The sequence below is a fragment of the Ochotona curzoniae genome, unplaced genomic scaffold (genome assembly GCF_017591425.1).
Source record: "Ochotona curzoniae isolate NIBS_2020 unplaced genomic scaffold, NIBS_Ocur_1.0 contig_1302, whole genome shotgun sequence".
Lineage (NCBI taxonomy): Eukaryota > Metazoa > Chordata > Mammalia > Lagomorpha > Ochotonidae > Ochotona > Ochotona curzoniae.
Genome location: NW_024465035.1, coordinates 18,490,649 through 19,064,333, shown reverse-complemented (window position 1 = coordinate 19,064,333; position 573,685 = coordinate 18,490,649). Strand labels below are relative to the sequence as shown.

At 51.1% G+C, this 573,685-nt stretch overlaps 6 protein-coding genes and 1 non-coding gene across 11 annotated transcripts; 3 read left to right on the top strand and 4 right to left on the bottom strand.

Annotated features, from left to right (window-relative positions):
* The first annotated feature begins 60,344 nt into the window (after nucleotides 1–60,344).
* On the top strand, nucleotides 60,345–67,381 carry ACAA1 (acetyl-CoA acyltransferase 1). Of its 3 annotated transcripts, XM_040964793.1 has the most exons (12): nucleotides 60,345–60,526; nucleotides 60,611–60,704; nucleotides 61,392–61,449; nucleotides 61,931–62,010; nucleotides 62,148–62,190; nucleotides 63,559–63,657; nucleotides 64,761–64,841; nucleotides 65,935–66,125; nucleotides 66,224–66,403; nucleotides 66,609–66,664; nucleotides 66,779–66,924; nucleotides 67,093–67,381. In XM_040964793.1, the coding sequence occupies exons 1-12, from the start codon at nucleotides 60,356–60,358 to the stop codon at nucleotides 67,166–67,168; spliced, it is 1,275 nt and encodes a 424-aa protein (XP_040820727.1). In that variant the 5' UTR covers nucleotides 60,345–60,355; the 3' UTR covers nucleotides 67,169–67,381. The 3 variants fall into 3 exon arrangements, with proteins under 3 accessions (XP_040820727.1, XP_040820733.1, XP_040820740.1); XM_040964799.1 differs by lacking the exons at nucleotides 63,559–63,657; nucleotides 66,224–66,403 and having other exon boundaries at nucleotides 67,093–67,246; XM_040964806.1 differs by lacking the exons at nucleotides 60,611–60,704; nucleotides 61,392–61,449 and having other exon boundaries at nucleotides 60,456–60,526.
* A 90-nt stretch (nucleotides 67,382–67,471) lies between these two features.
* Nucleotides 67,472–116,708, bottom strand: DLEC1 (DLEC1 cilia and flagella associated protein). Its single transcript, XM_041004003.1, has 37 exons — nucleotides 115,986–116,708; nucleotides 112,202–112,352; nucleotides 108,651–108,761; nucleotides 107,335–107,531; nucleotides 106,924–107,135; nucleotides 106,414–106,492; nucleotides 90,872–90,959; nucleotides 90,525–90,698; nucleotides 89,802–89,938; nucleotides 89,159–89,251; nucleotides 87,606–87,696; nucleotides 86,851–87,013; nucleotides 86,161–86,353; nucleotides 85,280–85,338; nucleotides 84,775–84,943; nucleotides 84,381–84,474; nucleotides 84,109–84,239; nucleotides 83,816–83,974; nucleotides 82,987–83,126; nucleotides 79,119–79,272; nucleotides 78,642–78,752; nucleotides 78,277–78,410; nucleotides 77,885–78,076; nucleotides 76,446–76,516; nucleotides 75,891–76,042; nucleotides 73,354–73,472; nucleotides 72,810–72,880; nucleotides 72,085–72,297; nucleotides 71,894–71,997; nucleotides 71,655–71,780; nucleotides 71,473–71,567; nucleotides 71,256–71,340; nucleotides 70,951–71,136; nucleotides 69,022–69,183; nucleotides 68,123–68,276; nucleotides 67,737–67,860; nucleotides 67,472–67,654 (listed from the first exon to the last, which is right to left on the bottom strand). Exons 1-37 carry the CDS (start codon nucleotides 116,706–116,708, stop codon nucleotides 67,537–67,539), a joined length of 5,535 nt encoding a protein of 1,844 aa, XP_040859937.1. The 3' UTR covers nucleotides 67,472–67,536.
* A 5,831-nt stretch (nucleotides 116,709–122,539) lies between these two features.
* PLCD1 (phospholipase C delta 1) lies at nucleotides 122,540–145,339 on the top strand. 2 transcript variants are annotated; one of them, XM_040964783.1, is made up of 15 exons: nucleotides 122,540–122,652; nucleotides 129,703–129,867; nucleotides 132,788–133,016; nucleotides 141,046–141,175; nucleotides 141,429–141,660; nucleotides 141,969–142,170; nucleotides 142,276–142,420; nucleotides 142,509–142,658; nucleotides 142,752–142,910; nucleotides 143,111–143,270; nucleotides 143,354–143,470; nucleotides 143,734–143,912; nucleotides 144,028–144,160; nucleotides 144,258–144,407; nucleotides 144,516–145,339. In XM_040964783.1, the coding sequence occupies exons 1-15, from the start codon at nucleotides 122,619–122,621 to the stop codon at nucleotides 144,599–144,601; spliced, it is 2,271 nt and encodes a 756-aa protein (XP_040820717.1). In that variant the 5' UTR covers nucleotides 122,540–122,618; the 3' UTR covers nucleotides 144,602–145,339. The 2 variants fall into 2 exon arrangements, with proteins under 2 accessions (XP_040820717.1, XP_040820709.1); XM_040964775.1 differs by lacking the exon at nucleotides 122,540–122,652 and adding an exon at nucleotides 126,211–126,389.
* On the bottom strand, nucleotides 144,988–154,521 carry VILL (villin like). Its single transcript, XM_041003992.1, has 19 exons — nucleotides 154,456–154,521; nucleotides 154,204–154,279; nucleotides 153,816–154,020; nucleotides 153,223–153,331; nucleotides 152,208–152,318; nucleotides 151,710–151,909; nucleotides 151,407–151,485; nucleotides 151,193–151,291; nucleotides 150,343–150,481; nucleotides 149,872–149,972; nucleotides 148,976–149,113; nucleotides 148,690–148,848; nucleotides 147,914–148,099; nucleotides 147,303–147,448; nucleotides 146,732–146,876; nucleotides 146,011–146,222; nucleotides 145,735–145,801; nucleotides 145,323–145,565; nucleotides 144,988–145,171 (listed from the first exon to the last, which is right to left on the bottom strand). The coding sequence occupies exons 1-19, from the start codon at nucleotides 154,519–154,521 to the stop codon at nucleotides 145,058–145,060; spliced, it is 2,595 nt and encodes an 864-aa protein (XP_040859926.1). The 3' UTR covers nucleotides 144,988–145,057.
* A 9,605-nt stretch (nucleotides 154,522–164,126) lies between these two features.
* CTDSPL (CTD small phosphatase like) lies at nucleotides 164,127–268,692 on the bottom strand. 2 transcript variants are annotated; one of them, XM_040965446.1, is made up of 9 exons: nucleotides 268,614–268,692; nucleotides 190,708–190,862; nucleotides 189,804–189,814; nucleotides 182,675–182,696; nucleotides 175,663–175,764; nucleotides 172,724–172,780; nucleotides 170,309–170,401; nucleotides 167,427–167,612; nucleotides 164,169–164,312 (listed from the first exon to the last, which is right to left on the bottom strand). In XM_040965446.1, the coding sequence occupies exons 1-9, from the start codon at nucleotides 268,690–268,692 to the stop codon at nucleotides 164,187–164,189; spliced, it is 831 nt and encodes a 276-aa protein (XP_040821380.1). In that variant the 3' UTR covers nucleotides 164,169–164,186. The 2 variants fall into 2 exon arrangements, with proteins under 2 accessions (XP_040821373.1, XP_040821380.1); XM_040965439.1 differs by lacking the exons at nucleotides 182,675–182,696; nucleotides 189,804–189,814 and having other exon boundaries at nucleotides 164,127–164,312.
* Nucleotides 268,693–330,829: 62,137 nt separating this feature from the next.
* On the bottom strand, nucleotides 330,830–571,810 carry ITGA9 (integrin subunit alpha 9). The gene is made up of 28 exons (XM_040964761.1): nucleotides 571,388–571,810; nucleotides 556,103–556,230; nucleotides 554,223–554,329; nucleotides 549,437–549,560; nucleotides 534,216–534,283; nucleotides 525,123–525,252; nucleotides 521,955–522,040; nucleotides 521,072–521,140; nucleotides 517,369–517,506; nucleotides 514,770–514,875; nucleotides 511,681–511,775; nucleotides 508,265–508,355; nucleotides 504,718–504,763; nucleotides 501,072–501,226; nucleotides 491,463–491,623; nucleotides 433,868–434,017; nucleotides 416,121–416,197; nucleotides 402,231–402,381; nucleotides 375,696–375,782; nucleotides 373,179–373,258; nucleotides 368,743–368,832; nucleotides 365,883–365,991; nucleotides 360,535–360,642; nucleotides 349,702–349,827; nucleotides 348,294–348,413; nucleotides 344,007–344,111; nucleotides 340,289–340,408; nucleotides 330,830–333,890 (listed from the first exon to the last, which is right to left on the bottom strand). The coding sequence occupies exons 1-28, from the start codon at nucleotides 571,570–571,572 to the stop codon at nucleotides 333,792–333,794; spliced, it is 3,111 nt and encodes a 1,036-aa protein (XP_040820695.1). The 5' UTR covers nucleotides 571,573–571,810; the 3' UTR covers nucleotides 330,830–333,791.
* Nucleotides 540,911–541,013, top strand: LOC121146313. Its single transcript, XR_005882187.1, has one exon. It is a non-coding gene; the product is annotated as a U6 spliceosomal RNA (small nuclear RNA).
* Nucleotides 571,811–573,685: the final 1,875 nt, after the last annotated feature.

Below are 573,685 nucleotides of genomic sequence, written 5' to 3'. Positions count from 1 at the left end.
TATTGGCTTTCAGTCCTTAGTCACCTACTTCGAGGCTGCCATTATCGCCCCCACACACGGACCTGTTCTGCTGAATGTTTGAGTATTAAGAGGCACCCAGTGGAGTGGGTGTTCAGGACACACCAGCTGGTGTGTCTGCATCCCATTTTGGGTTGAGCACTCTGAATCCACTTTCCCTCTAATGCATACCCTAGGAGGGAACAGATGATACCTCAAGCACTTGGATCCATGTCACCTCTCTGGGAAACCTAGACTATGTTTGAGACCCCTGGCTGTTGTGGGTGTTTGGGGAGTGAGTCAGCACATGGAAGACTTCCTTAGAAAGGAAATGAAAATAGACAAAAGTTCTTTGTGGAAGAACCACTCCCCACACCCCCAGTCAGTCTCAGCTTCCATCCTGTGGGATGGATATTCCCCCCGTTTGATGGAGAGACTGCTGCTGTAGCTCTCAACAACAGCCTTGCCTTCACTCCTCTGAGTGTAGCACACCAGGTCCTGTTGATCATAGATATCAGGCAATTAACATGTGTGTCCGTGTTCTTTTCCTCCACATTGAGGCAAACCTTAGTAAATGTTCTTCTACTTTTTTTGCTTTGTTTTGCATGACTTGCACTTGCTTCTTGGGTGGCAGACATGGGGAAATCTCTTTTGTTAGGTGTGATATTTTCAGTAGTTATCTTCTTTTATTTCTTCTCCAGGATTATCATTGGATTCCTTAGATAGTTTGTGTCCCTCTTGGGTCCTTGCTTAGGATGCATTGGGTGCTAATTCCAGTACGTTTCCCATGATGGAGGCAGGCTTCTTGAATCTTGAGGTTCCTCGGTGGGGCAGGTGGAACAAGCACTGTTACTTATGGTGTTTAGGAAGCTCCTGGCCCTGGTTTCAGGCTGTTGCTTCACACACGTCAGCCTGTATTCATCAATGCTTCACCAGGCACTCGGTGAGAGTTCTCTGTGGATCTTATACTTCTCAGTGGCCTCTCCTGTTTGATAGTCTGTCCTGAGAACACCAGATATTTTATCCTCCTTGACTCTCAGATCCTTCTCCCCACCTCCTGAGGTCTACCGGGTTCCCCTCCCCATCCCAAGTCCTGGAAATCCATGCAAGGCAGGCTCACCTTCTTTGTTTCCTAGGTGATGTTGAGGGTCTACCAACTTGCATCTGATTTTTACTTATTTTAGGTGGAAGCATCAACCCAGTTGTCCATGAAAGTCCCCCAGAAGTCATTTCTCACCTGGACATGAACCCTCAGGTCACTGTTCTTTCCCTCCTTTGCCATTCCACAGTAGCCCCTGTAAGCCCACATCCCCAAGTCCCCAGTGCGGGCCGCCAGGTGGCCCCAGGGGTTAACCCACCTGTCCCTGCCTCAGAGACTGTCCAAGGCCTCCAGAGCACGTGCCTGCTGCTGCCACGCGAGTACTTCAGAAGTGCTTGGGCCTCCTCCCATGCCAAGGTGGAGGTAGCCCAAAGCCTCCCGGGATTCTGTCTACTGCCACCTCGGAGACGGTCCAAGGCCTTCCCTGTTCCCAACATTCCTGTGGCCCTGCCACCAAAGCAGTTAGTCATTCCATCTCTCATGCCTTAGATTTTGAAACTCAGTCCAACATTGGGGTCATTTAACAAGCTGTGAAGATAATCTCACAGAAGCTCTACTTCATTGTTTTGGGTACGAGTGAACCCATTCCTTTGGAGGGAAGAGATGAAGTTCACAACACAGATTTTTTTTTTTTTTCGAAGAAGTCTTTTCATCTCTCTTGCATGCGCTGACATTGCTAGTATTCTGGAACTTTCTAGGTAACCAGGAATCAGGCCTCAAGTATCCTTTCTGAATACAGATGTGGGATCTGTGTTACACTTCTGTGAGGTTCCATAGTCATCAGTATTTCCAGCCCAGGTCAACCACAGCCAGGCTCCCTTCCACATCATTCCTCCAGCTGCCTGTGCTCGGCCGTGGCAAATACCCCTAGGGGTGTATCAGCACCCCTGTTATTCTGTCCCAGGCATTTGCTCCAACAGTGCCTCACTGAAATAAGCTTCTAGCCATCTCTTTATGCCAACGGTAAGTACACCTATAGGATGAGTTTCTAGAACAAGAAACTGTCAAGTCGCTCCAGAGGGATTACAGCAATTACCTCCCCCACTCCGAGTGCATAAAGTGATGGTTCTTCCACCTTCTCCGAACACAGCACCTCACCCAAACCCGGATCTTTTCCAATCTGTGGTAAAATAAATAAATAAATAAATAAAATCATTCTCTTAAATATCTGTTTTCTACCTTATGAATGAGATGAGGCATATCTTACACTGCTTAATTCATATGTTTTCTTGTTGTGTAACATGCGTGCCACTGTGAGAAGCATCTGAATGGGCTCTGGTTCCTGTCTAAGGGGCTCCACTCTGATCCTGCTGATGGCCTGGGCAAAGCAACAAAGAACAGCCCAAGTGTTTGGGCCCCTGCCACCCCTGTGGGAGACCCTAAAGCAGCTCCAGGCTGCTGACCTTGGCCCTGCATTGTTTCCAACCATTGTAAATAAACATCATGCAAGTGAATTCGTGGATGGAGGATCTGTCTCTCCTTTTGTCTCCAACTCTGAAGTCAATAAATAAATCTTTATAACAATGTTTCTGGTGTGTGTTTGCTATTTTCCAAATTGACCTGTTGGCACTCTTTTTTTTAAGGAGCGGGGAGCCGTGTCATATGCATGGTCAACACACTTTTCCATGGTGAGCAACGGCTCAAGACACAGCTAATACAACTGGGGGCTCTGAGCTGCGCCCCTCATGTCTCCTCCAGCCACCCAGATGTGACCCAGCTGCCTTCTCACTCCCAGCAGCCCAGCAGTGGAGAGTCAAGGGTGCCCTGGCCAGTCACCATGGGAACTACCCCACCCACAGCTTCTATAATTCAAAGGTTTCTGCAGGCATTCACATACAGCAAATTAGCACATCAGCAGGGAAAGATTTCCAGACTCACACCTCTGATGGTGACTGCCATTTGAAGGCAGCTTCACGTGGTGGGGTAATTGGTTACAGCGTGAGTGTGCATGCTGTCTTGGCTGTGATGTTACTTCTTTCTCCTATTTGTGCAGCCGGCCCCCAGTCCTGGGCACTGGCCAGTGTGGTAAGCGGAGTGTCATCCAAAGCTGCTTCAGAACCATCTCTGAACAGTCTATCAGGGACAGCCCATGCTCACTGCGTGCACGAAGCGCGGACAAGTTGGTTCTCTGGAGTCCAGAGGGAGGACCAGCAGGAAGAGGGAGCAGAGCTGTTCTGAAGGAAGGAGGTTTAGCTGTTGACAGCATTTAGCTGGGGTCCCATTCTGGAGGCTGAGGGCCGTGCACTTGGAGGTGTGTGGCGCCCCAAACCCTGGGATTCCAAGCCAAGACGAAAAAAAAAAAAAAAAAAAAAGTCCTCAGTCCCGCTGAAGATAATGACCAAGTGGCCTGGCTAACTCCAGGGAACCACATTTGTGAGACAGTTGTCACCCAGCCTGAGGGTTGGCCCTACTTCTGTTCTACAATCCCCGGGAATGGTGAATGACCATAGGATGCTGTAAGGACTGGTCTGTCTGTCACCTCTGCGTCATTTACAAAATGGGATCGCCCGAATGGCTCTCTGCTGCCCCCTAGTGGGGACGCTAGAGGAGGTCTGAGCATTTGGGGAATTGGAAATGTACCGACTTCACTTTCTTTTTTTTTTTTTATTATTATTATTGTTGCTTACATTGTATTATGTAGTACAGCTCCATAGGTGCTGGGGATTCCCCCCACCCCTCCCACACCCCTCCCCCCATAGTGGATTCCTCCACCTTGTTGCATAACCATAGATCAAGTTCAGTTGAGATTCATTGCTTGCAAACACATGCCTAGCATAAAGTTCCGTGTCCTATTGTCCAGATAAGTTCAGTGGCCTCTTGGGGAGACCTTCTATGGTCTGAAGATAGGTCTAACAGAGTAAAGATCCGGTCAGTTAAAAGCCCCAACAAGGCACCGACTTCACTTTCAACATCAGTGAATCCCAGAGCCTGTGAAACTGTGTCACATAATGCAATGTAATTAATAAATATATATATATTAAAAAAGAAAAAAGAAAACACAGACGGAAAAGATAAAGTTTCTAAAGACGATTTTCTCCCGAGGGTGTTTAGAACTAAGTGAATTGTTCGAGTGAATCACTCAGGCTCCATGAACTCTTATGCTTTGCTAAGAACATTTTAAAGTTGATACTTTGCGATCTTCCTATCAAGACAAAAAAAAAAGTACACTTGGGCTTTCTGGGTCTCGGTGTTTACTTACATGATTTTAATTTGCTCGGCTTAATTTCTCACCATCTTGTCTGTAAAGCCCTTATTCCTAAACTAAAGCTTACTGAAGGGGTGTAAAGAAATTACGCAGATTCTCAAATTCTCCACAAACCCTACTGATAGGATACATGCTAGGTCTGAATTAAAGATTTATTCAGCACTTTTGCATTACCCAAATGAGTCTGAAAGTATTATTCTTTCTGAAAGTCAGTCCTGGAACATCCAAAAATCATGCAGTAATCACTAGTAGGATGGAAGAGTTGTGAGCCAAGTCCCTATGTGACTTTGTGTTTTAAAACAACTTTCCAGTAGATGTTAATTCCTCAGATAAAATACAAGCGAGCAAGAACATAAACACACTGAGGTCTCCTCTCCTGGAAACCAGATGGACAATCTAGGTTACGGCACCCGGATACATTACTTTGTAACAGTAATGGATTGAATATGCAGCCAAAATTATGTATGAAAACATCAGAAAAATGTGTAACATGCCCTTGTTGTATCAGAAGCCACTTTCTAGGCTGTGGAGGCACAACAGGAAGTAAGAACCAGGAGATGACATTTGAAATTGATAGAAACTATTGCATAAAATCTGGGACAATGCAACCTAAAAAAATCACAACTTTGGCAAATGTTTCCTGTGAAAATATTAGTTAAAATGACAACTACAATATGTTAAGCATTTTCTACACACCAGGGACTATGCCAAGATTATCTCATGCAGTGTCCTTTTTTAAAAGATTTATTTATTTTTATTGGAAAGGCAGATATACAGAGAGGAGGAGAGATGGAGAGGAAAATCTTTCATCCAATGGTTCACTCTCCAAGTGACTGCAATGGCCGGAGCTGGGCCAACCAGAAGCCAGGAGCCAGGAGCTTCTTCCAGGTCTCCCATGCAGGTGCAGGGTTCCAAAGCCTTGGGCCATCCTCTATAGCTTTTCTAGGCTACAAGCAGGGAGCTAGATGGGAAGCAGAGCTGTCGGGATTAGAACCAGTGCTCATATGGGATCCTGGTGCGTTCAAGGCGAGGACCTTAACCGCTACACTATCATGCCAGGCCCTGCAGTGTCTTATTTTTATTCTCATTTCACAGGTGCAGAAACCAAAGCCAAGAGAAATTGATTAACTTACTCGAATCACTGGCAAAAGGAAAGATGAACCTCAAGACAAGATTAATAAGAACACACTTGTTGTGATTGAAAAATAAGGCTCCTAGAATTTAATTTTCACATATACTTTAGGGTATTGCACAGACACATCTACAAGAAGTTTGAAGCCTCAAAGGACAGAGGTCAGCGACGTGCCTGAGAAGACCGTCTCAGAAGAGACCAGTGGACAACAGTCTGACATGGGATTTTGACCCACGGCCTGTGGATAATAATACCAGGTGTGTAAGCCTGACCCGAGGATAGTTGAACTCTTCAAAAAGTTAGTGGAAATGTGTACCATGACAAACTATGCATGCATTTCACGTTTTCCTGCACCAAAATAAATGTGTCTTTCTTGAAAGTAGGCATTTATTTATGAGAAATTGATTTTATTTCTGATGATGGTCCAGAAGGATGTATTTCCCCGTGGACCACCAATTAGGGTGGGAAGAGTTGAGGAATAGGGGAAAGTGGATGAGACAGACAATTGCTTCCAGTTTTTTTTCCCTCTGTCTTGGAGAAGTGGGGAGAGACGGGGAGAGAGTTGTTCCCAGCAGCCCAACCGCATCAGTCCCCAAGGATGTGGGACAGCAATTCAGTGTCATCCTAGGGTCCCTGATATGGAGCATGTCCTAAGGACACTGCTTAAGTGGTTTGTTACCTCTGAGAGGTTGTTGATTTCATTGCTCCAAGGTTGAGGAAATTCTTCCAAGGTCCATTGGCTGGTATAGTCACTTTGGAGTCCCCACTCACCCAGACACTTGCTGTCCACACTTGGCCAGGACAGTTGTCCAATTTGTTCTGCCTTCCATAGTACTATATGTCCTCTGCAGGCATCAACGAACCAGCTTTTATGTCCCCCATGAGCATCTGGGGATGCTGTCCACTGCACAGGCTTCAGCAACTGAGGAGGCCCATTTCTGACACATGTACTCTACAGCCAGACCACAGATCCTGTGATTTTCCCAATGCTTGAAGTTTTGAGTCCAGTGGCCCAGTTGGGGGTGGCAGGGTCTCCAAAGAAACCTCATCTTAGATGACTCCAGACACTGCTCTTGTGTGTGCCAGCCAGTGTGGTGCCTGGCTGAGGCCATCATCTACATCAACCTACATATGCATTGGTGTTTACAGTAACCAGTTCTGTCACCAGCCCAATCTCAAATGCAAACCAGTGGGTGCTGCAGCCGAGCCTAATCCTGCACACCCCACATTTGGCCCTCACATGCACCAGCAGGAACTGCAGCCTACTTGGAGAGACCCACTGCTCATCAGTGGGAGCTGCAAGCCCGTCAGAAGGGTGCCCAAAGATTCCCTACTAGGCCCACTCCCAACCCTGGATCATGTACTTCACAGGTGCTACGGCAGTCTAGCCTGACAGGGCTTGCCACCTGTCCTGGCACTTGCCAGCTGATGTTGCATCAAAGCCTGACCAGTTTGTACCTACTCTAGCTCACGCATGCACCCGTGGATATGGTCACTTAGGCCAGCCTGGCTCTACACCTAACCCACCTCATATGCAAGCCAACCCATTTCATAGCCCTGCCCGGTCTAGTCTGTCCCTGACTTTTATCATCAGATATTACACAAAACATACATGCATCAAAGCACTACACGGCAACCCAGAAACTGATACATTTTTATGAATTCACTAAAAAGGATTAGAAATAACTTTTTTTTTTTTTTTTTACTTTGCCCAGGAACTTCAGCAGAGCTCTTAAAAGCTGAGAACAATGTAACAGTTGTCAAGGCTTTTTCGGTTTCTAGACAGGAAGTGCTAAGAAGTCCTTGAAGGAATTCTGCAAGCATGAGCCTCTTTGCAGTTAGAATGGGGCGGGGGGGTGGGGAGGGGAGCATAAGAGGCTGTGGGAAAAATGTCTTTGTGAGAAGGTGAAGATATTGGGATATTTCTCCTCCCCCTGAGGAAGTGAACTGCTGCTGAATGACGTGATTCAACTGCAAAGACACTTAAGACAATAACAAGAGAGCCAATCTGGCAGACTACGATAAGGACACATCTAAACAGATGGAGAATCATAAGCCAGGGTGAAGAAGGGAAGCCATAGTCTTGGGAAACAGGACAGGACAGGCTGATGGCAGAGGGACACCTGGAGACCCATGGACAAGGGGAAGTAGCAGAGGCAAAATGGTGTTGCAGTGACCAGATGTTCCGGCGGTGGTCAGCAATCAGCAGAGCTCCACCAGTGGCGTGTGGGCAGGGGAGTTCACTCCGAGCTCAGGAGGAGGTGGACCCAGGGGTAGAACTGGCCATCTTCCTGATTTCCTTGATTCAACCATGAACAGAAACAGAGTGGCAGAGAACCCAAGCAGGTACGTGCAGGAACAAGATGGCTTTCACGGCCCAGAAACCCACAAGTACCACATTGAGTGCATTTTGTGTACTGAGGAAAGGGTTCTAATGGGGCCGGAAGAACAACAGTGAACTCCACATTGCTAAGCTGGGAGTTTCTGCTTTTCACCCTTTCACTCACAAATATTTTTAAAACATTGAAATGAAAAGAAAGCGTCATTTGCCCTTAATTAAAAAAATGCAAAGAGATAATAACCACACAAATGTATACGCATGTGAGATTCTCACTAAACAATTACATACATCACCAACCCCAGGGGGAGTGCACATACTATCCTAGGGCCCAGCGCTGTGACATCGCGACTGCTTGTGACACGACATCACAGCCAGTGTCAATTTGTGCCCTAGCTCATTGCTGCTGAAACAGTTCCCTGATAACAAACCTGCCAAGGCAACGGAAGATGGCTGTCACCTAGGCAGGAGACCATCACTGAGGTTTTGGTTTCCAACTGTTGCGGCTAGCTGGGAAATGAACCAGAAGATCTTGCTGCTTCTTTCACTCTGAATTCCAAAACATAAACCTTAAAAAGAAATCCCAAAGAATGCCCTAACAAAAACAGACAGCAAACAGAAACTAGCCCTAAATTCCTAAACTGATCGAGACAACCATGGATACACAATCATGCCTTCAGATACCCACATCTCTAAAAAGTCACGCCCATTAAGAGAGCATCCATTGACCCTCAATTATCATGGACATGACACTGATTTCAGTTAGAAATAAACACACACACCAGTGTGTAGCAGGTGGTACTAATATAAAAAGCAATGACCGGGTAAGTTACATACAAACACGTGAACAAAATCACTTATCCTAAATTTCGTGCATCAACAGATTCTCACAGAGCCTTTGCTAACTCTTGCCTAAATCTTGCATCCAATGACAACCTATGATGGCAAGACAATCAACAGACATCAGGCTAAAAATTAAACCTTTCAATTAGGTTGAGACAATCACAATCATTTGTTTGTTTGTTTATTTATTCATTTATTTATTTATTTCTTGGAAAGGATAAGCAAGACAGGGAGAAAAAGAGAGACTCTTCCATCAGCTGGGTCACTATCGAGATGCCGACAAGGCCCAGGGCTGCGTCCGACCAAAGCCACAACAAAGGAATTTGGTGTGAGTAGCCCACATGCTGGTGGGTGATGGTGTCCAAGCACTTGGGGCATCCTCTGCTGCTTTCACAGGCCATTAGCAAGGAGCTGCATAGACAGTGGAGCAACGGGGACTAGAAGAGATGTCCCTATAGGACAGGAGCACTACACGTGGCATCCTCAATGCCTACACCACAGCATAGGCCTAGATGTCTCATTCCTGGATGTCACTGCATGCACACACGTCATGCCTTATGCAACGGAGGCTCAGCTGGCCTAAGGAAAAATGACGGACACAGTGGGCTCTGAGTGGGTGGTGGTGATACCACTGAAGTCTGTGATTGGAGCCTCAGATCTTGCACTGGCAGCAGATGGGTTCACAGCAGCCACACTGTGAGCAGCAGGGCTTGCAGCAAGATGACTGACAACAACAGGGCTTGCAACAAGACGACTGACAACAGGGCTTGCAGCAAGACGACTGACAACAACAGGGCTTGCAGCAGGATGACTGACAACAACAGGGCTTGCAGCAGGATGACTGACAACAACAGGGCTTGCAGCAAGACGACTGACTACAACAGGGCTTGCAGCAGGATGACTGGCAGCAGCCACACGAGCCACAGCCGCCCTTGCAGGACCCACACGAGCCACAGCCGCCCTTGCAGGACCCACACGAGCCACAGCCGCCCTTGCAGGACCCACACGAGCCACAGCCGCCCTTGCAGGACCCACACGAGCCACAGCCGCCCTTGCAGGACCCACACGACCCACAGCTGCCCTTGCAGGACCCACACGACCCACACGACCCACAGCCGCCCTTGCTACCCCCACAGCTGGAGCTAGAACAGGAGCACACAGGCACACAGCAGCACACGGGCTTACAGCAGCACACGGGCACACAGCAGCTGGAGCCACAGCCCCCACAGCCGGAGCCACAGCCCCCACAGCTGGAGCCACAGCCCCCACAGCTGGAGCCACAGCCCCCACAGCTGGAGCCACAGCCCCCACAGCATCCAGAGCAACCCATGGTTCTTAAGCTGGAGGTGGAAGTAGAAGTCGAGGTCAGAAGAGCAGGTGAGGAGGGAGGTGTAGGTGTGGAGACTCCAAGGCCAGGGCCCTTTATATACCTGCCCGGGTCAATGGTGTGCTGGGCACGTGCCACTTCCCTTTTGGCCATTTCCTCAAGCTCATGTTTTTCTTAGCTGTCCTCTGTCCACTCACACTTCTTCCCTTACTCAATCTGACCTCTTCCTTGTCCTCGTTGGACTGCACACTGTGTCCTAGGAGTTCCTGCTTTCCCCAGCAGTCACCTGCTTCCTGTGCTGAACACACTAGAGTTAGGACGAGGGCTGTGGGTGCTCTACCCCGCACCTGTCCCATCATGGGGACGTTCTCTTCTGGGTGCACTTTGGTGCTCTTTGTGCTTTAGCTTTCATTGGCATGTGGCTCCTGGCTCTGAAAGGGATCTCACACACACCTTGCACTCCAGAGGAGCTGTGTTGTTAGGAAGAGGATTCTGGTCCACCTGCTCGCACTTGGCAATCAGCATGTGGGCCTGGCATGTGCTCTCAGGGAATCAGAGGGGACAGACACACAGGACTACTTCTGCGGCACGATTGCACAGAGTCAGATTGCTCTAGGGGGATAGAGACAAGGGTATCAGGGCCCACCCCGCCAATCACCAGACTACAGCAGAGGGGTCACCTCAGGGCTCCTGTGACAGCTGACTCTTTTCTGCACCTGGGATGGATATGGGTGTCTTAGCACCATAGGATTGGCTGCGTTCTAGGACAGTCCCTGGAACCCACAAAGGATAGGCTGTGCCCTCTTCCCTGGCAAAGTCTGCTTTCCATAGGTGAGCACTGACACTGAATGCCATCTGCAGGACCACAATGTGAGAGGAAGGCTAGCTGCATTGACCGGGAGAACAGGAATTGCCACAAGTCTTGCTCACCTGAGCAGGGATGGATAGAAGGTGGGAAGGAGAAATGAGGGGCCCTCCCCCTTGATCCTGGCTACTTACTCTACCCAGGGCTTGGGCCTCGGCACCTGAGGGGATATTGTGTGTGCTGCTGGCTTCAGATCTTTGGATACCAATTGCAGGTGGCATAAAAAGCCAGACTGGGGGATGTCAGAGAGCTGGTACTGAAAATAATCTTCTGTTGGCATTCAAGCAGACAATGAAAGAAAAACAAAAGAAGGACAGAAGGAAGGAAGGAGGCAAGGAGGGAAGGAGGAAAACAGGGAAAGAAGGAAGGAAGGAAGGAAGGAAGGAAGGAAGGAAGGAAGGAAGGAAGCGAGGGATGGAGGAAGGAAGTTGAAGGAAGGGAGGAAAAGAGACAAAGATGACAAGAAACATACCAATGAATTGTTGCAGTATCTGAAGCTGAGCAGAAAGCACATATGGACAGCCAACAAGTCCCCACTGAAAAATCATCCTTTATGTCCAATCCCACATTACATCAACTTCTCAAGATTCACCCAACCTCTATAAATCTTCTTATGCATTAGAACAACCAAAGGAAACTCCCCTCGCAAGATTGAGCTATGTATGAAACCAATAGAATGTAAAAGCATGGCTGAGTCCCATGCCCTTCACCCGAGCCCCAGGTCTTCTCGTCTGTGTCACTTAGCACAAGCTGTCCTGGACTGCCTTCATCCAAAGGAATCCCCTGAATGAAGACAGTGATGCCCAGGAGTCAGTCGCTTTTCCCCTTGACAAGAACCTGAATGGCCAGTGTTGTCTAGAAGGAAATTCACCATCTACATTCAAGTAAGCCTTCCCCTAGTATGGACTGGACTTTCCCAGACCGTTCTAAATGCCCTCAATATCCTGGACTCCATGAACAATCATGCATCCACGCCCCTCTCAGCCCTAACTGTGTGTCTCTAAGAACCTTCAGCCCTAACTCCTTGGGGAGCCCAGCAATTAGGCAATTAGGAAACAGTTGCCTGGCTGCTTGCTCTGCCATTTGCAATACAAGCTGACTTTGTCCTGGCAGCCCGATGTCAGGGATGTGCTTTCTGTGTGCCAGGTAAGCTGACCCAGGTTGGTGAGTCTACAACAATGCCTCCAACACACCTGGGCTGTGGATTGCCACAGTTGCTGACCACTAAGGAACGACCGTCCTGAAATGACTTCTCCACTTCTCCTCCATGTGTCACATAGGCCCTTGGGGACTGTCCAGCTGCTACCTGAGTGCCTGTCTCACACACAGTCTTAACAGGCTCACTGTCCGCCAGCCATCACTGGCCTCAATTTTGTATCTTCTTCTTCTTCTTTTCTTAGCAGATTTCCTTCTTTGGACTTGAAAGGCAGAGTTACAGAGAGAAGCAGATGCAAAGGAAAGATGCCCCATCTACTGACTGATCCCAAGTGGTCCCAATGGCCTCAGCTCGAGCCAGGACCTTCCTCCCGCTCTCCCACACGGGCTCTGGGGCCCAAGGCTTTGGGCTATCCTCCACTGATTTCCCAGGCTGCAAACAGCCAGATGGACAATTGCAATGTGACAATGCCTGGCTTCGCAGGAAGTGAAGGGGTTTCTGTTTAGCATCGAAAGTGTTGTGGGTCCTAGGCATGAAAACACCACTGCTTCTGTACCCACATGTATTCTCAGCTCAGGAAAAAAAAATACTCCTGTAATTTCTTTAGTTTTCCGAATTTGGACTACTTCTATGCATGAATGCAAGTGATTGCCATCCTTTAAACATAGGATTTGATGACAGTGTCAAACAGCCTCCCTCAGCATGCTTACATTCTCTTTGTCAATGTGAGTGTTCACGTGAGTTCAACCAGAGCACGCGTGTGTCATAGCAGCGCAGAGTAGGGGACATGAGCATATTGGAAATCATGCCCGGAATGCCCAGCCTCGGGTTTCCTGGGCTTCCAGGAGTGAATGGAGCACCCAGAGGACCACAGGAGCAGGGAGCTGTTCCCAGAGCCCATCCCAGCTGCTTCCAGCTGGCAATGAGCAGAGAACTGTCTTCAGGAGGGAAGCAGGCACAGTCCTAGGTGGAACATCCGAGTGCCAACCTTGTTTGCCAGAGTGGGTTGTGTTGTCTCAGCTGCCATGCCGGGGGACGTCATGCGCTGAGTGATCAGGGTCTAAGCCTGTGCCCACCCACACCACAATGTTTGAAGGAAGCACACAACTATACATATTTCATTTGGAATCCTTATTCATTTATTTATTTATTTCTTGGAAAGGATAAGCAAGACAGGGAGAAAAAGAGAGACTCTTCCATCAGCTGGGTCACTATCGAGATGCCGACAAGGCCCAGGGCTGCGTCCGACCAAAGCCACAACAAAGGAATTTGGTGTGAGTAGCCCACATGCTGGTGGGTGATGGTGTCCAAGCACTTGTGGCATCCTCTGCTGCTTTCACAGGCCATTAGCAAGGAGCTGCATAGACAGTGGAGCAACGGGGACTAGAAGAGATGTCCCTATAGGACAGGAGCACTACACGTGGCATCCTCAATGCCTACACCACAGCATAGGCCTAGATGTCTCATTCCTGGATGTCACTGCATGCACACACGTCATGCCTTATGCAACGGAGGCTCAGCTGGCCTAAGGAAAAATGACGGACACAGTGGGCTCTGAGTGGGTGGTGGTGATACCACTGAAGTCTGTGATTGGAGCCTCAGATCTTGCACTGGCAGCAGATGGGTTCACAGCAGCCACACTGTGAGCAGCAGGGCTTGCAGCAAGATGACTGACAACAACAGGGCTTGCAACAAGACGACTGACAACAGGGCTTGCAGCAAGACGACTGACAACAACAGGGCTTGCAGCAGGATGACTGACAACAACAGGGCTTGCAGCAGGATGACTGACAACAACAGGGCTTGCAGCAAGACGACTGACTACAACAGGGCTTGCAGCAGGATGACTGGCAGCAGCCACACGAGCCACAGCCGCCCTTGCAGGACCCACACGAGCCACAGCCGCCCTTGCAGGACCCACACGAGCCACAGCCGCCCTTGCAGGACCCACACGAGCCACAGCCGCCCTTGCAGGACCCACACGAGCCACAGCCGCCCTTGCAGGACCCACACGAGCCACAGCCGCCCTTGCAGGACCCACACGACCCACACGACCCACAGCCGCCCTTGCTACCCCCACAGCTGGAGCTAGAACAGGAGCACACAGGCACACAGCAGCACACGGGCTTACAGCAGCACACGGGCACACAGCAGCTGGAGCCACAGCCCCCACAGCCGGAGCCACAGCCCCCACAGCTGGAGCCACAGCCCCCACAGCTGGAGCCACAGCCCCCACAGCTGGAGCCGCAGCCCCCACAGCATCCAGAGCAACCCATGGTTCTTAAGCTGGAGGTGGAAGTAGAAGTCGAGGTCAGAAGAGCAGGTGAGGAGGGAGGTGTAGGTGTGGAGACTCCAAGGCCAGGGCCCTTTATATACCTGCCCGGGTCAATGGTGTGCTGGGCACGTGCCACTTCCCTTTTGGCCATTTCCTCAAGCTCATGTTTTTCTTAGCTGTCCTCTGTCCACTCACACTTCTTCCCTTACTCAATCTGACCTCTTCCTTGTCCTCGTTGGACTGCACACTGTGTCCTAGGAGTTCCTGCTTTCCCCAGCAGTCACCTGCTTCCTGTGCTGAACACACTAGAGTTAGGACGAGGGCTGTGGGTGCTCTACCCCGCACCTGTCCCATCATGGGGACGTTCTCTTCTGGGTGCACTTTGGTGCTCTTTGTGCTTTAGCTTTCATTGGCATGTGGCTCCTGGCTCTGAAAGGGATCTCACACACACCTTGCACTCCAGAGGAGCTGTGTTGTTAGGAAGAGGATTCTGGTCCACCTGCTCGCACTTGGCAATCAGCATGTGGGCCTGGCATGTGCTCTCAGGGAATCAGAGGGGACAGACACACAGGACTACTTCTGCGGCACGATTGCACAGAGTCAGATTGCTCTAGGGGGATAGAGACAAGGGTATCAGGGCCCACCCCGCCAATCACCAGACTACAGCAGAGGGGTCACCTCAGGGCTCCTGTGACAGCTGACTCTTTTCTGCACCTGGGATGGATATGGGTGTCTTAGCACCATAGGATTGGCTGCGTTCTAGGACAGTCCCTGGAACCCACAAAGGATAGGCTGTGCCCTCTTCCCTGGCAAAGTCTGCTTTCCATAGGTGAGCACTGACACTGAATGCCATCTGCAGGACCACAATGTGAGAGGAAGGCTAGCTGCATTGACCGGGAGAACAGGAATTGCCACAAGTCTTGCTCACCTGAGCAGGGATGGATAGAAGGTGGGAAGGAGAAATGAGGGGCCCTCCCCCTTGATCCTGGCTACTTACTCTACCCAGGGCTTGGGCCTCGGCACCTGAGGGGATATTGTGTGTGCTGCTGGCTTCAGATCTTTGGATACCAATTGCAGGTGGCATAAAAAGCCAGACTGGGGGATGTCAGAGAGCTGGTACTGAAAATAATCTTCTGTTGGCATTCAAGCAGACAATGAAAGAAAAACAAAAGAAGGACAGAAGGAAGGAAGGAGGCAAGGAGGGAAGGAGGAAAACAGGGAAAGAAGAAAGGAAGGAAGGAAGGGAGGGATGGAGGAAGGAAGGAAGGAAGCGAGGGATGGAGGAAGGAAGTTGAAGGAAGGGAGGAAAAGAGACAAAGATGACAAGAAACATACCAATGAATTGTTGCAGTATCTGAAGCTGAGCAGAAAGCACATATGGACAGCCAACAAGTCCCCACTGAAAAATCATCCTTTATGTCCAATCCCACATTACATCAACTTCTCAAGATTCACCCAACCTCTATAAATCTTCTTATGCATTAGAACAACCAAAGGAAACTCCCCTCGCAAGATTGAGCTATGTATGAAACCAATAGAATGTAAAAGCATGGCTGAGTCCCATGCCCTTCACCCGAGCCCCAGGTCTTCTCGTCTGTGTCACTTAGCACAAGCTGTCCTGGACTGCCTTCATCCAAAGGAATCCCCTGAATGAAGACAGTGATGCCCAGGAGTCAGTCGCTTTTCCCCTTGACAAGAACCTGAATGGCCAGTGTTGTCTAGAAGGAAATTCACCATCTACATTCAAGTAAGCCTTCCCCTAGTATGGACTGGACTTTCCCAGACCGTTCTAAATGCCCTCAATATCCTGGACTCCATGAACAATCATGCATCCACGCCCCTCTCAGCCCTAACTGTGTGTCTCTAAGAACCTTCAGCCCTAACTCCTTGGGGAGCCCAGCAATTAGGCAATTAGGAAACAGTTGCCTGGCTGCTTGCTCTGCCATTTGCAATACAAGCTGACTTTGTCCTGGCAGCCCGATGTCAGGGATGTGCTTTCTGTGTGCCAGGTAAGCTGACCCAGGTTGGTGAGTCTACAACAATGCCTCCAACACACCTGGGCTGTGGATTGCCACAGTTGCTGACCACTAAGGAACGACCGTCCTGAAATGACTTCTCCACTTCTCCTCCATGTGTCACATAGGCCCTTGGGGACTGTCCAGCTGCTACCTGAGTGCCTGTCTCACACACAGTCTTAACAGGCTCACTGTCCGCCAGCCATCACTGGCCTCAATTTTGTATCTTCTTCTTCTTCTTTTCTTAGCAGATTTCCTTCTTTGGACTTGAAAGGCAGAGTTACAGAGAGAAGCAGATGCAAAGGAAAGATGCCCCATCTACTGACTGATCCCAAGTGGTCCCAATGGCCTCAGCTCGAGCCAGGACCTTCCTCCCGCTCTCCCACACGGGCTCTGGGGCCCAAGGCTTTGGGCTATCCTCCACTGATTTCCCAGGCTGCAAACAGCCAGATGGACAATTGCAATGTGACAATGCCTGGCTTCGCAGGAAGTGAAGGGGTTTCTGTTTAGCATCGAAAGTGTTGTGGGTCCTAGGCATGAAAACACCACTGCTTCTGTACCCACATGTATTCTCAGCTCAGGAAAAAAAAATACTCCTGTAATTTCTTTAGTTTTCCGAATTTGGACTACTTCTATGCATGAATGCAAGTGATTGCCATCCTTTAAACATAGGATTTGATGACAGTGTCAAACAGCCTCCCTCAGCATGCTTACATTCTCTTTGTCAATGTGAGTGTTCACGTGAGTTCAACCAGAGCACGCGTGTGTCATAGCAGCGCAGAGTAGGGGACATGAGCATATTGGAAATCATGCCCGAATGCCCAGCCTCGGGTTTCCTGGGCTTCCAGGAGTGAATGGAGCACCCAGAGGACCACAGGAGCAGGGAGCTGTTCCCAGAGCCCATCCCAGCTGCTTCCAGCTGGCAGTGAGCAGAGAACTGTCTTCAGGAGGGAAGCAGGCACAGTCCTAGGTGGAACATCCGAGTGCCAACCTTGTTTGCCAGAGTGGGTTGTGTTGTCTCAGCTGCCATGCCGGGGGACGTCATGCGCTGAGTGATCAGGGTCTAAGCCTGTGCCCACCCACACCACAATGTTTGAAGGAAGCACACAACTATACATATTTCATTTGGAATCCTTATTCATTTATTTATTTATTTCTTGGAAAGGATAAGCAAGACAGGGAGAAAAAGAGAGACTCTTCCATCAGCTGGGTCACTATCGAGATGCCGACAAGGCCCAGGGCTGCGTCCGACCAAAGCCACAACAAAGGAATTTGGTGTGAGTAGCCCACATGCTGGTGGGTGATGGTGTCCAAGCACTTGTGGCATCCTCTGCTGCTTTCACAGGCCATTAGCAAGGAGCTGCATAGACAGTGGAGCAACGGGGACTAGAAGAGATGTCCCTATAGGACAGGAGCACTACACGTGGCATCCTCAATGCCTACACCACAGCATAGGCCTAGATGTCTCATTCCTGGATGTCACTGCATGCCCACACGTCATGCCTTATGCAACGGAGGCTCAGCTGGCCTAAGGAAAAATGACGGACACAGTGGGCTCTGAGTGGGTGGTGGTGATACCACTGAAGTCTGTGATTGGAGCCTCAGATCTTGCACTGGCAGCAGATGGGTTCACAGCAGCCACACTGTGAGCAGCAGGGCTTGCAGCAAGATGACTGACAACAACAGGGCTTGCAACAAGACGACTGACAACAGGGCTTGCAGCAAGACGACTGACAACAACAGGGCTTGCAGCAGGATGACTGACAACAACAGGGCTTGCAGCAGGATGACTGACAACAACAGGGCTTGCAGCAAGACGACTGACTACAACAGGGCTTGCAGCAGGATGACTGGCAGCAGCCACACGAGCCACAGCCGCCCTTGCAGGACCCACACGAGCCACAGCCGCCCTTGCAGGACCCACACGAGCCCACAGCCGCCCTTGCAGGACCCACACGAGCCACAGCCTGCCCTTGCAGGACCCACACGACCCACACGACCCACAGCCGCCCTTGCTACCCCCACAGCTGGAGCTAGAACAGGAGCACACAGGCACACAGCAGCACACGGGCTTACAGCAGCACACGGGCACACAGCAGCTGGAGCCACAGCCCCCACAGCCGGAGCCACAGCCCCCACAGCTGGAGCTACAGCCCCACAGCTGGAGCCACAGCCCCCACAGCTGGAGCCGCAGCCCCCACAGCATCCAGAGCAACCCATGGTTCTTAAGCTGGAGGTGGAAGTAGAAGTCGAGGTCAGAAGAGCAGGTGAGGAGGGAGGTGTAGGTGTGGAGACTCCAAGGCCAGGGCCCTTTATATACCTGCCCGGGTCAATGGTGTGCTGGGCACGTGCCACTTCCCTTTTGGCCATTTCCTCAAGCTCATGTTTTTCTTAGCTGTCCTCTGTCCACTCACACTTCTTCCCTTACTCAATCTGACCTCTTCCTTGTCCTCGTTGGACTGCACACTGTGTCCTAGGAGTTCCTGCTTTCCCCAGCAGTCACCTGCTTCCTGTGCTGAACACACTAGAGTTAGGACGAGGGCTGTGGGTGCTCTACCCCGCACCTGTCCCATCATGGGGACGTTCTCTTCTGGGTGCACTTTGGTGCTCTTTGTGATTTAGCTTTCATTGGCATGTGGCTCCTGGCTCTGAAAGGGATCTCACACACACCTTGCACTCCAGAGGAGCTGTGTTGTTAGGAAGAGGATTCTGGTCCACCTGCTCGCACTTGGCAATCAGCATGTGGGCCTGGCATGTGCTCTCAGGGAATCAGAGGGGACAGACACACAGGACTACTTCTGCGGCACGATTGCACAGAGTCAGATTGCTCTAGGGGGATAGAGACAAGGGTATCAGGGCCCACCCCGCCAATCACCAGACTACAGCAGAGGGGTCACCTCAGGGCTCCTGTGACAGCTGACTCTTTTCTGCACCTGGGATGGATATGGGTGTCTTAGCACCATAGGATTGGCTGCGTTCTAGGACAGTCCCTGGAACCCACAAAGGATAGGCTGTGCCCTCTTCCCTGGCAAAGTCTGCTTTCCATAGGTGAGCACTGACACTGAATGCCATCTGCAGGACCACAATGTGAGAGGAAGGCTAGCTGCATTGACCGGGAGAACAGGAATTGCCACAAGTCTTGCTCACCTGAGCAGGGATGGATAGAAGGTGGGAAGGAGAAATGAGGGGCCCTCCCCCTTGATCCTGGCTACTTACTCTACCCAGGGCTTGGGCCTCGGCACCTGAGGGGATATTGTGTGTGCTGCTGGCTTCAGATCTTTGGATACCAATTGCAGGTGGCATAAAAAGCCAGACTGGGGGATGTCAGAGAGCTGGTACTGAAAATAATCTTCTGTTGGCATTCAAGCAGACAATGAAAGAAAAACAAAAGAAGGACAGAAGGAAGGAAGGAGGCAAGGAGGGAAGGAGGAAAACAGGGAAAGAAGAAGGAAGGAAGGAAGGAAGGGAGGGATGGAGGAAGGAAGGAAGGAAGCGAGGGATGGAGGAAGGAAGTTGAAGGAAGGGAGGAAAAGAGACAAAGATGACAAGAAACATACCAATGAATTGTTGCAGTATCTGAAGCTGAGCAGAAAGCACATATGGACAGCCAACAAGTCCCCACTGAAAAATCATCCTTTATGTCCAATCCCACATTACATCAACTTCTCAAGATTCACCCAACCTCTATAAATCTTCTTATGCATTAGAACAACCAAAGGAAACTCCCCTCGCAACATTGAGCTATGTATGAAACCAATAGAATGTAAAAGCATGGCTGAGTCCCATGCCCTTCACCCGAGCCCCAGGTCTTCTCGTCTGTGTCACTTAGCACAAGCTGTCCTGGACTGCCTTCATCCAAAGGAATCCCCTGAATGAAGACAGTGATGCCCAGGAGTCAGTCGCTTTTCCCCTTGACAAGAACCTGAATGGCCAGTGTTGTCTAGAAGGAAATTCACCATCTACATTCAAGTAAGCCTTCCCCTAGTATGGACTGGACTTTCCCAGACCGTTCTAAATGCCCTCAATATCCTGGACTCCATGAACAATCATGCATCCACGCCCCTCTCAGCCCTAACTGTGTGTCTCTAAGAACCTTCAGCCCTAACTCCTTGGGGAGCCCAGCAATTAGGCAATTAGGAAACAGTTGCCTGGCTGCTTGCTCTGCCATTTGCAATACAAGCTGACTTTGTCCTGGCAGCCCGATGTCAGGGATGTGCTTTCTGTGTGCCAGGTAAGCTGACCCAGGTTGGTGAGTCTACAACAATGCCTCCAACACACCTGGGCTGTGGATTGCCACAGTTGCTGACCACTAAGGAACGACCGTCCTGAAATGACTTCTCCACTTCTCCTCCATGTGTCACATAGGCCCTTGGGGACTGTCCAGCTGCTACCTGAGTGCCTGTCTCACACACAGTCTTAACAGGCTCACTGTCCGCCAGCCATCACTGGCCTCAATTTTGTATCTTCTTCTTCTTCTTTTCTTAGCAGATTTCCTTCTTTGGACTTGAAAGGCAGAGTTACAGAGAGAAGCAGATGCAAAGGAAAGATGCCCCATCTACTGACTGATCCCAAGTGGTCCCAATGGCCTCAGCTCGAGCCAGGACCTTCCTCCCGCTCTCCCACACGGGCTCTGGGGCCCAAGGCTTTGGGCTATCCTCCACTGATTTCCCAGGCTGCAAACAGCCAGATGGACAATTGCAATGTGACAATGCCTGGCTTCGCAGGAAGTGAAGGGGTTTCTGTTTAGCATCGAAAGTGTTGTGGGTCCTAGGCATGAAAACACCACTGCTTCTGTACCCACATGTATTCTCAGCTCAGGAAAAAAAAATACTCCTGTAATTTCTTTAGTTTTCCGAATTTGGACTACTTCTATGCATGAATGCAAGTGATTGCCATCCTTTAAACATAGGATTTGATGACAGTGTCAAACAGCCTCCCTCAGCATGCTTACATTCTCTTTGTCAATGTGAGTGTTCACGTGAGTTCAACCAGAGCACGCGTGTGTCATAGCAGCGCAGAGTAGGGGACATGAGCATATTGGAAATCATGCCCGGAATGCCCAGCCTCGGGTTTCCTGGGCTTCCAGGAGTGAATGGAGCACCCAGAGGACCACAGGAGCAGGGAGCTGTTCCCAGAGCCCATCCCAGCTGCTTCCAGCTGGCAATGAGCAGAGAACTGTCTTCAGGAGGGAAGCAGGCACAGTCCTAGGTGGAACATCCGAGTGCCAACCTTGTTTGCCAGAGTGGGTTGTGTTGTCTCAGCTGCCATGCCGGGGGACGTCATGCGCTGAGTGATCAGGGTCTAAGCCTGTGCCCACCCACACCACAATGTTTGAAGGAAGCACACAACTATACATATTTCATTTGGAATCCTTATTCATTTATTTATTTATTTCTTGGAAAGGATAAGCAAGACAGGGAGAAAAAGAGAGACTCTTCCATCAGCTGGGTCACTATCGAGATGCCGACAAGGCCCAGGGCTGCGTCCGACCAAAGCCACAACAAAGGAATTTGGTGTGAGTAGCCCACATGCTGGTGGGTGATGGTGTCCAAGCACTTGTGGCATCCTCTGCTGCTTTCACAGGCCATTAGCAAGGAGCTGCATAGACAGTGGAGCAACGGGGACTAGAAGAGATGTCCCTATAGGACAGGAGCACTACACGTGGCATCCTCAATGCCTACACCACAGCATAGGCCTAGATGTCTCATTCCTGGATGTCACTGCATGCACACACGTCATGCCTTATGCAACGGAGGCTCAGCTGGCCTAAGGAAAAATGACGGACACAGTGGGCTCTGAGTGGGTGGTGGTGATACCACTGAAGTCTGTGATTGGAGCCTCAGATCTTGCACTGGCAGCAGATGGGTTCACAGCAGCCACACTGTGAGCAGCAGGGCTTGCAGCAAGATGACTGACAACAACAGGGCTTGCAACAAGACGACTGACAACAGGGCTTGCAGCAAGACGACTGACAACAACAGGGCTTGCAGCAGGATGACTGACAACAACAGGGCTTGCAGCAGGATGACTGACAACAACAGGGCTTGCAGCAAGACGACTGACTACAACAGGGCTTGCAGCAGGATGACTGGCAGCAGCCACACGAGCCACAGCCGCCCTTGCAGGACCCACACGAGCCACAGCCGCCCTTGCAGGACCCACACGAGCCACAGCCGCCCTTGCAGGACCCACACGAGCCACAGCCGCCCTTGCAGGACCCACACGAGCCACAGCCGCCCTTGCAGGACCCACACGAGCCACAGCCGCCCTTGCAGGACCCACACGACCCACACGACCCACAGCCGCCCTTGCTACCCCCACAGCTGGAGCTAGAACAGGAGCACACAGGCACACAGCAGCACACGGGCTTACAGCAGCACACGGGCACACAGCAGCTGGAGCCACAGCCCCCACAGCCGGAGCCACAGCCCCCACAGCTGGAGCCACAGCCCCCACAGCTGGAGCCACAGCCCCCACAGCTGGAGCCGCAGCCCCCACAGCATCCAGAGCAACCCATGGTTCTTAAGCTGGAGGTGGAAGTAGAAGTCGAGGTCAGAAGAGCAGGTGAGGAGGGAGGTGTAGGTGTGGAGACTCCAAGGCCAGGGCCCTTTATATACCTGCCCGGGTCAATGGTGTGCTGGGCACGTGCCACTTCCCTTTTGGCCATTTCCTCAAGCTCATGTTTTTCTTAGCTGTCCTCTGTCCACTCACACTTCTTCCCTTACTCAATCTGACCTCTTCCTTGTCCTCGTTGGACTGCACACTGTGTCCTAGGAGTTCCTGCTTTCCCCAGCAGTCACCTGCTTCCTGTGCTGAACACACTAGAGTTAGGACGAGGGCTGTGGGTGCTCTACCCCGCACCTGTCCCATCATGGGGACGTTCTCTTCTGGGTGCACTTTGGTGCTCTTTGTGCTTTAGCTTTCATTGGCATGTGGCTCCTGGCTCTGAAAGGGATCTCACACACACCTTGCACTCCAGAGGAGCTGTGTTGTTAGGAAGAGGATTCTGGTCCACCTGCTCGCACTTGGCAATCAGCATGTGGGCCTGGCATGTGCTCTCAGGGAATCAGAGGGGACAGACACACAGGACTACTTCTGCGGCACGATTGCACAGAGTCAGATTGCTCTAGGGGGATAGAGACAAGGGTATCAGGGCCCACCCCGCCAATCACCAGACTACAGCAGAGGGGTCACCTCAGGGCTCCTGTGACAGCTGACTCTTTTCTGCACCTGGGATGGATATGGGTGTCTTAGCACCATAGGATTGGCTGCGTTCTAGGACAGTCCCTGGAACCCACAAAGGATAGGCTGTGCCCTCTTCCCTGGCAAAGTCTGCTTTCCATAGGTGAGCACTGACACTGAATGCCATCTGCAGGACCACAATGTGAGAGGAAGGCTAGCTGCATTGACCGGGAGAACAGGAATTGCCACAAGTCTTGCTCACCTGAGCAGGGATGGATAGAAGGTGGGAAGGAGAAATGAGGGGCCCTCCCCCTTGATCCTGGCTACTTACTCTACCCAGGGCTTGGGCCTCGGCACCTGAGGGGATATTGTGTGTGCTGCTGGCTTCAGATCTTTGGATACCAATTGCAGGTGGCATAAAAAGCCAGACTGGGGGATGTCAGAGAGCTGGTACTGAAAATAATCTTCTGTTGGCATTCAAGCAGACAATGAAAGAAAAACAAAAGAAGGACAGAAGGAAGGAAGGAGGCAAGGAGGGAAGGAGGAAAACAGGGAAAGAAGAAAGGAAGGAAGGAAGGGAGGGATGGAGGAAGGAAGGAAGGAAGCGAGGGATGGAGGAAGGAAGTTGAAGGAAGGGAGGAAAAGAGACAAAGATGACAAGAAACATACCAATGAATTGTTGCAGTATCTGAAGCTGAGCAGAAAGCACATATGGACAGCCAACAAGTCCCCACTGAAAAATCATCCTTTATGTCCAATCCCACATTACATCAACTTCTCAAGATTCACCCAACCTCTATAAATCTTCTTATGCATTAGAACAACCAAAGGAAACTCCCCTGCAACATTGAGCTATGTATGAAACCAATAGAATGTAAAAGCATGGCTGAGTCCCATGCCCTTCACCCGAGCCCCAGGTCTTCTCGTCTGTGTCACTTAGCACAAGCTGTCCTGGACTGCCTTCATCCAAAGGAATCCCCTGAATGAAGACAGTGATGCCCAGGAGTCAGTCGCTTTTCCCCTTGACAAGAACCTGAATGGCCAGTGTTGTCTAGAAGGAAATTCACCATCTACATTCAAGTAAGCCTTCCCCTAGTATGGACTGGACTTTCCCAGACCGTTCTAAATGCCCTCAATATCCTGGACTCCATGAACAATCATGCATCCACGCCCCTCTCAGCCCTAACTGTGTGTCTCTAAGAACCTTCAGCCCTAACTCCTTGGGGAGCCCAGCAATTAGGCAATTAGGAAACAGTTGCCTGGCTGCTTGCTCTGCCATTTGCAATACAAGCTGACTTTGTCCTGGCAGCCCGATGTCAGGGATGTGCTTTCTGTGTGCCAGGTAAGCTGACCCAGGTTGGTGAGTCTACAACAATGCCTCCAACACACCTGGGCTGTGGATTGCCACAGTTGCTGACCACTAAGGAACGACCGTCCTGAAATGACTTCTCCACTTCTCCTCCATGTGTCACATAGGCCCTTGGGGACTGTCCAGCTGCTACCTGAGTGCCTGTCTCACACACAGTCTTAACAGGCTCACTGTCCGCCAGCCATCACTGGCCTCAATTTTGTATCTTCTTCTTCTTCTTTTCTTAGCAGATTTCCTTCTTTGGACTTGAAAGGCAGAGTTACAGAGAGAAGCAGATGCAAAGGAAAGATGCCCCATCTACTGACTGATCCCAAGTGGTCCCAATGGCCTCAGCTCGAGCCAGGACCTTCCTCCCGCTCTCCCACACGGGCTCTGGGGCCCAAGGCTTTGGGCTATCCTCCACTGATTTCCCAGGCTGCAAACAGCCAGATGGACAATTGCAATGTGACAATGCCTGGCTTCGCAGGAAGTGAAGGGGTTTCTGTTTAGCATCGAAAGTGTTGTGGGTCCTAGGCATGAAAACACCACTGCTTCTGTACCCACATGTATTCTCAGCTCAGGAAAAAAAAATACTCCTGTAATTTCTTTAGTTTTCCGAATTTGGACTACTTCTATGCATGAATGCAAGTGATTGCCATCCTTTAAACATAGGATTTGATGACAGTGTCAAACAGCCTCCCTCAGCATGCTTACATTCTCTTTGTCAATGTGAGTGTTCACGTGAGTTCAACCAGAGCACGCGTGTGTCATAGCAGCGCAGAGTAGGGGACATGAGCATATTGGAAATCATGCCCGAATGCCCAGCCTCGGGTTTCCTGGGCTTCCAGGAGTGAATGGAGCACCCAGAGGACCACAGGAGCAGGGAGCTGTTCCCAGAGCCCATCCCAGCTGCTTCCAGCTGGCAATGAGCAGAGAACTGTCTTCAGGAGGGAAGCAGGCACAGTCCTAGGTGGAACATCCGAGTGCCAACCTTGTTTGCCAGAGTGGGTTGTGTTGTCTCAGCTGCCATGCCGGGGGACGTCATGCGCTGAGTGATCAGGGTCTAAGCCTGTGCCCACCCACACCACAATGTTTGAAGGAAGCACACAACTATACATATTTCATTTGGAATCCTTATTCATTTATTTATTTATTTCTTGGAAAGGATAAGCAAGACAGGGAGAAAAAGAGAGACTCTTCCATCAGCTGGGTCACTATCGAGATGCCGACAAGGCCCAGGGCTGCGTCCGACCAAAGCCACAACAAAGGAATTTGGTGTGAGTAGCCCACATGCTGGTGGGTGATGGTGTCCAAACACTTGTGGCATCCTCTGCTGCTTTCACAGGCCATTAGCAAGGAGCTGCATAGACAGTGGAGCAACGGGGACTAGAAGAGATGTCCCTATAGGACAGGAGCACTACACGTGGCATCCTCAATGCCTACACCACAGCATAGGCCTAGATGTCTCATTCCTGGATGTCACTGCATGCACACACGTCATGCCTTATGCAACGGAGGCTCAGCTGGCCTAAGGAAAAATGACGGACACAGTGGGCTCTGAGTGGGTGGTGGTGATACCACTGAAGTCTGTGATTGGAGCCTCAGATCTTGCACTGGCAGCAGATGGGTTCACAGCAGCCACACTGTGAGCAGCAGGGCTTGCAGCAAGATGACTGACAACAACAGGGCTTGCAACAAGACGACTGACAACAGGGCTTGCAGCAAGACGACTGACAACAACAGGGCTTGCAGCAGGATGACTGACAACAACAGGGCTTGCAGCAGGATGACTGACAACAACAGGGCTTGCAGCAAGACGACTGACTACAACAGGGCTTGCAGCAGGATGACTGGCAGCAGCCACACGAGCCACAGCCGCCCTTGCAGGACCCACACGAGCCACAGCCGCCCTTGCAGGACCCACACGACCCACAGCCGCCCTTGCAGGACCCACACGAGCCACAGCCGCCCTTGCAGGACCCACACGACCCACACGACCCACAGCCGCCCTTGCTACCCCCACAGCTGGAGCTAGAACAGGAGCACACAGGCACACAGCAGCACACGGGCTTACAGCAGCACACGGGCACACAGCAGCTGGAGCCACAGCCCCCACAGCCGGAGCCACAGCCCCCACAGCCGGAGCCACAGTCCCCACAGCTGGAGCCACAGCCCCCACAGCTGGAGCCGCAGCCCCCACAGCATCCAGAGCAACCCATGGTTCTTAAGCTGGAGGTGGAAGTAGAAGTCGAGGTCAGAAGAGCAGGTGAGGAGGGAGGTGTAGGTGTGGAGACTCCAAGGCCAGGGCCCTTTATATACCTGCCCGGGTCAATGGTGTGCTGGGCACGTGCCACTTCCCTTTTGGCCATTTCCTCAAGCTCATGTTTTTCTTAGCTGTCCTCTGTCCACTCACACTTCTTCCCTTACTCAATCCTTACTCTTCCTTGTCCTCGTTGGACTGCACACTGTGTCCTAGGAGTTCCTGCTTTCCCCAGCAGTCACCTGCTTCCTGTGCTGAACACACTAGAGTTAGGACGAGGGCTGTGGGTGCTCTACCCCGCACCTGTCCCATCATGGGGACGTTCTCTTCTGGGTGCACTTTGGTGCTCTTTGTGCTTTAGCTTTCATTGGCATGTGGCTCCTGGCTCTGAAAGGGATCTCACACACACCTTGCACTCCAGAGGAGCTGTGTTGTTAGGAAGAGGATTCTGGTCCACCTGCTCGCACTTGGCAATCAGCATGTGGGCCTGGCATGTGCTCTCAGGGAATCAGAGGGGACAGACACACAGGACTACTTCTGCGGCACGATTGCACAGAGTCAGATTGCTCTAGGGGGATAGAGACAAGGGTATCAGGGCCCACCCCGCCAATCACCAGACTACAGCAGAGGGGTCACCTCAGGGCTCCTGTGACAGCTGACTCTTTTCTGCACCTGGGATGGATATGGGTGTCTTAGCACCATAGGATTGGCTGCGTTCTAGGACAGTCCCTGGAACCCACAAAGGATAGGCTGTGCCCTCTTCCCTGGCAAAGTCTGCTTTCCATAGGTGAGCACTGACACTGAATGCCATCTGCAGGACCACAATGTGAGAGGAAGGCTAGCTGCATTGACCGGGAGAACAGGAATTGCCACAAGTCTTGCTCACCTGAGCAGGGATGGATAGAAGGTGGGAAGGAGAAATGAGGGGCCCTCCCCCTTGATCCTGGCTACTTACTCTACCCAGGGCTTGGGCCTCGGCACCTGAGGGGATATTGTGTGTGCTGCTGGCTTCAGATCTTTGGATACCAATTGCAGGTGGCATAAAAAGCCAGACTGGGGGATGTCAGAGAGCTGGTACTGAAAATAATCTTCTGTTGGCATTCAAGCAGACAATGAAAGAAAAACAAAAGAAGGACAGAAGGAAGGAAGGAGGCAAGGAGGGAAGGAGGAAAACAGGGAAAGAAGAAAGGAAGGAAGGAAGGGAGGGATGGAGGAAGGAAGGAAGGAAGCGAGGGATGGAGGAAGGAAGTTGAAGGAAGGGAGGAAAAGAGACAAAGATGACAAGAAACATACCAATGAATTGTTGCAGTATCTGAAGCTGAGCAGAAAGCACATATGGACAGCCAACAAGTCCCCACTGAAAAATCATCCTTTATGTCCAATCCCACATTACATCAACTTCTCAAGATTCACCCAACCTCTATAAATCTTCTTATGCATTAGAACAACCAAAGGAAACTCCCCTGGCAACATTGAGCTATGTATGAAACCAATAGAATGTAAAAGCATGGCTGAGTCCCATGCCCTTCACCCGAGCCCCAGGTCTTCTCGTCTGTGTCACTTAGCACAAGCTGTCCTGGACTGCCTTCATCCAAAGGAATCCCCTGAATGAAGACAGTGATGCCCAGGAGTCAGTCGCTTTTCCCCTTGACAAGAACCTGAATGGCCAGTGTTGTCTAGAAGGAAATTCACCATCTACATTCAAGTAAGCCTTCCCCTAGTATGGACTGGACTTTCCCAGACCGTTCTAAATGCCCTCAATATCCTGGACTCCATGAACAATCATGCATCCACGCCCCTCTCAGCCCTAACTGTGTGTCTCTAAGAACCTTCAGCCCTAACTCCTTGGGGAGCCCAGCAATTAGGCAATTAGGAAACAGTTGCCTGGCTGCTTGCTCTGCCATTTGCAATACAAGCTGACTTTGTCCTGGCAGCCCGATGTCAGGGATGTGCTTTCTGTGTGCCAGGTAAGCTGACCCAGGTTGGTGAGTCTACAACAATGCCTCCAACACACCTGGGCTGTGGATTGCCACAGTTGCTGACCACTAAGGAACGACCGTCCTGAAATGACTTCTCCACTTCTCCTCCATGTGTCACATAGGCCCTTGGGGACTGTCCAGCTGCTACCTGAGTGCCTGTCTCACACACAGTCTTAACAGGCTCACTGTCCGCCAGCCATCACTGGCCTCAATTTTGTATCTTCTTCTTCTTCTTTTCTTAGCAGATTTCCTTCTTTGGACTTGAAAGGCAGAGTTACAGAGAGAAGCAGATGCAAAGGAAAGATGCCCCATCTACTGACTGATCCCAAGTGGTCCCAATGGCCTCAGCTCGAGCCAGGACCTTCCTCCCGCTCTCCCACACGGGCTCTGGGGCCCAAGGCTTTGGGCTATCCTCCACTGATTTCCCAGGCTGCAAACAGCCAGATGGACAATTGCAATGTGACAATGCCTGGCTTCGCAGGAAGTGAAGGGGTTTCTGTTTAGCATCGAAAGTGTTGTGGGTCCTAGGCATGAAAACACCACTGCTTCTGTACCCACATGTATTCTCAGCTCAGGAAAAAAAAAATGCTCCTGTAATTTCTTTAGTTTTCCGAATTTGGACTACTTCTATGCATGAATGCAAGTGATTGCCATCCTTTAAACATAGGATTTGATGACAGTGTCAAACAGCCTCCCTCAGCATGCTTACATTCTCTTTGTCAATGTGAGTGTTCACGTGAGTTCAACCAGAGCACGCGTGTGTCATAGCAGCGCAGAGTAGGGGACATGAGCATATTGGAAATCATGCCCGGAATGCCCAGCCTCGGGTTTCCTGGGCTTCCAGGAGTGAATGGAGCACCCAGAGGACCACAGGAGCAGGGAGCTGTTCCCAGAGCCCATCCCAGCTGCTTCCAGCTGGCAATGAGCAGAGAACTGTCTTCAGGAGGGAAGCAGGCACAGTCCTAGGTGGAACATCCGAGTGCCAACCTTGTTTGCCAGAGTGGGTTGTGTTGTCTCAGCTGCCATGCCGGGGGACGTCATGCGCTGAGTGATCAGGGTCTAAGCCTGTGCCCACCCACACCACAATGTTTGAAGGAAGCACACAACTATACATATTTCATTTGGAATCCTTATTCATTTATTTATTTATTTCTTGGAAAGGATAAGCAAGACAGGGAGAAAAAGAGAGACTCTTCCATCAGCTGGGTCACTATCGAGATGCCGACAAGGCCCAGGGCTGCGTCCGACCAAAGCCACAACAAAGGAATTTGGTGTGAGTAGCCCACATGCTGGTGGGTGATGGTGTCCAAGCACTTGTGGCATCCTCTGCTGCTTTCACAGGCCATTAGCAAGGAGCTGCATAGACAGTGGAGCAACGGGGACTAGAAGAGATGTCCCTATAGGACAGGAGCACTACACGTGGCATCCTCAATGCCTACACCACAGCATAGGCCTAGATGTCTCATTCCTGGATGTCACTGCATGCACACACGTCATGCCTTATGCAACGGAGGCTCAGCTGGCCTAAGGAAAAATGACGGACACAGTGGGCTCTGAGTGGGTGGTGGTGATACCACTGAAGTCTGTGATTGGAGCCTCAGATCTTGCACTGGCAGCAGATGGGTTCACAGCAGCCACACTGTGAGCAGCAGGGCTTGCAGCAAGATGACTGACAACAACAGGGCTTGCAACAAGACGACTGACAACAGGGCTTGCAGCAAGACGACTGACAACAACAGGGCTTGCAGCAGGATGACTGACAACAACAGGGCTTGCAGCAGGATGACTGACAACAACAGGGCTTGCAGCAAGACGACTGACTACAACAGGGCTTGCAGCAGGATGACTGGCAGCAGCCACACGAGCCACAGCCGCCCTTGCAGGACCCACACGAGCCACAGCCGCCCTTGCAGGACCCACACGAGCCACAGCCGCCCTTGCAGGACCCACACGAGCCACAGCCGCCCTTGCAGGACCCACACGAGCCACAGCCGCCCTTGCAGGACCCACACGAGCCACAGCCGCCCTTGCAGGACCCACACGAGCCACAGCTGCCCTTGCAGGACCCACACGACCCACACGACCCACAGCCGCCCTTGCTACCCCCACAGCTGGAGCTAGAACAGGAGCACACAGGCACACAGCAGCACACGGGCTTACAGCAGCACACGGGCACACAGCAGCTGGAGCCACAGCCCCCACAGCAGCTGGAGCCACAGCCTCCACAGCTGGAGCCACAGCCCCCACAGCTGGAGCCGCAGCCCCCACAGCTGGAGCCACAGCCCCCACAGCATCCAGAGCAACCCATGGTTCTTAAGCTGGAGGTGGAAGTAGAAGTCGAGGTCAGAAGAGCAGGTGAGGAGGGAGGTGTAGGTGTGGAGACTCCAAGGCCAGGGCCCTTTATATACCTGCCCGGGTCAATGGTGTGCTGGGCACGTGCCACTTCCCTTTTGGCCATTTCCTCAAGCTCATGTTTTTCTTAGCTGTCCTCTGTCCACTCACACTTCTTCCCTTACTCAATCCTTACTCTTCCTTGTCCTCGTTGGACTGCACACTGTGTCCTAGGAGTTCCTGCTTTCCCCAGCAGTCACCTGCTTCCTGTGCTGAACACACTAGAGTTAGGACGAGGGCTGTGGGTGCTCTACCCCGCACCTGTCCCATCATGGGGACGTTCTCTTCTGGGTGCACTTTGGTGCTCTTTGTGCTTTAGCTTTCATTGGCATGTGGCTCCTGGCTCTGAAAGGGATCTCACACACACCTTGCACTCCAGAGGAGCTGTGTTGTTAGGAAGAGGATTCTGGTCCACCTGCTCGCACTTGGCAATCAGCATGTGGGCCTGGCATGTGCTCTCAGGGAATCAGAGGGGACAGACACACAGGACTACTTCTGCGGCACGATTGCACAGAGTCAGATTGCTCTAGGGGGATAGAGACAAGGGTATCAGGGCCCACCCCGCCAATCACCAGACTACAGCAGAGGGGTCACCTCAGGGCTCCTGTGACAGCTGACTCTTTTCTGCACCTGGGATGGATATGGGTGTCTTAGCACCATAGGATTGGCTGCGTTCTAGGACAGTCCCTGGAACCCACAAAGGATAGGCTGTGCCCTCTTCCCTGGCAAAGTCTGCTTTCCATAGGTGAGCACTGACACTGAATGCCATCTGCAGGACCACAATGTGAGAGGAAGGCTAGCTGCATTGACCGGGAGAACAGGAATTGCCACAAGTCTTGCTCACCTGAGCAGGGATGGATAGAAGGTGGGAAGGAGAAATGAGGGGCCCTCCCCCTTGATCCTGGCTACTTACTCTACCCAGGGCTTGGGCCTCGGCACCTGAGGGGATATTGTGTGTGCTGCTGGCTTCAGATCTTTGGATACCAATTGCAGGTGGCATAAAAAGCCAGACTGGGGGATGTCAGAGAGCTGGTACTGAAAATAATCTTCTGTTGGCATTCAAGCAGACAATGAAAGAAAAACAAAAGAAGGACAGAAGGAAGGAAGGAGGCAAGGAGGGAAGGAGGAAAACAGGGAAAGAAGAAAGGAAGGAAGGAAGGAAGGGAGGGATGGAGGAAGGAAGGAAGGAAGCGAGGGATGGAGGAAGGAAGTTGAAGGAAGGGAGGAAAAGAGACAAAGATGACAAGAAACATACCAATGAATTGTTGCAGTATCTGAAGCTGAGCAGAAAGCACATATGGACAGCCAACAAGTCCCCACTGAAAAATCATCCTTTATGTCCAATCCCACATTACATCAACTTCTCAAGATTCACCCAACCTCTATAAATCTTCTTATGCATTAGAACAACCAAAGGAAACTCCCCTCGCAACATTGAGCTATGTATGAAACCAATAGAATGTAAAAGCATGGCTGAGTCCCATGCCCTTCACCCGAGCCCCAGGTCTTCTCGTCTGTGTCACTTAGCACAAGCTGTCCTGGACTGCCTTCATCCAAAGGAATCCCCTGAATGAAGACAGTGATGCCCAGGAGTCAGTCGCTTTTCCCCTTGACAAGAACCTGAATGGCCAGTGTTGTCTAGAAGGAAATTCACCATCTACATTCAAGTAAGCCTTCCCCTAGTATGGACTGGACTTTCCCAGACCGTTCTAAATGCCCTCAATATCCTGGACTCCATGAACAATCATGCATCCACGCCCCTCTCAGCCCTAACTGTGTGTCTCTAAGAACCTTCAGCCCTAACTCCTTGGGGAGCCCAGCAATTAGGCAATTAGGAAACAGTTGCCTGGCTGCTTGCTCTGCCATTTGCAATACAAGCTGACTTTGTCCTGGCAGCCCGATGTCAGGGATGTGCTTTCTGTGTGCCAGGTAAGCTGACCCAGGTTGGTGAGTCTACAACAATGCCTCCAACACACCTGGGCTGTGGATTGCCACAGTTGCTGACCACTAAGGAACGACCGTCCTGAAATGACTTCTCCACTTCTCCTCCATGTGTCACATAGGCCCTTGGGGACTGTCCAGCTGCTACCTGAGTGCCTGTCTCACACACAGTCTTAACAGGCTCACTGTCCGCCAGCCATCACTGGCCTCAATTTTGTATCTTCTTCTTCTTCTTTTCTTAGCAGATTTCCTTCTTTGGACTTGAAAGGCAGAGTTACAGAGAGAAGCAGATGCAAAGGAAAGATGCCCCATCTACTGACTGATCCCAAGTGGTCCCAATGGCCTCAGCTCGAGCCAGGACCTTCCTCCCGCTCTCCCACACGGGCTCTGGGGCCCAAGGCTTTGGGCTATCCTCCACTGATTTCCCAGGCTGCAAACAGCCAGATGGACAATTGCAATGTGACAATGCCTGGCTTCGCAGGAAGTGAAGGGGTTTCTGTTTAGCATCGAAAGTGTTGTGGGTCCTAGGCATGAAAACACCACTGCTTCTGTACCCACATGTATTCTCAGCTCAGGAAAAAAAAATACTCCTGTAATTTCTTTAGTTTTCCGAATTTGGACTACTTCTATGCATGAATGCAAGTGATTGCCATCCTTTAAACATAGGATTTGATGACAGTGTCAAACAGCCTCCCTCAGCATGCTTACATTCTCTTTGTCAATGTGAGTGTTCACGTGAGTTCAACCAGAGCACGCGTGTGTCATAGCAGCGCAGAGTAGGGGACATGAGCATATTGGAAATCATGCCCGAATGCCCAGCCTCGGGTTTCCTGGGCTTCCAGGAGTGAATGGAGCACCCAGAGGACCACAGGAGCAGGGAGCTGTTCCCAGAGCCCATCCCAGCTGCTTCCAGCTGGCAATGAGCAGAGAACTGTCTTCAGGAGGGAAGCAGGCACAGTCCTAGGTGGAACATCCGAGTGCCAACCTTGTTTGCCAGAGTGGGTTGTGTTGTCTCAGCTGCCATGCCGGGGGACGTCATGCGCTGAGTGATCAGGGTCTAAGCCTGTGCCCACCCACACCACAATGTTTGAAGGAAGCACACAACTATACATATTTCATTTGGAATCCTTATTCATTTATTTATTTATTTCTTGGAAAGGATAAGCAAGACAGGGAGAAAAAGAGAGACTCTTCCATCAGCTGGGTCACTATCGAGATGCCGACAAGGCCCAGGGCTGCGTCCGACCAAAGCCACAACAAAGGAATTTGGTGTGAGTAGCCCACATGCTGGTGGGTGATGGTGTCCAAACACTTGTGGCATCCTCTGCTGCTTTCACAGGCCATTAGCAAGGAGCTGCATAGACAGTGGAGCAACGGGGACTAGAAGAGATGTCCCTATAGGACAGGAGCACTACACGTGGCATCCTCAATGCCTACACCACAGCATAGGCCTAGATGTCTCATTCCTGGATGTCACTGCATGCCCACACGTCATGCCTTATGCAACGGAGGCTCAGCTGGCCTAAGGAAAAATGACGGACACAGTGGGCTCTGAGTGGGTGGTGGTGATACCACTGAAGTCTGTGATTGGAGCCTCAGATCTTGCACTGGCAGCAGATGGGTTCACAGCAGCCACACTGTGAGCAGCAGGGCTTGCAGCAAGATGACTGACAACAACAGGGCTTGCAACAAGACGACTGACAACAGGGCTTGCAGCAAGACGACTGACAACAACAGGGCTTGCAGCAGGATGACTGACAACAACAGGGCTTGCAGCAGGATGACTGACAACAACAGGGCTTGCAGCAAGACGACTGACTACAACAGGGCTTGCAGCAGGATGACTGGCAGCAGCCACACGAGCCACAGCCGCCCTTGCAGGACCCACACGAGCCACAGCCGCCCTTGCAGGACCCACACGAGCCACAGCCGCCCTTGCAGGACCCACACGAGCCACAGCCGCCCTTGCAGGACCCACACGAGCCACAGCCGCCCTTGCAGGACCCACACGAGCCACAGCCGCCCTTGCAGGACCCACACGACCCACAGCTGCCCTTGCAGGACCCACACGACCCACACGACCCACAGCCGCCCTTGCTACCCCCACAGCTGGAGCTAGAACAGGAGCACACAGGCACACAGCAGCACACGGGCTTACAGCAGCACACGGGCACACAGCAGCTGGAGCCACAGCCCCCACAGCCGGAGCCACAGCCCCCACAGCTGGAGCCACAGCCCCCACAGCTGGAGCCGCAGCCCCCACAGCTGGAGCCGCAGCCCCCACAGCATCCAGAGCAACCCATGGTTCTTAAGCTGGAGGTGGAAGTAGAAGTCGAGGTCAGAAGAGCAGGTGAGGAGGGAGGTGTAGGTGTGGAGACTCCAAGGCCAGGGCCCTTTATATACCTGCCCGGGTCAATGGTGTGCTGGGCACGTGCCACTTCCCTTTTGGCCATTTCCTCAAGCTCATGTTTTTCTTAGCTGTCCTCTGTCCACTCACACTTCTTCCCTTACTCAATCTGACCTCTTCCTTGTCCTCGTTGGACTGCACACTGTGTCCTAGGAGTTCCTGCTTTCCCCAGCAGTCACCTGCTTCCTGTGCTGAACACACTAGAGTTAGGACGAGGGCTGTGGGTGCTCTACCCCGCACCTGTCCCATCATGGGGACGTTCTCTTCTGGGTGCACTTTGGTGCTCTTTGTGATTTAGCTTTCATTGGCATGTGGCTCCTGGCTCTGAAAGGGATCTCACACACACCTTGCACTCCAGAGGAGCTGTGTTGTTAGGAAGAGGATTCTGGTCCACCTGCTCGCACTTGGCAATCAGCATGTGGGCCTGGCATGTGCTCTCAGGGAATCAGAGGGGACAGACACACAGGACTACTTCTGCGGCACGATTGCACAGAGTCAGATTGCTCTAGGGGGATAGAGACAAGGGTATCAGGGCCCACCCCGCCAATCACCAGACTACAGCAGAGGGGTCACCTCAGGGCTCCTGTGACAGCTGACTCTTTTCTGCACCTGGGATGGATATGGGTGTCTTAGCACCATAGGATTGGCTGCGTTCTAGGACAGTCCCTGGAACCCACAAAGGATAGGCTGTGCCCTCTTCCCTGGCAAAGTCTGCTTTCCATAGGTGAGCACTGACACTGAATGCCATCTGCAGGACCACAATGTGAGAGGAAGGCTAGCTGCATTGACCGGGAGAACAGGAATTGCCACAAGTCTTGCTCACCTGAGCAGGGATGGATAGAAGGTGGGAAGGAGAAATGAGGGGCCCTCCCCCTTGATCCTGGCTACTTACTCTACCCAGGGCTTGGGCCTCGGCACCTGAGGGGATATTGTGTGTGCTGCTGGCTTCAGATCTTTGGATACCAATTGCAGGTGGCATAAAAAGCCAGACTGGGGGATGTCAGAGAGCTGGTACTGAAAATAATCTTCTGTTGGCATTCAAGCAGACAATGAAAGAAAAACAAAAGAAGGACAGAAGGAAGGAAGGAGGCAAGGAGGGAAGGAGGAAAACAGGGAAAGAAGGAAGGAAGGAAGGAAGGAAGGAAGGAAGGAAGGAAGGAAGGAAGGAAGGGAGGGATGGAGGAAGGAAGGAAGGAAGCGAGGGATGGAGGAAGGAAGTTGAAGGAAGGGAGGAAAAGAGACAAAGATGACAAGAAACATACCAATGAATTGTTGCAGTATCTGAAGCTGAGCAGAAAGCACATATGGACAGCCAACAAGTCCCCACTGAAAAATCATCCTTTATGTCCAATCCCACATTACATCAACTTCTCAAGATTCACCCAACCTCTATAAATCTTCTTATGCATTAGAACAACCAAAGGAAACTCCCCTAGCAACATTGAGCTATGTATGAAACCAATAGAATGTAAAAGCATGGCTGAGTCCCATGCCCTTCACCCGAGCCCCAGGTCTTCTCGTCTGTGTCACTTAGCACAAGCTGTCCTGGACTGCCTTCATCCAAAGGAATCCCCTGAATGAAGACAGTGATGCCCAGGAGTCAGTCGCTTTTCCCCTTGACAAGAACCTGAATGGCCAGTGTTGTCTAGAAGGAAATTCACCATCTACATTCAAGTAAGCCTTCCCCTAGTATGGACTGGACTTTCCCAGACCGTTCTAAATGCCCTCAATATCCTGGACTCCATGAACAATCATGCATCCACGCCCCTCTCAGCCCTAACTGTGTGTCTCTAAGAACCTTCAGCCCTAACTCCTTGGGGAGCCCAGCAATTAGGCAATTAGGAAACAGTTGCCTGGCTGCTTGCTCTGCCATTTGCAATACAAGCTGACTTTGTCCTGGCAGCCCGATGTCAGGGATGTGCTTTCTGTGTGCCAGGTAAGCTGACCCAGGTTGGTGAGTCTACAACAATGCCTCCAACACACCTGGGCTGTGGATTGCCACAGTTGCTGACCACTAAGGAACGACCGTCCTGAAATGACTTCTCCACTTCTCCTCCATGTGTCACATAGGCCCTTGGGGACTGTCCAGCTGCTACCTGAGTGCCTGTCTCACACACAGTCTTAACAGGCTCACTGTCCGCCAGCCATCACTGGCCTCAATTTTGTATCTTCTTCTTCTTCTTTTCTTAGCAGATTTCCTTCTTTGGACTTGAAAGGCAGAGTTACAGAGAGAAGCAGATGCAAAGGAAAGATGCCCCATCTACTGACTGATCCCAAGTGGTCCCAATGGCCTCAGCTCGAGCCAGGACCTTCCTCCCGCTCTCCCACACGGGCTCTGGGGCCCAAGGCTTTGGGCTATCCTCCACTGATTTCCCAGGCTGCAAACAGCCAGATGGACAATTGCAATGTGACAATGCCTGGCTTCGCAGGAAGTGAAGGGGTTTCTGTTTAGCATCGAAAGTGTTGTGGGTCCTAGGCATGAAAACACCACTGCTTCTGTACCCACATGTATTCTCAGCTCAGGAAAAAAAAATACTCCTGTAATTTCTTTAGTTTTCCGAATTTGGACTACTTCTATGCATGAATGCAAGTGATTGCCATCCTTTAAACATAGGATTTGATGACAGTGTCAAACAGCCTCCCTCAGCATGCTTACATTCTCTTTGTCAATGTGAGTGTTCACGTGAGTTCAACCAGAGCACGCGTGTGTCATAGCAGCGCAGAGTAGGGGACATGAGCATATTGGAAATCATGCCCGGAATGCCCAGCCTCGGGTTTCCTGGGCTTCCAGGAGTGAATGGAGCACCCAGAGGACCACAGGAGCAGGGAGCTGTTCCCAGAGCCCATCCCAGCTGCTTCCAGCTGGCAATGAGCAGAGAACTGTCTTCAGGAGGGAAGCAGGCACAGTCCTAGGTGGAACATCCGAGTGCCAACCTTGTTTGCCAGAGTGGGTTGTGTTGTCTCAGCTGCCATGCCGGGGGACGTCATGCGCTGAGTGATCAGGGTCTAAGCCTGTGCCCACCCACACCACAATGTTTGAAGGAAGCACACAACTATACATATTTCATTTGGAATCCTTATTCATTTATTTATTTATTTCTTGGAAAGGATAAGCAAGACAGGGAGAAAAAGAGAGACTCTTCCATCAGCTGGGTCACTATCGAGATGCCGACAAGGCCCAGGGCTGCGTCCGACCAAAGCCACAACAAAGGAATTTGGTGTGAGTAGCCCACATGCTGGTGGGTGATGGTGTCCAAACACTTGTGGCATCCTCTGCTGCTTTCACAGGCCATTAGCAAGGAGCTGCATAGACAGTGGAGCAACGGGGACTAGAAGAGATGTCCCTATAGGACAGGAGCACTACACGTGGCATCCTCAATGCCTACACCACAGCATAGGCCTAGATATCTCATTCCTGGATGTCACTGCATGCCCACACGTCATGCCTTATGCAACGGAGGCTCAGCTGGCCTAAGGAAAAATGACGGACACAGTGGGCTCTGAGTGGGTGGTGGTGATACCACTGAAGTCTGTGATTGGAGCCTCAGATCTTGCACTGGCAGCAGATGGGTTCACAGCAGCCACACTGTGAGCAGCAGGGCTTGCAGCAAGACGACTGACAACAACAGGGCTTGCAACAAGACGACTGACAACAACAGGGCTTGCAGCAAGACGACTGACAACAACAGGGCTTGCAGCAGGATGACTGACAACAACAGGGCTTGCAGCAGGATGACTGACAACAACAGGGCTTGCAGCAAGACGACTGACTACAACAGGGCTTGCAGCAGGATGACTGGCAGCAGCCACACGAGCCACAGCCGCCCTTGCAGGACCCACACGAGCCACAGCCGCCCTTGCAGGACCCACACGAGCCACAGCCGCCCTTGCAGGACCCACACGAGCCACAGCCGCCCTTGCAGGACCCACACGAGCCACAGCCGCCCTTGCAGGACCCACACGAGCCACAGCCGCCCTTGCAGGACCCACACGACCCACAGCTGCCCTTGCAGGACCCACACGACCCACACGACCCACAGCCGCCCTTGCTACCCCCACAGCTGGAGCTAGAACAGGAGCACACAGGCACACAGCAGCACACGGGCTTACAGCAGCACACGGGCACACAGCAGCTGGAGCCACAGCCCCCACAGCTGGAGCCACAGCCCCCACAGCTGGAGCCACAGCCCCCACAGCTGGAGCCGCAGCCCCCACAGCTGGAGCCGCAGCCCCCACAGCATCCAGAGCAACCCATGGTTCTTAAGCTGGAGGTGGAAGTAGAAGTCGAGGTCAGAAGAGCAGGTGAGGAGGGAGGTGTAGGTGTGGAGACTCCAAGGCCAGGGCCCTTTATATACCTGCCCGGGTCAATGGTGTGCTGGGCACGTGCCACTTCCCTTTTGGCCATTTCCTCAAGCTCATGTTTTTCTTAGCTGTCCTCTGTCCACTCACACTTCTTCCCTTACTCAATCCTTACTCTTCCTTGTCCTCGTTGGACTGCACACTGTGTCCTAGGAGTTCCTGCTTTCCCCAGCAGTCACCTGCTTCCTGTGCTGAACACACTAGAGTTAGGACGAGGGCTGTGGGTGCTCTACCCCGCACCTGTCCCATCATGGGGACGTTCTCTTCTGGGTGCACTTTGGTGCTCTTTGTGATTTAGCTTTCATTGGCATGTGGCTCCTGGCTCTGAAAGGGATCTCACACACACCTTGCACTCCAGAGGAGCTGTGTTGTTAGGAAGAGGATTCTGGTCCACCTGCTCGCACTTGGCAATCAGCATGTGGGCCTGGCATGTGCTCTCAGGGAATCAGAGGGGACAGACACACAGGACTACTTCTGCGGCACGATTGCACAGAGTCAGATTGCTCTAGGGGGATAGAGACAAGGGTATCAGGGCCCACCCCGCCAATCACCAGACTACAGCAGAGGGGTCACCTCAGGGCTCCTGTGACAGCTGACTCTTTTCTGCACCTGGGATGGATATGGGTGTCTTAGCACCATAGGATTGGCTGCGTTCTAGGACAGTCCCTGGAACCCACAAAGGATAGGCTGTGCCCTCTTCCCTGGCAAAGTCTGCTTTCCATAGGTGAGCACTGACACTGAATGCCATCTGCAGGACCACAATGTGAGAGGAAGGCTAGCTGCATTGACCGGGAGAACAGGAATTGCCACAAGTCTTGCTCACCTGAGCAGGGATGGATAGAAGGTGGGAAGGAGAAATGAGGGGCCCTCCCCCTTGATCCTGGCTACTTACTCTAGCCAGGGCTTGGGCCTCGGCACCTGAGGGGATATTGTGTGTGCTGCTGGCTTCAGATCTTTGGATACCAATTGCAGGTGGCATAAAAAGCCAGACTGGGGGATGTCAGAGAGCTGGTACTGAAAATAATCTTCTGTTGGCATTCAAGCAGACAATGAAAGAAAAACAAAAGAAGGACAGAAGGAAGGAAGGAGACAAGGAGGGAAGGAGGAAAACAGGGAAAGAAGGAAGGAAGGAAGGAAGGAAGGAAGGAAGGAAGGAAGGAAGGAAGGAAGGAAGGAAGGAAGGAAGGGAGGGATGGAGGAAGGAAGGAAGGAAGCGAGGGATGGAGGAAGGAAGTTGAAGGAAGGGAGGAAAAGAGACAAAGATGACAAGAAACATACCAATGAATTGTTGCAGTATCTGAAGCTGAGCAGAAAGCACATATGGACAGCCAACAAGACCCCACTGAAAAATCATCCTTTATGTCCAATCCCACATTACATCAACTTCTCAAGATTCACCCAACCTCTATAAATCTTCTTATGCATTAGAACAACCAAAGGAAACTCCCCTCGCAAGATTGAGCTATGTATGAAACCAATAGAATGTAAAAGCATGGCTGAGTCCCATGCCCTTCACCCGAGCCCCAGGTCTTCTCGTCTGTGTCACTTAGCACAAGCTGTCCTGGACTGCCTTCATCCAAAGGAATCCCCTGAATGAAGACAGTGATGCCCAGGAGTCAGTCGCTTTTCCCCTTGACAAGAACCTGAATGGCCAGTGTTGTCTAGAAGGAAATTCACCATCTACATTCAAGTAAGCCTTCCCCTAGTATGGACTGGACTTTCCCAGACCGTTCTAAATGCCCTCAATATCCTGGACTCCATGAACAATCATGCATCCACGCCCCTCTCAGCCCTAACTGTGTGTCTCTAAGAACCTTCAGCCCTAACTCCTTGGGGAGCCCAGCAATTAGGCAATTAGGAAACAGTTGCCTGGCTGCTTGCTCTGCCATTTGCAATACAAGCTGACTTTGTCCTGGCAGCCCGATGTCAGGGATGTGCTTTCTGTGTGCCAGGTAAGCTGACCCAGGTTGGTGAGTCTACAACAATGCCTCCAACACACCTGGGCTGTGGATTGCCACAGTTGCTGACCACTAAGGAACGACCGTCCTGAAATGACTTCTCCACTTCTCCTCCATGTGTCACATAGGCCCTTGGGGACTGTCCAGCTGCTACCTGAGTGCCTGTCTCACACACAGTCTTAACAGGCTCACTGTCCGCCAGCCATCACTGGCCTCAATTTTGTATCTTCTTCTTCTTCTTTTCTTAGCAGATTTCCTTCTTTGGACTTGAAAGGCAGAGTTACAGAGAGAAGCAGATGCAAAGGAAAGATGCCCCATCTACTGACTGATCCCAAGTGGTCCCAATGGCCTCAGCTCGAGCCAGGACCTTCCTCCCGCTCTCCCACACGGGCTCTGGGGCCCAAGGCTTTGGGCTATCCTCCACTGATTTCCCAGGCTGCAAACAGCCAGATGGACAATTGCAATGTGACAATGCCTGGCTTCGCAGGAAGTGAAGGGGTTTCTGTTTAGCATCGAAAGTGTTGTGGGTCCTAGGCATGAAAACACCGCTGCTTCTGTACTCACATGTATTCTCAGCTCAGGAAAAAAAAAATGCTCCTGTAATTTCTTTAGTTTTCCGAATTTGGACTACTTCTATGCATGAATGCAAGTGATTGCCATCCTTTAAACATAGGATTTGATGACAGTGTCAAACAGCCTCCCTCAGCATGCTTACATTCTCTTTGTCAATGTGAGTGTTCACGTGAGTTCAACCAGAGCACGCGTGTGTCATAGCAGCGCAGAGTAGGGGACATGAGCATATTGGAAATCATGCCCGGAATGCCCAGCCTCGGGTTTCCTGGGCTTCCAGGAGTGAATGGAGCACCCAGAGGACCACAGGAGCAGGGAGCTGTTCCCAGAGCCCATCCCAGCTGCTTCCAGCTGGCAATGAGCAGAGAACTGTCTTCAGGAGGGAAGCAGGCACAGTCCTAGGTGGAACATCCGAGTGCCAACCTTGTTTGCCAGAGTGGGTTGTGTTGTCTCAGCTGCCATGCCGGGGGACGTCATGCGCTGAGTGATCAGGGTCTAAGCCTGTGCCCACCCACACCACAATGTTTGAAGGAAGCACACAACTATACATATTTCATTTGGAATCCTTATTCATTTATTTATTTATTTCTTGGAAAGGATAAGCAAGACAGGGAGAAAAAGAGAGACTCTTCCATCAGCTGGGTCACTATCGAGATGCCGACAAGGCCCAGGGCTGCGTCCGACCAAAGCCACAACAAAGGAATTTGGTGTGAGTAGCCCACATGCTGGTGGGTGATGGTGTCCAAGCACTTGTGGCATCCTCTGCTGCTTTCACAGGCCATTAGCAAGGAGCTGCATAGACAGTGGAGCAACGGGGACTAGAAGAGATGTCCCTATAGGACAGGAGCACTACACGTGGCATCCTCAATGCCTACACCACAGCATAGGCCTAGATGTCTCATTCCTGGATGTCACTGCATGCACACACGTCATGCCTTATGCAACGGAGGCTCAGCTGGCCTAAGGAAAAATGACGGACACAGTGGGCTCTGAGTGGGTGGTGGTGATACCACTGAAGTCTGTGATTGGAGCCTCAGATCTTGCACTGGCAGCAGATGGGTTCACAGCAGCCACACTGTGAGCAGCAGGGCTTGCAGCAAGACGACTGACAACAACAGGGCTTGCAACAAGACGACTGACAACAGGGCTTGCAGCAGGATGACTGACAACAACAGGGCTTGCAGCAGGATGACTGACAACAACAGGGCTTGCAGCAGGATGACTGACAACAACAGGGCTTGCAGCAAGACGACTGACTACAACAGGGCTTGCAGCAGGATGACTGGCAGCAGCCACACGAGCCACAGCCGCCCTTGCAGGACCCACACGAGCCACAGCCGCCCTTGCAGGACCCACACGAGCCACAGCCGCCCTTGCAGGACCCACACGACCCACAGCCGCCCTTGCAGGACCCACACGAGCCACAGCCGCCCTTGCAGGACCCACACGAGCCACAGCCGCCCTTGCAGGACCCACACGAGCCACAGCCGCCCTTGCAGGACCCACACGAGCCACAGCGCCCTTGCAGGACCCACACGACCCACACGACCCACAGCCGCCCTTGCTACCCCCACAGCTGGAGCTAGAACAGGAGCACACAGGCACACAGCAGCACACGGGCTTACAGCAGCACACGGGCACACAGCAGCTGGAGCCACAGCCCCCACAGCCGGAGCCACAGCCCCCACAGCTGGAGCCACAGCCCCCACAGCTGGAGCCACAGCCCCCACAGCTGGAGCCACAGCCCCCACAGCATCCAGAGCAACCCATGGTTCTTAAGCTGGAGGTGGAAGTAGAAGTCGAGGTCAGAAGAGCAGGTGAGGAGGGAGGTGTAGGTGTGGAGACTCCAAGGCCAGGGCCCTTTATATACCTGCCCGGGTCAATGGTGTGCTGGGCACGTGCCACTTCCCTTTTGGCCATTTCCTCAAGCTCATGTTTTTCTTAGCTGTCCTCTGTCCACTCACACTTCTTCCCTTACTCAATCCTTACTCTTCCTTGTCCTCGTTGGACTGCACACTGTGTCCTAGGAGTTCCTGCTTTCCCCAGCAGTCACCTGCTTCCTGTGCTGAACACACTAGAGTTAGGACGAGGGCTGTGGGTGCTCTACCCCGCACCTGTCCCATCATGGGGACGTTCTCTTCTGGGTGCACTTTGGTGCTCTTTGTGATTTAGCTTTCATTGGCATGTGGCTCCTGGCTCTGAAAGGGATCTCACACACACCTTGCACTCCAGAGGAGCTGTTTTGTTAGGGAAAGGATTCTGGTCCACCTCTGTCTTCAGTTCAATCTGCTGCTTGGTCTTGGCAGTTGCTCAGTTGAATTCTTTGCAACTGAATCATACTTTATCCCACACAGCTGACTAATTATAATTCACAGCTGCACAAGAACCAGAATGCTGTAGAGGGGACTGATCAATGGTATCAGTGCCCACCCCACTAATTCCCCGAACTACAGAATAGGGGTCACTTCAAGGCTGCTCTTGACCACTTACAGCATTCTACACCTCGGATGGGTACAGGTCTCTGGGGGCCAGAGGATGTGCTGCGTTCAAGAATGCTCCCCAGAACCCACAAAGGATATGCCTGTGCCGTCTTACCTGGCAAAATGTGCTTTCCATAGGTGAGCCTTCTGGATGGGTCACCCATTTACACTGAATGCCATCTGAAGGATGATAATGTGGGATGAAGCTTAAATACATTGCTATTTGAATGGGGCTTGTCATAGGTCCTAGTCACTTTAACTGAGTTGGATACAAGGCAGGAATGAGAAATGAGATTCCCTCCCCATTGATTTCAGTTAGTTCCTCTGCCCTGGGCTTATGCCTCACAATCTGAGGGAGCAGCGTGTTGTAAATCTTGAACTAGACGTTGGTAATGTAAGGAACCCATGTGCACATCTCTGATAGGCTGCCATTCCTAGTGGTGAGCATGGCAACCAGGACTGGGAGCGGGCTGGCTAGACAAGTGGTTCTACCCACCAGCATGATTGCAGGCTGTATAGTTGGGCTGGTTGATTTGATGATTTGATCTAGGCTTCTACAACCACTGATGTTTACAAGACTGAATGGGATGTGGTACGGACTGGACCTGTCGGCTGCACATACTGGCAAGCTAGTGAAGCAGGGTTAGGTCATGCCTGATGGGTGTTATTACATGTGTCTCCAATTACGCTGCGGTTCCCACTGGTGTATGTGAGGGCCATGTGTGTGGTAGGCTGGGAGAAAGGTCGTGTCCACCACTCCTCCGCTGTATATGGGGACTTACTCTTCTTTGTATGTTTTGTTGCTATTTGTGATTTTTGTACTTCTGCTTGTGACTTGTGGCTCTGAATTTGATCACACTCAAACCTTGCAGCCTATATGACCACATCCATAACTGGCACAATTAACCACAAATGGATAGTTTTTTTTTTTAAGAGGAAAGTATTTTGGTAGAATTTCAGTGTCTATATCCAGAATTAACACCGAGTTGCAATTTGCTAAATAAATAGTGTTGGTTTCATATGACAGATTTGATTGATCGTTTGCACATTAATGTTAATGCAAGGTACCTAAATTTGTACTGACATACCAGTTTCTTTCTTGCACTGTTCTTTATTTTTTGACAGCCCCCATTTATGTTCTAGATCTCCAAGAGTAAGTTATAGCTTCTTGAAATGCACATTGCAGGTCACTGTGCTCCAGCTGTGGTTCAGGTTTTCTCCAGGGAAGCCCGCCATCAGATGGTGGACATCTGGCTTAGCAGGGAAGCTGCTGGATAGGATACCCGCGTCCCAGGTTGGAGAGCCTGGGCGGGCCCTGCTTCCAGCTCCTCACTCCGGCTTCCTTCCAGTGTCGTCCTGGGAGGTAGGGGTGAAGCTCCAGCAGCCTGGTGCCTGCCCTTCGTGTAGGAGACCCGGACAGAGTTCTCAGCTCCCAGCTTTGGCCAGCCTGGTCCTGGCCATTGCAGCCACTGGGGGATAAATCAACCAGTGGAATCAGTCAATTTCAACTTAAAAAAAAAAAAGGGAATTACTTCGCTTTGGGGATAAGCTGGATAATTAGCTTGAGGGTTAGACTTTGTCAGGGATCTTATGTGCATTAGTAGAAAGAATAGCGTTTTGAAGAATGAGACTTCCCTACTGCCTGAGAACTCAGTCCCATAGTGTCTGCATGTGAAGCTCAGGTTGCGACATTTTCACCTGTGGTTGTGGTTTACAGTGAGAGAGATTCATGCCAGGCACAAATGTAGAGGGGTAAGGAGGAGTGTAACATCTAAGCATGGCGACAGCAGATGCTGCTACACTCTAGGAGACACTACGCCTCGAGGTCTAAAGTCAGAGGTGTTTACGCTTTCATCCTCCAATCAGGTTGAGAGCCATAAGGACAAACAAGGTTTCCATGCATTGAATTAACTAAGTGGCAGAAGGCAGGAAGGGAGCTGCCAGAGCCCAAAGTTTACAGGTAGTTAATTAGTATAAAGTAGCACAGAAGGAGGCACCAGGAGCCAGGTATGTGGAGCCTCTAAAGCTGGGTTTGCTAAGAGGTGCTAACTATCAACTGGCTGCACCCCTATCACATTTCCCACTTATGTTCTACTTGAGTCAAATTATTAATTCAATCTCACATTGAAGAACACTCCATATGGTTGGTACAATTCACTGCTTATCCAGATTTTTTAAGATTTATTTATTTATATAGCAAAATCAGATATACAGAGAGGAGGAGAGACAGAGAAAGATCTTCCATCCAATGATTCACTTCCCAGGTGACCACGCGTGCAGGGTCCCAAGGCTTTGGGCCATCCTCCACTGCTTTCCAAGGCTGAAAGCAGGGAGCTGGATGGGAAGTGGAGCTGAGGGGAATAGAACCGGCACCCATATGGGATCCCGGCAGGTTCAATGTAAGAAATTCAACTGCTAGGCCACTGCACCGAGCCCCAAATATCCTTTTAAGCCACGTTTAGCAACAAAGCCATTTTAGAAGGAACGGTCCTGATGCCAACCTCACCTGATGCTGACTGTCATCTATTCTGCGGGCATGGATTACCAGCTGAAAGTGCTAGGCCACCATCACCTTGCTAGGAACTACACTTCTGCATAACTCTGACGGGCAACACACAGAGCTCCAACAAAATATATACACTGAAGCCAACAAAAACACAGTGAGACAAGTTTGCATCTTTTAAAAAAATGAACTGGCTTACAGTCTAATAAGAGACATATAATTAATTGACTATTCATGCAGGTATAGCACAGATGACTGGCTACACATACAATAATCAGAACCGGAAAACTGTCAAGGTTAGCAACGCTAAAAGCAATGCACAGATTTATAACCTAAAAACAGGTGCAGTGCACTTTGTAAATCTGAGAATAACAGTTGAGCAACAGACTTTCAGAGCTAAAATGACCATCGAAGGCAAACACAGATTTTCGAATTGTAGTGTTACAGAAAATTTACAAAAGTTACCTTGGTTCTTGTCTCACACAAATTTAGACAATGTCAGTAAACAAAGTAAGGTTTCTGTTAAGACAAAGACATAGGATCTAGCTGAATCCACATGAGTAATCACATTGCTGAAAAGTAATCAAAAGATACCCAGAAATGCTGTTTTGTGTTTCAGAGGAAGCACATGAGGGGAAGATGAACACTTTTATCCATACACACAAGTTTCCCAACTACTGAAAAATCACAGGGAAATTTTTCCTGAGCATTTGAATACGAAAACAATGATATTTTCACGTATTCAGCCAACAACAATTTAACCATCCTTTAAAGAATTGTCAGAAACTTGTATTCACTTTTCTCCACAAATCTGACTGTAAATATTTTTGGAGACTGCAAGCTGCAGATAACCAAAGACTTTAAATAACTTCAACTCATTAATTGACCAGGAAAACCACTTTGACTCAGTCTAAATAGTATTTTGAAAACAACTGAAGAGTTTTCTAAAACTTCCTGGCAATACTTTGCATATAATCCAGATGGCCAAATTAATTATTACCTTTACCTAAAGAAAGATACAGCTTTCTTTTCCTTCTTTCTCACTTTAAAACCCCTAGGGGCCCATCTGGAAATCCCAAAGTCAGAGGAACCAAACCTATCAACTATGCCAACAGACCTTAACAGTATCTGATCGAAGTAACATCTAAGTAACATCTACCCATTTAGTCAGGTTGGAGATCACAGTCACAATTTACAAGTTACAGATCAGAATTTCACACTTTGTATTTCAAAGTATATACCCAAAAACAACCCTTACTCTTTTAAAATAGCTCTTCTCGATCAGAACTTGACAGCCTCATCTAATTGCTTTTAAATTTTACAAATTTAAAAATCGGGACAAAAATACAGCTTATAGGAGCTGGCCAGGAAATCACCAGCCACCAATGACACAGAAACTGTCAAAAGAAGATGATATTTTCAGGTTTTTTCTGCTACATATCTACTATTTTCAAATATTTACTAGCACACCTATAGATATACATTTCAGAAAGCTTTTAGCAGATTTCAAAATTAGATATCAACGATTCAAATATTTCATCAGAATACCAATTCAGACTCATTCCTCTCAAATTGTCTGTGTCTTTCCCATCCTTTCTGTTCCAGGTTTATGTAGACATCATCCTGCAGGAAAAGTATTTTACAAGAATTCCAAAGTTTTCTTTCTTTCCTAAGTCTTTTATCGCTGAGGACACATTTTGGCTTGTAATCATATACCAACTGCCAACTCAGCTTACCAGCCTAACACTTTGACTCTGGACCAGGTGCTAGATTGTTGCTCTTATAAACGAATTATTTCTTTTCATTCCTTTTGTCCTTTGGGTGACTTCCCTGGGGTGAAGCATAAAAGACACCATTTCCACCACTAATTGGTTTTTTTCCCCCTTCCTCCTGCCGCTTTGGCAGGAGGTCTGGGTTTTTTTTAAATCGGGACACATGGAGCCCCCTCCTGTCACCATGTAAAGAGCCCTTTTTCTTTTTTCCTAAATAAATCCTGCTTTGCAAACTAGAATTGTCGGCATGAAAAGTCTTCTTTCATGTGAGACAAGAAACGAGGTTGCTGCCTCCATGTTTTGTGTTGAACCATCCTACAACAGAATAATATGTGAAGAGTCAGACGGGATAGTAGGCAGTTAGGGTTTTCTGGGTCCCCAAGTCATTTTTCTCAAATATAAAAATGGCATTTTCTCCTCCATGTCTCAAATTCACCAGAATACCAAGAGACAAGGGCAAAATTAACATATCAGCTCCCCACCTAAAGCATTCTGGGTTCCCGAGCCATTTTTTTTTTTTTCTCAAAGATAGAGTAGCACTTTCCCCACCGTGTCTTGGATTCATTGGAGCACATTTCTTCCAAGAGACAAGGGCAACATTAACATGCCAAGTCCCCATCTGAAGCATCAGCCATTGTCTCTGGCCATTGCAGGGGAGGGCCTTATCATTGAAAAGGGACCAAGGAAAAGTAGCCTGTCTGACATCTTTCTGGCCTTTTGTCTCAAAGCCAGGTACCAAGGGAACCAGGAATTTCCTTTTGTCTTTGGAGAAACCCCTTTGATGTAAAGCTTTAAAAGATCCCAACACCCCCTATGGACGAGTCTTTTCTCCACTTTTCCTCCTGCCACTATGGCAGGAGGTACGGGTTCTTTCTATCTTAAAGCCCCCTCTTGTCACTAGGACGGGAGCCTCCTTTCTCAGCTTTTCTAATAAGTCTTGCTTTAAAACTAAACTGCGTCCGCATGAAAATTCTTCTTTCCTGCGAGACAAGAGTTGAGGTTGCTGCCGTATTCGAGGTTAAAAATCCTACAACACTGTCACTTACGCTGGAGACCTCTCTTTCTTTCCTATTAACCCTAACCCTAAATAAACCATGCTTTAGAAACTAACTGCATGAATATTCTTCTTTCATGTGAGACAAGAATTGAGATCGCCCCCATGACTTGTGTCAAAAAGTCCTACACCACAGGACAGACACCACAGACAAGCAGGAACCCCACTCTCACAGTCCAGAACCCAAACCCAGTAGGAGCTGCCCAAATCTGACAGACACACTCCAGAGCCCTGATGACGACCCAAATCTGACAGGTACAATCAGAACTTGACAGGCACAACTCAAAGCCAACAGGAACAAAAGGCCATTGGGAATCCCCAGCTGATGGGCTGTGACAACATTGCTTATGACCATGGCTCAAGAAGTTGTGCTGCACCCAGCCTTCTGGAGAGCCCCAGAGAAATACTCAAAACAGAAATGATTGAAATGATTGGTGAGAATCCCACTTGTGGGTAAACTCACCCAATGACCAGTAGCCTAGAAGACTCCTCAGTCGGTGTGAATCCCAGCAGCCAGGAGGTCAGGATCAGCCCTGGGACTCTGCTCAGTCTTCATGGTGACCTCTCCAGCTGCTGAGCCAGGTTCCAGAGCATGGAACAATCTTTGCCCTAAGACGGGGGATCTCAGTCTCACTGGGGCCACCAAATTGTTGCAGAGGATGAGAGAGAGCATGCTGGACATGAACGTAGAGTTGTAAGAAGTGTATTATCCAAGCTTGGTGACAAGAGTTCCTGCTACACTCCAGCAGATCCTGTGTCCCCCAGCAAATGCCAGGGGGTTTTAAGCTCTCATCCTCCAATCAGATTGACAGCCATACAGAATATAGTTTCCAAGCATGCAATTAACTAAGTGGCAGGAGGCAGGAAGGGAGCTGGAGCTTAAGTTCTGCAGTAGTTAATTAACCTAAAATGGCTCAACAGGAAGCAGGAGGAGCCAGGTGTCAATTAACTTGAAAGGCACAGGAAGTAGGAGAAGTAGGTGCAGCAGACGCCTTTGGAGCTGGCTTTATACATTCAATTAACCTGAATGGCTCTGGAGGAAGTAGGATGGGCAAGGGGCTGAACTTCTATTTCCACTCTGTCCCAGCTGTCAATTAACCCTGCAAACACGTGCTAGCTAATCAACTGGCTGCACCCCATCACATGGTGAATACTTGGCTATCTGGACAGAGAATACATTAGTATCAGAGCAGGTTCCTCCCACTTGGCCCTGGAAAGTGGTATTGGAGTTGAGGGTGAGTTAATATCTGAAATGGAGACCTTGCAGTCTGGGATTGTCTACAAGTGACCCAAGTAACATCCTTTTCTCTATGTTTCTTTTAGTCTCCCGGAGTGAAAGAACCTTTAACGACTTCTGAGGTAAGTCACTGTGATCACGAATCCCCTTTAAGGCGTGCGTGCGTCTAGGTTTGGTTTTAGTTTTAAGCTCCTATAGGGGGTGCCTGAATGGGAATGAGCCTGCACCGGCAGGATTTGGGAAGTTGACCTGAGAGCCTGGGATGCTCTTCCTTCCTGCTTGGACCATGAATTGCTCTGTGGCTCAGGCAGCTGGCTGTGCAAAGTCGATCTTTTGCATCCATCCATCCATCCATCCATCCAGAAATGGGCTGTGTGATGTTTTTCTGTCTTGAGTTTTCCTTTGAGCCTCTTGTTGTAAAGCTTCTGTTCTCCATGATAGACCCTCCTGCTAGACAGAATTCGTTAGGTTTGCTTTGTTTTGGCCACTGCCTGAGGAAAAGCATCATTTCATGGGTCCGTTGCTAGTTGCCACCTTCTGACAGCACCGTTCAGGTCATGGTGTTGGATTTAAGGGTGTCTGTCTGCCTCCCTTGCTCGCGTGCAGTTTGTATAAGTTCTGGGAATTGAGCACCAGAGAACGCACAGCCTTGTGGAAAGCAGCAGCCTTTTTAACCCAGAGGGCACCAACACGGATCAGTCACAAAAGGCTGGGCCTCCCTGGTCCATCCTCTCTGAGTTTATCTAGAGCAGCTGCACAGCCCATTTTTAGCTCTGGTGGGGCAGGCAGAGAGGGATGCACGGAGGTTAGCTTTTGGGCTGTTACAACCTGGGAACTTGCAGGCTGCTCACAAGCAGCATTTCTTATCTCCTTTTCTTATCCTCAGCATTCTTGTCTTTACCAAACTTTGCTGCTCCTGTGAAACCTGATTTCTTGCTACGTGACCGCCATCTTTATGCACGTGCAGGCCACTTCCTACTTCACATACACAATTACACAACTTGTTTAAGACTGCATGTAAATACTGTACCTTAGCACATTAACGGGCCTGTCTCTGATGACTTGCATCAGCACTGCAGCTCACTAGGGTTCCTGACTCACCTTGGCTTATGATGGGATTATGTTTGCCCTGAACCTGTCCCCTCCAGAGCTGGCCTCACAGGGGGCCTGTGCTGATCCCCACCTCCTATCCCCCAAGCAAGGGAGGATGAAGCTGTGAAACCCAGCAGCTGTGCCCCAACACCCCTTGGGAATAGAAAGCCCACCCCAGGACCACACCCAGCCTGCCTGAGGCCTCCCCAACCTATTGTGACACCAGCCACCCTCTTACCCCTTACCCCCACATTAGCTACCAGGGGAACCTACAGATTCTGCCTCCAGTATCTGACTGGTGCCTGGACGTTGGGCAAGATAGCACTGGCATTGGCTTGTGGCCCTGGCTCCAGGTAGAAGGGAGTGGAAGGACAGCAGGAAGTGATGGGGGAAGGGACCGATCTTCAGTGCACAGGCTGACCGGCAGGGGGCTCCTCTCCCTTGGGGAAGGCCTGAGTGCTCTCCTGGCTGCCCCAGGCTCCTCTCTCACCTCAAGTTGAGAACCCACTGCCTGGCAAGTGAGCTTCACTGGTTTTGGCTTGCACATACACATATGAGGCTGCACACATGGCAGGAAGTAGCTGATGAAGAACAGCTTTGTCTCTTTGTTGAGTGATGACAGAACCTGCCTGCACTGTTAAAGCAAGCAGAGTCAAGTTTATCGATGATACGGTGAAAACAGCAGCAGGTGAGACAGATGGATGCTAAAGATTTGGCGCAACCCTGAACTGGGTCATCAGAAGCATTCCTTGTAACTGCAGTGTCTTCTTAGTTAGGATGAGTTTCCTTCCCATGATCCTATAAGTGTTTCCAAGTAGGTCATTTGCATTTCTTGACAGAGTTGAGTAGCCTCCACTATCCTCTCAGCTTTGGGACTTACCCAATACCCCCAGTTGACCCTTTATGCCACCTTCCTTGTTCTGTCCACCCATCCTCCATTTTATTTGAAATGATGATGACTATTGGGGCAGGAGCAGAGAGAGGGGGAGAGACATGTCCTGCCACAGTGGCAGGAGGAAGCTCCAAGGGGAGAGAGGAGGAGGGCGAGAAGTGGTGGCACACATGTGTGAGTGTGCCTCCATGGCCAGAGGTGGGTATCACAGGGCCACGAGGGATTGGTGAGTAGGGCAATGTGGGGTGTGAGGACCTGGTAGATGTGGCAGTCAGTGGGTTCTAGGAGAAGGCTGCAAGAGATCGGTGTATGGGGCCTCCAGGTGTGGTGTCATGAGCTTACGGTGGATGGGTGGGAACAGGGTTGCAAAGTTACAGCAAATTGGCAGACAACAAAATGTGAGCCTAAAGGGTACGTGAACCTATAGGGTGTGCGAAGCCAATACCCAAGGGTATGAAAACGGTGCCAAGTCCAAAAAGGCGGAGGTCTCCAGGGCTGATGTTCAACTTGCTCCCCACACTGGCAAGGCACTCATGCTGATAAAATCTCTGTCTCTTCACTCAGTTGCTTGTTGGTATAAGACAATGTTGAGACATGTTGGGTTAAGGCTAAGCTTAACTGCAGTGTTTTAAAAAGCACTTTAAAATGTTACTGCTAGAAATTTTAAATCTTCATCTGCATCTGGTTCACACTCTATCAGATGGCTCCAAGCCATCTTAACATTCCTTTCAATGCTGCTTATAGTACCTTTAAAAAAGGGGGGGGGATTTAGTTAGTTGAGTTAGAGAGAGATCATCTAGCTGCTGGTTTGCTCCCTACCTGGTCATAACAGCCAGGCCTGGATGAAGTTAAAGCCAGAGTGAGCATGCCCTTCCAGGTCTCCCACAAGAGTGCTGGCCCCCAAGCACTTGCACCGTCTTCTGTTGGTTTCCCAGGTGTGTGAACAGGAAGCTGGCTCAGAAGTGCAGATGCCAGGCTCAAAGTGGTACCCATATGGGATAACAGCTCCACAGTTGGTGATTTCACCTGCTGTGCCACACACATGCCATTCTTAACACACAGCTGTCCAATGTCCTTACTGCAGTACTGAAGTGTATGAAATTGCATGTCACTAGGCCTAGCGCAGTAGCCTAGTGGCCAAAGTCCTCACCTTGCATGCACTAGGATGCCATACGGGTGCTGGTTCATATCTTAGCTGCTCTACTTTCCTTCCAGCTCCCTGGGAAAAATCAGTCAAAGATGGCCCAAAGCCTTGGGACCCTGCACCCACGTCGGAGACTTGGAAAAAGCTCCTGGCTCCTGGCTTTGAATCAGCTCAGCTATGACCATTGTGGCCACTTAGGGAAGCTGTTTCTCGCTGTATCTCCTTCTCTCTGTAAATCTGACTTTCAAAAAAAAACATTGATCTTAAAAAAAATAAATTATATATCACTCATGAATTCCACCTTCAGGAATCTGAGTTTTTCACAGTGCAAACAACTTATGGCTTGTGCCAGCAGGGGTCTCCCTGTTTGCAGTCAGGCAGGACTCCCAGAGGCTTGCACCATCTGGACCCTCCCCCATCACTGACACTGGCATATGTGGCAATCTCATCTCGGTATTTTATGTGAGAGCTCTTCAAGCACTTTACAAAAGCACATATGATGATACCCTAGTGCTTGGGCTCCTGCATCCCCATGGGAGACCTGGAAGAAGCTCCTGGATACTGGCTTTAGCCAGGTCCAGCTCTGGCTGTTACAGCCATTTGGGCAGTGAACCAATAGGTGAAAGAGAGAGATGGAAAGGAGGAGAACAGAGAAAAAGACAGAAGAGAGAGAATATCTTCCATCTGCTGGTTCACTAAGTGGCCGGTATGGCAAAGATTGCCCAGGCTGAATCCAGAAGCCAACAGCTTCAACTGGTTCCCTCACGTGAGTTCAGAGGCCCATGCAGTTGGACCAGCTTCTGCTGCCTTCCCGGGCCCACTAGCAGGAAGCTGGACTGGAAGCAGAGCAGCCAGGACTTGAACTGGCACTCCAACGTGAGATGCTGGCATGGCAGCAGTGGTTTAGATGCTAGGGCACAACGCCTCCCCCACTACTCTAAATTCCCAACAGTGTGCAAATGTTCCTGTTTCTCCAAAGCTTCACCTACAGCAGTGACGTGGAGTTCTGTTTCTGTTCTAACCATAGCCATCCTGATAGAGTAAAGGCATATTGGCTCTGTGTGGTTCACCCTGTATTTCCCTCAGTACAGTATATTTTTTTGAGGTTCTTGGCCATTTGTATGTCTTTGAATATCTCATATTTGGAGAACTATCTAAGCAGTTGTCTGAAGCTTTTTGATCAGCTCCATGTTTGGTGTGGGTTGTAGACCTATTTTATTTTCTGTACTAAGAATCAATGCCTGATTTCACTTGGTGCTTGTTGAGTTACTCCTGGGCAGCTTCAGTCCAAAATAGCAAATGGAATATTCCAGAAAGAAATGCTGCCTCAGTTCTACCTAAGGCAGCACTGTGAGCAGTCGGATGAGATCTCAGGCTATCCCACTCTACACCACTAGGGACAGCATTGCTCCTTCTTCCTGGCAATTGTTTAATGACTTCCATGGTCAGCCAGTCAATGGTTCAGAGGTAACGCAGTGTTTGCATATAGACCGTGTGTTCTCTGTCTCAATAAGTTCTCATTGCTTAAAATCAACAAAGGTTAATTTTAAAGCTCTTACTTTAAAAGTGAGTGATGGCTTTTGTGTCAATAATTAAATCTAATTATATTGTGGATCTATATACGAGGATCCTGTTTCTGTCAGATATTTTAGATTTAATTATTGAGCCCCAGGGATGGGGTGGGGAGTCCAGCTTGGCCCAGGTCACCTGGCTCAGGCCCATGAGTCCACCTAAGAGAACTGGTCCTCCTCGGTGTAAAGGATGGCACCCTGGATAGCAGACCATGTTGCACATGGAGGTCATGGCAGCTCATTGAGGCCTGCAGAAGACATCTGGTACCATAGCAAAAGATGGAGAACAGAACATATGAGTGACTACCCCAGCCAAACCATGACAGCAAATATCTAGGCAAATGGAGACTATAAGGTCGATGGTGTCAGTCAATGGACATTGGAAGGGATTCCTCATCCATGGATTGCTGAGACTGACAGCTTTTCAGAACGATTGCGTCCACCTGGGTAGAACCCTCAGAGCATGCACCACATTATGACCCTGGTTTGGTACCTAGTGGCCTTTCCCCATCCTTGGGTACCAGCATGGTTGGGAGGCTGGGTATGGTCTCTCCCCTTATCTCTTCCCTTCCCCCAGAAATGGAAAGAAGAAATAGAAAATTTGGAAACAATGATCACACCCACTTCTCCTTAACCCTAGATCCTTCCCACCCTGATTGACTATGTAAACATCATCTAAAATTGTAAAAAAATAATAATAATAATAAAAATTTTAATTAAAAAGATGCATGCATACCTGCATACATACAGATACACACATGAATACATCAACACACACAATACACTTAGTGAACATATACATGACATACACATGGAAAACACACACACACACATGCACACATATATCCTTCCCAAAACAGGACACTCTGTTAGAAATAAGGCCACGGAAGAAGAACAGCATTTGACAGTGACTGCTGAAGCTCCTCCTACGCCTACCAGCAGGTGCAGAATCCACTGTCAAAATGGCTCTGAACGCTGAACACTACGGATGCAGGCATGTAACATCCCCGGTTGTCATGAAGACCTCCCTGAGGCCCCAGGAAGACACAGGGTCCCTGCAGTCTCTAGGGACTTGCAGTCCAGGGCCGGTGCAGGCTGCAGTCTAGGGGCAGGGCAAAGGGCTGTGCCAGCTCTTCCTCTATGATGTGCCTAGCAGTGCCATCCTTTCCGCATGTCCCTTCCCAGGCCAGACGGCAGTGACCAGGGACAGCAGGAAAGGGACAACAGTCCAGCTTGGTCCAGGGAGGAGCCAGCAGCGCAGGGGAGGATGTATTCACACACATGATGTGGAGAGCCGCACCCAGGACGTGGGCTGCTGGGGCCTGTGTATGCACGCACATGCCTGGGTGCCAGTTTGTGTCCAGGTGCCTACAGTTTGGGGCAGGAGACTCCATGGGGTCACTGGCTGTAAACAGCTTCCTCAGGCACTCTCAGTGGTGCCCCTGCGCCTGTCTCCTAGCACCAGAGTGTTTGCAATGAATTAACAGGGAACATGAGAGGCCATGCAGAAATGATTTTTGTTCTTTTTCATTGTAGCAAGGCAGCCATCATCCTGCAGGATTACACACTGAAAGAAGGAAAGGAGACTTTTTATGCAAAAACATAGTTCAAGTGGTGGGAAAGCAGGTGCGCAGAGCACAGATGAGTTTACGCAAGGTCAGAGCAGCCCATAACCGTTCCGAGCAAAGGGTGAATAAGTAAAAAGAAAAGAATTAGGCAACATTTCAAGGGACAAAAAACATCAGACTCTGAGCTCAGGTCTTTGCATGACTCCAGGCCTACATACAACCTTGCATGGATACAGAGTATCCCCTGCTTTATGCCTCTCCTGGAATGTCTGCCAGGCATCTGTACCACCAGAGTGCCCAATCACAGAGCACACGGGTAGGGCACACAGCCCCACAGAGCACAGCTGCTGCCCGGCCTCTCCACCTGTGCCTTGGTTGGGGAAGCTGAAGCCAGACAGGGAGGACGACTCAGCGCCAGGGCCATCATCAGGGTCCCTGGCTGATGATCCAGCAGGTGTGCAGCCCCTCATAGCCTCTGGATCCTTACATAACAAGAGACACGGTGGCCATGTCATTGCTGCAGCAGGGCCTGGGGCGGCAAGTCCAGAAATCAAGGGGCCAAGGGACATGGGCCCCGGGAGTGCATAGCCACATGGACTGAAGCATGTGCCCTGGGCACCAGCACCAACCTCAGGGCAGGGACAAGGCTTTGGCCAGGCGGGTACAGAACCAGGACTTGGTGCAAGGGTTGGTGATAAACCACAGGATGCTGGGGAACTCCTTCTTCATGGCTTTGTACTTGATGGGGATCAGTCGCTTCTGATGGGCACCTGCCAGCCAAGGGAACAACACTGGCACCAGGCCCAGCCACCAGCCCAGGGGTCCCCTAAGACCTCTGCTGGATACACACACACACACACACACACACACACACACACACACACACACCTGCAGTGCACAGAAGCACCTGCCTACTCTGCAGGTAGTCATCAGACATAACCACAACCATCCAGCAACACCTGGAATGAGAGGCAGCAGGCAAGCTGCAGGTGCAGGGGTGACAGCCTGACGAGGGGCCTGGTATCCCCAGGTTGGACAGGGCCCAGCATCTGCAACCTTTCCCCCACACTGCTTTTCAATGAGCTTGCTGGCAACAGACCAGACACAGATGCCAGGTAGCACATTATGGAGCCAGCAAGGCTTTGCTGAGCACACACAGGTCTTTACATGTGAGTCCCACCGCAGCTGGGGGAGGAGCAACAGTGAAAGTGTTGCTGTCTCACAGCTCATGCTTCAATTGCATCCACACCCTAAACTCCACATTGAGCCAGGGCCCATCTGTCCTGCCGCGTTGGGGGCCTCCCTTGGAGGTGTCAGGCACCGGGTGGCAGCCCTGATCCGCAGCCCTGTCTGATGGAGCCTCTGCCCTCTGAACCTTTGTCCTTGCCCTGGCTTCCCCGGGTCCTGCCCTCCCACTACCCCCAGGGACGGCTGAGGAGTTGGGGCGGAGGGGGTGGGGGGGAATGAGACCTGACCATCAGCGCTGGAAAGACCTGTCCCGGGCAGGGGGTAAGGGTATGCATTCCTGCACCAGAGTTGAACTCACAGGCGCTCTGGCACCTGCTCCAGTGACGCAGGTGACCCAGGGCCTTGACTGGATGTCACGTGCGCCTGGCCTTGCCGCTTAGGGCCGGGGCGAGGTCCTGACCCGGGAGTCCTGGCACTGGTCACTGACTGAGCAGAGGCACACCGTCTCCCACCGGGCTTGCGGAGCGCGCCACCAGCCACTGAGTACCCAGTGCTGTGCGGGCTCCCGGACACAGAGCCCGCTCGCCCTGCCGGAGATCTCAGCCACCCCTAACAGGTGTGGACGAATGGGAAGACGCTTGGGGCGCTCCTTGCCAGCTAAGTGTTGTCGCACCTGTTGCATCGCCGGCCAGGAGCCCCTGATCGCCTCGGGAAAGCCTTCACTAGGCTGCGGTGCAACCTTGGGGACGCGGAGGTCCGAGGTCCCCAGGCAAGTGCGGGGACCCAGGCAGTCCCAGGGCCGCTCTGAAGGGGCAGCGGAGGGAGCTCCCACCGCCTCCCGCTGCAGGGAGCTGACCCCGGCGGGGCGGCCGGCGGGGCGGGGCCCGGGGCGGATCCGCGATCCCTGGGCGGAGAGTTGCTGATCCGGGAAGCGCGGGCTTTGGGAAGGTCCGCTCCTGGGGCCGCAGGGGGCGGGACTCGGGAGGACAGCGCTTCCAGTGTGGGTTAGGGCGGGGTTTCAAACCTTCTGGCCTTCTCGTTGGTGGCAACAGGAAAGGCGGGACTTTGGGGGCGGATCGCGCCAATCAGAGGAGCTGCGGGTGGTGATTTGGGCTCCAGGTGGTGGTTCTGCGCCTGCGTCTGAGAGTTTTGAGTCCGGATGGAGGGTCCAGGAGCTGCAGGTGTTTCTGCCCGGCGGTCCCCTACGATGTGGCGGCTGCAGGTGGTGCTGGGCCACCTGAGCGGCCGGCCCGAGTTGAGACCCGCGCCGCAGGCCGCGCGGTGCCTGGGGGTCTCCCCACGCGCATCGGCCGGCGACGTGGTGGTGGTGCACGGGCGGCGCACGGCCATCGGCAAGGCGGGCCGCGGCGGCTTCAAGGTGAGACCCCCGGGCCCGCGCCCCCTGAGTTCCCCGGGGCGAGCCCAGGAGGGAGGGCTCATGGCGGTTGTGCCTCCCTCGCAGGACACCACCCCTGACGAGCTCCTGTCGGCGGTGATGACCGCGGTGCTGCAGGACGTGAAGCTGCGGCCGGAGCAGCTGGGGGATATCTGCGTGGGTGAGCCCCGGACCCTCCCGCGTCTCTGCAGGGCCTGCCTCGCCCTGGCCAGCTGGAGCGGGCTCCGTGGGGGCTCCTGTACCCGCACCCCTGGGATGTCTCTGCGCGCCCTACACACCGCCTGTTAAGTGCTGCCCAGAGCCCTGGCTCTGGGACGCCGCTGTGCAGCAGAGAACTGAGAGGTGACCCTGTGGTCACTTCGGCCTCCTCTCCCCACCTGTAGCTCAGAGAGTCAGCAGTGTGCGATGCCAAGCACCCTCCTGGGCTGACCTTCTACAGGGCAGTAGGCAGGGAGAGGGCACAAGGTGCCTGGGTGCCCTCACACACCCCTGTCCCTGACCTGCAGGACCCCTTCTGCACAGTCAAGCTGTGCCTGCATCCCTCTGGGCCTCATCTGGGTGAAGGGTGCCATGGATGCTGATGGGCAGGGACCGAACGGGGCAGGTGCAGGCTCCGAACAGGGCAGGTGCAGGCCCAGGTCCAGCGTATGTGGGTGAATGGTGCCAGTGGATGCTGAGGGGCAGGGACAAAACAGGGCAGGTACAGGCCCAAGACAGGCTGTCTTTCCACTGTTGCCCAAGAGACTCAGGTTCTGAGAATGTTCTAGAAGGTCTCCTGTGGGAACATCACAGCTATGACCTAACTCCAAAGGCCCACCAGGTGCTAAGCAGGGTTTGTCGTTCGCAGGGAACGTGCTGCAGCCTGGGGCTGGGGCAGTCATGGCCCGCATCGCGCAGTTCTTCAGGCAAGTCATCCTCCTCCAGCTTTGGTGTCCCCCAGGCCTGGGAGCACGTTCTGGGCTGGGGACAAGGGGATTGGACCTCTGCCCTGCTGGTACAGTGACCTGGGTACCTGCTCTGGGCAGCCGGCTTCCCCCTGCCAGACAGGCGTGTGTGGACATGTGGATACTCTGTCTGGATTCCCAAAGAATCGGCTACTTGTTGTCACCTGTGAGGGTGGACTGCACCCTGTCAGGGTGACTGTGGTGGTGGTGGGGAGGGGGCGTTGGCGTGAGTGCATGCCAGGCCTAGTCCAGTGGCACAGCATGCGGGCCTGTAGAACCTGAGCAGGACCTGCCCCAGGAGCCCTGACATGCCACCTGTCAGCTCCAGCTGTCCCTAGTAGACTCCATTACATCTGGGCCCTGCCGCTATGTGGAGACACTCGTGCTGCTGGGACAGTCTGCCAAGGGGCTCACCCCCTCCTTGCTCTCGCCCTTCCTGCAGCGGCATCCCGGAGACCGTGCCTCTGTGCACCATCAACAGACAGTGCTCGTCGGGCCTGCAGGCCCTGGCCACCATCGCTGGTGAGTCGCCCATGAAGGTACTTGTGCTGGGCCAGCAGGAAGGATCTGAGCGGCTTCCAGAGCAACAGCAGGGAGAGCCCCGGTGGACCCACACACTGTCGGTGGCCAAGGATGCCAACATGGTGCTCTTGTTGCAGGTGGCATCAGAAATGGGTCTTATGACATCGGCATGGCCTGTGGGTAAGCACCCCTGTCTGCATGGTCCCAGTCCCCACCTCTACCCTGGGATGGCACAACCAGCGTCACCCTGACTCCTGGCAGGAGGTCTCCACATAGGCACCTGGAGGCCCTAAGGAACAGCCTGGAGTTTCCCTCTGTCCCTGGGGACCTGTGATGCCTCCAAGTTGCTGTTTTGGGTCCTCAATGGCTCTGGCTGCTGGCTTGTCTGCCCCATGTGGGGTTCCCCCTCCACCCTGAGCATGGCTACCCCGAGGCTGCAGCCAGTGCCACCCAGGCCTTTGTGGCAATGGTGCAGGGCAGGGCAGGTGCTGGCCTCGGGCACAGGTGGACAGGGGCAGGGGCAGGCACCAGGAGTGAACAGGCTGGGGTCGGGCTGTCCCCACCACCTTCTGACCTGTGCGCCCATCTCTATAGCCTCATTGCCCGCCCTTTGAGCACCCTTGGAAAGCAGCCAGAGACCAGAGTGGGGTGCTGAGGCTGGGCAAGGGTCATTGCACACTCTTACCTTTGACCACTGTCCTGTCCCTGTCTAACTGGGGGAAAGGTGGCTGAACCACCCTGAGCATGGGAGTGGGCTGGCTCCCAGCAGGTCCAGGCATGGGGACCAGGATTGTGCAAGACCCAGCCAGGAGGCCTGTATGGCACAGGTGGTCCTTGCAAGCCATGGTGCTGGGAGTTTCAGCAGGCTCTGGGCCAGACTGTTTTGCATGCACCCAGGCTGGGTGTACATGGACAGCTTACCCAGGCCTCAGTGTCCTCCTCTGTGAAATGGGGGTGCTGATGCAGCAGTGACAGCAGTGAAGGCCCTGGAGCATGTGTCATGCAGCTGACACCATCTGCTGCCCTCAAGCCCCTGAAGTGTGTCCCTGGAGCTAGCATTATCACAGGCACTTTTGTGATGTGTGTTACCCAGAGGCCTTGAGTCCCCACCCTGAGCCGTGTGACCATGTGGCCCTGGCTCCCAGACCCTCAGGCTCCGTACAGCTGCAGTTGCTGTCCAGCCTGAGCCCTGTGGTCGTTCCTCAAGTGTCTGTGCCCACTGGGTCAGGGTGTGACCCCCAGGGCGGCTGGCACAAGGGATTTGCTGGGGCAATGCCCGGAGCCTGACTCCACGGCTCTGAGGGAAGCAGGACCACTCCAAACTGTGTGGTCCAGGCAGTGCTGTGTTCCGGGGGAGGCACCCTGTACCTGCTACTCCATCTGGCCAGCCAGGTCCTGCCCTACTGCCTTGGCTGCCCTAGCAAGTCCCCAGTGTGTAACTCTGCCTTGGTGTTTGGAGTTGGGAGCAGGGGGTGGGTGCTCTGCTGTGGCTCTGTGTCCTGTGGACTCTTCTCACCCGTTGGCCACCCTCTTCAACCTCTTCCTCAGGGTAGAGTCCATGTCCATGGCTGAAAGAGGGAACCCTGGAAATATCACCTCGCGCCTGCTGGACAACGAGAAGGCCAGAGATTGCTTGATCCCCATGGGGTGAGCACCTCCCTCACCACCCACACAAGGGCCCTCCCAGCTCCCTGTGGCATACACAGCCAAGCCTCGGCCTCCCTGCTCCGAGACTGCAGTGCTGAACACTGATGCCACCTTTGAACTCTTTGTCCTGGGCCCCAACCCTCTCTGAGCCAGTGAGCCCCATGCCCTTCCTGTTGTCCCCATGGAGAGCCCATCATGGACCTTGGCCACTGTAGCCTGGAGCCTGCAAGCCTGGGCGTGAAGCAGGAGGTGGGACATGTTGGTGACTGGGCCTGCTGGGGAGGACACAGGCCCTGCCAATAAGAGAGCTGAGTGCACTTTGTCCAGCGCTGGAGCTCTATAGCCAGAGTCTCTCCTGGGGTGTCCTGGCTGTGGGAGAAGGACATGGCAGTGACTGGCAAAGGGTCTGTGCCTTTTTTCCTCCCACATGCTGCCTGCTGGGAAGCAGGAGCCCCAGCTGTGGGTGCCCAGGCTGACCACCGGCCTCTCAGGGCTCACATGGGCTCCTCATCTCCTCTCGTTAGAGCAGCTTTGCTGGGCAACATCATCATTGTGTCCCCCAGGTCCTCCCTGTGTCATTGGCTTCTGTGCTGGGCTGGCATTTCCAGGGTCGCACCCTTTCCTACAGCTGAGTCAAGCAAACTCTCCTGTGTGAGCATCTCCAACCTGTCCTGTACTCTGTCCATGCCCAGCCCTGCTGGCCTCCCTGCCCACAGCACTGCCCACTCCCTGTCCATGCCCAGCCCTGCTGGCCTTGCTGCCCGCCCCCATCTGTGCCCGGCCCTACTGGCCTTGCTGCCCACAGCACTGCTCACACCTTACTATGACTGGCCTACCGGCCTCTCTGCCCACAACACTACTCACCCCATCCATGCCCGGCCCTGCCCACACCACTGTCCACCCCTGTTCATACCCAGTCCTGCTGGCCTTGCTGCCCACTCCCTGCCCATACCTGGCCCTGCTGGCCTCCCTACCCACAGCAGTTCCCACCCCTGTCCATGCCCAATCCTGCTGGCCTCGCTGCCTGCAGTGTGGGAGGCCATGGGGCTCCTTGCCCAGTGCTCCAGCTAGCCCTGCCCCTAGCGTGTTCCACTGTCTTCCAGGATAACCTCGGAGAATGTGGCGGAGCGGTTTGGCATCTCCCGGGAGAAGCAGGACACCTTTGCGTTGGCATCCCAGCAGAAGTGAGTGCTACTGGAGCTGAAGCTGCAGGATGGCAGGAGACTGTCCTGTGGACATTGTCCCTGAGATGACCCTGGTCGTGGCTGCTTTCCAGGCCACGAGCCTCTAGGGTGGGAAGTGGGAGGGACCGGGGCCCTAGGCCGGTGGGTCTGCCAGGCCAGGGTGCCATCTGCTCCCTGCCTTCTCCCCAGCTGGGCCTCACTGTCCCCATTTTCCTTAGGGACCTGATGAGCTCCAGGCCTCTTCCCTGCTTCCATACCTGGGTGATGGGATGAGGCTGCCACAGGCTTTTCTGGGAGCTGGATCAAGGGTAGCCATGCGGGACACCCAGTTTGTGTCTGGGGTCACATCCCAAGGTGGGGGGCAGGAGGACAGGAACTGAGGCTGGCCTGCAGGAAATTCCAGGGACTCAAGCCCCCAGAAAACCAGAAGCTGATTTTGGTCACTCAGGAACAGCAGGGAAACAAGTGGCATCCAGGCCAGATGGGCTTCCCCAAGGCAGGATTTTTGGCTGCTGGGGACCAGCACCCCTGCACCGTTGCTAGAAGCCCTGGGTGCTTTCCCATTGGCTGCCCTGGCACCTGCACTTGGCACCATTGCTGGCTCCCTAAGCACCTGGGTCCTTAGCCTGTTGCTGTGAGCTGTGCAGCCAGTTCCCACGTCTGTCACCTTCAGTGTCTACGGGCTGGTACCAAGCCACAGGGAGGAGAGCAAAGCCAGCAGAACCCGGCACCACCTCCCCACAGGCTCAATTGCTTTGGTCCAGGGTGAGGAACAGCTAGCCCTGCCAAGGCAGCTGAAGGTGGGATTCAGGATGCAGTAAACCCAGGCAGGTGGATTTTAATGTGGGAATTCTGTCTGCCCATCATATGAGTGTTTGTCCAAATCACCCTCAGCAGAAACAGGTGTTCCCCGCTTTCCTCCTTTCCTTGAGAGACAGGGGTGGCCATGACCCAGAAGTCCGGGCTGGTACAAAGAGGATACAGGAAGTTGTGGCAGCCTCTCTCACCTACCAGGCACACGCAGCTTGGTCAGACCCCAAGGGAGTGGGAGGAAGCCCCAGGGAGCCTGAGCCGGCTGTCCTTGTGCTGGCAGAGCGGCCCGAGCCCAGAGCCGGGGATGCTTCCGAGCCGAGATTGTACCAGTGACAACCACGGTGCAGGACGACAAGGGCGGCAAGAGGAGCATCACTGTGGCACAGGATGAGGGCATCCGCCCGGGCACCACCATGGAGGGCCTAGCCAAGCTGAAGCCTGCTTTCAAGGAGGGTGGCTCTACCACTGCCGGTGAGCCTGGGCAGGCCTCATGCCTTCCGGGAGGGTTATGCAGAGCTGGCAGGGCCCTTGCCCTGCCTGAGGATTCTGTCACCTCCATGTGTTCACAGGAAACTCAAGCCAGGTGAGCGATGGGGCGGCTGCTGTCCTGCTGGCACGGAGATCCAAGGCTGAGGAACTGGGCCTCCCCATCCTGGGTGTTCTCAGGGCCTACGCTGTGGTAGGGGTCCCGCCTGACGTCATGGGCATTGGGCCTGCATATGCCATCCCTGCAGCTTTGCAACAAGCAGGTTAGGTGATGCTGGCATGGGCTAGGGTGGGACTGGCCCCTGGGTGGATGGCATGGGGTTAGCAAGGGGATAGGAGGGCGAGTCCTGAGTGGGCCAGGAGTCAGACTCACTGGACACTTGTGGTACCCCATGTCTCTGCTGGGCCTCAGGGCCCTGGGAGTCCTGCTAAGGCCACTGGCAGCTGAAGTCTGTCCCTGGCCTGTAGGGCTGACCGTGAATGACGTGGACATCTTCGAGATCAATGAGGCCTTTGCCAGCCAGGTGAGTCTGCTGGCTGCGTTCCTGGCCCTGGGCTGTGGGAGCAAGGTGCAGGGCAGGGGGTGAGCGAGCGGGGTACAGGGCAGGGGTCTCCACTGACGCTTCGCCTCTTGCCAGGCCGTCTACTGTGTGGAGAAGCTGGGAATCCCCCTTGAGAAGGTGAACCCTCTGGGGGGTGCTGTGGCATTGGGCCACCCCCTGGGCTGCACAGGGGCGCGCCAGGTCGTCACACTGCTCAACGAGCTGAAGCGCCGAGGAAAGAGGTCAGGCTGTCACCCGGGGCTGCCTGCTGGTGGGGGGGTCGATAGGTGGACCTGCCTGTGGCTGGTGGCTCTGGCCTGGTGGCTCTGCCTTCTCTGTGTCCATGGGGCGTCTGTCCCTGCTGATCAGGGTGGCTCAGTAGCCCCACCAATGGTGCTTTGTGTCCGCAGGGCCTACGGGGTGGTATCCATGTGCATTGGGACCGGAATGGGAGCTGCTGCCGTGTTTGAGTACCCTGGGTACTGAGTGAAGCCCAGACACATCCTGGTGCCTCCGCAGGGTGTGCCAGCCAGGGGGAGTGGTCCCCCAGGCATGGATGCCAAGTGCGAATCTGAAGGGCACCATGCAGCGATCAGCACTATGGATAAGGCACATCAGTCGAGCTGCCCAGGGACAACACCTTGTGGACAAGGGAGGCCATGGCTACAGTAAACGACATCCTCTGGGGGTGTGGCTTCCTTCCGGGCTGGTTTCTGCCTTCCTTCTGCGCCGTCCATCACAGTTCTGACTTCCCAGCAGGCTATGCGGGCAGCCAGGTGACCTCTCTGTGAGACCCAGATCCGCCATCCTGGCCCCAGCTCCCCACGCAGTCCCTGCCCGGGTGAGCATCAGAGCTAGAGTGTGGTCACAAATCTCTCATCACGAGATCCCTGGCCACACATCCGCAGGGTGCAAGCCTCCTCCCCTAGAATGCCGTCCACCACCAGCGTGCACTGGTACAGTTCGCAGCTCCTGGGAGTGGAGAAGAGATCAGAAGGGCCCAGGGCAGCAGCCCACAGCTTCCCGAGCACCCCAAGAGGCCAGGAAGCTGTACCTGGCCGTGAAGAAGACCTGCAAGGTGGTGGTGGTCGGGGGTGCGTTTGGGGTCCGCGCCTCCAACACCCCGCTGTTCGGGGACACCTCAAAGGCTCTCACATCTTTAGCTGGGTCCTGCTGCCCTGCACAGAGATGGAACACACAGTATAAGGGCCATCATTGTGCAGCCACAGCTGCACACCCTCCCCCCCTCCCCCATCTAGGCCCTCCCCCAGCTCTCCCATGCAACCTGTGGTCACATGGGACTGGATGCTGGCTGTCCACAAGAATCAGGTGCCCAGTGGGGACAGAGTCCAGGCGCCCCTCCTGGAGGTCTCAGCCCCATGAGCAGGGGCAGAGTCTGGGGCCCGGGGGCAGGCAGGTGCACTGCACAACACAGCGTACCCATCAGCACGGCCCAGTAGCTCCGGCAGCCACTCAGGTTCATCAGGTTGACTTCCCGGGTATGCCGCTGGCCCACGAAGCACGTCCCAAAATCCAGCCAGCTGTTGGACAGCTGCAGCTCGGGCACAGCCACCATGGCCCGCAGGGGTACCTCCTGGGGGTCAGAGCCTTGGCCTTGGCAAGGAGCTTTGAACTGCACCCCTGGACCCTGCCTACCCTGCTACCTCTGGGAAGAACAGGGCAACCCCAGGAGCTGCAGGTTTATAATCAGTTGACAAAACCAACCTTCCCCACCCCAACCTCCGTCTTTCTGCCACCCTCATTGCCAGCCGGGGGTGGGGCCTGTGCTCAGTCTGCAGTCCCCTCCTTCCCCACAGCCAATCAGCACTGTGTGGTGCCAGGCTCACCTCCCTGCCCTTCCTTCCCCAGGCCCAGGCCCTGCCCTGCCTCTGTCCCTGGCTACTTCTCTCCCAGGAGCACCCTCTTTGGCCCCTCCTACTCCTTAGCCCTGCAGCTTCCCAGGGGCCACTGCTGAACCTCCAGCCCCAGTGGACACCTGCTCTGGCCTTTGTGGTCACTGTGCACCTGGCCCATGTGGCCACCATGGTGCTCAGAGCCCCTTGAACCTGGCATTGTCCTTGGTCACTAGTGTGGTTTCCCTCTTTCCTCCCAGGGCCCCCTGGATTTCCCTGAGCCCCAGCACACTGCCTGGCTCTGAGACCCTCCTCTGACAGAACTGGCCTCTTCCAGGGAGGTGGTGCTCAGGCACTGGGGGAGAGCCTTGTCCTTGGCTCCATTCCTCCTCCCCCTCCATACCTCCACCCAACTGGACACTGTGGGAGGGCCTTGTCCTTGGCTCTGCCCTCCCCCTCCATCCCTCTGGCCGCCTGGGCACTGGCCTGAGCAGTCTGCTTGCTGTACTCCAGGCGTAGGCTCTGTGTGAACACCATTTCTCGCTCCCCACTCGCACTGCGCACGATTTCCACCCCAGGCAGCATCTGGTCAGCTGGGAGCTTCTGATAGGACAGCAGCTCCAGAGACAGTGAGAAGCACAGATGCACCTGGACAGCCAGACACTGTCATCAGGGTGGCCCATGGAGACAGCCTTCCCCCACCCCAACCTCCATCCTCCTCTCCCCAGGCCCGGCCCAGCAGCAGCCTGGCCCAGCAGCAGCCTGCGGCACCCCTGCCTGGGCAGTTGTCCCACAGTCACTGTCCAGTGCCTTCTCTGTCAATGCTGGGACTGGTACACCTGCCCCCAGCATCAGGGATGGGGGAGGCGGGACAGGGACCACGTGGGTGCTGACACCCTGGGCTGTGGTCAGGAGCTGCAGGTTTATAGTCAGGTGACAAAATCAACTTCCTCCACCTCCTCACCCAGATCATAGTGGCTGCCATGGGGAAAGGCAAAAAACATTGTTCTGGGCTGAGATGTGGGTACAAGGACGAGGGGAAGGGGGTATTCTTGAGGCTTGGTAGCTGGTGAGGAACAGACTGGGCACATGGCACCTGCTAAGATGCCCGAATGAGAGGAGGCATGACTGCAGACAGCCCAGATGTGGCCAGCAATAGGGATTCAGCCTGGACAATGCAAATGGTGGCAAAGAACTTGGCAGAATTCTGACCAGGAGCTAAATGCCTGGTCCTTATATGCACACACAGTGAGACAGCACCCTTGCCAAGTGACTTTTGTCTGGTAGCCTTTGGGCTTCCCTAGAGCTGCCCCGGATGTGTGTGTGTGTGTGTGTGTTTGTTTTAATGTAATGATTTATTTGTGTGTTCATTTGAATGCAGAATGAATAAAGAGAGGGAGAGATGAGAGAGAGGATATCTTCCACCAAACTCACATACTTGGGCCACCACTGCCTGCCTCCCAGGCACATTCACAGGAAGACAGACTGAAATGGCGCAGCCAGGATTCCAAATGATCCTCCAGTATGGGATGGGGGCATCCCAAGGAGCGGCGCCTTAACCCTCTACACTGCAAGACTGGCCCTGCCTAGGGGTTTCAGGGCAGCTGGTGGCTAGGCGTGGAGGTCTCTGGGCCTGCGCACTGGCCCTGCCTCTGTTCAGCTCCCTGAAGAAGAGAGTAAAGAAGCTGGTGCAGAGTGTGGCCAGGTTCCCCCTGCTGTCACAGGCAGCTCTATGCCTTTCTGTGAGCTGGGCTGAAGGGAGGGCATGGCACCTGGCACCACAGACTGGGAGAACACATTTTAGAGCATTGGTGCTGCCCGAGGCTCTGGCAGTGGCCTTGCTGGAGGATGTGAGCATGGAGTAGAGGACATGGGGAGGCAAGGAAGGGTTGTGCACATGCCCCAGGCTCATGCAGGTGCAAGGAGCTCCTTTGCACATGAGGTGATGACCCACCCTCATTCCAGAGCCACAGGGGAAGGGAATTGATGGTACCCTCTAGGCCCTTCTGCTCTGAGGACTCCCTGGCTCCCAACCAGCACTGACACTCCAGGTCCCTCAGAAGAGAGAAAATCCCTGGGCTCACCTGCACTAGGGCAGGGGGAAAGAGGAACTGTCTATGCCCCGGAAAGTGCACAGCTCTCCCTGGGTACCAGCCCTGGGACCCAGAGGGAGGAGTTGGGCATTATAGGAACATGAGAACTGGTTCCTGCCTGTGTGGGTGGGGCCTCATGCTGGATGTGCCATGCCCCATGGGCAGCTCCAGCAGTGGCAGCACAGGGCACGGTGTGGGTGAGTGCATAGGTGCAGTGCAAGTCTAGGAATGTGAGGATGGCATGCAGGGTGCTGTCTGGCTTGGGGCCGGGATAGCAGATGCCATGGAGTAGGATGGCAGGTCTCTCAGGACCTGTACTGACCAGCATGTTCTCTTGTGGCTGGAGCACCAGCTGCTTGCTCACTGAGATGGTCTCCTCCTCGTGGCTCCAGCCAGCACCGTCTTGACAGATGGAGAAAGGTCTGGAGACCAGGAGCCGGAAGTAGTGTGGGATCTCCGTGGTATTGTTCAGCTTCAGGTGCCGTGTGAGCACCAGCTCGCTTAGCACCTGGAGGAGAGGGAGGATGAGGATGCACCTGTCCCCTGGGTCCTCCTGCTGCATGGTCCAGTGGGGCATGCTGGGGTGCAGGTGAACTGGCAAGGGCCAGCAGGTGGCAGCACACTCACCCCTGAGCTGGGCTGCTTGGGAATGAGGTCGCTGGCCTGGCACCGGAACTCCATGCTGCCACTGTCGTCCAGCTCCAAAGTTAGCCTGCTGGGCAACAGGTGCTGCTGGGGCAGCCCAGGTGCCAGGGGCCCACCCCTTGCTTGCATTACCTGCTGGCCTGTCCTCTCCTTTCCCATCCCCCAGCAACTGGAGGGAGGGGCTGCCCCACCCACTCACTGTGCTGGCCTCACGTGGCCCTGTAGCTCCAGTCTCAGGGGTCCCACAGCAAAATCCTGCAGGCGACGCCTCCTCCCCGGAATCTCCCTCTCCACCTACCGAGCCCAGACCACGTCACTGGTGGCCCTTGAAGCTGATCAGGCGGCTGCAGCCTATGCCAGCCCCAGGCCAGGAGGGCTCACCTCGCTGTCCAGGCTCATGAAGCCCAGCGCATAGCCAGTGCATTCCGCCTTGTGCTGGATGCCGGGACCAAGCAGCATGGGTGTGAAGGACAGGAGGATGGTGCTGCTGCCCCCAGCAGGGACCACCTGGAGGATGAATGAAGCAGCAGTCTCCGTGATGGGCCACACCTGCTAGTGCTTGCTTGGGCCACTGCAAAGGGAGGTTCGGCCCCACTTGGCTCAGCCTCACCCCAACTCACCACCTGCTTAGGGCTGATGCTATATGGGCAGTCACAGGGCACCCCCTCGTGGCCCTGCAGGACCACTGAGATGATGTTAGCTGCACCAACACCGGAGCCACCCTCTTCCACCTGTTAATAGGAAACCATCAAAGCAGCTATTCCTCAGCGGGCTCAAGTGGCCAGCCTGGCCCGCTCCCCTCCGCCGGCACTCACCGATGGAGCCGCAGCTCCAGAGCTGGATTCTGAGCCATCAGAGGAGATCGGGGACAGGGAGGAGCTGTGGCTCTCGGAGGTGCCAGGGCACACGAGCTCATTGCCTGCCTCGTCTCGCCGCGGGAAAGGCGGCCCGTAGAACAGCAGCAGCTCCAGCAGCCGGTCCTCCCTGACCTCAGGCACGTAGGTCTCCCAGTCCAGGCGGATGTCTGGAACAGGCATGGGGAGGCAGGCGAGAATTGGGGAGGGGGAACCGGCTACACGGGGGGGGGGGGGGGGGGACCAGGTCATGCTTGCCACCAAACCTTCCCAGTCTGCAGATGGAGGTGGGGGTTGTGCAGCTGGAAACCCTCTTGTGCTTCACACGCAGGCCCCTCTCCTTCCCAGGCCGTGCCTGGAGCCCCGTCTTTGCCCATTCCTCCTGCCTTCTGTCTGCTCCTGCTTGCTTCTTCAGGGCCCCCATTCTTTCCCATGCCGCCAGCTAGCACCACTCCCGGCTCAGGCCTCCGTGAGCCACAGACCTCTCCAGTCCCCAACGTCTGTCCACAGCTACTACCCTGCTTGGATCACCCATTCCCTGGCTCTCACCTGTTGCACTGCTGGCTGCTCCTGCCAGACACAGGGCTGTGGACCACCTGGCAGAAGCAAGTCCCAAGTATGGCCTGCCTCCCCCACCCCACACAGCCTGGCTCCCCCCGCAACAGACTGCTGGGGCTCTCACCACAGGGGCTGGAGTTATTCAGGCGCAAGGCCCTGGTGATGGTGTCTGCTCCAGAGATGTGTGTGCCAAACCTATAGGCGGGAGACCAAAAGCTCAAGCTGCAGGCCAGTGCACACCTTATGGGTGAGGGTGTGGGGCAGTGAGTCCCACAGGGAGGGAAGGGGGGTTGCCATCACTCTGGAGTCCTTTTCTACACTCTGGGGCTGCTCCCGTCACTGCCACCCCAGCTGCTCTCATGTGTCAAACATGTGATTGAGTAAAGAGGCCAGGGTCTGGCATTGACCTCGGGCCCTCGGATTGTTAGTTACTTCTATCCCCCCCACACCCAGGAGCCCCAGCAGAGGTGTGCCGAGGGCACATGTGTGTCCCCTTCACCAAGGCCTCTCCCCTCCAGAACACTGCTGCCTTGGGGCCTTCCTGTAGGTAGGGTAAGTGGCCCTGGGTCAGCTGGTGAGCAGGAAGGTGTCCAGGCTACAGGCCTGGGGGGCTCTGGGAGCCATCGGGGCCATCGGGAGCAAAGGATGAGGTGGGAGGAGGGGGGCACCTGATGATGGGCTCCTTCTGGTAAAGGCCCGCAGTGCAGTAGGTGGTCCTCAAGGAGCTGATGGGACAGCCCACCACGGCCATGTGTACAGGGATGACTGCTGGGGGCAGGTTGCCCACCTATAAGCACACACAACATGTGTCACAGCCCATCACTGCAGCCACCACTCCCTGCAGCCTCCCTGGCCGGCCCAGCCCACTCCCTCCCACCCAAGACATCCTGCTCCCATCCCTGCCTCAGCACCCCCGCAATGCTTCCCCCCCCTCTAGTCTACTTGGGAACATTCTGCCACCTCTGTCTCTTTGTCCCCATTTCTGAAATAGGAAGGGACTCTGTTACCTTTCTCTGCTAATAAGCAGCAAATCAGTACTGGTCTTTAAAAAAACATTAAGAGGGCGATGGCCACCCCTACTCCCGCCCCTGAACACAGTACCCAGTGGCCATCTCAGGGCATGCCACACACACGAATGGCTAACCCTGTCATTACTTGCCCAAGGTAACCCCACCAGCACCACACCCTCACAAACCAGGCTGCTGCCCAGGGTTCCAGTGTTCCTAGCTAACCGCCCAGGGGTGCCCAGGGCCCCTGGGAGCAGCTCACTGGTGTTCTCCCTCTCTTCCATTCATAAACAAGGTATGAAACCACTCACCCACCTCCCATGTCTCCCAAAGTGCCCCAAGAGAGTGGCACACAGCCCCCACCCCAGCAAGGACTCCAAACACACCTTCTCCCACACCCACACCACCAACACCAACCCTACCCCTCAGGCCCTGTCTCTGCACCTTGCACTTCCGTCACTGCTGGTGACAGAGGCATCCTCTGTGTGTCCTGCTGTCTGGGAGCTGCCTGACCCAGCCCTATTGCTGCCTCCCCATCCTTGCCGGTACTTAATGACTTTTTAAAAGATTTATTTATTTTTATTGGAAAGGAAGATTTATACAGAGAAGGAAAGACAAAGATCTTCCATCCACTGGCTCACTCTTCAAGTGGTCATGATGGCCGGAGCTGAGCCAATCTGAAGCCAGGAGCCAGGAGCTTCTTCCTGGTCTCCCAGATGAGTGCAGGGTCCTACAGCCTTGGGCCATCGTCCACTGCTTTCCTAAGCCAATAGCAGGGAGTTGAGTGGGGAGTGAAGCAGCCAGGACATGAACCGATGCCTATATGGGACCCCAGCATCTGCAAGGTGAGGATTTAGCCACCAAGCCTTCATACTGGGCCCCTTAATGACTATTTATATTGAAAGAGCAGCCCTTGGTCATATATAATCCATATGGAGTTTGTTTTGTCTTATCTTTATTTTTAATGCAAAGTCAGATACACAGAGAGGAGGAGAGACAGAGAGGAAAATCTTTCATCTGTTGATTCACTCCCCAAGTAGCTGCAATGGCTGGAGCTTAGCCAATTCGAAGCCAGGACCCTGGAGCTTCCCCTGGGTGTCCCACGTGGGTGCAGAAACCCAAGACTTTAGGCCGTCCTTGACCACTTTAGGCCATTCCCAGGCCACAAGCAGGGAGCTGAGTGGGTTGGATGGGAAGTGGGGCTGCTGGGATTAGAACCGGAGCTTATATGGGATCTCGGCACATACAAGGCTAGGAATATAGCCATTAGGCTATCGTGCCAGGCCCAATCCATACAGTTTTTTTCTTAGTTAACCCACTAATTAGCTTATGAAAAATGTATGCAACTGAATAATACAGCATAACAAATGAGGGTATTTCAAGGAGTTCACAGAAAATAGCATTAGAAGACACATTTGGAGGATCAGTGCAGTGGTATAGTACAGCAAGCCTCCCCCTGCAAGCACCGGCATCCCATATGGACACCAGTTCAAATCCCAGCTACTACACTTCTAATCCAGTTTTCTACTATGGTGCCTGGGAAATTAGCAGAGGAAGGCCCAAGTCCTTGGGCCCCTGCACCCTCATGGGAGAGCTGGAAGAAGCAGCTGGTTCCTAGCTTTGGACCAGCCCATCTCCGGACACTGTGGCCAGCTGGGGAGTGAACCAGCAAGTAATAGAAGATATCTCTCCCCATCTCCCTGTTACTCTGCTTTCCAACATATATATAACATATTATCTCTTTTAAAAAGAAACACATTGAGAAAAAAACATTTGTTAAATCCACATGCATATCAAGGCCTTCAAGAAGCTCACGGAAAATGTATATTACAACTCCACAGTCTCTGCCCTCCTCCATGCTCACACTGGGACTGTGGGCAGTGTCTGTTGCCCTGTCCACCCCTGTGTCCTACCCTGTCCATCTCTGTGTCCCACAGGGCGCCCAGAACCACACCCTACAACAGCAGGTGCCACTGAGTGTTCCCAGCCCTACACATCATGGGGGAAAAAGGTGCAGAAGCTTCCGCAGCTCCCAAGGACTCGTCTCACCTGATCCATTTTGACCTTTACACCCCACGATGGTAGCACACAGCTACGCCCACCTGGAGACCCGGCATGCGTGTGTATGTGTGCGCGTATGCGTGCGTGCGTGCTTCGGGGAGGGGCCTGAAGGTGTGCGAGGCCCATGGGAGCCTTACCGTACAGATGAGGCTGTCCCAGTACTCGCCCCACATGTTTGCACAGCCCGTGAGGGTGATGTCCAGCTGCTGGTAGGGCCCCAGCACGCCCTGGGAGGTGTTGGAAAAGAACGCAGCTCCCTTCCCATGAGACAGCATGCTCTCCATGAAATCTAGGGGGCCGACAGAAGCACAGCTCTGGCCTCCAGCCCCTCCCTGATCAGGCTAATCATGCCCTCCTACTGGGAACCCCAACCCAGAGGCCAGGGGAGCAGGGCCCTGCTCAGTCATCCTCTCTTAACATGAGAGCCCTCTCATAGGAGCTGCCACCTAGCCAAACCAAATCCAGACCTTGTGCACAAGCCTGGGGTCAATGCAAGGAAATGGTCTCATCCAAGAAGGGGCGCGCGCACACACACACACACACACACACACACACACACATACACACACAGGTAGAGAGAGAGCTGTGGCCATCACAGGGGAAGACGGCAGGAGGAAGTTCCTCCTCCTGGGGGCTGCTGACCTAAACCCTATACTCTGGCCGCGTCTGGGACCCGCCCTGGAGACCCTTACCCCACTGTTCTCGTGTGACCAACCGCTTCTGAATCCGAGTGGTCTTTAACAGAGCAGGAGACACATCTGGCCTGTGCAGACAGAGAGCATGGTGGCAGCCAAGTCTTCTGGAAGACCTAGCCCCGTCCCAGGGTAAGCAGCACCTCCTAGGCGCCCACAGAAGGAGGCTCCCAGGGCCAGCTGGCATGTGCCTGGTCCCCTTGGTCTCTTTGCTCCCACTGAATCTCATCCGCGGATTTGCTGCCACCTGCAGGCCACCCATCAGCCACAGGCCTTGCCTCCCAAGAAACCAGGAGGACTCTGGGTCCCTGGTACCCTTGGTACACACTCCAGTGGACTCCCCATCTCTTGGTCTGTGTCCAATCTTCCTGTGACCCATCATCAGATGCACACTAACGTCTTTGGGGTGGAGAGGAAATAGCTTAGAGAATGGTGTTTGATCCTACCCTGCCTATCCAAGTGGCTGTCAAGTTGGGCTCCCCACATCAAGACGTTAGGGAGTGAGCTGAACCATCCCTCCTGGCAAGAGCCTGAAACTAAAGTGCTGGCCAACTTCTCTAGCGTGAACACTTTCGCTGTAGCTGATTTCAATTTGCCAAATGGCCGAACATCTAGCAGTTGGCTCTCCTTTAAGCCAGTCCTAGCTGGTTCTGGCCTGCTGTTGTACGCAGATATGTGAGAGCATGTATGTATGTGTATGCGCACTGTTCTTTGTGCATGTGAGCTGTGTGTGTGCGTGCAGCTGTGTGCATACATGTGCACGAGCATGTGTGGGCATGCCTGTGTGCCTCATGCTGTGTGTGCAAGCATGAGCATTTGCAAGGCACACATTGTGTTACTACTGCGCATGCCTATACTGTGCATGCATTGTGTGCATGTGTGGGTTGTACACACACACGTGCATCATTTGTGCATGTGTGTGCCTTGTACATGCGTGTTGCATGTGTACTCGTGTGGTCACACATACGTTTGCACTAATGCCATCTGTGTGCGTGTGTGGGCATATGTTGGTATGTGTGTCATGCATCTGTGCACATGCATGCTTGCCAACGTGCAGTCTGGGTGCGTTGCATGTGCGTGCCTCAAACATGCATGTGCACACGAACACACACGTGTGCTGTGCCTCTGCACATGTGTCTGGTAAGCAGAAGAGTCAGCAGTGCCTCTGGCTTCGACCACAGCAGCTTTTCCGATGCCTTACTTTGGGGATATCTCCTCCCTCCTCTGCCCCCCACGTCAGCCCTGAATTCTACCTTGGCCAGGCTGTCCTGCCTGGCTTATCATTAGCAGGGATGCTGAGGAGTGCTCACAGCCCCGGCCCCTCCCGCAGGCCCTCCTCTGGCTAGAGAGGTGCCCGGTAGAGCCCTTTGCTTTTTACAACCCCTCCAGAATCACATCCACCCGAGCCCCGCCCCCTGCTGGACGGAGCCGGGACTTACAGGCTATTCTTGCTGCCTGGCTCGCCGTGGAGACACCCGAAGTACTCGAATTGCAGAGTGAAGGGGGTCTGTATTGGGGAGCAGTTGGTCAGCACAAATCGGCGGTTCACACGGGTCCTCAGGGGCACCGTCGAACCGAAGTCCAGGTGGAGCTCTTCCAGGTCGCCCGGCCACTGCTTGGTGCTGAAGACACTGCCCACGCCAGGGGCACCATGTCACCAACCCCTCGAGGGCTCTATCCAGACCTACCTCAGCTGGTGATAGAGGAGCTCCTGGGAAAACCAGCTTTACATCCTCAGACTCTGCACTCCAAATTTCCTACACAAACTTGTCCCCAGCTGGTCCTTCAGGAGCTCCACCCTGTCCCAGGACCATCCCACCCCCCAACTCACCTGCTGCTATTGGATCCCTCCATGGAAACGGCAATGGTCACCTGGAGGCCCCGAGCTTTCCCGGAAATACCAAGGACAAGTGGCTTCTTCATGCCTGACACATAGCACGGGAGGGCCAGCTGGGTCAGCTCCTCCTGCAGGAGAGCCCATTGGGGTCAGAGCCAGGGTGAGGCCCCTACAGCCGGTTCTGATAGCCTTGCTGGGCACTGGGCATGCCATGGCTCATAAGGCAGGTGCACAGGCCTCAAAGGAAACCCTTCCCATGCCATGCCTGCCTCGTGCCAGGTTGGGCACATTGGTGTCTCACAGACCGCAGCACGGGCACGGCCAGCAACCCACCCACTGAATGAGCCCCACTCGCTCACCTGTGTCTGTGAAGTCAGCTCCAACCGGAGCTTGCACTCCTCCCTGGGGCCCAGCAGGCCACAGCGGGGAAAGATCTTTGATGCACAGAAATCGGCATTCTCTCCTAGGAGCTGGCAGACACCAGGGTGGGCCTATTGTCACCAGGATGGTTCCGGGGCTGGGCAAAGGGCCCCCAGCTCATCTACCAGAACTGGTGGCCTAGGAGCCTATGGAAGAGCTCCCAGGCTGGGCACTCACTGCCGGGAATAAGGCCCCAAGGCTTCCCAGGCATGGGCACCACCACCAGCATCACCACCAGGCTCCCACTGGCTGTATCCGTGGGTCACTAGCATTGCTGGCTGCGGGAAGTTCAGGCTGCATCGGGCCATTAGTCTGGGACAGGCTGGAGTTGGGGAGGGATGGGCTGAGCCTGTGTGTTCTGGGGGACCCTTGTAGGGGGCGTGGCCCTTGCTGAGGGGAGTGGCCACGCTGCTTACCTTGCCCCAGTGGAAGTGCGTGGGCAGCTGCGTGCCATTGATGAGGGTGACGCTGGCCCGGGTGGGCACACCCAGGTAGAGGTTGCTGAGCTCCACCCGGCTGTTCTGCAGGTACACATGGGGCTCCTGCACCTCGGCATACACAGGCAGGTAACTGGCACACAGGGACAGCAAAGGCACACTGATCAGAGAGGAAGGAGAAGTCCCATTGTCCCTGCGGATGCAGCAAGCGGGAACTTCCCTGGGGACTTGGGTCTCCAAGCACTTGCTTGCTTGTGGGCACACTTCAGGCCCCAGCAAAGTCTTCACCGGCACAGCCAGGAAGCCCTCAGGGAGTCCATAGTTTTCAATCCAGCCAGGAACTTGATGAAGCTGCCATTTGCTAAAATGGTTATTCTGTGGGGCTAGCGCAATGGCTTAGCTAGCTAATCCTCCTCTTGCAAGCACTGGCATCCCATATGGTCGCCGGTTCATGTCCTAGATGCTCTACTTCCCATTCAACTCCCCGCCCCTGAGCTGGGAAAGCAGTGGAGGATGGCCCAAAGCCTTGGGATCCTGCACTCATATGGGAGACCCAGAGGAAGCTCCTGCCTACGGATCCCTCTGACTACTATGGCCATTCGGGGAGTGAACCAGCAGACAGAAGATCTTTTTCTCTGTTTTTTTTTCTGTAAATCTGCCTTTTTGATGAAAATAAATAAATCTTTACAATTGTTATTTGATTTCAAAACACAGAGATGCAGAGAGCGAGCGCAGTGGCTGATCGCCCATTGGCTGTTTCATTCAACAGTCAAATGCCACCAATGGCTGACAGCCCAGTCAAAGCCAGAGGTGGCAACTCCAATCCGAGATCTCTTGTGTGGGTAGTAGGCCACGAGCACTCGGGCCATCCTCCATGCCTTCCCAGGCACCTGAGCAGGGAGCTGGATAGGAAACAGAGCAGCTGGGTCCCTAACTGGCTGTCCCTCATGGGAGAATCAAATGGTGGGAATCGGAAATGAACAAGGGGACAGCACTGCCAATCACAGCAACCATCAAACTGAGACTTCTAAAGGCACAATACCAACAACCGTGTGCCGAGAGCCTGCGCACAGCTTAGAGGAAACGGGCAGGTTCTAAGAGTGACACCAACTGCCAAAACCGAGCAAAAAATAAGAAGGCAATCCAGAGGGGTGGGTTATAAGAGACACAGGGAGTAATTTTATACAATGTCTCTGGCAGATCCTGCCAAACACATGAGGAGAAGCTTCCCGGTAGAGCCTCCCAGACCTTCAAGAAGACAGCAGAGGAGTGAGAGCTTCCCAGCCAATATAGGGAGGTCAGGGTTGTGCCCTGGGCGTCTCAACCTGAGAAGGACAAACCCCGGGTCCTTTGTGAACACAGAAGCAGAACACTTCCACAAAATGCCTGCTGTGCAAATCTGTGAGCACCTGGGATGCATAGCAGAATGGAGGGTTCCTGGAACAGCCCCAAACCAACACTCAACAACCAGGGGTAGGAGAAAGGACAAGAATGACCTGACGGCTTCAACAGGTACCTAAAGGCACTCAGCCAAACCCAGCATCCTGCTCGCAAGAGCAGAAGGGATACCCGGAGTGGGTGGGACCTTCCCCAGCCAAGAAGGACATCACACTTAGCGCTGGAAGAATGAATGCTTTTCTTTTCAGATTACAGACAAGACAACTTTATTATATCTATTTGAAAGGTAGAGTTACAGAGAGAAGGAGAAATAGAGATATCTTCCATCTGCTGGTTCACTCCCCAGTTGGCCACAATGGCTGGGGCTTCCTCTCCAATGGGTGTCCCCGTTGTGTGTGTGCTGGGAGCAGCAGGCTCATACTCTGATTTCAGCTGTCCCATTCTTCTCGACTCCAGGCTTCCACCCAGCCCAGCCCAGCCCAGCCCAGCCCAGCCATGGCTTTTGCAATCATTTGAGGGATTCAACCAGCAGGTAGAACTTCTGTCTTGTGCTCTGGGGCCATTTGCTCAGAAGAAACTAACCAGCTCCTTACGCAAATCCACTTCCTCCTCTACTCATAAACTGGTATGAGGCAGGTGTTTTATGTAGTCATTAAGATTCAGGTTAAAATACCTGCATCACACATGCAAACACCTGCTTCACCTCCCGGCTCCTGACCGTGCTCCAGTAGTTGGACGCTAAGGACTCTGCCAAGACTCACAACGTATTGCTATGAGACCGACTGACCGAGCTCTGACCCAGGAGCCCCTCCCCAGCGTGGGATGATTTGGTTTGCATTTTCCTGAAACTCAGGTGTGGCTCACCTGGTGGCAAGTAAGGACCCAAGCGGTGGTAGCAACGTCTTGGAGGCCTCGCCCCCTCGTATCTCTTGCGTGACTGCAGTCACGTAAACAAACACGCATTTCCCTGTCTGGGCCCTGGTCCCACTTCCCTCTGGGGGAAAGGTTGGATGTGTAGGTGGGAGCATGCTACCTGCCTGGTGGCTGGCATCCCAAATAAACTTCCTCTTTACCTTCCCCCCAAACCCTCACCCTCTGAGTCACTCGGTTCTCTTGTGACAAAGCACCTAATTTCAGGTTCTGTCACATTCTTGCTGGCTCCAGGTTTCCCTCCTGGCCCAGCCATGGATGGCTGTTGCAGGCGTGTGAGGTAGTTAACCAGCACTGCCACTCACAAGCTCTCTAATAACTACAATTTAAAAACAACCCAACATCTGGAGTGGACAGCGGAGCATCTCGAGCCATAGGAGAAACAGCAGAAAGAGAAGGAAGACTCGCAAGTCAAATGTGACGCGGGGCAGACTGGCTTCCTAGCAGGAGGGTACGAAAGGAATTGCTCCCTGAATTTTCTTTTTAGAAGCCCAACTGAGAAACCAGGATAAACCAGTCACAGGAAAATCCTTGGCTGGAACCTCCTGCCATCAGCGTCACCAGGAGGTTGGTGGAGCCACAACCCAAGCTGCAGAAAAAAGCCAGGGGTGGGAGGAGGCGAGGGAGGGGAGGAGACCTGGTTTGCAGGGAGTACCTACAGTCACCATGGAAGGTATGCCTGCCCACACAGTCCCTGCTGTTCTTAGCCATGGGAGAAAGCTGAGAAAGATGGGGAGGAACATCTTGCATGGCGGGAGAGCTCTAATGCGCTCTGTCCAGGACACAGACACCATTGTCCACTTCTGTGGATTATATGACCGTGACACTGCAACATGAGCTGGTCCACCTGCCACACGTGGCCAAGGCTTTCCCTGGTAGTGTCTTTGGAAGGGCAGCGCTGGACCCCGGCATTGCACTGCTGAAGTGTTTCCAAAAATGGGTGTCCAAGCTACCCCTTCCTTCATTACACGCACTTTACCAAGACAGACCACCCCCCCAACATGGCCAGGGAAAGCCTGGGTCATAGGGCAGCAGGATAAACCACAGCTGATGACAGCAGTACCCCCATCAGAGCACCAGTTAGAGTCCTGGCCGCTCCATCTCCCACCCAGCTCCCAGCTAATGCACCCGGAGAAGCAGCAGAGGTTGGCTCCAGGGCTCGAGTCCCTGCCCACGCCTGTGGGAGACACAGATCAAGTTCCAGGCTCCTGGCTTCGGCCAGGCCTGGACCATACCAGCATGGCCACTTGGGGAGTGAACCAGCACATGGAAGGGGTCTTTCTCTCTTTAACTCTGTCTTTCAAATAGATCAACACATCTTTTACAAAATAAATCTTTCCCACAAAATGCCAGTGAAATATTCACAGGCATGTCCATTCTTTTCATGTAGTTTCACAGAATAAGCGTGTGACACATCCAGGCAAACCAAGGCCACGCATAACTTTACAAAAATGCCATAATTTTTTTTTTTAAATGTCATGCATTGCACGCCACTTCCCTCCTGCCTTGGGTCCCTTACCTCCAGACGCCATTCTCCACCTCCAGCTCCAGGGCAGTCTGCAGTGTGAGGCAACGCGAGGCTCTCAGCGAGACAGTCACTCTGCACTCCCCCAGAGGCTGCATCTGGCCCCTGGAAGGCTCAATGTCGAAGGGAGACACCTGACAGAGAGGAGGAAGCAGCAGGGCAACCAGTGAGGCTCCCACCCACACCTCCCCCCAGCTCCTCAGCAACCCATCTGGGCTCATCTACTGCTTGGGGCCATGTCCCTGGGAGCCCAGGGAGGAGGCTGGGTCCTGGGGGGTCAAGAAGGGCTCACAAACCCCAAAGCTCAAAAAAGCTTGGAGGGTGCAGAGATGTTGGAGGGTGAGGAGGGACCTGAATGTGGACCTTAGACAAGGAGTCCATTACAACGTGCAGGGAGGACACCCTGGAGGTGACCCACGCTGTCCGCTAATGGTGCCACCGGGATGGCGCACTGCTGCCCGGCTGGCCCTCCTCCACCCAGACCGGTGGCTGTGACTGTGCAAAGTGGACACATTGCTGTGGCTCCTGGACCACTCCCATGGCTGCTGGGCAGTTGGCGGGGAGAGGGGACGGATACGACCTCACTTTTAGTCCCCGTGTCACGCTCCAGATGGCACATCCTATTTACGCAAAGCGTGACAGCTGGGAGACGCGAAGTTGTTTGTTTGTTTGTTTGTTGGAGGACAAATGCTGAGTGACAATGCACCTTAAGCTGCGGGAGTTGGGCAGCTCGCTCTTGCACGCGGGCGCCACCTGCTGTCGGGTTCTCAAACTGCAGGCAATCCCCAGAAAATGAGGGGACACCCCCCCCCCAACAATTTACCGTTTCTCCCCTCTCCTCCAGGCACACGGGGCTCTCCCTCAGGCGCCACGAGGCCGGCAGCTGGCTCACGTTGCGGATCTGGATGTCCTTCGTCATCTTCTGTCCCAGGCGGAGCAGGCCAAACTGCAGGGACGAGACGCTGACCACCAGGGAGGGGCCCTGAGATGCCGGGAAGGAGGGAAGCGGGGGAGGCAGGGAGAGATTATCTCCCGGCACTGAGTCCTCCTCCACGCGCTGCCTCCCGCAGCTCTCTCCATCCACCTTTCCAGCCCAGCTCCTTCTGTGCACCAAACCTTGAAGGTGGCCTCTATGTGTAACACCACCGGCCAGGGGGAGTGTCTGATCTCGCACAACAGGTCCTGGCTAGTTGGGCCAGGGACGCCCCCAGTGATGCTCAACTCAAAGTCCTCCACCTCGTTGGGCTCTGGGGGAGAGGAGACAAGTGATGGGCTGGGAGTTGGGGGGCAGACCAGGCCTGGCCTTCACTGGCTGTCTCTGGTTAGCGGAAGGTCCCCTTCATCCAGCCAGGGCACAGTTGACCCCTCCCAGCCCCGCCTCCCCGTACCTATGAACCCTGTGCAGGGTTCCACTTCAATGATGTGACGATCACAGATCTTCCCCCAGGCGAATCGGATGGGAGACTTGCTGTTGTTCCACATCTGAAACATGACCGGCTCAGGCTGCCCGGGACAGATCCCCACCCCTCCAGCATCCAACCGGGTCAATCCCTCCCCCTCGTTGGGCAGGCCATGGGACTGCAAGCCTGGCCTCGCGTCCACAGGACCCTCCCAGCTGCTGCAGGGTTCGGTGGCCAAAAACCCCTGATGCTGGGGACAACGGGTTCCCCAGCCCTGACTGGCAGGGGAGCTGAGGAGGCCAGGGGGGCTGGGTTTTCCCTTCCCCCCACACACTGCCCTGCCCAGCAGGGGCATGGATGGGGGGCAGGCCACGGCACCGACCTTGAAGCTCTTCTTCACGTTAATGCCAATGTAGTTCTCCCCGGGGATGATGAGGGCGTAGGGTTCCAGGAGGACCTTGAACGGTTCTGCGGCTCCCTTCACCTCCACCTCCAGGACGATCACGTCTTCCGTGGGGCAGCCGTGGGGCTCCAGGCTCTCCATCTCCGAGCTGAGCAGAGTGCACCGTGCAGGGAGGGCGCAGCAGAGATTTCTCCTCCCCTACACCCAACTCCCTGCACCCTACAGGCGACCAGTGCCTGTGGCCATGGCAGCCCCACCCTGTCCCGCCCCTGCCCCACCTTGGGGCCATCAACCAGCCAGGCCTCCTTGACCAAGTCCAGGTCCGGTGCTTGCCAAGGAGACCCCAGCAAACCCAGGCTGCCAACCGGGCAGAGTGCACACTCCCCACAGCTCCTTGGTGGCCATGCTCGGGAGTGCCCCTCCCCACACGCGCGCATGCGCACGCGCACACCCGGGGTGGGCAGAGGCAGGCCCACCTGCTCACCTTATGGGATCAGGGATTTCTTCTAGCACCATCTGAAGTACGCTGTGGAACGTCCCCAGCTGGAAGACAAATTGGGCACTGTGCTCCAGCCGGGCTGCCCGGAGATGCCCAGGACCATGGCAGCTGTTCCCTCTTTCCCCTCGCCCACTCTCCAAGCCCAGGCTGGCGTCAGGAAGACCCTCCACACCGCCCCCCCACCAAAGCTCTCTCACTCCCTCTTCCCCACCCTAACTGAAGTGAGCTCACAGTCAGAATGTGGCTGAGGATCTCAGGTGGGCGTGGCTCTGCCAGGAAGACAAGCCCCCCAGAAATAGAATCTGCTCTTGGCAATGCCTTGGGTAAGCTGGATAGCTATCAAGAGGTAGCCCTGTTCATCCTAGTTCCAGACCTGCCACCTCCAGTAGTCCCCAGAATGCCCCCCTTCCTGCTAGCTCCGGGGCATTCTGGGGCAGTGCCCTGTTCAGCACCCCATCACTCTCTCAAGGGCATCACTAAAGGGCAGTGATGTCCTTTGATGCAGCAAAATGATACAGGAAAGGGCGCCCAGGGCTTTGATGACAAGCCCCCGACCTTGCTGTGGATGGGGTCTGGGTTTGGGGAGCAGTTCCCTGCTCATGCACAGCGCCCCCTGGAGGCAGCAGAGGCGGGCTCATATCCTTGGGTTCCTGCCACCCTGATGTGGGAGAGCTGGGCTGAATTTCTGGCTCCCAGCTGTGGCTGTTGCTGGCACTGGGGCGGCAGGCGGGGTGGGCGGTGTGGGAGAGGCCGTAGCCCTGCAGCTGGGAGGGCTCACCATCAGAAAAAAAAATGCTAATAAAGAACCAGGGAGCTAGAGTCAGACTGGCATGGCGCCATCTCGAGACGCCCCCACTCTGTCTCACCTGGTGGGGAGAAAACTGCAAGATGAACTCGTGGTCCATGTGGGGGCAGAGGACGCCCTTTCTGGGAGTGATGGAGAAGGCAGTGTCCCGGTCCGGGTAGCACTTGATGCTGTCAGCACTGTAGGTTTCTCCCGGCATGAGGGGCTGCAGGTTGGGCTTCATGATCTGCCAGTGGAAGGTCAGTTCCACGTGCCTATGGGGACAGCCCTGACCGTGAGCCGCACGGCCAAGGCCATGCTTCGGTGCATCGTCCAGGAGGGGCCCGGCAGGAAGTTGCCTGGTACCTGTCCCAGTACAATGGTGGTGCTCACAGGTTGGCCAGGAACAAACGGGTAGTGAAGAGAGACCCCAGGAAGGAACCAACACCTGCTGGTCTCTTCCTAGGCACCAGGGCTTCCTGGCATGGGCAGGGTAAGACCACCCCCCCCCAGAACTGCTCCTGACTCGGGGTGGTCCAGGATAGCATCCCTGTGAGTGGGCCCCGCGTGCCTGAGCTGTGTTCAATGCCACTGGTATAAGTGGGTTTTGCAATTGAATTCCTGACGTTAGGAGCTTAAACAGCCATCCCAGCCAGTGGCTGCCAGGAAGCATGGTGTAGATCTGGTCCCTTGTGCTGCTGCCCACTGGGACTCCGACCTGGCCCCTACGGAGAATGGGGGATGTTCTGGGGCACACGCAGAACTCGCTCACGTGGCATTCCTAATAACGAGCCGTTTGCTTGCCGTTGACTGGGGGTTCTCAGGCTCAAAGCGGATGAAGTGCTGAGCTGTCAGGTCCGTGAGCTCCCCAGGCTGTGGCTCGCTTTTCTCACCGGACACGTAGATGAGATCCAAAGCCACCAGCTGCCCAACCCCTGACCAAGAAGGCGAGGTGTCAGGGCTGGGCATGAATGAGTGCTTCCGATGGACTATGACCAAGGACCCTGGCCAGAGCCACCCCAGACAGGGCACATGCATCACCCACATATGGCGCACATGCATGAAGTGAGGGGGGTACACCCCTGCCTTCCTACCAATGAGAAGTGAGCACTCACCAAGTGAAACTGCATGGACAGCTGGATGGACTAAAAGGAGGGAGAAGGGAGCGGGGCACCTTGGGGGGTCTCAGCAGGGTGTCCCTTCCCTGCCCTGAGGCATACGGGCACAGCACTGGCACCTCCCTAAAGGAGGCCAAAAGGCATTCCCATGTGATACAATAGAAGGGTTCATGCCAGGCTGCCATCCTCTGCAGGGGCAGACTCCTCGGATGGTGTTAAAATGGCCATGCCAACTTGGTTCCCAAGGCCTGGCCAGGATAAGGGGTCCCAAACCAAACCCCGCAGCCTGGAGCCTGCACCCTCACCACTGGCTATGCTCCCTGGCACACTGTGGGGCAGCCATGTGGGGTGGCAGCTCCTGGAGCAGGGGCCTCCACACCACCCCCTGGAAGCACCTGCTGTAACCCACCTACGGTCACCAGCTCCTTGACCTGACAGTTGTCACACACCACGACGAAGGTCTGCTCAGCCTGGCCTAGGTTGGTGGGGAGGAACACGACCTGCGGAAGAGAAGGGCTGCCCCGTGACGCCCCACTCCGCTTCCCCCAGTCCCACTTCTGCTCAGACACTCACCTGCCCTCTGCCACCTGCTTTGCACACCCTCCCTGACACCTAAGCCGAGGTTCCTTCCCAAAGCAAGGCAGGGAGTGCGCTAGGAGGACAGACGGTGCTGTGGTGCAGTGGGTTTAAGCTCTCCTAGCAGAGCCCTGGGAGACAACTGAAGATGGTTCAGTGTTTGGGTTTCCTCTGCCACGTGGGAGACCCAGATGGAGTTCCGGGCTCCTGCCCTGTTCATGGTTTCTCCCATACAGAAACCATCTTAGTTTAATGCACTCCCCATTTTTCTATTTTTAACTTCTTTTGCCAGTGCTTTTGGAAGTTATATCCAAAATGATAATAATAATCATAGCATTATCACCAGCCCCACAGTAAGGCCTGGCAGAGGAGGGAGGGCCCCAGAAAGGCCTAGCAGAGGAAGGACGGCCCCAGTAAGGCCTGGCAGAGGAGGGAGGGCCCAGAAAGGCCTGGCAGAGGAGGGAGGGCCCAGAAAGGCCTGGCAGAGGAGGGAGGGTCCAGAAAGGCCTGGCAGAGGAGGGAGGGCCCAGTAAGGCCTGGCAGAGGAGGGACGGCCCCAGTAAGGCCTGGCAGAGGAGGGAGGGCCCCAGTAAGGCCTGGCAGAGGAGGGAGGGCCCCAGTAAGGCCTGGCAGAGGAGGGAGGGCCCCAGTAAGGCCTGGCAGAGGAGGGAGGGCCCCAGTAAGGCCTGGCAGAGGAAGGAGAGCCTCAGTAAGGCCTGGCAGAGGAGGGGGGGCCCCAGTAAGGCCTGGCAGAGGAGGGGGGGGCCTGCCACTGGCAGAATCAGGAGGCAGATCACCCCAGGACCCGATGGGGGCCAGGGCAAGCCAGAAAGCACAAAACAAAGTAGAGTACCAAAGAAGGAGCCTGGTGGGGGGGCCAGTGTGGTGGCTCAACTGACTAATCCTACACCTGTTAGCACTGGCATTCCATATGGACACTGGTTCGTGTTCCAGCTGCTCCATTTCTGATCCAGCGCTCTGCTTATGGACTGGAAAAGTGGAAGAGAAGGGCTCATGTCATCGGGTCCCAGAAACCATGTGGGAGACTAGGAAGAAGCTCCTTGCGCTTAGCTTCAGATCAACTCAGCTCTGGCCGTTGTGGTTTTTTGGGGGAGGGAACCAACCATGGAGGATCTTTCAATCTGTCTTTCTTTCTCTCTGTAAAATCTGCCTTTCCAATAAAATGAATAAATAAATAAATCTTTAAAAGCAAGAGAGAGAGAGCGTGCGCCTGGAGGCAGCATGGCAGGTGACAGCCCTGGCCCCAGGGCTAACGTGGTGGATGAGAAACGTTCAGGGCTCCTGGTGGCGATGCCAAGGGGTGCTTGTGCTCTGCGGAGACCTCTAGGGTCAATCCCAATGAGCAAGGGGAACGTGACCACCCACCTCCAGCAACGTGGTAGAACCTGGAGCCAGCTCGAACACAGAAGGCATGATTCCAAATGGAGGCTGTTCAACGAAGCTAGGGGCCATGGCAGACTGAAAGACATGTGGGGAGTGGCCCGCAGGCATGGCGGGCGGGATGGTAGATGGGCTCACTTGGCACTGTCTTCCCCTATCCCCGGGGGAGGATCTTAAGGGCGTAGGGGTCACCCAGTCACGGGTGAATAAGGTGGCTGTGGTTTGTGCCCTCAGCATGGCAGACTGAACCATTGCTGACAGCTGGCCAACAGACCAGAAAGCTGCCCCCTGCCAGGTGCTGGGACACAAGGATGGGGGAAGATCCTCCCCTGGCTCCCAAGCCCTTCCCTAGTCTGGTCAGCAGAGCCAGCCAACAAGGGTCACAGGGCATCCTGGCCCAGGACTGCACATAGATAAACAAGAGTTCAGCCAGGCTGTAGGTTGATGGGCAGACCTCCAAGGAGGCAAACTGCCCAGTGTTGGGCGGCTTCGGGAGGCCTTGTCAACACTGATGGTCCATGGGATACCTGTAGCCTTGGGGCAGGGCATCTGTAGCACCTGTCCACACCCACAACTTTTCCAGGCTGTAACCCCTCACCAACCACCCACCCACCCCAGGCTTACTCACCCTGAAGCTCGCTGGTGGCCAGCTCTTTCTGGTCATGATACAGAACTTGCCGGGGCTGAAGCCCACGTTTTTGCAGGTGAACCGGGTCATTTTCACTCCCCCGATGAGGCAATAGCCACAGTCCAGTACCGGTGACACTGTAGCCACGGGGAAACAAGACTTGAGAACCAAGAAGAGCTCAGAAGAGCTGGGAAAGGCCACGGGTCCCCATCCCAGGCGCCTGGAACAGAGAGGAATGGACCACGACGTGCATGCCCTTGACCCCTCCAGTCACCGCACACCCCACCCTGGGGACTGCTCCTGAGCCACAAACCCGGAGTGCAAGAGACTGTCCAATCCTGGCTAAGCTGACAGCAGTCAGGGCCCACCGTGGACTGGTGCTCTGGCTTAGGCCACTCAGCATGGCCTGGGGATTGTAGTAGAAGTGCTGACTTTGGGGCTGAGGCAATAGCTCACCTGGCTAATCCTCTGCCTGCAAGCAGTGGCAGCCCATGTGGGCACTGGTTCGTGTCCCAGTTGCTCCCATCTAGCCCCCTGCTGGGGCTTTCCTGACCTGGGAAAGCAGTGGAAGATGATCCAAGTCCTTGGGCCCCTGCACCCAAGTGGAAGACCCTGAGGGGGGCTCCTGGCTCCTGCCTTGGAATCAGCTCAGCTCTGGCTGCTGTGGTCATTTGGCGAGTGAACCAGAGAATGGAAGATTCAGTAACTGGGGCCCACACTCACATGTCAGCACAGGTGGTGGCCTCCGGGCCTGCAGTGGGATCAGAAGGGTGTGAGCTGACTGGGTCTCGACCAGGAGGAAATCATCGAAATCTCCAAGGCAGTCGGGCATAAACTGTACAGTGTACTGGCAGGTCATCCCAGGCGCCACCATGCCACCGTCTCCTGGGAACATCCCTGGGGGTGGGGGTGGGGCACAGGTAGGAGTGACAAAGGAGGGTAGGATGGGGGTGGCTGTGGGCTCGGCCACTGCGTGAGGATGAGTGGCAGCAGAGGGCCAGGCAGGTACCATTGGCAAGTCCAGCACTAAAGTGAGAGGCGTTCTGGGGAAACTGGTCTACCCAACTCACCCAGTCCCAGGGCGAAGTATGGAGTGGAAGGGGGCAGGATCCGCAGGTAGCGGCTGGCGGCCGTGGTGTTCTGCAGCGCGATGACCATCTGCTCAAGGCAAAGGGGCCCCTTTCTAGCCAGGAATGTTACGGGATTTTACAAGCAAAAGCACGGGAAGTGGGGTGCGGTTGCAGCAGAAGCGCAATGGGCTTGGCCTCGAAGCTGGGAGTCACCGAGCCATTCTGCCTGCCGATGTTCATTTGGGGGAAGTTTCCAAAAACCAAAACAAAATGCCAAGGTGGTAAGAGGACATTTAAGGAAACAAATCCCGAGGCAGGTGTGGTGAGATGGAGGGATAAGCCATCACCTGTAACACTGACATCCTCTCTAGGAGGGCTGGTCCCAGCGCCAGCTGCTCCACTTCTAATCCAGCTCCCTGCAAATGTGCCTGGGAACACAGTGCTTGTGCCCCTGTGCCCGGCTGGGCGATGCACATGGGCACTCCGGGCTCCTGAAGTGAACCCGCAGGTGGAAGATCCTCTTCCGCTTCCTTCCCCTCTCCCTGTCTCTCCTCTCTTTGCCTTTCAAATAGGAAGCAAATCTTTAAGAAGTTAAATCATAGCTACTCCTCGCTGAGCGCTTTCTGCAGCTCCTTGACCTCACAGACAGACGCCACCGCAGTTTGGCACCCACTCGGGTCCTCAGCTACAAACCTCCAAGCTCCAGAGTGCACGGCTGAGTCGGTGAGATGCTGCGCCAAGATACCAGCCCAGGGCGCTGGGCTCTGCCGTGCCACCTGTCTGTCTGTCTGCTTGTTTGTTTTGGTTTTGTCTTCAGGTGTGCATAAGCTCCATGGGCCTGGCAAGAATGTGTGCCATTCCCTTGCTGTCATCACAGCTGTTCGCTGTATCGAGACAGCCTTGCTCCCCAGCCACACACACAAGGCAAACCTCCGGTCAACAAATGACAATTTCTCTATCTTCCCAGGGAATGCCCCCATGGGGAAAATGAGCGACACTTCCTGGCAGTTGGCTTGATAATCCACGGTCATGGCTTTTTCTCTTTCCAACCTTCTTCCTCAGTGGAGCAAACCATCTCACAGTCTCAGGCTGTGATTGCCCGGGAAGCTAGGCTCCCACAGTTGGTCTCAGAGGGGTCCTATGTCATCAGACCCTCAGGATGTAGTTCTGGGGTAAGCTTATCCGCCCATGTGGTGGTAATAAAACCCCTAGCCAAGGGCCAGTGCTGTGGTGTAGCGGGTTGGACACTTTGACTCTGGCATGTCCTGTGGACACGAGTGTGAGTCCCAGCTGCTCCACTTCTGATCCAGCTCCCGGCTAATGGGCTGTGGAGGATGGCTCAAGTCCTGTGGCCCTTGCATCCCATGTGGGAGACTCAAAAGAAGCTCCTGGCTCCTGGCTGCGGCCTGGCCCAAGCCCCAGCCTTTGTAGCCGTCTGGGAAATGAACCAGCAGCAGAAGGAAGATGAAGCTCTCTCTCTCTCCCTCCCTCCTCCTCCATCCTCCTCCCTCCCTCCCTCTCTGTAGTTCTTTCAATTAAAAAGAAAATGTAGATAAGTCTTCAAGAAAGAATCCCCCAGGCCCAGCATGGTTGCCTAGTGGCTAAAGTCCTCGCCTTGCACACATAGGGATCGCATATGAGCAGCAGTTTTAATCCCAGCAGCTCCACTTCCCATCCAGCTCCCTGCTTGTAGCCTGGGAAAGCAGTCAAGGACAGCCTAAAGCCTTGGGACCCTGCACCCACAGGGGAGACCCTGCACCTACAGGGGAGACCCTGGAAGAGGTTCCTGGCTCCTGGCTTCAGATTGGTGCAGTTCTGGCTGTTGCGGCTGCTTGGGGAGTGAATCAGCAGACAGAAGATCTTCCTCTCTGTATATCTGATTTTGCAATAAAAATAAATAAATCTTAAAAAAAAAAACCTAGCTTACAGCAAGCAGTGGGGACTGTCACAATTACTGACTTACACTAGTGGTCAGCTGGAATGAGACACAGGTAGGGCATGGGGCAGAGTGGTGGCTGTGGCGGAAGCAGAGGTCACTGTGAGGGCGGCAGGGTGGCAGGTGCCAACTGGCAGCTGCTGGGAGGACATTCCTGGCATTCCTGGACCACACGTGGCAGTGTTTGTGCTTACTCCCCGCTGGGTCTGGCCGGTGTTCTTAACCTACTATTTTCTGCACCTGTGTTGTTACGGCTGGCCTATGTTTTGTTTTGTTTTGAATTTGTGCCAAGATAACCTTAGATTTCGCACTGAAGAATGAAAGGGTGGGCACTGCCTTCTCCCAGTGTCTGAAACAATAATGTCTGTACAACAGGCAGTGGCTTGATGCCCCTAGTATACGCCTGTGTAGTGACAGGGGGCCTTTTATCCCCCTGCATGGCAAGTTGCTTCTTTCCTTATTTGTTTGTTTTTGTTTAGGCTGTATTCATCCCAGTTGGAAGCCCCACGGCTAATGCAGCCAGAGAATTATATAAGGCTGTGAAACTAGAAACCCTTCGCACTGGCCCCGTCCGCCCTGCCTTCTCTCCCTCTCCAGGGAACAGGGTATTCTTGCTTTAGCGCATGATTCTGGCATGAATTGGCCCCACCTCCAGCTCTATGCCACTAGCTCTTTCGGTTGGAGGTTTTCTGTCTTCCTGGCCCACACCCAGCCTCTCCCCGCCCCCTTGCATCTTCGGTCCCTCCCCCATCCATCCAGGGCTGCTCCAGAACATTGCAGGTTAGATGGGAAACCATGGGTCCCTGAAGGTGTGTTCGCAGGTGGACGTGAAGTGGACTCGGATGTCATCTGCTCCCTCCATTAGCCTTTGGCTGGAGTTCCTGATCAATTCATTATGTTGTTTACTAATGTACCTATCAATAATCCAGTTCCTTTCCACTCCGCTACAAATGTCATGCCGCGAGGTCAAGGACTCTCACCCAAATGTCACTTCCATAAATAAACTTCCCCCTGGAGCCTCCAGATTTCTAATCTGGGCTGGCTGTGACCACTCCTCCTGCTAAGCCTCCACACAGGATCCCCCCAACTCCCTGCAGTAGTTTCTCAGCTCACCCATTGGCTCTCTGCTACCTGGATCCTAGGTCACCTTGCTTACAACCCGCAGCGTGCAGCGCAAGCAGTGCTGTGTGGCTTCCAAGGTCGGGACATAAAAAGTGAGGCATTTGGGGTTGGTGTGGTGGAACAAAAGGCTAAGCCTCTGCCTGTCAGCGCCAGCATGCCACACCAAGACTGTTCGAGTCCCGGCCGCTCCACTTGTGACACAGCTCCCTGTTTATGGTCTGGGCAAAGCGATGGAGACTGACCCAAAAGTCTTGGTCCCACGCATCCAAAAGAGAAGAAGCTCTTGGCTCCTGGCTTCAGCAGTAGCCCAATTCAAGCCATTGAGTGATCCAGCAGATGGAAGATGTCTTTTTGTGTCTCTTTTTCTCTCTCTCTCTCTAAATCTGCCTTTCAAATCAAAATAAAAAGGGAGGCAGCCCTCTCCGCTGCTGTATACTGGTGGTATACATGGCTCCTCATTCTGTGTTCCATTAACAGTTCGGCTGCCCCTGGGGCTGCCCCATGGGGAAGCCCAGGTTGCACACAGCAGCTAAGGTGGAGGACTCTGGGACCCACAGTTGTCATCAACTGTCATTCCAGGGACAAAGCCTCAGAAAACTCCAGCTCCTAATCTTCAGGTCATGTCGGAGCTCTGGCTGAAGTCTTAGAGCCATTCCTGTCCTGCTCTGTCTAAATTCCTTCCCCAAAGACGATGTGTGCATGACGCAATGATTGTTTTACATTGCTCAACCTGAGGCCAGGGTTGTGGCATAGTAGGTTAATCCACTGCAATACCAGGCATGCTCCACATGAGCACCAGTTAGAGTCCTGGCTGCCCCGCTTGTGATCCATCTCCCTGCTAATACACCTGGGAAAGCAACAGAAGACAGCCCAAGCACTTTGGCCACTGCTACCCATGAGGGAGACCCAAGTAGAATTCTAGGTTCTTGCCTGCTGCTTGGCCCAGCCCTGGCTGTTGCAGCCAGTTGCGGGAGTGAACCAGCAGAGGTAAGATCTCTCTGTCTCTCTCTCTAACTCCGCATGGAGTGCATGGGACAAACATTTCCAGGGACTGAACACTTGGCAGTTGCTTATACTTCACCACGTAGCCAGGTAAATCTCTGCTGCGGAGACACCTTGCAGGGGCAAGAGTGCGTTTCCAAAAGGCAGCACCTGTCCCCGTTCCAGCAGGGCTGCGCATGGCACCCTGCAGACACCTCCATCGCAGTGTCTCTGGCCCCATGCCACACTTCTGGATCGATCCTTGCCACACCTGACCAGTAAGTGCAGTGGGATGTGGTGCAGTGTGTTCATCCTCCTCTCCCCACTGGGGAGGCTTGCTCAGAGAGTCGAGGTGTCATCATCAAGCCAGCCAAGGTGTCGGGGTGCTTAGGGAGAGGCTCAGGCAGAGAGGAAAGGAGGGTCGAGACGAATGCCAGCATGGATGAGCCCATCCAGCAGGGAACTAGGCTGTAGGGGCCCTGCCCCGAGTCAGACAGGAAGCCAAGTCCTGTAAGATTGGAAAACAAGCAGCCCTGGACACTTCACGACCTGGGGGATGTTTGCATCCAAGGGACGGTAGCTGGAACAACTGAATGCATTAAAAGAGACACCAGTGAAAGGTGCCCTTGGAACCATGCGGGAGAAGCTGGTGTCACAACAGAGCTTTCTAAGCCTCCGCCTGCAGCCCTGGCATTCCACATGGGCTGCTTCACTTCCCATCCAGCTCCCTGCTTATGCCCCGGAGAAGTAGCAGAGAAGGGTTCAAGGCCTTGGAGCCCCACACCCATGTGGGAGACCCAGAGGAAGCTCCCGGCTTTGGAAGGGCCCAGCTCCAGCTATTGTGGCCATCTGGGGAGTGAACAAGCAGATGCAAAATCTCTCTCTCTCCTTCTCCCTGTAACGCTGCCCTTTGAATTAATCTTATAAAACAAAATGCAGGGAAGGACTACTACAAGTCTTTTCTTTTTTCGAACCAAACTCTTTTAATAATAAAAATTGTTCTTAGATTTTGAAATAACACACATGGGACTAGGTACCACGTGATGCATAAAACGCTTAGAAACCTGTGGCTGAGTACCCAGGCACCCTGAAGAGCTGACGCCGGCCTTCCTTAAGAACAGTCTCCAGAAACAGAGCCTTGCGGAAGTAGACTCTAAAATGACTCAAGATGACTGTGGCAGCCAGACCTGCGGCGTGAAGGAAGGCGCCATGGAATCAGAGTGCGGTGACAGCAACCACGCAAACTCACGCTGCCAAACACACCTGTACAAATGTCCACACAGTGGACCAGGCAACCTGATGCAGAAACCAGGACTTTGGTTGCTAAATACCACTCCCCACTAAAAGGAACCAGAACTTAGTGGAAGCCAATCCCAGAACAAGGACAGAAAGAGAAAAAAAAAATGAAGCTGCAATGCCTTACAAGGCCGGAAGATAAGGACGCGTTCCCCAAATGAATACTGACATGAAACATGAAGTGACTCATTTTAAGCTAGACTCAAATAACTTCCTTATCCAGAAGGATCCCAAACCATGCCCATCAAAAATTGACTGGCAAAAGGAAGTCTGTGTAATGGCTCATGCATTTGACAGTACCTGGATACAGGTAGATATTTTCAAAAAGATGGAACAGTCAATTAATCAAGTGGGGGAGAAAAAGCCAGCTAAGTCAGTAAAATTGACCAAACCCATTCTTAAGATGAATATTCTTGATTTAAGACAGAAAAGAGAGCCCGGTGCAGTAGCCTAGCAGCTAAAGTCCTCGCCTCAACACCTGCCAGAGGCCCATATGGGCGCCAGTTCTAATCCCGGCAGCCCCCACTTCCCATCCAGTTCCCTGCTTGTGGCCTGAGAAAGCAGTCGAGGACGGCCCAAAGCAGGCACGGATGTGGGAGACCCGGAAGAAGCTCCTGGCTTCAGATCAGCTCAGCTCCAGCTCTGTTACTTTGCATTTCCAATGAAAACAAATTTTAAGAAAAGATCCTTTTTTTTTTCCCAGTGGAAAGGTAGATCAGATTTTATGGAGAGGAAAAACAGAGAGAAAGATCTCCCATCCACCCATCCACTGGTTTACTCCCCAGATGGTTACAATGGACAAAGCTGAGCCAATCTGAAAGCCAGGAGCTTCTTCCAGGTCTCCCATGCAGGTGCAGTGTCCCAAGGCTTTGAGCCGTCCTCCACTGCTTTCCCAGGCCACAAGCAGGGAGCTGGATGGGAAGTGGTACAGCTGGGACCTGAGCCTATATACGTTCCCAGTGCTTGCAAGGTAAGGGTTTAGCTATTGAACCATTATGCTAAGCCAAAAATAAAATAATCTTTAAAAGAAAAACTTGAAACTGTTTGAAACACATCCCCCCAATGTAATTGGCTAATAGATACTGCCCCGAATGCTCATTTTAATATCAAAGCAGAGTTTCCATCCAATGTATTCATCTTAGTGTAACTGGCTCGTGACAACAGCTGGCTTGCTTCTGACAATCTAGTTTGTTTCTCTCTTAGGACCAAGGTGTCCCCGGGGACAGCCACTCGGCAATCCTTTTCTTGTCTAGGGAAGCAGGGGATGTTGCGTCCTGTTCTGTGTCCTTCCTGGGCTCTGTGTCTCCTCCAGATCCTTTTCTTTGTCGCTTCTGCGCTGCCCGACTGTCTGACAAAGCCTATTCCAGCACAGTCTCATTAACCCTTGATGGAGCCCTGCCCTTTGCTTCAGCGTTCATGATGAATTTGATCATCCTTCTGGTTCATGACTTTCAAGTTGCTTTTCTCTGGACCAATCAGATGGTACCTGAGGTTGTGTCCCTTCTCTGCTTCACAGCCTCTGTCCCTTTGGGCTGTGGGTCTGCGATTCTAACCTCAAGACTGGCCTGCCTCAATTCCTCCCACTCCCCAAATTTTTTAGCACTCAATACGCAAGGGAAAAAATTGAGAATATTTGTGGTGTTAGATTCCAGAAGAATATCTAATTAGAGGTTGGTTGGCTCATGCAGGTGGAAGCTTCCAGAGGCAGGACAGTAACCAAAGGAGCTTTGTCAGATCAATCGCATCCCGTCACCTTCTCAGAGCAGCTGCAGCTGCTGGGACTACAGTTCCCAGGTCGAGGGGAGTGAGAGCAAATCCTCCTGTCCAGAATCCCCAGGTGGAAGTGCCAGAGTTGGCTTTGATTGGACCATTTAGGCCACACAGCCAGTGAATACAATCCTAGGACCAGGATGTTGAGTGAATCATGTGGCATATGAGAACTCATGGGTTATTGGGTGAAAACTGGGATGCCATGAAGAGGAGAATGAGGGCTGGCTGCAGCTTCTGACGACTCTGTCCCCGTGTGGTTGGTTGTCCATGTCTACACTCACTGATTCACCAGAGTGTAGATTGTGTGTCCGGACCGGCTGGGACTGTGTGGGAAGGAGGTAAGACACTGTGTGTGCCCAGTAAGAACTTCTGAGTCCATTTAGCATGACCTCCTTTTCCCCTTCATTTCACGGATAAACAGAAGTTGATTTTGGATTCTGTGAAAGCGAGAAAGGAGATACTGCTGCATTTTTGCCCACTGGGGGCTTTTCAGCATCTTAGCAAAGTTCAGGCCTTAGATGTGAGTATAAAGTACAAAAAAAAGGTTACTTCAAGGGTAAGCATTCAGCACAGTGATTGATATGCTGCCCAGGAGTGCCTGGTTCAAGTCCCAGTTCCACCTCCATTCCAGCTTACTGCTCATGTGCACCCTGGGATCACCTTGGAGCTGGCTCATGGTTTTAGCTTGACACAGCACTGGCAGTTACAGACATCTGGGAAGTATAACACAGGATGGGAGATCTCTCTGTGTGTGTCTTTCAAATCAATCAAAATAAATAATAAAACATCAGTATCATTGAAGATGCGTTTGAATATGACAGTCCTCACCAAATAATGTGAGCTACAGATCATCTGTTCTATGATTAACTAGTGGCTACCATGAGGTTCGAGTTCCATTGCCCCCTTCTAAATTGCACTCACTCAACTGCACAACATGACAAACTGGAGTTTCATGGATGTGATCTGCTCCAGATATGGTTCTGTTGAGCTTCTCTACAAAATGCAGTCTTGACCCAGTCCTCACAGCAGGGCTCCTCTGACCTGACTGGCATAGACTGGCCAGCCTCCTGATGAATGGTCACTCCAGGTTAGCATGCTTAGTGCCCAGTCTTCCTTCTCTCCCCTCACCTGCACTGCCGTAGCCTCTGGGCACTGTTAAGTGTGTTGAACACTGGTCCTCAAATGACCCACCAGTCACTGACGCTCCCTGAGGTCCCCTGAGACAACATCTCTCCAAGGATTCCCAGTCCTTGAGCATGACACATTGGGCAGAATGTCAGAAAAGGTTTCATGGCTTACTCCGCCCTCCAAGTAAATAAACCTTTTAAAATTGATTTAAAAAAAAAAAAAAGGTTTTTTTTCCTGTTCCTGATTGATTCCAATGTTTTCATCATACATAGATATTGGAGTTTGTCTGCATCCATTGGAAGATTACGATGCGAGTTTTGTCCCTTATTACAGAAATATGGTGGATTACACTGATTGCTTTTCAAGCGTTAAACCAACGTTGACTGAAGCCAGGCGCCAGAGCTCCACCCTAGTCTGCCAGACAAATGGCAGTGGCCCAAGCACTTAGGCTCAGATGGACTGTCTTCCCTGGCATGTTATCAGAGAGTCGGGTAGGAAACAGAGCAGCCTAGACTCAAATGGCACTCCATTAAGAGGTACTGGCAGTAAAATCAGTCAATCGCAAGAGGACAAATACCGTATGTTCTCTCTGATAGAAGGCAGCCTTCATGCAAATGGCAAGATCAATAACCCTTCCCATACTGTTTTTGCTGCATTCTATGTATTTTGATGTTTTTGTTTTTATTTTCATTTCTTCCAAATAGTTTCTTTTCTCTTGTTGAACTCATCGCTGAATCACGGATCGCACAGTGGCCTCATTTTATCCAAGAGGCTCTTGCGTTTTCTTTTTCATTTCCTAACCCATGCATTGGTTATCCAGTGGCGCATTTTTTTTTTTTTACTTCACAGTGCTGTAAATTGTTTGTTTTAACTTCATACCTGTTGTTGACTTTGTTTCGTGGCTTCTCATTTAATGGAATGTATACTGAGGGCATAACGGAGACGATCATGTTCAAATGTGAAGATACAATGCAATATGCATCTCTACTTCCAAATCAAAGACACATCCCAATGAAAGTGTTGGACATAGACAATAGGATGCTGGATTATCTGACATTGTCTGCACCGGCAATGTCAGGGCACACTTAAATAACTGATGGACTTATGACTGCTTATGAAGGACTATAATAACGTAATAGTCTGGGAAAAATCAGTTGGGGGGTGGTAATTTGGGGAGGAGGTAGGGAAATCCCAGACCCTATGGATTTGTACCATACAATTCAAATTTTTTTTTAAAAAAAAAAAAGACATACTAGTTTTGCAAGTAGTAACTTAACCCAGTGTACCACAATGCTGGCCATAATATCTTTTTTAAAAAAATACAGGGAATAATATGCAAAATACATGTAGGAGATCTCCCACTTGCTGATTCACTCTGCAAATATCTGTGACAGCCTGGGGCTGGAGCCAGGAGCTGGAAACATACTCGGGTCTCCCAAGGTACCCTTCATACTCTTCATCAAGCCAACTTGGTTGTGATGTTTGCTGTATCTTTTACAATGCTTATTTATTTATCTGAAAACCAGAGTTGCAGAGAAGTGAGAGAGAGAGATCTTCCATCTGCTGGCTCACTCCCCAGATGGCTACAACAGCCAGAGCTAGGCTGGTCTGAAGCTAGGAAACCAGAGCTTCTTTCGGGTCTCCCAAGGGTACAAAGACCCAAGCACTTCAGACATCTTCTGTTGCTTTCCCAGCTGCATTAGCAGGTTGAAGATTTTTTTTGGAAATGGAACAGCTGTGACATGAAATGGTGCCCATATGAAATCCTGGTTCCACAGGTCACAGCTTCACCCACTCTGCCAGAGCACCAGCCCCAATGTTGATTATTTTTTACATTGAGTTGAATTCTATTTGCTAACTTTCTGCTAAGAAAATTCTGAAGGTCAGTTTATATCCAGGCTTAGCCTTTCTTATCAACATTGTGTTTCAGGTTTGGGTATTAAGACAACACTTGACTCTCAAGACGGGTGACATGGTGGCCTTTTTCCTGTTTCCACGAGAGTCTGTGAAACCTCATTGCCTTTCCTCTTTCTGTGCTGGAAGGAATTCGCTGATGAAGACCTCAAGACCTGAAGCTCTGCTTGTGGGGAATCTTGTTAGGATTACCTTTAAAGGGCTTTGTTATGCCATGCAACTCCCAATCAAGGTATATCCTGCAGGGGTATTTTCGTATACTAATAGAATTATGCAACCTTCATCGCAATGACAGAACACTGTCACCAGCTTGACATCACAGACCCCGTGTCACAGCAGAGGACGGCTCTCTGATACTTTTTCTCTTCTAGTATCAATTTTGTAAAGTGAGTTTTGTGGAAATGTGTGCATTTCATGTACTTTAAAAAAAAAAAAAAGCAGCATTCCAGAGAGAAGATAAGTCTTCCACCTACTGGTTCCCTCCCCAAAATGGCTGCAATGGCCAGAGCTGAGCTGATCCGAAGCTGGAAGCCAGGAGCTTGTTTGGGATCTCCCAGACAGGTGCAGGATCCCAAGGCCTTGAGCTATCTTCTGCTGCTTGCCCAGGCCATTAGTGGGGAGCTGAATTAGAAGTGGAGAGCTAGGACAGGAACCCACCTCCCCGGAAACATAAACAACTGGATCAAAGTGGAACAGCCAGGACTCGAACCTGCTGGAATGCTGGTGGTGCTGCAGGTGGCAGCTTTTACCTGCAAACTACCGACACAGTATTGCAAAACAGACCCATGTGGCAATGCAGAGTGTGCCTATCAAGATGCACCTGCTCATGTTTTGGTAAATATAAGGGTCAGACTCATGCCTAAGTATTCATGCAATTCAATCAGAAAATCATGAAGGTCTACAGGATGCCAGGCACTGGCAGGAAAATCGTACCATGAACCTCCAAGTAATTCTTGCCTGTGAGGGACTTACAGTTTGATGGGAACAATGAACATCAAACTATGCCATGAGAGAACGGCATGGCACAGGATGAGCCTGCGGCAGGGCCGCTTAACCCAGTCCATCTGGAAAAGGCAGGGTGACCTTCTGAAAGAGTGACAGGTAAGCCAGGTCACAGGGAAGATCAGTGGACAAGGGACAAGCGGAAGAGGGGCACCTGGTCCACTGCGGTGCCCGTTCACCCCAGCTACAGCTTCAGGTTCTACAACTCCCAGGATGCACCTCGCAACCCTATGGGCCCATCATTGCCTTCCCGTGTCCCTGAGCAGCTCTCCCTGTGGTTCTTTCCGCTCCCCAACTGAAACCGTCTTGCCCCCTTCGCCAGCTTCTTCGACTGACTTTAAGGCATTACAGCCGATACATAAGCACACAAGCACACATTACAGGTCTGTTGGAGGAGTAAGCCAAATGTTTTGCTGAATGTTGAGCATGTGGACCTGCTGGTTTGTGATTCCCAGAGAGCTAAGGCTTGGCAGGTGCTCCTGTCTCGTGTGTGTGAGGGGTTGATATCATAAGGCCTCATTGTCTTTGTACCTGCTTAGCGCAGCTGATGACTGCCAAGCTTGGGCCTGACCTGATTGCCCAGGGATTGGTGGAAGGGAGCATTTGGCCCGGCAGGTAAGACGCTGCTCGGGCCACCCACAGGTCCTGTTAAGGTGTCTGAATCTGTCTCAGCTCCTCTGTTGACTCTGCCTTCCCGCGGGATGCCCAATCTAGGAGGCAGCAGGTGGTGACTCAGTTACTTAGGTTCTGGGGATTGACACTGAGTTAAGCCTCAACCTGTGGTCCTTGGCATCCTATGTGGGTGCCAGTTCATGTCCTGGCTGCTCCACTTTCCATCCTGCTTCCTGCTTGTGGCCTGGGAAAGCAGTAGAGGATGACCCAAGATTTGAACTCTGCACCCATGTGGAAGACCGAAGGAATCGCCTAGCTCCAAGCTTTGGATCAGCCTAACTCCAGCTATTACGGCTGTTTGGGAAGTGAACCAGCAGATGGAAGAGGTCTCTGTTTGTCTCTCCTTTTCTCTGTTACTCTGCCTTTCAAATGAAAATAAATAAATCTTTTTTTAAGTGCTTGGGTTTCTGACACTCATATGGGAGACCCAGATGGAGTTTATACTGCTGCTTTCTGCTGATCCTTCTCCAGCTCTTATGGACACCTGGGGAGTAAACCAGCACATGGGAGATTCTCTCTCTTTCTGCCTTTCAAACAAATAAACAGAAAATTGATTTTTAGCTTGTTCTTAAAGAAGGAAACAAGGGGTGCTCTCTGCAACTCTGCTTTTCAAGAAGAATAAATACATCTTTTTAAAAAGAAGAGGAAAACTGGGGAAAATGAATGAAGAAAGTCTCTATTCTTGAAGGGAATGCTGGTTGCACTCTTGAAGCCAGAGGACGCAAGAAGGAGTGGGCATGAATCTCATGGGTTTCTACTTTGTTTCGTTTTTACTTAGGGTTTCGAAAAGAAATAATGCAAGCACACAACACACTGGAACAGCTATCAAAGAGAGCACAGAGGGAGAGGAGGCAGGAACAGAAGTCAGAGGGAAAGGCTGCTTTGTGTCCAACAGGAAAATCACAGCAAAGACACACACAAGTGGCTGAGTTAGAAGTCACCCATTTGTAACTATTTTTTTTTTAGAGATGTATCAATTTCCATTAGAAATGCAGATTTACAGAGAGGAGAGATAGAATGAGTTTCCATCCACTGGTTCACTCCCCAAGTGACCAAAATGGCTAGCGCTGAGCCAATCCAAAGCCAGGAGTATCTTTTGGGTTTGCCTCGTGGGTGCAGGGTCCCAAGGCTTTTTGAACCATCTGCAATTGCTTTCCCAGGTCTCAGGCAGGAAGCTGGATGGGAAGTGGAGCTGCCGGGACATGAACTGGCATCCATATGGGACCCCGGTGTGTGCAAGGCAAGGATTTAGCCACTAGGCTATCTGTGCCACAGTCCCTTAAAGCATGTGAACTCATTCGGGGGGGGGGGGTGGCTGGAGACCTCACTGGGGGAGGCTGGAGCACCTGCAGGCATGCGTTACTGACGGTGGGCATCAGACACACAGCCTGCTTGAGGCGGGCAGTGGCGAGAAATGCCCAGAGCCGCCAAGGAGCCATTCTTACCAAACAAGAAGCTACTCAAAATCCAACCACTCACTGCCAGTTTACAGACAATGCGGAGAGTGACAGCCCCTGCTTGGTATCGCCTTAATGACCCAAAGTTTGAAACCCAGAATGGAGGAAACTACAGATGCTCCCACAAATGCTGGGGTCTTTTCCATCAGGCCTCTGCCGCAGCTGCAGCTACCCTCAAGGTGATCCATGGTGAATCATAGCATTTGTGGCCTGGGAAACTCCAAAGGAGACCACTGGTGTATGCGTGCAAGCCACAGGCAAGCCGAAACAAGACGCAGTATGTCCCAGTATCCGAGAATTTTGTCTCGTATGGAAAGCCCCGTCTACAAGATTCTCTGATGGGATTCTGGACAGCCCAGCACCTAGGGCCTCGGGTGGCTGCTTAGAGGATCCAGAGAAGGAAATCATAAACCACCATGCACTAATCTCAATGTATGTGGGAAACAAACATAGCAAGGAAATCTGCTGTTTGCTGCTCCACCTCATTAGCTATAACCATCCGTGGACGCCGCTAACCACTCAACAACTATGAGATGCTCAGGTGCTTCTGAGCTCACGGAACCCTGCGCCAGGCCTTTCTGACACAGCACAACTTGTGTGCTTTCATTCTTTCAGCACCCCATCTTGCTTATCCCAGATCTGGCAAGCAGCATACGGGGCCACAGCAAACAACCACATGGCAGTTCAGAAAAGTCAGGGGTGTGGGGGAACTGTCATTAGCTAAAGGAGAATATAGAGACATTTTAACCACAAACATAACATTTAGGTTTTTTGGGTTTTTTTTTTAAAGATTTACTTATTTTTATTGGAAAGATAGATAGATATAGATATAGATATAGATACAGAGGAGGAGAGACAGAGAGGAAGATCTTCCATCCGGTGATTCACTCCCCAAGTGACCGCAATGGCCGGTGCTATGCCAATCTGAAGCCAGGAGCCAGGAATTTTATCCATGTCTCCCACACGGGTGCAGGGTCTCATGGCTTTGGGCCGTCCTCCACTGCTTTCCCAGGATACAAGCAGGGAGCTGAAGTGGAAGTGTAGCTGCCAGGATTAGCACTGGCGCCCATATGGGATTCCCGGCGCGTTCAAGGCGATGACTCTTAGCCACTGGGCCATCGCGCTGGACCCAACATTTAGGTTTTAATCTAAGGAAATCTATGGTCCAATGACCTATTTAAAATAAATAAGATGGGCCTGGTGCAATAGCCTAGCAGCTCGAGTACTCAACCTTGAACATGCCGGGATCCCATATGGACACTAGTTCTAACCCTGGCAGCCCCACTTCCCATCCAGCTCCCTGCTTGTGGCCTGGGAAAGCAATCAAGGATGGCCCAAAGCCTTGGGACCCTGCACCTGCGTGGGAGACCTGGAAGAGGCTCAGGGCTCCTGGCTTCGGACTGGCTCAGCTCTGGCCTGTTGCGGCCGCTCAGGGAATGGATCACGGGACGGAGGCTTTTCCTCTCTGTCTCTCCTCCTCTCCTCCTTTCTGTATGTCTGCCTTTGCAATGAAAATAAATCTTTTAAAATAAATAAGTAAGCATGATGGATCCAGAAGGGGGAACAAAGAGGTGCCCACTGACAGCCAGGACTTGGGGTGAGTGTGTTGAGGGCAATGTCACGGCTGCCTCGTTTGTCAGAAACACTTCCCACAGGGGTGAGTGAAGACAGGGGCCACTCTAGACATCTCTTCATGAGATTCCGAGGCATGCATGCACTCACAGACACTCGCAGGTAGCAGAGGTCAAAGATGACAGCATATTTGCAAACCATGGATACCCATGGAAGCTGGGTGATGGGCTCAGGACTGTTCATTAGAGCCTCCTCTGGTTTTGCATGCAGTTTAGAAATGCCAGAATTAGGGTTTTTGAAAACAAGGGAGACAGCAGGGTGGGAATAAATAAACATGATTTCTGGGGGCTGGCATCGTGGCATAGTAGGTTAAACCCCGCCTCTGGTGTTAGCATCCCATATGGGTGCCGCTTCAAGTCCGGCTGCTCCGCTTCCCATCCAACTCCCTGCTAATGCACCTGGGAAAACAGAAGAAGATGGCTAAGTGTTTGAGCCCCTACACCCACGTGAGAGACCTGGAAGAGGCTCCTGGGCTTTGGGCCGGCCCAGCTCCAGTCATCACAGCCATCTGGGAAGTCAACCAACAGGGTGATTTCTCTCTGTGTCCCTCCTTCTCCCTAGAACTCTGCCTTTCAAAGAAACATAAACAAAGCTTTACAAAAAAAAAAAAACAGAAAAACAAAGATTTCTACCTCATAGACTGATCCAATTTCGTAATCTGTGAAAAACACGATCGATGGCTTGGCTAGAAACACGGGGGTGTCGGCACAGCTGTAGTAGAGAAGAATCGGGGAGAGAGGTGGTCAGTTTGGTCCTCATTGGGTGATGACTGACCAACATGGAAGCCCCTGAGGACATCTGTCCCCTTCAGTAGGAAGAGAGTTGAACACACTCAACCACCAAGTATCTGCCATGAGTCCAACTTTGAACACTGTTGATTTTAAGACACGTGAGTCCGATGAAAGGGGCAGATGGCTACGGGGTCCTCCCGCTGGTTGACCTAGACCACTCAGATGCAAAGAAAGAACCAACCCCCAAGTGCTTTTTCTCAAGACGTTGGCAAGGGCAGCAAAGCATGAATCCAGGACACTCTGAGGGGATCCCAAAGCCCCACTCCAGCTTCACCCCAAAAAGCCCTCTAGGATCCTCTAAAGCCAGACCAGCCCCAAAGCCTCCCAGGGGTCACTTTTGGAGAGTCACACCTCCACTCAAGCTGCTTGCTCTCCATATCTCTTGCTGGCACAGGCTTCTTGCTTGCAAAAATGAGAGACTTGCCGCCATGCAGGGTGTTAGGAGGGGAAAACCGGGGGTTTCTCAGGAAGTCGTTCCGGCTCCGCTTCCGGGTGGTCAAGGCTTGCTCCGCTGGTGCCCACACTTGGCTCGCCTGCTTGTAGCTCTTCCGAGGACTTGCGCTCTTTGCAAAGTCACAGGAAGACAGAGTCAGCCACCTGGACTTCCCAACCCACCACAACCCACACGGGCTCCACTCTGTTCATGGAGCATCCTTTAGAATCATCTGAACTCCTTCCCCCTGCCATCCCCCTGGCCCTCCCTGCCCACACTTCCCAATCAATACCACCTGACACTGGCCCCACACAGCCTCCAGAACTAACCTTGGCAGTTTCTTTGGCCCTGAGTTTGAGCTTGGGAGTTAAATCCCAACTCTCGCTCTCTACCGTGTGGTCTAACTCTTCTTCAGACTCTGTCGTCCCCTTCCGGCATGGGGCCAGCTTCTGGATTAGAGTCTTCTTTTGGATGGAATGCCTCTCAGAACTAAAGGTCGGCTTGGAACATCCAGGGAGGTCCAAGCCTGGGACAGGAAGGAGACACCCCTGAGTTGCCATAGCGCAGTGAGGGGCGGACAGCACTAAGACAACCCGAGCAAAACTCCGAATGCCATAGCCGTGCAGAAATTGTCTCCCAACATTCACAATTCTTACCGCAGAAGCAACTGGAGTCCCCTCAATGCCTTATTGCTGCGGGAATTTATTCTGCCTGTGAGTTTTAAAGCTGCAGGGTTAAAATATCTTTCAGCTCTGCCACACACACTGGCAGGTACACATGCCCCATGCAGGGATGCGCTTTGTAAAACAATTACACACCCCATCAAAGCGTTGCTAGTAACCTACACCTGTCAGGACATCCCCCTAAGCGTTCAGTGAATGAGAAATTGGTAGCAAGAAATACACCACATAACACGTGGTGTCCCTGTGTGCCTGCATAAGAGGATGAGTTTCCAGCTGATGGTAAAAATGTACCTAAATACCCTGCCTGTGGCCTGGGAAAGCAGTGGAGGACGGCCCAAAGCTTTGGGACCCTGCACCCGCGTGGGAGACCCAGAAGAGGCTCCTGGCTTCGGATCGGCATAGCATGGGCCGTTGCGCTCACTTGGGGAGTGAATCATCGGACGGAAGATCTTCCTCTCTGTCTCTCCTCTCTGTATATCTGCCTTTCCAATTAAAAAAATAATAAAAATAAATCTTTAAAAAAATGTAGCTAAGTAGCTAAGTGCCCACACCTAACATTTCCTGCTACCGCTTCTGGCATCACTCCCCCCGAGGGCCTTTGACCATCCCTAGAAGTCTTTCTCATCAGCACTAGTGATCCTTGGAGTCCTACCCCTCCCTACCACCCTCCGGCAAACGGAGAGCTTGTCTCCTGAACCTGCAAGGCTGGCAAGTCCTGTAAGCAGCCACCCGCTCCACATCGTGACTCTGCCAAGATCCACCTGCCCACTTGAACAGCTTGGGAAGCTGGCTCATCCATTCTCTTCACTTCTCTCTCTCTCTTTCTCTCTCTCTCTCACACACACACACTACCTCAGTAATCACTATCAGCATAGAAGAGATGGACCAAGGGGAGGAGCCCGAGGAGACTTACCGCTTCCACGCCCCCAACACTCAGGATGCTCCAGAGCCACGAGCCTTACCTTTGGGTGCAGAACAAAACGGCACTGTTTGGTCGTAATAGTCTTCCGGGCAGATGAGGTGGTGCTTGCGCAGCAGTTCACTGTCTATGCACCACCTGAAGACAGTCTTCACTGCACGGGAAGGGGGACAAAGCCATCTCAGCCACACTGGCCTTCCAGCACCTGCCCCAAAGCCCAGGCTGAGGAGCCTTCTCCCTGCCAGGAGCCACGTGGGTACCTAGAACATCATGTGCAGGCAGGCAGGCTGTACCAAATGATCAATTTAAAAATGAACCTGCTGGGGATGGCGCTGTGCTGTAACTGGTTCAGCTCCTGGCTGCTCCCCTTCCAATCCAGTGCCCCACGAATGCACCCAAGAATACAGCAGAGGGTAACCCAAGTCCATGGGACCCTGCTACCCATGTCTCTCAGTTTCTGGCCATTGGCTTCGATGTGCCCATTTGCAGAATGAATCAGCAGATGGGAGATTTTCTCTCTCTCTCTCTTACTCCGTAACTCTACCTTTCAAATAAACAAAATTTTTAAAATATATTTTTAAAAATTGCTTTCTTATTGAAAAATTAGATTATGGCTTGGCACAATGGCTCAATTAGCTACTCCTCCCCTTACAAGCACTGGGATCCCATACGGCCACTGGCTTATGTCCCGGTTGCTCCAGTTCCTATCTAACTCCCTGCTCGTAGCCTGGGAAACAACAAAGGATGGCCCAAAGCCTTGGGACTCTGCATCCGTGTGGGAGACCCGGAAAAGGCTCCTGGATCCTGGCTTCGGATCGGCTCAGCTCTGGCCGTTGTGACCTCTTGGGGAGTGAATCAGCTGACAGATCCTCCTCTCTGTCCTCTCTGTATATCTGCCTTTCCAACAAAAATAAATCTTAAAAAAAAAAAAAGAGGCAGTAACTGACTCCTAGGACCTCAAGCTCTCTAGGGTTCAGCTACCAATAGTCGCTATCAAAGTACCCAGCTGTTGTAGAGGGGACACAGGGTGGGGAGACATGAGCCTAGGCCCCAGTGTTCTGCATTTGTAGCAGGCCACGGGCCTCAGAAGGAGCAGGCCTGACCAAAAAAAAAGGGCTCCCTGCACTTGGGGTCACACCGGGACACATCGGGCCTGCCAAGCAGCCTTCCTTATCCTCCTCCCTCCCTCCCCCAGCTGGTAAAAGAAAGGGGTTTGAGGGCAGACAAGCCCAAGCCCAAAGCTGCCCCCCACCCACAGCAGAGGGACCTGGGTGTCCCTTGATGGCCTCTAAGTCCCCACACCTGTAGATGGAGAGAAAACCCACATTGTAGGAAGTGGAGGGCGGCTAGGAGAATGTTGGGGTGTCGGGGTGTCGGGGAGACAGTGAGGATGACTAGCAAAGTGCAACCCTAAGGGTATGGAAGCAGAAATGCCTTCCTAAGGCACTGCCTTGGCCACTTCTCCCCAGTCCCAGACCTTCCCTCCTGGCCACAGTCTCCCAACCCTAAATGCTTTCTCCTTTCTGTCCACTGTCCTGCAAAAATGGCGAGTGTCAGGGATGCAGGAGGGCAGGCCAAAGCCTGCGTGTTTGTCTGTGTGCATGTGTTTGTGGGTCTACGTGTGTTTGTGTATATGTATATCTGTGTACATATATGTACATGGGCAGATGTGTGTGTGTCCCTGTGCATGTGTCTCTATGTGTCTCTGTATTCGTGTGTCCATGGACTTGTGTGTATGTGTGTGTCTGTGTAAAGGGGTCAGGGAAATCCAAGCAAACAGGGCTTCTTGCTGATTCCAGATCTGAGGCCAGGTACCACCTACACTGTCCGACTATGCCAGAAAGCCAGAAAGGATGCTGGCCAAGACACCAAGACTGACAGGAGTCTGGAACCAGCCAGAGAGGGTTAACATTGGCCAAACAGGGACAAAGACAGAAACTGCAGCTGTGGCTAGGAAATCTGTCAGCTCATAATCGTACCAAGACAACGAAGCTTTCACGGCCACCTTCTGAAGATGCTAGGCCAATCAACTCATCATCTTTTCTTAATTATTTTTTGCTTATTTATTTAAGAGACACAGCACCCTAAAAGTGGCTTGCTCACTACTCCACAAAAATGCAAAACTCAATATTTTCAAAACTGGAAAATAAAGGGAAAGAATCCTGATCATATGGGAAGACCAAGTACTTGCTCAAGTTCGTCAGTGTACAAGTATTTCAGCTGACAAATGGGTAAATGAATGACAGGATTTTCCTTAGCATTTTGTTATAATGTATTACCATTCCTGGAAAAAAAAAAGTTGTCTACAGTGCAACAACAAAGCAGCCAAGCTAGTAGCATCTTGCTCCTAGAGAGAATGCACCAGCCTCACCTACCCAGTTATCTTGCCCAGATTGGTGCCTGTGGAATAGCAAGCTAAGCCTCTACCTGTACCCATTCAAGGCCCAGTTGCTCTACTTTCAATTTAGCTCCCTGCTAATGGCCTGGGAAAGTAGTGAAGCATGGCCCAAATCCTTGGATCCCTGCATCCCTATGGGAGATCCAGTGGAAGCTCTTGGATCCTGGTTTTAGACCAGCCCAATTTCTTGAACAAATCAACTTCTTAAAGAAAAATACCAACATGGAGGCAGCTGATTCAGTAATCCCGGGTGATTTGTTCATGGATGCCAGATAAGGGGCAGCATGTGGCTGGTCTCTGAGAACGTGTCTTCATGAAGATCTCTCTTCCTGCCTCTGCTACTCATTGTAAATCTTCCTTTCCAACAAAAATAAACAGAGGAAAAGGAGGAAGGAGAAGGGGAGGAAAGAAAAAAAAAGGAGAGAGAGAAGGGAAGAGGAAGAATAAGAAGAAAAGGAAGGAAGGAAGGAAGGAAGGAAGGAGAGAAAAGAGAGGGGGGGGAGGGAGGGAGGGAGGGAGGAAGGGAGGGAGGGAGAAAAACAGAGCCCTGGCAACTGGCAACAACACAGACAGCAAGGAAAGACCAGAGAACCCTTCCCAAATGGAGGGGTGTCAGATAGACACGTGGCAGGTCAACACCATAGCACAGTAGGCTAACCTTGCAGGCGTTGGCATCCCACAGGAGCTCTGGTTCAAGTCTTGGCTGCTCCCCATTCGGTCCAGCTCCCTACCAATGTGTCTGAGAAAGCAACGGAGCAAGTCCAAAGTCCTTGGGCCTGCACCCACGCAGGAGATCCAGGAGAAATTCTTGGCTCTTAGCTTCAGACCAGTCCAGGACTGACCCTTGCAGCTATTTGGGGAGTAAACCAATGATTGGAAGATCTCTCTCTCTCTCTCTGTAACTCTAGCTTTGAAGCAAAATAAATATTAAAAAAAAAAAAAAAGACAGATGGTGACTGCACACAATCTTTCTGGCCATGGCCCTGGGAAATGGCTGAAGAACCGGAACAGGAGTTGTGGGCTGGGCAGCAGCTATCCGATTGGCATAGGGACAGGTGTGTGGCTGTGCAAAGCATGACAGGTGAGCATGCTGGGTGGTAACAAAGCCCCTGTGCACCCTGCTCCTCTAACACTTAGCAGGACTGGAGAGTTGGCCGTAGCGCCAGGGACCAGCACAGCCAGCTCTCTGCACCCACCTGGAGGCAACTTGACCAGGACCTCGTCAGCCGGTCCTCGGGCCTGGTTCATGACACGCTCTGTCTCTGCAAGTGCCCGTGCGCGGGCCTGGATGATGTGTCTCTCTAGCATCCCGATCTCAGCCAGCCGCTGCTTATACAGCTCCCGGATCTGGAGAGGGGGGAAGAATGGGCAAAGGGTACACTGGAGCATGAGGCCCTGAGGCTGTATCTGACCCCATCCTAGAGGTCACCCCAATGAAGACAGAGCAAAAGATGGACAGCTACCCGGATCATCTGGCCCAGCCCTCCGCCCCAGAGCTGAACACTGGAGATGACAAAGGCAACCCACACACTTCCTCCTGATTTCACAGTAAAGACAGCCACCACTCACACAGGAGATACTGGAATTCTTCAACAAGCTTGTGCAGCACAGAGTCAAAAGGTACGTGTACAGGGCAGGCGTTGTGGCGCATTGGGTTAAGCCAGGGCTTGTGATACCTGCAGCTCATACGCAGGTGCCGGTTAGAGTTCTTGCCACTCTGCTTCTGACTCAACTCCCTGCTAATGTGCCCGGGGAGCAGCAGATGTTGACTCCCGGATCTGAGTCCCTGCCACTCATGTGGGAGATGCAGAGGAAGTCGTTGGCTCCTGCAGTCAGCCTGGTTCAACCTTGGCCTTGCGGTTCTTCGGAGAGTGAACCAGTCGATGGAAGATCTTTCCCTCTGTCTCTCCCTCTCTCTGCTACCCTTTCAGCTAACAACATAAGTGAATATTTTTTGCTTTTTTTTTTTTAAGTGCTGATCATATAGGATTGAGAACATAATGAAGATGGAGGATATCTGTTCTCTTGGGATCACCTACCAGGAGACAGTGGCTGGGAGCATTCCTTAGAGGGCTGTGCTTCGTGTCATGTGTCCTCTTGTCTGGGTCTGCTTACAATCCCCGATCCCATTTCTTGGATGTAGGGATCATCACTTTAGCCAAAGAGTAATACTTCTGATACCATCTCTCACTGGGTGTTTCCTGGGATGTAAATGCTCTGTTGGACACACTTGGTTAACCCTCTGAGTAACCCACAGGGTACACATCACTATTATCCCTTTATAGATGAGGAAACCGAGCCTTGTAGCAGCAAGGATAATCCCCAATCAGGCAAGTGGGGTGTGGAGAAGCCAGGATTCAATCCCCGGGGGAAGGGTCAGTTCCAGAGCGTTTGTCACTCATATTCAGACCATCCAATCTGTCCACCAGCAGCTGGAGGGGAGGCCAGCAGGCAACAGGGCCCAGACCCAACAGATACCCCACACAGGATGGGGCTGAGTTCCTCTCCAGGAGTGTGAATGCCAGTCCCGCACACACAGCCAGATGGCACAGTGAGAAGAGGGAAGGGAAGAGAGAGACATGACCGTGTGGCAAGGAGTGAATGGCAGGGGTCTGCTCTTTTTCCCAGTTTCTGCTCTGTAATTATAAGATGAAACCATGTGGATAGAGAAAGTTCAACAATGCAGAATTCTGCAAAGAACATTTAAGTGCTCCATCCCCAAAGCAGAGACTAACATTCTGAGAAAAAACTCTTCAGCTTTCTCTCCACGCACACATATGTATTTTTAAGAAATGAGGTCTTGGGTCCGGCATGATGGCTCAGTGGTTAAGGTCCTCGCCTTGCACGCCCGGGATCCCATATGGGCGCAGGTTCTAATCCGGGCAGCCCCGCTTCCCATCCAGCTTCCTGCCTGTGGCCCGGAAAAGCAGTCCAGTAGGGCCCAATGCTTTGGGACCCTGCACCCGCGTGGGAGACCAGGAAGAGGCTCCTGGCTTCGGATCGGCATAGCATCGATCGGCTGTTGCGCTCACTTGGGGAGTGAATCATCAGACGGAAGATCTTCCTCTCTGTCTCTCCTCTCTGTATATCCACCTTTCCAATAAAAATAAAATAAATCTTAAAAAAAAAAAAAAAGAAATGAGGTCTTCCTGAGGCCAGCACAATGGCACATCAGGCTAATCCTTGGGCTGCTGGACCAGCATCCTGCAGTTCGTATCCTGGATGTTCCACTTCTGATCCAGTGCTTGGCTATGGCCTGGGAAAGCAGGGGAGGATGGCTCAGATCCTTGGGTCTTGCACCCATGTGGGAGGCCCAGAAGAAGCTCCTGATTCCTGGCTTCAGATCAGCTCAGTTCTATCCATTGTGGCCGCTGGGGAGTGAGTCAGCAGCTGGAGGATCTCTCTTTGCCTCTGTCTCTCCTTCTCTATAAATGTGCCTCTCAAATAAAAATCTTTTTAAAACTGAGATCATCCTAATATTATCGTGTGATGTTTTTGCTACATCAGCAACTGGCATGAAGCTGCCTAAGCCTATAAAATGCGTAACTCACTCTTTAAAAACCACATAACATGCCATAGTGTGACTATACAACTCAAAGTCTAGCTATATTACTATTGATCACTCTTTACATTTCTTTTTTTTTTTTAATTTGTTTTTGGGCCTGCCATGATAGCCTAGTGGCTAAAGTCCTCGCCTTGAACGTACTGGGATCACAGATGGGTGCTGGTTCTAATCCTGGTGGCCCCGCTTTCCATCCAGCTCCCTGCTTGTGGCCTGGGAAAGCAGTGGAGGATGGCCCAAAGCCTTGTGACCCTGCACTTCCATGGGAGACCTGGAAGAAGCTTTTGGCTCCTGGCTTCAGATTGGCGCATCACTTGGGGAGTGAGCCACGGGACAGAAGAGTCTCCCCTCTGTCTCTCCTTCTTTCTGTATATCTGCCTTTCCAATAAGAATAAATAAATCTTTTTTAAAAAATTATTTCTATTTGAAAGGCAGATTTTCCAGAGAGAGAAGGGAAGACAAACATCTGCATCCCCAGATGACGGCAGAGGCCACAGGTCAGCTCACCTGAAGCCGGGAGCCGGGAGCCAGGAGCCTCTTCTGGATCTCCCATGTGGGTGCAGGGACTCAAGGACTTGAGTCACCTCCACTGCTTTCCCAGGCCTAAGCAGAGCGGGTCAGAAGTGGAGCAGCTGAAACTCGAACAAATGCTCATACACTATGCCGGCGTTTTGAAGAGGGGATTAACTTGCCAACCACTGTGCCATCCTCCCACTCTACATTTCTCTGCATTCTGAAATTGTTCCAGTGGATATTTTCATTACTTTTTAACTGCCCCCCCCCAAATCAAAGCATTTAAAAATGAAAAGAGGGCTCACTTTCTACCCCAGTTCAGCTCCTAGCACAGTGACTCGATGGGAAACGTACTAAGGCGTGTCATCTGGTCTTTGATTGTGGAGTTTACAGCTTTTCCGGCTCCACAAACTCCGGCTGAACTGGCTTAAGCCTTGGCATGGTGTAAGGGTGGTCTGGGAAGAACTGAGGCTGGGCTTCCGGCTGCATTTCCGGAGGCATACATACAGTCCTAAAGTTTCGTGGGTATCTCACATAGTCGAGAGATACTCGGTTCCCGAGTGTTATCCACCCCAGCGTCATGGCAAGCCCTTTGGAGGACAAGTGGCAGGTGTGTGTCCACCTGTGTCCTGCGGAATCCCCCTGACCAAGGACCTGAAGGAGCCTGAGGAGGCGGGGCTGCACGTCGCATAAGGAGTGCGGCAGAGGACAGAGCTGAGAGCAGAGGAAGGAGGAAGCGCCAAGATTGAGGAGAGGTAAGGCTGGAGGGAGGGATGAGCGGAGTTGGTGGGCAGTCGTGGCCGCCGCTGGGAGCCCGGGCGCGCTCGTGGACCCAAAGCGCATCCTTCTCGACCACCCGGGCCCGGCCTGTCCCTGTAGGAACAGCCGCCGGGGGGGGCCGATACCTGCTGTAGCTGGTCCACGAATGCCTCGTGGCGCTCATTCTCGCTGCCGCGGGCCTTAATCAGACTGGCGCTCACGTCCTCACCGATGACCTCGGCCGAGTACAGGCTGCGGAAGACGCCGGTGAGCAGGTGCGAGATGTCTTGAGTGCGCAGCGAGGACGGACGCAGACGCAGCACCTTGGGCTCTGGAGGTGGCACCAGTGCCAACGGCCCGATGCGCCGGGGCCGGGCCACCAAGCTAGAGGGGACCCCCTCGGGGTAAGCGAGCGAGGACAACATGGAAGACTTCCAGGTGGACTGACTGGGGCTGCTGTACTCTTCTGGAACCATGGTTGGCACTGGAGTGATCCCTAAGTACGCGTAGCTCCGGGACTCCGGGGACCTCCGCTCCTCCGCGTTGTTGGGCTCCATGGCAACTGGGACGCCAGTGCAGCCAGCGCTGCCGCCCCCAGGGCCGCCCACGCCCCCTTCCGGTAACGCCCCTTCCGCCCGGCCAACCCTTTTCTGTGGTGGGGGGTCGTGCTGGGTGTCGTCATCGCCCACGCTCTCAGCCTGGCCTGGCCGCTGGTGGCGTGCGTGGAGAGGCACCCCCTCTCCTTTGATTGGTCTAACAGCTGTAGGCTCGCTCGGGCAACAGTTAACTGAACACGCGTTCTGTGATTGGGCTGGGTCGGGAACTGAAGTTACCGAAGGCATTCCAGTGGTGCTTCTGCAGGGCGGCATGCTCGGTCCTGTGTGCCTGTGTGTGTGTGCGCGCACACGCTTGAGTGACGGTGAGCCTGTGTCCGTGAGCATCGTGGTTGCGCGTGCGTGTGTGAATGTGTGCATGCGTGTGATGATGTGATGCGATTGCATGGGTGTGTATACATGTATAACTGCGTGCACGTGTGTGCCTTGTGCGGTTGATTGCATGTAGGTGCGTGGGCACGTGTGCTTATATATGATTTGTGAGTATGCGCACGTGTGTGCATTTATGAGTTGTATAATGCACACACGTGTGTAATCGTATGGGTGTAGAATTGTGTTGTAAGTGTGATTGCATGTGTGTGATTCATGTGAGTGTGCATTATATGTGTGAGTATATGCTCATGGGTGAAAGAGAGGAGGGTGAGGAACAGGGGAGCGGCCACTGAAAGCAATGGCAGTGTGGTCCAGGAGGGCCAAGGTGGAGACAACTGTGGTTGTTGCAAACCATGGAGGACAGGCACTTTGTAGGGGAAGCGGTGAAGACGGAGAAGAGATTTAAAAGGCTGAGCAACCCAGCTTCCTGAGTCATCAGGGCAGTGGAAATGAAAACCACTGTGATGTAACCACACGCCCAGGAGAAAAGCTGGCAATGAAGACTGGGCGAAGGCAGCACCAAGTGCCGGGCAGACATGAAGCAACTGGAATTTTCCTGTGAGCGGGAATGCAAACCAGTTCAGACAATTGGCAGGCTCCTTACAGCCTGCAGGCTGGGATGCCATGCCTGGTCTCCAGGGAAAATGGAAAATTTTGCACCCACAAAACCTTTTACACAAATACCAACACCATTTTGAAGAAAAAAAAAAAACTGAACTCTATGCCTAGTTTTTGCATGACTGGCATTGGCGTGGAAATTGCTTGTCCCTGAGAGCATGTGCCGTGTTAGGGAGTTTGGGCTGTGTCCCCAGGGACATGGGAAGGCCTCCTCCAATGATCTACAATTGGGCAGGTGATGATTCACAGCTCCGTGTCTCACAGCTCTGGTGGCCCTGGGAGCAGACGGGAAGGCAAGAGACCTTAGACACAGGTTTGAAAACCCACTTCCTGTGCCGCGGATGCAGGCCACTTCCGGCTGTCTCCACTGGGTGCTGGTCTGTACCTCTTTTGCCCTGTGAGCTGGGAAGCCAGGGCCCTTGCCCTGGACTGGGCATTCGAGAGGGCCCCGCTTCAGGCCCCCACTGCCTGCTGCCCCAGCTGCAGCCCACGGGGCTGCTGCCCCCACAGCTTCTGCTTTGAGCTCCCACCCCCAGTGCTGCTGACATGCATTTGCTGGGGTACAATGAGAGCTTGGACAGATGGGCTTTTTGCCCCATTTCCATCTGCACATGAGGCCCCTGGTGGTGTACAAAGGAGCCACGGATGGAAGAGAAAAGAAACAGTCTCATGGGAGGGTGGGAGGGTGGGCGTGCCCTGGATGGTGCACCAGATAGCCCGCAGCAGTCCCTAACTGACAGCCCCAGGCTCTCTGTCTCCTTCTCCCTGTCCCTAGGGGGAAGACAGGGGACGAGTTGTCCCCAACACCATCCCGTCGGATTCTCTGTCCCACCTCCCACAGTCTTAGAGAAAGTCAGAAGTCTGACCCTCCCAGCGCTAACAGCGTTCCAGCTGCCTTCCTCCGAGAACTCCCCTGTAAACCGCACCTGCTCCTCTTTCTAGAACCTGCTCTGCCTGACTTCTGTTTATTTCTCTCTGAGCTCCCACGTGTATCTTTGGCCCTTTCCCCTTAAGAGATGATTTCCTTATCACTCCAGCTACATCTTCTGCTTTTTAAGTTTTTTTAAAAAAGAGAAATATGTGACATTATGATGTCACACATATTAGCCGATCATCTGCTTTTTCTTATTATGTCACATATGTTGTGTGATCATTTTCTTTCTTTTTTTTTTTATACCTGATTTGTGTTCTGTGACAGCTGACAAAGGACCACACCTTTTGGCTGCCTGCCAGTCCAGCAGTGACAAGCAGCCCAGTTCTTCAGCGTGCATAGTGCACTGGTTCTGGAGGACCACATCGGAGCATTGTTTGACCAAAGGCTATCTGCCTGCTAGCACTGGAGATGCTTCCAACCCTTCTCCCCACCGGAGAGATTCCACCCATGTAGACTCTGACCAGCATTCTGGGAGAGTTGATGGACACTTCAAACACACTATGCTGCCGGCTCACAACCTCCACCTTGCACTGGGTCGCTCACCCAGGAAGGCTGTGGAAGGTGCTCTGTCCACAAAAGTAGTGGGCCTGGCCCTCTTCAGCTACCCTTGGGTCAGTTCCCTGGCGCTCCAGCCTTCCGGCTGCCCACATTGACAAAAGCCGGGAGCCACCCTTGCACCTGCCCGCAGCCATGCCTGAGCCACATCCTCTTCCACCTGAATGGGTTCCTTTCCTTGGGCTCCCTGTTTCTGTCCTGTTCCTTCGCAGTAGCCAGAAAGAGTCCTTGAGAACAGAGGCTTAAGTGGACCCCACTTCAGCTAGAAATGTCCCAAGTGGACCCCACCTGTCCCTTACGGGAGGTCCTGGTCCCTGCCGCCCCTTCTCTGTCTTCCCTCATTCTCCCAGTTTTCTCAGCTCTTGCCTCCTGGAGTGGGAGTGCCTGTTCTCTGTGGCTGGGCTGGCATCCAGTGCCCCTGATGGCAGCGCACAGCTCACTCTCCTGTGCTCACCTGTCCCCTGGCCTGGGCATTGCAGCCTGCCTGTGGCATGGCTGGGCCCCTTTACCCTCATTCTGCTTGTCCTCATTCTCATTTTCACCACGTAACGTGGGTACCCCTCCTCTTGCAAGGGCTTGCCTCCCAGTAAACTCACGGTGAGTTGAGAACAGTGAGGAGTGGATGCACCAATTTCTACTGGATCCACATGTTTACCCATGCACCTTCAGAATATAGAAAACTCAGAAGTCAGACCACGTTAAGTCAGGGCTGGGTTGTGTCCTGCACAGTCCGCTTAAGCTTCTTATAGGGTTAAAGGTCCAGGAGGCAGCAATTTGGGGTGTGCATTGCTCACTTATGGCTCTGGAACACACCAGTGTACAGAGGCTCTTCAGAAAGACAGCAGATTGGGCCCGGCACGGTGGCGCAGTGGTTAAGGTCCTCGACTTGCACACCCGGGATCCCATATGGGCGCTGGTTCTATTCCGGCGACCCTGTTTCCCTTCCAGCTCCCTGCCTGTGGCCCGGGAGAGCAGTCAAGGATGGCCCAAAGCTTTGGGAGCCTGCACCCGCGTGGGAGACCCTGAAGAGTCTCCTGGCTTCGGATCGGCATAGCATCGGCCTGTTGCGTTCGCTTAGGGAGTGAATCATCTTAGGGAGTGAAGACGGAAGATCTTCCTCTCTGTCTCTCCTCTCTCTGTATATCCGCCTTTCCAATAAAAAAAATAATAAAAATAAATAAATAAATAAAAGAAAGACAGCAGATAAGCAATAACAGGAGTTTTCAAATGGGGGCTTCAGGGTCTTTCTCAGCTCACTGAAGTCCCTCCTCCTGCCGGGGTGGGCTGGGCCTCTTCCCTCAAGTAGGGGTCAGAGGGCACATCGCCTGATCCTTGCACTGTGCTCTGCCCCACGGGTATGGCGGAGTGGTCACTGGGATGTAGTCCAAAGGGAGGCAAGAGCCACTTCACAAGGGAAGAGACAATAACATCTCACCTTCATCATTCTGGAGAAGCGACCCAAGTATCCCAAGCTGTGCTGCAATTTCCTGCTGGCTCAGGCAGGACCTCACAGGCCACAGTAACATCGTGGATCTCCGTCTGGGGCATCCTTGCGGGACAAGGTAGCCTCCGCTTTGCCTCTCACTGCAGCTGGGAGCCTTGTGAGCAGCACGCCCTGGGCTCCATGACACCCAGGATCCACATCATGGAGCAGGCTGGCTCTGGCATGACTGTAGGAGGGTAGGTCCCAGCTCAAGCCCTCCAGCAGGGACTGGCTAATACCAGGAGGAACTTGACCCCTTTCTTTTTGCAGATCCAAAAGTTTGTTCAGAGTTTGATGGCATATCTACACAGATTTACATGGCCAACAGCCTGCTGTGCCTTGTGATGGAAACTCTAAAAACTTTGTCCACCTGCCCTACTCAGGCTTACAGGTGTGTGCACTGGGGAGGGGTGGGGAAGGGGGCAGAGCCTGCCCACACTGCAAACTGGCACTGGTGGTGTGATAACCACCTGCCCTACTCAGGCTTACAGGTGTGTGCATGGTGTGGGGGGGAAACCTGCCCACACTGCAAACTGGCATGGGTGGTGTGATCACCCCCTGCTCTGGATCTCAAATGAGGGTGACAGGAGGGAGGTGCAGGCAGGCATGGGTACTGGCACCAGAGTCTCCAACAGCCCACACCCACCCCGTCCCAGACACTGAGGATTCCTGCATTCCCAGGTTGGTGGTGTGAGCTGAAGTCAGCTCTGCTGTGAGCACCAAGCCCGAGCCAGCTTGCACAGTCCCTAGAGTGACTAGGAATTTGGGCACCTCTGCAGACTGAAGCTGGATTTGGGGGTGTGCGTCACTCAGATGCCTGGACAGGCGCAGACGGCAGAGAGAGCAGTAACTTTGTGGGACAGTGCCAAACTTCTTGTGCCTCCACAAAGAGCTCAGGCCCCAGCAGAGATCAGCTGAGCACCTCAGGGAGGTGTGGGAGGGTGGCCTGGGAGGAGGGGATAGGGTTGACACAGGTCACGGATTCTGTCTGGTTTCTCTGAGCAGGGTGTGGTCCAGCCCTCCTTTCTGGCAGAACTTGCCTGCATAGGCGAGGTCTGAGTCAGCCATGCCCATCCTGCCGCAGCAACTCTGGGCTGGGAGGTGGCGGGCTGGTGGGTGGGGGCAGGAGGAAACGTCAGCTCGTGCCTCTGGGCCAGAAGCCAGGAAGAAGGTCCCGAGTGAGGTGGGTTTAGAATACGCCGGAGAGGAGCCCCTTGCAGTCCCACTTGAACCTCAAGGGGAGTAGTGCCGACAGTCTCCCAGAGGTCAGATTTGGAGTCAGCATGCTGACCCCTAAAAGGGGTCCTCCCTCTCCCGTTACGAGACTGGGGGTGCCAGGAGAGGCGTGCCAAGGCCAGTGGAACTGAGATGGAGCTGGAAGGAACAAGCCCTGCCAGGGGGTAGAGTGGAGAGTGACATGCCCAGCCTGTAGTCTCAGAGATGGGACCCTGAGCTCCAGTCAGGGGCCAGCTGGCTTCTTCCAGACTCTCACATAGGTGTTGGCATAAGACCTGAATGGCTTCACTGGCCAGCACATGCCACACCCACGCCCAGCTGTGGTCTGTGGGTACTCTCAGAGAGAATCTCAGCCCAGGATCTCCTTGCCCACTCAAGGAGTTCCCTGAAAGAAGAGATCCAGGGGTCCTGATCCCTGCCCTGTGCAGGGCTGTGGGGCGCTCAGAGGGCGGCTTTCAGCACCGGCTCCCTCGTCCTAGACGTTCGGAAGCCCCCCAGCAACAGCGATAGGCTCTCAGGACAAGGTCCTTGCTCTGTCTACTTCCCAAGAAGGAACGCACGTTGCGCGGGAGACTGCGGCGGGCCGCGGGACCGCAGCCCGGGTGGACGCCGGGCTCCTGAGAGCATCGCCCACTGAAAGGGTGTGGAGCCGGGCGGCCCGTACTAATGACAGGGCGCTCGGCCTGCGGGTGGCGGCTGCGAAGGAAGCCGGAGGGATCTGGCTATTTCTGGCCGGGGCGCGCCTCCCGGCCTGGCGGCTGCCTGCCCCAGAAGAGGCGGAGAGAGGCACGGGTTGGTGGGCCGGGGGAAGGCGGAAGGCGGGGCGGGAGCGGGCCCACCCCCGGTCTCCTTTGGCCGCCGCCCGCTCGGGCCCCTCTGCGGCGCACGCACCGGGAGGACTCGGACCCGGGCCCCGTCGCCGCTCCCGGGAGTCCCGCGGCGACCAAGCCGCCGCGCCGCCGTTGGCATGGACTCGGGCCAGGACTTCCTGACCCTACACGGTGAGTGCTTGGCGGATGCTAGCCGAAGTCCCTGCCTGCCCGGGTCCAGGCCGGCTGAGCCGATCAGGGCGTGGGGCATGGAGATCCTCTCCCCGGGCCCGGGTCTCCGCCGCTCTGCGGGACTTGGGGCACTCTGAGCCCGCAGCTTCCTAGAGTGGGAAGACTGCGGGGCGCTGGGCGTTTCTAGTCTGGCCCGCGCGCTGGGGTGAGCCTGGAGACCTCCGCAGACCCTTAGCTGTGGGCTTCCCTTTCTCCAAGCGGGACCAGGTCCTGCGGTGTGGCTCGCATCCGGGGGAGCTTCGGAGGGAGCGAGGGTGGAAACAATCGGCGATCGCCCATGCTCTCCCCACTCCGGCCGGGCAGCCCCCGTGGGTCCTGAAGACCACCGGCTGCCTGGAGCGCCTCGGGGGGTGCGGGTGTGGCGCGACGGAGAGGTGTGCGAGGCCGGCCTAGGTCGCACGGTGCGGCGTGCGCCTCCGTTCCAGGTTCCACGCTCGCGCCGCCGGCTGCGCCGCCTTTTGTCCGGCGAGCTTTGTCTTGGCGGATCCTGGCCAGTTCCTTGCTCTGCCCCACTGGCTGCGGAGCGTGGATGCTCACTGGAGCCTGAGAGTCCGCAGAGTCAGCCTAGGGGACTTCCTGCTCCTCGCTGTCCCCAGGCTATCTGCCAGATCCACAAATCCTGCGTGCCTCGATTTCCTGGCAGGCTAGAGACCCCAGAGCCCACCAAGATGACTGTGAACCACCCACCAAGATGACTCCACCATAGTTCCCCGCCCCTCCTACAAAAAGGAGTTGCCCGTAGTAGTAGTCCTTGTCAGTCAAAGCTGTCTTGTTTCCTAGTTGACCCAGCCCTGGTCCTCACTGCCTAGCCAGCCGTTGCTCAGTGCACTAGTGTTAACTTTACACCAGGATCCTACTTCCTGAAACCCACCTTGTGCAGCTGGGTCATGGGATTCCTGCTCTCTCTGGGTTCCCTCTGGTCTCCTGGGGCCACAAAAAGGCCCACCAAGCCATGGGGGGGGGGGGTCACCTTCATGGACAGGTGGAAGGGGGCCCACCTTGGTGTTCCTGCTTTTGTCCAGTCTCTCTCCTGGGGAAACTCTGGTGTCCGCTGGGAGAGCGAGGCACGCAGGGGCCAATGCCTCGCCCCCTCCAACCCTGTCTGCAGCAGGGGGGAGAGCTACTTGTAGCTCATCCTACATGCTGTTCTCTCCATCAGCTTGTCTCCACTGCAAGCCAATGGGGGATACAAAAACCTGGCAGGGGAGAGGAGCAGGGAGAATCTGTACCCTTCCCAGCCTAGCTGACTTGGGAGTGAGGGGATCTGCTCCAGGAATGCTCCTCTGGGGTCCCCCCCACCCCATTTGCCAGGAAGCTATGGGTTCTCCTGGATAGATATTACCCCCTTGCCCCCGAGCATGCAGAGGCAGTGTGGAGTGCAAGTATTCACTCGGAAAAATGAGGACTAGAGCTCATATCTGCAGCTTTTCTGCTGTGCCTCAGTTTCCTCATCAGGCTGCCATGAGGACTGGATGAAGGGATGCTTGCAAGAGGGTGAGCCAGCACCTGAAGCCCCTTATGGGCTGTGTTCCTACAGGAGGCCCTCTCCTGGTGGCTGTGCCCTGAACACCCTGGGTCCAGAGAAGCTGACACTGGGGTCAGATTGAGCTCAGGAGCCGTGGGGACTCTTCATGCCTGGGGAGCCCCAGGCTGCTGCTGCTCTGATCCCCGTCCTGCCTCCCTAAGCCCTCATCCTCCACTCTCCACTTGGGCTTGGCCTGAGCTGGCATCTGCAGAGGGTTCCTGGCTGTGTCATGTTCCAAAGCCCCCCCTCCAGCCCCTACCAGGGCACATGTGCACACACCCATCCCCTGCTGCTAGAACTGGCATTTGTAAAAGTGGAAGGCAGAGGTGCTTCCTGGAAACTAGGGCTGCAATCCAAGCTTTGCGTCTGCTTGCTTTTGTACTTTCTCAGCACAAAGATGCTGTGCGGAGAACTCACAGGTGGGCTGCTCAGGAAGAGATGATGGTTCCAGGCTATCACCTACCTGTGATGTCCCAGGCTCAGATGACACCCACTCTGGTGTTGGCTGTTCTGTGCCACTTCGGTCACCCGGCAGTGCCTGTGGGCTACCTTGGGGCTGTATTTTTGTTTTGTTTTGTTCTTAAAGATTTATTTATTCACTTATTTATTTATTATTACAAAGTCAGGTATACAGAGAGGAGGAGAGACAGAGAGGAAGATCTTCCATCCCCAAGTGACTCCAATGGCTAGTGCTGCGCCGATCCGAAGCCGGGAACCAGGAACCTCTTCCAGGTCTCGCATGCGGGTGCAGGATCCCAAAGCTTTGGGCTGTCCTCGATTGCTTTCCCAGGCCACAAGCAGGGAGCTGGATGGGAAGTGGAGCTGCCGGGATTAGAACCGGCGCCCTTATGGGATTCCCAGCGCATTTAAGGCCAGGACTTGAGCTGCTAGGCCATGCTGCTGGGCCCGGGGGTTTTTTTGAATGCTTCAAGCCTGTAAGAATTCAAAGGAAGCAGGTCACAGGGAGACACCAGGTGTGGCTCCTCTCCATTCTGCTGTCCCCTTCCCAAGAGTAAAACAGCTTTTCCTGGGCCTGCCATCAGTCCCCATACCTGGTCCCCAGCTTCTGCTCTGGGGTGGGCTGGGAAGCAGGTCACCCTACACTTACTTCTGTGTGTTGACATTATTGCTGTGCTTGACTGGCGCTGCCAAAAACTGGTGCTTGCCAATGAGTCACTCGGCTGGTTTTGGGGCTGCTGCAGAGCGGTCCCCGCCCAGCCAGGGAGAGAGAGGGGTGAGTCAGGCCTTTCTGGCTAGGTCCTGACCTTGGCCAGCAGGAGAGGCTCCGTGAATAGCAACTACTGTCCAGCAAGTTGGACAAGCTGTAGTGTTCATGAAGGAACCCACTGTTCCGCAGCCGCTGGCACGCAGCTTTATACAAAGTTGCAGTCGTCCTGGCGTCCCGCGCAAGCCTGCGGTTCAAGGGCTCCTTTTCAGATCCGCAGTTTCAAGAATGCCACGTGCGCCGGGTACCTGGGGGATTACCCGCTGGGAGGGGAGGGGCGGTGAAACTAAAGGAAGGAAGCCTCGGACGGAGCCCCACACCCCAGCACGAACCAGCCCGGCTGCGCCACGCTCCGATGCGCCCGCACAGCTGCGGCCTGGGTGGGTGGCTCCCACCCGTCGCGGCTGAAAGGCCAGGCGCGGATCCTCCCCGTCCCGCCCCCAGGGGCAGTGGCACCGCCCCTGCCTCCTTCCTGGGTGTGGTTGTGCCCCCTGTCACCACCCCTGCCTGACTCCGCCCCCGCAGCCAGCTTTCTGGTTTCTGCCACGGAACTGTTTCCTGGCTGTGGCTTTGCTCCGCTCCGCCCCTTGGCTCGGCCGCGCCTCCCAGCCTCTCCAGGGCTCTCTCCGCCTCCTAGGACCTGGGTCCACCCCTTTGGGCTCAGATTTCCCCCGCGGCCCTGCCCCTCTGGGCAGGCCGGGCCCTCCTCTGGAGTGCTGGTTCCACCCTCCACGCCTGAACTCCAGGAGGCTCCGTCCCAGGGCCGGCCAGGCTCCTTGAACCAGCAGCGTGGAGGCAGCACGAGTGTGCGGAGCGCCATGCAGTGCTTGGGGGTCCCGAACCGGAGCCGCAGCCGCAGGCGCACCAGGGATCTTTATCTTCAGGAGCAGAGCCTCAAAGTTGCGCTGCAGAATGGGCGGAGGCTGGGTAAGAGACGCAACTGGGGCTCGCGAGCGAGGTCTGCTGGAACGGCCAGGCAGCTGGAACAGGGCGAACTGTCCGGGGGGCCTCTGACCTGAGGGAGGCACCTGTGTGTTTTGGGGGATGGGGGTGCTGGATCTACAGAGGTGGCAGGTGGAGACCACTCCTCTGCTCCTGACATACGTCAGCCATCCCCGACCCCACAGATCTATCAGCTACTTGTTCCTTTAAGTCCTCCTGTGAATATCTTTCCAAGAACACTGGCTGGCTGACGTGGATCTGGGATGCTGTGCCTGTGACAGGTGTGACAACAGGTGGCTGAGTGACAATGGCGATTGTCACACTGCACCAGGGGTGGTGTGTGACTTTGTGGGTGGAGGGCGCTACCACCCATTGACAGAGTGAGCCAGTGCACACCTGTGCAACTGTGATTGTGTGTGGCAGTGGTGGCCCAGAGTGGCTGAGTGTGTCATTCTTTATTGTGACAAGTGCGTGTCGTGTGGGTTGGTTAATGTTGTGACTTGGTGACCGTGCACCTGTTGCAGGTCACTAGGTAGACATCAGCCTGTGTGTTTAAAGAAGGGGCAAGGAAAATGAGAATTTCTGTGTGCTGGAATGAGGAAGATAGGGCAGTGAGCCTGGGTCCAGCAGCAGGTGGGTCCCAGTCCGCTCCCTAGAGGCAGCTCTTGGGGAATCTCCCACCAGGCACCAAGGGGGCTAGCAGGTGCCTTCCCACCGTGTGGAAGGAATTCTGGGAAGAATTCCAGGAATTCCTTACCCAGGAAGCCCTCCTCCCAGAAAGAGCAGGTGAAGGAGATGCTGGGGTCCATTGCTGAGTCCATCGGAGCAGCAGTTGGGCTGCAGACTGGACTCTCTGGTTTGGCCAAGCTGCCCCGCCTGGGCTAGCAGGTGTATCCTTTCTTGCGTGAAGACAAGGATCTCTGTCCCATCAACCATGTTGGGTCTGAGTCCCTGCGAGGTAGGACTGCTTCCCAGCACTGGCCCTGAGGGCAGGCGGCTGCCTCTGAATCCTGACCCTGCCCGACAACTTCCTGCAGCCTCAGTTTCCTTGTTTGTGAGATGGAAATAATGACAGTCCCTGGGGGATTAAGTATATGTGCTAAACACGGGGAACCTATGCCAGCATTAACCATGACTGTGGTGGCGGCTGTCATCGAGGTGATGAGGATGCAAGCTGAGTGTGACCGCTTGGCTGTGGGACACTGAGAGTGGACCTTGTGAGCAGGACTCCAGGACAACTCCCCCCCACACAGCATCCGCCTGCTGGCCTCAGGGTCAGCCAGGCAGGAATTGGAGCTCTAAACTCCAGCACCTCCCTTCCCCAGGAGTGCCTCAGGTCAGTGTGTGGAAGCCACAGGAGACAAAGGGGGACCTGGCCAGGGTTTTCCTGGTAGCTCCACTTGCAGGGGAGGGGAAGAGGGAGCTGAGGTCCACTTCCCGAAGCCGCTGGGGGCTTATCTCTGCTGGCTAAAGACAGGACAGGATAAGCCTGTCAGCTCTCTGGGGGTGTTTTCCAGAGCCCGAGGGCGGGTGGAGCGAGGGGAGGAGGTGATGGCAGCGGGCATCTCGCTGTGCGGGCATCTCGCTGTGCTGGCCGTGCCGCTCCCCGCTTGGCTCAGATTTAGCAAGGGCAGTAAAATCCCCCAACAAGGAGGCCTTCACCTGCCCTCCCTCTGAGGGCCTTGGGACCTTGTGTGAGAGCCCCTTCTCTCCAGCAGGCCTCCCCTTGGGCACAGAGTGTCCCTGGAAAGTGGGTGAACAGACCTGGCACGAGGAAGGAGCCGGTCTTCGATGGCTCCTCGATGCAGTCCCATCCCCCTCAGGGCTGCAGGGCCATGGGGCACACCAAGAGGGAAGAGAATCTTGGGGCTGGCTGTATGTAAGCCGCAGGCAGGGGTGGGGGGCGGGAGAGACAGGAACTTTGAGGAAAGGATCTGGAAAGTTCCCTAGGCCCAGAAGATGGGTGGGGGCATGGTCACAGCAGGAATGGCCATCTGAGACTGGAATTCTGGCCTGGGAGAGAAGAGGCCTGTGGCTTGCTGAGGGGTTCTGGCAGACTGGACCCTCGGAGGTCCCACCTCTGTTTCCGGAGCAGCAGAACACCGATGTGTTGGTGGGCCCTAGGCAATGCCCCCCAGGGGGACAGAAGTGTGGCCTGTGGCTGCCTGCTGGACTGTTCAAGCCTTTGCAGAGGTGTTGGTCTGTATTGCACCAGTGGGTTACAGCAGGGCATGGACAGGGTGGAAGGACACAGAGCATTATCCCTTTGGGAGCCCGTGGCTCAAGCAGTTGAGGGTCTCAGAGCAAGCAGCCAAGAGCAGGGCAGCAAAGGAGCTGGTGCCAGGGTTCCTGTGCGCTGGACTGGGCCGAGCCTCAGAAAGGGCTGCACTGTGCCCCAAGGGGTCCCTTGGATAGGTCCGGAACACAGAGTAGGCCATGTTTTCCCAGCAGGTCCATAGCAGGCTGCAATGGGAGGGACATTCAGACATGGGGTGGGCCCTAGTACCCTGGTAAGCCAATCACAGGCTGAAGTGGGCGGGGCACTCAAGGTGGGGCGGGCAATGGTATCCCAGTTGGCCAATCACAGGCTGCAGTTGGTGTCACCCGGAAAGACACAGGGTGAGCCACAGGTGTGAGTGGTGCAGGGCAGGAACAAGGGTCCCAGCTCTGTGGACCCCCAAGAAACACAGCTGCCATCCCCCAGGACCCCCCAGATCACACATCATCTTATTCACCTTAGACCCTCCCTTTTGGAGGTGGGTATTATCTTTTTTTTTTTTTAAGATTTATTACTTATTTTTATTGGAAAGTCAGATATACAGAAAGGAGGAGAGACAGAGAGGAAGATCTTCTGTCCGCTGGTTCACTCCCCAAGTGGCTGCAACGGCCAGAGCTTAGCCAATCCGAAGCCAGGAGTCAGGAGCTCTTCTGGGTCTCCAACGCGGGTGCAGGGTCCCAAGGCTTTGGGTCATTGTCCACTGCTTTCCCAGGCCACAGGCATGGAGCTGGATGGGAAGTGGAACTGCTGGGACACAATTGGTGTCCATATGGGATCCTGGAGCATTCAAGGCAAGGACTTTAGCCACTAGGCTACTGCACCAGGCCGATGGGTGCCATTATTAACCCCATTGTTTCAGCTGGGAAAGCAGAGGCCTAAGGAGTTGACTTTGCAGATGGACAGTGTGCCTTGCTGCCTCAACTGTCCATCAGAGGCAAATGTCTGGAGGAGATAGGTTTTTGGGGCAGCAGGGACAGGGTTGGAGTAGGTGACTGGAGTCTGACTTGCTGTCATCGCCAGGTCTACAAGATGACCAAGACCTGCAGGCCCTGCTGAAGGGCAGCCAGCTCCTGAAGGTCAAGTCCAGTTCATGGCGGAGAGAGCGCTTCTACAAGCTGCAGGAAGACTGCAAGACCATCTGGCAGGAGTCCCGCAAGGTCATGAGGTCCCCAGAGTCGCAGCTGTGTGAGTGCTTTGGGGGTCCCAGGGGAGGATGGGGGTACAGGCTGAGGAATGGACCCAGACCACAGGTGGGGAAACTGAGGACTGACCTGGAGGGACATAGGCCATTCATGCCATGGAGGCCACAAGTGCACAGACACTCACCTGTTGGGAGCTGGAGGCCTCATCTGGGGCAAAGACGCAAGCCTTGAACATGAGTCAAGAGGAGTGATTTTGGGGGGTGGGCTCCTGGGAAGGGCCAGCCGGGCTCAGCAGCAGGAAAGTCGCTGGCTAGCGTCGCCTGAGCTCACAGCTGCCCACTCAGGCAATTGCAGCAAGCAGGAGGGAAGCTGAGTGGGTTAGAATTCTGGGTGTGGTGAGGCCAAAAGCCAGGCCCAAAGTCCAGAGGCAGACAACTGTTGCAGGTGTCATTGGCCCAGTAGGAGGCGGAGCAAGGCTGGGACACCCAGAGAGAGAGAGACGGTGCGAGGCCTCCTGCAGGCACCTGCCACAGGGTCCTAGGGCCAGCTCTGCTGACTTCTGTCTATAGAATGGGAGGCTGGCCTCTCCCCTTTACCTGGCAGGAATACTTCAGACCAGAGAACTCTGGGCAGTAATGCCAACGCTCTCATTTTTGCTGCTCAGTAAGGAAGCTAGCTGCCAACCACCCAGGGACAGTCCTCAAAAGGTGCCTGGGGTGATTGAGAAACATAACAAAATATCTGTTTACTTATTTGAAGGGGTTGAGCCATCTTCTTTCCCAAGTACATTAGCAGGAAGCCGGATCTAAAGTGTTACAGTCGGTCTATTCCAGGTGGTGGCTTTACCCGCTATGCCACAGGACTGACTCCAAGCAACTGAATGTTTAATATGACAGTGGCTTGTATTTCACACAGGCCAGGGCCCAGGGCCCTGGGCCCCGGGCTAGGGACTGGGAGGCCCAGTGTGCCCATAGGCAGGTCTGTGGCAGAGTGATAAGCCCCAGGCAGGAGGGCACCAGGAGAAAGGGGTGGGCTCACTCACTGAGGGTGACCCAAAGGAGTGTCCCTGGCCAGGCAGTACTTGTTGGCCTGTGGGCTGGAGGTGGGGTTGGTCAGGAGTAAGTAGGTCAAAGAGGCGGAGCATGGCAGGGGAGCTTGGGGCTGGGTAGGGGGTACTGTACCACTCAGCCTGTTGCTTCCCAGAGGGAACTGGCTTTGCCTCTGTGGCGCCAGGCTGGCTCCTTCACCAGGCTCCTGCCCTGATATGGCCTTTCCTGTCTGATGTTGGTGGGTGGGGGGAGATGGCGGGAATGGGGGAGTAGGTGACCTTATGCTCAGAGCAGGAAGGGGCTGAGCCCAGCCCCCACAGCACATGTGCATGAAGGGCGCCTAGCACGTGGGGTGAGAGACAGCTGAAAACGGCAGATCCGAGCCAGGGTGCAAGCCAAAACGCTTTCTGCCAGAGCTGCCCAGCATGTAAGAAGTAGAGCTCAGAGAGGCCTTCGTCCCCACCTCCACCCTCCCTCCCCGACAGCCGAGACTGGGCATGGCTGTGGGCTGTCCCCCGCCCCACCGGTCCTTTCCATGCCTGAGGAAGGTGTGGCGCATCCCCCACTCACAGCCGTGTTCCTTTCGGTTCTGCTTCCTGTCCCCTACTAGGTCCCCCACCCAGCCGGCCTGGCCACCACGCCTGCCCCTACAGCTCTGGTTCCCAGAGACACACAAAGTCGTTATCAGCCGTGGTGGCTGCGGTGGCGGTGGCGTCTGGACTTTCTCTCCTGGGGGTGGGGGCCCTGGCCCTGTGGGTAGGCGTGCATGTCTGTCTTCCTGTTTTCGTTCCCAGCCTGGTGTGGCTCAGAGGCCATGGACAAACACAGGGATTAGGCGAGGATATCGTGGGAACCCCAGATGGCCCGGCCTCACGTGTCCCCCATGCTCTGAGCCTGTGACCCGTGCTGGGCACACACCACACACGTGAGGCCCTGCGGGTGGGTGATGGGCTCAGAGAGACACAGGTGTACTCCCCCACCAGGGCTGCTCTGGGCCTGGGGGACAGTTGGAGGGGGACAGTTCTGAGAAGGGGAGGGGAAGGCAGGGCCAGGATCCTGTCCTTGAGATGCAAGGAATGGGGGAAGGGTGCACTGAGTGGCAGGGTGGGACTTGAGAGGAGAGGACGCACTGGATGGGGGCGGGCGGGGGCTCGTAAAGGGCAGAGTGATGTCATCTCAGACCCCTGCCTGCCTCTTGGGACCCTGGACAGCAGGGGAGACCTGTAGGCTCCCTGCCGAGGGGCTCCCTAGGGTGCAAATATAGATATACATACGGACGTGTGCACACACTTATACACAACATGGTGAGAGGCACACGGATGAGACATACAGGGTGACACAGACTGACACAGGTCACACATGGAGTGACACACATGGAGTGACACACAGGGTCTCTCACATACATACACGTGGAGTGACACATAGGGAGGGTTACACACACACACACACAGGGTCTCCCTCACACACACACACACACACATACACAAGAGACCATGTCGTGTGTGCAGCCCCCAAGCCTCTCCTGGTCTTGGGCTGTGAGCCCTGCCCTGCCCAGCCCTCCTCTGTCACCAGATGTCCCCCTGTTGATCTTCCAGTCACATCAGAGGTCTCATTCTAAACAGGATTGGGAGTCACACGCTGGAACAGGGCAGACAGGCTCTAGCTCACGTCCACCGGGTGGCAGGCAGAGACCCAGGGATGATTTGCCACCTCCGTACATGTCCTCTCTGCCCCCCACAGCTGCGTCACAAGCTCCCACCCACCCCGCTCTCTGCCTGCCTCTCTCCTTCATGCCCTACTGTCCCCCGCCCCCATCTGGCCTGCTGTTCCTCCACCTTGTCTCTGGACTCAGCGCCCGTGCACCAGCCTCGGCTCAGAGCCATGCTCGCTGTGACCACGGCCTCTCCCCCACAGTCTCCATCGAGGACATTCAGGAGGTGCGCCTGGGGCACCGCACCGAGGGCTTGGAGAAGTTTGCCCGTGATGTGCCCGAAGACCGCTGCTTCTCAATCATCTTCAAGGACCAGCGCAGTCCGCTCGACCTCATCGCCCCATCCCCCGCCGATGCCCAGCACTGGGTACAGGGGCTGCGCAAGATCATCCACCATTCGGGCTCCATGGACCAGCGGCAGAAGCTGCGGCAGTATCCTTCTCGGTGACCGTGGGACCAGCCCGGGCCTGCGGGTGCCAGCTGTGGTGGTCCCCCTGGGCAGCCTGGCTCTGCTGCCTGAGTCTCTTTGGCCTAGCCAAGGTGGCTTAAAGCTCAGAACTGAACACACTCACAGTTGTGAAGGCTGAAGTCCGAGTTCAGGGTGATGACAAGGTTGGGGGCTGCTGAGGCTCTTGCTTGCATAGCAGGAGCGAACAGGCGCTCTCTCTCTCTTTCTCTCTCTCTCTCTCTTAACAGAGAGAGATCTTCCATCCACTGGTTCATTCCCCGTATGACCACAATAGCTAGGGCCAGGCCAGGACCCAGAAACTCCAGGCAGGCGTTCACATGGGTAGCAGGGACTCAAGTACTTGAACCGTCTCCTGCTGCCTCCCAGCCTGCAGGTGAGTAGGAGCTGAAGGGACATCAGACTCATCCTAGGGGCATCCGGATGTGAGGCGGTTGCATCCCATGTGGCAGATTAACCCACTGCACCACAATACCCACCTACCTCTGATTACTTTTTTTTTTTTACTATTGTATTATTTATTTTTATATGAAAGGCAGAGTTACAGAGAGAAGAGAGACAGATCTTTCATGTATTGGTTCAGTCCCAATATGGCCTAGTGACCTGAGCTAACCTGATTTTTTTTTTTTTTTTTTTTTATAAACCCTAGTGCTGGGGACTGACTTTCAATAGATCTCAGCCAGGGAGCTGCTCTGCTACCTACGAAACCTCGACCCAGAAGCAGGTTGATTTAGTGCCAGGTTCCCCACGAACGTGTGTTGTGTGACGGGCTAGAATGCTGCCCCCTTTCTGGCTATGCCCTGTTTCCCAGGATGATGGATCCCAGTCCCGCCATGCAACGGGAGTGAGTCGCACACCGCTGAGACGGACGTGTGGTGTGGCCACCAGCAGGGATGCCGGGCACTGGCTAGCCAAGGCCAACCAAGGCTTGTTTGGCGCTGCCGTTTGGTTCTGCCTGGGCGGGATTCTGACTTAGAGGCGTTTGGTCATAATCCCACAGATGGTGGTTTTGCCCCATTGACTCCTCAGTAACCTTATTTGGAGATGGGAGCCAGGAGCTTCTTCCAGATCTCCCACGTGGGTGGAGAGGCTCAACTTGGATCAGCCTCAGCTACTTTCCCAGACACATTAGAAGGGAGCTGGATCCGAAGTAGAGCAGCAGGGACATGAACTGGCACCCATACGGGTACCGGTCCCGCAAGCAGAGGATTAATGTGCTATGCCATAGTGCCAGCCCCTGATCTGTCTCTTCAGCAAGGACACTAATCCCATTGGGGGAGCACCATACTCATGGCCTCGTCATTTAAATCCAGTTACCAGATTACAAGTTTGAAGGTCACACAATGCATTCCACAGCAGCCCAGGAGCAGGGACCGTGTGGGGCACCCTCTCTGGCCAGCCAGCCTCAGCATGCGGTTACTGGGTCAGGGAGGCTGAGGGGAGCCTGCTCCCTTGGGAGTCTTAGCCTGCCATGTTCCCACCTCGTTTTCTCTCCTTCTGGGAACAGGGAGACCGCTACCCCCTCCTGAACTGACGTTCTCGGAAGAACACACTGGTCCAACCTTGGGGGGTGTTAGGCCAGGTAATCTTCAACTTGGACTTGGGCACCACGGCAGCACATGAGTTAGAATGTTCAGGCTCCTAGTGGGCAGGGATTAGAGTGGAAGCACTCCCAGGTCCCCAGCTAACCGCAGCTTTACTGCAGTATTACTCACTCAGTGGACATCTAGCTTGGTCAAGTGTTGAGCAGGTGCAAAGCTTTCTAGCACATCCTAGGGCTGTGCACCTGTCAACACCATCAAGCTAAGCATATTTCCCTTTCTCCTTCCCTCCCTCTCTTCCTCCCTCCCTCTCTCTTTTCCTTCTGTTTCTTCCTTCTTCCCCTTTGCATTTTTTTTAAGATTTATTTGTTTTTCTTTGAAAGGTATATTTTTACAGAGAGAGGAGGAGAAATAGTTAGGTCTTCTACCAACTGGTTCACTCCCCGCATGGCCATAATGGCCAGAGCTGAACCAATCTAAAACCAGGAGCTTCTTCTGAGTCTCTCACATGGATGCAGGTTCCCAAGGACTTGAGGTATCCTCTATTGCTTTTTCAGACTATAAGCAGGGAGCTTGATCAGAAAATAGAGTAGCTAGATCACAGAACAACGCCCCTATGGGATGCCAGCACTGGCAGGTGCCAGATCAGCATTTTGCACCACCACACTGGCCTCAAAGATGTTTTTGTTTAGAATGTTAACATCACCCCTGAAAGAAATCCCCTAGCCCTTCTTCCAGCTGCCCTCCACCTGCAACCCCAGAGAAAGCCAAGAAGCTACTTGCTGTCTATGTTTGCCTATTTTGGCCACGGCATAGAAATGGAATCTCGCAGCCTTTGGGGCCTGGCTTCCTTCAGTTGACATAATGCGGTGCAGCATGTCAGGACTCCATTCCTTCTGTTTGTGTGTGAATTTTCCATGGTGTGCCTCTGCCAGGCCTAGCTTTCTCATTCCCCAGTTCAGGAGCATTTAGTTTATTTGCGCTTCGGAGTCTTTGTGGATGAAGCTGCTATGAGGATGCGTTTCCATATGCGCACATTTTCATTTCATGCCCTTTCAGCTGGTCCCTGGGTCATTTGGTAGCTCTGTGCTTAACTTCAAAGGAATATGGTTACATCCCTACCAACACTGTATGAAGCTTCGGCTCTTCGCATCCTGAACACTGCTTGCCTGTCCCACATGGATGTGGAGTCCTATCTCCCTGTGGCTTTGATTTACATTTCCTTTATGGCCAACAGTGTTGAATGTCTTTTTGAGTCTTTGGAGACCATTTGCATTTAGACAAATACCCAATCAGGTCCTATATCCAATTTTTGCTATTAACCATGCTTCTAATTGGTTCTTTAATGTGATGAACTATCAACAACATATAATGTTCCATCTTGGCCATTTAAAAAAAAATATGTGTTTATTTATTTGATAGAGTTAAACAGAGGAGGAGAGAGAGAGAATTTCCATGCCCTGGTTCATTCCTCAAGTGGCTGCAACAGTGGGGGCTGGGCCAGGGTGAAGCCAGGAGCCAGGAGCTTCCTCAGGTGGGTGCAGAGGACCAAGCACTTAAGCCATCTTCCATTGCTTTTCCAGGCACATTATCAGGAAGCTGGATCGGAAGTGGAGGAGCTGGGTCTTGAACTGGCATCCACATGAGATGCCGCATCACAGATGGCACCATTACCTGCTATGCCACAGTGCGTGCCCCCATTTAACCGTATTGAAGTGTTCAATTCAGAGGCTCAACTATATCTACACTGTTGTGCTTTCCATTCCACCGCTGTTTTCTGTCTATACATTTCGCTCAGCACCTGCCGTATGGACACACGCAGTAGTTTTCTTTGTGATCAGCTTGCTTCATTTCACATAATGGCCGTAAGATTCATCAACACTGTACCATGTGTGACCATGGCCTTCATAAAGGCTGCGTGGCCTTCCACTGTCTGCCGCTACCTCACTGTGTCAATGCCTTCCTCAGTCAGTGGACACTGGGCTTGCCTCCACCTGTTAGCTATTGTGTTTTGAACATGGATGCATGGATGTCTTTAAAGCTCCCTTTCCATTCTTTTGGGTGCACACCCAGAAGTGGGATTGAATCACAGGGACATGCAGTCACTGTACTTTTCTGGTATACAGCTGCAGTACCATTCCACGTTCCCACCAACACACACCAGGTTCCCCTTCTCTCACATTCTCACTAGTTCTTATTATCTGCTGCTGTTTTGAAAGAAGCCACGTAGTGAGGATGAAGTATTGTCTCACCATGGTTTCCATTTGCATTTCCCTAATGGTTTTGAGCATTTGTGTCTTTGTATATTATCGTCAGAGAAATGGCTCTCGGGCCCTTTTCAATGTTGATTAGATTGTCTTTGTGTTATTGGCTCGGAAGGGCTGTTTATATATTCAAGGTACAAGTCTCTCTCTCTTTTTTTCAAATTATTCATTTCTACTAGAAAGGCAGATTTACAGATACAAGGAAACACACACACACACACAGAGAAGGATCTTCCATCTGCAGAATGGCTTTGGGCTGGGGCTGAACTGGTCCGGGAGCCAGGAACTTCTTCAGGGTCTCTCACGTCGGAGAATCCACCTGTTCTCCACTGCTTTCCCAGGCCACAAGCAGGGACCTGGGTGAGAAGTAGAGCAGCCAGAACATGAACCAGTGCCCATACAGGATCTCAGCACTTGCAAGTGGAGTAGTTAACCACTGAGCCATCATGCCAGGCCCCAAATACAAATCTTTTATGAGATTCATACTTCACAAATAATTTTTTTTTCTTCTCTCTCTTTTTTTTTTTCTATTCTGGGTGGCATTATTTAAACTACATTTTTTTTTAAAAAAGATTTATTTATTTTTAAGGCAGATTTATGGAGAGAAGGAGAGACAGAGGCAAAGATGTTCCATCTACTGGTCACTCCCCAAGTGGCCGCAATGGTCAGAGCTAAATTCATCAGGAATCAGGAGCCTCTTCTGGGGCCTTCCATGTGGATGTAGGGACCCAAGGACTTGAGCCATTCTCCGCTGTTTTCTCAGCTTTAAGCAGGAAGCTAAGCCACAAGTGGAGCAGCCAGGGCACTATCCAGTGCCCATATGGGATTCTGGCTCTGCCGGAAGAGGAGCATTCTTTTGTGTCATGGTGGCAACTCCAGGACTTTAGGGTTTTGATGAAGTCTAATTCATCTGCTTGCTTCCTGTATTATTCGTGTTCTTGAGTTTCATGCCCAAGATGAATTTACTTAGCCCAACATTAGCATTCACTCATATTTTCTTCCAGAACTTTGCCAATTTGGTTTTAAGTGTCCGATCCATTTTGACATTACATTTCGTGTGATGATATGAAATTCACTTCCTTCCGTCTCCCTTCCTTTCTGCTACGGGCGCTCTGGCACCAGTTTTTGGAAACCTTATTCTTGAACTGCCAATCCACTGGATTGTCTCAATCTGTTTGTCAGATTTCCACTGACCACTAACGAGCAGTTGATTCTGAACTTTCAGTTCCCTTCCATTTCTCTATCTCTGTCCTTGTCCTCAGTGTAATGACTGGTTACTACAAGATCAGGAACTATGTGTCCCTCCAATTTTTTTTTTTCCTTGTGTTGCAAGCAAGATTGCGCTGGCTCCTCTGTTGGATTTTCACATGAGTCTTACAGTTGACCTGTCTATTTCTGCCAGGAGGCCAGCAGGCTTTTGGGTGGGGATTGTGTTGGCTATGTTGATCCATCTAGAGAATGCTCTCCGTATCCCAGTTTCAAGTTGATGAGTAGGGGGTATTTTCATTTACATCCTGCATTCCCTTCAGCAATCCTGGCGTCTTCAGACTCCAGGGTTTGTGCTTTATAAAAATCAGATTCCAACTCTCTTTATTCCTTTTGCCGCTCTGCTCATTGGTATCACATTCTTCCTTTCTGAATCGCACATTGCTCACTGAGGGACCAGCTTGGAGCCCCGTTGGTTTCCTTTCCGGTGTGTGTGTCTGAGAACTTGGGGCACACGTTTTCGGCCTGGTTTCTCAAGGCTGTGTCTGCCTGACTTTGAGCTTTCTTAAAAACCCAATCTTGTGTCTCTTTTGGCACAGTCGCCCCTTTTGCGCAACCTTCTCCTGGCACACTCTCATGCCCTCAGCAGGAACCTGCTGCCCAGGCATTGAGGTCACAACGCCACCCACCTGCTGCAGAACCCCCTGCACTTGGGAATCTTGTGTTGGACTGCACTTGATCCGAAAGGCATTTATTCACCTGCCATTCTGCCATGATCTAGCTAGCTAGCTATCCATCTAGCTAGCTATCCATCCATCTATATGCTGAGTACAGATGAAGGCATTCTAAAAATTCATGGAAATTAGAATTAAAAGATCCGTTTATTTTGATAGCAAAAACTTTGGAAACATACAATTCTTTTAATTATATGCACTTCCATACATGTTTTATAGACCTCTAGTATACAAGGGCTTTGTTCTTTTTGCACCAAAATAAATCTACCTTATAAAATGTATGTATTTCCATCTACTTGACCGCCAGGGGAAGACTCCAGCTTCTGTTGGCTGATTCGTTCCCCAAATGGCCTCACGGCCAAGGCTCAACTAGGTTGCAGGCAGTAGTTGGGAGCTCCATTCAGGTCTCCCAGGGGAGTAACAGGGGCCCAGGTCCTTGGCCCGATTTCTGCTGCCTTCCTAGGTACATTAGTCTGGAGATGGGTTGGGAGTGGAGCAGCCAGGCTTCAATCCATTTAAAGAAGCTTAACCCATTGTGCCAATACCTTCCCTGAAGTACTAATTCCAGTTTCCGCGGATTTTTTTCTAAGTACCTTCGTGTGTGTGTGTGTGTGTGTGTGTGTGTCTGCAATCAACTTGTAAACCCCCATAGACCTGCCTCCTCCAGAACTACCAATACGTTCTTTCTTCCTCATCTTTCTGTCTGCCTTTCAATTTGCCTAATGATCCATTGCCAAAAATAGCGGCAATCAGACATGTGCAGTCCACTTTACGTGCAATGTTATAATTATTCCCCTGCCTTAGTCTGTCTTCATAAACATCTTTAATGACTATGATATTCCATGGAGCACCTGTTCTATAAAATCTGTGATGAATGCATTTAGTCTTGAAGATTTACTTTTAGTTTTTCATCGCTATAAATAACACTGCAAAGAGCTTTGTTGGTCATAAACTCTATGGGTACTTAGGCGTGTTTCTTTGCCAGTAGAGTTCTGAATCACACGATGTAACAGTTTGGAGCTATAGCTATTGCCTGGAGACGTTTCTCAAGGTTGTGCCCATCTGCCTTGCCCATGTCATGGGCAAGGAATGCTTTTACATGGATTGTTTGGAAAATTGCATCTCATCTTTAATACTGTTGAATAATGTTTACAAGAAGTCAGTTGGCAATCTTCATTTTGTTGCAGAGTCATCCTACTGTAAGTCTATTTTACATACCTGTCTTCAGTCCACCAAAAGGGTAATGCCTTATTTTTTTTTTCAAAAAAAAAATGTGTTTATCCTTATTAGAAAAGGAAGAGTTACAGAGAAAGAGTGGGATCTTCCATCTATTGGTTCACTCCTCAAGTAGCCGAATGGCCAGAGCTGTGCCAGTCTGAAGCTAGGAGCCAGGAGCTTCTTCTAGGTCTCCCATGTGGGTGCAGGGGCCCAAGCACTTGAATCATCCTTCGGTGCTTTCTCAGACCACTAGCAAGGAGCTGGATGGGAAGTGCAACAGCTGGAACTCTGACCGGCACCCAAACGGGATACTGGTGCTGCAAGCGGAGCCTTAGCATGCTAAGCCACTGCACCAGTACCAGACTTCATTTTTTTTTCTGCATTTGATCCTTAAGTGTTAAAGAAGTGTATATAGCATCGCTTCTGCCGTGGGCTCCTTTGCGATTTCTTCTTTAACCACCACCGTTGTCTTGTGTTAGCTGTCTCCCATGTTCACGAGGCTTCAACATGCGTGTGTTCTGCTCAGTTCTCTCCCATGCCTTGCACTGTGACACTCCCGGTCCCTTAGGGTCAAAGCTCAAAGAGAGGTGGAACAGAGGGGGAAAAGTGGAACAGGCCGAAGTACCCCCATCGTGGCCACTTGACCCAGGCTTTGTTGCCCAGGATGCCTTCGCCTTCCAGGCGACCTTGACCTTTTCCATAAAATAAGCCATAGGGGTCAGCCTGAGTCAAGTGGAAACTGAAGACACGCTCAGAGGTGCCAGCAGCCACTAACCCTATGGGATAGGAGGCTGGAAAATTTGTCATATATTTCCTCTTCCGCATTTTCTGTCTGTGGTGACAGCCTTTTTATAGTAGGAAAAGTTCAGTTTCGAAATCGGCTTGCAAAAGGCCTCCAGGAAGGCGACACCAATGGGCGGCGCCAGAGAGGCGCCCCCCGCCCCCCCAGCCTTGTCCCTGACAAGTGGTTCAGCTGGGATCTGCTGGTGGGCCCCCATTTCTCCCCACGTGCTTTCCTTAATTCCTGCTCAGCTGGATTCACTCCTGCTTGCGCAAAGCGGACAAGAACAAAGACAACAAGATGAGCTTCAAAGAGCTGCAGAACTTCCTGAAGGAGCTCAACATCCAGGTGGACGACGGCTATGCCCGCAAGATCTTCAGGGTGAGGCAGGCTCTGGGGCCAGCTCTGGATGAGGGCTGCTGGCCGTGACCCTGACTGTGACCCTGCTCTGACCTTGGCCTGACCATGACCCCTGGTCCTTGTCCTGACCTTGATCCTGGCCCTGACTCTAACACTGGCCTTGACTCTGACCCTGACTCTGACTCTGGCCCTGCCCTGATCCCTAGCCCTGACCTTGATCCTGACCCTGGCCCTGGAGCTGCCCCCTCTGAGCCCTGCCTCCCGGTTCTGGCAGGAGTGTGATCGCTCGCAGACGGACTCACTGGAGGATGAGGAGATCGAGGCCTTCTACAAGATGCTGACCCAGCGGGAGGAGATCGACCGCGCCTTCGCCGAGGCCGCGGGCTCAGCCCCGGTGTTGTCAGTGGATCAGCTGGTGGCATTCCTGCAACACGTGCAGCGGGAGGAGGAGGCAGGGCCCAGACTCGCCCTCTCCCTCATTGAACGCTATGAGCCCAATGAGACTGGTGAGGGGGCCTGGGCTGGGCCAACCACCTGCAGTGCCAGGGCCAGCTGGGCTAGAGGGAAGGAAGGTCTGACTCCTCAGTGGGCTTGGGACCCCCCTGTCAGGCACAGCTGTGCCACGGGCTCCAGCCTCAGTTTACCCCTGGGTTCCGCTTGCAGGGAGGTGGCCCTGACTTGGGGACAGGGGAAGATGAAGAGATGTATCCCTTCTCACTAACCTCAGACAGGCCAGAGAGGGTGGTGGTCAGCCAGCTGGGACCTGCTTGCTGTGCAGCTCTGACCCACAGCGGCATCTCCCCATCCCCCCCAGCCAAGGCCCAGCGCCAGATGACCAAGGATGGCTTCCTCATGTACCTGCTGTCGGCAGACGGCAGCGCCTTCAACTTGGCACACCGGCGTGTGTACCAGGACATGAGCCAGCCGCTCAGCCACTACCTGGTATCCTCATCCCACAACACCTACCTGCTGGAGGACCAGCTCACAGGGCCCAGCAGCACGGAAGCCTACATCCGGTGCGTGCTGCCAGGCTGGGCTGCCCTGGGGAGAGGGGAGGCAGGAGCCAGCACCCAGCCCTGAGGGTCCTAGCTGCTTCTCTATCTACCTCCCTGTCCCGCTAGGGCATTGTGCAAGGGCTGCCGCTGCCTGGAGCTCGACTGCTGGGATGGGTCCAACCAGGAGCCGGTCATCTACCATGGCTACACATTCACATCCAAGATCCTCTTCTGTGATGTCCTCAGGGCCATCCGTGACTACGCCTTCAAGGTGGCCGTGCCCCGCCCAAGGCAAGGGGACTCGGGGACGGTGGTAAGGGGCTGGCCAGCCCTTCCTAAGCTCCCCCCTGCACCTGCAGGTGTCCCCCTACCCTGTCATTCTGTCCCTGGAGAACCACTGTAGTCTGGAGCAGCAGCGCGTGATGGCACGGCACCTTAACACCCTTCTGGGCCCCATGCTGCTGGATAGACCACTCGACGGGGTCACCAGCAACCTGCCCTCCCCTGAGGTATGGGGGTGGGGATGGGAGGGGCAGGTCTAGGGAGGAGGGGAGGGGACTCTGGGAGCCTGACCTGGTTGCCCTTCCCTCCGCTACTGCCAGCAACTGAAGGGCAAGATCTTGCTGAAGGGGAAGAAGCTGGGGGGGCTCCTGCCCTCCGCAGGGGAAGGAGGCCCCGAGGCCGCGGTGGTGTCGGATGAGGATGAAGCCGCCGAGATGGAAGATGAGGCGGTGCGCAGCCGCGTGCAGCACAAGGCCAAGGTGGGCGGGGGAGCGGCAGGTGGGGGCGGGACGCTGGCCCGGCCTCCGTGCTCTGCGGCTGCCACTCAGACCCTCTGCCCCTCTCTTTCTTGTCTGTCGCCCTCTCTGTGTCTGGGGTTCTGGCTCTCTCAGCACCTGCTCTGCCCCGCCCCTCCCCACCCTCACTCTGACTCTAACCCGGGCCTCCCCGCGGCCCCCAGGAGGACAAGGTCAGGCTAGCACAGGAGCTCTCCGACCTGGTCATTTACTGCAAGAGTGTCCACTTCGGGGGCTTCTCCAGCCCCGGCTCGCCGAGGCGGGCTTTCTGCGAGATGATGTCCTTCTCCGAGAACCGCGCCCTCCGCCTGCTGCAGGAGTCAGGTGAGGCAGCCCCGGGAAGCCCCGCATCCCTCCCAGCTCCACCCCCGGAACCCCACTTCTGAACGCCCCACGCCTGCCCTCAGGAAACAACTTTGTCCGCCACAACGTGAGGCACCTGAGCCGCATTTACCCAGCTGGCTGGAGAACAGACTCCTCCAACTACAGCCCAGTGGACATGTGGAATGGGGGCTGCCAGATCGGTGAGGGCCGGGCGGGGCAGGGCAGGGACTAGGGCTGAAGGAGGCTGGTGGAGCTGCTTGTCCCAGTTTGCAAGTCCCTTCCCGCGAAGTCGCCCGGAATGGGGTGTGAGGCTGGCATGGCAGGGCAGTGAGGGTGTCAGCGGCCGTTAGAAGGAATGAGTGATGCCCGACTCCTACCTCTAGCTCCTGTGTGACCCCCCCCCCCCCGCAAGGTCCCCTTGTGCCCTGAGCAGGCCAGTGACTGTTCTGTCCTGCCTCTATAGTGGCCTTGAACTTCCAGACCCCCGGGCCTGAGATGGACGTGTACCAGGGTCGTTTCCTGGACAACGGGACCTGCGGCTACGTGCTGAAGCCATCCTTCCTAAGAGACCCCAACACCACCTTCAACCCCCGGGCCCTGGACCAGGGCCCCTGGTGGGCCCGGAAGCGGCTCAGCGTCAGGGTAATGGCTGCCTACAGCAGGGCTAAAAGTTTCTGGGTCCCTGCTTTTTTGCCCCTGACCACCACCCAACCCCACCAAGCTCCAGTTGTATCCTGCCTTCCCCCACCCCCGCCAGATCATCTCAGGCCAACAGCTACCAAAAGTCAACAAGAGTAAGAACTCCATCGTGGACCCCAAGGTGACGGTGGAGATCCATGGTGTGAGCCGGGACACGGCCAGCCGCCAGACGGCGGTCATCACCAACAACGGTAACATGCTGGGTCCCAGCCTGAGCCTGGCTCCCCCGGGGCCTCAATGTGGAGGGGGTGTGTGCCCTGCTGCTGACCCCCGATGTCCTGGCCCTAGGTTTCAACCCATGGTGGGACACGGAGTTTGAATTCGAGGTGGTGGTGCCAGAGCTTGCCCTGGTGCGCTTCGTGGTGGAAGATTACGACGCCTCCTCCAAAAACGACTTCATCGGCCAGAGCACCATCCCGCTGTACAGCCTCAGGCAGGGTGAGTGCTCAGCTGGCTGGCAGGGTGCGGCGGAGGCAAGGCCTGGCTGTCCCCCCGGGCAGCCTGGTGTGTGGCCACCACGCCTGAGTGTTTGCTCCCGCCCGCCAGGATACCGCCATGTCCACCTCTTGTCCAAGACCGGAGACCAGCACCCGTCAGCCACTCTCTTTGTGAAGATTTCCCTCAAGGACTAAGCATGTGGGGGGCTCCCCACGGGGTCTCTCTTGAGGGGAGCAGACCCTCGGCCCACCCTGTGGGCTGGCGCTACCATGGCTGTACCAGGCCAGAGGTCCTGCACTACACCACACTGCGTGGGTCCCTCTGTATGTTCTATGCTGCTGCTCTGGGGCCAGGGGGCTGGCGGGTCCCTGGAGTTGTCCTCGGTCACTGCAGCCCGCCCACCCTCTGGAGCCAGCCCTAGATCAAGAGTTTTTATGTTTGTTGGTGTTTGTGTATACATGTGTGAGTGTGTGTGTGCATTTGCGCGGGTATAGGCACGTATGCAAATGTGTGTGCCTCTGTATGCAGGGACAGTGTGAAATCACACACACAAACACACTCTCACAGCCTTGGCAGGGCCCCCAGCTTTTACTGACTGGGGAGAGGGCCCAGGGGCTCGGGGGTGTTGGGGACTCAGGCTGGGCAGGGGTTCAGAAGAAACCCAGCCGCTTTTTCTCCTGCTGCTGCTTCCATTTGGCCATGCTGTAGAACTCCTGCTTGGATTTCCCAAAGACATCTTGGAAGTCTGAATCTGACAGGTAGAACTGGGGAGGGTGCGGGGGGGGGGGGAGGGAGGTGATGCCTGAGCCCCAGGGGTCCAGGGCAGGGGTCTCCCAGCGCCACCCCAGGTGGATCCCACCCAGCCCTCCCACTCTGTTTCCCATATGCTAGGGCAACCGGGCTTCCAGTACCCACCTCCTTGCGAGTGGGGTCCACGCCCTCCGGCAGGTTCTCAACTGTCCGGTGCATCAACTGCTCACGGGGCAGGGTCCCATTGATCAGAGAGCTGGGGCCAGTGCTGCCACCACCTGCCCTGGATCCCAGCCCGGGTTCTTTCTCTGGGCGGTCCTGGGAGCTCTTGAGGATCTGCGGAGCCAGACGACCCCTCCTGCTGGTCCCTGACCCCGCCTGGCTGGTTAGCTGGAAGCTACTGACTTCCTGTCCAGAGAGGGGCCTCAGGCTCAGGAAGATGGGGAAGAAGCAACCCCAGGAGGCCACACTGAAGCCACAGGTCCCCTCCCCTGCCAGTTGCAGCCCCTTACCCCAACCCTTCCCCACCTCTGCCGGTCGGGGACCATGAGACCACAGGCAGGAGCCCCGTCCTTACCGTTGCAACATCAGAGCTGGCAGGTGCTGAGCCTGGGCTGCCATCCACCACATCCCCGGAGAACTGGCTGTTCTAGAGGCAAGGATCAGGGCTGCGGCCGAAGGAGGGGCACCAAGTGGGGCTTGGGAGGGGCCTGTGGACAAGACCAGGTCTCCCCCAGGCACACTGGGGAGCCCAGCCAGGGCCATGCCTCTTCTGTCAGAGTCTGGGATAGACCCCCTCTCCCGCATGAATTAGGGTGTGATTGGCAGGGGGGGAAGGTGGGGAAGCAGAGACAAGGGGGGTTGTGCCTCACTCACAGTCCATTTGTAGGGATCCCAAGAGGGGAACCATCCAGCAAAGGTGGGAGGCTCATGGCCTTGCTTGACCAGCAGGATGGGCGTGGCCAGACTCCTCCCGGCTGGGTGGTTCTTCAGGTACTCGCGGCCCCAGGCCACCAATGCCTCTGCCTTCCGCTGCCCTGCAGCTTCCCCGAGCCACAGGAAGATCTGGGCCACAGAGTGGGACCTAGCTGTGGAGGGGGTAAGGGGGTCTTCCCGGAACTGACCCCCTCGGCCCCTCTCCATGTCCACACACGTGTGTGGACATGCACTCTGCGTATTCAGTCTCTAAACACGCACGGGGCCCCTCTTGCGTGCCACGCCCAAGGGGTCCCCAAGGACTGCCCCGATTGGGAACACACAGCTGACATTCCCCGTTCACAAAGATTGCCCAAGAGTGGCAGGTGTGTGTCTGGGGCGTGGTTTTCCTGGGGACAGCAGGCAAGGCTGTGGTGTCAAGAGAGAAACCTGGGCCCTGGGGCAGAGAGGGGGTGCTATGGCCAGATCACACAGGCCAGGAGGAAGGATGGGGGCTTTTCTGAGTGAGAGGGGGACATCGCCCAGGGACAGTGGCAGAGACACAAAGCTGCTCACACAGTCTCCCCAGCTACACTGCCCCAGTTGTCTCTAGCTGGTTCCATCACACACACACACGTCCCAGCCACACCCCGTCTCACCTCCTGCCAGGTGTCCAGCAACAAGATGTCATGCTTGCCCAGGTCCTCCTGGCTGAAGAATGCCACCTCTGAGAGGACCAGGCGCCCTGATGGGCTGCAGCACTCAAACAGTCGTGGCTGGAAGCCAGTCACCTCCTCGGGGAGCCTGGCAGGCAGGGCCGTACCTCACCACCACTACATCACACCTTCAGGAGCATCTCCTGCTACCCTGCCAGGCCCACCCTGGGTCACATGCCCTCTCCCGCCAGGAGGGAAGCTAGGCAGGGAGCAGGGCAGAGGACCGAGCTCACGAGCTGGCAGGTGAGCAGCACATGTCCCGGGCACCCAGTGGCTCAGTTCCAGCCTGCCCTGTCCTCCCCTTCCACCCACCTGACCCCCCGCTGCCCCATGTACAGGCTCTGCCTGCCTGCCCGGAGTCAGAGCCACACAGGGAGCAAACTCAGCCAGCAGAGGGCGCCATGGGCTCAGTGCCTCGACTCTCCAGTAATGGGGGGGAGTTTAGATAGTCCTCACTTCCAGCTGTCCTGGGACCCTCCCCAGGAGCCTCAGTCCCTTCTCCAAGCCCTGTTACCTCTTGTGGTTGGGGTAGGGGGCCCGGCCACCCAGGGCCTCCCAGAAGAGTGGGGGCTCCTGGCCCTCCAGCATCGTTTCCTCGCCCTTCTGGGAGATGACTGGCACCACCGTGCGCGCCATCTCGCGCTGGTCACCGCTGCAGCCCTGGCAGGCCCAGAGTGGAGTCAGGATCTTCACCCCAGCCTCGTGCTTTGTTCACAGGAAGGACACGACTGGGCCAGGGTGGGCGCTCCCTTGCCTTCCTCTCCAGGCCTTGGCAGCAAGGGATCTGAGATCTCCCTGGGTCCAGAGCCCAGACTTGGGGTTCAGCCTTGGTCACAGATCAAAGAGAGCTCCCACCAGCTGCCTGGGCCCTCCCCTCCTCTCCCCTTCCCCAGGCTCCAGGCAGCAGGGAGAGGAGGCAAGCTTGAACCAGGCCTGGCCTTGACCTGTGGCCTCTCGGGTCCACCTGTCCCTGTGTGCCTCTTGGGGCCTCTTCCTGTCTCACCCAGCCCTACCCCCAGGGCAGGACACCCTTGGCGGGATTTGAAGTCTGGGTCTCCTGGTGCTGGGAGCCCACCCCTGGCCCCGGCTCCCAGGCAAGGGTCCCCTGGGCACTGTTGCCCATACCTTCCCAAACCAGAGGTAGCACACTCTGTCTGTCAGCAGCAAGAAGATGTCACTGGAATGGAGGGACGAGGCCCTGGCTGACACCTCCATGGTCCTGGTGTTATGGCTGTCAGTGCCTTGTATGTGGAAGAGCCTGGTGGTGCCGGAGGCTGGCTGCTCCTTCCCACTGGGTCCCCCGGCACTCCCCTGCAAGGGACTGGGGCTCAGAGGACCACGAGGGGCCACCTTCCTACACCAGTGGGCCAAGGCTGCCTGAGGGCTCCAGGACCACAGCTGTCTAATGGAGAGTGGGTATGGCAATCCCATTGTGCTGGGGCAAGCACCCCACCACCCATTTAAGTTTTTATCAGAAAGTCAAAAGTTACAGAGCAGCTGCAAATGGACCAGTCCAAAGCCAGGAGTCAGAAGCTTCATCTGGGTCTCCCATGTGGGTGCAGGAGCCCAAGGCCTCGGGCCATTCCCATTGCTTTCAGGGAGCTGGATTGGGAGTGGAGCAGCCAGGATCCTGGGACTATAGGTTCTGTTGTCTGTTACACACGGTGGTAGCCCCAGCCTCTTCTCAGGGGAGCCCTCAGCCTGCCAGCTGAAGGCCCAAGGCACAGCTGGCTGCACAGGCCTTAAAGATGGAGGGTGAGAACACGGTTGGCACCTCCTGACCTCCAGAACAGCATGGCAAGCTGAGCTGTGCTGAGAGGGTGCATGGCAAGTGTGTGGACAGCAGGGGCACACGGAGAAGGAGTGGGGGCTGCTGGCACTGGGGCTAGGGAAGGTCCTACCTGGAAGACCACCAGCTGGCCCTGGAAGATGGCGAGGAGGTGGGGCGGCTCATTGCCCATGGTGATGTACTGCAGCACCAGGGCTCCGCGGTAGGCCAGGTCCAATTCCTCGGCGCTGTGGTTCAGGGCCTGAATCTCAGCTGTGGTGGCCTGCTTTCCCTACAGACAACAGCGTGGTGACCCTGGGGCAGTTCCCCCGCCCACCCTCCCTGTCCTCCAGCTCTTGGTTTTGAAGGTTCTTGGGACCCCCTCCACTGCCCCCTCCCATCCCCGGGGATCAGCGCACCTGCCACAGGTACAAGATGTACTGGACCACACCCGACCTCTGGTAGGTGTAAAGGATGAGGTAGCAGCTGCCCGCATACAGCCAGCTGTGACGCTTGGGGTTCACAGGCTGCCTGTGTAGGTCCTGGATGCGCCATACCTGAGGAGCGGGGGACCCATGGGCACAGGGGGCTCCTTTGCCAAGAAGAGCCCACCCACCCTGCACCCTGCCACAAAGCTCTCTGCACCTGCTGTGGTGTTCCTCATCTTCCTGGTCCTGGGCCCATGCAAGGTCCCATGGGCCCCGGGACCGCCCTGTGCTAGCCTGCTCTCAGCCAGGGACCTGAGTGAGTGTGTGACATCCTGTGATGCTGGAGACTGCCCTCCAAGCTTAGCCCTTTCCCACCCCTAGCCATGGCCGTGCTTGGGCAGAGGACAGGAGCTCATGGCAAACATCCCCCTTGCCGCAGATGGCAGAGCCTGGGCTGGGTGGGCCATGAGACCCCTCCAAACCTAAATTCTTCTCATCTGTTCATCAGGAATGCCAGCACTGCTCAGTCTCATTTGACCGTGACAGAGCAGGGCGCAGTACCCGGGGTCTCCCACCTCAGGCCCCTCCCTACCTGCCCTCCACCCCCCGGGGCCCGGAGACCCCCTGCTTGCCCTCTCTCTGTCTCAACAGCCTCCCTTCTTCTGCCTGGTCTCCTCCAGTTTGTGTCCCCATTGTCTGGATTTACATCTGAGGCCTGAATTCAGGAACTCAGGGATCTGTGTGGGGGTCCGCCCTAAGGTGCAGCTAAATCTTGCCGTGGTACCGAGCATGGAGGTGGACCCCAACCGCCACCACAGGAGTGGCTGGGGTGGCTTGAGGGGCTGTGCCCACGCCAGGTGACCTACAGGTAGGGCTTAACCCCTTACCTCCACCTTCCCGGAGCCGTCGTCCACCATCCTGAGCTGCGCAGCTAGCTCAGGTTGGCTGTATAGCCTGCCCACGTCCAGCTTTGCCTGGGTCACCGCACCTGAAGGAGGGGCAGAGCTGTAGGTGGCTCCCAAGCCCACATCGTTCGCCTCCACCACGCCGCCCCTTCCTCCAGGCAGCCTCTGCAAAGCTCCTCCGACTCGCTCCTCGCCCCGCCCCTTGTCTTCCCCAAACCCCGCCCATTCGCAATAGGCCCCGCCCCTCGTCTCCAAGTTAATTCCAAGCTCCACCCACTCCCCCACCTAGTCCGGGCTCCAAAGCTCCGCCCCTCCCCTCGGCCCGGCCAGGCCCCGCCTACCTCGTGGTAGCCCCGCCCCTTCCCTCGGCCTTGTCAGGCCCACTCGGCCCTTCTAGGCCCCGCCCACCCCTCCAGCCCCGCCCCTCCCGCTAGCCCCGCCCTTCCCGCTCACCCTTGGCGCCCAGCCTCCGGCTCCCTCCAGGCTTGGCCGCCCACGTCCGGAAGAGTTGTCTGAAGGCGTCCGACTCGGCCCCGTCGCTCAGCACCTCCACGTTGGTGTGCGGCGGGTAGCCCTTGGCCTGGATGAAGCCCTGGGGGCGCGGGCTGGTCAGGCCCTGCGCACCGCCGCGGCGCCCCTTGGGGAGCTCCCGGAGGAGGCTGCGGGAGCCTCGTGGAAGGGGTCATTAAGGCAGCGCCTGGCCCAGTAGGGAGTGACTGCCGCCGCCAGCGTCTTGACGGAGGTCCGGGGCTGGGGAAGCTGGCCCTGCCGCCCACAGTCCGCCCGGGAAGGTCTCCGAGGCCAGGCAGGTGCCCGGCCTCATGCTGCCTTCCTGGCCACTGCAGCCAGCCCAGCGCAAGGCCCCGGCCTCACCAGTACCCGGCCACTGCAGCCGGCCCAGCGCAGGGCCCCCGCCTCACCAGTGCCCGGCCACTGCAGCCAGCCCAGCGCAGGGCCCCCGCCTCACCAGTGCCCGGCCACTGCAGCCAGCCCAGCGCAGGGCCCCCGCCTCACCAGTGCCCGGCCACTGCAGCCGACCCAGCGCAGGGCCCCGGCCTCATGCGGCCTTCCTGGCCACTGCAGCCAGCCCAGCGCAAGGCCCCCGCCTCACCAGTGCCCGGCCACTGCAGCCGGCCCAGCGCAGGGTGCCCGGCCTCACCAGTACCCGGCCACTGCAGCCGGCCCAGCGCAGGGCCGCCGCCTCACCAGTGCCCGGCCACTGCAGCCAGCCCAGCGCAGGGCCCCCGCCTCATGCGGCCTTCCTGGCCACTGCAGCCAGCCCAGCGCAAGGCCCCCGCCTCACCAGTGCCCGGCCGAAGGCGGCCTTTCTCTCCTGGACACCGCACGTGCGTCCCTGCCACACGTAGACCTTGGAGCCAGCCTGGTCCAGGATGTAGCAGTTCTGGGGGCAAGGGTGGGGCCGAGTGGGGGTGGTGGTGAGCAGTAAGTGCTGGCACGCTGGGCTGGGGTGGTGATGGTGGCCCCAAGCGGGCAGCGCCCCCCACCCCCCTGCTCACCTCCTCTCTCAGCAGGTCCTGGGTCAGCGGCTGCGTGGCCACCTCCTGGATCACCAGGTCATCACCCTTCTCGTACACGCTGGAGGGGCGCAGACACCAGAGTGGCTGCCCGCCTCTCTCCGGCTCCCTTTAACACCTGCCTTCTCCCACCCCCGGCTCTAAGACAGGAGGCCTGGGGGCTGCAGCCCTGGCTCGTGACCCGGATGCCTGTCTGCAGTGGCATGGGTTGGGCCTACAGGTGCCTTGTGGATACAGTAACCCTGACCATTCTCCCTCCCTCCCGGGGGAGGGGAGGATGCTCACTGGTAGAGGCGGACGTTGGCTGTCTGTCGCTGCTCCCGCCTCGCAGGGCGCACTGCTGCTTGCAGGCTGCCCGCTCTGCGGCCCAGCACAGCCTCCATGACCTGCATGAGGTCGCTGGCTTGCGCCTCGTCCTCCACCACTCCGATCTGTGCACGGCCCCCACGCTCCCTGTCCCGGAGACTGTGGGTCAGGGCCAGCGCCTGTAGGAGAGGAACCCGGTGTCACGTCTGTCCTGCGTGCCCCAGCCCGGGGCCCTGCTCTGTCATGGCTGCACCCATGGGTGCAGGTGGTGGGGTGGGTGGGTGGGTGGGTGGGGAGACTTCCCTCATCCTCACCTCCAGAGGGCACCCCTGGGGCAGATCTAAACCCACTTGCCTGTTGGGGGGTGCTTTGGGTTGCACAGTGAGGCCACGTTCCTGTTGGGGGCTGGAGGGTGGACACCTAGAGGACAGGCCCTCCCCACAGAACCCTGTACCCCCTAGTCAGGTAGACACTGACCCGAGACTTCTCGGAGCTGCTGGCCTTGGGTCCGTTCCACTGGATCATCAGCTTGCCCAGGTCCAACAGGAAGATGTCCCCCTTGTTAAAGCTGTCCCAGGAGAGCTCCACCTGCCAGAGCCAGAAAGGGAAATGGCCACAGAACCAGGTTGGAAGGGAGCGGGGCTGGACATGTGCCCCTGTGCCCTGGGCAGTGTGGCCAGGCTGCAAGGGAGTGGGGCTGGGCATGAGCCCCTGTTCCCTGGGCAGTGTGGCCATGTGCACCCTGAACCGAGCAGGGCTGGCATGCTGCACTTCACAGGTGTGCTTGTCAGAGGATGGCATTTGTCACTCAGCGCATGACCATTGTCATGGGTGTACACATGGATACAGGTGGGCATAGGGCACACTTATCTGCATGTGTGAGTACACACACGTATATGTGGGGACACATCAGGTGTGATCACACACGTGTGTTCATGGTGCCAGCAGACATGGGGCCTTGTGGGGGACAGAAAGCATGTACCTTTTGATAGAAACAGTTGCTACCCAAAGTGAGACACTTTGGGGAATCGAGGGGGGCCCTCTGAACAGCTGTGCCAGGCGACCTCAGATGTGTGGGAGGCATGGGTGCCGGCTGTGTCATCCTAACTTCCCCTCCCATTCACGTCGATCCTAGCCAGGCGACAGCAAGGTGTCCCGTTCTGTCAAGCTCGGTGTTCTCTGAGTTTCCCGGCAGAGAAGAACGAGGGGCTGTTCTACTTTGCGCCGTGTGTCCCAGAGACAGTGTGTGTGTGTGTGTGTGTTTCTGCGTGACACTGACCTTGTGTGTATGAGATGGGGAGAGGCTGTGTGCCACCCTCCCCAACTCATGCTCCTCCCACTGGGCTGAGGGCTGTCCGTGTGTGCCATCTTACCTGCTTCGCTCGCCCCATTCTTGGGACTCCCCTGAGCCAGGCCGTGGGAATGTTCACTGCACCTTGCCCCCTCCCCGCTTGCCGCCAGCTTCCAAGTGGCACCCCTGGCAGGCCCGCACCTCGGTGGCAGAGACGTGTTTCCTGCCCCTGATGTGCAGCAGTCGCTGGATGTTGTAGGCGTTGGTCTCTATGTGCCTGTGGTCGGAGGGCAGGCTTCCCTTCCTGTAGCTGCGGAGGAGCACACAGCAGCAGTGAGGGTATGTGAGCCCGTGCTCTGGGGGATAAGCACGGGCAGTGGGATGGGTGTCAAGGATGCAGGACAAGCACAGAGGAACACACAAGCCTGCGTGTGTGTGTGTACATGTGTGTGTTCATCCTTGTGCAGAGATGTAGAAAGGGGCCTAGAGTTTGCAACATCTGTGTGTCACAGTGCAACGTGCCAGGGGTACGGCATAGTTCCGCATGCGTGGGTTCATGCATATGCTATGGGAATGTTAGGATCAGTTGCATTGAGTGGATGTGGTCAAGTGTTGGCGATTTCCTGTATCCAACCGATGTGCTGTCACTGTGAATTTTCACCTGTGTGGCTGCAGAGTGGAGCAGGAGGGAACAGGACAGTGACTGTACAGGCATGGGGCTGCTATGTAGGATCATGAGCGAGTTCTCTGCCTGCCCAGCCTGTCACGGGTCACTGGCTGGCCGTAACACTCACATGACTCCCGGGCGGAAGTAGCTGCAGAAGCAGGCGGATTCGTGGCCCTGTGCCTCCCGGTGCTGCACGGCCGGGCACCCCAGCGACTCTTGCAGGCGCTGCATGAAGACACCCACAGCGCTCTGTGCCTCTGCTGTTGCCATCTTCCCAACCCAGTAGTGCAGGTTGCTGGGCGCCTCCGGCTTGGCCTTGGGGTTCTGAGGGATCCAGAGTGGGCGCAGATGTGAAGGTGTTGCAGAGGGGTTGGGTGCGGGAGAAGGAGGATGGAGCGGGGCTGACAGGAGTCGTAGGAAGAGGGGGACTTTCAGGGCAGGGAGACCACAAAGAGCTTAGGGGAAGGCTGCGAGGCTGGCGAACGGACCCCTGACACACACACCGCAGCCACTTACGTGGAGCACGACGTAGCAGTGTCCCTCGAAGAAGTTTCCGTAAGCCTTCTCGGGGACTGGCATCAGCCTCCGGTTCTGGGCCTGGGAGGGGGTGCCCCGTGACAACTTGAAAGCCCTTCTCCCACCCCTAATGTCAGCCAGGGTGGGAGAGGAGGGGTCTCAGAGGCACCCTCCACACACACGCACACACACACACACACACCCCTGTCCTTGCCTTGCCCCCGCCCTTCTCCTGAGAGCAAGGCCCTCACCTCCAGGATCCATATGTGGAGGTCCCTGTTTCTTTCGATGGCTGGGAGGTCCTGGTTGTCATCCATCCTAGACCAGGGGGAAGAGAGGGCGGATGCCGGGACATGGGGACAAGGCACAGGGCTTTCAGCTGGAGGAGTCCCCAGGGCTCTGCAAGACCCTTGCCTGTCTATACCCGGACTCTCTCTCTCTCTCTCACACACACACCTCTGCAAAGCCCCTTTGAAATAGCTAGGAGGGTTCCAGGTGCAGTTGCCGCAGACTGGTCCACAGACCCCTCACACAGACACAGGCATCAGAGGTACCTCAGAAGGGGAGGCGCCATTGCCCCTCCTAGTCTCCTCAGGAGCTCTCCACCCTACCCCCTGTCCAGGGCTTCCCTCTGCACTTCCTCAAGGACCTGGGGCCGGGGATTGGAGGGGTGCCATGCCAGTTCCTTGTCTAACCTCAACCCCACCAACAATGACGTGTTCTCCCTACTGCTGTTGCTGCTGTGCCCAGGGGAGCCCCAAGTCCCTTGTTCCTGCAGCTCTCGTGCTGCTGGCTTCTGCGTGTTATGCGTTCTTCTCCCTGTCCCCCCCAACACCAGCCCCCAACTGTGCCTGGGCTCTGACAGTCCCCACAGGACCCTGGGGGGAAATGAGAGATTGGAGAGCAGAGTCAAGTCACAGAACCAGGCATGGCGCAGATCACGGGGCAAGATTTCAAGCAAGAACCAAATAGCAGGCACCATGACTCTGCAGCACTAGTGCCCAGGCAGCCAGTGCCCAGAGACCCAAACTAGCAAGCAGCAGGGTGTGGGACCCAGTAAAGCAGTGACAAGCTGATAAACTGGCCTCAGCTGGAAGTTAGGACTTGGCTAACTGGGACCAAGGGGCAGTGTTACACACACCCCCAGAGTGGGAGCTGGGCGGCCTGAGAGGGTAGAGACTGGGGAGATGGTGTCAGGCTGCCAGAGCCTAGCACACACCAAGTCACATGTGTCCTCCTGCTTCTAAGCTGGGGTATGGAGGTGGGCGGAGCGTCCCCTGGTCCCCCCTTCCTCATTTTCCCAGATGGTCACCCTCTCCCCTTTGATAACCCCACGCATCCCCACCAGTGGGGCCTCTCTGAGTGCCCGCCCCATGCTGTGCTTTCTGCTACTCCTGGAAACCTCCCCCTGAACACCATGCTCTTAGGGGGGCTGCTGGTCTACCTTCCTCTGTTTCCCCGCTCCCCCCCCACACACACACCCCTTCTTCCTTCTATGGTCCTCCCTTTTTACTTTCCCTTTCTCCCCAACTTCCTCCTCCCAGTCTACCCAACACAGGTAGGTGGTCCTTTTCCTCCTCCAGGGACCCCCTCCCGTTCCAGGTCTCTCTCCTTCTCTCCCCGGGAGGCCCTTCCTCCGCTGCTAACACAGGCATCCCTCCTAACACAGGCAGGCCTTTTCTTCCTCCTCCTCTCTAACCCCTACCTGCACAGGGGCGGGACCAGAAGTTCCTTTGCCCAACTTACAGGAAGAGGGAGGGACTCAGCCTCAGCCTGGGTTGGGGGTGGTTTCACCAACTGCACAAGAACAACGCCCTACCACCTATCCCATCGGTCAGTCGTTTCCAGGACCCTGGGCTGCCCCCAGAAGGCCCCAGACATTCCCACCTGCTGGGCCGCTCACTGCCTCCAGATTCTGCCAGCCACAGGGGTTTTTTTGTGGCCCACCCCGGTCAATGACCGTCCCTTTCCCTCCCACCAGGTCCCTGAACCCCTGCCAGTCAGCCCTACCTGCTGGGAAACGCTCCGGGCACCTCCACTGCCTGTGGGTAGTGCTGGACCTGGCACAACCCCTCCGGGTAACCCGATTCCAGCCCAGGCCCTGCAGGACACACCCACCGGCCAGGGCGAGGGCTGGGTGTGCAGACCTACTCAACAACACACACTGGCTCAAGCTGCCCCGGACTCTGCAGGCTGAGGGTGTCGGGCCCCTCTGGGCGGGGCTTGGAGATACAGTGATTTCTTTTCCTGGAGAGCTCTCTCTCCCTCAGAAGGGAGTGGATCGCCTGGGTGGGTGGGGCGGGGAGGAAGTGGTTCCCTGGCCCCAGACGCAAGGTGCACCAGCCATGTTTAGGAGGAAGTAGGAACGCAGGGACAACCTGGTTGCTGCAAGGGAGGGGGCCCGGGGCTCCCTCTGGGACTCTGCTGTGCCCTGCATCCCGCCCACCCTCCAACTCAGGCTCACTGGCTGGCGCAGCCCCCCTCGGGGGACCCTGATAGCATCGTGGGAGAGGCCAGCCCTGGCAATCAGGATATCTCTCCCACATTTCAGGCTGCCCAACTTTGCCACCTGCCTGTGCAGTGGGTGTGTGTGTGTGTGGGGGGGTTGTGCTGGTGTTAGAACCTTCTGGAAACCCCAGGGGGACAGCCATCCCTTCCCTTTAGGCCATGGTCTTAATGCCAGCCAGGGTGGTTGCCCAGTCTTTGCCCTACCAAGGACTGGGATGACTCTCGGAGCGCTGTGGGCTCAGACCACTCGGGATGTCACCATATGCTGCTTTAATCCCATGATGCTCCTGGCCGAGACACAGTGAACCTGTTGGACTGCACCTGTGCCACCTGCTTCTGCATCCCTTTTGTCTCTGGGCCCGTCACCATCCTGTGGACTCACATTCCTGCTTGCTGCTTTACCTCCTTCCTACTCTGCTGCTGGCCAACTTTCAACTTTCCGTCTTTGCACCAAGTTCCCTGGCAATGGCACTTTCCGGGTTATCGGTTCTGCTTTCTCCCTAAGGGCAAGTCCTCAGGCTGTACCTGAGGGGAAAGGTTGGTGGTTCCCCTGTCCCCTCCCCAGCCTCAGGCTCCTTCCTCTACCAGGGATGGGGAATGTCTGGCCCTCCCAAGGAACTCACCGGTCTGGTTCGCCTAGGCAACTGCAGGCAGGACTTGAAATGCAATAAACCTACAGCAAGCTCATTAAAAAAAAAAAAAAAAAAAAGACATTTATTTTACTTGATAGTCAATTGTTAGAGAAAGAACCTCCATCTGCTGGTTCACTCCCCAGACTGGCCAGTCTGAAGCTGGGCACCAGATGCTTCCTCCAGGTCTCCCATGTGGGTGCATGACTCCAAGCGTTTGGGCCATCCTCCACTACTTCTCCAGGCACATTAGCAAAGAGCTAGATTGGAAGTAGAGCAGCTAGGACTGAAATGCCTACATAGGATGCTGTTGCCACAGAGCCTTCACTCATTATTCTGCAGCACACGGGCCCCATGCCCCCACTTGCTATTCTACTAAACTGTACTTAAAACTCATCACCTTTAAGAAGCATTCAGCTTTTTCTTTTTAAGATTTATTAATATATTGTTATTCAGAAGGGTAGAATTTAGAGAGAGATGGAGAGACAGAGAGAAAGATTCCTCCATCTGCTTTACTCCCCAGATGGCCACAATGGCTGGAGCTAAGCTGATCTGAAGCCAGGAGTGTTATCCCTTGGGCCATCCTTCACTGCTTTCCCGTGTCACTAGCAGGGAGCTGGATGGGAAGTGGAGCTGTCAGGTCACAAACTGGTGTTCATCTTGTTAGCTCAGAGGGCCCATGGGAAGGCAGGAAATCTCTACGTGGTGGCGGCAGAAGTTCCCACCCAGAATAGCCGCCCTTGAGTCTTTTAAATGGAACCAACCAATCAGAAGACAACATATACCTTCACTTCTAGCCCCATCATCACCACTACTTAAGGAATGTGTGGCTTAGTCGGGTGGCACTTCAGTGGCCCGCTACCTTGCCACCAGTGAACCTTGCCCGGGAGCAGACCCCAAATAAAAGCTTGGTTTTATCATCAGTCTGGTAGCCTTGCTGGGATTTTTTTTTTGGTGCTGTTTGATGCATATGGGATATTGGCACTTGCAAGAGGAGGATTAGCTAATTGAGCCATCATATCCCTTCCCCACCCCCAACTGTTGAGTTTTGTGGCATTGAATGAATCCACCCTGCCGGGAGACCCTCACCCCCCTCCCCCCCATGCCACTGAGCTGTCACTCTGCACTCATCCAGCAGGCACGCCATGCCATGTCCCCACAGCTCCTGGCAGCCACCACTCTTTCCTGTCTCTTTGATTCTGGCAAGCCAGGGGGAGGCCCTAGGTCCAGAAGCAGATTGCTGTGATACAAACTAACGGCAGCCCCCCCCCCCCATCTTCAAGGGTCAGACCACCCCAAGCAGGGCTTGCCTCACCAGCACTACCCTGGCCATGACTTCCACACCCTCCAACCTAGTCCCTCTTCAGGCGTCCTTGCCCACCCAGGCTCCTAGTGGCTCAGGTAACACTTTATTTTCGCCTGGCTTATCTCTGAACACCCAGCCTGCTGGGCCAATATTGACCCAAGCAATGGCCCCGCCCCCAAATCCTACCTGGCAGGTTCAGGACACCATGTGTAACAAGGACAGGTGTGTGTGTGGGGGAGGGGGCTGGGAGGGAGGGAGGGAAGCTGCTGACTCAGGCCTGGAGCTCGCTGCAGGACACACCCTGGCCTCTTTGCCCTTGACCTGGAGGGATGTGCAACCTTTGTGCTTGGCTGCTGTGCCTCCCCTGGGCTTGAGGCTACAGGAGTAGCAGTGACAAAGTCATCAGGGTGCATGTGCGCACACACACACACACACACACACACACACACACACACACACACACACAGAGTCTAGGAGCAACTCCTTTGCACAGGTGCCATTAAAGGTCATAGAAGCTGCTGTGCCCATGAGTCCTCACTCTGTCGGGCAGTGGCTGTGACTCTGCCAGGGAGAAGGTGACCCCACCTCAAGCAGCTTGGGTCAGAAAGCTTCAGTGCCAGCTGGAGAGAAGTGGGTCAAGGTTTCCGTCTGTGGCTTGCCCACACGCCCTGGGCCTCTCAGAGTAAACCAACGCAAGCTGAACCCTGTCCCACCCGCACCAACCTGAGGCATTCTAGGGAGACAGGACAGGGTCCTCTTCCTGGTTGTGCACGGAGGCAAAGTCAAGATGCTGCCCATTGGTTCTCTCACTCGGTGATGCTATTTGAAATGTTCTGAGGATGAGGCCGGTGTTGTGGTATAGCGGGTTAAACTGCCACTTCCAACACTGCTATCATATTGGAGTGTAGGTTCAAGTTCTGGTGGATCTGTTTCCTGACTTTGGTTTTGCCCAGCTGGCCTGTTGCAACCATCTAGAGGATGACCCAGCACACGGCCGATCTCTCCTCCTCTCCCTGTCCCTCTTTCAAATAACAAAAATGAATTTTCTTAAAAAAAAAAAAAAAGTCTGAGTTGGGGCTGGCGCTGCAGCGTTGCACGCTAGGCCTCTGTCTCCAGTGCCAGCGTCCCATATGGATGCCTGTTCTAGTTCCAGCTGCTTTACTTCTGTTTATGGCTCCCTGCTTATTGCCTGGAAAAGCAAAGAAGGATGGGTCCAATTCTTCGGCTCCTGAACCCACATGGGAGCCTCGGAGGAGGCTCCCCTGGCCCTGATCAGCTCCAGCCGTGAAGGCCGCTTAGAAGTGAGCTAGTGACGGAAGACCTCTCTGTAACTTTGCCTTTGAAATAACTGTAAGCTCAACACAGTTCATTGGCTCATGTACCATGAGCCACAACTTCTGCTTTCCCCAGCCGCTGCCTGCCTGTTCCTTGGAGCTGTGCCATAGACAGCAAGACGTGCAGACCACAACGCGTCAAGGGGGCGGGGGAAAGCTGGGAGGTCCGAACCCCAGCTTATTTCCTGCCAGCTGTGTCATCAGCAGGGACATGGATAGGAACCCTTAGCCGCCAGCCACATCTGTTACCTGCATGCAAAGGGTGAGACCAGTTGGGGGTGGGGGGGGTGGGATGAGGCTGGCGCCAGAGATGGTGAGAGAAAAGGACCCAGCTGGGAGAGGAAGCTGTTGGGACCTCCCTGGGCTGGGCCAAGGACATTATCTGTAGGGTGTTCCTGTGATCAAACTATTGGGCGGCACCTCATTCTGGGTTCCTTGCTGTGCGATGCGTTATGTGGTCTGGTCTAGGGGCCTTGCATGATGGGGCAGTTTTCTCCGGGGGGTGGGAGAGTGGGACGCTGACAGTTGTCACTTTTAGGTGAAGGCTATTGGATTGGATAGGTGATCTTTAAGCTTCCCCTGAGGTCAAGGTCTGCCGTCCCACCCCCATTGCTCTAAGTGGGGATTCCAGCATATGGCATGCCAGAAGCACTGGCATGGGGCTTCCACAGCGCACAGGGAGCAGTGGGAGGGGCACAGCCACCAGGGTGAGCACTTCATCCGCAGAGACAGGGAGCCACTTCACAGGCTTATTGTTGGCAGGAAGGACATTGCCACAGAGCTCTCGACTGATAGCCCTTACCCCTGGAGAACAAGCCCGCTCTAGCAGCTGCTCTTCCCAAGTGGTCCTGGGTGGTCTACCACATTCAAATGTCCAATGGGGGGGGCGGTTCATGACTTGCCTCCCATTCTGCACCCGAAGGCACCAGCAACTGCAATACTTGGAGGGGTTTGGGTCTGCAGAGATGCTCCTGGGTAAGGGTACCAGCAACTGACATGGTGAGATTTTCGGTTGAACAGAACCCAGGCGCAGGTGGACGATGACTCCCGAACCTAGGCAGGTTGTTAGGCACAGCGACCTTCTAAACACAGAGGCACACACACGTGTTTGGATCGCAGGGCTGTGTGCAGGGCCTGGATTTTTATTAGAAAGCCATCTTCAAAACACAGGGTTGCCCCAAAATGTCCCCAGGTTACAGACCAAGCACATTTCCCTTGTATACACCGAAAGTTCAAATGCTGTAACTGTGACAAGTCTGTGTCGCAAGGGCGTCCTGGTGTCCCCAAAGGCCATCGAAACCACACCACGTCAAAGGAGCTTGCCACCAGCTGTGCCGTGCCGTGGGATGGTGATGCCCCTTTTTCGGGATGCACTGCCGACAGAGGGCAAGACCATGAGACCAAGATCTCAGAGAAAATGGAGACAGGGTGTGGCCAATGTTGTGTGTGCTCGGGGCACCAGGTTCAAGACCCTTTGTGCAGGATGCTGCACCTTGACTTGGTACAGAAAGGACCGTGGGGGAACTCGTGAGGAGGTCTGACCTTCCTTTTGGCTAACGAGTCAGGGTGGTGTTTGGGTAACATGGGGAGTATATGGTACAGAGAAACAGCTAACAGGTTTCATTAGGTTTTTAAAGCCCATCATTTTAATAAAAGGTCAGAATGAAAAATCATACCCGTATTTGCCATAGAAAATAGAAACTCCACACATTCGTTTCACTTCTTGGCCTTGCGTTAAACAACTCTATTGCTTCATTTACATGGTGATGGTTTTAAAAAAATAGAGTTATCTTGATTATGTACAGAGAGCAGAATCAAGGATGTGTTGAAAAGAAAAATGGGATTTTTGGAGTATGGCCAAGTAAGGGTGCCCAGGTTCTAGAACCTGCAGAGGCCTGGCCGGCCCTCCTAAGACACTGTCTGTGGCACTGGGACTTGAGCTGCACCCCTAGCAGCTCCACCCTGCGTGGGGCGTGGGGAGGAGGAGGCTGGCATCCTCCCTGAGCGTTCAAGCCAGGAACTGCCAATGCAGGGTCTGGCTCAAGGCCAGCCAAGTGCCACCTTCATTCCAGGTGCCTAGGTGGGGGCACCCTTCTTAGGTCCCTGAAATACTCTGCATTTTCCAACCTCTCTGTCCCTCTTCCAAGAGGAGGCCTTGGGAAGCCGACAAGAGGGGGTGCGAGGTGGAAGGCTGCCTCTTCAGAGCAGGCAGGGGGTCTGGAATGATGGCAACATGTGACACATGCGTGACACTTAAGGCATGGGGGGGTTGTCACTGAAAAACTGTTTTTTTTTTTTTTTTTTTTTTCCAAATCAGGGTTTATGGCACGTGCTGCTCTGCCAGCAGTGACGCTGAGCAAGGAGCTGCTTTTCTCTTACTTGGCAGAGTTCAGGTCACTCAGGATGCGGGATGGGGCGCCCTTACTCCCCTCTGAACGGGTCACATCTACATGCTTGGCAATCCGCGTGCAAACCACAGCACAGTCAGGAGGACTGGCAGCTGGCTCCATTTAGTGAATGGAAACAAAAAGCAAAACCAAAACTGGAATTTCCCTTGGACACCCTCCTCCCTTCCCTTACCACACACCAAGTTTCCGGTCTTGTCCATCCAGTGGGCTCCCTGGCCGAGGCTCAACCCACACAGAACTAAGGCCACACGGCCGACGCCAAAGGGCCTCGCTGGAATGACTTCAAGGAGCAATACTTGACAGGCTCTTTTGTAGCCCAACAAGCGCTGTGGCATTGCTTCAACTCCCAACTGGGAGCGGCTGCTCAGAGGACCCTGGCCACTCCTGGCCACTCCGCGCTGGGCTTCCCCAAGATCAGCTTGGGGACAAGGCTATGCTTGGGAGGAGGAGGCCTGGAGGCACACTTGGGCCGTGCCAGCTGGCAGCCAGTGCAGGCCACAGGTGTCAGGAGCCAACCAACAGGGTAGCTTCTCATAGGATCCGATGGCGATGCAGCCTTGAGAGGAGTGCCTGCTCCTCCATGGGGCACCAGCCCCTTCTGCCATAGTACCCGGTTGCACTGCTGGTTGGTTTGGCGGGTGCCAGTGGAGGTGCCACGGCTGAAGCAGCGTGCGGCATGGGGGTAGGGGAGGGACCCCTGCCTGACCCTGTGCAAGACTGCGGTTTCGCAGTGAGCGTATTCTGAGCATAGGCACAGTGGCAAAGAACAGTGTAACAGCCGCTGGTCAGTTCCATTTGGTGGCAGCGCGGTTAGCAGCAAAGAAAACAGCTCCCAAAGAACTCCATGTGTAATCTAGTTTGTTGGAAAGATCGAAAAAAAGAAAAAAAAAATCTGATAGAGTTTCGGGGTTCATTGGAACTGCTCTACCCCAGAACAACACCAAACAAAGGATCAAACAAACTAGGATGAAGGCAAAAAGTGCCAGGATGCCAGGATGCTTTTCAGGGGTAACACGTGACCTCGAGAAGTAACCTGTCACCATCAGAAGCAACCAGGGGAGGGGACGCATGATGCTTGAGTGTCGTCGAGCCGCGGAGTTGCAGGATACATTCTAAACTGGGTCAGAGATGAACGGGGACAACAGACAACACGGTCACAACGTCACCACCAGGACGTGGCCTCACACCTGTCTGGGGGGTGTGACTGCCTGCTCCCTCACCCCGCCCTGCCACACACACGCACACACACACACACACACGCGCGCTACCAGGTTCTAGAAAATTGCCCTTTTTTTTTTTTTCATCTTAGAGTATCGAAGACAATAAAAGACTAAAAGAGATCTGGAAATACATTGTGTAGAAAAATCAACTCTCAGCTTTAAAATAACATTCAAAAAGGCACTTCATCCTGCGGGGAGGAGATTCTGAGCTGGGCCAGCTGCACTGAGCTGGACCAGGAGGGGTTGCCGGGTTGTCCGCGTGGAGGGGAGAACGGCTGCAGGATCTTTGAGGGATGCAAGCTTTTTTTTTTTTTTTTTTTTCTGTTATTTTTTTTCCCCCGTTTTTGGTATGTTTTAAGAAAAAGCAAATCCAGTAAAAGGTATGTCCCTTTATGAAATCTGTTAAAAAGAGTTCTTTTTTTTTTTTTCTTTTGTAAAATAGTTGTTTTCGTTCTTAAAAAAGAAAACCCAACAGGTAGGCAATGGCCACATGGAGCCCAAGGCCTGGAGCCGGACGGAGGCCGAGGTTCCGAGTGCGGAGGTCGGCGGCTGGGGGGTGCAGTGGCTGAGGCCGGGGCTACCTATTACAGAGTCTGTGCAGCACGCTGTAGACGTCGTCCTCCCGGCTCAGGCCCTCGAAGAACGGGATGAGGTCCAGCAGCTCCGTGTCCGTCATGTCGTCGAACCACGATTGCACGGGCACCTACGAGACAGCGCGTGGCAGGAGCTGGGCTCTGTGGAGCGCTCTGAGGCCGCCCACCCCCCAGGACAACCCCTCCCCACCCCACCCCATGTCCACGTGGGAGTCATCAGCATTGCTGTCATCCCGTCCCAATCCACAGCCAGTGGTTCCGAAGACGGCTCGGGCAGGCAAAGGGGAGCATCCCCGGATTGCGAGCTTGCGTGTGTGTGTGTGCGCGCCCCTCTGGTTTTCCTGCCACAGAAAAGGCAGGTGGAGGAGGAGGGATGCATGACAACGCTGCTTTTAAGCTGTCAGGCTAGGCTACGCCCCCTCTCCTACCAGCCGGAGGCAGCTGGTGGAGTAAGGGGGTCCTGTTTGTGCGCCTAGCTCTCCTAGCCCCTGTGGAAACTTAAAAAAAAATCCCTTATCCTATGAATTCTTGGATTGGAAAAGTTCAAAAATCTCCAGAATGAGTTTTCCTTTACATCAAAAACAAACAAAAAAAAATAATATCTTTACTCAAGCTTGTATAAGACTGCCATTTGTAAGAATCGAATTCTTCATTGGAATGCATCCATGGGCTTACTGTCTGCAGTAATTGTACTTTTTTACACGTGTTTGTCATGAAGAATTTCAGTTAATTCAGATCTTCCATCCACTGATCCACTCCCAAGTGGCCCCAATGGCTGAAGCTGCGCCAATCCGAAGCCAGGAGCCAGGAGCCTCTTCCAGGTCATCCACGCGGCTGCATGGTCCTAAGGCTTTGGGCCATCCTGCTTTCCCAGGCCACAGGGAGGGAGCTGGATGGGAAGTGGGGCTTCCGGGATCAGAACCAGCGCTCATATATAAGATCCCAATGTGTGCAAGGCGAGGGCTTTAGCTGCTAGGCTACCACACTGGGCCCTAAAGTGATTTTTAAACACAGTGCTCTGGAGTGGGTTAAGGTGCTGCTTGGAGTATCTGTATCCCCGCTGAGTCCCAGCTCTGCTTCTAATTAGCTTCCATATGGAGCGTTTCCTTACAGGGAGCGGGTGGTAGCTGAGTGGCTGAATCTCTGACCCCTATGTGGCACACAAGGATGGAGATTGTGGCTTTGGTCTGGCCCGGGCATTGGAAGTGGGAGGTCTCTCTTTCTACCTCTAAAGTACGATAAAATAAAAATTTAAGAGGGGTGGATGGAGCCGGTTAGGTTTGAGTTCCGCCTCTCTTCTGTTCTGGCTCCCTGTTAATGTGCTCCCTGGCAGGCAGCGGTGATGCCTAGGCCTGGCATTCGGGTAGCAGAGCTGGATCCACCATGCTAATGGCATCCTGTCTATACACCTCTCCCCCAAACCACAAATGCATTCAGTTGTCTATCACGGACACTAATAGTATTGGGCTGGTGTGTTGTGGCACAGCAAGTTAAGCTGCTGTTCATCACACCAACAAGCCACATCGGAGCATCAGTTTGAATCCCCGCTGCTCTACTGCTAATCCAGCTCCCTGCTTAGGGCCTGGGGATGCAGCGGAACATGGCCCAGGTCCTTGAGCATCCTGCACCCATGCTGAGGACCTGGAAGAAGCTCCTGGCTCCAGGCTCCTCATCGGTTCTGCTCTGTCCGTTTTGGCTACTTGCAGAGTGAACCAGTGGATGGAAGATACCGTTCTCTGGCTCTGCCTCTTTGTCTCTCCTCTCTGTAAATTTCTCTTTCAAATAAAAAAAAATCAAATACATCTTCAAAATGCAAAAAAAAAAAAAAAAAAAAAAAAAAAAAACTTTGTGAACAGTTGGATTGGAACAGCCAGTCTGAATTCAGGGTTCAGTTTTCTTTTCTGAAAAGATGACCTTTTAGCTCTGAACCGGAGTATGGTCTAGACAGAGGGTGCACTCCAGGGGGCTGGGAAGGCACACCCCAGCTAAGATCTCTTAATGTGTCTTTCCCACTAACAACAGCCAGGCCTCCTGGGAAAAGTACATGGGCCCCTGCCATCCCAAGCAAAGCCATGTCCGGGTATTTCTGGGTCCTGAAGCCCACAATTCAAGTGGAAGGAAACATTAGGAGGAGGAGGCACCATGCGAACACAGTCTGGCTATTCGAGAATGTAAGAAACTGCTTGGTCAGGCGTGAGCACGGAGTCGTGTTTCTATTCCAAGATGGGTTATCTGAGGCTTCATGATGATTCATTCAAGATGAGCACACATCCATCTAAACCCATTTGGAGTGTTAATTCAAATCACGACTTCTCATTTAGCTAATGGACTGGTGTCTGTGGTGAATGAAGCTGCTGAGTTCTGACCCTCGCCCGGGCTAGCCTGGGGCTTGGCTCAGTTTGAGAAGCCTGTGTGTGGGAAGCAGTCTGGTGGCATCACCGGGCTGGGGAGGGGCGGGGGCACCTGCTGGGCAGATGCCCAGAGCTGATGCAGGTCTTGTTCTCATGGCATGCTCTTCGGAAGGGCTTTACTCAGTTTTTATAAAGGATGCATTTATTTTACTTGAAAGTCTGTTATAGAGAGAGGGAGAGACACATACACAGACAGATGTTCCATTCACTGGTTCACTCCCCAAACGACCACAGGGACCAGAGAGGGGATGATCCGAAACCAGGAGCCAGGAGCTTCTTCTGGATCTCCCATGTGGGTTCAGGGGCCCAAAGACTTGGGCCATGTTCCACTGCTTTCCCAGGCCATAGGTAGGGAGCTGGATTGGAGGTGGAGCAGCTGGGACTTGAAGTGGTACGCATATGGGATCCTAGTGTCACAGCTGGAAGACTAGCCTGCTACACCATTGCTTTACTCAGGTTTAAGAAAGATCCTACTGAAGGGGCTACCAGGGACCTGTGAGCCCTTGCAGATGAAGGAGTCCTGGGTGGCAGCCATCAGAGACAGCAGGGTCAATGGCACAAAATGCCCTCCTCGGGAACACACCAACACAACTGCCCATGAGAAGCCATGCAGCACCTGCTCACTGGTCCCTGGTGGCTTTCTCGCCATATGGACGGAGTCCTCCCACTGCCTCTCCGACACTCCCACTTGATGTCCCCAGCAGACTCCCCCAGAGTACCCTTCCTGTGTGGGTGGATGCCCGCCCTGGCAGTTCCCCGCGAGCTACCCACTGCCCTCGGGCCTGGGGCTGGGATGGGAGGAGGTTTACTCACTGCGTTCTCAGGATGGAAGATATACGAGGCAGGAGAATTGTCCACAATGATGACTTTGCTCAGCTCCCGCCCCAGGCGGCTCAGGTCCTTCACGTAGTTCCCACGGTGGAAAACGCAGGACTCACGGAAGAGCCGGGCCCGGAACACACCCCAGCGGTCCAGGAGGTCAGCGACGGGGTCTGCGTACTGCGGGGAGAGGGCTTGCAATGAAGGCAGGGTGCGTCTCGGGAAACTTCAAAAGGCAAGTGACCAGGGCTGGCACGTTGGCTCAACTGGCTTATCTACCTCCAAGCCCTGGGATTCCATATGGGTGCTAGTTCATGTTCCAGCTGCTCCACTTCGGATGCGGCACCCTGCTTTACGGTTTGGGAGGGCAGCGGAGGATGGCTCAAAGCCTCGGGCCCTTGGATCCTGGCTTTGGATCAGCTCAGCTCTGGCCCTTGTGGTCACTGGGGGAGTGGACTGGTGGAGCAGGAGATGTCTCTGTCTCTCCTCTCTGCAACTCTGCCTTTGCAATAAAAACAGATGGATCTCATAAAAAAAAAAAAAAGGAAAAGGAAAGGTACTTGAGGACGTGGGTGAGCCTCATGGGTGGGGTCTCCTCTGCCCCGGATCTGTACCCCTCTGCTGGGTCCTCCCACATCCCTCAGCCAGCCCTCGGGGGACTGCATCAGCTGCAGCTCCAAGGCATCTCACATCCCACCTACACATCCATGTTCCTCTTGTCACTGCCTCGGGTGGAACTCCTCACCCATCATCCCGGAAGCTGGGAGCAGCCAGCAGCAAGGGCACACCTCATATCCTGCTTGAGACTGTCCGCTGTGGCTCAATGCCCTAGAAGGTTCCCAGGCCTCATGGCTGCTGTCCCACCCATGGGGGCCCCTGCCAGGTGCTGCTTGCTGGTCTGTGGGGCTGCTCCCCGAGGGCTTCTGTGTGCACAAGACCTCTCCCCGGGGCCTCCTCCTCATCTCCCTGACACATGGGGGCGAAGCCCAGGTTCAGGATTTCCCCCTCTCTCTCTGCCACAGTTCAGGCTCCTGGGCCTGGGGAGGAGTCTGGTAGAATACTGGGCAACTTGGCATTCTCTCTCTCCTCTGTCATTACGGAGAGGAATGCCTAGGCCAGCAAAGCTGAGTCCCAGCTGCCATGTTGCCAAGGATGGAGGCAGATGTGTGGGGTTGTGGAAGCTACTGGCCGGCTCCCTGGAGCAGGTCTAGAGACAGGCAGCTGGTGCATCCGATTTCTGTTCCCCAAACTCATCTGTGGGGCCATCGGCATCCATGGGGATACAAACAGAGGTCCCCAGCCCCATCAGAGTTGGGGTGGGTGAGATGGTCAGGCCTCCGATTGCCCTAGACTCAGCACAGGTGCCAAGGGAGGGATGAAGGCACGAGGTAAGAGAGTAGGGCGGGGACAGGGGTGGGGCCTGGGAACCTGCCAACTTCCTTCAACTATGGGCCAGTGCAGACATTGGCTAAAGAGCCAGCTCCAGTTCCTCGGCTGAATGACTTCATCATCATTCCCCATCACGGTCATAAAGAACAACACCAGACCCAGAGTGCAGTGAATGTGCAGGGAACCCTGCTGGGCATGCTCCGGGCAGGGCTGTGGCTGTGGCATTGTGTGTTAAGCCACCACCTGCAAGGCTGCCATCTCTCATCAGAACACATTTCATTTGGAGTCCTGGGTGCTCCTTTTCCCATCCAGCTACCTGCTCATGCACTTCGGAAGGCAGCAGAAGATAGCCCAAGCACTTGGGTCCCTACTCCCCACGTGGGTAACCCAGATGGAATTTCAGGATTCGGGCTTTGGTCTGGTCCAGTCCTGGGTGCTGAGCTACTTGGGAAGTGAACCAGCAGATGGAAGATCTCCCTCCTCCTCTCCCTCTCTCTGTCACTAGTGAATTTTTTCTTAAGATGTATTTATTTTTACTTGGAAAGCCAGAGTTACTGAGAGAGAGGGAGAGACACACAGAGAGAATGAGAGATAGAAAGAGAGAGATTTTTTTTTTTTTCCCCACTGGCTCACTTCCCAAATGACTGCAATGGCTAGAGCTGGGCTGATCCAAAGCCAGGAGCCAGGAGCTTTTTCTGGATCTCCCACATGGAGCTGAAGGACTTGAAGGACTTGGGCCATCCTCCGCTGCTTCCCCAGGCCACAAGCAGCGAGCTGAATGGGAAGTGGAGCTGCCAGGACATGAACCAGTGCCCATATGAAATGCCAGGGCTTACAGGTGGAGGATTAGCACGCTATGTACCACGGCAATGGTCCCCTGTCATTCTGCCTTTCAAATCAATCAATCAATCAATCCACATGTATTAAAAATACGGGTTGGGCACTGTGTTCAGTTCTGGACTTGTACTACTGAATGTAACAGACCATGCTGTTCTCACTCTGAAAGAGATGAAAGTGAGGTGAGTGGGGGAAGCAATTGGCCTGGCACCTCAGGGCTCCTTAGGGTATCAGAGCCCTCGCTCACTCAACACAAGAAAGCAGGATGGGGAGGGGGACCCCAACTCTGCCCCTTCCCTTCACTCCACCCGTGAGAGCTGCATGAGCTAAACCCCAAGACACAGGGGCGTTTGGCTGCCAGTCAGCGGATGAGCGTGTGTGCGGCTTCCCCGTCTGGGGACAGCTGGCTGTCAGCGGCAGTGACTGCACACGGCAGGCAATCTCGTGGAGCATCTGAAGTGCGCCCAGTCGCCATGGTAACCCAGAAGCTTTTGGAGCTGGCAGCGTGCAGTGCACATGGCCGGCGTCCATCCCATCTGGGGTGGGAGCCTGTCGCCATGGAAATGTCACCTCTCTCCCTCTCACCAAGGGCTGCCTGAGAGTTCAGGGTGGGGATGGGAGAGGGACCGGGAGGGCAGTTTCCGACTCACCTTGGCCAAGCTGGCGGTGAAGAGCACGCATTCAAAGAGCTGCCCCATCCGCTGGAGAAACTCGTCCACATGTGGCCGCTTCAGCACGTACACCTGCAACGGCAGGGTGAGGCGAGTCCATCAGCCAGGGCAAATGGTGGTGGCAGAGTCTGGGGCAGGGAGAGGGGAGGGGGTCCAAATGCTCCCCGCTGAGGCTGCAGGAGGAGCCATGAGGCCACATCAGCACGGCAGTCCTCGGCTTGGCACTGTCACCTCACCCCGCAGGGCTTACACTCTAGAGCAGATGCACACTAAAGTGTTGAAGAACGATTATGGGGACTCCCCTCTCCCAGGGAACAGAGCCCATCTACCTCCCAGAAGGGTACGTGTGGCTTCGGGCCCTGACGATCGGATAGGAGCCCGCCAGACCAGGAGAGATGAGCAAGATGCTCGTAGGGAGGGGTAGGAGTATGAGCCGGCAGCCTGGAGGCTGTTAGACAATGGCCAAGGGAGCCCATATGTGACCAGGATGCAGGACAGGAAGTGGCTGAAGGTGAGAGGTGAGAGGTCACAGCCCGCACACAAGCGCTTGGAACAGCAGACGGAGCAAGCGGGACACACGTAACGGGACGTAGCAGCAGAGAAGGGACGGGGCCGGAGAGAAGTTTTAGCCAGAAGTGGGCAATTTTCAAGGTGCCAAAAGCAGGTGGCCAGGATAGCAGGGACTCGGAAGGAATGGGGTAGACCCAGGGTCTGTGGCGGATGCCGGGAAGGGCCAGAGGAAGCGGGCTGAGGGTGGGTGCTGATCTTGCTGGAGGAGCAGGGAGGACATGCTGGGTGCTCCCAGCCTGGGGTCCGTGGCTTCCCCATGTTGCTTGGAAAGCAAACTTTGCCACGGGCAAAGGTGGGAAGACGGGGTTGGGAACTCCGGTGCCTTCGGCAGGGAGGAGGGTCCTGGGCCCGAGGCCAGCGTGCAGGCCCGCGTCCCCGTGCAAGTAACCAAGAATAGGCCCCTTGTGACCTGCACAGCCTATCCTGGATTACTTGAACGAGGCCACGGCCTTCGCCAGGGCTCTGGTCCTCCTGCTCTTGGTGCCAGTGGATGCATTTCCCTCATTTAGGAAAGAGTTTCGACCCTGGCCTTGGGGACCTTCCCCCACCTGGGTAGCCACTGCACAGGCAGGATGGAGGCTGAGGGGAGCCGGGCAGCCGTGGCGGTGGACGGCTGGTCATGTTCATGGCCACATGGGACAAAGCACCACTTCCTCTTGTAATTCCTGCCACAGCATCAGACAGCCTCCCTTTTCTCAGCAAAGAGCCCAGGTAGTAAGGATGTGGAAGCCTTCATGGGGGTCTAGATGCCAACTTAATTCAGCTGGTGGTATCTGCAAACGTTGAATGCTCCTATGCTACATGTTGGGGCCCGGGGGGGGGGGGTTGCTTCCCATCCCAGGGACTGTCTCCTGGCAGGGTTTCTGGGAGAACAGGCAAGAAGGTGAGGATGATGGACAGGGAGGGACTTTGGAAGTGGAGCCCTCGGCCAGGAGGTGGGGGACTGGGACTCTTACTTTCATTTTTTTTCCCGTAGCTATGACCTTGGATCAAGTCTTTCCCCGGATGAGCCTCCGTCTCCCTGTCCGATCGAAGCGGTGACTAGGCCTGGCTGATTTCCAAGGCCTTGCCCGCCCTGATCCCTACACTTACGAACCCAGGAACCCGCTCATGGTGTTAAAGAGAGACATTCTGTTTCGGCTCAAGTACCGAGAGAGGGTCTCCTTCTTGGGCTGTGAGGCCAGGGGCTTGTCCCCCAGGATCTTGGAGTTGACAAGGAAGAGGGTCAGACTACACCTGCTGGAAAATATGACAGACCTCTCCCCACTACCGTCTTCTCCTCACAAATGCCCCCAAATGTCCAGGCTCATCTCCTGAGCACTTATACACATGTTCCTAAGTGACACTGTTTCTGGAAGAGCTTTATGCAGATAAGGAGAAAAAAATCCGAAAGAACTAAGATGATACCCGCCAACCGACTCCGACATCTTTATTCAGAGCAGCCTGCCGGCACCCCCAAGCTCACACTCTCCCCGCATATTTTTTTTCCAGTTGGGCATTTTTTGCTAAAGTTTCCCTGACAGGGACCCTGCCAGTGGCACTGGACATGCACACATTTCCCCAGGAATTCTGCCACAACCAGTGGCTTTGTGGCTCTCCTCCTCTGGCCTGTTAGGAGAGTCATCCAAAGGAACCCCAGGAGGAAGTAAGGACCACCGGGCTTGGCCACTGTGGCGGGGTGCGGGGGGCAGTTATCGCACACAATTTGCTTCCATTTGATTCATAAAAGTATTACCGAAATGAGACTGTAGAAAGAGAGTTCACCGGAAATGGAATCCGTCAAGAAACGTTAACCCAAAATCAGATTCAGCCTTGGCTTCTTACCTGATGTATAGTTCCATCGATCTCAACCGGCACAATAAAATCAGCATTACTAATAGGCTAGAGGGAAAAGAAACTCCAGTTACTATGTCTGAAACAGGAAAGTGAAAGTGGAAATTCGAGCAAGAAAACCATCTGAGACCAATGTTTGCTTACTGGGGAGAAAAAAAAAAAAAACAACCCAGCCCAAGGGGAGGATGCATCTTCGTTCCTTGTAATAGGCACATGTGGGAAAGAACATTTTTTTTTCGGTTCTGACTGGGGTCATGTTTCCAGCATCCCAGCCCAGCCTCAACCACCAAAGTGGGAAAAGCCTGGCACAGAGGCGATGATGGAAAACCACTGGTGGCCACCAGAGGGCGGAGCTGAGAGCCTGAGGCCAGCCCAGAGGCTCCCAGCTATTGGCAGACAACAGGATTGGGGCCCACAGTTCTGGCTGCTCTGTGATGGGTGGCCCAATGGGAGGTGGTCAGCACAAGACCCACAGGGCAGGGCCACTCGGGAACAGAGGCCGTAGGTCATGACCTTAGTAGGAGCCTCCATTTTCTGGACCTGCCTTTCTTCTCTCTTTCACAGCCACAGTCACAATCATGAGTCTGATGAGTACCCAGGGCTCTGTCCAGTCCCCAGAATCTATGACTTCAGGCACCAGCCAGTGGCCTGGCACCATCTTTTGCTCTCAGCAGGGGGACAGCTGGCTACCCTAGGTTTCCCACACATCCAGAAGTTTTCAGCTCTTTGCATAAGGTCGGTGACATTTGCCATCCCATGGCTCTTCAGCAGTCACTAGGGGACTTGTGCAATGTTCCAAGTAGGATTCCACAAATTAGCTAGAAAACCACTTCAATAGCCCCAACAGAGCCTTCATCAGCCTGGAGCAAGAGGAGCCAGTGGGTTCCTGGTGGCTGCCAGCACTGGGCATGGAGGGTGTAGACTCCCCTGTTGAGAGTCTGAGCAGGGACCTCAGGTCCATTGCCACACCCATGAACACACTGCTTCAACACACAGCCAGAAGACATGTGGGAACCTCAGGACCATGGTGCTGTTCTCCCAGTGCTCAGGCGGGGCATCTGGGAGTGCAGGTCACAGTATATTTGCTGTATTCCATAATTTCACAGCAAAACCACACAGGGATGCTAACACGTTTGATGCGTGAGTAGGGAGGGGGCACGGGAAGGGACTTGATGAGGCACTGGGCTGTGGAGAGAGAAAAGCTATTCGCCAGCCAATACCACCGCATGTGCTATGTGGCATGAAGGAGGCTGAACTCACACGGGCTCCAGCAGCCCATGTGTTGTACAGCTGCACATTTTCCTGGGGAGAGAGTTTAGTAGCTTTCAACACTACTAGACATGTCAAACAGGCTAACCCTCTGCTTTGCAGCGCCCACGTCCCATATGGGCGCTGGTTTGTGTCCCGGCTGCTCTACTTCCCACTCAGCTCCCTGCTTATGGCGTGCCAACACAGTGGAGAATGGTTCAAGTCCTTGGGCACCTGCACCCATGTGGGAGACCCAGGAGAAGCTCCTGGCTGCTGGCTTTGGAACTGCTCAGCTCTGGCTGTTGTGGCCACTTTGGGGAGTGAACCAGTGGATCGAAGATTTTTCTGTGTGTAATTCTACTTTTCAAATCAAAATAAATGAATCTTTATTTTTTTAAAAAAATCCATACCACAAATAATAGCCTGCTTGGAAATATAGGCAGGCCAGGGAAGGGAAAAATAAGCCACTGCTGTTCACAATGGCTAGCGGCATTGGTGTTTGTGCGCATGCTCTGCGGGCACCAGGGCTTGCCAAGGCTCTAGAACTCTCGGGAACCCTGGGGCTGCCCACATAAATGCTCTCTTTGTGGCACTGGCCTCCCCAGAGCTCTCCTTCAGGAAATGGCAATTTGCCCATGGGGGTAGAAAAAGCTCTTAGTTTCCCAGGGCTGAGCCGGGACCAAAGGCTCAGGACTGGCCTGGGAGGGCTGGGCATGCGTGATGTGGTCCCTGCATGTCCCAGTGGCTTAGAAGGAGGCCATTTCTCCCTGCCTCTTCTCCCCAAAAACGCTCAGATTCAATCTCGGAGCTCATCTATTAAAGGCTGCTTCTGCCTGATGAAATGGAAGCAACAGGAGGTATATTGTGATGGGAAGGGGTTCGGGCAGTCTCCAACGGACTCCAGTGTGGGGCTGCTCTGGGTTAAGTTAGCTTTGCACCACTCCATGGAGAGAGGAGCCATTCCACCACCAGAAACAATACCAGGAAAATCCCAAATCCCACACATCGGCTGCCTCTGCCCAGTTCTTCCCTTTCACACTGCACATTTGGCATCTTGAAAACCTGGCACCTATACCGCTCTTGTGGGGTGACGGAGCATGGCAAGGGGGGTGACAAGGAGACTGATGTTGACTTAGACTGTGTGAAGGAAGCCTTGCGGGACAGGGCACCTTTAGCTGTGGAGCTCATCCAAGTTCCCAGCAGAACCCTACGCCAGCCAGGCCAATGGTCTGGATGCCATGAACTCTAGGGAGAGAGATTTTCAGCCACACTGGATGCCCCTTGAAAAGGGATCTGGCAAAAGTTCCCAGGGCAGGGGGCTGGGCAATAGGCTACTTGTGATGGCTTCCCAGTGTGCCTCTCCAGCGCTGAGGTTTCCTGGGGGAGCTGGCTGTGTGGGTGCCTCCTGGAAAGGCCTTCTGGGGTGTGTGTGTGTGTGTGTGTGTGTGTGTGTGTGTGTGTGTGTGTGTGTGTGTGTGTGTATTTAGAAGTTTCTCAATGTGAGCTTTGCAAGTGAGCGCCCAGTGATCCTGGCAGCCCAGCTCCTTGCTAACTGTGTTAATACCCAACTCCTGTAGTTAATGTTCACCGGATGTGGCTGGGCTTTCTTCTCCAAGAGTAAAGTCACACGATCACAACCATATGCCTTCATCCCTCTTGAAAAAAAAAAAATGTTGATTTACCTTAAAGGAACTGTGCACCAAGGTCTCGTCTAAATCGATGACCACACATTTCTTCCCGTGGTCGAGCACCGTCACCTCTGGAAGGAGGTATTTAGCTGGTGGCTGAAGAGGGGGAAAGAAACCAAACCCGGTTATTACCCTTACATGTGGGACAAGCCAACTCCCTGTTTAGCTGGTGCTGCATTAGCAATGACATGAACAGCGGTCGCATTGAAATCCTCAATCAGGTCCACTGTGGACTTGCGCGAAGAATGTTGGGAAATAAATAGTTGGCAATTGGAGTTGTACCAGCCATGGTGCCCCTATCTGAGTGACCGTGAGGGCCGGGTATTGGCACCATGCGGACTGGGGTGAGGGGTTCCCAGCTCTGCCACTCCTCGGCTATAAGCTGTAATAGCGATACTTGCCATTCAACATGGCTGTTACTGGCCGGAGTGGCCGTGAAAGAACCAGCATCTTGGTTCACACATTTACTCAGGCTTCTGTTACTATTAACGGGCTTCTACAGGAACAAGTGTTTCATTAACAATGAGGGTTTCAGAGTTACTGCTAACTATGCAGGCCTGTTTCTTGGCGGGGGGGGTGTCACACTTTGCCTCTGTTACGTCTTTTCAGTGTAATATGTAAGCATCTTTTAGAGATAGATTAAAACCGCAATTATTTCTAAGTGACTGGCTTTTTCAGTCTTTGAAGAGACTATAAATCCATCAGAAGCATGCCATCCCAAGATATCTCAAGAATAAAGGTTACCCTGGGACGAGAACTGGTCCAGGTGCAGGGCCCGCCCTCACACCTGTCTTGGATGACTGACCCGATGTGGCATTCTGAACCCCCACCCCACCCCCGGGGCCCGACTTTGAAAGTTGTCCTTTATGACATATGTTGTGCGCTAACCAGAAAGTCTACTTGTGTCTTTGTAGTGGCTGGCCCTGACCTCGTGGTGAAGAAGTCATCATGAGGTCATAAGATGCTGGGGTCTCGGGTCTCCCGGGTCTCTCACTCAGCTTCAAGACTACCTGTTTCTAAGGGCTTCACTGAAGAAAAGGCTTGAAGTCTTTTCATTTGCTCTGCATTACAGTCAGAGTCCAGTGTTAACTAGGGTCAGGTCAGACCCTGTTTAATATTTGATGCAAAATAAAAGCCCAAGAAAGTCCCTGTCCCCAGACACCCAAGAGCAGACACTCTTACTCATCAAATAAAGCAAGCAGAAAACGCAAACAGCCCTTTGAAGTGTTTGTTTTCTTTCTTTCAGGTTTAAATTGAACGTTGGTCGATGATCAAAGTTCAGTTCGGACCTCAGCGGGTTCACTTGCGAATACAGAACGTGGGCAGAGAACATACGCGGGTGGTCCTGCAAACACCTCGACCCCCTTGGCACAGGGAGCCTGCCGAGCACTGGCCAGCAATTGCCACCAAGGTGTGGAACATGAACCTTGCCAAGGGGGGCTCTTATCATTGAGTGCTGGATCAACACGGTCCAGGGGGAAAGCCTGGCATGGTTCTACCGCCCTGAGCTCTGATCCCACGGCTCAGGGAAGGGAGGTGGCAGGTACCCAAGAGCCAGGCGAGGCCCCAGGACTTAGGGCTCCATCTCCATTATCCTCTGCCTGGCGAGTCACGGGGCATCCGATGTGGATGCCAGAGGAAGTTTCATTTCAGAGTTTTGATAAGGCAGGGTGGGACAGGCCATCTGGGAGTACCACAGAGAGGACTTGGGCTGTCTTTCTTGGGGACATGGCTGTCACTGCACTCAGGTAGTTTTTATTGTCATCGCGCGATGTGCAACCCAACCGATTCTCATTAGGAAAATTAGAGACTTGCGAGAACAAGACACAGCTCCTTGTCTAGGTCCCCGTTTCCAGTGTTGCTTATTTATCTCTTCAGACCTTGCTCTGTGTGCTTAGGCATCATGGATACAACACTTTTAGCTGTCGCTTGGAAAATCAGTATTGCAAAGATTGTTGTTTCACTGAAGATCTGTCAAAAACGGCTCAGGTTGTCTTTCAGTCCAAAGATGATACGCAGCTTTGTTACTGCAGCGGATCCTGCTTTACAAGCCTTCTCTGAGCTCATGGAGAGTGCAAGGCTATTTGACACAGGAGTAAGACGTGCGCTGAGCAGCTGTTGGCTTGGTTCTGATGCTGCCGAGCAAAGCTGAGCTGACCGGGCCAGCAGGGTTCCATTAACCTTCTGCCTGAGTCCCACATGGACACAGCTTCTCTGAGAGCTGAGCTTCAGACGGATGCAAATTCTTCAGCTCGTGGGAGCTTCTGGGGGCAGCTGTGTCCTTGGTAAGTAAGGCAAGGATGGCAGACAACTGCAAGAGAGCTCATCTATTCAGGTGAAGCTAGAATCGTGAACTTAAGTAATAAAAATAAAATGCCCTGAACCAAATTCTCTAGAAGAACAAAAGAAACACCACTCCTATCAAGAGCCTTTGTGTTATTTTGTTTGTTCACTTGTTTTTTTTTTTTTTACCCAAAGCCACCTGCTGAAATGCACAGAGAACATTGCTGGGGAGATGGGACAGAAGTTGACGGCAGGTGCAGGTTGGGGGTGGGTGGCAGAAATGGGAGGGGAGGCGTGACTTGCCACCCAAAGTTCTGTTAGGGTGTTCATTCCAGCCCTCTTCCTGGGAGTACCTCTGCAATTTCCTGTCCTTGGCCGTGAACTGGCAGCCATGAATAGTTAATGTTCGGGCTATTTCCTGTGGAGTCTCCACCCCACGAACCTCATAAATCTTACAGACTTCGTCCTTTTCCTGGTACATTAGGTTACTGTTTTTTTGTACTTGAAGCTTTCCCAGGCCCAGTGGCTGGACCCTGTGTTCCCGGAGCCGCACAGAGTGCGGGGCAGAGGCTGGGGCATCTGAGGGCTGCAGGCAGCTTGGAATCAGCTGTGTCGTTGGGCTTCTGCAATCCTCAGGGCACTGCAGTGGACACAGCCCACCGCAGCTCAAGTCTCAGACACGCTGCAAACGCTTCTCTTCCCGCTCACCATTCTCATCACATTTATCTTTGAAAGCATTCATCTTTCGGGCAGAGTGTGGGAATGGTTGGGTTGGGGTCCCAGCTGGAATGCCAGGCTTCATGCTTCACGTGCTGTCGCCAAGCCATGCCCCCCACACCTCCCAGGCCTCCGTGGTTTTTAAACCTGTTGATTTTCCGCATCATTGTCCTCACCCTTCAACATCTGGTTTTTCTAAATCAACTAGGCTATGAAGCTGCCCTGTAAGGAAGGCCCTAAAGGCAGGCCCATGGGGAGAGAAGCTGACAGACATATGCAACAAGGTGGGATTTTTTTGTTTGTTTCTAGTGGTCCACCTGAAGATGTAACTTCTAGCAAGTACACAAAAGAAGAGTCATCAACAAATTTCGTTTTAAGCCTAATGATGCAATAATTAAAATGCTAGAAGGAGTGGCTGATGTGATGGCAAAGCAAGATAATTTTCTGCCTGTGGCACCAACATCACATATGGGCACCGGCTCAAGTCCTGGTGGCTCCACTTCCCATCCAGCTATCTGCTTATGACTTACAAGGGCAGTGGAAGATGGCCCAAGTCCTTGCACTCACATGGGAAAACCTGGAACAAGCTCCTGGCTCCTGGCTTCAGATGGGCTCAGCTCTGGCCATTGCAGCCATTTGGGGAATGAAACATTAGTGAAAAACCTCTTTCTGTCTCTCCTTCCCTCTTTTTATTTTCAAATTTAAAAAATACATCTTAGGGGAAAATTCTTTGAACTGGCACTTCGCTGATCAGGTCATTCAGAGCCATCGCACGGGTCCAAGGATAGCCACAGGTCCTGGAAGCAGTGTACACAAAGTTATGGTGCCAATGGCATGTAAAGCAGAGGAGGCAAACCGCATATTAGTATTCGGCAACCGCCCAAGGTGTCTAGGTAACACCAATAAGCAATTTGCAGAAGGACAGGTATTACACACTCTCACAGTCTCATTTGCACAACCACGCTTGAGTTTGGGAAATTTCTGAAGGGATTCGTAACAAATATTGAAAGTGGTTATTCTAGGTGATGGGACTAAGTTGCAGGGGTTTTCCACTCCCTTTTCATTTTTTTTTTTTTAAAGATTTATTTTTTATTATTTTTTCATTGGAAAGGCGGATATACAGAGAGGAGAGACAGAGAGGAAGATCTTCCGTCCGATGATTCACTCCCCAAGTGAGCCGCAACGGGCCGATACTATGCCGATCCGAAGCCAGGAGCCTCTTCCGGGTCTCCCACGCGGGTGCAGGGTCCCAAAGCTTTGGGCCGTCCTCGACTGCTTTCCCAGGCCACAGGCAGGGAGCTGGAAGGGAAGCAGGGCTGCCGGGATTAGAACCGGTGCCCATATGGGATCCCGGGCGTGCAAGGCGAGGACTCAACCACTTGCGCCACCGCGCCGGGCCCCTCCACTCCCTTTTCTAGATCAATCTTTCAGCAGAAAATCAAATGACCCATGGGCTTACATTATGTTTAGAAAGCATTTAGAAGACCCAAGCCTACAGCTGTGAGCCAAACAGCATGTTGAGTGAAAGAAGTGAGTTGGAGTGAGCAGTAGAGATGGGATCTACTCTAAGTATCTCCATGCTCCAAAGAACCCTTCTTCTTTAGGGTCCAGAGGAAGTGGGAACTGGTGGGGAGGCTCAGCATCAGCCAAGTCTTCTGTTCCTGTGTTATGGCACCCTGATCCCGTTCCCCTCCCTCCAAGCCCACCTGCAGCCTAGAAAGGCTTAAGTGACCTGGGGCCCTCACTGGTGCTCAGAGGGATCCCGAGACTTGAGTCCCCAGAGCTGAGCTGGCCCCGCTCATTGGACATGACTGGACTCAGCCTACATGTGGAGGTCACTTTTTGTCCATGAGCGCTGCAAAATGCTGTTCTGGAACCTATCACTCGAGGCTCCGCTTTTCTGCAAGTTCAAAAATGCTTATGTCTTAGACCTGGCATTTCACAGGTAGGAGACAGCTGGCATGTGCTGATCTAATGCTGGATAAATCCCTCAAGGGTCCCCCTTATCCCTGACTAGGTGATAAAGGATGAATTTCCTCATTTGGGACTCAACCCCATGGACAAATGCTTTCATGCAAGATTTCACTTTAAAGATGGCTGTGCATTAATTCAGAGAAAACAGAATGGTGTGATACCAAAGGCCGGGAGGGGGCAGAGGCCATCTGCCACCTTTGCAGGGAAAACAACAGGTTAAATTACTTTTTGCAAAGGCGAGAAACAGTCTTGTCATGGTCATCACACAAGGCATCCCCTTCAAACTAAGTTACAAGGTTCCATCAAACTTTTTCATCCGAGTTAGTTTCCCCATCAGAGCCCAACTTCCTGGGCTGTTGGCAAAGTCAGAATCACTCCAAGAAATCTTGCCAACTATTAGTCCAAGGAGAGTTATAAGTTTGGAGGAAGATGAAATTGTCAAAACTTACTTTTTAAACAACTTTTAAAAAGATTTATTTTATTTTATTTTGGAAAGGCAGATATACAGATCTTCCATCTGCTGGTTCACTCCCCAAGTGGCTACAGTGGCCAGAGCTGAGCCAATCTGAAGCCAGGAGCTTCTTTCATGTTTCCCACGCAGGTGCGGGGTTCTAAGATCTCGGGCTGTCCTTGACTGCTTTCCCACGCCACAAACAGGAAGCTGGGTAGAAAGTGGAGCAGCTGGGATATAAACCAGCACCCATATGGGATCCTGGTGGATACAAGGCAAGGATTTTAGCCACTAGACTATATCACACCAGGTCTTGCAAAGCTTTTTTGGGAGAATTTTGTAAACGATACCCAGTGCTGAATCCTTTGGGGTCAATCCCTCCTCCTCACGTAAGATTGCTGTCTCTTCTTGAATGTCCCTAGGAAACAGGTGGGACAAGTGTGAGACAGGATGTGATGTGAATCTGGTACAGTGGACTGGTCTGGAACCTCAGACTTTCCCTAAAGACGTGAGACTATTTAAAGGGCTGGTTGGGTAATGATAGTCAAGGCCAATTGCTTTGGAGAGTCAGTTGTTTAGTCTTCTCTTGCTGATGGCCTTAGACAGGCTGGCTCAGCAGACAGACAGGGGAGAGTGGGAACAGTGGAAGCTGAGGATACCGGTGCTCCTTGCTCCCACCTTCCAGAACAGGAAACAGAAGTTGTGAGGGGACCCCTGGGAGGAGTGCCAGTATGGCCAACCTATGGTACCGGGTGGGTGTGTCCTGTACACTTAGGGATTCCAATGAACGTGACTGCTCTGATCACACAGCCATGGTCCAGCTACCAATACTGCTATAAAAAGTCCTATGTTGGGCCTGGCGCATTGGTTTAACTGGTTAACCCTCTAACTCCAAGTATCGAGATCCCACATGGGTGCTGGTTTTTATTGGCTGCTCCACTTCCCATCCAGCTCCCTGCTTGTGGCCTGGAAAAAGACAGCAGAGAATGGTCCAAAGCCTTGGGCCCCTGCACCTGTGTGGGAGACACAGAAGAAGCTCCTGGCTCCAGATTGGCTGCTGTGGCCATTTGGGAAGTAAGCCAGTGAACGGAGGAATGGAAGATTTTTCGGTCTCTCCTTCTCGCTGTAAATCTGCCTTCCTCCCGCCCCTTAATTAATTACAAAAGTAATTATTTAGTTACAAAAAAAAAAAGTCCTATGTGATCTGGTCACCTAGTACCTGGGCTTGGTGAGCCCAGCTCCAGTGGCATTGAACCTGACTGGACAAAGGAACGCACAGCCATAGCTGCAGCTGCGGCTGGGCGTGAAACGCCAGGCCCTTGGCTTATAAAGACTGGCAGGCTCTTATGGGAGTAAAAGCTGAGGTGCAAACTTGGTCAATAAATGCTGGCTGCCTACGCCTGCTGGGAAAGGAAGCTGTTTGTGCGAGGAACTTCCTACACACCGTGCGATAAGACAACAGCAGAAGGAGAGAGCTCATTGTCAAAAGGGAACATTAGAGAAAGTCCGCAACGTGGGCAGGTTCAAAGGCACAAGATTCTGTGACTGCTTCAGGAAAACGGGAGAAGGAAGTAAACATACGCTGGGAGTGGCAATGACCTGCCTCTGGGGAGACAGAAAGAAAAGGAAGGAGGAAAGAGAGAAAAAAAGCGAGAAAGGGAGCGAGAGAGCGTTTGGAGATCACACATCCCCTGGACCTGAGGACTGAGTGCAGCTACTGTGTGCCTTGGCCCATCTCCTCTGCACCTTTGTGCTGCTCAGGAAATTGGGGTGGTGATGGTGGTGGGGGGCCCAAAATGATCTAGTCAGGCCACCAGACTCTGTTCCGCCTCCCCAGAGCCCTCACTCCCCAGTCCCAGCAAACCAGGCTGGATTCCTGAAGCTCTGGAACCGTTCTGTTTGCTTCAACAGTGGTCCCCTCATGCCGGGAACTTGATCCCACTGTAAAAAGCGTGAATGAAAGAGACAAATACTATGATCTTCGACTCCTAAGAACTTCTGGTGTTTCTACTTATAAGCAAGTTTCTTGTCTTTTTTTTCCCCCTTAAAAAAGACTAAGCTGATGCCCTCTGCGGGGTAGTGGAGACACGTTCAGCAGATTACAAGGGTACCAACACTCTCCTCCAAGGAGGAGGAGGAGGAGGAAAGCTTGTCTTTGTAGGGGGTCCTAAAAATATTCCCAGCTCCCAACATGCCAGCCGTAGCGCACCTGGTGGAAAGAGACCCTTGACTCTAGCGCTGCTAACTGCTGAAGAGAGATAGCACATTTGTCTCCATTTCTTGTGCTGCTGCTCCATTTTCAGTTGGCCCGACTGGGGAGATGACCTAACTGCTCCATGGCTTGCATGCTGTAGTGTTCAAGAGAAGACCCAGTGTTCTACAGTAGGGCGTGTGCCATCTCCTGGGTGTCTCCCTCTGTGGCAGGCAGGTGGCTGGGTGCCCCTCTGGGATCTGCACCATTCAGCAGTGACATGACTGTCTCTGGTCCGCGGTTACCCTCTCCACAGTGTAACAGCACCATCCCGTTCTTCATGCTGGTACGCTCTTGGCAGCTCTCCCCCACTGCCAAGGGCCTTGCAGGCGGTTCTGTCTGGAAGTGCAGGCTGCCTTGAGACTTCTGCACCACTACAACTCTGTGGGATCGAAGCCCAGTTTTCAAGCACTGCTCTGGAGAAAGTCACGCCAGAAGCTCTGGAATAACAGTGTTCCAACACTCAGACCTGCTTGTAGGCCATTGCTCTTGGCGGGGAGGGGGGATGTTGGCCAGAAGCCCTGTGGACCGGGTTGCTGTCCATTGCGGCAGCTGTCCTGTGACTGCATCATCATTGGCCTTTCATCATGGGAACGGATCTAAGTACCTCTAGACGCTCCACACACTGTCGGAGGGGAAAGCAGCACGGCCGGGAGAGAGGTGCAGACAGCCCCTGTACGCAGGCGCACCATCAGAGACACACTTGGCTAGGCAGGAAGCATGTGAGGCTATGATGTGTGGGACCTCGGCAACACATCGGAAGGGGGCAGCCAGATGCCAACTGTGAACTATCAAAGGTCTACAGTTACCGCCCAGGTAGCTATGTGGGCTTGAAACATCACCCTCCATAGCACGTCTGTGCTTGCACCTGCCAGCTGGGCGTGTGTCTGTGTGCGTCACTGTTCTTGCCCTTGTTCCAAGGCTTTCTGGGGGCTGGCTCATTCCTGCCTCTAGAGGCTACTGGGATGGTTATGATCCTGAGTATGGTTGCCACCTCCAGGCTGCTGCTGCAGAAACAGCTTGAAGCCAGAATCTCTAAGACCTCCGTTCTCCATGCCAAAATCAACACTCAGGATGAATGGAACTCTGGGAGTCACCTGTCCCAGCTGCCCAGGGACTTCTGGGGACTGAGCAGCAAGGATCAGGCCCAGGCTTGGTGTTGTGTGTGCCCTCACACGGCGGCATGCAGGTGGTGGCAGGCCCCAACAGGTCTCTGGCTTTGGAGACTGCCCACAGATGCAATGAGCTGTCATGTTCCAAGCACACAATGCAGCACCATCCTCACTTGAGACTTGGCTAAGTAAGCTCAAAGGTAACTTAGTTGTAGACAAAGTCTCTAGGGGTTGGCACCGTGGTGCAGCGGGGTAACGCAGAAATGCCAAGGGTGCAGGGGCCTGGTTTGAGTCCCAGCTGCTTCACTTCCGATTCAGCTCCCTGTCCGTGAACCTAGAAAGGCAGCAGAAGTACTTGGGTCCCTGCTACTCCCACGAGAGACTGGGCTGCAGTTCCCCGTTTCTGGTTTCCATCTGACCCAGCTGCGGCTGTTAGAGCCATTTGGAGAATCAATGAGCAGATACATCTCTCTACCTTCATCTCTGCCACTCTGGCTTTCAAATCCACAAATGAATCCTGTTAAAAGCACTCTGACAAGCAGTACTAGCAGCTGGACTCGGCTCTGCCAGAGGCACGGCCTTCCGAGGGCTCTGTTCCCTGACAGATCCATAGATCCATCACCATGCCACTTCTTCAGGCTGTTTCCTCTGCAGGTGCTGCGGTGACCATGGCAACCTAGGGCAACGTCAGTGAGTGTTCTCCTTTCCCCTCTTCTATAATGTCTCCTTCGCTCCAGGAGAGTCTCTACAGGAATAGTTTTGTTTATTGACTCATTTGAGAGAGAGTTCAGAGAGTCAGTTTTCTATCTACTGCTTCACTCCCCACAGGCCCACAGCAGCTGTGCTGGGCCAGGGGTTTCACGAGGTCTCACCTGTGGGTGGCAGGGACCCAAACCAGGGTCTGCAAGAGGGCAGTGAGTGCCCCAAGTGATGTTTTGACCGGTGTGACAAATGCTGCCCCAGCAGCAGTTGTTGAATTAGTGGGATTGACAAAGGCACGCTGTGAGGTGATGGCAGATCCTGGGGCAGCGCCCCCACCCTGGTCGTGCCCCCACCCGTGGCTCACCTCGCACCCCTCCTGTCCATCAGTTCCCCATGTCCCCCCGCATCAATGTAGATGGAGTACGACCAGCACCTGTTTGAAGCAAACTCCTCCTTGGAATTTTTTCCCCTTGAATTTCTCAGGCTATTCTGGGATGTTTTTCTTTCACATGAATTTAAAATCTGCCAAGAAATACAGCATGTTTCTCCATAAACAAAAAAACCATAATGTCATGACCTTTTAATGAGTTTAGCCCTTTTTGGGTAGGTTTTCGGGGCTTGCAAAATAAAAAACAAAGCCAGCTGTAAATAGACTCATTTTGCATCTTTTCCACATTTCTACCAATTATTTCATTTTCTGATCTTATTCCATTAGCCAGAAACTACCAATGAATTCTGACGTTATCTGCTGTTAATTTTTAGAGGATTTATTTTATTATGCTTAAGTACTTTCCGTCTTATATTTGGTGGCATTGTCGGTTACATATGAAGGTTTATAATCTATTATACACTTCATTAGACATTTGACTACAATTAAATGCCCCTATTTATCTCGTCTAATGTTTTTAGTATTTTTTTTTAATTTGTATATTTAAAAAGAAAGATTTGCAGAGAGGCAGAGAGAACTTGCATCTGTTGGTTCACTCCGTAAATGGCCGCAATGGCTGGAGCTGAGCTGGTTTGAAACCAAAAGTTAGGAGCTTCCTCCTGGTTTCCTACATGGGTTCAGGGGCCGAAGCACTTGAACCATGTTCCATTACTTTCCCAGGCCACAAGCAGGGAGCTGGATGGGAAGTGGAGCAGCTGGGATATGAAGCGGCACCTGTATCATTTGCTGGTATTGCCGGCGGTGGCACTACCCGCTACCCCATAGCGCTGGACATGTATATATGTATACATATATATATGTTTATATATCTGACTTTGCAATAAAAATAAAATAAATAAATGTTAAAAAAAAAAGAGGGCCCGGCAGCGTGGCCTAGCAGCTAAAGTCCTCGCCTTGAACATGCCGGGATCCCATATGGGTGCTGGTTCTAATCCCAAGGCTTTGGGACCCTGCGCCCGTGTGGGAAACCCAAAAGAAGTTCTTGGATCCTGGCTTCGGATCGGCATAGCATCGGCCGTTGCGCTCACTTGGGGAGTGAACCAGCGGACGGAAGATCTTCCTCTCTGTCTCTCCTCCTCTCTGTATATCTGACTTTCCAATAAATAAATACATCTTAAAAAAAAAAAAAAGAGTTTGGGGAGAGATCCAGGAGGTAGGTGAGAACTTATCGATAGCTGGCCCCCTGAGTGACAGCCGAAGAGCCAAGGAGGTTTGCCATAGTCCCCCTCTCCTGCTGTGACAGTTATGGAAGTGAAACAATGGGACTTTCCTCAGCGTAGGTCCAGGAATGTGGAAGACAGTTACGTCATCTGGCACAGTAACTCTGCAGCGCATGGAATGTGCTGGTCCTGGGGCGGGTGCTGTGACACATCAGGTTAAGCCACTGCATGGGCTTAGAATGGAGTGCCTGGGATTCAATCCAGCCTCTGTTTCTGATCCAACTTCCCACTAACGTGCTTAGGAGGCAAAAGATGATGGTGCAAGGAGTTGAATTCCTGCCACCCGCTGCTGGACAGAGTCCTGGGCTCCTGGATTCAAATTGACCAGGTCCAGCTGTTGGGGGCATTTGGGGGAATGAGCCAGTGGATGGAAGATCTCTCTGTGTCGCCCTCTGCCTTTTCCAATCCATATATGTAAATTTAGATGAGCTCTAGGATTTTGGAGCACTAGTACGATAATAAACATACTGTCAATTATTTTTAGGTTGAATGCATGTCAAAATAATATATTGGATATGCTGAACTTCAAAAGTGTTATTAGAATGGACTCCATCTGCTTTTAAAGCTGTCATTTGGCACGTGGCTCCTAGAAGAATTTAAATCACCTATGTGATCTACAATGCTACTTCCACTGGCCAGTGTCACGGAACAGAGGCATAGCTGATCCCAGGAGTGCTTTAGAACTGGGGTTTTGAGGCCACCCCTGAAGCAAACCCAAGCCCATGGTGAGCACTGCAGCTACTCGGCAGTCATTCATTTCATCCTCTTTCCCGCAGGGGGTTGCATCTTTCCCTTGCTGCCACAGGCAGTCTGTGATAAAAGCTCTGGTCAGAAAAAGGCTCCTGTAGCTGTTTCTTGGTGACAGCAATTGCTTTCTGTTAAAAAGAACACCTGCGCTAAATGCCGTCCCTCTCTGGCCCTTCTTCCCTTAAATATAGCTGCAACGCCTGAGGCTTCTGATTGGAGGAAGCAGGCAGCAAGCCAAGGATGGTGGTGGAGCAGAAGGCTGAAGAAAGGACAGTGAAGACTCTGGGTTCCCGACGGGCATCATCAGGCCTCAGGACCAAACTCAGCACCTGCTTGCCTGCCTGCCTCAGGCTTCCTAAGTGGCAAGACAATCCCCTCCTTGTTGAAGCTATTGTTTGTCAGTCTTCTTTTACTTGCTGCCAGAGTCATTCCTAAGTGCTGAGCAGCACATTCTTGGCAGTAGCCTGCAGCTGCGTGTGTCAGCTCACTGGTGTGTCTGGGAGATGTGTGAGGAAAAGGCGGTTCGTCCAGCCTGGCGCTGGGCTTGGCTGCTGTGTTCTGTCCACTGTGTTTAATCTGTTGTTGCTCTTCCCTCAATGTTGATGGCTTATCACTTTATTTCTTCCTTGCTATTTTCCATGTCTGCTATTGTGCTGTGCAGTTTTATTTCCACATTTTCTATAATTCAAATTGGAAATCTTTCTCACCCACATGTCCGTGTATTTTCACCCTCTTTGAATACCTGAAACATGTAGTCCTGTCTCCTTAATGGATGCATGCACGGTTGGTGATTTACGAAGCTCTGGGTTTATAATTTTATTCTCATGCCAGTGAACATTTAGTAGTGCTAATGAGAACTCTGACACTGTTGCCCCCTCCAGGCTCTGCCAGCAGGTCTACCCAGGTTTTCAAAAGGAAATTTTCATTTTTTAAATACATTTAAAAATTTTTTTTTTAATTTGTGGGAGAGAGAGAGTGCATGCCCATGCGTGGGTTCATGCCCCTAAATGCTTACAACACTTAGACATCCTGTTTGGGCTACAGGCAGGAGCAGGGGCTCAACCTCCCACATGGGGGGCAGGAACCAATCAATGCTGCTTTCCAGAGTCAGAATCCATGAATCCATGCAAGATGGCATCAGAGTCACAGCCGGGAATCATATCCAGTGACTTAGCTGCTGGGATAAAATGCCTGCTCCCAGAGAGGACGTGTCAAGGGTCGGGCCATACACCTCCCCACATCCACGTTTACTTGGAACATGACTTTATCTTCTAACCATAAAAGCATAGTTTGCTTATTTCTGAAAATTTTGCAAGAGGGGGAATAAAAGCACAGAAAAAAGAAAGCCCTATAAACATAATTTTACCTGTTGACATTTTGTGATATAAACATTTATAAGCTTAGAAGCATGCGTATGTGTGAGAAGACTATGTAAACGCTGTGGCTATTCTTGCTTATATTCCAGCTTACTTTTTACTACGTAACATACTGTGGACATTTCTTCATATCAGCAGTATTTATGTCATGACTTTTAACACTGCCATTTCAATGGCTGTATATTGCTTGATTGCACAATTATTCTGCAGATCTTTTAATCAACTGTCTTTAAACAACAGGTTAATGACACTTTTACCACATGATGCTTTATGTGCTTATGAAAATTTTGCATTTCATACTGTTTTCAGAAGATACTTATTCAAAAAGAAGAGAGACAGAAAGAGAAGGAAAGACAGAAAGATCTTCCACCTGCTCATTCACTCCCCAGATGGCCGCAACTGCCAGGTCAGAGCCAGCCAGAAGCCTGGAAATCTGTCAGGGTCTCCCACCTGCATGCAGAGTCCCAAGCACCCGGGTCAGTTTCCAACGTGCTTTAGTAGGAATCTGGATTGGAAGCAGAGCAGCCAAGACTCCCATCAGCACTCTAGAAGAGACTGCACGTGTCTCAGGCAGTAGTTTAACTTGCTGTGCCACAGATCCAGCAAGTGTGCTTTCCAATTGTATGGAACTGCTTGCATTGACAAGACAGGCAAATGTTTAAGGTTTGAGGCCATGTTACTGGATCAGGTTATTCTGGGTTTATAGATTGAGAAACTGTACTGTGTCCCATAAAAATGGACAAGATTATATGTTGAACATCAATGACAAAATAGGAGAAAGAATCATCTTGCCAAACAGTCATCTGGAAAAGTGTCACATTCTTACCAGTGATCAATTTATGTTCTCATCTTACCGCGTGTCACCCTATGCTGAGTCCAAATATTATCTTTAAAAACATTTTTCGATAATTTGACAGATGGGGAAGGGTATCTCATTGTTTTTGTTTGCATTTCTTCGGTCACCAGCCATGCTGAACAATTTTTTCCATATGTTTACACGGTGGGATGCTTGTCCTATGTGTTCATGTTTGATCAGCTGCATTTCTTATTTTGTGAACTGCCAATTCATGTCCCCTGTGTGTGTTATTTGGTACATAAAGTTCTATGACTGTGGTGTTCCCCAACTCGATCCTCAAACAATACCCTTTGTCTCTTCCATTAATTTTTTTTTTTTTTTAGCCCCAAAGTCTATTTTGACCGCGGTCAGTACTGTCAGCGGTGTTCATCCAGCTGACAGCGAGGGGTCTCATGGCTCATTGTGACACTTCCAACTCTTCTCAGTCACTTCGGTCTCAGATGGGTCTACTGGACAGCACGTGGTAACTTTGACCGATGGTGACATTTTTCAATCTGATACATACAGAAGGACGCAGAGCACATGACTGCTAAACGCAAGGCAGGTAAACTTCATTATATATATTTATGGTCAGCTCATCTCCCTGGGTTTTGTGTTTTTCTGTGTCTGCTACTGGTTCTTTAGCACTTTATGCATTCAGCTTCCTCAGAAAGAATGCTATAAAATGTGTATTGACTCTCATGAACTTCTATTAAACTTGTTCTTTAGTTGCCAAATGGAAATGACTGAGATGCCCTTAGTAAAAAAGATTACATCTGCGTTCGTGTGTGGGTGTGACTGCACATATTTATGTCAATGGCTGCCCCCATTCCGTCCCATCTTCCTAGTCAAGACACTGGTCAGGGATGGGACAGAGGTGCCCGTACAATGTGCTGAGTGCATGGTTCCCCACCAGCACTGACCTTCTGAAGCCCACCATTCTCCTCCACCAGAGGGGGAAGCACACTGGGGTTGCTGGACGCAGGAGCCTCCACATGGTAGTCCCGGAAGCAGCAGAAGAAGGAGCTAAGGATGCTTCGGCTCCTCTGCTTCTTCAAGCTGACGTTGCACTGGGATGCTGTGGAGAGAGACAGATCACATGTGTAGCCACCCATGGAGGGGGGCGGGAGGTTGCTAAGCAATGCGAAAGTGGGGCCGAGCCTCTGGAGCCCAGAGACCAGACTCCAAGGGTGGGGGCATTTGCTCGGGACAAGAGGGGCAGCCCATGCAGCCAGACTCCGCCAGCTGGACAAAGTCCTGATCTCAGTTGCCAGGGCGGCTTGCTCATTAACTGAGCCCTTCTCGCCAACGGCAACCCTCTGTGCTCCTGAGCCCTGTGAGTGGAATCTATCTTGTCCCAAGCAACACTTCAAAGCAAATGTCTTGACAGGCACGGGTCAACTCCGATGCTCTCTGGGATGCATCTCTCCACCTGCAGGTACCGAAAGTCACTCCAAAACCAAGTTATTGGCTAGCCCAAGTTATCGGCTGCTCCCTGCTCACTCTGGAACCTGACTTCCTGGGTTAAGAAACATGGATATGAAAGGGCAGAAGGGAACCCTCTTCTTCAACTTGGCTGTTGGGCTTGAAGATGACAGGGCTAACACGCACTGAGCTCAGGGCTGAGGCTTCCCTGACACGTAACACAAGGCGGAGGTGAGGGCTGGGAACTTGTGCCCTGGCTCCAGCAGGGCTGGCCTGGGGCCAAGCCCATTTTTGCAATCCTGTGCTTTGGCCTGCCCAGGACTCAAAACACAGGGTGGGGTGACAGATCCTTTTTGTTTACCCAGAGTGCAAGACAAGCTTCCACAAGTCAGAAACAAGAGGCAAACTTCAGTAGAGATGAAAAACACACCTCGAGGGGAAGAGGCTGGCAACTTGGAGGGGCAGGAGCATCTTGCCTGGGAATGCAGCTGGGGCTGTCCCACCACATACCACGTCAGGGTGGGTCGGCCTTGCTCTGAGCTGAGGCCGTGGGCAAAAGGGGCCACACGGAGGGTTAATGGCATAACTGTCTGTGCAGGAAATGATTTAAGCCCACACTAGGACTGTTAAGGAGTTTATCTCCCCCAGAAAGCAATTCTGGCACAATTCCTCTTTTTGTGCACTTAGGAGTGATTTGTGTAGCACCTTTCCTCCCAAGAGGATTTTAAGACCTTTGCTAAAAGTTTTAGGACACTCTCCTGCCAGCAGTAATACCCAAATGTATTTGGTATGGAAATTCTGAAAAGGACAGGACAGCTGTTTTTCCAGACATTCCATGGACAAGGATGGTCTGTAGCTTGAGTTCTGGATGCCTGAATTTCAGATCTTTGCTCTCTGCAGAGGAGCTAAGATGGCTGGCTGTTTCTGTCTTCCTGGTGACCCCCAGGGTGCACATGACAACACCTCAAGGCCCACATGCCAAGCCATGCCACAGGATTCAGGCAAAGGACCTTCCACAATGGCAAGAGGCTACTGGTCCTGTTTGCGGAGGGCCAGTCCTCCTCTCCCAGGATGCTCAGTGCCGGCCACTTCAAGAACACCACTTCAAGCAGGTGTTTCTGTTTCTGAGCTAAGAAAACCCTGACCACTCATGGGGCTTCTGCCACGGAATTGAACCCAAGTGGGCCCGTTCCCGCCTGTGCCATGCTGAAGGCAATCTCGAAAAAGCTTTGGATGATGGAGGAAGCATGCCACATTTAGGGGAGAGAAATGCCTGCCCATAAACTGGCACTGAATATAAGTGGTTGGTTAGACGGCTTCACGGTTACCTTGGGGTTTTGCTTTTAATGCCACACTTCAATAGTTTAGTTACAGCCACCTTGAGGGTTTTGATTTTTATGCCATGCTCCAATAGTTTAGCCAGGGGAAGGAAAACATTAACGTCTCCCTGGCTGATAACACATTTTTCTGCAAGTAAACAAGAAGCTTGTTCAGGTCCTGCACAGGCCGAGCTGCCTGCACACAGCACCTTCTCAGATCCCTGGATCACACAAATCTCTCATAACCAACCAATTAACACAGATACTAAAAAATAAATACTCAATATAAAATACTACTGAGTATATTTGAGTATACTCAAATACTAAAAAAAAAAAAAGACATAAATCTAGAAACAGTAAATGAACTGTAATTTCTTTAAAAAAAATTTATTTATTTTCATTGGAATTTCAGATTTACAGAGAGAAGGAGAGACAAAGAGAAAGATTTTCCATACACTAGTTCACTCCCCAAGTAGCCGTAATGGCCACATCTGAGCTAGTCCAAAGCCAGGAGCCAGGAGCTTCCCCCAGGTCTCCCACACAGGTGCAGGGTCCCAAGGTTTTGGGCTGTCCTCCACTGCCTTCCCAGGTCACAAGCAGGGAGCTGGATGAGAAGTGGGGCTGCCAAGATTTAAACCGGTGCTCATATGGGATCCTGGAACATGCAAGGCGAGGACTTTAGTCACTAGGCTACTATGTTGGGCCCACTATTTGTAATTTCTTAAAGGATTGATTTATTTAGTTGAAAGAGTTCTAGGGGGGAGGGAGAGAGATAGATATTTCATCTGCTGGTCCACTCCCCAGATGGTGCCAGTGGCCAAGGATGAACCAGGTCCAAGCCAGGGGCAAGGAGCTTCATCTGGGTCTCCCACATGGGTGCAGGGGCATATACACTTGGGCCAGCCTCTATTGCTTTTCCTAGCTTATGATCAGGGGGCTGGATTGTAAGTAGAGCAGCTGGCAATCACCCGTATGGGATGATGGCAATGTGTCACGTGACAACGCCGTCCCCACTATCTGTAATTTCTACCTTTTGATCAGTACTATACAAAGCTGCTGAGGGAGTCAGTGAGCTCCTGGGGTAGGAAGCTGGCAGTTTGGTCACTGCTCCTTTCTTTGCACTAAGATGGAAAGAACTGGAAACAATCCCATTTCGATGCTGTACCTGCGCCATTTCTTATAAAATCAGGTTAGGTTCAGGGCATGCAGGGACATTTGGGAGGCTCGGGCTCCCTAATGTCCCCAGTGTGCTGAAGATTTTCAGGAAGTGCGAGGATTTTCGCAACCTTAGCCAGCTCCATCCTCGGTACTTGTTGCTCCTTGAACAAGGCTTAAGCTGGGGCCTCTCTGGGTCTCAGGACCCTATTGCCTTCTATCCTATCAACTGGTTCAGCTAGTATCAGACCAGGCTGAAGCCAGGAGCTGGAAACTCAGTCTAGGCTTCCCACCAGAATAGCGAGAACCCAACTGCCTGAGCCATCACCAACTGCCTCCCAGGAAATTAGAACTGGGTATTGGAGCCAAGGACCACAACCCAGACACCACAGGATGGAATGCAGACATCCTAACAGGTTGCTTAACCACCATGCCACAAGCCTGTGGTCCTACACAGGTTAACAGTCCTGTTGAAACTGTTCTTTAATCAACTTTGGGAAGCCCGAGGGAGATCAGCCCATCCTTCGTAAGGTCGACCTTGAGTCTGGTTCTTGCACTTTTCCACTTGACTTCCACTGAATCAAGTCAGGCAATAGCAGTGCTTTCAACCACCGGTCATATCCACTCCTGGCATACAGAATCTCCAAGGCAGACACACAGGACCTCAAAATCTAAGGAGACCCACTTGAAAACAAAAAAAGGTACTCACCAGTGCTCTTTTCTGCTCTGACCTCTTTGGGCAACCCTCGGGCTTTTCCACACACTTGTCTTTCCCTGTACACACACATTCCTGCTGTACCTCTGTCCTTGGTCAAGATTCTAGCTCTCTAGGTTTTTTTCTCAAACGCTTCGCTAACGAGACACCAACGAAAAACTTGCTGGTGGCCCAGAGTACGTAGGAATGAAGTCTAAGGCACGTAGCCCTCCTTGGTACAGTGGGTTTGGGAAGTTATTTTGCAGGAGTTAACAGGGAAGCAGAAGTTTCACACTTTCATTTTCTACCGGACTTAGGAGGAAGAGGTCATCAAGCCATCCCAAAGTTTTGCTGCTGCTCTCTCCCTGCTAACCGTTCCTGCTCTGTCCAGCACCTGCCCAGCTCCCTCCAGGGTGGCCTCCACACATCTCTGGCATCCCTTCTCCCACGGTTTCACTGGCTGGCTGCCGGGCGTGGTTCGGAGGCAACCTCTCCCAGGAGGTGATTGTTCTCAGGTCACTGCGTGTGTGGCAATGAAGTGGCTCAGGCTTCAGCACGCAGCCCTCCCCGACAGCCACACTACCGACTCACCTGTCTACTGCACGCCTGTTCTTGTGCCCCCTCTTCACCCAGGATGCCAACCTTCTTGCTCGCTGAGCTTGGTCCTGGTATCCTCAACAGCTCTTAAGTCTGTGCTCAGCAGCACCCTGTCCCCACCTTGCCACCCCACCTAGACTCTGTTTTTGTGCCTGCGTTTGTCTCCCTTCTGCCGATTCTGAGTCCCACACATCCATTCCCCAGCAGATGGCTGACCCACAGAGGCAAGGCCCTGAAGCTGACCAGTATGGGTCTGAATGCTGGTGCGACCAACGACAGTATGAGACCAGAGTGAATCATGTGACTGCTTTGGGCGTCATTTTCCCTATATATTTGCAAAATGAAGACACTAAGGTACCCAGCTTGCAGGTTTGCTGTGGGAACGAAAGGAGCCATTATCAAATGCTCAGAATGGGGCCTGGCACAGGGCAGTCGCTCCATGCATGTCAGTTTATTGTTATAATTAGCCCCTTAAACACCTCTGCTGGGTGAGGGAGTAGGGCTTTTGCGGGCAAATTCCAGATCAAAGGCTGGATTCTACGGGCAAACACTTCTTCATTAGTCTCTAGCCACTGGGAGACATGCTCTAACTGACCTGGGTTATATAAACTGTAATTTAGAAAGAAAAAACAAGTGAAAACAAAACAAAACAAAAATACACACACACAAAAAAAGAAAGCGAAAACAAACAAAATATCAGGAAATAATTCTGCTGTAAAAAGGGAATGCAAAGATGGGACGGAATAAGGAAAAGGCTGACTGTCGCAGGTAGAGGGGCCAAAGCAGCTCCCTCGGGGCCTACATCTGAAGCTCCTGTTCCCAGCATGCCGCTGATCCCAGGGCTGCCCTAGCCGGAGGCCCACAGAGGACACAGCACACCAGGCATATCCACCTGCCGGCTCCCTTGCTGAGCCATCATGGGTGGCTCTTTCCCAGTGGAGGCCACTCTCTCCGTCCTGCTTATGGAGACCTGTGGGGGTGAGTGTAGGGAAATTTGGGGTAAAGGTAGAAGGGGTGACTCTGAGACGTCACTTCCTCCATCTGCCTGGACAGGCCTGTGTGGAGCAGAAACCTTGTGGAGGCACGTGAGGAGCGAGAGCTGTCAGGCGTAGGCCTCAACTGTGGTCCTCACGTGTCCACTGGAGGGACAGAATGATATCAGAGAGGGGACAGGTACATGGCTCTGTTTTCCTGCATCTGCCTGGGAACTGACACCTTAATCTGGGCCCCTGCAGCCCAGCAAAGACCCTTCTTCCCAATATTCTACAGTCCTTTCCTCCCCTCTGCCATACTGGACATCACAAGGTTTATGACTGGGGTGGTTTATGATGGACACACACCCACACACATTGCTTTACTTTCACAGCAAATCAGTCCTCTATCCTAATATGAGATGGGAAGTGTTCCAAGCACCTGCCCAGCAGGAAGAAGCAGTATCTTCAAAGGACCAGCGGTGGCTAGGGAAGTTCACGTACACAGTATTTCCTGTTTGCAAGGACTCATTACCCTTCTTTTGCGTAAAAGTTGAGTTTTCCTCTAAGGGATCGGTCTCAGCCCGCTAATGTTCTACGCACCACCAAAGGGCAGCCAGCCAGAGCTTCATGATTGGCTGAGCCAGGGGCACATGACACAACCTGGGCGGGACACTCACACAGGGGTTGTTGCAAGAGATGTTTCCTTTCTGTTGAGGGTATCCTAAGATGACAGGGGATAAACCTGGGGCTTAGAAGACAAGAGTGAACTGTGTTTGTACTATCTGCCAAGTAATGGATCGCTCTGAAAATGTAAGTGGCTGTGTTAGGCGGTGTGGAGACTGCCATGGGGTTGGGGAGAAGACAGAGCTGTTTAATGAGAGATCTGATCTTTGGTTCTGAAACAACGAATTTTGTGAAGATGGGGACGTGCAAAGCCATTTCTGGGGCCCCAAGAAGGGGTGGCTGTCCAGACTTGGGTATGGGGAGGAGGGGTCTGACTTGTCGAACACCTTCAAAGGGGGGCTGAGTTTCTTAAAACTGACATAGCGGGAGGAGCAGGGAAGTAGGGGACAGCAAGGTGAGATGACAGACAACATGCAATGTTTGAGAAGGCAAAGCCATGGCGAGGAGGATGGGGTGCCTAGACACCATGGTGATGAGTCTGTAGGTGGGGCGACAGGATTACATCTGTACCACGGATGTCACTGTGTCACTTCTGACATGTCACTTGGAACTAGTTAGACTAAATTTTAATTTGTTTAATGTAAATGAAGAGAGAGGAGATATCTTTCATCTGCTGGTTCACTCCGCAAATGACTGTAACAACTGGAGCCGGTCCAAAGCCAGGAGTCAGAAGCTTCTTCTGAGTCTCCCACGTGGGTGCAGGTGCGCACAGACTTGCACTATCCTCCACTTCTTCCGCAGGCTCATTAGTACAGAGCTGGATCAGAAATGGAGCAGCCAGGACTCAAATCAGCACCTGGATGTGATGCTGGTGCCACAGGCAGAAGCTTATCCTGCTACGCCCCAGTGCTGTCCCCACAGTTCAGTTTTATGCAGAGACCTGTGAAGGTTGTCAGGTCACAATAGAGACCCTGGATATGCGCAGATCAGGTCCCAGGGGCGTTGCAAAGCCACCGTGGTAGGCTGTCCCTGTGGTATAACGAGCAAGCTGCACCCGTATGGGTACCAGTGCATGTCCCAGCTGTTCCCACTTCTGATCCAGCTCCCTGTTCAAGACCTGAAGAGAGTGGCAGAGGATAACCCAAGAGATTGGACCCTTGCCACCTACGGGGGAGCCCCAGAAGAAACTCTTGGCTCCTGGCTTTGGTCTGGTCCAGTGCTGGCCATCGTGGCCATCTGGGGAGAGAGTCAGTAGATGGAAGATTTCTCTGTGTATCTCTCTCCTCTTCTCTCTGTAGCTGACTTTCAAATAAATAAATATTTAAAAACATAAAAGCCAGAGTGAGGACTGTTCTCTTCAAAAGGGGACTTTGAGTGCAAGTGACCTGGGAAGATAAGCTTTGGAGTCACGTTCAACCTCAAGTGTCCACCCTGCTCCTTGTCAGTCTGTCCAGTGTCTCCGTTGTTGAGCAGTAGCAGGAACAGGGCTAATATCTCCTATGCCACACCCAGGCTTGTCCCTAGAGGGGAAAGCTCTACCTGTGGCTTCAAAGATAGTCACAAGGGTTATGACTGGTGCAGGGACGCTTCAGGATCCCACTGTGGACCTGGGGAACTTGACTTGCAAACAGCAGTCTGGACCGTATGGGAAAACATGAAGATTGGCCCGTTTTGGTCATGTGAACTGAAAACCCAACGCAATTAAGTAGCTTTTTCACAGGGCTTTCCTCCTCTCCAGTGAAGGTCTGAATAATGATTTATTTACATAATTAATAATAAACACCAATGAATAAAAAATTAAGCAGTGCCATGAGCGATGCTTAAGATAAAACCCAGAACTCAGGCCCCCTATACAAAGGACTGTTACATTGGATATAGAGTTAGCAAAAAAATGTTGTGAGTGCTCCATAGGTTACAAAGCCCAAACACAGGGCCACGGTGGCTGAGGGTGGGATCTGGCCCCTCCGTGGCCCCACAGGACTGGTCTAAGGATCCCGTGGCGCAAAGCCAGCATGAGGCCATGTGCACACCCACACACAGAGGCAGCTCTAAATGCACGGCAGCTCCTGCCTGCAGAGTGTCCAGGTGTCTCCCTGTGTTTCCTGACCTCACAGGTCCCAGAACTGGAAACTGGGACTCCCAACAGCAGACACTTGGATAAGTCTTCTGGATGGCCAACCCAACTAACTCTCCTAGGAAAGCGGCTTAATGCTGAGCCAGACCCTTCGGCATGCCCACCTTTGCCAGGGTCCCTCAGCCCTTCTGAGCACTTGCCTGGAGAATCGAGATTTGGTAAGAACCCTGATGATCCTCCTATCTGATCATTCTGCACAAACTGATATCTAATGTGGTTCCTCATCCTCTGCCAGCCCCTAGGTGATGCCTAATCTATCCTGGCCACCTGTCAGGTCAGTTTGGATGGAAAACCTCTCTCACCCCTCATGGTTTCTCTGAAGTCATTTCCATCCACGGACCCTCAGCCTGCTCCTCGGCTATAACTCTTGTCCATGCTGCAGCTGGCACTGAATCCAGTTCTATGCTGAGGTCTCTTTTCTCCTAACAATCCTGAGTTACTTGTGTGTTTGCTGGACTCTTCCGAGGCTCTGACAACATATGCTACGGATGACTCCAAGCCCCAAAAGCCTGATCTTGAAATCAGATTCTTTGTTATAAGAGATGCCAAAACCATGGTTTGTGTCAAACAGCAGCGTTGTGCACGGGAGTTGTGAAGGCTTCCAGACAACCTTGGGATCCGCCAAGTTCAGGCTGTTTCACAACCCTGAGGAGACTATGTGGCTGCATTCGCAACCGGATTATGGTGGAAAAGCTGTATTAAGTCTTCTCTTTAGGGGGAGTTCTTTGCAAAAGCCACAGTTTCCATGAATGCACCATTTCTTCTCTCCCAGAAGCCGGTTGCTATCTTTGGAATGTATCCCAGGCCAAGGTTTGGAATGGGTGTTAAACAGGAAATTCTGGGCAGTCTGCGCATACGTTACATTCCTTTCCCACTCCAGAGAACGGTCAACAAACAGGACTTTTCCTCTGCCGGGGTACAAGGGCGGCGGGGTGGGGGTGGCTGGTGGGGAGCTGTTGGTGCGAGGAGGACAGTTCCTGAGCTGCACAGAATTCAAAAGCAGATGTGGCCGTGGAGAAAGGCAAACATCCTCTTCTCCTGGAAAAGGGCTATGTCCCCGATGACAACGACGATGACGATGTGGCCTCTGAGATAGCTGGCCCGGTCCCTGGCTTGGATTTCCAGCTGATAAGCTCCCCTCCTGGGAATTCTCTCCACCATCCTATGAAACAAGCCCACCTTTGAAGGCTCATTTTTCCCATTGCAGCCTGGGCTGGCAGTCATCCCTGGACCCACTGGTGAGAAAAGAGTAGGGATGGTGGCTACAAGGGATGCAAGAAGGATTCTGATCTCACCCTTCCCCCTGGGATGCTGGGCCTGTCCCATTCACTACGGCCTCTGTCGGACAGTTTGTTGAGTGCCTGGCTTGGGTGGGGTCCTCCATACTAATCATTTTTGGCTTTCACAGGGGTATAGTGCTGACATGACCCTACAAAGGTGCTGGATTTCAAAGCCAGAGTGACCTGGCTATGGCCCCCAGCTTTCCCACCACCCTCCCCGCCTCTGCCCAGCATCCTTCTATCCTGAGTCTTATTAATACCAAGGAAACACAGCGTCCCAGGACCTGGCACTTCCTGCCTCCAACTGAACACCATATACTGGGAAATTCCAGAAGGAGCCAGTCTTATTAGATAAAAGTAGAGAGAGTGGTCACCAGTTGCCCCTGCAGGTAGATGCAGCTTGCTGGCCTCTCAGTGATTTGGTTTCCAAGGGGTTGGGGTTGCTCGTGGATCCCTGGACCCCCACGGCGGGAAGTTAATGGGATGACTGTCCACTAGGGCTCAGTGATTCCAGAACCTGAGCTTTTCAACCATCACCATCTAGAGTCGACTTTCATATCTGGAGCCAAAATCAGTAATGAAACAAAGGATTTGAACAGATAATGGGCTTAAGGAGGACGCAAAGGTTAAAATTCAACAGTCATCAAATACACGACTATTTAAATAACAAAGCCTGGTTTTATACCTAGTAAATGAACAGAAATGATTAAACACACACACACACACACACACACGCAGAGCCAGTGGTGGTGGTTGTGAGGTTTCTGCAACAGCACGGGTCGACTCATTCACACGTTGCCAGTGGCTCTGTTTACTGAAATGATCCATCTGAAGACAGATGAACAGTGTGCCAGAGACCATGAAATATTCATGCAAACAATATGGCCATCCTCCACGGCGCCGGTGGCAACAGCTTGATCAGCCAGCGCACAGCAGCTGGAGACAGCACTGGGCAACCATGAGACACTGTCCTTAGGAAGCCCTGGGGAAGGGCAGGTGGTCAGTGTTGGGTGAAGCATCTCAGATGTGGGCGTGCACTCCAGCTCCCGTGGCCCCAACTCTTTCATTTCTGTTTGGACAGGCTCTGGGAGGCAAGGCTCCCATGGCTACAAGGAAGGACCTTCTGCTCTTGTTCACCTCCCAGGCCCTGGGACCCAGAAATAAGTTGTACAAAGTAAGCTTACCATAACGGGCTGTTTACTGGATACAAGTATGGACGGAAACAGAACAAGGGAAATGACTGGTGGAGGAAAGCAGGAACAGCTCCTGGGCTCTGTCGAGAGGGAGTTCAGCCACACAGGAGAACCTGCTCCTGCACAGCAAGCCTCCCCTCCTCCTGCAGTTCCAGTTTGTACCAAATGGCTGGTGCCCCATCTTGGGGACCCAGCTTGCAGTTCCCTGCTCCTTTTTTTTTTTTTTTTTTTGCAAATAGGGTAACTCCAGCTTCCTATAAAATACATATTACAAGTTTTCAGAAGGAAATAGAATGTAACACAACACCAAGTTACACAAGACTATCTTCCTTAACCCTTACATTTATTATGGGAAGCCTAGGAAATATTTAAAATGTGTGTTTCTATTTAATAGGATACCTGTGCACATTTTTATATAGCAGGGATATTTCTACAACCTTATGTTTTACAAAGATTTCTTTACTTGGTAGGTAGAATTAAGAGAAAATGAGCATAACATTTAGCAAGCTCTTCCATCCACTGGTTCCCTTGCCATATGGCCATATGGTCAGGGATGGGCCTGGCCAAAGCCAGGAGCTGGGAGTTTTATCTGGGTCTTCTACATGGGTGCAGGGACCAGAGAACTTGTCTATATTCCTCTGCCTTCCCAGGTACATTAGTAGGGAGCTGGATCAGAAGCGGAGAACCAAAACCCAAACCAGTACCCACCTGGGATGCTGGTGTCATAGGCGGCTTCATCCACAAGGCCACAATGCCAGCCCCAGTTATTATTTATTATTTGAGGCAGAAGGATGGACACAGAGAGCTTCCATCCACTGGTTTACTCCCCAAATGTCTGCAATGGCAAGTACTAGGCTGTAGCTGGGAACTAAGCCAGTCTCATATATGAGTGGCAAGGACCCAACAAATCAAGCCTTTAGTGCAGTTCCCATGATCTGCATTAGCAGAATCCTGGGAAAGGAACCATAAGTTGAACCCAGATACTTCAATAAGGAACAATAGACTGAAAGTCCACCCTTACCCACATCCTTATTTTAAGTTATTTTTTAATTTAAGGATTTATTATTTTTTTAATTGGAAAGACAGATCAGATTTACAGAGAGAAGATGGAGAAAAAGATCTTCTGTCTGCTGGTTCACTCCCCACGTGGCTGCAAAGGCCAGAGCTGAGCCAATCCAAAGCCAGGAGCTTCCTCCAGGTCTCCCACATGGGTGCAGGGTCCCAAAGCTTTCGCCCATCCTCTACGAGTTTCCCAGGCCACAAGCAGGGAGGTGGATGGGAAGTAGAATTGCCGGGATTAGAACCGACGCCCATATGGGATCCCGGTGAATTCAAGGCGAGGACTTGAGCTACTAAGCCATAGTGCCAGTCTCCACAACCTTATTTTGATGCGCTGTATTGTATTCTACCCTATGGATGGGCATCTGGCATTATAATGAAACTACTGAGGACATTTACAGCCAATGTTGCAGTATGTTTACAACGTAAGACTGGGAACTAGCCAGCTGTTCATCAGTAGAGGACTGCTCAGACAAAATGTATCTTTGGTGTGGACTCGTAATAGCAGCTGAAAAGGCAGCAGTTCCACATGTACTCACAGTAGGTACGAGATGTTATTGTGCACATTTTTCTAGAGAAAAATAAAGCCCCGAGAAGTTAGGGCGATTGCCCAAGATGACACAGTAGTTTACGCGCTCTCTGCACTATGTTGTCTTCAAGTGAGGAAGACGAAGTACAGATGGTACACACAGCATGTTAGCATGAATGTCTAAATGCAACACCAAACACACACGAAGTGAAGTCCATTTGTGTGTGCGTCTCTGTACGCGCTAAGAGCATCTGTGAAAGCATTTATAAATAACTGGTTTCCCCTTGGGAAAGAAATGGCGGGGGGGACGGAGGACAGAACTGAGAGGGAGAGATGGAAAATTACTATTTCCCTTGTGGAAGCTTGGAATTTTATATCATGCATTAAAATAAAAATCTGCATCATGTATCATATATTTATACGAAGTAAAGAAATTTTAAATGCCAAGAATAATAATACAGTGAGCCTGAGCATGCATAATTTTTGAGTACGCGTTCGATTATCCCTTGTAAAGAAAATTCCTAGCGACCTAATGGCTGGAACCAAAGTCTCCAGGAACAACATCAGGTCTCCCGGTCCCTAGGAACAACGTGACATCCAGAGGGGTAGTGTGGTTGTGTGCTCCCAGCTGAGTGCTCCATGAAGGCTGTGCTCATGGGAGCACCAGTACCTGTGAGGCCAGTGGAAAGCGTCTAATGACCTTGGCCAAACAACTCACTGGGGCTTTACTTTACAGCTCTCTGCGTGCCGTTCCAGAGCTACAGTCTCCTGTGTGCTTTCTGCCCATCAACCGTTCTTCTTTTGTATGTGTATTCTTCCACCTACTATTTTCCCTCTTCGATTTGTTTCTCTGTCGTACACTAGAGGCATAATTCCTTGGCTATTTGATGTGTTGGAAATAACTGTCTCAGTTTGTCATAGGATTTTGAACTTATGCATTGTGGTTATGGAAGTGTGGACATTTTAAGTTTTTGTGGAGTTGGGGGTACAAGGATGGGTGGCAGGGATTTACTCTTAACAATAGTAGTGTTAAAAGGTTATTAGGGATAAATAGTAAATTAGTGGGTAGAGGTGAGACTAGTTAAACATACAATGGCAGTAGGAACACAAGAGTGCTGAGTAGTGATAAGGAAGTTTCTTAACTGTTAGCATAACCACTATCTTTGGCTTCTATAATCACTGCTTGGCTTTGCTGTATAAGGAACAGGACCGACGCCATGATGGGCCTACGGTCGGGGAGAAGGCCTAAGTTTCACTTCACTTCGAAGTTGCATTTTTCTCAGAGTAATGGAGTGGGCAGGGGGGAATGACCTTGGAGACGGGCCAATCAGGGGCATCCACACGTCCACAAGTGGAATGTGCTCTGCACTGGTATGGGTTGCGCAGGAACGTGGTCTACGCCAGCATGAGTTATACGTGACCAAGATAAGGAGTGTTTGCTGGAGACGTGTTGTACGTGACTAGGAGGGAATAAAAAGAGTCTGCCAGAGACAAGCAGGGTCCTTGTCAAGACTCCACTGCATTGGATGAGACATGGACCCTAGCTCGAGCTAGCAATAATGTTTCTTTGCTTTTGCATTGTTGCCTGTGGAACTTGTCTGTCCGTGGTGGTTCGGGAATCTAACATTTGGACCTAACATTTTAACCTCTAAAAAAAGTGGTTTCTTTGCCTTCTGATATACTCTTCACTTGTATTGTTTTCTTAGCAAACATCTTTCAAATAAATATTTCAGCTGTTTGGGGTTCATCCTGGCACACAGTTGGATTTTTCAATCTACCATAATACTTCCCGGAAAAAAATTCATCCTTCTACATTTATTTGGGAATTCTGTTCTCTTCAATTCTATTCGTTCCATTCTCCTGCTTCTGCCAGCTAAATACAAGTTTGCTACTGCAGAAGTACTGGTTTATACTGATGGCACTGGCTCTTTGCCATTTCTTTTTTCCCCTCAGAATATCTTGGTTAGTCAGTCATTTATCATAAACTCCTCTAAAAAGAATATTTGGATTGCATTGCATCAGACTTGTAAAATATGCATCCATTCATTCTAGCTAATTCTAATTAAAGTAATTAAATGGTTAAAGTGAAAAACAACCCTGCTGTATGTGATGCCTACAAACTGTGCCACGATTAAGAGTGGCCCTGTTTATCAGCCTCAAGTAGATTAGAAGTACTCTGAGATGCTTTATGTAAGCCCATGGTTGCCACAAAGAAAATGCTTTTAGGAGACAGAAGAAACTGAGAACGGAATCAAAGCCTGTCACTACAAAAAACAAAATCAACACATCACAAAGCAAGACAGAGGTGAAGAAAGAAAGAGAAGGATAGGATAGGGCAGAGGCTTGGCTGAACAGCTAATCACCGCTCAGGATGCCTGCCTCCCATTGAAGTCCCCTTTCCCCCGCTTGTGATCCAGCCTCTTGCTAATTCGCACGCTGAGATGTTCAAATACTTAGGTCCCTGCCATCCATCCGCATAGGACGAGGCTGGTGGCTTTGGGGCTCCTTGCGTTGCCCCTGGACCACCCCCCAGCAGTTGTGGGCATTGAGGGAGTGAATCAGTGGATGGAAGATCTTTCTCAGTTCTATCTACTTTCAAATAAAGAATATATATATATATATATGTCTATTTTACAAAAGAACAATAACTTATACGGAAAATGAGCAAAATGGTAAGAGTAAGTCCCTATCTGTCAACAGTTGCTTTAAGAATATAAAAGGATTAAACTTCTCAGTGAAAAGAAAGTAGCTCAACGAATGGGGAAACAATCCAAGATCCAAGGATAGGCTGCCTACTAAAGACTCACTTTGTATGTCAGGACTTAGGCAGAAAGTGAAAGGATGGAAAAACATACTCCAGGACAATGGCAGCAAAAGAGCAGGGGTGACAAAACCCACAGCAAACACGACAGACTTAAAGTCAAAAGCTGTCAACAAGGGACAAGGAACAATAGTACTGATAAAAGGATGGCTTTTGCAGGCATACGTAGGAGTTATATACATGACGGTTGCCATGGTGACCAGAGGAAGGCGGAGCTTGCTTCAGGCCCAATCACGCTGACTTCAGGCTGGAACCTGGAAGCGACTGCAGAATTCTGGCTTGCCCTGAGGAAACAGAGCCACTGTTGGACCAATGACATCCTACTCCAGCTTCTGCATCCAGAGGGGTTTAAAACTCCCCTGCACGCCCCGTTCCTTGCCTTTGTTTCTGTTCCTCTGCAGCCCATTCTCCTTGTCTCCTTTTCTGCTGCAAGGGAGAAAGGCCCATGAATGGGTTTGCTTTGAATAAAGGTCGTCTATATTCTTTTCTACACTCGGCTGATATGTTCCTTCACGGGTGGTCGGCGAATGTAACAACACACACCCAACCTCAACGCACCTGCACTCCTAAATGAAATGAACACTGACGGTACTAAAGAAAGAACTAGACTGACAACAGATTTCAAAACCGCCACTTTCCAGAAGGGACAGAATGTCAAGGCAAACACAGCCCAGAGACACCCAGAACATTCCACACCCAACAGCAGAACACACAGGCTTCTTGAATACTCTTGGTATGTTCTTCTCCAGGATGGACTGCACGCTGAGTCACAGCATGAGCCTGAACAAATATAAGAAGGTTGCAAAGGCATCAAATATCTTTTCTGATCACAATGGAATTAAAGTTGGAATCTACAGGAGGAAACGTGGGATCGTCGTGACTATAGGGAACACATTCTTGAACTGATGGGTCCAAAAAAAAAAAAAGGAATTAGAAAGTACCCTAAAATAAACAAGCCCCCATCAAATACCAACACGTATGGGATGAAGCAAGAACAGGTACACTGTAAGTGAGCGATGCGACGAGAGCAGTAAATACCTACATTAAAAAGGAGTTCAGATAAACGACCCGACTTTATACTAAAAGGAACCAGAAGAACAAATTGTACCCAAAGTGAGCAGAACGAAGGAAATAGGTGAAAAGGAAAACTAAATGAAATTTTAAAAACCTAAGAAGAGCAGGAGAAAATTCAGTGAAACAGTTTTTTTTTAAATTTCTTTTGTACAAAATGACGAATGAGATTAAAAAACTTAAAGAGAAAGACTAAAACAAAGCAGAAACAAGAGGAGTTGTTTCAATTGACACCACAGAAATAGGGATTACAAGAGATCGCTAGGAATGACTTTATGACAAAAAGCATGAAGAAATAGAAAATCTGAACAGACTCATAGTTAGTAAAAACAAACAAACAAACAAACAAACAAAAACGGATTTAGCAGCTAAAAACTGCACCACTGGAGTGCTCAGGCCCCAGTGGTTTCCTCGGAAAGTTCAAATATTTGAAGAAACATCAGCACCAGCACTTCTCAAATTCTTCCAGAAACTGAAGAAGAGTGAACATTTTCAGACTCATCCTCTGAGGTTGCATGTGTGTGTCCTATACTTAAAGACAATGGCAAGAAATCAAGCAAAAATAAGAAACCACGTACTGTCCAGATGCCAAGTCCACAGCCCAGTGAAAAGAATCATATGCCCTGACAGAACGGAATTTATCTATGGGAGGCAAGAATGGCTTAACGTATGTACACCAGCCTATGTGATACATCACATTGAGAGGACAGAGGATAAAACCACACCATCACCTCAACGCACGCCGAGAAAACGTCTGACAAAATGCAAAAGAAAAATAAGAGAGCAGAAATAGACACAGCACAGGCCAGAGGTGAAAAGCCCATACCTAACACCACATTTAATGAGAAACTACTGAAATCTTTCAGATCAGGAACAATGACAGGGCAGGGACAGCCACTTGGAGAGAAGAGCCTACAGTCAAAGAATTGGCCAACCGGAGAGCTCCTGGGCTGCAATTTCGTCTTGGGCACAGGGGAAAACAGACAAGGATGGGTGTGGCCAACCAATGCTTCCCTTGGGCAGGGCAGTCTCCCTGGCGAGGAAGGACTGCAGTTGGGGTTCAGACAGGTTGACAGAAGGTTTTGGGAGGCTCATTTATATGGGAAATGTGGGGGAGAGGTGTTATAGTTTGTCTAGCAGGCACTAAGACATATTTGGATGATGGCACCTGCTGAGAGAGCAGTGGGGAGGGCCTTTGGCCTGAAGGCTATCCATCAAGCCAGCGCTACAGCACAGGAGCAGAATGAGAGCCATGCTCCTGGAAGACCTGTGGGCAGTGTCGGAGGGATGGAAGGCAGGCCACGATCCTCACCATGCAGCTGACGCCTGGCGGTGGGCATCCAGTTAAGTGCCAGGAGCAGAGCCTTCCCCCCTTATGTTGTGGGGGAGAGACCGACAGCAGGTTCATCAGATGCACAACTCCCACTGGAGCCAACTACAAACAAAAGGATGCTGCAGCCCTGGGATCAGGCTGTCTGGTGTGATGCTTCCCCACAACAGGTGCATCCCATCAAATCCCTGTTCTAGGATGCCAGAATGGAACAGGCTTGGCCCAAGTAGAGCTCACTCCCAATTATTGACTTTGGTCAGTATTTTTCAGTTGTGGAGAAGGTCCACCAGTGAGAGCCTCAGTGCACTTGGAACAATGCCCACCAGCAGAACTTCTCAGCGAGCCCTCTTGGACCTGGCTTCAGGGAAAGCTGGCCACCAACAAGGGGTCCAGGCAAAAAAAAAAAAAAAAAAAAAAAAAAAAAAAAAAAAAAAAGCACCAGCAGCCAGCTTTGCACCGTGTGCCGCTGTGTCTCGGATCCTCAACGAGCAGCTCTTGGCTTCCTTCCTCACATGGACTGACCAACCCATCTGCCAGCCAGGAACAGTAGCCAGAGTGGCAGAACAAAAAATGGCAGGCCCAGAGAAATGCGTTTCCAGCCCATGGACAGGGCACATACCAGCCCATGGACAGGGCACGTAGGTCTCTGCTCTCCTGGCCCTGGGTGATGGGGGACATTCTTATTTATTCACCACCATGAAGTCTGGATACTTAGCTCAAGTTTCTGTAGGGAAAGGACTTCTTGGCTTGGACTCACACGCTCATTTACACAGGCAATCCATTCCCATGCGCTTGCATAGGCAGCTTCAGATGAGTCATCAAATTGCACGTTTGCCACACCATCACAATTTCACGACGGCCTCAAAGAGTGATTTAAAATAAATTCGGACCTTTCCTTGGCTAAGTGCCTGGCTTCATTTAAGAAAAGAGGAAGTAGGGAAAAGCAAGGAATACTCGGAAGGCTTGTTTGCACCAGCCAACCAGCAGCTTAACGATTCAGATGGAAGCATGCATGGTAACACTGCCACTGCAGGCAACCTCTAGCTGGTAGTTGCGTTTTGAATTCCTCCCCAAAGAGTATGGCTTTATAAGAAATGTTTTTAGGAAATGCTCTCAAGGTACTTGCACCTTAGCTGGGAATTTTCTAGGGTATAACATCTCTATAATTAATAAATAACCCCATAAAACCCTTCTGGATCAAATTGCGTAAACCACTAATTTCAGGCAGGTGCCGCGTGTCAGGGACAGAACGTGGAACAGAAGCGCCGTGCGGTGCCTCCCACGCACAGTCTACCCTCTGCCAAGGAGATGAGATATTTTAGGATCCCATCAGGTGGGGGTCACAGCTCTCCAGAGGCCTTCCCTGCATATTCAGGGGTTCCCCAAAGAAAAAGTCAAGACCCCCCCCTTTTCCATCTCATTACTTCAATGTCACTGCAAGAATACCGGAAATGTGGACTCGCTCTAGGCTGCCTTCCCCAAGCCCTGCAGTCAGCCAGCCACCGGAGCCCAAGGCTCTCTTCTCCATCTGTTCGGCCGACAGCTTGGCCCATGTCCCTGCCCCTCTTCCACAACAGACTGGCTGGCTACAGACAACCTTTCTGGAAACACAGGTGTCGTGAGGGTCCTCCTCTGCCTACAGCCCCTGGGTGGCTCTTTGAGGCTCGTTCTAGGATGCTGCACTGTTACATAGATACGGGGATGCCAGGAGAGGGAGGGGCAGAAGGGATGCTGGGTGATCTTGCCCCTCCCGGCCTGGGCTTGCCAGATGGCCACCGGGCAGGATATTCCTGCTGGGCTGTGGGTTCAGAGCCGGGGCCTCGCTGCAGTCTGGAAGGTAGTAGCAATCACACCGATGTGCACACAGGGCATTTGAGGCCGAGGGTGGCAAAGCCTGTGCTCAAGAGAACTTGCTAGGAACCAACCTAGAAAGCTAGTTCTCATCAAGGCTCAGTGTGTGTGCGTGTTGGGGTGGGGGTGGTTTGTGCAAACACATGTGCACATACTGGCTCACGAAGGCTGATTTAACTCATCATACCACATCTGCGAGGAAAAAAAGATGGGCAAGCTGTTCAGCAACGGTTCATCTGGTGGCGAAAAGGAACCCTGTTAGCTCCCCTAATAGAACCACACCCTGATTTCCTTCCCTGGGCTAAAGATGGGGAAATCTCCAGAGGAGGTGTTGGGGGATGGCAGGGCAGTGGTGAGAGCAACTGGAGTTCCTGGCCATCCCCTCCTTCTCTTCTGGAATCTTGCTGGTCCAGAGCATACAGGCTCAGACTGGGCATTGTAATCGTTACCTTGAAAACTCTGGCATCGAAGTCAGAATAATGTATGGGGGTTGCTGGATGTGCTACCCCCTTACTCTAACCAGAAGCCTGCAGAGAAGGTTCTGGAGCACAGCTGAGTCTGCAGAGACGAGGCCTCAGACAACCGGGCACACATTTGTCCCAAGGTGACCAAGCACTTCCTAACGGGGGCACGGCCCTTAGCACACAGCAGAGATCTCACGATGCAAGGGCAACATGAAGCTGATTGCACGGCATGCATGCGAAGGCGAGGCTGGGGCTGCGATTGTTTTCTTCAACCAGCTCCATCGAGAGGTTATCTCATCAGCTTCTTCTGGGTATCCCACATAGGGCACAAGGGATTGGGCCATCTCCCACTGCTTTTCCAGCCCATTAGCTGGAAGTTGGAATGGAAGTGGAGCTGCCGGGACTTGAACTGGTTCCCAGGCCAAAACCACAGGCGAAGACTGAATGTACTATGCCATAGTACCAGGCTTCATAAAAGCAGTTTCAAACGAAGAAATGCTCTTGTCCTCAGGGAACTCCCTAGAAGGTGGGAGGAGACAGGCACACACACAGCGATTCACTGCACCGTCGCCAAACGTGGAGCTGCCAGCTGTGACAGGAGGCACTGGTCCCTCCCATCCTTTGGTCCTGTGTTAGCTGGTGCAGACATGGTCAGTGGGAGGGAGGGCATCTCCCCGGGTGGAGATGATCTGTAGCATCCTTGGGTTCATTTAGCCAACCTGGGCTGCTGAGCCTGCTATTCGTGTTGCCTGCCACCACAGGACGGAGGAGAGAAAGCAGTGAGTAAGAAAAGTACCAGCACCAGGGTAGCTGTGACAGGCACAGGAAGAGGAAGACTGCCTCTTAGCTCTTCCTCTCCTAGCCTGCTGGGACTCCCAGAAACTCCAGGGGCACCACCTTCAAACAGGGCTAACACAGAGGCCCCAGCTTGGGTTGAAGAAGTGCAGTAGGAAGCGGGTCTCACTAGGGAAGAGGCCAGCCTGGGCCTGAAGAGTTAGATCCAATCACAATGGAGCTTTGCCGAAACCACTCACCTGCTATTCAACAGGTGAGCTGCAGCCCCATGATGGGACCCCCTGCAGTCTTCCAGGGTGCTGTGGCCAACAGTGAACTTGCCATCTCGATCCCGACAAAAGGTCATTTTTTGGATAAGACCTACTCTTCAGGAGGATCTTTCCATATTGAAAATGCCATGCGATCTGGCCCTTCACCATCCACAGTCCCCCGCCAGTAAGAGCTGGGTTCCCCCATACACCTGTTCCAGGACCGCTACATGATTTGACACTCTCATTAGAGATATTCCACAGACGAGGTAAAATACAGCCCACTGAGAGAGGGAACAAAGCTACTGAACAACTAAGGCCACCAGTTAAGGAGTGTGGGGAGAAGACCTGGGTCCTTTCTAAGCAGTTTCAGCAGCTCGCAACCCCGCTTCCAGCATCGGCCAAGCCAACCCTGGAAACAAACATCCCTAGGGGCCATCCCACCAGGACCTTGTGCATAGCTGGAGACCCTCCACCTGCTGGGAAGATGGTCTGACACTTCTGCCAATGGGCCGGCTCAGCTGTCCAAGACCACAGACCTCAGCCATCCTCTGAGACCCTTGAGAGAAAAACACGACACCCCTACCTGGAAGCTGCAGAGCCCTAAGCAAGGTAGGCTGCAAAATACATCCCTGCAAACAGCAAGTCCCAATTTCCAGAACATGTGGATGTCACCGCCATGGCAAAGGGGACTTGTCATTTCCGCAAGGCTCTGAAGATAAGGGTGACAATCCCATCTTCTCCAGGTGGGTCTACCCATGGGTTAAGTTGAGCTGTGAGCTGGAAGGCAGAAGGTGGAGGATGCAAGGAAGGGTTCAAGCTGAAGGCTGCAGCAAAGCTAAGGACCTGGAAGGGGCCAGCCCTGCGAGAGCTTGACGTGAAGCCGGGAGACTGACTTGACTTCTAACCTCCAGGATGGTAAGAGAGCGAATCGGGGTTCCATAGTTCCCTGTTCGCTCTCTCTCTTTTTTTTTTCTTCTTTAACTTTCTTTCTTTCTTTAAGATATGAGAGTCCAGTGCTGTGGAGTAAAGTTAGGTCTTCATCTATAGTGCCTGGTTTTGAGTTCTGGCTGCTCCACTCTGATGATGGTCTGGAAATGCAGTGGAGAATGTCTCAAGTCCTTGGGCTCCTGTACCCGTGAGGGAGACCTGGAAGAACCTCCTAGTTTAAGATTGGCTAGGTTCAGGCTGTTGCGGCCATTTCGGGAGTGAACCAGCAGATGGAAGCTCTCCCTTGCTCTCCTTCTCTCTATAACTCTGTCTTTTCAACAAAAAAATAAAATAAATTTCTCCCTCTATATATAAAGATTTAGTTGAAAGGCAGAGTTACAAAGAGAGAGGGAGAGACAGAAACATCTTCTATCTGCTAGTTTACTCCCCAGAAAACCACGATGGGCATATAAGATGCCTCCATACCTTCTGTCCAGTGAGCTCTCTGCCCCTGGCTGCTGCAGCCAGCTCCCCTTACCAACTACCCTGTGGGTATCACTGCATGGCTCACTCCTGCAAATCAAAGTTCCTTGTCTGTCTCCCAAGGCCCAGCCACACACAGCTCCTGCAGCCCCCACAGAAGGCCTGGGAACAGATGTGATGGATACTCAATGACCCCAGGGAGGGTGGGTCACGGTCCTCTTGGCCATGCCATCCATGCTGCAGGCACCCATAGCAGCCGTCTACAGCAGCCGTCCTGCTTCAGAAACCACAGCCTTCCAGCAAGTTCTCAACCTCTGCAATACTGCGCGAGGGAGCAGAAAGTCCCTACCACTGTGAAGTAAGCCCCTGACACCTGCCCCATCCCACTTCCGCCTCACACTTCACTTTTAAAATAAAGATGGAGGTGCAAAAATATTCAAAGAAGCTGTCCTCCTGCAGTGCCAACCTAGTTATCAACTAAAGGCACAGTTCCAACAGTTTTCCCAGGGAAGAGAGAGCTTTAAATTCCACAGGGAGGCAGCTGTTCTGTGCTTCCCAAGGAGAGACCCCCGACTCTGCGCCCCCTTGGCAGAACAGCTACTTGGAAACAAGGATGTGTCACTCATGAGACTCTCAAAGCACTTTTCCTGGGTCTAGGAGTCCATCATGAAGAGCAGAGCTTTCAAACTTTAAAAATTAGTGAACATCCTTAAAAAAAAAAAACACCCTATCATTGGGGTTGGTGCTGTGGCACAGTGGGTTCAGCTGCCTCCTGCTGCACTGGCGTCAAATATGGGCACAGGTTTGAATCCTGGCTGCTCCAGGATCCGGCTCCTTGTTAATACACCTGGGAAAGCAGTGGAGGACTGCCTGAATGCTTGGGCCCCTGCATCCAAGAGGGAGACCTGGAAGATGTGGCTACTTCCTGACTCCAACTTTGCCCAGTCCTGGCCATGGTGGCCATCTGGGGAGTGAAACCAGCATGTGAAAGATCTCTGTGTCTTTCCCTCTCCCTCTGTAACTCTACTTTTTTTTTAATTAATTTTTTTTTTTTTTATTGAAAGGTGGATATACAGAGAGGAGGAGAGACATAGAGGAAGATCTTCCGTCCGATGATTCACTCCCCAAGTGGCTGCAATGGCTGGAGCTGAGCCAATCTGAAGCCAGGAGCCAGGAGCCAGGAGCTCTTCAGGGTCTCCCACGCGGGTGCAGGGTCCCAAGGCTTTAGGCCATCCTCAACTGCTTTCCCAGGACACAAGCATGGAGCTGGATGGGAAGCAGGGCCTCCCGGATTAGAACTGGCAACCATATAGGATCCTGGGCATGCAAGGTGAGGACTTTAACCACTATGCTATCGCGCTGGACCCTGTAACTCTGCTTTATAAATAAATATTTAAAAAAAAAAACAACAAAAAACCCTGCGATAAAACATTGAAAGCTGGGCAGAGCAGCTGAGTGTGTGCACGTGTGTGTGAGTACAACATGTGTGCATGGCAGGAAGAACTGCTCTGGACCCACCCAGCCCATGCGGGATTTCAGAGCCAACCGAAAACTGCCAATAGCACACTGAATCTATTACTTGTATTACATGTAGTCTTTTTTTTTTTTAAATAATAAACAACTCTATTACCACAAAGGCTGCTTGTCAAAGGCCCCTGCTACCCCCATGTGCCCCTTGGTATTCCACTCCCTTTTTAAAAAATGTATTTATTTTTATTGCAAAGTCAGATGTTCATAGAGAGAAGGAGAGACAAAGAAGATCTTCTGTCGGCTGCTTCACTCCGCAAGTGGCCACAATAGCCGGAGCTACGCCGATCTGAAGCCAGGAGCCAGAAGCCTCCTCCGGGTCTCCCACGCGGGTGTAGGGTCCCAAGGTTTTGGCTGTTCTCTACTGTTTTTCCAAGCTACAAGCAGGGAGCTGGATGGGAACTGGAGCAGTCAGGACATGAATCGGTGCCCATATGGGATCCTGGTGCATGGAGGGCAAGGACTCTAGCCACTATGCTACCATGCCAGGCCTGGTATTCTACTCTCATTACTCTATGTGGCCCGTTTCCCTTCCATCGTGGGAGCTCAGGGTTGGGAGAGGGGAGCAGGAACATGCCTCCTCCTAGTGTTTAAGACCTATGCATGCTGAGCAAATGAATCAGTTCTTTTTTCCATGCTCCACGGAAAGTCCTTTGCTTAAGCCTGAACCGATGCAAACACACAGACATCCCAACAGCCGCCATGAAAGGAGACAGCACAACCTCATAGAGTCGGTGGCGGGTGAGAGAGGGGGCAATGTCAGGAAGACGGTGGAGAAGCAGGCCTTGTGGTGCAGTGGTTAAGATATGGCACCCCAGATCTGAGTGCTGGGACTTGAGTGTCTGGGACATCTGCTTCCAACCCACTGTCGGGCCAAGCAGCATCCCGGGAGACTCAAGGTCTTGTCGCCCACCGGGAAGACGCGAGGTGAACTCCAGGTTCCTGACTTCAGCTTGGACATTCAGGAAGGGAACCAGCAGGTGGAAGAGCTCTCTGACTGCCTTTTGGGTAAATAAATTAATTAAAAACAAAGTGATCCTAAAAGAGAGCCAGAGAAATATTTTTTAACAGTTTAGAGAAAATAGAATCATAAAGATAAGCTTCTCTTTGGTGTGAAAAAATGTTGAAATTGATAATAGTTCCCCCCCCCAAGAATATGCATTTTCTATGAACTTTCTTAAGACCCTCTTTGATTCACTCTGCCCAGTTCCAGTCTGTGATCACACTAAATTGAAGGAGCCTGTGCGTTACGAGAACTGCAAAGGAAACTGACCAATAAGAAGCAGTGTGATCGGAAGGCAAGAAGGAAAGCAGAGTTCTTGACAAAGGCCAGCTCATCTGACAAGCTTAGAGCCAGACCACGTGTATAGGCTGCAGGGGTCCAAGAAACACATTCAATGCAGATGGCTTAGGAGTACTTCACACGGGGCCAGGATCCCCTGTCTTGAGCAGACATAGCGACTGTCAAGGCTGGCAAAGGCCCAAGCTTGGTGAGGCATCACAGCCTGTGTCAGGCAGGAGGGGAAGGGGCTGTCCCACGCAAGGCTCTCAGCAGTTCCCTGACTTGAGAGGTCCTTAGAAAGACACAGAAAAATGAATTGCTCTGCAGGACCACAGAGTTGGTCAGGGGCAGGCACAGGGGAGCAAGCACGCAATGTGTGAATGTGTGATCACCTCTCACACACAGGGCACGCCCAGACCTCACACACACACCAGGCCTTCTCCTGTACATACAGACTCAGGATCACACTTGACGTACCAGCTCAGGCACAGTAAGAGATGAACAGCAGCCAGAAGTAATCAAAACAGAGCAGTTACAACAATAGAGTCTAATGAATGTTATGGGGAGGTGACTTATTTCTAAACTTTGCATCTACTGCTTGCAGATTGCAGGTGGCTGAAGTCACGGGTAAGCAGACCTGACTTGGTCTGCATATGCCCCCTCCCGGGGCCCATATCTTCTGCTCCCAGCTCCCTTCACTCACCATGCTTCAAGACTTCCTCCATTCCCTTCCCAACCTTACTTTTTAAGAACGAATTCTGTGAAAACTCCAACCCATATTTCTCCCCAATTCCTCCTCTGGCGGAGGGCCCTGGGCTCATTTGAGTCTTATCTTGAATACCTGCTGTCAAGGCCAACAGCAATGAGGTTTAGACCTCACTTGTTCATGTATTATTCAACGCCACATCCCCAGAGCCTAGACACTTCAATTAAGGTTGAATGAATTTTAAAAAAAGGAAAAGTCTCCTTGCTAATGGCTTGTCTGTGGCTGAGGGGTAGCCCTGTCTTCTGCCACCCTCACACCACTCTGAAAGTACTAACTAAATATGGGATGGCTGAGTGACACCGAGTCCTAAATGAAAACATTCACTGAAGAAAGTTTAGCAGTAAAACGTATTCTGGCATGTGGCATAAAGCTACGTTTTCAAGGTGATGACATCAGCCCAATGGAGGTTTCAACGTATTCATCTATATCGGGATATAACTTCAGACAACTTATCAGCAGTAAGCAATTACAAGGAAAGCATCTTACATTTAGGGCACAAAATGTGTCATCCATATTTAAGAGGATATACAAATGTTTCCTCACTTTTCATTTCTATGTGAACCAGGGGAGGGGAGGTGGGAGAATTCACTTTACATCAGCAAGATTATCCATGTCCTGCTAAGTTCTATCTTAATTCAATGAAGAAAAATGAGTGTCCTTTCAAGACTTCCTGATGAGAAAGTCAGAAAGGAGCCCAACTGGGGCTTTAAAGCAGATGCCTAATATTTCTCAGCGAAACTCACACGAAACTGCCCTTGTCCGATGCGAGCAATGAGCGGCAGCACTGTCCGAAGAAGTTTCTGGTGAACTTTCCAGGGAATTTTTCTGCTGAAGTCTTGCCTAATTTTCTTAATACATTCTCATAAGAAACAGATGTCTCCTTTCTCTGGCTGTCCTCAGAGCCCCAAATTCACAGGGCCTTATGCATCCCCGCAAGTTTGTTGCCATGGCCTTTGCTCCTCTTTAAAAAAAAAAAAGATTTTTTGTTTATCTAAAGGGCTGAGTGACACAGAGAGAGAGAGAGACAGAGAGCTTAAAAGTGGGGTAGCTGGGACTGAGAACAGTCTGGGTTTGGAACTGAGACGGTCTGATGTGTGGCTTAGCCCACTGAGCTTTGCTCTTCACCACCTGCTTCTGTTCCACCCAGCCCATGCCCACCTCTTAGTAGCCATTGCTTCAACTGTGCTGAAAGAACTGCATCTCATCTCCTGTTGACTATTAGTTGAAGAAGTGCTTCAGAATTTCCATTGAAAGCTCCCTTCTTAGGGCCAGCATTGGGTAAGGCAGGTGAAGCTGGCACCTGTGATGCCAGCTATCGCGTACGGGCACAGGTCCACGCCTCAGCGACTCCACTTCTGAGCCAGCTCCCTTTTAATGCGCCTGGGAACGTGCGTGGGCCGCTGCCACTCCTGTGGGCGATCTGGAAGAAACTTCTGGCTCCAGCCCTTAGTCTGACCATGGAATCAGGGGATGAGAGGTCTCCCCCCACCCCCTTCTTTTCATAGTTCTGACTTTCCAATAAAACTACATCTTTCATCTCTTTTTTTTCTTAAAGCTCTACTCTTAGTGGTGCAAGAGTTTTGGCATCAATCAAACAGCAGGTTTAAATTAAAAATTAACAGCCAGATGTTGGAAGCTGAATCAACCGAGATGTCAATGGCATGGGCCGGTATTTCTGCTGCTAATCCCTGTTCCTAACCCACTCAGATAAGAGCAAGATGTTTTCATCACAAATTGATGTGGATGGCCTGCCAGTGTAAGCTTCACTTTCAACATCCCTTCTTAAAATGAGTTATCCAATTGCAAACTGCTCATTTCTTTGGTACATAAATGTTTCAGAAAGCATAAGTTTCGCCATTCTTCCAGCCATCACTATCCATTGGATGTGTCTGTTTCCATTTTAGAAGAATACAGGTTGCTCTTGACAGGAGTTCGTGCCAGCCCTATGTCTTCTCCTTCTCAGTGTCTCAAACCCAATCCTGTTTGCAGACGGTACAGCAAGTCAGTATGAGTTGATGGTGATAGAAAAAAAGAAACTGAAATCCACGCATAGCTTTTTATAGTGTATGCTTTCTGTGCACACCCTGCAGATCCCTCTGTCTTTCCTGCCACTGGGCTGAGGGCTCCTCAGGAAGGGCTGAGTCCTTGTTCTGTCTCTGAGTCCTCCCTGTGCTGTGTCCCCACCCTCACCCAGGCACAGGATCTTGGTGCTGAACAAGGAACTGAACAGATAAGTCATCAGACTTACTCTACATTCAAGGAGCTATTCTGTCCATTTCACCAAAAAGCAACAATGGGCACGAGAGAGGTGGCAAATCTCAGCACCAGAACGCTCAGGTCTAGAAGGGAGCGGTGGCCAGCGCTGAATGCAGCGAGAGGCACACCGCCTACTCTTATACCACCGTGAGGGTTATGACAGGACGTTAGGATCCTGTCTTTAATCTCTCCAAATACACTATAATTAAAGTCATAGATGGGGGTTGACATTGTGGCACAACAAGGTACCATTTGGCCCGTATCAGAGTGCCAGTTAGAGTCCTGGCTACCTTTATGTTTCTTTCATTTATTTGTTAAAAATGTATTTATTTTTTATTGGAAAGTCAGATTTACAGAGAGGAGGAGAGACAGAGAGAAAAACCTTCCATCCACTGGTTCATTCCCCAAGTGGCTGCAATGGCCAGAGATGAGCCGATCCGAAGCCAGCAGCCAGGAGCTTCCTCCAGGTCCTCCACATGGGTGCAGGGTCTCAAGGCTTTGGGTCATCCTCCACTGCTTTCCCAGACTGCAAGCAGGGAGCCAGAAGGAAAGTGGAGGAGCTGGGATACAAACCAGCACCCGTATGGGATCCAGTGCATGCCAGGCGAGGACTTTGGCCACTAGCCTACCGTGCCAGGCCCTACCTTTTGTTTCTGGCCTAGCTTCCTGCTAATGCATCATTTGGGAGGCAGTAGATGATGGCCTGTGTTGTGTACCTGTCACCCGTATGGGGAGGCCTGCCGTTGCGCAGGCATTTGGGATGTGAGCCAGCAGATGGAGGATGTGTTCTCTCTCTGTCTCCCTCTCTCTGCCTTTCAAATGAATACATACATTTTTACCAAAAAAAAAAAAAAAAAAAAAAGAGCAAAGTCACAGAATATGCTAAACTGTAATTAACTAAAAAGGTTTCCCTGGTGACAGTTTTGAACTTGTGTGCCTATCAGAATGTCTGTTGGCACTCCCTGCCTCTATCCTGCCTTTCCCACTAAGAGAATCGGAAAGCTGTCCTAGAAATCTACCAACATGTGAAAAACAAACATGTTTCTCCCACAAAATCCAGGTAGTTTCCTGGAGGCGATTCTCATAGGTGTGCAGGTGTCTGATATGCACAAGGGACAAAGCAGGTGTCTTTCCTCGCCCTCAGCCATCCCTGCTCCGGTTACCCAGTTCTTCCTGCAAGGAGCTTCTCTCCCAGATCTCACTGCCCTGCTTGGGGTCCTCTGCCATTTCTTGCTGGATAATACAAAGGATGACACCACTCTGCAGTTTTCATTCAGCTTCTAGGCTCCAGATGAGCTGCAAGTGGTTCGTTCAAGTTAGTAGCGCTCCTTGCCCATGCCCCGGGGAAGCAGGCCAGGTCATTTCCATGAACCACATGCACCGGCTCACCCTGAGCTTTGACTTCCTGAGGACAGCAACACACCAAGTTGCTCTCCATTGAGAATCAGATTGGAAGAGGGGAGGGCGCTGAGTGGCTGCAGCGAAGCCCTACATCTGCTTAGCAGAGCACCCATGAAGGATTCTAGAAGTCAACTCGTTCTAGTTGGGTTGCTTGCAGCCACCCGGCCAGGGCAGCTGTGGCCACCTCAACGTTGAAACCTTCAGAGCTGGATGGAGAGCGGTGACCTATCCCCTCACTGCCCCTGGCGGCAGGGACCACATTCATGCGTGGTGAGTTCACTCACACCTCCTACCACCAGCCCCCAGCCCCCACTGGGTGGCACGGAGTCACTCAGACTGTGTGGTTCCCAGCTACAAAGGAGCACTTATTCCAGCAAGCAGCAAGCCAACTTCTCTTCATGAGGCTATGCTCCACATTTCAAAGACCCAGGCCGATAAAAAGAAAATATTTATGTTACAATATTTTATGAATTACAGAAACACATCTCGTACAGTCTTGTAAATTTTTTTTCCTTTCATGTACTTGCCTGCAACAGCAGTGGTTGGTGCCAGGCCAAACCAACGAGTCAGAAACTCAATTTGGGCCTCCTGCGTGGGTGGTGGGGACCTAAGTATTTGAGCCAGCACTCCAGGAAACTGGGACTGAAGGCAGGGGCTTGGACCTGAACCCAAGGGACACTTCAATATGGGATGTCCATATGGGTGCTGGTTCTAGTCCAGGCTGCTCCACTTTCCATCCAGCTCATTGCTTGTGGCCTGGGGAAGCAGTGAAGGATGGCTCAAATGCTTTGGCTTCTGCACCCACGTGGGAGACCTGGAAAAAGCTCCGGGCTTAGGATGAGCTCAACTCCAGCTGCTACAGGCATTTGGCATTTACAATCTCTCTCTCCTTCTCTCTTTAATTCTTTCAAATAAAAAGAGATAAACCTTAAAAACCATGGCAAAAATATGGCACATGGGGCCCTGGCGCGGTGGCGCAGTGGTTAAGGTCCTCTCCTTGCATGCCCGGGATCCCATATGGGCGCCGGTTCTATCCTGGCAGCCCCGCTTCCCATCCAGCTCTCTGCCTATGGCCTGGGAAAGCAGTCGAGGGCGGCCCAAAGCTTTGGGACCCTGCACCCGCGTGGGAGACCCGGAAGAAGCTCCTGGCTTCGGACTGGCATAGCATCAGCCGTTGTGCTCACTTGGGGAGTGAATCATCGGACGGAGGATCTTCCTCTCTGTCTCTCCTCTCTGTATATCTGCCTTTCCAATAAAAAAAAATAATAATAAAAATAAATCTTTAAAAAAAATATGGCACATGGTCCCAAATGGTATCTCCAAACAGCTGCACCAAATGGCCATTCCTCATGAAGTGAATCTTCATTAATTTGTGCTCTCTACCTAGTCTAAGGAGCCGACCCAGTTCACCAAATGACCTTGATAATGAAACGCTCCATGTGTCACCGCAAGAACACAGTCTGACCTCTGAGAATTACGGACTCAGTGGAACTTCTTCAAGTAAACTCTTCACGCCACTGTAGGGCTATGTGTCTGAAACTCCGGTAATACTTGGCTCACATGATCTCATCTCTCCTTAGCACTGCCCTAGGAGGCAGCTGCTACTCTCATCACCTCCTCCTCGCCCCCGTATTACCGATGAGCAGACCAAAGTCAGAGCCAGTTAGCTAAGAGGCACCAGGAATGTGAGTCCGAGCAACCTGTCTCCAGTGCTCACATCTGCATTCCTCTTCCGAGAACAGAAGGTATGACACATTCACTTTGTAAGAAATCAGAGTTTAATGTTCAAAAATCCATGATGGTTGGTGCCCAGGCACCGGGGTCCTGCATTTACCAAGAACTGGTGGATTTATCAATTCCAGGACCTCCCTTGTGTGGGAGCAGGAGTCGTGGGTCCCAAGGTCACATTAGTCCCACCAGGGTCCCTGGGGGTTACAGGGTCACCCACAGCCTTGCTTGCAGGAGGGGGAGGGAACTCAGCTGGCCCATCCACCGGGCTCTTTCTCTCCTGCTGCTGGTTTGAAGGAACATCACCACACCACGAAAAAACAGAGAGCTGGTTACCAGAACAACAGCCCCACTGTTCACAGCTACTGGCAAGAAGTAAGACTGCTGCCAGCCCCAGTCTCCCTGCAGGGAGGAAAGAGCCAGCTCAGGGCCTTGGGGTGAGCACTGAATCAACTCCTGAGCAACCCTGAAGGACCTGCTCAGCCCTCTCTCCTGAGGGCAAGGGGGCAGGAAGCGCCACGGGGTTTCCTTGGCACTTACTGTACTGGTGTCTATTCCTCATCCCGGACCACACCCCCATGGCATAGATGCAAACAGCGAGGCCTGGAGTGTGTGTGGAGCGGTGGGGGGCGGGGGTTGGCTCAGCCAGGACACCACAGGGGCAGGCAGCCAAACCCCGGCTTCAAAAAAAAAAACTCAAATCAGATGTGTTTGTTTCTAGCAGGCCATTCTGTGAATGTTCTTTCTTAAAGTTAGCCAAAAAGGTTGATTTTTATATAGCCAACAAAGAGCAGATGTAGACACAATGGATCAGTACCAATTTCCTTAAAGGAAGGGACCTGAGACAATATGTTTAAAGGGCAAACCGGGGTGGGCATTGTGGCATAGTGTGTTAAACTGATGCCTGGGATGACACGTTCCGTACCCGAGCCCCTGGGACAGCATTCCACCTCTGCTTTCAACCGAGTTTCTCCCTCACATGCTCTCTGGGAAGCAGGAAGCAGCAGGTGGCTTGGAAGCTCAGGTGCTGAGTTCCCATCATGGGAGTGGGAGATCCAGACTGAGTTCCTGGCTCCTGGCTTTCGCCTGGCATCGTTTCAGTTGTTGAGAGTATTCGGGTGTTGAGCTAACACATGAGATCTCTTTCTGTCACTCTTAAAGAAAAAAGATTTACTGATTTTTCTTGGAAAGTCAGATTTACAGAGAGGAGAGACAGAAAGATCTTCCATCCACTAGTTCACTTCCCAAGAGGCCATAATGGCCAGAGCTGAGCTGAGCTAAAGACAGGAGCTTCTTTCAGGGCTTGGGCCGTCCTTTACTGCTTTCCAAAGGCCATAAGCAAGTGCTGGAAGGGAAATGGAGCAGCTGAGATACAAACCGGCACATATGGGATCCGGGTGCATTCAAGGAGAAGAGTTTGGCCACTGGCTACCATGCCAGGCCCTGCCACTCTGCCTTTAAAATAAACAAAATAATCACCCCCCCCCCTCTTTTTTTTAAGAGAAAATAAGATAGTGACAAACAATTGTAACAAAGACTAAATATTAGCATTGGGTAAAGTTTGCGTATGAACTACCAGCTCCCAGAAGTAATATAAGCAGAAATACTGACATCTAAAACACTTGGAAGATGTCCAACCTCAAAGAAATGCAAAAAATGAAATCAATATATTTGATAGCTATTACAGTGAGAGGAACTTACAAGATTATAATATTGGTATAAAAACAAACTGCTAGTGCAAGTATAAATTACTGCTATTATTTGGGAAGGCAATTTAGTAACCTGTACCAACAGACACTTGATACATCTATATATTTTAAATTTACGTTTGTGTCTTCTATATTCAGGCAGTGCTGATGTCACATTAAAGAGTGATGGCTAATAATGTTGACGTGTTTGATCAATAAAATATTACTCAGCCGTTAAAAATGATGGCGACAGGTTCTATGCAGCAAAATGAGATGGCTCTTCTCTGCAACAGTAGGAAGGAAAAATTAAGATGGGGACATAAACATAACTTACGTATCTTGTGATCGTGTGGCCACGTGACAACGCTCATGCAAAAACAATTACCCACGAAAAGAGACGAGGAACAAATACACCAAAAAGAGAAATGAGGCTGCATTGTTTTTTAAAAATGCTTTATGCAGCCTCTAGCTCTATGCATTTGCCACAGCTTGCATGTTCTACAAGGTAGGTTTGGGTTATTTGTTTTGTTTGTTTTGTTTGTTTTTTAACAAAAGACCACATCCGGGATGCTCCTGCCTGCTGGGATAGCCAAGGGCCCATTTGGTAGGGGCGCCTGAATACTGAGCTTCCAGGAACCTGAAGGGCAGCTTGCAGCATCCCCCATTTCATGTGGCTTCCACACAACGTGTGGACTGTATGTCCTGACCCCATAAAGGACACTGTGGTGGTAGCTGCTGTGCTGAGGGTTTCGGGGAGGACCAGGCAAAGCACACAGTAGGAGCTTTCAGAGTTTTACAAGGAACAACTGAGGGCCTTGTTTGTTTTGCCCCTCTGGAGAGAGGGCTGCGCTCACCGTATGCAATGGTTCCTGACTGGGCAGAAGCCCTGCTTATCTCTAAGCTTTTATTTCCCTTTATCCCTGCCGCACACCTTCCTTCCTTCATCTCATAGGCAAACCTCCAAACGTGCCTCAAGTGCATCTTTTTGTTTGTTTGTTTGTAAAGATTATTTATTTGAAAGGCAGAACCACAGAGACAGAGAGAAAGGGGAGAGAGGGCCAGGGGAAGCAAAGAGAGCAACTGATGTTCCACCTGCTAATTACTTTCCAAAGGTTTTAACAGTGAGGGCTGGACCAAGACCAAACCTGGAGCCCAGAGCTCCATCCAGGGGCCCAGGCCATTGGGCCACCTTCTGCTGCCATCCCTCAGCAGGGACCTCATCAGGGATACATGAGAGGCAGAGCGGCTGGGAACTCTGATGGCGCGCTGACATGAACTGCTGCTGTGGCAGCGATGGCTTAGGACACCGCGCCGTAGTACCTGCTTCCAAGCCGTAGTACCTGCTTCCAAGTGTGTCTCAATGTTTACCGGAATACACCGTGTGTTGCCATGACATCTATTTATAATTTGTGAAAGAATCATCAGTCTGTGCCTCTAATCCTTACTTTCCCCACAAAGCACTCCATCCCGAAGGTTGCCCCGCGCTGCCCCATGCACGTCAGCCGAATCCAGGCAGCAAACACACCACGGTGGACATAGCTTGTGGTGGCTCTTCCCTCCCAACTTATCACTCCTTCCTCCTTCTCCTCCAACTCCACGCCCCCTCCACACATCATGCACGTGCGCTCGCATAAGTAGCGCTGTGATAAAACTTCACTATTTGCAGGGAGTCTTTAAGAACGTACGGTTCTTGCATGTCAAGAAGGCGCTCTTACTAACTAGGTACCTGTAAGTTTAAAAACATCTCTACTTTTCCTTCCTGTCCCCTTAGACCTATTTTGAAATAGCTGCTTTTAGAAAAGCTGGAAAGGGTCACCCAAGACCTTCAGGGTCAGAATGCAAATTCCAGGGATGCTGCTGGTTGTAACCTGGTATCTCTGAGGTCAGGCTTTGATCTTCAAGCTGACACCCCGAGAGCCATGGAGATCACAGCAAAGTGCATATATTCCAAGCCAGAGGGAAAGGGAGCAGGCTTGTGTGTGGGGGGAAAAGGGGGGGGCACAGGAGGAGGGATAACAGCCACAGGAGGCTCAATGGCCTGGTGTGTGACCTCCGCCCCTTCCCCCAATTGCAGCAAACACCGATCTGGACTGGAACTCTTGCTTAGTTTTGCACTGAACCAAGCAGTCACAGACTCTGCCATTTGTCAGTCATAAGTATTGTATGTAGACCAGAGTGGGTGCCGTTGGCTTTTGCTTAGGATAGAAGAGGGTGAGGGCCCAAAGCCACAAAGGCAGGACATAGTAGGAGGGACAGTCCAGCCTCGGTTAGGCCAACTGTGCCCTACCCTTTTCTCTTCACCACATTGGACAGTACATCTTCTTAGCAGGCTATGGAACCAGGGGTCTAAGGTTTGTGCCTTCAGGGGCACTGGCAAATCCTGCCCAGGGACTGTGTGATCTAGAAGTGGCACTTCTCTCAGCCCTTCCCTTCCAGGATCCTGCTGAACCATCCAGGGAGCCCCCCCGCCCCCCCATCTCCCTAAGGGCCAGCTCCTCCCTGCCCACAGTCATCTTTATTTGGAGCTGGAAAGATTTTAGGAATCTTATCTGCCAGGGTTCTGGCAGGAAACAGATGGTCCTCTCAAAATGGGTAATTGGAGGAGCTTTTAATAAGGAGACCATTAATAGTGGGGTCTAAAGTGCAATGGTCTGGGGCCATGGTTAGTAGCACACTTCCAACTCTTTAAACCAAAAGGGTGAGGGAGACCCTGAGAAAGGGATGAGTGAAGAAAGGGCCGTTTGCTTGAGGCCAAGCCTTCAGTGATGCCAAGGGTGGAGCCAGGAGAACAGAACACCTCTTCCAAACTCCTGTTGATGTCCGCCCCTGCCCGCCCCCCCCCCCCAGGCAAACAACACAATAGTGAGCCAGAAAGCAAGGAAGCCCATTCACTTGGTTCCTACTGGTCAGCTTCCAGGGAATAGGGCTGGGTGGAGTAGAAGTGGGGGAGGAAGCCTGCAGGGGCAGGAACTAAAAACCCGCCTCCCTGCTTGAAAGGTGCTGTGCCTCTGGGGAAAGGTTTGGCCCAGAAGATCAAGGCAGAGTGGCAGAGCTAAACTGGGAATGCAATCCCAGGCTACTGGTGCACTCCTCCCCCGCTCTCAGCCTTGAAAATGAGCAGGCTTTCAAATCAACTGGAATTTATTTCTGCCTAAAGAAGACAGAGATGGTATATTTCCAAGCTACCTCATCATAGTATATAGCCTACACTCCCCTAACATCTACCCTGCTTATACATATGGGGGGGCACTTCTGCATGAGAATCAAGGGTCTCACCATTTAAAGGGACCAGAATTTGGGGGGGAAGGGGAACCAAAAACACCTGCCTATGGCAGGTAGAGGCACGCAAACACAGGTGGATCTGCAAACAGAAGCAGCTCTGCAGGGAAGCCCAGCTCTGCCACAAGCTTCACCCTGTGGCTCAGTGCAAACATCCAGCACCCAGCCTTCAGTGCAAAGACCAGGCACCCCCCCACCTCACTTGCACACAGAAATAGCTGTGCATTGACCCACGAGTTGCCCAGGCCTGGAAAAATACTCCAGGATATTTTAAAAATCACATGTTCTTCCAAGCCTTTTTAAATTTGACTGGAGAGCTGGGCTGGCTAAAAAAAGAACAAATCATTGAAATCATTTTGGTAGGCATTATCGGAGCCACGTATTCAAAATGAAAGATCAAAATGTTACTGGAGTTGCAATTTCCTCTATATATTTTATAAACTTTGTCCCCCCCCCATTTTTTTTTAATGAAGTAAGGCAGGTTTCCCAACTCTGTGCGATAAGCTTCCATCAAGAAAAACTGTAACAAGACCATCGGTGATCAATCTCCCAGAGACATAATAGTATGATGGTTCCGTAACTACAAAATGAACCCCACCACAGAATAGACTCCCGGATTGTATATTCATTCATTGCATCTCTAAATGTTTGCTGAGTTCCTGTGTTTGGAGCTGTGGGCAGAACAGAGTGGAACAGACTCGGAGAGGCAGTGGGGGCCACAAAGGAAAGGAAGTTCTCCCACCCTCTTCTAGCTTCCGTAGGCAGCGAAGAAGCACTGACACTTCCAAACAGAGGAGGGGCGTCATTAGACTGCAGCACGTTTTGGCAAGTTATGGAAAGGCTATGTAGAGGATGATCAGGAGGAGAGCTGGTTGGCAGCCGGCTGTACGCTGCCTCTGGCATGTGAGGATGGAGAGACAAATGGTTTTGCCCTATCAGAGAAGGATGCAAGATGTGTTGCAGGCACGTGCGTGGAAGGGAGGACTCACGTCACAGACATGTTTTCTCTGTAAAATGGAGCCTTGAGCCCAGAGTCACGGGCTGAGCTCCAAGACATAGGCGAGCAGGATTTGCTCATAGTCTGGTTTGCACAGGTGCTGGTCAGGCAAGCCTGGGGTAGGCCGGTGCTGCAGCCAGGAAGCTCCCCTGTGGGTTCCCACCAAGTGGTGGAGAGCTCTCCTGCACAGCTCCTCACACTGCCAGCTTCTTTCTCAGCCTGGGTGAGGTTAGGTCCCTGGAATCTTTCATTCGCACGGTGGGTCCACTCCTCTAAGGCCCAACAGACTGCACCATTCCTGTTCCTGTGCACCTGGGAAGGCGTTGAAGGAGAGCCCTACCCCAAAGTGAACGAGTGCTAAACAGTTGACAAAACTGGCTTAGCTCTTCTCCGCAACCTGGCTTTCCTCACTGCTTCAACGTGCAAATGTGACATAATCCAGTTCAAGGTTTCTTCTGGGAACAACTTTACCGGAAGTCAGAGAGCAAGCTAGCCTATGCAACTTTACAGCATTTCTCCCGTGCAAGAGGTAAACTGTGCAGCTTTCCTATGCCAGTGTAAAGGCTGCAGGAGGAGTCCTGAAATGACAGGAGCGTGCAGCATGGATCCTGGCAGGAAGGCAGAGTCATCCAGTTATTTTCTGCTCAAACTATTATAGCCCCCACGTGGGCTGCTCCAATAAACCGGCAACTTGGCAACAGCAGCAGTGTACGCTGGCTTGGGGCTTGGCACCAGCCAGGACAGCTGCACGGTGGCACCCTGACCACGGCTGCTTGTCAGCGGAGGGCACAGACCCAAGAGGACAAGACGCGTGTCTGCCCGGAGCCTGTGCCTGGTGAAGTCACCTCAGCATCCAAATCAAGGGGAATCCAGCAAGTGGCATGTGACCAACATCACACTGCTTCTTTTGCAGCGTAAGTTCTCCTGGACTGGCTGGTGATGATCCAGTGCCAGCCAGGCCCTCCTTGCCTACGTTGGTTCTGACTCTTACGGGCCTGGTTGTGATCTCTGTGTCTGTACGGGAATCACCCAAACAAACTACAGCCAATACATAATACAGCACAGAGGAGCCTTATTCACCCAGCTCCCCTCCACTGCCTGCTGAATGTAAGCTCTCAAGTCCCGTGGGCCCCCGCCCACCCCCACCCTGCAAAGCCAGCCTCGCACCTCAGGATGCAAAGCTGTTGAACAGCAGTAGCAGCAGCTGTAACAACAGCAACAAAAGGGCTCTCCAGTGAGTCGCTGCTTCAAAGTTAAGCGCGCACACATTCCCACCCTGCCCCTCATCTCTTGGGAGCCTGGGACTGAGCTGTGGCCAACAGCACTTTCTTTACTAAAGGCAAGGCCTGCCTCTCAGGTACCAGCCATCCAGCCAGGTCCTCTTCTCCATATTTTCAGAGCACACACTCTCTCCACTGTTGCCCAGGCTTGGTAATACAGTGGCCCAGGCATAAACTTGGCTCTCTCACAGCCAGATAACTGGAAGCCCACCACCATCTCAAGGAGTCTCAAACAGCCGAAGTACTATCATGATGCTCAACTTGAAGGGAAGGGGGTTTCTGGGAGCACAGCTCCCATGGATTCCCAAGCACGTGGCACCACGAGAGCTATGCAACCTGGTACATCCCAAACTCTGAGGTCACACACTGGGGGGGGGGGGGGGTGATGCTGGGTCCGCCGAGCACTCTCTACAGCTCTGGCAGGCTTCCATGCAAGAAAGTGGCCGTACAATATGTCCCAAGCCTCATAGATACCTGGTGCAAGACCCTGCCGCACTGCAGTGGTCTGATACGGGTGGCCACTGAGGCCACGTCTTTTGGGGGGCAGCAGAAACATTAGTTGAGTTGGAAATAGCAGAAGCAAGAGGAAGCCGTGAGCCAGGGCCTCTACGCCTAGAAGAATCCACAGGAAGAGGAACTGCGGAAATGGGGATGAGAGGAAAGGTCCCTGGAGCTCATGGTGCCACCTGGGCAAGAGGTGCCAGAGTGTGTGTGTGGGGGAGCTAAGACCTCGAGGTCCATGGCAGGTGTGCTGTCTAGTGCTGTGACTCAGGTGGAGATCCGCCTGTCCCTGGGGGGTAGGAGCTCCTGTCCCCAGAAACAAACGTAAATTTAAAGGGCTGAAGCCGAAAAAGGAGACACTATTGCAAAAGGAAACTGAACATAGAGTTGCTGATGTAGAGGCTGATGGAGCTCCCCCTTTTTCCCCAACAGAACTCTTGATTTCTTGAGGGATGGCAGCGTGCCTCATTGGAGCTTCTGCCCAGTTTGCAGCTAAGTGAGCACGGGACAGAGTTCTGACCAGCGAGATGCAAGTTGAGTGTAAAAACATCTTACTCTACTGAGTCGGAGGAACTGTCCCTGCTGTGTTACTCAGAATTGGGGTCTCAACCCGCAGCAGCCACTCTGGCAACCACAAGGATGAATGCCATGTGCTGAGGAGGACAGTACCTGCTTGCCTGAGCCGTCCTTGGCATCCTCCCTACAGCTTAGGGCTTCTGTAGGAAGTGTTAAGCCACAGCTGTGACCAAGGGCTGTGTCTGGAGCTCACCTTACTCTTCCCAACTGGCAGCCCTGCTCCCTGGTCTCAGAACAAGACATACACACAGGAAACAAGATGAGGGAGGCAGAGCACTCGAACCACCAGAGCGAATGCTTGACAAACAGCAGTGCCTGCTATTACTGTTAAGCCAGGCAGGGTGCTTAGCCACGTGTTAAGATCTTCAACCACAAACAAGTAGGAACTCATAAGAGCTCTGTCTTAAAAAGAAACAATGAGAAAAAGCTAGGACCTTCCTAGGACCTTCAGCTTTATGGCACTCCTGGGAGCAGACGGGTGGTCCGCTAAGCTGACCTGATTCTCTGATGATGTTTATGTATAAACACACACAAAGAAAATGGTGGTTAAGTTCTAAGTGATGGTATTTTGGGTGACTTGAAGATGTGATATGATTTCTATATCTTCCATGAACAAGCTTTTCTTTCTTCAAACTCACAGGATGGGAGAAGCTAAGCGTGTCATTTTTCATCGGAAAGTGACGCTCACGAATCCCAACATATAGGATCCCATTGCTTCAAAGCTGATTTTGAACTGTTGATCCTGGTGTTCAGAACATCATCTGGGGTTGGGTTGTCCTTCGTTAGCTATTTCACCCTCCTAATTTTTAACACCTTCTGTATTTCATTAGGCTATGCCCCCAGCTTCTGAAACCCATGGAGGAGAAACGTGCCATCACCTGCCACAACCCTCAGCTCCCTCGCTCCCTGGCAGGCACACAGTTCAGGGGGTATGGCTCAAGAGCAACACAGGTTTTCATTCACAGGAGGTCCTCTGCTGTCTTCTCAGACCCTCACACTGAAGCGCTTCTGCTGGCTCACCTGACACTACGGCGCATGTCCAGAGGTGAGACCCCAGAGCGAGCATCCTGGTTGGCTCAGCCCACGGCACAGTCCATGGATCAGGCCATGGAGGGCAGCTCCTGCATGTGCAGCTCCCACAGGGACCACACACCGACACGGTAGGCCAAGGTGGTTCTAGACTACAGACCTAGGGGTAGGTAAGGTGGCTACCAAAGGCATGAAAATCATTTCGGAGTGCATCCTTCAGGATTGCCTGCAATCTCCCCCCCCCGTGGGCTCCTCTCTCCCCCAGGAGCTTAAGTATCATCTATATGCTGGTCAAGTTTATGTCTCAGACCATGAGATTTGCTAGCCTATGCTGCATCTCCGTGTGTCCAAAACAACAGGGCTTTCATGGCCCTCTCTCTCTGGAAACTGCCTCTTTATAACCTGGTCACGCCCTGGTACCTTCATCTTAAGTTACTTCCCCTCTCCCTCCCAGCCTTCCTCCCTCACCAGAATTCCACACGCGCCTGGGTCATTCCAAGCATATTTCTACAGCAAGGTTTTAGCACCTGTTGCTTTCTTTGCCTAAACACTCCTTAAAGGTGCCTCCCACATGAGGCCTCTCGGGGCAGAGCTAAAACTAGGTCCAGTCTGACACTCTCCGTCACAGTGTGCTGCTTTCCTCAACCCGCCATCATTTATAATCAATTAATTGTTGGAGTTCACTTGTATTACCTGCCCTCCACACCGAAAAGAAATGCTTTAATTACTGTTTGCTTGATATATCTGGCACATATCAAGTCTTTGTTATATATTTGTTAAATGCCTCAGAGCAGGTCACAGCAGCAAGGAATACCATTTAATAAAATCAAAATGTGTGTGTGCACAGCTCTATAAGAAACACTTAACACAAATAGGAACACAGACTGGCGTGATATCTCCACAGGCAAATCCTTTATCTGCAAGCGCTGGCATCTCATGAGGATGCCGGTTCTAGTCCCAAGTGCTCCACTTCTGATCCAGCTTGTGGCATGGGAGGGCAATGGAGGACGGCTCAAGTCCTTGGGACCTTGCATCCTGTGTGGGAGACCTCAGAGAAGCTCCTGGCTCCTGAGTGGCTCTGCTGCAGTCATTGTGGCTATTTGGGGAGTAAGGCACAGCAGATGGAAGATTTTTCTCTGTGTCTCTCCTCTGTGTAAATCTACCTATCAAATAAAATAAGTAAATCTAAAGACACGAGCAGTCATTGATATTGCTGCTTCTACTGTCAGGTTAAACCATGTGACACTGCTAACAGGTGAAACGTGTTTACCTAATGAAACAGCAGTTTCATATGATTCAACCTAATATCGCTAACATGATTTGGACAGCACACACAGCTTCAACTCCTGCTGTATGCTGGTCGCCAGAAATCAGACACTTTGGCGCAATACTCTGCAAAATGCAAGAAGATCTCCAGGGCAGCGTGCTGAACTTGCCAACAGAGGTCAAGTACCTCAATCGGCTGACTGCGGTCCACCCTCTTCTTAGAAGAAGCTCTCCCAGGAGACTCTGCCTCTGGGGTTTCCTAAGAACTCACCCCGCCAGTAATGGCTGACTGTCTTTGCCCAATTCCCCAGAACGAACTGTGAGACCATGGGAGGGCACGATGACATATGGTCCACGTGTGGATGTCGTTTCTCTCCCTAGCACAATGAGACGTGAGCGAAAGCCAACAAGCATGTCTTCTCTGCAGCATCACGGCTCTCTCCCTCACAAAAAGCCGGTGCTCCAGGGACAGTCAGACCGGAGTGTCAGCCTGTCACCAAGCACAGCACGCACGGCCGCACGGTGGGGCTGGTACTGTTCTTTCTGTTCCCCCTGGAAGGGTCTGTGTTCTCTGTCACTCAACTTTCCTGATGTGCGGAGATGGAGTTAACTTGTCATACTCATCCAGCGAGTCCATGTGCTGTTCAAAGCTTCACGGGATACAGACTGATTTTATCAGCAGTAACAAATGTAATCAATAAAAACACAAAGTAAAAGATTTTCTTTTTTTGTAAGATTTATTTGTTTATTTATTTGGAAAGGCAGAAAAGGAGAGACAAAGATCTTCCATTAACTGCTCCACCCCCCAAATGACCACAACGGCCAGGACTGAGTCAATCTGAAGCCCAGAGCCGGGAGCCTCCTCTGGATCTTTTAAGCAGGTGTAAGGTTCCAAGGCCCTGAGTCAGATGGGAAGTGGAGCAGCCGGGACACGAACCAGCACCCACATGTGATCATAGTCCATGCAAGGGGACAGTTACTTAATAAGCCATTGCCCATGGTCCGAGAGATTTTTTTTCCCCCAAAGAAAACAAAGTGTGAAGCCCTATTCCATTTGAAGATGCTGTTTCCTTCCACATTCTGCCTTGAATGTGGGCATTGGGAGAATGACATAACCATTGCATAGTTGGAATTATATCCAGCTGTGATACATGCATAGCTCCTGGGCCCCACGCTGTAGGCCTTCCCCGGGCTCAGAACAGACTTTTTTTTTCTTCCAGAGTGTGAAAATTGAAAAGCTTGAGATTTCCCAGAACTATGAAAAGCAATGTTATTGTGAATATAATCTAATAGTATAAGCCAGACTTTAAAAAAAACAAAACAAAAAAAGAGTTAGCTAATAGAGCAAATCAAAACTATAAAACAGGGTTGAGCATGGTAGCCTAGTGGCTGAAGTTCTCACCTTGCCTACGCTGGGATCACATATGGGCGCCGGTTCTAATCCCGGTGGCACCGCTTCCCATCCAGCTTCCTGCATGTGGCCTGGGAAAGCAGTTGAGGACGGTCCAAAGCCTTGGGACCCTGCACCCATGTGGGAGAGCCAGAGGAGGCTCCAGGCTCCTGGCTGCAGATCGGCACAGTTCTAGCAGTTGCTGCCACTTTTTATTTCTCTGTCTCTCCTCCTCTCTCCCTCTCTGACTTCAATAAAAATGAAATAAAATAAAAATCTTCAAAAAAGGAAATGACCAGAAAACCAAGTAAAGAAACGCATAATAGATTTGAAAAACTACTATTTGAAGCAGTTGACACACTGACAGAGAGGGTCTTGTTTGCAAGGATCTGGACCCGGCTTTATTTCACATCCACTGAGACATTTCCACAGGCTCCTGTGCACTTTGTGTGCCCTCTCCCTCGCTGAGGGCTTCTGTCCTGTTGGTCCCCTGCATATACTGTGCCCTCCGCAGCCCCAGGCACATGCTTGCCCTCTCCCGCACAGCACACCAGCAGCCTGGGCCTCCCCTGCAGAGTAAATTATCATCTGCACTCCATTGTCTGTGCAGTCATTCACAGGGGCTTGGTACCAGGGGTGTTCATGGATTTCAAAACCTACAGATGTTCATTTCCAGGAAATGAAACAATATATGCACAGAACCTATGAGCACTCTTCCGCATACTGTAAACCACCACTGGACTACTTTAAATGCCTAACACAATAAAAATGCCATGGGACAAGGTGTTACATTGTACTGTTCATGGCAAAACAACCTATTCATTTTCAGTACATCTGAAACTTTCTTTTCTCAAGGCTTTCAATCTGTGGTTGGTTGAATTCATGGATGTAGAACCTGTAGTTACGGAGGTCCAACTAGGTATTTGGTTTTTAAACAGTTTTGTTGGTTTTCTTTGGAATGCAGAGAGATGGAGGGGGACAGAGATCCCCTACCTATGGCGTCACTCACTAAGTGCTCTCTGTCTCCACCCGGGTCAGGCTGAAGCCAGGAGGCGACAGGAACCCAACCCAGGGTCCCACAGAGGTGGTGGGGACCCAGTGACCTGCATCATGAAGAAGCTGGGATCAGGCGCAGAGCTGGAACTCGCACCCAGGTACTCCAACGGGGGACACAGGCGTCCCAAATGGCTTTGTCACTGCGCCACCAAATGCCTCTCCCTGTGTGTGTGTCTTACATTCTTCACTAGATGGCAAGTTTGCAGAAGGCAAGGAAAACGTTTGATTTCTACCAGTTATCCACAATTCTTTGCTTACTGTAACTCAACACACGGAGACCAAATACATTCACGATCGTTTTTTTTCTCTTGTTTGTTAACAGAGGCAAGGGCCAATAAGCTGTAACTAACTGCTTTTTCATTGAATCTGTACAGGCAGAATTTAAAAAGCGTTCTGTTCCCTTTTTGTCATTAATATTTTATTATGAAAAAGTTCAAACACAGCCACATACATGCAAGGCCACCTGGCTTCCACGATTAACACTGTATTGTATTTTTTTTTTCACTTATCGGTACACAGAGCGATGTTTTAGCCATCAGTCTACCTATTACAAGTAAACTACAGATACTACATTCCCTAAACAGTTCAGCCGCCTGTCTTAAGTATACTTCAACGTGGCTGTTTTCTTTTGAGCTAAGGTAAACACACTCAGCATTCACTGAGTTCTGATAAACATGACAGAACAGTAAAACAGTTCAAGGGAAAAAAAATAGAATGAAAACACAAGGCACATTTTCTGAAGACGTCTTGTAAATCCACTTGCATAAACCCTTATAGTCTTGATTTTCTTGAAGGGTTATTTATTAATTTGTTTGAAAGGCAGAGGGAAAGACAGAATGAGTTTCCATCTGCTGGCTCCTGTCCCAGACAGCCACAGCAGCTAGGGCAGTGCCAGGCTGAAGCTCGGGAGTCAGGAATTCCATTTGGATTGCCCACGAGGATTGGAGCGACCCAAGCACATGGGTCATCTTCTGCTGCCTTCCCAGGTACACTAGCTGGAAAACAGATGGGAAGCAGGACACCCACAGTACAAGGCTGTGCTCCCAGATGGGATATCATTGTCCCAAGAGGCAACTTAACTCATGTATTACCTTGTCCACCTCTAGTTTGATATTTTTTCCCCTACCTATGATAGGTTTGTCATATTCGATTGACTCTCCTAAATAAAACAACTATAAGCCCTGGACACTACACAAAACCATAATCCTGGGAGGGCAATGTGGGGGAAAAAAATGTCAGTTTTGGAGGAAGGGTGATGTTTGAAGAAGATCTAAGGGTATTTCTAAATGTCTTGGCTTTGGCCTGGTGGGAAGCGTGCTATCAGGCCAGACAGCACAGCCAAAACTCCAATAAAAGCACACAGTCTGTAAGGAACAGACTTTGGGACACAAAGCCACTGAAGAGGAAGGAGGAAGTCAGCCCAAATGGGAAAACCCCAGTTCTGCATAAAAACTTCCTAAACCCCGGACTGACCTCTGAACCATGAAACAGGCGAGGGATAGACTCTAAGTAACCCCACAAAGGATAAAATAACTAAACCCAGAAGTGAGGGATTGCCAAAGAGACAGAGCTTGTGGTTGTAGTTCAATCAAGCTAATTGCTGACTAAGGCAAAAACAAAAAAACAAAACTGGAGGAACAAAACTAGATCTGCCTAGCCCCCTAACCCACCAAAGAAAAATCTCTCTAGAAAAATAAAATTCAGTCTCCACACTAAAATATACAAGCAATGATCAAAACATAATCCTAAATTATCAACACACGAAGTACACAGGAAAAAGGAACACGTCTTCAAGAAAAACACAACCAACAGAGAATCCAGAACAATCTACATGGTGCAACTAGCACATTAAGAATCTGTACTTAGGGGCCCGGCGCGGTGGCGCAGTGGTTAAGGTCCTCACCTTGCACACCCGGGATCCCATATGGGTGCCGGTTCTAATCCCGGCAGCCCCACTTCCCTTCCAGCTCCCTGCCTGTGGCCAGGGAAAGCAGTCGAGGACAGCCCAAAGCTTTGGGACCCTGCACCCGCGTGGGAGACCCGGAAGAGGCTCCTGGCTTCGGATCGGCATAGCATCGGCCGTTGCGCGTACTTGGGGAGTGAATCATCGGACGGAAGATCTTCCTCTCTGTCTCTCCTCTCTGTATGTCTGCCTTTCCAATAAAAAATAATAAAAATAAATCTTTAAAAAAAAAAGAATCTGTACTTAGGCTCAATACAAAAAAGGAATACATAGGAATAAATAAATACACAGGAAACCCTGGCAGGGAAACAGAAACCATAAAAGAGCGCCAGCTAGAATTTTTAAATATGCTAAAAAATGTTTAAAAATTACTGGATGAGCTTAGTAGCACAGAGGTGATAGTGGAAAAGGCCCTTGAATTGCAGGTAGACATCTATCTACTCCGAAGAACAGAGAGGAAAAACAGCCCAGGCCCTCAAATGCCGGAGTCCAGCTCTAGCTGAGTTCGGAACTCGAGAAGGGTGAGTGGATAAGGCGTAAAGAGGAAAGAAACGGATCACTACGATTTCATGATCATAATGGACAATGTGGGAAAGCTGTCCGCTTTATTTATACAGAAACAGTCAAACTCTGGCTCAGACTTTGTCTTCATGACCAAGTGGGTGTTTCTAAGGATAATTCTGCCATTTGTTTTACCTAAAAACAACAGAAGTTCCTGCTGCAATTCTTATTCTACAACTTAATCTTGTATCACAAAGAAAAGGAGAACCTAAAAATGGAGGAAAGAATGAAAGCCTAAATACAGGTCCTTTGATTAGCATAAGGTCAATGGGGACAGCCAAGACAGTAGGAATAATAGAAGGTCCTTTTGCAAGACATTATTATTGACATTAACCTCCAAGCTCACATTGAGTAGAAAAAAGCCAACTCCACAGTAGCAAGCAATGCCTGAATGGATTAGAGTTCTTCTGCAGGGTGGTCCAGTGTCCATGCAAAGGAAGGTGGTTGTAGAGACATCTGCCGGGCCCTGCCAAACAGCGGGAAGTTCCTTGCTGCCCTGCCTGCAATGGAACAATGCTCTTCACACCTTCCTGTCCCCCACATCCACTGCACGGGCCCCAACGCTCAAATCTGCACCACAACATAAAAAAGTCACTGTTGTGACATGCTGGTTCAAGTCCTGGCTGTCCCACTTCCAGTGCAACTGCTAACTGTACATGGAAATGCACAAGTAGATGACCCAGGAGCTTGGGCCTCTGCCACTCAGTCTGGAAGAAAAGAAACCTTCAACCCAGAATTCCACATCTAGTGAAAATATCCTTTAAGAATGAAGATGAAATAAACATACGATGCCTTTGCCGTAGCTTTCAGCCAAAACTTTTAATTTTGTTACAATGGTTGGTTATCCGCATGGCAGTTTATACCAACTCATAGAAAGTTTAACATTAATAGTAAATAAAAATATATGAGGTGGGAAGAATCAACAACAACAAAAACATCCTCAGTTTTTCCTTTAATACCGGATGGTGGGCAAGAAGTTGTTTTTATGCTATTAAGACTGAAATTCACTTAGATTCTGCTAAGATCTCTGCTCTACTCTTCCCTCCTTTTCCACACACAGGCTTGCTAAGAAAATGAAGGAACACATACATAATCCTTCTTCAGATCTAAACGAAGGATGCAGAAAGAGAGAAAACAGATTGGGGGACTACCTGAAAAGGCTTGGACCGAGTCAACACTGGCGCTAGAAATCTCCCCCTGAGCTAATGCATTTGTTGGACGTGTTGGTCCAGAAATAGCTCCCCAGGGAGCTCTGAAAGCATGCTCTGCTCCCATGCATCTGTTCCTGCTCCACTGAGTCCTCGCAATCATTTTCCAAGCTGCTAAGTGTTAATTTTCGTTCAAAAAAAAAAAAATACTAAACAATCTGATGGTAACACACACACACACAAATTCCTTTTTCATCCTGTTCTTCTGGTCTTTCTTTAGGCTAGAAGCAGCCGGTTTTCCAAACTGTTAACATCCTGAGCGGGCTGCCAAACACAGCCATGAACTAGCTTCTGCCTTCTAAACAACAGCTGTGTTCTGTCCTGCTAAAGGGCAGCCTCATCCAGACAGCGACTCCCCAAAGGTCAGCCGTGTCCTGCGGCAGGAAGTCCACTGCATGGCTGGCGGCACACGCCGGTGCAATGGAACGGTCCGTGTTTGTCCAGATCCCCTTTACTCTCTTTGGGTGATCTGTGCTGGTAATGAATGCTCAGCTCAGCTTGCACGAGAAGTGGGGGGCCTTGTGCTTCCTCCTGCATATCCAGGTGTGGCTCTCGCTCTAACACGTGCTCTGCCAGATGCCCCTGCAAATGGTGCTGAGGACCGGGAGGTGAAAACACGTGCCTTGGCCGCAGGCACACCTATTAAACTGTTTCCGATCAAGACACTGGCCCAGTGCTTTTCCACACTGCCAATGCTGAGTCCAGGAAGCTTCTTCCCTGCCATTTTCAGGTGAGAAGCCGTGGCTGCTCAGAGTTTCAATAAGCTGTCTTTGGCCTTGGGGTTATGGAAGGACACCATGAGAGCATCCGAGTAGTCTTGGACTTCAAGTTAAGGGTCTTTGCTATTCTGACAACCTTAAAAATGAATTCCTAAAAAAAAAAAAAGAATCTTCCAAATCGCAACTTTTTTCTTAAAAATGCTTGCCATATTGATGGGAGGTAGGTGGAAAGCTGGTTTCAAAAGTTACCTGGAGGAGCAACTGCTTAGGAATAGCAAATGTCATTTTAATGACGATGACAACGATGATGGAACACAGACATTTAAAAAAAACATGTTCTAGACCAAAGCATAAAACGTGGCATTTGTTTATATCCACATAGCTATCATAATGATCACACATTCAGTCTTTTATACACCAGTTGCACGATCTCTCGGGTCATTTTTTTTTTTAACAGGAACATTCAAAGAACAATTTTATTCTCATTTGACAAATCGGAACGCTGTGAGACGCGAAAAAGGGTACAAAGCAAACGGAGTGTCTAGAATCGGAACCAAGTGTTTTGCTTGAGAGTTAAGTAGCAGAGTGACGATAACCAAAGGGAATGTAAATATTTATCAGGAGGGGACGAGCTGGATGAACGAGGCGGATCTGGATCTTCTGAAATGAGGCCTGGAACACGCGTTCTGCTCCCCTATTTTTTATTGAACAACAGCTCTACGTGGAGCACCAGGACTGCTCATGAAGGCGCACAGGCCTTCGCCCTGTGTGTGGACACACATGTAAATAAACCACAGGGATGCGCCCTGCCTGTGGACACACACACACGTACAAACCGTACAGCCAGAGCGTGTTTATCATGCATTTGTAGAGCCCACCCTTTTTTTCCTAGGTACAGGATTAGGGTGAGGCCCACTCTTTCTAAACATACTTTTACATTATTCCAGCCCTTTACAGGAACACACTGACAAACAAACAGGAGTTCTAAAGATGACTCACTGCCTGAAAAAAAAAAAAATAAAAGATAACTCTTTTCAAAGAAAAATGCTTCCAGTAATTGGTGCAACAACTAGCCCAAAGTACAAGGGATCCTCCCCACGTAGGCGTTCAGGAGGCAATTTTTCCCATCAAGGGACCCTGGCTGGCTGCAACAGTGCACGGGCTGTCCCCACTCACCGCTGTGTCCTGGCACGCGGCTGGCCTGCTGCCACGCACGCACCTGTGCATGGGCACACAGCCGCTCTTTTCTTCACAGTCACTTCTGCTAGACAGTGATGGTCAACACAGTAAGGGACAGAGAAGGGGAAAGACTGAGTTAACGGCAAGATGGTCTGGTGGTCCAAGTATAACCAGAATTCATGGTGGGTCTAGACATGGGCTAATGTGGTCTGGGGTAGACCCCAGGCTTAAATACCACACAAGTGTTAACGGTGGCAATGGTCGGAGAGCCCGTTCGCTGGGTGTGGGGCAGGCATGGAGGAAAACTTGGTCTATTTTATGTCTTTCAGATGGAAACAGTGGGTCAGCTCAGCCTAGAACCTGTGGTACAAGGCCAACTCAGAGCAGGTGTTGGGATGGGTCAGCCTGGTATGCCCATTGGTTCACTCCACCCCTGTGGCTGACTTGCAGACCTGCTTATGTGTCATACCAGGCCACCCTCATGATGAAGGAAGGCGGGAGGTGGGGGGAATTGTCATCTGATGCCATTTTCAGCTAGTTGGTACATTCCAGATAGAATTTCCCTGGAATTGTCTCCGAGAGAAAGCAGCAAATCATTTTCTAAATCCATCCACCAAGGGGATTTTTTTTCCTCCTTCCGTCCTTCCTTCCTCCCTTCCTATTATGCAACCTTGTGCAGCTTGTAACCTCATCTGGAACTTGGCAGGAGTCAGTCTAGTCCTCTGTGATGGGCAGGGAGGACTAGATGGACAGTGACAAGGAACTCCAGACAGAGACCAGAGTCTCTGTGAGCTACTGCGCATGGGCCGGTGAGGGCTGCCATTTGATACACCTGTTAGGCGACACGGACTTGGTTTTGTACTGACTGTCAAGCTTTCAATTCTTCAAAATGGTCATTTTTTACCAGACCAAACAAAATCACTTCTACAGAAAGTTTCTAAACACCATACAACACTACCCTGAGGCAGTTTTGATAGTTTCAGCTTTTTAAAATCCAGGTATTATGCTAGTGTTATCATTTCTGAGTTTATTTTGTGCCACTGACAAACTTCCTGTTGTGATTGTATAAATAGCTACTTTATACCATCTACCGCATTTCCCCTTCCCTGTTATTATAATAATAAAACTGTTCACTATTAAGCCAAGGAGTTTTATTTTTCCATATGTAATTTTTTTCCTCAGAGTGGAACTCACTATTTATTTATTTCATGTGTTCAACTTTCCGTTCATTTTCTCCAAACATTTTGCCTTAAGTATGTGTGTGTATATGCATAAATATATAACATGCATTTGAATATTATTTTCCAAATTGTCATTCTTACAGGATCATCTGTGAGTCCACAAACACTGGGCCTATTTTGCACACCTTTTCAGTGGTTTCTTCTCTCCCGAGTTCTGCTTCTTCATTCTTTTTTCTTTTTTCTTAATTTTATTATTTTCATCTACTTGAAAGGCAAAGAGATGAGACAGAAACAGAGAGTTTTTTTTTTGTTAAAGATTTATTTTATTGGAAAGTCAGATATACAGAGTGGAGGATCGACAGAGAGGAAGATCTTCCGCCCGATGATTCACTCTCCAAGTGAGCACAACAGCTGGAGCTGAGCCAATCCGAAGCCAGGAGTCTCTTCCGGGTCTCCCACGCAGGTGCAGGGTCCCAAGGCTTTGGGCTGTCCCCGACTGCTTTCCCAGGCCACAGGCAGGGAGCTGGATGGGAAGCAGGGCCTTCAGGATTAGGACTGGCACCCAGATGGGACCCCATGCGGTGCATTCCAGATGAGGACTTTAACCATTACGCTATCCCACCGGGCCCAAGAGAGGTTTTCTATCAGAGATTGCCTTTGGCAGGACCAGACCAAATGATCCTGCAGGCTTTATATACCTCGTGGTTGAACATTTTCTACCCCTGCAGGACAGTGATGGTCAGGACAGTGGGTCAGAAGCACAGCAGCCAGAACTTGACTTAGAACTGTCTTGGGATGTGAAGCAGCAGCTGAACCGACTGCACCAGAATGCACGTCCCTCTTCCTCTTTTTGGATTTATTCCCTTATTTTATTTAAGTATTCGCTCTAATTATTTCCTAGAAAAGAATTCACAAGAAGCAAAAAATGCTGAGTAGAGTTTAAAAATATTTGTTCTGTTTTTATAATTGATTGAAACCTTGGCTGAGGGCCTGGCATGGTAGCCTAGTGGCCAAAGCGCCCAGACGCTATATGGGTGCTGGTTCACATTCCGGCTGCTCCACTTCCCATCCAGCTCCATGGTTGTGGCCTGGGAAAGCAGTAGAGGACAAGCCCAAAGCTTTGGGACCCTGCCCCGTTTGGCTGACCTGGAAGTAGAAGCTCCTGGCTTTGGATTGGCTCAGCTCCGGTCGCTGTAGCCAATTGGGGGAGTGGATCAGTGGATGTAAGAGCTTTCTCTCCTTCTCTCTGTAAATCTGACTTTCCAGTAACAATAAACAAATCTTAAAAACAAAAACAAGTTTGGCTGAGTACAAAATTCTAGAAGAAAAGTAATTTTCCTTTCGAATTTTGTTGCTTTCTAAGCTTCCAGAATAATATTAAGTAATCTGAGAACACTCTTGTTCTCACTGTGTCTAAGTATGTGTGGGTGACATTTCCCTATTTCAAAAATGCTAAAGCAATCTTCCATCTCTGCAGTTGACTGTTGACTACAGTGTGCTAGGAACGGGCCATTCTTCTCATCTGCTCCACCACGGACCTTCAAACTGCAGTGCCTTGATCCTTCAGGGTCCAAAATGTCCTTGTATTATTTCTCCAATAGTTTTCTGTCCTCTCTTGTCTGGTCTCTTTCTCCCTGACACTCCTGAACCCTGTGGTTGTGGCATTTAAAATCATTTACTATTTCTCCCCTATTTTCTGCCTTTTCATTACAGCCGGGTGTTGCCTGCTAACTTCCATGTGGATTACAAGTTAATATTCTTACATTCCACGTGGTTTTCACAGGCAATAAATTGAAAGAAAGAAAGAGAGAGAGAGAAAGAAAGAGAGAGAGAAAGGAAGAAAGAAAGAAAAGAAAGAATAAAAGAAAAGAAAAAGCAGAAAAACAACATTCATTGCACGTGTAGCTCTGATTCGTAAATATTAAAACAACAACAACAGCATCATTTTAAAAGAGCCAGAAGGAAGAATCTGGATTTCAATGCAGCATAGGTTTCCTAGGCCTCATTCACCCTCAAAAAGTCATTCCAACCGCTTGGCTTCTTGCTGAGACAAATGGCAGGCTACCAGTGTTGACCCAGGGCCAAGGTTTTTAGCAGGCCTGGCAGGTGGTCAACCCCTCTGGCTTCCTCCCCACCCATGGACCGGACGACCCCTTGCCCTGGCTTATCCTATCCAAAAGGGATGGGTTAAGTTAGAGAGCCTTTGAGTGAGGCACTGTACAAGTCAAAGAGGACAGTCTCAGTGTCTGAGTGGCTGGTACCCTGCTAAGTGCTCACAGCCTAGCATCTCACACCCCGGGCCAGCAACACTCATTGGTTGCTGTTCTCCATCACCTGTAGGGCTCTCTCCTGCACACAGAACATGAAAAACGGCTCCTCTCTGTCTGAAACTGTCTGAAACATCAAGTGTCAAGATGACACAGAAAGGGATGCCTTAGCAATACTGTGCACAGACTTTTTTTTTTTCTTTTTAACAAAGGTAAATGGATGATTTTGGAGAGAAATGCATTTTATTTTTTCATGTGAGAGACTGAAGTTATCTTGCTTTCAGCAATGAAAACATTCCCAAGGAGTAAGGAAATATGGGTCATACGGCACACGTAAGCTAGAGTTTTCTCCCCCTTCTGGTTAGCCTCACTGTAAATGTCAGAAGTCTTTCCGGCTGGGACGCTGACGTGTGTGATGGCACAGGGCAGGCATGCCTCTCGCGGACCCGGGCTTCATGAGGACGGCAGCTGCTGCCACCTCCTCCCCCCGTCACACCCCTCACTCCAGCACTGACACGTCTTCTCCCCCACCTTTGGCTCCGCTCAGTTGCGTGGTTGCAGCCCGTTATGTAACTGTCAAAATGTGGAATTTCTATCTAGTTCTTAAAGAGTACAAGGCGTGACCTTCCTGATAGGAAATACCTTGCATGTTCAAGGGGTCTTTATTAGTCCAGCCAGCATCCTCAAGAGCTATTACTGTCCAACTGGTCCATGCTGATGCATCCTGGTCCTCGGCCATGGCGGCTGGGATCTGGGGAGCTCTAGACACCTGTCGGGGTTCGGCTTCCCTAGGTATTCCGTAGTGCGGACAGCTGGCGTCTGCTTGTCAGAAGGTACTCGGAAACACCCTGGTGCACGGACTGTTTTCCAGCAAGAATTCTGCTACACTCAATAATTTGCCATCACGTGCCTAAGTGTTAACTGTGGAAAAATCATTTGGCTCCAGGGGCTCCTCGAATGGAGAAGACTGCGATGTGGGCCAGGCTGGTGTGAGCCTGATCGTGTGCGGACACGGGCTGCAGCGCGCTTAGCTGTAGCCGTGACAATGTGGATGGGAACCCGTTTTGAGAACGCAAGTGCTTCACGGTGTCCATGGTGGCAGGATGCAACAGCATGAAACAGAAATAAAGGCAGCCCAAGTCCTGAGGTGGACTGTCTCAAAGGTGTATCGGAATCATCGGGGGAGATATATGTTTTTTTTAAGTGCAGATACTGCGGTTCCACCTTCCACTCACAGCATCAGGGTTCTGCTCTGCTGGGCTTGGGAGCTTGGATTTTTAGACAGCTCCCCAATAATTCTCATGGACTGTAAACATTTAAACCACTACCTGTGCCTCTGGGGCTTCAGGTCCGGGCATCAAAGAAGTTACTAGAGAAGCAATGTTCAGCTCCACTGACAGTTCACTAGCTTGTTTTGGAGATATGCCCTGAATTTCCCACACCCCAGGCTTCCGCCCAGCTCTGTATCCCCCCAACCTCCTACTCAAAAGACCACTGATGTGATTTCTGTGAGGGTTCAGGCTGAGTGCCTTGCAAGGCAAAGACTCGTTGTAGTGTGGGTTGCAGTTTTGGTGAGAGAACAGAGGGCCAAGGGGAGGCTGTGGAGGGAGAGAGATGGGAAGCAAATGAGAAGGCAACTGTAAGACACAGGGAAGGTAAGATGGTTCCAGGCCATGGGCGCCCTGGAGAGCTAGGGAGGGGCCGTGGAATGCGAGAACACAGGAGAGAGGCAGCAAAGGGAAGTGATGTTTTGGGAAGATGAAAGCGGCAGCCCCTATGGGAAGGGAGCGGGGAGAGGGAGCAGATGGAGGCACATGGGAGTGGGAACCGTGTGGCCCTGACCTGGAGCTGTGGCGATGGGAATGGGATGCTGGGATGGAGGAGGCTTGCTCTTATGTTGACTTGTTTTTGCTCTTTACTCCTCTGTGGTTTCGGCTCTCTCTGTAGTAAGCCGATGCTGCTTTGTGATAAGAAAAAGCAACACACAGTTTGGCATTTCCGCTGAGAATCATGCACACAAACCTCTGAGTTTTTGCAGCTCTGCCCTTTCCCTCTCACCAGACCCCTTCCCTGTCAAAACCCATCCCTTGTATTTCTGCCGGCTCACCTGCACCCCAGCCCCTTGTCCTTTTGCCATGAGGCTTCTCAACCGCCTTCCTCCTTCTGTTCCAGGATTCCTCTGCCAGCCCCTTTGTCTTTGGGAGGCTGGCTTTGCCCTTTGGCCAAGGGGAGTCTTCTCCTGGAGCCCCAGATCCGGCCCAGCCTCGGGGAAGGCCAGGACTAAGCAAGCAAGCCTTTCACTCCTCTCTCAAGGCTCAATCTTCTTTCCATCCCTGGAACTTTAGCCTCTGAGTCTCAGCCTCAAACCCTTCCCTTCCAAAAAAAAAAAAAAAAAAACAAACATTTGTCCCTGCTCTGCGATGTGCGCTGCCAGGACCAGGAAGACACTGTCGCTCCCTCATAGTCCCGCTCCCTGGCCTCCATCCACACCTGCCACCACTGCTTCGTATCCTGCACGGTCACTCAGCAGACCCAAAGTCCCCCCAGAGCTCAGGAAACATGGTAAACCATGGAACTGTGGTCTGACCATGAGCTCCTGTCCTTGGGCTTCTTGAAGGTTCATATTTCAAAAAGCCACTAGTAGGTCCTCTTTCTGAGTCACGTTTCTCCCAAGGTTGGTCTAAGTCGCCCTCATCATTTTCTAACTCAACACCAATCATCTCCTCTCTCCAGTGAAAAGCTGTTCAGCCATGCTGCATGGCTCCCCACTCTTTGCAAGGGTCACAGTTCGAGAAAGGCCTTCGGGTCAGCTCAGCTGCCCACACCCACCTCCCTGACCGGCTGTCCCACTGTCAGTTCTGTTAGAGGCCCTCACCGCTTTCTTAAAGACTCCTGCTTCCACTCATACCTCCTCTACTTTTGGCAAATGGTTTTGCCTCTGATTTCACTAGGAAACTGGAAGCCATGACTTACGTCCCCTCTCTCCAGCTCTGCTCTGAATGTTTCCAGGTATTCGATGGCTTTGACTTCCTGTCTGGGTGCAGACCCTCCTGTCTCTAACCTCTCTACTCAGCAGACTCCTCCTTCTTTCTGGTAATCTCAACTCTCCTTCCCTGGCAACAAAAAACACTCTGATGCTCCCCCCCCCCCAACTCTTCTCATGTTCTTGCTCTTGCCAAGCTTTTTACACAATTTTGCTATTTTTGTAGCAACGATGTATGCCCGTGCAGACATTTCAAACAATACAGAAAAGCAAAATAAAACAGCTCTCCTGCCACCCATACATTGCTGCACGTTCGCACACATTGGAAGAGGCTACTCCGTGTATGCTCTGAATAACTCCAGTGGGTTTCTGGCATGCTCCCATGTCCACATCCTATGTCCCCCAACCACAAGGTACTCCAACAGTTGTAAATAACGATTTCATTGTCTCTTATTCAGTTGTCTCAAGTTTCCTTTTGCAACTGCAGAGGACACTACTGTGTTTAATATTTTTGCATCTGTGAAACCATTCATGAAAAATTCCTCAAAAGAGGTGACTAAGCAAAATAAATTCACAACTCATGTCTGATATACACTACAAAATAATTTTCTAGAAAGACTTTTCCAAGTCAGATTTCCATCAGTGGTGATCATTTCTGTAAATTCTAAGGGACCCTGAGTTTTGTGAATGCTTACAATGGTCACCTAAGTAATGCCAAAAATGAATGACACGCATTACAGATTCCACAGACATTGTTAAAAGGGCATTTTGAGCAGCTTTCACATATTGTTTTGAAAATGTAGATGAAATGGACAAATTCCTAGGAAGAGGAAACTTGTCAAACCGGATATAAAAAGAAACAGACTATCTCAACAGTCCTGTCTTTAAGCCAATTAAATCTACATTTTAGAGACCGGTGTGATGGGTCAACCAGCTAATCCTCTGGCTGCAAGCATCAGCATCCTAAATGGATGTAGTTCACCTCCCGGCCGCTCCACTTCCCATCCATCTCCCCTTTTATGTCCTGGGAAAGCAGCCGAGGGCCCAAAACCTTGGGACCCTGCACCTGCATGGGAGTCTTGGAAGAAGCTCCTGGCTCCCAGCTTTGAATCAGGTGAGTTTCGATCACTATAGCAACCTGGCAAGTGGACCAGAAGATACAAGATCCCTCATTCTCTATTTCTCCTTCTCTCTATACATCTGCCTTTCCAATAAAAAAATAATAAATCTTTAAGAAAAGTATGTATTTTAAAACCTTCCCACAAAGAAACTGCAAGCCACAAAGGCCTCTGCATTGAGTTCTATAATGTAGAACTTCCTTAAAGGAAGAAATAAAACTAACCTTACACAAATTTTTCCCAGAGGACAAAATGCCCCCCCCCTTTTTTTTTAAGATTTATTTTATTATTTTTATTTGAAAGGCGGAGTTACAGAGAGACAGAAAGAGGTCTTCCATCTGCTATTCACTCTACACATGGCCGCAGTGGCCAGAGCTGACCCAACTGGAGGCCAGAAGCCAGGAACTTCTTCCAGGTCACCCACAGAGGTGCAGGGACCCTAGGATTTGGGGGATCCTTTGATGCTTTCCCAGGCCAAAGACAGGCTTAGGGAGCTGGGTCAGAAACGGAGCAGCTGGGAAATACACCAGCACCCATAGGGGATGCCGGCGTCACAGTCACCAAGACACTAACCTCACTTCAATTTGTTTTCTGAGGCCAGCTTAATCTCTACACCAAAAGTTTAAGAAAGGACAACCACAAACCACTTCCTGTTACACACGATGACAAAATCATTGGCAATGATTACTCCAGTGATTTGTTGTCTACCTTTACAGTTGACAAAAATGGCAAAGTGGAGCTAGAAGCCAATGAAAATCAATATGTAATATTTTCCCTGCCCAAGTCCCTAGACTCCCAGAATTCTGTTCAAGGACCACTTAGGCACCTGAGCACCCCACGGCTAAAACTCCTGCATGGAAGAAACAGAAACAGAGGCAGCCAAGACTCCTTGGGGAACCAGCAGCCTCGTTCTAATGGAAGTCTCGGGAGCCCTAAGGCCTCCGTGGAGGTCGCTGGTCCAGAGAAGCTGCTGGTCCTCAAACACTCTTTGGAGCCGGATTTCTTTTAAGATGACTCCTCATGGCTTTGCATTTCACTCACTTCTTTCTTCTCTTTCCAATATGATTTTACTTTGCTTCATTTATAAAGGACTTGACCAAACATTTCAGTTCCTTGATTCCCCAAATAAACTCCCAGGACACCAGGGCAGAAGTGGCTAATCAAGCGAGCCGTTCCTTAGCTGACATTCACACTGCCTGGCTACCCAGCTGTAACTAGATTGCTTTCAACCTTTCTGTGGCTACCGCTCTGCACCAAACCAAGCTGGCTGCAGACCAAACACCCACAACATCCTTTAGAAGGTCACCTGAAAGACACATAATCACGCTGAAGTTTGAAGTGGCTTCGGCTTGCATACCTGGCACAGCCTGGGCGAACGCTGGGGATCACTTGAACGTCCTGTGGAAAGCTCAGTTACCAAGCCTTTTGGCTAGCTTCCTGAGCGCTCTCCGAACAGGAGAGGACCTCTTTCTTCTGAATTCATCTCTATTTAAGGGAAGCACGGTTCTTAAACCTTCATCTTAATTAGAGTCCAGGAGCAATTATTTAATTATCAAATAATATTGAAACACGCAGAGGAGTAAAGAGAATAAATCAAATAGCTATAGGTAAGATTACCTAACCATCCAGCTCCAGCACTTCTTAACAGTTTGCTGTATTTGTTTCCAAAAAAAAAGTATGCATAAAAATAAAATATTAAGGCAACAACGGAAACTTCCTGTGTACCCCTCCCTGATCCCACTCACTTCCCCAGAAATAACTATTATAAATGTGTTATTCATAATTTCTAAGTACATGCTTTTCATCTTCCTACATATGTGTCCTACAAAATATATAAATCATGTGTTTTCACACTTTATATAAGTATGCTATCTGCATTGTTATTAGGGAATTTTTTTCTCTGTGTTGCTCAACACTGCTTTGTTTTGGTTCTAGCATGTTAATAGATATGACTCTAGTTTATTTCTATTTTTAAAGTTCCTTTATTTATTCATGTTTTTGAGAGGCAAAGAGACAGAGAGAAATACGTGTCATTAACTGCTTACCCCTGCCAAGGCTTGCAATAGCTAGGGGCTGCGGGAGCCTAAGCCAAGGGCCAGGAATTCTTTTTTGTTTTTTTTAAGATTTATTTATTTTTATTAGAAACTCAGATATGCAAAGAGGAGAGGGACAGAGAGGAAGATCTTCTGTCCGATGATTCACTCCCCAAGTGAGCACAACGGCCGATGCTATGCCGATCCGAAGCTGGGAACCAGGAACCTCTTCCGGGTCTCCCACGTGGGTGCAGGGCCCCAAGGCTTTGGGCCGACCTCGACTGCTTTCCCAGGCCACAAGCAGGGAGCTGGATGGGAAGTGGAGCTGCCAGGATTAGAACCTGCGCCCATATGGGATTCTGGTGCGTTCAAGGTGAGGACTTTTAGCTGCTAGGCCACCGTGCCGGGCCCAGGGCCAGGAATTCTAACTGGGGCTCCAAATGGGGGAAGCAGTGGCTCAAGAACTTCAGTCAGTATTTGCTGCCTTCAAGGCCTGCATGATTTGGACGCTGGAATCTGGAGTGGGGCTGGGACTTCAACCCAGGCCCTCCAACAGAGGACATGGGCATCCCAAGTAGTGCTTCACCTGCTATGCCAAAAACTGCCTCCAGTTTAGTCTATGTAATTTCATTGCTTGGACATTCTGGCAATTATTTCTCTATGATTTTTTGCTTTTAAATCTCTTCTAACTAGATCTCAGTCTTTTCTTCAAAGGAGCTGGAGGAAAAGTGGGTCTCTAAGAACTGGTCCCCTTTATTTCACCAGAAAAGTGTCTTGGAAGACTGGCACATTTGTCCCAGCCATGCGACAGCCTCATTTGATTCTTTAGGTCCATCAGGATTTTCACGCTCCTTTTTGTCTACGGCAGTTTAAATGGATTCCGTCATTTGCAACTGACAACACTGACCAAAGCAAAGGATTCAAGCACCTTTGAAAGTCTCCTTGGCGTTTTCGGCCCCACGCCCACAAATAATGGGCAAGCGACATCAGTGAGAGCTATTACTTCTTTCAGAATTTCAGGGACAAATACTGTTGGACTCTTGCTAATTTGCACTAGGAATCTTCACGTGATGTTCGCCATGAATTCCAGCATCTGTCCTTTCTAGAATTCCCAGCACACAAGTGAATGCAAAAGAGCATCCAGGGTTAGCAACGAGCTCCAAGGAAACAGAATTTGTTATATAGATACCAAGTAGGAAAAATATGTGGTGAATGTAATGGTGGCCTAACATCACGGGGAAGGCCTAGGATTTTATCTTGATAAATCCGTTGCCTAGGGTGGGAGCAGAAGGAAAGCATTTTTTGCAAATTACAGTTGCTGCTTTTTAAGATGTGAATCTGAAAGGGCTGTGACATTCTCCAAATGCTTCCCACATGTCCCCATAACACTGGAGTCACGGTAGGTTGAACTTGTCTACACCGTTTGGGAGGTACACATCTGTAGGATAGGCTGAGCAACAACGACAACATAAATACCATGGTTGTTGAAAGATGAAATAAAACTCATACGCAAAGTACTTAACACACAGTACTCACAAAATAAACTGTAGAAATGCATGGCACTGTGCATAACTTCTTTTATACTTGCATCTCAAGCACCTGGTATAAATTATACATGGTGGTGCTCAGTGAGTGCCTAATGAATGCATTCATTAAAGAAAATATGGATAGTAACAGGAAATATTCATGAAATGTTTACATATTATGGCATGTAGTTTGTACACGTATAAAGCATTATTTGATTCTTACCCTAGCTTAATAACCTACTTAGAACCAGGAAGTCAAGCCTTAGAGAGATGAAATAGCTTACATGATTCATACAGCTCATAGAGAATGTGACTGGTATTCAAACCTTGACTGCCTCCTGCACAGACAGCGCTAGAAGATTTCAGGAGAAGGTGACAATTGACTTGTATCTTAGAAAAAGATGACAACTGCAACAGACATCCCAGAACAGGAAGCAGTGCACGCACAGAGGAGAGAAAAAGTACCACATGTTTGTGCTTAACATTGTGGCTCAAAAGGGGGATTCCTGGACAAGATGCTGAAAATATGGTCTCGGGTCAGTATGTAAAGGACCACAGGCGGTGAAACTGCACCTTCTGCTTTAGAACAAGTGGCTTTAATCAGACATCAGTATGACCAAATGTGCACTTCCGACATTTAGAGCCATCGGCCATGTGCAGAAAGAACCGGCCTGAGTTCCGTGACAAAGCACAAGCGACCCACCTACCCCATCTGGGCCGTCTCCAAGACTCCAATCATCCTCCTACCACTTCCCTTACTTATCCCCTGACACAAGCAACTAAACAAACCAGTGATCTCTACCTGTCATACTTCCTGGATGAGGACTTCCACTCTCAGCCAAGCTTCAACTGTTTTCACTGCCTGGTGGTGGCAGGATTCAGGCCATTGAGTGGACGATCTTGGGTTCAGGTAAGATAACCACTTGCTTGTTTTCCTGGTGACATCACAGCCCCCTTGAGAACCTGGGCTTTCTCTGCAGTACGGGGGATCTCAGCATATTCCCATCTGTTCTTGTGATATTCAACTCCTCTATGCCCTTGGACCCATCAAGACAGGCACTGCAGTTGCATCACTGTCTACCTAGAACTCAAACGCTGCTTATCGCATCTTATCTACACTTCTGTACTGATTTGTTCTACACACGGATAATCAATATTGGAAGATATTCTTTTTTTAAAAAGATTTTTATTGGAAAGTCAGACATACAGAGAGGAGGAGAGACAGAGAGGAAGATCTTCCGTCCGATGATTCACTTCCCAGGCAGCCGCAACGGCTGGAGCTGAGCCAATCCGAAGCCAGGAGCTTCTTCTGGGTCTTCCACGTGGGTGCAGAATCCCAAAGCCTTGGGCAGTCCTCAAGTGCCTTCCCGGGTCACAGGCAGGGAGCTGGATGGGAAGCGGGGCTGCTGGGATTAGAACCGGCGCGAGGACCCCAACCACTACGTCATCGCGCTGGACCCGGGAAGATATTCTTAATCCCAATTTTAGAATTTGGTATGGGAGGCCGGGAAGCGGCTCCTATACAAAACCCATTTGGGTAAATTCTTAAAGAGTGGAGAAAGGCTAGGTCTTGCCTTTCAGAGTCCCCTCCTCCCACCCTGCAAAATGCTGAATAAATATGCCTTGCCAGATTGTGAAATGTCTTCATGTTCTCCTCTGCTTAAATTATGGCCAAAAATTTACTTCTGAGGAAAGGCTGGTATTATAGTAAGCTTAACATAGCTTCACACCAGGGAAGGTAATCAAATCTTAAGATAGAATCAAATCTAGAAATAGACACACACACAGAGATATAAGTGCATATATATGTGTGTATGTACACATACGTAGGTAATATAGCCAATTGATTTTTTGCTAAAAGTTCAAAGGCACTATGATAAAGAGAGGATGATCCTTTCAATAAATGAACACAGACATCCAGATGTAAACAAATAATCTTAATCCATAGCTTGTACTTCATCCAAAAACAAATCAAAAGCAGACTAAATGTAAACTTCTCTCTGTCTCTCTGTCTCTCTCTTTCCCCAAAAACACTTCTAGAAGGAAACAAGGAAAAAACCTTTGTAAATTTGGGTTAGGAATAATTTCTTTAATACAGCACCATAACAGAGACTGTAAAAACAAAATTAACATGCTACGCCTCAGAAAAAAATCAGAAATTTCTATTCTTCCAAAGCCACATCTGGGGCTAGCACTGCGCTAGCACCCATATGGGTGATGGTTTGAGTCTTGGCTGCTAAACTTCTCATCCGGCTCCTGGTTCTGCCTGGGAAAGCAGTAGAGGATGCCTTAAGGATTCAAGCCTCCATACCCAGTTGGGAGACTCCGAAGAAGCTCCTGGCTTCTGGTTTTGAATGGAAGCCTCTCTCTCTCTCCTGTAACTCTGCCTTTCAAATAAATAAGTAAATCTTTAAAAGGGCACACCTGTTAGGATGACTATTACCAAACACAAAACATAAGCAGGAAATAACAAGTACGGTAAACATGTAGAGACATTGGAACCCCGTGCACTGTGATGGAGATGATGTGGACAGCGTCATCAAAGCTCCTCAAAGCGCGGCTAAGGGAGTTAGCGTAAGATCCAGCAGCTCTCTTCCAGGCATATACCACCCCAGGAACAGAAGATAGGAACAAAACAGACACCTCCACACCCCCTGTTCAACGGCACCACAGTTCACAGCAGCTAGAACGCACAGGCAACCCAAGCATCCACCGAGTCATGAATGGGTAAGTAAGGTGTGAAGACACACACACACACACACACACACACACACACACCCTACAGTGGAAAACTAGCCGGCCATAAACAGAAAACAAATCCCGACACACGCCACAACGTGGATGAACACCGAAGACGTCACACAGGCGGAAATAAACCCGTCCTAAAACACACGAAAACCACGCGAGTTCCGTGATCTTGCAGGGAATAGGATGGTGGCTGTTGGGCCCGAGAGCAGAGCCGAGCATGAGGAGTGAGCATGTTTCCTGGCCCATGTCATTCTTTGCAATGCCAAGAGCTGCTGATGGTGACGGCTGCACGACAATGTGGACATGACACGACACGAACACTTCAAAACGGGGAAGATGGTAAGGTTTTGGTTACACGTATTTCTACCAAAGTTTTCAAGTTTTGAAAAACAAAGCAGATGCTAAGAGAGTAAAAAGCTAAACCATAGAGCAGGAGACATATGTATTTGAAGATACACATTCAACACAGTACTGGCAACCAGAATTGGAGAACAAATTCTCAGTAATGAAAAACAACCCAACTTTTGAAAAGTAAGCGGCAGCAGTTCGAACAAACTTTCCACCAAAGAATTACCTGAATGGCAAACAGGTGCATCAAACTCATCTCAGCACCATCTGGGGTTTGAGAAATAGAGATGAAATCCACAATGAGATGCCACCGCACTCCTACCAGAATGGCTAAAATTAATAATAATTTTTGGGCCTGGCGTGGTAGTCTACTGGCTAAAGTCCTCACCTTGAATGCGCCAGGATCCCATATGGGCGCTGGTTCTAATCCCAGCAGCTCTACTTTCCTTCCCATCCAGCTCCCTGCTTGTAGCCTGGGAAGGCAGTCAAGAACAGCCCAAAACCTTGGGACCCTGCACCCATGTGGGAGACCCGGAGGAAGTTCCTGGCTCCTGGCTTCGGATCAGCAAAGCACAGGCCATTGCGTTCACTTGGAGAGTGATTCATCGGACGGAAGATCTCCCTCTCTCTCTCTCCTCCTCTCTGTATATCTTTCTAATAAAAATAAACCTTTTTAAAAATCAGTTTAAAAATTCATAATTAAAAAAAAAACACTCCCATCCCAATTGTGCTGGTAGTGACCTAGCTGTCTGAGTTTGTCAGAACTCACAAAACTTTGTAATACCAAAAAGGAGTGGTTTTTTTTTAAATTTTGTACTCCATGCAAATTTACTTCAATAAAAAAAAAATACATGTGAAAAAAAAAAGTTCAAAGAGAGAAGTCAGGCGTACGGTGCTGATGCAGAATAAACTGCCACGTAGGAAAATGTACATTCCCCAGCAAGTGCTCAGGAGTTGGAGTCAACACATAATTTTACACCTGTGGGAAGGACTGCGGTGAAATGCTTTGTTACAGCTAAAACAAAAGTGGATGTGTTCGGCTGTTTTCCTCAAAAGAGGCAAAAGAATCTGCAGCTTTGCCTGGAGTCTTTGGAATTAAAGTCAACAGTTTGAGATTTGTACAAAGAGAGCCAGATACACAGAACAAATTGATGACATGAAAAGCTAAATCTTGACCAGAATACCAAGGGAGAGATTACAGAATTTCAATAAAGTACAGTAGGAATTCTTATCGCTACTCCAAGGCAGCGTTTATTCAGGCCATGTTGACAAGACAGAGCAGTTTCTTCATCTCGCTACCCTGAAATTCCAGAAGCTCAAGAACAGTCATCACACTGGGCCGCAGCTCTTTCCAGTGTTTAAAGTGCTTTAGGTATCACGTATTAAAACATTCTGGCAAACAGCCATAATGTAAACTCTCATTACAAAGAAACCATTCAGTGTTGAGCTTGCAGCAGCTACCAGAATCAACATGAGCTAGCACTCCGGTGATGACGTAATCCTTAGCATCCATAAAGACCGTCGTTCATCGGGCCCTGGCTGCAGAGGACTGAACACGCCACCAGTGCCCTCCGTCCTGACCCCAAGCACAAAACACAGTGTTCGTATCCCAACCCAGGGCCGTATGCAGTTCTCAGGCCTTTGCTCCATCGTGTGATGTCACATCAAAACCATAAAGGCATTATTTGTTTTTCTTAAATAACATACAGAATATCGATCTCCATTAGAAAAAAAAAAAAAGATGTTAAGGGATTAAAGAAAAAATAAGCATTTAAGGAGAATGCATTTTTTCATTTAAAAATTTATCTCAGAGGCAGAGAGAAAAAGAGAACCAAGTTCAAATTTGTTGGTCTTGAAGTGTGCCCAAAGGTTGAGGCCAGGGCCAGAACTGGGCAAAAGCAAGACGAGGATAAACATCACTGCTATCAGACATCCAGAAAAATGATAGGTAGCAAAATACTGAGTTTAGGAAAAACATTTATGTATTTGAAAACAGAGTGGCAGAGAGTAAGAGACAGAAAGAGATCTTCCATCCGCTAGTTTAATTGCACAAGTGTCTACAACAGTCGTGTTTGGGTCAGGCTAAAACCAGCAGCCAGGCATTCCATCCTGGTCTGCCACGTGGGGAGCAGAAACCTAAATATTTGAACCATCATCCATGGTCCATTTGTACATTGGCAGGAAGCTGGATGGGAAGAATGGAGTAGCTGGGACTTGGATGAAGGATTGCAGTACAGGATGTGGGAGTTCCAGGTGGTGGCCACAAACACCTACCCAACACTGAACTTATTAATAAGTAAGGACTTACAATCTGGAAATTTAGCTTACAGGTATACAAAAGATCAAAGATCTCCAAAAAATTGATGGACAATGTGTGCTACGAACATCTACACATAGATTTCTAAAGTTTGTTTTGCACCAAGATAAAATTTCAATTGCACTTATCCACAAACTTTTGCTGTATCCTTAACCCTTACATCTTCAGCATTACCCAAGAGGATTCTTCTGCTTCTTCCTCAGATGGCAAGCTTAGGAAGAACTACTATCTACACCCATCCGCCTAACAGGATCAATCGGCCTCTTGCATTCTTTTCTCTGAAGGAGTGGTGTAAGAGAAAAATCAAGTAAAATGGGAAGCTTAAAAAAGGCTCAAAACCCTCATTACATAACAATGTCCAGGTTTCAGGTGTAATTCACTTGCTATTCCAAGAACCAAGCAATCTCATCTAAATGGAAAAAGACAGTTGATAGACACAAGCATTTCAACAGCAGAGAGACTTACCTGACAGAGTGCTGAAACGGGCCATGACAAAAATGTTTCAACAAGCAAGTAGAAGCATGCTTAAAACAAAGCAAATGAAAGGTGCAAAAAAACCAGGACAAGGAATGAAGATGGCCACGGGGAAAATGTAAGAAGACTTAGAGGAGAGGAAAGTCTAAAACTAAACAATACCAGAATAGCAATAAGAATGCCAGTGGATGGGCTCACTCAAAAAGGGGGTGGGGGGACCGACAAGCCTGTAATAAGGGAACAAAAGGTCTAAAAACATTTGTGAAACTGGAGTCTCGGACAGAGCAGAGCCAAAGAAGGAAAGAAGGAAGACTGGAAGGAAGGGAGGGAGGGATTTGAAAGGCAGAGAGAGTTAAGAGACAGGAAAGCCTTACAGAATGTGCCCGGTTCACTCTCCAAATAACTGCAACAGCTGAAACCAAGCGTTTCCTCTGGGTGCCCCAAGTGGGCACAGGAACCCAAAGACTTGGGCCATCTTTCACTGCCCTCCCAGGCCATCAGCAGGGAGCTGGACCACAAGTGGAGCTGCCAGGATTTGAACCAGTGCTGGTACCACAGAGGCCTAGCCTTCTCTTCATTATTACTATTTAGAAAGTAAAGATGGCAGACACTGTCCCGTTTTGGACACACTGGCAGTTTCTTAAAAAAAAAAAAAAAACCTTAAAATATTCTTACCAAACAGTGTAGTAGTTGTGCTCCATCTTTACAAAGAGCTGCACAGAGATGGGGTAGCAGCTTTACTGACAAGTGCTGAAACCTGAAAGCAACCATGCTGGGGCAATCACTGAGGCAGAGCAGGTACAGCTGCCCAAGGGGTACTGATTTGAGTCTCAGCTGTTCCACTTCCAACCCAGAGCCCCGCTAATGCCTTGGAAAGCTGTAGAAAATGACCCCAACTAAGCCCCCACACCCCAATGGGAAACTGGTGGACTGGTCCAGCTTTAGCTGTCTGTTTGGAGAATGAACCAGAGGTTGAGAAATCCCTTGTAACTCTGACTTCCAAATAAAATAAATAAATCTTTTTTTTTTTTTAAGCAACTATGACATACTTTAGTCGGGGACCAGAGAAATAAGCAATGGTACGTTCACTGAATGGAGCATTATTCAGCACTAGAAAGAAATAAGTTACCTAGCTCCATGTACTCAAGGAAGAAACTTAACTGTGTATTATCGAGTGAGAGCCAGCACTGTAGCACAGTGGGTTAAGTCACAGTCTGTGATGTCAGCATCCCAAATGAGTGCTGGCTTAAGTTCTGGCTGCTCCATTTTCATCCCAGCTCCCTGTTAACGCTCCTGGCGTGGGAAACAGCAACGATGGCACAAAGACTTGGGCTTGCCACCAACCTGGGGGGTTTCTGGCACTGGCCTGATCCAGGCCATCTGGAGAATGACCAGCAGATGGAAGAGCTCTTGCTCTGTAACTTTGCCTTTCACATAATTCTTTTTTTCTAAAAAAGAAAGCTAATCTAAAGAAGCGGGATCATATGACTCTAACTGTATGACAGTGTGGGCAAAGCAAAACTACGGGAACCATCAAACGTCAGGGGTTAGAGAAGCTGAGGGAAGGGCGAGACACCGAGATGGCTGACACACGTGTCCAAGAACATGCAACATCAAGAGCGAGACCGGACGTGGGCTGCTCAACTTCGGGTGACAACGATGTGTCAAGAGAGGCTCATCCACTGCAATAAATGTCCCACTGTAACACAGGACGTGTGCCATGTCTGAGGCCGTGTTCGGGTGGGGTCGGGGAAAAATACAGAACTCTGTAATTTCTGCTCAATTTGGCTAGGAACATAAAATTGCTCTAAAAATAAAGTCGAATTTTAAAAAATACATTAAACTGAATAAAAATGAAAATAATAGCGTTTCAAAAACACGTGGGACACAACTACGGCAGTTGTGAGAGAAATGGCAGCGCTGCACACATATAATAGCAAGGAAGGAAAGTCTCAAACCAATCGTAGAAGAAGTTCTCTAGGAACCTAGAGAGGGGTACAATAAACATGAGTCAAGCAGAAGGGAGAAAATAAAGCTAAGAACAGAAATCAATAAAGCCGAAAACAGAAAAGCAATAGAGAACACTAAACAAAAAGCTAGTTCTTTGCAAAAATCAAGAAAATCTGGCAAAAGTGACAAAACAATGAAACGGAAAACACAAAGAACCACTACTGTGACAATGCCTCGTGCTAAGGAGTGGCATGCCAAGATCACAAAGGAGATTTCTATGCAAAACTCCGCCAACTTAGATAAAAGGGATCGCATCTCAAAAAGCAAACACTGCAATTCCCCAACGTGACGCAGATCAACTGCTCTGCGATTTTTAAGAAAACTGAATGTGTAGTTTTAAAAAACTCTCCCCCAAAGAAATCCCCAGATGCAGAGGGTTTTCTTGAAGAATCAACAGTCTCATAGCATCTTTCAATAAACACATGAGGAGGGAATACCTTCTCATCCATTTTACGAGGCTGATACCAAGGAGATAAAGACAATCAAACAAACAAAAACCCCACTATGGATGAATATCATTCACAGATCTAAAAATCCTTAATAAAATAAGAGCAACTAGCATTCACTGATGGGGGGTAGGCAATACTGAGCAGGGGGTTAAGCCATTGCCTGCCATGCCAGTAATCTCTGGGCATTGGTTCATGTCCTGGCTGCTCCACTTGCAAGCCTGGAAAAGCAAATGGAAGACCGCAATGGGGTCCCGGGCTCCTGGCTTGGGCCTGGCCCAGCCTCAACAATTGCAGCCCATTTTGGGGGATGCTCAACTAGTGTGTGGAAGAGCTCCCTCTCCTTCTATAACTGCCTTTCAAATATATCAATTTTTGTGAAGTAATTCTAAAAAGAAAAAAAAAATTCATCAATGTGCTGAAAGAACGGTACACCATAACTAATTAAGATGTATTCCAGGAATACAAGGCTGTCTCAATATTAAAATGCAGTACAAGCTATCCAGCAAACTGAAGAATATCATACAGAAATATCACATGATAAAATTCAACAACTATTCCGAAAAATTAGAATAGAAGGGATTTCTTCAATTGGATAAAGACTATAAAAAGCCTAAAGCCGGGGCTACTGATGATAGAGAAGATAAGTCCACAATTTTGGATGCCACCATCCCAAACAGGCACAGGTTCGAGTCTTGGCTGCTCCACTTTCGAGCCATTTCCCTAATAATGGCCTGGGAAACGCAGCAGATGGCTCTAGGGCTTGGGTCCACACCCCAAAGGAAATCCACAGAAGCGCCCGGTTCCTGGCTATGGCCTGGCCCAGTGTTGGCCATTGTGGTCATCTAAGAGTAAACCAGCAAATAGAAGATCTCTATATCTCTTGCTATCTTTCTTGCTCTCTTTCTCTGTAACTTTGGAGTTGCAAACTAAACTTAAAAAAAAAAAAGCCTACAGCTGATGCTATCTTTCATGATAAAGGATCAAACAATTTCTTTCTAAGGCTGGGAACAAAACAAGGATATTCATCCTCATCACTATTAGAGAACACATTGTTAAAAGTTCTAGTCAGTGTAATAAAGCTCAACACAACACACCAAAAAACAACTCAGAAATGGTGAAATACGTTATTTTTTACAGGCATGTCTGTCTATATTAAAAGGAGCCAACAAAAATCCTTATATAACTAGTGAGTAAACTCAATAAGGTCATAGGATACAAGATAAGTACACAAAAATCGACTAATCGACTGTATTATTTCCACATGCTAGGATCAACACGTAAACACTAAATTTAAAAATTACAATCCCATTTGCAACCGTTTAAAGAGCACTTAAATGCAGAGGCTAGTAATGCAGTTTAGTGGTTAATCCACTGCCTGTAGCAATGGTATCCCATATGGGTGCTAGTTCATGTCCTAGCTTCACTTATATGAAAGACCCAGAGGAAACTCCCGGCCCCTGGCTTGGTCTAACTGAGCTCCAGCCACTGCAACATCTGAGGAGTGAACCAGTGGATGGAAGATCACTGACATGTAAATATAACAAAACACTGACAGACTTGTATACTGAACACCATATAGTCTTGAAGACAGAACCAAGCGTGTAAATAAACAGAGAAGACATACCATGTTCATGGACAACAATCCATCCTCAATTTGATATATAGGCTTAATTGAATTCCTGCCAGATCTCAGCAACATAGGGTCTGTAGCTATAGAGTATACAACAGCTATAGAATAACTGAAAGAATTTTGGAAAAGAAAAAAGCTTGGAGGGATCAGATCACCCTATTTCAAGACTTACTACTCAACTACAATAATTAGGACTGAATGGCATAGGGAAAGACACACAGTTTAAAGGAACAAAATAAAGAACACACGGAATACAAATCCACACTAAGGAGCCCGTCTGAGTTCTCACAAAGGTACAAAAGAAATTCAAGACAGCAAAGACAACCTGACTCTCATGTATAGACTGAACCTGAGCTTCCATCCTATTAAAAGAAAAAAAAGACACAGACCTGGAGTGAATTATGGACTTAAATGTAAAGTGTAAAAACTATAATACTTTTGGAAAAAGTCTGGAAGGAGATCCTCAGGATTTAGTCTTAGCACAATTCTTAAATCTGATACTTAACAGCAAATGATACAAGGAAATATTTTTCTTAACTGACCAAAATCAAAAACTTTAGCTCAGAGATTCTGTTAACAGGAAGAAAAGACATCTATAACCCAGGAGAAATACTTGAAAGCCACATAACTGATAAAGGATTAACATCTAAAATACAGTATTCTCAGAACTCCAGTAGGGAAAGAAAATCCAATTAGGACATGGACAAGAGACCTGAAAGGAGGCTTCACCAAAAATACACATAAGGAAAACAAGCCTGTGAAAAGATGTTTAACATCATTATCAGAAGAAAGCAAATCAAACCTTAATTTAACAGAGAGAGGGAACTGGCATTGTGGCACTGCGGCGGGTAAGCTGCTGCCTGGCATTCCAAAGCACGGTGTGAGTGTGCCTATAAGGCACAGCTTCCTGCCAACGCACCTGCCAAGACAGCAGAATACCACCCCACTAGCTGGACCATACCTGCCATGTGGGAGGCCAGGATGGAGCTCTGGGCTCCTGGCTTCACACTGTTCCAGACCTGGTTGTTCTGGATATGGGGGGAGTGAATCAGTAGATGCAGGATGCATCTCCTCCTCCCTTTGAAACAAACAATTTAAATAACAGCAAAACCAAAAGCAAGGATCACTCCTATATCGCTGAAGGAAATGTAAAATGGTACATTTATGCGAGAAAACACTTTGACAGTTTCTTGAAAAGGTACACACAAATACCATATGACACAGCAATTATCCTGGGCCTTCATCCAGAGAAAGGAAGATGCTGGTTCACATAAAAACATGTTTACCAGGGCTTGCAGCAGCTTTATTTGTGCTACCTCAAATCTAGAAACGATTCAGATGTCCTTCAAGAGGTGAAGGCCTAAACCGTGCCGTGACCCCGTCAAGGTACACTACTCAGAACAACAGTTAAACCAAGCCAACAATCTGGCAAAAAACAAACCAGAGACGTCATCGGAGAGGAACAAGCGATTCAAAAAGATGGCATACAACTCAAATCTCGTTAGATGCCATGCCCAAGATGATGAAGTTTCAGAAACAGATTCCTGATTGCCACAGGGCTAAGAGGGGGGAGAGACTGGGAAAAGGTGGGGCCACGTGAGGCCCTTCCTGGTGATGGAATTTTTCTAAAACTTCAATCGGCACAATATTAACACTGAGGAGGAAGGGCTGGAGTGTCTGATTTCTCATTTCTATCAATCTACAGTTATCTCCAAATAAAAAGTCCAATTTTCAGAAGTTCAACAGAATCTACTTCAAATCTTTTCTCATCTGAAATAACTACGGTTTCCAAGAGCCTTTTCTTCATTACACTTTTGTTAGCAACCTAAAGATTAAACTTTCTGAGCTGAGGTTAAATTGACAAACATGTGGGAGACACAGAACTAGCACATTGGACCAAAACATCCCTCCCCATCAAACCAACTGGCCTGCAGGGATCTCACCAGGAACATTTATGAGCTTGCAAAACAATGAATTCTTTAGCTAGCATTTCCATGCTGTTGTTAATCATGAATTTTAATTGAAGCTTCTTGGTTTTGTTTTATTATTGTTCAATCATTTAAATTATTGTTTCCCTTCCAAAAACCCATGGGAAACCTTTCTTTTGTTAGTTTAAAAATTTCATTTGGGGGGCCCAACGTGGCGGCCTGGCGGCTAAAGTCCTCACCTTGCACATGCCCGGGATCCCATATGGGCGCCGGTTCTAATCCCAGCAGCTCCACTTCCCATCCACCTTCCTGCTTGTGGCCTGGGAAAGCAGTCGAGGTCGGCCCAAAGCCTTGGGACCCTGCACCCGTGTGGGAGACCTGGAGGAAGTTCCTGGCTCCTGATCAGCACAGCACTAGCTGTTGTGCTCACTTGGGGAGTGAATCATCGGACGGAAGAGCTTCCTCTCTGTCTCTCCTTCTCTCTGTGTATCTTTGAAATAAAATAAATCTTAAAAAAAAATCATCTGGGAGCCAGCAATTGTGGTGTTAAGAGGTTAATTCACTACCTGTGACACTGGCATTTCATATGGGCATTGGTTCAAATCCCAGCTATTCCACTTCCGATTCAGTTCTCTGCTAAGGTGCCTGGGAAAGCAACAGAAGATGACCCAAGTATTTGGGTCCCCGCACCTCCATAGGAGTCCCGTATGAAGTTCTTGGCTCTGGACTTTGGCCAGCCTGGCTCTGCCTGTTTGTGGCTATGTAGGGAGTAAATCAGCAGATCAAACATCTATTTGTGTCTCTTCCTCTCTATAACTCTGACTTTCAAATCAACAAATAAAAACCTTCAAAACAGTTTTTGGGGTAGGCCCCAGCTCAATAGGCTAATACACCTGCAAGTGCCGGCATCCCATATGGACACCTGTTCATGTCTTGGCTGCTCCACTTCCAATGCAGCTCCCTGTTGACGGCCTGGGAAAGCAAGAGCAAGTTCCTGCACCCACACAGCAGATGAACAGGAAGCTGGTGGTTGCCAGCTTACGATCAGCTAAACTCTGGCCATTGGGACCACATGCAAGATCTTTCTCCATCTCTCCCTCTCTCTGTAAATTTGTCTTTCAAATTAAAAAAAAAAAATCATCTATAAAAGATCAGTACGTTTTTCTTAATAGTCAAGCAAAAAACTTGAATTCCTTTGCTTTCCTCTCCAGCCCTCTCCCTGGAGACAATCATTGTTGTCAGTTTATTTCCTTGCAGATTAATTTCTGTGTATTTTTAGACATATGTACACTTCGAGGAGGGTGTTTTTTTTTTAATAAAGATAGGATCATACTGTTTATACCATTCTTCACATTTTTTAACCCCCTTTTAAAATGTCTTGGAAACTCACATGTCAGCATGTTTAGTTCTATTCTAACTCAGTTTTTAAGCATCTTGAGATACTCCGTAGTATTGATGTACCGTGGTCTATCCATTGATCTGCTGCCACTTAGGACGACACCCATTTTATTATCATTTTTGTGTGTGTGAAGGGATATTCTTTCCTATTTAATTACTTCATTCAACAATCAGAAAGAGAGAGTGCTCCTATCAACTGGCTCCCCCACTGAAGTGTCTACCACGGAGGGCCAGGCTGAGACTGGGAACCAGGACCTCCGCCCTCCCATGTGAGTGGCAGGGCCAAGTCACCTGACCCACCTCCTGCTGCCACGTTAGCAGCAAGCTGCAATCAGAAGCAGACTTGGGACTGGAGCCCAGAGATTGCAGTAGAAGATTCCGACACACAAACTGGCCAGACCATCCACTGAACTGAAGCCCTGCCCAGGAAGCTTCTAGTTTCACTACTACTACAAGCAAGGTAGCCAACAGGGAAGATCTGTGAACATGTTTCTTTCAGCCCAAGGGAAGATGCTTCTCTAACGCAAAACTTACAAGTAGAACTGGAGTTCTGAAGGTGAGCCCACCAGTTGATGGGTTGAACCAAAACCCTCTCTCTCTCATTTCCAATCTCTCTTCCTACCTGCCGTAACAGGGCAGGAAAAGCTGAAAACTTATTTTCTTCCCAGGTGCTTGCAGCTAGGAATGGCCATGTGACCCAGCTCTGGACAATTAAGCAACAGCAAATGTTTGGTAGGCTGTTCTTTAGCTTTTTGTTTTCCAGGTAGAGTGAACGGACACCACCGGCAGTGTCTCTTTTTCCCATCTTGAAGGTTGCCCGCTGTTTGCAGGGGTGGCAGCTGGGTTACCACAGGCGGGAAATGCAGGGGAATCACTGTGATGTTGTCCTGACACCGGTGAATTGCTAAACCACCCTTCCGATTGCCGCTTACATGAGCAGAACAAATCGCTGGTTCAAGTTGCAGTAGTCTGGGTTTCTGTTCCTTGCAGCCAAAAGCATTCCTAACTGCTAAATTACTCTCTAGAAAGTCTACACTCACTTTACTTTCTCATTGCCCAGAATACACATTTCCCAAACCTGCATCCACTTTTGAACACCGGCAGTCACTTATGGGTTCATCCAGGCTGACCCCTGAAACTTTTACATGAAGTGGAATGTCCATTATTAGCTATTCAGACTTCCTCTTCTGTGACTCAGCTGCCCTTATCTCTTGTCGACACTTCTACTGTATTGTCTGTTTCTTTTTGATGAGTGAGAGGAAATTTCCAGAGAGCAAGATTGGCTAAGCTAAACTGAAGTGAGAATCCGTGTCTGTAGATTTGCACTATCAACCCAATCGGATACAACTCTGAGAAACAAATCTTGCATAACTAGCCGGGCTGACAGCCGCAGCTGAGCAGAGCACCACCACGTGGCAGTGTGTCAGGAGCCCCTGAAAGCATGCGGAACACCACAGTCTGTGCCTAGTGCCTCCCTTACAATCTGCACCTGGAGAGAGGTTTAGGAGACAGTGATAACTGGTAAACCAGACAAATCCTGGAGGAACACAATCTCTGGCAACTGTCCCATCACCCAAGAGACAGTCATTTTCTTGCTGTTTCACAGAGTGAACGATGAAAGCAAACATCTACAAATTGGCATTTTTTTTTCCCACCACAAAAACTTAAAAGACATCCTGGGCCTAGTACTTAAAAATGAAAACGATACAGTGTTTGCCTCAAACTAAAGTTATGTGAAATAGATCATGCCTACCCGAAGACAGCAACATGCTCCTACAGGAACATTGCTAAACCTTTTTAGTGGTTTATGAACCTGAAGCAACTCCACAATTCGACTCTAAAGGTTTACTGCCACACTAGAGATAACCAAGATCATTCCCATTTTTCAAAAGTCAAAAAAAAAAAAACCAGCTAAGCCGAGCAGATTTTCACTGCTTCAGACAGATTTACAAGCCAGTCACTCCACCCCAGAACAGCAGGCAAGGAATTCCTCAAATCAGTTAACAAACAACCAAGCTGACAAGGGACAGCAAACAAAACAGGCAGCTCAAGGTATCGAGTGGCACAGGTGGCACGGCAAACAAGTGGCACCCAGCAAGCCCGGCTTATGGTGTGTGTCCACCGCTTGCATCTCAGATCAGAGCGACCGCTTGCAAAGTCAGGGCAGCTCGAGGCACAGGCAAGTCAGCAAGGAGCAGGCGGCTCGGACAGACGCTCTCCGCCACACCTCTCCCAACCAGAGCCGCGGATTCTCTCTGGCAGAGCATCACACAGGGCACTCAGTGGCAGCTGGAGGGAGTACCCAGAGCAAACGCTCCTGCAGCCTCTTCCCAGAGGTGGCACACCCAGCTGGGACCTCGCAGCTGACAGCGCCAGTGACAGGAAGGCCCGGCCATGCTGGGGCCCTGGGGAGGCGCAGCGATTCAACCAGCACGCCTTCTTAAAATCATTTTCTTTTCTGGGGGCCCTTTTATTTGTACAACACAGGGGGGAAAAAAACTACCTGAGAGAGTCTGAATTTTTTATTTTCTAAACAAGAAAACCAATCTGTAGGCACATTTATGTTTGCGACCTACAAAAGCGCCAGCAGGTTGAGAAATCCCCCACAGGATGATACTTCTGTTTTGTTTCCATTCTCCAAGGCGGAGTGGCCCCCACTCTGGACATTGCTCCTCCCACCCTCACCCCATTTCCTTCACTGGTACAGCAAGGCGGGGGGGGGGAAGGAAGGAAAAAGAAATCCGACTCTTTCCCAAAGTCTGCTGTGGTCAAGCCAGGCCCTGGGAAGGGGGCAGATGTTCCAGGGAGCCCTACCCAACTTCAGCCCACACAACTTCAGGGAAGCTTCAGTGCCCAGAACAGAACACGCAAGGTTCCTCAGTATTTCCAAATAGGATACCCAAGAGAGGGGTACCAGGTCTTGGCCAGTGGGAAGAAAGGGATGGGGGAAAAAATTCAGGAAAGGCGGTTAGGGCTTCAGTGAAACAGTGTCAAAACCTAGCCAAGCACAGCATAGCACAGTGCTGCTGAGTTCCTGGGAGGCGACACTGCCAGGACCCTGGGGGCTCCTCTGGGGCCCCTCACCCAGCTGGGTCCTCACAGGACCCAGAAAAGGCAAGAAGGGGAATGGTTCCACACTGCTCCCACCTACACACACACAGCCTGTCTGGGACCTACAGGCAGCACCAATGTGGGCAGTGGATAGACACAACTCCTCTGTCAGCGGGCTGGAACAGTCACACACAACACATACACACAAACTCCGCCAGAAGAGAACACACACAACATCTGAAGGCTGTTGTGCATGCACACACATACACACACATCCCACAAGCTCGCAGGGACGCCCACACCGCTACAAAATTCACACGCAAACTCAGAGGCAGGCCAGAGAAGCCACACTCCCAAGCAGCAGGGTGGGCGCGCACACACCGCCACAAGCTCGCGGGTCCGGTGCGCAGACAACGCAGCACGGACGTGTACACTCTCACACCTGGCTGGCAGACAGGCAGGTGCACAACACACTCCCCTCCTCCCGGGTAGGTGCCAGGGCAGACATTCTCCCAACTTCTCCGCCGGCTCCTGCACATGCAACACTCAACAGCGGCTCGGCCGATACACACACAGCCTGGCTCCTCCGGGCGCGCCCCACACCCACGCACACCCTCCCTTCCACCCGCTCCAGGCCAGGGGCACCCTCCCCCTCCCCCAAGCCCGTGCCGGCACGGGGGATGGGGGTGCACCCGTCCCCAAGCCCGCAGCCACAGGCCGGCCACCGAGCTCCGCCTCACCTTTCTCGCTCGCGCCGGACACACGGCCCTCGTCCTCCTTGGGGTTGGTCACCTGGGTGATGATGGCCGGGCCGTCCATGGGTGCGCGGCGTGGCGGTCGCCCGCAGGCCCGGCCCCCCGCAAGCCAGGCGCGCGGGGCCGCGGCGCGGGGGGCGCGCGGGGGCGCTCGCAGCCGCCACCTGGGCGCGCCCGCCGCCCGGCCCCGCGCTCTGGAAGAGGCGGCCCGGGCCCGCGCCCCAGCTCCTACAGCCGCCGCCGCCGCCGCCTCTGCTGGGCTCCAGCTGCGGCGGCCTCCTCGTCACCATGAACCCCCGGAGCCGCGCCCGGGAGAGCAGCGAGCGCACCGAGAGGCGGAGCGGGAGAGCCGGCGCCGCGGGAAGCGGGAGCGGGCGAGCAGGCGAGAGGGAAGGAGAGCGAGCGAGGAGCGAGGGCGGGAGGGCGGGAGAGAGGGAGGGAAGGAGAGAGGAAGGGAGGGAAAGAAGGAGGGCGGGCGGGCGGGTGGGTGTGTCCCGGCCCAGGGACCGGCCTCCGCCGCCGCCGCCGCCGCCGCCAGCGCGGCTCGCCTGGCCTGCCCGTGGGGAGGGGAGAGGGTGCGGGGTCGAGGCTGTGGTGGTGAGTGGAGTGCGGGAGGGTGTCCGCGTGCAGGTTGGGGTCTCGGGCACATGAGTGGGGTCTCAGGGTGTAGGGGCTGACACAGAGGGCGGATGTGAGGGGGTGCCAGGAGGCCTGGCTGTGTGAGTGCTGTGGGGAGGAGCGTGGCAGGCAGGCAGGCATCTGCAGGGCCCTCGGGTGTGCGGTGTCGGGCTCAGGGCCCCGGGCGGGACGGTTGGCAGGCAAGACTGGCCTGGGTAGACGTGTGGGATGGGAGGGGGCGAGCCGTGACGATGCGCCGCGCTGCGCCGCGCCGCAGGTGCCTGCAGGACACTGGGCCTCCCCACGCGGGACGCGGCTGCTGAGGGTCCACGCGTCCAAGGCGGCCCCAGGAGGGTGGCAGTGTACTGGCGCGAGGAGGGACCCCAGACCGTGGGGGTAAGTAAGCTTTGGAGGGACCCAGGGCTACAGGGCTGTGCGGATTGCCGGTGAGGCCCTTGAGGGCGCGAGGGTGAGGGAGTGGTCAGTTCAGAGAGAGAGACAGAGACAGAGAGCGAGCGCCTGCCGGTGAGCCATGGTGGGTGTCGGCGGGACTCGAAAGGCCGCGTGCGTGGCGACGAGTCCTGGAGGACCAACCTCCGTGTCTGAAGAAGCAGAGGAGGTAGCCATCGAGGGGGTCCCCGGCCACGGGCGGTGCAGTAAAGGGGGCAAGGGGGAGTCTGTGGAGGACAGAAGCGCGGAAGGGTCTCCGCCTGGGCCAGGGCAGTGGGCGGCCGCCATGTGCCGGAGCGTGGGAGTGACGGGGAAGGCGCCCCCTCAGCCGGGACGGGCTCCGGGGCGCTTTGGCACTCGCTGCAACTTGCAGGGCAACAGCGCTGGTAAACGGGTGGGCGGGACGGTGCCGCAAGGGGCAGGGGAGGAGTGCCCGCGCGCTCCGCACCAATCAGGAGGGCTCGCGAGGGTCTGCGGGGTGTGACGTAAGTGGGCAGCCGGGGCGGTCAGCCGAGTCCCTGTGCGCCCCGGGCCTCGCGGACACCCTGCGCCTCACGCCGTCTTCCAGGAGGCAAGGCTCGTGGGAGCCTCCTGACTTCTCCCTACCCAGGAGCTGGGGGAACCGGGTTACAGCCCGGCCTGTGTTCACCGGAGGGAGCCAGCGAGCCTCTCCGGAAGTGCATCCCACAGACACCGTGCTGTCCCCTCTCTGTACCTGGTGCTGAGCCCATTGCGGGAGGATTCCGGTGTGGGCTGGAGGCGCGTGGGAAAGCGCAGCTAGAGAGGGGGCATTTTGCTCCACAAATCCGGGACCCTCAGTGGCCTCTGGGCTTTGTGAGGCGTAGGTGGAACCTGGTGCCAGTTGGGCTAGGGGGAGGATGGAAGCGCACGTGTGAGCAGTCCAGAGCCCCCCTTGGGGACGCCATGAGCCACCTGGGGACAGAGCAGCTAAGAAGGTGGAAATGAAGCATCCTTTAGGCTCCCTAACCTACAATCTCGGGGGAGCCGCTACAATCTCGATTAGGGAGGGGTCCATGGCTTTCCTTGCCCCAGCTTCTCCAGCCCCTCCAGGTTTGTTGAGCCAGGGCACGGAAGGCCCTCGGCTTGAGCCCCAGAGTGTGAATTCAACAGAAAAGGGCTTCCCAGTTAGGTGCGAGGAGAGCCTGGGGACCAGGCCCTGCAGTTTGTGGCATGCCCTGGTACATGCAGGGAGTCCAGCGTTGAAAGCCAGTTGCTGACCTTGGAGGGTCTCCCTGATGCGTGGCACCAGCACTGGATGCCTCGGAGGCTGCCATGGTGGCAGTAGGGCAGGTTAAGGGTCCCTCAAAGGTTCTGGTCACTAAATTAAGGCTAGAGGAGCTCAGTTCCCGGATGGTGAATGGCTTCTGCTTTCAGTGTTTGGCCCCGAGCTTAGCAGTGACCTGGAAGGACCGTGTCCAAGCTGTCTTCCTTCGCCGACATCCCCCACTGTCTGGGTGTCGCCTGCAAATCCTCCACTCCGTTTACCTGCCTGTCTCAGGCTCAAGCCAGAAGGCAGCTTGCCATCTCTTCAGTCCCCAGTCCCTCCTCGTGTTGTACATTTTCATATACATTGGCAGAAATGTTTAACTAGAATGCATGGCCATTTCCATCTTTAAATCAACTCTTTTTTTTTTTTTAATTTCTCCCTGCCCCTTCCTAAATGCTGACTTTCATGGAGCTGGGGGAAAAAAAAAACTGAAAATGACACAGCTCACATTTTCCCGTGTGCTGATATAATCATTGTTAACTACCATTATACGTGATTGCATAATAGCCCACCATAAGAGTCTTAGATCACACTTGGTTTTACTGAGGAAGGAAAAATTAAAATTCTTGTTATGACAACAAGGAGAAAATCTGTCTGCCTCACTTCCTACAGCATCTACGTGGCAGATCATTCGATGAGATATAGAAAAAAAAACACCAAATAAAGAAATAAATATGTAGAACAAACCAATTTGGGATGAGAAAGGCATAAGATTAACAAAATCTCCCCAAATTCCAAAGAACAAGACTGATAAACTTAGCTACACTTTTTTTTTTTTTTTATGGAGTGCCTTCTGCACGCTAAGGTCACATCACTGGGGGTCTCTGCTGAAATGAGGCGTAGAGACTTGGGGGTTTGGTCTCACATGAGTCAGGCCAAGGCCAGGCTGTCCCTTGGGGACGGAGGGAGGGAAGGTGACCACATCTGGCCCCCCGGATGTGAGCACAGTGCTGACTCTTAGACAAACGTGCCCAGGACAGCAACTGGGGACCCAAGGGGCTCCAGGTTACACAGCAAAGAGGGAGGGGAAGTCGTGTCTCTCAAACTGCCATCGTGGTGTCCTGGGCAACCTGCAGGAGGACAAGCTAGATGTTTGTTTGAAAGAAATGGAAACTATAGGAAGGCCCACAGCCCTAGCAGAAAGTACTCTACATAGTGTGTGGAGACGTGCAACTAGGGGTGGCAGGCGATGCCAGGGAGCCCCGGACAGGGGCAGGTAGGAAGCGGAAGGTGTTGGGGAGAGCAGCCTGGACTGGAATCTATTGGCTCACCAGTGTGATGAGGGGAGAGCTGGACTTGATGGTGGAGGATGCGGGAGGGGTTGCCCTGGGGCGATGAGTGAGGGAGGGGCTGTGTCTGCCCACAGGGAGGGTCTCTGCGGAAGGGAGGCTGGATGCTGAGAGCAAGGTCAGGCGCTGGGTAGGATTCAGGTCAAGCCAGGCGTTACTCACCAGGAAAGCCTCTGGGCTTTATTTCGGGGGGCTGTGGGGATGATGTAATGAGATGCATGTTTAGGATATTTCTGATAAATGAGAGATCACATCCAGGACTGGGACACCCAGGTAAGGCGTTGCATAGTTCAGAAAGGGGATGGTAGTTGTGGGGTTGGATGGTTGGGCTTGGGAAGTGATGGATGTGCCAAGATGAAATGACCACCATGTGTCTGCCTGGGGTGCCGGAGTCCAGCTCCAGCTGAGTTCGGAACTCGAGAAGGGTGCGTGGATGAGGCGTAAAGAGGAAAGAAAGAGACGGACCACTAGGACTTCATGATCATAATGGACCACGCACAAAAGCTGTCCGCTTTATTTATACAAAGTCAGTCAAATTCTGGCTCAGACTTTTTACGTCATGACCAAGTGGGTGTTTCTAAGGATAATTCTGCCATTAGTTTTACCTAGAAACAATAGAAGTTCCTGCTAACATTACCTAGAATTTCCTACTACGATTCTTATCCTACAACTCAATCTTGTACCACAAAGAAAAGGGGAGTCTAAAGAATGAGGAAAGAATGAAGGCCTAAATCTAGATCCCTTGATTAGCATAGGCTCAATGGGCACAGCCAAGACAGTAGGAATGATAAAGGGCCCCATTTGCAAGACATTGACCTCCAAGCTCAGGCTGAGCAAAAGGTTAACCTCGCAGTAGCAAATGCCAGGATGGATTAGAATTCTTCCGCAGGGTGATCCAGTGTCCATGCAAAAGAAGGTGGAGATGCATTCAGGTGGTTGTAGAGACATCCGCCGGGTGGGCCCTGCCGAGCAGCGGGAAATTCCTTGCGGCCCTGCCTGCAATGGAACACTCTTCACCCCCTCATGTCCCCCACATCTACTGCACGGACCCCAACACTGGGGGACCCGGGAAGAAAGCTGAGGCCTCCCGGGATGCCCTGTGGATCCCTCGCTCCCAGCCTGTTCTACTCTCCATCTTTGCATCTCCCTCCAGGCGGTTCCTTGGTCTCCTTGGCATCTCGGGGGCAGGTGGGGCTCAAGTTTTGTGTGTCTGCTGTTCAAACTCTGCCTCTTGGTCTTCCGGCTATAGCTTTGTAATCATTTGTCTCAGACAAAGCTTGTCAGTCCCTGGCCTGGGGAGGGGCAGGAGTGGAAGCAGGAAGCGACCACGGATTCCTGGTGGTTAGTCAAGCAGTTGCAACCCTGAGCCTGCCCACAGGTCTTGCTCTGGGGGTGACCTTGGGACCTGGAGAAGGTCCCTCCAGGCAGTTGCCTTTCTTTCCTGCTGGGAAGCAGGCCCAGAGTCTGCAGCCAGCTCCAAAGGAGGCCTGCTGTTGCCTAGGCAGCCGAGCCATGCCCACATCAGGCTTGAGCCAAAGTACCAGAGTAACTGAAGGGGGATTATAGTCTGATGGAGGAGGCAGAGGAAGAGCAAAATTGATTTATTTCCCAGTGGTCCTAGAGGAGATAGCACCAGCAGTCATGTTTCTGTATTTTTAAAATTTGTTTTTGCTAGAAAGGCAGATTTACAGAGAAGGAGAGACAAATATCTTCCATCCACTGGTTCACCCCAATGGCTGCAACAACTGGAGCTGAGCTGATCTGAAGCCAGGAGCCAGGAGCTTCTTCTGGGTCTCACATGCGTACAGGGTCCCAAGGCTCTGAGGGGGTGCCAGGAGGGTGCCAGGGTCCCAAGGCTCCCTCGTCTGCTTTCCCAGGCTATAAGCTGGGAGCTGGATGAACAGTGGAGTAGTGTGGACATTGTTCGGGATGCTGGTGTTGCAAGGTGGAGGATTAGCCTGTTGAGCCACGGTGTCGGCCCCACCAGCAGTCATCCGTGGAGCCCCTGCCTTGTAAGGTCAAAGGACTTTCCCATCCTTGACACCCACAAACAAGGCTGTGGCTGCGGGGCAGGAGGACTTCCTGAGGAAAACGTGTCCCAAGGCCACACTGAATTTGGAATTTAAACTGCAGACCCATGGATGTGTTGTGAACAAGGAATGGGGCCCTGTAGAGGTAATTTGTAGGGGCAGTGAAAACAGAGCAGCCCCATACCAGTGGGACTGCATGACTCTTATGAGCTACTCCCAACTACCTCGCCTGGGGACCAGGATGGCTGGATTGTTAGGAAAGCCAGAGGGTGTCCTTAAACCCCAACACACCCTTTGACACATTGTCTTGGCCACTCTGGCTCCCAGGACACCAAGGGCTCCCTAGTAGCTCATCCTTCTGTCGTCAACACCCGGATCCTTCCTTGCCAAGATCTGCTCTGATTTCACACAAGACCCTGGTAGTCAAATGCCCATGTCCACCAACACCCGTGGCTTCCATAAACCTTTCCCTTTGTCAGCATCCCTCTCCATGCACCCTTCCCATCCACCATCTCCCGGCCACCAGAGGTAAGGCCTTCAAGTGGTTCCATGTCCAGCAGGTGCAGCCTGCCCCCTGGTGGCCACCATGTGGTGTGCCCACCCAGAGATGGAAGGCGGGGCCTCTGTCTGCAAACTCCTCAGGGTGCGTCTTACTGGTTCCCTACCTCGCTGCCTCGGTTGGTGATGCTCTGCACCCCTCCACAGGGTGGGATTCGATGTGTTTGTTGCTGTGGGTCGGGGGTGGGGAGGATGGAAAAGCTCTGGGGAGCTGGAGTGAGCATGCACTTGGCAGCCTGTCCCAGGGAAGGAAGGCCAAGTGGCCACTGAGGGAGAAGACAGCAGTCAGCCAGGCCTTGTGAACATGGAGCTCAGAAGGACTCCAGCATGAAGTGGGGAGGCAGGAAGCCTTTGGGAATCCAAGGGCAAGATGGACTGAACTGAGATACACTCTAATGGGGTCATGTTTCAAGGCAAAAAGAAACCCAAGAGACCTTCCTGGAGCAGGTACCCTGTCATATCCCATGTACCCGGACAACATGGGTTATAGAAGGGACATAGCTCCGTCCCAGGTCCCCCCGTCAGAGCTCCTGATGAAGCTGACGTGGCCCTGCTCTGAAACCACGCTACAAAAGAGTAAGCCCTTGGTAGCACAGAAGTCAGGGCGGGTCCCCCAGCCCACCTGCAGCGGTGGACCACCAGACAGTCTCACATTGACTTGGTGCCTGGAGCTGACAAGCCCCTCCCTCAAGCGCTGTCTCACTCGTAGTTCTCATGTGGCTTGTCTCTGGGGAGTTTTTTTTTTTAATTGTATAAATTTTATTTTTGATAATTTTTACATGTTTGATTGGGGTGCAAAGGGTCAAGGGCTAGAAGAAAGTGGGTGAGGCCATTGTTTTCACATTCTCTTTTTCCTTCCTGTGTCGGGGGTAAAGGGGGAGATAAAGGGAGACGCCACACCCAGCTTCCCAACCATCCCAGGGTCCCCGATGTGGGGCACGCTCTGAGGGTCCTGCTCAAGTTGTTTTGATAGTTCAGCAGTTCTGTGTGACTGCCGATCTTGCCACTCCAATCATGATGAAATCTCTTCAGACTCCACTGGCTGACATAGTCCACCTTAGCATCTCCTTTTGCCCAGGTATTTACTGCCAACTCTTTACTGGGTAATTGATTGATTTGTTCTGTCCTCCATCCTCTGTTATGGTACCAGGTGTCCGCTGCTGTTGCCAGCCGCATCTGTATGCACTGGCCACATGCCGTACCCAAAATGGCGCCGGCCGGAGAAGCCACACCTTGGTGCCTGGTGGAGAGTCACGTAGCTTTCGCGGTACTGCGCAGGCGCCTAGCGCATGCGCAGTGAGCTGCGGCGTGGCCGGCACGTGAACACTGGGGACTGACGAATCCGGTCGCCCAGGACCCTGCGTGATCATGACGCCGACCTATCATCGGCAGAGGCGGGGCCAGTCAGCACATAAGAGCAGACAGCCTGCCGGGGTCGGGGCCCTTTCCTCTTCCTCATCTTGGTGCGCGCAGTAAAGATTACCGCAGAAGGCTTCACTCGCGTCTGCCTCTTATCGCTGGACGATAGGACATGTGGGCGCGACACTCTGCTGTCATATCCTCCAAGTGCAACTGGCCATGCTGTCCACTGCTCCATCTGAGCCACTGAGGAGGCCCAGCTCTGACACCTGCATTCCACGGTCAGACCATGGAACCTGCAATTCTCTCCATGGTTGGGGTTCTGAGTCCCTCAGTTCAGTTGGGAGGATTCCCAAGGAGATTTCATCTGAGGCAATCCCTGACCTGGTGCTTGTATATGTGCTTGCCAGTACAGGGTCCGGCAGAGTCTGTCACCCAAATCAGCCTATACGCACACTGTTAGTTGCGATTGCTGGGTCATTTGTCTCCAGCCATGTCTTCTGTGCACGCTTGGCCCCCATGCAAACCACTGAGAGTTGTAGCAGTTGTAGCCTAGTTGGAGTGACCCGCAGTAACCCCCTTCCCTGGTTCTCATTCTTGCCCGTGTGTACGGCAGACTCGTCCAGTCTGTCCCACATCCCGTTCAGCTTTCACACATGTCAATGGGCATTGAAGCCCAGTTCAATCCAACCTACACATGTACTGGTAGGTGCCACTCTGTCTAGCCATGCCCGTCCCAGACCTGGTTCTCATGCTCAATGGTCAGAGTGACAACCCAAGAGGGAGGTGCCCACTGTTTTCCTAATGGGCTCACTCCTACTCCTGGATCTTGCACTTTCCAGGTGGTACTGCAGTTTACTCAACAGAGTTCCCCTCCTAGCTCCCATTCCAGCATCTGCCAGCTGATGCTGTGGCAAAACCCAACCAACCCTCACCCACTGTGGTTCATGCATGTACCAGTAGGAACAGTCCACCCAGCTTGATTTGTCACATGCAGGCCAACAGGTGTTGTAGCCCTGCCCGACCTGGTTTGCCCCCAATCCTAGCCCTTAAGCTCAGCAGTGGGAATAGTGGCCTAGCAGGTTAACTTCCTGCAACACCCTTACTGGATTCGCCCGCTCCCCCCGCCCCCGGGTCTCACATGTGCTGGTTGGGTGCTGTGTCCCAGTCTGACATGGCCCACCTCACCTCGGCATTTGCCACTGTGTGCTGTAGCCTAGCCTGACCCAGCCCGCCCTGAATTCCAGCTCACGCTGGTGGGGACTACAGCCTAGCCGGCCCAACCAGCCCCCAGTCCCGGCCCTAATGTGAACTGGCTGATGTTGCAGCCCAACCTGGCATGACCGACACACCGTTCTGGCTCTTGGATTTTCCAGTGGGTGATATGAATTGGCCCAGCCTGGCTTCCCAGACCTGATCCCATGGGTACCATGGATACCATTTCCTGACCTGGTCTAGGCTGCTCTGTATCTTGGTTCTTGCGCTCACCTGCAGGGACCGTGTCCTGACAAAGGAGTTCCCCAAGTTCCTTCATCAGAACCTCTCCCAGTGCCAGATCTGGTGCACACTGGTGGGTCCATGGGCCAGCCCTACTAAGTCTATCTTCTGTCCCAGCAGGATCAGTAGCCTTTCCTGACTGGCCCTCACCCATTCCAGTTCTTACTGTTGGGTGCTACAGTACAGCCAAGCCTGTTCACACCCAGACACAGCTCTTGCATAGCTCAGCAAGGGCAGAGATCTAGCCCAACCTGTCTTACACCTACCATGGTTCTCACAATCACCAGTGAGTGCTGGAGTCTAGCCCAGTCCACACTTGTGCCGAAGGAGGCTTCAGTAATGTCCAAACCAGATAACAGCCCCCTCATTCCAGCCCCCATGCTCACCAAAAAGACCCACAACCCAGCCAGGACTTTTCCCTTAGGAAACCAGGCCTGATTCCAGCCGTAGATCTCGTGTGTGCCAGTGGTTACCCTGACCTAGCTTGGCATAATCCCTCCCCTGTCTTAGCGTTTGCCTTTGGATGCTGCAGCTTGGCCTGACCGGGCCGGCCCCCAATCCCAATTCCCACTGGTGGTTGCAGCAACCTGGCCCTGCTCAGTCTGCTCACATCCCTGGCTCATGCAAACCAGTAGGTCTGGCAGCCTAGCCCAGCATGACCTGCACTCCCACCTGGTTTCTGCACTTGCCAGTGGCTATGGTTTGCTTGGCCCCACCTGGTCAGCCCCCTTCCAAAACCAACTCACACACTTGCTGACAGATGGAGCTACCCATCCTGCCCATCACCCAGGCTTGGACCACGTGGTCATCAGCAGGAGCAATGACCTATTAGGGAAGTTCCCTAGGTTCCTCCACTCGGGCCACTCCAGGACCCAGATCTCATGCATGACAGCAGGTGCTTGGCCCTTAACTGGCATGGTCTGCCCCATCCATCCTGGCCTTTGTATTAGCTGGTATGGCCTGGCCTGCCCCACATCCTGTTTGAGGGTGCTCATGCAGGTGCTGCAGCCTGGACCTGCCCTGCTTGCTCCCAGCCCCAGGCAAGGCTAGTGGGGGTGACCTTAGCTGCTGGCGTCTGCCTCTGTCACCCACACTCCCAGATACTCCCTTTATTCCCTGGCCAGTGCCTCCACTGGCTGCATCAAAGCTGATGTGGGCAGACCCAGACGGAACTGCAGTCTGCACTGTGGATTCTGAAACACCTGCCAAGTCCAGGTGACCCATCACTAGGATGCGCAAGCCCTTATAGGGGTGACTGCATACTATTTGGTGCAGACAAGTGGTCCTTGTGTGTACAAATCCAACTGAAAATAGGCCGCTGCCTTCCTCAGAGCACTTACAACGCTGGCTGTGACAGGCGGCAGCCCATGGGAACTCCTCCCACTGGCACCACTCCCATGGGTGGGGCCCTGGCCAGGCAAGCAAGAACCTTCCCTGGTACATCTGGTCACAGACACACATGCTGGCACATGCCACATGTGCTCATTGTTCATGGGCTCAGAGACATGCCAGGACACAGGGCACAGACAAAGGCAGGCTGTCTCTGACCAGGTGGGTTCTGGCATGTCAGCACTACCTCCTCCCGCCTGTTCTGGGCCTCCCATCCCCAGCTGTGACAAGCACCATTCTGCTTCTTCTGTCCACCTCCAACCTGTCCTCCTGTTCCTCTTGGGCAGGCTCTCAAGTGGTTGGTCATGAATGGTGGGCTCTCTTCCCCAGGAGCGTGTGTGTGTGTGTGTGTGTGTGTGTGTGTGTGTGTGTGTGTGTATGTCTGTGTCTGTGTGTGTAATACAGGGAGGGACAGAAATAATGTCTGAGCAAACCAGTCAGCTTCCTGCCTCCATTCACTGTCCCTGGTGCCACCTGTCCACCTCATGAAGGCATGCACGTGCAAACTTGCTCACAGACACACAAACACTCCCCTGGAAACACGGTGTAACTCCAACCCTCATGGCCACTCTTGACCCCAGCAAGCCATGTGGTTCTGGTCCCACTGTGGGGGTGGCCATGCCAGTACCCCCTGTGACCCCACACCTGTGTGTTAGGCTGTGGTGGGTAGGGAGGGTGTGTGAGTGGGGGACTTGCTCTCCCAGGCAAGAACCTGCAGACAACGCTGTTTGTCTTGGGCTGAGCTTAGAGATGGGACTGGGTTCTATTTCTGGACATTCCAGAACTGTTAAAACTGTTTTGTTTTTGTTTTTGTTTTTTTTAAGTAGCAAAAGCTGAGGCCAGCACAGTGGCACAAAAGGTTATTCCTCCCCACTGGAGTGCTGGCATCCCATATAGGTGCTGGTTCTAGTCTAGGCTCTTCCACTTCCTATCAACTCCCTGCTATGGCCTGGGAAAGCAGCAGCGGATGGCTCAGGTCCTTTGGCCCCTGCACCCACATGGGAAACCCTGAAGAAACCCCGAATTTGGATCAGCTCAGCTCCAGCCATTGCAGCCATTTGGGGAATGAACCAGCAGATAGAAGATCTGTCTCTCCTTATGCAGAAATTTGCCTTTCAAATAAAAATAAGTAAATCTTAAGAAAAATTAGCAAAAGCCAAACATTTTAGAAAAAGATTCTAGCTGTGTGGATTTGTCTAGACCCGGAAAGCTCACAAAGCCCTTTGCCCTTTGCTGTCTGCGTGGGTCCCTGGTGGTTCTTGGTAAGAGAAGATAGGTTATAGCTCCTCTCGGTTTGACTTGGTACTGTCTAGGTTTTGCCAGGCTGGGTTAAAATCACTGCACTGGGCCCGGCACGATAGCATAGTGGTTAAAGTCCTTGCCTGGAACGCACCGGGGTCCCATATGAGTGCCGGTTCTAATCCTGACAGCCCCGCTTCCCATCTAACTCCCTGCCTGTGGCCCGGGAAAGCAGTCGAGAATGGCCCAAAGCCTTGGGACCCTGCACTTGCATGACTTGCATGGGAGACCTGGAAGAGCTCCTGGCTTCGGATTGGCTCAGTACCAGCCGTTGCAGTCACTTGGGGAGTGAAAGATGAAAGATCTTCCTCTCTGTCTCTTCTCCTCTCTGTATATCCGCCTTTCCACTAAAAATAAAATAAGTCTTTAAAAAGAAGAGTCTCTGTACTTTCTCACCTGTCGCAGGTGGTCCTGGCTAACAGCTGAGACCTTTGTGCTTTGGATGATAAACCTACCAATGATGACTGGTAGTGTGTCCAGCTGGTCCAGCAGGTGCCTGTCCTGCTTGCTAGCTGCATGCCAGGCTCTGGCTGGGCATTGCGGTTCCCAGATATGAGAAGCTCTCCCCTACCAGAGTTCTGGTTCAAGACCCAGCTGCTCCACTCCCAATCCAGCCCCCTGTGAATGTGCCTGGGAAGGCAGCAGAGGGTGGCCCGCGTGCTTGGGGCCTGCATCCATGAGAGAAGCCAGGATACAGTTCCAGGCTGCTGACTTCAACCGCCTCCAGAGTAACCCCCCCCCAACACACACACACAACTGCATTTCAAATCAATATATGTTTTTATTTTTAAGAAAGCCTACCTATCTTTGTATTGAGTACTTGCCAAACCTGGAGGGTCTGCCCCTGCCAGGCTGCCTGAGTCCTGGATTCAGCTCCCTTGTGGAAGTTGTCTTTCCCATGCAAACCAAGCAGCTCAGAGTGCACACCTCCATCCACCTCCTGTACCAGGCTCTTACATCCCAGGGCCAGGTACCTGCCAATTAGGGGCGGCCCCCCACACCCCAGAGTCTGCTGGAATGACTTAAACCAGCTAATCCTGAACCTGCTTATCCTGTTCTACCTGCTCCGCCCCTGAGGAACCCTGAGGAAGCTGCCCTTGGCCCAGCTTCCTGACGCGTCCCCCCACGCATCCCGGGTGGCGTGGCGCGTCCCTTCTCATAGGTTAGGTGGGTATAACTGTCTTCTCAGCGGACCCATTGGCCTGATTGTACTTGTGACAATGCAACCTGCAATTCTTAAACATCTCTGCCGTGGCCTAGGCAACCTCACACACCGGGTGGCTGTGTCCAGTGAAAGAAAACCCATGGTACTGTGTGACCTAGTCTCAAAAGTTACTCTATGTCACTTCCATGAGACACCCTGGCTTGCCCTGTCTCATCTCTGCTCCTTCACCCAGAAACCATAATAATAAAGGCTCTTAGCTTCCTAAGCCACCTGCAAGGCTTCACCTCTGCTCCCACGGAGGAGGGACAGAGCCTGCCCCTTGTAGGTATGTGGCAAGGTGATGGGAGGGCCGGAGTGGAAATGCAAGTGGAGCCTCCCCTCTCTGGAATGTTAGGGACCAGCAGGGTTTCTGAGTGCCAGGCTTTTTTGATTTGGGAGAATTTGACGTCACTAGCTGAGCATCCCAAAATGCTCCCAAACTGGGAACCTCTTGAGTGTCCTGTGCATGCTCAAAACTTCAGATTTGAGAATGCTAAGGATTTCGGAATGCTGTGGGTTCAGGATCCTCAAGCTGCTCTGTGGGAAAATGTTGTCTTCAAGCCAGGTCTCTTATGTACTACCAGTCAGTGGCCGGGCTGTTGTGACAGCCCAGATGTACCTTCCCATCCCTTTAATGCCCCCTCCCTCATCCCTGGAGACTCAGAAAGCCCATTCAAGCTCTTGCTCAGTTGTCTCTGATTTTGTGGGTGAGCAATTTGCAGGCTACAGGTCTTGGGACCACGCAAAGTCAATGCACACAGCCACCCCATGCCTGCTGTGGAACGCAATTTGAGTGTTCAGAACCCTGGAATTTCCTGTCTACACAGCTCTGGGTGTTTTTTTTTTTCTCCCCCAAATGTTTATGTGTTTGAAAGGCAGAGTTACAGGGTTGCCAGGGTAACCATCTGTTGATTAATTCCCAAGATGGCCACAATGGCTGGGGCTGGGACAAGACAAAGCTAGGAGCCAGGAGCTTCTTCCAAATCTCCCATGTGGATGTAGGAGCCCAATTACATGGTTCATTCCTCCAATGGGCATAGCAGCCAGGTTTGGAGCCAGGGTGAAGTCAGGAGCCAGGAACTCCATCCTGGTCTTCCTCATGGGTAGCAGGGCCCTAGGTATTTGGGTTGTCTTCTTCTGCTGTCCCAGGCTGTATGAGCAGAGAGCTGGGGCAGAGGCAGAGCAGCAGGAGTGCTCCGATGGCTTGCAATCAGCAGCTGAGCCCTCTGTGCCACAACAGTAGTCCTGCATGTTTCTTGAGGGGTGGGCCCAAGGGTGGCTGTTTTCAGGTAGGGTGGGATGGCAGTGCATCTTGGTCACCCAGCAGCTGCCCAGCATTATAGGAGCCATTGGTGGGGAGCGTGTCCAGATCTGGCCTCGAAGCTCCCGAGTTTAATGCAGGACAGCTCAGAGAAGCCTTGCATTTAGTATCTGCAGAAGGGGTGATGTGCTCAAAACCATAGACACCTCTCCTAAGATAAACTTTGGTCCTCTGGTTTGATGTGCACTGGCTCAGCATCCAAAATGACTGCTTTTTCTGATTCTGGATAGTGCAGCCTGAAACGCAGAATCTACCAGGCCTGGGACTATGCTATCTGGTCCTAGACCATGCGCTGGGACAGGAAGCCAAAACTACCGCTCACTGCAGATCAGGCATCTCCTGGACGTCTCCAGAGGGATATGAAGATTACGGAGAGAAGCAGTGATTGAGATGTCACCCAATCCGTGTCTTCTCTACGGATCATGCCTCTCCTTCTGTCAAAAGTGCTGTCCCCTGGTCTTCCCTGCGGGTGACTGCCCAGGCCTGGGTCATCAGGGAGGTACCCTCCTCTGAGTTCAACCCCTCCCGGGCTGTGCTCCCATTAGCTCTGGACTCGGTTAAGGTCAGGATGGAGAAATCGCAGGCTGATGATGTTTTTTTGTTGTTGTTTTTTCTCTTTCTTTGTTTTAAGTAAGTGAAGTACCAACAAGTACCACAGGGAGGCGTCTTCAGAGAGATGTCCTTCCCCTCTGTATCTCACCCTAGTCCCACCATCCTCTTTATCCTATCACTTTAGGTAATTATACTGTGCATTTCCTGGGTTACCCCCTACCCATCTCACACACACACATACACCCCATGCTTTCCTTTTTGTTCTATAAAGATGGTGGGTACATACATGTATTTTTTCTCATTCTTATATAACAAGTGGTATACAATAGATATGAGTTTGTGCCTGTGCTATTCATTTTAGCAATTATTCTACTTTGGCTCATAGATCTTTCATTTAAAAAAAAAATCGTCACAGGTGTCAGTGTTGTGGTATAGCAGGTAAAGCTACCTCCTGAAGCTCTGGCATCTCCGATGGATGCAAGTTTGAGTCCCAGCTGCTCCACATCTGGCTACTTAGGTCTCTGCCCCCATGTGGGAAACGTGGCTGAAGCTTCTGGCTTCCGTCTGCAGACAGCCCCAGTGGTTGCAACCATTTGGGGACTGAACCAGTGGATGGAAGACTTCTCTGTCTCTCCTCTCTCTGTGACCCTGCCCTTCCAATAAGTAAGTAATCTTGAAAGAAGAAAAAAAAAAACCAGAAAAGCCTATTGCATGATATGTGCTTGATCAGCCACTCTTTCATGAATGGCGCTTGGGTTGTTTCCAGAGCTTGGCACCATGAACAATGCGGCAATGAATACTGTCTGTGTTGTTGTACGGACAGGATAGCAGGGTTAAGAGGTAGACAGACACAGGTGTTTTTGGTGGCAACTGCCCGACTCCTCCCAGAGTGGCATCAGGATGCATTTCCTCCCAGCTGTTTGTGAGAGCCCCTCTCCACACCGCCTCCTGTTAGAAGAAGGTGTTATCAGAAATGTTTGCCAACATGCCAGCAGGGAAGTGATAGCTCAGCATAGTTCAAGTTTGTATTTCTCCCACCATGTGACTTAAGCATCTTTTCACATGTTTAAACTCTTTCTAAGGAGTCCAGCATAGCAAGCTAACCCTCTACTCTTTGGCACTGGCATCCAATATAAGCGCTGGTTTGTGTCCTGGCTTCTCCACTTCCCATCTAGCTCCCTGCTTATGGCCTGGGAAAGCTGCAGAGGATGGCTCAAGACCTTGGGATTCTGCATCCATGTGGGAGATCCAGAAGAAGCTCCTGGCTCCTGGCTTCAGATCAGCTCAGCTCCAGTCATCATGGTTACGTGGGGAGTGAACCAACGGATTGAAAATCTTTGTCTGTCTCTCCTTCTCTCTCTTCAAAATCTCTAAAAATAAAAATAAATTTTCAAGAAAGTGATTTTTTATCTAGTCATGTCTATTACCTAATTTTTAAACTTAAAAAAAAAAACTTTTGATTTTTTTTTTTTTTGCAGTTTAAGGATATTGGCTTTTTCTCTGTGCCATCCTTGCAGCTGGAAAATATCCTTTCTGATGTAGTCATTTGTCATTTGGCTTTGTTCACGGTGTTTTTTGGAACATTTTCTGTTTTATGTAATCAAATGTATCGGTCCGCTCTTAGTGTAGCTACTCTTTGTCCCTCCGATCCGATTGGAGCTTGTTCTCTCATTCAGCGTGAGGACTTTGATTCCATCTCCCTCCGAGCTCCCATTGCCCCTGCAATCTCTGCCCGGTGCTTGAGACGTGCCCCCGCTCTAACTGCTCACAACTGCATCCAGCGCAAGGGTGAATTCTGAGCGTTCTGGTCTGCTGGCCTGTCCGTGCCTGGGCCAGCACCACACTGTCCTCGTGCTGTGCACAGCATCGCCCACAGCCCACTTCCTTCAGCGTTTCTCTACACCGTCAGCAGGTGCCTTTTCCCGTATATAACCTGTTGTGGCCGTGTGTCTAGACCCATCATAAAAATTGCTGGCCCTCAGAGTCCTCTGCAGGTGTTGAATTCATTTGCAACATCCACGGTGGGAAACCTTGCACGAAGACATGGGTGATCTGTCCACGTGGGCCCCTGCTTCCCACAGGACCTGGTAGTGCAACGCAGAGTGCATCCCTCACCATGCTCTCTGACCTCTGCCCCCTGACCTTCACCGGTTCAGAATTCATGACTCTGGCTCTAACTGGATCGGGTGAGTCGATTGCATTCTGTCAGTGCCACAGCACAGGCATGACGAGAGGGTTATGTGCTCGGTCTCTTGGGGCATCGTTAGCATGAAATCAATCTTCACTCAAGGAATGAATTGATGCTTATTGATACGAAGCAAGAAACGATCAGAGCATGTTCTGTCTTCAGAAAGCCAGCTGCAATCCGTCGCATGGAGCCCAAACACTGTGGCTTGGAGTGAGTGGGTTGAGGCAGTCCTTACAGCGGGGCCCTGGAGCCGTACCTGTCAAGATCACACCCCCAAAGCCCACTTGGATCACAGAGCCACTTCTAGGTATTTGCCACGAAGTAGCTTTGTACACAGGCTGAACTGACTCGACCTAGGATCAGAGTAGGAGGAATCTAAGTTTATTCGCCTCAACAGGAGACTCACTGGCAAACATTCTGGGTTACATAATCCAGTCCGTGTATGAGACAGTATGTTCTGTAGGCAAGAAAAATAACTCGTACACTCTCTGTGGACCAACACAGAAAGCCCAACATGTTGAGTCGTGTGTGTGTTGGTTGTACGTTTTTGTGTGTACAAATATACAACGAACAAGAAATCCACTTACTTGCCTGTAAATATATTAAATAAACCTGGATGGGCCCATGGCAAGCCAGTGACAGGACTGGCACCATGGCACAGCAAATAAAGCCACCTCCTACAATCTTGGCATCCCCTAGGGGTGTCCATTCCCGGTCCATTTCTGAACCAGCTCCCTGCGAATACACCTGGGAAGACAGTAGAGGATGTCCCAAATGCTTGGGCCTCTGCACCCGCATGGGGAGACCTGGAGGAAGATTCTGGCTCCTGGCTTTGGGTTAAAAGTCAGAGTTACAGAGTGGTTGTCCACCTGCTGGTTCACTCCCCAAACGGCTGCGACAGCTGGAGCTGAGCCTATCTGCAGCTGGGAGCCAAGAGCATCCTCCAACGTTGTCCATGTGGCTGCAGAAGGCCCAAGGACTCGGACCTTCCTCTGCTGCTTTCTCAGACCATTAGCAGGGAGCTGAATCAGAAGCGGAGCAGCTGGGATTAGAATTGGTGCCCATATGGGATGTTGGCACTTCAGGCGGAGGGTTAGCCTGTATGCCACCATGCCCATCTCAAGTAAATAAATATTTTTAAAACATAAAGAGACAATTTTTAGTGGGTGGTGGAAAGATGAGGTGAACAAACTGAGCAGAGAGAGGTAGGGCCTAACTCAGTGACTGAGTGGTGGCTGTTTACCTTTCGGAGATTTATTTATTCATTCATTTATTTAATAGGGAGAGAGACAGAGAGATCTTCTGTCCCCTAATTTGTTCCCAAAAGGGCCACAGCAAGCTGGGGTTATGCTACTGTCAGAGCCAGGAGCCGGGAGCTCCAACCCAGTCTCCAACATGAATGCAGGACCTTGGCCACCCAGACCATCACCCACCCTCCACAACCCAGGCACACCAGCAGGGAGCTGCTTTTGAAGGGTGGAACCCACACTCTGACACAGGGGGACACAGGCGTCCCAGGGGGGCAGCCCCGCCCACTGCAGCACTGTAGCCGCCTCCCTCACCACCACGTCCATCCACGACCATTAGCTGATGATACGCCGTGCAAGCTATTGCTCTTTTGACAGAGGACGCAGTGAAATATGCATCTGGTTCCCCCCGGCTTGCACTCAGACACAGAGCACTTCACAAATTGATAGCCAAGCAGCCACTCAAACCAGCGAAGAGGCATGGGGCCGACCCCAAGACGCAATGAGACCCTCCCTCGTGCCCTTCAGCGAATTCCACAACACAGAATGTCGGAGATCGTCTTCCTGACAAAAGAATGGAGCTGGTAACTACAGTTCCCAAAGGACACACAGCCCGGGCTTCCAATGGCTGCAGTGCAAACTCAGTCTTCAGAGACAAATACAGCTCTTGTACATTGCACTCGGCACGTGAAATTCAATCAATAGAAAGTGCATTTTTTTTTCTAGAAGGAAAAAAGCAAAATGAATTACCTAGAGTGATGTTGCTCAAATAAGTTAAATGGAAGAACACGCATCATCACAGCATACATAAAACATCTTCAGTTTGAGAGCCCAGAAATTCCCCGGAGTCAGCATTGTGGACATCATAGGCCGATTTTACAGAGAATAGACACACACACATATGTACGTACACGCGCGCGCACACACACACACACACACACACACACAGGGAGAACTTCCATTCACTGGCTCAAACTGCAACAGCCAGAGGTTGGCCTATCCAAAGCCAGAAGCTTCTTCCGGGTCATCCACATGGATGCAGAGTCTCAGGGATGCAGGCCATCATTCACTGCTTTCCTAGGTCACACACAGGGAACTGGATGGGAAGTAAAGCAGTTGGGACCCAAACCGGTGCTCACATGGGACCATGGACTTTGCAAGGGGAGGACCAGCCAATTGAACCATCGTGCTGGGCCCTTATTTTATTTTTGGGGGAACCTGGACTCAAACTGGCACCCACTTTACTTAGCCTGTTATGCCACAATGCTGGCCCCTAGATGGGAAATGTTTAAAGCCCCTGCAATAAAACTGTAGAGAAATGTTGCTTTGTTGGGTGTTTCAACTGTTGCCGTGATAGGATTCAGGATTAAGTGATACGATTTGGAGGGAGATGGGGGGAAATATTTGCAAGAGCACATGGAGAACAAACCTGTATCGTGAATTACACTCCATGCTGTGTGTTATTCCTTACCTTCTCAAGAGCTTTGCAAATAGGGAACAAATGCCCTGTTTGAAAAATTGGTTCTTCGAAGTGTATGGTAAAAGCACCTTGTTCCTCGAAGAACGTTGTCTTATTTTCTTTTCCCATTGTACCCACTAATTGTGTAACTTAGTGCCTTGATTATTATTATCCCCTCAGCACTGCTTCATGGGAGCTTTGGAAAATTTAATGTTCTGTTCCCATAAATGCCAAAAATAAATCGTGCACTTTTTAATGCATTCTCAGAAAAACCATGCTGATGCGTCTTGACCACTAGAGGGCGGTCTTTAGTCAGCTTATTTGATTTTGTTAGCACAGAGCTGCCTTCAGCTTTGCCTTCTCGTAGAAGTTTTAAGTTGTTATTATTATCGTATCATTATTATTATTTGCAAATCAGAGGGCCAGAGAGAGGGAGATGAGATTTTCTTTCCTCTGGTTCAGTGTCTAGTGGCCATAATGTCTTGGGGCTGGGCGAAGCTGAAACAAGGAACCAGGAACTGCACTGGGGTTTTTATCGTGGGTGGCAGGGGACCAACCACTTGGACCATCCTCTGTTGCTTTCCCAGGCCGTCCAGAGGGAGCTTGATTGGATGTGGAGCAGCAGGGACCTGAACCAGTGCTCTGACGTGGGATGCTCTTGACCCCTCCCTCTCGGGTCCTGGAGGGCGTGGGGTACCACTGTGGCCACCTGCCGGCAGAGTCGCCACTCTGTCCTCATGCTTCCCCTCATCTTATGCCTCCTGGCTCCCTTGTCTGGGTTTCTGGAACAATCCAGGCCTCCATTGTCATGGGGTCTTTGCACACGCTGTTCTTTCCACCTGGAGTGCCTGCCTTTCCTTCTTCGCTCAGTTCATTCTCTTTCCTAATTTTCTCTTCCTCGGAGAAGCCCTCCAGGATCTCCCAGAAGAGGCAAATCTTTGCATTTCATGTCTTTATCGTACTTTTTTTTTAGCTCTGTGATGGTTGTTAGTGTCTGTTTTGCTATTAAATCCTTACGCACTGGGCCAGCATTGTAGCACCGTTGATTAAGCTGCCGCATATGCAGTACCAGATGCCATATTGGAGCGTTGGTTTGAGTCCGTGATACCCCACTGCTTGATCCAGTTCTCTCCTACGTGCTTGGGAAAGGTAATGGAAGATGGTCCAAGTCTTAGGGCTCCCCCCACCCAAGTGGAAGACCCAGGTGGAGTTCCTGGCTTGGACCGGGACCAGCCCTGCCTGTTTAGGCTATTTAGGGAGTAAACCAGCAGAAAGAAAGTCCATGTGTGTGTGTGTGTGTGTGTGTGCGCGCGCGTGTGTGTGTCCCCTAACTCCATATTTTCCCCCTTTCTCTGTTATTCTGATTTTCAACATAAACAAATATTTTTAGTGCTCAGCATGGTAGCCTAGTGGCTAAAGTCCTCACCATGAACATGCTGGGATTCTATATGGACACCAGTTTATGTCCTGGTGGCCCTGCTTCCCATCTAGCTCTCTGCTTGTGGCCTGGCAAAGCAATCGAGGATGGCCCAAAGTCTTGGGATCCTGCACCTGCATGGGAGACCCAGAAGAAATTCCTGGCTCCTGGCTTTGGACTGGCTCAGCTCCAGCCATTGCGGCCACTTGGGGAGTGAATCAACGAACAGAAAATCTTCCTCTCTGTCTCTCCTCCTCTCTGTGTATCTGCCTTTCCAATAAAAATAAATAAAATCTTTTTAAAAAATAAATACTTTTTAAAAAATGGGTTCTTGGGCGCGGTGGTGCAAGTGGTTAAAGGTCCTCGCCTTGCACGCCCGGGATCCCATATGGGCGCCGGTTCTAATCCCGGCAGCCCCGCTTCCCATCCAGCTCCCTGCCTGTGGCCCGGGAAAGCAGTTGAGGACGGCCCAAAGCTTTGGGACCCTGCACCCACGTGGGAGACCTGGAAGAGGCTCCTGGCTTCGGATCGGCATAGTATCGGCCCGTTGCGCTCACTTGGGGAGTGAATCATCGGACGGAAGATCTTCCTCTCTGTCTCTCCTCTCTGTATATCCGCCTTTCCAATGAAAAAATAATAAAAATAAATCTTTAAAAAATAAATAAATAAATAAAAAATGGGTTCTCCTCTTAAAGTGTTCTCCCCTCTCTTCAAATTTTTGTTTATTTGGAAGGCAGATTACAGAAGAGAAGGAGAGAGAGAGAGAGAAATATCTTCCATCCAGTAGTTCACTTCCCAAGTGACCACAATGGCCAAACTGGTTTAGTCCAAAGCCAGGAGCCTAAAACTTCTTCCAGGTCTTCCACAAGGATGCAGAGATCCAAGAACCTGGGCCACTACTTATTGCTTTCTCAACTACATTAGCAGAAGTTGGATTGGAAGTTGAACAGCCAGGACAGGAACCATAGTCCATGTGGGATGCCAACACAGCAGGAGGCAGCTTTACCTGCTATGCCACAGCACCAGGCCCAGGAGAACCACCCCCGTGTCTTTGTTCCCTTGAACTTGATGTTCACATTTTTGTGAATTTTGTTCTTGTGCAGAGGTCAGGTTCCTGGTTCTGGCCTGGCCTAGCACCGGCTGTTGCTTGCAGCCACTTAGGGAGTGAACCAGCAGATGGAAGCTCTCTCTTTCTCTTGATGTCAGTCTGGTTTCAAACGAATCACTCTTCCAAAAATGAAAAGCACGCGTGGATTTTCTCCCTCTGTTTCTAGCAGTACCACTGCTAGACCCAGTGTTCCACGAGGTTGGGCGAGCAATGGTCTCATACTACAGCTTACTTTGATGCTGCTCTTTGCCAGCTAGACTTGTTTTAGGAAAACTGCAAAATGGTTAGCATGCATTATTAGTGCTTGTGTATGTTGGTCAGGAAATGGGGTTTTTTGCTTATTGTGAAGTAGTTTTCAGTAGCAAAACAATTATTTAAAAGGGTAGATGCGCTTATCTGATGTATGTTTCCTGAGTCATCTTGGTGTATTTAAATACTGTGTTACATTCGGCATGCTCCTACATTTCGAAGGATTGTTTCAGAATGTGAATCAAGTACATTGGCAGTTGGCCTATGGTTGCAAGCCTGGAATGTGTGCTCAGTGATAAAAGGCTTAGGAAAGAAAGAAAATTTTGCAATTGTTGTAAAATAGTTTTCCTACAGGAGAATGTCTACATAACCCTGGAACAGAAAGCATGGGGAAGGCAGAGATCTGAGAGGAACGAGTCTGACATGGATATGCTAATAAACACCTGAATGAGTTGATGTTTCGTTTTCAGAAAGGCTGTGAAATGCAAATATCTGGGTAGACTAATTAATATCTGAAAATAGTAAATCTGCTAGGAGAAAAAAGCCCGAAACTATCTTTTTGATAGTTTCTGTGTCATGGGTGGCACATGGTGATTTCCTGGCCAGCTCCTGCAAGCTGTGTTCTTGTCCCTATTTTTAGATTTGTTAAGAGGCTGTGGAGTTCTGATAGTTTGGGAAGAGCTGTTTTAAAAGAGTAAAGGTTGGTTTTGCAACCTGAAAATCTGTAACTTGTAAAATGTAATTGTGATCTGCAACCTGACTAAATGGGTAGATGTTACTTCCTTAGATGCCACTTGGATCAGATACTGTTAAGATCTGTTGGTGTATTTGATGGATTTGACTCCTCTGACTTTGGGATTTCCAGATGGGCCCTCGGGGTTTTAAAGTGAGAAAGAAGGAAAAGAAAGCTGTATCTTTCTTCTGGTAAAGATAATAACTAATTTGGCCATCTGGATTATACTCAAAGTATTGCCAGGATGTTTTGTAAAAATTTTCAGTTTTTTTTTTTTTCAAAATATTATGTGGACTGAGTAGAACAGGTTTCCTGGTCAATGAATGAGTTGAAGCTTTTTAAAGTCTTTGGTTATCTGCAGCTTGCAGTCTCTAAAACATTTGCAGTCCGAGTTTGTGGAGACACGTGAATGCAAGTTTCTGACACCTGTTTAAAGATTGGTTAAAATATTGTTGGTTGTATACATGGAAATATTGTTTCTGTATTCAATTTCCCTATGAATTTTCAGTACTTGGGAAGTTTCTTTTGTTAAGATTTATTTATTTTTATTGCAAAGTCAGATATACAGAGAGGAGGAGAGACAGAGAGGAAGATCTTCCATCCAATGATTCAGTCTCCAAGTGACTGCAATGGCTGGAACTACGCTGATCCGAAGCCAGGAGCCAGGAACTTCTTCCGGGTCTCCCACGCAGGTGCAGGGTTCCAAGGCTTTGGGCCGTCCTTGACTGCTTTCCCAGGCCACAGGCAGGGAGCTGGATGGGAAGCAGGGCTGCCTGGACAAGAAATGGCACCCATATGTGCAAGTCTAGGACTTCAGCCGCTAGCCACCGCATTGGGCCCATTGAAAACTTTTGTTTATGGGTAAAATTGTTCACTTTCCCCTCACCTGGCTCCCCTGAAATGCAGTTTTTCTGAGTTTTTGGTTTCTCTTCAGCAATGTGATTTTTCCTATGAGTTCAGCTAGATCCTATGTCTTTGTCTTAACAGGAATCTTGCTTTGTTTACTGACATTGTGTAAATGAAAATGATGTGAAACAAGAGCCAAGGTAACTTTTGTAAATTTCATGCAACACTGCAATTCAAAAAAATTTGTGTCTGCCTTCGATGGTCATTTTAGCTCTGAAAGTCTGTTGCTCAACTGAATCTCAGATTTACAGACTGTACTGCACCTGTTTTTAGGTTGTAAATCTGTGCATTGCTTTTAGCGTTGCTAACCTTGACAGTTTTCCGGTTCTGAGTATTGTATGTGTAGCCAGTCATCTGTGCTATACCTGCATGAATAGTCAATTAATTATATGTCTCTTATTAGACTGTAAGCCAGTTCATTTTTTAAAAGATGCAAACTTGTCTCACTGTGTTTTTGTTGGCTTCAGTGTATATATTTTGTTGGAGCTCTTTGTGTGTTGCCCGTCAGAGTTATGCAGAAGTGTAGTTCCTAGCAAGTGATGGTGGCCTAGCACTTTCGGCTGGTAATCCATGCCCGCAGAATAGATGACAGTCAGCATCAGGTGAGGTTGGCATCAGGACCGTTCCTTCTAAAATGGCTTTGTTGCTAAGTGTGGCTTAAAAGGATATCTGAAATAACTCCTTGTCATCAGACAAGCAGCTCCCTCCCAACAGGCAACTGGATAAACCAACAGGCCGAATGCAACCTGGCAACGAGGGACGATTGATGTTGGAACTGCATCTACGCTGCAAACAGGACATGAAAACCAAGATGGACTCACCAGTGCCAATCCTAACCCCGCTTGACGGAAGCTGAGGTTAACAAGGAAGGATTCCTGTGTGATTATTGATGTCAACTGCTACAAAACACTCCACAGAGCTCTGTGCTCTAGAGAGGGCCCCCATCTTAGAACCGAGGCGCTAAGCAGCTACAATAGTTGATATTTTCAAACCTAATGCTAGACTGAGCATATAACATTCACAGCAAAGTACTGAGGAAGTGAGGCAGTTCTTTGATCTCTTGTTTGAGAAGTAAGTATTAGGGCTAGGCATATTGATTCAAAACTTAGTGATAAGCCCTGGACATCGTTACCTGAGTCTGAGGTGCCTGGCTGATGTGTCTGAGAACAGCTGTTTGTGATGTACTCAGGAGACGTAATAGTTCGTTTTTAGGCAGTGCACACAGATTACTGTGCATTGCCACTTCTGGAATGAAAGGCAGCTGACTGGTTCACTTCTGTATACTTGGGAGATACTAATTCAGCCAGCTGACCTAGATCCCTCTAGGGAATCTATATATGACTGTTTAAGTGAGCCCAGACTAAGGGCAATAGCCCACCAAAGTACGGGTTACAGCCTTCCCTGTCCCAGTCCTGCCCAACAGACTGATGACAGAGAAGAGGATCAAAGATGAATAAAGATGCAAACAGGCTCCTCAGGACCTGACATGTCTTGCCAGGTGGTATAGCAGACCTATGAGAAGGCCTGTCCCCAGCCCTGGCTCTCCCAGCCTGCAGAGAGTACTGACAGAACCCCACCTCTGTGTACCAGCCTGGAGATGTCACGTGGGTTAGGAGACAAAACCCACAGACCCTAGAACATTATCAGATGATCCTGAGCCCCCTCTAGACCCTGAAGGTGGCAGGAATCAACCTCTGGATTCAACATTCCCAACTCAAGAAGGCACATCTAACAGTTGAACACACCAGAGGTCCTTGAAAGCTAATGCTCTCATTCTCTGTAATATGCATTTATTCTGTATGAATGGGAGCTCTGGGGTGTAGAAACTAAGAAAATCAAGGTAAATGATAAATGCTACCAACCTGATCAGGTGTCCCTAGATATGAGATTGAGTCAACGATTTGATTCAAGTATTGGGACACCAGTGGGATGTGTGATGGATCACAGCCAGCACTTGCCTAGTGGGTTAATTGACAGTGTGGAAATGGAAGTTCCCTGCCCTGCCCTTCCTACCTCCTGCACTATTCAAGTTAATTAAACATGGGAAACCAGCTCTGGAGGCTCTTCGCATGCACCCCACACCTCTTACAGCCTGTGCCATTCCAGTTAATTGAAATCACAGAAATAGCTCTGGAGGCTCCCTGCAGCAGGTCCCTCCTGCCTTGTACTATGCTAGTTTAATTCATTAATTAGATTAATTAACTGCAGAGGAACTCTGGACAGCTCCCTTTTTGCTTTACGCCACTTAGTTAATTGAATGCATGGAAACTTTGTTCTATATGCCTCTCAATCTCATCAGAGGACGAGAGCTTAAAAACTCTGACATCGGTAGGCCATCTCAGTCTGGGACATAGCACCTGCTGGCATGTGCAAGATCCAGGGCTAGGAACAGGCCTGGTAAGAAAACTTTGGTGGTTCCCTTGCTGGGCTGCTGCTTCCACTGGTGAGCGTGAGAGCTGAGATTGGAGGCAGACCAGGCTGAGCTAGGCTGCCATATCTGCTGGTGTGCATAAGACCTAGAATGGGTGTGGGCAGCCAAGCTATGCCACAATGCCCATTAGCAAGGTCCAGGACTGGATACAAGTCATGTGAGGCTGGACTGCAGTACCTCTTGGAAAGTGCAAGATCTGGAGCCAGGAGTGGACCTGGTAATGAAACTGTGGGCACTAGTATGCTAGGCTGCAACTCCCAGGAGTAAGTGTAAGAGCCAGGGCTGGTGGCAGACTAGGTTGGGCAAGGTGACAGCACCCATTGGCGTGTGTGTAGGCTGGGTCTGGGGACAGGTTAGGTTGAGCTAAACTTCAGCTCCCATGGATGTGCATGAGGACCAGATGGGATGTGGGACAAACTGGGCTAGGCTATAGCATATGCTAGCACACCTAAAAACCAAGGCTGGGAGCTGACCTGGAGGGGAGTATCGGGGGTCACCCCAACCAGGCCACAGCACCCAATTGTGTGTGTCATGACCGGGCCTGTGGTGGGCTGGGCTGGGCTGGGCTGGGCTGCAGCATCCATGGGTTCACATGGGGCTGAGTGTGGAATTCACCAGGCAGCTCTATCTATGCATTGGCTGGAGCAGCTGACATAGTAAACCTGAGTCAAGTCTGAGGTCACGCCAGGCAGGATTTCTCGGGGTACTTCCTAACCAGATGACTGGATTCAAACCCAGTCACAGGGGAAATAAAAAGATAATGTAGTCCAACCTTGGAGTGCATGTGACAGGACTGGGCCTCCTCAGTTGCTGACGCCTGTACAGCAAAGAGCATACCAGATGCACACAAAAGCCAGCACTAGGCCGGCAGAGGATGTCAAGCACAGAGGGTGCAAAGCAGAACAGGTTGGGCCACTCTCCTACCAAGCTTTGCAGTGTGTTCCTGGCCCTGTGTGTATGCACTAAGGCGGATTCGATCAGCCCACAGACTTCGGGAATATTTTCTCTACTGTGGTGCAAGGGAGCCGACAATGTCACAGAACTGTCTAAACACTAAGGTTACACCCTCAGATCACTCCTCCCTCGTCCTATTCACTGTCCCTGTAACACAGTCTGTCAGTTTTCTTAGTTTGTTTTCATGAAGACCTATTCCATTTGTAAGGTAGATTTTACAGAGTGAGGAGAGAGAGAGAGAGAGAGAGAGAGAGAGAGGGAGGGAGGTCTTCCATCCACTTGCTTTGCTCCCTAAATGGCTGCAACAGTCAGAGCAGAGGCGATCTGAAACCAGGAGCCAGGAACTTCTTCTTGGTCTCCCACGTGGGTATAGGGTCCTAAGGACTTGGGCCAGCCTCTGCCGCTCTCCCAGGCCATAAGCAGGGGGCTAGATTAGAAGTGGAGCAGCTGGAACACAAACCAACACCTAGAGAGGTTGCCAGCGCTGCATGCAGAGGCTTAAGAAAACTGACAGACTGTGTTAACAAAGACAATGAATAGGAGTTAGGGCCAAGGAATGGTGGGGTTGAGGGTGCAACTTGAGGTTAGATGTCAAGTGTGACCAAATGAGAAAACCTGAGTCTCATTTTAAATGTTTGTCCTTTCTGTTCATTCCACGTTTGTAGACGATAAAAGACTAAGCCGGATTACAAAATAAATAAAGACAGTGAAGCAGTGTAGGTCTTGGGTCCTAGTACCTACCAGTCTGGCTGTACAGATATGACCACAGAAGCAAGTCTCATGAGAAAAGATGTTACACAAAATCCCGTGGAATGCACACAGTAGGTGCTCAATATATTTCACTCACTTATGAAATATGTGGGCTAACATAAATGTTTTGCCAGGATATTTTCAATGAGGGATGTGCTGCCACATTCTAGGAGGGGGTGGGGCGGGGTGGGGGGTGGGGATGCAACAGAAGACACTTAAGGATGCAAGCCTGGCCCCAGGTCCAGCTGATTGTGGAGAGCGGGTTCCAGCACCTTCTTTACAAACCCCACCCAACTATTAAGCACGGTTACTACAGCTGTCTTCCCCTTCATTTTGCAGTCTTCCCCAGCCCCCCAAGTAAGGAGCTCCCCCCACGCCCCACCTCCCGCACCCTGACTGGGCGCTCAGGGAGTCGCTGAATGACCCAGTGGTAGGTGTGTCTCACCAACCCGTGCTGGCCGGGCAGGAGGGAGCGACGCGTGGAGGGCCAACTGCCACGCGTATTCCGTTGCGGGTGGGACCAACTGCACCAACTGTGTCTTCCAGCGCCCGCGGGGATGGCGAGGGTGGGCATCAGGGCGGAGCCGGAGTTTAGGAAGAGGGGACGGCTGCCACCAGTGCAGTCAGATTCATAATCAAGTCTTCTTGCACTGCGTTGCTGTACTTGGAGTGACTCAGAGAGCGAAGAGTTTTACAGCCGGCACAGTCCTCGCGGGCAAGGTAAATAGAACTTAAACCCTGCCTTTTCTCCTGCTTTCTCGCCTCCCGCCGCAGCAGTCGCTGCCTCGCGCAGAGACCCCTCCGACACTCTGTCGCTTGCTTGCTTCAGCGATCATTCATTGTCAGTCTAATTATGATTTATTGTGGCATGCAACCTTGCCCTCCCCCTTCTAGTTCTGCGGGTCTGTTTTCTTTAGCTTCCAGTCCTGCGCTGTGGGAGCCAGGACTGTGAGGTGCCCATGATGGTCCTGATCCTTAGGGGCGCGCTGGGACCTGGGTGTGCCTGGAGATAGAAGTGACGAACTATAGTTTGCTCTGGGTTCTGTGAGAGGTAACATCTTTCCCCATCCCCTCTCCCTCCCCTTACCTCCCGTCCCACAGTAGTCCGTGGCATCCTCACATTCTTGAGCCTCTGATTCTGCATAGACAAGCTGAGCTCTTTTCAGCCTTGGCTGGTCCAGACATCCAGCAGATACCCCACAGACTGCTCCCTAGGTGGCGTCCTCTAGTGATGGCTGTGACCCCATCATTTCTCCCTTGCCTGTTCTTGGGTTTCCCTTAGTCGCGGGTGTTTCCAGGGAGTCTGCGGACCAGACCTTACAGGTCCTTTCTGCAGACAAGTTCTGTGTGCATTTCAGTTCTCCCTTTTTTTGAATTTCCCAGTGAGACCTCAGAAAAATATCCTAGGGGTTTCTGCAGGTTGTGTTTGCAACAATGTTTCTAAACACTTAGTCCATCACTCCCCCCACCCCCTTTCAATTAGCATTGCATTAGATCACAAGGCGGACGTGCACGTTGGAATCAGACCTTGGGTTGGTTGTGGGAGCTGTCAAGATTGATTGTGTCTCTTGGGGCAACTGCCTCACTATTGAGCCCATTTCCTCATTTCACAAAAATCTTCAAGGGTTGTTGTGATGACTGAAGCAGTCACGTGTCCTCCGTTCTACCCATTCCTCCTGGATCCACTTCGACGTTTCAACCAGAACCACCATCTAGGTGTGTCTCCAATCACTGGCATTGGTTGTGCCTACACACAAAACAGTGTCAGGAGAACATTATACCCTGTTCGCCCACCCGGAACAGGACTGCTAACAACAGACGGATGCCTGTACGTCTAAGTGGCCCAGCTTCTTCTCCTCTTCCTTGGATGATCCAGTGGTCAGTTGTTCACCTCATGGTCACCTTCGAGCACCCAGGGTGGCAACTGTTTTTAATAATGCATGTGTTTTTGGTTGTCTTCCCCTCCTGGCATCACCTGCCCATACCCCCTGCCTGCTCCCATAGAAAATATCTACGATCACTCCATGGAGCAGGCTCTGCTGCTGGAGAGAATGCCAGTGAGACGGTATGTGTAGTGCTGAGCCCATTGTGCCACAAGTTACCACACACCCAATAAGCCACAAACACAGGACGGGCTTCATTGCCCACGCACTGAGGCACACTGTGTTTGGGTCTAGTTCTCCATGCCAGAGCTCCTTTGGTGCCACTCGTGTGGATATACAGTCACCACTGACTGTCCCCTAGAATGCTGTGACTGTTGAAAGCTGGACATGTGACCAGTCTGAGTCAAGATGCACTGCAAGCGTTAAACATTGCTGGATTTCACAGATGAGCTTGAGAAAAAGAATGTAAACTATCCCAATCAATAGTTTTTGTATGTTGGAATGCAAGTATTTTAGATATGTTGTTTTCTAGAAAATGTACTAAAGTTAATTTTGTCTGTTTCCTGTTCAGTGCAGTTACTAGAAAGTCTTAAATTGTATGTGTATATACAAAATGTGTGTATGTATTGATTTTTAAAAATAAGATTGACATTTATTTGCAGGACAGTTACGGCGCAAGGCAGAGACTCACTTTGGAAGTGGAGCAGCTGGGACTCAAACTGGGTACCCTCATGTGGGGTGCTGGCGTTGCAGGTAGCAAGTTGAGCAATTCAGTGCACCCAGTGCCGACCCCTATATTTAATTTTCACACTCGTTATGACTGTTAAATAAAGATGAAGTTCCTGTTGTGTTGTGCTGTCCTAGCAAATTGTCAGAGTATTTGGGAATACATGTCCTTCAAGGTCATGGGGGAAACCTTGTATGTTTCATTTCAGATTCCATGTCACAGCACCCATCTCCAATGGGAGCCCCAGAGCATGTCTCCAGCCTCCCGATGCACCAGCCAGGACCCCTCATCCAGGGAGAGTCACAGGCCACGAGGCAACCCACCAGAAGACCCTTGCATTCCAGCTGCATTGGCTGCAAGCTCAGAATCTAGTCTACCCTGCAGCTCGCAGTCCAGGGGAAACGGATGCTGCTTGGTATGCAGCAGCAGCAGCAAGCACCGCCGAAGCCACAGGCCCTGCTTCAGCCAGCATCTCTGCAGCAGCCAGTAACAGTCACAGCAAGTGCTCACCTGTCCAACACGCTAAGTGGTGGGTTCATGGGATGCCAGCATGGGTAAGAGAGAGCATTCACAGGCATGGGCACTGACTTAGGGCTGACTTTTCCTTGCACCCCCTGAAGTGGCAAGCTTCTTGGTTTTCTGTGGTGGAACCAGTGAGCAGTGTTTGGTAACCTGCAAGTTGTGGACCTGGGGGAATAAAAGCACCATCGCCCATGATTCTGTATTCTGTCTCTCACGATTTCTCCCAGGCCCTTCCTGCATGCCAGGTTAGGAATCTTCATGCCCAGTGTGCTCCATGAATAGCGCTCACTCCCTGGAATGGGCCCCACCTGAGCCACCACGTTGCTGTGGATTTCCTTATTTCCAGTCCAGCCCTACCCACCCTTTTGTTGTTGTGAAAAGCATTTGGGGAAGCTCACAAGAAGCATACTTGAAATTAAATAATGAACACGGAGGAAAGCACAAGAGAGTGAAATAAAACGTGAGGAACAGAGATCAGGCAGGTAGAAGTCCCAGGAGCCTCCCACCCAAACTGAAGAAAACACAGCATTTTAGTGCATATGAGGACCTGGCACGGTGACCTAGTGGCTAAAGTCCTTGCCTTGCACATGCCAGGATCCCATATGGGCACCGGTTCTAATCCCAGCCATCCTGCTTCCCATCCAGCTCCCCACTTGTGGCCTGGGAAAGCAGTGAAAGATGCCCAAAGCCTTGGGACGCTGCACTCATATGGGAGACCCAGAGGAGGCTCCAGGCTCCTAGGTTCGGATTGGCGCAGCTCCAGCTGTTGCAGCCGCTTGAGGAGTGAATCATCAAACAGAAGATTTTTCTTTGTCTCTCCTCTCTGTATAACTGACTTTAAAAAGTGCGTATGAAGCTTGGGATTTACGCATGCTGGAGACAGCCTGATGGATACAGTGATCAAGATGGCTGTCATACCTTCCTTAGCACAGCTTACATGACCTCATGGTTTCACATCCAGCTTGCCTTGCTGTTTCTGGAATGGCCTTCTCTTGGTGGCGGTCGTTCGGTGTCGCTAATGCCATCACATTAAGGAACCTGCCTGCTCTCAGAAGTAACCCAGTGCTTCTTGGTTATTTCTGACCAGTTGTCCTCTTAGTGTGTGAGAAAACTGCCCACACCCGCGTGGTTCACCCTGCTGGCTCCGTTTACCTCCTCGTCTCCTCCCGCAGCCTCTGTTCCTGCCCATCCCACTCCTGAATGGCACTCCTCCCAGGACCCTGTCCTTGCCCCTTCCCTCCTCCAGCCTCCCTCAGTGCTCCAGCCTGCGCTTCTGCTTGCTGATGGTTTCTAAACTGCGTTCACCCAGTGATGTTTCCCAAGGCGCCACCCAGGGAGGGCTTTGCATTTCCAGTCCTCTAAGGATGCTTTGCATAGATGTCTTAGTGGTGTAGCAGACTCAGGGTGTGAAGACTTGAATTCACTTCTCACTGTTTTTATCACTTGTGTCCCCTATGTCAGTAATGATGATGGAGATGCTGAAATACCTGACACCTGCAGTAGACAGATGAGACTGACGGCATTTTATCAGTCACACATCTGCCCAGTCCAAGGTTGGGTGACACTGCATACGCTGCAGGGCCACCTGAGGTTACACTGAGAAACAGTGAGCCCTCCCTCCCTCCTCCAACTCTCCTCTGGGTGCTGTGACTGAGGACAACACAGGGATAAACAGAACTGCTCCTGGTCTGTGCGACACAGGCTTGCTGGGCTGCAGGAGCAGAGTGGGGAGGAGAAGTTACGCTGACAGCATTAGGTGCCCTCCTATTTTTTTTTTTTTTAAGATTTATTTTATTTTTAGGGCCCGGCGCGGTGGCGCAGTGGTTAAGGTCATCGCCTTGCATGCCCGGGATCCCATATGGCCGCCGGTTCTATCCCGGCAGCCCCGCTTCCCTTCCAGCTCCCTGCCTGTGACCCAGGAAAGCAGTCAAGGACGGCCCAAGGCTTTGGAACCCTGCACCCGCGTGGGAGATCCGGAAGAGGCTCCTGGCTTCAGACCGGCATAGTATCGGCCCGTTGCGCTCACTTGGGGAGTGAATCATCGGACGGAAGATCTTCCTCTCTGTCTCTCCTCCTCTCTGTATATCCGCCTTTCCAATAAAAAAATAATAAAAATAAATCTTTTTTAAAAATTTATTTTGTTTTTATTAGAAAATCAGATATACAGAGAGGAGGATAGACAAAGAAGATCTTCCGTCTGATTACTCATTCCCCAAGTGACTGCAATGGCTGGAGCTCTGCTGATCAGAAGCCAGGAGCCAGGAACCTCTTCCAGGTCTCCCACACGGGTGCAGGGTCCCAAGGCACTGGGCCGTCCCCAACTGCTTTCCCAGGCCACAATCAGGGAGCTGGGTGGGAAATAGGGCTGCTGGGATTAGAACCAGCTCCCATATGGGATTCTGGTGTGTTCAAGGTGAGGATTTTAGCTGCTAGGCCCGGCTGTCCTCCTATTTTGCCAGCTGGCAGGGCAGCACATAATATTGAGTTATAATTTTAGGTCTTAATATGCCCAAGCCAATTTCTCCTGTATAGCTTTGCAAAGAAGATTAAAATCTATAAACATACTGTTTGGTTATACAGAAAGAGGTAAATTTGCCAATACTTTTGTGTTAATAGCTTCATAGAAATAGTCACACCCTTTGTAGCTTTTTCATTTTAGAGATTATTGAGAAGCATTCACATTGCTTTTGTTTCCTTAAACTACTATAAAGTTACAGACACTTTCAGTGTTCTTGGATATATCTTAGAAACTATCTTTTTAAAAAATGATTTATTTTAACTTTTTTTTTATTGGAAAGTCAGATATATAGAGAGGAGAAGAGACAGAGAGGAAGATCTTCTGTCCGATGATTCACTCCCCAAATGGCCGCAATGGCCAGAGCTGCACTGATCTGAATCCAGGAGCCTGGAGTCTCTTCCAGGTCTCCCACGCGGGTGCAGGGTCCCAAGGCTTTGGGCCGTCCTCAACTGCTTTCCCAGGCCACAATCAGGGAGCTGGATGGGAAGTGGAGCTGCCGGGATTAGAACCTGTGCCCATATGGGATCCTGGTGTGTGGGAGGGGAGGACTTTGGCCACTTGGCTACCACGCCGGGCCTGTAACTATCTTTCAGAAGTGCTTTCAGGCTGGTAGGAGTAATCAGACACATTTCTCTGTTCTTTGCAGGTCCGAGGTTATGATTTCAAAGCTGACATCTGGAGTTTTGGAATCACAGCCATTGAACTGCCACGGGGGCAGCTCCTTATCATAAGTACCCACCAATGAAGGTGAGGCGTGCGTTCACAGTACCTGCCCATCTCAACTCACCTGTCCTCATTTGCTGCCCCTCCTCTTTCTTCTCTCCTCTCTCTCTCTGTCTTTCTCTCTCTCCTCTCTGGTACGGTAGAATACACCCCCACCTAGCAGCTTCCCCATGTGTAAATGTACATACAGTTGCATGTATTAATCCATTAGTGATGTTGTGCAACCGTCACTGCCGTCCGAGCTCTCTTCATCTTTAACGACTGAAGCGCTGTATCCCACACTCCTGATTCTGCCTTCCCACAGCTCCTCCTGCTCCACTTTGGTTTTTCTGATTTTGACTACCCCAAGGACCCCATCTGAGGTGGATCTTAGAGTTTTTGTCTTGGTGTGACTGGCTTAGTTCATTTAGCATGATGTTCTTCTAGCTCATCCATGCTGTAGCGTATTGTGAAATGCCTCCCCTTTCTGAATCATGTTGTATTGCATGAATATATTGCATTTTGCATGTCTTTTAATTCCTAGACAAATGATTAGTCTGTTCCTGTATTTTTTTTTTTTTTTTAGCTCTTGTGAGGAACACTGCTAGGAAGCACAGGTGTACAAATTTCTCTTTGAAACTGTCTTTGCTTCTGGTTCTTTTAGCTATCTACATAAAGCCGGAAGTTCTGCTTTCCCAGGTATATTGAGTAAAAGTATTAATAGTTGTAATGTTGATCTTAGAAGAAAATAGTTCAATATTTTTCTGCTAAATATGGCATTTGTTGTGAAATCTTATTTGCCTTTTATTATGTTAAGAATTTTCTTGTATTCTTAGTCTATTGATGTTTTTAATCACGAACTGTTATGAACTGTCAGTTCCTTTTTCTACATTAGTTGAGGTATAGTTTTTCACCTTTTATGCCAGTAGTATAGTGTATTATGTTGAACCATACAGAAAGCTATTTTTTCTCCGTATCTGGCTGCTATTGACAATGGCCCTGGGCCACCATATGATGCCGATATACCAGTACATTTTAATGCTCTGTGCACTCCCAAACTAAAAGGCGTCCTCAATGGGGCTATCCAACCAACCACAGGGCATTCTCCATCTCCATCATCTCCTGTAAAATCCTCTGTTTCCCTGCATCAGGAGACACCACTGACTGGTCTAAATGTGTGGCATGTGCACTCCCACAGCTCAAGGTGCCCTAGCAGCGAATATCTAATTACAGGGCATTTCCTGCCCATCACCCCTATGCTATTCCCAGTGGATCTGCGGCAAGTGAGGCCAACAGATACGGTTACTTGTGTTCCATTTTCAATCCCCCCAACAATGGTCAAGGTGTCCAGAATGGGTGTATCTAACCAATCACAGTGCCAGTCTTTCTGTATCTGCCTGTTGTTATTGTCAGTTTGCCTAGGCTGGTGATGCCAACTGATGAGGCACCTGTGTGTTTTCAGGAATCCCACAGCTCAAGTTGTCCTGATTGCAGGGATCTGACCAATCACAGCACTGTTCTTCATAAATTACCCTGTGCTAGGTTAGTGGTCCTGAGGTAGGTGACAAAAACAGATAGGCACGTGTATTCTCTGGGCACTCCCGCAGTTCCATGTGTCCTCAATGGGAGTATCTAACCAATCGCAGCGCTGTTCCTTTTGCATTTTTGCCATCCTATTATTGTTAGTGTCTCTGAGACACATGACTGCAACAGCTGATGTTCTGCCATGCTGTGTGCACAGCCTCAGCTCCCCAAAGTGTCTTATTGGCATCTTACAAATTTCATGCCATTCTTTCTTGAGTCCACTGTTTTAATGTGCGTGTCCCTTTTGTCGATATGGCCCACAGAGCAGTGTGCCTGTATGCTGTGTGCACTCCCCCTGCTCATGGGGTCTTGCATGAAGATATCTCCCAAGTTGCAGGGAAATAGATGTCCTTGGCAAAGAACTGTCCTGTCTTGGTAATGTTGCCAAGATTCCTGCAGAAGAGGAGGTGTGCTGTGGGAGGGAGAGAAGCTGAGCAGAACTTTGGCTATCAGACTGGCAGCTGCCTCCTCACCTGGGAAATAGGTGCTGGTGTTCATTTCCTCCAAATCACACTGTCTTGTCTTTCTCCTCCATCTGTAGGTCAGCCCCCACCGGTGTGCTACTATCTTTTCTTTGTTTAAAATGGTAGTATCATCATGACTACTGGAAACTGACGTTGTCCATCCTGCAACACAAAGGTCGGCAACATCAGGGTTGGCTTGCCCTGCGTCTTGGCTCTTTGGAGAAGCTCTTCCTGTGCAAGTCAGCTACGAATTCGTTCATGAAGCTGAAGGAGTGAGGAAGCTCCCAATGATTTTGCGTTGTGGTAATGTGGCAGGAAGAGGCAGTGGTAGACACAAGGATGGAGAAGCAGGCAGGCTTAGCGATGAGGCTGGGCTCCAGTGTGAAGAGGGCATCAGGCAGGTGCCTTAGTTTGTCCTTAAGAAGGCTGGGGTTAACCTTGGGAGTCATGGAGGGGTTAGAGGTGCAGGTTCAGCTAACAGGTGGTATAGTGTTGGGGGGAAAGCAGATTTAGGCGGGAAAGTGGGCTGCATCATCAGGAGAGGCTCAATGTTAACTGCAGTTTCATTCAGGTTTGGTTTGTTCTTAAGAATCTTGGGGTTAGGCTCAACAGGAGCCACGTCCTCACCTGTGGGAAGCACCCAGTTGTGGTTTTTGAAAGAGGGCTGTGCTCGGTGTGCTGGCTAGGCTGTCTCCCAGTCCACTGCTGGGCTTAGAGCCTTTATGAAGTGTCCTCAGGACAGCTCACAATGATGGGAGTGCTGCCACATTCTAGGCTGTGGGTGGGGATGCAACACAACACCTAAGGCCAGAGTTGCAAGGTTGTTCCCAGGTCCAGCTGACTATGCAGAGGGAGTTGTGGCATGAGCTTGAGGACTCCAGTGTGTGGAGTTGCGGGGTCGGGGCGGGGGGGAGTCTTAGAAAAAATAGTCATCGTTGAGATTAATTGTAGTAAAGATGGAGCAGAGCTGAATGACCTTCCACAGGGCATCATTGCCATGTGTCTCAATGGTTTGTCTTCAAAGTAAGACCATTTAGTAGCAAGATACATGGAAGCAGCGTAATTATGAAAGTAAGTTAAATGTTCAGAAATTACAGACTCGCATGGCTCCTCGCTTCTTGGTTGCTTCCAATGTTGGGCATGGCATGCCATACCCTGCCAGGAAAAGGATAGAATGCTTGGTCCCAGTCTGCATCGAAAAGGCACACACAAATGGGAATTTTCACTTTTTTCTTTAATAAGCAAGCCAGTGACATGCAAAAACATGATTTGCTCACACCAGTCAGGAAGAAGCTATCCTTAGGGAGGGTCACAGTGTGGGGAGAGGAGCACAGGAGAGAATGCTCTGAGGTTACACGCTCATTTCCCCAGGGACTCAGCGCAACCTGGTTTGTGGTTCTCATCACCAAACCCAGAGTCATCTTCCAGAGTCAGCGTGCACAATCTCAGTGGGAAGCTCCTTGGAATGCCGAATGGCCAGTTCACTTCTCTTCTGTGTGCACCCCCAAAACGCGAGGTGTCCTCCAGGGCGCTAGCTAACCAAACAAAGGATGTTCTTTTTCCCTCTTCCAGCTTCTGTTGTTCAATGATCCTGTGTGCTGAGACACGCACTGAGCAGAGCATTTGTATGCCCTGTGCACACTCACAGCTCAGTGTGTCCTCAGCAGTGCTATGTAACCAATCACAAGAGCATTCTTGCTCTTTCTCCCCTGTAACATTGTCAGAGGCCCTGACACAGGAGATGCTGGCTGAGCTGGTGTGCACACACTCGTGTGCTGTGTGAACTCTCACAGCATGAAACTGGGGTAGTTATCCTATCACAGGACTGTTTTTCCTGCAGTTTCCCACTGCTGTTGCTTTGATTTGCCTTTGTGTGGTGATGGCCATTGACAGTTGCACTTACAACTTGTGCATTCACACACCTGGAGGTGTGCTCATTCGGGCTGTATGTCTAAGCAAACGGAAGGCTATTTATTCTTTCTCCGTATCTGGCTGCTCCTGACAATGGCCTTAAGAAATCATGTGCTGTCCATATACCAGTGTACTTCTATGGTCTGATGTCCTGTGCACTTGTATGCTGTGTGCACTTCCAGAGCTCCAGGTGTCCTCCCTAGGAATAGCTTACCAATGGGAAGGTCATTCAGCCTAAATCACCCCATGTGACTTTCAGTAGCCCTGACGTAGGCAATGCCTAATGACTGGGATGCCTGTATGGTGTGTACATTCCAACAGCTCAAAATGTCTTCCATGGGGTGTCTTACCAATTGCAAGGCACGATTCTCCATCTTCCTACTACTGTTATCAGTGGACCTGAAGCAGGTTGACACCAACTGACTGTTGACCTTGTACGCTGTGTTCTCCCACCAGTCACGTTGTCCTCCATTGGGGTATCTAACCAATCCCAGTGCCATTCTTCCTCCATCTCCCCTGTGCTACTGGCAGTTACCCTGAGACATGTGACTGACCTGTGCAATGTATGCTGTGTGCATTCCATCAGCTCAGGGTGTTTAAATGGGAGTATATTAACAAATTGCATTCCATTTTATCTCCGTCTTCCCACTGGTTATTATTGTCCATTGCCCTGAGGCAGGTGACAATGACTGAGCAGTGCGGTTGTACTCTCTGTGTACTCCCACAGCTCAAGATGTCCTTGCATGGAGTATCAATTGCAGGGCCACTCTTTCTCCATCATCCCTGTCCTTTCACAATTGCCCTGAGGCTGGCGACACAGAGTGACTGATGCAGCTCCACGCTCTGTGCACTCCCAGTGGTCTAGGTGTCCTCAATGGTGGTATTTAACAATTTACAGTGCCATTCTTTCTGCATCTTCCTGTTGTTATTGTCAGTTTCCCTGAGTCCGGTGACACTACCTCTTGGGCACGTGTATGCTGTCTGGAATCCCACAGGTCAAGTTGTTCACAGTAGGGGTATGTAAAGAAACGCAGAGCCATTCTTTCTGTATCTTCCTTCCACTCTTATTGTCAGTTGACCTGAAGCCAGAAATGCTGACAGACTGTTGTAGTTGTGGGCTGCATGCCTCGCCACAGGGCATGGTATCCTCAGTTGGGGATCTAACCAATCTCATGGCTGTTCTTTCTGCATTTCACATTGCTGCGATTGTCTGTCTGTGCCTTGTATGTAGGTGAAGTGTACTGAGCGTTGTGCTTCAATGCTGTGTGCACTAGCACAGCTCAGGTTGTCCTCATGCATGTATCTAATGAAATCAAGGCCATTCTTCTCTATCTCTCTTGTGTATATTGTGAGTGTCCCTGAGACACCAGATTGGGCTATCCTGTGCAATTGTACACTGATGCACTCCCACAACTCCCAGTGTCCTCAGGTGGGGGCTCAAAACAAAGCACATGGCCATACTATCACTATCTTCCCACTGCTATTCTTGTTTGTGGTCCTCAGGCAGGTGACAAGGATGAGCGGTACACTAGTCTTCTGTGTGTAGTTCAGCAGCACCAGGTATCCGCAAATAGGGTTATCTATTCAGTTGCAGAGCCATTCTTCGTCTATTTCCAATGGCTGACGTCAGTTTCCCGGATGCGGAGTACCAGTGCACTTGCTTCCTCAGTCCAGTCCCACAGCTCAAATTGTACTGAGTGGGGTATCTATCCATGGACACTTGCATGCTGCATGCACTGCCGCAGTTCCACGTGTCCTCAACGATCTTTGTATCCCATCGAAGGACTATTTTTCCTCGATAATATTTGTGGTAGTTACAAAGGTCCTGAGGCAGGTGACATCAAGAAATCAGTGTCCTTGTATGCTGTTTTCAAAACCACCAACAAAGAACAAGGTGTCCTGAACGGGTGTAACTAACCAATCACAGTGCCAGTCTTTCTCTGTATCTGCCTTTTTGTTCTTGTCAGTTTGCCTAGGCTGGTGATGCCAGCTGATCAGGCACCTGTGTGTTTTCTGGAATCCCACAGCTCAAGTTGTCCTCAGAGGGGGTATTAAAGCAATCACAGGACTATTCTTCGTATCTCCCCCTGTGCTATTGTTAGTGGTCCTGAGGTAGGTGACTCTGTGCACGTATATTGCTTCTACTCCCACAGGTCCATGTTTCCTTAATGGGAGTGTCTAACCAATCGCAGCGCTGTTCCTTTTGCATTTTGCTGTGCTGTTATTGTTAGTGTCCCTGAGACACGTGACTGCAACAGCTGGTATACTTCCATGTTGTGTGCATAGCCACAGCTCAAAGTGTTCCAAGTTAGGGATCTTACCACTTTCAGGGCCATTCTTTCTTGAGTCCACTGTGTTAATGTCCGTGTCCCTTATGTCAATATGGCCCACAGAGCAGTGTACTTGTATGCTGTGTGCACGATCACAGCTCACTGAGTCCTCACTCATGGTATCTAACCAATCGCAGGACTGTTCTTTCTTCATGTCCCCTCTAAAACTTTGAGTAGACAAGAGACAAGTGAGGCAGAATGACCTGCACACTTGTATGCTGTGTGCACTCTCCCTGCTCAAGGGGTCTTGCATGGGGCTATCTGCCCAGTTACAGGGCAATAGATGTCCTTGGCAAAGAACTGTCCTGTCTTGGTAATGTTGCCAAGATTCCTGCAGAAGAGGAGGAGTGCTGTGGGAGGGAGAGAAGCTGAGCAGAACTTTGGCTATCAGACTGGCAGCTGCCTCTTCACCTGGGAAATAGGTGCTGGAGTTCATTTTCTCCAAATCACACTGTCTTATTTTTTCTTTTCCATCTGTAGCACATGGTCAACCCTGACTGGTGTGCTACTATTTTTTCTTTGCAATGGTAGTATCATCATGACTACCTGGAAACTGACGTATCCATCCTGGAACACAAAGGTCGGCAACATCAGGGTTGGCTTGCCCTGCGTCTTGGCTCTTTGGAGAAGCTCTTCCTGTGCAAGTCTGCTACGAATTCATTCATGAAGCTGAAGGAGTGAGGAAGTTCCCAATGATTTTGTGTTGTGGTAATGTGGCAGGAAGAGGCAGTGGTAGACACAAGGATGGAGAAGCAGGCAGGCTTAGAGAGGGGGCTGGGCTCCAGTATGAGGACAGGGAAATGTGGGTAAGATTGGCTTTGGTCTTAGGAACCCTAGGGTTGGCCTTGGGAGTCATGGAGGTGTTAGAGCTGCAGATGCAGGTGCAGGTGGCAGTAGGAGTAAAGGTGGATGGGCACAAGGGTAAGGCAAGAGGGTTAGCTCCATCATGAGGACGAGTTCAGGGATAGTTTCCTTTCAGCTTCAGGTTTGGTTTGGTCTTAAGAACCCTTGTTTAGACCCTTCAGGAGCCACGTCCTCACCTGTGGGAAGCACCTGGTTCCTGTTTTGCAAGAGGGCTGTGCTCGGTGTGCTGGCTAGGCTGTCTCCCAGTCCACTGCTGGGCTTAGAGCCTTTATGAAGTGTCCTTAGGACAGCTCACAATGAGGGGCGTGTGCTGCCACGTTCTAGGCTGTGGGTGAGGATGCAACAGAAGACACCCAAGGCTAAAGAGGCAAGCCTGGCCCCAAGTCCTGCTGACGCTAGAGAGGAAGTTGAGGTGTGAGTCTGAGGACCCTGGAGTGGGCATTTTAGATTCACAGAAAAGACTGTCATCCTTGAGGTTATATGTAATAAAGATGGAGCAGAGCTGAATGATCTAGCATTGGGCGTCACTGCCATGTGTCTCAATGGTTTATCTTCAAAGTAAGACCATTTAGTAGGAAGATGCTTGGAAGCAGCGTAATTATGAAAGTAAGTTAAATGTTCAGAAATTACAGACTCGCATGGCTCCTCGCTTCTTGGTTGCTTCCAATGTTGGGCATGGCATGTCATACCCTGCCAGGAAGAGGTAGAATGCTTGGTCCCAGTCTGCATCGAAAAGGCACACACAAATGGGAATTTTCACTTTTTTCTTTAATAAGCAAGCCTGTGACATGCAAAAACATGATTTGCTCACACCAGTCAGGAAGAAGCTATCCTTAGGGAGGGTCACAGTGTGGGGAGAGGAGCACAGGAGAGAATGCTCTGAGGTTACATGCTCATTTCCCCAGGGACTCAGCGCAACCTGGTTTGTGGTTCTCATCACCAAACCCAGAGTCATCTTCCAGAGTCAGCGTGCACAATCTCAGTGGGAAGCTCCTTGGAATGCCGAATGGCCAGTTCACTTCTCTTCTGTGTGCACCCCCACAGCGCGAGGTGTCCTCCAGGGCGCTCTCTAACCAAACAAAGGATGTTCTTTTCCCCTCTTCCAGCTTCTGTTGTTCTGTGATCCTGTGTGCTGAGACACGCACTGAGCAGAGCACTTGTATGCCCTGTGCACACTCACAGCTCAGTGTGTCCTCAGTGGTGCTATGTAACCAATCACAAGAGCATTCTTGCTCTTTCTCCTCTGTAACATTGTCAGAGGCCCTGATGCAAGAGACGCTGACTGATCAGGATTTGTGCTGTGTGAAGTCCCAGAGCTCGAGGCGTTTTCACTGGGGCAGCTAACCTGTCACAGGACTGTTTTTCCTCCAGTTTCCCACTGCTGCTGTTTTGATGTGTTTTTCTGTGGTGATGCCCAGTGACAGTTGCACTTACATGCTTTGTGCATTCACACAACTCAGGGTGTGTTCATTTGGGGTGTGTGTCTAAGAAACTGTTTCCCTGCGTCACCATGTCATGCCGATCAACCTGTGTCCTTGCAAGCTATGTGCCGCCTCAACCACAAGCTGCCCTCAATTTGGGTATCTAACCCACACCAGGACTTTCTCCATCACCTTCTGTTATCCTCATTTCCCTGCAGCAGGAGATTTCAATGGACTGGTATACGTACCTGTGTGTGCACTCCCACTTCTCAAGATTACCTCTGTGGGCTCATGTAGCCAATCTAACATCCACTATTTCTCCTTTTTTACGTTTATATATCAGAGTCCTTGTGGTTAAAGGCGCCAACTGCCTGGTGTCCTTTCTATGATCTGTGTACTCCCACAAATAAAGGTATTCACAGTGGGGGTATTTAACCCATCACAGCACCTTTATCTCTCCACGTGTCTTGTGCTAATATTGGCATTGGCCTTGAGGTAGGTGACACTGATGTCCTGTGCACTTGTATGCTGTGTGTGCTTGCAGAAATCCAGGTGTCCTCCCTAGGAATAGCTTACCAATGGGAGGGTCATTCAGCCCACATCACCCCGTGCTAGCATCCGTAGGCCTGAGATATACCGTCTTCTGGGCTATACCGAGTGTCCCTGACACACGTGACTCAGGTTATCCTGTGCAATTGTACAGTGATGCACTCCCACAACTCCCAGTGTCCTCAAGTGGGGGCTACCTAACAAAGCGCGTTGCCGTACCTTCTGGATCTTCCTCCTGTATTCTCGTCCATGGCCCTCAGGCAGGTGACAAGGATCAACAGCGCACTTGTCTTCTGTGTGTACTCCCACAGCTCAAGGTGTCCTCCACGGGCGTATCTATTCAGTTGCAGAGTTGTCCTTCCTCTGTCTCCACTGGCTTTCTTCAGGGGCCCTGATGCTGAGTCCCAGTGCTGTTTCTTGCTGAGTCTAGTCCCACAACTCAAATTGTACTGAGTGCAGTATCTATCCATGGACACTTGCATGCTGCATGCACTGCCGCAGTTCCACATGTCCGCACTTCCACATACCTACTCCCATTATCCCATGGTAGGACTCTTCTTCCTCCACCACGTTTGTGGTTTATGCAGAGTCACTGAGGCAAATGAAGCCAAGTGAACGGTGTCCTTGTATGCTGTTTTCACTCCCAAGGGTCAAGGTGTCCTGAACGAGGGTGTATCTGCCCAATCACAGTGCCGGTCTTTCTCTGTATCTGCCTTTTTGTTCTTGTCAGTTTGCCTAGGCTGGTGATGCCAACTGATGAGGCACCCGTGTGTTTTCTGGAATCCCACAGCTCAAGTTGTCCTCAGAGTGGGTATTAAAACAATCACAGGACTATTCTTTGTATCTCCCCAGTGCTAGGTTAGTGGTCCTGAGGTAGGTGACTCTGTGCACGTATATTGCTTCTACTCCCACAGGTCCATGTTTCCTTAATGGGAGTGTCTAACCAATCGCAGCGCTGTTCCTTTTGCATTTTGCTGTGCTATTATTGTTAGTGTCCCTGAGACACATAACTGCAACAGCTAGTGTACTTCCATGTTGTGTGCATAGCCACAGCTCAAAGTGTTCCAAGTTAGGGATCTTACCACTTTCAGGGCCATTCTGAGTCCACTGTGTTAATGTCCGTGTCCCTTATGTCAATATGGCCCACAGAGCAGTGTACTTGTATGCTGTGTGCACGATCACAGCTCACTGAGTCCTCACTCATGGTATCTAACCAATCGCAGGACTGTTCTTTCTTCATGTCCCCTCTAAAACTTTGAGTAGACAAGAGACAAGTGAGGCAGAATGACCTGTACACTTGTATGCTGTGTGCACTCTCCCTGCTCAAGGGGTCTTGCATGGGGCTATCTGCCCAGTTACAGGGCAATAGATGTCCTTGGCAAAGAACTGTCCTGTCTTGGTAATGTTGCCAAGATTCCTGCAGAAGAGGAGGAGTGCTGTGGGAGGGAGAGAAGCTGAGCAGAACTTTGGCTATCAGACTGGCAGCTGCCTCTTCACCTGGGAAATAGGTGCTGGAGTTCATTTTCTCCAAATCACACTGTCTTATTTTTTCTTTTCCATCTGTAGCACATGGTCAACCCTGACTGGTGTGCTACTATTTTTTCTTTGCAATGGTAGTATCATCATGACTACCTGGAAACTGACGTATCCATCCTGGAACACAAAGGTCGGCAACATCAGGGTTGGCTTGCCCTGCGTCTTGGCTCTTTGGAGAAGCTCTTCCTGTGCAAGTCTGCTACGAATTCATTCATGAAGCTGAAGGAGTGAGGAAGTTCCCAATGATTTTGTGTTGTGGTAATGTGGCAGGAAGAGGCAGTGGTAGACACAAGGATGGAGAAGCAGGCAGGCTTAGAGAGGGGGCTGGGCTCCAGTATGAGGACAGGGAAATGTGGGTAAGATTGGCTTTGGTCTTAGGAACCCTAGGGTTGGCCTTGGGAGTCATGGAGGTGTTAGAGCTGCAGATGCAGGTGCAGGTGGCAGTAGGAGTAAAGGTGGATGGGCACGAGGGTAAGGCAAGAGGGTTAGCTCCATCATGAGGACGAGTTCAGGGATAGTTTCCTTTCAGCTTCAGGTTTGGTTTGGTCTTAAGAACCCTTGTTTAGACCCCTCAGGAGCCACGTCCTCACCTGTGGGAAGCACCTGGTTCCTGTTTTGCAAGAGGGCTGTGCTCGGTGTGCTGGCTAGGCTGTCTCCCAGTCCACTGCTGGGCTTAGAGCCTTTATGAAGTGTCCTTAGGACAGCTCACAATGAGGGGCGTGTGCTGCCACGTTCTAGGCTGTGGGTGAGGATGCAACAGAAGACACCCAAGGCTAAAGAGGCAAGCCTGGCCCCAAGTCCTGCTGACGCTAGAGAGGAAGTTGAGGTGTGAGTCTGAGGACCCTGGAGTGGGGCATTGTAGATTCACAGAAAAGACTGTCATCCTTGAGGTTATATGTAATAAAGATGGAGCAGAGCTGAATGATCTAGCATTGGGCGTCACTGCCATGTGTCTCAATGGTTTATCTTCAAAGTAAGACCATTTAGTAGGAAGATGCTAGGAAGCAGCGTAATTATGAAAGTAAGTTAAATGTTCAGAAATTACAGACTCGCATGGCTCCTCGCTTCTTGGTTGCTTCCAATGTTGGGCATGGCATGTCATACCCTGCCAGGAAAAGGATAGAATGCTTGGTCCCAGTCTGCATCGAAAAGGCACACACAAATGGGAATTTTCACTTTTTTCTTTAATAAGCAAGCCTGTGACATCCAAAAACATGATTTGCTCACACCAGTCAGGAAGAAGCTATCCTTAGGGAGGGTCACAGTGTGGGGAGAGGAGCACAGGAGAGAATGCTCTGAGGTTACACGCTCATTTCCCCAGGGACTCAGCGCAACCTGGTTTGTGGTTCTCATCACCAAACCCAGAGTCATCTTCCAGAGTCAGCGTGCACAATCTCAGTGGGAAGCTCCTTGGAATGCCGAATGGCCAGTTCACTTCTCTTCTGTGTGCACCCCAACACCTTGAGGTGCCCTCCATGGCGCTCTCTAACCAAACAAAGGATGTTCTTTTTCCCTCTTCCAGCTTCTGTTGTTCTGCCATCTTGTGTGCTGAGACACGCACTGAGCAGAGCATTTGTATGCCCTGTGCACACTCACAGCTCAGTGTGTCCTCAGTGGTGCTATGTAACCAATCACAAGAGCGTTCTTGCTCCTTCTCCTCTGTAACATTGTCAGAGGCCCTGATGCAAGAGACGCTGACTGATCAGGATTTGTGCTGTGTGAAGTCCCAGAGCTCGAGGCGTTTTCACTGGGGCAGCTAACCTGTCACAGGACTGTTTTTCCTCCAGTTTCCCACTGCTGCTGTTTTGATGTGTTTTTCTGTGGTGATGCCCAGTGACAGTTGCACTTACATGCTTTGTGCATTCACACAACTCAGGGTGTGTTCATTTGGGGTGTGTGTCTAACAAACTGTTTCCCTGCGTCACCATGTCATGCCAATAAACCTGTGTCCTTGCAAGCTATGTGCCGCCTCAACCACAAGCTGCCCTCAATTTGGGTATCTAACCCACACCAGGACTTTCTCCATCACCTTCTATTATCCTCATTTCCCTGCAGCAGGAGATTTTGATGGACCAGTGTACATACCTGTGTGTGCACTCCCACTTCTCATGATTACCTCTGTGGGCTCATGTAGCCAATCTAACATCCACTATTTCTCCTTTTTTACGTTTATATATCAGAGTCCTTGTGGTTAAAGGCGCCAACTGCCTGGTGTCTTTTGTATGATCTGTGTACTCCCACAAATCAAGGTATTCACAGTGGGGGTATTTAACCCATCACAGCACCTTTATCTCTCCACGTGTCTTGTGCTAATATTGGCATTGGCCTTGAGGTAGGTGACACTGATGTCCTGTGCACTTGTATGCCGTGTGTGCTTGCAGAAATCCAGGTGTCCTCCCTAGGAATAGCTTACCAATGGGAGGGTCATTCAGCCCACATCACCCCGTGCTAGCATCCGTAGGCCTGAGATATACCGTCTCCTGGGCTATACCGAGTGTCCCTGACACACGTGACTCAGGTTATCCTGTGCAATTGTACAGTGATGCACTCCCACAACTCCCAGTGTCCTCAAGTGGGAGCTACCTAACAAAGCGCGTTGCCGTACCTTCTGGATCTTCCTCCTGTATTCTCGTCCATGGCCCTCAGGCAGGTGACAAGGATCAACAGCGCACTTGTCTTCTGTGTGTACTCCCACAGCTCAAGGTGTCCTCCACGGGCGTATCTATTCAGTTGCAGAGTTGTCCTTCCTCTGTCTCCACTGGCTTTCTTCAGGGGCCCTGATGCTGAGTCCCAGTGCTGTTTCTTGCTGAGTCTAGTCCCACAACTCAAATTGTACTGAGTGCAGTATCTATCCATGGACACTTGCATGCTGCATGCACTGCCGCAGTTCCACATGTCCGCACTTCCACATACCTACTCCCATTATCCCATGGTAGGACTCTTCTTCCTCCACCACGTTTGTGGTTTATGCAGAGTCACTGAGGCAAATGAAGCCAAGTGAACGGTGTCCTTGTATGCTGTTTTCACTCCCAAGGGTCAAGGTGTCCTGAACGAGGGTGTATCTGCCCAATCACAGTGCCGGTCTTTCTCTGTATCTGCCTTTTTGTTCTTGTCAGTTTGCCTAGGCTGGTGATGCCAACTGATGAGGCACCCGTGTGTTTTCTGGAATCCCACAGCTCAAGTTGTCCTCAGAGGGGGTGTTAAAACAATCAAAGGACTGTTCTTCGTAATTTTTCCCTGTGCTATTGTTAGTGGTCCTGAGGTAGGTGACTCTGTGCACGTATATTGCTTCTACTCCCACAGGTCCATGTTTCCTTAATGGGAGTGTCTAACCAATCGCAGCGCTGTTCCTTTTGCATTTTGCTGTGCTGTTATTGTTAGTGTCCCTGAGACACGTGACTGCAACAGCTGGTGTACTTCCATGTTGTGTGCATAGCCACAGCTCAAAGTGTTCCAAGTTAGGGATCTTACCACTTTCAGGGCCATTCTTTCTTGAGTCCACTGTGTTAATGTCCGTGTCCCTTATGTCAATATGGCCCACAGAGCAGTGTACTTGTATGCTGTGTGCACGATCACAGCTCACTGAGTCCTCACTCATGGTATCTAACCAATCGCAGGACTGTTCTTTCTTCATGTCCCCTCTAAAACTTTGAGTAGACAAGAGACAAGTGAGGCAGAATGACCTGTACACTTGTATGCTGTGTGCACTCCCCCTGCTCAAGGGGTCTTGCATGGGGCTATCTGCCCAGTTGCAGAGCAATAGATGTCCTTGGCAAAGAACTGTCCTGTCTTGGTAATGTTGCCAAGATTCCTGCAGAAGAGGAGGAGTGCTGTGGGAGGGAGAGAAGCTGAGCAGAACTTTGGCTATCAGACTGGCAGCTGCCTCCTCACCTGGGAAAGAGGTGCTGGTGTTCATTTTCTCCAAATCACACTGTCTTATTTTTTCTTTTCCATCTGTAGCACATGGTCAACCCTGACTGGTGTGCTACTATTTTTTCTTTGCAATGGTAGTATCATCATGACTACCTGGAAACTGACGTAGTCCATCCTGGAACACAAAGGTCGGCAACATCAGGGTTGGCTTGCCCTGCGTCTTGGCTCTTTGGAGAAGCTCTTCCTGTGCAAGTCTGCTACGAATTCATTCATGAAGCTGAAGGAGTGAGGAAGTTCCCAATGATTTTGTGTTGTGGTAATGTGGCAGGAAGAGGCAGTGGTAGACACAAGGATGGAGAAGCAGGCAGGCTTAGAGAGGGGGCTGGGCTCCAGTATGAGGACAGGGAAATGTGGGTAAGATTGGCTTTGGTCTTAGGAACCCTAGGGTTGGCCTTGGGAGTCATGGAGGTGTTAGAGCTGCAGATGCAGGTGCAGGTGGCAGTAGGAGTAAAGGTGGATGGGCACGAGGGTAAGGCAAGAGGGTTAGCTCCATCATGAGGACGAGTTCAGGGATAGTTTCCTTTCAGCTTCAGGTTTGGTTTGGTCTTAAGAACCCTTGTTTAGACCCTTCAGGAGCCACGTCCTCACCTGTGGGAAGCACCTGGTTCCTGTTTTGCAAAAGGGCTGTGCTCGGTGTGCTGGCTAGGCTGTCTCCCAGTCCACTGCTGGGCTTAGAGCCTTTATGAAGTGTCCTTAGGACAACTCACAATGAGGGGCGTGTGCTGCCACGTTCTAGGCTGTGGGTGAGGATGCAACAGAAGACACCCAAGGCTAAAGAGGCAAGCCTGGCCCCAAGTCCTGCTGACGCTAGAGAGAAAGTTGAGGTGTGAGTCTGAGGACCCTGGAGTGGGGCATTGTAGATTCACAGAAAAGACTGTCATCCTTGAGGTTATATGTAATAAAGATGGAGCAGAGCTGAATGATCTAGCATTGGGCGTCACTGCCATGTGTCTCAATGGTTTATCTTCAAAGTAAGACCATTTAGTAGGAAGATGCTTGGAAGCAGCGTAATTATGAAAGTAAGTTAAATGTTCAGAAATTACAGACTCGCATGGCTCCTCGCTTCTTGGTTGCTTCCAATGTTGGGCATGGCATGTCATACCCTGCCAGGAAAAGATAGAATGCTTGGTCCCAGTCTGCATCGAAAAGGCACACACAAATGGGAATTTTCACTTTTTTCTTTAATAAGCAAGCCTGTGACATCCAAAAACATGATTTGCTCACACCAGTGAGGAAGAAGCTATCCTTAGGGAGGGTCACAGTGTGGGGAGAGGAGCACAGGAGAGAATGCTCTGAGGTTACACGCTCATTTCCCCAGGGACTCAGCGCAACCTGGTTTGTGGTTCTCATCACCAAACCCAGAGTCATCTTCCAGAGTCAGCGTGCACAATCTCAGTGGGAAGCTCCTTGGAATGCCGAATGGCCAGTTACCTTTTGTATTCATTCCCACAGTTTAAGGTGTCCTCAATGGGGTATCTATTCAAACAAAGGATGTTCTTTCTAATTCTGCTCATTTCTAATATTCAGTCGCCCTGAGTGCTGTTACTTGCAACCCACTCAGGGTGTCTTTTGTGTTGCTGCTTAAGCAATCACAAGAGCATTGTTACTGCATTTCTCCTGTATTAGTTTCACTGGTCTTGTGGCAACAGATGCCAGTTGACCAGGAGTGCACAGCACCACATGGCTATCCTTAATTTATATCCCTGAGATATTATCAGTGACCTTGAAGTAGTAGCCCTGAGATATACCGTCTCCTGGGCTATACTGAGTATCCCTGACACACGTGACTCAGGTTATCCTGTGCAATTGTACAGTGATGCTCTTCCACAACTCCCAGTGTCCTCAAGTGGGGGCCACCTAACAAAGCGACTGACCAAGAGTGCACACAGCTGTGTGCGCTGTGAACTCCCACAACTCAAGGTGTCTCAATTGAGATATCTAACCAATTGCTGGTTCATTCTTTCTCAACTTCGCTGTTTTAATGTCAATGTCCCTTTATGCAGGTGACACTGACAGACCATTGTGTTTGTATATTCTATGCACTCCCACAGCTTAAAATTTCCTCAGTCGTGGTATCTAGCCAATCACAGCACTGTTCTTCATGCCTCCTCTGTTACTCTCAGTGGCCAAGATGCAGGTGGACTGTTCATTACTGTTTGTTAGCTGTGTGCACCTCCACATCTCAAGGATCCTTACGCTGGTGGGTATCCTCCGAATTACGCATGATTTGGAATGGCCAGTGCACTTGGCCTGCTGCTTGTACTCCCGTGGGTCAAGGTGTCCTCAGTGGGGGTGTCCAACAAATCACAGAGCTGTTCTTTCTGCATCCTCCTGTTGTTATTGTCAGTGGCCCATTGGCAGCTGACAGCAACTGAGCGGTGTACATTTATCCTAAGTGCACTGTTGCAGCTCAAAATTTCCTCAATGGCGGTGTGTAACAAATCACAGGGCCACTTTCCACCCTCTTCCCAATACTATTATTGTCAGTGGGCCTCATGCACATGAGTCAGACTCCCTGGGGAAATTGTGTGCTGCCTCCTATGGCTCATGTTTCTCCAATGGAGGTACCTAGTGAATCACAGGGCCATTTTTTCCTGCTCCCTCATGTTGCTATTTTCTGTGGCCCTGAGGCAGTTGATTCTGACAAATCAGTGTACTTGCATGCTGTGTGCACTCCCACACTCGAGGTGTCCCTAGTGGTGGTGTCTAACCAATCACAGGACCGTTCTTTCTTCATAGCCTCTGTGTTATTGCCAGTGGCCGTGAGGCAGGTGAGAAGGACTAACCAGTATATACTTGTATGCTGTGTGTACTCCCAAAGCTCAATGTGTCTTCAGTAAGAATATCTAACGAATTGCAGGGCTCTTGAGCCTAGCACAACCCTGTGCTAATGTCTGTGCCCCTGACGCAGGTGATGCCCACCGAGCAGTGGACTTGTATGTTGTGTGCTTCCCACAGGGCACGGTGTCCTCACTGGGGCCATTTAAACAATTACAGTGCTGTTCTTCCCCCAAGGGATTGTCAGTGGCCCTTGGGCGGGTGATGCTTACTAACAGGTGCACTTGTATGCTGTGCGTACTCCCTCAGCTCAAAGTGTCCTCAGTGGGGGGCATCTAACCAAATCAGGGCAGTTCTTTCCCCATCTTCCCTCTACTATTATTGTCATGGCATTGAAGCAGGTGATGCCAACTGACCAGGGCACTTGGATGTTGTGTGCAAACAGCTCAAGGTGTCCTCAGTGGGGGTATCTAATCAATGGCAGAACTGTTCTTTCTCCATTTCCCGGTACTTTGATTGTCAGCTGCCCTGAGGCACGTGACGCCGACTGATCCATGTACTTGTATGCTGTGTGGACTCCCAACAGTTCAAAGTGTCCCCAGTGGGGGTATCTAATAAACCCCAGAGCCATTATTTGTCATTTCCCCTGTGCTATTGACAGTGACCCTGAGGCACATGACTCGGACTGACCGGTGCACTTGGTATGCTGCATATACTCGCACAGGTCAAAATGTCCCCAGAGGGGATATCCAACACCTCAGGGAGCTGTTCTTTCTGCATCCTCCTGTTGTTACTGTCAATGGCCCCTTGGCAGCTGACACCAACTGACTGGTGTACTTGAGGCTGCATTCTCAACAGCTGAACATGTCCTCAGATGCGATCTAACCAATTGCAGGGCCATTCATTCTCCATCTCCCCTGTGCTGTTGTCAGTGGTCCTGATGCCAGTGACGCCGACTGAGCAGTGTATTTGTGTGTGCTGTGCAACCCACAGGTCAAGGTGTCTTCAATTGGAGTATCTCACCAATGGCAGGGCCGTTTTCCCTCCATCTCCACTGTGCTATTTTCAATTGCCCTGATGTAGGCCACACTGACTAACGAATGCTCTTGCAATCTGCGTGCACTCCCGCAGCTCAAGGTGTCTAATCAAATGCAGGGTCGTTATTTCCTCCACCTCACCTGTGCTATTGCCAGAGACCCAGAGATGGGGAACACCATTCCTCTGGTGCACTTTTATGCAATGTGCACTCTAACAGCTCATGGTGTCTTCAATGGGGTTATCTAGCCAATCACAGCCCTGTCCTTCTCCATGTTCTCAGTGTACTTGTATGCTGCGTGCCCTCCCAGAGCTCAAAGTGGTGTTCAGTGGCTTCTTGGTCTGTACTTGCTACCTGGTGGTGGTCGTGGTCACAACTTAACCTGTTTATGACCCCAGTCACAGCTTGACCTGAGGCACAGCTTTTAGCAATGGGTGTGCAACATGACCTCCGACATGACTGGAAGGTCAAGGGCAATAGATATGCTTTTAGTCAATTATTGTGCGGTGGAGTGGGGAGACTGCCGGAAGATGCCCTCCTGCTCACTCCTTCCTTAACCTTTAAAATCTTGGAATTTGTGCTGAATAAATGGATATTCCTCACCAGCTTTTCTCCTGGAGGTTCCTTTGCTGAAGAACATCGCCACATCACCCTCAGTGACCTCGGGACCTGCTGCAGGATTAAACCCCAAGAATTGGCATCTCAAACAGGGGACTTATAGATATTAGGTGAATTTGGGTGAGATCCCTCTTGCCCTGGCAGTGGGCTAAGATTTTTGCTTGGATGTGTAGGCTAAAGGATAATCAGGCTAATTGGATTATGTTAAGGATATTACCAGATGCGAAGTAGGGTAGGATTTTGTCATATTAAAATACTATTGCAGCAAATATCCATAGAGTTGCAAAAGTCCAAATTTAATTTGTGCACTTGTAACAATTTGGTTTTACAAATGTGTTTAGTTGTTCACCACATGTTTTTAGGATGATTTATATTACTGGGAAAATTTAAATTACAATACTGGGTTAACATAACTTTTTGCTTACTAATTTCAAGTAAAGACTAATACTGCCAAGCTTGGTTGATAATAATTTTTTACTTTCCAAAGTGTATGTATGTGAGGCTACATGTTTGTCTTTTAATGTTTCTCTTTCATGAAGGTTGTTTAAAATCATTATCACGTGTTACTATTTCTGCTTGCTGGTCAGAAAATGTTTCAGCTTTTGTGAACTAACATTTAGAGTTCTTGTAACAAATGTTATTTTAAAAGGGGGTGTATACCCTAAGATCATCTTGATACAACTAATTGTTTGCTGCCTGGTCAGGGGCAGTGATAGCACACAGCATTTGCCTATCAACAGCAAGAGGTATTTGGGGTAGTGGTGGCATTTCCTGGATTCTACAACCACTCCTGGTCCTTTTAAAAAAATTATTATTTTGATAATCTTTACTTAGTTGATTAGGGCACAAAGAGTCAAGGGCTACAGGAAAGTGGGTAAGACCTTTGTTTCCACATTCTCTCTCGCCCTTTTTTTTTTTTTTCTGTATTTGGGGAAAGGGGGAGATGGAGGGAGAAGCCCCACCCATCTTTCAGACCATCCGAGGGTCCCCAATGTGGGGGCATGCTCCGGGGGTCCTGCTCAAGTGGTTTTGATAGTTCAGCTGTTCTGAATTGCTGTCAATCTCTTCATTCCAAGCATGATGAAATCTCTCCGGAATCCACTGGCTGACATAGTCCACACTGCAGTCTCTGCCCAGATTGTCACTGCCAGCACGTGGCTGGGGGAGTTGATCGATTTGTCCTGGGGTGTTTTGACAGGACTGCAAGCAGAACCTGGCCTCACACTGGCCTGTCTTTTCTCGAATCAATTGTTTTCTTGCAGATCTAATAAATCCTCCTATACTTAATGAATACAGATTGAGCAAAGGTAAAAAAAAATCATTTGGCTTTCTTTACCCTGTGAAATAAGCAGCTGCCTCCTGTTAATGAGTTATGATTACAGCCACGATTATTTGAGATTTCAATGCTTGAAATTTTTTTCTTATAACCTACAATTTTGTACTCTATTCTACCTACATATGTAAGCCATCTGAAAAAACATGGTAGACATATGTTGCCAGGGGTAAAGTAATTCTAATTAATTAGTCATCATTTTAAAGGTGTCTATACAGATTTTAAGCTGTTGCTAAACTCATTTGTTAGTTTGTCCTGAAATAAAATTATTACCTTAGTCCATTAACACAAACTTCTTTGATTCATATAACTTAAATTACTAATACGCTGTCTTTAAAATATATTGCCATTGATACAACTATATTTAAGTTTACTGATTGAACAAATTTACAATGTAGCTTAATTATTAACCTGTACTTTTGTCTCAAAATTATAATAGTCCATAGACCTTTGGGTAAATGTTTTCTAAAGCTATTATTTGATGGTTTTTCTAAAGCTATTATTTGACTTTTTATGTTCCTGAGAGTAAATAACCTGTTGACTCAGATTTGCAGCGCCCCCTCAATCCTCAAGGTCAAGGCATAGTTAAAAAGAAACACCCAAAATTTAAAATTATGCTTCAAAGACGGAGGGGAGAGTATACTACCTAGCCTCTGTGAATACGTTAATTTCCCTCTGTGCTCACCCTAAATTCTCTTCAGATTTTTTTCTTCCAGCAATCTCTTGCTGGCACAGTGTAAATGTCTTCAGTTCTATGGGAGAATTCAGCCACTCAAAAAGTGGAAAGGCATAACCCCTTACTAACTGTGGGAAGAGGGTCTATTTGTGTTTTTTCAGAAGACAACCTATGTCGTTGTCTGCCCACAATGTCTAGCCCTGGATGCCCCCTACCAGATGATACTCCTCCAACAAGATAACTTCAGAATCTGGTCTTGGAAGATCCGCTCTCAAGCAGACAATGGAAAAGGAAGAACCCAGCCCCTCCCAATACTGGGTGACATGGGGAAATCTTAAGGGTTTGGTGGATCTGGTCCAGTGACTGTCCCTGACCTCCTGAATTAAATAAATCCCTATTAGATTATGGCCACAGAGAAATCTCCTACTTTAGAATGTTTCAAGATTTTTTAAAAACCCTGAGATCCTAACTCTGTGAGAAACAAGTGATTTATAAATGGCAGATTCTTAATGGTCTGGATGTTAAGAAAAAAGCTATAGAGACTTACAATGGGACCTGAGAACACCCTGACAACATCTTAAAGATGGTCACATGGTCTTTTATCACAGAGCAGGAGGAGACCCCTCAGCAGAGCAGCAGGATAAGAGAAGGTTTATAATCTTGCTCCCAGCAAGGCCCCCGGAAGCCTCCCAAGAGCTTTTGCTGCAGAGGCAGTAGACCATTTGCCAAGGGTTGTCAAAAGGACACCCAGGATTGTGTCCCAACAACCAATGAGATCAATGGAGATTTGACTGTCCGTGAAGGCCAAGAACTTTGGGGTCAGTCATTTCCCATTGGGTCTCCCAAGTGGGAGTGAAGCAGCCCAGATTTCCCCACAGACTCTGGCGCCCCACCAGATCAGCACTCAGGAGCCCCGGGTGGCTCTCATGGTGAAGGAAACTTGGTTTCCTTTTGGACATGGGAGAGCAACTTTCTCTTGCCTTAGCTCTAGCTTTGGTACCCTTTCCTCTTAGAGTGGTCTGTCAGGAGCCCTAGCTTAGCTCAGATAAAGACCGCTGTTTTTATTTAGAACAGAGATAGAAACTAATATAGAAGATTAGCTCATCCAGGAAAGTTGGCTGGCCTATTACTACTAAGCCTGTACCATCAGCCAGGTCCCCTATAGGGCTGTTTACCAATCTCCTTTTTAAATTTTGCTAGACTCCACTGAGGTAGGACACCCTTACTGCTCTGATGCAGAATTCTTCATTTCCTTGTTTGCTAACTTATTGAGGATTTCTCTGCTCACCTAAGACTCTCTGTCCCCTAATTGTTAATATGTGGCTTGTTAGAACTATACAGCTATTTAATTGCTTCTCTCTGCCATAAGTATATAATGTTCTGTAAAGTCTCTCTAGAGTGCTATAAACTGTTGAATCAAAACTAGTTTTAGATCTTTCCCCAACTATTATATGATTCATATATAATTTTTTTTAAAGATTTATTTTTTTATAACTTTTTTTATTGGAAAGGCGGATATACAGAGAGGAGAGACAGAGAGGAAGATCTTCCGTCCCATGATTCACTCCCCAAGTGAGCGCAATGGCCAATGCTATGCCGGTCCGAAGCCAGGAGCCTCTTCCGGGTCTCCCACGCGGGTGCAGGGTCCCAAAGCCTTGGGCTGTCCTCGACTGCTTTCCCAGGCCACAGGCAGGGAGCTGGAAGGGAAGCGGGGCTGCCGGGATAGAACCGGCGCCCATATGGGATCCTGGGCATGCAAGGCGAGGACCTTTAACCACTTGCGCCACCGCTCTGGGCCCATATATAATTTATATCTTTGTAACAAGTGCTTTGTTGTTGTGCTTGATGTTCTAGGATATTTTTCTGAGATTTTAGGATTTGCAAAAGTTGATAAAATAGAATTGTTTTTCCTGATATGCTTTTAATATCCCTTTTGTTCACAATAGGTTGGGCGGGCAAGAGAAATCTTCTAGCTTCTTAGACTGTGTGAGGAAGATTTTGGTTGCTTATAGATAACAGATTCATAAATGCATTAGATATTAGCAAAAACTAGAGAGTCGCAGTGGGATTTAAGAGCAACCCTGACAGCCTCTTAACACGAGGTCATGTGCACAGAGGAGGGGATCCCAGAGCGGAGCAGGAGGATAAAGAGGTCTGTATCCTAGTCTCAGTGAGACCCCTGGAGGCCTCCCAAGAACTTTTACACAGAAGCAGTGGATACTTCATCAAGGATTGTCAGTATGAACACCAAGGCCTATATCCCGACTACCAAGGAGATCACGGGGAAATTGACTGCCCTCGTAGGCTGAGAACTCTGAGGTCAGTCAGTTCCTATTGGATTTCCCACACGGGGTTGAAGCAGTCCAGAACAATCCACATAGGGTCTCATGACATTGGAACAACAGCCAGGAGCCCCAGGTGGTCCTCAGAGATAAAAGAATTGTAAATTTCCTTCTGGATTCAGGAGAGGAGCTTTCTCTGGTCCTTACTTTAGTTCCAGCTTTGGCTCCCCATCCTCTCTTGCACTGACCATCAGGGTTGCTCAGGAGCCCCAAAGTTAGCTCTGATAGACAGAGAGAGACTAATATAGAAAGTTTTGAACAAACAGGAATGCAATTGGCCTGTAATTGCTCAGCCTGTGCCTTACTGGTCAGGCTTCGATTTGGCTTTTCCTAGACCTCACTAGGTAGGATGTAGAATTCAGTTATTCCTCGTATGCTGAGTTGCTGGGGATTTCTCTGCTCACCCGCCTAAGACTGTTCTGCTCTTCAATTGTTAATATATGGCTTGTTAAAGTTATAAGATTGCTTTGATTGTCCTAGAGTGCAAAAATCCTGCAAATTCTTGCTTAAATGCCATAAACTGCTATGTTTAAAAAAATTTTTTTTATAAAAGTATAATTGCTTTAGAGAATCTAACATTTGCCTATGTTCTGCCTAGATACAAAATGGCTTTAACCTTTTTTTAAGTTCAAGTATGTTTAACTGACTAAGGGTCAAAATTCTTTATCCTTTCCCAAAAGATTTTTTCCTAAATTCAAAACTGTTGATGCTAGATAAAATGTGACTTCGTGGAAACTTTGAAATTAAACTTGTGTGTAACTAACCTATGTGATGGACTTCGAGCCCACTGCTGATGCTAATCCTTTCATTGTCCCTCTGCCTCTTGAATGATCTAGCTTACAATTCTGCACAGTTCAGGAATCCTTCATGCGTTTTGCTGCTTTTATTGAGTTATTCCTCCATAAATCTTAACCTAGTGTTCCCAGGCCTAATGTTTACGTTTAAACCGGAGCCATAAAGACATACTAGCTTGGAAGGACTCATAACTGTGTTACGTTTTGTCACCTAGAATTCCACAAAGAAAGCCTCTAAGCTTCAATCAATATCGCAGGCATCTGGTGACTTCTACCTTCTGTCAGGGACCTCTAGATGGACCCCCTGGAGAATGCCTTGCTGCTGTCCCCGGCCTTTCAACGCCCCCTTTCAGCATGAAGTAGCCAGAGCGGTCATCAGTCCCTGTTCCTAACAGCAACTAGGGTCCATTCTCCAGGGGCTGGGTTGGGGGTGAGGAAGATGTGAGGAGTCAGACAGGGTAATAGGCAGTTAGGGTCTCTAGTCCCTGGTGAAGTTATCATTTAGTTTACACAGTGTGTGGCCTCCTTGGCCCTATATGTGGTTTGAAGTGACCACTTGTGCATCTGAAATCAGTGATGTTTTCATTTTCCATCTCACTGCTTGTGTTATTTAATTACATGTGGCTTAATATGTCTTAAAATCTTTATTACAAGAATAATGCCAGGGCTCAGGGGCGTGGCCTAGCGGCTAAAGTCCTCACCTTGAACGTGCCAGGATCCCATATGGACACCGGCTCTAATCCTGGCAGCTCTACTTCCCATCCAGCTCCCTGCTTGTGGCCTGGGAAAGCAGTCAAGGACATCCCAAAACCTTGGGACTCTGCAACCGCGTGGGAGACCTGGAAGAAGTTCCTGGATCCTGGCTTCAGACAGGCATAGCATCAGCCGTTGTGCTCACTTGGGGAGTGAATCATTGAACGGAAGATCTTTCTCTCTGTCTCTCCTCCTCTCTGTATATCTGACTTTCCAATGAAAAAAAAAAAAGAACAATGCTAGCACCTTGGACTTCAGTCTGGCTGAATGCCAAATAGAAGGGACCCTGAAAGGAAGCACATGATGGTATCCTGTCTTCCACTCTGCACCAGACACAGTGTGCACCTGGCCTCACCATCACTGCTGCTATCTGCTTTGTGATGCAATGTCTATGCTTTCCTTGACCCACCATCTGGACTGTATGACTGTAATTAACATAACCATGCTGGCCACCTATGCCCAAGGGACTCAAAATTAGGCCAATTACTTATAGGCCCATTGTACTAGCTTTCCAACAGAAACTGGACTTATGTCAAAGACACTTAACATTGTTGTAACAGGCATTCTGCCTGCAGTACGATGCTATAGCAGGTGATGTTATTATGTTAAATTTTGCCCTACAATGTCTGTTCCAACATCTTAGAATTACAGGACAAAAGTTTGCCCATTTGGTGAAGTTTTGTTGTAGGATTTGTTCCTAGAGCAGAGGGGGAGATGTGAGCAATTGCTCCTGGGTGTCTACCTGCTACCTGGTGGGCAGGGTCAAAGCTTACCTGCCCTTGACCTGAAGCACAGCTTTCAGCCCTGAGCATGGAACATGAGCTCTGACATGACAGAAAAGTCAAGGCAGTAAACGTGCTTTTAGCCGATTACAGTGTCATGATTCGGTGAGGGAGGGGGTACTGCGGGAAGATGTCCCCCTGCTCTTCCCTTCCTTAATGTTTTAAATCCTGGAATTTGTGCTGAATAAACAGACATTCCTCACCAGCTTGTCTCTGGACCTTCCTTGGCTGAAGAACATTGTCACCTCATCCTCGGTGACCTCAGGGTCTGCTGGCAGGACTAAACCCCGAGACAAAGTACCCTCAATGGGGGCGGGGAAATCTATCCAATCACAGCACTGTTCTTCCTCCGGCACCTCTGTGCTATTGTCATTTCCTATGATGCCAATTGCCAGTGCACTTGCATGCCATATGCACTCCCACAGCTCAAGGTGTCCTTAATGTGGTATCTAACCAATCACAGCTCTGTTCTTGCTTCATTTCCACTGTGTTACTATCAGCAGCCCTGAGGCAGGGGAAGCCAACTGACTGGTCCACTTGTATGCTATGCATACTGCTGTAGCTAAAGGGGTCTTTGATGAGATTAAGCAATTGCAGGTGCGTTCTTTCTCTATGTCATCAGCATTATCAATGGCCCTGCTCAGTGTATTTGTATGCTATGGTATTTGTATGCCAAGGCTCAAGGTATCCTCAATGGGGCTAGCTGCTTTCCCAGATCATACACAGGGAGTTTGGTCAATGGAGCAGCTAAAACTTGATGGGACGCCAGTGCCACAGGAGTAGGTTTAGCTTACAGTGTCACCCCGCCAACGCCCAAAACATGCCTCTCCATAACTCAGGGACCAAAGAAGAAATCATGAGAAAACAGAATATTCAGAACAGCATGGTAATGATAACATGCATATTCAAATTAAAGGGACACACCAATAGAAAAATATTTCTGTGTAGCCTTAAACATAGTTTGTGGACACACACACACACACACAGACACAAAGGCATCTTCAGATGGCTGAATTAAGAATTTGTTTTAAAAAGCTGGAAAAACAGTACAGGAGCCTAGTGGCTAACACCCTGGCCTTGCATGTGCCGGGATCTCATATGGGTGCCAGTTCCTGTTCTGGCAGCCCTGCTTCCCATCCAGCTCCCTGCTTGTGGCCTGGGAAAGCAGTCAAGGGCGGCCCAAGGCCTTGGGACCCTGCACCCGCGTGGGAAACCCAGAAGCAGCAGCTCCTTGTTCTTGGCTTCAGATCAGCTCATCTCTGGCTGTTACAGCCACCTGGGAAGTGAATCAGCAGATGGAAGATCTTTTTCTCTGTCTCTCCTCCTCTTTGTATATGACTATATAATAAATAAACCTTTTTTAAAAAAGCAGTATTAACTGCCCAAGAAAGCAGAAATCAGTATTTTTGAAAAAGGTCAAAATGTCAGTGGATCTTTGGTTCTGAAAGGTCCAGAACCACCAATGCACATGTGGGAGAAGAAATAAGGAGCAGATTAAAAGTTTAGGCCAGTACAACCTTTATCAATATGTGCTGAGTGATGGATGGACATGTGTGGAAGGGCTCCTCCAACAATGAGGAAGCCACTCATTCATCAGGGGCACGAAGGGAAGGTCCCGCATACAGCCCCAGGCAGGTGGGAGAAGGGGTGTAGAGGTGGTGGCCCCCAACAGAAAGGACAAAGATGAGGGACAGTTTCACTACAGCAAGTGGGTTACTCAGGTACAACTGGTGGGACCATGACATTCTTTCAGGCTCGTGTTGGTTTACACTGAAACCCTATCTTTAATACTTTAATCCTTTTCAGCCAAATATTAATAATAGTAGCAGACCAAACTCCTGGATCATCCACAGCCATTTTTTTTATTATTATTCCAAACATGTATTTTGGTGAACCTGGCATTCCCCCCAAACAGTGCAGGTGAATCAGAAGTGACTTGCATAGACTCAAATACATGTGACATTGTGATGAGGCCCACCCACACCACCCAGATCCCTCCACAGAAACATCTCTAGGGTGTAGAGTGATGCTGTGGGAGTGTAGAGAGCATGGGGGGGGGGGCAGGGCTTGCCATGCACGTCTTCACTCACCAAGCTCTCAGGTTCACGCCGTGCACACAATGAAAACCGCAAGAAAGCAAAAACAGGACTGCCCTTCACAGAGCTGGGAATTGAGATCACCGTGTGGAACAGCATTGCGGCCGGTTGGCGAGTGCGCCCATCTTCCCCTTATGAACCCAAGAATCACAAGTCACCAAGGGCTCCTGTTCATCCGCCTGGCTCTGCACTCCCCCTCCAGTCATTCTTTGCTCTGGCAAGGACTGTCCACTGCAGATGTCACTACCGCAGGCACCAACACACCTGACTCGCACCTGCTTGCCTTGTGTCAGCTAACAACCATTTTCCTCCCAATACCAATACCACGGTGGCACCGTGGCAGGCTGGGGGAGCTCTACCTGGGCCCATGCCTCACCAGGTATACACTGCAGGCAGAACTCAGCCATAACTGTACCCACTTGGCCATCATGCCTTTCTGGTTCCCCCAAATAAGTCATCCCTCTCCACAAGTCCCATGTAGGAGCCAGTGAGTTGGCCATAGCATGGTGCTCCTGGGGTCTTCTGTGGGGGAACCTCCAGCACCTGGTGTAATGGCAGCCATGCAGCAAAGGTCTTGCATGGCTGCTCAATGAATGACTAAACCTAACCCCAGATCTCTTTCCTTATTGCTTTAATAAAACACAGGGGCAAATCCTGAGTGTGTGCCAGGCTCTTTGCTTGCTCTTGCCCTCTAGACTCAGAAGCTACTCCCCTGGCTGCTAGGATCAGTGTAGTTCATGGCATTTGGCTGTCTTTCTCCAAGTTCACCACGGCCCGTTTGTGGTTCTGCTGCAGCAGAGTCATTTGAACATTAGAAACCAAGGACACACGCACACTGCACCAGCCTCACACCTGCTCAGCACTCTCCCAACTTCTGCCAGAAGTTCAGAGATGTTGGCCAGTGCCAGGAGAGGGTGTGGATCAAAACCTTGCCTCCCCAGATGCTCAATTCTGAGTCTTTTCGGCAACAGGCGCAGACTCCCAGCATGTCTGTTTCCAGTAAGGGAGACCCTGGAAGATGCCATCTTGTTCTTGTAAATGGCTTCACTCACTCCCAAGCAATGCCATCTGTATGCAGCCATGGCTTTCATTAGCCATTCACACACACTGCCAGCCCTGCTTGTGCCTCCTTGTTTTCTGTCCTACTGGATGGTCATCTGGCAGCAGGAATAGCGCCCGTGGCTACCAACTACTCCTGGGCACCATCACACACCCATCCCCTCATTGCCCTTGTGGACAATTACACTGTGCTGAGACTTGGGTGGCACCACCCACTGGGAGCTCTGGCATGGGAAGCTGTCAGTGCTGTGCTGGGTGGCCAAGCAGGGCACACACCTGCAGCTGTCATTTTGGGGGACCACCTCCAAAGACACTGGAGCCATTTCAGCAGCAGCAGGGACTGGGAGCAGCAAGCTTACAGCTCCCTTGGGCGCAGCACCCCTGCTGCAGGCCAGGCCAAGTCCGAGGTTCAAGTCACGCTGCAGAGAAGCCTGATTATAAAGAAGCTACCTCTCCCCCTTGCCCGTGGGACTTCCCCGGCTTCCTGCTTCCCCCAACCCCATCACTGGTACCCCTGAGAACACTTCCTGAATAAGTTACTTGCACACCAATCCTGTGTCAGGCTCTGCTTTTGGGGACTTCCTACCTAAGTGACTTGGAAAAAAAAAAGATGAGTTGAATGGCTGTTGTGGAAGGAGTGTGCAATGACCCCTCGCTGGGACAAGTGTGGCAGGGGAGACGGGCACCTCTGAATGCAAATGACTATGGACAGGCAGTGCCTCACCGCAGGCACACATGAGTCTTTGCTTGGGTGGATGGTGGCAGCAGAGGGCACCAATTTAGTCCTGGTGCTGTGTGATGTAAGTCTGATGTAAGATGTCCTGGATGAAACAGCATTCTGAGGTTGACCAGAAGACATAGTTGAACTTTGTCAAGCTTTCCATCAATGTGAGTAGGATGGAGGATATAGGTGTGTACACAGGTAACACAGAGCAGACCTGGCACTAGGAATCATGTCGTTTTCATCCAAACTCCTGCTGGGAATCTTCCAAGGAAAGGCAATATGGAGAGACAAACTCGACTCCTTGCAACAGAAGCATGCAGTGTCCGAGGATCTGCTACAGCGCCCCCTGTTGGCATGCAACACCACCAGCTTGGTGAGCTTGGCGCTTGATGCTTCCTCAGCTTATTGGGCTGGCAAGTCCTTCACCACAGTGAGTCCCAAAGTACAAGCATGATTCCATCCACTCCGCTTAGGTGTCTGTGCCCGTGTAGTGTCCAAGACTTCCGAGGCCAGTGATCAGTGCCGGAGTGAATCATAGAACTATGTAATAGAAATCATAAAACCTCGATACAAATATAAACACATAATCCATAGAAAAGGCTTAGATTTATAAAAAATACTTTTTAGAAAACAGTTTTCCCCTGAGGGTTGATCACGCAGGTTTGCATCCATAAATATCGCTGGAGCGGGCAGCTCGCTCTCCACGGGTCTGAGTTCATGGTGAGAAGGCAGTGGCTCCGGTGGCTCCGGTCCAGGGACCTGGCCGCGGTGGCTGCTGCCCCAGGCCAGCACCTGGGCTTCCGAGTGAGGACAAGAACAGCAACTGTGGGGCCTCCGAAAAATCTGGAGATTTTTTTTTTCTCTTCCAAATATGGAAGATAGAAAGACCCAGGATGACAGGCAGGTGTTGGGGTCGTGACTGATGTGGCGGGTCACTGGTTTTTCTGCACCCAGTCCCAGCTCTCGTCATTCTCCTTCCGGTTCTTCTCTGCCTCAATGATCTCCTTGTATCTTCGGCGGAAGAAGCCCATCTGGAAGGCAAGGAGAGGGGAGGCCAGGTTAGCGATGTGCCTGGAAAATGCTGCACTCATTTCTCTCTCTAAAGCAGGGTTGAGGATTTTTTTTGGGGGTGTGCCCAGGGCCATTTGAATACTTACAGCATCATTCATGGGCCTTCCAAAATGGTTAACTTAAAATTAACCTGCTATGAATATTTTTTTTTTCCAATTTCAAGTCCTGCCTGTGGTTGCCTTTGCAGGGCCTTATAAGATGCGATTTTGTGGCACTACGAACAGCCCACGGGTCCGATCTTATCCAGCCATGGTCTAGAGCTCTGCCATGAACAGAAGAGTTGAGGCTAAGGGCTGGGTAAGAGACCCGGGCCTTACACATCTACCCTTGGGTTTTGAATAAACGTGTTAATCACCTGGGAGATCTCAACTGCCTGTGATGAATTCAATAACTCGTTCTCCCCTGCTGGGCTTCTTCCTGCCATTCCCTGTACCTTCCTCTCTCTAACCTGTGGAATTCCCGCTGTCTGTGCACCACGTGCACTTTGCACTTCGAAGCATGGACTCACCTAGCACTGGCTGTCCTCCTGCTCCCAGGTGGCAGGTGTTTCCTTTAGTTTCATTCCAAAAAACCCTGTCCTAGCTTCTGCCATTTGGCCCCACCCCATACAACAAATTTCTGGTGGTTGTCACACTGTAGCGCTACCACCAAACATATCTGGTACCACAGAGAATACCTGCTGTGTGAAACTCTGGGGGCCCTGGCATCTTTCCTCCTCTGCTCACCAGTGGCCTCTGTTTCTGGGGTCTTGAACACATCTTATCCCAGCTCACACTCTCATTGGGAGGAGTAACCCTCAGGGGCATGCCTTCTCTACCTGAGGCTCCTAGTGGAACTCCTGCACAGAGGGAACCAGCTGGTAACACCCTTGTTCTAACTCACTTCTCTCCTCCCCAGCTCACCTCCCACATCAACTAAGTGCACCCGCACTTGGCTTCAATCCCCTTGAATTGGGTCCTCCAGGGACACTCACCTGAGCCTTCACTGGTGGACCTGTGTGTCATTCCCTCAGTCCCATGAGGACCCTGGGGACTGGCACCCTTTGCAGCCTGCCACCAACCATAGTGCACGCACAAGCTGTGCTCTCTGCAAGCGTAAAATATATCCCGCCATCCTGGACACACGTTCATCTTTGCTGTCAGGAAGTCCCATCTACTGCTTCTCAATTAGGAGCCAGGTGCCTGGGGGGTCACTCTGAGCTCATGAGCCCCTCCAGAGAGGGGAAGCAGAGAAATGGCAGGCCTTATGCTGCCACAGTATCTGAACGCCCCCCACCCTCCTGGCAAGTGTCATAGTGACCTAGAAGGGAGATGAGAACCATCAACTCGCTCTGTTCACTCAGGAGCATTCACAGTGAGTCGCAGCAAGGCGTGTCACCATCCTGTGACTGCAGAGCTGCCAAGCAAGCCTTGACCGGCCTGCTCCCTTACCATCATCTGCACCTGTCTCAGGATTCCTGCGCCTTCTGCCCCCACACTTGGTGTCTCACCTGCACTTGGTGCAGAGATAAACCGCTCCCTGCCCCTCCCCTAATCCCCTGGTGCTCAGGGACATCACAGCTCTTGCCATCCCAAGATACAGTCTCCTTCTCTAGCCAAGACTCTTTGAGGACTGGATGTGAGGATGGTGAAGCTGGGTCCATCCCACACCGAGGCCCCGTGGATTCTGGTTATTGTCTGAGAACCTTACACTGCCTCCTTGCCAGTGGGTCAGACCAGCCAGCATGTGTTGGTCCATCTGAGACTCCCAAGAACCACCTGGCTGAGCTCAGCCCAAATTCTAGGGCAGGGCTCTGCCCTGGAGAGCATCAAGGTGCTACACTCGTCTAGCAAGGACAAGGCTGGCTCACTTCTCCCAGCCACCCTTTGCACATAGTGTGCAAACAATCGAGAAGGGATCAGAGTTTCCAAACTTCTTCTCCCTCATGCTCATGCTCATGCTCTCATGGACGCCACCCTGGCACCAGCAACGTAAAAGCACCATCATTTTCTGCAAGCTTTTCCGTGAGTGATGTAAGCCCAGGGTATGAACTTCTCTCACACTCCCCACTGCTCTCCCACCAGCAGGCAGATCCTGGAGAGCTCTGTAAACTCCACACTTATCTACAACACTACAAGGGTTTAGCTGCTCCTTACCCAGGCCAACTTGGGGGTAACCTGTAGGATGGAAGCTGCCAATAGTCGTGTCTTCTTTGGAGGTCAAAGAGCATTCTTAAGACACCACGCATTGCATGGCTATAGTGCCAGGTGCAATGTGTTCAGGCTGCCACATCACAGATACCACATGCAGTTATTGCAACTGCTTTCCAACAGATGGCAGCAGAGTGTCTTGCTCGAATCTGTAGATGTTTCTGAATTTTCTGACAGATGAAAGCAAAGGGTATGGATGAAGTGTCGTTGGCTTAGATGAACGTGCCATGTGGCCTAGTGCTGCCCCTGTCACACTAACATCGTTTCTTCAAAGAACAATGTTAAGTCTACTCCAGAAGAGGAGGGTGTCACTTCCATGTCTCTATTCAAAGCTTTGGAAACAGAGTCCACACACAGACAGCAGGAAGCCCCCAAATTATAGCCCCGGCAGGCCCTGAAACCTGATGGATCCTCAAAGAAAACTCATGGTCCAAAGCCACAGATCCAGGACTCATGCCAACACGAGGCGAGATCCTGAACCAGTGTTTTTCAAAGAGTTTTGGGAAATTTCCAGAACATTTTCAACTGCTGTAAATTGTGAAAGAAACGAGTCATACAGTTTAGAAACGTTGTTAAATGATTGTGAGACTTCTGATTTCATAAAATACAGGTGATTATGTGCGCTCTTGAAATATTGACAATATTCCAAGTTAAGGCATTTTTTTAAACAGAGGATTTATTTGTTGACTTTAAAGTCAAGAGTCACAGAGAGAGAGGGAGGGAGAGACAGAGAGGGGTCTTCTATTCATTGGTCCACTCCCTAGATGACCACAATGGTCAGGGCTGGGCAAGGCCAAAGCCAAGGGACAGGTGGTATAACCTGATCTACCATAAGTTGGACAGGGACCTAAGTATGCACTCCAACCATCTTCTGTGGCTTTCCCACGTGTTCTAGCAGGGGACTGGATTGCCTTGAATGGGTACCCATACGAGATGCTAGCATCACAGGCAGTGTTTACTCACTATGGCACAATGCTGGTCCCAGATATTAGGGTTTTAGTCTTAATTTCATCAATGAAGAAAGTAGGCAAGCCTCAAAGGTGTTGTCACACCAATCTGTTGTCACACCATCCCGGAAGCAGCTTTGTAAGTGTGCTGCCCGTGACAGCCAGGAGACCCAAGCCATGCCTCTGCTGCTGCTGCAGGCTGCTGGAATCCACCTCTTGACTTCCAGGTCTTCTCTGCTGGGGAGGGTGCCTGCTGCTAGCCCCTCTAAGGGAAGGAGGCCCCTACCCTAACCCAGCACACTCATGCTGAATATGTGTGTTATCACTGCAAGGCTGTCAGATCACTCCAGGCAAACAGCAGGGTCCCTGAAACGAGCTGTGTGCAGCTCGGAGCCTCGGAGGAGATGGGTGGGGGGCTCAGGCCTAGGGCACAGGCTTCCTCTTTCCCACACCACTCAGGCCTGGCAGGGGACTCCCATTCACCTCCCCTGGCCTCTGGGCTGTGTTCTGAGGAGCTGATTCAAGGACCCTGGCTATGGGCGCTCTGGTCACTGCACAAGCCCGCGTCTCGAGCCCCTTGACTATTTACATAGCACGTTTCTGTCTGGAAACACAGACAGTGTGAGGCCAGCCCGATGTTTACTTCCTGACATAAACATGGCCCACTCAGTGCCCGTGGCCCATGGTTCTGATCAAGGCTGTGGGAAGGGGAGCCTGGGTGTGTGTGAGTGTGTGCATATAACCAACTGTTGCGGGTATCATCCTTCCCTCTGGGAGACCAGCCAGGGTGGCGTCTCACAGATGGGCATGGAGGTGGGCTGGGGGGGTACCCTAGATATCAACACAGGGTTGGGCACATTCTCAGAGCCAGATGGCAGCTTTCGGTGATTGTCCAAGTGGTTTCTGCAGGAGGGTCCACACCAACTCTCAGACAAAGCTCCCGGAGCCCTCACTCTTGGCACAGCTCAGCAACCCTTCTCCCAGGGTGGCTTGCCTCTCCCTGCCCTCTCCGAATTCAGGAAGTCTCCGCCTTTGCCCCGTCTCTCCCAAATCCATCCCCCAGGCTTCCGGGAGACCAGCCTGTGCACCTGGTCACCTGAGCTCGCAGATGTTCAAGCAGAAAACCCAAGGAAGGAAAGAGGGGTCACAAGCTGAGAGCATCAGAAAAAGAGGCCAGGGGTACCGCCCTCATAAGGCCTCAAACCTCTGAACAGGTGGAAGGGGTCAGGGAGCCTGGATGGGGCAGAGGACAGGGGTCTTCCTTCATACCGGAAACACCTGGGTGTCTGCTCATCCCATCCCAGGTGACCCAGCTGTTGTAGTGAGCTGAGGGATCTCAGAGTGTGAACCCCAAGTGGCCACAGTCCCGGCCACACCCCTGGCCGCTTCCTGTTTACCGCTGGGCGGGCTCCCCTGAGAAGAACCACATTTTCAGCTCTTGTCCTGCAAGCTCCTGGGAATCCTGGTCCGTGGAGTGGAAATTCCAGCACCCAGCAAGTGTCCACCCCTCAGCTCTCTAGGTCAGCACACCAGGATCTCTGTGGTGGTGACTGAGCTAAGGGCCAAACAGTGCCTCTGGTTGCTGCTGCTTCTTTGTTAATTAGAAAGACAGATTAACAGAGAAAAAGAGAAACGGAGAGAAAGATCCTCCATCCACTGGTTCGCTACCCAAGTGGCTGCCATGTCTGGGGCTGAGCCAATCCAAAGCCAGGATCCAGGAGTTTTCTCCAGGTCTCCCAAGTGCGTGCAGGGTCCCAAGGCTTTGGGCTGTCCCCTACTGTCCCAGGTCACAAGTAGGAAAGAAGGGAAGTAGAACAGCCAGGATATGAACCAGTTCCTTATGGGATTCTGGCGTGTGCAAGCTGAGGACTTTTGCTACTAGGCTACCATGCAGGCCCCTCTGGTTGCTTTTTGACCTTCCCAGTCCATCTGTCACCCAACCCTGGCTTGATCTAACTTCATCCCACCTTGGCCTTCTGGGTTGGTGGCCCTCACTCCCATGTAGTCACAGAGCTCCCTCGACACAGGACCAGCCACGTCTCTGCTTTGTGGAGAGCCCTCCCCTGGGCCCTTCTGTCCTCACTGCCTGGAAAACTCAAACCAAACACCCTCATTCGTGTAAAGCCATCTGGCTTCTTCTAGAGCCTTCTTTCTATGTGGCAAGGTTAACGCACAGCTTCTCTCAGCCTGACCATGACATATTTAGCTGGTATGGGGGTGCCTCACTGTTACTGAGTCGGGGGTCAGAGGGAAGGTAGGCAGACTATAAGAGGGAGTGACACATGGCCACAGTGGTTCCTCACGGTGTCTCTGGGATCAACAGCTTTAGATTTAAAGCAATGGATCCAACCTTGTCCTTTGAACAGGACATGAAACACAGCATTTCACCCATACTTCGTGGGTATTTGGAAGTGTTTTCATTATTCCTTTTTTTTTTCTCCCCAATGAATTAACATATTCTTCACTCTGGGGCTGTATCCACCTGTGTCCGGGAACTGGAGCCCTTGGGTGGCCCGGGCAGTGGTATCAGGAAGTCCCAGCTGCAGGAGGGGACAGGGCTGGTGGTGCTTGGAGCCAGGCAGGCAGTGTGGAAACAAGGCTACATGTGAGGCCCATGACCTGGACCGCTGCCTCCAAGGGGAATACACAACCCTTCAATCAGCTAACAGCTGCAGCGCCATCACTGGGGGCTAGGGACGGGGGTAACAGGACATGAGTCTGAGAGGGGCAAAGGCATCACCTAGCCCTGAGTGTGGGCAAGCATGCCTGGAGGGAAGACGTGAAAGATGAGCCAGGGGTTCCCTGTGGAAGGGGTTGGGGCACCCACCAGTAACAGCCCACGGTGCTGGGAGAACTTTCCAGTAAAACCAGTTCTCCGGCCTAGTGGCCCATCTCAGTTCCCCCAGGCTTCTGGGCAGGAATCCTTTTGCTGTTTATCTTCCATGGGAGACAAGAACAGAGCCACGCATCTTTCTCTCTTCCAAGCAGCCCACTCTCAGTTGCTGGTTCCTGCCACTCTTGGTGAGGACAGAGTGGAACCGCGTTAAGGAAGCCATGGAAACAACGCACTGAGACCTCTGCTAGCCCTGCAGTGTGGCTTCAGCTACAGCCTGTGCTGCACAGGAGCCAGGAGTCTCTCCCCTGCCTAGGTCTGCAGCAGCAAAGCAATTTTCCGCGAAGGAGCTGGAGGCCTGGAGAGGCAGGGGAACATGGCACACTCACCTTCCAGAGTAGCACGGCCAGGAGCAGGAAGATGAGGATGCCCACCAGTAGGCTGATGGCGATGATCCAGCCCACGACGTAGCCCCGGGGCTCCAGACTGTGCAGGGCCTCAAACACCACCTGGGGTGAGAAGACATACAAGTGAAAACCCCTTCCAGGGATGGAAATGGCCAGGGCATGGGAACATGTGTCTTTGGGCTTGACCTTTGGAGAAGGCTAGAAGGCGCAGCATTCAGAACGTCAAGTGGCCACTTGGCTAAGTGCTTCCATAGCTGGAGGCCCACGGAGTGTTCACCTGCACCCGAAAAGGCACTGGAGAAGCAAGCCCTGGGACCGGAAAGAGTTGCAATGCTAACAGCTCTGATTGCAACATGTGAGCAAACCGGGGCGAGACACAAGAGTATGCACCAGAGCCTCTGTTCAAAACAGATGGCATTCTACATTCACTCTTGTTCTACGACAGAAGGCAGGTGTTCTCCATGGAAGACTGCATTGTTCTACATTCAGTTCAGCCATATTCTGGGTGAGTGCCAGCTTTCCCTATAGACCGTGGACTCCACAAGAGACAGGCTGTGGTCTGAGCTGGGTGACTTGGGATGTTAGCCTGTGGTACACCCACAATCCTTGTGTCAGTGAGGCAAGCGTCACCCCTAAAATGCACCCAAATGCTGGAGCTGGCTTATATTTACTCATCAGAACCTGCTGGGTTGTCCCTTCCTGACTTTGCCATCTTGTGACCCAGCGACAGTAGCTGGAATCTGGCCTTGGTGGGGGCATTCCCACTTCGGGTCCTGGCAAACAAATTGGGGCTCCCGCCTTCCCATCAGGGAACTGTTGTTAGGGGTCTATCAGCTCCCAGCACACTAAGGGTCTGCAAAGCTCAAAGCATCCAGTGTGTCACCTGTCACCAAATGTCCCTTCCTCAGATGCCACTGCCCCAATTATGTGCCTTGTGATTGCAAAGATAAGCACCCTGGTTCGGGCTGGGGGTGCAGGGGGAGTGTGGTTCAGCACTGCCCCAGCTCCACAAGTCTTCAAGTCATCATACCTTCTCCTTGTCATGCCCAAGCCCTCCTTGCCCAAGCCATCCATGCTGGGTCCCCTTGGGAAGCCCAGGGTGGCTGGGCCCAGCACCACTTCCCATGCCCCTCTCAGGCCTGGCTCACATCTCTCTGTCACTTAGCCAGTGCCCTTCTAGTCTAGCTTGACACTTTGCTTGCACTTTCCTGTCTAATTCCTGCAACTGTCCCATGAGGTCTCCAACACTCATCTCACAGAAGGAAACATGCAGACACAGTGAGGACAAGTGACATTCTGGGCCACAAAGCTCAAGTGCAAGAGTAAGATTCAAACTTCAGTGTCAGCCCCAAGTCCTCAGATCTGAGCTTGTCACGTCACACCATTGCATGCCTATCTGCCTGACAACAGACTTTTAAAGACTAGCTGTTGGCCATATGGAGCCAGCTACCATCTTCTCGGTTGCTAAGCAAAGAAAATGCCACCATACTTGTCTTACTGCCCCTATTCTCCCATGCCCTGCTTGCTCCTCCTGTGTGGGTGAGTCTGGGAAGACACGATGGGCTCTGAGCCAGGGGCTGGCATCTGGCCCGGGTCACCAGAATCTGTAAAACCGCCAGTGGGGCAGGCTGACCCAGTAAGGCCACATTGGAGGTCTGCTCTTGTGGACACCCAGATGGAGCCACTGCTGTAGTTTAGTCTGGCACGTTCCACAAGCACGCCCTGTCCGTCTGGGAGAGGAGAATCATCCTCTTGGAGACGTGCCCTGTGATGAGAAGGGCCACTCCACTGCCATCACCATTTCAATAAACTCATCTGTGGGTGGTGATCTGAGTGGCCTGCAGTGCCCACATGCCACATCTTCCATCTTTCAAAACAACAAAGAAGACAGAATCTAAAGGAAGGAACAGCAGGGGCCCCACGTGGCATCAAAAAGTCCTAAAGTTCAGGTCTTGCTGTTGCCACGTCTAACAAGCCTGGCTGCCCCAGCCAAACCTCTAAGACCCCATAAGTGTCTGTTCTGTGATCCCGGGGCGTGGGCATCCATGGTTAGGCCTTGTCTTTGCTCTTTAGCCATGCCTATCTGCTGTCAGATCTTTCTAGAACACCAGCTTCACCTGTCACTTCTCAGCTTCGGCCATTGCCTGCCTCCCTTTAGGCTGAGCATCTGGAGTCTCCTTCCCACCAACGATCCCATGGTTCCAATACACTTTCCCTGCATGCTGCTGGCCCACGGGCCACACGGTCCACAAGGGCTGGGCCTCTGCTCCAACACGAGGCACAAAAACATCACCTCTCCCCTCCTTGTCTGACAACCAAGCTTTCAGCGATTTCAAAAACATGACAACAATGTGAGGATATGGCCAGTGTTATAGATAATAAGTGAAGGAAGAATACCATTTAATATACCCAAGGCATCATCTTCACAGAAAAATAGAAACTTAAAAAAAGTAAGTAAGGTGTCTTTTGAGATTATGGGATTTTTCTCTCTCTCTCTTTTCTAGTTTTTACTTCTCAGATATTTTTTTTTTTTTAACACTGAAGAGCAGGTGCTTGGTGCAGAATGCTGGGACTCCACTCAGGTGCAGAGCCCGACTCCACTCTCAGTTCCAACCTCCTGCTAACACGCACCTTGAGAGGCAGTGGATAATGGTGCGAGCTGGTGGGTCCCTGTTATCCATGTAGGAAACCTGGCTTTAGCTCTGGGCTCCTGGTTTCAGCATGTCCCACCTCCCTACTTTCAGCAGAGCTGGTCATTCTCTCTGGGTTTCTAGAAGCAGAGCAGGGAAAAACCCACCACAGCATCCTTGAGGAGGCAGAGAGGCCCTGCAAGGGGATAAGCTAAGGAGCTCCAGGCCAGCCAACTCAGTACCCCTCCCTAGTCCCGTTCCCACTACCCTCATTTGCACAGCCCCACACATTCCTATAGTTTTTCTAATGTCTAAGGCCACAGGGGTGTCTGGATTAGCAGTTACACGGCCAAAAAGCTGTCAGGTAAAGGCAAAAACCCACTCCAAAAAAAACTGAAAAAAAATCCACCAGAAAAAAACTGACCCGAATTGGCAAAGCATTTGGCACCTTTCTCAGCAGTTTCCATTACTAAAACCAGTGCTTGGGGTGTCAGGTGCCCCACGCCACAGTGCCCGTGCTTAGCATCTCATGCTGCCTCCCAGTTCCAGACTTCGGACCAGGGAGACCTGGAAGCTTTGCCGTGGTGCTGGCCCCTCAGGCCTGCTCCGGGTGTGCGGGGCCCTGGGTGCCAATTGCACTTTGTGGAAGTCCAAGAGAGTGGACGGCGAATGGAAGAGAAATCTCTAGGTCTTTGGCGGCTGCTGAGGCGGCCTCTTTGAGCGAGCCAAACAACTTGTTTTTACAACATCCTGGTGTTTATCTGTGGAGCACTGTGTCTGGGAAGGCACACTGGAGGGAAAGGGCTCAGAAAGATAAAAATAGTTCTGGCTTTCGAGTGGAATGCCAAGTCTGGCTGATGCTTCTAGATAGATGATCTTTCCTTGGGACCGATGCTATGAGGCCACTGTACCAGGTAAAAACCATAGACACTTTTCAGGATGCACGGGGGGAGCCGACGTGGTGTGGGGTCCACCAGCACCCCACATCTTGGCCCAGCAGTGGTGCCTACCCTCAAATTCCAGCTCCCCGTCTCCAGCCAGCCTCCCTGTCCTGAAAGTGGCTGACTCACCGTCATCTCTTCTGGGTTTCCACTCGCCAGTTCCACCACTCGGAGGGCAGGATCTACGACCTTCACCTTGGCCGGAGCCATGAACTGGATGACCGAAGAACTATCCTGTGGAGGAAAACACACGATTCCATATTGGTCCCCTGCAGGGCGGGCACTGGCTGTGCCTCTACATAGCACACAGCTGAAAGAAAATGCCCAGATTCACACAGACCACACGCATACATACAGGCACACATACACAAACCCTCCCAGCCCAGCAGCCACACACACACACACACACACTGGCACAATCTCTAGAGAATTCTTTCAGATCACAGTGGCTGCTCAGAGCCACAGAGGACGCTGGCAAGTCCCACACACGAGCTCGCCCGCTGTGCATTCCAAGTGGTGAGAGCCGCGTATCTGGATATTGATACTGACATGTTCACAAAGAGCTGTGGATGAAGCGAGCTGTTGAACTGTGTACCACAAAGGCAGGCCCAACACCTCGGACGGCAGCTGAATCACATTTTGCAGGCATCCGCCGACCCACCCCCATCAAGCCCGCAAGCCTTCCCCACGAAGTTCAGTTTTAACCCTAGCCTTGCTTTTTCTTTAGATTTCAAAAGTATTATTTGTTTTACTCCAAAGTTGGCGATACAGGGAAGGGAGAAAACAGAGAGACAGCCAGCTGCTCCCTCTGTTGGTTCAGCCCCCAGATGGCTTCATTGGCTAGTGCTGGGACAGGCTACAGCCAGGAGCATCATCTGGATCGCTCATGTGGGTACAGGGGCCCACATGCTTGGGCCATTCTCTGCTACTTTCCCAGGCGCCTATACAGGGACCTGGATTGGACAGGGAGCAGCCGGGACATGAACTGGCTGCATCATATCACAGGCCCCTCTTTCTTTGCTCTTAAATGAAATTGTTTTGGAGACAAGGCCATTTAGGATTGAAAGAGGGTGCTGACAGAGAGATGAGAAATGAGAAGACATCTGTCTTATACATTAGGCATAAAGAGAGAGGGACCTGGGGGTCATGGAAGCCTCTGGAATCGCTCAACAACCAGAGGCCTGCAACAGCCTTGCTGTGGCTCTGACTCAAAGCCATCGATCCAGATAACGAGAACACAGCTGTGCAGCGGCAATGACAGAGAAGGCCTTTGGAGGAAGACCAGGAGCAGCAGAGCTGAGGCCCATGGCAGAGCCAAGAGGGTGGATGGTGCAGGGGGCACACTCACTGTGGAGTGGGAAAGGCCTGGCCCCTGCACGCAGGTGGGCAGGAAGACAGAGAATTGGGCTGGTGGCATCATGCCCGCTCCCTGTGGGGTGCCAGGTATCAGCAGGCCCTACAGTGCAGGGAAGTCTCTAGAAATCTACATGTTGGAAAGTGAACCCTCCATGTCCCAAGTGAATGGAACCTGCAGATGGGGCTTCAGGAGATTGCTGGGGTTAGAACAGGCTGTGAGGGTGGGGCCGCCAGGGCGGGATGAGCAGCTTTATGAAGAGGTGGTAGGACTCATCCCTACACACCTGCTCTGCCTGGCATGTGAAGCCCTCGCCGTATCATGATGCAGCACAGAGGAAGGGCAGATGTGGGCACCATGCCCCTGGGCCTGTCAGCCTGCAGGACCATGAGCCAAACACACTTCCTTCCTTTATAAAGACCCAGTCACCCAGTCTACTGTCATGGCAACTGCAGGTGGCCGGAGACTGAGTGAGGCTCACAGTCCCCAGTCAGGTTGTAAGCCCACAGATAAGAGAAGGGATGGTTTCCCGGAAAGCTCCCAGGGGGCCCTTTTCCCACATCTGCCAAAGAGACCACAGAGACTCTCCCAGAGAAAACAGCACCCAGCGTCCCCTGTATCTCACCTAACAGTACCGCACATGTTATTGTTCTCTTGCGGAAACAATCATAGGGGCCTGGACAGTGGCGTAGTACAATAAACCTCTGCCTGCATCGCTGGCAACCCGGATGGGCATTGGTTCAAGTCCTGGCTGCTCCATTTCTGATCCAGCTCCCTGCTTATGACCCGAGAAAGCAGCAAAGGATGACTCAAGTTCTTCAACCCCTGCACCCATGTGGGAGACCTGGAGGAAGCCCCTGGCTGCTCGTTTCAGACTGACTTGGGTCTGGCTATTGTGGCCATTTGGGGAGTGAACCAGAAGATGGAAGACCTCTGTCTCTCCTCTCTGCGTAACTCTTTCAAATAAAAAAGAAATATGACTTTAAAAAAAACCATAAAACTTTGTGGTTTCACTGTGAGCGTGCCCTGTGTTTGGAATCTGGAGTCACCAGCACGGTCATCATGTTGGCTATTAATAATGACAACAACCCTAACCATGACAATGATGGCACCTGACAATGATGGCACCTGACAACGATGGCGCATGGCAATGACGGCGCATGGCAATGATGGCACCTGACAATGATGGCACCTGACATTGATGGCACCTGACATTGATGGCGCATGACAATGATGGCACCTGCCAAGGCTACCCTACAAGGCAGCCCCAGAGGCCACAAAATCAGCAAGCAAGCTGTCAACTGTCAAGGAAACGGCAATGCTTTGATGACTTAAAAAACCAGATCCTACAAAATACTACTTCAGGTCAAGACAGTAAAACCTCAAATTCCCTTGCCTGGGGGTCAGACTCTGAAATCAAAAACAAAACAAAACAAAACAAGAATGCAGACCCGACCCACACTGTAAGGCTGGCCCTAACCCCTGGGGGTGGGGAGGATGGGAGGACCCGTGTGTGTGTGTGTGTGTGTGTGTGTGTGTGTGTGTGTGAGTGTGTGTGGCGGTGAAGCAAGCGATACGGGTGGCACTCCTGGCTCCTCTGCTTGGCAGTGAAGTTTGCTGAGTGTGAGCCCAGCCTGCCCCAAGCCCTTTTCCCTCCAGGGCAAGCCAGGGTGCCCAGAGCTGGGCACTACCTCTGCCCAGTGGGGGCAAGGAGCTGTAACAGCTGCACACAGAGCTGATCCCCATGCCTGCCACTTGTCAGTCCTGCATGTTGACTGCTACTTCCGGCAGGAAAAACCCTTGGGAAGGGATTTTGCTCGGGACATGTGGTCACACACAGAGGGATCTATGCAGGTTATTCATCCAGTCTCTCCAAGGGGGAGCAGGCCAAGGGGCATCTCTGTGGTTAATGTGCATTCTCTATCTTCATGTGCAATTATTTTTATAGCATCCAGTTCTGGTCTGCAAATGAATCCCAGGCAATCTGTGGGATTCTTCTGGGACTGCCAGCTCACTGATGGAGGTATTTTATTTCTTTATTTTTAAAAACAAGGCACTCCTTATAAACTTGCAATAAGAAAGTGACCTGAGTTCAAAAGTTTTGAACTTCTCTGATGAAAATGATAATAAGTTGAGGTTGGCATAGTACGCTAACTCTTTGCCTGTGGTATTGGCATCCCATATGGGTGCCAGTTTTTTTTTTCCTGGCTGCTCCACTTCCAATCCAGCTCGCTGTTTATGGGCCAGGAATGCAGTGGAGTACGGCCCAAAGCCTTGAGCCCTTGAACCTATGTGGGAGACCCAGAAGAAGCTCCTGGCTCCTGGTTTCAGCTCAGCTCAGTTCAGCTCTGTATGTTGCAACCATCTGGGGAGTGAATCAGTGGATGAAGGACTTTCTAGCGCTCCTCTTGGAGTGTGAAATCTGCATTTCAAATAAAAATAAATGAATCCTTAAGATAAGCAAGGCCAGCAAATTAGATACGAGGATTAAATCTGGCCCTCCACCTGTTTTTGTAAACAAAGTTTTATTGAAACATGGCCATGCCCATTGATTTGAGTGTGATCTAGGGCTGCCTCCAGAACACAATTGCAGAGGCTGGCAGCTACAGAAGACTATGCAGCCTGGAAGATTCGCTTCAGGTCCCTACAGGCTTTTTACAGGAAAAGCTTGCCAACTCTTGATTTGGTATGCAGTCAAGACCAGTGGTACTGGCTTCACCTGGGAGCCTGTCAGCTGTAGTACGGCACGCTCCACACGTCCAGGGAGTTTGCCTCAATAAGATTTTTAGCTTACTTGGATGCAAACTACAGTACAGAAATGTGAGTGTGCAAACTAGCCTTGTGCAGAGCTTGCTAAGAGGAAGAGTTGGAGTAAGCCCAGGCCGGTGCCCAAGATGCTCCCAGGAGACCCACGCCCGTGCTTCCGCTTGCGGGACCACTTCAGGAGTCCCTGAGGTCGGAAATGTCCACCCCTGTCCCAGCAGCAGAATTACCCACAGCCCTTGCAGGAAAAGGAGCAGCCAGGGTGTCCCTAGGAGGCCCACTCCAGTGTTCAAACTTACCTTCTTCAGTATCTCCGTGTTCAGCAGCAGGTAAATGTCTATGGTACGGCTTTCTTCTCTCGCAAGGGCACTGAGGTTACAGTGCATTGTTAGGCAAGGGACCCCTCGTTTCTCACAGTCCTGGGAAGACAAATTGGGGACTCGATTGATGTATCAAGAGCAACGGCTGACGCACAGCCGCACATTAAGAGCTGAGGATGTCAACAGAGAGCAAGAGCAACTTCCTGCCACAAAGGGGAATTCGAGAGCTCTCCCTGCCGCTGGCCTTCAAGGAAAGCCAACTCCGTGCAGGCAAAGGCTATGGATTCTCCCACAACGTTTCATCTCACAGAAATGGATGCTTGCTCAAGGAAACACGTGCACAAATTCTGAGAGCATTCTTACGGGTTTGGAAGACAAGATGTCTTTGTTAATCACCTAATTTCTGCCTCTGGTGGCAAATGGATTTCAAGCCTGTTGTCTAGGTATGCTAAGTTAGAGAAGAAACAGGGCTTACTCAAGAAGACACACAAGTTACCCAACCAAAACGTGCATTCCAACTCACGAACGGGGATTTCCCGTCTCTTGGATGGCAGGACCTGCAACATGAATTTTCTTCACGCTTCAATGTGGGGGAAAGTTTTCCGAGAAAATCATCTATATCAAGGACTCATCGTGGCATGCGAGAACCTTAAACAATGCATTAGCATTTCTACAGAAGTGAAAAATCCTAAACTGTACAGGCAAGGAGCTGCACCCCCTACCGTGGAAGAGAGGAACAAAGAGCTCAACGGGCACCTCTCGAGTCTGAAATAAGGAACCCAAGAAATGGAACCAAAGATACGTGGGGTAGGCGGCTTTAGAAGCATACGGTGACTCCATTTTCAATTTCTAAACTCTGGAGAAAAGGGCATATTCAGTAAATACAACCCATCTCATGTGTGCTTTCCCCCCAAAGAAGCAGCCCTTGGCCAGCTAAGCAGGCTTCCTCAGGCTCTACCTTACCAATAATCCTTCCAGAATGATCCATGACTGCTGATCAGCTTTTGTTACTTCTGAACTCATATAAAGAACACACTCCAACAAGGATCCTTCTGTCTAGATGTTTTTACTCAATGTTATCTATGACGTGTGACTTTTCATTGCTGTGTGGTATTCCAGTGTGTGGGCTAAGGACTTCAAGTTGGTGGCTACTCAGCATGTCCCTAGCTATGACAAGATGGTGAAGGGTTGGTGGTGGTGGCGGCAAATGGTCCCCTTTGCCAGGAACCTGGAATGTAAAGTTAACCCTGAGGGCAACCGCACACTGAGCACTTAGAGTGGGAGACAATCCTTGTCCATGGATTAAAACCATCAGACAGCATTGGGCTCTGCTCCCAGGCGCGCCTTCCCAGGGGGGCTCATCCCCGCTGCCCCAGCCACTCCTTACCAAGACCTTCCTTCCAGACTTGGTGAAAAAAGCAAATATCGTGTGGAAGATATTTTCTTGTTCTTGAGGGATGACACAAGGGGTTGGGCTCTTCTGGAAAGAGCAGTTTCCTTTCTCCTGGCTCACCTGTAAGGGGAAAGAGGCCAGGTGAGGTGGTCAGTGCCCAGGATGGATCCCAGCCAGAGTACCTACCTGTGCACCATTCCTACTACCTGCTCCGTCCACCAGAGGGCGTAAGAGCGTGATGCTGAGAGGTGGATGTTGCCATAGCAACAGGTCCAAATGACAGAAGATGCAGATTTTAGGATCCTGAGTAATGGAGGGAAGCTGATGTGCAGCACATAGATGAGACAGAACAGGAAGATTTCGGACACCACGTCAACTCTGGCCTGCATGGCCTGTGGAGCACATTTATGAACATCCCTAGAGGCGACCCCTGTGGGAGCATTAACACTGTGGGGATGCAGACACAGAGACCCATGTCAAGCCACAAAGAACCAAGGACTCAGGTCTGCTGAGATGCATGGAGGCACAGCCAGGGCCGTCAGTGTCCCAGGCCACTGCTTCTTACCGAGTCCCCGAGAGAGACAGAGAGAGAGTGAGCTCATGAGTGCTCAGGTGCTTCCTGTCTCTAACTGGGTGGGGAAGGCTACCAGAATTTTCTCTTGGAACCAGGAAATGAGGAGAGAATGGAGGCGGGGAGAAAAGGAGGTAAGCGGGCAGAGCACACCTTTCAGTCTCACAGCCCAGCTCATTGTGCATCTGACGGGAGCGTCACCCACAGCCCAAAGCCTGGAGAAAGACAGTGCATTGGAGACACGCGGCATTCATACAGTGCGTCCTGGGGGCCAGGCTTGTCACCTTCTCACGGTCAGGCTTTTGACAGCACCGTGAAGCCAGAGGTCTCGCCCTCTACTCCCACATTATGAGAGGCGAGCAGAGCCACAGGATTGCCACAGTCTCCTGTCCCCTCCGCCACTGGGGTTACAGAGCTGGGCTGGGGCATGGGGACCACTCAGCTCACAGATGTGCCATGGGGACTCCCTGCCACCCTGGGAAGCCTTTGGATAGGAGGCTGAGGAGGGGGCTGGTGGGGAGGAGCAAAATACGTCACCTCATCCTCCTCTTCATGACTGTGCGGAAGGAACCTTAAGCTTAGATACCTGGAGACCCCCCAGAGACCCTCCGTGCCTACCCACGGCTGCCACAAGGGCCAAAACCACAACTCCAGCCTAGACCGTGAGAAAGAACGGGAAAGCCTGCTCGCAGGGTAGGCTGAGCGACCCCATAGTACCCCGTGGGCTGCATAGGGAGCAGAGAGCCCTGGAATGTTGTTTCTGGAAGGCAGGCTACAAGCTCACGCGGTCCTGTGGCCTCAGCTGACAGATAAGGAGCCACAGGCTGCTGGGTTCAGTGACTTGTCAGAGGTCACGTGGTTGGCTGCTGGCATGGACACTCAGCTTTGGATGAACACTCCATGGTCTCTGGCTGCAGTCCATGCTCTACCACCTAACAGCTGGGTCAACTCGGGGGCCCGAGGGTCTCAGCTGCCTCATCTGTAACACGAGACACTGGAGTGCAGCGGGGGTCTGTAAAGTCTTCTACTACCTAAGGACTGCCTGGGCACCTCCACTGAACCTGGAGACCCCCTGCCTCCATCACCTAGGCGAGCAATAGTGAGCCACCTGCCCCCACACTCTTTGCTGCTAGCCAAAGGGAAGCAATATGTTCCTTGTGAGTGGCAGGCAGCCTATGTCTCATCCAGCTGCACCTGCTCAGTTGACTGACAGCCTGGCAGTCCATGGACCCCTGCTCATCTCTGCCCAATCAATTCCCCCCCTTGTCCCCAGACTGCCCGAGGCCCATGCATCATCCCCACCACCATAACCATCCATCCAGCAAGGCTGCAATCTTCCAGGACCTCCAGGGCCTGGGAGGCAGGCCGAGTCTCTTGGAATTTGGACAGAAGGGTGTCACTGAGCATACAAGCAAGGATGAGGAGATGCAGGACACGACCTCAAGGAGCCCACACTCTGCCAAGGGAGCTATAAAGTCCTTCCACTTCCTTGGCCCCAGTGAAGCACTGTGCAAGCTCAAACCAAAGGATAGCGGTGACCTGGGACGGTGTCAGGAGACTGGACTGTGGGAACCCAAGGGGCGGACAGCACTTGGCAGCAGGGCCTGGGGTCAGGCCTATCTTTGTGGCTAGGGGTGGTGGGGAGGAAGAGGCTATATGAGGCCTCTCAAGAGCTGAGCGAGAGGGACACAGCACAAGCATGCCCAGGTCTCCAGAGATCAGGGCACACTCACAGTCCCTATCTGGGGGCTGAAGACTCTGCAGGCAGAGGTTCTTGCTAGGATCCAATGCTAGCTTCTTACAATCCCATGTAGATACTGATTTCAGACCTGGATGGGAATTAAAGGCACCAGCTGCAGGCGCTATGACAAGTGCTATGTTGGCACCCTTCTTGGGGCCAGCAACACCCATTTGTGGGGGGTTCTACCAGTCACGGGGTGAGCATGCAATCCACTTCAACTGGGACACATCCGAACTGCTAAGCTCTGACTGTGAGAAGGTACGGCTCCTCCCTCCTCCCCATCCTCCACACACCACACTGCACAGCCACCGCTTTGCGCATCCCTCCCTAGTACTCAGAGGAGGGCTCCTGTAGAATCACAGATTTTATCTGCTGCCCCTGGGAAGTTGGCCTTGATCTGTGCTCCTGACCCAGAGGAGGTGGCACTTCCAGGGGGTCTTTGGGCTAAAGAGAACTTCTGGGAAGTAAAGAGAGCAGTGGTTGGAGGGGTCGTAGAAAGGGAACTCCTGCTGGAAGGGAATAGCAGATGCATAAGCATTGGGAAAGCACACAGCAGACTGAGGCTGCAGAGCTCAGGGCTCAACATGGGGCAGGCTGTGGATAAATTACAACATTAGCAGCAATCGAAAGTGAGGTGGCAGAATGGGCCTGGGCAAACAGGAAGCCCCATGTGGGAAAACCTTAGAAGAGGAGTAAGCGAGATGGTTACCTAGGGATGGTTTTGCCACATTCATATGATCTGACCCATGCCAGTAACACGTCTCAAAAACTAAAGAACCAACCTCACCTTGGGCATGTACTTGTAACAGTTTGTGGTAGGGACATCCTCTGGCCCCACCTCATGACCACACACCAAGGACGGGGAGGTCCCCCCGGCATCCCTGTGGGCTGTCCTCTGGATGATGTGGTACCTCACCTGATGGCTAGTGTCCTCCCGGGAGCTCGCCTGGAGGTGCCCCCTCTGTGCTCTGGGGTGCAGTCTGATCTAAGAGCTGCCTCCTGGCCCAATGAGGATGAAAGGGGACATGGGGTCACGCGCGAGCTACATGTGTTTTGCGTTAACTGCCGCGTCTCTGATAACCAATGCCCTTCTGTCCTCATTGACATCCCTGGGTCTCAGTGCTGTATCGTGTTACATGGAGCACAGCTGACGGCAACTGGGTAAACACGGCCAATCCCCCGACTTAACCGCCCAGTCCTCGCGCTTCTCACACCCTCTGCGTCTGAAAACCCCAAGAATGTGTCAAATGTCCACCCTGCTAATTCAATTACTGGTGCCACCGTGAAGTCCCGAGACATGAAAAGACAATTCATCCCTATCTGGCCACAGGAGGCTGAGCACGGATCATGGTGGTTGTGCGTGCTTTCATTCTAGGAATCTGGGGTCTGAAATCTGCATGTGGGGGTGAGGCAAGAGCCATATCTGAAATGTGGGGTCCGCCACATGATGGAGAGGTGATACCAACTGGTGCATGAGGCCAAGCTGAAACGTCAACAGCTAGAGGGGCAAAGGCGAATGTGCCATAGTTTGCATTTAGTAAAACAGAGATTGAGACTCAGTTACATTTCAGCTTCATCATGTCCTTCCTATTATACTTCCAAAAAAATCCATTCATTTGGGGCCAGTGCTGTGGCACGGTATGCCAGTCCTCCACCTGCAGTGCTAGCACCCCACATAGGTGCCTGATCGTGTCCTAGTGGTCCACTCCCTATTCAGCTTTCTGCTTATGGAAATCAGCAGAGGTTCACTCGACTCCCTAGGCCCCTGTAGCCACGTGGAAGACCCAGAAGAAGCTCATGGTTCCTGGCTTTGGAATGGGTCAGCTCTGGCTACCGTGGCCAATTGGGGAGCAAACCAGTGGATGGAAGATCCTTCTCCATTTCTGTCTATCCTTCTCTCGGATAAAAATAACCAAATATATATAAAAAAATCATTTGAGAGAGAGAGAGATAGCACATAAGAGCACACTCCCAGCCTATGGTTCATTCCCCAAATGCCCACAATGGCTGTGGCTGGAACAGGGCCAAAGCCAGGAGCCCAGAACTCAATCCAAGTCTTCTGTGATGGGGCAAGGATTCTGCTAGCTGTGCCATCACCGTGGCCTCCCTGCTCACACTTTAGCAGGAAACTGGAGTCAGACAGGATCGGGAACCAAAGCCAAGTTCTCTGATAGGAGTGTATCAACCACTAAGCCAGACACCCACCCATCCTGTTGCAACATACCGAATTATGCAGCTATGATTATTGAGTGCTTCTGTGCATGTGCCAAACAATAGCACAATATTCATCATCATAAATCCATGAAAAATGCTTTCCTCATCAGCATCCATCTCAAGCCTCTGTCCCAGATGTGGGCCCCGAGGAACTTCTGGGGGTGGATGAGGAGAGCAGCACTGACTGGATCGATCTCCTTTCCCTGACAATGACATCATTAACGGGGGACCACAGAAGTCTGCAGGGGTCTTGCATAACTGCTCACGGTGAATACGCCTAGTTGTAACCAAAGGCTGAGAACACAACTCGTGTGCGCGTGTGTGCAAGCGAGCGCACGTGTGGATGAAGGTAACTGGGCAGGCTTGTCAAAGAACCTTCTGGAGCCCCACAGACCCTCCTGCTTGTGGATCAGTCTGATGAATTCTGGTTTTCTCCAATCAGCCTTCATGTGTGGTCGGAGGCTCCGACATGTTCTTACAAACAGATCAAATCCCCACGGGCACCACAGCCACACAAACAAACATGAGGCTCCAGCTCTGGGGGAGGAGGGGGCCTCCAGCCTCCAAGGCTACAGCGAGCACGCAATAAATACAGAAGGCATTGCTGTGGCTCCCCAGGGAGAAGGGCACAGGAAGGCATGTGAGGGAAGACCTCACCGCAGATCTGCTGAGTCGGATGGCTCAGGGGCAGCAAGAGAGTGGAAGATGATCCAGCCTCCTTCAATCCAGAAAGAAAAATAGAGAGGGACTTTCAAACTCCTACAGAGATGCAAACTTGCACCCCAGGTGGCTTCTCATGGCTCTCTCTGAAATCCGTCTCCTATACCCCCGCCCCTCCTCTTAGGGAGGTAGCCACCGAATCAGGGGTGGCAGGCAAAAAAGCCAGGGTTCCTGGAGGAACAGGAGAGCGCCATCTACCCTACAAATCTGGCTTCTGCAGGTGTTGGCCATGAATCCCCGGACAACTGCACTAACAAGGTCTGCTCCTATCAGTTTTAGGGTTCAGCTAAATCTCCCCCAACTCTGCCCTGGAGTCTCCCTGCCCCGCACCCGGGAGTGACAGGCTTGGAGATCAGGAGCACAGTCAACCAGGCTTGCCCTCTGTGACACAGCCCTCACTCATACCACATCACAGGAACACGGGACCCTCCCCGCCCCCTGCGGCAGACATTTCTCAAGTACAGGAAGGCTTTTCCTGCAGTGCAAGCCCTGCAGATGGGGAAGAGTTTCTGCAGAAGCAATGACACCCAAGACTTTCCAGATGTGGTCAGATTCTCCTTTGTGAAAGGACGAAACATAAATATGTTATGTGAGCACTGGACTGCGCATGCCGAAGATGCTTTCCTTCCCTGGCTAACATGTTTTGGACGCGGAACGCTTCGCTGATTTGGCTCCTGAATGAGCCTGTCTCCCTTCCCGAGACGCGACTCAGTCCCTGAGCAATGCATTCGTTTGGTGAAATGCTGGTTCCCTGTCCTGCCATCTCCGGGATGTACAGCTATCAAGTTGGGAAACATGGAGACCTGGAAAACACACCAGGCACCGAGGGATCGGCACTTCAGCTGCTCCCCACGCTAGCCGTGAGACCTTAACACTTCCAGATGTCATGGCAGCTGTGAGCACAGGCCATCAAGGCACCGCGACCAGCCTGGGCATCTCAGTCAGCAGGGGACAACATGGTGGCCCTGACTGATTCTGTGTGCACAGGGTTAAAGAGCAGCTGTCGAAGCAGGTGGGGCTCCTCAGGCAGCCCATGCTCACCCTGCTTTCCAGAGGGTGCGAGCCCAGGGTCTCTCCCTCTCTCTTTCTCTTACACACATACTCACACACTCATGTACACTCTGCACACACACGCACGCATAGACATGTAATCACAACACACATGCACACACACTCATACACACGTACATGCTTACTCGCTTGGCTGAGCTCAAACTAACCACAGCCCAGGGATGGAACCCTGCTCCAGAATTCAACCTGCCATCTTCCATCTTGCAACTGCCTGGCTTTTGTTGAGAAAAAAATGTAAATTCCCATCCTGGTCCATTTCAGGAGCTTGGCTCCACGGTGGCTCATCTTCACACCCAAGCAGAGATAAGGGGGTGCTGCTGAGATGAGTACACAGGTGTGGGAGCCGGGGGCGGAGCAGAATACATGTCATTTTTTTAAAGGTTTATTTAATTGAAAGGGAGAGACAGAGAGACAGAGAGAGACAGAAGAAAGACAGAGAATCTATGAATCAATCTTTGACCCACTAGTTCATACCTTGAAATGGCTACAATGGTGTGGCCTGAGCCAGAATGAGGCTGGGAGCTTAGAATTTCCTTCCGGTTCCTTACACAGGTGGCAAGGGATCAATCACCTGGGTCATTCCCCACTGCCTTCCCATGGGGATTAGCAGGGAGCTGGATGGGAAGCCAAACAGCCAGATCTCTAAGTGACACCCGTACCCATATGCGGTGCCAGTATGGCAGCTGGTGGCTTAACCCACTGCACCACAATGCCAGACCCCAGAAGCATACTTTCACAGCTTCTGTGGCCAAAGCTTACAGGGACGAAGTTTGCTGTTAGGGGACATGGAACAGAGAATGAGGGGGTTTGCAGCTTCAGGTCCAGTGGCCAGGGAGGACTCACTGAGCAGGTGGATTTAGGATTAAGAGAAGGGCACACACTTTTGCGAACAGCTGAGTGGGATGGGTTTCCCTGATAGTAGCAGGGTCCAAGGTGGAAGTTTTTGCTGGAAGAGAAGGCAGGTGGATTGGGTCTTGAGCTATGCATGGACTTCCCATAGCCAGAGAGAAAGTAGAAGCCACGGGCAAGGCCAAGAGGTTGCACACCCATGCAGTGTGTGTGCAGCAGCCTGGCCGGTCAAGAGTGGCAGTAAGACAAGTGAGGGGTAAGGATGGGGCTGCTTGGAGACCTGAGATGCTTTTGAGAGTCACACCAAGCAATCAGCAGGGCCAGACTGCACGGGTAATAAGCCAGGTCCCTGCCGCCTGGGAAACAGCAGTCTGTACTTGGCAGAGGCTAGGTAAAGAGGCGTGGTCCTTCACATTCAGAGTTGGGTTTTTAGGAATTTACAGACTATGGGGCGAGCCAAGCAGCCAGGAACAAAGGATCGAAAGTGACACTAATCTTTTTTGGAAAGCAAGGGTGAGAATGATTAAGTAACAGCTCAACTTCTCTCCAGGAGGGAAGGAGGCAACTGTTTTGCATTTGAGCTGGGAAGAAGTGGATGGGGGAGGTACGGGCAGGGGAAGGAGAGCTTGGAGAATTGAAGGTAGTCATAACAGTGGGATTTGAAGGGCACTAGGGTGGCTTAGCAAAAACTTGCTGGAACATGGTTTGCTGTGCTGGGAAAAAAGTTGACAGACAGCGTTCCCTGCAGGCCTAGAGGTGGGGTCCCATGACCTCCACTTCCTAGCCCTGCTGGGCTCTCTGGCTCTTTCCTGCCACACAGGGGCACCAAGGCTGGAAGCCCCCATCAAACAGCAGGTCTGCTGCTGACCAAGCCCTTGGATCTCCGCAGACAAAATTAAGAGCAAAGACAGGGAACCAGCATGCTCCTAACAGGCACTGGCTGCTCAATTCTACCCCGACTGCCTCTGAGATGCCCAGCCTGGCACCTCCACCTCCACCATGTCAGCTGTAAGGGGCATGGTGATCCTGCCCAAGTGGCTCAGTCACAGAGCCCTGGACTCTTCTCACAAGTGACACATGCCAGCTTGAGATATCCATGTCACGGTCACCAACAACTCACGTGATGGCAGAATATCCTGCATGAGGAATGCCAACGAGCATGCGTGCACCCACGCACACGCATACGAACACATAACACCAGTGTCCAGGGAGAAAATCCCAGGACATGGAGAGAAATCAAGCAGGGCTGAGGTCAAGGGTGGGGCTTTCCAGGAAACATGGACTTGGCAATGGGTTCCTGCCCAAGGAACTCAGGACCCACACCTGTGGGACAGTTTCACCACCTTCCCTTCCCGGGCCACTCTACCTGCAATTACAGCCCTTGGCACCACCCTACCCTGGCCTCTGAGTTACTCATTGGCCAAATGTATGTGAAGTTAATGAGCCAAGTGGAGTACTCATTGGCCAATGTGGCCTCTTCACATTTGGCCAATGAGTAACTTTTCCTATGGGTCTACAATCTCTCTCCAGTCCTGCATACCTCTTACAGCTGCACAACATCCCGAGACCATCAGGGAGAAGGCTCACTACGCAGTCTGATCAGTACGGTCTAAGAGGGTAGACGGGTGTGCACATGGTTTGTTAACTTCACGACCTTGCTACAGAATACTTTTGCTACAGAAGACTTTTCCTCTGCTGGTTCAGTAAAGCCCACTGACCAGAGAACATGAATGCGAGATCGCAAGGTGCACAAATGAGCAAGCAAGTGCCTCAGAAAGATTTTAGAGCTCACGTTACCCAGGAGGACAACAATGCCAGATGCCATGGTCAGCATGCCCAGAGGCAGCGTCCTGATGGCCTCATGTGTACTTGGCTTCTGGGCTCAGAGGTGTCTGCGTTACGCTGGGGAGGTTGTCTCACTCAGACAGCAATGCTCCTAGATCCTTGATGATATGCCACTACATGCGTGCTGTCCGTGTACACTGACTGATGCCCCTTGTGCCCAGGGCTCACCAAGTGGGCACCACCTTTGAACCTGGCCTCATAAGAGTCCAACACATGGTAGGAGTACACAGCCAGTGGTTCTGAGTCACCCCTCAGCAATCAAAACCCAAATCTCTGGACAGAGATTCCCATCCAGTGTTTTTTTAGCAAGAGAGTTTTCCTGAATTCCATTAGAAAGGGTCTTTGCAGTATGGTTTTGTTGGTTTCAGTCCCCACTACTTGAAGAGGTGATGTCAAATACTGTGCTGGGTCCTGGAGATTCAGCAGAGAGACGGGCTCATGATGAGGTGATGGGGCAATGGGAGCAGGACAGGAGGAGGAAGAGACTAGCCTGGGAGGGTCTCACTGATGGGTGATATCAGGAAGCACCTGAGGAAGTTGGGAGACGGGCCATCCAAGTAGAGCAAGATGGAGAAGACAAACTCCCACAGGGCGGGATTAGCACACTGCAGGAACAGCAAGGAGGCAGTGTGTCCGGAGTGGGAGGAGAAGGAGAGAAGATGATAAAGAGAGGAGGATGGAGAAGGCTGGTGGCAGACTTTGGGGCCAGCTGGAAGAACATGGAGAGAAGAGAAGACAAGACATAGGCAGGTTTTGAGAAGGGGAAGGGCCTGACTTTGGCTCTTGGAGGACTGTTCTGCTGCTCTGATGACAGACTATGACTGGGCATGGGCAGAAGCAGGGATACGAGTGAGGGTGCCCAGGCCCAGGGTTCTGGCAGTGGAGGGGTGAAAAATGGTAACTTTGTGAATCTGTTGTGAAGCCAGCAACCTCAGACTTGCTGGAAGCTTGCTGAAGCGTATGAGAACAGAAGCAAGAGGGAAGGCCCCATGGTTCTGACCCGAGCAAAGGAAGGCAGAGTGGCATTTTCTGAGACAAGCAAGATTGACAGGAGGAACAGGTTTGGAAGGGTACCATCAGAAACTCTGCTTACACCGAGACCCTGCTATAGTCACCTGGATTGAAAACAGGCTGGAGGCAGTCAACTGTCAGAGTTTGAAATTCATGGGAGTGATCTTGGCAGGAGAGGTTGAGTGGCATCACAGACTGGATTGAAAACCACTAATTTGGGCAAGACTGCAGACACCGGGGGCAGCAGATAGGAAGCTGGGGAGATGAGGAGTAAGACGACACTGGGAGAGTGATATCCTGGAGGCCAAGGAGAACGCCTGAGAGGTGATGACGATCACACATGCTTTAGTAAGCTTCCCTGGAGACAAGCGGGTCTCCAACCGAATCAAGACCAGGCAGACTGGCGTAGCCTGTGCAAGAACTTCAATTTCAATCCATGTCGATGCACTTGGCCGTCATCCTCTAAGCATCAGAACCCTTTTGAGAATATTGAAGAATGGTAGGGATCTTCTCAGAGAAATACACCCACGTACAAACACACACACACACACACGTCTACAGACAGTCACACAGAGGCCTACCACATGGGCTCATGCCTAGCTACCTCTCCCACATCCCCAAGGCTGTCTTCTATAGTATTACTGCAACTGCCTCACTGGACTAAGTGATCACAGGTGCCCTACCTGCCCCAGAATGTGCCTCCAAATGGGCTCCGTTTTCTTGGGCCCTCCAGTGTGCATAAGGGTCAGGGGCAGCGAGTGGAAGACAAAACGCCAAGCAATGGTGACAGCCACAGAGAACTCACCACCATGTCCTGGACGTGAAACATCTCTGCGCCACCAGGTGACAGTCGGTTGGGGAGAGAGATGCTGACAGAGGATGCCGGAAGCGTGCTGGGGCCGGCATTGAAGACCTGTGGCAATGGAAAGCATGGACCTTCAGTTCACAGTTATCATGCACTTTGCATTACCAGCTCATGCATGGAAATGTTGGGCTTTGCATCTGTGGCAGGAGCAGGGTGTGCTGTCAAGACCTGCAATGACAATGAAATGGTGAAGGGTGGGAAATTTCAATGTCACAGAAATGCTTCTGATAGATACCTATAAACCTCAGGTTGTCAAAGGACTCACTTCCTTTTCTGATCCTCTTCCTACCCAAAAAAAACCATGGTTCTTTACACATGCCTGGAAATGTCCTCATAGACTATCACACAATTCTACTACTGCTCGGGATGACCCAGTGCACAGCATTGGGACTGCCTCCAAAGATGAATTAGCTCACAGATGGTGTGGTTGGGATGGAGCATGCCTGGGGGTTTGGGCAGCAGTGGGTCTGGGTGGATTTGGCTGGCTCAGTACCCACTGCTTGAGAACCACTAATATGATATAACCTCTTTCTTTCATATTAAGTCCAAGACAGCTGGGTCCTTCAAATACCAAGTGAGCCATCCCTAAAGCAAATGGTCTCCCTGGGTAAGGGCTGAGGAAACGACATGAGCTGGCTGACTGGGTAGGGGCTGGGGGAGACCGGACAGATGGCAGCCATTCATTTGTTGAAGGTGCTAGCAGACAGCTGTGTTCCCGCCTGTCCCTGCAAAACTGGGCTCCCTCCTTATTCCCTCTTCACCTCCTGTCTCTAGCAGTCCTTGTCTCCCAAGAAATGAATGGGCAAGATGGGTGACCCAAAGAAGCTGGGTGAGAATGAGGAGACAGAGTCTGAACAGGAAGCAAGGTAGAACTGGGCTATGATGGAGAACTTGAAGGGACAGGAAGTAGATCAGCAGTTGCTTAGGACTTGGGAACTGAGAGTAGGGAATGTGTCTGGCATAACAGCAGGGCCCCAAAGATGGCCATAACCTCTTCTGTGGGAACATGAGAGTGTTACATGAGGGGCAAGGGATCATTTAGGAGACTGAATTGAAGGGTCCAGTGGCTTCATTGTGGAGGCTGTGGTATCTTCAAGGTAGGTGTATATGGAGCAGTGGCTGATGGATACTGGAGTCATCAAGGAGGTAATGGAATGTTCTAGAATTAATTGCTGGCAATGGCAGTGTGATTTCGTAAACATACAGTTAGCCATCGGTCTGGATACTTTAAGTGGGTGAGCTTCATAAAGACGCTCTGTTAAAAAAAAAACTTAACTTTTTGTCAGGTGAATAATGAATTTTTATGAAAGACGAATAGGAAGTGAGTAAGAAAAGGGAAAGAGGAAATGGCACTTAGCAGCCTGGGGCTTAGAGAAGGAATTCAAGGACTCCAGGCGCTGCTGAGGTCAGTAGGGCCAGGAAATCCCACCAGATCCTGACCCGGGGCAGAAAGTGGGAGCATTGAGCTCCACGAGTCCTTCCCTAGACAACGGGGCTTTTATTTATTTTGCTCTAGCTGGTTCTGCTTCAAAGAATAAATATATAAAAAGAGATAGAGCTGGTGATTGGTTCTTGCCAAGTCTTGATTAGGAAGAACAGAATTCACTAAAAACAACTAAAGGGAAGGGACGCCCCGCCACCAGCGAAATAGTGACTGCCAAGTGAAACGCGAGAGCTCGGCCCTGGAAGGCAAGCTGCCAGCACAGCTGGGAGCTCCCACTTGCAGCACACAGGAGGATGTGCAAGGAAGGAAGGATTCTCATTTGCACCATTTCCTGTGGGTGGGAGAGTCCTCCCAACCAACCGTGTTTATTTTTAACACATGTCAGAACGTTGGATTCTCTGCAGAGGTTCGCGCACAGCAAGCACGTGAGTTCTCCCTACAGTTTTGCAAGTGGGGAACTGTTTTGACTCTCGATGCCAAAATTGAAAAAACAAAATTCTCGCGAGAACTGACAGATGATCGTGTCTCCATCAAAAAAGGGGAACAGTGTTCACTGGGGTGGTTAAGGCACTCCAGCACTTGGGAGATCAGCGACCTGTTCTGGAGCATCTGGGTTCAAGGTTCAGCTCTGGGTTGGCTCCAGCTTCCTGTTAACACACACCCTGAAGGGCAGCACGTGATGCTCAAACAGCTGGGCTCTGCCACCCACCTGGGACACCTGGGTGGAGTTGTAGGCTCCTGGCATCTACCTGACTCAGACTTCCTCCCAACTTTTTGGAGAAGATCTCTCTTTATTTCCCTCTCTCTTAAGCACAGACAGGGTCTGGTGCTGTGACATACAGGGTTAAGCCGTTACTTGCAGTGCCAGCATCCCATATCGGCACTGGTTTGATTCCCTGATGTGCCACTTCTGATCCAGCTTCCTGCTAAGGCTCCTGGAAAAGCAGGGGAACACAGCTCGACCACCTGGGCTCCTGCCACCCATGTGAGAGACTCAGAAGAATTTCCTGGTTCCCACCTGAGGTCTGGCCCAGTCCTGGACATTATGGCCATTTATGGGGTCAATCAGTGGATGGAATCTCTCTCTCTCTCCTCTTCTCTCCTCTTTTCCTCTGCAACTCTGTCTCTCAAATTACAAAAACCGAAAAAAAGAAAAACCCTAGTGAGCAAGACCAAGACAAGTTTATCTTTCTTCCATCAGCATTTGTAGTAGTCTTTTAATAATGACATAGCTCATTGCATCACAGACTGAAAATGCAGACACACGGAGAGCTTTGTATTCTTCAGGAATATGACTGGAGTAGGAAAACTGCAGTGCCTTCTCCACATTCTTCTCCCTTTGCTTCCCTCTATCTGCCCAGTTGCTGACTTTCCTGCAAGGTGACCACTGGGGGTGACAACTACACCAGCAATCCAGCAGGCAGGGACCTCTTAAGGGAAAAGGGTCACTTGGTAGGCCAGGCATGTACTGTCTGTCTCCCAGGGGAACCATCATCCCAGCCCAGATGAATGCCCCATAGTGGCTCAGCCAACTGGTTTACCTACGGGGAATGTTGCCAGTCACTAATTCCCCAGAGCAAGCTTCTCCCACCTGGGTCCTATTTCAGGAAAGCTTTTTGTCTGAATCCCAAGTCTAAGCTGCCTCCAAAAGACACCTTAAGGGAAACCATTGCTAGGGTAAACTGCAGGCTCTTAAATTTCTCTCTTTTTTTTAAACAGAAGATGGTGATAAGAGCGCCCATTCTCTTTGGTATAATTGCAGCTCCCCAAGTCTTCTTTCAGCACACACCCTCTTTAGTAGGGTCTGTTATTCGAACCCCTCTACATCATTTCCTTGACGCCACCTTTTACTGCAGGATACCTCCAACACTATTAAGAAGAGATGAGAGTTGAGACCATTAAAATGAGATCCATCCATCTTCTCCTTATCTGCTTTCTACCCGACTACCAAAATGCAGAGGAAAGAAAAAACAAACAAAAAACCTTGGCTAACCCCTAGAAGCAACTGGGAAAGACAGTAGTGTTATCCCAGCCGTCTCCCTACTGTCTCCAAGCTGCTGCCCCATCTTCCCCCTCCCTTCCCTGTAAATTAAGGGCAGGGGGTGACAGCTGGGGGTCTTGCGGATCAGGAAGGCTCATTCTCTCTGAGCTGGGACATGTGTTATCCATCACGGTTTCGGGGTCCCTGCCTGGGGAACACTGTGGAGAGAGGAAGACCGCTGTCTGCGAGAGTTCACAAATGCTTTACTGCCTCCTCCTCTGGCTCCTCACCCCAGGGTTATTAATCACACCCCTAGTGCATCGAGGGGAAGCCACAGGCAAACATCATTAGGATCTGGCCACAGCCACACACGCTAAGGCAAGGAGGGAGAGGCAGGAAGACCCCAGGAAGCATAGAGCCAGGACTTTGGGGGTACAACAGGCAGGCAGCCTGCTTCCTCTATCACCTGATGCATGACTCCTGGGAGGGGGCCATGCCTCATGGGGGTCTGCTCAGTGTCTGCCATATCCTGGTCCTCAGCCCAGCCCCTGGCAGCACGGGAACTGCCTGCTCCTGCTCTGTCTGGCCTCCATCTCCCCGTGTTTGCACATTGAGGATGGACTGGAGTGTACTGAGGTCCTGCTTGTGTTACCTCTACAGATAACCACATGGAGCTGGCAGATGGTCTGGGGATTCCTGCTTTGAAGAAGAAGTTACTGACCTCCGACCCGCAGTGTGGTCTGCCTGTCATGCATGCTGCTGTCCAGCCTGAGGGCTAAGAATGGCTCACAGGTTTACATAGTTAGGGTTGTGGGGAAAGAAAAAAAAAAAACCAGCATTTTGGTTTTGGCCATTGTGCCTGCAGTAAGTAGAGCTGAACACACCAGAGGGATCATGGGAGCCCCCAGAGCCTACATCTTCCTGGTTCTTTCTGGGAAAAAGGTGGTCTGCTGATCTCCCCTCTTCTCAGTTAAGAGAGGGAATAGACGGGGCTGCTGTGCTGACAAAGCACACCAATCCTCTGTCTGTGACGCCAACATCCCATGTGGACGCCAGTTCAGGTCCCAGCTGTTCCATTTCTGATTCAGCCTAGGAAAGTGCTTGTGTTTCTGCCTGCACAGCGGACATGTGGAGCAGGCCCCTGGCTCCTGCCTTCAGATTTGGCTCAGCTTCAGCCGCTGTGGGAAGTAAACCAACAGAGAGAAAATCTCTCTTTCCTTTCTCTCTGTAAAATCTGTCCTTTGAATTAAAAAACAAACAAAAAACTAGAGAAGGAACCATGCCCTTGGCCTTGATCATGTGTGTAGAGGACACACAGAGTGCAGCTGCTGGAGGTGACAGTTCTGTGATCGAGGCAAGTAAGCCACAATTCAGGCAGGCGTGGGGAGTGAGTGTGTGCACCTTCTGCCATGCTCCTATGCATCTGTGCTGCTTGGGGAGGGGGTGGCAGTCACATGGCTAGCCTGGGAGGACAGGGAGGCTACGAGTCCTCTAGGGCACACCCCTGCATGGAAGGAGAAAGGCATGGGGGACACCTGAGGGGCCCTCAGGGGACCATCTGGCCAAGGACACCAGTGTAGGCCTCTGCCATCGTGGGCCTGTTACTAATATTCATCAGTGTGTGCAATTCCCCCTGTCAATCTTGAAGACCTGTGTGCGGACACACACACACACACACACACACACACACACACACACACACACACACACACACACACACACACACACACACACACACACACACACACACACAAAAACACAGCTGGGATGACTTCTCTTGGAGAGTCCAGCCCTGCCACTGATTTCCAATAAAAGACACGTCACATGGGTCCTTGGGATCATTCCCCTGACATAGGTGGGTACCTGAAGGGTGACATTGAGTGCTTGAAACTGGCATTCCAGGTCGCCGAGCTGGATGATGCTGGCAGGGTCCACAGACTCGCCGTACACGAAGGAGGTTGGGGATGTGATTCTGAAAGCGGAAGGCAAGGGGGGTCTGTCATCCTGAGCTGTGGCCATGTACCCTGGGTCTGTTTACTCCAGGGGCTCCCACAAAATGCTTGCACCTGCAGCTGTTACATCTATCCTCTCTAAAACCAACTGGGGGTCCCAGGCATGAGAGACACAAATAAGAACATATACACTGCGGGGTTCTGTTTCTGAAGTGGGGAGGAAAACTATGAGAGCTTTGTCTTTCAAAAGCTTGATGATCCCATTAGACATCTTAGGTCTTATCATCTGAGAAAACAAACTTTTAAAAATAATTGGGAAAGGGGGCAATGGCTTAACGTGGCTAATTCTTCACCTTGTAGCACCAGCATTCCATATGCATGCTCTACTTCCAAATCCCACCTTCTACTAGTGGCCTGGGAAAGTAGCAGAGGATGGCCAAAAGGGGTAGGACCTTGCAGCTCTGCACCACACACCAGGAGGAAGCTAATGGCTCGTGGCTTTGTCTAGCTCAGCAGGAGCCACTGTGACCATTTGGGGAGTGAGCCAGCAGATGGAAGGCCTACTCCGTCTCTCCTTCTCTCTGTAAAACTGTCTTCCCAATAGAAATACATCTAAAATTTTAAAAGATTTATTTATTTTTATTGGCAAGTCTTATACAGAGAGGAAGAGATACAGAAAGGAATATCTTCCATCTGCTGATTCATTCCCCAAGTAGCCGTAATGGCTGGAGCTGACCAATCTGAAGCCAGGAGCCTCCTCTGGACCTCCAATGTGGGGGCAGGGTCCCAACGCTTTGTTCTCAGCTGGCTTCCCAGGCCACAAGCAGAGAGTGGGGATGGGAAGCTGGGCAGCTGGGATTAGAACCGGCATGCATATGGGATCCTGGTGTATGCAAGGTGAGGAGTTTAGATGCTAGGCTACTGTGCCAGGCACAAATTAAAAAAAAAATAAATGGGAATGAATATTTCTCATTTGCAAACTTACTCTGTGACAAATTTACTTAAATGCCCTAATGCGTGAGCATTTAGCCTAGCCACCCACATCACAGAGATCCTGGGCTCAGTCTACCTCTGTCTCTGGCTTCCTGCTCATGCAGATCCTGGGAGGCACGGGTGAGGGCCCAAGTGACTGGGTTCTTGCTGCCACTCATGTGGGAGACCTGGATGGAGCTTGTGCTCCCAGCTTGGTGTGGCACAGTCCTGGCTGCTGCAGGAAGCTGGCGAGGGAATCTGGACTGGAGCACACACGCTCTCTGCCTGCCTCTCATATGCCTAAGAATAAATAAAAAGGTAAAAGCCTAAACTTGGGCAGAGTGCCACAGTGACTAGAAGCAACCAGTGTCTTGGAAGCTCAGTGAGTTCAGTGATAGGATAAACCTCTCAGAACCACACAGTGGCAACGTAGGAGACAAACATTCCAGCTGGGATTGGAACAATACTTTCAACACTGCTGTGTCAACAAGCTCCCGAGAAGAACACGGCTCATGCCGATGCTGCCAGAGCCAACATAAGCTCCAGACGTTAGACGCAGCTTACTCTGCCAGACAGAGCCACGTGAGATGTGGGGACCATGGCCAAGAAGACAGCCACACAGCCCTGTGCAGTATAAGCACATTGTTTTAGCAAAAGTCTGAGTCTCCAATGTTGTCAAATGGCAAGAAGTGGCTTATGGGAACCCATTGCATTTGTCTTCCTGGATAGCTCAGAGGTAGACCAGTTAGTTTAACAGAAAATTCATCAAGGGCTGCTAACAGCCAATGATGAGGCTGCCTATGGCCTGACAGCATGATCAATTGCGTGTGGTTTGGGATGGGAGGCGTTTTCATCCCTGATGGCTTAGTTCAGTATATACAGGATATGTGCTTCTAATAGGACAAATAGGCTGGTTAAAAGCAGAGCTATAAACAGAAGCAAACAGATGCTAATTTGCAAATATATTCCATCAGTACCTCATGACTAAAAATGGGATGTGATAACAACAACCAGGGCTCCAGAAGCAGGAATGCCCCAGACTGGCTACATCCTGCCTGTCTAGTCGGGCCCAGTAAGTGGAGGCATGTGGGGATGGCACCTCCCTTGATGTGGCAACATGGCCACTTTGAGTCCAGGCTACAGCCAGAGTACCGGAGGACTGATCAGAACAATGCTGAGAACCTCCAGAAAGCTCAGTGCACTTCTAGATCCTCGTATCATGGACACTGCTGGCCTACATCTTCCTACTTCTCTCCCAAAGAGGGTTGGAAATGCTGTTTTCTGAAGTCAGAAATAGGAATCACGTACTCATTTTTCCAGGTCAGAGCTTGGGCTTCAATACTGACTTAGATGTTTTGGGTACATGAGCCCCTCGACCACAGCCCTGCTTTCCAACAATTGCAGTGGCCTAACCCAGTCAGCCAGCAGGGCCCTTATCCACTCTGGGTCATTGGATGTCAGGTAGAGCCATACACACGCATAAACAGCCAAGGCCAACCATGCTGCTAAGCAGAGAGGCAGCCCTTGGCACCCATGTGGCTGCAATGTCAGGTCCAGCAGCCGCTGACTGAGGTTTGAAACCCAAGAACCATGCTGCCTGCTCTGCCACCTTAAGTGTATAGGTGGTGACAGGGCTGGGAACACGTGGGCAGCGAAGTCCCTGGACTACACTAGGAGTCTCAAACTTCTCATGTGATCAGTTGGGATGCAGACAAGGATAGGGAGGAAGGGGGAGCACCAGCCCTGCTTCTCCTGGAGAAGAGACCCCAGAGGGTGTTCCCGAGTCCCAGGTTACTCACCCAGTGATGGACGTGTCCACCTCGTGCACCAGCGGCACCGTCAGCGTGAGGCTGTTGTCATGCAAGGAGTTGGAGCGCTCCACATTGCCACTGCATTGGAACAGAGGTAGGAATGACCTTTGGCCACACCAGCCATCAGGCAGCTGGCTCCTCTGGCCCCCACACTGGTGCTGGGACTGTCCATCCTCTGAGGGAAGCTTGCACTTGGACTTGGCTGGTGCCACTCCTGGTCTGATTCCCCTGCTCCCCACCTCCACCAAGTGGGAAGGCCAGTTGCCTGTTTGGAAGGCAGGCCCAGAAGCTGCCCATAGGGAAGTGGGGAGGGAGGCAGGTAAGAGCGACGAGATGGTCAGTGGGGGTCAAGCTGGAGGCTGCTGGGCTTCTCCTTTGTTGGCAGATTCTGAGAACACTGCAACATCCCTCCACTTGCAGACATGGGCACCGGCCTTCTGCTAATGGCCCCAGGGTTCTGTGGTCTTGGGCCTGTCACCCAGACTGGACACTGACTGGAGAAAACCTCAGCAGGTGATGGCATGCTTGCTCAAGTGCCAGGATCTCACATGGTGCCAGTTCATGTCCTGGCTGCTACACTTCCAATTCAGCTCCCTGCTGTGGCGTGGGAAAGCAGTGGAGGAAGACTCAAGTCCTTGGGCCCTGGTACTCATGTGGGACACTTGGAGGAGGCTCCTGACTGCAGCTTTGTCTGTTATAACCATCTGGGGAGTGAACACTAGAATGGAAGTTTTTTCCCCTGTCTCTCTGTAAAGCTCTCTTTCAAGTAAAAAGAAATAAATCTTTTTTTTTTTTTTAAAGCCTCAGAGGCGGCAGGTGGGGAGTGATGGGAAGTGAACAGTAGGTGTGGGGAAGAGGGGAGGGATCCATAAGTAACAGCACCCAGGGCATGCACTACTTCTGCAAGTGCCCACTGATAACACCAGTGCAATGAAATCAGGGCACCCCGGAAGGGGGTGTGAGACTCTGATGGGAATCTGTTACCCAAAGGCTTAACCCATTATCTGTGGACAGCCAGGAACAGGAGTGAGGCCTGGCGCCCCCTTGCCATGACCAATGTCACTAGGACCTCTTGCTATGGAGACAGGCTGCTGCACCTGAGGCCTGGCGCACCCTTGTCATGACCAATGTCATCAGGACCTCTTGTTATAGAGACAGGCTGCTGCACCTGCTGGGTGAGAAGGCAGAGGAGGACTGTTGTGGGGTGTGGAAACATGACCAGCCTGCTGCTGGTGAGTGGTCAGGTAGGTTGGGTCACCTGCCTGTGGCCCAGGGCAAACTGGACAGAGATGGGACTCCAACCAGCTCAGCTGAGACTCCCAATAGGAGCCCTTCTCATCACAGTTCCTCCTATGGATACAGGTCTAGGGGATGGAGAAGGGAGGGGGAGACCGAGGAGCAGGCACAGAAGAGAAGGAGAGGCAGGAAATGACTTGGTTTACCTGCGCCAGCTCAGGTGTGAACTGTTGTGCTTAGGACTGGTCTGGGAAAAGTACCCCTGTTAGGTGCAGCTTGCTGAACCTGGCACTGACTGCCCATGAAAGGGGGAGTCCCAGAGGGGAGCCCAGTTCACCTTCTTGGGGTGGAACCACAGAGTTCTCCAGACCCAGAGGGGTTTAATCACTGTGTGTTTTCACCACTCTCACCCTACTCCACCCCATCCTTCCCTGAGCATCTGCAGAGTCCCTGTCCACCCCATGCCCTCCCTCTGCCCCTTCCAAGCCTTGGCCCTCCACCTTCCTCTCCCCCACCCCCCGCTTTGCAAGTGGTGACTGGCACCGGGGCTTACTCAAGCTCACACCCCTCACCTCTGCTCTCCTTTTGTTCTCAAACAATGGCACTCTGGGACCCTGACCCACCAGGGCCACAGCCACTGCCCCCTGGCCCCTCATCTGTCTTCCGCACATGGGATGACATCAGTCTTCATGGGGCGGCCACAATGCGTGCAGAAGCACGGGGTCAGGTGCCCAGGCCGTTGAATGTGTTTGTTCTTGCTCTCCAAAGCTGGGCGGGGGTACAATAAAAGCCTTGGGTCATTCATCTGTCTACAATAGCACCCTGGCCTGCTCCCTTCCCTCCCAACACCCTGCCAGGCAGCTCTGAGTAATCGGTTCCTGATGGCAGAGCCACGCCCTGTTCTGCCATTAGTCCAGCCACCTGTGGCTGCTGGCAGCTCAGGTCATCCGTCATCGGGCAATGGCTTCAGAATGAGCCAGGTTGAAAAGTTGAGATAAAAAAGCTCAACATCAAAAGGCTTCCAGTCCTTCTGCCAACTCGTGTGCTGGGACGCCTTCCAGGGCTTGGCTGAGAGCAACAGAGGTCTTGGTCTTGGGAAACTGCCCAGGCTCAGCTTTATGTCCTCCCAAGTATACGTGTAGGCGACAGACCTTCAAAGGGTGGTGATAAGGTGCGTGGAGGCTCTCTCCCCATCACAGCAGGGAGTCAAGTGTTCTGAGGGACCTCTGGGGGTAGGAGGACCAGCTTTCCCCCCAGGTCTACAACAAATCTATTGAATGTGTACCAGAAAACGAGGCCTCCTGGACATCTGTGATTTCAGGAAGTAGAAAATCTTAGATGCCTCCACCTGTTAGCAGAGCAACTGGTAGGCAGCAGGTGCCTACTAGATATTCACTGAGTGCAAATGTTTGCCTGGTACAGAGTGAGGGACTGCAGATGGTGGGTCTCATCTGGGCTGCTTGTTAGAAACTCTTAAGGAGCCCCAATACCCGGGTCTCATCCTCATCCAGTTCAAAGGGATCCCTTAGGCTGGCCCAGGGATCAGTGGTATTCCACAGTTCTCCCGGGTGGCTGTGGTATGTGCCTGAGGCCAGAGAACCACATGCCTGTGGGTGCAGTACTCTGGCAGAGGAGAGAGCCCCTCCTCATCCTGCCATCATGAACCCCAATACCTCAAAGCCTTGCAGGCACTGGGGAAGCGGGCACATTCCCTGTGGCACCTTCCTTCCTGGGAACAGCGGGAACATGGAGGTGGCAGGTGTTAAAGGCAACACGCAGACAGATGTGCCCCAGGCTCCGGCCCTTTCCCATCTTTGGGATAGAGTGTTCCTGGCCCTGCCTCCCTGGACCCCCTCAGCCCCATTTTCCATTGCCCAGGTGTGTGGCCTCCTACTATGACTGTGGGTACGCCTGCACATCACCTCCGAGGTGTGGCCCATGGGCTCCCCTCTCTGCTAAGATGTGTTGCTCCAGCCTGGAAGCCAAATCCTCTGTTTCAGTGCCAGCTCCCCATCCCCCCCGGCCAATGCCAGCCCTTCTGTGCTGCAGCCATGGAACGAGTTCCACCCTCCTATACACGTTCCAATCACATCTTGGGTGTTTTATATGAACATTATTCACTTGATCTTGAACATAACATGAACAAAAATGGTCAAGTGAGAAAGTGGAGACAAAGGCATTACTGGGGACAACAACCAAGGCATAATGGCAGACGAGCGGTAAACTGGATAATCTTACTGTGTCAAAATCTTAGCTCCTAAACTTGATCATGAGATTGGGGCCATTTCAGAGAGAGGCTTTCTTCCCAGAAAATGCACACTATAGTGCCTGCAGTTGAAGGGATAAGATTTCCACAACTTTCAGATGTGTAAGAAAAAATACCACATAGAAGAAAAGAACAAAGACAGCAGAAGGAGGATAGCACTGGGTGCCTTGGAGAACAAGGGTTACAGGAGCTCCTTGTACCATTGTCACAACAGAAGCAAAAGGCTATCTGACTGTCCCCCGTCATAGCTGGCTCCTCCTGTTCACCTACGCCAGGGTCTCTCCCTCCCCCTGAACCGCTGGCTCCCCAGATGTGACTTTGAGGTATTTGTGGGTTCAGGCTCGCAGTACTCAGGACTCCCTAAATGCTCCTTTGGACACCGCCCATGGTGGTACTGAAGAGCGGCAGGTGCACATTCCAGGAGCAGAAGTCATCACTGTGTCACACTATCCCCTTCCCTAACCATCCATGACAGGGGGTCAAGCTCCCTCTCAAAGAGCATCCTCTGAGGGGACTGCTCTTAACATCACAGGGGCAGCAGCAGGTCTGCACGAAGCTCTTAATGTTGTCTGACAAGCTTCAGAAGACATCTGACCACAGAGGGTTCACACAGAAACTGACCAGCCCGTGGCCTTGGACCAGACCCTGGGCTCTCTGGGCCTGGCGCTCTGCAGCCATGGAACTGGCTGCGGCACCCCAATCAGCACCCCACAGCTGGGGAGGGCCCAACCAACCACTCCCCAATCTCCAGGAGATCCCTCACTCCACTTAGCAGCTGGCAGCCTCGAGCCTGAGCAGCTGTGGCCCCCTCCTAGGCAACCTGGTCAGGCAAGGGGGATCCTCGAGGTGGAACTAGGGCAGGTCCCTTTCTGGCCCCCTACATCCTTCATCTTTGGAAAACAAACGGCTCCATCCCTCTTACCTCTGAGCAGTGACAATGAAGCTGAGCAGTGGCTCCTCTCCAGACAGGTGGCTCGTGTCAAAGATCACACTGAAGTCATACTAGGGGAAGAGAAGGCATCCTTTGGTACCAGCACCAGGCAGCGAGATTGCTGCAGGCTGCTGAAGTTCACGACCTCTGGGGGTCCACCTGCGTGGCTGGCTGGACTTTATGTGTGCATCTTCCTGATGCAAAAAGGCAAGTCTTCGTGCCAGGCCAGCACAGAGGCTAAAGGTCAGCAGGGAGGCCATCCCATCCCCCCGGCAGTTCTCTGTAGAAAGTAACCTTCCAAATTGCACTGGTACAGCATATTTCTGATTTTTGCCACATCTGAGTATCATGTCACTTGAGACATTTACTTGCTATTTTCTTGCCTTATTTTTCTTAAGGATTAACATTTTTAAAGGTGTATTTTATTATGTGATGGGGGTCTGTACTGTGGCATAGTGGGCTAAGTCTCTGCTTGCACGGTGTATTTGAATCCCAGCTGCCTCACTTCTGATCCAGCTCCCTGCTTATGGCCAGAAAAACCAACGGAAGATGGCATCCCACAGCGGAGCACTGTTTGAGTCCCAGCTGTGCTGCCTCCTACTCAGCTCCTTACTAGTAAGTCTGAAAAAGCAGCAGAAGATGGCCCAAGAATGTGGCCCCTTGCAACCTACTGCATTGGTTTCAGGCTCCCGGCTTCAGCATGGCCGAGACCCAACTGTGGGAGCCGTATGAAGAACGACCCAGCCGACAGTCTCTCTCTCTTTCATGCCGGTCCTGGGAGACAGGAACATACGGGCATCCTAAGGGAGGTGTCTTGCATTGTCTGAGCAGGTAATCTGGAACATGGAGACCCCCAGGACCCCCAGTTTTACTACATCCAAGCCTCGACTTGTGGACAGGGGAGAAAAGTAGCAGCACTGCCACTGGAAAATTAGCTTAACAGTCATTCTTCTGCTGGCTCCGTGACTATTTTGAAAGTTAACAGATTGGGGCAAAGTTTAAGAACTCCATTAAAGATAGCAAGATGCAGCTTAGTTTGGCTCTATGACTTTAAACCACAAAGTTCATAATGAAATGCTGACTACTGAAGTTTTTCGAAGAAGTCTATTTTTTTCTGTTACTCCAAAGCTTTCAGCCAGACACAGATATGGAGGGACTATACTCATAACTGCAGACGAGGGCGCCCACGGTCAGGGCCTCCTTCTCTTTTCTTCTACCCTCACCTGCAGTCCAGCAGAACTTGGCCCATTTCCTGCCTGCTACATGCAATCCTTCTATAAGTGGAGCCATTTCATTTTTAAAATTTAGACTAAGTTATTTGTATGAAAGTCAGACAAAGCTCTTCCATCTGTTGGTTCATACCGCAGAAGGCTGCCATGGCTACAACTGGACCAAGCCAAGGCCAGGAGCCAGGGACTTCTTCTGGGTCTTCCATGAGGGATGACAGGAACTCAAGCATTTGGGCTATCTTCAGCCATTAGCAGGGAGATGGATCAGAAGTCCAGCAGCCTGGACTCAAACTGGTGCCCATGTGGGATGCCGGCATGGCAGGTCACTTGCTATGCCCCAACACTGGCCCTGGAGAGCCACTTCTTGAGGGTTCCCTTCTTGTGGGGTGAATGCAGACAGAGCAGAGGAACGAAGGTTGTTCTTAGGCACGACAGTTCGCAGGAGGTACCATTGGGGCCGACGAGTTCAAGGGGCTTGAGAGAAAGAAGGCTATTGTCTCCATTGTCACTGTAACAGGCTCACCACCCATTCATGAGACAGTGCCTCGGTACCGGGGGGGGGGGGGGTGGCCCTCAAAGCCATAGAGAGGAATCTGATCTGATTCTCTGACCCAGGCAGTGGCACGGTGGGGGCAGAAAGCAGACAAAGTAGCATGAAGTCTCCTTCACATCACAGTGGGGAAAGACCTTCCATTTCAAAAGACAGACTTGGCCTCTCGGCATCTGGTTTCCACCCACTCCTTATAATGAGGAAACCCAACTGCTTTGTAAACATCTGGATGTGCTGCATTGCGTAACTGCCAAAGTGAAGAAAACTCGTCCCCTTGTAAAGATCAAGGCGACAGCACTGTCTTTGACTTTTGAAGAATCAAACTAGAGCATTGTCATGGATGCTTCTGGAGTTTTTGGCCATCTCTTCCAGAAACTGGGAGCCACAGACTTTGGGCCACCAGCCCAGACCGTGTCTTCTCCTGTGTAGTCTTGGGGTATGGAATGTTCTGGAAGACAGACTGTTGTGAGGCCAATCAGGGCTACCTGCCAAAATACAGAGGCGATGAAGACTCTCCTACACTTGGTGGTGTAACACGAGGACCAAAGAGAGGGGCTGTGTAATTGCAGCTCCTCTGGGAGTGGGAGAGTGGCCCCACAGCCGCTGAGGGAAGCAGAGGTGTGTGCGTGTGTGTGTGTGTACATGCACGTTTGCACACGGGCACTTCAGAGAGGAAGCTGCAGCATCCATGCCTGGCGGGAAGGGCTCAGGCCCATCAGTGCCTCTTACCTTAGACTTTGACCTCATGAAAGGAAATCCCACGCTGCACTTGAGGAAGTCCGATTCCAACAGCTCACAGGAAATGCCCATTTCCTCCTGAAAGAGAACAGATCCGACAAATGGGCCAGCTGCAGGAAGACAGCTGTGTGGTGGCCTCGGCGAGGCCTGGGGAATCATACAGAACCATTTGCTGTGACATGGCTGGCGGTGACTGGACCAAACCCCAGCCCTCTGTGGGCTGCCCACCTTTGCCACTGCTTCCCTGGGAAGACAGGTGCAGGCTCATAGCCACTCTCCATTCTGTGCTTTGGACCCAAGCTAGATGCCATAGAGCTTCAAGTCTTCTGGGATTCAGATAGAGAATGAAGCTGGCTGCCTTCCAAGTCCCTTTTTGCTCATTCTACATCCTAAACCTGAGCCTCCAAGACCTTACACAGTCAAACCCTAAGGAATTAGCAGCAACTGCACCAAATGATGGTTTCTCTCTCTGTCTAGTCTGAGCCACCCCCTGTAAGTCAGGTGCAGCAGTGAGGCCAGTGGTCAGCTCAGGCCGGGCTTTGCACATGAGGGCCTGAAGAGAGCCAGGAGCAACAGCTGTGCTTCTCCTGGGACAGGATTTCCATGCAAGAGCATCGAAGCATCGGGAGGGCTCTTGGTAACCAGAGGGCCTCTGAGTCACTGGGGCCCAGCCAACACTGCCAAGGAGGGACAGTCTGGGGATGCCAGCAGCTCCTGGGGGAGGACCAGGAACACAAACTCACACCGAGTTCACGCTCTGTTACAATGGACCCTCAAATTTCATGAGACCTGGGGCTTCTTCAAGATCCTTCAGCTGACGAGGACAAAGACAGAATCTGCATCCAGACTTAGTTGACTCTCAAACTTGTCTCCTCCCCATTGCACAGCCCCAAAACCCCAGTGAGTGAGGCCAGCCAACACAACACAACGGAAAGGAGCCAGCAGGCTGATTCCATTTGAAACACCACCCACACACACACTCTCCGATTTCCAAGATCATAGCTTAGCTCAGATCCACACAGCCAGTTCTGTCAACAGGTGGAATGCATTATTTAAAAATAGTGGGCATTCACAATTCATTTTAAAATTATATAGTCTATAATTCTAATGTATGATGGACATTATAAAATGAAGAGAAATAAAAAGATTAATACTTCACAGGGTTTCAGATGAAGACAGCACTTGGGGGAGGTGCTAGATGGAAGGGGTTCCTGGGCTGCGTGCAGATGTTCTCTGGATTTGGCTGTTGGCTGCATAGCTGTGATCACTTCGTAACAACGTACTGGCCTGGACTCTTACGGATGCTGTTACGCAAGCCTCAAAATGATTTGCCTTAGAAAACAGCCATAAAACAAAACATTAAAAAAAAAACCCACTGTGAGAGGACCAGTGATGGGACTACCTGAATATAAAAGGAAAGTCTGAGGCCTGATTAGCTCCCAGTCTCAGAAACGGTGGATCTTGGTGCCTCACGTGCCTCAGGGCAGTGTGTCTCTCTGTGGAGACCCAGGGTCACCATCTGTATTAGCATTACCTTGGGCATACTGTGAAAAATGCAGATTCCCCAATACAGTCCACAGACAGCACAGTGTCCGAGCCAAAAAGGGACTGGAACAAGCATCTTCCGTGAGTGTCAAGGGATGAGTGATCCCAAGTGCCTCTCTCCACTGCAGATAGCACGGAAAATAAAACTCACCTGGGCACCCATTTTTGCCCATGTTTTCCTGTTTTTGGTCTTCACCCTTGCCTCGTGATGCACATTGCCATTCTGCAAACCTCCCTTGGCTGTAGCGCTCCCACACTGCTCCCACTGTCCTCATCTGGGGTGTCAAGATCACCTGGCCACAGCCCTTCTTCCAAGGCTGCCATGCTCTCAAACACTCACAGGTGCAAGTTCACACAGGTCGTATGGCCAGAACTCAGGATTCAGAATGGACTCTGAATATCTGCTGGAGAGCCGAGTCAGCCCATCCCAGGTCAGGTCAGGTGTAACAGAGTACACAGGGAGTGGTGGTGGTGGTGGGGGGGGGTGGGGTCTGAAAGTAGACAGCTGGTAGACCTCCCAGCAGCATAACAAGCACTGCCAGGGCGGTGTGACAGCGAGTGTGAGGGCTGCTCCTGGAACCCGAAGACAGGCACTGGCAACGTCAACAAGGAAAACCAGAGAATGATTTCTCAGATGCCGACTCCAGTCCTGCGTGGCCCAAAGACTGGTAAGGATGAGTCACCGTCCGTGGTCCCTCACCATAGACTGCTTTCCCATACCCCTCCTGCCAGAAGCAATGCCTGTAAAGGACTCACGCTACTCAGGAGCTAGTCCATTTATCTGTAGGGATTCCAATCCTAGCTAAGGGACACGAAGGCAATATTGTCTGCTTGCTACTGAAGATTGATGGTGCAAGGATGACTTCAGCTTTTATGTGAGTTTGAAGGAATGACAAGGGCTTCAAGAATTTACTGTGGAACTGGAAAGAACCTTAGTTTGCTTAGCCTTGCCTAGCCCTGTTTTGTAGTATTCAAAAAGCACTGTTTATTTCTGCAGATCCTCCAAATGCCAAATGCTAGGAAATACTTTTTTTTTCCCCCCAGGAACCAATATTTAAGCCAGCATTTATTTCATTATCCCAGCTCTCTCTTCTAATAAAAACATCACAATTCTGGTGGAATCTTGGTGAGGACAAGCAAAATGGGAGAAAGAAAACTGGAGACATTTCTGGAAAGGCAAAAGCCGAGTTCACAACTCTCGGCTTACGGGATGTTGGCTTTCCTTGAGCCACCTCACATCCCTACATGGCACTCCAGCTGCCAAGCCTGCAGCCTGACCAAGTCTTTCACTCCCCCCTCCCTTCTGTAGCTGTGATTTTCATGGGGTGGAAAGACTTATCAGAGCATGTACTTCTCTGTCTTGTTAGGCTTTTGTATTTTACGTGGAAAGTCTGAGTTCCAGGGGCAGAGCAACAAAGAGACAGAGAACACTGCTGGATGGCTCTTTCCCTCTGTCTCTCTTTCTCTCTCTGTATATCTGCCTTTCCAATAAAAATAAATAAATCTTTAAAAAAAGAAGTGGAATAGCAGACACTCCAGTGGCACCCAAGAGATGCAAGCACTGCAGATAGCAGCTTTACCTGCTACGCCACAGCACCAATCCCAACCTGAGCATTTTGGCAAAGCTAACAGTGACTGGTGAACTAGCTATGCATCAGTGTACCTGGTTGCTAGGCAATGTAGACTCGCTTATCTGATTGAAATATATTCCAAACTAAAGCCTTGCTGCACAAGACAGAGGCTTCATGATGTCAGTGGAGGTGATGTCAAATTAACCCCGTGTGATTCCTATACCAGGAGAGAATGTGACACAGAAGCAAAAGGTATCCCAGACACCGGTCTCCCACATGGGTATGGACTGGGAATAAATTCAGTATAAAATAAATGTGAATTAAAAGGGTAAAAAGATGTGTTAGAAGACAAAGACAATACAGAGAGAGGTTCTTGGAGAAATTAGGCTATTAGAAAAATGATCCTTTCGTGACTACTGAATGCTTAAATAAAAACTATGATTCAAAGTACATCATTTTGAGAAACAGCAGAGAACCCCACATCGAAAAGCTGCCCACTGGGGCATGCAACTCCTTTGATTTCAGAAATTAGAACACTGTTATTTTTTAATTATCTTAAAAATAGATTTGAAAGGAAAAGTTTCAGAGAGGCAGATCTTATACCTGCTGGTCATTCCCTAAAGGGCCACGTTGGCCAGGGCTTTGCCAGGCTGCAGCTAAGGTCCTGAAATTTCATCCTGGTCTCCCACATGGGTTACAGGGGCCCAGGTTCCTGGGTCATTTTCTGTTGCATTCTGAGGTTCATTAGCCATGAGCTGGACCAAAAGTGGAGCAGCTCAGACTTGAACCTGTGCTCATGAGGAATACTGGCACCCAGGCTGTGGCTTAACCTACTATGTCATGACACTGGCCAGGAGGACTGTTATTTTAAAGATGCTAATAAAGAAGCTTTTGCCTGGGGTCTAAGGTATCTTGGATAATCACACTGAGAGCAGCATGGCAGGTGGGATAAAACAAGGGCAGGTTCATGACACCTGCTTGGGATGCCCGCATCCCATATCTGAGTGTCTGGGATCAAGTCTTGTTTCTGCTTCTAATTCAGCTTTCTGTGAATGCACCGGAGAATCAGGGGGTAACGGCCCAGTACTCTGCCGCCCACACAGGAGATCCAGATGGAATTTCTGTTTACTGCTGCCAGCCTGGCTCATCTCTGACTCTTGAGGACATTGGGGAATGAACCAGTGGATAAAACATTTCTTTCTCATTCTTTTTTTCCCCCCAAAGTAAATAAATAAACAAACCTCTTTTCCTAATTTTTGGCTTCACTTTTCAAGCACTGTCCCAATCAAAACTTTCAAAACAAACTAGTTGACTGATTTTTTGGGGCTGGGAGGCAGGGAGAATCTGGTCTTATCTCCCTAGGCTCACTTCTGCTCAGCTAGGAAGACCCTCCAATGTCATGAAGTACCAGCAGGGCTTCTCCCCGTGGAGTGTAAGTGATTCAAGAATCAGGAAGTCATCAATGAGCATCTTTCCAACACAATGATGGAAAGCATCCTTGGTATGCCCAGTTCCCTTGGTACTTACAGCCACCTGGCATCTGGCAGTGCTTGGGTTGGTACAATTACATGAATGAGGCTTGGCAAGTGCGGATGTGGATGGAGGGACTGCCTGGCATCGAGAGATGCTTACCTTGGCAAAGTTCTGCTCTTTTCCAGACATACCTCGCCTGTCCCAGCCCTGAGATGGGGGTGGGAATGGGGGAGCCAGGAGAGCCAGGCTCAGGTCCTGTGTGTAACATGTGGTGCCTGGATCAGGAAATGAAGTGTGCAAGTCTCTGGCTTCCCACCACCTCCCCACCTCCCGTCACTCGGGCACTGGGTTTCTGCCTGGAGGAGGGCCTTATGTGACCACCAACACAGTGCTGCAGAAGCCAAAAATTAGAGATCTGTACAGGCTGACATTCAGTGCCAGGAGCAGTTTGAAGTCTGCCCCGTGTTCCAGCTCTCACAGGAATCTGTCTACTGCAGAACAATCATCCTATGAAGCTCATGCAGAATTTTTCATAATATTCATTTCCTCCCCAACACTTTTAAGATCCTTTCAATTATGTATGAACTTCTATTTTTTAAAACATTTGTGTATTTTGATTGGAAATACAGATTTACAGAGAGAAGGGGAGACAAAGAAAAAGCTCTTCTGTCCACTGGCTCATTCCCCAAGTGGTCATAATGGCCAGAGCTGAGTCCATCTGAAGGCAGGAGCCAGGAGCGTAGTTGCAGAATTTCAAGGCTTTGGACCATCCTCTATTCCTTTCCCAGGCCACAGACAGAGAGCTGGATGGGAAGTGGAACAGCTGGGACATGAACCAGTGCCCATATGGGATCATTGAGCATGCAAGGTAAGGATTTCAGCCACCAGGCTACCATGCCGGCACCTATGCATAGATTTCAATTATTTTTTCACTGAAAGAAATTTACATGATAATTTCATTTTCCACCAAGTCTTTGAAGTCCCCTGCATCTACACGTCTGGCTCTGAGTGGAGCAATCTGGAACTCCTCTAAGAACAGTTTCGTTCTTCCAGGTGTGAGCCCTGAGAGCCAGTGAGCAAGAGAGGCCCCCATGTTAATTCACCTGGCAGACACAGAATTCAGGGAATTGTTGACAGCGTTGTGGATGAGTGGGAGAGTGTGACAGGGGGCGGGAGGGAGAAAGTTGGGGAAGAAAGCATTCTGTCTCATCTGCAGAGACAGAGGGAGACCACCCCTACTAGTTGCCAGCATCTTACGAGGTTGGAAAGTGAAGTGGTTATGTGGGACGTCTTTCAAGTGAAAAGATACATCCTGCAAAAGGGGTAATTACAGAAGGTCCCTTCCAGCTCCTGCCTCTAATCCAGCTATCTGCCCTATCCCATATCAGGATAGCTTCCTCCCCAGTCCCCCTAAATCATGGATTAGTCATGGATGAACAGCAGGTTTCCAGTAACTTGGCCAATGAGTTCAAGGAAAAAGAATTTAGACCCAAGAAAACAAGTTACTGGTCTTATTTGAGGGAGAGTCATCTTGAGCCTCTAAAGAACACACAGTCTGAGTCCCAGGGGGAGAATCCTCTGAGACAAGGCTGTGAGGTGTTCACCTGTGAAGAGACACACAATGCAAGAAGGGAGATGCTTGCAGTGCAGAAAGAGGCAAGGATCATGTGGATCACGTGGATTGCACCTTGACAATGGAACTAGAAGGGTATAAACTTTGTAGCATCTCACCCCTGAACCTTCCTTTCCACAAGCCATCATTTTCTCAACCTGTAAAAGGAGGTTGATTTCCATTAGCATGAGCTGGGACTAGGGTCAGGCTGGTCCAAACTGAGCTGCAGCACCCACTGGAGAATACCAAGGCAAGGTGAGCCATGCCAGCCAGCTCAGGCTGCAGTTCCCATCAGTGCATATAAAACCTAGGATGCAGAGGAAGCCCAGGAGGAGAGCAGACAGAGGAAATGCGGGGGATCCCCTGTTGGACCATCATTACTGCTGGTGAGTGTGAGAGCTGGGACTGGGGGAAGAACAGGCTTGTCAGTACTACAAAGCCCACTGACCTCCATATGAGCTGGATTAGGGGAAAGCCAGGCTTGGCTAAGCAACCATATCCACTAGCACATGCATGAGCCACAATAAGTGCAGGCTGGTTGGGCTTTGCCACAGCATCAGCTAGTGGGTGCTGGGACTGCAGGTAAGTCCTGTCAGGTTAGACCATAGAACAATCTGGAAAGTGCAAGATCTGCAGCTCCCACTGGTGAGCAAGGGAACAGGGATAGGGGTGGGCCTGACTGGACAGCTGGTGCCACCTGCCAGCATCAGTGTGTGGGCTGGATAGTGGGGTTGATCAGGCTGAGCAAGACTCCAATGCCCATTGATGTGCACAAGAGTTGAATGCAATGAGTGAAGGACTGCAACAGTCTGCTGTATATACCAACATGAGCAGGAACTGGGGCTGGGGTTAGGCCTGGTGGGGGTTGCCTTGACTAGGTGCAGTTCCCACTGGTGTGCAGGAGGGCCAGCTGGTGGGCAGGGATGGGTTGAACCGCAGCATCCATTGGTTTATGTATCCATTGGCATATGAGATGAGGCTGGGGACAAAACTGACCAGGTGACTATAGCCACCACTGCGTATAGGCTAATGTGGTGACAGACTGAGTTGGATCCTGCATTGGCTGGCACACAAGAGTCAGGTTGGGTTCAACTCTGGCAAGGTTTCTTTAGCCTGCCTCCCCAACTGGACCACTTGACTCAGAATTGCAACCATGGGGAAAATCACAGGATTGTGGAGTACATGTTTCAGAACCGGGTCTCCATGGTTGCTGAGGCCTGTGCAGAGGAAGGCATGCCCAGATGGTCATGGAGAACATGACAACCAGTTCACTGAAGTGTGCAGGGAATGCTTAGTACCAAGGAGAGCAGAACAAATTGGATTAGCTCTCCAAATGAAACCTTGACAGTGAGTATCTATGTTCTTCAGAGATAGTGATCTATAGTTCTTTTTCTGTGGCACCTCTATCTGGTTTTGGTATTAAGGTGATGTCGGCTTCATAGAAAGAATTTGGAAGGACCGTCTCCCTTTGTGTTTTTTAGAATAGCTGCCAGCTATTCTTCTTGTGTTTTTTAGAATAGCCTGAGGAGGATTGGGGTAAGTTCTTCTTGAAACATGGCAGAATTCTGCATCTAAACCTGGACAGGGCCAAGGCAAGTACCCTTCTCCTTCCCTCCTAAGGAGTTTGCTAGTTGTCCCTCCCTGTGTGACTCATGGCAGGACACTTTCTGGATCTTGTTCCAAGGGGCTCAGTCTAAGACATGAGATGCTTCCCTCCCCAGCAGGAGCACTTTCAGGTCTCAGAAGCACTGCCATCTCCAGGGGCACAACTGGCTCCATCACACACCGAACTCTACCCCCCACACGTGAAAGACACCAGCCACGATGGCTTTCATATTGATTTTAATCCACTCCAGTGCTCTTCAAGGCAGACTCAGTTAATTATCTTCGCTAAGTGTTTCACTTTCAAAAGGCTGCATCCCATCTGGCCCATATCAGGCTCTGGGGCATTAGGGCAGAACCCTAGCAGAAGGGACTACATGGTCATGCTTTATACACAGACTTGGAGACAGGTCTTGGCCCTTCCATGCACTAAGTGATGCCACGCGCAAGTCCCTCCAATGACATGGACAGCGATTCCTCTCCCCTGACAGGTGCTGCTCATATGGGAAGCTGATGCCACTGGCTGTGGCTTTTCCTGCTATACCACAGGGCTGACCTCCCAGCTTTTTTTTTTCCCTTTTATGGCTGAATATTTCATTGAGTATAAATAGAACTTCTTTATGCTGTTATGACAGCATCTGGGTTGATTCTGTATCTTTGCTATTGTGAGTTAATATGATTTATGCAATACACATTGTCATCTCTGACCACAGTGCATCTCAAACTGGTGCCGGTTCATGTTTCAGCTACTCCACCTCCAATCCAGCTCCCTGCACAAAGTGAGCTCCCGTCTTTCAGTAAGCCAGGCTTGCCACTGTTCAGTTAAGAACTCAAGCCAGGGCTCTGATATAGCTGGCAGGATTGCCCACTGCTGCTGGCTCAGGGGCTGCATCAGTGGGCAGCTAGAGTAGGCCACAGCATGGTGACTGCAGGTGCTTGGTGACTCCTTGCAATGGGGCATGAAGACTTAGGCAAGAACTAGCAGCTGCTGTGCCCCAGCAATGGTCCAAAGTGGGTTCTGTGAGCATCTAACACAAGCTGGTAGGAAACTGAGGCCAGGGCAGTTACAATCCTGCATTTGGTGGGGATTCCAGAAGTAGGAAGCTTGGTGACAGAGCCCCACCTTTGTCATTACATGCAGGGCTTCATAAACAGTTACTTCCTACATGGCAGGATCCTTAGCCCCCAGACCTGTGGGTCCCTTCTTTGTTTGGCCCTGTCTGCTTCAGGACACTTCCAGGATTTTCTTCCAAGGACAGCCTGGTTAAGGGTGTCTGACGTATCCAAATGAGTAAGGCAGAGGTAGTGCAGTCCACGGATTCGGGGCTGGGCCATTCCTGTGTGTGAAGGGTTGGCCTGGGCGCTGCAGCTCCTTTGTAGTGTGCAGCCTTGGGATGCAGTGGTACCACCCCACATATCTGTAACAACCCCAATTGTCTCCATCAGTCAACCTGATTGAGAAACACTGGTACAATTAGACTCATGCCTAGAGGCTGGGGATTCTGTTGTCAAACTGGCTACCATCCCTCCTGCCTCTGTATCCACATCCTTTTGCAGTTTGACCTGGCAGGTGCTACCATCAAAGCAATTCTTGCCTTGCTGTAAAAGGCGGTAGCACAAGTGACACTAGCCTGTTCCAAGCCTAGGAGTCAAGAGGCCTTGAGCCTATTTGCTTCTTCTGAGACCACTTGGAGTTATGGGAGCTTGAGCTAACGATCTGAAAGTTGATAGCCACATAGCTCATAGCTCAGCCACCGCTCCTCCCCCACCCCTCCTCTGGCCTCGCTGACTCCCTTACAGTCCCAGACAACAGCTGGGCTCCAGCTGATGAGCCAGCCAACCGCAGATGCATGATCACGGTCAGCCAAGAGTGTCCAAACCTGGCCCAAGGCCGAAAGGCTGCTCGGCTAACTCTTAGCACATGAGCAATAGTAAATGCTGGCAGGGAGCCGGTAAATGTGCAGGGATGGTTTGCTATATGACTGGGTCCTGTGCTGATGGGAAGAGCACACTGGAGCACATTGGAGCTTTCTAGGCTCCATCATCCTGTGGATTAACCTCAGAGAGGAACATCCAGGATGCTGCAGGCACCTGTGTAAGCGTGCCACGCAAGGAATCCCTAACCTGCGCAAGCTCCACTCCAACAAGTTAAGCCACACTTACCCTTCTTGGCTAATGCTCCAAGCAAAAGCAGAACAGTGGTATCCCCAGGAGACTGGAGCTATAGCATAGCAGGTAAAGCTGCTGCATAGAGCACCAGCATCTCCTATAAGCACCACTTTGAGTCCTAACTGCTCTACTTCCCATCCAGCTCCCGCTAATGTGTCTGGAACGGCAGCAGATGGTTCAAGTATTTGTGCCCCTGCATCCACATAGGAGACCCAGAAGGAACTCCTGGCTTTGGACTGGCCCAGCTCTGCCTCTTGGGCAATGAATCAGTACATGGAAGATCTCTTATCTTTCTCCCGGTTTCTCCCTCTGGCTGCCTGTAACTCTTTTGAATAAATTAATTAATAAACAAACAAAACCTGGTATCTTCAAGTAAGAACACTGGGCAAGAGGCACATAGCAAATACCTGGGGAATGCTAGCACAGCTCTGAGTGCTGAGAGCTTATGTGTGAGCCCAAGTCTCAGCAGGGAGGGAAGATGGGGCCAGCAGCAGCCAGGAATGTTCTGGGAGCCCTAACCTTGCTCTGTCTCGCCCCCTGGGGGCTGATGAATGAACCCGAACGCAGCGAGCGTGCCAGCTCAAAATGACAACAAGGTCCCCTTAATCCATCATCCCCAGGCCTTCAAAGCACTGAAGGGTGAGCACATAAAAAGAGCACAAACATTGTGGAAACAAGGGAGGTGTTTCATAAACTCTTTCGCATAAATTCTTTCCTTGCTGGAGGAAGGTGGGTGTCTCTCCCAAAAAATCCACTTAAACCAAGAGGAGGCTGCTGCTGAAACTGCTTCTTAACCAAATATTTGTAAGTCCTTGAAGCACTTTTAATTTTTATTTGAATTACACTCAACACCATGAAGATTTTTTTTTTTTAAAGAAAGTGTCAGTGAATCATTTTGTAAGCAGAAGGACGAGAGTCAGGCAATTCCTTCCCTACTTTTTGGAATGCCTGAGTTTTATTTCATTTGTTGAGCTCAGTATTTCTGGGACGGTATATATTCCTAACTCTTTAGTAGACATTTTCCACATTTGAAATTTTCCTTGACTGACAGACAGTGTCGGGAAGAGGCCAGGTCCCAACTTGAAACCCTCCCACTTCCTTTTAGTGGGCAAACTCCCACCTGCTCACAGCCATGTGGAATGCAGGCTGTGAGCTGCAGGGGCTTAAGGGACTCTGTGAACTGAGCATGGCTGCAGGAAAAGCCTGTTGGTGGTCTGGGTCACAAATGGGTGTCTGGCATGCCTCAGGCGGCCCTGTCCCTGTCACTGCCCTCTGGCTCAGCACCGATGTCAGGTAGTACCAGTGGCACTCCTACAGCCTTCTCCGAAGCCCCAGCAGGACTGTACCTCACCTTGGAAGCAGCCCTTGTGCACCTGGGCCAACGAATGTTCTGGTCTCCTTGGTCAATGTTTCTGGGTGACTTTCCTGGTACCAACAGCATTGATCTCAAGAACAACACCTTGAGACTGGCATGTGGCACAATGGGTTAAACCACCACCTGGGATGCCCACATCTCCCTTATTGGAGTGCTGAGCTGAGTTCCAGCAGCTCTAAATTCTTTGAAAACTTATTTTTTTCTAACATTTCAAAAAGTTTTACTTATTTATTTGAAAGCCAGAGTGATGGAAGAGAAACAGAGAGAAGGAGAGATCTTTCATCTGCTGGTTAGCTCCCCAAATGGCTGCAATAGCTAGATTTGGGTCAGGATGAAAACAAGAGCCTACAATTCCACCTGGGTCTTCCACATGGATACAGGGACTCCAGCCATCTGCCATTGCTTTCTCAGGCACATTGGCAGGCAGCTGGATTGGAAGTAGATCAGTTAGGACTTAAATCCAAATCCGTACTCCAATATGGGATGCTGGCATTCCAAGGGGTGGCTCAACTTGCTGAGCCACGATGCCTGCAACAGCTACTGTACTTTTGATCCAGCTCCCTGTTAAGGCACCTGGGATAGCAGCAGATAACAACATTAGTACTTGAGTCCCTGCCATTCCACATGGCAGACCCGGATGAGCTATATCCTGGCTTGTAGCGTGGCCTAGCCCTTTTTTCTGCTTCTTGGGACCACTGTTCTAATAAGCTGTCTGCACTGACAACTTTATTTCAGGCTTTGCAACAGAGCACCATGGGCCCACGTGTCTATAGCTTTCAGGAAAAAGAATGCTCTGAACCACAAAACTTGTGTGAGAAGTTGAGTCAAAAAACCCAATGGAGACTGAGAGAGAGAGTTCTTGGGGAGAGGTTGGAGAGAGGCCATCCTGCTTGCTTGAGCGGCTGGCTTGGAAGATTCTCATAACCAAAAGGACCATCTATACCAATAGCACAAGGCTGGCAGGCCAAGATGTGTGTGGGATGGGGGAGAAAGAGCCAGAGTAAGGAGTGAGCTTGCCTGCACCCTGTCCGTGCAAAGCCAAGCTCCTTCTGGTTGCATCTCCACTTCACTGCAGAGAGCAAGTACTTCCCCTAGGTATGGCTGGACCACCTGAAAGTTCTCTACCATCTACCACCTCCACCTTGATGTCCTCATTGGGAAGAGAACCAGATGACACCAGACAAAGCTCCCTGCCACAGAGCACCTGGCCCTGCTGGGACACTCCAGCCTTCCAGAGTGTCAGCAGCGAGCCAGTGAGGGCAAGCTGAGTGGAGCAAGGCTCTGAAGGAGCCTAGATGCTCAATTCGCACAGTTCTTTCCTCTCCTTGCCCCGTGAATGCACAAGGCATGCTGTGTCACATCAGTACCCTAGACTTACAGCTACTCTGAACCCAGACATGGTTTTCCCAGCCAGGGTCAAAACTGTGCTGCCATTTGATTTTGGGATCTCGGCAAGGCTACTACCTTCCAAAAAGGCTATCTTTTGGAGTTTGTCAGCTATGATTTCCAGCCTGTGGTACAAGGTCCACGGCTAACACTGGCACCTACCCATCAATATCACCAGCTGTTACCCACATTGAAAAGAGTTCCTGTGTGATGACAATGGAGAGGTCCAACTACCTTTGGACCTTTGGTGAACCCAGCGGAGGTCCCACTAGTAAGGCTCAGTGGGGGCTATCAGAATATGTATCATTCTTCCTCATGGTTGAGCATGGAGGGCCTCTTCCTGTGGTCCTCTGTAATGAGCACCTGTGATGTCTCAACTCTCGCCCTTCCTGGTCAGGCCCACCCTCTTACTGCATTGCAGCTACTCTGTCTTGCCCTGCTGTGGCATGTGGTCCTTCCAGTTCCAGCATTTTCCTGCAACCAGGATGCCTCCTACATGCACCACGGGTCTTGGGTATGCTGCATTTACCCCAGACACAATCCACTTCTGGAGAGTTCTCCAGTCATTGGTCCAGCCGTGCCCAGGAGAAGGACTTGCTCTCTGCAGACAAAAGTCTATGTCTGTTTTACCCATGGATTTCCTGTGCTGAAGAAAAGTTAAATATGATGGGCCTGATGAAATTCCTTAAGCTGGCATCCCATATGGGCACCTGTTTGTTTCCTGGCTGCTCTGTTTCCTGTCCAGCTCCCTGGTGTGGCTTAAGGGAGCAGCAGAAGATAGCTCAAAGCCTTTGGCCCCTGCCCCTCTGTGGGAGACCCAGAAGCTCCTGGCTGCAGGTCAGCTCATTTCCAGTTGTTGCAGCCATTTGGAATGAACCAACGGATGGAAAACCTTCTTCTTTGTCTCTTCTTTCTATAAATCTGCCTTTCAAAAAAAATATATCTTTTTTTTAAAAAATAAGTTAAATATGAAGTTTACACCTGCTGTGGATGAATCCTACTCATGATTCCTCTATCTGTGGTTTTCACCTGTCTAAGCAGAGTGGCATTCAAAGAAGTACTGAAGCCCTTGTAATACAGGTAAAATACCTTTTGTCCACTGCTTCTGGACCATGCAACAATGGGCTCTGTATGACCCAGCTTCTTGATGATAGAAATTGCCTTCAACTTATTAGAACAAGACAAAAAATACAATCTCAATATTGTATTGATATACATTGCACTCTCAGAAGCCTTGCAAATCCAGCCTCACCCCCACAGTACACAGTTCATCCGGATCCTGGCTATAACGTGACAGCCTCAAGAATTCCAGACTCTACTGTGGTCCTCACTGACCACGAGAGCGTCAGTCCCATCATGCCAAAAGCACAAAGCTGGCAGTGCTGTGCTTCCTTCACAAACCTGATGCTTCACGACAGCATCTGAACCCAAGTTGGGATGAGGGTGGTGAGTTAGGGAGTGAACACAGATAGTCCAAGCCACATGACCCACAGAGGATGTGTGATCATCTCCTAACCCTGTTCCAGCCATTCAGCGCTCAACAGGCGGATGTGAAAACAGGATGGGCCATGCTAGCCCCACCTTCCCAGGGCTCTCCTGCGTGGTTTTCCTCTGGTTTGAGTTCACCTGGGGACATATCAATTCCAGAAAGGAAAACCCAAGGGTGCGGGTCTTGTGTGGCTCCCCAAGGGCACACAGGCAAGCTCAGCCTCGCAGGAACCTGGTCGACAGCTGAGACTGTTGTGCCAGCATCCTTATTGGAGGCACAGGGAGGTTCCAAAAGAGCCTTGTTCAGATAAAATCACAATCTACTCAGAAACCGTTGATATGTCCTTGTACCAAAACAAACAAACAAACAAAACCTGGAGATGAAGTCATGAGAAAGAACCAATTTTCGAAGCCCCTGGCAGGTCAGAGGGTAACAGCTACAGAGTCCCACGCAGCCAGCACAATCCACCAGACATGTGAGCAGGCCTCTCTGGACAAATGAGCTGCACTGGCATGCCCTGGAGGCAGCCTGGCTGCATCGGATCCACGGTGCCACTTCCTTCACCTTGCCACACCTTGGCTTCCTCATCAGGAAGATGGGACATAACCATGCATACCTGGTTGGGTTGCTGAGAGCATTAAATGCATTCATCGAAGTTAAGTGCTGGGCTTGGTGTCTGGCACTCAAACAAGCAGTCAGTCAGGTTAGAGACCATGCCTGTTATGAATGCTGAGGAAGGCTGTCAAACCAAGCAAGGTCAGTGGAGTCCAACAACAGCTTCGAAGGGTGATACACAATGGCCAAATAGAGGGTGGAACTTACATATACTTAATCTTATTAAAAGACTAAAACCAAGAAATAATAAGAACAGCTTAGTGTGTAAATGTTGGTTTTTTAGCTATTAGTTTCTTAGTTTTATTTATTTGTAAGGCACAGAGGCAAAGAGACAGGATGGAGATCTCCCAGCTATGGACTCATTCCTCAAATGCAACAACTGCCATGGCAGGGACAGGTCAAAATCAGGAGGCAGGACTTCAATCTGGGTCTCCCATGCGGGTAGAAGGGACCCAACTATCTGGGCCAATATGCAGAGTGTGTATCAGCAAAACCTGGACTGCAGATTGGAGCTGGGACTGCAATGCAGGAATTTAGATATGGGAGTACAGGCAATCCACGCAGCACCTTAAACTACGTACCAAATGCCTGCCCCAATATTGTATATATTAACAGTCAATTTAAGAAAGCTTTCTATTTCATTGACCCACGTGACCTTAAAACATTAACTGAATCGCATGGGTCTTCATTCAGAATAAGCAGTTTCTCAGAACAAATGCAAAGTAGATTTATATGAGATTGACTGACAAGAAACTTCCACAGGGTCATTTGAAAGACTCTGGTCATGAACAAAATAACAATTAGCTGATTAGTTAGATCAGAAATATGGGAGATTTTTAACCTTGATGAACCAAACTTACTGCTAAAATACGACGCTTGCCTGTTTCAAATCTGGGTACCTGGTTGGTGGCTCTGAAATGAGGATTCATAAATGTACACAATTTGAGCTTCCCAGGGAACCCCAAAAGGGAGAGGAGGAAGCAGTGCAGGTGGGGGCGGAGGCCCAGCATGGGAGATGTCCACCAAAGGTCCCTAACAGTGGCCCTGGTTCTGCAGGGAAGAGGGGCTTTGGAGTGGGAGTCACACCTCAGGGCTGTTACCCTGGGGTGGGGTGAGGGCATCTCACGGGCATCTGCACTGGCCAGATCATCACGGGGCAAAGCTGTGCAGGTCACGACCACGGGTAAATAAATGGACTCTGGTCATCTGAGGTCAGCCTGCCAAAGATGAATTCCAGGTGTTGAGTGTTGCCAGAAAAATAAACTGGGGGTGGGGTAGGGTGAGGTGAGGTGAGGTGGAGTGGCGTGTGTGTGTGTGTGTGTGTGTGTGTGTGTGTGTGTGTGTGTGTACAAGCGTATGTGTGCAGATGGAAGGGATGGGTCCTAGGGCAGAAGACCAACACTGCTGGCCATACTGGTTACAGTGCAACAGACTAGAGTAGACTCATCATGGCATAGGGGCCAAGTTGTGTGTCTGCGCTGCTGATCCCTACCTTGGGCTAAGAAGGTAACCCGAATTCTGGTAGGTTAATACAAGTGTAGTTCCAGAAAGAAATCAGAATCAAGGTCAAAATGAGAATCAGACCACAGAAAATAAAGAAATGGAAATCCCTTGGCACTTGTGGCGTTCATTTTTAGCACTAGCCTACTGATGAGAGCACTGTGGGTTTGCTTTTTAAGGTACTGAACACAGGCAAGACAGGCGGGGGCTGTGAAAAAGGCCAATTGACCTGGCTGGTGTCCAATGACAAATGAGGAAAAACCATTTGATCCACATGAATTTACCAATATTTGGTAATCCTTGATATAGAATAGCATCACTTTCATATGGTGCAGCCTATACTTGCTGAATCTGTTTTTAACTTGCCAGTTATATAAGTCCTTACTTACAACGGTAGTGGAGAACTTAGAAAATGGTAGTTGTTCCAAAATAAATGAAAAAGGCATTGGAGATGACATGAATTGCAGTGGTCACTTCTTTTCAGGCACAAGAACTCCTCAGAAGAGAAAGGTACTATGCCGGAGATTGAAAGCTGACTTCTGACAAGGCATCCCTACCCATCCCTGGCCAAGCACTTGTTTAATGGGAACCAGTTGCATCTACCAAAAGTGGAAGAGATGTCACCATGCCCACTGCTCAACGCTGCCTCAAAGTGAGGCAACGATGCTTCATTCGGGAAAAATGGAGTGAGGGCTTAATAACAGAGAAGAAAAACTAAAATCACAATTTGCATAGGAGATGATGTTCCAGCTTAAAAAAAGGCTGGAATTAATAAAATTGAAAAACTAGGATAAATGAACTGATTAAACTTAGACTAAACTTGAAAACTCTGCATACATATACATCATAGCCAGTTATAAAAATGTAATGGAGGGCAGGGTGGCATGGCCTAGTGGCTAAAAATCCTTGTCTTGAACATGCCCGGGATCCCATATGGGCGCCGGTTCTAATCCCGGCAGCTCCACTTCCCATCCAGCTCCCTGATTGTGGCCTGGGAAAGCAGTCGAGGATGGCCCAAAGACTTGGGACCCTGCACCCGCATGGGAGACTTGGAGGAAGTTCCTGGCTCTTGGCTTCGGATCAGCACAGCGCCGGCCATTGCACTCACTTGGGAAGTGAATCATTGGATGGAAGATCTTCCTCTGTCTCTCCTCCTCTTTGCATATCTGCCTTTCCAATAAAAATAAATAAATCTTTTTAAAAAAATGTAATGGAAAAGGATTGAATTCATAGCCTTGGTCCTGAGGCACACACGCCAAAAACACCCAGGCCCAAGTGAAGACAAGGACCTCTTTCGAAGGCACAGGGAAGACTGCTGGATGCAAAACTCGACAATTAATCTTCCAAACTTAAAACATAGCATCCAGAATCATTCCAAGGCTGTGTCTGCAGGAGCAGATGAGACACAAGTTAGAGTAGCTTAAAAATAGCAGGTGCTCTGGGAGGAACTTCTTCCAGAGACAACCAGGTTGCTCCAGGACTTAGAGCCATCACCTCCCTGACCCCCCTGGGGGACACAGACCAGGAGGACCTATTGACCCCACCTTGGGTGACAGGACATTTCAGCAAGTTCAGGTCAGCGCTGGTGCAGGCAGCTGATGCAGAGTTAAGAAACCTTCTGGCTACTTGGAGAAAAGAACTTTGCATCCTTGTCTTTTTCTCATTAGACCAAAAGAAAATCTACTTTTTTTTTTTAAAAAAAAGATGGAAAATCTAAGTGTGAAAAAAAAAGAAAACCACACGCTATTTGATAAATGTTTCTGTAGATTCTTGGGAACTGGGGACGAGTTTCTAAGCCAACACCACAGGCAGACATGACGCGCGAGGGAAAAGACGGATGAATTTGTCTGCAGCAGAGTTAGGCTCCTGTGGAGCAAAGGACCGTAAATCAAGCGAAAATGCCAAACAGGCAAAAGATTACTACTGTTCTGGTATGATGTGCACTTAATACTCCATGTGTCCCTTAAAATAATACACATACACACACCAGCTACATGTCAATAAATCAAGAAACAAGAAGAAATTTGGGGCAAGCATCATAGCAGTGACCTCTGGGCTGTGGAGTCTCAGCAGATGTGCACCCTTCCCTAGTTGAAGGTGGTCAGCAAACCTCCTCTTCTCCCCACACCCAAAAGCCTTCCAGGAGCTGGGGCTCCGCTGTGTGATCCTCAGGAGGAAGGGTCAGCATCTGCTCTACTTTGGGGTCCCAGGTCTCTGGCCATAGGGATGAGCATTCCCTAGATGCTAAGGGCTATCACACTCTTGTCCAGTGGAGGTCTGGGTTCCTGGAGTGAGCTCACAGGAGGCGCAGCAGCTCCTCTCTCAAACTGACTGCACCTGCATGAGGTTCCTGGGGCCACCTGCATACACTCCAGTTGGCCCTGCCCCTTCTGCTGGCTGGCTGTCTTGGCTCAGCCCAGACACTGACAGCTCTAGATTGCTTATCCCGGCTCTGCTCACGCTGTGTGTCTGCAGACGGGAGGTCATGACAGCAGAAGGAAGCTCTCCCTTCTGATGTCACTGGCTCTGCTGTAATTGTCCCAGAGAAAAAGGGGCGCCATGGATACACTGCCTCCAGGTACTGTCTTGTCAGTCTGTCTGAGCTTATGAGGGGTTATGGCTGCCCCTGCTGACTTCTTCTGGGAGCAGTACAGATGCACAGTGGACAAAACGCAAGCCTGGCATTGGACAGCCTGGGCTATGATCCCAGCAATATTCCTTCCCAGCTGCCTCATCCTGGAGCTAATCCCCTGCTGCTTTAACATGGGTCACTGTGAGCCTCAAGTAGACAACTGTAACACTACACCTCACCCCTGGTTTCACCAGCAGCCTGCACCTCCCTTCTCCCAGTGAAGGCTTAACTATGTTGGCAGCTTTTGTTAAAAGTAGGCACCCTTCTAGGCTGGGTGCACCTGAGGACTTTATGGGCTCCCTGAAAGCAAGATGACCTCCACAACCTTCCAGATGGCCTGTGCAGCCTGAGGCATGGATTTAGTCTAATCTAAAACCCACCTGCATCTCAATACCCTCCCCTCTGCCTTTCCAAGCACCAGGAGCACCATGGATGGAAGTGAGCTGTGGCCTGGTTGCTGATGAGCTGGTAGTCCAGTTTCACAGGCCACTGCTGTGGTTGTCCCATCTATCACTCCAGATTCTTGACACTCCAGGTGCCAGCACCTGCAGTTTTCTACCTGAGGGTTTGTTCTAGGGGCACAACTGCTCTGGGCCATGCAAAGGAGCAGCCCCTCATCACTGGCGGGGGTGGGTGTGCCAAGAGTTGGTGGATGAGACACCTGTGCCTCACCCTTGGATGTAGAACCCCAAGGCGCTTGCTTTGCAGACCCATAGCTCCCTAGCGGGGTGAATCCAGTTTGTACACAACAGTTCCTGGCTGGATGCCCTGTCCTTTCTCAGCTGCTTTCTCTTTCTCTTTCACTTCCACATTCCCCAATCCTCACTTCCCACACAAATGACTTACAATTCTTTTCCCACTTCCAAGTTTATTACTAGGGAAAATCTAAGACATGGGTGCTATGAGGAGATCACTTTAACAGCCTGTATCAGCCACGAGCCCACAGGACCCACAGCTCAGATTCCAGCTGTAGCCAGGGCTTGAAAACCCCAGGGATACTGAGGAAAGCCACGTTGTTATGCCAAGAGGGAAAGATGGCTCCAGATGAGGAAGAGTTTAGTTCTTTGTCTAGCTCAGGGGCCACTGGAAGGCACACATACAGGCTATATTTTGGGGTTGGGCGATGTCATTCAGCTGGTCAAGCTAGCTGCAATTCTGGCATCCCATATCAGAGCAGCACTGCTTCTGAAGTGGCTGCTCCACTTCTGATCCAGCTCCCTCCTAACGCATCTGGAAAAGCAGAACAGGATGGCCCCATTGCTTGGGCCACTGTCACTCATGTAGGAGACCCATTTGGGGTTCTAGGCTCCTTGTTTCAGTCTGGCCCAGTTCTGGCCTTTGCAGCCATTTCGGGAGTGAACCAGCAGATGGAAAACAAATTTGTCTCCTTTTCCTCTCCCTGCTCTTTTCTTTCTATTAACAAGTACAAGTACTTTCTGGAACAAGTACAAGCAGGAGAGAATGGAGAGACAGGAGGATCCCAAGGGTTCCTTCCTATGGGGACTCGGCCATGAAGGTTCTGGAAAGACAAAGAGGACCCAACAAAGGAAGCAGAGAAGTGACCAGACAGGATGGATGAATAAGAGACATGAAAGGAAGTCCACGCTGACCTACAAGGATCTTCTTAGCGTCTTCATTCAAAACCGATGAAACCAGCAATGGCTCCACAGCCTGTCACTAGGATAGTAAGACATTGTGTGGCACAGTCATACAATGGAATTCCTCATAGCCACAAACACACTGCTCTATCTATCAGTGTGTTGAGGGAGGGAAGCCAGACCAAAACAGGCACGTATTCCCTATGGTTTGATTTTATATGAAATTGAGAAACAGAAAAAATCCACATATGAAGTGATGCCTGGGAAATGCCCACCTGTCTCTAACACTTGCTGTTGGAGATTTTCTGCTCCTTCATGTGGGCGATGACAACAGGGGCACTTGACAATGTGTGCAATTTACTGTGGGTCAAGTGCACTGCAACTATAGGCAAAATGCTAAGGAAGTAACTAACTAGCAGCTAGCAGCTGCTGACACGTCCACAAAGAAGTTGACCAGTGGATCCAGGCAGGTGGAGGTCATTCTTGCCTGCACCTTATCTGTTAGTCCCAGAGCTTGTCTCAAACACAGGCTAGTCTCTGGACCAGGAATGCTCCTCCCTCTCTTTATCTGAATACAGACACATTCCCACTGTCTCCATCATCTTCCTTATCTCTAGGAAGTGACCTCCAAGACCCCTCTAAGCTGCTCCTGAAAGTCTCCCCTAGAAACCTCAAAGTCTTGTTTTCATTTTCACCAGTGTATGTAGCAGTCAAGTTCCGACCCTTTAGGAAGCACCCACTTTACCACCGCTTCCCTTAATGCACATCGATTTCACATGGATAGCACTTGACACATTATTATTTGGGAGGGTGGGAGCTTGCAATTCTGCATTTCTAATTAGTCCTTGGGATGCCACAGGGCTGCTGATTCAGGGATCCAGTTTTAAACAGCAAGGAAATAAATAATATGGTTCAACTTTTATATCTTGCAGAAAGAACATCAAAATCAAAGAGAAGAAATATATCAAGAATGAATAGAATTGGGGAGCCAGCATTGTGACCAGGCAGGGTGAGCCGTTCCTGCGACAAAGCTGACATCTCATCATAGAGTTGGGCTAAGTTCTCACTGCTCTCTACTAATGCATCTAAAAAAGCAGCAGAGATGGCCCATTCCCAGCCCAAATAACTGCAACAGCCAGGCCTGGGGCAGGCAGAAGCCAGGAGCCTGGAATGCCCAACTCCTATGTGCGTGGCAGGGATCCAAGTCTTTGGACCATTACCATCCACTACTCTTCCAGGCACACATGCAGGAATCAGGATTGGAAGTGGAACAGCCAAGACTCACAATGGAACTCTGATGTGGGATGCCAGAGCCTCAAGCAGTGGCTCAACCCACTGCTTGATGCCAGCTCCATGAGGATAGTTTTTGGTTACAGAAAACATTTCTTTTTTTAAATCCTAATAGAATAATGTAGAGTTTGAAAGCACTGTGGCAAAAGGAAAATGATACAGGAATCGCACTAGTCATTTTCCTGTTCTCCGTCCAGTTACCTACTCATCTGCTGTGGATCTGATACACACACTTGCAAACTCTGGATTTTTAATAAGTTTTCTGAAATCCAGTCCCAGATGATGGGTTCCACGGCTCTGGGAACTATGCTTAACTGACTTGTAGTGGTCACTCTGTTAACATTTCTGGCTGCAATGCAGAGAATGCAAAAATAGAGCTTTTCACACAGGGAAACTGAGCTTTCCCTGGGCTTCTAGGCCACACTAGATAGTGGGGTTTTTCCAGCACTTCCTCACTGCTCGCCATCCCCTGGGAAGGAATGGCCAGGCTTCACTCCTTGCACTAGGATCTTTGATGGGTGGTGAGCCATGAAAGACACCACAGGGGTCAACACGGGGTTGGTGGGGGAGGGAGGGCTCAGGGCACCTGCGGCTCAAGCAGGAAAGTCGGGGTCATTTGCAAGACAGCTCACAGATACTACAGGGACTGTCAAAGAACGGGAGAATCACTCAAGATCTGCAGAAAGAGCGTGCCAGTGTTAACGGGACAACTCTGGGCTGCCAGCCAGGTGAGGGCGGTCTGCCTGGCACTCTGCCATTGCCGCCGGAAGTTCAAGGGAAGGTCACCAGGGAGCTTGGAGCACTGGATTAAAGACAGGAAAGGGCCGGAAGATACTGATGATTTTCTACGCTCTGACATCCACCCTCAGGGCTGTCCATTCATCATCCTAACGGCTGTGGAGAACCAACTATAAACCTCGAAGGCTTGCATTTCACTCAGGGCTGCCATGAACTTGAAACACAAGGAAAGGTGGTTTCTGGCATGCAAGGCAGGCTGTCTGTACTGTGCTCACACCCCTGGGGAGGGCCAAGGGGCAGGCGCTTCTGCCTGCACAGCCGCATGCTCCATCCGTCTGGACTTTCTGTGTCTGCCAATGCGTTTGGCATTGCCTGCAGGCATAGGTGCAGTTTCGGCACAGAAACCGCACTGTCCAAGCATGCCCTCAGTCAAGGTACACAGATGCTGCCTATGCAAGCCCTTCTGAATCCACCGGATTGCACAGTGTATCCTTATCATGCCTGGGACCATCCTGAGCAGACAGGATGCCTGGAAAGGAGTAGACTCCTGAGAGTGGAGACAGCCCCATCCAAGCTACAGGACACAAGGACATTCCACGAGAAACACAAACAGTTGTGCCCTTGGAGCCATCTGGCATCAGAAGTGGGCCCCAGAAAGATATCCTGGAGCTTGGCATCCCCAAGCTCCCAATTAGCATCCCCAGTTGGAGTCCAGTTCCTCTCTGAAACAGCGGAAATGAGAGACACAGCTGGCCTGGCCACAGGAAGGTCCTGCCCTCCATCACACTACTTTTTCAAAAAATTAATTATTTAAAAGGCAGAGTTGGTGGGAGAGAGAAACAGAGAGAGAGAGAGAGAGAGAGAGAGAGATCTTGCATCTGCTCCTTCACCTTAAATGCTCACAACGACCAAGGTTAGGGCAGCCTGAATCAGAAGCCAGGGATACGGGCCTCAAGTACTTGGACCAGCCTCCATTGCTTTCCCAGACCCTAAATAAGGAGATGGCTCAAAAGTGGAGCAGCCAGGACTCAAACCAGCATCTGTATGGGATGGTGGTGTTGCAGGTGTAGCTTCATGCGCCACAGGAGGGTGGGGATGAAGCACAAGTCCTGGCCCAGGCCCCAAGGCTCACAGCCAGTGGGTCCCCCGAGTGAGCTCCACTTCCTGGGGGGCTCCAGGACTCTCAGAGCACATCCTGTGGGGAGGGGTCGTGCTCTTCCTGCCAGCCAACCTGATCATCTCTTTCCTGGAAATCCCACACTGACCGACTAAGACTGGCCTGTTCACTCACTCTGTTTCTTGGCTCATCCCTATATCCTTCCTTGTCTATTTCCTTGGTCCAGAGTCTCATTTTCCCAACCCAAGAACATTTCATGATCTCATCCTGAAACTACTACTACTACTAATAATAATAATAAAAACTGGTGGGGTTACTAGCCTGTCTGTTCTACTAGACCATTGGGTCAGTGACTTCCCTCCTAGACTGCAAGGCTCAGCGCCAAGCCCTCAAACTATTCTCCTGATTCTCAGGGTATTTACTCATGCACCCATAGATTTGGGTTCTAATAAGTCCATCTCTTTTGGCTGCTGCCATGGCTCAACAGGCTAATCAACCTCCACTTGTAAACATCAGCACCCTGACTTGTGTTCCAGATGTTTTACTTCCTCCCAGCTCCCTGATCATGGCCTGGGAAAGCAGCAGAGGATGGTTCAAGTCCTTGGGCTGCTGAAATCATGTGGGAGGTCCAGAAGAAGCTCCTGGCTCCTGGCTTGAGATTGGTCAGCTCTGGCCACTGAAGACACTCAGGGAGTGAACCAGTGGATGGAAGATCTCTCTCTCTCTGTCCTTTCAAATAAAAGAAAATCATTTTTGGAAGAGAAAAAGTCCATCTGGGAACTGGGGGTGTTTAGCTCAGCAGTTAAGATGCCCACATCCCATTAGACTGCCTCGGTTTGATTCCTGCCTTTGATGTCAGACTCCAGCGTATTGCTGATACAGGTCCCGGGAAGAGTGATGAAGGCTCAAGTCCTGGGCTACTGTCAGCCACACGGGAGACCTGGATCGTGTCTCCAGCTTCCGGCTTCTACTCTGCACGTTCAATTGTTGGAAAGTGGGGAGTGACCCAGCAGCTGGAGGCTCTCTCTGCCTCTCAAATAAATAGGATACTTTTAATAAGGCAAGATCCACAAGCTCTGATTTCTAAGCAACAAAAGGCAATGCAACCGTGTAGTTAACTGAAAATGTCAGGGCTTGAAATGTTCAAGGACATCGGCATTATCCCATAATTCCACTTTCCCATGAGCTTTTTGCATTTACTGGTATTCACTGAGCTTTGTATACCCTCTCATGTCACTTTATTTTTAAAAATAAAGGCAAGTCATTAAATACAAAAATAAGTTCAGTTTAAAACTGTCTCTACTTTTCAACGGTATGGAGACAGACTCTCTCTCTCTATATATACATGTAAACATATATAATATATAAGTATTTATTTATTAGTATATTAATATGTATTTATTAAGTCCATGAATCTTGACTTTTGGGCTTGAAAGTTAACATCTCTTGCATCGTGTCTTACAGTGTTGCCTTCCTCTCCTTCTGCCTCAGCAGTTAAGTTCGATCATCACACAGATGTGCCTAAACTTTTGACAATGTCATGCCTTGATAAACCCAGCAGACAGTGAAAAGCACTTACATAGCAGCCACACACCAGCACCTCTTAACCTGCTGAACACGGCGCTCAGCCCCATGGCACACAGTGGAGCTCTGCCCTGACCCTGTGATCCCAGAGCTGTGCTCACTGCTGCTCCCGCCTGCTTTTCCAGGGAGGAATCATACATATCACTAGGTTCAAATCCAGAATTCACTAGTCTGAGGTTGATGCTAAATGTGGAAAGCTTCCACTCCATTGTAAAGTTTCAACCTGATGAGCCAGGGCGGTATGGATCCTGCTGAGTGCCATTCATCATCTAGGAAGTCTGTTGTTGGGGCCACCAAGGTGGGGACACTAGGTCCAGGCCTGAGGAGAGCTCAGCACAGTGCTCTGAGACAGGGACTGAGCTGCACAGAATGGACCCTGGTGCCAGGTCACAATGACTGTGGGAAGTAACTGTAGTCTGAACTCTACCACAACTGGCAGCACAGCCACACATCCCATCCGCTTCATGCTTTACTTCTACAACAGCTTAGCCGCCCCTTACAATCATGGCACAGTTACAAACCTTCCCACAGACAGTGTTCAAAACTTTGAGTTTCAGGAACCCCATAGACAGCACATAAAGGCCTCCTACATTCCCCACTCACATGCCTGGTTGTCCAATTCCCACATCTTGGGCTAGCTTATCTGTCACCAAGGAAAGGATGTGAGATGCAAGAGAAAAACAGCCCTAGCACAAACCCAGAACCAGCTAGAGCAGGCAGGCAAGAAACGAGGACTGGATCATCAGAAACAGCTAGGCGGGAGGTCACAGGCTGGTGGCCTGCAGGCCGGGTGCAGTCAGTGGACATGTTTTGTTTGGCTCCCACAAGGCTCAGAAAACATTTTAGTTAGCTCCAAAGTCATGAGAGGTCACACAAAAAGGAGGATTTCTGTTTTTATTGAAAAACAAGGAATCTGGCAGCATTTACCCTCCCTGCGTGTTCCTGTGAGTGAGATGTGAGCTGGAACCTTCCATTTTTCCACATTCTCCACCATGCCCTTTTGTTCTATCTCTTGCCCTCTACACCCAACAGGGGCCACTACAATTACTGATCTAAAGGCAGAACTCTCTAGAATATTTTCTTGGGCCATACCAACTTACTTTTGAAGTCCAGGATTGAAAAAAAATCCTGATAACTCCGGAGGCAAAGTGTTTGTCAAATCGCTGTTCCAGCCTACAAGCGAGAGCACTGAGTGACCCCAGAAGGTTCTCCCCAGGCTGCCCTCCTTACCTTCTGCCACATGTTGATGAAGAAGAGCTCCCGGGACACGTTGAAGGACACAGTGGCATCATAGGCGTCGTCTCCCAGGTTGGAGATGGAGATGTTTAGGGAGATGTTCTTCACTGCTCCCAGAGCAAGATATGGGGTCTTTTCATCAACACTGTAATGGGAAGCAAGCAGCACTTAGTGCCCTAAAACATATTAACATTAACATGAGGCATCAGGGATGGCTGGGAATTGTGGAAAGAAAATGGGGTCATAACTTCAAGGTCCAGAAAACCCCTCAACTAGCCATGTGTCCCCAGCAAGCACTTGGCTCCAGGAGGTCTCAGCTTCCTTGACCCACACACACAGCATTTTGCCTTGTCTCACCAAGAGGACTTGCTACACGGCTCACATGATTTGCACACCCACTCAGAAAACCCAATGGACACACTCAATAGCCTGTCCACGGAATTCATGGGCGAATGAGTTGTTGGTCTCGATTCTCTTTGAGCACCTGCTATATGCCAGTCACTGTCTTTCGTGCCAAGAGAACCACAGAGTTCTTGTAGCTTCATGAAGTGAGGAACCACTTACATGAGGAAGCACACTGGAGTAAGAGCAGCTATGGAGAAAACTTACAAGATATAAGAGAAAACGTTAGGGAAATTGACCACCAGAGACTTGAGAGCCACCTGTGGAAAGGAAGTAGCCTTTACTCTAGGGACACCAGTATAGGTCACTCCATAATGGCTGGGCCCAGACACAGCAGTTGCATGTGCCATTTTCAGCACTGATGGGGGCAAGCCAGTGTGGATGGGTGGGATATAGAGGCTAGTACGTACTGGTTAACTTCTGGGCTATTACAACCTCAGGAACTCCCTGAGTTCTTACAGTCAGTATTTCCTTATCCCCTTTCTTAACCTCAGCACTCTTCTCTTCACCTGACTTGGCTGTTCCTGTGAAGCCCAATTTCATGCTACATGCCCACCATGTCCTACATGTGAGCTTGGTTTTTACCCACATGCCTGCTGGCTTCCACAGCCAAAGTGCCATATTTTGATGTGGGTGGGGTGGGATGCAATTGTAAATAGTGTGGAAATCCTCTTTGTTGAGGGGATCTCTCAGCAGAAACCTGGAAAAAAGAGAAGGGCAAGGTATGCGAGTAACAGCGGCAAAGTCCTAGAGGTAGGCATGTCCCTGGTGTCCAAAGGGCCGATGAGGCTGGAGAGGAGAGGGAATAAGAAAAGTGAATGTTGGAAGATCAAAGGCCTGGGGGTTGGCAGGCCAAGCAGGCTCTGATGGCCATCATTAGCTTAGCTCTCTCATTTGAGCCTGAGCCAAATGATTCAAGGGGGTTCACATGACCACGTGGGTGAATAACATAACAAATGCTTAATGGAGAAGCAGGGAGCAAGGCTAGGAAGATGCTCCTGCAGGATGCAGGCCGGGCCCGTGAGAAGGGAGCACAGGCTAAAGCTATTCCAGAAGTTGTACTGACAGCATTTACTTAAGACTTGACCAGGAAGTTAGAAAATGAGGAGTCCTGGGCTTTGGGATTGAGTAAAGTGGAACAGAAGAGCTATTACTGGATAAAACGGGAGACACTGTAGGCCAAGAAGGGTTAGAACAACCCTATGCTGCCTGCCTGGGTGATCACAGGAGATGCTGGAGATACTAGGGCAGACAGATCTGGGCCAGACACATATTTGTGATGGAATAGGCATGGTTGCCAGGGAGCAGAGAGAGAGGTCTCTGGTTGAGGAATAGAAGATGAGAAGGAGGCAGGCATAGACACTGAGCGGGACTGGCTGATGGGACAGAAGACCAAGAGAGATGCTATCACCTGTCACAGTCAGTCTGTCCCACTGCCAGGTGGACCAATGCAGGAGGAGGGATTAGAACAGTTCCAGCAGAACTTGGTAAGAATGCTCAAGTAGCATGATGAACTTCATGGAAGAGGCTTCTAAAGATGCAGGAGGGAATAAAAGCAGCATGCACAGGAAACTACTCAGGAAAGCTTTTCTACAGAGAGGAGCAGCTGAATTATAGATGAATGGGGTTGGTGGTGCAAATAAGGCTCAAAGGAGCATTTTTTTAAAGATTATTTTTACTGTAAAGGTTAGGGTTAGGAGATACAAAAAGATCTTCCATCTGCTGGTTCATTTCCTCAAGTGACTGCAGTGGCCAGAGCCAAGCCAATCTGCAATCAGGAGCCAGGAGTCTCTTCCGGGTCTCCCACATGGGTGCAGGGTCCCAAAGCATGTGCCCTTCTTTATTCCTTTCCCAGGCCACAAGCAGGAAACTGGATGGGAAGTGGAATAGCTGGGACGTGAACTAGGGCCCGTATGGGATTCTGGTTCTTGTAAGGTGAGGATTTAGCCACTGAGCCATCACACTGGGCCTGGAGAATTATTATTATTATTATTTTTAAAAGACAATTATTCTCAGAGGGCAGATGCATGCCTTTGGGAAGGATTCACTCCTGAGGACAGAAGACAGGACTGGAAACCCATGCAGGGCCAGGCCTGGGGAATGACAAGAAGAGGGGAGGAGCTGGCACTGCAGCTGTGTTAACCATATCCTGCAACGTGAAACAGGAGGGCCAAAGACTGAGGGGTGCAGGAGAAGGGTGGTGAGCAAATGACGCAGGTGGCAGACTGGCAGAATAGAGCAAGGCTAAGGCTGACGCTGTTGGTCAGTGCATGAGATGGGTGGTGATTGTGTGATGGGCGCTGTGGACAGTCAAGTCCATGTCGCGGACCGGCTGAAGCAGTGGATGTAAGATGGGATCAGCACAGCAGGGTCTGTGAAATGGGCTGTGGTGACTTCTGGCTGCCCAGTATCTTGACCTTATCCTGTCATGGAACTCTGAGAGCTGGCAGCAGAGGTAGAAAGTGTCAACCCTAACCCTGTACCTCTTGATGGTCATTACAGTGTGGGCTCTGATTCACTGCAACATGTGATCTATGGGTGTTGAGGTGGCGTCATATGCTGACAGATGTTCTCTGCCTAGGATTATGAATGTGGAGGCCTGTCCAAAGCCAGTTGTCCCAAGATCACACAAGATTGCTGTAGAGGCATTGAGAGCCCTGAGGTAACACCGTCCGGTGTGATCAGTGTGTCTAGCCTGAGCTTCTTCTTGAGCCAGCCTATATCCTCCTGATAAAATGCCTTTTGTACATGAAATAGCTAGCATATGTTTTTGTTGTTTGCAACCATTAACACAGCTAGTACAGCATGAAAGAGAATTATCACCAGATCACAACAGGCCATGCTACTTTGAAATATGAACTCGGGAGGGAGCATCGCCATTACCCACCCACGAAGTGAGGCCCTCGGCCTCCTGCACGTCTGGCACACCAGCAGGAATAACATGTGCAGTGAGCCATTGGAGGGCCAGCCTTTGGAAATGAGAACTCTAATGGAGATGTGAAAAATGAACTCAGGGCTCTGAGTTTCAAATTCTTGAATGATCTCCAACAAATGAAGACCCTGACCCTGGGTGAGTGTGGCCATGATTTATTATTGTTGGCCACTGTCATTCTCAACAGTCAGCGGTTTATTTCTGTCCTCATGTTTGCTTTTGTAAGAATCCAAGAGGAATCCTTGGGCTTGGGACTGTGAGGGAGTTAATAGTTTCACCTCCAAAAGCACTAAGTGGCAAGCCCTGTTCATTCCAGGGCTGTTGATGGATGCACCTCCTCTTCTTGGGTGTCAACGTCAGGGGATCAGGCCAGCAACATGTAAGCCTCCACCATCCCCCCAAACTCTGCCACCTGATCACACAGCAAATTGGGGGTCTCTGGGACGAAGGGGGAGCCAACACCTTGCAGGGCAGATTGTAAACCCACATGCTACAATACAGTCCACAAAGTTGTCTTCATGTTCCCTCTAATGTTTAGATGTCAATAACCAAATCAGCACACTTCTGCTTCCAAAACTATTCCTAGAAATGAAACAAAAACATGATGAAACCTCACAGCACTGGAAAGGGCCTGGACTCGAGGCCGTCATCTAACTGATCTAATTGCAGAGGCTTACGGTGAGCCAGCATGGAAGTGCTAGAATAGGGTGCCCAGTGCCTTCCCAGCCTCACAGCCATTCCTTCCTATCACTGCCCACTGTCCCCTCTGCCAGGAGGCTCACAGCTTTGCCCCACTGAGGTGAGATAAATCCCTGTTAGCTGGCCAGCCCTGTGCTCCATCAACCCCTGTGCTCCAGCCCTGTGCTCCATCAACCCCTGTGCTCCATCAACCCCTGTGCTCCATCAACCCCTCAAGGCATTCGCTCCAAGGCTGTGGTTGTACATCACTTTGTGTGGCTACTTGAAGAACTCCTTCTCTGTTCAGCCCTAGATCTGAACAGCAGCAGGCAGGAATTCAGATCTGCTTTTACACATCCTTGGGCTTTATGCATCTCTGCCACCCCAGAGGCAGTATTGTGCCTGATATAAAGCTTTCTCCAGGGATATCAGAGATGGTTCTGCAACACCTCAGTGAGCCCCTGTGCAATATTGGGTTTAGTCATTTGTCTTCCAGCAGGACTGTAAGAGAGATGCATCATTCACAGTAGGTATACAAGGAAGCCCTGCCGAATTGATGAACGAATGAATAAATGATTGAATGAATGAGTGGACATTAATGTTATCATCAGTGCCACCACAGGCCATGAGCTGAACCTGTGCATTTTACAATGGAAGAGCCTGAGCCTGTGGAAGACAACCCATTCAGTCATGTCCTGCACATGAATGAGCAGGGACTGGGCTGGAGCCAGCACCGAACTTCTTTTGCCATGAAGGGGTCTTGAGAATAAATCCCGCCTCAGTCTGAAAGGGGTCTGGCTGAAGTCTTCTCATGACATCTGCAAAGAGAAGGGCCTGGCTGCACCCCCAGCAACCCTACCAAAAGATGAAAACAATCAGGCACCAGAGTTCTAGGCCAGACATTCCACGGTGCTCATTTATTTATTGAAGAACAATCTCTTCAATTTTCAAGGAATGCAACTCCCTTAGAAATGTCCCCATTAATTCTAATTTGCATGTGTCGTCTTCTTAAGTGGATCATATTGCTTTGTACGGGAGTCATCTTGCTGGACATGGAAAGCATCAGGAAGGACTGGACCCAAGCTGTGCTGTCTCAGCAAGGCTTATCTCAGCATGCTTATGGAGCCTGCTGCAGCCACACTGCTTCTCTGGGATCCAAACATCTACCTCCGTGCACGGCCCAGCAGCTGTTGTCTGAACTGTCACTGTGTGTGGACTTAAGCTGAGCACCAATTCAATCACCACTTTAGACATCAGATGAGGCTGGCTATATCCTTGGGAACCTCTGGAGAACTTGTTCTCTAAATCCATTCATCACCAACATCACCGTTCAAGGACCTGTACTGGCTGAGGGCACTTCTTTATCAGTCATATGCACTGCATCATTAAGGTCACAAAAGCGACATATCCCCCTTTCAGCCAGCTGACTACTTTTTTTCCATATGTGAAGAATCTACAGGAAGGAACCAAAGTAGCTGTACGGTGCTTAGAAACTTGTCCATCTGACCAAAGTAGATTTTTCCTTCCATCATAAATTGGGATCTTAAATATAAAAAGAAAAATTTTTCTTTCACTGCTCACATAAATCTAGCTGGAATACAGAATGCGAATGCTGGTCAAGTGTGTTGGCACACAAACTTCTGATCCCATCATCTGTGTTCCTTGGCAAGCACAACTGTATTCCTAATGACAGCTAGGACAAAACTGCAGGACAACCAAACCCTTCCCTGTTTCCTTTCCTCATCTACTTCCTCTGCGCCTCCCTCATTCTAGTCACAGATTTATTTATCTATTTGCATTTTTTTAAATGCAAATAAAAAAGTCCCTGGCTTTGGACTGGCCCAGCCCCAGGCTGCTATGGCCATTTTGAAAATAAACAAATAGAAGATTTCTCCTTATCTTCTTTTTCCTCCTCCTTCTCTGTAACTCTTTCAAATATGTAATAAATACTTCAATAGAGGAAGGAAGGAAGGTAGGAAGGAGGGAGGGAGGGAAGAAGAAGGCATACAGCATGAATGCTCGTATATTCCATGGAGATACTGAGTTTTACTAAATTTGACACCTTAGGCCAACAGCCATTGTGGGTTGAATGTGATGCTGGGCGGAAGAGGGTTCTGAGGGGAGAGGACTGACCATACAGATACAGAATCAAGCACTGTTTGAACAAGGACTCACCCCTCCAGAAGCTGACCTGAGATGCTGAGAGCAAGTTGAGTATGTGGGACCTGGTCCTCTGCAGGTAGACATGGAAGAAAGGCAAAGGCTAAAGGCCACCATATCGGCCAGATACCCCTCTGGGCACCTCAACTTCATGTTGGTAGGGAGAAGTCTGTGCAGAACACAAGTCTCAGGTTGGCATAGTTGGGGAAGGAGTGTGCTCCTCGCATGGCTGGCCTGCAGTGGCAGTCAGAGAGGGCACAGAGCCATGGCCAGCACAGGAGGATCAAATGGGTGTAGACAGCACAGATTAACTCCTGCTCCTGGGCCTCTGCCAGCTTTCTGAACCAGAGAGTGGCCCCTCACGTGAGGCCTGTCACTGGCAGGAGAGCTAGGGAATTAATCCATGAAGAGTGGTCCCAGCTCCCTTGGGAAGGGACGCAAGACTCTGAAGCAAGCCCACCCTACCCCTGGGACCCACATTCCAAAAATTTCTCCCTTGAGCAACAGTAGCCAGGACATATCCTGATTGTCACAGTCCCAATTTCTGCTGATGGTTCCAACCCTGTTGGCCTCACAGTGGGTGTGGGTGCCCAAACACACCTGTCACCAGTCACACCTATCACACTAATAAGCATATCTGCATCCACTGTCTACTGCAGTGGCCAACTGCCCTTAAGGGCAGGCCTGCCTACTCTGAGCAGGTGGACAATGACCTTGAAGACAGCCCCTGCCCTAAACCAGGCACAGGAAGGGTTAGGCATACACAAGATTCTCCTCTTGAATCTGTACGATGTGCACTTCAGCGCTTCCACAGCACAAACCACTCTGGGGACCAATTGGAGGAGACAGAAGTGGCATTAAGAACGCACTTCTGAGCCCCTCTCCACAGGGCACGTGCCATGTCAGACACTACTCCCGGGTGCCCAGCAGAGGAGGCACCTCCAAGGTGCCACAATGCCTGCTCTATGTGGCCCACTGTGCCTGTTTCCAGTCAAGTCCGCTGCCACATCTCAGCACGGTGCCAAGGTTCCCTGGTTTACTCACGGAAAAATTTCCATGACTCGTTCTGGGAGGCAGGGGCTGGGGAAGGCCCCAGGACATAATCAGCTTGCCTCTTCAGAAAATTAGTGTTGTGGGCCCAGCAAAATAGCCCAGTGGCTAAATTCTCACTTTATGTCCCCCGGGATCCATATGGGTGCTAGTTTGTATCCTGGCTGCTCTACTTCCCATCCAGGTCCCTGTTTGTGGCCTGGGAAAGCAGTCGAGGATGGCCCAGGGCCTTGGGACCCTGCACTTACATGGGAGACCTAGAAGAAGCTCCTGGCTTCAGATTGGCTCAACTCTGGCCATTGCAGCCACTTAGGGAGTCAACCAGTGGGTGGAAGATCTTACTGTCTCTCCTTTCTGTATATCTGCTTTTCCAATTAAAAAGAAAATCTTAAAAAAGAAAGAAAATGAAGAAAATGAGTGATCCATGCACAGGCATTTGGCCTATCAGCTAAGATGCCCACTGAGACAGCCACACTGCATGCCGGAGTGCCTGGGTTTCTCTAACAAACAACAAAGAAAAAATTAGTGATCTACACTAAGCAACACAAAAGCCCGTTCTCCAAACCACAGCATTTCTGTCTCCTAACAGAAAAGCAGTCCACACTTTCATCAAATTTCATAGACATGGAGTATTACAAAGGTCAAGGCCATATCCTAGGAGGGCAGCAATGAAGTCTGCCTCCATAACACAGAGAAGTATATATCCACTTATGAATATACACTGAGGATGTGTACATTCGAAGCCTTACCTTAGTCCTCCCCAGGATGTATGGGAAGATATTCATGACTCAATAAGGTAAGTGGGCTGGTCAACATAAATAGAGACCAATCTTCCACCCACTGGTCTCAATGGTCACCGGTGCTAGGACTCAAACCCACTGTGAATCAGGTAGACAAAAGACAGGAAACAGCAACCCAGGCTGGGCAGCTCGCCCAAAGGGACAAACCTGGATGTCCAGGTACACAGCAGGGGGAACTGAACGAGAGATCAGAAGCCCCCAGAGTTAGGGGGGCAGAGGAGAGGGTGGGTGATGAGTGGGACTGTTAGGGAATGGAGGATGGGAGCTGAGACGCCGGGGCAGGTGAAACAGCCTGATTTTCACCCACTTCCCTCCACTCTTGTGCCAATACTTTATGCAAGGGAGCCTGGGAGACCTAGGTTTCTGGAATCTCCCTTGTGATCAAACAAGACAGGTGGCCACACAGTGATGCAGTCTACAACTTTCAGCTCGTCCTAAATTGGAGCACTACAGCAGCTCACTTGCGACAGAACTCTGCACAAGGAAAGCTTCAGGGGAGAGCCCCCCCCCCACCAACCCCACGTGATCACTCTCACAGCACATTCCAGCATCAGCTCTGTCATTTCCCCTCTCCCCATCAGGAATGGAAAGTTCTTTCAACGTTAGCCAAAGGTGGCACATTTCTTTGGACCCTTGTAGATGCCACTGAAATCACAAATTCTTTAGAAACCAGATAGCCATTTCCACTGGTGTAAAAATCAGTAGGGTTTTCTTGATTTAAAAGGGTCTAGTTATTGTGGCAAATATGCAGAGATACATTTAGCTAACTGAGAATATGCTCCCCTCCCAAAGACAGACAGACAGACACACACACACACACACACACACACGCATCTTCTGTACTCTGAATAGCTCCCTAAGCGGCTATTAAGAGCCAGGACAGGTCCAGACCTAGGTCAGGAGCCAAGAACTCCATCTGCTCTCCCACACTGGTAGCAGAGCTCCACAGACTTGGGTTACCTTCCTCTGCCTTTCCAGTTACATCAGCAGGGAGCTGCATCAGAAGAGGGGCAGCTTGGACTGGTATAGCGCTACCTTGGTTTATGGAAGGTACTACCCAGGGCTAAAGGGTACTGGAGCAGTTTTAACACATAAATGATATTCTCAAATGCAACATAAACTGATGACAATGCCACGAAGCAAAATATGTGCTACACACATGTGGCTATGTATGTCTTACTTCCTCCAACACTAAGCTACTGCACTGTGTGGGTCAAGATGTGCCTTATTGGCATGGCACAGTCTGTCTCCTCGTGCAAAGCAGATCCACATGGTTAGTTTTAGCAAGGAACCATGAGCACCTCTGCAAGGCATCTCAGCTACAACAGTGTTGTAGGGAAATGGTCCCAGGTGCTGAGCGTCTAGTCTGAAAACCCACTTCTATGAAAATGGAAACACCTGTGCTTCCTTTGTTTGCATCAGTGCTATACTCACAACATGAGGGAAGGAAGAAGACACAGAGGAAGGCAAGCTGAACCCAAAGAGTAGAAGTTCTCCCCAGCAGTACTCAGATGATGAAGGTAGCCTTGTGTTACCAGCCCAAATATCCTGCCTATGTTCCTAACTGACCTGATTGCAACCCTAGGCCATCCAATGGCTTGTGGAGTTAGAAGCTAACCTTCTTGATTCTAATTAGGCAAACTCAGCCAAAGAGTGGATCCCTTCCCGGCCCCTACAACAGCTGGCCTCCCTCCTGGGCCCTGTGTGTGAGAGAGCTAATTCCCAGCTCACGGAGGATTGCAGAGCCTTGTGTGAGCGAGCCTACCTGCAAAAAGTAGCTTCCACAATCACTCCCTCTGGGACATCTGGAAGAAATCAAGTTTATCTGCGGCAACAACTGGATTAAGGACAAAGAATGCTCTGGGAGGCAGAGGAAATCCCCAGATCTGTGGGCTCATGGGGGCCTGAAGATCTAACACAGGGATGACCCAGCCACTGTGCCATGCTCCCCACAGCGCCACCTAGGCTTCCAGCCTTCCATGTGCAAGATGCCCACCTGTACTTCCCGGAAGCTGGCAATGCAGTTGGCCGTAGCTATGAGATTTCCCTGCTTGCCTTGAAACCCCACTGTGGCCCACGGTCACGCCCATGCCACCCTGCCCTGCTTGCGGTGAAGCCCTGGGTCCCTGAGCTCATTAAAGCCAGGGTGTGTGTCTTTAATGGAAAAGAGCATGTATTTCCCAACCAGAGCTACTGCAGAGAGCAAGAGGCACCGGGTCTAGGAAACGCTCCGCCAGCAGCATCTAAGTGGGGACAAACAACGAGGAAGATGGCAGTGACCAGGGGAGCCCCAGTTCTCGGTATCCTGACAGTGGGATTTTGTCTTCCCCAGCCGGCAAAGCACGCAGCTGCTTCTCTCACACGTCTTTTCCAATACTGAACGAGCGTTGTTAGAACACAGGTATTTATCTGCTTTTTTAAAAAGACTGATTTTTTTTTTTAATTTGAAAGGCAGAGCAACAGAGAGAGAGAGAGAGAGAGAGAGAGAGAGAGAGAGAGAGAGAGAGAGAGAGAGAGAGAGAGAGAGACACAGGGAAAGGGCTTCCATCCACTGGTATACTCTCCAGATGGCTGCAATGGCTGGGACTGGGCCTGGCCAAAGACAGGAGCCCAAAATTCCATCCAGGTCTCCCACACGGATGGCAGGGGCCCAAGACCATCCTTTGCTGACTTTCCTAGCACATGAGCAGGGTATTAGAAGTGGACTTGCGGCAGTATCTATTGTGGGATGCTGGCATCACAAGCAGTGATCAACACATCATCACACAATGCCAGCCCCTTAACCTGCTTTTGTGACACCAGACATCCTTGCCAGGGTAGCAGAGCAGATAAATACTGTCTCAAAATAATGCATAAGGGCCCAGCACAGTAGCCTAGTGGCTAAAGTCCTTGTCTCGCATGCTCCAGGATCCTATGTGGGCAACGGTTTGTGCCCTGGCTGCTCTACTCCCCTTCCAGATCCCTGCTTATGGCCTGGGAAGGTAGTGGAGGACCACCCAGGGCCTTGGGAACCTACACCTGTGTGGGAGACCTGGAAGGGGCTGCTGGCTTCGGATCCGCGCAGCTCCGATATTGCAGCCACTTGGGGAGTGAACCAGTCGATGGAAGATCTTTCTCTCTGTCTCTCCTTCTCTCCTTAAATTTGACTTTCCAGTGAAAATAATTAAATCTAGTGACTGTATCAATTCACATTTCCACCCTCTGGGGCTAGCATTATGGTACAGCAAATGAAGCTGGTGCCTGTGACACCTGCAACCCATATGGGTGTTGGTTCGTGTCCCAACTGCTCCACTCCTGATCCAGTTCCCTGTCAATGGCCTGCAAAAAAGCAGAGGAACATAATCCAAGTGTCTGGGCCCCTGTCACCTACATGGGTGACCAGATGGGGCTGCTGACTCCTGGCTTCAGGCTGGCCTAACGAAGTCATCTAGAAATGGAACCAGCCGATGGAAGACCTCCATTTCTCTGTTCTTCTTTCTCCCTCTCTGTAACTTTAACTCCTAAGTAAATAAATCTTTGTTAAGAAGTACCTGTTTCTCTCCATCCAGCATTTGTTAACTTGCCTTTTTGATACTAACCAATCTGATAGGGGTGCAGTGCTAACGTGCTGTGGTTTTGATCTGCATTTGCCTGAGTGCATTTTCTCACACACCTGTTGGCCATCTGTAGCTCTCTCTTTGAGAAGTGTCTATTGAGGACCTTTGCCCATTTTGGTGGCAATGGACCTTGGCCACCATGCCAGTTGTTCTAACATTACTGACTGTTGCCCCCCCAGGGCAAACCTGGTTCTGCCCACTGTCTTTGAAAGGCCAGGCTCTGAACTGTACATCATAATATACACAAAACACAATTCAGCAGAAGCAGGCTGACCAGCTGCTAATGGGTAGCAAGACACCAGGACTTTCGTAATTCAATACTTAACCTTGGACCAACGGAATATTTTCCCACCACATGAAGATTTCTGAGTCCAAAATAAATTCCCAGTACTGAAAGTCTGCCTCAAGACAAGAAAAAAAAAATCCATGTATTTCTATTTCTTGGTGCTTTGTCTCCTACAGCACATTTGGAAAGACTAATTTAAAATAAGTAATGATCTGGTCATTTATAAATCTCATTCATTATGCATTTCTTTCATAAACCCAGGAGGTCCTTCTGACTAGTATGAAATTAGTCCAATGTCCTCTCCAAGAGTTTTAAGTGATTTTTCTAAGTTTGGTGAAATATCAGCTACTTCAGGTAAAAAGTATACAAGTAATGCTGATTAATATTTCGAGTAGCTTGATGTGTATTTCTCTGTGTCAAGAGAGGGTATGGCACTTTTTCCCAATAAACTCATACAGAAAAGACCCTTAGGGACCCAGAAGGTGCTGAGGCAGGCCATTTCAACTTCTGCACTTGTCAGCATCCCATATGGATGCCCGTTTGTGATCCAGATGCCCCACTTTCTTTAAAGATTTATCTATTTTTTTTTTATTGGAAAGGCAGATATACAGAGAGAAGGAGAAACAGAGAGGAAGATCTTCCATCTGTTGATTCACTCCCCAAGCGGCCTCACTGGCTGGAGCTGAGCTGAGCCGAGCTGATCCAAAATCAGAAGCCAGAAGCCCGGAGCCTCCTCTGGATCGCCCATGCAGGTGTAGGGTCCCAAGGATTTGGGCCATCCTCGACTGTTTTCACAGGCCACAAGCAGAGACCTAGATGGGAAGTGGGGCTGCTGGGATTAGAACCGGTGCACATACGGGATCCCAGTGCGTGCAAGGTGAGAACTTTAGCAGCTAGGTTACCACGCTGGGCCCCAGATGCTCCGCTTTCAATCCAGCATCCTACATATGACCTGTAAAAGCAGTGGAGAATGGCTCAAATGCTCGGGCCTCTGCACACATGTGGGAGACCAGTAAGAAGTTCCTGGCTCATTTCTGAACCATTTCAGCTATTAGGGGAGTGAAACAAGATCTCTCTCTTCGCAAAATCTTTCAAGTAAAAATAAACACATTTTAGAAAAAGTATCCTCAAGTTACTCTCATTTGATGAATAAAAGATTATTTTTCATTGCAAGGATAGATATCCTGGCATCATCACTTGTTCGTGATGGATTATATCGTTTTGGTATTCCACCAAAACGAAACTCTAATTGTTATAAATCACAGGTGTGATGCATTTTTGAGAATAATGATCAAAAGGGATGACTGTTTTTGAGCAACAGTAATTAAGCTTGAGTTTCTGGCCCAATGCTACAGTCATCTTTCAGAACTGTTTCAAAAGGCAAATGCCCTGAGCCCTGTGGCCTTGTCCTCCAGCCAGCAGGCTCCCACAGCTCACCGTTAGCCCCCGGGAGGAGACTGTGGGCTGCGGGAGGAAGTCCTGGAATAACAGACAGGCTGTGTGTTCACCAGGCTTGGGTTCAGGGCAGCCACTCCACCCAGAACCCTGGGGGCTCACACAGCCACTTGACGTGTTAGGGCAGGCATCCCTGTGTAGCAGCAAGGAAGGACAGATCTTATAAGATGAGGCCAAACAGTGACAGTTTCACATGGTCCAACTGACTGCAACGTACAAGCACAAAATACTTACACACAGGTACTCACAGAAACTGGAAATCGAAGCTAAATTGGTAAGACATGTGACATCACCAAGCCAAACTATCCCACCAGAGCAACAGCTGCTGCACATGACTTTATAGTGCAGTTTGTTTTTCCTTTGTTTCATTTTAAAATCACAGAACATCATCATCATCACCACGAGCTTTGCTGATCCTCATCCATGCAGGGCGGGGTGGGGGAATCTGATCCCTCAGGTTTCGATGGGGGCGTCCAGACAAGGGGGCTTCCCAGAGCAGAGCACACGGACAGGCACGTCACATACCTTGACAGCAACAGCTTGCCCCGAAGCTGCAAGTCAGTGGCGCAGTCCTCGGAGCGGCAGTTTCTTTCAAACACAGTCTGAGTGAGAGAAAGGGGGGAGACAACAACAGGAAGGTTGGAAGAGGGCTGGATGGCCAAAGAGCAGACAACAGCCAATTCCCTTCCCCCCCAAAAAACTGGCACGAGTTCTCCTGGGCCCTTCAACCCCGCTGCTCCCTGCACCACAAAGCCAGCTCCCCGGCACTCTTAAGGCCCCTGGGGGCCCCAACCATCACTAGGTGGAGCTTCATAACCACACTCATTTTGGGCTAATCCCTTGGTTTACCATAGAGCTTCTATGGGCAGTGGTTTCCAAAACAGGTATCCTTGGTGTCTTCAGATGTGTTCCAGTGTATACGTAGAGCCATGCAAACTGGCAATGCTTTCTTAAGATACCAACTGGCACCTGACTCTCACAGAAAGGCAGAACATGCGTGTCTGAGATAGCTTTCTCCCACTGAACAAGGTCCAGTAAAAAGGAGAAAGTCAAAAGCAATAGGACCTACCCCGCCCCCCCGAGTGGAAGGGGTTTCTAGCTTCTTGATTGGGCAGTCACCTCTCAGGAGGGACACACATGGACTTGCCTCTAATCAGGAACACTGCCCCCTTCCCGGTCCCCACCCCAGTGCTGGGGGCTTGATGACTGCTGCTATGTCAAACCCACATCCGTCCAGAAAGCTCATTTATGGAGCAGCTTTGCAAAGGCGCTAGAGCTTTCTTCTCTGTGGTTCACAGAGGGCTTGTTGGTCTTGCCCTGGGTCCGACCTCTGGTGTCCCTTATGGACGGCAGCCTGATCCTCCTTTGCAGATGCATAAGTCTCTTCTCTAGTATTTGATGGCTTTGGAGTGAGATGTGGAGAAGGGGGTTGTTGGCATTTCGCTCTAATCCATTCATGGCTAAACTTGCTCTCGGCTTGCGAGTTTCCCAGTGCACACAGCCCTGTTCCAGGTGATCTGTTCCCACCCCATATGTTAAGTTCAGGCAGTCTCTTGGAGCACCAAGTGTGGACTCAGGCAGCCTTGTCGGCCAACAGTCTAGACTCAGACAGAGTAACGCTGCCTATGGAAATTCATATTCCTTTGCCATGGTTCCAAAAGAATTAAAGAGACTCGGCCAACATTCCCTTCTCTGATTACGGAGCAGGAAGCCTTGGAGGTGGCGGACAAAAAAGAGGAAATTCCCATATTCCTTTGGACACCACTGGAGGCACAGAGGCAGTCAAATTCCCAGGCACTTTTAGCATAAGACATTGGTGCTTTCTTTGACTTCTTAGCCAAGAAAGCAAGAGGCAGGGGGATGCAAGGGTGCATGGGTGTCTCCGCCCAGAGGAGAAGAGCGACTCTGAGTTCTGGAACAGGACAAAGGCATGCCAGTTAACTTCCTTGGCAAGCTGGTCAAACTCAACCTTGAAGATTCTTCTCTGATGTGGCCAGCCCATAGGCCTGCACCCAGCTCTGAGCACACACAGTAAGTATGTGAGCTTTAGGCTCCAAAAAGCCCAGTTCACGCATGCCTGAGGGCCTCTGTTTGACAATACCTTTCCCATTTCACAGGTAAGAGATGCTGACATCTGGGGCTCTGGGGGCTGAGATGAGGATTGCGTGGGAAGCCGAAGGGCAGAGTGAGGGAGAGGGTTGAAGAACGGAACAGAACCTAAACCAGGTTCTGTGACCAGCTGCCCATCTCTGCGATCCTGGCTCTCTTGTGCCAGCTGTCTGTTGGAATGGCCTTACAATTTCCTATCCCAGACCTCCCCCTCCCAATAAGCAGCCTCGAGGTCTCCTCACACAGTTCATCCAGGACATGCTCTCCCATCATTCACTGAGCAAAGCTGAGGCCTCCACATGGCTTCCCTATCTGAGATGTTACCCCATCCCAAAGCTTATATGGTCTTTCAGTATGTCGATACCCATAAGCCTCATCCTTGGGGGAGACAGACCTGGACCGTGTACTTATGGTTGGGATGACAGGAGGGGTTAGGATATGAGACCTAGAGCTTCTAACAGGGGCCTGAGCCTGTGGAGGGCCTCAGCCATGGGAAACCATGTCAGCCCCAGAGCAGTAGCCTTGAGCACAGCATCTGTCCCTCAGCCAGCCTCCCCCAAGTGAGCAACAGGCTGCATTTTCAAGTGCATTTCCCCAGTTTCCCCTTGATCTCTGCTCTCCACTTTGTGTTCCAGAAACTGCTTTTGCACCACCTAAGTCTTCGAGTGCTTCTGACTCCCCATGCTCCAAAAGAAAGCATTTGAATCTGCCACACACAGGTATACACAGGTATACCCCACACATGTATATGCATACCAAACATGCAGGTTATAAGACTTACAATGACCGGCTCAAATGAAGCACGGGGCAGGCAACACTGTAGTGGTTAAGATGGGATAGCTGCATCCTCTATCAGAATATCTGTGTTTTGAGTTCTGGCTATACTCCCAATTCCAGCTGTCCGCAACATATACCCTGGGAGGCAACAGGTAGGTGGTGACTCAAGTACTTAGGTCCCTGGCACCCACGTGCAAGAGAGATGAAGCTCCTGGATCCTGCTTTCAACCTGGCTGGAGGGGAGGGTGTTAGTTTCCTGAACTTGACACTATTTGCTTAAAAAAAAAAAAACTGACACAGATTAGACATTGTTTATAGGGTTCCTGTGGCAACCAAGTCCTACACTGAGGCTTGAGAAAGGCACGTGGGGAGTGAAACAGCAGATGAAACATCTCTAATCTGTCTTTATTGAATTTACTCTCATTTATGTGAAAGACAAAAAGGGAGAAAGAGATTGAGAGATGGAGATGGAGAGATGGAGATGGAGGGGGGGGGAAGAGAGAGAGAGAGGTGTGCAGATTGATTTTCTGTCTGTTGGCTTATCTCCCAATGGCCACAGCTGCAGTTTTATGGAGTTTCTAGCCCCCCCCTTCAGTAGCCTTGGAAAAGCGTCGTCTGGTTCCTCCGTGGACCTTATTTACCCTGAGGGCTGGACATTATCCATTCCTGCATAGGCTAACACATACACAGAAATTTCCACTCCATCACAGCAGAATATACATTCTCAAACGCATGATTTTTCAGTTGGTCATCTCGTACAGCCCACGAATGATGTTCTAAATACCCTTGGCAGAGTTGTTCACGTCTACTGTTCCCGCACAGATTTCTCTCTCCACGTGTTGTATTCATCCTACAAAGAGGCTGTTGAAATCTGTTAGTATTATATAGGTGTGGCTTTCTCTTTTCAGATCTGCCACTATCTGTCTATGCACTGAGGAGCTCTGCTGCTGGGTGGGTGTATGTGTAGCAATGGCTGTATCTTCTGACAGATCTCAATCACCTTCAGCTCCTGTTGATTAGGTCTGTGTTCTAAGTCCATACTGTCAGGTATAGTGTTGTTACTCATATGTTTAATTATTCATTTACTTGTTCCTAGTTAACTGGAATATCATCTTTGCCCATCCCTACCTGTACCTTTGCATCTGTTAATGAGTTTCTTGCAGTTTGACCTTGTGGTTTTCTGTTGGCTTTTCTTGTTCGCTTTGGTTCCTAATTCAGACACTATGGGCCTTTTTATTTGCAAGTTTGGTCCATTTCCTCGTAGAGCAAGTGTTGCCTGGGCAGGCTGTGCTGCAGCCCCCTCATCCGTTTTCTGTTGGTCCCATACTTCTCCTGGCTTTTCCCTCCCTCTCTCTTGCGTATTTTTCCTTTTCATTCCTTTATTTTTCACATGTTCCGATTCTCTCTTATTTTTCTTCCGTGTTTTCTTTTTTAAACTTCCTTGAGTTTTTCTTCTTCGGCAGGTCTGCTGGTGACAAATCCTTTGCCTATGGTTAATCTGAGAACCCCTTTCCTCTTCAGCACGGAAGGAGGAATTTGCTGGGTAGAATGTTCTTGGCTGGCAAAGTTTTCCTCCCTTATTATCCTGAGAGCATCACCCTGACCCACAAGGCTTCTGTTGTATTGGCATGAATATAAAAGAAAGGCTTCCCGTGGAAGGATGGGGCTATAAACTGGTACCGTCATTATGGCAAACATTTCAGAAGAAGGTATCTCAAAAAAATCAAACTCGGAACTGTAAGAACCAGCAACCGGACCCGGCGGTGTGGCCTAGCGGCTAAAGTCCTTGCCTTGTATGCACCAGGATCCCATATGGGCGCCGGTTCTTATCCCAGAAGCTTTACTTCCCATCCAACTCCCTGCTTGTGGCCTGGGAAAGCAGTTGAGGATGGCCCAAAGCTTTGGGACCCTGCACCAGCGTGGGAGACCCAGAAGAGGTTCCTGGTTCCCAGCTTCGGATCAGCACAGCACCGGCCGTTGTGCTCACTTGGGGAGTGACTCATAGGATGGAAGATCTTCCTCTCTGTTTCTTCTCCTCTCTGTATATCTGACTTTGCAATAAAAATAAACAAATCTTTAAAAAAAGAAAGAACCAGCAACCCATCTCTTTTGAGGACACACCAGCAGAAAGTGGTAGATATCTGCATTCCTATGTTCCTGCAGCTCTAGTTCCTGTGGCCAAGATCCAGCAATAACCTAAGTTGTCTGCCCACAGGTGAGTGGGCAATGGAACTGCACTGCACACTCTTCACAATGAAATATCATTCAGTCTCTAGTCTTGGAACATAAAGGGTCCACCAATCCAGACCACACGGATGAACATGGAAGACATTATGCTAAGTGAAATAAACCAGAGACAGGAAGAAAAACACAGCCTGAGCTCACTTATGTGTGGAATCCGAGAAAATGAAAAATGCAGAAACAGGGAGCAGAATCCTGGTGGTTATGTATGATAATTGTTTCGCTATGCAAATTTATATTAAAGCATCTTGTACACATCAAATATGTACAATAAAAAATTCACAAAGTCAACAGCGGTGGCTATTCCAATTCACTGCAATTCTGGGTGCTTTGTTAACCCTCAACAGGGTATCAGAATCCTCTGTCTTCGCTAACCCAGGCAATGCAATGGACCAAAATGGGCTGTTCATGCCAAACCCTAGTAAATCTCTAGTTCAACCAAGACTGCCTTCAGGCAGAGAATGACAGGCAACACCCAAAGGAAGTGGCAGTCATGGGACCCTACTGAGCCTTGGGCGGCTGGAAACTGGAGCTCCTGGGTTCTATATCTGCACAGGTATCTCTGACCTACCGGTTTGCCAAGGAATTGGCAAGTGAGTCTAAAGAAGGAGGCGGGACAGACAGAAGAGAGACTCAGGACACAGGACAATAACCCAGAGTTCCCAGGGGCAAGGCAGGGTGATTTCTCTGTCTTGTGATGCCAGGACAATGCCCAGATGGACCTCTCAGGAAACGGTCCTGGCTGCTCCAACATTCAGCATCTCCACCTTTCACCCAACACACCCCTCTGTCCTCCAGGTGTGGAGGACCAGTTTGGCCAATGGAATCAGTCAGACCCAAACCCAGCTCAAAGCAGCCTCTCCCACTGCCGTCAGCCTCCAGGAGCTTATCCACTCACTTCCCTCGCAGACCACACCCATGGGCCTAAGAAGCCATCATCCCTCACTGCACCCTGCATAAGGGAATCTTGCTCTTGGTGGACAATGGCTTCCCATCTCAGGCTTTGGGGGAGCTTTTAAGGCCTGCTTCCTTCCTCATTCTGGCCTTCACCGAGGTATTTCTGGAGAGTGAAAATGCATTCTCTAGTTTCTTGCCAAATGCCTCCTCGACGTCTTTTAGAGCAAGGTGGGCAAACTCTTCCTGGAGACAGAGGCTACTTCAAGCTTGTGAGCAACACAATCTTCATGGTGCCCATTCAATTTGGCTGCCAAAGACAACACGCAGAGGACAGTGTGTGGATGGATGACAATGGAACTTTATTTGCAAATACCAACAATAGCCGGATTTTTACCAGGGACTTCAGTTTACTGAATCCTGTTCTAGAATATTTCTGTATTAGTTACTTCTTCCAGTACTGTGGTATAGTATGCTAAGCCTCTGATTGTGGCTGCCAGCATCCCATCTGGACATAGGTTCAAGTCCAAGCTGAATCACTTCCCTTCTAGCTCCCTGTTAATGGCCTGGGAAGACTGCACCCACACGGGAGACTCAAAAGAGGCTCCTGGTTCCTGGCTTTGGAGTGGCTCAGCTCTAGCCATTGCAGCCACTGGGGAGTGAATCAGCAGATGGAAGTTCTCTTTCCCTCTGTGTCTCATTCTATCTAACTCTTTCAAATAAAAATAAATGTATCTCAGGACTGGCATGATGGCTCAGCATGCTAAACCTCTACCTTGAAGCACCAGCATTTTGTATGGGCACCAGTTCATGTTCTAGCTGTTCTACCTCCCATCTACCTCCTTGCTTGCAGCCTGGGAAAGCAGCAGAGACTGTCCCAAAGCCTTGGGCTCCTGCACTCATGTGGGAGATCTGGAAGAGGCTCCTGGTATTGGATTGGCTCAGCACTGTCCACTGTGAGCATTTGGGGAATGAACCAATGGATGGAAGATCTTCCTCTGTTTCTCCTTCTCTTTGTAAATCTATCTTTGCAATAATAATGAAATAAATGTTACAAAAAATACATCTTGGGCTTCGTATAGTAGCCTAGTGGCTACTAAGGTCCTTGCCTTGCATGCACCAGGATCCCATATGGGCACGACTTCCCATTCAGCTCCCTGCTTGTGGCCTGGGAGGGCATTCAAGGACATCTCAAAGCTTTGGGACTCTGTACCCACATGGGAGACCCAGAAGCAGCTCCTGGCTTCAGATCAGCTCATTTCTGGCCATTGCAGCCATTTAGAGAATGAACCAGTAGACAGAGATCTTTCTGTCTCCTTCTCTCTGTAAATGTGACTTTCCAGTAAAAAATAAATGAATCTTAAACAAACAAACAAACAAATAATAAATCCACTTGCAGTTGCATCTCCTTCCAGACCAGCAGGCTGGGTTCCTCTTCCATCAAGGTGGCCTTCAGGTCACGGCAGCCCTGGGGACAGGTGATTTAGGGCTGACCACTCCTGACTGCTGCTGAGTTCAGACAGGGCGTCACCCAGGTGCCCAGGCCTGAGTGGGGAGCACATTTCTCCAACCTGGATCTGTACTAGAAAATCTTCCCTTCTGATCTTACAGCCGTCATGCCCACAGTGGGGGTGGCAGCAGGAAAGGTCAATTTCTTGAACTTGACAATATTTGCTTAAAAAAACAGAACAAACTGCTGTGATAGATTGGACATGGTTTATAGACTTGCGGTGGCAACCAAGTCCTTTGCTGAGGCCTGAGAAATTCAAAACCGCTGGATTGGATTGGGAACACTTTTCAAATACCGGCCCCAAGGGATTAAAAGAGGCTGTTTTTAATCTACAGTGAGCAGGGCATTTTCATAGAAGGAGATAAATAGGGCTGTGCTATCCCCATGCTTTCAAACTCTAAAAGAAGCATTTGTGCAAATATTCACAGACTTCATGGAGGGTTTCTGCCCCAAACCCATGGTATCAGGCCCAGATGACACAACAGACACTTCTGAACTGAGGTTCCTCCCAGAGTCCCAGCTACGTAGTTCAGGGGTGCAGGTCCCACCCCAGCACAGGATTCTCTTACACAGTGCATGCATGCCAGGTCCTGAGTGTAAGCATTTTCACCCCAGCAGGGTCAATGGCTCTTCCTCCAGAATCCTGAAGTGTCCTTTGGGTAGCATGTCAAATGAGCTCTGCTCAACCCTGTGCCCAAGTGAGAGGAGGAGCAGCCTCATGGCTGGCATCTAACTCCCTGTCATATAGACACCATGCTTTCTAAAGAGTGACTGGCCGCCCCTCTCCAAATAAACAAAAGACATGGACCTTGTACCATTAAAGTAGAGGAATTCTTTTGGTCTCAGAGTTTGCACAAACGCTCCCTTTTGAAAGTGTAGGGGGGAGCACAGCCCTGTTTATCTTTCTCTAAGCACAAACACAGCAACAATCCTTCATGTTACAGAGGCGATATGCTCTGTCCTGTGCTGCTGGACACCCTTGGTTTATGTCATGGTTCTACAGCAGTGTTCCTTTGGGAAACGATCCTGGTTGCACCGATGTTTAGTTCCTCCACCTGCTTTCACCCAACACAGGAGGCCCACTGACTTCCCATCACAGCAGAGCAGGAGTCCTGGTGCACTGGCCATGCCAGCCCAGTGCCCTTCCGAGCTCTGTCCCTCTATAGCCTTTTACATCCACCATCGACTTTTTTTCTAAGGACCTTCTACCCCCTGAGGCTGGAAACCTCTTTGCTTTTTCATCTTAGGATCTTTCACATTCTATTTTATAGGAGAAAGGGGAAAAAAAAGTCACCGCCAATCCTGAGCAAAGGCAGAAAGCTATGGTTCAGATGTGGTTCTTGTGCTGGAAGCTTGCTCTGTTTGGGAATGTTGAGAGGTGAGACCAGTGTAAGGTGATCAGACCACTGTGGCATCACCCTTGAAAGGCACTAGTGCAGACCTTGTGGGCTCCTGATTGGCTCTTATCAGAGAGCTGCTACAAATGAGCTGGTATGGCCCACCCTGGCCTCTGGCATCCTGTTGTGCTGTATGCTTGCTCCTGCTCGCACCTGCTCCTGCCATTATGTCATCCCTCCTGTGATGCAAAATGGAGCCATTGCCATGCTGTTTTGCATGTTCAGCCTCCAACACCATGAGCCAATACAAACCTTCTTTCTTTACCCATTACTCAGTCTCAAAGATTTTCTCACTGCTATGACAAATGGCCTGGCACAGAGTCAAGAAGGTCAAACACGGAGGCCAATGCTGCCAGAGAAATGGGGAGAGCAGGCAGACCATGTTTCTGAAGGACAGAATGAGAAGGATGGCCCCAGATTTCCAAGGGCCCCAACAAGATCTCTTGCAGCTGCTCAGAAGCACGCCCTACAGAAGGTCCCAGGCTTAACTGCAGCCAGCAAACGGCTCCCACTGGATTTCCTAAGTCATCACAGGAGCTGAGAGAAATAAGCTGGTGCTGCCCCAGCCAGAGACCCGTCCTCTCACCTGTTGACACACACATGGCCCACAACCTCTGAGACATATTTCAGTAAGACAGGGTGCCAGGAGAGAAAATGCAACAAGCAGTTGACAGCATGGTGGGAAAATGTTGTCTTCTGAGAAGTATCTCAAAGACTAGAACACGTTTACAAAGACTAAAAAAGAGAAAGGCCCGAGTAGAACAGGTTCGCAGCAAACTCAGAACTTTGTCCAACCTCGTGTTCAATCTTTGCCATACAAATGGACAGGAATGATAGTCTTTTATCATTTCAATGATTCTGTGCTTTCTTCAAATTTACTCTCTGGGAGTGAAACTGGACATCCTTTCCTCTGGTTATTGTTTATGACCTCTGCCTATTTTCCATCTGGACTCTGGTCTTCTGACTTTTTATCTGCTGAACTCTTTATTGAGTGGAGCCCAAAACTATCATGTCAATGAAAAATATGTGACCTCAAAAATGAAAATGAATTGCTGCTAAGTTTTTAAAAAAAGATCAAACATGGTACCAAGAAACGAAATCTGCAGATTCGATGGGACACTTCAGGACAGAGATCAGCCTCTGGCAGCCTGGAGGCCTCCTTCCCAAGCAAGCCACCTTCAGACAACTGAGAATCAGCACACCTTCAGAGGGTGGGAGTGCTCGTCAGACACCTGCTACCTCAGGAGCCTGGGTTACGCTTGGTCCCACGGGCCTCCTCACCGTCCCCTCACAATGCCACCAGGCCAGCGGCCCAGGAAGGAGGCAGGAGAATCCAGTGTTGAAGTATCCCTTCCATATTTCTCTTGCATTATTGCCTGTAGTCCCACACCACATGGGCAGGCAAGCCTGAGCGACAGAGCCAGAAGCATCAGTGACTGAGGTACCGATTAAGACAGGCTGGGATGCTTGCCCCCTTGTAAACCAGCACTTTCTCTGTAATGATCAATTGGACGTGCTCACCTTCCTGGGACACATCTGTCACGTCTGGGACCTGGGCATATATGTTCAGACCCTCTCCCCACTGCTCTGGCTGTACCACTCCCTTCCTCATGAGGGTGCAAGAGAGCTCTCCATGTTTATTCCCTCCCTGCTAGATAAATCATGCTCCTATTTGGGCATGACACCAGACTCTGCCTAGTGCTTAGACCCCCGTAAGAGACAAGAATCCAGGGCTGGAAATGAACATGGTCATGGCCCATATCAAGTGGATGAGCATGTGCTGCCCGGGGCTGGGACCTCAATCTTCTCACTCCCACACCTGTGCCCCTCCCCAGAGACACCAGTGGGGAAATAAGGCAGCCCAAGGGACCTCTACCTCTGCAGTAGTAAATCAGCATGAACTCAGCAGCTTGGGACAACCCAAATCACACATCTCAGTTTCCAGAAAGTTCTATGGGTGCAGTGTGTGTGTCTGCTCCAGGCTCTCGCAGCACGTGGCAGCATCTGGGCTTCCATCTGGAGGCCCCAGGGACAATCTGCTTTGGGACTTGTCCAAGCTGTTGGCAAAAGCCAGGAATACAGAGCTCAGCACCTGCCAGCCGACACACTCAGGATCCTCTCAGTCCTGTATTCTTTGTCCCGCTGTGCCCTCCGTCCTGACAGCCAGCAGGAAATGCTCCCCATCTCTCTTCCTCTAACCTCCCATGGAACCTCCTGCCTCTAGGCAGAGAACAGTCCCTCTGCCAGAGATTATGTGATGAGCTACTGTCACCCGAGATCCCCACAAAGTCCCTATACCAGGGGACTGTTGTAATCACAGGCATCTGGGGAACTAGGGTGTGGCCCTGTTTCAGGGCCGTCCTGCCTGCATCAATGAATGACCTTGAAGTCAAGTCCTGGCTGGGTCTCTTGGCGGCCTCCTGAGGCAGCACAAAGACAGTGACATTCAAAGCCCTGCTCTGTCTACACAGCCTCGGTCACGGGCAGCAGTCCATCCTGCAGGAATAGAGGAAAGAGAAGGGTTCTCTGCTGGCCTCTCAATGACATCATTTCTCCCTTTCTCATACATACATCGACCAGCTTTGGACCTCGTGTGACCCTTTCAGCTAGTCCCATTCTTTCTGTTTCAGGAGCTGAGACCAACTAGTAGCTAAACACAAATCACCTTTCTGGCAGGGCAGCAGAACTGGCCTGTAAACCCTTCCCAGGAAACTGCCATGAGCCCTTCCTGGCTGCTCTAAACACACACGCAAACCAATGTCTCTGCTACTGCCAAGCTCCCAAAGCCCTCCTGGTGGCCTGAGCACTACAGAATCCAGCCCAACTCACTGATCAGTGACCAAGGGGTCCCACAGGGCATCGGTTTAGGTCTGAAGCCCAGCCTCCTCCCTCTCATTAGGCATTCAGTCACATGGAAGAGCCTCAGCAGCCAGCTGTCCCCAAACTCCCCAAAACCCGCTGCATCCAAAGCCTCCTTGTCTCCCTCCAGACTCCAGCCAATGCCCCATTCCGTCTTCACCCATTCACCAAGGTGGAGTGGGAACACAACTGATAGGACTGCTCCTAGATTTACAGGCCTTGCTTCCTGGTTAATGAATACAAGAGACTGGTGTTTGCTTTTGTATAAAGACAGAGGAGTATAGCTTTACTTTCCTCACATTTTTAAAAAGGTTCATTTATATATTTGAAAGGCAGACTTACAGAGAGAGAGAAGGAGAGATATAGAAGGATCTTCCACCTGCTGGTTCACTCCCCAGATGGCCACAACGACCAGGCCAAAGCCAGGAGCCAGAAAATTCCTCCAGGTTTCTCACATGGGTACAGGGGCTCAAGAACTGAGGGCATCTTTGGCTGCTTCCCCAGGAACATTAGCAGGGAGCTGGAGCAGAGCATCTGGAACTTGAACCAGCAACTATATGGGATGCTGGCATTGCAGGCTGTGGCTCTACCTACCACATCAGAGCACTTCCTCACATTTCTAAGGTGAAATATGTGTCCCCCAGGCAGCCTGTCCTACAGGGATCCCAGCCTTATCAGAGTCTGATTACTCACTGTGGGCTCCAAACCTTAGATCCCTTTCAATCCCAAGCGGTTAATCCTGTTCTCCACTCACACAGCCTCAACCAAAAGCTGGCATGAAGCCTCCCCTTCTCCTAGTGCTGCTCACATGGCAGAGGGGGGCACGGCCCCTACACACCCCAGCCCACTACAGAAGACACTGACGCCCCAGAAGACACTACACACCCCAGCCCACTACAGAAGACACTGACTCCCTAGCTGGCTTGTACAGAACAAGTTCCTATCAGGCTCCATGTGACACAGACGGTCTGCAGGGCCATTCCACTCTAACTAGACCAACACTCTGGTACAGCTCATGTCTCACTGATCACCCTGAACTGACCCACAGGTGCCTTTCCACAAAAGAACTCAGGCGTGGACTACAGCTATGCCCCTGTGGCACTGGTCAGCACAACCCAAACTGCTATGCTGAGTTTACTGCTTCCTGCGGCCAGGTGAGCTGCTCTAGGGATGCCCTGGCATACTCTGGCTCAGGTCAAACTCCTCTTCCTGCAAGGAACCTGAGCACTAAACACCTCCCTACATACACCATTGGGGAAGGGATTGTCTCTCATTCTCCTGGAGTGTTTCTCAAGTTCCTGAACAATTTTCCCAACCTAAGAAAAGCAGTTTTCATTTTTTCTGCACCCCTCCCATCCCCGAGCCCTGTCATCATCATGGGTATTTGGGGTGGTTTTGTCTATCTCCACAACACATGCTGTTCCTCCCACTCTCTGATTTCCTAAGATTGAAATCTTATCTTAAGCCTGTTGTAACAGAGAAGAACTTATCTCACCCACACACAAGGATCTCTCCCCTTCCCTCATTTTGACAGACAAATCATCCTTTCCCATGAGCATTCAAAGAAGCTCATCTGCTAGTTCATGGGCCAAGAAGCTTTGCTTTACTGGTGAGCTCTGCAGTTTTAAGGAGAAAACAACTATTTGTTATTTCAACAAATTTTAGAATGTCACTTGACTCACATTAAAAGACTAAGAGAAGGGCCTGGCATGGTGGCCTAGCGGCTAAAGTCCTTGCCTTGAACACACCAGGATCCCATATGGGTGCCGGTTCTAATCCCGGCAGCTCCACTTCCCATCCAGCTCCCTGCTTGTGATCTGGGAAAGCAGATGAGGACGGCCCAAAGCCTTGGGACCCTGAACCCACGTGAGAGACCCAGAAGAGCTCCTGGCCCCTGGCTTTGGATCGACACAGCACCGGCCATTGCACTCACTTGGAGAGTGAATCATCAGATGGAGGATATTTCTGTCTCTCCTCCTCTCTGTATATATCTGACTTTGCAATAAAAATAAATAAACCTTTTTTTAAAAAGACTAAGAGAACTCCTGTTAGTCTTTTAAAATTTTTTATATAGTCAAATTTAATGACACTTTCATTTCATGCTATCAGTATAGTCCTAATACTGAAACCCAACAAACAGCTCTACTGTTGCTGCCTGATCATGATTCACAGTGGAGCTAAGACCAATGTCGAGTGTCTACTCTAGAGTTGAAAAACATAAAGTCCTGCTATCTTCATCTTCTTAAGGAAGAATGTTTCTAGTATAAAGCCATTTTCTTCCACATACCCTTCCACTCGATGAAAGCTACATTTTTTACTTTATAGTTGACCATGACGTATTAAATATGTACTTTAATTTTTCCAGGAGTTTTTGGTTGCCTTTGGTTTCTTCTCATTCATAGAAGTAAACTATTCAAAATACACTGTATCTTCACATCTGCCACTTTCTTGTCCCTCTGTCCATCACGTGGCTTTGTTTTGCTGGAAGTTCACTGACCCTCTGTTGCAAGTTGAAGCAACTGCGACTCAAACTTACTGCACAGTCATTCTGAGATTTCTTGTTAACAAATAGCCCAGAGTTCCAGTTTCTTGTATCCCAGCCCTTGTACTTATAGTTGCTAGATGTTTGGCTGGAGTGCATCTCAAGTTTCAAAACCACATTTCATCATTATTCTTAAGCTCTTATTTCATATTCAAATTTCTGATCTTGCTTGTAGGAGTTTTAGGGGCTGCTCAGTCCAATTCTCATTCTCTTGTCAGCTGTCACACAGCCCCCCACTACCACATTCTGCATTTAGAGTCTCCCCCTTCCCCTTGGGAGCAGAGACATTTCACAATAAGGTAACCAGAATAATTCTGGGGAAAAAAGTGTCTCTAACTTTATGAAATCTAAATTTATTATCTCATAATTCCTTCTAATTTTCTTTCCAAACTTTTTCTGACATTCTGATTAGATACAGAACATTTTAGATTTATTCTTTGGCCTTTTTTTTTTTCTTTTTAGGTTTTCTTATCAAGAGATTTCTTATCATTACCTCCCAACTCTCTCATTGAATATTTGGTTTCACAGTCATATTTTTAGTGTTCACGAGTTTAACGTTCCTTTCATTGTTTTCTGGTTCTTTCCTTTAAAAATGAAATAGAATTATGCTCATTTTCTAATGGATAGAATGCATTCTTAAATTTCTTAAATGGTTTTGAAAAAGAGATTATTTATTTATTTATTTATTTGAAGGTTGGAAACACAGAGATAGAGAGAGATATTAGATCTGCTGGTTCATTCCCCTAGCTTCAATGGCCAGAGCTTCACTAGGCCTAAACCAGGCCTAGTAGAAACTTCATCCAGGTCTCCAATGCATAGAGTAATGGTCCAAGCACTTGAGCCATCTTTTGCTGCCTTTCCCAAGTGCATTGGCAAGCTGCTGAATCAAAAGTAGAGCGCGGGCCCCGACGTGATAGTGTGGCAGTTAAAGTCCTCACTTTGCACGTGCCGGGATCCAATATGGGCACTGGTTCTAATCCCTGCTGCCCCATTTCCCATCCAGCTCCCTGCTTGGGGCCTGGGAAAGCAGTCAAGGACAACCCAAAGATTTGGGACCTGTACCTGTGTGGGAGATCCGAAGAGGCTCCTGGCTTTGGACTGGCTCAGCTCCAGCTGTTGTGGCCGCTTAGGGAGTGAACCATCGGATGAAAGACCTTCCTCTCTGTCTCTTCTCCTCTCTGTATATCTGCCTTTCCAATAAAAATAAATAATAAGGGCCCAGCGCGGTGGCGCAAGTGGTTAAGGTCCTCACCTTGCACGCCCAGGATCCCATATGGGCACCGGTTCTATCCTGGTAGCCCCGCTTCCCTTCCAGCTCCCTGCCTGTGGCTCGGGAAAGCAGTCGAGGACAGCCCAAGGCTTGGGGACCCTGCACCCATGTGGGAGACCCGGAAGAGGCTCCTGGCTTCGGATCGGCATAGTATCGGCCGTTGTGGCTCACTTGGAGAGAGAATCATCGGATGGAAGATATTCCTCTCTGTCTCTCCTCTCTGTATATCTGCCTTTCCAATAAAAAAATAATAAAAATAAATCTTTTAAAAAAATAAATTTTTTTTAAAAAAAGTAGAGCAGTCAAGACATGAACAGATTCTCATATGAGTTGCAGAGTTTCATGTGGTAGCTTTACTCCCTATGCCACAATATTAGCTCCTAAGCTATTTATTTTGGCTTTCATCTCTTCCAGCCCCTGAATTCTTTGTTACCTTCAGCTATTCTGTTGGTTTAACTTTGGACTTTTTTTCATGTACCACATCTTCCCCTAACGTCAGGCTTTTTGGTCTACCGTTTCATCTTTAAGGAAGGTAAATGTTTATTCAGAGAATTCATGGATGTGTTTCAGTGGAATACAGGAGGGAAAGCTAGCTGTTCCACTGGAAATAGCAAATACAAATACCAAGACATAAGTCTGGCTCTGGGGAACTAGCAGGTGTACACCAAAGATGCACGACTGCCTGCTCTTCAGCACGCCTGAATCACAGAGTGGTGGGGAAAAGGGACATAATCCTTCCACACACACATCGGCCTTCCCTGAACACCCCATCACCTTCCTCTGGTTGCATATCTCAATCTGCTTCCTCCATGACTGTTGGCCTGGTGGTAGCTATAGCTTCTTTGGAACCATAGGTAAGAAAGGCACCCATCCTCTCCATGAGAAAGTCAAGTTCACTGATCAAGACTCTCCTGTCTTCTTCATACCCAGATGCTACCAGGGCTTTCTCAACAGCTGATATTCCTTGGCCCATGTGTGTTCCTCTCTGCTGCAGTGGACTCATTTATAACCATGGCAATGAGGTCTCGGCAGGAACCCATGTCAACGTCTGTGCCTTGTGTGCCTCTGGAACAAAGATCTCGAGATGTCCTTACAGCCTGCTAGTTTGGCCCCTGTGGATCAGGTAGGAGGTATATGCACTGTGGACACTGACAGTCATGGCTCCACCCCCCAGCTGATGCTGAGTGTGGGCAGCTGAGGGCTCACAGGGGCATCCTTCTCCAGGGACTGTCCTTGGATTGAAGGGATCCTTCTCCAAGGAGAACAACTTCTCTACCCACGGTCCACCAGAGGCCAGAATATGAGTACCAAAGGCCAGGCCCAAGGAAAGGACAACCTATGGCCTAACGCAGGCTTGAGAGCCCTGTATTGGGCATGCATAGACCACACCCTTCCCCTTACAGTCCCCTACAAGAGCACAGCCTCACTGCACCATGAGTCTCCAACACTCATCTCTAAGGGAACTTGACCCAAGACCAAGTGGGAGGAAGTCTACGTGGGAATGATAAAGAACTCACCCCTTGCCCTGACCCTGAAGAGTTAACTGCACTTCCATCCATGACTGTCATCTACAAGGCGAGACCACGCAGTCTCATCAGAACAGAGGTGTAGGGTGGAGTCCACAGGTGGTCCACAGCTTTGCCTCACCCATGTGCAGGGATCTTGCTTAGCAGGAAAAGAGCCTTTCCTGACCAGTCCAAGCGCCCTATATTGAGGATGATCTGGGATCTCAAGAAATGACTGGGAGTCATGGGGCCAGTGTTATAGCATAACAGGCATAACCACCACATACAATGCCAGTAGCACCCCGTATGGGTACCAGTTCAAGTCCCAGCTGTTCCATTTGCAATTCAGCTCCCTGCTATGGTGCCTGGGAAAACAATAGAAGGTGGTACAAAAATGCTTGGGCCTCTACAATTAACATGAGAGATCTAGAGGAAGCTCCTGGCTCCTGGCCTCAGCCTGGCCTAGCCCTGGCCATTGTAGCCATTTAGGAGGTGAATTGGTGGATGGAAGATGTCTCTCTCTTTCTCTCTTTGTGACTTCCAAATAAATAAATAAATAAATAAATACATCTGAAAAAAGCAAACAATCTGGAGTCGTGAACTCCTTGCAATGCAGCACAATGTACTTTGTGATGCACAGCCCACACACAGCTCAGCACACACAGCACCTGCAGCCCACCATTAAGGCACAGGCTTGCTCTTCTCTCCTGTGGCTTATATTCCACATCCCTCAGAAGTCCAGCAGAAAGCCTAGAACCTGAGGAGTGTGACATGGGATGGTCTGAGCTCCCCTCAACAAACATGCTGGGACTTTCACAAGGGTGCTTGGGCTGGCCATTTTCAGTGGAACCACCAGCTGGGCCACTGTAGTTTTTACCTCTTCGCCATACTCCTCCAACACTAGAACATGCATGGAGCACATGGGAGACAAACCCGACTAAGCTCTACACACAGGCAGAGGCCCTGGAGGATGATGGTTTTCTAACCACTGAAAACAGTTTCAATGTGCCTGAACATTTCAGTGATCAAAACCAATCATGAAAACCACCCTGTATGCCATTTTGCAGCTCAAGAGGAGGTGCCTATAGGCCCTCACGTTGGGCCACCAGCCCTGCTCCATTGGGTCCCAGTCCCGTTGGGTGTCAGCCATGGGCACACAGGTTCTGACCTGATTCTTTTGGGCAATCTTTTGTCCCTTCTTCCAGCGGAGCACAGGTGTCAGTGCTGGCAGCTCCCGCTCCTCCTCACCGGTGATGTGCTCGCCCAGGCTGTAGGCTGCCTCAAACACGATGGGGCTGATGACGTCCTGCACCCTTCGCTGCAATGAGAAACAGAACTAAGTGTGAATTCCGGGTTCTACTATGGTGTGCAAAGCCCTGCCCCATGGGCACCTCGTCCATGCATGACCTTCAAAGCACCCTGTGTGGGACAGCCAGCCCCAGGGCAGGCTGCAGGGCTTGGTCCCAGGCCACTCTGTGAGTGGGTGGGGGTCTCTGCACTCCACCTTGCACGACGCTATCATCTCTTGAGCATCTGGAAGCCATTACTTTTTCTCATGTTCCAGATATTCTGAGAAGCCAGCTGGCAGGTGGAGGAGCGTCTGTCTGCACTCACACTGCTAATTAACCCTTTGTATCCAAGATGTTTTAATGACATGTGCTCTTGGCATTGAGACAAACACGGAGTTCTGTGTTATAGCAATGGGACCCAAAGATAGTAGGGGACCCGGTGTGGCACGCAATAGGGAAGGCTTGGACTGGGATACCTGAAAACATCAAGAACCAAGGGAATGGCTGTCTGAAAGCCATGCAGGAGGGGAGATGCAGCAAAGGACAGGGGAAGCATGGGACTGTGGTCCAAGTGCCCAGGGAGTTTGAATAGCACCTGTTTGCCTCTATAGGTCTTGACCTTTCTACATAGAGCACCAGTGCCTTTTGGGGACTCCAGGTCCTGTATGAGTTAGAATAAAGATAGGGGTGCAGGTGAGCAGGAGGGGCCCCACTAGGGAGTGGAAGAGGCAGACAGAGGCCAGCCTCAGGGCTGTGGGTACACAGCTGAGGGTGTCATGGGCTGTCCCTTGTCTGGCTCAGGCAGACCGGAGCAGAAAGAGGCATTAATAACAATGAGGTTGTGATGAAGTAGGTGGGAGGATGCCCTAGTCAACATTCTACAGTTACTTATTTTTAAAAAATTTATTTTTATTTGAAAGGCAGAGTTATAGAGAGAGAAAGATGGAGAGACAGAGCAAGAGATCTTCCACCTGCTGGTTCATTCCCCAAATGGCCACAATGGCCAGAGCTGAGCCAACCAGAAGCCAGGAGCCAGAAGTTTCCACTGGGTCTCCCATGTGGGTACTGGGGCCCAAGGACTTGAGTTTTTCCAGGACATAAACAGGAAGCTGGAGCAGAAGTGGAGCAGCTGTGACATAAAATGATGTCCATTTGAAATACTGGTACAGGAGATGGAAGATAGCCGGCTACAACACAGTGCTAGTTCCTGGTTACTCTTCTTAAAGTCAGTGCTTCCCAGAAAAGGGCAATGCCTCATGCTTTCTGAGTCAACATTCCCCTGGGGTGCAGGTTATTGGAGGGGGATACAATGAGAGATACCGGTGAGCAGGTCAAGAATCTGCTATAGCTGTGCCCAGGAGAGGGGCAAGGTGGCAAGGGCTGGGGAGGTAGAAGTGGCTGCACCTTGCAGCTGCTACCCTGGGGTGCAGGGTGGAGATGCCTGGAGGGGCAGCCTGCATGACAGGCAGATGATTTTTACTTGTGTGTCATAAAGCAGGCAGCCAGGAGCAGACTCAGTGTCACTTGTACACTTGTACAGAGGGGAGGCGTGGACACAGTAGAGAAGCCATTTCCAGCAGATCCTCTGAAACTCAAGATTTTAGGAACAAATCTTCCATGTCTTTTCTGGGAATGAGTTACACACCTGGGGTCCAGATGTTCCCCGCCTGCAGACTCCACTAACCAGAAAGTAAAGGCCGTGGGTGAGGGAAGGCATTCAGCTGGGCAGTGAAGACATCCACAGCCCATCCTGGACTGCTCAACTTCACGTCCCAGCTCCAGCTCCTGCTTTCTGCCACCTGCTGAAGCAGGACACGGGAGGTGGTTGTTGAGTTCCTGCTGCACATGTGTGATGGCAACCCTAGAGCCCAGCTCCCAGGTCCCAGAGTTGGCTCCCGGGCTTGCAAGAATTTGTTGGATAAACTAGAAGATTAAAATATACTGATTTTTCTCTTCTCACTCCGCCTCATCAAAAAAATAAAAACCAAAAGCTCCTGATTGTTGAGGGCATAGAAACTCATGAATACATGTAAACTTAGCATGTTTACACAAAAATGCCTCTGTGCTTCTGGATTTAAATGTCTCCCATTGCAAGAATCCAAGTTGTTATTCTTAGAGTGACGTGGGCAGAGATGGAAGTTAGCAGACAAGCAAGAATGTTCTGGAATAAATGAATCCCCTAGCCCAGGACCAAGCTCTTTCCAAGCACTTTCCTGCCATCTTTGCCACACCTCACACCTATGCTGAGGAGTTACTGCCCCTCTACAGAGGCCACAACAGATGCCCTAGAGCTCAAGCGACTTTCACACCTTCCTTAGGTGTGTAGGTGACCCACACTCATACCCACAGCCAGAAGCAAAATTACTTTCCTGGAGGTCCACAGACAAACACTCAAAAGCCCAGCCACATTCGGTTCTGGTGACCCACCCAGCCCCCCAACCTCCATCCCAAAGGATGACTGCTTTTCTGTAGAGCATCCCGAGAAAGAGGAGAGCTATCCTGGGCACTAGGGCTGCAAACAGCTGAGAAGCAACCAGGAGAGCAGGGCTCCAAAGGGCAGCTGTTTCTAAACGTGCAGTCCTGGCTGCCGAGAAGGGCAGCCCACACTGAGCTCACTGGGGATGAGTAACACATTTCAACACTGAGGAAGTGGGTGCTGCTCTCCGGCCACGACCACATGGGCACATTTGAAGTAAGAACTTTGAGAAGCTGCTTTGCATTAGTAGCTCTGGATGGGAGGCACCCACACCCCAGGGAGGGAGGGGGACGTGATCAGGAGCCCTGGCTTTCTCTGCATGGCAAAGCAAGTACAGCAATGCTCCAGAAGTCTCCTTTGCAGCTCTGAAAGTACAGCTTCCCAGAGCTCAGTCTTGCAATGGCGAGGCGGACAGAGATGCCGGTGTGGACCACAGTTGGTGAGACTTCACTGCCTGAAAGAAGAAAAGCAGCACTACGAGCCAAGCTTCTAGAAGGAGGACACACATGGACTGGGCCAGGCTAGCGAGGCTGACTCTCCCTTCTGCTGGAAGCCCTAGGGATCTGCAGTTTCTGAAAAGAGAACACGCCCCCAGGGACCAGGACCCCAGACTGGCAGCAGAGCCTACCGCGGCTGAGGCTTTGATAGGGAACCCAACATGTGTTCTGTCTGCAATTTACTGGGTGCTTACTTTATGCCAGGCAATGTGCTGTGCCCCTGGGAGACAGATGCAAAGACCTCTGGGGAATGAGTGGGCAGGGCTGGGAGGAGCAAGGGGCAAGCACTGTTGACGCTGTGTGCCATGCACCAGAGGCACATGGGAAGGATGCAGGATTTGCAGCGAAAGCTGATGGGCTTCCCACAGGAAGTGCACAAGTGGAGAGAATGCAGGGTGTGTGTGAGGTGCAGGTAGTGACTGCCAGGGGCAGAGTGGAGGCTTATGCTGAAGTCAGGTTCAAGGGGCCTGTGGCTTGGGTGCGGGTCATCCTCCAAGAGTCACAGTGCTAGAGGCTGTGTTGCAGAACAACCCTCTTGCTGCCTGGATCAGAAGTTACGGAAGACCTGGACAAAATAGGTGGACATAGGCTGAGGGAGGCAGGACAGGAAGAGGCTTCCACAGGGGATCAGGGCGTCAGCTGCTGTCAAAGTGTCAAGCTGGAAGATTTTTTTTTTGAGAGTTAAAGAGTATGCATGCACAGTAACAACACAGAACCTTGCGGAAGATCTACCTACCCATCAACAATCCCAAATCCTCGAGACATGCATATGTGCATGCGTGAGCATGCGCACACACATACACACGCCTCTCTTTCAGGGCATCAGCAGACTGTGAAGACGGCTAGCTCTGCAGAATCTGGGGTCATGGACATAAGAAGGGGAAGAGAGAAAACCTCCAGAGGTGCTGGCACATTGCCCCGGAAGTATTCCCAGGCTCGTAGGCAGTGGTGGGATGAGGGGCTCTGCTATCAGCAAGTGGCAGCTCAAGCCAAGCATGAGTTTCTAAGCTCAACTTCCAATAACCACAGGACACTGTGAAGATGATACTGCAGACTCGGGAGGTGAACTGCACCGTGGGCATCACCCCCATCCTCAAGGGCATCGGCAGGTCCCACTGGTGTATTGAGCTACTGAAGCTCTGAGAACAGGCAGGAGGCAGTGGTTAAAGCAGCAAGAAGAAAAGCGAATGGTCACAAAGGCAGAGGGCTCCTGTCGACTGCTTCACTCTCCAAACACCCACCAACACTGGGCTTGGCTGTGAAGAGAACAAGGAGCACAGACACCCCAGGGGAGTGGTAGGGACCCAGGTACTTATGTCACGACCTGCTTGACAGGTCTGCACTAGAGGGAAGCTAGAGTCAGGAGTCAGAGCAGGGAGTTGAACCCAAGTTCCCCAACGCAGCATCTTAAGCACCGGGATAAACACTCCCAGGGGGGTAAAATATGTTTAAAGTAGAGACTGAATATGCAGAAGAGAACGACTCCAAAGATCTATAGGAAATGCCCAGAGGGAAGACAGAGAAGAAAAAGAATGGAGATTTCAGAACTGGGTCATGGTAAAAGATATTAAACACCTTGGGCCTGGCAAGGTAGCCTAATGGCTAAGTCCTTGCCTTACGTGCACTTGGGATCCCATGTGGGTGCTGGTTTGTGTCCCAGCTGCTTCACTTCCCATTCTGCTCCTTGCCTGTGGCCTGGGAAAGCAGTAGAGGACCACCCAAAGCCTTGGGACCCTGCACCTGCATGGGAGACCCAGAATAAGCTCCTGGCTTCAGAAGGGATCAGCTCTGGTCATTGCAGCCACTTGGGGAGTGAACCAGCAGATGGAAGATCCTTTTCTCTCTCTCTCAATCTCTCCATAAATCTGCCTCTCCAATAAGAATAAATAAAATCTTTAAGATGTACATATATGAAACATCTCATGCCTTTACATTATAAATAAGATTCACAATTACAGCACATGTCTGGCACAATGACTGGGAGCCACTGCTATCTTTGCCATCATTCTGAAATGGCAATTCTGCTTTGAAAATCTGTCCAAACTGCCTGGTAACTGAAAAAACTCCACCGGTGCAGCTAGAAGCTCTTTCCCATCTTCTAAGACAATAAACTGGAGCCAAGTGTGGTTTTATTTCTTGCCTGGCACACTGAAAAAAAAAAACAAGCAAAACCTGCAACCAAACCAAGGCAGACAATTCTAGAAATCACTTGAAATGAAACTCTTTTTTAAAAAACACAACTGACTACAAGACAAGGGTTCCTGGGGGAAAAGAAGAGGCCAAGGCTGCTCTCCAATTGTGCCCCATGTGCCCAATTACAAACACTGGGCAGACCCTGCTGGCTCCCAGGCACAGCTGAGCTCTGGAGTTCCATCATGGCAGCAGGAGGCAAGTCGAAGCAAATCGAAAGCCTCTTAATAAGATCTGAGATTTAATTAGGACCATGCATGACTTGGGCTCAATGTCTTATCACAGTCGCAGCCACCTAAACTTGCAATGGATGCCTTGCTTTATCTGGGAACATTCAACAGCAACCAGCTGAACACTTGGGAAATGGCCTACAAATGTATTAGAGCCTGTGAGCCAGGCTGGATCTTAGCCCTGCCTTGTGCTCCCCAGGCATACTGAGAAAGTTGTTGTCGGACAGGTCAGGGCTGGGTACCATTCACGGTATAAGAGAACTAGCAAAGAAGGAAGAGAGTTGAGCAGGGGCCCAGATGAAGAATGAGTTCACTGGAGAGGAAGGAGTCGCTCCTGACACAGAGGACAAAGGAACAGAAACATCAGGGACCCTGGAGAGGAGGGGGCCCTTCAGTAGGCAGCTGTGGGAGGGCCACCATGGAGTTAGGAAAGGTGGCAAAGTGGTCTGACAGCTCCCCTCTGAGGGACAGAGGCAGAACAAGGATTCTACCACCAGCAGCCCAAGTCTGAGAAAGTTTCAGCTTCTAGGTTTGCAAACCGTGTTACAGTGGCCACTTCATAATCTCTCTCTGCACCTGTCAGATGCACAATGGGCTGTGAGAACCAACCTTGCAGAGTGGGGGGAGGGTTAGAGACAAGGATGGCAAGCACCTTGGACAGCTCCAGGCTGGACAAGCCTCATGGTGGACATCACCAACATCACTGCCTCACCTGGGAAGAGGGCTGCGAGGCAGGTCCCCAGGAGGAGGAGTAGGGAGGAACTGGGTCTCCAGGTCTCAGCGACCAGCGAGGAGGAGCAGACTTTCCATACGGTGACAGTGAGAACCACCATGAGCTTCATTCATTCAGGCAAAGGACTCAGGACTGATGGGGTGGGGAAGGGAGAGGAGGGCAGGTCCTGTGCAGAGTTGCTCTACCCCAACTGTCCCCACCACCACCCAGCCACACAGTGGTACCATCAGCACACAGCTGCCTCTTCTGCAGTGCAATGATGCAACAAAATAGTAGCCACCTCAACTAAGTTAGACACCTGCCCCTCCACAGGCCAACCCCAAGATATGTGGGCCACTGGGCAGTCATTCCTGCAGTTATCTGAGGAGATGTTTGGCTCTGATTAGATACATCCCGTGACCACATCCCTTCTCTACTCCTTTTCCTGCCCAGTTCTGTGCCCTCAATTCTGCCAGCACTTGCCTAGCAAATCGCAGACAAAAATTCTCCAGCTCTCCGCATCAGCTTCTGGGGCACAGATGTCAGACACAAAGTGACAAACCGAGACTGAATGTGTGGGCTTAAATACTCTAAAAGATGAGAAAAAGCTGGAGCCAGTGTGAGGGTGGTCAAGAGCTCACATCTGGCCCAAATACCAGGAGCTCCACAGCCCCACTGGACAAGAGTGGGGATGACATGCAATGTTAACACTTGCCTTTGCTCGCCATGGCTTTTACCCACAAGCTGACACTGCCTTTCTCATTACTCTCCAAAGAACAGAGTCAGGTCTCTATGCATAGGGTCTTCAGGCACAGGGAGCAGAGTACAGATACAGATGAGCCCCTGACTCAGCCCTCACCTGTGGCATCAGCATCCCACAGGCGCATGGCTCCACTTCTTATCCCATTCCCTGCTAATGTGCCTGGGAAGGCAGCAGAGCATGGTCCAAATCTTTGGGAGCCACACCCACATGAAAGACCTGAAAGAAGGTCCTGGTTCCTGGCTTCAGACAGACACAACCCTGGCTGTTGTGGCCACTTGGGAAGTGAACCATCAGATGGAAATGCGCTCTCTTGCTCTCACTCACTCCTCTTTCTCTCTCTCCATTCATCATTCTATAACTCTATATTTCATATAAATAAGTCTTTAAAAAAAAACTAAAAATAAAAACTCTGCAAGAAAAGGGCCATAAGTTGGAAGAGCCACAAAATTAAAACTGAGGTCCGGGGCCTGGCGCGGTGGCACAGTGGTTAAGGTCCTCGCCTTGCACGCCCGGGATCCCATATGGGCACCGGTTCTATCCCGGCAGCCCCGTTTCCCTTCCAGCTCCCTGCCTGTGGCCTGGGAAAGCAGTCGAGGACGGCCCAAAGCTTTGGGACCCTGCACCCACGTGGGAGACTCGGAAGAGGCTCCTGGCTTCGGATCGGCATAGCATCGGCCATTGTGCTCACTTGGGGAGTGAATCATCGGACGGAAGATCTTCCTCTCTGTCTCTCCTCTCTATATATCCGCCTTTCCAATAAAAAAATAATAAAAATAAATCTTAAAAAAAAACTGAGGTCCTTAATCCTCTGGGTAATCTAGTGTCATCACAAATCAATTAAGTTTGTGTTGCTCTCTCCCACTAGTTCACTTCCCAAATGCCCACAGTGGCCTGGAGCTGAAGCCAAGAACTCAATCCAGACCTGCCATGCAAGCAGCAGGGACCAAATACTAGAACCTCATAGGGTGAGTACTAGCAGGAAGTTGGAGCCAGGAATCCAAAGTGAATCCCCCAATACGGGATGCAGATATCCTAATCGGCAGGTTAACAACCAGGCTAAATGGCTGCCCCCAAATTATATTTTAAACCAGAAGTTCTGAACCTCACAGAGAATTCAGGGCTCTGTGAGCTAGACCAGGGAAAACAATTTTACAATTTCATTTCTATTAAATGCGGAGATGAAGCATTTTTCTTCCATTATAAATGCAGGCAGAAATATTAGGAAGACCCACAACACTCATCAATAAACAGCTGAAATACGCTCATATCCTGTTTCAGCTGTACTTGAAATTGATCAGTATGTCAACATTTCAGCAGAACTCACTATTTACGGTATCAATAAAAAGCAGGGATATTGCCCTATCACAAATGTAGCTTATAAGAAAGATGCTTACAGCTCTATTTCATGGTATGTCCCTAAACCCATCAGTCTGGGAAGAATCCATTTGCAGCTCCTAACTGTCAAAGGGTCCACACAGAAATGGTTAAGAACTGTTGTCCCACAAAGAAAGGACAATGAGAAGGCATCCCAGTATGCCTTAGCACCACAATGCTTCAGTCCTCACAAAATGTAATACTGCCCATTACATCCTACGACAGGCTCCAGGACTGGACTCAGAGCCATCCCAGTGCCCCCCAGGATTGAAGAACTGGGCTGTGGATCACTGTTTCAGGGTGGAGCACAGTCACTTTGGTGCTGGCTGCTGGGGAGAGCATCTACTGCTCCTCGGTACACCTGTGGGAGAGCAAGGGCCGGGACAGATCTGTAACCTGCTTGCCACATCCACCGCATTGACAGAGAATCCTGGGTCCAGACAACCTTGATCAACCAGTCAATCAACCAGTCAATCTCTCTCTTTCTCTCTCTCTCACACACACACACACACACACACACACACACACACACTTCAGCAGATTATCTGCTATCACCTCAACATAGGTATATCTGTTGGTGATGTTTCGACTAAAACACATTAACTGTATTTGCATCATTTTATGCTTACTGATACGATCCCAGGAGATTATTAGAGGAATCATGCGACGTAATGAGGAATATTATAAATTCTCATTCCATTCTGGAATTTTTACAAGAATATAATGAAAGAAATATAAATTATTCTTCATGTCCCAATCTAATTTGTCTCTTGTATTTAGTCAATTTTGTTTTCTTCCCTAACTGGCCACAAGACACAAACTGTTCAAACTTAAGATAAGATGTGATTTTTAATTAATTTACAGGATGAAAAAAAAAGTTGTCTTCCCTTCAAGTAAACAAGGCATTAAAGGGGCTGATGGCGTTATGTAGCCAGTTACTCTTTTGCCTGCAGTGCAGGCATCCCATAGGGGTGCTGGTATGAGCCCCAGCTGTTCTACTTCCAACTCAGCTCCCTGCTGATGTGCCTAGGAAAGCATCAGAAGATGGCCCAAGTATTTGATCCCTGTATCCACGTGGGAGATGCAGAAGCTCCTTACTCCCACTTAGAACCAATCCAGCTCTGGCCCTTGTAGCCAGTTAGGGAGTGAACCACTAGATGGCAGATTCATTCTCTCTCTCTGCCTTTCAAATAAAAAATAACTCTTTTTTTTTAAAAAAAAAATATGGAATGAAATGGGCCTGTAATCAACAACCTAAAGTTGAATGCATGAGACACAAACAAGCCTTTCAACCCAGCCAGACATTCCAGACCTGTCCCTCCTTCTCCCCCAAAACAAAGCTGCTCATCACTATTCATGAACCTTGCTTTGGCCCTCTCCCCCGCCATACATGCTAGAGTTCAAGGTGGACAAGCCCAGCTTCCCCAAGTACTTCTCCATGTCCCAGCAGACAGCACTGTTGGTGGCACTCTTGAGTACTTCCTTATTGTTGCAGACTGTTATCTTCCCAAAATGGATGCAAGCCACCTCCCTCTCCATTTTACTACTTCTCTCACTGAAAATGTAGTCGAATCCTCTCCCCTGAGGGGACTTCCACACTGCAGGTGCCAAACCCAGCCTTCCCCAGCCATCCCCACCAAGGTGCTGCTTGAGTTTTTGAGTGCCCAGCTTCCCAGGTACCCAGCAGAGGTCCCAGGACCAGAGCCCAGGCCTGTGCCCTGTCCATTGCCGGCCAATGGAATCTGTAAGTGTGATGCAAGGGCTGTGACCTCAAATAAGCAGAAGACACATGTTTGTAATGTATCGTTAGTTAATAGTTTTTGGCACAACGATGTGATGCTAAAACAACTCTCATTCATTCTAGAATGTACTCTGAGTAGGGCAGAGTGTGGGTTTATAAAGGTGATGAGGGTATCTTCTAGTCTCAGGGGATCAGGGAAGCTATGATATCTGCTCAGGTAAGGCAGGATCTGTTTTCCCACAGTGCCAATACAAAGCTAAACAGATACCATGAAAATTCACAGGAAGGAGAAACATCTTTTTTTATTATTGATTATGTGACACAGTTTTATAGGCACTGGGATTTCCCCCCTCCTCAACCGCCCCCCCCCATGGTGGATTCCTCCACCTTGTTTCATTACCACAGTTCAAATTCAGTTGAGATTCTTTCATTGCAAGCATCTACCAAGCATAAAGTCCAGTATCTTATTGTCCCGATAAGTTCAATGGTTTCTTGGTGAGACCATCTCTGGTCTGAAGGTAGAGCTGACACAGTATCATCCCAATCAATTAAAAGCCCCAACATTACATCAGTAACAATTTATAATATTACGGAATTAGTTGACATGGTATTGAGTAACCAACATGTTAAAAGAGAGGAAAAAAGAATGCAAGTTCTGAACCACATCCTGTGACTTCTACATTAACATTTCAATTATTAGTTTACATACAACTGGGTTCTATACATCTTAAAATGGCTATAGATTACTACTCAGCTGTCTCATGTCTATCTTAATTTTAGTATTTAGCAGTTTATAGCGTTGAAGCATGATTTTGCTGAACCTGGCTGTTTCTCGGGTAATCTAACTCTATAACTCTAAGAAGACATATGTCAACAGTTTAGGTGAACAGTTTTAGGAATGGTGTGCAGAGACACTGTTCTCTCTCTAATTCAACGGGTCATGGGGGTAGGAGGGGCAGAGTTGGGAACAGCCAGTGCAAGGGCAGGAGGCTTTTCTCACAGCACAGGGAACCAAGCAGGCACACTTCCCAGCTCCCAGCAAGGTTGGGGAAAGAACAGATGGTATGGTGCCAGCTGTGGATGCAAGTTAGGGTCCAACACATTCACATCACTGAAGTCGCACACATGGGGGATGGTGACCTGCACCTTCATGCTACAAGACTTTGAAGGGGAAAGGCCCCTGCAAAGAACACCAGATGCCAAGCTCAGGGGGCAGGACACTGGAGTTCTGGGGTCCATCTGTCTTCCCAGCTGCACTTCCCTCTAGAGTCAGAAAAACTCCAAAGACACACAATCTCCGCTTCAATGCTGCCTAAAGCTGGCAGCTCAAAGAAAGCCTCAAAGAAAAAAAGAAAGTCTCTAGACTTATAAAACACACTATAAAAGACCTGGACCTGTTCAGTATATAAAACAGTAGTTATGTCTTCAGCACCACGTCACTGCAAAGTCCAGTGAAAGCCTTTTATTGGCAAAGCGAAGCAACTCCAGAAACTTTAAATGCAACATGACCGGCACCAAGGGCAAAGTCATCTAGATTCACAAATACTAGTGGATGGCCTGGGTCCCATAAGTGAACCTGTCCAAAACGATTTGCTGAGTGGCCGAGAACCCTCTGGAGCCCATGACCCAGCCTTCTCGATGTGGCCGGATGCAGAGACCATCCTGTTTGCTTTGCAAGTCTCCGTGCGCTGAGCCAATTCCAGCAGCTCTGCGCTTGCACTGCTCTTCATTTCCACATCAGCATCTTCTGTCTCTGGGAAGAGTTGGATTTTATGCTCAGGAAACAGCATTCATGATCTCTCTAGTTTTAACCTTTACAGTATACAAATTAACAACATCTCCTAACGTCAGAAAGGATAAGACAAAAGATTAAGGCTTTTATGCCACATCACCAAACTCTCTCAAATGAGGGAAATGTGACCATGAACTTTAGGAAGCATGTTCTTGGAACCAGGAGCTTGAACGAGCACCCAGAAAACCACATGTACTGCCAAGCAACCTGACTATGTGGGGAGATCAGTTCAGGTCCAGGGTGTGAACAAAAAAATGTGCTACTGAAAAGCAGCCCCAGCTGCAATTTGGATAAACCCCTTAATTTACAGTCCCCAGTCAGGACTGTAAATCCAGGCCTGGCCAGGACAAAAATAGGTCCAAGGAATGACCATTCGTGGTGAGAACAGAATCACTCCCAAATGAAAGACAACTCCTGATAAACCTGATGTTTTTTCTTTACAAAGACCCCTTGGTCCTGCCACAGAAACAAATCCAAGTTGCCCTTTCTCCCTGACTTCTCTTGCCTGGGCCCCTTGTGGTCCATGGAGCTACTCCGCAGTGTCACCTGTGGGCTGTGACAGGCAGCCCACACACCTGGACCCCTGTCTCCCCACTTAAGAGACTTGTCATGGTGCATCCACCTGCTAGTTTTCAAGAGTCCTCACCTGTGCTTAATGTGGAGCCACGCCCTCATGCTGAATGCCTACAGATGCACCTGGGAGGCGGAGCTTTCCCAGATGTGGGAGGCAGGGCTTTCCCAGATTTGGAATGCAGGAAGAGAGTGAGACATCCCTCAGAAAGAACACTCATCCGCCATCAGGTGTGAGGACCTGGCTGCTCCTCCCTTCCTCGCTGAGCCCATCAACTCCATCCTTATGTTACTCTGTACCTGCACTGGAGTCCTGCTCCATGTCACCCCTCCATAGCTACCCACTTCCTGACCGGGAATCTCTGTCCCGGGAAGGACTATTTGCCCCTCCACCTGCCTGTTGCTCATCAATGGCCTCTGGGGAAACTCCAGAATCCTCTATGGAATTCAAGGGGAGCCACAGGCCCTGCTGCTGTTTGAGTCCAGCCCACAGACACAGCTCTTCAAAAGCAGAGTCATATCCAGAAAGCAGTGACTTTCAAGCATCTGTGCCTGAGAGGGCAGCAGTAAACACCTCTCTGGGCACCTGCTGTCCTTCCTGAGCCACCATTGTGCTCCCCAGGAGCCCAAGTGGTCACCATGGAACTAAGGGCCCCCAGGTGGACAACCTTTTCAGCATCGCTTCTATCCATGCCAAGAGCTGTGGCAGCCAAGAAAAACCCCTACATCTTCATGAACAAAGCATGCACTGCAGCCTCACCAACACATGGGAACACAGAAATATCTGTGATGCCTTGGTGGCCATGAGGAAGGCATCTGTGAGTTCAAAAATGGCTGTCCTCATTAAGGCTTGGAGCAGAGGTTTCCCCCAGACAAGAACACTTTTCCAGAGTACTCTGTTCCACATGGTGGCCATTAGCCACATGCGCCCATTGGAACAAATTAAAATGATCTAAATGTCATGTCTTCCCTTGTTCCAGCTCATCCTGAGCAGCTGGCTGGTAGCCACGGTAGCTAGCAGCTCCTGCACTGACTGTGGCCCCGCTGCTGTGAACATTTGTAAGCAGGTCTTCAGGAAAACCCTGAGACTCTCACGGGACAGGGCAGCAAATTCTGGCACCTGCTCCATGCCACAAAAAAGCCTGCATCACAAATAGGATCTCTTACCATACGTGTTCTGAATGACCCCCACACAGGATGAACAACGGAAGTGGCTTGGTTCAAAGCCCAAATGAGCACTCTGGGACTGTACCCGCAACAGAACTGAGGGATGGGGAGACCAAGAATTCAGCAAAGGGTTGGAGGAGGGGAGAAGATGCCCAAGGGCACAAACTGACTCTAGAGGCACACCGGTCCCTGTCAGGGAGAGGCTGGGTGGGTCTTCCCAATGGGGCTCCCGTCACACTCAGAGAAAGACATGTGCATGCTGCATTGCACGCATGTCACCCACAGATGGTAGGGGAAGCTTAAAGAGGAAATAAAAAAGGGCCCCACCATGCCAAGTCCTGACTCCAGGAAATGACTGCATAGAAATGACCACACTAAGTGATTCTGGAGATAGCCCTTTCCCACCCCCTTCACCCATCCCCCGCTGAAGTCACGCTGATGGCAGTAAAGACACAAAAGCATCATGTCAGCCTTGGTTTGTCGGGAACTGCTGCTAGCATGGGGGCAGCTGGGCTACTTTTTGAGCACAGCAGGGGCCCACCTCCTTCCAAGCTGGGCTCAGAGACACACATAGCCCACGTCCACAGAGCACCTGATGAATGAATACTTAATACTTCAAGAAGCCACATGAGAGAAGTACTGCTCCCCATTTTACTCTGGGTGAACAGCTGGCTGCTGGAATAGAGCTACCCAAAGCTACCTGCTCCCTGTTTGCTCTCCTGAGTGCCTTGTCCCCTCCCCCTGCTCCCCCCACAAGAATTGGGCCAATCTGCTTCTGAAACCATCACGGTCCACTGGATCCCAACTCACAGGATCCTCCCTGCTGCCCTCCCAAAGCGAGTCCCGGGCCAGCTCAGGCACCAGTTGTGTGCCACCGCCTACCTGCACTGCTCTCTGGCCTGAAAGCACTGGAGAGATGGTTAGACAAGGCCGCCTCTCTCAATGTCTAACTGCCCCCAACTCTCCTCGCAGGATTGGAGGTAGAGCAACAAACGCTACCACCTCCCGAGGATGCCTGCCAAAACCTACATCTTCCTAAGTTTCCTTTCGACAGCAAGTGAAGAAAAAAGAGATCTTTCGGGAGGGGTGAATCATAACTGCAGAGCAGGCAACGGGGTCTCTGCGCTGTTCCCACAGTGACACAAAGCCGGCAGTGTGGACACAAAGCCGGCAGTGTGGACACACTCTGAACAAGCCTCTGTTTCACCCGTAAGGCTTGTCTCCAGGTGGAGCTGGAAAGGAGGCTCAACATGCATAGCTCGCTCCCCAAACACACCCAAGGCGTGGTTTCCTGGATAGCAAACTGCTTCTGGTATTCCACTGCATTAAACCAAGCTTAACACAGAGTTTTAGGAAGTGTGGAGAATCAGAAAACTCTGCCAGACAAAAATGGGAGCTTTCACTTGCCTCGTACTTGGTCTGCATCCCTCTTAGCCCACCCGCTAACCTCAACCACTGGATCCTCCCTGCTCTTTTTCCGTTGACACCTCAGATACTTTACAACCCCAGCTACTTTCTTTCCATCTCTGCTGCTCAGGTCAAGGCCCACGTCTTACAGATAGGATGCCTTCTGTGTTTTTGCCCCATGGCTAAAGCAGCAGAAGGATGCAGGAGAGGTCAGCCGGGCTCTCGGTGGGGTCAGCTGAGTGAGTTTCCTGCTCTAGCAAGGGCAGAGGTGTGGGAGTTGAGATGGGCACCTCGTGCTGCCAGCTGCACACATCCTTTGTGGTACATCAATCCTGCGTGCCACGGCTCAGCCAGGAAAGTGAGCTGCGTCTAAAGCGCAGTATTCTCGGGAAACCCACACTCCACTTCCCTCTTACGAGAAGATCTAAAGAACCCTTCCACTGGGTGATACAGAGCAACATTAACTGAAGCGCACGGGTGGACTGACAGCCAGGGTGTGTCACAGCGACTTGGTCTACAGCTGGGTCACCACGCCACGAGGGCCACAGGGTGAACGCCCACAAGGGAGGCTGGTGGTCCCCTACCCTTCAGAGATTCAGAGTCAGTGGTTGGTTCTCACAGAAGAACATGGATGCCACAAGCCTGGGAGCAAAAAGGACAACCAAGGCACCAGCCCACAGGGCCAGCATGGTAGTTCAACAGGCTAATCCTCCACCTCTAAGCACTAGCATCCCCTATGGGCCCTGACTGTCCTATCTGCTCCTCTTCTGATCCAGCTCCATGCTTATGGCCTGGGAAAGCAGTCAAGGATGGCCCAATGCCCTGGGACCATTCCCCCACTTGGGAGATCCATGGGGGTGCTCCTGGCTCCTGGCTTTGGATCAGCTCAGCTCCAGCCATGGCGGCCCTTTGGGGAGTGAATCAGCAGATGAAACACCTTTTTTTTTTTTTTAATGTCTCTCCTTCTCTCTGTAAATCTGCCTTTCAAATAAAAATAAACAAGTCTTTAAAAAAAGTGTTTTCAAGAAAAAGAAAAAAAGGACCAGCCATGAGGATGAGGACAAGGCTGGGAGAGTGGGCTGTGTGCAGGCACAGCAGGATACAAGAAGCATGCAAACACATACATGTACACACACACACAACCCTGGCAAGGATGACAAGTGCTAAGGCTGGGGTCAACTTCTCCAAATCCTGCTCTCCTGAGGTGTCACCAAGCAGCACGGGCTTGCTAGGGAAAATACAAACTCATCCGCAAGCTGTAAGGTATTCACTCAAGTGCTTTCCCTTCTTTCCCATAAACACATTTGATGCCACTTTTCCCCCGGAAAGAAATGCAAGAATATATTCTTGTTATGTAAGGCCAGCTCTGCACCTGGCCCTACACACACACACACACACACACACACACACACACACACACACACACACACACACACACACACACACACACACACACACACACACACACACACACACACACACACACACACACGTTTTCTGGTGATCAGCTGTCTAGAACTCTGAAAACACCTGTGGTGCCCATGCATATGTGAAAACACGCAGATACTTTTAAATGTAAATGGCATCAATCTATAGCTTGGTGGGCACAGAGGGGGCACCCGTGTGCATGGACAGGAATCACCAGGTGCATCTATGGGCAACTCACAGGGAAAGGGAAAGACTGAGCAGGATCCAAGGGAGAATAGGGCTGTGATGGTTCTGCAGGTCAGTCTAAACCACAGGGGGCTCAAGACGATGTGCACTTCTGTAGCTCATCCACATCAGGCCAAGAGGCCAGGGCCTTTACGCCTTTGTGAGGGTCTGCCAATAGAAGCAAGTGGCCCCTGATAACGCTGGCTGGCTGGGGGAAGTAGCAAAGGGAGTCATCAGCTGAGGACCCCAGGGGGAAGGCAACCCTCACTCCTGGAGGAAGATCGGGACAGGGAACCACCACAAGCCCCCCGACCCCAGATTGCCTTTCTCAAGTCCAAAGACTCCAGAGCTGGCTGTGTCAGGCAGGTCTGCCTCATTCTTTTGGCTAACTGCACAGTATATCCCATGCCTGAATCCATGACAGTGCATCCAACAAGCCTGCCATCCGTGGCCCCTAAGGCCCACGGTTTCAGCCCTGGACTGAATACTCCTATGGAGATAGTTGCTGGGTTGAAGGATACAAATAATTCCAAGGGATGACAACCTTAATGTACCATTTTCACAACTCTGATATTAATACTCAAAATTACATCAAGAATATGACAGCAGCGTTTTGTTCTTCCCTGATTAGAGGTGAGAAGAGATACTTTTTGTTTGTTTATTGGGCTACTGTATTCCATATACTACAGGTCACTAGAAAATTGTTTTCTTTATTGCTTTTAGAAGTTCTTTAGATCTATTAACTAAGAATCATTTGCCATTTCTACTTGAACCATCATCATCTTTTGTTCTATAAAAGTTCTAACACAGTAGGATGTGTCTATCTCTTCCTTCCAGCGCTGATATTTTGTAAGTTGTGTAAGATGATCTCTTCCACTCTCCATTCTGTCATTCTGTTTATTTTTTTAAGATTTATTTATTTTTATTGCAAAGTCAGGTATACAGAAAGAAGAGACAGAGAGTGTGCCATTCCTTTTTTTTTAAGATTTATTTTTCTTGGAAAAGCATATCTGATCTACACAGATAAGTAGAGAAAAATATATTTCATCTGCTGGTTCACTCTCCAAATGACAACGGCCACAGCTGAGCTGATCTAAAGCCAGGAGCCAGGAGCTTCTGGGTGTCTCATATGGGAGCAGGGTCCCAAGGCTTTGGGCCACCCTCCACTGCTTTCCCAGGCCATAAGCAGGAAGCTGGAAGGGAAGTGGAGCAGTCAAGCCACAATCTGGTATCCATATGGGATCCTAGTGCTTGCAAGGCGAGGATCTAGCCACTGAGCCATCATGTCGGACCCTCTTTGCTCTCTTTTAAGAATTCTGCAGCCCTGCCCTTTAAACGTAAGTCGTTGATCTGTGCAGAATGAATTATTGTGAGCCACTTGAAGCAGGGATTTAATTAAATTTTCTGAGATTTGAAATACAATCTCTGTCATCCAATAAAACAGACAACTCACACACATGATGGCACGAGGTTTGATTGGATGAGAGAGATTGATGGACAACTTGCATGGCTATACACCAGTGACTCCGTCAGGGTTTCTGTCACCAAGGCTAGCCTACTTGGGTAATGAGAGACGGTGGCTGTATCACCTGTCACCCTAGCAAATTCAACATGAAAGTGCACCAGCCTCATGCTAGAGCAGAAGCAGAGAGCAGCATATGTAACAGCCCATTCGGGATCAGCCAAGAGCCACCCAGCCAGTCTGAGGACTAATGTAGGATGCTGTTATGTAAGCCATGCAGCCTGGGAGATGTGCAGAACTCAGTGGATGCTAAGCAGGCGTACATTTCTGTTGCCCAGGGACAGAGCTGGGTCTATCTTTTGAGAACAAGTTTCTTGGCATCAGCCACTTCCGCTGGCTTCTCAGTCTCAAGATGCCTCTCAACACATCTGCCTTCACCTCACTTCCTTCTCTGCTATACCCCCAACAAATTCTTCCCAGATGTTGGCCGAAGGAAGCAAGCAAGACAAGACACAGTTCACAGTGTTTCCCTGGTCCCTGGAGCAGCCATGCCCAAGAACACACCCACATGCCAAAAAGAGGCCCAGGCACTGGGGTTCAGGCTGGATGGCTTCCGAGTGAAGACCAGCCCTATTCCAGACACTTCTGTGGTTGCTTCCTCCCTGGCCCACCATGATGATCTTACTTTGGCCATGAGAAGCTGGCCACTGTTGGCAGGAATTCCTGGCAGGCTTGAACTTGAGAGAAGAGCTTGTGCTTGTGGCCGAGGGGAAACCTCATGTAGCAGCAGCTCTCAGCCAACCAGGCTAGCCTTCGCTCCGATTTCCTTCTGGGTCAAGCTCCACCTGGCTCTCTCTCCCACTGGATTAGCATGAATAGTGGTTTTACTGTCAGCATCTTGAAGCATATCTTGCCCATAGAAGGCACCCAGCAAATGTTTCCTGAGCTCAATAAACCACTCCCTTCTGCGGCTCTAATGCCCAGAGAGACATCCCACCCTGCCTTTCTGCCAGCCCCCAGCTCTTTATTCTTCACCATTGGGTTACTGGCCTGACTCGATTTACTCTGCATTTTTCTGCCCATGACTCCCATGACTCTCCTCTCCCCTGAGCTCTTTTCATTTCTTCACTGACACATAAAAACTGTACTTAACATATGGAAGTCCCTTTAATACGGGGTAGGGAGCTAGCTAGTTTAACCTCCTGAGCTGGAAGCCACATCCTCACTCCTGCCCTATTTACACTTCTCTGTCTACCTGTCAATCAAACTGCCCCTTCCTCAGGAATGACTGGCTCTTACCTGGGACCGGGGGTGGGGGAGTATGCTGGTGGAGAGGGGGAGAAGATTCACGACATGCAAGCACACCCCTTTCTAAGCTCATAAGGAGCCTGGCAAAAGGAAAGTTCATTCTCTCTTCTCTCTCCTCCCGTGGACACAGCAGACAGGAGGTAGATCTGCATCCCCCACCTTTCCTTTCCTGGCTCACTCTATTTCTGAACAGAGCACATGTGTATCTGTGAATTCCTCACTTTGTAAGCTACACTGGTACCTGTGCTTAAAATGCTTTTGAAGTGAGAGGCAAGGGCCCAGACAGAAATGTGAGGTCTATAACACCGTGTGAAGCTTGTATGCATGTAAGAATGTCCACAATGGCCACTAAGTGTGGACCTGAATACCCTCAAACACCTAACCTTACGGAGCGTCTTTAGCTCTTCTTCATTTTTTCATTATCTTCCCCACTTTTACATCTGATTATTAGCAGAATCACTTGCCTGGGATAAGCGTATACTACAAAGGAGGTATTGTGACCAGTATTTACTACTCACTGCCCAGTGACACATTTTTTTAAAAGATTCATCTTGAAAGGCAAAATTACAGAAAAATCTCTGTACACACACACACACACACACACACACTTAAAGATTTACTTACTTATTTAAAGAGTTACAGAAAGAGGGAGAGATCTTCTATCTGCTAGTTCACTTTCCAGACACCTGTAACAACCAGCTATGCCAGGCTGAAGCTGGCAGCCAGGAGCTTCTTCCGGGTCTTTCTGTGGGTACAAGGGCCCAAGAACTTGGACCATCCTCTGCTGCTTTCCCAGACCACAATCAGGGAACCAGATGGGAAGGGAAGCAGCCAGGATTCAAACCAATGCCCTGTGGGGGCTGCTTAACCTGATGCCCTCCAGCGTTAGTCCTGTGATACATTTTATTAACCTCATCTTACAGATAAAGACATCAAGCCACAACATGGTAAGGCACACACTGAGGGTTGGCACAACTGTGGAGTGTTGTGGGAAGGACTCAAACTCATGTTTACTGCGTGTTAGAACAAATGGCCCCAGTCCCACTGTCACGCCTCTGCCGGAGAACACGTCCATGCTAGCCTGTTGGATAATGAGACACGTGTGGAGCTGGGCAAGGCTGCCAAAGTCACCCGAGCCCAGGATAACACACAGCTGACCCCTGGCCACTGGAACAAGCCCTCAAACCTCACCGGCCAGGTTGAGCCAAACCACAAGAACTGAAGATGCTTCTGTGTTGCTGGGGTTGTGAACCGCTTGCACAGCATGACTGCTGAAATAACTGAATTAAACCCAAGGTCTCTTTTCCTCACTCCGCCTTACTTGAAAACATTCATTCACCAATCATTTTTTTTTTTCACTTCAGAAGCAGAAACGGAAAAGAGAGAAACGCAAATATAGTAGGCATGAAACAACTGCTTGCTGTCTGAGTCAAAGGACCCCTGAATGAATGGAAGACACACCAGCTGAACCTTTCTGCTGCTGCCTGTACTTGATCAGGCTCCCAGTGCCACCCACAGGACCAATGAGAGTTCTCCCCAAAGGGGCCCCAGAGGCCAGTGGGCAGCCAAACCAGGAAAGGAATGAATGGAGAGGCCGACTTTTACATGCTGTTCAGACACAGCAGAAACCCTGACAGGTCAAGAGTGTCGGGCTCCACTGCCACCTGCATGCCCAGTGCCTCTGTTCACCACTCAGAGATGAAGCAGCCCAGTCTGGCCGTGTTCATGCTTTGCTGGCATTTTCTGTAGTCTGTACATTCAAGAGGCTGGGGACACGTTTCTCAGCTCACACTGTCTGCTTTCCATTCGAGTTTTTTCTTTTTTTCACTATGCAGTGTCCAAGACTCTAAGGAGTCATTGTCAGAACTACCTGCCACCTGCTCCTCGTATGGGCATGCCCTTTCCCTACTGTGCTTCCCCCACCCATCACCAATCCAATCCTTGGGTGGCCAAGGGTATTGTCTGCAGGCAGAACTGGTGCTTAAAGGGCTGCTGGCACTGTCCTGCAGCCTGGGCCCCTCAGCTCAGGGCTCTGCCACCCTCTCCCCTCCCAGTCCCACATCTGGAGACCCGCCTGCCTCCCTCCCTCCTTCCAGTGCAGCCTTTTCTGAGTTGCGATGATGCAGGTGTTCTTCCTGACGTCAGAAATCTTCCAACTTTGGAAGCAAGTGTTTGACACGGCAGTTAAGATTCTGCTTAGGACGCCTGCACTCCTGTGCCAGAGTGCCTGGGTTTAGGTCCCAGCCCCACTTCTGACTGCTGCTTAAGAAGACGACAGCTCGAGGGCTTGAGTTCCTACCATCCTTGTGGGAGACCAGAATTAATCTCTTGGCTCCTGGCACAAGCCTGACCCAACCCTAGCCATTGAAGGCACTTGGGGAGTGAAGTAGGGGAACAGGAGTGCTCTCTCTCTTGCTCTTTCTCCCTCTTCTTCAAACAACATGAAAATTAAGGAATGACACATCAGCACCTCCAAGGTGAGTGTTTACACTAGTTGCTAAGACACTATTAACACACCTGCAATCCATATGCAGGTGCCTGGGTTTAAGTCCCAACTTTGCTCTTGGTGCCAGCTTGCTGCTAACACACACTCTGGGAAGCAGCCACCATGACTCAAGTGCCTGACACCCTGACACTGACACAGGAGATCCAGCCTGAGTGCCAGCTCCCTGGCTTCCTACCTGCCCTAACTCCAGTCATTGTGGGCATCTAGGGAACAAACCAGCAAGTGAAAGATTTCTGTGTCTCTCAAAAAAAGGCAAACACACACACACAGATTTTAAGTCTTCCATCTTTGAAATATGGCAGAGAACTTCTAGCACCACCCTACCACAATGGCAAGACTGTTGAAAGCTGTGTCCTCGGGGAACCACTCACCAATAGAGCACAGGAGCTCCAGTCTAGTGCTGCATGGGACCTAAAACCCTAAGTCTGCATTTGCAACCTTTCTCCAAGCACTCTTTGGCCACCTAACTATATTCCTGCTCCTACGTCTTCTCATCTCATCCCTAAACCCCAAGCCCCTTCTGCTCTGTTCCCTCCATCCTTCAATCCTTGCTCAGCCTTCAAGGCACAGGCAGCCTGCCCCAGGGTCCTAGCTGTGGACCCCAGGCACTGTTGGCTGTCTCCAACCCACCAGGCCCCAGGCAGCTTCCTCTCTTCATCTCTCAATCATGGCTGGCTCCACGACTAACTTTCGCTTGCCCACATTGCTCCTCATCTGAGTTCAAGCCTGGGCTTGCCCGTCACAAATGGCAATGCAGAGAGACACGAAAAGGCCCGCCTCAGAGAGACACGGACAGGCCCAGCATCTGGGGAGACATGCCCTGTTGAGTGCTGCCCACTGAACTGAGTTCCCCAAAGCCCAGCCCTCACTGTGATGGTACTGAAAGGAGGAGCCCAGAACCCAAGACAGGTCTCTCACATGAGTGGCAGGATGCAAACATGTGAGCCATCTGCTGCTGCTTTCCAGGGGGCTCAGGAGCAGGGAGCTGCATTCAGAGGCAGAGCTGGAACCCCTATCCCAGCACTCAGACGGGCAACTCACGCATCCTGGCACCTCTGTGACCACTGAACTAAACCAAGTCCAGAAGCACTCATGAGAGTGGAGCCTCATGCTGCCTTGCAAGAAGACTGTCCGCCCCACCACATACCAGCCCCCTTCAAGAGGACACGGCAACAGGCGGCTATCCACCGAGACTGGTTACTGCTCATTCCTTTAACCCCTAAATCCCAAAGCCTCCTCTGTGACATTTCAAGGAGGGCTAAACCCCTGCAGCCCCTCCTGAGTCCAGACAGAATAGCCTCTCACAGAAGCCGACAAGGATTTAGAGCAGAAGTCAATGGACCTGGGGCTGGGAATGAGTGGTGCATGTGTGGCTTCCTAGGGCAGCACAGCGGGGCTGGGTGGAGACTGCGCAGACAGATCGCATGGTCCAGCCAACAGGGAGAGCGCCAGAGCACTCCCCAGGCTCTGCCAAGGCCTAAGCAACACAGCTAGCTCCAGCTTGTGCTCTGGTCCAGATAGAGTCAGAGAGGAGAGCCCAGGCTGTAGACACGACTAAAGGACTGCACTCCTCAGGCTGGGGCAACCGCAGCTGGCAGAGAAGGAGGTGACCACGACATCCCCTCCTAAGGTCCAAGTTCCTCACTGCAGCCCACTTCCCCTAGCAACTCCTTCAGCTCTGACTCTCCGAAGGGCATCCCCTGGCAAGAGTGCCTCAGTGCTGGGGGTGCAGCAGGGGCCTCAGATACCAACGGGCTCACTCACTCCTGCATCCCAGGTTACACAACCTCCGGCTACAGCCAAGGGCTAGAGTGAATCTGAAAATGGAAAGCACTCCAGCGAATAAATTCCAGGGGCATTAGGCAAATGGCCCCTTTTAAATAAACAATAGCTTTTGCTTTCACATAGACATGATGACAAGAGGTAGGAGAGGGAGGGAGGGAAGGAAGGAGAGAGAAAAAGAGAGAGGGAGAGGGAGAGAGAGAGAGGCATATTCTACACAGACCACAAAGCTGTTCCTTAGCAAAGCTGGGGTGCCTGGTCTCTCCCCTCAGCACCCAGCATCCTAGGGCCAGGGGCAGCAGTAAAGTGTCCTTGAGGTCAGCAAGGCCAGAGAGGGGAAAGGCAGCTGTCCTGGGCTGGCTGGGGCAGAGGAGGAAGACAGAGCCGGAGGTTCCTGCACCTGAGTTGCCCTGATAAGGGGCAGGGCCGCACACAGGGTTTCCACGGACCCAGCTCTTCCTAAAACGGGCTCCAGGGTTCTGCCTTTCTGTGGGGAGGGGCAGGGTACGCCTCATGGAGGCTCTGACTCAATAGGAAACGCTCTGACCCAGGGCCACCCTGGGCAGGGCCATGAGGCAGGCCTTGCCATCTCCTTCCCAGCCGCCCCAGGACTGCCAAGAGGGGACAAGGACATTCTGGCCCAGGACCAGAAGAGCCTCCTGGCCCCGAAGGTAGGTTGCCTTGGCTCACATTATTAGCCAGGAGAGATGTCACATGTGGATTGCCTGTATCTTGGATGTAAACAGAACAGGGGCTGGCAGGCGGTGGCAGGGGTGCAAACTGAGCAGCCTAGCATCTTTGGCAACTCCATAGGAGCTCTGGGACCGGGAACTGGTTGGCAAGCCAAGGCCCAGCCCTCCTTCCTGTTGGCTCCTAATAGGCACCCTCATACTGCACTCCGCCCTGCGCCTCCACCCAGCCCTGGAACATCCGCCTCTCACTTTCCTATCTGGTGTCACTGCTCCACACACAAAGCCAGCTCTGGGGTAGCCTAAGGACAGGTCCCTGGGCTCCGTGGGAAGTACATGCAAGGCACGAAAGGGTGCCCCAGATAGCCTCTGGGACACAGAGCAGGCATCTGAGCCCTGCCCCATCTCTGAATCCCAACCAGCCATGCCTTGTAAACAAGGGGCTCCCCAGGCCAGCATGGGAGCCTAGTGGCTGAAATTCTTGCTTTGCACATGCCAGGATCCCATATGGGCTTCAGTTCGTGTTCTGGTGGCCCCACTTCCCATCCAGCTCCCTGCCTGTTGCCTGGGAAAGCAGTTGAGGATGGTCCAAAGCCTTGAGACACTGCACCTGTGTAGGAGACCTAGAAGAGGCTCCTGACTCCTGACTTTGGATTGGCTCAGCTCCAGCAATTGCTGCCTCTTGGGGAGTGAATCAATAGACAGATTTTCCTCTCTGTCTCTTCTCTCCTCTCTATATTTGACTTTCCAGTAAAAATAAATAAATTTTAAAAAAGAAGCAGCAGCAGCAGCAGCAGCAGCAGCTCCCCATAGCCCGCATTGAAGATTCCAGGGAGCAGCTGAGGGAGCTAAGGCCGGAACCAGGCAAGGGCACACAACACAGGCCGGGTGATGGGTGAGGTCTAGAGATGCATGGTAGAGACACCTAATGACACAGAGGCAGCCCGAGGACCTGCAGCTTGGGGCAGAAACGCACAGGCCCTGTCACTGCACCTATAGCACCATGCTACATCCTTTCAAGGGCCTGCAGGGCCTGTCACATCTCTGATCTCATCTCCTCATGCACACACTCATCTACACTCACACACTCTACTCCAGCCACTGCGGCACGCTGCTGCCCTGCAGCAACAGGCCAGAACGCTACGGCTCTCTCTTCCTCAAAAAGTTCCTTCATGAGACCCACCCTGACTGTTCTATTCACAATCACAGCCTGAGGCCAGCACTGCGGCATAACAAGTTAAGATGCAGCCTGCAGAACCAGTATCCCATAGGATGCCAATCTGAGTCTCGGCTGCTCCGTTTCCAATCCAGCTCCCTGCTAATGCACCTGGGAAAGCAGCTGAAGCTGCCTCAAGTGCTTGGGCTCCTGCACCCACATGGGAGACCTGGAAGAAGCTCCTGGCTCCTGGCTTTGAAAAGGCCCAGCTCTGGCTGTTACAACCATTTGGATTAACCAGCAGATGGGTGAAAGCATGGTTTACATTCTCTCTCTCTCTCTCTCTCGCCCTCTCTCTCTCTCTCTCTAGCCCTCTCTCTATATATATCTCTATCTCCACCCCAGTGTGGCCCATGGTGCCCACAGACAAGAGTCTGTTAGAAGTAGAAAAAGAAAGTCTATGGCCATACCACCCTGAACCTGCCCGATCTCATCTGATCTCGGAAGCTAAGCAGGGTCAGGCCTGGTTAGTACTTGGATGGGAGAAGTAGAAAAAGAAATTCTGCTCTGTCCCTTGCGCCCACTCCTGGGATTCACCATGCAATGCACGCTAAGCAATACATCCTCACCCCAAGGCGGCCCTATGGGCAAGGGAAAACGCCTGCCCCACGGTCATCATGGAAACTGTGTCACACCTTGAACTCACATGACACATTCCTTACTGACTCTGATTCTGCTAAAACAAACAAACAAACAAACAAACAAACAAACCCAGAAACAAAACAGAAGAAAGGGTGTAGACAGAGGATGGAAAAGAAATGAAGGAGCAAAGAGTCACCACACAGCAAGTACAGGGTAACAGAAAAACAGGCAACACCCTCCAAGAGCTCAGCTCTGCCAGCAAGACACTCTGTTCCTCCCTGCGCCACAACAAAAGCCAGCTGAACTATGAGATAACAGGCACCCGGTGCAGCCTGGCAACTCCCAAGAAATCCAATCACACAGATGGTTCCCCAGATGTTCACTGATCCACTGTGACGTTCTCCAAGGACTGAAAGGGCACAGTCACGGCACATTGGGTGTCGAAGGCTGCAGAGGCATCCGAACTCCCCAGACACAACAGTGTGCAGAAGTGAAACAGACACATGCCACGGCATTCTCCAAGGAAGACACCACCACTCGTAGGTGGTGGCTTTTCTACAAGGGAACACAATGCTCCTCTCCACATGGCAATGCACGGTGGCTTCCCCTTGCCTAGATGTGCCAGGCAAATAAAATCCTTGGGAGAACCTTCTAGAAACACCTCCTACATGATCCAGGCACAAGGCAGAGCTGAACAACTCTTAGCAAGGGACATATCCCAAAGAAAGGGCTGTGTGCTCAGAGCTGACATAGCAACAACATGCCCACTCCCACCAGGTCTTGGCTTTGAGACGTGATGCCAGACCCACCATGCAACCCTGACCGGCAGTAGCGGACAAGAACAAGGCCTGCAAGGGCCAAGGCAGTACAGGATCTCAGCATCCCGGATGGCGACTCTGCTCAGGCCATCATGATTGCTGTCGTCACCTTTGGACTTCTACGTCAACAGGGCACCTGGGACACACAAATCGTTAGCCACATCCAGGGCTTGCCTTGCAGTTCTAACACAAATAACCCAGGATGCAGATTGCCAGGCCCCACCTCAGGTTCAATGGGAAGAAAGAAACAGGTGCCCGATGTACATCCCATGAGGTTTTCAGGCCACAAATGACAAGCTGGTGGTACGAAGGCCAAAGGAGATAAAGAACAAAGCCTGGCAGTCAACCATGGGTTGGCTGATCACCTACAAAGGCCATGGCCAGCGACAGGTACTTCTCTTGCAAAGAGGCAGACTGGGAAGAGTTCACTCAAAGGGTCTATTTCCAAGAGGAGGAACAGGGAGCCTTTGCTAGCCCAGGTCTGCAGGGAATAGCCACTAAGTTGTCAGCACTAGGCTCTGCCAGAAGCAATGACCTACTGCAGAGACTCACGGCCATGCCCACCTGCAGCTGGGCACTCTTATGCCCTCTTTTCTCCAACCTAAAGCCCCAAGGAGGGTCAGATGCCCAGGGCACAGAGCAGAGGAAGTGAAAATGAACAGAGAGAAGAGGAAAATGCCAAATACACTGGGAGCCAGCCACATGTGGAACATGTCCGACATCACAGTCTGAAAACACCCTGTCCATGATGGACAGTATAGGCAGTCACTGTAGCCCCTATACCTGCCTGCGACTCCTTCCCAGCCATCCTCGACTCTGCTCTGCCGCTTGCTAACAGCAACCTCCTTCAGACTCCACTGATGCTGGACTGGGCCATACAAGAGGAGGAGTGAGCATGCTCGGTCTAAGTTATGTCCTAACAGGCCTCAAGCTTCTGCTCATCTGCCCTGCACTTCTTCTATCACCAGAAAAAGAATTTGTCCAAGGAGCTTGCAGGTTCTAGAAAGAAGAGAGACAAGAGAGAAGAACATCCTGCAGCCAACTTGCCAGGCCTGGCAATACTGGGTCTGGCACAGGTGCCTGGGAGCTGAGAAGATTCCTTCTGTGTGTGCCAGAGCTCTGGGGCAGCTTGCAATGCCACAAGACCTGACTCATACACCTGGGCACACAAGTTAAGTGCAGTGATGGAAACCACTACGGAGATTACAGACAACGAGCACAAGGGAGAGAACTCCGTCCAAAGTGGGAATCAAAGGCCAGGAGTGTCCGGTGGGCAGGTGGGGGTGGGAAGAGACCATGCCGAGTTCCAAGGCTCAGGTACGAAACCTGCCCTGATGCAGGGGCCAGTTCACATGGATTGTATAACCCCTTCCTTCTCAGAAGATCACCTTCATTGCTTGTTCCCTCTGTTCACTCAGCCTTGCTCCCACAGGACCTAAGGCTCCTTTCCAAAAGACCGTGGTAAAAGGAGCAAGTGAAAAAGGAAAACAAAGAAAGCACACGCAACAGAAAAATCATAGCATTGAAAACAGGGCTCAAGACACCCCAAGGCACGTCCCCCTGCAACGGTGCTTCTGAGTATGAAACAGAAACAAGATTCAGGCCTTGAGCAGGTGCAGGCATTCCAGGAACACAGGCTATGATTTCTGGACAAAATATTCCGGTTTATCACTCTTGTCCACTGTACAGGACTCCTGGGCTGGGAAAGTACAGCATGACTGTGATGACGATTTGGCCCTGGGAGGTACCAGTCCTCTACCTCTACCTCCACAACAAAGGATGGCTTAACCTCCGGGCACGCTGGGATTCATGCAACTCATCAACCAAAGCTGCAATAAATACAGAAGGGCAAGAGGCTGGAAGACTTACAACAGGCAATCCAGGGACGCGGACACTCCAACGTGGCTCAGGACAGGTACTCCTTGATTTAGGGTAGGGTTACATCTGAAAAAAACCATCACTGGCAGAAGCTGATATTGCACCCCTGACACCTAATTTGTGAAATAGCTCAGCAACACGGTGTGTGGTTGGTAGTGGCCCTCGCGCATGACTGCAGACACGGCTCCCTGTGCTGCCCAGCAGGAGGGGAGAAGACTGGACCATATACTGCTAGCATTGGAAAGATCCAAATTCAAACTTGAGCCCTTGCAACATAGTTTCTACTGGATGTGCATTGCTGTCATGTGGTGCTGGAATTGGAAATGGCACGTCCAGGAAGTCAGGGACCATGCCAGCAGTGGTCTGAGACTGACCTGGGTCACAGGTAGAAGGGATGCTTCCCCTTTCATGAGCCAAGGGGCAGGCAGACGATAGACACCCGCATGGAAATGGGACACAGATGGTGGGACACTCCGGCCGCGCCATCTCACAGAAGTCAAGCCACTATTTCCACAAGCGTGGGTTTCCTTCCAAAACAACAGCTTGTTGCAGGATGCACAGGGACCACAGGGCCACACAAGCACCACCCCTCTCCAGACAGGCCTCTTCTACAAGCAACGTCATCAACACCTCTTGGGCAGCCCCCACGTGTCCTCCCAAGAAACCCCAACTCCAGAGGAAGTCTGGAACAGGGACGGCAAGAGCAGACAACTCAGGACACCATGCACATCCAACCATCGTCCTCCCCTTCCAACCAACCCCTATTTGGAAATGTTTGCTGCCCCTTCTTAAACAAGACAAATGACCTCATGGCCAGAGGAATAAAGTTCCAGCCTGCCTGCACTCAACAGGTTTTCTGACAAGCTAAACACAGCTGCACTTCAACAGCTATTTTTAGCTCCTGTAAATTCTGGCCTCCCCCCACCGCTTTGGGTCTGAAATATTCTTTATAGATTTGCCTGAGTCTTTTATCTAGACTTCAAGTCCATGAAGATACTTCTATGAGCACAAAGTCATCGCCATGGCAGAGCTAGGCTGCTATCGGTCATTATTTTCAGGAACAGGAGGTGGTCTCCAGATGCAACCAAAGACTGGATTGGGAGCTGCCACCAATCATGGCTTCTTTTTCAAAAAGAAGAAGGAGGGGGCCCAGAGCAATGGCCTAGCAACTAAAGTCCTTGCCTTGAACACGCCAGGATCCCATATGGTTGCCAGTTCTAATCCGGACAGCCCCAGTTCCCATCCAGCTCCCTGCTTGTGGCCTGGGAAAGCAGTCGAGGATGGCCCAAAGCCTTGGGACCCTGTACCTGCATGGGAGACCTGGAGGAAGTTCCTGGCTCATGGCTTCAGCTGCTGCGGTCACTTGGGGAGTGAATCATTGGACGGATGATCTTCCTCTCTGTCTCTCCTCCTCTCTGTATATCTGACTTTCCAATAATAAATAAATAAATCTTTAAAAAGAAGAAGAAGAAGAAGAGGAGGAGGATGGAGGAACACTGCAGGACAGGGGCATGTGGAAAGGCCCCCGGGAGTGTTTCTCAAAATGACCCAAGGCCCAGATAGCCAGCAAGTTGCCTCCCAGGTGGAGCCAATCAGTGTTGCCTGGGGTTGGCGTTCTGATTGGCAAGCAGACCTTGAGAGCATTGTTCAGATGCCCAAATACAGACCCAGTTCAACGCTGGCACTGTTCACATCGTTCTGCTAACCCTAGCAGCTGGAGGAAGCACCTGCATCAGCTGCGGTGTTAACAGTGTGGGTGTCAGACATCCCTACAGCTCACAGATGTTGTTCTCCAGGCCTTGCTGAATACAACCCATCCTGATTCTGGAAGCTACCGTCTCTACCCAGGGTGGGTGCTTGGCATATAACAACCTTAAAGCAGGAGCAGAAAGGAGCCTGTCCTACCATGTTCAGCAACCACTACACACATCCCCAAACACGCACCCCCATTCTTGACTACAGGAACTCAGATCCAGCCGGACAGGCATACAGAGGCGATGACACCTGACCCTCGGTGACACCCCTGAACAGGTACCAAAGTCCCCCATGCACATGAGCCCCAGACTAGGTTTCCTGCTGGTTTTTGGTTCACTCTCCCGTTTTTATATAGAATAGTTTGACTCTCCCACTGCTTTTACCTCCCAAAGATCCTCAGACTCACCAGTGCAATCACAGTCCTCTGTCCACTCTGGTGCCACTCCTGCCCGGCCCCGGGGCAACCACTCTCTGCAGAACCAGAGGGAGTTTCCAAAAGCATCTGGTCCTCTCACATCCCCAGCCTGCTTCTCAATCAAACCCCAATGGCATCTGAGACCCAGCACCATCTAGCCTCTACCGCCTTCTCTCAGTTCTTCAGACTTATTTTTATTTATTTATAAGTCAGAGTTACAGAGAAGAGACACACAGAGAGAAGAGTTCTTCTATCTCCTGGCTCACTCTCTAAATGGCCAAAACAGCTGGAGTCAGGAGCTTCAGCTGATTTTCTCATGTGGGCGCAGGGGCCCAAGGTCTTGGACCATCCTCTGCTGCCTTCTCAGGTGCATTAGCAAGGAAATGGATCACAGGTGCAGCAGCTGGGACCTCGAGCCAGTGTTCATATGGGATGCAGGTGTTCTGGGCAGTGGTTTAACTCCCTGTGCTACAACGCTGGCCAAATGGGTTCTTCTTCCTAGATCATCCCACACATTCATCCCAGGACCCCATAAAAACTAACCTCACTTTAGAGAGGTGTGAAGTGACTATCCTGGGGTCACACAGCTATCAGTAACAGTAGAGCTAGACTCTGAAGTCCAACTTGCTCCATCTTAATCCTCTATTCCTGCTACCCAAACATGAGGCTGGACTTCAGGCTAGGGAACTGCACAGGTCGGCTCTGCATTGTTTTGGGGACAGCAGGCCATCATAGAGGGCACACTTAAAAGGAAGAGGGGGGGAAAGGAGGAAGAAGGGAAAGAGGAGGCAACCCTAGATGCTCCTGCTGACTGGAGCATCAGAAGTACAGCACACTTGGCCACCACTGGCTGCCTCTAACCAGGGCTCAGCCTCACTTCCCAAGGCAGAGGCCAGCCAGCAGCGAAGGCTCCCTTTCCCCGTTACATCACCTCTCCTGGGACTCACTGACTCAAGTGACTCAGCCGGCCACGTGGTCTGGGCTTGCCCGAGGCCATTTCCGTTAGGCTGCCAGGGGCACTGTCAAACTTTCCAGCCTCATAGCACACTTGGGACAGCCCTTCCTTCCCTCCTGCAGATCCCCAGGGGAACCACCCACCCACGGCCATGGTGGAAGTAAAATCTATGCCACCAGATCCCCAGCAGGATCCCTGCTCTTGGACATCTGATCGCCTTGCACGGTTCATTCAGATGCCAAGAAAAACAGGGTAAGCTGGCGGATGCTCCTTGAAGCACCGCCCCTGGGGGGTCCAGGGACAAGTGGCGGGGGGCAACGGGGAATGCCTTCTGTGTGCTCCCCAACATCTGGCACGGGGAAGCCTGGCCTTGGCTGCGTACACACCGCACATCTGGAATCAGGTAACAATGTCTTCATGCACCCCGGCCCCTCCCCAAGCTGCTGATTTTCATGCTCCGGGGTTACATTTTCCAGCTTTACTGGGAAATGATACAACCGTCACCACGGACAACACACAAATGCTCTTTGGGAAGGACTTTCCGAGAGGCTTAGAGAGCGATCCTTGCTGAGACGGTGTCAGGAGCCGAGTCTGATGCAATCCAATAAGGCTGAGCTTTGAGGTCACTACGGGTGTCATGGGCTGCACAAGGCAGTGGGCGTGGCAGAGGTGGGGCAGAGGGTGTGAGCTCACTGCCTGTAAAGGGCCTTGGACCTGCTGGGGAGATGGGATGTCACAGAAGAACTGGTATACTTGGTAGAAGTTGCTGGGGTTCATCTCATGAGCAGAGACTGCTGTCTGCCCAACCAACATTCAGACTCCACTTTGCCCCTTTAACCAACTCAGCCGTATGCCAGTATGCCATGTGGCCAGATAAAAAACAACATTTCCCAGTATCCTTGGCCAGAAGGGGGGGGCCACAGAGTCATCAGAGCAGTTCTGCACTATGCTGAAGGATAATCTATCCTCTATACTGTCAGTTTCCTATTGCAGTCTCCTGTTACACGCAATCTGGACAAGTGGTGGGACCATGTAGGCATGGGAGAGGATGGGCCCAGAAGGGGCAGTCGAGGTTGCTCGTGCGGCCATCGCCCAGACATCAGAGGACGGCCTATCAGAGAAGTGCTCTCGGGAAAGAGGAGCTACTGAACGCTGATGGAGAAGATCACACTCAGCCGTGGGCAGAGCTCCCATCCTTAACAGGTGCAAGGTCCTCCGTCAGTTACAAACCAACCCCCACCTGCCTCCCGTACTCTCTCACTCTTTGCTCAGCCCTAAGAGCCCAGCACAAGCCACATAGAGCTCCACCTTTTTGTTTATCTGTTTAACAGAGCTCCACCTTAAGAGCAATAGGGAGAAAGCTGCCCTCCCACTACCTCCCTCCACTTCTGTTCACCCCTCACACCTCTACAGGCACCTGCCTAATCCCCAGACATAAGAACAAGTGTGTGTGTGGGGAGGGGGTGACTGGCACGGTGGCCTAGTGGCTAAAGTCCTCGCCTTGAACGTGCCAGGATCCCATATGGGCGCCAGTTCTAATCCCGGCAGCTGCACTTCCCATCCAGCTCCTTGCTTGTGGCCTGGGAAAGCAGTTGAGGATGGTCCAAAACCCTGGGTTCCCATGTAGGAGGGCACCCACCTGGAAGACCTAGAAGAGGCTCCAGGCTCCTGGCTTCAGATTGATGCAGCTCCAGCCGATGTGGCCACTTGGGGAGTGAATCATCAGAAGGAAGATCTTCCTCTCTATATATCCGACTTTGCGAAAAAAACAAAACAGGTGGGGATTTACCAGGGAGATTAAAGACTATGGGAGATGGGTTTCTCTCAGCCCTGTTTATTATCATTATCATTATTATAAAGGCTTATTTACATATTTGGCCATGGGGAGGCATGTTCAGATCTTCTACCTACTAGCTCACTTCCTAAATAGCTGTCACAGACAGGGATGGGCCCGGCCGGAGCCAAGAGCCTGGAACTCCATCCAGGTCTCCCTTGTGGAGTAGCAGGTAGCTGTGTGAGTTAACAGGGACCCAAGCACCAGCACCATCTTCTGCTGCCTTCACAGATACATCAGCAGGGAGCTGCATGGGAAGTGGAGAAGCTGGACTTGAACCGGTGCCCTGACAGGGGATGTTACAGTCACAGGTTGTGTCTTTGCCTGCTGTACCCCAACACCAACCCCTGACTTTATTTTTGATTTTTGTTTTTTATAGGAAAGGTAAATCAACAGAGAAGGAGAATCAGAAAGATTTTTCATCTGCTGGCGGCTCACTTTCCAAGTTGCTGCAATGGCCACAGCTGAGCTGATCTGAAGCCACGAGCCAGGAACTTCCTCTGGGTCTCCCACGTGCATGCATGGTCCCAAGGATTTGGACCATCCCCTGCTGCTTTCCCAGGCTTCAAGGAGGAAGCTGGATGGAAAGTGGAGCAACCAGGACAGTAACCAGTACTCATACGGGATCCCAGCACTTGAAGGGAGAGGATTAGCTGACTGAGCCATTGTGCCAGGCCCATCCTGATTTTATTCTTAAAGAATCAAGAACAGCAAGTACAATCCGTGTCCTGACACAGAACTGAGTCTAGTGGGCCAGGAAGCTGTCCTGCCCAGGGCAGCAGGTGCTCAGCTAACCAAACAGCTGAGGTTGGTGGGCAACCCATGGAAGCAAAACAGGCCAGGGGACAAAAGCTGGGCAGGGAAGAGCTCCCAGGCAGGGCCAAAGGGGTACAGCAGCTGATGACCTCCAAGTGCACCCCAAAGCCAGCCCACTTGCCCCAGGAAGCAGCACTTCATCCACAACCCCCAAAGTGACTTGAGCCCCTCTGAAGGAGGGTGTTGTCCCTACTCCCTGCCCCAGCATGTGGCCTTCTATGAACTGAGCTCACCCACAAAGTCTCAGTAGCCGAATCAAATTTAGCAACACCAGCACGCACATGAGCAAGCTCCAAAGCCAAACCTTTTTTTTTTTTTCCATGAAAATGAGTCGGAGTCAGAGTATCTTTCCCTACGTGTTAGCTACAGCCCGGCCCAGTCCACCCCAGCTCTCCAAAAAATACTTTCTAGAACTAAAAATACCCAAAGTTATTAAATATCTTTTCCTCACTGGCAACCATGTTTGGGCTTGCAATGGAACACCAAGAATTCCTTGGGACTCCATGACTTTGTAGCAAGGAAAGCTTGACCCAGGGAAAAAGAATCTGAGTTTTCCAATACAATGGAGAGCTGATGGCAGAAGATGCCGTGAGGCCCTTACTCGGGGAGAAGAGAGAGCTCAGAATCATGATGGGGGGTGGGGAGAGAGGCAGATGCCTGAATGATACACATGACCAAAGCGCTGTGTCCCCTCCCCCACCAGCCCCAGCTGCTCGGATCTCCGCATTCCCAGCCCTTGGCCCCACGCACAGGGAGAAGGCATGAAGAGGGCGTCCCTGGAGCTGTGGGAACTCAACTCTTTCCTAATTTCTCCTCTTGTGCCACAACCTAATTAAAAACAGAAGAAAAGGATCATTCAAGAGAAGCTGCTAACAGGTCCGGGCTGTGGGGGTAGTTACTCCAAAATTAAAGGAACCATCAGCTATGCTACTTCTTTCTGTAAACCCTTTCTCTTTTATTCCAAAGGTTTAAGTTTGTTGAAAGAGTTACAGAGAGAAAAGGACAGACAGACACACACACACACACTCTCTCTCTTTCTCTCTCTCTCTTTTTCATCCACTGATTCACTCCTCAGATAGCTGCAACAGCTTGGGCTGGATCAGGCCAAAGTCAGGAGCCAGGAGTTTATTAGGGTCTCCCAACTGGATGGCAAGCGTCCAAGGACCTGGAATCCTTCTCTGCTGATTTCCCAGGCACATTAGCAGGGAGATGCATCTGAAGTGAAGCAGCCGGGATTCAAACCAGTGTCTTAAGGGATGCCAGTGCTGCAGGCAGCAGCTTAACACTCTGTATCACGCCAGCCCCTTCTGAAATCCTTCTAAAGTTAGAAACCCAATAGAAACTTGCCAGTAAAACCCACCTGTGGGATACATCAATCCCAGTGGGGGGTGTCCCAGGGCCCCTCTGTTTCAGCACTGCAGGACACTACGCCAGCACCGCCAGAGCTGTCAGTCACAAGGATGAGCCCACCACTTGGTGCAGATGCAGCCAACAGTGTCATTGTGCTTTATGACTGCAATCACTCGGGCTCCAGCCAGGACACCTTTCGTAACTAAGAAAGCAACAGTGAACCGAGTTCAAGTCCTGGCTGATCCGTGCTAATGCACCTAGCAAAGGAGCACGAGATAGCCCAAGGGCTTGAGCCCCTGCCACCCGCGTGGGAGACCCGGATGAAGCTCCTGGCTTCAAACCAGCCCAGCCATGTGCTCATCTGTAACTCTGCCTTTCAAATAAACATAACTTCCAGCAACTGACCAAGGTTCAAGGTATTCCCAGTGGGATGGTTCAGGGTACAGGTTGTGTGTTGGATTCCACTGTCCTGTAAGCAAAGAAATGGCCTCTCTGGGTGACCCTCAGTGCTTCACTATTGCCATTCCACTCACCACTGGGCCACCAGTACCTGGCCTGTACCCACAAAACCATGCAGGGTAAGGGCAGGGATGTGTCCCTCTGAACTACATCCAGGCAGCACTGGGGTTCCACACTCTGGGTATCCCACTGACTCCCTACTGCCATTTCTGCGGCCTTCCTGCTCCCTGGGGGCCCATCCCCACCCCAGTCCCTCCATGGCACCTGTCTAAATGGCAGAGACCCCCCAGTCATGATGTCCTCATCCGATTCCTGGGACAAAGTAATGTTCTCACTACCTGGGTGTGGATGCTTCACCCAAGGTCCAGCTTTGTCTCATCCAAAAACATAAATAATGAAGGACTCTTTCTTCACAGGAATTACAGCTTCAGGAAGGCTGTCAGTATTCTTATCAAAGCCATTAGGAAAATAAGCTATAGGGGTTTGGGTGGTGGGGGCAGAGGGTGGCTCACAGGCTAATCCTCCACCTGAACTGCCAGTATCCCACATGGGTTCGAGTCCTGGCTGCTCCACTTCTGATCCAGCTCCATGCTTGCAGCTTGGGAAAGCAGCAGGGAATGTTCTATGTCCTTGAGACCCTGCACCCAAGTGGGAAACCCAGCAGAAGCTCCTGAATCCCAGATTCAGACTGGCTCAGCTCTGGCCATTGCAGCCATTTGGGGAGTGAACTAGGAGATGGAAGATCTTTCCTTCTTGGGTCTCTCCTTCTCTCTGTAAAGCTACTTTCAAATAGAAATGTCTGTTTTTTTTTAAAATAAACAAAACTGAGGCCAGTGCAATGGAACAGCAGGCTAATCTTTTGCCCTGTGGTGCCAGCATACCATATATGTACTGATTCGAGTCCCAGCTGCTCCACTTCTGATCCAGATCCTTGTTTATGAATTGGGAAAGCAACGCAGAATGGCCCAAATTCTTGGACCCTTGCACTCACAGAAGGAACTAGAAGTTCCTAGAGCTCCTGGTTTTGGGTGGACTCAGCTCTGGCCTTTGCAGCCATTTGGGGAGTGAACCAGCAGGTGAAAGATCTTTTTCTCAGTCTCTCCTTCTTTCTCTGTAAATCTCCCTCTCAGCTAAAAACAAATCTTTTAACGTCTTCTTCTTTTTTTTAATAAAAGAAACCATATAGCTACAACAGGGGCTAGCATCTTCGTAGGATCAGGATCTTACCTGATCCAAGTCTCTGCTGATGCACCTGGGAAGGAAGCAGCAGGTGGCTCAAGTTCTTGAGCTCCTGCCAGCCATGTCCAAGACCCTGGAGGATATCCGGCTTTGGACCAGCCCAGTCCTGGCTGTTGAGGTCATTTAGGGATGGAACCAACGCATGGAAGATCTCTTTCCATATCTCTGTGATTCTGCCTTTCAGATGTCAATGTTTTAAAGTGACAGCAACTAAACCACCATGGTACTGGCATCAAAACAGATGAAGACCAATGGAATAGAATTCCGAGCTTCGAGGTAAGCCCAAGTTCCTGGCAAAGCTGCTAAGCTTGCTTGCACACTGGAGAAAGGACAGTTGGTTTTTTTGTTTTGTTTTGTTTTTTCCCAACAAAACGTGCTGAGAAAACTGGATATACATGTGTAGAGAATGAAACTTGATCTACTTTTCCACCCCATCACAAACCACGTACAAAAAAAAAAAAGTTCAAAATGAATAAAGATCCTTTAAAAAGACCCAAAACTAGGAGAACATTAGGGAAAAAAAAAATTTCAGGCCATTGGAATGGACAAGTTTTTTTTTTTTTTTTTTTTTTTTTTTTAGGACAGACCTCATAAGTGCAGAAAACAAAAGCAAAAATAAAGAAATGGGATTTTTGTCAAACTAGCATTTTTGTGAACAAAAGCAACAATCAACAACATGAAGACAATCTACAGAATGGGAGAAAATATTTTCAAGCTATACACTTGATGACAGGCTCAAATCCAGAGCACTCTCAGACTGTTTCTCTCTCTGTATCTCTCAAATGAACAAAAATGCATTAAAAATGAGCAATGGGAACCCAACGCCATAGCATAGTGGTTAAAGTCCTCGCCTTACACTCGCTGGATTTCCATATGGGCGCCGGTTCTAATCCCGACAACCCCACTTCCTATCCAGGTCCCTGCTTGTGGCCTGGGAAAGCAATATAAGACGGCCCAATGCCTTGGGACCCTGCACCCACATGGGAGACCCAGAAGAACTCCTGGCTCCTGGCTCCTGCCTCCTGGCTCCTGGCTTCGGACTGGCTCAACTCCAGCCATTGTGGTCACTTGGCGGGGTGAATCATCAGACGGAAGATCTTCCTCTCTGTCTCTCCTCCTCTCTGTATATCTGCCTTTCCAATAAAAACAAATAAATCTTTTTTAAAAAATGAGTGATGGATCTGAATACCCCCCCTTTTTTTTCTTTTCCAGAGAATGATACACAAGGCCTAACAGGGAGATGAAAGAAAAACCACACCACCCATCATGAAAAACCCACTCATAAAACGAAAGTCAATGGCACAGCCTTTGCCATGATAATCAAGATGCCAGGTGAGGTGCTCACATCCCACAGCAGAGTGCCCGGGTTTCAATTCCCCACTCCACTCCACACTCCAGTTTCCTGCTAAGGCATGGCCCCTAGGAGGCTGTCGGTGGCACTCCCCCAGCACCACCCGGAGGCAGTCCCCACCCACACAGCCCTCCTCCTGCAGTGCAGGAAAGCAGCTGCGCGTCCATGACCTTCAGAGGTTTGTGCAGTTAATATCCCCCCCTTCCTCCAAGGGGAAATGGCAGGGGGAACGTCAGGGAACTTTCCAAAGACTTTATAAGAAGTCAAGCGTGGGGCTCAGAAGTTTAGGGAAAGGTAACTACATCCCATGGGGAGATCCACAGCTTTATGGCTTATGGATGAAAACCGTTAAGTTTTTATTTCAGATTGGATCTTAATGTAACAATCCTTGGCTGCAAGACCTTGTGTGGATATGGAATAACAGGAAAGAATACGAGGAGGAAAACACACACACACACACACAGAGCAAAAGGTAACTCTGGGGATTGGTGTTTTATTACACTACACTTGATCCACAGCCAAAGGTCACAACATGATAGGAATTTACTCTCTACTTAGCCTGGAGTCTCTCCAGTCATTATTTTAAAATAAGACTCTGAGGACGGAGACACTCAAAAATAAGATAGCGCTCCCACAGGCGGTAGGGAATGGCAAAAGGAAAGGAAACACGTGATTAGCAGCCTCCAAAGAAAAACCCTTTCCAGCCAGGAAGAATCCCAGGACTGAAAATAAACTTCACCTTGCTAGCAAATAAACTCTGACGGCCCACCTTCTGGTGCCGAGTGCCTCCTTCCCGTCTGACTTAAGATAGAAGCAAGATGGGATATGGGCTGAGATGAACTTTTCACTTTCTAGCTGGGGGGTGGAACCTTGCAAGGGCCTGTGTGAAGCTGAAATACATCTTAGCAGTGCCTTGAGGCAGGACAGATACTCAACCAAAGGGAGCGTACCTGGGATTTCCACAGGAAGTGATGCTCTGCACAGGCCACTAGGCTGCCCTCTCTCCCCCACCAACACAGGGTAAATCAACACCTGTGAGGTCACCAACTACAGGTCCCCTGATGCTCATCGGGCACCCCATTCTGGATCCTCCACTGAACCCCCTGTACCCTCTCATTGTCTCCCCTCCAAATGTGGAAAATGCCTATCCCTCCCTCCTAAAGCCATCTTCCTTCCAGGAAGGCAGCATCACACCCACCCTCAGTGGGAAGGTCTAGAGGCCTTCTCCTTGAACATGGACAGAGCCTGCGGTGGCCCCATGAGCACCAGAAGTGCCACGTGCTCTGCACTTTGCTTTCCAGAGACCCTCACTACGGGAAGCCCACACCGGCCCCTGTAGAGAGACCACACAGGCAGGCCATTGCAAGCGTTCTGGCCCCCAGCCCATCTGAGGTCTTGGTCCTGTGCACTCAGAAGTGTAGACGCCCCAGAGGAATGTGGTTGCAGGAAACACCACTCAGCCATTCCCCTGCACGCGCCCTCAACGCGCAAGATCCACAGACCCAGGAGCAAGACAAAACGGTGGCTTTCACTGCCAAGCTCGAGAGGGTGGTTTGTTATACAGCAAGCACACAGTAATGGAGAGAGCACCCGTCCAAAACATAGAGTCATCCATGTGAACAGGAACCCAAAGCGGGAAAGCCGGGTAGCATACACACTGCGCAGAGGAGGAGATGAGGCTAATGTCCCAGCTCCCTCGTCCACCGGCAGCCAAGCCCAGACCAGCCACTCCTCGAATGACATCACTGCATACACTATAAATGGCACTCACAGAATCCAGTAACACCACTGTACAGATGAAATGAGACAACACACACCAGGGCCCTTGGAAAGGAGTGTGAGGTCATGTGTGGAGTCTTTCCAAAAACACATTCCTCTTCATTTTATTTATTTTTGTTGATTTGAAAGACAGAGAGAATGAGAGAGATCTTCCACCTGATATTTCAATAGCCAGGGTCTGGCCAGACTGAAGCAAGGAACTCAGTACTCCTTCCAGGTCTTCCATGTGGGTGACAAAGGCCCCCGCAACTTCAGCCATCACTGCTGCCTTCCAGGGTGTACGCTAGCAGGAAGCTAGAAGTGACGGAGGAGCTGGGACTGACCCAAGCACTCAGACACAGGCTGTGGATGCTGCAAGCGGTCTCTGAGCCACTCCTGCCCACACCCCGGCATCTTAAATACATGCATTTATGATTATATAAGGCTTTTTGATGCATATTGAAAAACTAGAATGAGTATGGACAATGAATATATAGCCAGCAAAAACAAAAACAAACAAAAACCCTGATGAGACTTAAAAGTTTTGGAACTGTTTTGTTTTTGGGGGTTTTTTGTTTTTGTTTTTGTTTTTGTTTTTTTGCTTGCTCAGTTGATTTTCTCTAGAATGCACATTTTTAGCTTCCACACAATGTAATCTTAGATTGGCTGGAAAATGCAGGATTCTATTTGTAACATCAGACTTCACAGATTTTCCAACACCTTAAGGTTTCCAGTGGACCTAAGTGCCAGGGGGCAGTGTAATTACATAAGATGCAGTACCTTAGTAATTCTCAGAGCATCCTATCACACAGGTTCCAGGATTCTCCCAACTTGATTTACCTTATTTCTTGGAGTGGCAGAAAGAGACAGCAAGGCATCAAGGCAGAGGGAAAGAAAGAGATGCTCCCGGTGCTGGTGCACCTCACACAGGCCTGCTACAGCCAGCACTGAGGGATGCAATGTGGGTCTCCTATGTGACCGGCAAGGACTCGGTAACCTGGGTCATCAGCATGGTCACCCAGGACACACAGCATGCAGGAAGCTGGAAAGAGGAACCAGGGCTGGGAAGCAAACCAAGGCGCTCGGAGGTGGAATGCAGGCCTCCTAGTCACAGGCCAACCACCAGCCCGTCTGACCTGACAGGTGAGGGAAGTAAAGGGCAGCAGTGGGGGTAGGGGACCCTGGCTCAAGACCTGCTGGTGGTGTGGTGACAAAAGGCAAATGTTGAACCCGCGTCCCTTGTTCCTTTTCAGTCTCCCTAAGGTTGCTTCCTAGGGGGCCAACTGCAGACCCACATTCTGTTGGCTTCTGGATCTAATTTCCAGGAACTTCAAAGTGAGCTCTTAGTCATGTCATCCCACTCAGGATCCAGGAAGGAAACACAAGGTAGAATTACCAAGGGCTTCCATCAGCACACAGGAAGGAAACGCACTCATTCCAACAGCAGCTGACCTGGTGCTTAAAGGCTGTGTTTACACATCTCCTCCGTGCTCCCCTCCCACCCCTGTCCCATGGCCATCCCTGCCACGGATGACCTGCTGGGCTTCAGTCACCACCCACATGGTCTACAGCTCCTTCTCAGAAAAACCAAGCTGTAGCTTCGGTTCCGATGAGCTTCCGCCTCTCCGGCAACCGGCAAGCGACGCACCAATGAACAAGAGGTCAGAAGAGGATGACGCAAGCAACCTCATCTGAGTCCTGCTCTGGGCCATGGCACGAAAGCTTGTCATTTCTCGACGCCTCTCATTGAGGAGGTTCCACAGCCTGGGCTCTCATTCAGAGCTAATTCTGGACTCTGCCTAATGTCTGCTCCTTTGTCTCTCTCTCTCTCTCTTCCTTGTATTCATTCCATCATTATTATTTTCACTTTGCAATTAAACAGTTTTTAAAAAAGATCATTTCAGTAAAGCCTCTGTATTGCTGGTCAGGGAGAAAGCTCTCAGATGTGGAGAGGCACACGTGTCCCCGGGGGTCAGCCCCAGAGGCAGCCTGCTCCTGACTCTGCTGTATGAGGAAGCATCCCTGTGAGTCTGGTGGATGACACGAGGAGGCCGCTGGCCAGGGAAGGCAGATGCTTTGTGACAGAAGTTACCCAAATCCATCCTCTTCCGGAAGTGCCAAGCCTCCTATGGTGCCACACACACCTGCAAGCTAGCCTGATTCCCAAGCTCCTCCCTTTTCGCGATTCAAAGAGGCATCAACACACACACACACACACACACACACACACACACACACACACACACACACACACACACTTCTATCCCAGATGGTTCCAGCCAGCCTGGATGCCATTGATGCATCCCATGCACACTTGACAGTCAAGAATAGCAAACAACCAGAACCGCCCACTGGATTCTAAAGCTGGCTGGCCAAAGTTGCCAGGCCCTTGAGAGGGGCATCCCACCGGGCCCTCTGCTGCACTTTTGAGAAGGAGGTCAGCCAAGGCCACGAGTGGCCCAACCCCAAGAAGAAATGCTGGGGCCCTGAGGGATAAGGGCAGCTGCTGGGCAGCATGACTTCCATGTGGTTCTGCAGGGCCATGTGATCCTCAGAGAATTTAAATCTGTCCTGACACAACCCTAAGATACACACATACTCTCAAAGCAGCTTTGGCAGTGCCCATACTCAGACAGATACCAGTAGAAGTGAGCCGCAACCCACTTCTCACCTGGCTTCATGTTCAGCCACTGCTTGGCCCAAGAGACCTTCCAGCTCTCATTCCACTATCTCACAATGCCTCCTAGACAGCTAAGACCAAGACCATACCAGGAACCTTTGCATGAACTGTTCTCTCTCCCTAGAATGTCCCTCTCACACACATACACACATACACACATACACACACGCCCCTCTATCAGTTCTTCAAACACCAACCTTCCTTCTGTGGCTCACTCCTCCACTCAGCAATTCAGACCTGAATCCTGGAAGATACACTAAGATACAACAGCAAATTCCATCACCACCCAAGGGTCTCCAGGACTCCCTGCCAAAAGACTGCCAAGATCAAGCCCCTACCCATTAGGCAAAGGGTGCCTCAGTGTGGTCACCTGGGACCAGAGCAATGGCACGTGGCAGATTCTCAGGTCCTACACCGGATGCACTCAACAGCAGGGGCACGGGGCAGACTCACTGGCCATAGAAGGTACACAACAGTTCTCTCTCTCCACCTTCCACCTCTACAGTCTTAGCTGTCAGTAACTCCTGCCTGCAACAAGAGACAGGTCCCTGCTTGCACCTGCCAATCCAGCCTTTACCAAGCAGCCAAGGTAACATTGGGAACTCCCAAGGAAACTGGGTAAATCAAAATAAAGAGGTTCATAAAGAGTCCCAGCCATGGCTCCGCACAGCTCTGGGGTGCTCTGGATAAACCATCCCAGTAACCCTCACTTCAACATCACAGAAAACACAAATCCAGGAGGTGAGAAGTACATGTGGATCTGGCTGCGGAGCACAGGTGTGGAATTATGCCTCAGTTAGGTCTGCACTCCACTGGGCAGCCATGAGCCTTGGGTCAGGCCCATTCTCTTACAACCTGCCAACCTCGCCTCTACCTTCACTGGAGCTCCCATTTCTATTTCTGTCACTAGGGTGCTTGGGCCCCTTTAAGTACCATTCGCCTAAGTCTAGATACAGCTGGTTGTGGCTACATTGCTGCCTGAGCCCAGCCCAGCTCACTGTCAGCAAGTACAAGCACTCAAAATGAGCCTGTTGCATATGGAAGCAAGTACATCCATCACAACGATGGGTCACAGTTTTTAAAAAGACACTCACTTATCCAATAGCTGCCTCATCTGGACATACACCTGTCATAACGTAATGACGAGGGTGGGACAGAGAGGATCACATTTTCTCCCATTAAGAAGAGCAGTCGGTCAAGGCTACCACAAATCCAGCTAAATTTAGCATGAGATACAGTCTTTCAGAAAGTCTTCTGGGGTGTAGGAGGCCACTAACAAATAGAACGGAACAACTCAGTTGCAAAGGACGATGGAAGTCAAGTTTATAAATGCTGGGGACTCTGGAGACTGGGGTTAGAACATGCAATATCTTTCAGCACATCTCAGTAATGAGAAGGCTCTCAAGGGGGGAAAAAGCCTCTAGATAGGAAATTTCACAAAGTCCTTCCACTACTGCAATGTTTAACTAAAGAACAACTGACGTGTAAACAGAGAGAAAAAGCATAAAACCAAGTGACATACAGAACACAGTCCACAATGCAGCAACATCTCCCAGACATCAAGAGAATAAAGGTCAAGTCCACCAGGGAGATGACAAAAACCATGTTCCTATTGTGCACCTCAGCTTCTAAAGCTCTCTGAGGTCAGCAGTAAAGAAAATCTCCCAAAGTTAAATGCAGCATGCTAAATGTAGTAGGCGCCAAAGTTTGCGCAGGACCAAGCTTTGCTTTGTTGTTGATGTAGCACTTGTGATTATCCTCCATGACGCAACCTTGGGAATGATGCTCAATGAACGATGCACAACCAATGATGCTCTTCATGTTGTTGAGTGCAGAAAACAAGGGACCTGAGGCTCACCAAGGCCTGCTCCACGGAAAAGGACCAGCAGGTGTAACTGCAGCTACCACGTGGGATGACGAAGCTCCATATACTGACAGAAGGGGTGTAAGGAGCGAAGAAGGACTTCATTTGGGGGCAAAGCAGTAGAACAGAACCACCGGCCAGAGCTTCATGCCAGGAAACACAGGCAGCCACCACAAGGGCCTAGCAAAGCCTTGGCCAGTGCCTTGGCCGGAATCCTGTCTCGCAGAGACAACACTCAGGTGCCCCAAGATTGCACATCAGAGCAGTGGGACAGTAAGAATTTCAACATTCCACAACTGGGACCAAGCGGGACCGGGCTGGCACATCCAGAATGAAGAAGCAGAAGGCTGTGCCACAGACCCATTTCAGGGCAGAGTTAAGTGTGGATTCAGGACCACCTCTACCAGTGCCCCCAGTTAGCCCCCAGTTCATAGCATGGTGCCTTCCAAAGCCAGCCCTAAGACACAGGACAGTGTCCTCAGGTAGCTGAGTATTCCCAGCTAATGAGCAGACAGCATGAGCTGACAGGCATTAATCTACTCATGATAGCAAACAATATTTTTTCACACAACTATTCAAGAATAGCTTGGATAACACAAAGAAGCTAACGAGAAATGGACTGCTGATCCAAAGCTAGCATGAAGAACTTCTAGCAAAAAGGCTTGAGGATGTGTTCTTGGACAGGTCCCAGCTCGTTTGGACACCCATAGGCAATCAATCAATGCCAAGCACTCAGTGTGGTGCTGGGAGTATGGAGACAAATGGCAGCATCTGAGGATCTCTCGGAAACCCTGGATGGTTTGATCACTTACAAAAGAAAGACCCTGAACCTCTACAATTCCAGATATAGTGCTTTCCAGGGCTGCCTTGGCTACAGCCCACGTTCATGGGATTTGGGGCTCATTCATTAATCAAGTCAGGAGACAATCTATCTGCTGCTAAAATTGCTCTAACAAGCCTGGTGGAATGAGTGCTATGAAATTTCACGATTAACATAAGATGCCAGATGCAGCAAGTCACGCAGAAGGTCTTTTTTTAATGCAGGGAGAGGTAGCCACGAGGAAGAGAGTGAAGGCAGAAAGAGAAAGAAAGAGAGAGGTCTCCTGCCCTGCCATAGTGGTAGGGGGCTTCAAGGAAGGAAGAGAGAGAGCACACACACAGGAGTGAGCCTTTATGACCAGGGGTGGGTATCATGGGGGCCATGAGGGATTGGCAGATAGGGCTGTGGGCAGGCCACTGGTACTAGGGGTGGGGCTGCAAGCAATTGGTGGGTATGGCCATCAGGTACAATTCCTGAGGTTACAGCGGATCAGTGGGAACAGAATTACGAAGTTACAGCAGACTGGTGGAGAATACGAGGTTGTGAGGTTACAGCAGACTGGCAGACAACAAAACTTCAACTTGAAGGATGTGAACCTTAAGCTTAGGGGAAGCAAATATTTAAAATGGTAGCGAGTCCAAAATGCAATGGCTCTTAGCAATCTTCGGGGCCAATGTTCCCGTCTCACCTCATACTGAGAGGCACTGGTCCAGGGGGAGCAGAGGCTGAAACAACAGATGCCAGATGAGGGGTGCACCATGAACAAACATCACGGTCAGATGCAAGGGATGGTACTGTAGCAGCCACTTGGGCCGAACAGGCAACCGGGAAGGAGCCCAAACAGCTGCCTCATCTCCCTTGTCTCCGGTATCTTCCTTGCTGTTTGGGGGGAACATCTCCTCCCTGACTTTTCCCAACCTTGCACAGAGGGGGAACACGAGAAATATCTAGAAAGGTCAGCTGCGGAGGAAGAAAAGCGAGGCTGACTGCTGGATGAAATAACAAAACTGGAGACCCCAGGAGCGGGGGGCACCAACCCTGGGGGAGGAGGAAGCGGGGATGGAGCAGGGGACAGGAGGGGAGGGCCGGAGGGCACAGAGATGCACTTCTAAGGAGAAGGAGGAAGGGCTTCCGGGTGGCTGAGGGCACGCCAGGCTAGACGGGTGGCCAGACACAGCGGAAGAGTCCCACGGCTAGGGGGCAGGTAAGGTCGGGGGAACCAGCGCTGAAGGATGCCTGTTCTCATCCTGGGCACCCCTCCCCCACACACAGCCTCTGCTGTGAAATGGGGGAAATGTTGGCTGGCAGCCAGCAGAACAGCTGTAGGCAGGGGAGTGAAGGCAGGCCAGTGCTTTGCTTCCCAGGAATCCCCTACAGGTGGAGAGCATTATTTGTGGCTCACAGGAAATGCTTCTGCCCTGACTTCAAGGCAGGAAGCACTTCAACAGCCACGGGACCTGCTGCCTTCATTCACTCTGGCACCCTCCTAAGTAACGTTGAGTTCTAACACAGCTGACAAATGTATCCCTGGCATCGTCACATCCCCACCCCCTACCCCTGCCATTGGCACCCAGCCCCACCCCTCAGGCCCCCAGGCAGTGCTCCAGTGGCATCTAGCAGAGGGGCTGGCACGGTGGTTCAACAGGCTAACCCTCTACCCGCAAACACCAGCATCCCGAATGGGTACTTAGTTTGTGTCCCAGCTGCTCCACCTCTGATCCAGCTCTCTACAAACAGCCTGGGAAAGCAGTGGAGGATGTTCCAAAGTCGTGGGACCTTGTATAAGTGTGGGAGACCTGGAAAAAGTTTCTGGATCCTGGATTCAGATAATCTCAACTCCAGCCATCTCAGCAACTTAGGCAGTGAACCTAAGATGAAAGAAGTTCCTGTCTTCCTGTCTTTCTGTAAATCTGCCCTTCTAATAAAAAAATAAATAAATCTTAAAAAAAAAGCCAATCAGACATGTTGACCCATATATGGTTGGCAGCGGCAAAATGAACTGATCGTCTGGCCAGCTGACAGCAGGGATGCTCCTCTTGCTGGTGGCTTGGCACGCGCCACGGCAACCCCACAAGACTGCTTCAAATGCAGCCAAGATCGAGCAGGGCCTCATCACCATACTCACAGGACCGGGGCTCTGGAAACTTCAGCTCAACAGTCAGAACCATACCTGCAGCCTACAGAAGAGCAAGATGCTGCTATGACCCTCCGGTGGGAACCAGCACTGTGGCATCCCCGATTACAATGCCGGCATCCCCTATCAGGGTGCTAGTTCTCATTCTGACTGCCCCCAATCCAGCTGCCTGCTAATAACATGAAGACAACAGTGGATGATTCAAGTACTAGGGTCACTGCCACCTACATGGGAAACCAGGATGGAGTTCCCGGCTCCTAGCCACAACCAGGCACAGCCCTGGCCACCGCAGCCATTTGGGGAGTGAATCAGTGGATAGAAGATCTCTCTGTTTTTCTGTTCCTACGTCTCTCCTGCTGCCTTCCAAATAAATAAATAAATAACTAAATCTTTTTTAAAAAAACAACTTACTGAGACTTCTTACAACAATCCACGGTGCCCCCAAAGTTCCTAGCAGGTCTGCTTCAAGACCTGTACCATCTACATGGTGGTCCAGCTAGCACACCTGTTCACCTGTGCCCAAAAGGAAGGTCAAACATGGCTGCAATGGAGAGCAGATTTCAAAGCCCTAGCACAGAGGATGCAAATGACTGCTTATCACTCTCTATACTGACTATCAATAACAATAACTTGCACCTAATAGACTCACACGGGGTAAAGTTTTGGTGCAATGGTCAAGATACCATCCGGGACACTCGTGTCCCATATTGGAGTGCTTGGGTTTGAGTCTAAACTCCATTCCTGATTCCAGGCTCATGCTCAAAGTAACTGATCAGTAGGTTTCAATAATGTCAAGGGTGTGAAAGACCAAGGTAAAGTGACTCCCAGACTACATACATGAGACGATCAATGCAGCCCATGACTGGAGAGCCATTGGTGAAACCCAAGTGCATTCTGCAGATTAGCTGACAGGCACCGTGTAACTTCCTGATTGCAGCTGACTGTTTCAGAGAACTCTGCCCTTAAGAAATCTACATGACATCATTCAGGGAAAGGGTCATGTGACCACGGCACATCCTCAGACAGGTAGAAAGTACACACCTGGACAGAGAAATCAACGCAAACGTGGTGCAAGATTAACACTGAGGGATTATCAGGGGAATGCGTATGGTCTGTCTCTGGGTGCCAGCTGGCAACTCTTCTGTAAGTCTGACAATGTTTCAAAATAGACATACTGCATTTTAAAATGTGTACATGTACATACACATCCACAGAGGAGAGAAACTGATACATACATATCAGTCTCTCCAAATATACAACATATGTATATATATACACATATGTATACATACATATATATACATACACACACATATCTATCTATGGAGAGAGTGCATGCATGAGAGAATGCTACTTTCCAAGTTCACCCAAGTGCAAAGAAACCACAATTGTTCCTACCTCTGTCCCCACTTCACATTCATGGCTGAGAAAACAACTCTCTCGAAGGACCTAGGAGTAGTGCCTGTCCTCCCCAAATTAGAAAGCAGGCAGGAATGCTCTCACCAAGGTGACAAAGAAAAATGTCTCTTTAATAATACACTCATTTGGCAGAAATAAAATCTACAGTTATATTGTTTGGGCATTTCTTTTCACTTGAAAATATTTTAAATAACATGGAAAAGGCCTCAGAAAACTTGAGTGGGTACATGCAGATTTCCCAGATGCTGGCCCTGGAACCTGACGGTGCTCCCACACCATGGACAAAGCTCTGGGGCCAGGTTTCCCTTTTTTACATTTGTCCCTAAAACTCATGAACTACAGATGACGAGAACCCACATCCCTCAGAAGGGGACACTGCCACCCAGGAATAGCTATCCCCCCGCCGGTACTATCCTGTTATCCCCATATCCCATCTCCACGAGGCACACAGCACCAGGGGCACAAGCTTCCCCACTCCTCCTTCCCACAGGCTGAGCCCCCAGCCTCTACGTCACCAAGCAAGAATTCAAAGGCTGAAAAGTGCTCAAGCCAGTTAATGCATTCTTGCACCACTCAAGCCCAAGCCAACTTCAGTCTCCAAAAGTAGGGGTGCCTGCAGAGTTTAGGCATGCCTAGGAGAGGTTAACGCCTGCCCATCAGCAATTCACGCCTACCTCCAGACATGTGTGCAGGTGCGCACGCACACACACACACACACACCAGCACTCCGCTCTTCTTTGCACCACTGCATGTGCCTCAAGACAAGGGAGTGATCTCCGAACACTAAAAGAAAATCCTCTCCATCAACTGAAACAAACAATTATACCATTTAACAAATTCCATCAAAATTCAGTGTCCCTACAATAGGATGCTAGACTCTGCCATTGTCCATACCTACAAAGTCAAGCTACACGTAAACAACAGAATGATGGACTTCTGATCGATTAAGAAGGACTATTCTATTGTAATCATACAGGAGAAATTGATGGGTGGATGAGGATTTGTGGAGAGGGGAAAGGAAATCCAGAGTCTATGAAACTGTATCATAAATAAATAATTTAACATTTTTTTAAATGCAGTGTCTCTGAAACCAGCACATTTAATGAATTCGTCCCACCGATCCACTTTCTTCTCCTTCACCAATGCTAAAAGCCACAGGAAGACTCCCACAGCCACACGTCTGCAGGTAAAGTGTGTGCAAGGTATGACTTGAAGGAAACGACCTGCTCGTTCACACACACCACAGACACGCATGTGCTGCAGCCTGATCACAGCTGGTCAACCAGAACCTCTGTCTCATCTCAGGGAACCTGCAAGTATTGGTTAAACAGCCGTCACAGGCCCAACATGATACCATAATGGCTAAAGTCCTCGCCTTGCATCTGCCAGGATCTCATACGGACTCCAGTTTGTGTCCTGGGTGCTCCACTTCCCACCCAGATCGCTCCCTGATTGTGGCCTGGGAAAGCAGTAGAGGATGGCCCAAAGCCTTGAGTCTCTGCATCAATGTGGGACACCTGGAAGAGGCTCCTGACTCCTGGCTTCAGATTGGCTCAACTCCAGCTGTTGTGGCCACTTGGGGGATGAACCAACAGATGAAGATCTTTCCCTCTCTGTAAATCTGACTTTCCAATAATAAATAAATCTTTAAAAACAAGAACAAAACATAGTTGTTCTGGAAAGGTAAGCTGAATAAGTAGCAACTATAAAAATGAAGGTACAGATATTAACGGTCAAAAGTCAGGCAGCACTTGCTAATCCTCTTGCTATTTTACCATCATCTGTGAACTCTCGGGATTATCTTGAGCTACTGGAAATACTGGAGCACAGTGCACTGCTGGGGGTCTCCTCTGAGTGCCACATTCAGGGATATCACCTTAGCAGCTTGAAATGGGCAGAATCTTGGCACCTACCCCAAGTGCCAGGGGTTAAACATTTAGCAGCTCACCACTGCTCCAGATACAAATCCATAAGGCTGCCACCTCGATGCTGTTAGGACACCCACCACTGTGAGTCCAGTCTTATAACTATTACTCCATGATATATGGGTGACAAATGTCTTAGTGTGGTGGTTAAAAGCCCAGGAGTGGGGATCAGACATTCTGGGTTCAAATCCTGCATCTCCCTCTTGTCAGCTATACAGTACAGAGCAAGTTCCTCTGAGTCACAGTTTCCAAAGAGTAAAATGAGGGGGAACATATCAGCTACCCCACCAGGAGTATCCAACATTCACCAGCAAACACTAGAAGCTCCATTAGTGTCAGCAGCTTCCGTATCACCCCAAATACCAGAATTCTTTTAGAATCCTCTTCCACAGGAGGGTAATTATCAAATCCTTGAACAACAAGGTCTGTCCAGCATTATCACACTCCACTTTCCCCCACACTATTATCAACCAGAGAAGATTCCAGATAATCTGGTCGAACGGCACTTTAACAGATGAAAAAGGTGCCGCAGCTAAAAATGAATGAGTAAAAAGAAGACAGAGTTCCAACACAGAAATGACCAGAAGGAGACTGCTTTGAAGAGAATCCCTCTTGTAATGCTTACATGCGTGGAACTCTGTAACCCTTTATACATGCCTTCAAACATGACAACCCCAACAACACAGAACACGTGACTGTGTGGTTCTGAAGGACACGGACGTTCTAAGGCACGGAAGAGCACTAGCTCTGCTCTTGGAGATCATCTCAGAGGAACAGCAAGATACCTCCCAAAATAAAAGTTTTGCCCACAACTGCTCACATCACTGCCTCCTCTTAAATACCAGCAAGCTCAAGACAAAACCATCAGCATGTCAGCACCGTGACTGTTCCATGTATTTCTATTGACTCTGTTTTAGAAAAGGACGTGAGCTGGAGCGTGTGCCCCAGTGGGTGAGGCACTGCTCAGGTCACCTACATCCCACTCTGCGGTGCCTGGGCTGAGTCCTGGTTCCAGTTGCAGTTTCAGCTCACAGCTAACGTGCACCTGGGGTGGCAGCAGTGAAGGGGACAGCCTACACTACTAACTTTTTAAAAGTTAAAAAAAAAAAAGTGGTTCATACTATCTCCAGTATCTGAAGTTCACATCCCTTTTGGTGAAAGCCCACGACCTTCTTACATTATCAAGATAACCAAGAGACTCGGCATGTTATCAGTCACGTAAGGAAAGAAGCGCTGTGGGTTTCCTTTCTCACAAGAAGTTCTTACAAGAACGCTTGTTTAGTCTCCCTTCCTTGACTATCTGCTTCTTAAAGAAGGCAGAAAAAAATGCCAGGACATCTGGCAGCCATGGGTTCCCCCACCCACCGGGAATTCACCCAGGCCATGATGTCCAAGAAGACACAAGCCCTTGCCCCTGGCCAGGCCAGGACCTATGTGCACCTGTCGCCACACAGATAATGAAGAAGCCACAGGAACAGAGGACTCCAGTGCCCCTGAAGAACCTTCCAGAAGGACAAAGAACAATCTCATGAGCACGATGTGGGCATTCCCTGGCTGGTGCAGAGTGCTGCCTGCTTGCGTTATAACACGCATCCCTGCTACTGGCTCCCACGGTAGAGTGCAACACAAGATTCTGCTCAGCCAACGCTTCCAGAAGTTTCTGAGCAGGAGTTTGTGACACAGAGCAGGCAGTGGCCCCGCTGCCCCCCAGCTCAGCTTGGCAGGGGGCGGGGGGAACGCCCTTCCTTAAACTCCATATCATCTCCCTGGATTCCAGCTTCCACAGAGGCAGTTCTTCTGCCTATCACACAGAAGTCCCCAGGGTACCACACGAGCCTTGTGAACGGGCAGTCATCAGCAGGCCACACGCCAAGTCCCCACTCCAACATCCCATGCCTTCACTCCCCCACGTTCCTGACCGTAAGCGTTAATGGTCCTGCACTGTGGTCAAACTCAACGAGCAGCTCCAACACAGTGCTATATGACAGGCAAGCAGGCACTGGGCTGGGGGACACAAAGATAGGCTTAGGATAGGGCAGGCACTGAGGAGGTTCAAGTGCTGGGGCTAACTGAGCCCTCAGCAAGTGGAATGGAACCTGCATCAGCTGGTTTACTCTCCAAATGCTCAAAACAGCTGGAACTGGGATGGCCCAAAGCCAGGAGCCATGGACATGCAGGGGCCCAAGGACTTGGGCCATCCTCCACTGCTTTCCCAGGCCATAAGCAGGAAGCTGCCTCAGAAGTAGAACAGCCCATACTTGAACCAGCACCCATATGGGATGACAGCATTACGCCTGGCAGCTTTACCAGACACGCCACAGCAGCAGCTTCAGCTCTGCCCTTCTGATTGGTGCAGAGAGATTTCCAGTGCAGGGCCGGAGCCACCACCACTTTCCTCCCCTCTGTCCTCCACAGGGCAGGCAGGGGCTTCCGCAGAGTCTCTGGCCAGTGATGAAACACAGCTGGACTTCAGTGTCACTGCTGGGTCCTCAGTGTAAAAACATGTCTCTGGCATTTATTTTTACGATTGCTTTCTGTTTGTGGCATGCGATTGCTGGTTTTGTTTACAAGAGGATACCAAGTGTGTTCAGTGGTTTTCTTTGTGGCTAGAAGTCAGCTGACTTGAAAAGCAAATATGCAATAAAATACTGCAGGAGTTATGTGCCTATCAATTTTTTTTCCAGCAAAACCCGTGTAGGTAGTGCATGTTTCAGTCCAGATGTGATAGAAACCAGGGCTCTGATGAACGAGGCAGCAGGGACGTCAGGGTGAGCCTGAGGGCCCAGCAAGGCAAGGTCCAGGACAGAAAAGACTCCGGACATGAGCCAAGACCCAGGGCCAGTGTGACCACGTGATAGAAAGGACACTGAGACCAAAAGCCCTGACAGCCATGAGGCTAAGGGGATACGCCCAGGTCTTCACTGCTGACCTGGAGACACCAGTGGTCTCCAGCCCATCCCTCACCCGTAGGCTGGGTTAGGGATGAAGGGGAGGCAGGTGGATTGGGGTTCATGGACTTGAGGAAGCAGCTGCTCCGTTAGCACAATGATGCCTGGGGAATACCCTGGTCCCTCGGGGGTGTGTGACTCATCACAAAGCCCACGATGCCTCCTGGACGCCCAGCTGGGGCGCAGGATGGACACAGAGCAACGGAGTGAGGCTGGAGGCAGGTGTCAGCCAAGCAGCCTGCTGCAATACACACACTTAGCACCATATATGGCATGAAAAGGGAAAAGGGGGGAAAAAAGATTGGAATAGGTTTAAAGAGAGAAAGAAAGAAAAATACCTAAAGATAGCCTAAACAAAACACAGCAGCACCCCTCCCCTCCCCGCAGCAATCCCCACTGTCTGCTGGCCATCTGGTGTGTGATAAGCCACAGCACCCTTATTTGTCTACCATGACTTGGCCAAGGAGCCCAGAGCCAGACTGTGCAAAAGCACCACTCGGGCCAAAGACAGGCTGTGCATACTCTCCCGTCTGGCTCCCGTCGCCGCCATCTGCCATTTCCCTCCCCTATGGCTGCTGCTAGCCGGGCCCTCACACCCACTGTAGCATTCATGGCTGTTTTCCCACAGCCCACAGTCACAGTACCACACTGGGGCCAGCTCACCGGTGTCTCACTGTGCCCTGCAGGCACTCACCAGGGCTTCACCCATGGCCTGGACAATCATGGGCAGCAAACAGTTTTGCTGAATGTAGTGGCCCCACATTCTTCTTTTAACTTGCATGTATGTTTTTGGAGAGTCAGAGAGAAAAAGAGAATTCTTCCTTCCACTGGTTCATTCCTCAAACAGCTGCAATAGCCAGGGCTGAGCCAGGGCAAAGCCAGGAGCCTGAAACCCCATCCATGTCTCCCACATGGCTGCAGGGGCCCAAGCAGCCGGTCCATCTTCTGCTACCTTCCCAGACGCATTAGCAAGGAGTTGGATAGGAAGTGGAACAGCCGGGGCTTGAACCAGTAACCATGGGGGATGCTGATGTCGCAGGTAGCAGCATAATCCGTCCATCCACAACATGGGTTCCAAAGTATCATCAGCCCCTTTTACAGGTGATATCAACTCTTGAATCCCGGAGGATTCAGAGTTCTCAATCTCGCAAGCAACACCAGCAGCCATCTCCTTACAGGAGAAAAGCCCAAGCAATATCAAGTCACCGCAGGTTTCTATTCATTAAAAAGGCCTGGCTCCCTATCCCATACTATGTATGTGATACACATTCATACCAACCCAAATTCTATTTCATTCTAAAAAAAAAGATTCATCTATTCAGACTCAAAATTTCACTGGAAATCTTATTAGTCTTTCTTAAATCCGGCAACCATGAACATTCAGGGATAGCAGGACCAATCCCATGGGTAGCTCATTGGTCAGCGTAGCAGCAGCCATGCCACTGGCCGGGGCCCACTCTGTAAAGGCTTGCCAGCCCCTGGGGACCCTTATCTCGTAGCAAGGACCTCTGGTAATGACCTACAAGAGACAACTTCCCAGCCACAGCTGGAAGTCACAAAAAACTCTACTCAATCATTTGCAGGACAGACCTAGCCAAAAGGAACCCAATAGGGAGGCTTGTCCCCAGCCAGTGTGCAACTACCACACACAGGTGTTGGCAGGGACTGCCCAGGACCCCTCCCCCTGTCCTTCCCCCCGGGTGACACTGCTGAGCCCATGTAATCCAAGAGGCAGGTGGGGCTTAATGGGAGCATGAGACATACACAAGGAGCCAACCCCGCAAGCCCTGGGCAGCTGGGCAGGGCAGGCCCTGGCATGAGTCCTGGCAGAGGACACAGCCCAGCCCCACTAGAACGCATCTCTGCGATATGGACTCTGAAGCGCTGGGCAAGGCTCGTGGCTATGTGGCCATTCCCCTATTCACAGCCCAGAAGCATCCAACAGCAGCTGTCACGCTCCTGTTCTGACATGACAACGCACTCACTGAGCAACAAGGCATCATCTAGCCATGGTTTTATTTTGCTATTTTTACTACCAGTCAGAAAGCCATTGGCTCAATGTATCCTTTCTCTAAGTCAAAAATGTTACACGCTTGGGAGTCATGTGCAGTCCAATCAAATATCAGTTCCTTTATATTCCTCATAGAATGTTTCATTCCCACAACCACCTTTCAAGGTCAATATTAGTGTGTCCATCTTAGAGATGCTCAGATCAAGACACACAGGGAACACAGTAATCACACACTGGTTTACACCAGGGTCTGTATGATTCCAAATCCCACAGCTCATTGCACCCACTTTATCGCCTGGATCATGCAGCCCTCATGGAGGCCTTCTTTGTTCAATGTCCCTGCCTGGGGGTTCAGCAGCTGGCCATTCCTGTTGCATCAGGCTCTTCCAGCCTTCAGCCCTTCCAGCACTTTGCCTGCACAGCAGGGCCCTCCCTGTAGCTATTCACAGCACAGCCTCCCGAATTAGCAGCAAAGTGTATTTAACAAACAATTTCAAGAAGAGAAAAACATTTGAAAGTTTATTTAGAGAGAGAGGGGATAGAAGGGGCCAAAAAATGCATGCCTAAAATAAACAAAATCATCAAGAAGGGGAAAAAAAAAATCTAGTCCAACCAGTTTTAACATGCCTAAACTGGGACTACGAGCTAAGGTGTGGTGGGCCACTGAGACGGGCATCAGGAATGGCGTGACCCAGCTAACCCTGTAAAGACCACTGAGCCTCACTCAGGGCTAAGAAACCTCAGCCCAAACCTTATCAACCAAATCAAGTGCAAGTCAGCGCCCATCCCTGGTCCCCAGCCCCTTTCAGGAGCTGAGACCTGTAAGATATGACAAATGAATGACAAAGACATGGAGAAAAACACTTCTGCTAGCTCCAAGCATACACCTGACAGAGAACACGAGCTGGGATGGGGGTGGGGGACTGACCTTCACATGGGCCACGTAGTGGCGACACGCCTCCTCCAGGTACGCCAGCTGCAGCTTCTCTGCCACCTGGCCCACCGTCTCCCCCGGCAGCACAAAGTAGACCCTGGGCAGCTGACCCTTCTCCTTCTTGGCCACATCAGCAGTCAGGACATAATTCAGGCCTGTGGAGATATGAGAGGCCAAAATATGAGCTCAGTGTCAGGGCCATGTTGCATACTATGCCTACCCCCTCAGGGTCCGGAGCAGACCCTCCTCCAGACACCCCTGCTGCCAGCTCACAGCATCCAAGGGGATAAGGACATCGCCAGCCCTTGCAGCATTGCTCTGTGTCCCATGACACAGCTCTCTCTGTGATATAAGGCAAAAGCCACCTGCTCACACAGTATCAACCTGCTGTCGTCGCCCGGCACAGGGCAGGACTGTGACAAGCACACATCTCTGTAAACCCGTGGACCTCCGCCACAGAGGAGCAAGGCATCCTGTATTCTTCACTCTAATCAAGCACTTTGACTCATGTCCACCTTGAAGAAGTGGCACTTCCAGCCATTCTGCTCTACCACCACGGCACATCCTATACCCACACAAACATGGGTGACAAGACTGCCAGGCAGCCAACTGCTATGAACACTGTGCTCTCAGCAAAAGGTGACTCCACTGAGGCCTGGGCTAAACTCCCTTCACCCCGATACCCAAATGTATAGTGCCCAATGACAGAACCTCTGCGACAGTGTGTGATTTGAATATGCATTCCATAGTTGGGGGAAGTGTTGTAGTAGAGCAGGCTGGGATGCAGCTTAAAACTCTGGCATTCCACACCAGGCTGCCCCACTTCCAATCCAGGGCCCTGCTAATGTGCCTGGGGAGCAGCAGATGTTGTCTCCAATGCTTACATACCCGACATTCACACAGGAGACCTGGGTGAAGATTGTGGCTCGGGGCTTTGGCACGGCTCAGCCTCAGATACTGCAATATCATCTGGTGCATCAGTCAACTGATGAAAGATACTTCTCTCTCTTTCTCTCTCTCTCTCTTTCTCTCTTTCTCTCTCTCTTTTTACCTTCCATATAAATAACAAATCTTAAAATATCCATTTTGGATAAACCAGAAAAACCTCACCTCTGTTGTTTACAAGACTGTACATATATATGCAACAACATGCTGTATTGGGCATTAATCTGAGAGAAAGGGAGACACACACACACCGAGAGAGAGAGAGAGAGAGGATCTTCCATCCTCTGATTCATCCCGCAAATGGTTGTAGCTGGGCTGATCCAAAAGCAGGAGCTAGGAGCTTCTTCCAGGTCTCCCTACATGACTGCAGGGACCCAAGCACTTAAGCCGTCCTCCATTGCCTTTCCCAGGTACATAAGCAGTGAATTGGATCAAAAGTGGAGCAGCTGAGACTCAAACTGGCGTCTATATGAGATGCTAGCACTGCAAGCAGAGGGCTCATCCTGCTAGCATGCCATGACCCTGTCCTCTCCCCAGTGGCTTTGGTATCACCAGCTCTACTTTCCCCAAGCTTAGGCTGGAGGCTGGCCCCTGCACAACTCTATTTAGGCTTTAACTGGCTGGTAGATTCAGGAGAACATATCATTTTGATGACATTCTGTCCCTAGAAGGACCAGACAAGGAAGCTAAGCAGTGGTGAGATGAGCCCATCTTCCCCACACCTGCCAGCATGAAGCACGCGATGTCAGGCAGTAGGCTGGGGTGTGGCTTTTAATAACATCAAAAGATGGCCGCCAAGGGTGGGGGAAGACCCAACAGGGGACAAGCAGCTGATCCAGCCAGGCCTTGTGGGGCTGTCCCAGGCTTATTTGTGTGACAGCTAATGGACTCTTTGGGCCACTGCCACCGCAGGGACAGTACCCTACTGTCTGCCCCAGCTTGTTCTCCCAAGGCAAGGCTGGATCTCTGGGATGGACCCAGAACCAAGATAAGCCCAGGAGACATTATTACTAAGAAGAAAAGAGTGACTGAAGGGAAAATGTTGCCAACAGGGCACATGGGTGCCAATGGGGACTAGAGGGGCACTGGTCCCAGTGGGGAAAAAGCAACAAAAGGGCTGGTCCTTCAGACTGCCAGCAACTGACAGGGAAGGGAGGGAGGTCCCCAAAGAGAACAAGTCTTTGCTCCAGGCTAGAGTGCCATCCACCCAGAGCTGAATCAAGAAATCACCTAACCTGGTACTGGTTCTTAATACCTCCCCTCCCCCCCAACCTTTCCTAATGAAAAATCCTTGATTTTAGAACTTGCAAACAGAAAAAAAGAAAACAAATACAGAGACCTAGAATGGAACTTCAGTTGATGTACCCTCTGCTGATCTTAGTTCCCAGCACAAAGGGAACAAAGACTCCAGGCTTCAATGGCACTGAATGCCCACACCCCACTGGCATTCAGCAAGGCTCTGGCTAGACACACACATGGCTGGAAGACCAATCATATGGTTCAGGCCGGGGAAACAGGGTACTGGCTCCTAAGTTACTGATTGTCCTTCTCCATGAGCCAGCCCCGGCTGCTGCCCTTCCCAAGGCTGACAGCAGGACTGAGCCACCACCATGTCCTGGAGGAGACAGCAAGCTGTGAGAAAGCCACAGAGCAGGTGGTTTCAATACCCCCCGGCATGCCCTCTCTGCTGTCTGGACTAACCTGCACACCTTCTCTTGAGGCCTTGTGCTATGCCCACTGTGCTTGCGGGAGGTGGGAGGCATTGAAGCAGGGGAGGCCCAGTGCTCAAGGCAACACTCCCATAGTGCATAGTGCAGGATTTCAGGAGGGATAACCCCAAGGCATGTTCTCATTCACCCCAGGTCTCCCCGCCACCCCCAGTGTTTAGGCCTCATTAACATCCTCCCCCCCCCCCCGCCCCCATCTGGCTGCTGGGATGGCTCACGCCACATGTCTCCCTGGCTGGACCATAGTATCCAGATATTTGGCCAGGCACCAACCTAGATGTCACTGAGGAGGAATTTTTCAGATGACATTTATTTATTTTTGTTTGTTTCAAGAGGCAGAGGGAGAGTTCCCATCCTCTGGATCACTTCCACATGTCTGGAATAGCCAGATCAGGTCACAGCCAGGAGCTGGAACTCCAGCAAAGTGAGTACCAAGAACCCAAGGCACTTGAACCATCAGTGCCAGGAACATGGCACTAAGGAAGTGCTATGAGGGCCCAGCATGGTAACCCAGCAGCTAAAGTCCTCGCCTTACATGTACCAGAATCTCACTTGGGCACCGGTTCTAATCCCGGCAGCTCCACTTCCCATCCAGCTCCCTGCTTGTGGCCTGGGAAAGCAGTTGAGGATGGCCCAAAGCCTTGGGACCCTGAACCCACATGGGAGACCCAGAAGAAGTTCCAGGCTCCTGGCTTTAGATGGGCGCAGCTCTAGCCATTGAGGCCACCTGGGGAGTGAATCATTGTACAGAAGATCTCTCCTCTCTGTCTTTTCTCTATATCTGACTTTGCAATTAAATTTTTTTTTAAAATGTTAAAAAAAATTGCAATGAGAAGCTGAGCTGAGACTCAAACCTGGGCACCCGCATGGGGAAAGAGAGCATCCCATCTGGCATGTAAACCACTAGGCCAAATGTTCTCCCCAAGATCAAAACCCCCATCAGTCACCTGCATAAAGCAGATGACCTCTTAGTGACAAGCATGGGACTCATCTTAAATGGAGACGGCCTTTAGAGACAAAACAAAAGGCAAGGATTCCCCAAAAGGAAGGAAGACAGCTGGTAGACAGCCTTTGAGCCACAACAGACACCACAGAGCAGCCTGCTCCGTGGGTCTTAGCAACGAGAAAACAACCAATTTGACCCTACCCCCTCCTGTCCACCAACAAAATCTTGACCACTACTGCTTGCCATCACCTCACTGTCTCAGCAAGTGCTTCCTGGATTCACCCATGAACCCTGGACCTGAGGATCCTTCACTCCTGCTGTGTTTGAGAGAATGCAAATCCACTAAGTACAGTGCATCACGCATCATGCACCAGCTTCCAGCTTGTGTCTCAGTTGCTCCACTTCCCGTCCAGCTACCTGCTAATGCCCTGGGAAGGCAGCAGAGAATGGCCCAGATTTTCAGGACCCAGAAAAAGCTCCTGGTTTCAGATCAGCTCAGTTTGGACAGTTTCAAGTCATTAGGGGAGTGAACGAGCAGATGGAAGCACTTTCTCTTTCTGTCTCTCCTCTCTGTAAAATCTGCCTTTCAAATAAAAATTAAAAAGTGCATTAATTAAGAGGAGTGGATTGTGTCCTGCACGTGTGCCTAGCACTGGGCTAGGTGCTATGACAAACACCAGCTCCAGTCCCCCCGACTCCCATTTCACAGCAGAATTAGACTCTTGCCTCCCTCCTGTGACCCAAGATCGCGGCACCATCACTCATATTCCCAGGACCTGCAGGCCGTGTGCCGATACATCACCTGTCTTGTTTTTCTAGCCCATGTGAGCCCATGATCAGAGACAGCTCAGCAAGCATCATTAGTAAGGAAGCAGTTCATCTCTTCAATTGCCCACTTAGTGCTTCCACTTGATTGCGAATTTACTTTAACGTTTCCAATGACTCAAAAACTAGTCAGCTTTGTATCACACTCTTCTAGGAGAAAGCAAGGCCAGCAAGGACAAAGTCCGCCTGAGCGAGGCATGTCCCAGATTGTGGAGTGGCCGGAAGAGACACACAACATTCTCAAGCGCTTTAAACAGCACCCGCCCCAAAAGTGTGCTGGAAAAGCCAGCGCCTAGGAACAGAGGGGGGTGTCAGCCAAGCAGCCAATCGACTCGCTCGCTTGGGCAGCCCAGCCCCACTCTCGGGAGCGTGGATATGTCTGGCCCCTAATGCAAGCCAGCAGGGCCAGCCCTTGTCCCATCCCCACAGGGTGCTGGTTCTGATTACAGCCTGCTCAGATGGCACGTTGCACATCTTCAGGTTTCGGCTGCTGGCAGCCATGTCCACGCCATGTTGAATGATGTCATGTTGATGGAAAAGCTGAGTGGCCTCAGTGATGCTGTCAGCCATCCCCTCTCCCTGGCCCCCGCTGGCTCCCCAGAGCCCCCACTCCAGCCTGAGTCAGGAGGAAGGCAAGCAGTTTCACAGCAGCGCTGGCTCTGGTCTCTCCCAGAGCACTGATTCATCCCCATTCTCCAACAAGATTTCAGCTCGGAAACGCAACAAATTCTCTCCTTCCAGAGTTACTCTATTCTCCCCAGGGAACAAGGGAAACAGGGACCATTCCCACTTCCCCAGCTGTCCTAAGGCTTCTGTCACTCCTTAAGGCAAAGGGTGCTTAGGGGTTACCTGCCCCACTCCTCACACAGCAGGAATCTGCCCAACTGTCTGATCACCAAGCTTCCCAAGAGAACTGAAGAAGCTCAGAGAATGTTCTGCATGCAAACACCTCTCTCCACACAAATGCACCCTAAGGGCCAGAGGAAGGACATGCCTGCTTTCAACACTACTTCTGCTCTGAGCACGGGTGACCTCAGCACCACCTCTCAGTACCTAGGCTCCACTGTGCCAGGTGTGGGATGGGAGGGTTGGGCAGCTGTCTCTTAAGGTTCACAACTCCGCCAGTCTGCCTGAGCTCCACAGAAACACAGGGACATCAACTCAGAGCACAAAATGCCATCGCTTTGGGTTCAGCCCCTCTTGGCTGTTGTTTAGCATTCTGGACAGAGTCCAGACTGGCCAGTCCTATTGCCAGCAGGTACAGGCTTCAGCCTGGCCAGTGAGCATGCCCAGTAAGAAATGCTCAGGTGAAGGCAAGGATCAGAGCCCTCCACTCACATCAGCAAGAAGGTTGCTAGGGGCCAGAGATTGCTCCCCAGTCCAAGATCAAAGAAGGATCCCCTTCGGGACGGGCAGCACTCTTGCACTGTGATGAAGAGCACGAGAAGCCTGCTCTTGGAGGAGGCCCCATTAACGTGAGCAGTGAGCGCATGTTCACATCCCAGTGCTGAGCTCGGCATCAACAGCACCAGCAGGGAGGGAGGCTTAGCACATGATTCCAGGAGCCAGCCACACAGTCTCCCTGCTCCATGAGGATGAGGCCTGTCCCATCCCCAACTCTGCACCCGGGGCTGAGCCCATGTCTGGCACTTAGCAGATGATTCCTTACTCTGCTGGCTAGCCAGGGCAAGGAGTTACTACTCAGAGTTACTCCCCAGGACTGGCCACCTGGAGTGCTGCAAAACCTACCCTTCTCCACCTGCTGTGGTGCTAGGGATGGGATCCCTACAAATCTTGTTTCTGTGTTGCCAGGGGGCGTCCTACAAGGGTGTGCCAAAATGGAGAGTCTGGGACCACTAGGGCCTGTGCATTCCGGCCTGCTCCCTGTCCCTGTCAGCCAGCTCAACAGCTGTTAAGTCCATGCTTCCATCTCTGATCCCACCTACATCCCACAGTCAGCCCACTGCACCCCATCAATGGACCAGTAATCCATCCATGCTAGGCAGATTAGGTTCCAGCTCCATGAGTCCCTTCTCCAAACCTTCAGGTTCTGATACCCCCCATTAAAGTGCTAACCCTGAGTACAACCCTGCCCAGGGTTATATAGGGACCTGTTACAACACCACTGAGTCTGATTCAGATAGAATTCACACTTCCAACGAGGCATGTTGATGATGCAGCTGGTGGGAGCTCACACTTGGACACTGACCTGTACATGCCGAGAGCTAGCACTGGCTCCTGCCATCACCACAGGTCTCCCCATGACTTGTTGAACCCATTCCCAACATTCAAACCTGTTGGTCAAAGTAACTGGTACAATCTGTTTTAAAGCAGGTTCACGGCCCACAGAACCTCCATCTAGAAGGCATCAGAGCCACTCCTTTAGCTATGCCTGCCCCCTAGCCTTGAAAAGCCCCAGAGAGCAGTGGCAGCTGCAGTTTCCCAAGGCTAAGACCACAGGAAACCAGTAGCCCTTCTCTATACCCATGCGCGACCCCCATGGGATCCCACTGCAGAGCGCCAGAAACCAAATAGACAAGATAGCTATGTGAGCAGTTCCTGGCTCCCAGAGCCGTTCTCAGGAGAGCAGGCCATGTGGAAACACCACCTGAGAGGGCAAAGGGAGGTTCAATGTCTCTCAGAAGCCACCAGGCAGGGGAAGGACCAGGAACTCAAACGGAGGATGGGCTCATAGCAGACTGGTCACCGCACTACACTGGACACCTGGCAGGCCATCCTGCCTATGGGTCATCCAGCTGCCCGATTCCTCCCTTACATCCCAGGGGCCACGGCTTGGCCTAGACCTTCACCATTATTCTGCCTGGTGGTCGGGTGGAAGCCACGGAGGAAGGACGGTGCAGGAAGAGCAGCAGGAGGCAGCTGCACCTTCTCCTCCTCTGAGTCAGGAGCCCAAGGAGCAGGCTTGCTCCATGCTTGCTCAAGTGTGGATGCCCCTGTCACTGTGGCTGCCGCCTCACTTCCTTCGGCTCTACAGGATCCTGTATCCACTGCTTCAGGACCCAAGCAGGAGTAGTTCCATGATGGCAAGCTGGTGTCACTATGCCCCGTGCAGCTCCGTCACAGGAGCGTACCACCTGGCTACCAACTCCTTGCCTGTATTACCATTGTTAAGGATTTACATACTGACAGAATTAAAGATACAGAGAGAGAGAGAGATAAAAAGAGAAATTTTCCCATGTACTGATCTACTTCCCAAATGTCCAGAACAGCCAATGCTGGGCTAGGCTAAACCCAGGAACAGAAGCTCCTGGTTTCCCAAGCACTTGGACCATCCTCCGCTGCTTGTCCCAGGCACATTAGCAGGGAGCTGCGCTGGAAATCCAGAAGCCAGGACTCTAAGTGACACCCAGATGGGATGCCAGTGCTGTGAGTGGCGGCTTTAACTGCTGTGCCACAATGTGAATCCCATTATCGCTTTATTCGTGTTCTAGAACAGTTCTGTATCTGTTGATGTACACTGACACTTAAATCTTTAACTCAACCATTCTTTAACTCTCTGTGGTCCTATTGCAGCATGAGCTCTGATTTAAATGACAGATCATGTTATCAGTGGGGGAAGGGTTCCAAGACATCAGAAAGCTTTTCCCTCAAGACTATGCCTTCTGAAAGAGCTGGGAAGGTGGTAAAGAATACCTGTTGGCAGTGGGCACTGTGGTGCAGGAAGCTGAGCCACAGCTGGGATGCACACAGCCCATACCAGAGTGCTGGTGTTTGAGTCCTGGCCCCTCCGCTTGTGGTTAGGCTTCTGCTACTGCATGCTGAGTACACGGCCCACGTACTCAGACCCCTGCCATGCAGCTCAAAGACCCAGATGAAGTTCTGGGGCTACTGGCTTTAGCCTGTCCCAGCCCTGTCTGTCATACACATTTCAGGAGTGAACCAACAGATAGGAGATCTGGCTCTGGACTAATCTGCCTTTCAAATAGATTAAAATAAGCCCATTTTTAAACATCCACAAGCTTTAATTAAAAAACCAAAGTTCTTGGAAAGCAAAACTGTCATCTGATTAGAATTCAATCCCTGGCTTCTCGAACAACTTTTTCTCTCTGGACTACACACAAAAATTTTGTTAATCCGCCCTCACTAACCAGCTCCCAAGTTTATCATGCGGTTACCTTCCCTGTTGAAACTTTTAAGCTCTTTTTAAAAGAAAATAAAAGCTATATAAATAAGTCTGAGATTTAACAGCTGAGTTTATTCAACCCACTTGAAGATCAAGGTAAGCAGCCAGCAAGCCAGCTGAGAAGGATTATTGTGTCATTAAATAAGGCAGTACATTCAAGAAGCAAGGGTGAGGTGGACCAGCGAGTGCAGAACCAGGTCGTGGCTGTATGTCTGGGCCCGTGTGCACAGGTGGACATGCCATTCCAAAGCCCCACAGCACATGACTCCCACAGGGATCCTGCTGCTGTGCCCATGCTGGCCGAGTGGGCCAGACTGGAGCCTAAAATCGACATTTCTACCAAAATTCCAGGAGACACTGATTGGGCAAGTTGGAGACCAATACCTGGAGTTATGTGTGACAGCAGCACAAGGACCCAGATTTCCATGGGTGGTGCTGTGTGTTTACCAGGAATTTTACCTTCTGGCATGCAGGCAGCTTTTAAAGTAAAAGCAAAGCTCCACTGATGTGCCTGACACTTGGGATCGATTTCCTTCAACACTGACCCACACTTGGGTTGGCTCTCCGGAGCTGGGCTTGCTGGGTGGACCTCCCCAGTCAGAGCCATGCAGGCGAAGACGACCACCATCAGGGGTCAAAATCCTGCCTCTTTGGATTCCAAGAGCTGCCAAAGTACCCTCCCCTCCCCCTGCCAATTTTCTGAAAACCAACACCTTAATACAACTCAGCTTCATCCTCGGCCTCCAACACTCTGCCATCTAGCCGCCTGATGCCAAAACCTCCAGGTCCCACCTGCCAGGCTCCAGCTGCACCTCTGAACCAGGTCCCCTAGGCCGCCCCCAACAGAAGAGCTGCCACCTCAGAAGCAAAGAGATCCAGTCGCCAAGACGGACCTTCCAAGACACCCATGCGCTGCCCATAACCCCAAAAGCCCATGCACACACGCACAGGTGGGACCCCTGAGCCCCAACCGGGGTGGGAGAGGTACAAAAAGAGACTGGGGATGGGGTCTTTACCTATGTCTCCCGGGACGTGCTTGCCGTGGAAGCAGAAGCAGGCGGTAACATTCAGGCAGTTCACAGGTTGCTGCCCATCATGACATTGGGGCGCAGTGATGTTGATGGAACTTGGGAGGAAGATGGAGACATCCACGGTGATCACGGGTCTCGCCCTGCAAGGGGAAGGGACAGTGAGTTAGCCGAACCCACCGGGCACTGTCCAGATGGATGGGGCAGCCCTGGGCTTGCAGCCAGCACCTCATTAGAGCACAGCAGTGCCTGGGGGAGAGGCCCAGGTGCCTCACGAGGGTTTTCTGGCTGCAGGAAGTGCGCCCTTCCTCACAAGCTCATGGTTAGCTTCCCAGTCCTAAGGGTGAGTTAATAATTGCTAATAAAGCACATCTGGTGGAAGCCCTGAGCGTGCCACCAGATGCCGGGTGATTATTCAAAATTTCACCAATTAACTTCCAATTTCCATTTTACTAAGGGGACATGGATACACTTAAGAGAACTTACTGTAGCATACACAAGGATTTGAGAACAAGATGCAAACTCAGGGTCCAACGCCCGCCTCACCCCACCCCCTTCCCCCTAAAGCGTTAACAGCTGCCATGCAAGGCTCCAGCCCCATCCAGTGGCTCAAACCCTGCCCCCTCAACTTTGTTTGCGTCCTTTAGTTCATGAAGGCTTTTTTTTTCCTCCAAGAACTTGAGGCATGGAGTCCCAGCACACAGCAGCCAAGTTCTTCAGAGCACAGGCAGCGGAACTCTCCTGGCCCCATGCACCAAGTGAAACCCCACACATACCCATACCCCTCTCGTTGGGGCAGGGAGGGCAGCCAGCATGCGTGGGTGCCCTCACATGTGAGAGAATGACACCTGAGGGCAAATCCCACCTCTGGCCGTCACTCAGGGAAGCTCCACCTAAGCTGTGATTTGACACTTGACACAGTGGCCCTAAAGAGCCCCAGCCATCATGCCACCAAGTGATATCTCAAGGTTCAGGGGGGCATCTATGGTCTTAGAACAGTTGGACTTGCTCGTGTACAGTGGCCACCCATCCCCACTGCCCACCAAGAGCAGCATCCAGGATGACCAAGAGACGGCAAGCACGAAAACCCAATGGCTCAGGCCCGGCGCGGTGGCGCAAGTGGTTAAGGTCCTTGCCTTGCATGCCCGGGATCCTCGCCTTCCACGCCCGGGTTCTATCCCGGCAGCCCCGCTTCCCTTCCAGCTCCCTGCCTGTGGCCCGGGAAAGCAGCAGAGGACCGCCCAAAGCCTTGGGACCCTGCACCCGCGTGGGAGACCTGGAAGAGGCTCCTGGCTTCAGATCGGCATAGCATCGGCCGTTGCGCTCACTTGGGGAGTGAATCATCGGACGGAAGATCTTCCTCTCTAGCTCTCCTCTCTGTATATCCGCCTTTCCAATTAAAAAAAAAAAACCCAATGGCTCAACACCTGCTGGGAGTGTGGTTAGCAGATGGCCAGCTGTGACCAGGGTGGCAGGAGCCGACCAGACCCCGAGGCATCTCTCACAGTCTCCTCACTCAAGCAGGGATTCCCTTCCAGAACTCTCTGAGATCTCCTAACACTCTCCTCACGGGACTTTATGCCTGTTCTGTGACGTCACCACCTGCCCAGCTCCAAGCCTCCACTGGAGCCTGGGGATCTCCCACCCACCACAATACGCCCTTGCTGCACATCCTTCCCATGGAGGGGAAACCACCTAAGAGGAGAGGAATCAACAAGCCAGGGACAATCAAGCACAAGAAGGCTGAGACAGCCAGCCTTGCAAGGTGCTGGCAGCCAAGTCCCGCAAGGTTTGTCTCATCCATCTGGAAGAAGGTAAGGAGTTTGACACTGCTCACTGCTTGGGGAGCTGAGGCACAAAGGAAAGCCACAGTGCCACCTTGCAGAGTCCAGTGGGAGCTGCTGGTCTCATAGTCCTGAGTCACTGGGGGACCCCCCAGGAGAAGAACCATCAACCCAAAAGAGTGAGGGTGAAGGTAAGGAAGAAAGCTCAAGTGCAACAAAAGGAACCAGGCAAGTTTTAACTTGCAGCTGTCTCCCTGGGGAGACCCAGCTGTGACCTGCAGGCTGTGTTCGAGATACAAGGACAGAAGGGGGAAGAATTATAGGGATGCAGACTTAAAACCCAATTTATATCACTAAACCAAACAAAGCATTTCACAGATCCTTGTTCTTAGAGGAATCAACAGAGATAAGTACAAGAGCTTTTTCTGAAAGTTCAAGCACAATGGAATTAAAACATAAGTTACTGGTCTAGTACAATGGCTCAACTGGATACTCTGCTCCTGTAAGGGCCAACATCACGTTTGGGTACCAGTGTGCGTCCAGGTTGCTCCATTTCCAACCCAGCTCCCTGGCTCATGGCCTAGGAAAGCAGCAGGGCATGACCCAAAGCCTTGGGACCCTGCACTCCCATGGGAAATTCCGAGGGGTTCCTGTCTTCTGGCTTTGGATCAGCTCATCTCTGGCACTGTGGCCATTTGGGGAACGAACCAGTGGATGGAAAATCTCTCTGTGTCCCTGTGAAATATGTCTGGATTCCAATAAAAATAAAATCTTGAAAAAAAAAGATGAATTTATTCAAGTGCAAGAAACAAAAATCCACACATACAGGGGCTATTCAAAGTGCATATTCTAAGAAAAATACGCATGGGTTTCAAAAATGCTTGTACCAAAAGACACTAACCTTTGAATTCTACTTCTCCATTATGCTCTGAAGTCCCTTATCATGTTTTAACAAAGGAGAATCCTGGAGCAGAAAGGTGGTGGGACATGCCCAGGAAACTCACTCAGCAAGGGTGGAGTTGGGGGGTTTTGAACTCAGCACCCTCCTCTGTCCACCTTCACAATCAACCTCAGGGCTCCTTCGCCTAGAGGCTTAGTTGGGGGGAGCTTCCACTAAAGCTTCCTGAAGCCCTGAGCCAGGCGGCCTCAGGGCGGTCCCCTCGGAGAAGAGGCTGGGTGGCCCCAAGTCAGGGCTCAGATGGCCCAGCTAAATGGGAGCAATGTGCAGTGTGGCTTGCACAGCCTCTGGGACCCCTTCCAGCTCTCAGATCCTCCGGGTCTATTTCAGAAAGTTCTGCCATCAGAGGTTATTAACAAATCCAAGGGTTGGCTCCCATTCCAGATGTAACTCTGCCTGCCTGCCGTGACTCATCCAGCAGAAATACTCAGACACGCTTCACGCACAGCAGGTCACTGGCCTTGGGAAAGGGATGCAGCCTGCACGGGCTTTGTGGAGCACTGCATCTGAATCTGAGCTCATGGTCCCTAAGGGGGGCGGAGGACTGAGTAGAGGTGAGGACCCCTCTCGCACAGAGATGGGAGGACGGCACAGGCAGTGCCTGCCAGCCCTAGCAGCCTCACTGCGCCCGCAGGAGATGTAAGTTTGCAGAGAACACTCACCCAGGTCTTTAGGGCTTAGGGCTGAGGTCGTCCCAAACCTTGTTGAGAAGCCAGGGATGCCATCACCCTTAAAAGCCCAGCAGGAAACACTGAGACAGACGGCAAGAAGCATGGGCGCAAGGGCTCTGTCAGCAAGGATCAGGGTGGACGCACAGCTGGCCAACGCACCTGTGCCTCCCCCACCCAAACCTACCCCTTCCCTCACGGAGGATGCAAGGTGTGAGTCTCACCTTAGCAGGACCACGCTGTCTGACAGGAAGGCTCCAATGGTGACATCTGAAACAACAAGTACACAGTGCTCATAAACTTATGGGAGGCTCTGCCTGGACACTTGGCCTTGAAGTTGGAGAGGCCTCTGGCACCCACGGTCAGGGCACCAGATACAGTGAGTTACACAGGAGGTCTTTATTTTCCAAAAGGAAAATGGCAGCACCAAGAAGCAGGAGTCGGGGGTGGGTGGGATGGGAGGGAGCAGCTTTTATAGCATAATGGTGGGTACTTTGGGAGTACAGGGTCACAGGGATTGGTACACAAGGGTGGGGTAGGGGACCAGGGCTACGGGGCTGTAAGGGCTTGATGGACAGGGCTGTCAGGGAACAAAATAGTGTGTGGAACTAAAGAGCCTCAGACTTACAGGAGTGAAACTGAAACCGAAACAGAAGGAAAACTGAAACTTACTGGAACTGAAGCCTGGGGGAAAGCAACTATTTAAAGCGGCCGAGGGTCTAAAATGGCGGGGGCTTCATCAGTCTTCAGGGCTGATGCTCAAGCCACTTGTCACAAGGGTCATGTAGTGATTGTGCAAGTATCAGAGCCACAGCATCCCTCCCTAAGGCAGCCACTGACCACATGTGGCTACTCGGCACCAGGGTGTGCTCCAAGTACAAAAGACACACCAGCATTCAAGGACCTAGAAAAACCATGAACTCTCTCTTGTTGAAATGATAACGTGATTAAAACGAAGCCTAGGTGTTTCTTTTTACCCATCTTATGCAGTTATCAGAATATTTTCAGTTATATAGGTGGTTCCCCTTACAACATGTTTGCACAACAGTGAGCTGCAGACGGGGATCTCTAGGGTCCAATAACTCTTGGGGAATGCCTTAATGTCACCCAGCATGGGATGCATCCTCCACATTCCCATGCTATACCACCTTAGTCTCACAGAGCATCCTCTGTAAAATGAGAATCATTGTCCACAGTACCTTCTTCAAGAGTGGCCAAGGGGGGCCAAGCATGGTGGCACAGTGGCTTACTGTGCTGCTTGCAACAGTATCTTGTTACCACAGCACTGCAGTTCCAGCTGCTCTACTTCTGACCCACCTTCCCACCAGAGTGCATGGGGAGGCAGAAGATGATAGGCCAAGTACTCGGATCCCTGTGACCCATGTGAGAATATGGCACAGACGCACTTTCCAGGCACCCAGCTTTGGCCTGGCCCAGTCCTAGCCATTGCAGCCATTTGGGGAATAAACTAGCAGGTGGCTAATTTCTGTCTCTCTTTCTCTGTCACTCTGCCTTTAAAATAAAATCAAACAATTCAACAAGAAGGAAAAGCTGCCAGTGTTTTCTGATATCAGTGAGTTAAACATAATAAATGTTAAGTACTCAAGCACTTTTAATATGCTAAACCAAATATTCAAGTCAGACATTCATGATAAAACTTGCTAAACAGCAGACTAAGGCTCCGGTTTAGCTGGCAACGTTTACTCCTAAATAATGGAGGAAGGATCCACTCACACTAGAGTGCTCTGCCTTCCTAACCTCAGGGTCCCATTACCACTGCCCAGAGCAAGCACATGGCTTAGGAGCATCTGCTGTTACCTATGAGCAACTGAGAGCATCCACACCAGGCTCTTACTCAGACAGAGCACCTGTCATCTTTGCACAGAGGTGTGTGGCTTCACTTGCTTCATCTTCATTGGTCTTCTTCAATTGTCCAGATGCCAATTTGTCATGGTGACATGTGAACACAGCAGGCACGAAGCATTTACAGAGAAGCAGCTGAACTGCTAGGCAGCCAGGATTCCACTCCTCCAGGAGAGGCAGTGGCCAGTTTTTTATCCTCCCTGAAGCTCCGCCCCCTTGTCCTAAGGTGTGGTGTATGTGTCTAGAGGGGCACTCCCACCCCTACCTTTAGCAGTACCTGGGAGACTGACATGGCAGGTCAAAGTATTTTGCATTCTTCAAGTGCATTCATGGTAGTTGTCCCAGACTGCCCAGAACAAAAAGAACTGCTTTTGCAGGCTCGAAAAGACCCCTGAGGGTCTATCAAACCTTCTACTGCAACCTGTTCTCCACCCATTACCCCTCCTCCTCTTGATGGACGTTCAAAACTCTTGTGTGTACAGAGTGGCAAAATCTGGTGGCCCCATACAAGGATGACATTGGCCTTCCCAGATATCAACTGGAGAGAGACATATGTCCTCAAAAGAAAAATAACCAGACAGACATGCAAGCGTTTTCTGAATTCCAAGACAATTTTGTACTTTTTTAAAAAATTCTTTACTTCCTGACCTCCTTCCCTTCCATCTTCAAAGTACTAACAATGTGCTGTCTACCAAACTGGCCCTAATCAGTTGGTATCACTCAGAGTGGGAGCCTGGAGTTGCACATTTGATTCAGTTAGCCTCAGTGACACAGGCATTAATTAGGCCTGAAGCTCAGCCAGGCAGTCCGCAGTGGCGAGGGTCTTTGTCAGTAAGAAAACGTGGCTTTCTTCTCTCTCCTTCTTTCACTCAACCATTTGCTTCCAGGCAGGGTGCTGCCCCGTCCCCTGTCCAGGGTGAAGGCTCAATGTCAAGCAAAGCTCTAGGCATTACTCCTGACATTTTAAATGTGGATAGCAACTTTTCTCCTTTACTAGAAACAACTGTTCCTACAGAAATTATTATTAAAAACTTTTTCTGGTGATAAAACCCCATGAGAAAAGTTAATTCTAAAAGCACAAGTTAGGGGACAGTGTGGCAGTACAGTGTATTAAGCCACTGTTTGCTGTGCCCACATCCCATATTACAGCACTGGTTTGAGTCCTGGACGCTTGCTTCTGATCCAGATCCTACCACTGCACCTGAAAAAGATGCAAAGCATGGCCCAAGTACTTGGGACCCTGCCAACCATGACAGACTCATATTGAGTTCCTGGTTTCATCCTAGCCCAATACAAACTATTTGGGGAGTGAAATAGCAGGTGTTAGATTTCTCTCTTTCTTTATCCCTATTTATGCCACTCTTTTTTTTTAAGATTTATTTTTATTGGAAAGACAGATTTACAGAGAGAAGGAGAGACAAAGATCTTCCATCTACTGGTAGACTCCCCCAAGTGATTGCAATGGCCAAAGCTGAGAAATCTGAGGCCAGGAAGCAAGGAGCGTGGTCTGTGTCTCCAACACAGGTGCAGGATCCCAAGGCTTTGGGCCATCCTCTACTGCCCTCCCAGGCCCTAAGCAGGGAGCTGGATGGGAAGTAGAGGAATTCAGACACAAACCGGCACCCACATGGGATCCCGGTGTTGGCAAGGCTGGGAATTAGCCATTTAGCCATTGTGCCAGGCCCCACTTTAATTTTAAAATAAATAAACCTTTTTCAAAAGATTCACCTAAAAGTTTTTGAAAGAGAAAATCTCACATAAATGTCTATATCATTTCAGATATTGCATTCCCCCATTTGGTGCTGTGAACCGTCTAAATGCTAAGATGACTGCTAAGCAGGCTGGAAGTTACACTACCCCCGTCTTATCTGTGCTTATCGAATGTTCCGTTAGAGGAAGGCAACTCACCAGGGTAGCCGTTCCCATCCATATCAACGCCTCCTGATATGGACTGGCCAAACATCCGCAGAACTGGACTGATCTTCCGTCCAGACAGTTTCTGAAACAGATGATGGGGAAGTGGAGTCACTGGAATGGACCACAGGCATAAACAAGGGGGACAAGTGACACATAACTTGACCAGGGGTTCCCGAGAAAGCACTGGAAGGCCACACACTCCTTTAGGATGGCTTGCTTCAGCCAGGTGTCAGCATTTAAAAAATTTTTTTTTCTAAGACCAAGGTCAATAGAAAAGCACCAAGACCAGGGTGATCACGTTTGGGAAGTTGAAGTTCAAAACTGATAAAGTCCATTTCTCACAGAGGTTCTGCTTTCTTGAGATGCCGGTAAGGCTGGCTGGAATTCTACTGACCTCTCTACCCTGTTCCATATAATGCACTGGGCTTCCGAGACAAGAGGAGACTTGTTTTGTCAAATCATTCTGTGGTCTGGAAGCTTCTAGAAACTGACAGAACTCTCCCAGAACCATCCAAAGCCTCCTTCCTCAGTCAGGCAGAGCCCAGGGCCCCAGCAGGCTGTAGCACCTGCTGGGGGAGTTCTGACTGTTCATGCAGCATCAAGTTGATTGCATGTGTAGACACGGAGAGAGTGATTCAGGAACATCTGGGCTCTAACCAGCCTTGGTCACAGTAAACGTAGCCATGACCCTTTGGGCCATGTGAGTCCTCATAGGGACCATGAATTCCTAAGCCAGACCAGTGCCAGCCTCTGGAGCCCACATGAGCCCCTTTCCCCATACGGACTGCCTCCTCATGGATGCCTAGCAGAATGAGACGTCTGACTCTCATAGCAAAATCTGCGTGCCCAAAGCAGCTGCCAGGGGACCACAGGGATCTGCCTTCCCTCTCATTTTCCTTATAGAGTCATCCTGCAGGGAAGTCAGGAGCACCCCGTGGGGGTAGGGCCATTTCCATAGGATCCACAGAGGGAGACTCCAGGGACGCCTCTGCTCCAGCCATCCCAAGGACAGAGCATTTGCTCCAGCAGACACGGAAGAATCGCTTCCTGTTCACACAGCGGAGCCACACCATCTACGCAGCTCTGTCTAAACAAATGCAGAACGCGCCTGTGCGTTTTCCAAAAAAAAAAAAAACCTCGTGGGGAGTGCAGGCATACCCAGAGCAGCCCGTCCCGGCTTTGCATTTCTCGAAGGCAGGCTGCGGCTGAGACAGGGCAGGCAGCAGGAGAGAACGGGTGGTCTTCTGGGGGGCTGGGGGTGGGGAGCAAAGCCGGCTTACGCTATCCCACAGACATCTGCAGGCCATTACACGGCAAAGCCAGGAAGATAAGTCCGCTCCGCGCTAATAACCCTAAATGAAAGCCAGGAGTGCCGGAGACCCTCCGCTGGACTGGGTTTACGAGCAGCCAACAGGATCAGAGGGGCCGCCAGCCCTGTGCCCGCAGTGCGCTCACGAGGGAGAAGGCTGGCCAGGATGGGAGCAGCGATGGAGGAAGGAGTTAAACAATCACGTGCAAGCCCTCGGGCCCCAGAGCTCATGGCATAGCCAGCAGAAATAACAAAGAACAGGGCCAAAGAAAAGCCATGCCGCTGGCCACAGCCATCTCTTTCCCCTGCTCTGCACACACAATGCCCGCTCTTGTCCGGGACCTGGGCCCGGAAGAATCCGTCGTTAGAGGATTTGGGGTTTTTTTTTTTCCTCCCCCCTTTAAAAATCACTGACCTTCTCATACATATATCAGCAGCTTAGAAAAGTATAATCATAGCTGTTTCTGGCTTTTTTTTTTTTTAAGAGCCCCAAACCACTTCTCCTTGTGGAGCCCTGGAGCCGGCGGCGGGCGGGCGTGCTGACAAAGGCAGGACAAGCCCAGCTGCCACGCCACCGCGCTTCCGAGTACAGACTGCAGCTAACCGCAAGCGTCCCCTGCGGCTCTGGGCAGGGGAACCCACCCAGCAACCAAACAAAACACTGTGGGGGCCCCTGGAGGGGAAGCAGGGGTCTCTCACATGTGGCCTCTCTGTGTGATTAGCTTCTAAGGTCCCTAACCAAGTTTCCAAGAGGATACTTGGGGAAAGACCCGTCCCTGCCCAAGGAGGGGCATAGGGGGTGGAGACCTGCTTGCAGTTTGTCATTGTCACACAGCTTCCTCCTGCCCAATCTAGCACAGACACTGTGACCCGGATGCAGCACCCCAACTGTCCAATTTCCTCCTGCTAGGCCTGCAGGCTCACCTAAGAGGTCACACTGTTCTACTAGGTGGGATACGCCCACCCTGCTAGCTGAATGAGTTTCCACATTTAGCTTCCTCTTCCAGCATGTAGCTAGAAGGAGGGTAGTGATTATAACTGAAAGAAGACCCGAGACTCAGCTAAGCAGTCTGAACAGCCATACTGCCACTGACCTTGCTGAGCCCAAGTCGCCTTGTAGACAAAAGGTAGATGACAAATGATCCCCATCCCACACGAGTGCCGTGAGCACTGGAGAGAAGGAAAGCACACGGCAGGCAGGCAGGCAGGCAGGCAGGCCCTGGTGCTCCTCTCCCCAGGCACCTGTCTCTTACAGGCCACAACCTGAGCCTCAGCTGATACCAAGAAGCCATGAACCCTCGACTTGTCCATCAGCATCTGCTGGGGCAAGAATGATTGCCCATGGGCCCACTGCACATGTGTCTATATATCACCTCTGCAACCTAGAATACAATCACACACACACACTCGCACGTGCAGGAAGTGCCTAGCACATACTAAGTGTTCTACAAATCCATGACTGCAGATCGGAAGTTTGGCTGCGTGGATGCTGCCCTTTCCTGTCACCGGCCCCCTGGGAGAGACGAGTGCCACTGTCACAGCACGCGCAAACATCCTGACACTGCTTCTCACTGACAGCATGACTTCCTTTTTTCCCAGGGGCTGGGCGGGACTCCATCAGCAAGATTGGAACAGCACGCTGATAAGGCAAAAAGTATAATTCTCCACTTCCACCTTCCCTCATCTAGGGGGCTCAGTCCAAGGCTCTGGGTAGCTCCTGGTTTCAATGCTGGTCCTGACAGCACCGTGATAACAGCAGCCTGTGACAGCCTTCAGGCCCCCCTTCCATGGACCATGGTCTTTCTAGATTATGTGGGACAATACCAGTCCCACATGTTTGACACAGGACTGACCCAAAGAGGAAAGCTGCCACTTCTGTTTCGACAGAAAGAGTTCTGCAGGGTGAGAACTGGCATATTATCTCGTGTAGGCACAAGGCATCTCTGAATGCAGAATCTTTTGCTGCAAGGCAGGCAGGCCGAAAGCAAGAACAATATTATGTCTTCCCAGTGCGTTCTGGACACGCTGCATCGTGCAGGATTCATGCCTGTCTGCTGAACAAATCATGAAGAAGCCCCATTGTGGTCCCGCCACTTACCATTGAGTACTGCGGGACTATCCCTCCAGCATCACCATGGTAGATGTAGACTGCACCTGCATAATCATCCTCCTTGGGTGCACCAATGGCCACATCTGGGGAGAGAAGCACCTCTGGTTAGAAGAGGCATGATGTAACCGTGTCTTCCCTACTTATGTCTGAGTCCCCCGATACCAGACAGTCCTGATTGTTGACGGCCAAAACATTACACTGAGACAACAACAACAACAAAATCATAGAACGTTACAAAAACTGCAAAGAGTTTACTCCATTCTCCTAGAACAAAAAATCCCCAAATCACCCAGTAAAAGAAGCACAAAGATAAATTATCGTCCCCTGATCTCAGTCAAGAGAGGGAAATTCCATGGACCACGGTTCTCACAGAAATGAGAAAGGCAACTCCACTTGCAGACGAAGGAAATGTTCAGAGGGCATTTGCTTGCCCCTACTCCCAAGTCGACATCACGCTCACCAACTGACAACTCTTGGAACAAAGCCTGGATCATTCCTTTCCCCTTGGCTTCTAACAAAATCCTGCATGTACAGGAGACCAAGAGTAAGCAGCAAATTTCTCTCTCTCTGTCTCTCTCTCTCTGTCTCAAGGCCTCTGTACCAGCTGGCAGAAGTCATCAGGCTGGGAAGAATTTGCCCATTTCAGCTCTAAGGATCTGCATCACAGGAGGAAAGAAGCTCACAGACCAAAGGAAGGGGAAAAGAAGTAGCAAAAACACTGCTATCCACAGACTGAATGTGACAGAGAGGGAGAAATAGAGAGAAAAAGTGTCTCATCCACTGGGTCACTCTCCAAATGGCTACAATGGCCAGGATGATGGGGAATTCCACGTGGGCCTTCCACGTGGCAGTCATGGCCCCCAAACACCGATGTACCTTGCACTGTCTTTCCCAGGCACATTAGCAGGAAGCTGAATCTGAACACTGATATGGGATGCCAGCACATCAAGACGTAGCTTAACACTCTGCAATATGACAACATCCAACAACTACAGAATACACACTCTTTTCAACCGTATATAGAACGTTCTCCAAGTAGGTCTCAAAACAAACCACAGTACATTCAAAGGAATGGAAATCACAACAACAAAATTTTTTTTTTCTGATCATTATATAAAAAGGCTAGAAATCAATAACAAGAAAAGACCTGGGAAACTACACAGGAGTTCAAGGAACTTGCCTGCAACGTAACAATCCAGTAAGAAAGAACAAAGATCACGGACATTTTTCACATTTTATAGACAACAGATGCATGAAAAGACAATCAGGGTCACCTAGCATCAGGAAAAACAACAACTCTGAGTTTCACCTCACCCAGTTAGAACGGCTTTTGTCCAAAAAAAAAATTTTTTTAATGAATACTAGAGAGTATGTAGAACAAAATATACCATAATACAGTGTTGGTAGGAATACAACCTGGGGCAAAGATTATGAATATTCCTTAGAAATGTGTGTGTGTGTGTGTGTGTGTGTGTGTGTGTGTGTGTGTGTGTGTATTTAATGGCAGTTAAAGAGAAAGCAGAATAAACAGAGACCTTTCTTGGAAAAAAAAATGACTTCCTTTTATTGGACAGGCAGATTTACAGATAAGAAGAGATAAAAGGATTTTCCATCTACTGGTTCACTCCCCAAACGGCCACAATGGGATGCTGGTTGATGTCCTGGCAGCTCCACGGCCCATCCAGCTCCCTGTTTATGGCATGAGAAAGCAATAGAGGATGGTCCAAAGCCTTGGAACCCTGTGCCCACGTGGCATCCCCAAAAGAAGCTCCTGGTTCCTGGCCCAGCAAACCCACTCCCAAGGCAGACACCATCCACCCATTGAAAAGATATCTGCCTCCCATGCTTACTGCAGCACCATGTACCACAGCAAATAACACCTAGTGTCCATCTCCTGGTGAATGGGAAAAGAAAATATAGGGGTGTACATACGTACACATACATACATGTGTGCCCATGTGTACATGTCAGTATGTTAGTCACAAAAAGGATGAAATCTTGTCACCTGCCACGACATGGAACTGGAGCTTATTACACATTGTAGAATAGATCAAGCACAGAAAGACACATACCGGGCCCGGCGCAGTGGCACAGTGGTTAAAGTCCTTGCCTTGCACGCCCAGGATCCCATATGGGTGCCGGTTCTAATCCTGGCGGCCCCACTTCCCATCCAACTCCCTGCCTGTGGCCCGGGAAAGCAGTCAAGGACAGCCCAAAGCTTTGGGACCCTGCACCCGAGTGGGAGACCCGGAAGAGGCTCCTGGCTTTGAATCGGCATAGCTCACTTGGGGACAGAATCATCGGATGGAAGATCTTCCTCTCTGTCTCTCCTCTCTGTATATCCGCCTTTCCAATAAAAATAAATCTTTAAAAAAAAAAAAAGACACATATCCTGGGATCTCACTCATTGATAGGGTCAGAAACAACACACTCTCATAGGATATAAAATCCTACTGATGACTCTGTAGTCAGGGGTGGTGGGAGGCGGGCAGTGCCAGGTTACACCCAGACAGAAGGCAGAAGCCCTGAGGTTGATGTGTATTTCTCTAATAAAACATTTCAGGAGATAGGTTGCTTGATGCTTTTATCATCAAATAAAAAAAAAAGTTAAGTGCTGGAAAGGGTAAGTACATTTACCCCGGTTGGATTATTATACAAGCTACAAATGTAACCAACCATCACATGGTACCCCATACATATGCAAACTGTTATCTATTAAAAATTGTGAATAACAAAATCTCATTTACTAAGTCTGCAAAATGTCAGAAGCAAAATGTCTCCTGCTGCCTCCCCGCTGAGGGAGCAGCATCCTACAGCATCAGAGACTGAGGAACCTGAATAGGAGGGGGAAGGTGGGACCAGCCCACCTGCACTGCCAGTCACATCAGAGAACGCTGAACTGAGGAGACAGGGCTTCCACAGGAGAGCAAGCCAGAGGACACGCAGCTCAGCCCTAAGAACCATCCTCTCCCCAGGACACACATGGGCATCAGGGTGAGCTGCAGACTGGGAACTAGTCAGGTGGAGAGACCTGGCTGTGACAGGGGCACTCAGCTGAACTTGGCGGGCCAGCTCACCTGGGAAGCCATCGTCATCCAGGTCACCTAAGCTGCTGATGCTCTCCCCAAAGTGTGCGTTGTAGGCGCTGTCCCCGGTCAGAGCCAGCTGCTCCTCCAAGGCTCCCTGGGAAACAGGATGGAAGGAAGAAAGAAAAACAAATGAACAAACCAAAAAATAACAATTAAAACCCGAGCTCTAACAATGCCTTCTGAGAGCACTCCCTCTGCCAGGAAACACCTGGATGGCGTCACAGGCACCCAAGCTTCCCTCTCCTGGTGGCCAACAACTCCTTCCACCTGAGTGGCAACGGTCAGTCCCCGGAGCCAGTGGTGCACCTTGGAAGGTGGCATGCTCACAGCGGCACGTGGGGACAGCTCCCCTTGTCCTGCCCACCCAGCTCTTCTGTCTCATCAGCCCCTCTGCTCTCCCAATGCCCTAGCAGGTTTGTCAAAGCTGTTCTAAAGGGGCACACATTCCTCTACTTTTTCTCTCCTCCACCTTATGATAAAAATTCATGAAGATGCTTTTGCAAGGCACATGATCAGTGGGTCTTCAAAAAACTCAAGCAAATGTGTACTGTTTTAAAACATGTTTGTATGGGTTTCAATTTTTGTTTACACCCAAATAAACTCATCTCTGAGCTCCATTTTTTCATGAACCTTCTAACACGCCCTTGTATTAGTCCCTTTGATAGAGTCGGTTCAAATCATTTCAGCCAGGGGTGGGGGTGGAGCCCCATCATGCCTGTCTTAGATCTGAATTTCCAGGGTAGACCTGAATTTCCAGGGCATAAGGTGACCAGAGAAGAAGTGGGAACACCCACTTTCTCCCCAGATCACCAACGAGTGAACACCAGAGCTGGCACGAAAATGCAAGGTGGTGCTTTGAAACAGAATGTCTGTGCCATCCCCAGGAGGGCCTGGCTTTGTTAGGACCAAGTCTTTCTCACCATAAATGCAGCTTGCAACTTGACTTGATGGTCCTTGGGTCAGGAAATCTCTCCCCTCTGAAACAAAAACGCTGTGGCCTCTGCACCTGAAGGGAGTTGCTTCTAGAACCCCCTGTGGGTATCAAAATTGCAGAGACTCAAGTCCCTTAGGCAAGATGCCGCAGGATGTGTATACAACCTAGACACAGTCTCCTGCATGCCTTTGGTCACCTCCAGGTGACGGATATTGCCTAACACAAGATACATGGCACATTAAGCCCCAGTGGCATTGGATGGCTTAAGGAAGACCAGTGAGTGTGCATGTTCAGAGCAGGTGCAATTTTTCTTTGAACATGTTCAATCCACAGATGTTTGAATCTATAAATGTGGCACCCATGCCTATGGACGTTTGACTGGAGACAAATTGGAGACAGTGACAGGGTAGAGAAGAGGGACCTGCAGCTGATACCTATGAGCAGGTGCTGCAGTGGCATCTCCTCATTTAAAATCCACCATGAGCCCACAGGGGGGCTGTCACAACTCTTCCCTCTTTCACCAATTTCTACTCATGTCAGACATGCTAGGAAAAGCCAAACTGATTGAAAGGGACTCCAGAGGCCCCTAGAAAGGGAAGTTAAATATAGAAAAGAGTGCCCGGAGGACAGAGCTGTTAGAAGGAACAGGTGGGATGGGGGCAGTGGAAGCTTCAGATGTTGCTGAGTCTAATGGAGCGGCTCAACTGAGCACTACGCATACTCCCATGCCAAACCGGCTACTCCAAAGTCGGTTCCCTCATCGGTTCATGGAGCATGTCTCACTTGCATACACTTTCAGGTCCCTGGTTGGCCCTGGTTATCCCTGCCTTCTTATTAGTTGCTATTCTGCCCCTTCCCTTAATTGGTTAAAACTGAACTTATTTTTCAGAAAGGGGCCAGTCAGAGGGAGCCATTGTATTTCTACAAGAGCCAGCACGGGCAAACTTCTTTGGCAACTCCTCCCTAGGTGTCCCCCTCCTGACTGCAGTGGAAGGAGGTTTCTCACTTTCAGTAAATCCTGTTTTGCTCCCTGTCTCTGCCCACGTGGAAATTCTTCACGATAAGAACCAAGAATGCTCTCATCAGCCCATGACACCAAGATTCAAACTCCTAACCAGCTCCCAAATTACCCTGATTTCCCATTCCTCTCCTCTGCCTTGCAATCATTGTTCAAACGGGCCAGGACTTCCCCATCCTTCAGGAAGCACTGAGCACTAAGACACGCTGGTCAGGAAAGCACAATGAGTAGGGGCTTTGTGCCCATGGAGGGGATCTGGGGAATTATGCTCACCAAGTCCACTCCTGACTCACACACTGTTCCGTCCAGCACCCATGCAAGCCTCCTGCAGACACTGAATGCCCACCCCTCTTGGCTACATGGTGACCTCATTCCTCCCGCTGTCATTCCCTACTCTCAGTTTCCTGAAATGTCAATTGGAGTGTATGTGCCATGAGTTACCACCACAGGAATAGAGTGTCTTCCCTCCCAGGTCTCAGAGCCACCTTCCAGACAAGCCTACAGACTTCAGCAGCTCCAATGTTCCCTGGTTCTTTCCGGCCCCAGGCCGCCCAGTTGCACACCCAGTGCAGGCCAATGTGCTTGCCTTGTCCCACCCACACACTCATGCCCACTCTGCCCAGCTTCGTACTCACGTTTCCTCTGTTGATGTAGACGGTGACCTGTCCCTCGTCCCTGATCTCAGAAAACATGGGGGCCCCCACCAACAGGTCAGAGAAGCCGTCCCCATTCAGGTCAACTGCGCATAAGGAGGAGCCGAAGTAAGATCCCATCTGCAAAGAATTGAGTCACAACAGCATTCCGTGTGTGCCTTCACACAAGCAAGCCTCCGGTTCCTCTCCTCATCACCTTCATCCCCACATCTACACTCCAGCCCCACATGGAACACTGCCCGGGCAACCAGACACCCAGCCTCCATGGGCCCCCCAGCAGCAGGCAGGGTCCCAACCAACCCGAGACCCAAGCTAACTAGCTCAGGGTTCCTGATCCCTGGAGCTCCCTCCAGAGGAAGATTTTTTTTTTTAAAAAAATCCCTTCCCTAGAGAATGAGGCATTATTGTTAAACATCTAAGCTGAGGCTGCACACACAGATCACAACTCTAAGGAAAGTGCACCATGTATCTGAAGACTGAGACAGCCAAGCAAGTAGGAACAGGAAACTTCGCAAGACAGACACAAAAATAAACATTATAGGAGGAAATTGAGATTCTCTCCTGGGCCTGGGCACAGCAGCTAAAGACAGCTTGAGGAGGCAGGAGCTGAAGGGACAGGAAAACGACTAGGAAGGTCTCAGCCGGTGGATGTCAAGGCTTTCCAATCTACAGAACTTAGCTCCTGAGTCTTCCGCTTCATCAAGGTGCAAAAGTGAAATGGATTTGTAGGAGGGCACATGCCACCCTGCATTTCGCTCTCTTCTCAGGCCAGGAACAGCGGCTAGGAGCTCTCATGATGCCAAGTGGTAGCACAGCCATGGGGAAAGTCTGCTTGCTCCAGTGCGCTGTGCTTGTGAGCTCCCACATTTGGACATAATGTACAGTAAATGCATCTTAGACCTCCCAGTACTTGGCAGTTTACAACGGGTTTATGGGCAAAACAGGGAGTATCTGTGTTGGTTCTTCTGTCATCATAGCTTATGGCACACTCATTATTTTGAGTCTGGGGTCTCCAACAAGTGATACAGCAGGTGTAAGAAAAGAAACAGTGGCTCAAGTGTGCCTGCAGGTGGACTGTGAGTGACAGCAGAGAATGGTAGAGATCGTGGCCAATGGCAGCTCACAGGCCCTGCTCAAGCAGTGCCCCACAACCAACTTCAGCTAGCTGTACTCAAGGCAAAGAGTAAATAGGAGACAGCCAACCCTCCCACTGCCCCAGAGAACCCCCAAACCTAACATGTTATTGCAAGTACCTAGTTTTTAAATTCTAACATCTGTCACTGATAGGACAGGACACATGCAAAATGCTGCGGGCTCCATCTTTTTGCCAGTTTTGCCATTTCTATTTTTTTAAAATATGTTTAAGTGCTATCTTTTTCAAAATAAATGTTTTCAGATAAGAGGGCTCTGGCTTTGTGAAGACGGACAAGCTTGTCTTTGATTGTTGGAGTGAGCTAGCTGCTGACGCAGAGAGAGGCAGGGACTGCTATAATCTATTTCCTGCAGGGGCCCTGGCACAGAAGGGCTTTGTAGTGGCCGCTCGGAACTCCTCCCTGAGCTGCCCATCATGTGCCAAAGCCACTACCCGGCCCCGTGCAAGAAGAGCACGGGCAAGGTTTGGCATCACAAAGGCCAGGAAGGACACAAACCCAGTGGCCAGCCACCCATTCAGTGGCCCTGCCAACCTCACCCACATTGGTGCTTTCATTAAAAATAACCACAAAGTCCCTAAAAGCAAAGCCATGACTGCTTTCCCTGGCCGGGCATTGTGGAACTGCTTGTTTTCAATGGGCTATTTAACTTGGCATCACTAGTGATGTTAAATCAAAACTCCCCAAACATGAAGCTTCCTATCTTGCTTTTGAAGAGCAAACAATCTGTGCACTCCATTAATCACATAAAACCCCAGGATGGCAACGACTTGCTCTTAGGAGTGGGTACCTTGGTCAGAGCTTCCCACGACCACCCTAGAAGTATGGGCTGTGTGCCTGAGGTAGCATGGGAATGCTACAGGTTCTGGTGATCCCTCATCACTGCTTAAAGGACATCAACCAGAAAGTTGGGAATTGGGTAGTGTGCATTTGGTTGGCTTTTTTGTGCGTCCTAGATAGAAGCCAGGATACAGGATCATGTGGCCAAATTCTAGCCAAAGGAAAGCCGATATGAATACCAGTAGGAAGTTGAGGGTTGCTGAATTAGAACTCCACCTTCTGTGTGCCATCCCACTCCACCTTCTGTGTGCCATCCCGGATATAGGGCAAGTGAAGGCATCCTGGTAACCCAAGGCATCTCACGTCCTCTCCCCAAGGGGTAATACAGAAGTCAGAACTCAGACAGCCTCACTTCCCCGCTCCCGCAGGAAAGCAGAACCAGAAACAGAAAGTGAGACAATGGCCTGTTTCAGAAAGATGATGTTGGGGTGGCAGGGTATGGGGGTGCTCTGGGAGACATGGGGGGAAGGACCCGCAAGTGAGAAAGTCATGAGGGAAAAACAAAAACAAAGGGTGACCTGAGGTTGGGGTGGGGTGGGAACCCCCAAAAGGAGGCCCCATGGCCTGGAGCCTGATGGTAAGATGGCCAGGCTCTCCTGGTGCCTTGCCCCAACACAGACAATCACTGGCATGGAACTGCAAGAAGTTGGGACAGGTAGGTTCCAGGGTCCCCCAACCCTCCACATTACCCTCTCTCCCATCTATTACCACGGACCCTGAACAGCCTGGGTTGGGGAGGGCAGGGGACACATAGAGTATTCAAACCAAGCAGATCTTAAGAAGACAATAAGGAACAAGTCCACCTTGTGAATGACTCCAGGAGGTATGAACTGGGCTGAATCCAGCAGAGGCAGTTGGATGGAGGTTAGGAGGCACAGCTACAGCTGAACATAGATGCTCAGGAAAGAGTGGCAGGTGTGTGCACCCAGCACCCTTCTTTGTAAGGGTCTGGCCTGGTCTAGGCTGCTCCATATTGTGGTTTTTGCGCTCACCTGTAGGGACTGTGTCCCGACAGACGAGTTTCCCAAGGGTGCTATTGTTAGCCACAAAGTCTAGAGATGAAGGATGCGAAAAGTGCTCAAAGCTCTATTTATGAGTGACTCGGCATACCCATCATGAATACGTGGAACGATGCATGCACAGGGACAGATTGGGGGCCTGGGGAAGGAACAGCCACTCTCCTGCTATCTGAAGGCAGTGTCATGACAAAGCGGCCCCCAGCACTCTCCTGCCTGCTTCAGGCTCCTTCCACACTGCCAGCATCCTGTGCTTCCTCCAGGAGCCCACTGAGGTCTCCACCAAGACAAGCATCCAAAGTCCTCCCTCCCACCCAACAAACTAGAAGACCTCAACGTGGGAGAACCAACCAAGCTGGGAGCCTCAATGCAGGGAGGACCATGTGATTTCAGCCAAACAATCCTGATGAGGTTCACACCCACTGCGAGCTGGCTGATAAGCCCATAAAGATGGGGCTGAATAGTCCAAGGACTCATTTTCCTACACACCACCTCATAAAAGAAGCAGGCACCCCAGGAAACCTGCAGACTTCAAACACTGTAGAGAAGGTCAGCACAGACAAGACCACCAAACCAACCTGAAACCTTTACGTCAAACTCCTGGAAGGCGGTCACTGACTCCCACCTGGTCCCAGCCCTCAAACAAAAACCAGTCTCTCTTGATCCCAAGAAGCTCACCTTTTTACCCGTCGCCTGAAAAATCTTGATTAGGGTGCCAGACCTTCGATCAACTCTGAAGATATAAACCTAGGGAAGGAAGAAAAAGATCCAGTTAGGATGGAAGCCAAGATGGGCAACAATAGCTTGTTCTTACTTGCTCTGTGCAAGCCAGGCACAGGGCAGGTGTGTGGACTGTAGCTGCTACACAAGGCAAAAGGCAGCCTGGTCTGATGTTCCCAACTCCATCCTCCACTCCTAATGCTGGGGCCCCCTGCTGTTATATCACAATCTGTATGGAAGCTGCCTAAAAGGAGACCCTCGGATGCTTCCACAACACTAGCACAATTCAACCTTGAACTCTTTGCTTCGTTCACACTAGGCAGAGCTTTCTCAGGTATCACAATACAGAACTGATAGTGGTTTTCCAAAATGACCCTTTGCCCTTGGTAGAGGAGTACATGGAAAAGTGTGTACTTGTTTGGGAAACATGAGGCAAGCATCAGATAAGCCCCTTGGCTATGGGTTTTTACTTCACTTTACTGGAAGATAACAGTGCCTTGAAGCTGGACTGTGGTAAACATCAATCTCTTGAAGGGTGCCATCATGCCAGGGGTCAGTCTAATGACACACACACACATTCTCTCTCTCTCTCTCTCTCTTTCTCTCTCTCTCTCTCTCTCTCTCTCTCTCTCTCACACACACACACACACACACACACACACACAGCAGTGAGGAACTTCAGCCAAGAATGGAGAGTGTGAGCAGGTTTTACATGCAGAGCATCCCAGGCAGGTCTTGCTTTTCTAGCAGTCACTGGCAGCAAGGTAAGCCTGGAGCAACTGAGCAACCTTCTACCATGGGGACCAACCCCACCAGCCACCCCACAGCCCTTGGCCCTCACCTTTCCCACGCCTTCATCCTGCGGGGCACCTCCTACCACGTCGGTTGTGGATGGGTGGGAGAAGTGGCCAGCCGTCACCGCGTAGCCTGAACAGGATGGGCGGGAACCAGGGATGGGAAAGAAAGGGAAGAAACACATCCATCAGAGGAAGAAGTGTCTGAGTGCATCCTTCTCTCTAGTGATGCTGAGGCCATCCTGGGGGAACCAAGGGCAGCTGTCCATCTTCTCCGGCTGCAGAGAAAGCCTTGGAGGTGGGAGAGAGCACCTTCTCGGGGTCCCCTCGGGATGCAACTAAAGAACCACTATCCTTAACGGTTCCCTTCTGCCACAACCAATGCTGGTAGCCATTATCATGATCTCTATTATTGTTCGTTAGGTTTGCTGTTGCTGGAACTGTAACACAACATCTGTGCTTTTCTCCACGCTGCTGAGCAGCATGCCCAGAATCACATAGCAGATTCACAGCCAACCAATGGCCCTCCAGAGACCTGGCTAATAACCACGTTCTCACCCTCATGCTAAAGCAATGGTGAAAACATGGGCCAGCACAGCACACCAAGTCTTCGTCTATAGCACCAGCATCCCATACAGGTGCAAGTTCATGTCCAGGCTGCCCCATTTCTGATCCAGCATCTCCGCTGATGTCCTTGGAAAAGCATCAGAGTTTGGCTCAAGTCCTTAGTACCCTGTACCTATGTGAGAAGCCTGGAAGAAGCTCTTGGCTTCTGCATCGGACCAGCACAGATCTGGCCACTGTGCCCATCTGGGGAGTGAACCAGCAAACAGAAAATCCCTGTCTTTTCTCTGTCTATCCTCTCTCTATTATAACTCTGCCTTTCTAATACAAACAAGCAAATAAGCCTTTGGATGGCTGGCTGCACAGGGGGAGACTGCCAGCCACAGGCTTTAAATGCAAAAGTGATCTGTAAACAAAAGCAAAAGCAGCCCCTGATGTGCATGCCTCCTGCTTTCAAGCACCCTGTTGGGAGTTCTGCTCCTGTCGGCCCTAGACAGGCTGCCACGTATTCCCCCAAACCTTGCCAACCCCACTTCCTACAACTCCACGCTGTGTTGATAAGCTGGGATAAGAACACATGGTTGTGACCGCCCTCAGACCAAAGCTCTCAGTGCCGAAGGCAAGAAGAGCCTCAGCCAAGCCTCAGAGGATGCCAGCAGTCCCCACAGGAGAGAGTGGCCTCCATGATGCTGCAAAAAACCACTGGCCTGGAGGGCTGAAGGCTGGGTCACACAGTCCTCTGCTGTCACTCAAATCACCTTCCTCCTACCTTCTCCTCACTCCGACTCAGTGGGCATGTGCAGAGTTTCCACTACACACCACGCCTTGGAAATGTGAGACCTACCCTTGGGAGGGGCAGGGCCACAGCACAGGTGCTGTCTCAGTGGTTCCTCCAGTCAAGAGGAACTCCACACTTAAGACTGTGGACCACCATCTGTCACCTCCAAGCCACGAAACATCAGCAAGATACGCTTCTTGCCGGGTCAGGCTCTTTAAGTACAACAGGTGAATCTAAGGCTGGCACAGGAACTGAAAGGAACTGTGCTTAGTTGCATAGCTTGACCTAGGGCAGATGCTGAGTAAATCCGAGCATGCAGGAGCTGGGGAAGTACAGCAGCCAGCACCCCAAAGACTCACAGGAAGACTCATGACTGGGCTCCACAGAACAGGCCAAAGGAAGTTAGCCACTTCCTACCCCTACCTAACTAGGAACTTTTTGTGATGTTCACGCAGGAGGGGACCAGAGGCTCCCCTTGACTGAAGGTAGAGTTAACAATGTGGAAGTGTATCGTTTTGCTAACTGCAGGCCTTCCTACTTTCAGCTACATCTTCAGGCCAGACTTTTAGAACATTTATGGACTAAAGCAAGGAGCCTTATCACTGTTACAGACACAAGCAAAGGCAGCCTGTCTCTGTTCTTAAATGGGCAGTGTCTGGTCCCTGCCTCACCCTTGGGAAGGACTGCTACACTGTGTCTTCCTTTTTCTAGCAGTTTGGAAAGGTAGAGAAAAATCAGAGGAATCTTTCCATGTTGTGTATGTGTGTGTGTGTGTGTGTGTGTGTGTGTTTTATTTTGGACAGAGAGAAGCAACCAGGAGAGCTCTCACCTGTTAGTTCACTCCCCAAACTCCCACAACGGTCAGGATTGGCCAGACTGAAACCACATGAGCAGCAGGAACTTAAATACTGCAGCCAACAAGACTCTGAGTTAGCAGGAAGCTAGAGCCAAGGACTTGAGCTGGGCAGCAAACTCAGGTCCAATATGGGGTACATGACCAGTGACTTCAAATGCTAGGCCAAACCACCGCCCTTCCGATCTGTTCCTTCAACTTCACCATTACGTTGCCCTCTGTCCTGACAATTTCTGAGTCTCAGGATAATTAGTCTGTACCCAGGAAGTAGAGACCCTGCTCCCCACCCTCCCCCAAAAAGCCAGTGTTTTCTTGTATTCCTTTAGTGAACTTGGGTAACTGCTGAAATAAGGAAGTAAAATAATAAAATGCTTTCATCTCTTGAGATTTAAGTGTTGGATGTTTCACTGAACTTCTAAGTTTTAACTCAGTTTCCTCCTATGATTTCCCCTCTACTTTCTTTTATTTATTTTTAATAATCTTACTTAGTTACTTAGGGTACAAAGGGTCAAGGGCTATAGGAAAGTGGGTAATACCATTGTTTTCATACTAATATAATCAGTTTTTTTTCCTGTATCTGGGGTCATGGGAGAAACAAAGGGAAAAGCCCCACCCAGCCTCCCACCCATCCCAGGTCCCCGATGTGAGGCACGTTCTGAGGGTCCTGCTCAAGCAGTTTGGATAGTTCAACGGTTCTGAATTGCTGCCAATCTCGCCATTCCAATAGCGATGAAACCTATTCAGAATCCCCTGGCTGGCATAGTGTCTTCATGGTTGGGGTTCTGAGATCAGCAGTTCAGCTGGAGGGATCTCCAAAGAAACTTCATCTGAGATGATCCCAAACCTGATGATTTCCCCTCTACTTTCCATGTGTCAGAGAACTAGACGACAAATGCATTACTTAGTAGAACAAGAGGTACAAAACCAGCTCTTCCTTCCACCAACAACACACCCATTTGTGAATAAGGAGAAACTTACTGCTTTTCCCTTATTTCTTCCCTGCCATCTCCCGGTACTCACCCAGGTAGGTGTACCGCCTGCTCATGATGACTTCATCATTCAGCTTGAAGTAGGTGTTGTCTGTCAGGTTCAGCACTTTGACTGTCCCAGCCCAATAAAAGGACCCCGGAGCACCCATCACCACCAACTCCTGCCACAAAAGGAACCCAAAGGTTAACCAGGACAAAAGCAGAGGCAGGATGCAATGAGAAACTCAGGCACAGCCAACCCTGAACGCAAGGAGAGACACGACACCAAGCAAGAATTTAAAAACAAACGTGCCAGGTTCTGAGGTCTTATGGACTCTCTTAGACAAACAGGATTACTGATGCTGAGGATACAACAAGGACTGGACAAGGTGACAGGATGTGACACATCAGGTTCCCTCTCTGACCCACAGATGGGCCGCACCTACTTACACTGCTACAACTTTATACCAGGATCAAAGAGGAAATGGAAAACACATGGCATTGTAGAATATCAAAACTCCAAGGAACTATGCTCAAAAAAAAAAAAAAAAGTTGGAACTGCCCCATGGTCAGACCCGAGCTATCACCCAACAACTACACCTGCCTACCCCACAGCAAGATGGAGCCAGTGAGCACAGTCAGCGGTGCCAAAACGGTCTACCAGGGCAAGCCCTGCAGTCCACACAGGACTATCCTGCAGGAACCCGGGTCCAGAGCACAGCTCAGGGGCTCCTTGCTCCACTGCAGACTCAGAACAAGGTCCAGAGGCCAGAGAGGTCCACAAGATGACAATAAATCACAGGCAATAAGACATGACTCTTACAAGCAGCCTCAGTGTCACCAAAGGTCCTCCACGTTTAGATGCAGGCAAGACGGTCAACGGGCCTGCAAGCGCACTGCATTGCAAACCATGTGATGACTACAGGAATGGTAATCCTAAATGTCCCCAAAGGAGTTCATGACTCAAGGAGGTCAGCACAGACACGTGCGTGTCTTCACTCACAGCTGACATGCTGGGAACAGCCTGAACACTTAACAACAGGGCTTCTGAACCAGCCCTCTCAGCATCCATGCAGCAGAACTCCAGGCAGCATCAAAAATTCTGCAGCCCAACCACAGCACTGAGGGACAGCCATAAAGCGCTTTCAAGTTCAAAGGGGATATCAAGCAGTATGGGTGCTACGATCACGTTTTGTGAAAGAAAAGAAAAAGTGTGGGGTTGGTGCTGTGACGCTGCAGGTAAAGCTGCCACCTACAAAACCAGGATCCCATATGGGCACCAGTTCGAGTCCTGGCTCCTGCACTTCCAACCCAACTACCTGCTAATGTGCCTGAGAAAGCAGAAGAAGGAGGTTCAAATGTGTGGCTCCCTGCATTCACATGGAAGACCCAGAAGAAGATCCTGGCTCCCGGCTGTGATCTGGCCCAATCCTAGTTGTGGCAGCCATTTAGGGAGTGAATCAAAAGATGGAAGATCTTTCTCTCTGCCTGTCTCTCTGCTCTCTCTGCCACTAGCTCTGCCTTTCTAATAAATAAATCATTTATTATAAAGTGAGAAAAGAAACATGTACACAAAGACCTGGAGGATAAGTCCCATGGCATGGACGCGTTTCTCCCACTGAGTGATGGGATAACAGGAATCTTTTCTGTTTTCTACCCCCAAAGTTTATCTTCTTTGTATTTTTCGCAATTCTAGAACATATTGTTTCCCAAGAGCACAGGGCTCTGGCAAAAACTCAACATGCCAACTCTTTCAGCTACACAAGGTTCCCTTCCCGCCGCTGCGCCCCTGGGCCCTCTCAGTGGACTCTAGTTCTGCACGCACACTCTGCTCCCCCTGTGCCCTCGCTGCAATGCCCCCACACTTGATGCTGCTGTGATCTTTTCTCAATCTGCAGCACTCAGCTGAGTCTAACACAAAGTGCCATCGGAGGAAAAGACAAGTCTATGACAAGTCTGCTTATAGGAAATTCCAGAATGAGTAAAACGAATCTATGGTGACAGAAGTCAGAACCATGCTCTCTGGGGTTCAGAGGAGGCACTGCCAGCCAAGGGGTGTGAGGAACTTTGTAGGGTGATGACTGGAAGGTCCTGGTCTTGACTGAGGTTGCAGTCACACAGGTGTACACATTTGTCAGAGCGTACCCACCTCTGCGTGCTACATATTGCCTTGTACTATTCGACTTACTGGCTGCAACATGCTTGATTTTTCAAAAATGATTTCTTTGTTTTACTTGAAAGTCAGAGAGGGAGACACAGAGAGAGATCTTCCATTTTCTGATTCACTCTCCACACAATCTCAATGGCCAGAGCTGAGCTGACCCAGAGCTGGGAGGTAGGAACTTCTCCTAGGGCTTGCATGTGGGTGCAGGGGCCCAAGCACTTGGGCCAGCTCTCACAGCTTCCCCAGCCCATTAGCAAGAAGCTGCATCAGAAGAGGAGCAGCCGTCACTTGAAGCATTGCCTATATGAGATGCCAGCACTCCAGGCAGAGGAGCAGCCTGATGAGCCACTGTGTTGCCTCAACAAGCTTGATATTAAAAAAAAAAAAAACACAAAAAAGAATCAGCATTCAAACATGAGAACATCATCTCACAACTGCATAGCAGCTGGTGAAGCTGATGTCCCACAAACACTGAAAGGAAAAACCACCAGGCCCAGGCCACAAAGCCCCCAGGTCCGCTAGATGTCTTTGGCCAAGGCTTCTGGGCCTCCTTCCCCAACCGCAATAAAGAGAATGCATTAACATTTGCTTAATGAAAATCATTCATATTTCACCCAACAATGTACCCTGCAACTATGTATGAGACCACAGGGATAGAGATAAAGAATTCCTTTGAGTGACATCCTTGGGGTGTGGTGACATGGAAGCATGCAAACTACGACATAAATAGCTCTACCCTAAAGGGTTGAAATGACACGAGAGGGAGACCATACAGCCTTGGGGGTGGGCACTCATTTGTTCTCCTGTCACCTGTGAGGGACACCACCGTGTCTGGAAGGGTGTGACAAAGTCAGTGAGCAGTGCCTCAGAGGCTTAAGCTTGGAGAGGACTCTGCGGTCAGGGTGCAGAGATGAGGGGCCCTGCTGGACACCAACAGCATCCGCACCCAGTACCAGTGGTGCGTGGGGCCAGGAGCTTCCACCTGCAACTGTCCACGAGCCACAGCTCCAAGCCTCAGCCTAAACAGGACAGCAAGGGCTCTGCAAGACGCAGACGGGGAACCCTGACATCTTCACCAATCCCAGCGCCAGTCAGGCCCAGCTCTGCCCAGCTTCTCAGGTGACATGGGGCATGGTCAAGGTGGGCTGGCTGCTGACAGACAAGCTGCTGTGTGAGGATTCAGATTAGAGTGGAACGAAAGTTGAAAGATGCTCTCTCGAAGGCCATGGAAGATCTTAACTCAGATCTGTTTTCAGTCCTGTGAAAGCTCCCAACATTGAAAGCCACTTCATATTCCCGTCTGCCCGAATGTCACACATAGAAATGCTAACTTGAGTCACAACCACACCACCCAAGTCCCTACCAACAGTCACCAGGAAGGCCTCTCCCTATGAGCAGACTCTCCAGAGCAGAGGTACCTCAACAAGGTATTGCAAGGGATGGGAGCTGGCACTGGGAGTCCTAGGCTATAGTGAACCCCCAGCCTCCACCTTGGGGTCTCCGTGCTCCTCCAATGCCAGCAGCAGTGTCCATGTCACTCTGTCCTTTCAGATAAAGAAAGCTCCCGGATACTGGCACTGCTCCTGGGGCTCCCCACAACCCAGAGAGATATGAGACCCTTGGGGCACTGACCTTCTTACTCCCCAACGCCAGAACGCTCTGGGGCAACATGGCCATGGCCAGAAGGTCAGAGGGGCCAAGTGACTGTATGGCCTGATGAATGGACAGACTGGCTCCCAGCAAAGGCAGGCCCATAAGAGGAAGTCAGCTAGAGGGCAACGGGGAGGGTAGCATCTCCCACCCCACTCCCAACCCCTGCAGCTACATTTCCTGTTCAGCTGAAGTCCTAGAATTGGAAGGAGGGAGACAAGGAGTTCAAAGACCTCCAGTTCAAGGAAGCCAAAAGCCTGGGAACCAAAGCTGAGACCAAAGCCACTTGGGCCAGGAGACAGTGGTCTGCGGTCAACTGATGGGGTAGCAGCTCGAGGGGCTGCCTTCTTACCAACTGTCTCCCCTCCCCACCCCATCCCACCCCAGCCCAGCCCTAGGCTTCTGCACCCACAGGGTCCCATCAGCATACCCCAAACCTCTGCTAGGTGCTGGAGTTCCAACAGGCCCCTTGGACCACCCAGCTGGATACCCAGTGAAATAATGAGGTTACTTTACATCACACAATATATATATTTTAAAAAGTCTAGGGGCCAACTGGCTAAGCACCTTCAAGGATCCACCTTCCACATGGGTACCAGTTTGTGTCCTGGCTGCTCCACTCCTCATCAGCTTCCTGCCTGTGGCCTAGGAAAGCAGCAGAGGATGGTCCAAAGCCTTGGGACCCTGCACCCATGTGAAAAACCTGGAAGAAGCTCCTGGTTCCTTGTTTCAGATTGGTTGCAGCCACTTGGGGAGTGAATCAGCTGACACAGGATCTTTCTGTCTCTCCTGTGAATCTGCCTTTCCGATAAAAATAAGTCGGCCCACCTCAGTGGCTGGATGGTGACTGCCTCCTCTGGGAGGTCAGAACCCCACTGCCACCTGCGGGAGGAGCCCCCAGCCCAACCCTACAGAAGAAAGGGGGCACAGCACCTAGGGAGAAGCCCCTGTTGATGCTGCGCACGTGTGGCTGGGCGGGCAGCATGGCGGAGGCCATTGGGGTCTGAAGGCCAGAGGTGACAGGGTCTGCGGATATCCACTGAATGAATGCAAGTGAATATTTTGTTGTCAAGGAGAAAGTACCCTTCCTAAGGCAAATAAATTTCTAGAATCCCAAAGGACTGATTCAACCAATCCAAAAGGTTTCATACCAGCACCACAAAGATGACATGAACAATTCAGATGACAAGAAAAACACCAATGGAAAATCTGTAACACACATAAGGAGTCAGAGACCAGTGCTAAAAAAAAAATGAAACCGGAATATAAAATACAGATCAGTAAAACAACAACATAAAACTACAACAAACTAAGAACATAAGCAAGCGATTTCCAGAAAGGCAAACACAAATGACCAACAGTTGATAAAGATACTAGACGATACTATTAATCAGGGTGTAGGACATTAGAGCAAACTATTAAAGTGCCGTAGACAACATGGGATGGATGAACTGGAAAACCGCCAAGCAGGAACTCTCTCTGGTGTGCAACTCGCCAGTAGGAGGGTCTAAACCCCCAACTTCAGAGCTCCTCAGCTGGGACCCCTCCAAAAAAATACAAGGAGTTAAGATGCCACCTACCACACCAGCTTCCTGGACTACAGCAGCAGTTCAAGCCCCGGCTGCCCCATTTCTGATCCAATCCCCTGCTAACACGCCACAGAACGCAGAGGGAGATGGGTCCCTGGGAGATGTGCTCAGAGCTCCAGGTTTCTGGCTGACCCAGCCTGCCCAGTGAGGCCATTTGGGGAGTGAACCAGCAGATGGCAGGTCCTCCCTCCGATCCACACACAACTCTATCTGTAGCTTTCCAATGAGTTTGTTCCAAAAACAGCCCCAAGTCACGGGGACTGGAGACTGTGAGCAGACAGGGTTGGCAAGGCCAGGAAACAGCCGAGACTGACAAAGTAGGACAGCCTGCAAGGCGACAGGGCAGGTGTCAGACCTTTACTCCCAGTGGGATGTGAAGTCACAAGGAGCACTAAGCTCATTTTCATTTTCTCAGAGATGGTGCTGGCCACCACGTGTGACCTGTCCACGACCCAGCAACTTGGAAGCAGCAACAGGTACTCTGCAATGGGTTGGCAGGAGGATGACAGGGCAGAGACATGTGGGGTAGCAGAGGACGTGGATAGAAAACTTGCATGGTGGGTACAGGATAGGGGACTGGCTTGCTGGGTGCTGGGAGCAGAGTGAGGCAGGCAAAGGGTCAGTGAGGATGAGAGGAGGTGCCATGCCCAAGGCCTGGCATGGAATTCTGAGCAGAGTGGAATGTCACAGAAATTACACTGGAGTGAATGGAAACAGTAAGAATGGCTGATAGGGAGGGATACACTTGAGAGGGAGGTCTGTCACACTCCTTGGTTTGCAAGTAAAAGATGGCAAATGTCCCCTTTCCACCCTCTCCTTGCAGCTTCTGAAGACACTGTGAGCACCCACCATCTTCCTCCTCCTTGAACTTAAGTGGCAGACAGTGGCATCCTCCAGGTGCTGCTGGGACAACAGCGCACTGTTTGGCATGAGCCCCTGCCCCTCCTCTGCTCTGCTCACACCAGAGAATGCAAGCAGTGAGCCTGGACAGCCAGCCCCAAAGGCCAAGACTTGTCGGAGTTGGGGCTTTTAATCATCTATGGACTGTGAAACCTCGGGGTCAGAGTAACACGAAGGATGCTGGAAGATCTCTTGGGCTGTGGTGCACAAAACCCAAGGGCAAAGAATGGGCGCATGGGTCAGGAATGGCTGATGATGAAAACGTTCTGAAACAGTGCGGGGGTGACAGCAATCATGCTGCGTCTGCACAGAACACCACGGAGCCACACGCCATAAAACAGTCACGCTGGGGCGTGTTCCATCAGAGCATTTTGTTTGTTTATTTTCTGGTTTTTAAATGGACTACAGGAGACAGGCTGGGGACCATTGTATGATAATGTTGGTGATGATGACAGCCTCTTTGGAAGCAGGCTGCTGACAACGAAAGTCATGAGGTCACAAAAGCTGGGTACAGGGTGTGCGGGGGATGTATGTTTTGGAAGTTTAAAAAACAAGACTTTAGGGCCTGGCGCGATGGCTTAGTGGCTGAATCCTTGCCTTGTTACTGCCAGTTTGTGTCTCGGGTGCTCCATTTCCCATCCAGCTCCCTGCTTGAGGCCTGGGAAAGTAGTGACGGATGGCCCAAAGCCTTGGGACCCTGCACCTGTGTGGGAGTCCCAGGAGAAGCTCCTGGCTCCTAACTCCTGGCTTTGGATCCAGCTCAGCTCCAGCCATTGTGGCCACTTGGGGAGTGAACCAGCGGATGGAAGAGCTTTGTCTCTCTCTGTCTAAATCTGACTTGCCAACAAAAATAAATAAATCTTTTTTAAAAGACTTGAGGGAGTCACAGTTTTGAATCAAAAAGGTAATCCTCCACCTGCAAATGCCATATGGGTGCTAGTTCATGTCCCGGCTGCTCCACTTCCTATCCAGCTCCCTGCTTATGGCCTGGGAAGGCAGTGGAGGATGGCCCAAGTCCTTGGAACCCTGCATCCAGTTGCAAGCCCCAGAAAAAGCTCCTGGCTCCTGGCTCCAAAACTGGCTAAGCTCCAACCATTGCAGCCATTTTGGAAGTAAACCAATGGATGGAAGATCTCTGTGTGTGTCTCTCCTTCTCTATAACTCTGCCTTTCAAATAAAATTAAAAACAGGGGGGGAAAAGCAGACATTTTTTTGCCGATGAGTTACAGGAGGAGTAAACAGCATCTTTTTGTGTTCTGCATAATTAAATGGATGCCAGTGTCACAAGAAGCCTGGTCTGACACTTTGCATGCAGTAAAGGTCACCAAAATCCTAAGAAATGACAGGTGAGGGCCCAGTGCGATGGTGCAGTGGTTAAAGGTCCTTGCCTTGTACACCCGGGATCCCATATGGCCGCCGGTTCTAATTCCAGCAGCCCCATTTTCCTTCCAGCTCCCTGCTTGTGGCCTGGGAAAGCAGTCGAGGACGGCCCAAAGCTTTGGGACCCTACACCCATGTGGGAGACCAGGAAGAGGCTCCTGGCTTCGGATTGGCTCAGCTCCAGCCATTGCGGCCGCCTGGGGAGTGAATCATCGGACGGAAGATCTTCCTCTCTGTCTCTCCTCTCTGTATATCCGCCTTCCCAATAAAAATAAAATAAATCTTTTTTTAAAAAAAAAAAGAAATGACAGGTGATATGAAGGGGTGCAGTCCTAGGTGGGCATCTGGCCTGGGGGTGAAGAGGCCACCCACTACACACCTAGCTTCATCTCCCAATTCCAGCCTCCTGCTAACATAGGCCTTGGAAGGCAGCCAGTGCTGGCACAAGTAACTGAATACCTACCACCCACATGAGAAACCTAGACAGTATTTCTGGTGCCAGGCTGCAGCTTGGTCCTAATCGCAGCCCTTGTGGGTGCATTGGGGAAATGAACCAGCAAACTGAAGACCTCTCTTTCTCATTCTCTCTCTCTCTCTCTCTCTTCCCTCTCTCTGTAACTCTGCCTTTCAAATAAAAAGAATAAACTAAATCTTGAAAGACAGGAAAGAAGGGACTTATCCAAGGATGGGCTCTGTGGCACAGTGAACTAAGCTGCGGCTTGAGATGCCAGCATTCCCTGGCTGCTTGACCTGCGACCCAGCTCCTTGCTAACCCACCTGCAAGGCAGCGTGAAAACTCCAGTGCTTAAACACCTGCCACTCATGTGGGAAACCCAGATGGAGTTCTTGGCTCCTTGCTTCAGCCTGGCTGGCTCAAGCCTGTTTGTTGCAAGCATTTAGGTAGCAAACCAATGGATGGAAGGTCCATCATCTCTCTCCTCCCTCTGTCTCTCTCTCTAAACCTCCTTCCCTTCCCTGGGACAGGCCTTTCAGAGGGAAATAAACATTTTTAAAATGTCCCTGCAACTCAAGGCCAGGCTATTGCTGCCAAGGCACGCGGGCAGGGGCCTGCACAGGCTTTCAGCACATAGGACTGGATCAGAGGCACAGAGCAAGAACAGAAAGCATGGTGAGGCTCCACCCTCACACTGCCCACAGCCAGGCATCAGGCTCACCTGGGCCCCTCATTTGCTTCTTCCATGTCCCCATAGAAATCTCCCAATGAGCTGGCCCAGGCCACCTTACCCAGTGGTCTCTGGCCAGCTGGTTCCCCTACTCCCTCCATCACCTGACCCACACATGGTTAAATGACTTTCCCCAACGTGTGAGGACCACAATATGCCCACTCAGGCCTCGAGCACCTAGAACAGAAGCCGGATCTCCAACGCTGGCCCAAAACACATGAGGCCAGGAAACAAGCACTCCCCAAGGGAAGAGACGCACCCACAGTGCTGGCACCCACCTCGGTGCAGAAGCCGGCGATCCCCGCCTGGCAGGAGCCGTGTTCCTCTCCATACTTCTTCTTGTACTCTAGAGGGGAGGGAGGAAAGACAGCAAACCTCAGCATGCCAGTGTGTACCAGTCACACATGAGCAGCTGGCCACCACCCCACGGCCACTGCAGGCTGGTCCCAGGATGCCATCCAGCCTGGGAGCAGCATGGAAGGGAAGTGCCAAGAAGTCAATTGACTTCTAAACTCCAGGGCCCCAGTGCCACCAGGAAGGGAGGCAGGCAGGTGACCCATATACTCTCCAATCCTGCAAGGGAGGAAGGGAGGAAGGGAGGCAGCCGTAGCAGTTAAGTGGGAGGGCTGGGGACAATTGGGTCATTGACTTCAGAAAGTATAGGGCTCCCTAGTGGGCCCATGGAGCTACAAGCACAATGCAGAACTGGAATGATGTGGTTGTCTCCCTGAAAACACCTGACTCAACCACAGGTGCCATACCTCCTCTGGCCAACTAGAAGGGTACTGTTGATCAGAGCTGCAGAAGCAGGACTGCCTGAGCAGGTGGGCGGGCTGGCAGCAGCCTATGGCTGTACTAGGGATGGCACTGCCAAGCCATGCCTCACGCGGATGCCTCCTTCTTGTGTGGGAGGAAGGTGATACGATGTCCCAAGACCAGAAGCAAACAAAGGGTCCACTGCATTGCTCCAGCATCCCTTGACTCCCAACATTCCTGCCCAGCATACAGACATGTTGGGTCACTGCTGTTTATTTTTAAGTTGGCCAGGAAGCAGCAGGAAGCTTTCAACAAAAGTTAGCAAGTCCTGGCCACTGTGTTAAGTGTTTGTACTCATACCATTTCATTCAGCATCCTATCCCTGTGCCTACGAAATCACATCCATCCACGGATTAAAAGGTGAAGACGGGGAGGCTTGGTGAAGTGACAAGTACAGTCCAAGGCTGCATGGCTTCCTTCCTGGGGTACCCTGGTGTGTGGGTTATCCAGTCACCCCGGGCTGCTGGCCAGTCTCTATAGCGCCCTTCAAAGCCAACACGTTTATTTTTGAAACACAAGATAAATAATACAAAGGAACAATGCAGCAGCAATTGCAACACAGCGCCACTTCCTGTGGCTCAGTCTACTCCAGGCTGAGGGAGAGAGGGCTCTAGGGATGCAGGATAATTCAGTTTCTAACAACACTCACCGCAGACCTAGTAACACGTTCCAGTAAGTGGCCATTAGCTGGCCACTGAATGACAACAGAATGTCGACCGGGTGAGTCCTCTTCCGTGGGAGGGCACTCAGTCCCTCCAGCCCCACTCTGCTGTTCTAAGAACTCCTTGCCTTCCAGAAGGAGTCCAGTGAGTGACCAACAGAACTCATTTGTGCCTTGCAAGGTCTTATGCCAGGGCTGGAAGTGCAGCGGGATCAGGGGAGTGGGCAGGGCAGTGGGAAGGGGTGGGTAGATTAGAGAGAGGGGAAAGGAGGGCTTATAAACCATTTTATACAACTGCATGATTGTGAGGATCAAAATGTGCCAACCCCAACACACCACTACAAACTAGACCTGGGAGGTCTGGCACAAAACCCATCTACCCCACTGCCTCTCCAGAACAATGTTAACATCAGACAATCAGATTCCCAAAGCTGAACAAAACGGCTATACCGGGCACCTTAGCAACCCAGCCTCACAGGAATTCAGTGGGACTCCCATCTTTTTTTAAAAAGATTTATTTTTATTATTTTTTTATTGGAAAGGTGGATATACAGAGAGGAGAGACAGAGAGGAAGATCTTCCGTCCAATGATTCACTCCCCAAGTAAGCGCAACGGCCCATGCTATGCTGATCCGAAGCCAGGAGCCTCTTCCGGGTCTCCCACGCAGGTGCAGGGTGCCAAAGCCTTGGGCTGTCCTCGACTGCTTTCCCAGGCCACAAGCAGGGAGCTGGAAGGGAAGCGGGGCTGCTGGGATAGAACCGGCGCCCATATGGGATCCCGGGCGTGCAAGGCGAGGACCTTAACCACTGTGCCACCGTGCCGGGCCTGGGACTCCCATCTTTAAATCACATAGTCTCTGGGTTGGTGCTGTGGTGCAGTGGGTTAAATGCTACCAGTATCCCATATCTGAGCAGTTTCTAAGCACCAGTTTGAGTCCCGGATGCTCTGCTCCCCATCTGACACCCTGCTAATGTGTCACAGAGACAGCAGATGGCCCAGGTCCTTGGGTCCTGGAAGCCACAAGGAAGACCTGGATGGAGCTCCAGGCTCCTCCCCTGGCCATATCTGGCTATTGTGGCTGCTTTGGGAGGAAACCAGGAGACGGAAAACATCCTTTTTTTCTCCCTCACCCTGCCTTTGGAAGGAAGGAATGAAGGAAAAAAGAGAGGGAAGGAAGGAGGGAGGTGGGAAGGGGAATGAAGGAAATATTTTAAAATAATTTTTTAAAAACCACTCTAAACAAACCATCTCAAGGCCTCTTAGTACATGGTGACCAAACACTCAAGACACCAAACTCCAGTGCCTTTTCCAAACCTCCTCGATCTCCTCAAACTGCCATGGCCATTACCCTTGGAACAGCACCGAGGAGCTTTGTGGCAACCACAGCCTCTTTAGGGAATGGGGAGCATTCCACTGCCGGCCCAAGCTTAAGACCCTTACAGACACCCTTGCCTGGGCCAGCAGGAAGCACCACTTGGGGCCCAGCCCTCCCAGGATGGGATGCCCTGACGTGAGCTGTGCTGTGTGTGCTGTGGGACACCCAGAGAAGTGGTCACCATCCCAAGCCTTGGTGTTCTCTAAGGCCAAGGTGCACATGTACCATCTTGGAGCATTCTCAGGCAAGCATACCAGGAACCTGGGGCCCCTGGATGGTACCACCCACCCACTCACACATCCCCGTGGGAGGACAGCGCTGTTGCAACCCCTCACGATTCTGTCATGAGCCCCTACACATGGAGCAGGAGGCAGCTGCTCTGCTTCCGCCCCTCCCCCTCCATTCTACCTCAAGAGACTCAGCTGCTCAGCCTCTCGTCCAGGAGACCATGCGGGTAAGGGCGAATGCCTCCCTCAGACACAGCCGACTCAGTGCGTGCACACACAACGGGGAGGGTCTTCCTCTCAGGGCTTCCCCCCGCATCTCCCCACCCTTCCAGCCCTGTCCTGTCACTTCAGGTCTGGCAGGCTCCCAGAGCACCATCCCAGCCCTGCATGAAACAGAGTCATGCTGTGGGTTCTGCACCTCCAAGGAGCCTAATGAAGTGGTGTGAGTGATGGCACAAACCAAGAGCCCACAGGATAGGCCACCTGGGTGGTCAAGGCCTGACATGGGCTGGTTGGAGCAGGGGCCACACTGAGCATCCACACTGTGGCTCTCTGACTCTGCCCAGCCCCTAGCAGGAACTTCTACCAACCCCAGGACAGCACCATGCCGGGGGCCTCAGTGCCTGCCCTCCTCGGCATGGTGCTGCAGCATCGTCCCTATAACCCTCCACCTGCGGTGACATCACACCAGCCACAGCAGCCCAGACCCCATTGCTAGTCCAAAGAGCCTTCTCCTCTTGCATACACCACAAACTCACGCACCTATACCACATGCTCATGCAGACACACACACCAACCATCTACACACACTCACGCTTACTGTGCTGTGCCCTGGATGCCCACTGACCCTGACAAAGTGGGTTAAGGGTCGGCAAAAGTGAGGAAAGTGAGCAAGGCACCACAGGAGGTGAATTGACCCCTGGGTTTCAACACTGACCCACGACTGGCCAGGGTTCTAGGATTTCCCAGACACACTGAGAGATTCCCCCAGGCCCTGTACATATTTCTTAGTTTTGAATGCTAATCCTCTGGGCTAGGGACACCCTTACTATTATCTCACCCCCCCAAAAAAATATTATCTCACCCCCCCCCCAAAAAAACCATAAGAATGGGAGCAGGCATTGTGACACAGTGGGTTAAACTGTCACCTACAAAATGTCCACATCCCAAATGGGCACGGGTTCGTCTCCTGGCTGCTTCGTTTCTGATCCACATTCCTGCTACTAGCCTAGGAAAAACAGTAGAAGATTCCCCAAGTGCTTGGGACCCTGTCCTCAGCAGGAGACCTGGAAGATGCTCCAAGCCATTGCAGCCATCTGGGAAGTAAACCAGCAAAAGATAGATCTCTCTCTCTCTTTCTCTCTCTCCCTTCCTCCCTCCCTCCCTCCCGCCCCCAGCTTCCCTCCACTCACTCCATCCCTCCTTCCCCTCTCCCCCTAACTTGTTCAAATAAATAAAAAGGTAAAAAAGGTAAGTTACGATTTCTCCTGAATCTACCCTCTGAATACCCACACATGAGCCTTTCTTCCCACAAAAGCATACACCGTCAGTGCCCCACATCTGCAAATTCAACCAGCTATGCAGTATACACTCCAGGAGCAGAAAGTGCATCTGTGTGGGACAGGTACATGCATCCCTGCCCTGGGAGCAGACAATGCATCTGTGTGGGACAGGTGCACACGTCCCTCACCTGGGGACATACAACACATCTGCATTGGACAGGTGCACACATCCCGATCCTGAGGACAGACCGTGAGACAGGTGCACACATCCCTGACCTGGAGGCAGACAGTGCATCTGTGTGGGTCAGGTGCACATGTTCCTGACCTGGTTCCCTAATCAATGCAGCTGAACAGCTGTCCACGCTCACTGCTTTTCACGTGTGACAAGTCATCCCAAGATGATGGAACATACATGAGAGGGTGTACCTAGCTCCTACACAAATATTCTGCCCAGTCCCATGAAGAATCAGAGCATCCTCAGATTGGGGTAAACACAGAGTGTGGAACTAGTTCCCACACAAATATTATCTTTAGGCTTATTTTTTGAGATTTACTGATTTCCTTGAAAGGCAGCTTCAGGGAGAGGGAGGCACAACACGCACACGCACACACACACACGCACACGCACACGCACACGGAAAAAGCCTTCCATCTGCTAATTTACTCCGCAGACATTCATGATGGCCATGGCCAGTCTAGGCTGAAACCAGGAACTGGGGGGCTTTCCCAGGTCTCCCACATGGGTGCAAGAGCCCAAGCGCTTGGCTCACCTTCCACCACTTTCCCAAGCACACAGCAGGGAGCTGAATTGTAAGTGGAGCAGCCAAAATATGAACCGATGACCAAACGGATGTCAGTGTGTCAAAATGCCAATTTATCCAACTGTATTACAACACCATGTAAGACCGATCAATTTAAGAAGCAGAGAAAGCGAGAGAGCAAAAACATCTTCCATCTGCTGGTTTACTCCCCAAATGGCCCAATAGCCAGGCATGAACGAGGTTGAAGACCAAGGGCCAGGAGCCATATCCCGGGTCTCCCACTGGGTGTTGGCACTTTAATCACCCCCGTTGCCTCCAAGGGTCCATTACAGGAAGCTGGATCAGCCATCCAGGACAAGAACCAGCTCTCCCATTTGGGATGTGGCCATTCCAGGTGGCAGATTAACCCACCATACCACATTGCCTACCACAGCTCCCCGATACTGGGGGGGCAGCAACTGCACACACAGTCAGCCTAATCACTTATACCCTAAAACACTTGATTTAAAAAAAAATTAGGGGGCTTAAAACCACCTTAATTCTGACAGTCTCAACCTGAGCCAGTCAGGCAGCCTGAACCACAAAGCTGCAGGAAGCGAGGTAGGCACAGAGGCCAGGGGCAGCCCCTACGTGGCTCCCCAGACACCAGCGTCACTCACCCTCCCTCCACAGAGAAGTCAGAAAATGCAGGGTGGAGAGACCCAGCCTCCCACATTCCCAGGAATCGTTTTTCCTGTACAAATACAAAGGCTGTGAGGCCAGGCCCATGAGCGCCTCCTGTCCACTCAGGAGCCCATATGCTCACAAGACCATGGCTCCCGCAGAGGCCAGGATCTATTAGGCAGACAGAGCTATAGCACACTGGCTCTCTCTCTCGTTTGCTCCAGGATGCAGGGTAGCAACTCCCAGGCATCCTGTGGCTCGCCTGACTCTGATCCGTAGACAGGATCCTGGGGAGCAAAGACTGGAGAGGGAACATCCAGAGACCACCAGGAGGAACTGGGCAGAGATGAGAGACCTCAGCCATGGGTGGGTTTGAATTATGAGGCCTGCGCCACACGTTATTTCATAGAGTCATAGGGCCTCTTCATTCTAAAAATGGTAGTATTATGTTTGATGTAGTCACTGCTTTTATTTAATCCTCTCTAAACAGAAGGCAATTCAGAGAGGGGGAAAAAAAAATGTACTGGTTTCCAAATGTTTGCCATCTGCAACTCCACTAATAAGTTTTAATGCATTCAAGGTGGCCACTGATTGGGTGGGACCATTTCCTCTGCCCTTCCTAAAACGCTGGGTTAGAACTAAGCCGCAGGGAGACCAAGGTTTACACACAGCCTAACATACATCCTTCCTAATCATCTTTCTTCTGACTGCTCACTGGAGAAAGTTGCATCTTTCAAACACAGCCTGTTTCATTGAGGTTTAAATGCTTTTTCCAGTTATTATGAAATAAATGCGGGTGAGCGGACAGACAGCTTCTGAGTCTCACGTTTATTTCTAAATGTCACTCAGGAGTGTTAACTCTGAAAACTTTATGATTAAACTGCTATTTAGAGGGCAGTGCATTTGGGCAGGTGGATGTAGACACAGTTAAACATGCAACAACGAAGAGAACAGGAAACTACGCCAAGTGGCCACGCAACACAGATGCCAACACTGGGCTGGCACAGGGATGATCGGCATGGCACCTGTGCAAGAATGACACACAAATTCCTGACATATTCCAAATTTGAGTGGAGCTGGTGTGGGGAGCGGGGATTGTAACATGAAAAACAAATAAAAAGGAAAGCAGAGTAAATGAGCTAAATAGCTAGGCTAGAGGAAAAGGTAGAACATTTGATCCAAATGTCTGCTTAAGTCATGGTGAATTTTAAAAGCAAAGGCGAACAAACTCAGAAACTCGCCATCTAATTAAGCAAGGAAACAGAGTTTTAGATGAAGAACAGATCTTCCGAGAAGGTGTCACAAGTCTAACCCACCCACTGCTTTCCCAGGTGAGGAATCCAGTCCCTGATAGGGCAAAGGATTCCCTAACACCACTGGCCAAGGCGCCCAGAGCAGGGCCCGTCTGTCCCCGTACACTCCGCCACACTATCTCACTTCCTAAAATACCTCGAAGCTTTGTTCTTGGTCCTTCAGAAGCTGCTTTCAATGGGGGAATGAATGGGTAAACAAGATGCAACACAGACAAGGAAACAGTATTCAATCTTTAAAGGGAAGGAAAGGTTGACACCTGCTACAACCCAGATACTGCGCACAGCCAGCACCCAGGCATCTCCTGCCATCCGCCTCGATTTTGGGATTAAGGGAGTAAAGATGGTAAAACTCAGAGACAGAAAGTAAGACTTCCCTGGGGTGTCCAGGGAAGGAAGGTGACTGTTGAATGGGTATAGAATCCAGGTTTGGGGTGATAGAAAATCAGAAAATGTTCTGGGAAAAAAACTGGCAGATGGATTCTGGTAAAGGTTGCACAAGGCAAGTATAGTCAAATCCACAGAGCCCTATCCGTAGTACAGTTGTTAGCAAGGTTAATTTAACGCTATACAACTTTTACAATCGTAAAATGCATCTTAAGAGGCTAGCACTGTGGTTCACTTGTTGCTGGCAGCAAATGCATCCCATATTGGAGACGTAGCTGCCACCCACATGGGAGCCCATATGGAGTTCCTGAATCCTGGCTCTGGCCAGGCTCCAGAGGTTGTGGACAATTGGGAAGTGAACAAGCAAACAGAACATGTGTGTGTGTGCATGCGAGAGAGTGTGTGTGTGATATAATCCTTTAAAAATTCCTTCCAGGGCCCGGTGGCGTGGCCTAGCGGCTAAAGTCCTCGCCTTGAACGCGCCAGGATCCCATATGGGCGCCGGTTCTAATCCCATTCAGCTCCACTTCCCATTCAGCTCCCTGCTTGTGGCCTGGGAAAGCAGTCGAGGACGGCCCAAGGCCTTGGCATCCTGCACCATGTGGAAGATCCTGGCTCCTGGCTTCGGATCAGCACAGTTCTGCCTGTTGCAGCCACTTCAGGAGTGAACCAACAGACAGAGGATCTTTCTCTGTATCCCTTACTCTCTCTGTATACCTGCCTTTCCAATGAAAATAAAGCTTTTTTAAAAATTTCCTCCCACCCAGAATCTAACAACCCATCTTGCCGACTGTTTCAGATGTGGAAGCAAACCATGCTGCAGGAGGCAGACGGCATTCTTACCCTTCATCTCCTATACACGCTGTCAGTCTGTCCTTCCTAAATAAGGTGACCTGAGACACAGGACTGTCACTTTTCAGTAAAAAACTCCAGTTTAGAGTTGGGTAGAATTCAATGTTGTAATAAAACTGGTGTGAAAACCTGGACAAACTGCATTTGAGATATTAAAACCACATGTCTGGAGTAGGGACAGACCTGGGACATAGAACCTTGGCTACAGCTGATCTGACCAAGGGGCCAGGTCTATCCCTGGACATGCGAGGGCCTGTCTGTAGTGTGGGTCTAACATTGTAAAGCTTTAACCTGGTTTTAAAAGCCTATACTGAAATGTCCCCCAAAATTCTAACATTAAAAACAGGGTATTTTATGGGCCCGGCGCGGTGGTGCAGTGGTTAAGGTCCTCGCCTTGCATGCCCAGGATCCCATATGGGCGCCGGTTCTATCCCGGCGGCCCCGCTTCCCTTCCAGCTCCCTGCCTGTGGCCCAGGAGAGCAGTCGAGGACGGCCCAAAGCTTTGGGACCCTGCACCCGCGTGGGAGACCTGGAAGAGGCTCCTGTCTTAGGATCGGCATAGCATGGGCCGTTGTGCTCACTTGGGGAGTGAATCATCGGACGGAAGATCTTCCTCTCTGTCTCTCCTCTCTGTATATCCGCCTTTCCAATAAAAAAATAATAAAAATAAATCTTAAAAAAAAACAGGGTATTTTTCTCTGTGATGGGTACCCCCAGTAATCACAGAAAATTCCAATGGAATAGTCAGTTACCTAGAAACCTACTCTGAACCTGAGGCCTGCCATCCTCACCCCTGCCTAGCAGGTGGGTGGGCTTCACCCACTTCCAGTTGTTTTCATTTGAACAAGAATGACGATGCTTGCCCTGACATGATGCAATTACTCAGGAAGGCCTCTGATGTGACGTACCTAGCACAGCGTTGAAAGGTGCTCACCAAATGCTAGGTACCCCGAGTCTGTTCGTTCTCAAAGAGATACACATCACACAGACACAGCATTTCAGAAGAGGACGTGTATAAGGAACACATCAGAACAGCAAAAAGCATTAAGCCATTGGCAATTCTACACAATGCATGGAACCGTGCATGCAACACAGGATACAGTTTGGCTCAATTCTTCGCTCCCAAAAGGAAGGCTCCATGGAGCTCCTAGTGCCCAGGGGAAACCCCAACAGCAGTCACCCCCTCTTCTCCTTCCACACCTCCCCCGCCTAGGCTGTCTCTTTAGGCCACCATTCCTCTGTCCCCCAGCCAGGACCTCCAGCCGCCTTAACCAGCCATAAGGCACAACCACATCCTCTTTGTAAAGTGCTGTGTTTTACTCAAGTGAGATAATGTTTATGAAAGCTCTTTGGAAACCATAAAGTCCTATGCAAATGTGGATGTTCTTATTTAATAAAATGTTAAGAGGTCTATTCGTGATTCTTTAAACAGATCATCTTGGCCTCTGAAGGTTCTCTCCAAAGCAAACACGCAACACAACAAAACCTCTATTGCTTTTCATTTGGAAATGGACCTTGATTGATTTTTATCCCCTGTGGAGCCCGAGTCTTCAACATTACAAGGGGGAAAACATATCTGCACGTTTGAATGATCCCTTGAAATGATCACTGGTACAAGACACACAAAATACATGGGAAAGAAAGAGCCAGCCATTCCTCGATAATAAAACCAATGGTACAGAAATCACTGGAACTGATGCAGCAATTTTAAAGCACAGTAAAATCAAATCAAGTCATGCCTGGACAATTCCAAGCTGGAGAAATTTTAAACATGGCAGGAATTAAACTTTAGATCATGTTCCCAAAAATGGAAGGCAAGTTTCCCACGCAAATAAATGATGTAAATAGGACCTTCAAAGATATTCAAGAAATTATCTTTTAAGGAGCTCTTAAAATACATCTTAATAATATTTGGTTTTCTACCCTCCATTATCTATTACTAAAACAGGATGTGTTAGTCACATTACGGGAATGTTTAGGAATGTTATTACCAGAAAGTTAATTAGAAAATTCACATTTGGGGTCAGTGCTGTGGCTTGGAGGGTTAAGCCACTGGCCATGACACTAACAGCCCGTATTGGAGCACAGCTTCCAGTCCTGGTTCCCGGCTTTGGACTGGCTCAGCCCCAGTTGTTGAAGTCATTTGGGCTGTGAACCAGTGGTGAACAATCTTTCCATGTCATAAATAAACACAGGATTGTTGAACAATTCCCATTTATTGGGCACACACTCCGAGCTGGCTACTATGTTGACACTTTCTGCTCCTGATGACAAACACCTCTTGGGAAGGGCTTACTCTGCCCCTCTTACAGATGAAGGTCACCTAGACAGGAAGCAGGAAAGAGCAGGTGCAGAGGCGAGTTCTGATGGTTAGGTCTGCAGTACCAGGTGGGTACTTCTCGCTGCATTTCTTTATCAGCGCTTCCTCTTAAGTGTTTTTTACTTCCTTAACGAGCTGCTCCCAAGTTACCCCACTCTCCAGAGTTCTTTCTGTCGCAATCCAAGGAGGACTCAACGCTTACTATTCAGCCAGGCTCAAGCACGAAGGACAAAAGCCACCTCTCGGCCTACTTGCACACACAAACCCAGCTGTCAGGAGTCCTCCGCTGCCCTGGTGTGGCCAGTAGTGGGAACCAAAATTTAATGGTACATGATTTTCAACTTACAAACAACCCAGTCGTGTCTCTGAAGCTCTTTCTCCATGCTCTGGGCTGTGTGTGACACTTGCATCAGATGCACAGTCAGATGGGCTATGTGACTGAAAGGTGTACTCTGCCTGCCCACCTCCTATTATCCCCACCCCCAAACTCTCCTCATTTCCTGGTTCCAACAGGAAGTTCTGGTAGCCTTCCCCACCCAGTTAGAGACAGGAAGCACCTGAGCCGCCCTGACCCAGCTGTCGCTCTCACACTCTCTCTATATATATACAAGGCTGTTTAAGATTTCCAAAGCTGTGTTTGGCAAGGTGTTCATGGGTTTTACCCATCCCAGCCAAGCTTGCCGACAGGTGAGCACCCCAGCCCTGGAGCATCCCCTCACCATGGAGACCCCAAGGAGGCTCCAAGTACAGAATGGATGTTCCTTCTGCGCATGCGCACCTGAGCTTTCTCACCAGTTTCTCAGGGTAGCTCAGAGAGAGGTAAGATGCAGAGGAGTCTCAGAACATCTGTCCCACATTGGGTCTCAGGGAGTTCACAGTCCCAGGGAGAAAGACCACTGCTGAGGCCACACCTCTCTTGACCCCTCCCACAGGCTCTCCACCATGCTCCGGAAGTGTATCCAGGGACAGCAGTGGCACAGAAATCGCTGGAACTGATGCAGCAATTTTAAAGCTCTCCCCTGCTCCATACATCCTGGCTTCACAGGTTGAACCGTGTATCAACTACAATGACTCCTTAATGCAACCTTGCCCGCCCTGGCGTGCAATGGGATTCCTCAGGAAGAGGCCCCCTGTTAGCAGGTGCATGCAAAAGGGGGCAATTGTCTCCCCACACAGCAAGCCCACCCTCATGAAGCCCCTTGCTTCTTCTCTGCTGCCCCCTGTAGGTGGGGAACTTCTTGGCAACGGTGACTATGTCACTGGGGTTATATCTACCTGGTAACCAAGTGACACCAGAGTACTTCAGACGCTCATGGTGCAAAACGATGAAATCCATCCCTACAAGGGATCTTCATAAGTTCATGGGAAGGTGGGCCTTGGTGTAGTTATGAAACTACTACAATAGACTCTTTGCAGCCCTTACCAAGATCCAAGTCTGCTCTCCAAGCCAGCTTCCTGCTCCTGGATATCCTGGGAGGCAGCTTTGATGACTCAAGTACATCAATGCCTGTCCTTTCCTCACCAAACTAAGCTACTGGCTTCGGCCTGGCCCAGTCCTAGCTCCTACAGGCATTTAACCAGTGAGCCACAGGACGGGAACCATCTCCCCCCACACTCTGTCACACTAACTTTCCATTACATTTTTTAAAAACAAAGTATCAGAAGGGGCATAGAAAACGTGTAGTATAAAAAAAACAATGCATGCTTTTTGAAAATTTTTGCACCAAAATGAATTTTTTTTGAGAGGCAGCGAGAGGAATGTGTGTACATGTGTGTCTGCTCACAGAGGGAATGGGACAAAAGGAAGGCTACCAGTAGGTGAGGCCACAACCACTTTGCTCATCTCCTTACTGGCTACGTTGGATCACTGTAAAGTTAGGGCGCAATCAGAACAAAGAGGCCTAAGGGTCCCCAACCCCTCCGTTCTCCCTCTCTGGAATGGCTACCACTACCCACAGAACTGGGTTCCTGACACCAGCCCTGTGCCAGTCGCTCTGTCCACATAATCACCACAGCCAACATTAGCAGTGACAATGGGCCAGTGTGGGGAGCCAATCCGTGTTGGGCTCTGGCCATGGGTTCAGTCCAGAGTTCTGCTCCATGCACCTGCTCTCTGGAACCCTTGAGCTGCAATGGGGTACACTGCACGGCTAGAAGCTGAGAAGGACCTGGGTTAGACCCCAGCACAGCAGGGCTGATGTTGCATGCAGAGCATCCCATACGGGCAGCTGGTCCTGACCTACTCACACTCACATTTGAGATTTCAGTTCCCTTTCTTGCCTTCCGAGGGCTGCCGACCACCTTACACTGAATACACAATCTAACAAAAATCACTGCTCACCATCAAGGCACAGGGTGGATGGAGACGTCAACTCCGAGCTCTCGCACTGAACAAGTGACTCTCAGCAAAACACATCCCGAATTTGGAAAAGGTGTGTGTGTGTTGGCGGGGGGAGGGGGGAAGCTGGATGCGGTAAGTGGTTTATACCTCCCCCAATTCCCACCCCCAGGGCCATGTGCTGGAGGCTTGATCCCCGGGATGGTGGACGCAGTTAGCAAGTTCAACCTGGTGGAAGGTGACCTGGTCTGCTCTCCCGCAGTGGATTCATTTTCAAGAGAGCAGTTTGCTCTCCCCCTGCTCTGCCTGGTGACAGCCACAGAGCCCCTTCTGCTCCCATCTGTTCAGAGCTCCCCCTATTACCCCAGCTGCCACAATATGAGGCAAACAAAAGGGCACTGCCAGTCCCCAGCAGCTGCCAGCGCCTGTGAGCTAAACAAACCCCACTTCTGCATCAAGCACTGGCCCCTGGCAGGTTGCTATAGCTCCCCAGGGAAGAACCAATACAAATCCAACAGTGATGCCTGCCTTGGGTGCACCACCCTTCCCCACCTGCTCTACGCTCAGAGGCTTCCCAGGCCTAACTCAAGGCAGAACAGGATGTGGGGTGGGAATGAAAAGAGCCCAAGCTGCACGCTCCAGAGGGATGGGTGGTTTCCACTCTGGCCTCCATCAAGGCCCACAGGGACTGTGTCCCAGCCACCCACCATGATAGCCTTCTGTGCAGCACATCCTTAGTGGGACCCCCTCCTTCCCTTTCCCACTTCCAGCCCGCCCCATGGGTATCTTTGAGAAAAACTTCTAACCTAAGCACTTGGAACCAAAAGCACAGGAAAACCAAATCTGCTTGGCTGGAGTTGGGTGATGACGGTGAAATGAGGAGTTGCCAGACTGCAACACTGGACCACTATGGATTCCACAAGGGGTTAATAAAGATCATTTAACAGCACAAGCCACAGCCAGGACTGGAAGCACAAGCCCTGGACAGGAGCACCTTCTGCTGAGCACATCCTTTGCTTTCCGATGCCTACGGGGTGCGCAGAGAGGTCACAATGCAGAGCTACGTGTCCCCATGGCAACTGGAGGTCAGGCTAGGGGTCAGTAAGCCTCATCACCCTATGGCTACTAGATGACAGGTTTGGGTTCAGAGAGTCAGGCCACCCTGTGGCTACTGCAGGCCTAGTTTGGGGTCAATGATCATGGCCATCCTATGCCCACCCCCCACTGGCATGGATTACCTCCCTTGCTTCAGCCCTATGAGCTACCCCTGTGTCAGCCCAAGTCTTTTCTCTTCTCTTCCTGTGGAAAAGGTTAGAGTGAGTCAGACAGCCAGGACATGAACCTTGGGGACCCACTGTCCTTCCCTCGCCATCAAGCATACACAGCTGTTATCTGTCAGACGTGTACATCAAGGCAACACTCCACCCGACTTCAAAGCTGTTTTGCACCAAGCTATGGAGTCTCTTCCCCACACTCCAGAGTTCCCTCGTACCATTCTCTGTTTTGACAATGGGGGTGGTTTTCTGCTGACTGAAACAACATGGAGATACAGAAAGACCACAGTCGGATTTCCCCACACGACCCAGCCAGAGCTGATCAAATGCTGATAGACAGAACAAAGCAAGCCACAGGAAGAGGCTTGTGCCTCTGGCAGGGATCCTGGCGGATTCCTCCACGGGGTCACGGCACAGAGTACCCTGCTCAATCCATCCGAGGCCCCAGGAAAAATGCAGTGTCCAAACAGCAGTGCTCAGAGCGCACTCCAGGGGCTGCATGTGAAGCCAGGGAGGCTGAGGCAACGCGGATATGGGACAGTGGCCATTCTGTCCAAACTAAACGGGGTGGGCGTGAGCAATTAAAAATGAACAGCCCTGTCCTTAGACAGGGAGCTGCCTGGAGCCGTGGAGATCGCCCTGGCCGACTCCAGGACAGGCAGGCAAAGTGAAGTGTGCTTCCCGGAGCCACCAGGCATCCAGAGTGGTAGGAGACCCGCAGCCTGAGGCTCACTAAATTGCAGTTCAAGACTTCAGAAGGCTTGGCAGGGCCCCTGACCACTGTGGGAGGCCCAGGAAAAGTTGGGAAAGGCCTGGAAACACTACTGCATTTGTACCTGCTCTTAGCTCAGCAGAGTCTGGGAGGGACATCAGAAGGCCATCCAGATGTGGGCAGTGCTATCCACTCTTGGCACTTGGGAAGCTGGGGCGGGGGAGTAGCGAACATGCAGGTGGTGGTGTAGGGAGGATGTGAGGCAGGGAGGGGGGTGATGGCTCTTCAATCCACACTCACCTTCATAGCACGGGATTAGCGACCTGCCTCTGCCCTGTAGATTGGAGGGGATGATGTAGCAGAAGCCATGGGGCAAGATGTGGTCTGATTCATAGTAGATGTTCTTCCAGCGGTGGGCACAGGCCTAAAGGAACAAAGGAATGGAAGGTAGGAAAGTCAGACCTGCAAGCCACAATACCAGGTGGCCCTGTGGGAAGAAAGAATGGAGAAGCAGCCAGAAACCCAGCCATACCTTCACCCCAGACCTTGTACAGGGCATCAACGAACAAAAGCAGCTGCATGTGCTGCCCCAGGAACTAGTAGGAAGACACAGGCAACACTCCATCAGTGGGCATTGCAACTGGTGCCCAGCACCAACAAGGAAGCATAGAAGGCTACAGCACAGAGGTGTGAGGGATGGGTCTCAGCTGGAGCAAGGGTCCATGGGGAGAGTTCCAGGACACGGAAACATCAGGACACACACATGGAGAGGGGTACGGAAAGGAGGACACAGTAGGGCGGGTCTGGAATGACTGTGGAGTGAGGCAAGATGTGGTCAAAGTATGCAGGTCCTTCAGAGGATGAAAGATGGGGAGCTGGCATGTCTACCCAGGTCTGACCCATGGTGTAGTTAGTCATCTCATAGGCAAGCAAGAGTGAGAGTGAGCAAGGTAGGAGATGTTGCAGTCCTGGGTCAGGGAACAGTGATGACAGGGACAGAGAGCTAGCTTTGGGCCACATGCCACATGTGCAGCTAAGAGAATCCACAGGGCTGGTGAGAGCCCAGGAGGGAGTGTAGCTGGTCCTGAGCTGCTTGCTTATAACTACAGAAACACTGCACTGCCTGCTAATGGGATTTCCTTCCAAACGGGTACTGATGCATTTGAAAAACAGAATGACAAAGTTTGGTCTTCCATCTATCCACTATTCCCAGATGGCTGCAACAACCGAAGCCAGGCCAGACCAAAACCAAAGCCAGGAACTCCATCTGCGTCTCCTACATGGCGGGGTAGAGCTGCAAGGACTCAGCGCATCAGCAGGGAGCTGGATCACAAGTGGAGCACCTAGGACCCAAACCAGTGCTCCCATCTGGGATGCTGGTGTCACAGGCAACAGCCTAACTCACTGTGTGCCACAAGGCTAGGCCCTGACAGTCCCTTATTTATTATTTTTTTTTTTTGGAAGTAACTTGATAGATAGCAAACAGCACAATCTCAAGAAGCGCCTGACTTGAGCTTTGCAAATGTGCACGCTCATATCTTGAAACCCCTAGCAAGACGCATTTCCTTCCCACTCCAAGTGGCCAACTTCCCCACGCTGGACAGGGAGGGGCCCTGAGAAGAGGCCACCCTGGGACGGGCAAGAGTTTAGTACCAGTCAGAGTTGGGCAGACCTCCCTGAAGCCATTCTCAGCCTCTCCTCCTGAGGGACCAAACTCTGCAGGAAGCACCACAAGGCCCATGGCAGCGCGGATAAGACCCGGTTCCGCCCTGTGTCTCAGACAAGAAGGACAGGCACCCTTGTCCTATGTGTGTCTGCACGTCCACCAGTCGTCACCGTGGAGAGGAGAGCCAGCCGGTCTGGCCCCTGCCTCCTCCAAGTATGCCCACTCACCGCTGCTCCCAGCGCCCTGGGCAGGCCAGTTGGCCATCCTCAACTGCTTTCCCAGGCCACAAGCAAGGAACTGGATGGGAAGTGGGGCGGCTGGGACATGAACCTACACCCATATGGGATCCCAGTGCATACATGGCAAAGACTTTCACCACCAGGCTACTGCACCGGACCCCACATTGTTTTGTTTTTGTTTTTGCTTTTTAAGAATTTTTATTTATGTACTTGAGAGTCAAAGCTACAGAGAGAGGAGTGACAGAGGATCCACTTGTTCCATCCACTTGTTCATTCCTCAGATGGCCCCAACAGCCAGGGCTGTGACAGGCTGAAGCCAAAATCCAAAGCTTCTGCTGGGTCTCCCACGTGGATGGCAGGGCCCCAAGCATTGTCCTCGGCTGCTTTTACCGGGTACAGTAGCAGGGAGTTGAATTAGAAGCGGAGCAGCTGGGACTTCAATATCCCTGCTCTTCATCCTGAAGGCCGACAGCCACCAGCGCCCCTCACAAGGCCCCTCAGGAACCCCAGAGGCCAGAGGGAACAGCACACTTGTCAGTGGATGCAAATGATACTGGGCAAGAAAGCCTAAAGATGCCTAAAGACCCCCCAGGCCTGTGGAGGCTCAAGATCAGGATGAAAGTGGCATAGCAACTACAAATAACCTGCCTGCCCACTCCCTCTTGCACACATTCACTCATCCCTGAGTCAGTTAGAATAACTACTGCAATGCGACACTTGTGTAAATACTTGCCATCCTGCATTGTTTAGATTTGAATGAGAAGACTATAAGGTCCATGTAGCCGTGGCTGTTTTTTCTTTCCTTCACATATTTTTGACCTACAGATACGCAGCGTGGACTGCCACCGATGCCTTGGTTTTTATCTTTGACTCAATCCCAACAGTGTGTGAACTCGAGTCATCTATCATCACCTAATGCAGGGGTACCCTAGTGATGCCCGAGTTCCTGGGCTCATCACAGTCTGTGCTTTGGGGACCCACCATGTTTTGTGCTATCACTGTGGAGAAGGGACAGGTCGTACAGACCTAAGCCGTGTGTCTTTGGGTACACCGAGAGCCAGCTGCACTGTGACACTGGGGAGCACATCCTACTGCAGTGACTGTCTATGCTCCCTTCCCTCACTTTTGGGGCCACACACGTAGCGAGTGAACTTGAGGGGTTCCCAGCAAAGCCAAACACTGCCTTTCACACTCAACTGCACCCAGACGAAGGCATTCGGGGCAAGTAGAGATCCAAGTGCCAACACCAAGACCCATTCAGGGACACAGTGACAAGGGCCTATGCAGAGAGATCACACACAGTGAGCACTGCCTTAGCCCTCGTGACCATTACTGTACACACGTCAATTCAAAAAAATTCCAGGGAGGGTCTCCAAAGCACAAAACCCTCCATCAATCCCTCCACCCAAACTCCAGTGAGGGCAGAAGACAGAAGATGGGAACGATCACAGGGGCAAGGAAAGCCCTCCCTAAGATCAGAAAATCTGCTCAGCCTCACCTCAACAGTCCAAGAAGGAGAAGAAGAGGGCCTTGCACCACGACAAACCCGAGGGTCTGCCACAGTTCCACATGTATGTTTACTTCCCACCCACGTGGCTTTAGCCCTGGGGAAGCTCCTGGCTCCTGGCTCCTGGCTCCTGGCTTTAGCCCTGGTGAAGCTCCTGGCTCCTGGCTCCTGGCTTTGCCCTGGTGATGCTCCTGGCTCCTGGCTTTAGCCCTGGTGAAGCTTCTGGCTCCTGGCCCTGGTGAAGCTCCTGGCTCCTGGCTTTGGCTCTTGGCTTTGGCCTGGCCCAGACCCACCAGTGCTGTTATCTGGGAAGTGAACCAGTAAATGAAAGATTCTCTTTCTCCCTCTCACTGTGACTCTGACTTTCAAATGAATAAATATTTTCTAAAAATTAAAAACACACACCCACTTCTAGATATCCAAATGAAGTCAAGCAGAATTGTGAAGTTATCCTATACATGGATACTTATCACAGCATCATTCTTTTCCAATATATATATTTGAATATTTGTAGATTATATATATATATTTGAAAATATATATATTTGAAATATATATATATATATTTGAAAGTCAGAATGGCAGAGAGAGAGAGAAAAAAAAAAAGACAATGAGAGCCCTTCCATCACTGATTCACTCCCTAGACAGACGCAATGACCAGGCCTCGGCTAGTCAGTTCTCCATCAATAGCGTTATTCCTAACAGCCAAGAGACAGACGCCACTAAATGCCCACCAATGGCTGAGCAAAGGTTATGGGAGGGAAGCACACTGCACACTGTGATCCAAACTCAAAAAGACGAAATCCTGCCACCTGCCTCAGCCTCCCAAGCTAAATGCAAAGTTACTCCACAACTCCCCCTGCACAAGCTCTAAACTAGCCATGTTCCAGAACCTGAACAGCTGCTGCCAGGGCCATGTGGGAGCACAGCAAAGGGAGTTGCCGGCATGAACGTGCAGTCTTGGCCCCACAAGGCTGGCGACGGCCTCCAGCTGCTCCCAAGAGACCTGGCAAGGGGACTTCGCTCCCTGACACTGAGAAAGACAGAACTCAGATTCACAGCTTCTGCCACAGAGAAGAGGAATGCAAACATGAGCTCCCCTAGAGAGGGCACAGCAACCTTTGGCCTGAACTGCTTAAGAAAACATGCCCCTAGGCCCAGGGAATGGAACCTACGAAAACTCAGCTTCACAGCAGCTCCAAGACAGAGTACCCAAGACGGATGACACGGATACAAACTTTCAGGGAAAACTTTCAGGAAAATCGGGACGGCAACACGAACTACGACACGGGCCTCCTCTTGTAGGAGGAGGTGAGTAGGGAGGGGCCGGAAAGAACTGGGATGCTGGAAATATGGGGGTATGCAGGTGTGCACAGCTGTCAAAATACACACTGTAATCTGAAGATCTGTGTATCTGATGTAAATTATTCCTTGACATCAAGAAGGCAAAAATATGCATGTGACACATGAGATGCACAAAGCATGTGTCACTTGTCACGGTTCAGCAGTCATATCCCAGTGCCCTGCGAAGGCATGAGCATGTGTCAGCTTTTAAGTGGAGGTGCAACTAAGCAGTGCCAAAGCCACACTGTCCCCCTGCCATCGAGTGTTCCTACAGGTCCTGGTCTTCGGTTCTCAGAGCACCACCCCACCCCGGGACCCCCAGGGCCTTACCAACACGTGTCCATCAGCCTTGGGCTGCCTGGCCAGGCTCACACCCATCCACTCCTCATCCCGGTCTTCCCGACACGTCTTCCCACAGGATGTGCCTCGATTCTTTCCTGGAGGGAGAAGAGGAGAGTCAGGCATAGGTGGATAAAGGATGCTCACCGCTTTGCCAAGGATGACCCACTGCCCCAACGGCTGCCACAAGACATCAATCACTCTGCCACTAATGGCACCATGTGTGTTTTGGAGCAAGACTTCCTCTGAGAAGGGTGTGTACATTCTATTGCAGTTCCTCCATTTGCAAGGTTCCAGGGACAAGCAGCTCCCAGCCAGAGAACACCACAGACACCTGCCCTTTTCTGCTACAAAGAATTAACACAAATCTTTGCTTTAGAAACAATCACTAAGGGACTGGTACTGTGGCATAGTGGGCAAAGCTGCCGCCTGCAACACTAGCATCCCCTGAGGGGCTGGTGTGAATCCCAGCTGCTCCACTCTCAGTCCAGCTCCTTGAAAATGTGCCTGGAAAAACAGCAGAACACAGCCCAAGTGCTTGGCCCCTGCTACTCGTGTGGGAGGCACAATGAAGCTCCCAGCTCTCGGCTTTAACCTGGCTCAGCGCTGGCTTGGTGGCCACTTACGCAGTGGATCAATGGTAGAAGGCCTCTCTCTTTCTCTCAAACTCTAACTTCTAGACAAATAAATCTTAGGGGAAAAATTATTAGGGCCCCATTGGTATAGCACAGCATGTTAAGCCACCATCTGTGACAGTGCAGAGTTCTGGCTGATCTGCTTCTGATGCAGTTCCCTGGTAACAATGTGCTGGGAAAGCAGCAAAAGACGGCCCAAATGCCGGGTCCCTATCATCCATGTGAGTGATCTGGGTGAAGCTCCTGGCTCCTGGCTTTGCCTGGTCCAGCTCCAGGCACTGTTGCTATTTGAGGAGTGAACCAGCAAATGCAACAGCTCACTCTCCCACTCTCTCTCTCTCTCTCTCTCTCTCTCTCTCTCTCTCAATTCTGCCTTCAAATAAATAAACAGACCTATTCTTAAAATAGCCACTAAAAGATCCAGATGGGAAAGGACTCAGGAGGAAGCAAGGACTTGAAGTGACAATAGTAAAAAGCAGGCCCTGTTCACGGAGTAGCTACTATGGCCAAAGCACAGTCCCCCCTTAGCTGTCTTGGTCTTCTCGAGCCAGTCCCTGCTCAGTGGGTAATCTCAATCTTGACTTCATGGGAGGCTGCAGGACATTTTGGACATGTCTCAGCTGCACTCTGAACCTAGGCTGACTCACCAGAAGGTATTCCTCCAGACCAAAGTGAAAGCCTTCACCTGATCGTGTGGTCCCCTATTTACAATACAAAAGCTAACATTATTTTAATGGTCTTTCCCCACCGTGCAAAAAACAAGGCCCCAACACCTCCCCCTGGTTAGCCCAGATTACCTGGCCAGCCTCCTCTGCTCCTTGTCCCCTGCCCACTGCTGGCCATTCTGCCTTCCCAGTGGCACACCACTGCTTGGATGCTCCACTTCCTGGGCCTGCTGGGCTAACTACCAGGCATCTTTCCAGGCCTGTAGGGAGGTTCCCAGAGAGGCCTTTCACATCAAATACCTGGCTTCCCTCTGGCCTGCTCCCACTCAATTACCTAGCTGAATCTCTCTCTTGCCCACTAAGTGTCAAGGCCCAGGATAACAGGTTCCTAATGTGTTTATTCACAGCTACACCCCAGTGCTTCATAGCTAATGTCAGAGGGAGCATGTCAAGGATGGACAGGTGGATGGAAGGGCACACACATGAGCAGGATCGGGCCATTCGGAGAAGCAAAGGAGTGATGTATGAGGACATAGTAGCCACTGCCACTTGGACAGCACTGAGCACCCACCTCGAGCCATGTCCAGTTCAGTGCATCTCTGGTCAGGGTTGGTGTGGACTCGGCACTTGAACACAGCCCCAGGGGACTTCACAGCAGTGCTGTATTTGGAATCTGCCTTCGGTGCACCCACAAGGACCCTGCACATCAAAAGGAAAGGATTATCTGTGACAACCCAGCACAAGAGAATAGGAGGCAAGTCATTAAATCCTCACCCAACCACAGACAGGCCAGGTGAATGTTTGCCAGGAGGCACCAAGGGGTCCTCCAGGGATCCTGTTAGATCTTCTCCAAGTACATTCAAAGTTCCAAAGCTGGTTGGGAAAACATACAACACAGATTCCACTCCAGAATCCGTAAAGAACTCCTAACAAATCAGTAAGAAAAAGCCAAAACTAATAGAATAATGAGCCAAAGACTTAAATACTTTGAGAAGGAAGGTGACCAAAGGGCCAACACATCCACGAGAAGGTACTCAAGTGCATCAGTGATCTGAGAGATCCAAATGGATACCACTTCACAAGGACTCCACAACTTACAAGACTGGGAATGCCAAGCACTGCCAAGGAGGCTCATCCACTGCTCTTAGAGTATAAACTGTCAAAACCACTTTGGAAAGCTGTGCAGTGCTTTCTAATAAAGCTACACACATACATACCTACCTACCCACGGCCCAGTAATTCCATTTCTAGGAATACAGCCACCAGAAACACACAGATATTTACCAGGAAATATACACAACTGCTCACAGCTGAATCGGTAATAGCCAAAAACAAAAAGAAACCCCAAGGCCTCTCAGTGGTAGAGTAGATAAGTGGGATATAGCAATACAACGGAATTCTACAGTAACACAGAAGAATTTCATAGTAACCACACTAGAACTCCATAGCAAACAACAAATTTCTACAGTAACACTTCAGAACCCTAGAATAGCGCAATGGAACCCTATGGTAACAACAACAGAATTCTATAGCAACAAAGTAAATCTTTGCAGAAACCCTATAGAACCCTATAATAATACATCAGAATCCTTTAGTAACACACACTAGAACTCTACAATGAAGGAAATCTCAACAGTAACTCTATGCAACCCTGTAACACCACAATGGAATCCTTCAGTAACACAACAGAACTCTACAGCAACATAACAAACCTCTACAGTAAAAACACGGAACCCTGTAATAACCTAATATAATCTCAGAGTAACACAACAGAACTCTATATGGTGAACACCAGTCACCTTTAATCATACAGACAGACCTCGCAAACAGAAAACTATGCTATCTGGTCCATTCATCTAAAGTAACAGGTGTTAATGGCCAGGATGATGAGTACGGCTGGAAGAGCAGGGAGTGTAACAAGGCAGAACCAGCTTCAGAGGGCTAAGGAGAGGCCATCTTTCAACCTGAGCAGTGCTTCCCCAAATCTGCGATAATCCACTTAACTGCCTGATAAGAGCGCTTCTCTGGATATGTGCTTCACATCAATGAACACAGGAAATCTAGGCGCTAGTGTTGTGGCTTGAGCGGCCACTCACATTCTATATTGCAGCACCAGTATTTGTCACAGCTGCTCTATTTCCAATCCATCTTCCTGCTAATGCGCCTGGAAAGAATGGCAGCTGACCGACATGTGACATGCGTGAGAGACCCAGACGGAGTCTCTGGCTCCTGACCTCCACCTAGCCCAAACCTGGCTGCTGGGATGATTTAGGAAGTCAGAAAATAGAGTCAATCCCTGTGTCACTATGCCTTCCAAATAAATCAATCTCGAGAGGAAACTTAGAGGTACCAAGTATCTTCTGGTTCCCCCCTTCCCTTCTAATCATCACACTCCACCTGACGACAAGTGCAATGTGTGCATTTAGGAGAGAACAGGAAATACATAGTAGTACCACAGCACAAGCAACATCCATCCCCACGCAGAAATGGAGCCAGAGCTGGTCTTGGGACAAGGATGAAGCTCTGCCTCATGTATCTGCCCCACCCCTAACAGGTTCCTTCCCTGGCCACAGGGCAAGAGCCAGACATGCCAAGAAGGCTTTGGGCCCGAAGGGATGCGGAGCACAGGGGATGAGGAGGGAGGCGACGGCAGTAGGGTCCCTTCCAGATGCTTCAAGAACTCTCCAGCCCTACACTGTTTCTGCAAAGCCATCAAGCGAAGATCTACAGCAGAGAACACACAGCGACACTAATCAGGCAGCGTCTGTGCTGAGTCAGGAGCCAAGTAGAAAGGTCTGGTACAAGGAGACTTTAAACAAAATCCACACAGAAGTTCAAAGAGAAAAATTCCAAACCACTGCCCAATGAGCACACGGGCTGCTCCCCATCCCAAACAGCCTAGATGGGAGATGGAATTCACTCCATAAGTGAATGTGATACATTGCAAGAACAGACCATCTCCCATGGGCCCTGGAACAGGACACCTTTTCCACAATACTTGTGAGGACAAGGCATCCAGCCAAGGTTACACAGCCCCCTGGAGATGCAGAAAGCTGGCCCAGCACCAAACTCTGCACTGTAAGCCACCTACATCACTGATGTAGTCGCCCTACCCTTTTCTCTGAATGACACTGTTTCCCAACCCCCAACCCACATGTTGACTGGGCGTGGGGAGAACACACAAGGCCTCCATGTTGTACAAAAACAGTAGAACCCTGCAAATGAGACCTCAGCTGGGCAGAGACAACAACGGACACACACTGTCGCTACCAGGGATCAGAGACACCACAGTGCCAAGCACCACCACAAGAGCTGTGGAGCCTCTCAATTCTTACTGCCAGGGCCTGTGCTGGAGTGTGGCAGGGAAAGCACTGCCTCCAATGCCAGCATCCCAAAGGGGCACTGGTTTGAGTCCCTTCTGCTCTACTTTCAATCCAGATCCCCTGTTAAGGTTCCTAGCATGGCAGCAGAGGATGGCCTCAGCGCTTGGGCCCCTGTCCCCACGTGGGTGACCTGGAGGAAACTCCTGGCTTTAGTCTGGCCCAGCCTTGGCCAATAAAGGGGTAAACTAGAAGATGATTTTTCTTCCCCTCTCCTCCCCTCTGCTCCCCTCCTCCTTCCCTTCCTCCCTCCCTCCCTTTCTCTCTCACCCAGGAAAGTCAGGCCTCCTGGGAGGGCCCCTTCCCAGAGCATCCTTGGAGGGCACTGCTACAATCTGAATATGTAACCTCAAGAATCCACGTGCTGAAAATATATTCCCCAAACTCCCATGTTAATGAGATTTGCAGGTGGGGCCTTTGGGAGCTTATCAGAAAATGATGAATTCACAAGGCTGGAGCCTCCACGCTGGAGAGACCTGAGCTAGCAGTTGGCTCTGTCATGCACGTGAAACCCTCCCCATGTTGTGATGCAGCAAGGGGGCCCTGCCCAGGACCAACCAGAGACCAACACCTATGTTTGGTGAAGTCTATGTGGCATTCAATTGCAATGACACTAAGATGTCTTGGAAGGATATTCCTGGAGTATGACAGGAGCCATGCCTCCATTAGAGGACACACATACACACAGAGGCTGCCCTGCAGCCCCCCATAATGTCCTGGGCAGTTCTTTGCAGATTTGTGCTGGGCAGCTCAAACTCTCAGCCTCACCATGGTGGGCACAGCTGGAACACTGCCAAGCAGATGCAGGGCTGGCACCCACAGCCCCTTGGCAATCTCAGTGACAGACTTCCCAACAGACCACATGGCCCTACTCTCCCACAGGGGGTGGTCTGTTGGCCTTTGGCTACTCTACCCAAAAGCACAGTGGCACAGCAAAACCCCAGGGAGGAGAGAAAGCCACATTTGGAAGCCCAGATTTCGCCCCAGTTTCGCTACAAAACTGGCCACAGAGCCAGCTGTCTCCACCAAGGAGCAGGGCTAGCGGTGTGATGCCTCTCCCTGAGCTGGAGCATCTGTGGCCTTTCCCTGGGTCACCCCCAAGAACTGGGGAACCTGTGTCGCCTCCTCTGCTGGTAGACAACCCACACTTCGTGCCCACTCCACACCGTTCCCACTACAATGAATAACTGTCGCTTGAAACCAATGCATACTATACAACACACAAAGAACAAGGCAGGTTGAGAGTTCATCATGCCAAAGGGAAAGAAACAGCTACAAGAAACAGCAGGCTGCTGGTCTACCTGCCCTCAGACCAGCACGGAGACTGCATATTTCAGATGGCAACACTGCTTCAAATTCACACACACAAACACACACAAATTTTGTAGGCTGTTCAGGAAGGAAGGAACCCTGGAAAGCTTCACCTCTAGGCACTACTTCCCCCAGCCAAGAGATCAGATGGACAGGGGACAGAATTTACATCAAAACCTAAAGTGGAGGGCCTGGTGCAATGGCCTAGCAGCTAAAGTCCTTGTCTTGCACGTGCCAGAATCCCATATGAATGCTAGTTCTAATCCTGGCAGTTCCACTTCCCATCCAGCTCCCTGCTTGTGGCCCGGGAAAGCAGTCAAGGACAGCCCAATGCCTTGGGACTCTGCACCCATGTGGGAGACCTGGAAGAAGCTCCTGGCTCCTGGCTTCAGACTGGCTCAACTACAGCCATTGCAGTCACTTGGGGAGAATCATTGGATGGAAGATCTTCCTCTCTGCCTCTCCTTCTCTCTGTGTATCTGACTTTCCAATAAAAATAAATAAATCTTAAAAAAAAAAAAACTAAAGTGTAGATGAGACCCATTGGACAATCTCCTTCCAGATTCAGCCCAACCCTAATAGCCTTCTGATCCAAACTTGCAATCAGGTGAGAAGGCTCTGCTCAAGCACTGAGTAACGAAAAAGGGAGGGAGGGATATGAATGTGTGTGGACACACAGACACAGGAGTGGCTCATGGAGAATGGGCTTGTAGCTCTACTCTGCAAAACAGCATGGCTGCTTCTGCAGCTGCTGGGTACCCGGAGCTGGCAACTGGCAAGCCTCTGACAGTGGCCAGCCTACGAGCATGGCTTTTCTCAAGTGTATTCAGCTGGCTGTTAGCCAGGCAGGTGCCATGAGAAAGAGATCACCGAGTCCCAGACAAGCCCGGTGGTTTTGGCATTTTCTTCTGAGTTAGAGACAACATGGCCACTTCAAACATCCTACCAACCAAATCATCCCTGAGACTATCTAGGCAAGGTCGCGCTTCTCACCTCTGCGCACTCCATACAAAAGGACCTGGCTGTCCTCCCTGACACCCTGGCCACTAGGCTCCCATCAATAGTGCTCCCACTGCTGTGGTACAGTGCATAAAACCACAGCCTGCGGTGCCAGCATCCCAAATGGGAACTGGTTCCAGTCCCAGCTGCTCTACTGCTGAGCCAGATCCCTGCTAATGTGCCTGGGAAAGAAGCAAAGGATGCTCCAAGTCCTGAGACTGCTGCATCCACATGGGAAACCGGATGAAGCCCTAGACTCCTGGCTTCACCCTTGCCCAGTCCTGGCCATTGCAGCCATTCGTGGCATGGACCAGCAGATAGAATCAATCAATCAATCAGTCAATCTCTCTCTCTCCTCCTCTCTCCTCTCTCTCCACCTCTTCCTCTTAAATAAATAAATAAATGCCTCACTGATTCTCATCTCTGCTTCATTTTCAAGCATGCTCTTTAATCCAGAAGCACGGAGGACACCTGCAGGTTGGCATAAACGCAGCCTCAACCCCAGCCCACTAAATCAGACTGCTTTTTGCCGTGTTCCAGGACTATCACACAAACCCCTGTCCTGACAGCACAGAATCTATTCATTCAGAGCCATGCTGAACAGACTGCCCTTGTAATGCTTGACTCCTCCAACCCATCCCCAGGGAAGGATGCTGCATCACTTCTGTTGATTGACTCAGGATTATGGACTTCTCATCAAGCCACCAGCAGGCAGCAGGCACATGAAGCTTGCAGGCCATCAGGCTCGGTTCATTATGCGCAGAATCTAGTTTCCTCAGCAATCCCATGGAAGATGACCAATATTACCCCCACTTAGGGCAGCAGGTAGGCAGAAGTGGTTATGGCACTTACCCCAGCCCACAGCACATCTTAAAAGCCTCAGCTGAGCCATGCCCTGTAGTAGTGCCCTTGGTCAATGTACTTCTAAAGCCAGAAAACAGAGGAAATCCGGAGGATCCCCAGAGCCCACTGTCTGTCCCAGCGCCAGCTGCTCACACACGTGACCTTGCCTGAGGAATTCCGACTTGGAAGCTGCCCCCCAACCCAAGCACAGACTGAGGTCTGGGATATAAAGGAAGCCTTTTCGCCCCTCCCTCGGAGCTCAAGTGATCCAAGGTGTCAGTTTCAATCACCTGCCTGCTTTTCCAAAACATGGATATAGCTGGCCTGGGACATGTGGGCCCATCTGTGCGTCAGCCAAGGAAGTCATGGCCCCCAAGAGTTTGATTCCTTGCTTCAGGCAACCCCAACAGGCAGCCCCTTTGTGTATTCTACTATTAGGGGTTGAGTTCACTGCTGGAATGTGAGAGAGCTGGGGTGGAATTCAGGGTGTCTGTGTCCCAGTGCATGCACCCCACCACCACCATGACCAAATTCTGGCTGCCACAAGGGCTCTGTTCTGATGCCCACCCTTGCTGCCTTGCTGGTGCTGAATCTCTCTCTCCCAACCTGAGGACAATCTGTGAGTCAAGTCCCAGCAGAACAGGTAGCAAAGCAGGGCTGAACCACAGCTGCCTCGGTGGGGAAGACCGGGGACTGACAGCATCTCAAACGGCTCCCTCCTTCCCCCACAAATGTCACAGCAGCCATTCCACAGGGCAAAATTACAGCCCAACCGAGGACAGCAACAGGGGATGACAGCCTTGAAACCCATGAGGTTTGCTTTTGTGCATTTCCTCCAAAGCCAGGGCTTTCCCCAGGGACTCACATCTTGGTTACCCACGTTGAAGTCAACCCCTGTGTGTCTACCATGGGGGAACCCCAGGACTTGCTCCCCAACTTGGCAGAAACTAGCCAAGGCTTGCATACAGTGAGGCTGGAGCCAGGAGGGCCACCCTAGCTACACAAAGCCCTTCACTCCCAGAGGGACGAACATTTACCCCATGGAGCTGGAGACCCCGAACAGCTCAAAAACTCTCATTCTTACATTAGGAATTTAAGCAGTGGATCTTTCCTAAGGGGTTTAAAATCTCAATTATACCTGCAATGCAGGATCCTAGGTAATGAAACGTAAGAAACATGGACAGTAACAAAGGGTTCAAATTCCACCTCTGTCACAAACTGTGTGACCTCGGATAAGGTTCTTCAAATGTTCTCCAAAATCCAGGGGTGACCAGGATGCTGTCCCATCCAACAGTAGATACAAAAGTGGCCATGACCTCAACCCTGTGTGCATTCCTGCCCTCCCTCTCCAGTTCCTGTCAAGAGGTGCAGGCTTCCAGCCACAGCTCTTGATATGTGCTCATTCCGTAACTTTAGCCAATTGAATGAGACAGAAAAGACCAGAGTTTGGCTTCCGAGGCTTCAAGAGATTACAACTGCTCCTGACCTCTTGACACCCTCCCCAGCTGCCATGGGCACAGCCCAGGTGAGCTGGGATAAGCCAGCCTACACCCACCAGCTAACCCAGAAGTTGACCACATGGTGAAGCACAGCCAGGTACAAGAGAACCACTTGACTGAGTCTAACTTAAACTGCCAATCACAGGATCACACACTGACAAACGGCAGTTGGATGAAGCAACAAATTTTAGGGCTGCTTCATAGACATCTTGTGGTAACAGATCCAACATCAGATGGATCCTATACACCAACTCACCCAAAGAGGGCGTGCCTCTTCTGAACGGAACTGGGCCATCACCCATCCTAGAGCAGAGAACCACGGCCAGGGCTTCTCTGGCTACCGCATCTCCTCAACATCCCTCAAAGGAATCTCATCATGAGCCAGGTTCACCAACTTGTACTTAGGGCTCTGTTTTGAGGCTGTTGGAAACAGCCCTGAAGAGCATGCTGGGAGTCCCGCTCCTATGTCGGCTGGCTCCACTCCAGCTGTAGGACCTCAGATGAGTCTCCCAGCCTCTTAGGCCCTCCTCTTCCTCATCTCTAAAACAAACAGAATAGCAAATGCATCCAGGGCAGGGATAAAGCACAAAAGGACATGGCAGAATGGCAAAGGGGCCAGGATGTCTGCATTTCAGTCTTTCGTCTGCAAAAAAAGGAAGCAGAAAAAAGGAATGTGTGACATGCTGGACAGGGTACAAAGGTAGGGTTGGCAGGCAAGTCTGACCCTGGAACAACCAGCTCAGCCTGAAATCAGGCCCATGTGGGTTCGAATTCTAGGTCTGCCATTTCCCTGCTGGTCAACCGTGGCTTCTCCTTGTCTCTCAATAGCAGCCCCAACTGCATCACAGTTGCTGTGAGCACAGTACCCTCAGCACACAGAAAGTATTTCTAGGGCCCGGCGCGGTGGCGCAAGTGGTTAAAGGTCCTCGCCTTGCACGCCCGGGATCCCATATGGGCGCCGGTTCTAATCCCGGCAGCCCCGCTTCCCTTCCAGCTCCCTGCTTGTGGCCTGGGAAAGCAGTCGAGGGCAGCCCAAAGCTTTGGGAACCTGCACCCGCGTGGGAGACCCGGAAGAGGCTCCTGGCTTCGGATCGGCATAGTATCGGCCCGTTGCGCTCACTTGGGGAGTGAATCATCGGACGGAAGATCTTCCTCTCTGTCTCTCCTCTCTGTATATCCGCCTTTCCAATGAAAAAATAATAAAAATAAATCTTTAAAAAAAAAAAAAAGAAAGAAAGAAAGAATTTCTAGAAGGCTGGCCACAATCACCAGTCCTCCCCCTGGTATTCCCTTAGGTTGAGTACACATAGGCATGGCAGAGGTGCCATCCCCAGCAGAAGCCAAAGTCAGAGGATACAGTAGGTGGGCTCCATGTACACCAGGCAAGAGCAGAAGCACAGGCGATGCACCACGCTGGGGTCGTCAGGAAGTGAAGGGGCCTCCAGCAGCTGCCCTGGCCTGGAGCAGGGGCCTTCACAGACATTCTGTGTGGGGGCAATTGCTGAAGGAACCACGAGAACTGAGAGCACCGCATGAGCAATGAAACTCTAGCCATGGACCTCACGAAGGTCCAACTAGAAACCTGTTGTCTTCTTGTTGGCTGCTGGTGATGGTTCTCTCCTCCAAGAAAAAAATGGGGCAAGCCAGTGAGTTCTACATTCCACCCTTGAACTGGAGACCATTTGTCTAGAACCTAGGACTCCCCACAATGGGGTGACCTCTCACCTGCTCCCTGGCTCAGCAAGAGAAGAGAGGAGAAAGATGCCTGTAAGACCATGGGCTTTATAATCCAGCAGGTCGCCAATAATAGGAGCTATCCGGCTCCTTTTAGGAAACAGGCAGAGTGTCAACAGATGCATGAAAATGCTGGAAGAGACTAGAAGAGACTGTGACACCCTGGTCAATGAGCCAATGTGGGCACAACATACAGAAGAGCACACGGCAAACAGCAGGTGTCCAGCGCGCATGCGCGCGCGCGCACACACACACACACACACACACACGGCTGCCACCATCACCTCCCCAAACTCTGCAAAATTTTTGCCTACTGCCCTAACAAGCAGACATCAGGGACCATGGAGACAGGTGGTTTCAGGCCTCTGGATTTTTCCCAATCTTGGATTCACTTTCACTGCCCATGGGCCCCTTCTGGCAAAAAGGAAGGTCACCATAAAACATCTTACTCTGCATTGGTCAGCCACCGAATTCACTCAGCTATGAGGCTCAGTGGTCTCAGAGAGCTGGGGACTCCACCTCAGGCAAGCTCCTTCCCCTACCGTCACTCTCCCACAGCAAGAGACATCAGCAGGGCTGTTTCTGACCCAGTTCCACCACTCTGCAAGGCCAATGCTCCCACAAGGAGCCAGGAACAAAAGCACAGCCAGCCTCCATCACACCTGCAGGACATCACCTACCTGCCTGATGTGCGCACAATAGACTGTGCAGAGGCAGGCGGAGGGAGGGATGAGGGAACCATCAGGTGATGGGCCCCTTCAGGTCCCCCTGCTGCTGGGGCGGAGCTAGAGCCACACTCTCCCCTAGAGAGGTCCCCACCTGACCCTGGTCACAGCCACTTCTGGATGCCAGCTAAGACTTTCACCAGATTCCCAGGGCAGTCAAGAGCGTTCCCACCTGACCCTGCTTCTTCCCCTATTGGTGTTACTACACCATTTGTAACTACTCCGGGTCTGTCTCGGCAAGTCCCAGGATGTGTGTCCTTGTCTCTCAGGCTGCAGTGAACCTGAACACGCATATACACCACGGTTTCCACACCAGCCATCTGGAAACCATGCACCCAGGTTGTCACCAAGCTCCAACTAAAGAACATCACCCCCGTGAAAGCATCCAACCGTGGTACACACCAAACAGATTCCATCACGTGCAATTCATGTTGATTGTTAACAGTTACACCCACATCCCTTGAAAGTAAATGCTTTCTGAGAACACAGGGATTGCTTTTAATAAATGTAACAGACACGTTCTGCTGGGACAAATCAGGACACAAGTTATCAGAAGGAGACAGCTTCCTGTAGAGCAGCTTATCACCAGGGAGTAGAGCTGGCCAAGGGCTGGCCCTTCACACTCCCACACTCAAGGCTCAGGAGCGTCTATCTCCTGGCCCTGGAAGGTTCTCCTTAGACTTCAGCACCAGCTCGGAAAACAGCACCACACCAGAAGCCACCCCCACGCCCCCAAGAAGTCCCAAGAAGACGCCTCTGGGTTCGCTTAGGCTTGGAACTCCTGTGTGTACTACCCCCACCCAAACAGCCCAAGATGTTGTGGAATGAACAGGGAGCAAGCTCTGCCAATCCTATATCCAAAACCCAGGCACGAAAGCAGAGCTGCCCCCACTGCCTTCCCTACAACCTGGCACCAAGCTCCCCACCAGAGCCATGACAAAAAGGCAGGACCGCCACCACCTTCCCTGGAAGCTTTCCTGGCAGGGCTGGGGGGTGGGAGGAGGGCAGCAGGCCCCTCCTAACATACCATTTTCCCTTGCCAGGAATCTCTCCTGGCCACGTGGGGACAAGCCTTCCAGATGGCAGCCCAAGTCTTGTACCTGTCTCGCATCAGACTCGCACTGCCATCAGTAAGGAGACACATGACCTTTCCGTATCCCTGCCCCTCAGCTCAGCACACAGACGGGCACCCTCTAGGGTCTTGCGGGCAAAACAGAAAGCAGCCCCTTGGGTGGTCCAGGTATTCTCATCAGATCAAACCACTCCTGTTCTCTGATGGATACCCCAACAGCTCTCTCCATATAGCTTGATCCAACAGCTACTGCCACAGGCAGCTGCTGAGCGCTGGCCAGGGAGACTCGGGGGACTGAAGTCTCCACTTGTTTAGCATTTTCATTGAGACAGCAACACATCTGGCTTGGTGGCAAAGACCTTGCACTGTCCAGCACTGTCTCCCTGGTTCTTTTCCATCTTCAGCCTTAATGCCCCGGTTTCCTTGGCCCTGAATCATGAATCGCCTCCTATGCCTCAGTGAAGGATGCTCGGACAATCTCAACAAAGCAAACAGCCAAGTGCATCTTTCCGGTTCCGAGAACCTGGGGCCCAGCATCCTGCCACATCCCCAGAGAGGGGGGGCAGGAAGCATGTCACCAGAAAGGAAGCCAGTGCACCCCGCCACTGTGGGACTCCGGAACACCAGGGGTATGGGCTGCGGGACTGGGTTGTGAGGAGGGAAGCAGAAGTGGGGGATGCAAGCTGGGCTGCACTTATTTCTAACACAGGAAGCTACAGTCAGGGGCCCTGAAGCTGAGGAACTGGTCCATGTCTCCGAGAAGAGCACAGAAATGGGCTTTGTCCACAGTCCCTGGCACTCCTGTTGCTGTTCAAATGATGCCAAGGACTCAAGGATGGGAGGCACAGGAGAGGAAGCTGGCTCTGGGCACACAGACACCCTCTGGGCGTCATTAGAAAAAAAAATACAAAAGGAAACCGAGTCACTTGTGTGTTTGCATACAAACTGACACAAACATTGCTGGAGACAGAGCCCCCCCAGACGCTCTGCTGCATTGAGCCTGTTCACAGCATGCAGGTGGGCACACACAGGACCCACAGCTCTGCCACCTGGCATCTGGGCTCCCCATTCTCTGCACATCCCTTCATCACCTGGAAAACAGGTGGTCAGAGGAAGCAGATGTCTTCAGTCACAAATTATCATGTGAAGAAACTGCAAGAATTCCTCCAAGAAGGACACAGGCGCAGCTGTTGGGCTCTATGGTTGAGACACCCCTAAGAAAAGCCCCCTTTCCACAGCAGAGGACCTGGGTTGGAGCTGAAGTTCCAGCTTGAGGGAGGTAGCAGGGGACAGCTCCCATGGATGGGTCCCTGATGCGCCCCCCCCCAAACAGGATGGCATTCCAGACCTCCTGCTTCAGCCTAGCCCAGACCCAGCTGTCGTGGCATTTGAGAAATAAATAAATAAATTGCACACACGCTCTCTCTCTCTCCTTCTGATAAATGTAATGAGTAAACAATTTTAAAAAGATGCAAGGTTTAACAACTGGCCTGACTAGTCTCTCAAAACGTCACCACACCCCAGTCCCTTTCGCGGTCTGTTCCACTGCCCCTCCTTGCCCACTCAGACTTCCACCCTCTAGGGTAACCCCCGTGGAAATGCCCACGTTCTTCTGTTGCGTTACGGCAAGCCTTCACTACACTCCTGCCAAGTCTCGTGCCTGAAGAGAGGACGCAGATCCCCGAAGCAAATCTTGCGCTCCGCTGGCACTGGCCGAATACAACAGGGCACGTCTTTCAACTCCATGCTCTCTGACCCAACAACTCTAAACTCGGAGATTTATTTTAAGGAAATAATCAAGGATGTCCGCCAGGACTTAGCTGTGAGGATGTTTATCCATGCTGTTCCTTATCATGATCAGTAAGTGCGGAAAACCTGCGTGAATCTCAAGTGAAGCTGGAAGACCAGGCTCAGGGACTGGCACCATGGCTCAACACGCTAATCCTCTACCCTGTGCTGCTGGTATCCTATGTGGGCACCGGTTCGTGTCCCTGCTGGTTCAGTTCTGATCCAGCTCTCTGCTTATGGTCTGAGAAAGCAGCAGAGGAGTGGCCCAAGTTCTTGGCATCCTGCACTCAGATGGGAGATCCAGAGCAAGGCACCTAGCTTCAGACCAGCTCAGCTCTGGCCATTGTGGTCATTTGAGAATTGAACCTATAAATGGAAGATCTTCTCTGTCTTTCTTAATCTCTATAAATTCAAAAAATAGACAAATCTTTCAAAGATTTTGGGCTCGAAGACTGACTAGGAAGAAACCAACAATTGGGGCCAGTACCATGGCATAACAAGCACCTCTGTGATACCAGCATCCCACGAGGACACCAGTTTGAGTTCTGGCTGTTTCATTTCTGCTGCAGCTCCCTGCCTAGGTAAATGGGAAGACAGCAGAAGATGGTCCAAGCCCTTGGGTCCCTGCACCCACTTGAGACACCAGAAAAAGGCTCCAGGCTCCTGGCTTTTGATCAGCCCCAACACCAGCACTGTGGCCATTTGGGGAGTGAACCAGTGAATGGAAGATATAGATCTCCAAATCTACCTTAATAAAATCTTTGTTTTTAAAAAGGGAGAAAAGGCACCCGTCTTTGAGCCAATTAAGCAACTCCAGTGCTAAACATGAAGGTGGAGGTCCACATGGTCTGAATCTTATACATGCACGGCAACTGCTTTAAGAAAACCAATGCAACAGCACAAGCCAAGGTCTTGGTAGGGATCTGCACAGGAGAAAAGGATTCAGCCTTATCAAGTGCTGGAGGTCTGCAGGGAGATGCGAGCAGCAGCCTCCGGAGCAGAACAAGAGGGGACACTTTGGGACCAGCATCTCACACCCTGGAAACACTCAGGCAGAGACTGCCTGGACCAGCTCAACTTGCCCATGGCCCCCACGCGTGCTTCCCAACCCTGGGTGCCAAGCTGAAGGCGGTCTGCCTTTGCCTGCCCTTGGCGGATCTATCCACAGCACACAGCTCTTCCTCATCCACTTTTCAAAAACAAAGCAGGCAGAACACCTGCCTTGGTCAGCCTCACTCCCGGCTGAGGGGTGGGCGATGCTCTGACCTGTCATCCGTGCAAACCCAGGAGGCGAGGCATGGGTGCTTTCCCTCTAGCCATCAAAAATCTCCACCCGAAGGCTATGGGTGCCTGGGACCTGCCTCTCTGCAGCAGCTCCCCTTCCCCATGTTGGGTGTCAAGTTCCCCCAGCCTGGGAGACCAGCACAGTACAGTCTGGGGGAACCTAAGACAGGGGTCCCGCTGATTTTGTTTCATGGAGGGAGGGCAGAGAGTGGCAAGGGCAGGAAGAGATGGTCTGGACTTAAACTCAGCAACTTCAGGAACAGACAGGGGCTTGCACAAGGACTGTGCAACCCAGTACTCTTGGAGGCAGCTTTATCCTAAGCAGCAGGATCGCTAACACTCCCAACCTCCCGAAACGCTGGAGGACTCAGATACACAAACCTCCCCTTTCCATCTGCCTCTGTTCCATTCACAGCCAAGGACTCTCCACACAAACCATGGCACCATCTCTCAGCCTGGCACCCCAACGATGATCATGCCACAGTCTCCAGTTCAGTGTCACCAGGGACTGACAGGGACATGTCCCTGAATGTGAGAGAACATCCACATCCTAACTTCTCTCTTACAAGACCGTGTCTTTCCCTCCAGATTGAGGTTGGGTATGGCGGTCCACCCCTCCTCAAGTCTCTGGGGTGGAGGAGGGCAAAAAGACTCCCTGACCTTTGCAGAATCAGGTCCCTCTCTAAATTTCTGGCACCTGGGGCGTGCAGATCTGATGGCCAAGGTGAGATAAAGACAGGGTAGCCCCGGAGGCAGGGCGGTCCTTCGGGGCATCCCAGGGTCTCTGGATTCCGCTAGGAAGGCAGACCTTGTGGGGAGCCTTCACATCCAGCCCTGGAGCTGCGCTCTCCGACCCCAGCGCGCACACAGCTTCCCTCAAGCCGGCAGGGATGTGCCGCCGGGCCGCTCACCCGGCCAGCCCCGGCGCGCCCCGAGAAGGCAGGCGGCCCAGCGGGGGGGACTGGGAGAACTCTGCCGACCAGAACGAAGCTGAGTCCCGCCCGGCGAGCCAGGATACCGCCCGACGACCTCCCTCTGGGCCTGGACCCCGAGGAGGTGTCCCGGCTCCGCGGAAGCCGGCGGGGCGTCAACGGGGCCCGGAGAGCCGGCGGCCGAGCCGCGCGCCGCCAAGACATTTAAATCGTCCCCTCGGGACGGCGGCGCGGAAGAGGCCGGAAAGGCGGCGGCGGCAGCGCGCTGGGGGCGCTGGGGGACACTCACCAGCGCGTGTTGTCGTGGAAGTGCTCCAGCACCGCGTAACCGAAGAACGAGCCGGCGGGGCCCTGGAAGTGCACGGGACGCTGCGGGTCCAGGTTGTAGGCGTCCGCAGGGCTGCCCGCGGCCAGCAGCGCCAGCAGCAGCGCAGGGAACCCCCAGGCGCCCCTCCGCGCCGCCGGGCCGCCCATCCCCGGCCGAGCCGCCGCCTCCGCCGCCTCCTCCTCCGCCCCGCGAGCAGGGCGCCGAGCGCGCGCGGGCCGCCGACGGCCGGAGGCTCCCCCGGGAGGGAGCTCACTGCTCGGAGGCGTGGACGCGCTGAGGGCGCCGGGGGCGGCAACGAGGACCGGACGGCACGGGGGAGCCTGAGCGCTCAGCGCCCGGGAAGCTCGCAGCACGGGCGGCGTCCTGGGACCCACGGAGCAGTCTGCGCGGCTCGGAGCCAGAGCGGTCCCGGGCCGGGCGGCGCTGGACTGAGGAGAGAGGCGCGTCCGCGGGGTGGGCGGCCCGGCTGGCCCCGGCTGGACGGTGCGGCAGCGCCCCCTAAGGACGACCGCGCGCTCCCCGGCGCAGCGCCCGGACACCGGGCTGGACCCGCTGGGGCGCTGTGGGGACGGGGATGGAGCTTGCATGGCAGGAGTGACCTAGTCCCCTGGGAACTTAGGATGGCAGAAATGACCCAGTCCCCTCCGCCCGCCCTCAGCACCTCACGGCCTCACAGGCCCCCACCTGGGTGCGGGATGGGGTGACATTCCGCACTCCGCGGCAAGTACTCTTGCTAGTGACATAGTACTACTCCTGGGATTACTAATTCAAGGGCTTCCCTGAGTGTGGTCTTACACTCACCTGGGCCCTGGCCAGAAACGCAGTCCTGGAGTTCCGCGTGCGTGCCAGGCTTGGCGCGCGCGCGCGAGCGTGTGTGTGTGTTTGCTTGTGGTAAATTACAGAGCACAAAGTTTACCTTCTGAACTACTCCTCTTCCAAAGTTTGGGCCCGTTTAGCCACTACTCCTTACCACCCTGGCAATCTTCCTCAGTGTCCGTGAATCATTTCCTCCAGTGGAAGGCTGTGGGCTGGAGCTGTGGCCCTAGTGGGTTAAGCCTGGCCAGGCAGCATCCCACACAGAAACACCTGTTCTAGTTCCCCCCCCCCCCCCCCGCCCCATCCAGCTTCCTTTAGGTGCAACTGGGAAAGCAGGGAAAGATGGCCCAGGTACTTGGGCCCCAGCACCCACATGGGAGACGCGGAGGAAGCTCCTGGTTTCAGGCTGGCCCAGGCCTGGCTCTGTGACCATCCTGAGAGGGAATAAGTAGATCAAAGATCTCTCTCTCTCTTCTCTCTCCCCCTCCTTCGTTACATTACCTTCCAAATAGTTAAACCTTTTTTGGAAACCAAAAGATTGCCAGTATTGCAAAATTGGACCACACCACTGTGGTTTCCCTTCTTGTACTCTGTTCTTTCCACTTTCTGATTCCACAACACAGTTTGGATGATGGTTAGAAACCTCCTTCTGGCCCAGTTGGTCTCTGGGTTGGAATCTCGGCTCCTTGGCAGGCTGTAAGCAAGAGGCCCCATCTGCACATCCATCCATCTCCTCCCTTCCCCAAACCCTACAGTGTGACTGGCCACAAAGAGCGTACAGATGGCCTGCCAACACTGCCTGGCCCTTCTCTGATCTGCAGAATCCCATCCACTCTCACCTTCCAGCCTCATTCCTGAGCTGCCACGGCCCTGGTTGAAATCCCCAGGTGAGACTCGGGCACAGGGGTGCCCCCGTGAGCTTGGTATCCCCTAGAGTCCACAGAGGAGAGGGGCAGGCACCAAATGATGAATGAAAGGCTTGAAGAAAGTTAGTAGGAAGATGCAGCACCTGTGGGGGAGGGGATTCTGACAAGGACCATTAGCCTCCCCTGGCTTGTGGATGTGTTCAGGTGGGAAGCGATTCATTTGCATTCTGGGACACAGGTGGGGGAGATCACCAGGTGTGCCCAGTAGCCACAAGTACACTTCCCATTCCCTATACGAACAAGCCCAGGACACTAGGAGCATCACTGTGCCTTGCTTTCAAAATCAATAGCAAATGCTTGTGATTCCCCTAGGGCCTTTTGGCTGCCGGAATGCTCAAGGAACCACAGCTAGAACCTGAAATAGCAGCACCTGTTGTTTGGGGCCGGAGAGGCTTGGGGTGGGGGCTTGGAGGTGGGTGGGGTGAAAGGGAAAGAGACTCAGCCGCCCTTGACTTTGGTCCTGCTCTCTTCGCCCTCTTGCCTGAACGGCGGAGTCAGGGGTGGAGATGCGGCTGCG

What these genes read in the sequence shown, in the direction of transcription:
- ACAA1 (XM_040964793.1), top strand. Translation starts at nt 60,356, where the DNA reads ATGTGGCGGCTGCAGGTGGTGCTGGGCCACCTGAGCGGCCGGCCCGAG. An exon ending in GACATCGGCATGGCCTGTGG is followed by an intron (nt 62,191 to 63,558) that starts GTAAGCACCCCT and finishes CCTCTTCCTCAG; the next exon opens with GGTAGAGTCCATGTCCATGG. An exon ending in GCGTTGGCATCCCAGCAGAA is followed by an intron (nt 64,842 to 65,934) that starts GTGAGTGCTACT and finishes TTGTGCTGGCAG; the next exon opens with AGCGGCCCGAGCCCAGAGCC.
- DLEC1 (XM_041004003.1), bottom strand. Translation starts at nt 116,708, where the DNA reads ATGCCGCCCTGCAGAAGCACCACTGGAATGCCTTCGGTAACTTCAGTT. An exon ending in GGCCACCAGCGAGCTTCAGG is followed by an intron (nt 89,252 to 89,801) that starts GTGAGTAAGCCT and finishes CATGTCTTTCAG; the next exon opens with TCTGCCATGGCCCCTAGCTT. An exon ending in GTGGAGAATGGCGTCTGGAG is followed by an intron (nt 79,273 to 82,986) that starts GTAAGGGACCCA and finishes CCTGTGTGCCAG; the next exon opens with TTACCTGCCTGTGTATGCCG.
- PLCD1 (XM_040964775.1), top strand. Translation starts at nt 126,281, where the DNA reads ATGCAGTGCTTGGGGGTCCCGAACCGGAGCCGCAGCCGCAGGCGCACC. An exon ending in GCAGAATGGGCGGAGGCTGG is followed by an intron (nt 126,390 to 129,702) that starts GTAAGAGACGCA and finishes TGTCATCGCCAG; the next exon opens with GTCTACAAGATGACCAAGAC. An exon ending in CCGCCTGCTGCAGGAGTCAG is followed by an intron (nt 143,271 to 143,353) that starts GTGAGGCAGCCC and finishes GCCTGCCCTCAG; the next exon opens with GAAACAACTTTGTCCGCCAC.
- VILL (XM_041003992.1), bottom strand. Translation starts at nt 154,521, where the DNA reads ATGGATGACAACCAGGACCTCCCAGCCATCGAAAGAAACAGGGACCTC. An exon ending in GCCAACGTCCGCCTCTACCA is followed by an intron (nt 151,486 to 151,709) that starts GTGAGCATCCTC and finishes GCGCCCCTCCAG; the next exon opens with CGTGTACGAGAAGGGTGATG. An exon ending in ACATCTTGTACCTGTGGCAG is followed by an intron (nt 148,849 to 148,975) that starts GTGCGCTGATCC and finishes TGTTGTCTGTAG; the next exon opens with GGAAAGCAGGCCACCACAGC.
- CTDSPL (XM_040965446.1), bottom strand. Translation starts at nt 268,692, where the DNA reads ATGGACGGCCCGGCCATCATCACCCAGGTGACCAACCCCAAGGAGGAC. An exon ending in TGGTGCACAGTTCCTTTAAG is followed by an intron (nt 172,781 to 175,662) that starts GTAAATCAACAT and finishes TTTTCCCTCTAG; the next exon opens with CCTATTAGTAATGCTGATTT. An exon ending in TCACCGCCAGCTTGGCCAAG is followed by an intron (nt 167,613 to 170,308) that starts GTGAGTCGGAAA and finishes CTCTCCCCGCAG; the next exon opens with TACGCAGACCCCGTCGCTGA.
- ITGA9 (XM_040964761.1), bottom strand. Translation starts at nt 571,572, where the DNA reads ATGGGCGGCCCGGCGGCGCGGAGGGGCGCCTGGGGGTTCCCTGCGCTG. An exon ending in AGGCTGATGGACACGTGTTG is followed by an intron (nt 549,561 to 554,222) that starts GTAAGGCCCTGG and finishes TTGTTCCTTTAG; the next exon opens with GCCTGTGCCCACCGCTGGAA. An exon ending in TAGTCCCGCAGTACTCAATG is followed by an intron (nt 508,356 to 511,680) that starts GTAAGTGGCGGG and finishes CATCTGTTTCAG; the next exon opens with AAACTGTCTGGACGGAAGAT.